Genomic DNA, 576716 nt, shown 5'->3' on the forward strand with positions numbered 1-576716 from the left:
TCTTCTAATATTAGCACCTCCCTTCTCAGACCTCAGAGTTCATAAGAATTTCCAGAAGTGTTTATTTCATCATCTCATCCTTCAGGCATCTCCCCAGAAATTCAAAGTCAGTATTTTTTGGATAACGTCCATGACCCTGCAGTATGAACAAGGGTCTCAGGTGATGCATGCCTGAAGGTGCTCTGTGGATGTCAATGGAGGGAGGTCCACACTAGAAGATACCTTGAGTCAGGGTAGGGATTAGTCCTCCAGCTTGCTAAAAACAATCTCCCTCCTTCACCCCAGTGGTGACCAGAATAGAAGGCTCTCAAGGGCTTCTTGATTCTCCTGTGAGACCTTCATTATTCTCCTCCCACACCCTTAGAGATGATTTTCACTGATGGCCCCCCTTTGTGTGTGTGTGTTTGTGGAAAATGTGGTCCCCCTAGCCCTGCCAACTTCCCTTTTCTCCCACCATATTTACAATTCCTTTTCAAAGTAAAGTTCTTCTTCATAGAAAAACTGTTTTCTTCCCAAAGAAACATTAAAAGGTTTTCTTGAGAGACCTAAGACTACAGCCAACCCTCTAAGACATCAGCGATTTCTTATTATTCAACTATGTTTCTGTGTGTGGCTTCCACATGAGTAAGAAACACAGCAAAATGTGGTGACTAAATAGAAAAGCAAAAACTCAGATGTATTCTTATCAATAAATCAGCGAGAAGGAATCAAAGCAAAAAAGTACAAGAGAAAGGTTATCAAGCTTTAAGTACAAGAGAAAGGTTATCAAACTTTGCAATGCCTACCCTACTCACTTGATTATTTTACTCAGATTTTGTTGTTGTTTCTGTTAGGTACCTTCGAGTTGGTTCTGACTCACAGCAACCCTCTGTTCAACGGAACAAAACACTGCCCAGTCCTGAGCCTCAAGATCATTGTTATGCTTGAGGCCATTGTTGCAGCCACTGTGCCAATCCATCTCATTAAGGGTCTTCCTCCCTCTCACTGGCCCTCTACTTTACCAACCATGATGTCCTTGCCAATAAGAGGTACAAAGTATGTGAGATGAAGTCTCACCACCCTCAATTCTAAGGAACATTCTGGCTGTGCTTCTTCCAAGACAGATTTGTTCCTTCTTTTGGCAGTCCATGGTATATTCAGCATTCCTCGCCAACACCATAACTCAAAGGCATTAATTCTTCAGTCTTCCTTATTCAGTGTTCAGCTTTTGCATGCATATGAGGTGATTGAAAACACTATGGCTTGGGTCAGGTGCACCTTAGTCCTTAAAGTGATATCTTTGCTTTTTAACACTTTAAAGAGGTCCTTTGCAGCACATTTGCCCGATGCAAAGTGTCTTTTCATTTCTTGACTGCTTCTTCCATGGGTGTTCATTGTGGATTCAAGTAAAATGAAATCCTTGACAACCTCAAACTTTTCTCCGTTTGTCATGATGTTGTTTATTGTTACCTTTGTGAGGATTTTTGTTTTCTTTTTGTTGAGATGTAACCCATGCTGAAGCCTGTAGCCTTTGATCTTTCTCAGTGCTTCAAGTCCTTTTCATTTTAAAAAAACAAGGTTGTGTCACCCCTGCATATCGCAGGCTCTTAAAGAGACTTCCTCCAATCCTGATGCCCAGTTCTTCATATAGTCCAACTTCTTGGACTATTTGCTCAGCATACAGATCGAATAAGTATGATGAAAACATATAACCCTCATGCCCACCTTTCCTGACTTTAGAGCTTGAAGTATCCCCTTGTTACGTTTGAATTACTGCCTCTTGATACATGTACGAGTTCCTCATCAGCACAATTAAGTGTCCTGAAACTCCAGTTCTTCACAATGTAATCAGTAATGTGTGATGATCCACACAAAAGAACGCCTTTACCTAGTCCATAAAACACAGGTAAACCTCCTTAGGATATTCTCTGCTTTCAGCCAGGATCCATTTGATATCAGCAATGACATCCCCAGTTCTATGTCCTCTTCTGCATCCAGCCTGAATTTCTGGCAGTTCCCTGTCAATATACTGGTGTAGCTGCTTTTGAATGATCTTCAGCAAAATTTTCCTTATGTGTGATATTAATGACATTGTTCGATAATTTCCACATTCTGTAGGATCACCTTTCTTGGGAACAGGCATAAATATGGATCTCTTCCAGGCGGTTGGCCAGGTAGCTGTCCTCCAAATTTCTTGGTGTAGACGAGTGAGCACTTTCACCACTGCATCCATGTGTTGAAACATCTCAGCTGGTATTCCGTCAATTCCTGGAGCCTTGATTTTCACCAGTACCTTCAGTGCTGCTTGAACTCTTCCTTCAGTATCATCGATTCTTATTAAGAAACTGTGGTTATTCAGATTAGAGGAATAAAAGCTGCTGAGAATTATTACAATGAGGGTAAACAAATACAACCACTGAGCAAGTGGCAAAAATATGAGAGCCAAATGATTAGAATACTTATGAATATAGACAAGACATGGACTACAATGACCATTTAAAGTTTTATTGAACATTTACCATTGTGCCAGGCATTTTTGGTAGGTACTCCTTTCGGCCATAGGGGTTAACACCCCAGCAGGAATTATACTTCAAATCATCAGCCTAAGGTTCTCACGGTAATTTTTTTTTTCCCCACACCAGGAATTAGATTAAAAAGGGGCCTGTGATTCTACTCTCAGTAATGAGATGGGAAGGAACGTCACTTGATGACTCTATGGAAAATTGTGTTAATATAAGATCCAGGGAAGCACAGTAAGGACTCTCTCTCTGGGTGTCATGTGTGGATATGACACCTGCATCTGTTGTAGTAATCAGGAGACCAGAAGGGGAACAAGTTCTAGGATGAAACCACTTATGGGAGACTAAAGAAAGTGTTTCTGTCCTGTTTTTGTGCGTTCTCTACCTCTGAAGTCTTTTCCTGGTAATTAGAAATAACTTTACAGTTTGAGCATATTAGAGTCAGAGTTTATATTTTCTTATTAGAACTGAAAGCTTCCACACTTAGGAAGCTAAAATATCTCAAAATTATCTCACGCCAATTGAGATAACTAATTAGCCATTTCTGTAGATGTAAGTATTGTGGATACTGATGCTGCTTCGAACAAATATGGCTTACCAGTGATATGTCTCAGTGATTACTAAATTGGGACATGAAAAAAGAGCTCTCTTGCCTCACAGGCAGCCTAAGTCTGAATTTCCAACTGTATTTCTCTATTCATAGCATCAGGCTGAATCTAGTGTCTAGCTATGACCACAACTCTGTTTACATAATTTCCCTACCCTATCCACTTTCTCCTGTTTTCATTCTTTCCTAGACCACTGCCCCAAAAATCGTGTAATAAGAACACCTGCCTCAGGCTCTGCTTTTATGGCACCTGACAAAAAAACTGAGCTTAGAGAGTTTACCAAACAGCACAGAGCTACGTAAAGAGAAAAACCAAGTTTCAACTCCAAGTTGAAATGTGTTGTTGTTACGTGCCATCAAGTCAGTTATGCACAATAAATAAAATACTGCCTGGTCCTGCACCATCATCACAATTATTGCTATGTTTGAGCCCACTCTTGTAGCCACAGTGTAAATCCATCTCATTGAAGGTGTTCCTCTTTTTCACAGACCCTATTGGAAACCCTGGTGGCGTAGAAGGTAAGTGCTATGGCTGCACTTTTTCCAAACAGATTTGTTCATTTCCTGGTAGTCCATGGCGTATTCAATATTCTTCACCATCACCACAATTCAAAGGCATCAATTTTTTTTCAGTCTTCCTTATTTATTGTCCAGCTTTGGCATGCATATGAGGTGACTGAAAATGCTCTAGCTTGGATCAGGTATACCTTAGTCCTCAAAGTGACATCTTTGCTTTTTAACACATTAAAGAAGTCTTTTATAGCAGATTTCCCCAGTGCAATATGTCATTTGATTTCATGACTGCTGCTTCCCATAGGCATTGACTGTGGATCCAAGTAAAATGAAATTATTGACAACTTCAGTATTTTCTCACTCATTATGAGTAAGTTCAAATGTACATAGCCATTATATTATCTAATCATTTTAGAAGAACTTGCTCATGAAACAGTAAGACATCCTTGACCAGCAGTATTCCTTCCACTTTGACCCATCCTAGAGTCCCAAGACCAAAACAGGTGACACAATCACTAATATGATAGTATTCTACTGATGAATGTCCTCAAGGGTCCCCTTGTGTCTCTGTTCCTCAGGCTGTAGATAAAAGGATTCATCATTTGAGGGACCACACTGTACATCACTGAAGCTACTGCTATCTTCCTGGGAGAATGTGTAAATGCAGAACTGATGTACACACCAAAGATTGTTCCATAGAATAAGGACACAACTGAAAGGTGAGACCCGCAGATGGAAAAAGCTTTATATTTTGCACCCACTGATGGCATTCTCAAAACAGAGGAGAAAATCTGAGTGTAAGAGAAAATGATTCCAGAGAGAGGAACACCACCCCATACAGTAGCCACAAAATACACTAGGATGTAATTGATGCAGGTATCAGAACAGGCGAGCTTGAGAATCTGAGCAAGTTCACAGAAGAAATGAGAGATTTCCAGGTCTATGCAGAAGGACAAATGCAGCACCAACAGACTGTGAAGGAGGGCGTTCACAATGCTAGTTAGTAAGGAGAGTAGGGAGAGCAAGCCACAGCAGCGGAGGTTCATGATGATGGTGTACCTCAGTGGGTGGCAGATGGCCACATAGCGGTCAGAGGCCACTGAGGCAAGGAGACAATTTTCCAAACTAGTACAAACCAGGACAAAGCAGACCTGAGTGAGGCAGCCTATGTAAGTGATGCTCTGATTCTGTGCTTGGATGCTCACCAGCATGTTCGGGATCGTGGTTGTGCTGAAACAGATATCAACGAAGGAGAGGTCGGAAAGAAAGAAGTACATGGGGTTGTGGAGGTGGGAGTCAGAGCTGACTGCCAGGACGATGAGTAGGTTTCCCAGGAGGGTGGCCAGGTACATAGATAGAAACGAACTGAATAAGACAGGCTGCAGTTCTGGATCCTCTGTAAGTCCCAGAAGAAGAAATTCTGAAACATCTGTTTGGTTTCTAGGTTCCATATTGTTGGTGAATCTGATGGAAAAGATGGGATGACAGATAATCAAATGTGTGGCTCATGGATGCCAACAAGAGCATCACCTAGGATCTTTTTAGAAATATAAGTTTTTCAAACTCACTCCGGACTTACTGATGATAAACTCTGAGATTAGAATCAGCCATTTGTGTTTCAACAAGACTTCCATGTATTTTGATGTAGGCTAAAGTTTGAAAACCACCCCTGGTACAGTGTTCAGCATACGGGGCCCTCACAATGACATGTCCTATTGTGATTGTGTGTGTGTGTGTGTGTATGTTGTGGATTAAATCATATCCCCCCAAAAATGTGTGTATCAATTTGGCTGGGCCATAATTTCCAGTATTGTGTGATTTTCCTGTATATTGTAAATCCTGCCTCTATGATGTTAATGAAGGCAGGTGGCTGGCACTTGTGTCAGTGAGGCAGGACTCAACCTAAAGACTGGATTGTGTCTTAAGGCAATCTCTTGAGATATAAAAAAGAGAAGCAAGCAGAGAGACAGGAGGACCTCACACCACCAAGAAAGCAGTGCTGGGAGCAGAATGCATCCTTTGGACCCAGGGTACCTGGGCAAAGAAGCTCCTAGTCTGGGGGAATATTGATGAGAAGGTTGACAGAGAGAGAAAGGCTTCCCCGGAGCAGACACCCTGAATTTGAACTTTTAGCCTACTTTAGTGTGAAGAAATAAATTTCTCTTCATTAAAGACAACCACTTGTGGTATTTCTGTTATAGCAGCACTAGATGATGAAGACAGTGTGTGTGCCATGAACAGTAGCACCTGGCATCTTTTACTTCTGGTACAGTGCTCAGCATATGGGGCCTCACAATGACATGTCCTGTTGTGATTGTATGAGTGTGTGTGTGTGTGTCATGAACAATAGTACCAGGTATCTTTTACTCCTAGGACAGAAGTGGTGAACAGTGCAGTTGAGGGAAGACAAAATGAGAGAACATTCCTAGCATAATAAATGCTAACTTCAGGGAAGAATTTATATGGTGAAACTCCCACTGGGAATCTTGCTCATGGAGAGAAGCAGAAGGAAGAAACACCCTAAATGAACATCAGTGATATCAATATTCATTTGGTATGGATGGGATGATGAAATATATAGCAGTGAAAAAGAATAAATTAGGTCTAGAAGAATCAACACACATAATGAAATCCTTGCAGAGGAAAAAAAAAACAATTGTATGACAAGAAGTCTACAACAAGAAATTTTTTTTAATTATTTTTTAAAATCTACTCAAGTGTCACGGATTGAATTGTGTTCCCAAAAAATATGTGTCAACCTCGTTAGGCCATGATTCCCAGTATTTTTTGATTATCTGCCATATTGTCATCTGATGTGATTTCCTTATGTGTTATACATTCTATCACTATGATGTTAATGAAATGAATTAGTGGCAGTTATATTAATGAGATCTAAAAGATTAGATAATGTTTTAAGCCAATCTCTTTTGAGATATAAAAGAGAGAAGGAAGCAGAGAGACAAGGGGACCTCATATCACCAAGAAAGCAGCACCAGGAGCAAAGCGCGTCCTCTGGACCCAGGGTCCCTGAGTCTGAGATGCTCCTCCACCAGGGGAAGATTGATGACAAGGACCTTCCTCCAGAGCTGACAGAGAGAAAGCCTTCCTGTGGAGCTGGTGCCCTGAATTTGGACTTGTAGCCTATTAGACTGTGAAGGAATAAATTTCTCTTTGTTTAAGCCATCCACTTGTTGTATTTGTCATAGCAGCACTAGATGACTGAGACACCTAGTGAGTTTTTTTATTTTTTAGTGGATAATTCAAGCACAATGAAAAATAGAGAGAATAAGAATGAAGGGTTGGGCACCCACCAGTCCACTGGTAATTCCTACACGTCACCAACCATGCTTTAGATATTTTTATTGCAACAAAATAATGCAGGAATATTTGAGGCTCCCCACATCATGTATTTTGCACAGTATTGATTCTTTTCCTTCTCCAGGGCTAAACAGTGCATTAATTTGATCGACCATATTCCTCTGCACTTTTTACAATATGTAGTATAATCTTCCATAGAATTGCACAGTTTGTATTTTTTTAAAGCTTTATATAAACAAAATTGTACTGTATATGTCATTTTACATTTGGCTTTCTTGGTATGTTTTTTTTTTTTATGAATGTTGATACCTTTATTTAAAAAAATTCCTTTAATTGCACTTCATTAATTTTAACTACAATAGAGTATTCCACTATATTATTACATCACAATATATTTCTTCATCCTCTAATTATTTTACTAATTGCTCTCTGTCTATCCATCTACTTACTGCCTTACGTATATATATATATATACACACGTGTCTGTGTGCATGTGTGTGTGTCTATGTGCATGTGTGTGTGTGTATGTACGTACATATACAGAGAGAGAGAAATATACATGTAGCATATAAATCTATGACTGGGGAATACCATTACATCCAAGATGCTGCTGATTCTGGGATGGAAAAGAGAGCAACAGAGAGGATTACAAAGTGGATGTTTTCTATATACCTATTATTTTGTCACTTAAAAAAAATACTTGAAGCTGCTACAGCAGAACATCAACAATGTGAATTCTGGAAGGTGTAACAGGTGTTTTTGTTTGTTTGGTTGGTTGTTTCATTATACTGCCTGTAGTATTCTAATTTCAAATATTTGGTAGTTTTATAAAGAGAAACATATAACCTAGCGAGGCAGCCTGCTAAGTCTGTCTGGGTCTCTGCTTCTTCCCCCAGGGCTCTCAGTGCCTGGCACCAGGGATAACACCAAAACTTTCCTAAAGATGGTACATCAAGTACCAGGGATAGGAAGATAAAGTGAAGCTCAAGAACTCTCCTCACCACTACCAGCACAAGAATACAAGTAAATGTCAGGGGATTTTGTAATACTTTTCAATGTTTGAGAAGGGGTAGGTTTCTGCATGGAAAGAATTTGATCCTTGCCATTGTAGAGACACAGTAAGAGACTAGCTGAGTAAGAGCTGCCTGGTTCGGGGACAAAGACACAAGGAAACATGTCAGGAAGATGGGAGACATTTAGGAGTCCATGATTGACTTGGCTCTAATCATTTCATGCATGTACTGTCTTCACACCTTCCCCTGGATGAAGCTACAGAGAAACGTTTCTCCTCATTTCCGAACATTAAGGGATTTAGGTTACCTGGCTGGCATCACTGAGGAATGATGCTTGACATCTGCCCTGGATGTTGGATGATGTAGCCAGAAGGTCGGTACTCAGGAAAGGCAGAGGTACCAAGGGAGGCACCAGGCTCCTGGGCATGAGAACCATCTCTGAATGGAGTCTCAGGGGCATTGCTTTTTGACTGGAGAAGGGCTTTTGAGTGAAGTGGTCACAGGTAGACTACTTGCAGCCTCTGTGTCTCTGGGGACTCAATATCCAAAGCTCCTCATTAACCAAACACTTTTATTATCATTCTATTCCTAGGGTAGTGAAAATCCTGAAAGACCAAGCCAATGCAAACCAACAGAATCTACTGCTGACAAGTCAATTCCAACTGATAGCAACCCTGTAGGACAGAGTAGAACTCCCCCACAGGGTTTCCAAGGCTATGATCTTTCAGGAAGCAGACCGCCACTTCTTTCTCCTGTGTAGCAGCTGGTTGATATGAATACCAACTTTTCTTTCAGCAGCTAAGCACTTAACCACTGAACCCTCAGGGCTCCCTGACCAAGAAAATGTTGTTGATCTTGTTAGGTGCTGTCGAGTCGGATCCAACTCAGAGTGACCCTATGCACAACAGAACGAAACACTGCCCAGTCCTGAGCCATCCTTACAATCGTTGTTATGCTTGAGCTCATTGTTGCAGCCACTGTGTCAATCCAACTCATTGAGGGTCTTCCTCTTTTCCGCTGACCCTGTACTCTGCCAAGCATGATGTTCTTCTCCAGCGACTGATACCTCCTGACGACATGTCCAAAGTGCGTAAGACGCAGTCTTGCCATCCTTGCTTCTAAGGAGCGTTCTGGCTGTACTTCTTCTGAGACATATTTGTTTGTTCTTTTGGCAGTCCATGGTATGTTCAATATTCCTCACCAACACCACAATTCAAAGGCGTCAATTCTTCTTTGGTCTTCCTTAATCATTGTCGAGCTTTCACATGCATATGATGCAATTGAAAATACCATGCCTTGGGTCAGGCACACCTTAGTCTTCAAGGTGACATCTTTGTTCTTCAACACTTTAAACAAGGTTGCTCATCTGCATATCGTACTTTGTTGATGAGTCTTCCTCCAATTTTGTTGCCCAGTTCTTCTTCATATAGTCCAGTTACTTGGATTATTTGTTCAGCATACAGATTGAATAAATATGGTGAAAGGCTGCAAACATGATGCACAACTTTCCTGACTTTAAAGCACACATTATCCCCTTGTTCTATTCGAATGACTGTCTCTTGATCCATGTACAGGAAAATTAACTCTTCTGAAATGAGAACATTAACCATTCCAGAATTTCCATTCTTCACAATCTTATCCATAACTTGTTATGATTCACACAGTCAAATGCCTTTCCATGGTACATAAAATACAGGTAAACATCTTCCTGGTGTTTTCTGCTTTCAGCCCGGATCCATGTGACTTCAACAATGATATCCCTGCTTCCATGTCCTCTTCTGAATCTGGCTTGAATTTCTGGCAGATCTCTGTTGATATATTGCTGCAACCACTTTAGAAGGATCTTTAGCAAAATATTACTGGAGTGTGATATTAACAATATTTTTGCATAAGTTTTGCATTTTTTTTTGGATCACCTTTCTTTGGAATAGGCATGAATATGGATCTCTTTCAGTCAGTTGGCCAGGTAGCTGTCTTCCAAATTCCTTGGTATAGACAAGTGAACACTTCTAAAACTGTAGCCATTTGACAGACCCCCACATGTCTGACAGTTTGTAGTACTATGGGGCTTGCCTGTTGCTGTGATACTGGAAGTTATGCCACTGGTATTCAAATACCAGCAGGCCACCCATGGTGGACAGGTTTCAGCTGAGCTCCTATCTAAGACAGGCTAGGAAGAAGGACTGAGCAGTCCCCTTCTGAAAATAATTACCTAAGGAAAACCTTTTGAATAGCAGCAGAACAATGTCTGACATAGTGCCAGAAGATGAGCCCCTCAAGCTGGAAGGGTCTCAAAATACAACTGGGGAAAAGCTGACCCTTCAACTAGAGATGACCTTAACAATCTGGATGGAGCCAAGCTTCTGGACCTTCATTTGCTGATGTGGCACAACTCAAAATGAGAACAGCTACAAACATTCATTTATAATAAGAACATGGAATGTACAAAGTATGAAACTAGGAAAATTGGAAATCATCAAAAATGAAATGGAACATATAAACGTAGATATCCTACTTATTAGTGAGCTGAAATGGGCTGGTATAGGCCATTTTGAATTGGATATTCATATGGTTTACTATGCCAGAAATGACATCTTGAAGAGGAAAGGCATTGCATTCCTTGTAAAAAAAAAAAGAACATTTCAAGATCCATCCTGAAATACAATGCTGTCGGTGATAGGATATAGGATAATATCCATATACCTACAAAGAAGATCAGTTACTACTACTATTATTCAAATTTACACACCAACCACTAAGGCCAAAGATGAAGAAATGGAAGATTTTTACCAACTTCTGCAGTCTGAAATTGATCAAACATGCAATCAGGATGCATTGATAATTACTGGCGATTGGAATGCAAAAGTCGAAAACAAAGAAGAAGAATCAGTAGTTGGAAAATATGGCCTTGATGATAGAAACAATGCCAGAGATTGCATGATATAATTTTGCAAGACCAACTTCTTCATCGAAAATAACATTTTCAGCAGCATAAATGGCAACTATACATGTGGACCTCGCCAGATGGAATACACAGGAATCAAACTGACTACATCTGTGGAAAGAGAAGATGTAAATGCTCTATATTATTAGTCAGAACAAGGCCAGGGGCCGACTGCAGAACAGACCACCAATTACTCATATGCAAGCTCAAGTTGAAACTGAAGAAAATTAGAACACGGCCATGAGAGCCAAAGTATGACTTGAGTATACCCCACCTGAATTTAGAGACCACCTCAAGAATACATTTGATGCATTGAACACTAATGACCAAAGACCAGATGAGTTGTAGAATGACATCAAGGACTTCATATACTAAGAAAGCAAAAAGTCATTAACAAGACAAGAAAGAAAGAAAAGACCAAAATGGATGTCAAAAGAGACTCTGAAACTTGATCTTGAATGTCGAGTATCTAGAGCAAAAGGATGAAATGGTGAAGCAGAAGAGCAGAACAGAAGACTTCAAAGGGCAGCTCGAGAAGACAAAGTAAAGTATTATAATGAATGACATGTGCAAAGACCTGGAGATAGAAAACCAAAAGGGAAGAATACACTTGGTGTTTCTCAAGCTGAAAAAACTGGAGAAAAAATTCAAGCCTCCAATTGCAATATTGGTGGTTTCTATGGGAAAAATATTAAATGATGCAGGAAGCATCAAAAGAAGATAGAAAGAATACACAGAGTCACTAATTGTCGGCTAATTGGTAGACTTTCAACCATTTTAGGCGGCAGCATACGATCAAGAACTGATGGTATTGAAGGAAGAAGCCTGAGCTGCACTGAAGGCACTGGTGAAAAACAAGCTAACAGGAATTGATGGAACACCTTTTTTTTTGTTTTTAGTTGAGGGATAACAAGTGGGAAGTTGGATATATAAGTCTGGCATTTGGGGACGTGCTTCTTTCTAAGTATAAATTTAGGATTCATTCGTCTTCAGATGAATTTTAAATCGATGAGTCTGAATGCTGTTGCGAAGGATTGAATGTAGCTGGAGAAGAAGAGGTCTGAGGACTGAAACAGGAGGCCCTCCAGTGTTTAGAGACTGGAAAGATGAGAAGACACATCAAGAGAAATAGTAACTAGTCAGGCAGGAATCAATCAAAATAATATATGGTGCTGAAAGCCAAGTGAAGAAAGTGTGTCAATATGTAATAAACTGAGACAATGTGGTTGAAAAGAGAAGGACAGAGAATTAACTGACCTGGACTGGGTTGGACTTGTTAAGATAGAGAACATTGGCAGCTCTTCAAAAGCACTCCGTAAAGTGTTGGGGCAAGGGCCTGATTGCATAGACCTCAAGACTAAATAGAGAGAAAAGAACTGGGGAGAGTGAGTGGAGATATCTTTTTTGAGGAGTTTTGCTATATGAAGAGGACAGAGAAATGAGTCTAATGGTAGAGCAAAATGAGGGGCTCAGGGAGGGTTATTTTTTTCTTTCTTTTTTGTAAGATTTGAGGAATTCAAATATCTTGCATGCTATTGAAAATGAACAAGTCAAAGGGAGAAACCTGATGATGCAAGAGGGAGATGGGGGAATTACCAGAGTTATGTCCTAACATAGACAGGAGAGATTGAATTCTATGCACAAGTGGAAGTGTTGGTCTTGGTTAAATCCACCTGACTGTAATTCTTTCAAGCAGAAACAGAAAGCAAGTAATCTTGGAAACATTAAAAAAATGAAGTACTCAATAATATAATTTGTGCCAAAACACAAACTGAGATACACAGTTTTACAAGCACATTCTTCAAAGCACTCAAGGGAGTTAATTTAAAGATTAAAGGAAGGTTTCAGAAAATGTTAGGGGCCGGATATTCTTTATCTCCCTTTATAAGGCCAGTACAACCTTAGTGCCCAAAGCAGACCAGGTTAGCACAAGAAAGAAAAATCCCAGGAGAACAAGAACAAGGAGAAACAACATCTACCTTGATGGCAAATAAGAACAATGGGGACTATCTGCCTTACCAGCTATCAAGATATATCATGGATCTATAATGACTAAAACAGGATGGTTCTAGTATAGGATAGAAAGATAGAACTAACAGAATCTTCATCTATGTGAACACTTATCGAAGACAGAAGCATCAGACATTTTATTTATGACAACATGGTATTGCAGAGAAAAGATGGTATCATTCAGGAAATAGTGCTGAGATCATTTTTTACCCATATGGAAAGCAAATGAAATTGGATTCTCCATCACATCATATTCAAAGATAACTCCAATGCCTTTTAAACACAAAAGTAAAAATGATTAAATGTTTATAAGAGAAATAGGCAGACATTTTTATGACATTGGAGGAGTTAATCACTTCTTAAATGAAAATACAACATGCACAGTCCAAAAGGGAAAACACTGATCAATCCAAACAACTTAAAAATAAGCCACTAAAACAAGTCACTTGAGAATGAAAATTTCAAGTTTTTCTTTCAGGATAAGAAAGAGAACACAGCAGGACAAATAAACATCCAATGAAGTATTTCCAAATACGGCATTGCCTACACCACAAGTATCAATTGCTAATATATATTCAAACTAGTAAACGAGGATAATGGCTGAAGTAAGTGCTTAAAATATAGGAAACAGAAGGAATTACAAAAGGAGAAAGAGAGTGCTACACTTGTAAATCAATTGTGCTGACTCACATTCATTAGGTAAATTCATTTAATTCTACGTGGCAGGCATTGGTCTCAACATTTGTAATCATTGTAGCACTTAACCACACTTCACACTTTTCTAATCAGAGCATTCATCTAGTCCTTCCAAGGTAATGAAATTTCTCTTGATAGTAATTATTTTTAGAAGGGGCATATGCCCCAATTCAGGCTGATGATATAGGATGTTCTCTGGATGATTCCTAGGAAAGATTATCTCTTGATTGTCACTCTTGCTGTTAGGGGTCATCAAGTCAATTCAGCAGAATGAAACACTGCCCAGTCCTGTCCAATTTTCACAATCATTGCTATGTGTTGGAGCCCATTGATGCAGCCACTGTCAGTCCATCTCTTTCAGTGGCTACCTATTCCTCCCTGACCCTCTATTTTACCAAGCACGATGTCCTCCAGGGACTGATCTCTCCTAATAACATGTCCGAAGTACATGAGATGCAGTCTCTCCATCCTTGCTTCTAATGAGCATTCTGGCTGTACTTCTTCCAAGACACATTTATTTGTTCTTCTGGCAGCCCATGGTATGTTCAAGGGTCTTTGTCAACACCATAATTCAAAGGCATCAATTCTTCTTCCATCTTCCTCATTTATTGCCCAGCTTTCACATGCATATGAGCCAACTGAAAAATACCTTGGCTTCAGTGAGATTCATCTTAGTCTTCAAAGTGACATCTTTGCTTTTTAACATTTTAAAGAATTTTTTGCAGCAGATTTGCCCAATGCAATATGTCATTTGATTTCCAGACTGCTGCTTCCATGGGTGTTGATTGTGGATCCAAGTAAAATGAAAGTCAAGTTTAATATTTTTCTCCATTTATCATGAATTAACTGAAATATACCTCGCCGTTATGTTACCCAGTTGTTTTAGAAGAATATACTGATTGAACAGTCAGACATCTTGGATCACCAGTTGCCTTAGTTATCTAGTGCTGCTATAACAGAAATACCAAAAGTGGGTGGCTTCAACAAACAAAAGTTTATTGTCTCACAGTATAGTAGGCTAGAAGTCCAAATTCAGGGCATCGGCTGCAGAATAAGCCTTTCTCTCTCCACAAGTTCTGGAGGAAGGTCCTTCTTGTCAATCTTCCCTTGGTCTAAGAGCTTCTCTGCTCAGGAACCCCAAATACAAAGGACATCCTCTGCTCCCAGCACTGCTTTCCTGCTGGTATGGGTACCCCTGCCTCTCTGCCAGCTTCCCTCTTTTAGATTTCAAAAGAGATTTGATCAAGACAAATCTAATCTTGTAAATTGAGTCCTGCTTCATAAGCACAACTGCCTCTAATCCCATCTCATCAACATCATAGACATAGATTTTACAACACATAGGAAAATCACATCAGATGACAAAATGGTGGGCAATTACACAATACTGGGAATCATGGCCTAAGCAAATTCATACACATATTTTTAGGAGATAAAATTCAATCCATGTCAGCAGTATTCCTTCCATGTTCACGCATCCTATCCCAAGCCCAAAACAGACGACACAGTCACTAAAATGATGGTATCCTACTGATGATTTTCCTCAAGGCTCCTGTCATGTCCCTGTTCCTCAGGCTATAGATAAAAGGGTTCATCATTTGAGGGACCACACTGTACATCACTGAGGCTACTGCTGTCTCGCTAGAAGAGTGTGTAAATGCAGAACTGATGTACACACCAAAGCCTGTCTGAAAGAATAAGGAAACAACTGAGAGGTGAGACCCACGAGTGGAAAAAGTTTTATACTTTGCACCCACTGATGGCATTCTCAAAGTAGAGGAGACAACCTGAGTGTAAGAGAAAATGATTCCAGAGGGAGGAACACCACCCCATACAGTAGCCACAAAATACACTAGGATGTAATTGATGATGGTATCAGAACAGGCGAGGTTGACAATCTGAGCAAGCTCACAGAAGAAATGAGAGATTTCCAGGTCTGTGCAGAAGGACGGATGCAACACCATCAGACTGTGAAGTAGGGCATTCACAATGCTGATTAATAAGGATAGTAGGGACAGCAAGCCACAGAGGCAGGTGTTCAGGATGATGGTGTATGTCTGTGGGGGGGCGCAGATGGTCACATAGCGGTCATAGGCCATTGCTGCAAGGAGAAAATTCTCCAAACCAGTAAAAACCAGGACAAAGCAGACCTAGGTGAGGCACCCTGAGTAAACGATGCTATGATTCTGTGCTTGGATGTTCACCAGCATGTTCGGGATCATAGTTGTGCTGAAACAGATGTCAGTGAAGGAGAGACTAGAGACAAAGAAGTACATGGGGGTGTGGAGGTGAGAGTCAGAGCTGACAGCCAGGATGATGAGTAGGTTTCCCAGGAGGGCAACCAGGTATATGGACAGAAATAGGCTAAAGAGGAGGGGCTGCAATTCTGGATCCTCTGTAAGTCCCAGAAGAAGGAATTCTGAAACACCTGTTTGATTTCTGGGTTCCATATTGTTGGTGAATCTGATGGAAAAGATGCGGTGACAGATAATCAAAAGTGTGGTTCCTCGACACCCAACAAGATCATTACCTGAAATCCTGTTAGAAATGTAAGTTCTTGGGACCCACTCTAGACTTACTGATGATAAACTCTGGGATGAGGACTAGCAGTTTATGTTTTAACAAGACTTCGACGTGATTCTGATGTATGCTGAAGTTTGAAAACCACTACTTCAGAAGGAAATGTTCTTGTCTACATTATGAACCTAAGGAAATATTCAAATCTTTCTTTCCACTCACTCCTCTTTCTTCTTCTCCCTTCAATCCTTCTGGAGGTTTAAATTTTATTTGAGCACCCACTCTATTTCAACACATTGTACCAAGTTATGAAGATGAAGTAAAGAATAAGGCATGGCCTTTTCCCTTCAGAATTATTCCATGCCTTCAAACGGATTAAAACAATGAAATCCATTTACAGAGCAATGGTTGTCAAACTTTGGAATCCTTCAGAATCCCCTGAAGAGCTTGTCAATGATGAATTAGTTCATACTGTCACCACCATCAACCTGGGCGTACACTTGGGAAAGGTGGTGTTATGTCATAGACAAAACGTGCAAAGTGAGTGAGTAGCAGTGATTGTGTCTGAGCTCAGATTACCTAACTGCCGAGTTGATTCTCTTGATGTCTCTCTGTTAAAGTCTCCGGATAGTACACAATTAATGCCCCTAGTCACTCAGATTTCATAATTACCCTTAAAAAAATTTTAGTATCTCCTTCGAATAAAGCCTTCAGGGTACTTCCACCTCTGCCTACAATGTTAGTATGTAGCAGATGGGATGGCATCCAACCAGGGCCACACTTTGGATCTGAGGTGAAGATTAGAAAATGTTATCTATAAACCTGAACCTCAAAAGACTTCCTCATGGAAACATACATCATCTGCATTAGTGACTGAATCCAAGAAAAGCTAGGCAACTAAGTAGACGAGATTCTCTGTTCTCCCAATTATATGAAGTGTTAAAAAATTCTTCCCTGGACATGATAGGTGGCATATCATTCTTTTTAAAGCCTGTTTCATCAAAGAGGACATTCAAATGGCAAACAACCTCATGAAAGGATGCTCAAAGTCATCCATTAGGGAGATGCAAATCAAAACCACATTGAGATATCCCTTCACCCCTATTATAATGACAATGATTTTAAAAAAAAAGGAAACAATAAACATTGGAGAGGATGTGGAGAAATTGGAAACCTCATCTCTTCCTGTAGAAATGCAAAATGGTATAGTTGCTGTGGAAGACAGGTTGGCCATTCTTCAAAAGTTTGAACATGGGACAACCACATGACCCAGAAACCCCAATGCTAGACCAATTGCTATCAAGTCAATCCAACTACATTCCCAGAAGAAGTGAAGTTAGAAATGCAAACAGATACCTGTACACTGATGCTCCTTGCAGGACTTTTCACAATAGCCAAAGGTGGAAATTACTGAAATGTTCAACTGATGAATAGATAAACAAAGTATGATATATACACGATTGAATACTTTGTTGGTGTCCAGCCTAATTCCAACTCATAACAACCCTACAAGAAGAAGTAGGACTGCCCCATAGAGTTTCCGAGGCTATAATATTTATAGAAGCAGATTGACACATCTTTCTCCCATAGAGTGGCTGTTGGATTCAAACCACCGATTTTTGAGTTAGCAGTCATTTGCTTAATCACTGTGCCAACAGGGTTCCTTTTGGATCAACCTAGAAAAGATTATGCTGGGGAAATAAGTCAGTCACAAAAGGACAGACACTGTATAAAGTCATTTATATAAAGTAAGCAAATATAGATAAACCAAAGCTTATTAGTGGTTCCCAGGAGTGGAAGGACTGGGACAAGAGAGTTTTTGATTAGAAGGCATTGAATGTATGCTCCTGCTGGTGGGATAATTTGGAAAAAGATACCTAGAATGGTTTGTGCAACTTGAAGGATGTAAACAGTGTCACTGAACTGAATTTCAGTGTCACTGAAATTGCTGATTTCCTGTATGTTTTGTTGTGTATATTTGTACCACGATAAAAAATTGAAAAACAAAAACTTATGGAGATGTTGCAATGATGAGAAATGAGCAGACAAAAGGCAATTGGTACAGGGCTCAGCATATGGGGCCGTCACAAAGGTATGTCCTATTATGATTGTGTGTGTGATGAATATTAGCACCTGGCATCTGTTACTCCTAGGACAGAAGTGATGAACAGGGCAGTTGAGGGAAGACAAAAAGAGAGAACATTCCTGGCATAATAACCACAAACTTCAGGGGAGAATTTATATGGGAAAATGCCTACTGGGAATCTTGCTCATGTAGAGAAGCAGAAGAAGGAAACACCCTAAATGAACATCAATGATATCAATATTCATTTGGCATGGACAGCTGAAGAAATATATAACAATGAAAACAAATACATTAGGTCTAGATGCATCAACACAAATAATGAAAACCTAGCGGAGAAAAAAAAATTGAGAAGAATTCTACTTACAACATGAAAAAACTTTGATTTTTTTTTTTAAACCTAAGAAGGTATTTTTGTATTATGGAAACTTCAAGAAAAATGAAAAGTACAGAGAATAACAATGAAGGGTTGGGTACCCATCAGTCAACACTATCAATTCACATACTTCACCACCCTTGCTTTAGATATTTTTATTGCAAGAAAGTAATGTATGTATATTTGAGATTCCCCACATTATGTATTTTACACAATATTGATTCTTTTCCTTCCTCAGCGTTAAGCACTACATTAACTTGCTTGGCATTGTTCCTCTGCACTTTTTACTACATTTAATACTATTCACCACAAAATTGTATTGTTTCCATTTTTAAAAGCTTCGTATAAACGGAATCATACTGAATATGTCCTTTTACAATTGGTTCTCTTAATGTTTTGTTTTAAATTAATGCTGATACATTTAATTCTGCTTAATTTTTTAAAGTACAATAGAGTAGGTATTTCACTATGCTATTACACCACAATTTGTTTCTTCATTTCCTAACTGATAGTTATTATAGCTATTGCCTCCTAGCTGCCTATCCACTGGGATGCTCCTTAAAAGCAAGGATGGCGAGACTTGGCTCACATCCATGTTATCAGGGGAGATCAGACTCGGAGAAGGACATCAGGCTTTGTAGAGTAGAGGGTCAGCAAAAGAGAGAAAGACCCTCAATGAGATGGACTGACACAGTGGCTCCAACAGTGGGTTCGAGCATAACAATGATCGTGAAGATGGTACAGGACTGGACAGTGTTTTGTTCTGTCATACACAGCCTTGCTATGAGTTGAAACTGACTCAATGGCACCTAACAAAAACATGTATATACATATACACAGATAGACAGATATGTACATTTAGAATATAAAACTATGAACGCTGCTTCTGGAACGGAAAGAGAACAACAGAAACGATTACAAAAGGTATGCTTCCTGTATGCATATTATTTTGCCACTTTAAAAAGAATACTTGAAGTTGCCACAGCAGAACGTCAACAACTGTCAATTCTGGAAATGTGTAAGAGGTGGTCTTTTTTTTTTTCTTACACTGTCTGTACTGTTCTAATTTTAAATATTTGGTAATCTTATAAAGAGAAACAGACAAACTAGTGAGGTACCTAAGTCTGTGTCTCCAATTGCTTCCCTGGAGCCTCAGAGCCTGGCACAAAGTATAATACCAAAACTTTCCCAAAGACGGTATATCAATAACCAGTTATAGGAAGATAAAGTGAAGCTCAAAAACTCTCCTCCCCACCATCAGCACAAGAATACAAGTAAACGTCAAGGAATTTTCTAGCAGTCACATTTGAGAAGGGCAAATTTCCGCTCCAGAAGAAAATGATCCTTGCCATTGTAGAGAGAGAGTAAGAGATTAGCTGAATAAATGCTGCTTGATATTGCTGCAAGGATACGAGGAAATATGTCAGAAAGATGGGAGACGGTTAGGCAGGAGTCCATGGGTGAGTTGGCTCTAATCATTTCATGCATGTACTCTTTTCACAGTTTCCCCTGGAGGAAGCTATAAGGAAACACCTGTCCTAATTTCCAAACATTAACTAAGGGATTTAGGTTACCTGGCTGGCATCACCAGGAATGATGCTTGACATCTGCCCTGGATGTTGGGTGCTGTAGCCAGAAGATCTGTACTTAGGGAAGGCAGAGGGACCAGGGGAGGCACCAGGCTCCTGGGCATGAAGACCATCCGTGGGCGGAATTTCAGGTGCACTGCTCCTTGACTAGAGAAGGACTTTTGAGTGAAGTTGTCACAGGAAGACTATTTGCAACCTCTGTATCCCTGGCGGCTCAATATCCAAAGCTCCGTTAAACACTTTTGTTGTCATTCTGATCCCAGGGCAGTGCAAATTCTGATAGACCAAGACAATCCAAGCCAACCAAATCCACTGCCATCGAGTCAATTCTGACTCCTAGTGACCCTTTAGTACAGAGTAGAACTGCCCTATAAGATTTCCAAAGCTCTAAAAGTTTACGGAAGCAGACTGCCACGTCTTTCTCCTGCAGAGTGGATGATGGGTTTGAACCTCCAGCTTTTTGGTTAGCAGCCGAGTGTTTAATCGCTTTACAACCAGGGCTCCCTGACCGAGACAATAACAAATGGGAATTCAGGAAGGCTGATTTCCTGACCCTTAGAGGCCAGGTGACTGCCATTTACTTTTCTTCACCTGTTCCTGCTCATCTCCAATTCACACACCTTGCACATTTATCTTCCCTTTTTCCATACAACTGAAAGCATGTCTATCTCATCGATGATATTAGGAAGTCTGATTCCAATTTAAGGTGTAAAAATATAGTTTATATAGGTGGAAATATTATATTTATAATAGCTAAAATATGTAAAAATGTAAATACCTAGGAATTTATCTAGTGTCATTGAATGTTTCCTGAACCTTAATCTTCATTCTGCATGTTTCATAAAGCAGATTCTAATCTATTCTTCGTGGTCAATTCTGGCTGCAAACAGTATAGACAAAACTGTTACTTCCTCTTTTGATTTTTGTAACCACCTTGTACAATTTTGTCAAATTGTTTCAATGTGTATCTCTCTTTTCACTCAGGGACTATGAATTGAAAGTGTGGTTCTTCATTTTTAATAGAGTTGTGAGAAATCACAGTGTCACTGGCTAGGACTAGTTTGCAGGTTTATCTGTACGCAGTGCATTTAGGTAAATGACAACCATTATTTTATAGGTGAAGATGGTGCTCCAAGTTAATATTCACTTAAAAACCTTTTGTCTTTTTTTTAAATCTCAAATTGTCTTCTATTTAAATATTGTACGGTTTTGCACTCTATAAATAATGTCCCAGTGCTGTCCCGACATACCTCTTTAGGTTGAGCCTTTACTACTATTTGCCATCAACATGTCAGTCACTTTGGTGTGAGCTACCTGCATTTAGTGGCACACTTTTTTTTTTCTAGTCCTTGCTCATGGGCTGTTGTGCCCCTTTAGTCTCATTCTGTTTTATGGGCCTAATCTTTGGCTGAAGGGTGAAACTCAGGAGTGACTTTATTACTGAGCTAAAAGGTGTCTGGGAGCCATACCCTCCAAGTTTCTCCAATCACTGTCAGGCCAGGAAGTCTGTGAACCTTTCATCTTTAAATGAATTCAATATTTTCATATATTGATCAGTTTATTTTACCACATGTTAACTGTTTCCATATGAACTTTGTTAATCTACGGTATTCTTGACACGCCTTTTTGAAAAAAAAAATGGCATTTTAAAGTCACCCTTTGCCATCCTAACACTATCACTTCAAACACATGAAATAATAGATAAAATACAACAAGGTGTAGTGGGAGCATCTTAGACAAGAGAGAGTGCACACACAGATGGAAAGAGACAGACAGAAAAACAACTACAAAACCCTTATCATCATTCTGCAAATTATGATTTAAACAGCCAGGAATGAAAATCATTATAAAACAAAAACAGGGAGCCAACAAAATCAATGATCAACATATGGAGACCAGCAGGACTATAATAGAATGAATGATGGGGAAAATAGAAACATGAAATCAAAAAGGTAGTGTGAGTATATTATATAAACAGCCTCCTGAAGATGGCAAAGGCAGATGCAAGGAGGCCACGGAAAGTACTTTTGTAAAAATCCTAAAATGATAGTGGCTTCGGTCATGGTGATAACAGTGAAGGTGGTGAGATTTGCCTGAATTCTGGATACATTTTATCGGTATAGATAACTGAGTTTTCTGAAAGGTTGGACACAGGGTATAAGAGGAATAGAAGAATCAAAGAGGGTGCTCAATGAGAGAAAACTACTTAACACCTGAAAGAATAGAGTTGTCATTCACTGTGATAGGTAAGGTCTCTGTGTGGTGCAAAAGGTTACATGCTCAGCTACTAACAAAAAGCTGGGTGGTTCAAATCCACCCAGAGGAATCTTAGATGCATGGCCTGGTGATGTACTTCCAAAAGGTCACTGGTATTGAAAACTCTATGGAAGACAGTTCTGCTTCACACGTGGGGTTGCCCTGAGTTGGAATGAACTTGACAGTAAATGATTCAGCTTTGTTTTTGGTTTTTTTTTTTTGTTTATGTTTTTTTGAGATAGGTAAGCCTGTATGATGAGCAAATAATTAGCAAAGCCAGATTATGTGAAGAAGAATGCAGCATCAGGTTTGGAGGAAGACTCATTAACAATCTGCGATATGCAGATGGTACAACCTTGTTTGCTGAAATCTAAGAGGATTTGAAGAACTTACTGATGAAAATGATAGACGAAGGCCTTCAGTATGGATTATGCCTCAACATAAAGAAAACAAAAATCCTCACAACTGATCAATAAGCAATATTTTCATAAATGGAGATAAGATTGAAGTTGTCAAAGATTTCATTTTATTTGGATCCACAATCAATGCCCATGGAAGCAATAGTCAAGAAATCAAACGAGTTATTGCATTACCACCTTTTCTACAAAACAGATCTTTAAATTGTTTAAAAAAAAAAAAAAAGCAAGATGCCATTTTTAGGACTAAGGTGCATGGGACCCAAGCCATGGTGCTTTCAATTGCCTTATATGCGTGTGAAAGTTGGACAACAAATGAGGAAGACCTAAGAAGATCTGAAACCTTTGAGTTTTGCTGTTGGCAAAGAATACTGAGTATACCGTAGACTGACAGAACAATTGCCAAAAAAACTGTCTTGGAAGAAGTACAGAGAGGATGCTCCTTAGAAGCCAGGATGGCAAGACTTCATCTCACACACTTTGAACATGCTATCAGGAGGGTCAGTTCCCAGAGAAAGACATCCTGCTTGGTAGAGTAGAGGGTCAGTGAAAAAGAAGACCCTCAACAAGACAGATTGACAGCATGGCTGTAAAAATGGGCTCAAACATAGCGATGATTGTGAGGATGGTACAGGACCAGGCAGTGTTTTGTTTTGTTGTACATAGTGTTGCTATGAGTCAGAACCAAAAATACGGCACCTAACAACAATAATAACAAGGCTGGGGGCAAGGTATACTGAGGAATAGCAAGTGGAAATTTGGATATACAAGTCTGGGATTCAAAGGAGAATTCCTCTCTAAATATTAATCTGGGGCTCATTTGTGTTCAGATGACTTTTAAATCAATGAGTCTAGATGCTGTCACAAAAGAGTGAAGTTAGCTAGAGAAGAAGAGGTCTGAGGACTGAAATGGGAGACCCTCCAGTGTTTCAAGATTAAAAAACACATTAAAGGAGACTGAGAAATAGTAGCTAGTGAGGTAGGAGTGAAACCAAAATAATGTGTGGTGTTGAAATCCAAGTGAAGAAAGTGTTTCTGTAGGTAATAAACTAAGTCAATGTGGTTGACAAGTCAAGTAAGAGAAAGACAAAAAATTAACTGACCTGGACTGGACTGGACTTAACAAGGTAGATAACGCTGGTGGATCTTCAAGAGCTCCCTTCACGAATTGTTGGGGAAAAGGCCTGACTGCATTGACCTCAGGAGTAAATGGAAGGAGACAAATTGAAAACAGCGAGTGGAGACATCTCTTTTGAAGAGTTTTATGGTAAAGGAAGCAGATAAATGAAGATACTGCTAGAGCAAGATAAGGGGGTCCATAGAGGTTTTTTGTTTGTTTTTTAAGATTTGAGGAACTCAAATATATTGGATGCTATTGAACATACACAAATCAAAGGGAGAACCTGATGATGCAAGAGACAGATGGCAGAATTACCAGAGTTATGTCCTAACGTCGGCAGGAAAGATTGAGTTCTATGCACAAGTGGAAGTGTTGGTCTTGGTTAAATCTGAGAGGCCACACTTCTCTCAAGAAGAAATAGAAAGCAAGTAACCATGGATGCTTTCAATAAATTAGAATCCTCAATAACATAATTTGTCATGAAACACAACCTGAGATTCACTGTTTTACAGGCAAGTTCTTCCAAGCACTCAATGGAGCTAATTTCAAGATTAAAGGAAGGATTTCAGAAAGTATAAGTGAAGAGATATTCTTTATCTTATTTTATAAGGCCAGCACAAACTTAGTGCCCAAACCAGACCAGGTTAGCAGAAGAAAGAAAAATTCCAGTGTTTAAAAATTATATGCAAGAACAGTGGAGAAACAATATTTACCCTGATGGCAAATGAGAGCAATGGAAAGTATTTGCCTTACTGACTGTCAAGATATATCATGGAGCTATAATATCTAAAATGGTGTGGTTCTAGTATAGAACAGGAAAATAGAACTAAGAGTATCTTCATGTACATGAAAGAATTATTAAGTCAGAGGAGGAATCAGTCACTTTATTTATAAAATGTAGCATTTCAGGGAATAAAAACAAAAAACTGAACCCATTGCCATCATCGATTGTGACTCATAGCAACACTACACAACAGAACAGAACCACCCCATAACGTTTTCAAGAAGCAGCTGGTGGATTTGAACTGCCAACCCTTTGGTTAGCAACTGAGCTCTTAACCACTGCACCACCATGGCTTCATGGATGGTATCATTCAGAAAATTGTGCTGAAATCGTTGTTTGTCCATATGGAAATAAAATGAAATTGGATTCTCCATCTCACCATATTCAAAAATCATTCCAACATCTTTTAAACACAAAAGAAAAAATAATTAAATGTTTATGAACCATATAAGAAAATATCTTTATTAGATTGGAGGAGGTGATCAGTTCTTGAATGAGATGTAGCACACACAGTCCAAAAGGGAAAAAGTAGATCAATCCAACCATTTAAAATTAAGTCACTGAAAAATGAAAATCCAAATTTGTTCTTTCAATGTAACAAAAAGAAGACAGCAGGACATTCAATGAAGTATTTCCAAATGTGGTTTTGCCTACAACATAAGTATTAACTGCTGATAAATATTTAAATTAATAAGCTAGGATAATGACTAACTCAAGTGCCCAAATGTGTAAAAGCAGAAGGAATCGAAAAAGGAGAGAGTGCTACCCTTGGAAATAAATTGTGCTGGCTCACATTCATCTAGTATATTCATTGAGTAACTTATTAGGTGGCAGGCATTGTACTAAACACTTGTAATTGTTGTAGCACTTGATCCCACCTCAGACTTTTCTAATCAGAACATTTGTCTAATCCTTTCAAGGTAATGAAATTCCTCTTACTTGTAATTAGTTTTAGAAGGAGCACATGCCCCAACTCAGGATGATGACATAGAATGTGTTCTGGATGACTCCTTGAAAAGGTTATTTCTCAAATACTGAGACTGAATAAGAAACAGTCAGTTTTCCATCCCTGGTTATTGTATCTTAAATGACCACTGTGCTGCTGCAGCCATTGATGACCACCACAGGAACAGCTTTAGGAAAAAACCAATATACGGAGCTGTGAAATGTAGCCCTGTGGTTCTGGAGGCTCTGGACCTACCCTACCTCTGAAACCTTTGTTTTTATATTTGGTGCTATGTGAGTTTAGACTTTTCCCTCAGTATACCTGAAAGTATCCTCACTCTTAGACTTGAACTATATCAAATCTAAATGGAAAAAAGTGAATGAATATAATTATGCCAAATGTATAGATGAGTAAACTGAGCTTATGGTTGCTGCTAGCTGCTCTCGAGTTGATTCTAACTCATGGCAACCCCATGTGTTGCAGAGTAGAGCCACTCCATAAGGTTTCCTTGGCTTTAAACTTTAAAGAAGCAGATTGCCAGAACTTTTCTTCTATGGTATCTCTGAGTAGATTTGAACCACCGCCTTTAGCACTTGTGTGCAAACCATTTGTGCCACCTAGGGACTTTTAAACTGAACTTAGAAAGCTGAAATAAATATACCAAGTTCACACAGCTATTACAGAGAAGAGGTAGAATTCAAACCCAAATGTTCTGACTCCAAATTTTCACCCTTAACCATTATAATTTCTGAACTCCTACTATTCAAAGAACTTAATCAGGTTCTCTGAATCAGTATTATTTATTTCACTCAAGCATATTCCAACAGCTTAAGCCCAAAGCAGGTGAAACATTAATGAAAAGAAGATATTCTAGAGATGAGTTTCCTCAAAGCGCCCATTATGTCCTTGTTCCTTAGACTGTAGATGAAGGGGTTCAGCATGGGTGTGACCACCGTGTACATCACTGATGCAATTGCACTCTTCCTAGAGGGTAGAGTAGCCGCAGAGCTAAGATACGCCCCAAAACCTGTCCCATAGAACAAGGAAACAACTGAGAGGTGAGATCCACAGGTAGAAAAAGCTTTGTACATTCCACCTGTTGATGGCATTTTCAGGAGGGAGGAGACAATTTGTATGTAGGAGAAAATAATCCCAAGGAAGAGTCCACCACCCAAGATACTAGTCATAACATATAGCAGGATGTTATTAAAGAGGGTATCAGAACAGTCAAGCTTGAGGACCTGAGGAAGTTCACAGAAAAACTGGGGGATTTCCAGGTCTATGAGGAAGGACAAATGCAGCACCATCAGACTGTGAAGCAGGGTGCTCATGATGCTAACGAGCAAGGAGAGTAGAATCAGCAGGCCACACAGGTGGGGGTTCATGATGATTGTATACCTTAGTGGGTGACAAATGGCCACATAACGGTCATAGGCCATTGCTGCAAGGAGACAATTTTCCAAACAAGGAAAAACAATGACAAAGCAGATCTGGGTGAGGCAGCTTGTGTAACTGATGGATTTGCTCTGAGTCTGAATGTTCACCAGTATCTTGGGGACCATAGTGGTGCTGAAACAGATGGCGCTGAAGGACAAGTTGGAGAGGAAGAAGTATATGGGGGTGTGGAGGTGGGAGTCTGAGCTGATGGCCAGGATGATGAGCAGATTACCAGCCACACTGATCAGGTATAAGGTCAGGAACATTCCAAAGAGAAAGGGCTGCAGTTCTGGATTCTCTGAGAGGCCCAGGAGAAGGAATTCTGCTAAGCCTGTTTGGTTTTCTGATTCCATGTTTGTTGATGATTCTGATGGAAAGAACAGAGTTGAGATATACAACAGATGTACAAAGGTCCCTTATTTTACAGAAACACTCTAATCTGTATTGTGAAATAAAATTATCAATTTTTCCTGTGGTTCTCTCTCTCTGTATCTCTCTCTCTCCTCTCCTCCTCTTTCTCCTCTATCCTTTTCTCTCTCCTTCCCTCTCTGTTCTCTTTCTTCCTACACGCTCATTTCTCTCTGTCCTCCTTTCACCTCCTCTATCACATCTTTCCAAATATGTTTAAGTACCTACTTTTTTCCCACATTTGTCAATTAACATGAATATAATATCAAATGGCACATATTTTTTCTTAAGAATTTTCTGAACTCTGCAAATTAGCAGGAAAACCAAAATCATATGGTATTAAATATATATTTTTAGAGCAGTGGTTCTCAAACTTCCTTGCATCAGAGTCAGCTGGATGAACTGCTAAAATGCAGATTGCTGGGCATCGCCCTCAGAGTATCAGATTCAGAAGACTGGGCATTAGGGCTCCAAAATTGTGCCTTTCCAACAAATTCCCAAATGCTGCTGCTGTTCAGCTGGGAACCACACATTCGGGACCAATATTCTGCAGACTAGTACAATTCCTGAAGAAGAAATCATCTGGCTCATCAGTGCGCTACAAAGTGGACTGGGATTTCAAGTCCATGACTCAGCCCATGTTCAGTGGGTCTCCACAATTTGTCTTTTTAACTCTCTACTTTCAACATTCCATTCTTTAGATCCTTACCACAAAACTCTTGCCTAATTGTTCTAACTAATAGCAGTGTTAGCAGAAGTCCTTGCTTGGCACAAGAGGTTAACCAGCTAAGGAAAATGTTGGAGGTTCAAGTCTACCCAGTGGCATCTCAGAAGAAAGGCCTGGTGATCTACTTCTGAAAAATCAGCCATTGACAACCCTATGGAGCACAGTTCTACTGTGACACACGTGGAGTCACACGTGGAGTCATTGGAGTTGACTCAATGGCAACTGATTTGTTTTTCGGTCCAATTAGCAGGTATCATAGTAACAAATACAATAACTATTATGAACTTCTACAACAATAACACTAACACAGAGCTCTGAGTATTGGCATACAGAATTCTCGGTATTTATCTGAATTAATTTTATTCTCCCTACAGATCCATGACTTGGGTGCTTCTATCATCCTTCATTTTACCCATGATCTCAAGTATATAACATGAGGTTAAGTTATGGATACATAATACATGATCTCATAAGAACTGGTGAAAGAATTTGAACTTAGATTGCCAGATCAGTGTGGACCTCTTACCACCGTGTGGCACGACCCCTGAGTAGGACAGGATCAGGCACTGGAAGGGTCAACAGATTCCATCACTTGCCTCTTGAAAAATTCCATGTAAGTCCAACACCAAGTGCTTTCCCTGGTCTTCAAAGTCACCTACTCTCTGACGTCATAGGTAGTATCTAGCAGGTGACATTATCAAAGCAGGACCCACCCTCAGGACTTGAGGTCGGTATTGGAATATGCTCCCTAAATCTCAAGCTGTTATGGCTATTATGGCAATAAGATTCTTTTTTCTCCCAATACCTGAGATTATACGTAGAACATTTTTTTTTTCCTAAAACAGAGGAATGAGAGGAAGAATGAAATGCATGGGGTCTTTAAATCACTGAAGAAAAGAGAAATAATTTGTTGGTGTGTCCTAAGTAAAATTTTAGGATAGGAAAGACACAATCTGACAACACAGGTATCCTGTCAGGCATGTACCTACAGTAGTAGGAAGAGGGGGAGTAGAAATTTGCCAAGTCAGCCTTAAATGGAAAAAGGAACTTAAGCAAAGTACACCTAAAAAAAAAAAAAAACCCACTGCTGTCAAGTAGATTTTGACTCAAAGCGATCCTATAGGACAGAGTAGCACTGCCCCCTAGAGTTTCCAAGGAGTGCCTGGCAGATTAGAACTGCCAACCTTTTGGTTAACAGCCATACCACTTAACCACTATGCCACCAGGGCTCCTGAAGTACACCTACACACCTCAAATGCCTTTATAGCTTTGAGACTTAAACATTTAATCAAAACAAATTGTCTAGTAAGGATCTTCACATCTGGTGAGTGTGTGAGGTACTTATCAGTTAAGGTATGAAGTACTTCTTATTTAAGATGATCATTTCAATTGAACAAGCTAATAAGGCCTTATTTTTAGAAATTCCTTATCTTATACATATCACACAGGGCAAAGTAGGAAGTTCTGTTTAACTACTACTTACGTTTGTGCATGAAAAGCAATAGAAAAAAACACCATACCATTTTAAATTTGAAGAGCCATAACTAATCTTCATTAATAGATTACTTTTCCTTTCCTTAGGTATCTTATTGAAATCTGTCCCTCCCTTCCTTCCTACCTTTTTGTGGCAGATTATGGAAATAATTTATTCTTCTCTACTCAGGAGCTTGATGAATTTCCTATTCCTTTCATAGTTTGACTCATTGTCTCCATTGTACAATTAGCAGATAATGATAGAAAAAGAACTGTTGAGAATCAATCATGAAAAGCCATATCCTCCTTTCTTTTGTTTCCGGTTAAGCCCATCAACGCCTGAGTCTGGCAGCCTTGGGAACTGGCTCCTGTGGGAATCCCAAGGTTGTGTACTGGGATCAACTCCAGAACACTCCCATTTCCTGTGTTAAGATGAGGTCCCCGAGAATATGATCACTGGATTCTCAAACACAGGCAAGAATTGATTGTATAAGTCCTGGGCACATTTACATATTTATCCTTTATTCTCATGAACCAATGATTTAGAAATGGTCTCTAAAGGAATCCCACGAGTGAACAGCTCATTAGGATGTTTATGTTCAGAGTAAATGCCCCTTGACAAATACTGCTTCACCAATAAGGAAACCTGGGGCCCTAAGGATGGGGTCATACGACAAGCAACCCTAACAAAATCAGTCATTTGCTGGAAGGTTTGGAATCAAACAACCCTGAGTTTATTCCCAACTCTAGCACTTGCTTTGTGAATGTAGAAACTTTTATAACTGTTCAGAAACATCAGATTTCTCTTTTGTATAATGGGACCTATCGTGGAACAGTATAGGGATATTGTAAAAATGAGAAATGAATAGAAAAACTCATCAAGCATAGTGTTCAACATATTACACCCTCTTGATATTTCCTGTTGTGATTTGTTCTGCATGGGCACAACTTGGCATTGTTCATTACAGAAGGGAAGTGACAGGCGGAGCCAGATGAAAGAGGATCAATGAAAGTTAAAAGAACCAAAACCAAACCCAGGGCCGTCGAGTCAATTCCGACTCATAGTTAGAACGTTCCTAATGTGAAAACGACAAATTTTAGGGAAGAAAAATGTGCCAAAAGTCTACAAGGAATCTTGCTCATCTAGAGAAGCAGGAGGAGAGAACAAGCCAAATGAACATCACTGATATCAGTGGAAAAGAAGCCCTGGTCTGGTGGCAGTGTTTAAGTGTTTGGCTGCTAATCAAAAGTCGGCTGTTCAAACCTACCAGCCACCCTGCAGGAGAAAGATGAGGAAGTCTGCTTCTGGAAAGATTTCGCCTTGCAAACCCCTTAGGGCAGTTCTGCTCTGTCCTCTAGGGTTGCTATGAGTTGGAATCAACTCGACGGCAACAGGTTAATGAGATATCAATGTTCATTTGGCGTGGACTTAGGATGAAATATCTAGCAATTTAAATGAATAAATTAGACCTAGATGTACCATGACAAAGAATGAAAACTTAAAAAACAGAAGTTAATTTCTCTAACAAGACATCTATAGTATGGGAAAATTGAAATAAGTTTTAAAACTACGCAGACATAAATTATTCTTCTTTAAATTGAAATATTTCAAGCACACTGAAAAGTACAGAGAAAACAACAAAGGCCTAATTATCCACCACTCAGCACCATCAAACTAAAATGTATCACCATACTTGCATTATGTACTTTTTAAAATTACGATTCTTTCCCTTTTTGTATGAACTTAAATCCTTTATTCTATGAGTTATTTTTAATTATTTTATGATGTATTCAGTATTTTTTAAGAAAAAAATACATATTTATTTCAATACCTCCCCCTTTATTTTTTCACACATCTGTCTTTTTCTCTCCACCTGAACCACAACAATGAACTTGGTATGTATTATTCTCCTGTCTTTTCATTACTTTGAGTCTAATTCAATCAATAAACAATGCTATTGTTTTACATTTTAATACTTTATGTACTGTGGGTGCCATTTTACAACTGGTCTCTTAAAATAATGCATTTAACCTTATCAGTCTTATTACACCTCAGTCTGGTTCATTAACTTTAACTACTTTAAGGTATTTCACTCTGTTATTACATCAGAACTTATTTATCCCCTCTCCAGGTGATGGGCATTTTCATTGCGCGCGCGCGCACACACACACGTAAAGGATGGGAATGGAGTGGAATAAAAAGGGCTTATCATCTTTGTGTTTACTATTTTGTTACTTTAAGAATAGAACTGTTATGGCAAAATGTCAACATTTATTAATTCTGAAAGCATTGATATATGACTATTTGTCCTGCTACCCTGAGCTAATCTGTCTTAAAATATTTCCTAGGTTAATAAAGAGACACTGATAGATACAGGTATGTAGCCTGTGGAGTCAGACTGGTTCTCCACTTCCTCACTGCTAGTGCTCATAGCCAGGTCAAAGATCTCCCTTAAAAAGGTGTATCAAGAACCAGGTAAGGAGAAGCTGAATGAACACAAAAGCCCCTTGCCAAAGAAATACAAAAATTGTTTTAAAGAATTCTAGAAAATTGAGCAAGGGCATATTTGTATTTAAGATGGAAAAATTCCCTGGAAATTTAGATTCAGAGTAGGAGATTAGCAGAATGAGAGAAGCTCAAGTATTCGTGCAAAAGTACAAGGAAACATGTCAAGAAGATTATGGACAATTGGCAGGCATCACACAAGTAACTCCATTCTGCTCATCTTCTGCATGTACTCACCTCACAGCTGCCCCAGATGGACTTGAAGACAAAGACATCTCCCTATTTGCAAAAGATAAACTAGGGGACTTCAGATTACCTGAGTGTCAGCATTAAGAAATGACATTCGATTCTCCCCTGAAGGCTGAATGATAAAAATGGAGGCTCTGGACTCATGGAGCACAGAAAACAAAGAAGGACCAGGATCCTATGGGAAGTGATGGAGACAAGGCTCAGGTGTGCTGCCTCCTGACCTGGGCAAGGTTATTGAGTGGGTGGTCACAGGCAGACTCTTTGATGTCTCCGTGCCCCTTGGGGTTTCAATACCCAAAGCTCCTCATTAGTCAAACTCTTTTGCTCTCATTCTGTTCCCGTAAGCAGCAAGCCTAAGAGAAGGAAAAATTTATATTGAATGATTCCATTATCCTAAGAGCCCAGGCATATGCCATCTTCTTTGCCTCATCTCATTCTGCTCATACTCATTTCAAGTGCCTTGTACACATGGACATACCACCCTTCTGTAATTGTATTAGTCTTCTCTCTTTATATTCAAAGGTGCCCATAATCTAAAAACAAGATTAGGAAAATTGACACCATGTTTAAGCTAAAAATATATACTTTATTGTGTGAGGATGTGTATTCTATACAAATAAGAGCAATAATATAACAGATGAACCCTAAAAAGGGAGATTCTGAGAGCTAATTCTTTGATGGCACATGGATCCTTTTCCTGCATCTAATATCCAGCAGTTTCTAATCTAGCCTCTGTAATCAAACATAATTGAGCATATAACAGGCATCTAACCTCGTGTTTAATATTTCAATATCAACGTTTCCAAATTTTATGGAAGTTAACTTCAATATCCACCCCTCATCTGTCAGTTTGTCACAGTGTGGTGGCTTGTATGTTATTGTGATGCTGGAAGCTATGCCACCAGTATTTCAAATACCAGCAGGGTCATCAATAGTGGACAGGTTTCAGCAGAGCTTCGAGACTAAGGCAGAATAAGAGGAACAACTTGGGGTCTACTTCTAAAAAAACTGACCACTAAAACGCATATGAATAGCAGTGGGAGATTGATATAGTGCTGGAAGATGAGCCTCTCAAATGGGAAGACTCTTGTGGTCATTAAGATTGTCTGTCAACTTGGCTGGGCTATAATTCTCATTGGTTTCGCAGTTATAATGTAGTCTGGCAGTTCTATAATGATGTGATCATCTCCATGATGAGATTTGATATAATGTGACCACCTCCAAGATAAGATCTGCTGTGAGTAGCCAATCAGTTGAAGGGGAAGTTTTCTTGGGAGTGTGGCCTGCATCCAATATATGTGGACTTTTTGGCAAGGCTCGTGGGCTTTTCCTTGTTTTGGATTCTGCAGCTGGTGCCTGTTCCTCCGACCTTCGGCCCTTAGAACTTGAGCTAGAGTCTTATGTGTTGTCTTGCCTGCTGATCTTGGGATTCATCAGCCTGGGAGCCAGAGCCCTACTGCCTGACTTGCTGATTGTGGATTCACCATCCCCTGAAGCTATGTGAATCAGAAGAAGCCTCCAACCTGACTCACCGCTTGGGACAATGTTCCAGCTTCTACAACCACGTGAGCCATTTCCTTAATATAAACATCTCTCTATGTATATATTTATACACTTACTGGTCTTGCTTCTCTAGAGAACCTAGCCTAAGACATTTGGTACCCAGAGTGGTTCTAGAGAAACAAAACTGTAAGGATGAGTTTTCCTAATTGGTTTTCAAGCCTGATTAGTATTAAAGACGTTAATGACTGCTTCCAGTAATGAAGTGGGCACTGCCAATCCATGGTTGTTTTAGGCTGGGTTCTCTAGAGAAGCAAAACCAGTAATGTGTATAAATATAGACCGAGAGATTTATATTAAGGGAACAGCTCATACAATTGCAGGGGTTAGAACTTCCCAAGTCCATGGATCAGGATAGAGTCCTTTCCCAATTCATGGAGCCGTGGAAGCTGGTGAGCCCAAGATGAGCAGGTTGGAGGGCATGGATCCTGCTCACAAGTTGTGACGGTCAAGGAATCCCCAAGGTCAGCAGACAAGACCATAAGTGTCTCCTGAGTCAGCAGCAGGGGCTGGAGAAACCAAGAGAAGCAGGTCAGGGAGCAGGACTCTTGCTCGCAGGCCATGATGATGGACAAATCCTAGGATGGGCAGGTAAGCTGCTAGCTCAAGTCCCAAGAACAAGAATTCAGACAAGAAACAGCTGTTGGGTCTAGAACAAGTCAACAACTTTTGCAAGGTGAGCAGGAAAAAGGAAGTAGCCAGCAGAAGGTAGAGAGATGAAGGCTGAGGAGGCGGTGAGCTACCACAGGCCCCACCTCCACTGCTACCACTCAACAGATTCTATCATGGGGGTAATCATATACCAAATTTCAACAGGAAAGTGATCACATTACACAGCTGCCAAAACACTGAGAATCATGGCCCACCCAAGTTGACACACTATCTTAACCATCACAGTGGTGTAAGGTGGCAAAGGAAATATTTTGATCACCTATTGGTAAAGGTGAGGCTCTGGGTGATCACTTTTGACACTTTTCTAAGTTTTGTAATAATGGGAAGTATAAGGAAGCAGGTTGCGTGGTCCTACATTCCCTAGACAAAGTGATGAAGGAAAGAGATGAGCTCAGGGCTTCAGAGTCACAACTCAAGTGCCACATAAACAACATAAATATTTCCACTTGTGCCTTGAAAGAAAGCCTGACTTCTTGTAGTAACAGACCTGATGTTGCAAAAAAACAAACCCAGAGTGGCTGAATTACAGTGCCAACTGAATTCCCAATCTTCAGTGGTGTCTGCAGTTCAAGTGAGGGCATTGATTGGGAAGAAATGGGATCATGAAACTTGGGATGGGGACATGTTTCTAGGTGCCATCAAGTCGATCCCAACTCATAGTGACCCTATGTACAACAGACCAAGACACTGCCTGGTCCTGCACCACTCTCACAATCGTTATGCTTGAGCCCATTGTTGCAGCCATTGTGCCAGTCCATCTCATTGAGGGTCCTCCTCTTTTTCATCGACCCTCTACTTTACCAAGCATGATGTCCTTCTCCAGGGATCGATCCCTCTTGATAACATGTCCACAGTATGTGAAACGTACTTTGCCCTCCTTGCTTCCAAGGAGCATTCTGGTTGCACTTCTTCCAAGACAAATTTGTTGTATACGGAAACATATAGGCAGCTAATCAGGAAGCTGGGGACACCAAAACCCTAAATTCCATTAAGCCACTCCTACCAACAGAACCATGCCCTCTCATTCCCATCTGAAGAGATTATTCCATTTTTATTTTTTTAAGCCACACTCCTCGGTAGAACCCACTTCCACTCCACCTGATGAGATTAAAGCAGCTGTGCCTGAAAAGCCTTTGTCTGAGTCACTGTGCCTGGTGCATTGCCTGAGGCAGATGTCTTACAAGGCAATGCTGAATGTTCTCAAACACACAACCCCACCACCTATTTTGGCTTCTAGGTCTGGCTGACATCCCAGTTAGCACCAAACAGTGAAGTACAAAGTGTGACATCAGCAGACAATTTTTAACAATCAAGTGGATAGGACGATGCAGTCTGTGGAAACCAGTCATCCTCTTTTCCAGCTACGCCTGCCATTGCTCAATGCGCTTATGAACAAAGTGGTCACGATAGCAAGAATGGAGATTATGCATGGGTTCAGAAACACTCATAAGGCCAACTTGGCTACAGCCAAAGCTGAGTGCCCAGTCTGCTAGCAGTAGGGACCAACCCTGAATTTCCAATATGGCACCACTCCTCAAGGTGATCAGCCAGCAACATGGTGGCAGGCTGATTACATTGGGCCTCTTCCATCATGGAAAGTGTGGCATTTTGTTCCTACAGGAATAGACACTCTGAATAGGAATATGTTTCCCTGAACACAATGCTTCTGCCAATACTACCATCCATGGACTTACAGAATGCCTGATTCACAGTTGTGGTATCCCATACAACCTTACCTCAGATTAAGGGACTCACTTCACAGCAATTGAAGTGCTGCAGTGGGCCCATGCTCATGGAATTCACTGGTTTTAGCATGTTCCCATCATCCTGAAGCAGCTGGTTTGATAGAATGATGGTATGGCCTTCTAAAGACACAATTATGGTTGCAGCTAGGTAGCAGTACCTCCCAGGACTGGGGCAATGTTCTCCAGGAGACTTTATAGGCTCTAAATTAGCATCCAATATATGGCACTGTTTCTCCCATAGCCAAGATACCTGGGCCCAGGAATCAAGGGGTGGAAATGGGAGCAGCATCATTCACTAGAGCTGGAGATAGAAAACCAAAGGGAAGAATGTGCTTGGTATTTCTAAAGCTGAAAGAACTGAAGAAAAAATTCAAGCCTTGAGTTGTAAGAGTGAAGGATTCTGTGTGGAAAATATTAAACGACCCAGGAAGCATCAAAAGAAGACAGAAGGAATACACAGAATCATTACACCAAAAAAAAAAAATGAGTCATCATTCAAACATTTCAAGAGATAGCATATGATCAGGAACCAATGGCACTGAAGGAAGAAGCCCAAGCTGCACTGAAGGCACTGGTGAAAAACAAGGCTCCAGGAATTGATGGAATATCAGCTGAGATGATGCAACGTACAGATGTAGCACTGGAAATGCTCACTCATCTATGCCAAGAAATTTGGAAGAGAGCTACTGGGCCAAACGACTGGAAGAAATTCATATTTATGCTTATTCCCAAGAAAGGTGATCCCAACTGAATGTGGAAATTATAGAATGATATTGTTGATATCATATGAAAGCAAAATTTTGCTGATGATCATTCAACAGTGGCTGCAGCAGTATGTCTCAGGGAACTGCCAGAAATCCATGCCAGATTCAGCAGAAGACATGGATCGAGGGATATCATTGCTGATGCCAGATGGATTCTGGCTGAAAGCAGAGAATACCAGAAGCATGCTTACCTATGTTTTATTGACTATGCAAATGTATTCGACTGTGTGGATCATAACAAATTATGGAGAACATTAGGAAGAATGGAAATTCCAGAACACTTAATTGTACTCATGAGGAACCTGTACATAGATCAAGAGGCAGTTGTTGGGACATAACAAGGGGATGCTGAGTGGTTTAAAGTCGGGAAAGGTGTGTCGGGGTTGTGTCATTTCAACATACCTATTCAATTTGTGTACTGAGCAAATAATACTAGAAGCTGGACTACTCGTAGAAGAATGGAGCATCAGGATTGGAGGAAGACTCATTAACAACCTGTGTTATGGAGATGACGCAACCTTGCTTGCTGAAGGTGAAGAGGACATGAAGCACTTACTAATGAACATCAAAGACGGCAGCCTTCGGTGTGGATTACACCTCAACATAAAGAAAACAAAAATCCTCACAACTGGGCCAATAAGCAACATCATGATAAACGAAGAAAAGATTGAAGTGGTCAAGAATTTCATTGTACTTGGATACACAATCAACACCCATGGAAGCAGCAGTCAAGAAATCAAAAGATGCATTGCATTGGGCAAATCTGCTGCAAAGGACCTCTTTAAAGTGTTGAAAAGCAAAGATGTCACCTTGGAGATTAAGGTGTGCCTGACCCAAGCCATGGTATTTTCAATTGCATCATATGCATGTGAAAGCTGGAAAATGAATAAAGAAGACCGAGGAAGAAATGATGCCTTTCAATTGTGGTGTTGAAAAAGAGTATTGAATATACCATGGACTGCCAAAAGAACAAACAGATTTGTCTTGGAAGAAGTACAACCAGAATGCTCCTTAGAAGCAAGGATGGTGAGACTGCGTCTTAAATACTTTGGACATGTTGTCAGGAAGGATCAGTCCCTGGAGAAGGACATTATGTTTGGTAAAGTATAAGGTCAGTGGAAAAGTGGAAGACCCTAGAAGAGATGAATTGACACAGTGGCTGCAACAATGGACTCAAGCATAACAACTATTACAAGCCTGGCTCAGGACCGGGCAGTGTTTTGTTCTGTGGTACGTAGGGTCGCTATGTGCCAGAGTCAACGTGACAGCACCTAATAACAACAACAACAACCATTCACTGTTACCCCTTGTGACCCACTCGCAAAATTTTTGCTTCCTGTCCCCTCAACCCTGTGCTCTTCAGGTCTAGAGCTCTCAGTTTCAAAGGGACTGGAGACGCATTACTGATTCAGTTGAGATAGAAGTTAAGAATGCCACCTGGACACTTTGGGCTCCTTATTCCTCTGGATCAACAGGCAAAGAAGGGAGTTATCGTACTGCCTGGTGTGGTTGATCCTGATTACCAAAAGGAAACTGAATTGATATTACATGATGGAGGTAAAGAAGAGAATGCCTGGAATGCAGGAGATTCTTTGGGGTATTTCTTAGTACTACCATGCCTTGTGATTAAACTCAATGGAAAACCACAGCAACCCAGTTCTGACATGGCCCACCAGGAATGAAGGTTTGAGTCATCACATCAGGCAAAGAACTACAATTAGCTGAGGTGCATGCTAAGGGCAAAAGTAATATGGAATGGATTGTGAAAGGAGGTATTCTAAACACCAGTTACAACCACATGACCAATTGTAGAAACATGGACTGTAATTGTTCTGAGTATTTATGTCTTGTATGTGTGCATCGAATATTTTTGTTTTCTTCACTTATAAAACATAAGACATAAAGAGGGCTAATGCATTTTTGGTTATATGTGTGCTACTTGTACACGTTGGACACAAATATGACTTTATAATTATTTTTATTCAGAGATTACATATGGTTGAAGGAGATATATATAGGCGTCAAGTTGATAAGGCACAGACTGTGATCATTAAGATTGCATGGTAACATGGATGGGCCAATATTCTCATTCGTTTGGCAGTTATGATGTAGTTTGACAGTTGCATAGTGATGTGATCATCTCCATGATGAGATTTGATATAATGTGATCACCACCATGATGGGATCTGCTGTGAGTAGACAATCAGTTGAAGGGGGAGTTTCCTTGATGGTGTTGCCTGCATCCAATATAGATGGACTTTATGGCAAAGCTTCTGTGCTTTTGCTCGAACTGGCTCCTGCAGCTGGCACCTGTTCATCTAATCCTTGCTTCTTGGGATATGAGCTAGCAGTATGCCAGCTCTCTTGCCTGCCAATCTTGGGATTCATCCGTCTTCATTGCCTGTGAGCCAGAGCCCAGCTGACTTGCCATTCTTGGATTCTCTAGCTCCTGCAGCTATGTAACTCAGGAGAAGCCTCCAGCCTGACCCACAGAGTTGAGATGTTCCAGCCCCTACAACCACGTGAGCCGTTTCTTTCATACAAATCTATCTCTACAGATATATTTATACACTTTACTGGTTTTGCTTCTCTAGAGAACTCAGCCTAAGATAACACTCAAAATATGACTCGGGAAACCTTTCTCTTCAAAGTAGAGTTGACCTTAATGAAATGGGTGGAGTAAAGCTTTTGGGACTGTCATTGGCTGGTGTGGCATGACTCAAAATGAAAACAAACAGCTGCAAATATTCATTAATAATTGGAATATGGTATGCAGGAAATATGAATCTAAGAAATTGGAAGTTGTCAAAAATGAATCGGAATACATGAAGATTGGTATCTGAGGCATTACTGAGCTGAAATGGACTGGCATGGACCATTTAAAATTGGACAATTATGGGCTCTACTATGCCAGGAATGAAAAATAGAAGAAGAATGGCAAAAAGAACATTTCAAGATTGATCCTGAAGTACAATGCTGTCAGTGATAGGAAAATATCCATTCACCAACAAGGAAGACCAGTTAATACAACTATTGAAATTTATGCACCAACCACTATTGTCAAGGAAAAAATTGAAGATTTTTTACCAATTGCAGCAGTCTGAAATTGATCAAACATCAAATCAAGATTCACAGATAATTACTGGTGATTGGAATATGAAAGACAGAAACAAAGAAGAAGAATTAGTAGTTGAAATATATGGCCTTTGTAATAGAAACCATGTTGAAAATCCCATGGAGAATTTTGCAAGTCTGGAACGACTTATTCATTGCAAACACATTTTTCAACAACATAAATGGCTACTATAAATGTGGATCTCACGGGGTAGAACACACAGAAATCAAATCGACTACATCTGTGGAAAGAGTTGATGGAGCTCAATATCCTCAGTCGGAACAAGGCCAAGGGCTGACAGCAGAAAAGACCATCTACTACTCATATGCAAGTTCAAGTCAAAGCTGGAGAAAATTTATAAAGTTTACGAGAGCCAAAGTATAACCTTGAGTATACACCAACTGATTTTACAGCAATCTCAAGAAGAGATTTGACACCTTTGAAAGTTAACAAATGAACACTAGACCAGTTGTGAGATGACATCAAGAGAATCATACATGAAGAAAGCAAAAGGTCATTTAAAAGACAGGAAAGAAAGAAAAGACCAAAATGGATGTCAGAAGGGACTCTGAAACTTGCCCTTGAATCTCAAGTAGCTAAAGCAAATGGAAGAAATGATGAAGTAAAAGAACTGAACAAGAGATTTTGAAGGTTGGCTTGAGAAGACAAAGTATGATAATGAAATGTGCGAAGACCTGGAGTTAGAAAATCAACAGGGCAAAACACGCTTGACATTTCTAAAGCTGAAACAACTGAAGAAAAAATTCAAGCCTCGAGTTGCAATATTTCAAGATCGTATGGGCAAAATATTGAATGACTCTGAGAGCATCAAATGAAAATAGAAGGAATATGCAGTCATTGTGCCAAAAAGAATTGATTGCTGTTCAATCATTTCAGAAGGTAGCATATGGTCAAGAAACAACGGTATTGAAGGAAGACATCCAAGCTGCACTGAAGGCACTGGAGAAAAACAAGGCTCCAGGAATTGACAAAACACCAATTGAGATGTTTCAACAAGTGGATGCAGCACTGGAAGCACTCACTCTTCTATGGCAAGAAATTTGGAAGACAGCTTCCTCACCACCGACTGGAAGAGAGATCTGTACTTGCGCCCATTCCAAAGAAAGGTGATCCAACAGAATGTGGAAATTATCAAACAATATCATTAATATCGCACACAAGTAAAATTTTGCTGACGGTAATTCCAAAATGGTTCCAGCAGTAAATGGACAGGGAGCTGCCAGAAATTTAGGAAGGATTCAGAAGAGGCCATGGCATGAGGATTACCACTGCTGATGTCAGATGGATCTTGGCTGAAAACAGAGAATACCAGAAAGATGTTTACCTGTGCTTTGTTGACTATGCAAATGCATTTGATTGTGTAGATGGCAACAAGTATTTATGGTAACATTTTGAAAAATGGGAATTCCAGAACACTAATTCATGCTCATAAGGAACCTGTATATAAACCAAGAGGTAGTCAAACAGAACGAGGGGATACTGTGTGGTTTAAAATAAGGAAATTTGTTCATCAGGGGTGTATCATTTCACCACACTTATTCAATCTGTATGCTGAGCACATAATCCAAGAAGCTTAGCTATCTGAAGAAAAGTGTGGTATCAGGATTGGAGGAAGACTCATAAACAAGCTGTGATATGCAGATGACACAACCTTGCTTGCTGAAAGCAAAAATGACTTAAGCACTTATTGATGAAGATCAAAGACCACAGCCTTCAGTATCGATTACATCTCAACATAAAGAAAATACAAAAATCGTCACAACTGGACCAATAAGATCTCATGATCAATGGAGAAAATATAGAAGTTGTCATGGATTTCATTTTACTTGGGTCCACAATCAATGCCCATGGAAACAGCAGTCAAGAAATCAAACAGCATATTGCATTGGGAAAACCTGCTGCAAAAGGCCCCTCTTAAGTGCTAAAAAGCAAAGATGTCACTTTGAGGACTAAGGTGGGCTTGGCCCCAGCCAGAGTATTTTCAATTGCCTCATATGCATGCAAAGGTTTGACAATGAATAAAGAATATTGAAGAAGATTTGATGCCTTTGAATTATGGTATTGGCAAAGAATATTGAATATACCATGGACTGCCAGAAGAACTAAAATCTATCTTGGTAGAAGTACAGCCAGAATGCTCCTTAGAATTGAAGATCGTAAGACCTCGTCTCACTTACTTTGACCATATTATCTGGAGGAACCTCTAGCTGGAGAATGGCATTACCCTTGGTAAAGTAGAGGGTCAGTGAAAAAGAGTAAGGCCCTCAATGAGATGGACTGACACAGTTGCCACAACAGTAGGCTTAGGACCGGGCAGTGTTTCATTCTGTTGTATACAGGGTTGCTATGAATACGAACTGACTTGGCCACACCTACCAAGAACAAGAACTTCAATATACACTTTTTCACATTATAATCCATGGGTTGAAATTACTGCTCTTAGTCATCAACATTGTTGAGAAAATTGCAAATGATCAAATCAACAGCCAACCTGTGATACAATATATCTTTTTGGTTATAATCAGCTATGGATTTGGGCTTGTTCATTAGAACAACAAACTTATTTTGAGCAGAAAAAGACCAACACATAAATGTGTAGTTTATTTAATGCAGAACTGGTACTACAATGAATGAATGGGTTTATTAACAAAAGTCACTGGGACATAAAATGAATTTGGATGCTTGCTCACATCGATGGCAAAAATAGACTCCAAGCAGATAAATGGCAAAAATGTAAAACACAAACTATAAATCCCTTAGATTGAGGTAGGTAGGGTTTGCATAAACAAGATCTTTTGAGGTGATCCAAAGGAATGCGGAAATTATTCAACAATATCATTAATACCACATGCAAGCAAATTTTTGCTGAAGATCATTCAAAAGTGACTTCAGCAGCCTATCAACAGGGAACTGCCAGAAATTCAGGCTGGAGTCAGAAGAGGACGTGAAACCAGGGATATCATTGCTCATGTCAGATGGATCCTGGCTGAAAGCAGTGAATACCAGAAGGATGTTTACCTGTGTTTTTACAGACTACGTTAAAGCATTCAACTGTGTGCGTCATAAAAAATTATGGTTAACATTGCAGGGAATGGGAATTCCAGAACACTTAATTGTGCTCATGAAGAATTCGTACTTGGATCAAGAGGCAGTTGTTCGAACAGAACAAGGGGACACTACATGCTTTAAAGTCAGGAAGGGTGTGCATCAGGCTTGTATCCTTTCACCATACCTATTCAATCTGTATGCTGAGCAAATAATCATAGAAGACAGGCATTATCAAGAAGAACTGGGCACTGGGATGGAAGGAAGACTCGTTAACAACTTCCGTTATGCAAATGACACAACCTTGCTTGCTGAAAGTGAAGGGGACTTGGAGCACTTACTAATGAACATCAAAGACAGCCTTCAGGATGGATTGCACCTCAAAATAAAGAAAGCAAAAACCCTCACAACTGGACCAATAAGTCACATCATAAACACAGAAAAGATCGAGGTTGTCAAGGGCTTCATTTTACTTGGATCCACAATCAACACGCATGGAAGCAGCAGTCAAGAAATCAAAAGACTCATTGCATTGGGCAAATGGGCTGTGAGAGATCTCCTTAAAGAGTTATAAAACAAAGATGTCATCTTGAGGACTAAGGTGTGCCTCACCCAAGCCAAGGTGTTTTCAATTGCCTCATATGAACAAAGAATAAGGAAGACGAAGAGAATTAACACCTTTAAATTGTGGTATTGGCAAAGAATATTGAATGTATACCATGGACTTCCTTAGGCCAGGATTCCCAGTATTCTGTGGTTGTCTTCCATTTTGTGATTGTAATTTTAAGTTAAAGAGGATTAGGGTGGGATTTTAACACCACCCTTACCCAGGTCACATGCCTGGTCTAAAATAAAGGAAGTTTCCCTTGGGTGTGACCTGCACCACCTTTTATCTCTCAAAAGATAAAAGGAAAGGGAGGTAAGTAAAGAGTTGGGGACCTCATACCACCAAGACAGCAGCACCAGAAGCAGAGCATGTCCTTTGGACATGGGGCCCCTGCACCTGAGAAGCTCCTCCACCAGGGGATGATTAAGGACAGGGCCCTTCCTCCAGAGCTGACAGAGAGAGAAGGCCTTCCCCTGGAGCCAACACCCTGAATTTGGACTCGTTACCTGCTAGACTGTGAGAAAACAAATTTCTCTTTGTCAAAGCCATCCACTTGTGGTATTTCTGTTATGGCAGCACTAGATGACCAAGACAGAATTTTGTACCGAGTGGGGTGCGGCTGAAACAGACACCTATGATGTGGGAACAGTTTTGAAACTGTGAATGGATAGAATTGCGACAGCAGCAGAGGACCAGCACAGCAGAGAACCTGCAGCAGCAAAGAAGCGGCAAGAGCAGAGAAGCAGCAGCAGAAGCAGAAGACCAGCACGAGGTGGCACTGTAGCCCACCCACCAGAGAGCTGAGTGCCAGCTCGAGACTAAGCCCTGCATAGATTCTTACCTTCTTCTTACCAAGAATGACCAGAAGAGGCTCAGAGATTCTACACAAAGGTTCAATTAGGGACAGAGCAAAAGGCTCATGAGGGAGAGAGGTAGAGGGTTTCCACCTACACTAGCCTCCAGTCTCTCACTGAACAAAGGATTTCACAGGGCTTATAAAAGTTCTTAGGTGGGAAAAAGGCATTGTTTTTATTCATTAGATGGGTGGAGATTTCTAGGCGAAGGGGAGGGATTATGAAAATCAAATGCTCACACAGTTAGAATTCAACATGGACTTCCTTGCAGAGGTTGCTGGAACCAAGATGGAGTCTGTCACAAAGGCTGCTGGGATGTCGATAAGGACTTATTCTGGGACGTTGTGTATGCATGATGCCTCTGGACCTTGGTTCAAGCCCAGCGAGGAGACTCTATTCATGTTAGTCTCACGTGGAATGTCATTCATAGTCCACGCTGATCTTGACTGTTCATGCCATGCACCTGGTGAGGCCTTAGAAAAACAACTCAGAAGGATTAGCAGTAATTTATAGCTGGTCAACCACACAGGGCCTTGAAATGTAGCCCCTTATCTTGTCTAAGCACCTAGTTTGTTAATCACAAGTACTTTTCCTGTGCCAGCAGCAAAAGTTCTGTGGTGATCTGCACTTAGTTTTACATCCAGAGGCTATTTAATTATAGCTAATTAAGCACAGAGGGCCTTGAAATGTAGCCCTTCTTTAATTCAGCCAGCCTGATCTCTTCCCTGTCTCAGTAATAGCAGAACACTAGTTATCAAAACGTCCATCAACATCAGAAAGGATGACATTTAAAAGTATATGGCATTGAAAATAAACAAAAGAATACATCCAACAACAAGACTGAATCTGAAAAGCACACTGGGGAGAAAAGCTATCAAGGCACAAATTCACACATTAATAGTAAAAGTTTAACAAGTTCAAAAAGGGACATTTAAGAAACTGTGTAAAAAAAAAAAAAACCCATTGCTGTCGAGTTCACTCCAGCTCATGGTGACCCTGTAGGACACAGCAGAACTGCCCCATACGGTTTTCAAGGAGTGCCTGGTGGATTCGAACCGCCAACCTTTTGGTTAGTAGCTGTAGCTCTTAACCACTACGCAACAATGGTTTCCGATAAACTGTGTAGGGATACATAAACTTGTGATAAAAAGATGTATTTAAATCTCATGAAAACACCAGTTTTGCAGAGCAAAAATTATCAAATAATGGCAACTTCATAGGATTCAACATAATAGAAGGATATCAAAGAAAATGATAAATACAGAATTCAGGATCAATACAGAATTCAACAAAATGAGAAACAACCCAATCAAAAAACCGGCAAAAAACTTGAATAGATACTTCACCAAAAAGGATATACAAATGGCTAACAAACTCATGAAAAGATGCTCACAACATTAACCATTGTTGTTGTTGTTGTTGTTAGGTGCCATCTAGTCTGTTCTTTTTTGTTTGTTTTTTAACCATAGCTATCCTAGTGGGGTTAAGGTGGTATCTCATTGTGGTTTTGATTTTCATCTCCCTAAATTGGTTAATGTGGCATCAAATCTCCCTATCAATAATGATCCAAGCAACCAACTGAGGTTTGCAGAACTTTGGAACTGAATCAAGGTGGGATTTACCTCAATGGTATAACTTTCATCTAGACAGATTCTGTCTCTGAGATCCTATAAACGGGATATTATTGCTGATGTCAGATGGGTCCTCCCTGAAAGCACAGAATACCAGAAAGACTTCTACCTGTGTTTCATAGACTGCACAAAGGCATTCAACTGTGTGGACCATAACAAATTATGGCTAATATTTGGAAGAATGGGAATTCCAGAACACTTAACTGCTTATGAAGAGCCTGAATTAGATCAAGAGGCAGTCATTCAAACAGGACAAGGGGATACTTCATGGTTTAAAGTCAGGAAAGGTGTGTGACAGGGTTGTATCCTTTCACCACACCTATTCAATCTGTATGCTGAGCAAATAATACCAGAAGCTGGACTATAGGAAGAAGAATAGAGCATTAGGATTGGAGGAAGTCTCATTAACAACCTGCATAATCCAGATGACACAACCTTGCTTGCTGAAAGTGAACAGGACTTGAAACCCTTACTGATGAAGATCAAAGACCACAGCCTTCAATATGGATTACACCTCAACGGAAAGAAAACAAAATCCTCACAGCTGGACCAATAAACAACCTCATGGTAAATGGAGAAAAGTTTGAGGTTGTCAAGGATTTCATTTTACTTGGATCCACAATCAACACCCACGGAAGCAGCAGTCAAGAAATCAAGACTCATTGCATTGGGAAAATGGGCTGCAAAAGACCTCTTTAAAGTGTTAAAAGCAAAGATACCACTTTAGGGACTTAGGCGTGCCTGAACCAAGCCATGGTGTTTTCAGTTTCCTCATATGCATGCAACAGGTGGACGATGAATAAGGACGGCTGAGGAAGAACTGATACCTCTGAATTGTGGCCTTGGCAAAGAATACTAAATATATATACCATGGACTGCCAAAAGAAGGAACAAATCTGTCTCAGAAGAACTACAGCCAGAATGCTCCTTAGAAGCAAGGATGGCGAGAGTACATCTCACATACTTTGGCCATATTATCATGAGGTACCAGTCCCTAGAGAAGGACAGCATGCTTGGTAAAGTAGAGGGGAAGCAAAAAAAAAAAAAGAGGAAGCCCAAGAAAGAAGTGGATTGACAGAGTGGCTGCAACAATGGGCCCAAGCATAGCAAGGACTTGGCAGTGTTTCATTCTGTTTTCCATATGGTCGTTTTGGGTGGCAACATACTCGATGGCACCTAAGAACAACAACATAAGTGGGAGGTGCATCAACGCATGGAAAAATGTAAGATGTTCCCTCCTAGGGACCCAAGTAAGCAGTGCACACTCATCTTTAGAAACCATTTTGGAAAGGTGTGTGTGTATCACAAAACATGATCTAGTTTTTATGGGAGCTGGAAGTCAAATACTAAGCACGTCCTTTTTTTTTTTTTCCCCTAAACCCTTGTTGTTGTTGTTGTTTTTGTTAGGTGCCCTCAAGTTGGTCCCGATTAATAGTGACTTTATGCACAACAGAACAAAAAACTGCCCAGTCCTGCAGCACCCTTACAAATGCTGTTATGCTTGAGCTCATTGTTGCAGCCACTGTGTCAATCCACCTTATTGAGGGTCTTCCTCTTTTCCGCTGACCCTGTACTTTACCAACCATGATGTCCTTCTCCAAGGACTGATACCTCCTGACAACATGTCCAAAGTATGTAAGATGCACTCTTGAAATCCTTGCTTCTAGGGAGCATTCTGGTTGTACTTCTTCCAAGACAGATTTGTTCATTCTTTTGGCAGTCCATGGTATATTTACTATTCTTTGCCAACACCACAATTCAAAGGTGTTAATCTTATTCAGTCTTCCTTATTCATTGTACAGCTTTCACAAGCATATGATGCGATTGAAAATACCATGGCTTGGGTCAGGCACACCCCAGTTTTTAAGGTGACATCTTTGTTCTTCAAAACTTTCAAGAGGTCCTTGACATCAGATTTACCCAATGCAATGCGTCTTTTGATTTCTTGACTGCTGCTTCCATGGCTGTTGATTGTGAAGCCAAGTAAAATGAAATCCTTGACAACTTCAAGCTTTTCTCCGTTTATCATGGTGTTGCTCATTGGTCCAGTTGTGAGGATTTTTGTTTTCTTTATGTTGAGGTGTAATCCATACTGAAGGCTGTGGTCTCTGATCTTCATTAGTAAGTGCTTCAAGTCCTTTTCACTTCTGGCAAGCAAGGTTGTGTCATCTGCATAACATAGGTTGTTAATGAGTCTTCCTCCAATCCTGATGTCCTGTTCTTCTTCATATAGTCTAGCTTCTCAGACTATGTGCTCAGCATACAGACTGAATAGGTATGGTGAAAGAATACAACCCTGACACACACCTTTCCTGCCTTTAAACCAATCAGTAACCCCTTGTTCTGTCTGAACAACTGCCTCTTGATCTATGTAAAGTTTCTTCATGAGCACATTCAAGTGTTCTGGGATTCCCATTCTTCTCAATGTTGTCCATAATTTGTTATGATCCACACAGTCTAATGCCTTTGCATAGTCAATAAAACAGGTAAACATCCTTCTGGTATTCTCTGCTTTCAGCCAGGATCCATCTGACATCAGCAGTGATATCCCTAGTTCCACGTCCTCTTCTGAAACCAGCCTGAATTTCTGGCAGTTCCCTGTCGATATACTGCTGCAGCCGTTTTTGAATGAGATTCAGCAAAATTTTACTCGCGTGTGATATTAATGATATTGTTGTATAATTTCCACATTCAGTTGGATCACCTTTTTTGGGAACAGGCATAAATATGGATCTCTTCCAGTCAGTTGGCCAGGAAGCTGTCTTCCATATTCCTTGGCATAGACGAGTGAGCGCCGCCAGCACTCCATCCATTTGTTGAAACATCTCAATTGATGTTGCACCAATTCCTGGAGCCTTGTTTTTCACCAATGCCTTCAGAGCAGCTTGGACTTCTCCCTTCAGTACCATCGGTTCCTAATCATAGGCTACCTCTCGGAATGGTTGAACATTGACTAATTCTTTTTGGTATAATGACTCTCTGTATTTCTTCCATCATCTTTTGATGCTTCCTGCATCATGTAGTATTTTCCCCATGGAATCCTTCACTATTGCAACTCGAGTCTTCAATTTTTTCTTGAGTTCTTTCGGCTTGAGAAATGCTGAGTGTGTTCCTCCCTTTTGGTTTGCCATCTCCAGCTCTTTGCACATGTCATTATAATACTTTACTTTGTCTTCTTGAGACGACCTTTGAAATCTTCTGTTCAGTTCTTTTACTTCATCAATTCTTCCTTTTGATTTAGCTCCTTGACATCTGAGAGCAAGTTTCAGAGCCTCCTCTGAGTTCCATCTTGGTCTTTTCTTTCTTTCCTGTCTTTCCAATGACCTCTTGCTTTTTTCATGGATGATGTCCTTGATATCATTCCACAACTTGTCTGGTCTTTGGTCACCAGTGCTCAAGGCATCAAATCTATCCTTCAGATGGTCTCTAAATTCAGGTGAGATATACTCAAGGGCATGTTTTGGCTCTCAGGGATTTGCTCAGATTTTCTTCAGTTTCAGCTTGAACTTGCAGATGAGCAGTTGATGGTCTGTTCCACAGTCGGCCCCTGGCCTTGTTCTGACTGATGATATTGAGCTCTTCCGACATCTCTTTCCATAGATGTAGTCAATTTGATTTCTGTGTGTTCTATCTGGTGAGGTCCACGTGTATAGTCGCTGTTTATATTGGTGAAAGAAGGTATTTGCAATGAAGAAGTCATTGGTCTTGAAAATTCTATCATTCGATCTCTGGCACTGTTTCTATCACCAAGGCCATATTATCCAACTACTGATCCTTCTTCTTTGTTTCCAACTTTTGCATTCCAATCACCAGTAATTATCAATGCATCTTGATTACATGTTCGATCAATTTCAGACTGCAGCAGCTGACAAAAATCTTCTATAAAGTGCTAAAAAGCAAAGATGCCAGTTTAAGGACTAAGGTGCACCTTACCGAGTCATGCTGTTTTTAGTCACCTCATATGCATGTGAGAGCTGGAAAACACATAAGACTGAAGAACTGATGCCTTTGAATTATGGGATTGGCAAATAATATTGAATGCACCATGATTTTCAGTGGAATGAACAATTCTGTCTTGGAAGAAGTGCAGCCAGAATGCTCATTAGAAGAGATAATGCCAAGACTTTGTATTGGTACTTTTGACATGTTATCAGGAGGGATCAGTCCCTGGTGAAGGAAGTCATGCTTGGAAAACTAGAAGGTTTTCAAAAAAGAGGAAGTTGCTCAATAAAAGGGATTGACACAGTGGATGCAACAATGGGATCCAGCATAGCAATGCCTGTGGGGATTATACAGCACTGGGCAGTGTTTTCTTCTGTTGTACATCAGATTGCCATGAGTCAGAGCTGACTCAATGACACCTAACAACAACAACAACAAAGATTAGGATTTCTGACATGTCAAACTTGATATATCTATTAACCTTTCATGTGGAGAATCTATGAATTTGGAGTGATCTTGTTTGGAGATATGCATTCTGGAAACTCCAGGCTAGACATATAATTTTAAATCCTTGAGACAATATGACATCACCTAAGATTTAAGCTAATTTAAATTTATTCATTCAACAAAAATTTCTTTCACTTTTCTTCTGTTTCAGAGATTTTTTTAGGCAGAGGAGATATTAAGATTTAAGAAGACAGGGCAGCAGCCTCCATGGTATTTTCTCTTTAGGTCTTTTGGAAAAGTACAATTTATTGTTTGATTTACCATCAAGAATTGATATCTTTGAACTGAGGTGTTGGTGAAGTACATTGAATATACCATGGATTGCTAAAACAATGAACAAAGCTGTCTTGGAAGAAGTACAACCAGAATGCTCCTTAGAAACAAGGATGGTGAGACAACGTGTCACATACTTTGGACATGTATCAGCTGGGATCAGTCCCAGGAGAAGGACATCATGCTCAGTAAAGTAGAAGGTCAGCAAAAAAGAGGAAGACCTCAGTGACATAGATTGACACAGTGGCTACAACAACGGGCTCAAGCATAACAATGATTGTGAGGATAGTGCAGGATCCGGCATCGATTTCTTCAGTTGTACATAGGGTCGCTGTGAGTCAGAACCAACCTGATGGCACCTAACAACAACAAAAACATACAGAAAAAAAAGTACAAACTCTAATCTCATATAGTAATTGTGAGAATGCAGTATTGTATGGAATTTCATGTTATTGTTGATGTTGTTAGGTGGCATCGAGACTATTCTGACTCACAGTGACTTTATGTACAACAGAACAAAACACTGCCCAGTTACTACTATAGAATTTCACCTTGCTAGTTTTGGAAACCCTGGTCGCATAGTGGTTAAGACCTATGGCTGGTAAGCAAAAGGTCGGCAGCTTGAATCCACCAAGTGTTCCTTGGAAATTCTATGGGGCAGTTCTACTCTGAATTGGAATCAACTAGACAGCAATGGGTAGTATAGAATTTCATGTTACTACTATAGAATTTTGGTGGTGTCCCGAGATGCCTGACAAAGTAAGTTTAGAATACAAGAGATGAGAATTCTTTAATTCAAAGATTTGGAAACATTTTCTAGTCAAGGCCCAGGTGGTAAATATGTCATGCTCTGCAGGACAGGTGTTCTCTGTGACAATGACACAGCTCTGCTTTTCCAGCAGGAAAGCAGCCATGGATAACACATACACCAATGTGCATGGCTGAGTTCCAATAAAACTTTATTTACCAAAACAGGTAAAGGGCCAGGTTAGGTGCTCCAACTATAATGTGCATTTTGAAGGTAGTACTGATGAAAGAGTGTCTTTAAAAAATGGTCAAAATCAACAAATGGTAATATGGGAGTTAGAGCTGATGGCCAGGATGATGAGCAGATTCCCAGTGAAGGTAACCGGGCATGAGGACAGAAACAGCCCAAAGAGAATGAGCTGAATCTCTAACTTGGCTAAAAATCTGAAAAGAATAAATTCTAAACACATGTTTGATTTACTGATTCCATGTGGATGAAACACCTACCAGGACAGAAGCAAGGAACCATTCAATTTTCAGCAAACCAACAACACAGAAATGTTGTCTTTCATTGGAAGTGGAGGAATTAATAAAGTACTACCTTTGTCTACTTCAATTCAGTTGGGGAGTGAGTTCTACACAGTAACATTGTATCATTTGCTGCCTCTTCTATCTGCAAACCTAAACACAGACTCAAAATGTACCCTCTCAAGGACAAGCAGGATCAGTATCACCTGGGAACTTGTCAAGAATGCTGTACCCCAGACCCACCCAGACTTGCAGAATCAGGAACTGCATTTTTTTTTCTTTTTTTTTATTAACTTTTTTTTTTTGAGCTTCAAGTGAACATTTACAAATCAAGTCAGTCTGTCACATGTAAGTTTATATACATCTTACTCCTCACTCCCACTTGCTCTCCCCCTAATGAGTCAGCCTTCCAGTCTCTCCTTTCATGACTATTTTGCCAGCTTCCAACTCTCTCTATCCTCACATCCCCCCTCCAGACAGGAGATGCCAACACAGTCTCAAGTGTCCACCTGATATAAATTAGCTCACTCTTCTTCAGCATCTCTCTCCTACCCACTGTCCAGTCCCTTTCATGTCTGATGAGTTGTCTTCGGGAATGGTTCCTGTCCTGCGCCAACAGAAGGTCTGGGGACCATGCCCGCTGGGATTCCTCCAGTCACAGTCAGACCATTAAGTATGGTATTTTTATGAGAATTTGGGGTCTGCATCCCACTGATCTCCTGCTCCCTCAGGGGTTCTCTGTTGTGCTCGCTGTCACGGCAGTCATCGATTGTGGCCGGGCACCAACTAGTTCTTCTGGTCTCAGGATAATATAGGTCTCTGGTTCATGTGGCCCTTTCTGTCTCTTGGGCTCTTAGTTGTCGTGTGACCTTGGTGTTCTTCATTCTCCTTTGATCCAGGTGGGTTGAGATCAATTGATGCATCTTAGATGGCCGCTTGTTAGCATTTAAGACCCCAGATGCCACATTTCAAAGTGGGATGCAGAATGTTTTCATAATAGAATTATTTTGCCAATTGACTTAGAAGTTCCCTTAGAGCATGGTTCCCAAACCCCCGCCCTTGCTCCGCTGACCTCTGAAGCATTCATTTTATCCCGGAAACTTCTTTGCTTTTGGTCCAGTCCAATTGAGCTGACCTTCCATGTATTGAGTGTTGTCCTTCCCTTCACCTAAAGCAGTTCTTATCAACTAATTAATCAGTAAAAAACCCTCTCTCTCCCTCCCTCGTAACCACAAAAGTATGTGTTCTTCTCAGTTTATACTATTTCTCAAGATCTTATAATAGTGGTCTTATACAATATTTGTCCTTTTGCCTCTGACTCATTTCGCTCAGCATAATGCCTTCCAGGTTCCTCCATGTTATGAAATGTTTCACAGATTCGTCACTGAATCTTTATCGATGCGTAGTATTCCATTGTGTGAATATACCACAGTTTATTTACCCATTCATCCGTTGATTGACACCTTGGTTGCTTCCAGGTTTTTGCTATTGTAAACAGTGCTGCAATAAACATGGGTGTGCATATATCTGTTACTGTGAAGGCTCTTGTTTCTCTACGGTATATTCCGAGGAGTGGGTTTTCTGGGTTCTATGGTAGTTGTATTTCTAACTGTTTAAGATAACGCCAGATAGATTTCCAAAGTGGTTGTACCATTTGACATTCCCACCAGCAGTGTATAAGAGTTCCAATCTCTCCGCAGCCTCTCCAACATTTATTATTTTGTGTTTTTTGGATTAACGCCAGCCTTGATGTGAGATGGAATCTCATCGTAGTTTTTATTTGCATTTCTCTAATGGCTAATGATCGAGAACATTTTCTCATGTGTCTGTTAGCTGCGTGAATATCTTCTTTAGTGAAGTGTGTGTTCATTTCCTTTGCCCACTTCTTGATTGGGTTGTTTGTCTTTTTGTGGTTGAGTTTTGACAGAATCATATAGATTTTAGAGATAAGACGCTGCTCGGAGATGTCATAGCTGAAAATTCTTTCCCAGTCTGTAGGTGGTCTTTCTACTCTTTTGGTGAAGTCTTTAGATGAGCATAGGTGTTTGATTTTTAGGAGCTCCCGGTTATCTGGTTTTTCTTCGTCATTTTTGGTAATGTTTTGTATTCTGTTTATGCCTTGTATTAGGGCTCCTAACGTTGTCCCTATTTTTTCTTCCATGATCTTTATCATTTTAGTCTTTATGTTTAGGCCTTTGATCCACTTGGAGTTAGTTTTTGTGCTTGGTGTGAGGTATGGGTCCTGTTTCATTTTTTTGCAAATGGATATCCAGTTATGCCAACACCATTTGTTACAAAGACTATCTTTTCCCCAATTAACTGACACTGGGCCTTTGTCAAATATCAGGTGCTCATATGTGGTTGGATTTATATCTGGGTTCTCAATTCTGTTCCACTGGTCTATGTGCCTGTTTTTGTACCAATACCAGGCTGTTTTGACTACTGTGGCTGTATAATAGGTTCTGAAATCAGGTAGAGTGAGGCCTCCCACTTTCTTCTTCTTTTTCAGTAATGCTTTGCTTATCCGAGGCTTGTTTCCCTTCCATATGAAGTTGGTGATTTGTTTCTCTATCACCTTAAAAAATGACATTGGAATTTGGATCGGAAGTGCATTGTATGTATAGATGGCTTTGGGTAGAATAGACATTTTTACTATGTTAAGTCTTCCTATCCATGAGCAAGGTATGTTTTTCCACTTGAGTACGTCCTTTTTAATTTCTTGTAGTTGAGCTTTGTAGTTTTCTTTGTATAGGTCTTTTACATCCTTGGTAAGATTTATTCCTAAGTATTTTATTTTCTTGGGGGCTACTGTGAATGGTATTGATTTGGTTATTTCCTCTTTGATGTTCTTTTTGTTGATGTAGAGGAATCCAAATGATTTTTGTATGTTTATCTTATAACCTGAGACTCTGCCAAACTCTTCTATTAGTTTCAGTAGTTTTCTGGAGGATTCCTTAGGGTTTTCTGTGTATAAGATCATGTCATCTGCAAATAGAGATAATTTTACTTCCTCCTTGCCAATCCAGATGCCCTTTATTTCTTTGTCTAGCCTAATTGCTCTGGCTAGGACTTCTAGCACAATGTTGAATAAGAGCGGTGATAAAGGGCATCCTTGTCTGGTTCCCGTTCTCAAGGGAAATGCTTTCAGGCTCTCTCCATTTAGAGTGATGTTGGCTGTTGGCTTTGCATAAAAATTGCATAGATGCCCTTTATTATGTTGAGGAATTTTCGTTCAATTCCTATTTTGCTGAGAGTTTTTATCATAAATGGGTGTTGGACTTTGTCAAATGCCTTTTCTGCATCAATTGATAAGATCATGTGGTTTTTGTCTTTTGTTTTATTTATGTGGTGGATTACATTAATGGTTTTTCTGATATTAAACCAGCCTTGCATACCTGGTATAAATCCCACTTGATCGTGGTGAATTATTTTTTGATATGTTGTTGAATTCTATTGGCTAGAATTTTGTTGAGGATTTTTGCATCTATATTCATGAGGGATATAGGTCTGCAATTTTCATTTTTTGTAATGTCTTTACCTGGTTTTGGTTTCAGGGAGATGGTGGCTTCATAGAATGAGTTGGGTAGTATTCCGTCATTTTCTATGGTTTGAAATACCCTTAGTAGTAGTGGTGTTAATTCTTCTCTGAAAGTTTGGTAGAACTCTGCAGTGAAGCCGTCCGGGCCAGGGCTTTTTTTTGTTGGGAGTTTTTTGATTACTGTTTCAATCTCTTTTTTTTTTTTATGGGTCTATTTAGTTGTTCTACTTCTGAATGTGTTAGTTTAGGTAGGTAGTGTTTTTCCAGGAATTCATCCATTTCTTCTAGGTTTGCAAATTTGTTAGAGTACAATTTTTCGTAATAATCTGATATGATTCTTTTAATTTCAGGTGGGTCTGTTGTGATGTGGCCCTTCTCGTTTCTTATTTGGGTTATTTGTTTCCTTTCCTGTATTTCTTTAGTCAGTCTAGCCAATGGTTTATCAATTTGGTTAATTTTTTCAAAGAACCAGGTTTTGGCTTTGTTAATTCTTTCAATTGTTTTTCTGTTCTCTAATTCATTTAGTTCAGCTCTCATTTTTATTATTTGTTTTCTTCTGGTGCCTGATGGATTCTTTTGTTGCTCACTTTCTATTTGTTCAACTTGTAGGGACAGTTCTCTGATTTTGGCTCTTTCTTCTTTTTGTATGTGTGCATTTATTGATATAAATTGGCCTCTGAGCACTGCTTTTGCTGTGTCCCAGAGGTTTTGATAGGAAGTAATTCATTCTCGTTGCATACTATGAATTTCCTTATTCCCTCCTTGATGTCTTCTATAACCCAGTCTTTTTTCAGGAGGGTATTGTTCAGTTTCCAAGTATTTGATTTCTTTTCCCTAGTTTATCTGTTATTGATCTCTAGTTTTATTGCCTTGTGGTCTGAGAAGATGCTTTGTAATATTTCAATGTTTTGGATTCTGCAAAGGTTTGTTTTATGACCTAGTATGTGGTCTATTCTAGAGAATGTTCCATGTGCGCTAGAAAAAAAAGTATACTTTGCAGCAGTTGGGTGGAGAGTTCTGTATAAGTCAATGAGGTCAAGTTGGTTGATTGTTGTAATTAGGTCTTCCGTGTCTCTATTGAGCTTCTTACTGGATGTCCTGTCCTTCTCCAAAAGTGGTGTGTTGAAGTCTCCTACTATAATTGTGGAGGTGTCTATCTCACTTTTCAATTCTGTTAAAATTTGATTTATGTATCTTGCAGCCCTGTCATTGGGTGCATAAGTATTTAATATGGTTATGTCTTCCTGATCAATTGTCCCTTTTATCATTATGTAGTGTCCTTCTTTATCCTTTTTGGTGGATTTAAGTCTAAAGTCTATTTTGTCAGAAATTAATATTGCTACTCCTCTTCTTTTTTGCTTGTTGTTTGCTTGATATATTTTTTTTCATCCTTTGAGTTTTAGTTTGTTTGTGTCTCTAAGTCTAAAGTGTGTCTCTTGTAGGTAGCACATAGACGGATCGTGTTTCTTTATCCAGTCCGAGACTCTCTGTCTCTTTATTGGTGCATTTAGTCCATTTACATTCAGCGTAATTATAGATAAATAAGTGTTCAGTGTTGTCATTTTGATGCCTTTTTATGTGTGTTGTTGACAATTTCATTTTTCCACATGCTTTTCTGTGCCGAGACGTTTTTCTTAGTAAATTGTGAGATCCTCATTTTCATAGTGTTTGACTTTGTTTATTGAGTTGTGACGTTTTTCTTGGCTTTTATCTTGAGTTATGGTGTTGTTATACCTCTTTGTGGTTACCTTAATATTTACCCCTATTTTTCTAAGTAAAAACCTAACTTGTAATGTTCTATATTGCCTTGTATCACTCTCCATATGGCAGTTCTATGCCACCTGTATTTAGTCTCTCTTTTTGATTATTGTGATCTCTTACATTTTGACTTCAGTGATTCCCTGTTATGAGCATTTTTTTTTAATTAATCTTAATTTGTTTTTGTGATTTCCCTATTTGAGTTGATATCAGGATGTTCTGTTTTGTGACCTCGTGTTGTGCTGGTATCTGATATTATTGGTTTTCTGACCCAACAATATCCTTTAGTATTTCTTTTAGCTTTGGTTTGGTTTTTGCAAATTCTCTAAACTTGTGTTTATCTGTAAATATCTTAATTTCTCCTTCATATTTCAGAGAGAGTTTTGCTGGATATATGATCCTTGGCTGGCAGTTTTTCTCCTTCAGTGCTCTGTATATGTCATCCCATTTCCTTCTTGCCTGCATGGTTTCTGCTGAGTAGTCTGTACTTATTCTTATTGATTCTCCCTTGAAGGTGACCTTTCTTTTCTCCCTGGCTGCTTTTAAAATTTTCTGTTTATCTTTGGTTTTGGCAAGTTTGATGATAATATGTCTTGGTGTTTTTCTTTTTGGATCAACCTTAAATGGGGTTCGATGAGCATCTTGGATAGATATCCTTTCGTCTTTCATGATGTCAGGGAAGTTTTGTGTCAGGAGATCTTCAACTATTTTCTCTGTGTTTTCTGTCCTCCCTCCCTGTTCTGGGACTCCAATCACATGCAAGTTATCCTTCTTGATAGAGTCCCACATGATTCTTAGGGTTTCCTCATTTTTTAAAATTCTTTTATCTGTTTTCTTTTCAGCTATGTTGGTGTTAATTCCCTGGTCCTCCAGATGTCCCAGTCTGCATTCTAATTGGTCGAGTCTGCTCCTCTGACTTCCTATTGCGTTGTCTAATTCTGTAATTTTATTGTTAATGTTTTGGATTTCTACATGCTCTCTATGGATTCTTGCAACTTATTAATTTTTCCACTATGTTCTTGAATAATCTTTTTGAGCTCTTCAACTGTTTTATCAGTGTGTTCCTTGGGTTTTTCTGCAGTTTGCCTTATTTCGTTTCTGATGTCTTGAAGCATTCTGTAAATTAGTTTTTTATATTCTGTATCTGATAATTCCAGGATTGTATCTTCATTTGGGAAAGATTTTGATTCTTTTGTTTGGGGGGTTGTAGAAGCTGTCATGGTCTGCTTCTTTATGTGGTTTGATATCGACTGCTGTCTCCGAGCCATCACTGGGAAACTTGTTTTTCCAGAAATTCCGCTAAAAAAAAAATGCAGTCAGATCCCTATCAGAACTGCCTTTGGATTATAACTGCCACCTTGTTCCCTGTAAGGATGAAAGTCTGAGATTTGTATCATATATGCTTGGCTGTAGCTGGTTCTGTGTTTTTAGTCCAATTAGGGATGGATTTTTGGTCCCTGGGTTTTCTGTGGTTCCTTCTCTCAGGCCGGAAGAGTGGGTTAGGAAAAGACCAAAAGAAAAAAAAAGGGGAGGGGGAGCAAAGCCGCCGCGGATCCGGAGCTGTTCTCCCTCTGGCTCAGGAAATTCCAATGTTAATGAAGCCGACTGGGGAGGGTGGGGGAGGGATCAGAGAGAGAGGAGAGTAGCACGTCGGAATATAGCCAGCATTGCTTGTCTTGCTTGGAATGACTATTTTATCTGAGACTCCTGAGGGGCGTGTCGCCTATGTGTGTTGGCTGTGTGGAGATTGCCCCCGGGGGTCTGGCCCGCTGAAGCCACAGTCAGATCCTCCACTGCCAGTCCAAATCCTAGCGTCAAGGTTCCCCTGCTGGGATGCTTTACTCCCGGCTCCGAAATCAGTCGCTGCCTCCCGGGGACTTCTCGTCCCTCCAGCCGCATCGCCGCGCCGCCCCCGCAGACCGGCTGGGCCCCCTCCCGGGGTCAGTTCAGGGGAGTAGGGCTAGCCCCGTGCTTGTGCCGTGACAAATAAACTAACAGCGCCCAGTCAAATACCCGGCGCGAGGGTTCCCCGGCTGGGACGCAGCACTCCTGGCTTCAAAACCAGTCACTGCCTCCCAGGGAGTTCTCCCACCAGCCGCATCGCCACGCTGCTCACGCAGACCGGCTGGGCCCCCTCCCGGGTTCAGTTCAGGGGGGTAGGGCTGCGCCCCTTGTTTGCGCCATCACAAGATTTATGAGTTCAGCTCCCCTGGGCCCAGATGCCCGGCGCCAAGGTTACCTGACTGGGACGCTGGCTCCAGGCTCCGAAAACAGTCGCTGCTGCCCCGTATTTGTTCGTTTTCCATCTCTAAATCTGTGCTTGTTGTTCAGGGTTCGTAGATTGTTATGTATGTGATCGATTCACTTGTTTTTCCGAGTCTTTGTTGCAAGAGGGATCCAGGGTAGCGTCTACCTAGTCCGCCATCTTGGCCCCCTATCGGAACTGCGTTTTTAACAAGCTTTTGGGATCTTCATTTGCTGATGCAGCAGGACTCAAAATGAGAAGAAACAGCTGAAAATACCCATTAATAATCTGAAAGTGGAATGTATGAAGTATGAATCTAGGAAAATTGGAAGTTGTCAAAAAGGAAATGGAACTCATAAATATCAATATCCTAGAATATAGTGAGCTGAAGTGGATTGGTATTGGCCATTTTGAATCAGATAATCATATGGTCTACGATGCCGAAAATGACAAATTGAAGAAGAATGGTGTAGCGTTCATCATCAAAAAGAATATCTCAGGAACTATCTTGAAGTACAATGCTGCCAGTGATAGGATATTTTCCATATGCCTACAAGAAAGGCTAGCTAATACACAACTATTATGCAGATTTACACACCAACCACAAAGGCCAAAGATGAAGAAATTGAAGATTTTTACCAACTTCTGAGTTTGAAACTGATTGAACATGCAATCAAAATGCATTGATAGAGAAGTTGGAAACAAAGAAGGATGGGTAGTTGGAAAATATGGCTTGGTGATAAAAATGATTCCAGAGTTCAAACGATAGGATTTTGAAAGACCAAGGAATTATTCATTGCAAGTACCTTTCCTCAACCACATAAATGGTGGCTACACACGTGGACCTCACTGGATGGAATACACAGGAATCAAATTGACTACATCTGTGGAAAGAACTCAAAACCCAGTGCAACAGAAAAACTCAGTATCCTCAGTCAGAACAAGGTCAGGGACCTACTCTGCAACAATCAATTGCTCAGATACAAGTTGAAGTTGAAGAAAATTTCAACAAGTCCATAAGAGCTAAAGTACAACCTTGATATCTCGCCTAAATTTAGAGATCAACTTAAGAATAGATTTGATGCATTGAACACTAATGACCAGAAAAAAAAAAATTTTTTTTTTTCTAGATGAATTCTGGAATGACTTCAAAAACATCATACATGAAGAAAGCAAGAGATCATTAAATAGACAGGAAAGAAAAGACCAAAGTGAATGCCAGAAGAGACTCTAAAAGTTGCTCTTGAATGTAGAGTAGCTAAAGCAAAAGACAGAAATGATTAAGTAAAAGAGTTGAAGAGAATATTTCAGACAGCAGCTTGAGAAGACACAGTAAAATATTATAACAAAATGTGCAAAAACCTGCATTTAGAAAATCAAAACAGAAGAACATGCTTGCCATTTCTCAAGCTGAAAGAACTGAAGAAAAAAGTCAAGCCTCAAGTTGCAATATTGAAGGATTTGAAGGAGAAAATATTGAGCAATGCACGAAGCATCAAAAGAAGACAGAGGGAATACACAGTCACTGTACCAAAAAGAATTGGTCGACCTTCAACCATTCAGGAGGTAGCATGTGATCAAGAACCCATGGTACTGAAAGAAGAGGTTCGAACCACACTGAAGGCATTGACCAAAAAGGCTTCAGAGATTTATGCAATACCAATTGAGATATTTCAACAAATGGAATGTACCACTGGAAGTGCTCGCTCATCTATGCAAAGGAATTTGGAAGGCAGCAACCTGACCAACCTATGGGAAGAGGTCCATATTTGCACCCATTCCAAAGAAAGGAGGCCGGATAAAATGCAGAAATTATCCAACAATATTATAAATATGACACACAGGTAAAATTTTCCTGTAGATTATTCAAAAGTGGTTACAACAGTACATTAACAATAGGCTCAAATATAGCAATGATTGTGAGGATGGCGAAGGATCAGTGTTTCCTTCGGTTGTACACAGGGTCGGTATGAGCTGAAATCGACTAAAGGCATCTAACAACAACAACAATCTTTCGGTAGGTATCACACTGCACTTCGCTGCTACACAAAATTTTGGCTGTTTGCTGTGCAGCAGAAAAATATAGCAGTCTAGTCCTCTAAAGGTTACAGCTTTGGAAACCCTATGGGGAAGTTCTACTCTGACCTATACTGTCAAGTATGAGTCAGAATCCACTCGATGACAATGGGTTTGGTTGTTTGTTTTATATCAATTTTTAGACAAACTTTAAGTAATTCTACTGAAGTTAATTATGAGAAAATATTTCAAGAAATTCAACTGAAAAATATACCTATTGCTGTCAAATTGAATTGGACTCATACTGACCCTGCTGTAGAGTGTAGAACCCTCCTATAGGGTTTTCAAGGTTGTAAATCTTTATAGAAGCAGATTTCTGCATCTTTCTCCCATGGAGTGGCTGGTTGGTCCAAATTGCCAACCTTTTGATTAACAGTCAAGCACTTTAACCACTGCACCACCAGGACTTCCTATCTTGTTTTAGGGTATTTTGTTTAAGATCTGAATTTTTGTACAGGCACATAAACACAAACTTTAAAACATAACTAAAAACTAGTTAGAAAAAGTACAATGAAATATATGAAAATAAACTTCCAAAATCAGGAAATAGTAAATAATAAAGATAAAAGGATAAAACAAGAAAGCTATAGATTTGATAACTCCAAGAGGCATTCTTTGGCAAAAGCAAACTTCGGACGAGTGTAATCTAAAAACTAATATGAGAAATCAGAATGCAGGGAATTAGTTTTGAGATAGTGGCTGTGATTATGCACGTGGAGAACATGTAATCATGTCTGTCTTGATGGGAAAAATTCTGAAAACCTCAAGATAGTTCTTTTCTTTTAGGGAAATATAACTAACCACAGTTGACTTAAAGAAAAGTAGAGCACATCCATAGTCTAGGAAATAACTGACTAATCAACAAAGACTTACCTCCAAACAAGGTCCTTGCTGGGAGTCTCTGTGGCACATGACATAGAAATTCCCACTAAAATTGTAAAGAATATAAGGATGCATGATATGGCCACTATCCAGTACAGTAGTCTGGAGTTTCATACTATGCAATAACACAAGAAAAATAAATTAGAGTCTTAATGTTGGAAAGGCAAAATGATCTCTTGCAGATGATGATTTATACCTGAAAGATGGTGGATATCAACTGAAAAGTTATTTAAAGTAATGACTAATTTTTTAGTTGTGTGTTTGGATAGCAATTAAATGAACTAAAATCATTAGATTTCATATGTGCTGCACTGATCAGGTAGGAAAGGACATTTGAATCAGAATACTAAAAAAATAGAAACAGGGTCTGGCATATTAGGGATACTCAGTATCTGACAACTCTATTCTACTCATTGAGAGCTATGTTCCTGGTATGAAAGACATTGCATCTTTTCATGCATTATGTCATTTCATCTTCCCCACAAACCTATGAAATAGGAAGTTTTATTATACTTCATGTACAGATAGTATTTGCTCACAGTGAATATTTGTTGAATTAAGAAATGGACTCATAAATGAAGTCATGAACACACGAGATCGCACTTATGAAAAATGAGGGAATAAAATAAAGAGGAGAAGCTAGCTCTTGCTAACAAAATTAAAAAAAAAAAAAAAACACTGTGGTTCCAGCTGATCAGGACACAAAGCCCTTCACTGAAATTGTGGATGAGAAAAACACAGAATAGGAGTTGAGAAAACATGAAATGCATGAATGGAACAACTCCACCCTAAAAGAATGGGCTTTCTTCTCTCTTTGCATTCTTCTTGTCTTCTGAGAGTTAAACCAAAGCCCTCTGCCATGAGCCGATTCTCACTCATGGCGACCCTAAGTGTTTCTTATAGAGTAGAATTCCTCCATAGAGTTTTCTATTATGAAAGCAGATCACCAGGCCTTTCTTCCATGGTGTGCTAGGAGGGTTCAAACCATCAAACTTTAGGTTAGTTGTTATCGTTGTTACGTGCCATCAAGTTGGATTCAACTCATAGTGACCCTATGCGTAAGAGAACGAAACAGTGCCCGACCCTGTGCTATCCTCAAAATAGTTACTACGCTTGAGCTCATTGTTGCAGCCACCGTGTCACTCCATCTCGTTGAGGGTCTTCCTCTTTTTTGTTGACCTTCTGCTCTACCAAGCATGATGTCCTTCTCCAGACACTGATCCCGCCTGATGACAAGTCCAAAGTATATGAGATGTGGTCTCGGCATCCTTGCTTCCAAAGAGCATTCTGGTTGTAATTCTTCCAAGACAGATTTGTTCATTCTTTCAGCAGTCCATGGTATATTCAATATTCTTCACCAAAACCACAATTCGAAGGCCTCAATTCTTCTGTCTTCCTTATTCCTTGTCCAGCTTTCCCATGCACATGAGGCAATTGAAAACAACATGGCTTGGGTCAGGCGCACGTTAGCCCTCAAGGTGACATCTTCATTTTTCAACACTTTAAAGACATGTTTTGCAGATTTTCCAGTGCAATGTGTCTCTTGATTTCTTCACTGCTGCTTCCATGGGTGTTGATTATTCACCCAAGTGAAATCCTTCAGAAACTCAGTCTTTTCTCCATTTGGTATGATGTTGCTCATTGCTTCAGTTTTGAGGATTTTTGTTTTTTTATGTTGACGTGTAATCCCACTGAAGGCTGTGGTCTTTGATCTTCATTAATAAGTGCTTCAAGTCCTCTTCACTTTTAGCAAGCAAGGTTGTGTCATCCGTATAATGCAGATTGTTAATGAGTCCTCCTCCAATCCTGATGCCCCATTCCTCTTCATCGAGTCCAGTTTTTCAGATTATATGCTCAGCACACATATTCTATAGGTATAGTGAAGGGATACAACCCTGACGCACACCTTTCCTGACTTTAAACCATTCAGTATCCCCTTATTCTGTTCAAACAACTGCCTCCCTTTCCATGTATAGATTCCTCATGAGCACAATTAAGTGTTCCGGAATTCCTATTCTCTGCAAAGTCATCCATAATTTATTATGATCCACACAGTCGAATGCCTTAGCATAGTCAATAAAACACAAGTAAACATCTCTCTGGTATTCTATGGTTTCAGCCAGGATCCATTGGATGTAGTCGAGTGCAAACCTTTTGTACCACCCAAGGACCTTTTTGGGAGTTACTGCTCAACAAATACCTCCCTCCATACTTTTGGTCCAGCATTTCACAAATTTTCTTTCAGTCTTGCCCCCTAATGAGCCTTTAGAGGCATTTTCCCTCTTAATCACCAACCTACAAACTCTTGCAATTTTAATTCCACAAATATAGTGTATGCCTGTTTAGGTACTGTGGCCCTTTAGAAGGCCACAAACCATTGTAATGTCTCATATGTTTTCACACTCCCAAGAACCTATTTCTATCAACTAGGTGGTGGTATCACCCCCCTTGAGAATACATGGTCTAGGCACAGCAGTTATTTGTCTCTTTAAGCTTTTCTGGATTGCATCCTACAAGGTTACTTTCCTCCCTGGCTGCTTTTGGTGAGAACAGATGGGTATGAGGTGGACCAGGCATGGTTACCTGGACTAGAGTGATGTCGATGGGAGGCACAAGTGAGTTCATTTCCAGCCTGGGAGTGGCGAGCTGCAGACAAAGGGAACAGGCTAGTATCTGCTGTTTCTAGGGCTTCAGCACTTGAAATACTATTCCTGCTCATCAAATAGTATTTTTCTAGTGTTCCTAACGTCTCAGACGGATTTAGCTTACAGGGAGCAAAAGAACCTAAACAGATAGGAATTTTGCTTGTCATTTAGTTCCCATGGTATAAATCTGGGCCAACATTTGAATCCACAACCACAGGGAGTCTTTACCTTAGAAAGAACATTTCTTTAAGTTTGGACCTCTACTCTGCAGAATGCCCCTGAGAAACGCTGCCTGAACCTCTTAGCTGGAGTTTCTCCACACTCAAAGGGAAGGAGGCATGCATTGGTTCAAGACTCATTGAAATCCTGTTGCCTTCACTCAGAGACATGGAGGTTCCACCCGAGCATATCCAGGCTCCCCTGGGACATCCCATGAGCATCCCTACGACGTCTCTTCTAGCCACTGAGGGTAGATCCAAGAAACAGGGGAATCACTGCAGGTGGAGAGACAAACAGAAAGCTAACTGATGGGTTTCACTGCAGATCTCTTGGGGCATCTCCCACTTCCACATGTGGCCACCCATCAATGATCTGTTGTCATTATAAAAGTGGGGGATAGAGATTACTTTTTTCTTATCCAATTCATATAAGACTAGTACATAAAATATTCAAAACTCCCCAGGAAATACAGAGTACTGGCCATTGCAGTCATTTGGTTTGGAGATCAAAGGATTCATAACAACTGGTTAATTAAAGCCATGAAACTCAGAGTAATAACAGAGTGACTGCAGGGCATCTCTCAGTCTGCACTCCTAGGGAGTCAGGATATTCTTGCCCGTCATCTGGATATTGCTGTTTAGCCCCGTCAAGGTTACTGCTTCAGAACACGTGAATACCTGGGCCAGGATATAATGTCCCTGTCTCCTCCCTTTTTCCCTAGAGTGACACTTGCTGTGTGTGATGCCTTTAGCCTCCACTAGGAATCATTTCAAGAATATTCAAATTTATGATTGGATTACTTGTAGGGAATTGGCTGAAGACATTTCTCATTATATTATATTATACAGTGTAATGTTTCTATGAGAATCAGGGACACATTTTTTTTTTTTTTAGGAGGCAGGGTCATGCTTCCATTACAGAATTAGTATGTTTTAATGTTATGGATACTGTGAATCTTATAACTGATGGTTGTAGCATAGATTGCCTACCCAACATACATATTCTCTTTTTTACTAACAGAAACCCAATTTTATAGGGAGTTGGTTAGATATGCCTTGGGTGGTACAAACAGTTGAGACCTAGGCTACTAAACAAAAAGTTGGCGGTTTGAATCCACTCGGATTCTCTTCAGAAGAAAGGCTGTCCATCTACATCTGAAAGGTCACAGCCATTGAAAACCGTACAGAGCAAAGATAATTGAACAGGTGACAACTAGTTACATATGCCCTGCTGAAGTCCCACACTTCCACTTGTAATTATGGGTAGTCAGTGGTATAGAAGGGAAGGTTTGGGATGGGAATATTGGAATGCTCTTTAGAAACATTTCCCCTTTTCCGTCTTCTTCTTACCCCCAGTTTGTACATGACAACTGGAATCTAGAAGCCATCATATCTACAAAAACCACACATTGTGAATGGCAGAGCAGAAATATAGACTAGCGCTTACTCTCATGTTAACCTGGAGCTATTATGTTGGACCCTTCTTTTATGGAAGAGAAAATAAACTCCTATTGTGTTTAAAGTACTTTTAATTGAGTTTTTCCATTTATATAGCCAAATCTTATGCTAACACTACAAACACAGTCTTTTGTCTTCACTGGAATATACACAGCCAAATCAGGCACCTAATGTTGGCACCTGTGTGAGATATTATGATATGAATTTTGTTTACTTTGTCATTTCTCCCTTCATTTTATGTTTCCTTTCTTTTCTTTTGACCCAATGTTTCTCTTCTTCTATACGTTTAAAACATTTTCCTTTGTCTTATGTAATTGTGTAGACTTTCTAAAAATTCTTGTTGGAACGTATCATGTGAATGATAAATAAATGGTGTTTTTCAAATGACACTAGACAATAGATTCTAGACATTGACACATTGTATCTGTCATACCACGAGCTTCCTCTGAGGTCCTTGTACTCACTGTTGTGCTGATGAAGAAGCAGGTTCCTAGTATGTAAAGAATATTTATACAGTCCATCAGCTACTATGTGGAAAGGGCTGAATTAGAACTCACCCTTGTCTGATTCCAAGTCAGGGCCTTCCTCACTCAGCAGCGCTGCCTCCTGTAGTCAGTGCTTGACAAATAAGAGGAGGTGCTAAGGTTGAACCAGAGCAGAATCCTGAGAGCTGAACAGCCTGAGGGGAGAGTAAATATTTCTGCTCAAAGAGCAGATTGTTCTCTGAGATGGACGCAAGAAGGAAAGGGAACCAGAGAGAATGGGCTGTGAGAAGCCCCTTCAGAGTAGGGACCTGGACGGTATAGAATTTGAATCAATACCATTTCACTATGTCATCACCCTGACTGTTCCCCAGAAGACATGGTTCATAAAAGCTTTCCTTCCCCTGAAATCCATTCCCACAGAACCCATGCCCACAGAACTCCCTGGAGTTCTCTGGCTTCTCCATGGCATCACCCCACAGACCGGGCTACACTGGCCCTTTCTCCTTTGAACAACGGGTACAGGCTAGGAAGGGAGGTGGTTTCCAGTGCTGGGTCTCAGGAGTGGATGGACCTTTCAGCGGAAGACTACAAATGAGGGGGATCTTAGCCTGTGGCCGGTGTGTTGCAGTTGAGCAGCAGAGGGAGAATTTAAAGCTTTGGGGGCTCAGAGGCAGATTTCTCAGAAGTTCTCAAAAAATACATTGTTTAATTGTTACGCCATTCTCCAGGACTCCACTCCTTGGAGGCCATGGGACCATAAAGAAAGAAAACTTTACTGCCAGTTCGGTCCCATGGGTTCAGCTTTGGCACCAGATGCAGATTCCCTCACTGCCAATGGACCCAGCTGTCCTGAAAGAGAATTTCCCTACCCAAGAATATGACATCTCATGTACGGCACATCATAAGGACCACTGATGAAAACCTAAAAACAGATTTTTCCTTAGAACCTCCAGAAAGGAAGGCAGACGTCTTGATTTCTAGCTCAGTGGGACTCATTTTGGACATCTGTCTTCCAGAACTTAAAGATAATAAATTTATGTTGGTTTAGGTCACTAGTTTATGGTAATTTTTTATAGCAGCAATAGGAAACTAATAGGCATGGCAACCCCTAGACTGAGGTTTTTAGCTGGGTATACTGCAATCCCAAACTAAACCAGTGTTCTACTATTAAAAAAAAAAAAAGTTGAGAATAGATATTGGAAAGGCAACTTAGCCATGTTTGCCACAAGAATAATTGGGCAAGATAATCCTATAGGGTCGCTATGAGTTGGAATCGACTCGAGGGCACTGGGTTTTTTTTTTTTTTTTTTTTTACAAACGAGAATGAAGAGAAAAGGTTTGGTCTCCTCTTTATTACATGCACCATGAAGCTTTGCTTAGGCAGTGTGAAACTGGCTCAATCTAAATAGATATATCCATGCAGCAGAATGATCACAAGCAAATCCAGTACAGTCAGATGCTATTATATTCATTCTGTCCTACAGAGGGTCAGTATGAGTCTGAATGGACTCGTGGGCACCTAACAACAACAATAATAATTATATTGTAAAAGCAGCATCAAAATCAGTGAGAAAAGAAAAGATTTGGATATAAATGAGACTTACTAAGTTAATTGCTGGAAGCAAAAAAAAAAAAATTTCTGTCTTAAAGTGATAAAGTTGGAAGAAATATTTCAAATAGCATAAGATTTCTAGAAGAAACTATAGATTAATGCCCAAAGTGGAAGAACATTCCATATGAAGAGCAGAACTTCTTAAAATATTTTTTCTTACCTTTAGCCTTCTCGAAATCCTCATGTACCAAAGCTGCTACCAGAAGCTTCCATCTTATCTTGACTTCCAACTCCAAATAGTCTCTTCCAAACCCAGATTCATTCTCTCTCTCTTCTCTGACTCTTTTATACTCTCTCTTAATTATTCTTCCCATTTTCCATATAATATAGGCTTCCCTGCTGATTGCTCAGCATCTCCACCATCTGTACAAAAAAGCACAGAAGTATAGGATTTGGCTGGGAAGAAATGCAGCCACTGTGAGAATGATTGCACGAGGGAAAGGGAGTGTGGATATAGATTCCTTTTTTACTTTTTCTGTTACATAACTTATTGAAACCCCAGCTTCATGGCAAAGTTTGATATCACTTCTATGGATTATTCATTTCTGAATTCTCATTTTTTTCAGTACGTTCCCTCCATTTCCACACACAATGCTACTACAATTAAAAATAAGTCTGTACTCTAGAGTTACTGTAGCAATAAAATACATGTGACAATGGAATTATACAAAACTTCAAACATCATTTTTTTTACCAGTACTTAGAACCCTTAATACTAAAAAGAAATACCATCAAAAAAATTTTAACATGCAAAAAAAATGATAAATAGACTTGCAGGGGGCTTACAAATGTAAATATTCTACTCAGAGGTTGACTTCTACTTTGTCTCACAGTCAACGTCAGATTAATTGACCTGAGAATTAATGAGACATAAGAAACAAAGAGAGGAAGATCCTCAATGAGATGGACTGATACAGTGCCTGCAAACGTGGGCTCAAGCATGCAAGGATTCTGAGGGTGATGCAGGACAGGGCAGTGTTTCATTATTGTGCGAATCTGCGTTGTAGCCTTTCATCATACTCAATCAATCTATATAACCCGAGAAGCTGAACTATATGAAGAAAAATATGGTATCAGCATCGGAGGAAGACTCCTGAACAACCTGCATTACACAGATGACACAGCCTTGCTTGCCGAAAGTGAAGAGGACTTGAAGCACTTACTGATAAAGATCAAAGACCACAGCCTTCGGTATGGATTGCACTTCAACATGAAAAAAACGCAACTCCTCACAACTGGACCAATATGCAATATCATCACAAATGGAGAAAATAACGAAGTTGTCAAGGATTTCATTTTATTTGGATCCTCAATAAACACCCATGGAAGCAGCAGTTAGGAAATCAAAGAACATATTGCATTGGGGAAATCTGCTGCAAAAGTATTCTTGAAACTGTTAAAAAGCAAAGATGTCACTTTGAAAACTGAAGTGCGTCTGACCGAAGCCATGGTATTTTCAATAGACGCACCTGCCTGTGAAAGCTGGACAAGGAATAAAGAAGATCAAAGAAGAATTGATGCCTTTGAATTACGGTGTTGGTGAAGAGCGCTGACTATATACCATGGCCTTCCAGAAGAATGAACAAGTCTGTCTTGGAAGAAATACAATCAGAAAGCTCCTAGGATGCCGGGACGGCAAAATTTCATCTCACATACTTTGGAGGGATCAGATTCTGGAAAAGGATATCATGCTTGGTAGAGTTCTTGTTGTTGTTGTTAGGTGCCACTGAGTCATAAGGACTCTATGTACAACAGCATGAGATACTGCCCTGTCCCTCGCCATTCTCATAATCATTGTTATGCTCAAGCCCGTTGTTGCAGCCAATGTGTCAATCCATCTTGTTGAGAGTCTTCCTCTTTTTCACTGACCCTCTACCTTAGTCTTCAAGGTGACATCTTTGCTTTTTAACACTTTAAAGAGGTCTCCTGCAGCAAGCTTGCCCAGGGCAATGCATCATTTGTTTTCCAGACTACTGTTTCCATTGGTGTTAATTGTGGATCCAAGTAAAATGAAACTTTTGATTACTTGAACCTGGTAAAATAGAGGGTCAGTGAAAAAGAGGAAGACACTCGATGAAGCGGATTGACACTGTGGCAGCAACAACGGTCTCAAACACAACATTTGTGAGGACAAGGCAGGACCAGGCAGTGTTTCATACAGTTGTACATAGCGTTGCTATAAGTAGGTCCTGACTGGATGGTGCCTAACAACATTTTCCTGAGGTTGCGAGATCTGTACGGGGAACTTTTTCTCAAATCTCTATTAAAGCACTTGCCACACTGAATTGGCTACCTGTCTCTACCACTAGCCACAAGCCTTCCGAGGGCATGACTGAATCTTGGGAATCTTTGTATCTCCATGCCTGGTACGTAATACATACTTCATCAAATTTGGTTGAAGGAAAGAATTAAGGAGTTTATTAGTAAATGAACAATGCTATCACCTAATAAGTACCATCCTACCCCTATTTTGTACCCTGCGGTTCACTTTCCTCACTAATTTATCTTTGTAAAACACTAGTTTTCAAACTTTTGGCCATTCCTTTGTAGATAGAAAAAAATAATGAGGATACACAAGCATGAAGTACAATCAAGTGAAGTAAAGCAGAAGCAGGTGGAGTGGAGTGGAGTAGAAAATAATGTTGCACACATGATAAGGCAAAGTCTTGTTTATCTTAAGTTTCAGTTGTGTGTGTATGTGTGCATCAGTACTGTATACTGGGTTTCGGCATAGGATGTATTCTTACTGTGGCTTCTGACCAAAATGATATGAAAGGCACCGTACTAAACCTTAGCTTTGTGCACTTCATGCCCTGTTAGGCAAGTCAGAATTAGATGTGATTCTGTTACTAGTTCTTGCAATTTTTTCTAACTCCCTTCAGTAATGTTCGATGTCTCTTCCTACAAGATTAATGCCTTAGCTTCACATTCAAGACCTTACATAATCTGCCCCCAACCTATTGCATATTGCTTTCTTCCCACAACCAGCGCCATTACAAAACATCAAGCCTGTACAAATGCTCTGCTCCTTGCCTTTCCCACCCTGCTAAATGTACAAGACATAGTCTTTGCTTCGTAACTTTTGCTTACCCTCTCTCACTTTCACTCCACCACCCCTGCCACTCCTAGTGGGCTCTGTCTTCGATGATTTAGCTACAGGTGTGTTCCTGACGGTCTTCAGCTAGAAGGTATTGACACTTGGCTCATGGTAAGTACATATAATGTTTGCTCTAAAAATAGCACTGAGATTCTTGTACTACCACATAATTCCTTTTTACCTTTTATCTGAATTTTGTGATGAGTGTTGTTTACAATGCACAAAGTGAGAAGTTGGTTCAAACACAGTCTTAAGTCACACGTGATTGATTCACAGGAAGGCTATGAGACCAACAGCAACATAAAAATTATTTTAATTGTCTGTGGTTTTGTCTCACATTCATATTAATGACATCTTTCTCAAAATGCTAGCCCCAGTGCTCAACAACCAATGCCAATAAGCCACAGAAAAGACAAACAATTAAATGTTTTTTTTCAAAAACCAGTTCACAGACTTTTGGAGAAAGAAGCGGTATATAAATACGTGTCAAAATAAATAATGCTATATATTTACGGCACATCATATTTGTCAAAGCCTCTGAAATCAATTATTTTCTGGTAATGACCACCCTAGCATTCATGACAAAGTGGGTTACTTAGTGTGATTATTAAGACTGTGTGTCAACTTGGCTGGGCCATGATTCTCAGTGGATTATCAGTTATGGTGTAATTTGGCAGTTGTATAATGATGAAATCATCTTCATGATGAGACCTGCTATAATGTGATCACCTCCATGATGGGATCTGGTATGAGTAGCCAATCAGCTGAAAGGAAATTTCCTTGGGGTTGTGCCTGCATCCAATATAGGTGGGCTTTCTAGTAAGGCTCACTAGTTCGCTTGCTCTGGATATTGCAGCTGGCTTCTGTTCATCTGACCTCCAGTTCTTTCTTGGGACTTGAGCTAGCAGCTTGCCTGCTGTCTTAGTTATTCAGTACTGCTCTAACAAAAATATCACAAGTGCATGGCTTTAAGGAAATTTATTCTCTCACAGTTTAGTAGGCTACAAGTCCAAATTTAGGGCGTCAGCTCCAGGCAAAGGCTTTCTCTGTCAGTCAGCTCTGGAGGGAGGTCCTTGTCATTAATCTTCCCTTGGTCTAGGAGTTTCTCTGTACAGGAACCTCAGGTCCAAAGGATAGGCTCTGCTCTCGGCACTGCTTTCTTGGTAGTGTGAGGTCCCCTTGTCTCTCTGCTGGCTTTTCTTTTTTATGTCTCAAAATAGATTGGCTTAAGACACAATCTCATCTTCTAGATTGAGTTTACATAAAGGCTGTTAATTCCATCTCCTCAGCATCAGAGAGATAGGATTGCCAACACATAGGGATATCACATCAGATGACCAAATGGTGGAAAATCGTACAATACTGGGAATCATGACCTAGCCAAGTTGACAGATATTTTGGAGGGATACAATTCAATCCATGACACTTGCTGACCTTGAGTGCATCAGTCTCTGTGGTCTGGATCTTGGATTTGCCAACTCTGTGAGTCAGAAGAAGCCTTCAGCCTTACTTGGGAGTTTCCAGCCTCTACAACGCGTGAGCCATTTCCTTCATATAAACCTCTCTCTCTCTCTAGCTATATATATTTAGACACTCCACTGGTTTTGCTTCTCTAGAGAACCCAGCCTAAGACACTTAGCATTTATGTTCATTGCTAAAAGAATACTTATAAAACCAGAAGACAAATGTTTTATACAGATTAAGTAAGTGTAGTGAAAGGATACAACCCTGACGCACACCTTAACTAATTTTAAACCACGCAATACCCCCTCTAATGTGAGTTTCTTGTAAAGAGCATCCAGCTGGATCAAGACGTTTTTAAAGATTCAGTAATATGTGTTTTTGTTATAGAGTTTATTCAAATTATATTTTAAATAATTTACTGATAAGAAAGGACTTATCAGTCATCTTATTATCTATTTTCTACGTCTTAAATCTTTTTTGTTCCTCAGTTCCTCCAGTACTGCTTTCAGTTCTGTTTCATCATTTTTTCCCCAGTGTACCAATTTGATTCCCATCTCATTTCTTATTCTGTATATATCTTAGTTTTCCCTTAGTCATTAACCTAGGAATTTCAATTAACATATTAACTTTATAGAAATCAAGTTTGAATTAATACTGACTTAATTTCAATAGCGTAAAAAAAACTCCACTCCTTTTCAGTGCCATACTGCCCCCCATTATGCTGTTATAGTCACAAACTAGGTCTTTTTACATTGTGTGCCTATGAACTTACCTTTACAATTATTGACTTATGCATTTGTTCTTTATATTATATATGGAAAAAAAATCTAAGAAAAAAGTACTTAAAAATCAAATATGCAATAATACCTTTAATATTTACCTATGTAGCTACTTTCACATTTTTCTTTATTTCTTCAAATGGCTTCTAGTTACTGTCTAATGTCTTTTCAGTTTATCTTGGGAGACCCCCTTTAGCATTTCTTGTAGGTTAGTTGTACTGGTGATTAACTCCCTCAGTTTCCATTAATCTGAAAATTTCTTAACTTCTTCATTTTTAAAGAAATAGTTTTTCTTATCTCACTTCTTTTTTTTTTACTTTCAATACTTTATGGACTCTATCCCACTCACTTTTGCCCTCCACAGTTTCGAATGAGAAAGTGACTGTTATCTGATTGAGAAGAGCATCTATGTGATGACACCCTCCTCTCTTGTTGTTTTCAAAATTCCGTTTCTTTTTCTTTCAACAGATTTGTCTGTAACATGTCTCTACGTGGATCTCTTTGAGTTTATCCTGCTTACAGTTCATTGAGCTTCTTGGATGTATATTTATGTCTTTCATTAAATCATTTTTCAGCTTTCACATGCAATTCTTCTTCAAAGAAGAACTGATGCCTTTGAATTGTGGTGTTGGCGAAGAATATTGAATATACCATGGACTGCCACAAGAACGAAAAAATCTGTCTTGGACAAAGTACAGCCAGAATGCTCCTTGGAAGCAAGGATGGTGAGACTGCGTCTTACATACTTTGGACATGTTGTCAAGAGGGATCAGTCTCTGGGGAAGGACGTCATGCTTGGCAAAGTACAGGGTCAGCGGAAAAGAGGAAGACCCTCAACGAGGTGGATTGACACACTGGCTGCAACAATGGGCTCAAGCACAACAACGATTGTAAGGCTGGCACAGGACCAGGCAGCGCATAGGGTCGCTATGAGTCGGAACAGACTTGACGGCACCTAACAACAACAACATCCAATCTGGAAACTTTTCAACCATTATTCCTTCAAATATTCTTCTGGCCCCTTTCTCTCCTTTCCCTCTGGTACTCCCATTATGTGTATATTGGTACACTTGATGTTATCCCACAGGTCTTTTAGGCTGTTTTTTTTTTTTTTGGTTTTGTTCTTTGATTTTTTCCCCCCATTCTTTTCATCTTCTGCTTCTCTGACTGGATAATCTCAATTGACCTTTCTTTAAGTTTGTTGATTCTTTCTTCTGCCCTCTCAAATATACTATCAAACCCCTGGAATGACTTTTGACTGCCTTCAAACTTGGGGGGCTCATCTTCCAGCACTGTATCAGACAAGGTTTCACTGCTATTCATAAGGTTTTCACTGGGGAGGTCTTTTCAGAAGTAGACCGCCTGGTCCTTCTTCCTAGTCTGTCTTAGCCTGGAAGATCAGCTGAAACCTATCCACTATGGGTGACACTGCTCACATCCAAATACCAGTGGCATAGCTTCCAGAATCACAGCAACACACAAGCCCCCACAATACAACAAACTGACAGACACATGGGGCTGCAAATATCCATTAATAACCAGAATGTGAAATGTACCACGTATGAATCCAGGAAAACTGGAAATGGTAAAAAATGAAAAGGAAAGGGCGAAGATGGCTAACTAGTCACAAGTTTCCACTGAACTCTCTTGCAACAAAGACCTGAAAAACCAGGTGAATCCATTACATATGTGACAATCTACAAACCCTGAGCATCAAACACGGAACTAAGGAATCGACCTGAGTCACAGTGGAGCTAGAGGCCATGCAGAAGCAGCGACAAGTTGCTGAGCCCGCTCAGCACCTCAGCTCCGATTCCTTGGTGCTGTTCTTTGGTGCGAAGGCAGTGGGGCTGATGGTAGCTTCCTGAGACGTGGCAAAATCACCAAACGAAGGCAAACAAAAGAGGCGCATTCCTGACCCTGTGGTGTGCCTTCAGCGGACCTACCTGTGGAGTTTAGGAAGTGGCTACTTCAGTGGAAAAAAAGGCAAAGGGCCAGCACCCCAAGCCCCTTGTGTGACGGCCACAGATCTGGTGGTGGGGTTTGGGACAAAGCTGCTTCACAGAAAGAAGGCAAACACAGGACGCAGCCCTAACCCCCAGGGTAATCTCGGCAGAGACCCAGCCAATGCACACAGGCTCCACACGCCTCTGGAATCTGAGATAAAACAGAGCTCTAACACTAGATATGTGATTTTGTTTAATTTACCACATGGATCTAATAGCTCCTTCTTCTGAAAGTTCTCTATCCTATCTATCTGTTCCCTCATCCCCCTGCCCCAGCCAGCTTCAATAACATTTGAATTCCCTGGGCCTGAGACAGAACTTGCAGCACACTCTCTCTGACCCATTCTTCTGGCCTGGGAGAAGGAGCAAATGAACAAACAGGGGAAAAATACTTACCTGACTCCCCTAAACTGGAAGCCCAGAGCAGAAGTGGCTCCAGTCCAGGCATAAGCGATCCATAGACTTTGGCTTTCACCCCTGCATGGAACCAGGTGGCTATTATAATGCAAAGGCCAATCTGTTGGAGGTCTCACTGTAATTGTTTCAGCAACACAGTGGAGAGGCAGGTTTTGGAGGTCTGACACCACTCTACCTATTAAACAGAGCCCTAACCTACCCATGGCAGGAACCTGAGGGCTAAGGTTCTACCCACGCCACCTAGCCACCCGTGAAAGGGCTCTGAGGATAGTGGTGCCTACGAGTCTTTACAGGTATAAGCACTGGGTGCCTAAGGTACACCTGCAGAGCCCATGCACCACAGCACTCTAGAGAACAGAGAGGCTCCTTGTTAAATGACACTTGGGGGAAGGCTGTCACCACCCTGCCCACCTCAGAGTGTGACCCCTGCCGCTACCAGAAGCCAGTGCATACAACCATCACCACTACTCCTCTAAGATAGTAGGTGAGAGCCTATACCACACAGTAGGTGACCGACTATCAGGACACCTGAACTGATTCTATCCAAGAATAGCGAATGGATTCATAGGCTCTTATACCTGGTAACAGCTCTAACCATCTGGTAACAGGACATTAGTGCTTTAAAGGCTCCAATAATCAAGTTGGCACACTCTAGTAGCCTACCTGGGTATATTAAAACAAAACAAAAAAAAGATAGGACACAGTGAGCAAACATAATATCAATTATTACAGTAACTTATAGATGGCTTGTGACAGCAGTTGATATCAGATCACATAAAGAAGCAGACCATGATTACTTCTACAGCTCCCAAAACACACAATAAAGGTCTCTCCTAGAAGAAGATGTATTTCTGGAATTGCAAGATATAGAATACAAAAGATTAATAAACTGAACACTTCAAGACATCAGGAATGACATCTGGAATGAAATCAGGCAATGTACAGAAAAAGCAAAGAAACACACAGATAAAGCAGTTGAAGAAATTAAAAAGATTCTTCAAGAACATAATGAAAAATCTAATAAGCTGCAAGAATCCACAGAGAGACACCATTCAGAAATCCAAAAGATTAACAATAAAATTACAGAATTAGACAACTCAATAGGAAGTCAGACCAGCAGAATTGAGGAACTGGAAGGCAGAATTGTGGAGATGGATGATAAGTCACTGGGCACCAAGATATTTGAAGAAAAATCAGATAAAAGAATTTAAAAAAATGAAGAAACCCTAAGAATCATGTGGGACTGTATCAAGAAGAATAACTTGCTAGTGATTGGAATACCAGAACAGGGATGGATAACTGAATATACACATAGAATAGCTGAAGATTTGTTGGTAGAAAATGTCACTGACATCATGAAAGGAGAAAGGATATCTATTCAAGATATTCATCAAACCCCATACAATGTAGACCTCAAAAGAAAGTCACCAAGACATATTATCCTCAAACTTGCCAAACCAAAGATAAAGAGAAAATTTTAAGAGCAGCCAGGGATATGCAAAAAGTCACCTACAAAGGAGAATCAGTAAGTTCAGATTACTTGGCAGAAACCATGAAGGCAAGAAGGCAATGGGATGACATATATTGAGCATTGAAGGAAATAAACTGCCAGTTAAGAATCACATATCCAGCAAAACTGACTCTGAAATAGGAAGGCAAAATTAAGTCATTTACAGATAAACACAAGCTTAGGGAATTTGCAAAAACCAAACCAAAACTACAAGAAATACTAAAGGGAATTCTCTGCTTAGAAAATCAATAATATCAGAAATCAACACAACACTAGGACACAGAACAGAGAATTGCAATATCAACTCAGATAGGGAAATCACAAAAATAAGATTAAAAAAAAGCTCAAAACAAGGAATCGCTGATGTCATTACATGAAAGATGACAATAATCAATAAAGAGAGACTAAAAATAGGCACAGATCTCCTAAATGGAAAGGAAATCAAGGCAATACATGGAGATATGAGTTAGGTTTATACTTAGAAAAACAGGGGTAAATATTAAGGTAACCACAAAGAAGACTAACAATCCCATATTTCAAAATAAAAACCAAGATAAAGATAAAGACTCAGCAAAAACAAAATCAACTACACTGAAAAACAGAATACACAATTTACAAAGAAAAACTTCTCAGCACAAAAAAGAAAGTGGATATATGAAACTGTTAACAACACACAAAAAAAGGCATCAAAATGACAACACTAAACTCACACCTATCTATAATTACACTGAATGTAAATGGACTAAATGCACCAATAAAGAGACAAAGAGTTGCAAATTTGATTCAAAAAAACATAATGCAGCTATGTGCTGCCTACAAGAGACACACCTTAGACTTAGAGACACAAGCTCAAGCTCAAAGGATGGAAAAAAATATATCAAGTGAAAAACAAGCAAAAATGAGAAGGAGTGGCAATACTAATTTCTGACAAAATAGACTTTAAAGTTAAATTCACCACAAAGGATAAAGAAAGACACTATATAATGATTAAAGGGACAATATACCAGGAAGATATAAACATATTAAATATTTATGCACCCAATGACAGGGCTGCAAGATACATAAAAAAAAGCCCTAACAGTATTGAAAAGTGAGATAGACAGCTCCACAATTGTAGTACGAGACTTCAACACACCATTTTCGGTGATGGACAGGACATCCAGTAAGAAGCTCAATAAAGACAATAAATGCCACAAACAACCAACTCAACCTCATAGACATATACAGAACACTCTACCCATGAGCAACCAAGTATACTTTTTTTCCTAGTGCACATGGAACATTTTCTAGAAGAGACCACATATTAGGTCATAAAGCAAGCCTTTGCAGAATCCAAAACATCAAAATATTACAAAACATCTTCTCTAACCATAAGACCAAAAAAGTAGAAATCAGTAACAGAAAAACCAGGATAAAAAAAATCAAATACTTGGAAACTGAACAATACCAGGCTCAAAAAAGACTGGGTTATAGGAGACATTAAGGAGGCAATAAAGAAATTCATAGAATCCAATCACAGTGAAAATACTTCCTATCAGAACTGTTGGGACACAGGGCAACCAGTACTCAGAGGTCAATTTATATCAAGAAATGCATGTATCCAAACAGAAGAAACAGCCAAAATCAAAGAATTATTCCTACAACTTGAACAAATAGAAAGAAGCAAACCCTCAGGCACCAGAAGAAAGCAAATAATAAAAATTAGAGCAAAATTAAATGAATTAGAGAACAGAAAAACAATTGAAAGAGCTAACAAGACCAAAAGCTGGTTCTCTGAAAAAAATTTAAAAAATTGATAAATCATTGGCCAGACTGACGAAAGGAAACAAATAACCCAAGTAAGAAATGAGATGGGCGATATCATAACAGACCCAAGTGAAATTAAAGGAATCATATCAGATTACTATGAAAAACTGTACTCTAACAAATTTGAAAACCTAGAGGAAATCTGGGAATTTCTAGAAACACACTACCTACCTAAACTACCACAAACAGAACTAGAACAACTAAATAGACTCATAACAAAAGAAGATACTGAAAAGGAAATCAAAATCCCAACAAAAAAAAAAAACCTGACCTTGACGGCTTCACTACAGAGTTCTACCAGATTTTCAGAGAAGGAGTAACACCACTACTACTGAAGGTATTTCAGAGCATAGAAAAAGAAAGAATACTCCCAAACTCAGTCTATGAAGCCAACATATCCCTGACACCAAAACCAGGTAAAGACACCACAAGAAAAGAAAATTACAGACTTATATCCCTCATGAACTTAGATGCAAAAATCCTCAACAAAATTCTCGCCAACAGAATTCAACAACACATACCAAAAAAATAATTCACCATGACCAAGTGGGATTCATAACACTTACGCAGGGATGGTTCAACATTAGAAAAACAATTAATATAATTCCTCATATAAATAAAACAAAATAAATGAACTACATGATTTTATCAATTGATGCAGAAAAGGCATTTGACAAAGTTCAACACTCATTCATAATAAAATCACTCAGCAAAATAGGAATAGAAGGAAAATTCCTCAAAACAATAAAGGGCACTTATACAAAGCCAATAGCCAACATCATCCTAAACAGAGAGATTCTGAAACCATTCCCCTTGAGAAAGGGAACCAGACAAGGATGCCCCTTATCACCACTCCTATTCAACATTGTGCTGGAGGTCCTAGCCAGAGCAGTTAGGCTAGATAAAAAAATAAAGTGCATCCAGGTTGGTAAAGAAGTAAAAGTACCTCTATTTGCAGATGAAATGACCTTATATACAGAAAAAGCTAAAGAATCCTCAAAAAAACTACTGAAACTAATAGAAGAGTTCAGCAGAGTATCAAGACACAAGATAAAGATACAAAAATCAGTTGGAATCCTCTACACCAAAAAAAAAAAGAACACTGAAGATGAAATCACCAAATCAATACCATTTACATCAGCCCCCATGAAGATAAAATAACTTAGGAATAAATCTTACCAGAATGCAAAAACCTATATAAAGAAAACTACAAGACACTACTGCAAGAAACCAAAAGACACCTACATAAGTGGAAAAACATACCTTGCTCACAGATAGGAAGACTTAACATTGTGAAAATGTCTACTCTACCAAAAGTCATCTATAGATACAATGCAATTCCGATCCAAATTCCAATGATATTTTTTAATGAGATGGAGAAACAAATCACCAACTTCTTAAGGAAGGGAAAGAGACCCCAGATAAGTAAGGCATTACTGAAAAACAAGAACAAAGTGGGAGACCTCACTCTACCTGATTTTAGAACCTATTATACCGCCACAGTAGTCAAAACAGCCTGGTACTGGTACAAAAACACATACATAGACAAGCAGAACAGAATTGAGAATCTAGACATAAATCCATCCACATATGAGCACCTGATATTTGACGAAGGCCCAAAGTCAGTTCAATGGGAAAAGACAATCTTTTTAACACACGGTGCTGGCATAACTGGATAGCCATCTGCAAAGCAATGAAACAAGGCCCATGCCTCACACCATGCATAAAAACAAGCTCAAAATGGACCAAAGAACTAAATATAAAATCTAAAATGATAAAGATCATGGAAGAAAAAACAGGGACAACATTAGGAGCCCTAATACATAGCATAAACAGTATACTAAACATTACTAACAATGCAGGAGAAAAACTAGATTGGTGGAAGCTCTTAAAAAACAAAAACCTATGCTCATCCAAAGACTTCACGAAAGAGTAAAAAGATTACCTACAGACTGGGAAAAAGTTTTTACCTATGGCATTTCCAGTCAGCGCCTCATCTGTAAAATCTACATGATACTACAAAAACTCAACTACAAAAAGACAAATAATCCAATTAAAAATGGGCAAAGGATATGAACAGACACTTCACTAAAGAAGGCATTCAGGTAGCTAACAGACACATGAGGAAATACTCATGATCATTAGCCATTAGAGAAATGCAAATCAAAACTACAACGCGATTCCATCTCACTCCAGCAAGGCAAGCTTTAATCCAAAAAACACATAGGAATAAATATTGGAGAGGTTGTGGAATGAATGGAACACCTATACACTGCTGGTGGGAATGTAAAATGGTACAACCACTTTGGAAATTGATTTCGTGCTTCCTTAAAAAACTAGAAATCGAACTACCATACGATCCAGCAATCCCACTCCTTGGAATACATCCTTGAGAAATAAGAGCCTTTACACGACATATATATGCACACCCATGTTCACTGCAGCTCTCTTTACAACAGCAAAAAGTTGGACGCAACCAAGGTGGCCATCAAAGGGTAAATGGATAAATAAATTATGGTATATTTGCGCAATGGAACACAACACATCAATAAAGAACAATGATGAATCCATGAAACTTTTTATAACATGGAAAAATCTGAAAGACATTATGCTGAGTGAAATTAGATGCAAAAGTACAAATATTGTGTAAGACCACTAGTATAAGAGCTGGAGAAATAGTTTAAACAGAGGAGAAAATATTCTTTGATGGTTATAAGAGGGTGGATGGAGGGCGGGAGGGAAAGGGGTTTTCACTAATTAGATAGTAGATAAGTTTTTTTTTTTTTTTGGTGAAGGGAAAGACAACACACAATACAGGAAAGGTCAACACAACTGGACTAATCCAAAAGCAAATTAGTTTCCTGATTAAACTGAATGCTTCAAAGGCCAGTGTAGCACGGGCAGGGGTTTGGACACAATGGTTTCAGGAGACATCGAAGTCAATTGCCATAATAAACCTATTAAGAAAGCATTCTGCATCCCACTTTGGAGAGTGGCCTCTGGGGTCTTAAACGCTGGCAAGTAGCCATCTAAGATGCATCAACTGGTCTCAATCCACCTGGAGCAAGGAAGAATGAAGAACACCAAAGACACAAGGTAACTATGAGCCTAAGAGACAGAAAAGACCACACAAACCAGAGACTACACCAGCCTGAGACCAGAAGAACTAGATGGTGCCTGCCCACAACCGATGACTCCTCTGACAGGGAACACAACAAAGAAGCCCTGAGAGATCAGGAGAGCAGTGGGATGCAGACCCCTAATTCTCATAAAAAGACCAGACTTAATTGTCAGAATGGGACTAGAAGGGCCCCAGAGGCTACAGTCCCCAGACCTTCTATTAGCCCAAAACAGGAACCATTCTCAAAGCCAACTCTTCAGACAGGGATTAGACTGGAATATGGGATGGAAAATGATACTGGTGAAGAAGCTTCTCGGATCAAGAGGACACATGAGACTATGTTGGCATCTCCTGTATGCAGGGGAGATGGGAGGGCAGAGGGGGTCAGAAGCTGGCTGAATGGACACGAAAAGAGAGAATGGAGGGAAGGAGTGTGTTGTTTTATTAGTAGGAGAGCAATTAGGAGTATATAGCAAAGTATGTATAAATTTTTGTATGAGACACTGACTTGATTTCTAAACTTTCACTTAAAGCACAAAAAAAAATTAAAAAAAAATCAGATGACGTATTGCATCGGGCAAACCTACTGCAAAAGACCTCTTTAAAGTGCTAAAAGGCAAAGCTATCACTTTAACAACTAAGGTGCACCTTACCAAGCCATGCTGTTTTCAAGTACCTCACATGCATGAGAGAGCTGGACAATGCCTACGGAAGACCAAAGAATTGATAACTTTGAATTACAGTATCAGCAAAGAATATTGAATATGCCATGATTACTGGTGGAACAAACAAATCTGTCTTGGAACAAGTACAGCCAGAATGCTCATTCCAAGAAATAATGTCCAGGTTTGGTCTCACTTTCTTTTGACATGTTATCATGAGGGATCAGTCCCTGGAGAAAGATATCAACCTTGGTCAACAAGAGGGTCATCGAAAAAGTGGAAGACCCCCAACGAGATGGATTGACGCAGTGGCTGCAACAATGGGCTCCGGCATAACAATGATTGTGAGGATGGTGCAGGACCAGGCAGTGTTTCACTCTGTTGTACACAGGATCGCTATGAGTCACAATTGACTCAATGAGATCTAACAATAAAAACAAGGATTAGGATTTTGAACATGCCAAACTTGATGTATCTATTAAACTTCCATGTGGAGAATCTAACAATCTGGAGTGATCCTGTCTAGAGATATGCATTTGGAGTCCTCAGGGAGGGTGGAGGCTACAACTGTCGAGAGACCATGTGACAAGATAAGAATGGCCATGTGAGAACTTGGGTGGGCAGGTAGCTAGGAGGGATTAATGAATGCTGAGGCAACAAGCTGTGTAGATCACAAACGGGCCTATGACAATGCATCTGTAGACACGTTAGCCCTATACACCACTGAAAACCTCTATATTGTTGCACAAATAATTGACATGTGAGAAGGAGTATAAAGAGAATCCCAGATGCCGTGAGGAAGAACAGTAATGGCCCCGAAGTATACTTTCTGAAGAAGTTACATTTGATCAGAGACCTGAAAGATTGGTAAAATCTAGTTAGCAGTCGGGGCTGGAGAGGGAGAATTTAGGATGAATGGAACAGTAGAGATGACAGGGTATTTGCAGTTTCCTTATGATTGCAGTCCAGAGAGTGAAACAGGGAAAGTAATAACTGAAGTTTTAGGCGCCAGATAATGGAAGACTGAATAGGCTGCATTCAGAATTTGGAACTTCTCCTAAAACTAATGAGAATTCATGAAAGGATTGGAAACACGGGAGTCATTTGATTTATTTTTGCAAGGATATTCTGGTTAGAGTGTGAAGAAGTGAACACACAGAGAGGTCAAGATGGATGTGGCAAGATGCAGGCCAATGTCAGACTTCCTGCAGGAGGAGAAGAGAACGTGAATATTCATTCACTGTTTCTTTTTCTGTCTTATGACTCAAACCCCAGTTCATGACAGTGTTTGCGATCTCATGCTTTGGATTACCCATTTCTAAATTCTCTGTTCTCTTAATTCTTCCCCCAAATACTACACATAAAGCTAGTACGATAAAAAATATTTTGAGTCTCAGAATTGCTGTGGTAATAAAATATACATGCCAATGGAATTACAGCAAATTTCCAAGATTAACATTTTTATTTGTGTTTAAAAATTTAGCAAAAAAATTTAATAGCACCGCAACTTTTTAACAAGGATAGATGATAAATACAGCAACAGGAGACCTGTAGCTGTGTAAATATTCTACTCAAAGAAGGTTGGCTTTGAATTCTGCCATAGATATCTAGCACTGCTACAACAAAAATGCCACAAGAAAATGTCTTTAACAAAAAGAAATTTATTCTCTCACAGTTTAGGAGGCTAGAAGGCTAAATTCAGGCACAAGCTCCAAGGGAAGGCTCTCCAGGAAAGTTCTTGTCATCAGTCTTACCCTGGGTCCAGGAGCTTCTCAGTGCAGGGACCCTGTGTCCAAAGTAGGCACTCCTCTTCTGTCTCTTCTTGCTTGGTGGTAATGAGATCCCTTCAGGCTGAAATGACCTGAGGCTGGAGAGTTGATACACCACCGAGGCAGAAGAGTAAAGGTGTACTGCTGGCCTTGCCAGCTGAAGGCTTATGGCTTCTGGAGGTCCTTCGAAACAGGTATGGAGAAAAAGGCATTACACACATCAACAGGTCCATAGGAGGTACCAGGAGATATATTAATTTGCTAAGGCAATGAAACCACATCTGGAACAGCAGCTGCAATTGCAGTCTCCACCTGGTTAAGTTTTCAATAATCCACTGTCATTCTCTAAGATCCATTTGTTTTTTCACGAGACAAACAGGCCAGTTCAATACGGATGTGGTGGGAATCAATACCCATGCATTCTTCAAATCCTTGATGGTGGCAGTAATCTCTCCAATCCCTCCAGGAATGCAGCATTGCTTTTGGTTTCCTATTTTCCTAGGTAGGGGCAGTTCTAATGGCTTCTACTTAGACTTTCCTACCATAATATCCCTCGCTCCACATGTCAGGGAGCCAGCATGTGGCTTCTGCCAGTTGCTGAGCATGACTATTCCAATTACGCATTCTGGATCTGGGGAAATCACTACAGTATGGGTTCGGGGACCCACTACACCCACTGTGAGACAGGCATGAGCTAATACTCCATTAATAAATTGAACTCCACATGCCCTCACTCTAGTAGTTGTGCCTCCACGCCTGCAGAATCTAATTTCAGGTCAGACTCCAGATCCTCACCCAAATCCAAACTCGACACAGTCTTGGGTTCCTTTCCCACACATTGCTTTGGCAGGGGTGGCTTGGCTTTGGACTTCCATTTGGACTGGCCAAAATCTGAGCTTGCTTCATCTCTTACTCTCACCTTAATCTCACAGAGTAAAAGTCTTTACCCATAGCTATCAATTCCAACTCATAGTGACATTACAGACAGAAAACTGCCCCCACAGGGTTTCTGAGGCTTTCATCTTTATGGAAACACACTGCCACGTCTTTATTCCACGGAGGGGCTGGTGGGTTCAAACCACTGACTTTTTCCTTAGCAGCTGAGTGCTTAACTACTGCACCACCAGGGATCGTTAGAGTCTTTACAGACACCTAAATGATAGTGTTGGCAAAGAATATTGAATAATATACCATCGACTGCTGAAATAAACAAATAGATCTTACAAGAAGTATGGCCAGAATGCTCCTTAGACGGTGGATGGGAAAATTTCGCCTCACGTACTTTGGACGGGTTACCAAGAGGGACCAATCCTCCTGGATATTATGTTTGCTAAAGGACAAGGTCAGCAAAACAGAGGAAGAGCCTCAACAAGATGGATTGACACAGTGGCATCAACAATGGCCTCAAACATAGGCTACACTGAAGACATTGGTGAAAAACACGGCTCTAGGAATTAAGCACCAGTTGAGATGTTTCAACAAATGCATGCAGCAATGGAGGTACTCACGCATCTATGGCAAGAAATTTGGATGTTGGCTAACTGGCCAACAAACTGGAAGAGATATATGTGCCCATTCTAAAGAATGGTGATCCAACAGAATGTGGAATTTATCCAACAGTGTCACTAACATCACATGAAAGTAATATTTTGCTAAAGGATTGGGCCAGATTCACTGACCAAAGCTGAGGGGGCAGGGCTGCCATGCTCAAAGGGCAGAAGAATGGGGTCTGCTAAGGCCGAGTGGATAGAGTCGCCACTCAGATGGACTAGGAGAATGGGGCTGCCCAAAGCTGATGGAACAGAGTTGCCGTTCCCGTGGGCCTGGGAGGTAGAGCTGAAGTTCAAGTCCTAGGGGACTCCAGCCAGAATTCAGAGATTGTAGCCAACACTTCGTATCTGGAGGGCAGGGCCATTACCCAGATGGTCTCTGAGAACAGAGGGTTATTTTCGACCCTTGAGAGGTAATGTAAATTGTTGGTGATGACCCCATCTCCTCGTTCCCTCCAATTTCTACCATTTCTAATAGAAAGGTTTACCCTGTGCCTGTTCCATTATTCTACTTTGAAAGCAAAAAAACTTCTAGATTTCACAGATGAAGAGAAATTATGCGACAGGAAAGAATTTGGACTTGGAGTTAAGGCTTTTGGGATGATATAAGGGGGTGAAAGTGTTTTACATGTGGCAAGGACATGAATTTTGGGGGTCTACAGCTGGAACCCCCACGTGTCTGGCAGTTTGTCATACTGTAGGGGCTTTTGTGTTGTTGTGATGCTGGAAGCTATGCCACTGGTACTCAGATACCAGCAGGGTTGCCCATGGAGGACAGGTTTCAGCTGAGCTTCCAGACTAAGACAGACTAGGAACAAGGACCCGGCAGTCTGCTTCTGAAAAGCATTAGCCAGTGAAAACCTTAGGAATAGCACTGGAACACTGTCTGATATACTGCCTGAAAATGAGCCCCTCAGGTTGGAAGGCACTCAAAAGATCACTGGGGAAGAGCTGCCTCCTCAAAGTACAGTCGACCTTAATGACGTGGATGGAATAAAGCTTTTGGGACCTTCATCTGCTGATGTGGCACGACTCAAAATGAGAAGAAACACCTGCAAACATCCATTAATAATTGGAACCTGGAATGTATGAAGTATGAATCTAGGAAAATTGGAAATTGGCAAAAATGAAATGGAACGCATAAACATCGATATCCTAGGCATTAGTGAGCTGAAATGCACTGGTATTGGCCATTTTGAATCGGACAATCATATAGTCTACTATGTTGGGAATGACAACTCGAAGAGAAATGGTGTTGCATTCATCAACAAAAAGAATATTTCAAGATTTATCCTGAAGCACAATGCTGTCAGTGATAGGATAATATCCATACGCCTACAAGGAAGACCAGTTAATACGACTATTATTCAAATTTACGCACCAAACACTAGGGCCAAAGATGAAGAAAGAGAAGATTTTTATCAGCTGCTACAGTCTGAAATTGATCGAACATGCAATCAAGATGCATTGAAAATTACTGCTGGTTGGAATGCGAAAGCTGGAAACAAAGAAGAAGGATCAGTAGTTGGAAAATATGGCCTTGGTGATAGAAACAGTGCTGGAGATCAAATGACAGAATTTTGCAAGACCAATGACTTCTTCATTACAAATACCTTCTTTCACCAACATATACAGTGACTACACACATGGACCTCACCAGATGGAACACACAGAAATCAAACTGACTACATCTGTGGAAAGAGACGATGGAAAAGCTCAATATCATCAGCCAGAACAAGGCCAGGGGCCGACTGGGGAACAGACCATCCATTGCTCATATGCAAGTTCAAGCTGAAACTGAAGAAAATCAGAGCAAGTCCACAAGACCCAAAATATGACTTTGAATATACCCCACCTGAATTTAGAGACCATCTCAAGAATAGGTTTGATGCATTGAACACTACTGACCGCAGACCAGATGAGTTGTGGAATGACATCAAGGACATCATCCATGAAGAAAGCAAGACGTCATTGAAAAGACAGGAAACAAAGACCAAGATGGATGTCAGAGGAGACTCTGAACCTTGCTCTTGAGCGTCGAACAGCTAAAGCAAAAGGAAGAATTGATGAAGTAAAAGAACTGAACAGAAGATTTCAAAGGACAGCTGAGAAGACAAAGTATTATAATGACATGTACAAGGAGCTGCAGATGGAAAACCAAAAGGGAAGAACACGCTCGGCATTTCTCAAGCTGAAAGGATTGAAGAAAAAATTCAAACCTCGAGTTGCAATAGTGAAGGATTCCATGGGGAAAATATTAAACGATGCAGGAAGCATCAAAAGAAGATGGAAGGAATACACAGAGTCATTATACCAAAAAGAGTTAGTTGATATTCAACCATTTCAAGAGGTGGCATATGATCAGGAACCGATGGTACTGAAGGAAGAAGTCCAAGCCGCTCTGAAAGCACTGGCGAAAAACGAGGCTCCAGGAATTGATGGAATATCAATTGAGATGTTTCAACAAACAGATGTAGCGCTGGACGTGCTCACTCGTCTATGCCAAGAAATATGGAAGACAGCTTCCTGGCCAACTGACTGGAAGAGATCCATATTTATGCCTATTCCAAAGAAAGGTGATCCAACCGAATGTGGAAGTTATAGAATATCGTTAATATCACATACAAGGAAAATTTTCCTGAAGATCATTCAAAAACGGCTACAGCAGTATGTCGACAGGGAACTGCCAGAAATTCAGGCAGGTTTCAGAAGAGGATGTGGAATCAGGGATATCATTGCTGCTGTCAGAGGGATCCTGGCTGAAAGCAGAGAATACCTGAAGGATGTGTACCTGTGTTTTATTGACTATGCAAAGGCATTCGACTGTGTGGATCATAACAAACTATGGATAACACTGCAAAGAATGGGAATTCCAGAACGCTTAATTGTGCTCTTGAGGAACCTTTACATAGATCAACAGGCAGTTCTTTGGACAGAACAAGGGGATACTAATTGGTTTAAAGTAAAGAAAGGTGTGCATCAGGGTTGTATTCTTTCACCATACCTATTCAATCTGCATGCTGAGCAAATAATACGAGAAGCTGGACTATATGAAGAAGAATGGGGCATCAGGATTGGAGAAAGACTCATTAACAACTAGCGTTATGCAGATGACACAACCTTGCTTGCTGAAAGTGAAGAGGACTTGAAGCACTTACAGATGAAGATCAAAGACCACAGCCTTCAGTATGGATTACACCTCAACATAAAAAAAACAAAAATCCTCACAACTGGACTGATGAGCACCATCATGATAAACGAAGAAAAGAGTGAAGTTGTCAAGGATTTCATTTTACTTGGATCCACAATCAACACCCGTGGAAGCAGCAGTCAAGAAATCATAAGACGCGTTGCATTGGGCAAATCTGCTGCAAAGGACCTCTTCAAAGTGTTAAAGAGCAAAGATGTCACCCTGAAGACTAAGATGTCCCTGACCCAAGCCATGGTATTTTCAATCACATCATACGCGTGTGAAAGCTGGACAATGAATAAGGAAGACCAAAGTAGAACTGACACCTTTGAATTGCGGTGTTGGCGAAGAATACTGAATATACCATGGACCTCCAAAAGAACGAACAAATCTGTCTTGGAAGAAGTGCAGCAGAATGCTCCTTAGAGGCAAGGATGGTGAGACTGCATCTTACATACTTTGGACACATTGTCAGGAGCAATCAGTCCCTGCAGAAGGACATCATGCTTGGCAGAGTACAGGGTCACCGGAAAAGAGGAAGACCCTCAATGAGGTGGATTGACACAGTGGCTGCAACAATAAGCTCCAGTATAACTACGATTGTAAGGATAGCGCAGGACTGGGCAGTGTTTCGCTCTGTTGTGCATAGGGTCACTATGAGTCAGAACCGACTCGATGGCACCTAGCAACAACAACAACAAGGTGGAATGTCATGGATTGAATAGAAAGGGATGAAATGCGTTTACGAAAGTCACAGCCCAGATCCGATGGAAGGGGAGGTTCCCTGGGGTGTGACCTCTATCACCTTTTATCTTCCAAGAGATAAAAGGAGAGAAATGTAATCAGAGAGATATAAGTACCTCATGCCACCAAGAAAGATGTGCCAGGAGCAGAGCACATTCTTTGGACCTACGGTCATTGTGCTGAGAAGCTCCTAGGCCAGGAGAAAATGATTGATGACAAGGACCTTCTCCCAGAAACAACAAAGATAGAAAGAATTCCCTGGGAGTTGGCACCCTGAGTTTGGACTTGTAGCCTTGTAGACTGGGAGAGAATAAATTTCTCTTTGTTAAAGCCATCCACTTGTGGTATTGCTGTTATAGCAGCACTAGGTAACTAAGACACTTAGTGAAGTAGAGGGTTAGGGAGAAAGAGGAAGACCTTGACAAGACAGACTGACACAGTGGCTGCAACAATGGGCTCAAACACAGCAACAATTCTGATGATGGGGCAGGACCCAGAAGTGTTTTGTTGTGTTGTACCTAGGGTCGCTATGAGTCAGAATCAACTCGACAGCATCTAATAACAACAACAGCCACTATGCAAGGCAGGAACGCAAGCGGAAATCTATATACAACTGTTCACTGCAGCACTTTTCACAAGAAGCAAAAGATGAACACAGCCAAAATGTCCATCAGCAGGTGAATGGATACACAAACTTTGGTACGTACACACAATGGAGTAGAACTGCTCCACAAGGTTTTCAAGGCTGTGACCTTTCAGAAGCAGATCACCGGGCCTGTCTTCTGAGAAGTTTCTGGGTGGGTTTGAACCCCCAAACTAGTAGATGAGCCATTAACTGTTGGTGCAAGCCAGGGACTTCCAATGGAATATTACACACACTCCCAAAAATGAAGTCTTGATGCATACGACAACATGGATGAAGCCTGAAAACACCAAGCTGAGAAAAGTCAGTCAGTCAGAAAAGGAGAGATGCATTCTGATCTCACTTATAGGACATAAGCAAATATACACAAAGCAAAGCTTATTAGTGGTTACCAGGGGTGACAGGGAGGGGGAAGGAAGAGTTTTTGATTAGGATCATTGAGTTTATGTGAAAGGTAGTGGAATGATTTGGAACATAAACCGTAAAATGCTTGCACAGCTTGAATATAAGCAATGTAACAAATGCACATGTAGAAATTGTTGAAATGGCGTGTTTTATTATGTATATTTGGAACACAATAAAAAAATAACATGAAGATCAATAAAAAGGAAAGAAAAGCTCTGTGGAATTCTCGCTCTACACACACACACACACACACACATTTTTCTTCTAAAAAAAATGAGTAAAGAATCCCTGAGAGCAAAAAGCACAGTCAATTACCCCCCGTTTTTATTGGTCCATTTCTTGTGGTGACCTCATAAGGAGCCAATTCTTTGGAACTCCAAGCCCCTATATAAGTCCCTGGAAACCTAGGTTTGTGGTCTTTCTGGCTCAGGAAGCTCTTTCAGTGACCTGAGACATCGTGACCAAACTTGGCTTGTTTTCTCTTTAAATTGTGGTTTTTCTATTTCCTCGCCAGCTATTCTTATTTTCTCTTTGTTTTTCCTCATTTGCATTCATTCGTTTTTCATTTTATTCTTCCTTTACATCCTCAATTTTTCTTTTTTTCTATGTACTTGTTAATTTTTTTATCATCTTACTATTATTGTTTTATTTTGTATTTTTTCTTATCCTCATGTTATTTATTCCTTTTTTGAATCTTTCTCATTGATTTCTTGTTTTGTTTATGTATACAATTTATCTTATTTTTATCAGTTTTTAAAATTTTACTTCCTCTTTTCTCATTTTACCTTTTTGATTATATTTTAACTTTTTCTCATTTTTTCCATATTTCATTAAGTTTTTAGTCACCACTTTTTAGGGTTTTGGGTTTTTAAGTTTTTAATCCTACCACCAGGGCACCTCTTATCCCAAAGCCCGCTACGCCTTCGCACCATAGCCAACATGCTGCAGAGCCACTTAGCCTTCTCTGCTGTGGAGGAAACTCATGTGGGACACTACCACCTCCTCAGAACCATCGGCAAGGGGGCATCTGCCAAGGTCAAGCTGGCCCAGCACGTCATCACCGGTCAAGAGGTAGCCATTAAAATAATTGACAAGATCCAGCACACGTCCTCCGACCTCCACAGACTATACAGAGAGATAGAAATTATGAAGGATCTCCATCATCCAAATATTGTAAAGCTGTTTGAAGTCATAGAGAATGAGCACGCCCTCTATATAGTGATGGAGTATGCAAGTGGAAGGGACCTCTTTTACCACCTAGTGAATCATGGCTTCATGAGCGAAAAAGAGGCCCAAACGAAATTCCAACAAATAGTGTCAGCGGTGAAGTACTGCCACAACAAGGGCATTGTTCATAGGGATCTGAAAACAGAAAACTTACTATTGGACAAGCGAATGAACATCAAACTTGCAGACTTTGGTTTAGGAACTGAATTCACCACAGGGAGCAAGGTGGATACCTTCTGTGGCACTCCCCCTTATTCTGCCCCAGAACTCCTTCAGGGAGAAAAGTATGACGGACCCCCAGTGGATGTGTGGAGCCTGGGAGTCATCCTATACTTCATGGTAACTGGATCTCTGCCTTTTCGTGGGAAGACCTTGACGAAGCTGCGAGAGCAGGTGCTGCAGGGACAATATCACGTTCCCTTCCACATGTCTAGCCAGTGTCAACACCTGCTCAGTAAAATTTTCATTCGTGACCCAAGAAAGAGAGCCACATTAGAGGACATCCTAGCACATCTATGGATGAAGGTGAGCCATGAAGAAAAACAAAAGCTCTATGTGCAGCCACTCCCAGACTACGATAACCACTGGCACACTGAGGTGACGGTGAACACAGGTTACGTGCAGGAAGACATTCATGACTCACTGTTGAACCACAATTACAATGATGCGAACGCCACCTATCTGATCCTGCGTCACGACACATATGAGATTGACAGCCACACCAGCACCCTGGAACCCCAGGCTGAAGCCCATTGCACCGATAGCCACACTCCTTCCTCATCCCATGAAGTGCCTCCTACCGTCTGTCCTAAACCCAAACAGCGTAGTTACACCGAGCCCACCATTCCCACCTTTGGTTACTACATCCGCGATGCTTTGAACACTCTCTCTGAGGGAGGGATGGGGACCTCCATGGTGTCTACTTCTCCATCATTCTCCCTGGCCCTGGCCCACCTGCGGCAGCAATCTACCACAGCCTGGGCACAGCCCAACCAGGACTCTGACCTGTATGCCAAGGTGAGAAACAGTGAGGTGCCACAGCCCATCACACCACCCCAGTGTGTTTCTGTGCCTTCCTCCTCAGCCTACACCATCAACGAGAGTGCCGGGGCCCCGGAGAAAACCAGTTTTACCCAGGGAATGTCAAATCAAAGCTCCGTAAATGAGGAGCAGGTGCATGAGTTACCTGACCAGCCGAGTTTGGCCCAGACTGTGAGTCTAGCCTCTTCCTCTGAGGAGCAGGTGCATGAGTTACCTGACCAGCCGAGTTTGCCCCAGACTGTGAGTCCAGCCTCTTCCTCTGTCAGCAGCCAGGGCTGGAAGCAGGCCACTGGGAGGTTCTTTAAGCTCATGAGAAGATGCCTTTGTTTTACATATGACAAAAAGGACCACAAAGCATCGGACAGCAAAGCTGCACAAATGATCAAACCTCAACAGGCCAAACCACGCTCTCTCAAATTTACCTGGAGGATGAAGATCACCAGTTCCTTGGAGCCCGACGAGATGCTGCAGGAGATCTGTCAAGTGTTGGATGCCAATGGCTGTGACTGGGATCTCACCCACAAATACACACTGCTGTGTATGAATGGCACACCAGGACAACAGGACTTCATTCAGTGGAGGATGGAGGTGTGCACCCTGCCTCGGAGGACTCTCAATGGGGTAAAAGTGAAGAGAATTTCAGGGACCTCTGAGGCCTTCAATAACATTGTCTCAAAAATCACCAGGGACCTTGCACTTTAAAATGGGGGCAGCAGAGCTGCCTGAGAGAAAACAGGAGTTCCAAGGTTTAAGCTCCTTTGTAATTTTGAAGGCGATGTTCGGAAAACCCACCTAAAAAAGGTGCCCGAAGTTCACTTCACTTGAACCCTGTTGAGCAATCATCAAGGCAGTGTGCATACCTTCATCCTCCACTGCACAAAGTCCTCTTGGCCTGCACGTCACGTGTGCACAGCAACACATATGCCCGGGAGACAACCCACTAGCAGCTGTTGGCATCGCACACTTGGCAGATCTTCCACATCATCTCGTTGGGCTCCATGGAGCTGGTTCCTCCACGTAAACTTCAGCGACAACAGCTTGGCCTCTCCAGGTTTAAGCACTTCCACCTCGTCTTTGCTCTCAGATTCCTACAGATCCGCTGCAGCAAACATGAAGCAAAGAATTCATGAAAACAAAACAAACACTCCCAAATTCATCCGTTCAGACAGACAAAGGAAAGCTTGTAATAGGGAAAGCCACTTGATTCACTAACACGGCCATCGAGATCTCTCTGGAGTCCCTTGGGATGCACTGAACAGCAAAGCAGAAAGTTGTCGGTTTAACTCCACACACAGATGACTTGAAAGAAAGGCCTCCAGTCTATTTCTGAAACATCTTGAAGCTGAAGAAAATCAGACCAAGTCCACAAGAGCCAAAGTATGACCTTGAGCTTGTCCCACCTGAATTTAGAGACGATCTCAAGAATACATTCACTGACTGAACACTAATGACCGAAGACCAGGCGAGTTGTGGAATGACATCATATGTTCTTCCTTGTGAAAAAATCTGGAGTTTAGCCATCAAATTAGATCCTGGGCCATGCGAAACTCAACATGGAAGACTTTCAAGTGGGCCTAAGTATTTCAAGAATAGGCATCAATTCTACTATACACTGGATCCTTTTCTGAACCTGTTTATTGTTTTCAGAGGGAGACCACCTGCCCTATCGTCTCCACCCTAGGAGAAATTTTTCTAGCACACCCATTTATAGAACTTTAGTAGCCTTGGAGGTGGCATGCCAATAAATTTTGCCCAAATTGACCTTGCTTCTCAGCTTTTCATGCTTGGCTCTGTCTCCTGTACAGTGACATGTCTATATTTTTTAACACTGGGTATCAGTTTCCAACAAATATTTCCGTATTAATGGTTTTGGTAGGCCTAGCACACACTGGAAGCAGGTACTTGTCAATTTGGTTAGACTCTCCCACGTGAAGAGTGCTTAGATAGCTCCATGGGATTAAATCCATTTTCCATAAGAAATTGCTTTGCTATAACCCCCCAGCAGCCATGCCTGATTACTGGGGGCACAGCCACAATTACAATTCCTATAGGACATACAAAATACTGAATGTTATTTAAAAAAAAAAAAAAGAAACTTGTGTTTTGACAGTGTGAGAAGATTACATTAGGGAAGAACTTCCAAGCTAGTTATAGTTCCTGATTTTTTGAGACATGCTTTGGTCCACCTAATTTATACCATATACTTTATCTTCCTTGCATGTACTGATTAGTGACCACTGCCCTTGATCACTTAGTTAGTGGGATTCATTTCTGCCTCAGGAAAAGGGCTTGTACTGGTGGGGGAGAGAGAGCATTATAATTAGTAGGAAAATAGGTCAATACTTCTAAGGGCCTATGGTTGACAGGATTTACATTGTGAAAAATATGTAGTGCAGCTTAAGAAAGAGCAAGAGCTTGCCAAAGTGATGCGGGGGCGTTCCAAATACTGAGTTCCAATCACTTAAGCCTGTCCAGAGTCATTTCTCAATTTATTGTCCTGCTAAATGGATGGACCCCCATTACCAAATTCTTCATCATTCCCAATATCTCCTCCTTTTCCTTCTTACTACTTGTAGTGAGTTAGAAATATGTGGGGCTGAGCTGGCAAACCAAGACATGTAATCCTGCAAATAACACTGAATAAATCTCAGTGGCCCCCTGCCATCCCTGGCTGCTGACACAGGGAGAGGCTGGGCTCACAATCTGAGGCAAACTCGGCTGGTCAGGAATCTCTTGCAGCTTCTCAGCATGCAAAGAGCTTAGTTTTCACTCTCCCTGGAGGAAACCAGTTCCTTCTGAGCTCCACCACTGCTGCTCATGGTGTGGGATGAGGAGGAAGCCTCACTTTAGCTGGGTTATGATTCCCTGTATCTTGTGATTGTCCTCCATTCTGAGATTGTAATTTTATGTTAAAGAGGATTAGGATGGGATGGTAATGCCATCCTTACCCAGGTCACACCCCTCATCCAATGTAAAAGCAGTTACCCTGGGGTGTGGTCTGTACCACCCCTTATGTCTCAAGAGATAAAAAGGAAAGGGAAGCAAGCAGAGAGTTGGGGACCTCATACCCCTAATAAAGCAGCAACAGGAGCGAAGCTCATGCTTTGGACCTAGTGTCCCTGCACCTGAGATGCTCCTCTATCAGGGGAAAATTGATGAGAAGACCGACAGAGAAAGAAAGCCTTCCCCTGGAGCTGACACCCTGAATTTGGACTTTCAGCCTACTATATCATGAAGAAATTGATTTCTCTTTGTTAAAGCCATCCACTTGTGGTATTTCTATTACAGCAGCGCTAGAAGACTAAGAGAGCTGGAATGGCAGCCTCGCTCTACCTCCTCTGCTTGGGTTAGCACAAGAGGGTACACTGTACACCATGGGATGAAGATCCACTGCAGGCTGCTATGGCCCTCTGTCTCAGGTGTTTTACGACCAGGAGCAAATAGATGACTATCACAACACTGTACTTTGGCATCATCAATAAGCACTGAATCTCTCACCATGTGTAACACATCACCTCAATCCACTGACGGTCACTGTAATCTGGGTGTGGCTCCACATACAGCTTTTGTTCTTCATGACCCACCATCATTCACGGATGTGTCAGAATTGCCTCTGAAATACCTCTCTCACTAGGGTCATGAATGAAAATTTTGCTCAGCAGGTATTCATACTGCATAGTCATATGGAAGGGAAAGTCCCTTCACTACCTCCTGCCATAGTATCATGAAGGTATTTCCAACAAAAGGCAGGGATCCACCTACCAACAAATACAAAATGACTCCCAGGCTCAACACATCCACTAGGGGGGGGTCTGTCATACTTTTCTCCCTGAAGAGTTCTAGGGCAGAATAAAGGAAGGGAAACTGCCACAGGAGGTATACAGCTTGTTGCCCAGGCTGAATTCATTTCCAAGGTCAAGACCTGAAAGTTTGCTGCTCATTTTCTTATCTAATAGTAGGTTTTCTCTTTTCAGGCCCCTCTGAACCATACACTTGTTATGACAATCCTGCACTGCAGACACTATCTGGCAGAATTTGGTGGCTTGAGCCCCTTTGTCCCTCATCCTGCCATGAGCCCTTGCATGATGAAACACCTCCCCTCCACTTACTTATTCCATCACTATGTGGAGTGTGTTCTCATTCTTGATGACTTCAAACAATTTCACAGTAAACACTCCCACAGCTCCATGGAGGCATTTCCACCAAAAGGCAGGGATTCACTCACCAACAAATACAAGATGACTCCCAGGCTCCACACATCCACTGGGAAGTCCGTCGTACTCTTCTCCCTGGAAGAGTTCTAGGGCAGAATAAAGAAAAGGTATGAATGAAAGCCTTCATAATTTTAACCTCTCAGGATAGTCTGTGGATGCTGCAGGAGGTTGCTGGGTCTCCCTAATGATCTTACCTTATTCCCAGTGAGGAGAGCTTTAGCCAACTTCACGTTGGTGAAGGTACCTTTGCAGAGGTTTTCGAGCATTTGGTAGTCTTACACATGGGTCTCCTCCTCAGAAGAAATGGCCGAGAGGCCTCTGCATCATCTCAGACTTGGGTCAAGTCTTACTTAGCTTAGGGCCAATGGGTCCCAACACAGGATTCAAAGTGGTAAAAACTGATGACTAAATAAAAACTAGGCCCCTGGGTGGCACAAATTGTTAAGCCCTGGATGACAAGCCAAAAGGTTAGTAGTTCAAACCCACCCAGTGGCATCTCCAAAGTAAGGCCTCGTAACTGACTCTGAAAGGTCACAACCTTCAAAACCCTGTGAAACAGTTCTACTTTGCACGTTTGGTGTTGCTGCCAACTGTTATCTACTCAACAGCAACTAGTAACATGCAAATAAAAACATAATTAAAGGAGAAAAAGATGAGAAAAAGCATATAAAAACTAGAAAAAAAATACAAAATAAGAAAATGAAAAAGTGACAAAAATCAGTTTTATTTTGGGGGTTAGTCTGTGGAGGTTGGAAGAGCTCTGCTGGATCTTGTCAGTGATCCTGGCTCTGAAAGTGGCCACGTTTGGATTCTGGCCTACTGAGTTCCAGTCTCTCATTCAGAGCCCTACCAAAGGGCAATGTTAAAATCAATCAAGTGGGTAAGTTCAGCAAGACGCTGAGATAGGTTATATGAAGCTCTCACCCCACCAAAGGGGGAAAAGAAACCTAGAAGGTGTTGCTACCCTGTGAGTATCCTGAAAAGAGTCAACAGTTGACATCAACACAGCAAATGCTGAATCAAGGAAAAGATGGCTTCAAAAAGGTAAGGCAACTTTGTGGTGTCTTTTCTTGCCCTTGCCCCATCTCCTCCCCAACTCAGTGGTCATCTTATAGCAGCAGCACTTGCTTCTGATCCCAGGGTGGGACCCTGTTCCTGGCTCCAGTTAGAGTACAGAAAATCATTGTGTGTGTCTCTTCTAATCTTTCTGGGGGATGCCTGAAGGACTAATGCAAGGACCTTGTCTCTTTGACCTAACTTACAACCCAGGCTGCTAAGGTGGCAGGCATTTATAAGGAAAGATTGCAAGAGGAACTAATAGCCCATAGAGGGCTCAGGCTAAACAGTATGCTCAAAACATACGATAGATAGCCTAAGGCCTAAAAGCCAAAAATGGGAAGTACTTCTTTGGAAAATCAGGATATTCAAAAGCAACTGTGTGTTTGGGGAAATTTAGCAGGCTACAAATACCTAGAGCAAAATTTCTGTTCAGAAACTACCCGAGAAAGACCTACACTTTTTCTCACTCTATAAGTGTTTCAGGAGTGCCCCAGCACAGAGCCAATCTGCACAGACTAGGAGAAGTATTTGTGGGTTTTGTTTTGATTTTTTGTTTCTTTCTTTTTTCTATGTATTTTTAGCTCCTCTCATTTCAAAATCACTCTAAAAACACTAGATGGGAATTTCCATTTTCCATTCCACTATAAAAGGAACTTGGATGTCCCTTGCATGCTCACAATAAGAAAAACCTGAAAAGAAACAACTCTTCTTAGCTCTGTCACAGATCTGAACTCACAGAGCAATCTGCTATCCCAGAAGCTGGAGATACACATGCACTACTACAAAGAATCCCTGCTTACTGGGAACAGAGAATGCCACCACCGTTACTTCCACCTCCTGACCTAGAATCATATGTTATTAGGTGCCGATGAGTTGATTCCAACTCATAGCAGTGCAATGTGACAGAGTAGAACACCCCCATAGGATTCTCTAGGCTGGAAACGTTATGGAAGCAAACAGCCAAGTATTTTCTTCTATGGAGTTGCTGGCTGGTTTTAATCAACACCCTGTTGGTTAGCAGCCATGTGCTTAACTATTATGCCACTAGGGCTCCTTACTTCATTGCTAATTGACTAATCCCTGGAAACTGAGAGATAGAAATTTCACAGGGCCTAGCCTTATGGTACCTTCACACTTCGGTGAATTTCTCATAAAGGAGACTCACTAGGTTTTCACTGTCAAACTGTAAGAAAAAGTCTCTCATAATTCCAGTTGGAAAAAAAAAGTAACCAACTGCAAACACTACTGTGTTCTTGACAACCGTCTACCCTTGAAGGAAATGGTTCTACCACCCTTTCAACCAACCTAACCAACTTCCAATTTTTAGAGCCTAATAGACTTGAGGAAGGGGAAATACCAAACACCATCTAACATGCCACATAGGGGGAAAACTGCCTACCTTCAGTCCTCATCGAACATACACACACACAAAAAAAAAAGAAAACCCAGTGCCGTCGAGTTGATTCCGACACATAGTACCCTATAGGACAGAGCAGAACTGCCCAATAGAGATTTCAAGGAGCGCTTGGCGGATTCGAATAGCCAACCCATTAGTTAGCACCCGTAGCACTTAACCACTACGCCACCAGGAAGTCCTCATCAAGCATAGGCTTGACAAAAACGTGGAAACACACACAGACTGAACAGACTGGGTAAACAACAGGACAAGGCTCAGATATGGCACCTTTGTTAGAAATATTAGACCAGGAAATTAAAATAGCTATGATAATATGATAAGGGCTCTGGGTAAAAAGTGGACAACATGCAACAATAAAAGGGTAATGAAAATGAACAGACTGAAACTCAAAGAAATACTCAAAAAAATATCAGAAATGAAAAACACAGTAACACAAATGAAAAACGGCACCGATTGGCTTATCAGTAGGTTGCACATGTTTAAGCAAAGAATCAGTAAGGTTGAACATTTGTCAGTGGAAACTTGTCAAATTGAAAAGAAAAAAGAGTGAAAGAGAATAAGAAATGGGGGACAATCCCAAAAAGTCTAACAGATGCAGAGAGGGAATACCAGAAGCAGAAGAGAAAAAGGAACACAGGAAATATTTAAAGTTTTAATGGCACAGTATTATCTAAAACTGTTGCCAGACACCAAATCACAGATCGAGGAGCCCATAGAACACTAAGCAGGATAAATACCAAAACATCTAAATCTGGGAATAGGATATTGAAAGTGCAGATAATTACACAAAGAGGAAAAACTTACATAAACAAGAGGAAACAAAAACACTATACCTATAAAGGAACGAGGATTAGAATTCATCAGACCTCCCCAGAAACCACGCAAGCAAGAAGAGTGTGCAGTGATAAACGTAAAGTGTGAAAAGAAAACTCTAGCTGAACACAAGCTAAACAACACATGTTTCAGTGACCACCTATAAACAAGAATACATTCATTCCAAAAAGTCACTAAACAAATACAGTAAAATAACCTTCAAGAATTTAATTTAAAAACATTAAAAGGGAAAGGTGCATAATCTGATTTCCAGGTTACCACTTTATAATATTCAAATGTCCACTTAAAAAAAAAATATTACAAGGCATACAAGAAAAAGAAAATTTGTTCCATTGAAAGGAACAAAATAAACTGACAGAAAACATTCCAGTCCACACATCAGACTTACTAGACAAAGACTTCAAAACGACTGTCTTAAATATGCCTAAAGAGCCAAAACCAAACATGGAGAAATATCTAAAGGAAATCAGGAAAACTATGAAAGAAAATGAGGCTATTAATAAAGAAAGAAAGCCATTAATAAAGAGATAATATAAAAAGAAACCAACAAAAATTCAGCAGCTCAATAGTGCAACCACTGAAATAAAAATTTACTAGAGAATGCAAACATTTCAGAAAGAAGAAGAAACTATCAATAAATTTGAAAAAAGGGATATTGAAATTACTGAGTCTCAAGAGCAAAAAAATAAATAAAAACAAGTAAACAAAGCCTATGAGATCTGCTAGACACAATCCACATGACCAGCATTGCTACCCCCAAAGGAGAAGAGGGGGAAAAAGTGACAAAAATCATACCTGAAGAAAGGATAACTGAAAAGTTTCAAAACTTCATGATAGATGTGTATCTACAAAACTAAGAAACAAATTTCAAGGGAAATACACTCAAAAAAACAAAACAATCGTATTAAAACGGAAATCTAGAACATCACTCTTTTTCCAATAGCATCTAAAAAAGAAAATACTGAGGAATAAATTGAACTTAGCAGTCAAAAGCTTATACACTGAAAACTACAAAATACTGCTGAAAGAAATTCAAGAAGACCTAAATAAATGGAAAGGAATACCGGTTTCATGCAATGGAGGACTTAATATTGTCAAAATGGCAATTCTACCAAATCTATCTGCAGAGTCCGTGTAATCCCGATGAAAATTCTAAAACCCATTTTTACACCAATGGAAAAGCCAAACCTCAAGTTCACCTTGAATTGCTAGAGGCCCTGCATCCAAAATAATCTTCAAACACACGGATCAAAGTCACATGACTCACACTTCTCAACTTCAAAACAATTGCAAAGCTGCAGTAATCCAAACTGTGTGCTATCGGCATGTGAATAGACATACAGACCAACAGAATGGAATTCAAACTCTACGAATAAACCCAAGCATATCTGGTCAATTCATTTTCAACAAGGACGCCAAATCCATTCAATGAGAAAAGAGTCTCTTCAACAAATGGCACAAAGAAAACTGGATTTCCACATGCAAGAAAAGGAAGCTCAACTTCTACCTCACATCATACAAATAACTCAAAATGATCAGTCAACTAACTAAAGATAACAACTAAAGTCATAAGATTCTTAAATAGAAGAAATTAGAGGGATTTGGCAATGGGTATTTACATATGACAGAAAAAGCATAAACAACAAGATAAAAATTGGATTACGTGCAAGTTACAAATTTTGTCCATCACTGTTTAGGAAGCATTGAGTTTGTGTTTATAGGATAGAAAATTTTGCAAGGGATATTAGTGACAGTTGCACAACATGATTGATATAACTGGTGTTACTGAACTGTGTACGTGAAGATGCTGAATTGCAAATGGTTTGTATAATTTCACAACAATAAAACAGGTAAAAATAATCTTTAAGAAGTAAACACGTTCTAAGGCAAAAACAGACATTATCCAGAAATTAAAAAGAAACCTTAGGGGGTGGAGCTAAGAGGGCAGACTAGGAAGATGCTTCTATCCAGCCCTCTTTACAACAAAGACCTGAAAAACAAGTGAAACCAGTATATTTGCCACAAGCTCCGAGCCCTGAGCATAAAAGGCAACCTTAGACAGGAACTGAGGGGCAGGGGAAGGAAGAGACCGTTCAGAAGCGGACAGGAGTTACCGGACCTGAATCGCAGGGAGCCCTCAGGCACCATTCCTGGAGCAGAGCGGCTAGGCAGTGGCAGCTCCGCTTCCGGAGCAAGTCCTGGGGCACACTCACCTCCTCCTGAGAAGCTGCCTAAATGTGTCCCGGGGGGAGGGGCCATGGAGGCCGAAGGGGATGGGGTGGGGCGGGGCACAGTGGGCGGAGCCGAAGGGTGGGCCAGGAGAAGAGCAGTGACTCCTGGGGCCAGGGTCACAGCACCTTAGGTGCCTCTGGGAGGAGGCAAGGGAATTGAAATGGGAGGATCTGGGAACAAGAGCTCTCTGCCCATTTTTAAATTGGGTTGTTTGTCCTTTTTGTTGGAGACTGTCATGAGCTGTACAGATATTATACGTATTTTGGATATTGTACCCTTATTTCCCAGGTAGTTTCCAAAATTTTCTTCCATTCTGTAGGTTTTCACTTTCTTGATCATGCTCTTTGATGCACAAACGGTTTTCATTTTGTTGAATTCCAACTGACCTATATTTTCTTTTGTTGCTCACATTTTGGTGTCATATCTAAGAATCTCCCTAAGAATCAGCCATTGAAAACCCTCCGGAACACAGTTGTACTCTGACACACTTAGGGTTGCCATGGTCTGAATACCCTGGATGGCAACTGGTTTTTCTCTAGGCTCTTTCTAGTGCCTGTGTTTTCTATCTCCCTCTACAGGTGACTTTCTGTAGCTTACCACAATTCCAGGTGGTCTTAGCAAAAAAAAAAAAAAAAAAGAAAATTTTTTTTTTTTTTTGTAGGAGCACATTAATCTTATAGCCAAAAAAAGCTGGGAATTCTCTGCCGTGTTTTCAGTACCTGGGTCAACAGATAGGTCATGGGTTCAGCCCATCATTGTGCACATATTAATGTGAGACTAGCCTCTGGATATTGCTAATAGATGTCAGTGGTTAAGGAACTAGGGTCACATGTGTGGTTTCAGGAAAAGGTCAGCCAGAGAGGGCAGTTATGGACTCTGTACTAAAATTAGGTTAGCACAGCAAGCTAAACAGAGTTAGACTGATCATCTTGTGCAGTGCTCTGGCTAACGTCATAGGCAAATTTGGGCTGATTAAAAAAAAAAAAATATATATATATATATATATATATATATATTCTTCCTTGTGAAAAAATCTGTAGTTTAGCCATCAAATTAGATCCTGGACCATGTGAAACTCAACACGGAATACTTTCAAGCGGGCCTAAGTATTTCAAGAATAGGCATCAATTCTACTATACATTGGATCCTTTTCTGTACCTGTTTAATGTTTTCAGTGGGAGACCACCTGCCCTATCGTCTCCACCCTAGGAGAAATTTTTCTAGCACACTCATTTATATAACTTTAGTAGCCTTGGAGGTAGCATGCCAATAAATTTTGCCCAAGTTGACTCTGCTTCTCAGATTTTCATGGTTGACTCTGTCTCCTGTACGTTGGGGTATCTATATTTTTTAAGAATTCCCCAGGAGAGTAACATCCGGCATCAATTTCCAACAAATATTTCTGTATTAATGGATTTTGTAGGCTTAGCACACACTGGATGCAGGCAGTTGTCAATTTGGTTACAATCTCGCATATGAAGAGTGCTTAGATAGCTCCATGGGATTAAATCCATTTTCCATATGAAATTTCTTTGCTATAACCCCCCAGCAGCCATGACTGACTACTGTGGGCACGGCCAGATTTACAATTGCTATACAACATACAAATATTGACTATTATCAAAAATAAAAAAAACCTTGTGTTCTGACAGTATGAGAAGATTAGATTAGGGAAGAACTTCAAAGCTAGTTGCAGTTCCTGATTTTTTCAGACATGCTTTGGGCCACCTAATGTATACCATGTACATTGTCTTCCTTGTATACACTGATTAGTGAACACTGCCCTTGATCACTTAGTGGGATTCATTTTTGCCTCAGTAAAAGGGCTTGTACTGGTGGGGGAGAGAGAGCATTATAATTAGTAGGAAAATAGGCCAATACTTCTAAGGGCAGACATTGCTGACAGGATTTATATTGTGAAAAATATATAGTGCAGCTTAAGAAAGAGCAAGAGCTTGCCAAAGTGATGCGGGGGCGTTTCATATATTGAGTTCCAATCACTTAAGGCTGTCCAAAGTCATTTTCCCAATTTATTCTCCAGCTGAATCGATGGACCCCCATTATCAATTTCTACATCATTCCCAATACCTCTTCCTTTTCCTTCTAGCCACTTACAGTGAGTTAGAAAATGTGAGGCTGAGCTGGCAAAACAAGACATGTATTTCTGCAAATAAAACTGAATAAATCTCAGTGGAACCCTGCCATCCCTGGCTGCTGACACAGGGAGAGGCTGGGCTCACAATCTGAGGCAAACTCGGCTGGTCAACAATCTCTTGCAGCTTGTCCACATGCAAGGAGCTTAGTTTTGACACTCCCTGGAGGAAACCAGTTCCCTCTGGGCTCCACCGCTGCTGATGATGGTGTGGGATGAAGAGGAAGCCTCAAAGACACACTGGGAAGATGTTCTAAACCGCACCACGTCACTTTTGCTCACCCTGGAGCACACTCCAGAGTCCTGGTTGGGCTGCACCGAGTCTATCCTGGATTCGTGTTGCAGGTAGGACTGGGCTAGGGAGACTGAGGTACAAGCAGATGCCATGGAGGCCCCTGAAACTGAGTCAGATAGACTATCCAAAGCATTGTGGATGTTGCCCTGGCCAAGGCTGGTCTTCACTAAAGGTGTCGAATTCCCACTTTCCTGTTTGTTGGTGGAGACGTTGCTGTCCACACAGGGCACAGGACTGGACTTCTTTCTCTCCAGGAGGGGTAGAGAGCTGACAGGTGTGTTGTTGTGCTACTCCTCTTCTGCCCTGACTCCTGGTCCTCCTCAGGCCACTTATTTTTTGGCATAATTGCAGGAGGAATCTTAGGTAGGCCTCATGGAATAAATTATATCCTCCCCCCAAAATGTGTGTATCGCATTAGCTGGGTCATGATTCCCCGTATCCTGTGCTCCTCCTCTATTCTGGGATTGTAATTTTATGTTAAACAAGATTAGGATAGGATGGTAACGCCACCCTTACCCAGGTCACGTCCCAGATCCAATGTAAAAGAAGTTACCCTGGGGTGTGGTCTGCACCACCTCTTATGTCTCAAGAGATAAAAAGGAAAGGGAAGCAAGCAGAGAGTTGGGGACCTCACGCCACCAATAAAGCAGCAACAGGAGCGAAGCGCATCCTTTGGACCCAGTGTCCCTGCACCTGAGATGCTCCTCTATCAGGGGAAAATTGATGAGATGACTGACAGAGAAAGAAAGCCTTCTCCTGGAGCTGACACCCTGAATTTGGACTTTTAGTCTACTATACCATGAAAAAAAAAATTTCTCTTTGTTAAAGCCATCCACTTCTGGAAATTATATTATAGCAGCACTAGATGGCTAAGACAGTTGGAATGGTAGGCTCGCTGTACCTCCTCTGCTTGGGTTAACACAAGAGGGTACACTGTACACCATGGGATGAAGATCCACTGCAGGCTGCTATGGCCCTCTGTCTCAGGTGTCTTATGACCCAGGAGCAGATAGGTGACTATCACAACACTGTACTTTGGCAACATCCATAAGCACTGAATCTCTTGCCATGTGTAGCAAATAACCTCAATCCACTGGGCGTCACTGAAATCTGGGAGTGGTTCCACATACAGCTTTTGTTCTTCATGACCGACCATCACCCACGGATGTGTCAGAATTGCCTCTAAAGTACCTCTCTCACTGGGGTCATGAATGAAAATTTTGCTCAGCAGGTGTTCATACTACAGAGATATATGTGGGGGAAAGTCCCTTCACTACATCCTGCCATAGCATCATGAAGGTATTTCCAACAAGAGGCAAAGATCCACCTACCCACAAATACAAGATGACTCCCAGGCTCAACACATCCACTGGGGGGTCTGTCATACTTTTCTCCCTGAAGAGTTCTAGGGCAGAATAAAGGAAGGGAGACTGCCAGAGGATGTTTACAGCTTGTTGCCCAGGCTGAATTCATTTCCAAGATCAAGACCTCAAAGTTTGCTGTTCATTTTCTTATCCAATACCAGGTTTCCTGTTTTCAGGTCCCTCTGAACCATACACTTGTTATGACAGTCCTACACCACGGACACTATCTGGCAGAATTTGGTGGCTTGAGCCCCTTTTTCCCTCATCCTGCCATGAGCCCTTGCGTGATGAGAAACCTCCCTTCCACTTACTTATTCCATCAGTATATGGAGTGTGTTCTCATTCTTGATGACTTCAAACAATTTCACAGAAAACACTCCCACAGCTCCGTGAAGGTATTTCCAACAAAAGGCAGCGATCCACTCACCAACAAATACAACATGACTCCCAGGCTCCACATATCCACTTGGACGTCCGTCGTACTCTTCTCCCTGGAACAGTTCTAGGGCAGAATAAAGAAAAGGTATCATTGAAAGACTTCATAATTTTTACCTCTCAGGATAGTCTGTGGATGCTGCAGGAGGTTGCGGGGGCTCCCTAATGATCTTACCTTACTCCCAGTGAGGATAGGTTTGGCCAACTTCACCTTGGTGAAGGTACCTTTGCAGATGTTTTTGAGCATTTGGTAGTCTCACACATGGGCCTCCTCCTCAGAAGAAATGGCCGAGAGGCCTCTGCATCATCTTGGACGTGGGTCATGTCTTACTTAGCTTAGGGCCAATGGGTCCCAACACAGGATTCAAAGTGGTAAAAACTGATGACTAAATAAAAACTAGGCCCCTGGGTGGCACAAATTGTTAAGCCATGAAAGACTAGCCAAAAGGTTAGTAGTTCAAACGCACCTAGTGGCATCTCCAAAGTAAGTCCTCGTAACTGCTTCTGAAAGGTCACAACCTTGAAAACCCTGTGAAGCAGTTCTACTTTGCACTTTTGGGGTTCCTGTGAGTTGTTATCTACTCAACGGCAACTAGAAACACGCAAATAAAAACTTAATTAAAGGAGAAAAAGCATATATAAACTAGAAAAAATAAATAGGGAAAAAAGAAAACGATAAAGTAACAAAAATCATTTTTATTTTGGGGGCTACTGTGAGGACGTTGGATGAGCTCTGCTGGGTCTTCTCAGTGATCCTGGCTGTGAAGATGGGAATGTTTGGATTCTGCTCTGCTGAGTTCCAGTCTCCCATTCAGAGCCGTATCAAAGGGCAAGGTTAAAATGTATCAAGTGGGAAAGTTCAGCAAGAGGGTGAGATAGGCTATATGACGCTCTTATCCCACCAAAGGGGGGAAGAAAAACCTAGAAGCTGTTGTTACCCTGTGAATATCTTGAAAACAGTCAGCAGTTGACATCAACACAGCAAATGCTGAATCAGGGAAAAGGTAACTTCACAAAGGTAAGGCAACTTTGTGGTCTCTTTTCTTGCCCTTTGCCCCATCTCCTCCCCAACTCAGTGGTCATCTTACAGCAGCAGCACTTGCTTCTGATCCCAGGGTGGGACCCTGTTCCTGGCTCCAGTTAGAGTACACAAAATCATTGTGTGTGTCTCTTCTAATCTTTCTGGGGGATGCCTGAAGGACTAATGAAAGGAGATTGTCTCTTTTACCTAACTTATGACCCAGGCTGGTACGGTGGCAGGCATTTGTAAGAAAGATTGCAAGAGGAACTAACAGTCCATAGAGGGCTGAGGCTAAACATTATGCTCAAAACATACAAAAGATTGCCTAAGGGTTGGGAGCCAAAATAGGGAAGTACTTCTTTGGAAAATCAGGACATTCAAAAGCAACTGTGTGTTTGGGGACATTTAGCAAGCTATACATACCTAGAACAAAATTTATGTTCACAAACTACCTGAGAAAGACCTATACTTTTTTCTCACTCGTTCAGTGTTTCAGGAGTGCCCCAGCACACAGCCAATCTGCACAGGCTGGGAGAGGTATCTGTGGGTTTTGCTTTGATTTATGTTGTTTCTTTGTTTTTTCATTAGCTCCTCTCATTTCAAAATCACTGTGAAAACACTAGACGGGAATTTGCATTTTCCATTCCAGTATAGAAGGAAATCGGATGTCCCTTGCACGCTCACAATAAAAAAAAAACCTGAAGAGAAACAACTCTTCTTAGCTCTATCAGCGATCTGAACTCAAAGAGCAACGTGCTATCCCAGAAGCTGGAGATACACATGCACTACTACAAAGAATCACTGCTTACTGGGAACAGAGAATTCCACCACCATTCCTTCCACCTCCTGACCTAGAATCATATGTTATTAGGTGCCGATGAGTTGATTCCAGCTCATAGCAGTGCAATGTGACAAAGTACAACACCCCCATAGGATTCTCTAGGCTGGAAACATTAAGGAAGCAAACAGCCAAGTATTTTCTTCTACGGAGTCGCTGGCTGGGTTTTAATCCCCAACCTGTTGGTTAGCAGCCAAGCGCTTAACTATTATGCCACTAGGGTTCCTTGCTTCAATGCTAATTGACTAATCCCTGGAGACTGAGATAGAAATTTCACAGGGCCTAGCCTTAAGGTACCTTCACACTTCGGTGAATTTCTCATAAAGGAGACCTACCAGGTTTTCACTGTCAAACTGTAAGTAAAAGTCTCTGATAATTCCAGTTGGAAAAAAAAAAGTAACCTACTAGAAGCACTACTCTGTTCTTGACAACGGTCTACCCTCAAGGGAAACGGTTCTACTAACCTTTTTTTTTTTTGGTCTCAATTTTCTTTCTTTTTTTTTTTTTTAATTTTTAATTAATTTTTATTAAGCTTCAAGTGAACATTTACCATTCCAATCAGTCTGTCACATGTAGGTTTACATACATCTTACTCCCTTCTCCCACTTGCTCTCCCCCTATTGAGTCAGCCCTTTCAGTCTCTCCTTTCGTGCCAATTTTGCCATCTTCCCTCTCTCTCTATCTTCCCATCCCCCCTCCAGTCAAGAGTTGCCTACACACTCTCCAGTGTCCACCTGATTTAATTAGCTCACTCTTCATCAGCATCTCTCTCCCCCCCACTGACCAGTCCTTTTCATGCCTGATGAGTTGTCTTCGGGGATGGTTCCTGTCCTGTGCCATCAGAAGTTCTGGGGAGCATTGTCTCTGGGATTCCTCTAGTCGCAGTCATACCATTAAATTAGCTATGGTCTTTTTACGAGAATTTGGGGTCTGTATCCCATTGGTCTCCTGCTCCCTCAGGAGTTGTCTGTTGTGCTCCCTGACAGGGCAGACATCGATTGTGGCCGGGTACCAACTAGTTCTTCTGGTCTCAGGATAATGTAGGTCTCTGGTTCATGTGGCCCTTTCTGTCTCTTGAGTTCTTAGTTGTCGTGTGACCTTGGTGTTTTTCCTTTGCCTTTGCTCCAGGTGGGTTGAGACTTAGATGGCCGCTTGTTGGCATTTAGGACCCCAGGCGCCACAATTCAAAGTGGGATGCAGAATGTTTTCATAATAGAATTATTTTGCCCATTGACTTAGAAGTCCCCTCAAACCAAGTTCCCCAGACCCCAGCCCCTGCTCCGCTGACCTTTGAAGCTTTCATTTTATCCCAGAAACCTCTTTGCTTTTAGTCCAGTCCAATTAGGCTGACCTTCCTTGTATTGAGTGTTGTCTTTCCCTTCACCCAAAGCAGTTCTTATCTACTGATTGATCAATAAAAAGCCCTCTCCCTCCCTCCCTCCCTCCCCCCCTTTGTAACCACAAAAGTATGTGTTCTCTGTTTTTTCTATTTCTCAAGATCTTATAATAGTGGTCTTATATAATATTTGTCCTTTTGCCTCTGACTCATTTCGCTCAGCATAATGCCTTCCAGATTCCTCCATGTTATGTAGTGTTTCAGAGATTCGTCACTGTTCTTTATCGATGCGTAGTATTCCATTGCGTGAATATACCACAATTTATTTACCCATTCATCTGTTGACGGACATCTTGGTTGCTTCCAGCTTTTTGCTATTGTAAACAGAACTGCAATAAACATGGGTGTGCATGTATCTGTTTGTGTGAAGGCTCTTGTATCTCTAGGGTATATTCCGAGGAGTGGGATTTCTGGGTTGTATGGTAGTTCTATTTCTAACTGTTTAAGATAACGCCAGATGGATTTCCAAAGTGGTTGTACCATTTTACAATCCCACCAGCAGTGTATGAGAGTTCCAATCTCTCCGCAGCCTCTCCAACATTTATTATTATTTTGTGTTTTTTGGATTAATGCCAGTCTAGTTGGTGTGAGATGGAATCTCATCGCAGTTTTAATTTGCATTTCTCTAATGGCTGATGATCGGGAGCATTTTCTCATGTATCTGTTGGCTGCCTGAATATCTTCTTTAGTGAAATGTGTGTTCATATCCTTTGCCCACTTCTTGATTGGGTTGTTTGTCTTTTTGTGGTTGAGTTTTGACAGAATCATGTAGATTTTAGAGATCAGGCGCTGGTCGGAGATGTCATAGCTGAATATTCTTTCCCAATCTGTAGGTGGTCTTTTTACTCTTTTGGTGAAGTCTTTAGATGAGCATAGGTGTTTGATTTTTAGGAGCTCCCAGTTATCGGGTTTCTCTTCATCATTTTTGGTAATGTTTTGTATTCTGTTTATGCCCTGTATTAGGGCTCCTAGGGTTGTCCCTATTTTTTCTTCCATGATCTTTATCGTTTTAGTCTTTATGTTTAGGTCTTTGATCCACCTGGAGTTAGTTTTTGTGCATGGTGTGAAGTATGGGTCCTGTTTCATTCTTTTGCAAATGGATATCCAGTTATGCCAGCACCATTTGTTAAAAAGACTATCATTTCCCCAATTGACTGACACTGGTCCTTTGTCAAATATCAGCTGCTCATACGTGGATGGATTTATATCTGGGTTCTCAATTCTGTTCCATTGGTCTATGTGCCTGCTGTTGTACCAGTACCAGGCTGTTTTGACTACTGTAGCTGTATAATAGGTTCTGAAATCAGGTAGAGTGAGGCCTCCCACTTTCTTCTTCTTTTTCAGTAATGCTTTGCTTATCTGGGGGTTCTTTCCCTTCCATATGAAATTAGTGATTTGTTTCTCTATCCCCTTAAAATATGACATTGGTATTTGGATTGGAAGTGCGTTATATGTATAGATGGCTTTTGGTAGAATAGACATTTTTACTATGTTAAGTCTTCCTATCCATGAGCAGGGTATGTTCTTCCAATTAAGTATGTCATTTTGAATTTCTTGTAGCAGAGTTTTATAGTTTTCTTTGTATAGGTCTTTTACATCCTTGGTAAGATTTATTCCTAAGTATTTTATCTTCTTGGGGGCTAGTGTGAATGGTATTGATTTGGTTATTTCCTCTTCGGTGTTCTTTTTGTTGATGTAGAGGAATCCAAGTGATTTTTGTATGTTTATTTTATAACCTGAGACTCTGCCAAACTCTTCTATTAGTTTCAGTACTTTTCTGGAGGATTCCTTAGGGTTTTCCATGTATACGATCATGTCATCTGCAAATAGTGATAGCTTTACTTCCTCCTTGCCAATCTGGATACCCTTTATTTCTTTGTCTAGCCTAATTGCCCTGGCTAGGACTTCAAGTACGATGGTGAATAAGAGTGGTGATAAAGGGCATCCTTGTCTGGTTCCTGTTCTCAGGGGAAATGCTTTCAGGTTCTCTCCATTTAGAGTGATATTGGCTGTTGGCTTTGCATAGATGCCCTTTATTATGTTGAGGAATTTTCCTTCAATTCCTATTTTGGTAAGAGTTTTTATCATAAATGGGTGTTCAACTTTGTCAAATGCCTTTTCTGCATCTATTGATAAGATCATGTGGTTTTTACCTTTTGTTTTATTTATGTGATGGATTACATTAATGGTTTTTCTGATATTAAACCAGCCTTGCATACCTGGTATAAATCCCACTTGATCAGGGTGAATTATTTTTTTGATGTGTTGTTGGATTCTATTGGCTAGAATTTTGTTGAGGATTTTTGCATCAATGTTCATGAGGGATATAGGTCTAAAATTTTCTTTTTTTGTAATGTCTTTACCTGGTTTTGGTATCAGGGAGATGGTAGCTTCATAGAATGAGTTGGGTAGTATTTCATCTTTTTCTATGCTTTGAAATACCTTCAGTAGTAATGGTGTTAAGTCTTCTCTGAAGGTTTGGTAGAACTCTGCAGTGAAGCCGTCTGGGCCAGGACTTTTTTTTGTTGGAAGTTTTTTGATTACCGTTTCAATCTCTTTTTTTGTTATGGGTCTATTTAGTTGTTCTACTTCTGAATGTGTTAGTTTAGGTAGGTAGTATTTTTCCAAGAATTTATCCATTTCTTCTAGGTTTTCAAATTTGTTAGAATACAATTTTACGTAGTAATCTGAAATGATTCTTTTAATTTCATTTGCCTCTGTTGTGATGTGGTCCTTCTCGTTTCTTATTTGGGTTATTTGTTTCCTTTCCTGTTTTTCTTTAGTCAGTCTAGCCAACGGTTTATCAATTTTGTTAATTTTTTCAAAGAACCAGCTTTTGGCTTTGTTAATTCTTTCAATTGTTTTTCTGTTCCTAATTCATTTAGTTCAGCTCTAATTTTTATTATTTGTTTTCTTCTGGTGCCTGATGGATTCTTTTGTTGCTTACTTTCTATTTGTTCAAGTTGTAGGGACAGTTCTCTGATTTTGGCTCTTTCTTCTTTTTGCATGTGTGCATTTATCAATATAAATTGGCCTCTGACCACTGCTTTTGCTGTGTCCCAGAGGTTTTGATAGGAAGTATTTTCATTCTCGTTGCTTCCTAAGAATTTCCTTATTCCCTCCTTGATGTCCTCTATAACCCAGTCTTTTCTCAGGAGGGTATTGTTCATTTTCCAAGTATTTGATTTCTTTTCCCTAGTTTTTCTGTTATTGATTTCTAGCTTCATTGCCTTGTGGTCTGAGAAGATGCTTTGTAATATTTCGATGTTTTGGAATTTGCAGAGTTTTGTTTTATGACCTAATATGTGGTCTATTCTAGAGAATGTTCCATGTGCGCTAGAAAAAAAAGTATACTTTGCTGCAGTTGGGTGGAGAGTTCTGTATAAGTCAATGAGGTCAAGTTGGTTGATTGTTGTAGGTAGGTCTTCCGTGTCTCTATTGAGCTTCTTACTGGATGTCCTGTCCTTCTCCAAAAGTGGTGTGTTGAAGTCTCCTACTATAATTGTGGAGGTGTCTATCTCACATTTCAATTCTGTTAAAATTTCATTAATGTATCTTGCAGCCCTGTCACTGGGTGCATAAATATTTAATATGGTTATGTCTTCCTGATCAATTGTCCCTTTTATCATTATATAGTGCCCTTCTTTATGCTTTGTGGTGGATTTAAGTCTAAAGTCTATTTTGTCAGAAATTAATATTGCTACCCCTTTTTTGCTTATTGTTTGCTTGATATATTTTTTTCCACCCTTTGAGTTTTAGTTTGTTTGTGTCTCTAAGTCTAAGGTGTGTCTCTTGTAGGCAGCATATAGATGGATCGTGTTTCTTTATCCAGTCCGTGACTCTCTGTATCTTTATTGGTGCATTTAGTCCATTTACATTCAGCGTAATTATAGATAAATAAGTTTTTAGTGCTGTCATTTTGATGCCTTTTCATGTGTGTTGTTGGCCATTTCATTTTTCCACCTGCTTTTTTGTGCTGAGACGTTTTTCTTAGTAGCTTGTGAGGTCCTCATTTTCATAATGTTTAACTTTATGTTTGTTGAGTCGTTACGTTTTTCTTGGCTTTTTTCTTGAGTTATGAAATTGAGATTCCTTTTTGTGGTTACCTTATTATTTACCCGTTTCTCTAAGTAAAAACCTAACTTGTATCGTTCTATATCGCCTTTTATCACTCTCCATATGGCAGTTCAATGCCTCCTATATTTAGTCCCTCTTTTTGATTATTGTGATCGTTTATCTATTGATTTCCATGATTTCCTGTTATGTGAATTATTTTGTTTATTTATTTATTTTTTAGAATTAATCTTTGTTTGTTTTTGTGCTTTCCCTATTTGAGTTGCGTTCATATCAGGACGGTCTGTTTTGTGACCTTGTATTGTGCTGGTACCTGATATTATTGGTCATCAGGCCAAACAATCTCCTTTAGCATTTCTTGCAGTCTTGGTTTAGTTTTTGCAAATTCTCTAAACTTGTGTTTATCTGTAAATATCTTAATTTCTCCTTCATATTTCAGAGAGAGTTTTGCTGGATATATGATCCTTGGTTGGCAGTTTTTCTCCTTCAGTGCTCTGTATACATCGTCCCATTCCCTTCTTGCCTGCATGGTTTCTGCTGAGTAGTCTGAACTTATTCTTATTGATTCTCCCTTGAAGGAAACCTTTCTTTTCTCCCTGGCTGCTTTTAAAATTTTCTGTTTGTCTTTGGTTTTGGCAAGTTTGATGATAATATGTCTTGGTGTTTTTCTTTTTGGATCAGTCTTAAATGGGGTTCGATGAGCATCTTGGATAGATATCCTTTCGTCTTTCATGATGTCAGGGAAGTTTTGTGTCAGGAGTTCTTCAACTATTTTCTCTGTGTTTTCTGTCCCCCCTCCCTGTTCTGGGACTCCAATCACTCACAAGTTATCCTTCTTGATAGAGTCCCACATGATTCTTAGGGTTTCTTCATTTTTTTAATTCTTTTCTCTGATTTTTTTTCAGCTATGTTGGTGTTGATTCCCTGGTCCTCCAGAAGTCCCAGTCTACATTCTAATTGCTCGAGTCTGCTCCTCTGACTTTCTATTGCGTTGTCTAATTCTGTAATTTTATTGTTAATCTTTTGGATTTCTACATGCTGTCTCTCTATGGATTCTTGCAACTTATTAATTTTTCCACTATGTTCTTGAATAATCTTTTTGAGTTCTTCAGCAGTTTTATCAGTGTGTTCCTTGGGTTTTTCTGCAGTTATCCTAATTTCATTTGTGATATCTTTAAGCATTCTGTAAATTAGTTTTTTATATTCTGTATCTGATAATTCCAGGATTGTATCTTCATTTGGGAAAGATTTTGATTCTTTTGTTTGGGGGGTTGGAGAAGCTGTCATGGTCTGTTTCTTTATGTGGTTTGATATGGACTGCTGTCTCCGAGCCATCTCTGGGGAACTAGATTTTCCAGGTAATCAGCTAAAAAAAAAATGCAGTCAGATCCCTATCTGAATTTGCCCTCTGGCTCAGGGTATTCGGATGTTAATGGATCCACCTGGGGAGGGTGGGGGAGGGATCAGAGAGCTAGGAGTGTAGCACCACAGAACATAGAGCTGATCCCCGCGTTCACGCTCCGCCCCCGTCCGCCAAAATCCCGGCGGGACGGCTCCCCGGCTGGGATGCTACTCTCCCCGCTCCGAGACCAGTCACTTCCTCCCGGGGACTTCTCCCTCCAGTGCGCCGCACCGCTCGCGCGAACTGGGTGGGCGTCTCCCGCACGAACGGGTGGGCCCGCCCCCGGGGTCTATTCAGGGGAATATAATTGGACCCCGCGCTCACACCCCGCCCGTGCATGCCCAAATCCCAGCGGGACGGCTCCCCGGCTGGGACGCTGCTCTCCCTGCTCCAAGATCCGTCACTGCCTCCGGGGTGCTTCTCCCAACGACTGCGCCGCTACGCCACCCGGGCCAACCAGCTAGACTTCCTCCCGGGATGGGTTCGGGGGGGTAGGGCTGTGCCCCTTGTTTGTGCCGTCTGCCCCCCTGGGCTCTGCCCCAGATCGGGCTCCGAAGGTCACCTGCCTGGTATGCTGGCTCCTATTTCTGAAAACGGTCGCTGTCTGCCCGTATTTGTTCGTTTTCCGTCTCTAAGTCTGTGTTTGTTGTTCAGAGTTCGTAGATTGTTATGTATGTGATCGATTCACTTGTTTTTCCGAGTCTTTGTTGCAAGAGGGATCCGCGGTAGCGTCCACCTAGTCGGCCAACTTGGCCCCGCCTCTCTACTACCCTTTTAACCAACCTAATCAACTTCCAGTTTTCACAGACTAATAGACTTGAGGAAGGGGAAATACCAAACACCATCTAACCTGCCACATAGAGGGAAAATTGCCTCACTTCAGTCCTCATCAAACATACCAAAAAAAAAAAAAAAAAAACCCAGTGCTGTCAAGTCGATTCCGACACACAGTACCCTATAGGACAGAGCAGAACTGCCCCATAGAGTTTCCAAGGCGTGCCTGGCAGATTCGAACTGCCGACCCATTAGTTAGCACCCGTAACACTTAACCACTACGACACCACGGTTTCCTCATCAACCACAGGCTTGACAAAAACGTAGAAACACACACAGACTGAAAAGACTGGGTAAACAACAGGAGAAGGCTCAGATATGGCACTCATGTTCGAATTATTAGACCAGGAAATTAAAATAGCTATGATAATATGATAAGGGCTCTGGGTAAAAAGTGGACAACATGCAACAGTAAAACGGTAATGATAGTCAACAGACTGAAACTCTAGGAAATATTCTAAAAAATATGAGAAATGAAAAACAGTAACAGAAAGGAAAAATGGCACTGACTCGCTTATTAGTAGGTTGCACATGTTCAAGGAAAGAATCAGTAAGGTTGAAGATTTGTCAGTGGAAACTTGTCAAATTGAAAAGAAAAAAGAGTGAAAGAGAATAGGAACCTGGGACAATTACAAAAGGTCTAATATATGCATAGAGGGAATACCAGAAGGAGAAGAGAGAAAGGAACAGAGGAAATATGTGAAGTTTTCATGGCAGAGTATTATCCAAAACTGTTGCCAGACACCAAATCGCAGACCGAGGAACACAAACAACACCAAGCAGGATAAATACCAAAACATCTAAACGTAGGAATATCACATTGAAAGTGCAGATAATTACACAAAGAGGAAAAACTTACATCAACAAGAGGAAACAAAAACACTATACTTGTAAAGGAACAAGGATTAGAATTCATCAGACCTTCCCAGAAACCATGCAAGCAAGAAGAGTGTGCAGTGATAAACGTAAAGTGTGAAAAGAAAACTCTAGCTGAACACAAGCTAAACAACAGATATTTCAGTGACCACATGTAAACAAGAATACGTTCTTTCCAAAAAGTCACTAAACAAATAATATAACCTTCAAGAATTTAATATAAAAAAAAAATTAAAAGGAAGGGTGCATAATCTGATTTCCAGGTTACCACTTTATAATATTAAAATGTCCACTTTAAAAAAAAATAATCACAACACATACAAGAAAAAGAAAATTTGTTCCATTCAAAGGAACAAAATAAACTGACAGAAAATGTTCCAGTCCACACGTCAGACTTACTAGAAGAAGACTTCAAAATGACTGTCTTAAACATGCCTAAAGAGACAAAGGAAAACATGGAGAAATAACTAAAGGAAATCAGGAAATTTATGAAAGAAAATGAGACTACAAATAAATAGATAGAAAGCATAAAAAGAAACCAACAAAAATTCAGCAGCTCAGTAGTGCAACTACTGAAATAAAAATTTACAAGAGAATGCAAACATTTCAGTGGGAAGAAGAAACTATCAACAAATTTGGAAAAAGGGAAACCGAAATTACTGATTCTCAAGAGCACCAAAAAAAATGACAGAAAGTAAACAAAGCCTATGAGATCAGCTAGACACAATCAAGATGACCAGCTCTGGTACTCCTGAAGGAGAAGAGGGGGAGAAAGTGACAAAAATCATACTTGAAAAAATGATAACTGAAAAGTTTAAAAGTTTGATGAAAGATGTGAATCTACAAAACCAAAAAAAAATTTTTTTCAAGGAAAATACACTTAAAAAAAGCAGAACACTCCTATTAAAAGGAAATCTAGAACATCACTCTTTTTCCAAAAAAAGAAAATATTTAGGAATAAATTGAACTTAGGAGGCAAAAGCTTATACACTGAAAACTACAAAATACTGCTGAAAGAAATTCAAGAAGACCTAAATAAATGGAAAGGAATACCGTTTTCATGCAATGGAGGACTTAATATTGTCAAAATGGCAATTTTACCAAATCAATCTACAGATTCTGTGTAATTCCAATGAAAATTCTAAAAGCCATTTTTAACAGAAATGAAAAAACCAAACCTCAAGTTCATCTTGAATTCCTAGGTGCCCTGAATGGCTAAAATAATCTTCAAACACACGGATCAAAGTCACATGACTCACACTTCTCAACTTCAAAACAATTGCAAAGCTGCAGTAATCCAAACTGTGTGCTATTGCCCTGTGAATAGACATACAGACCAACAGAATGGAATTCAAACTCTACAAATAAACCCAATCATATCTGGTCAATTCATTTTCAACACAGATGCCAAATCCATTCAATGGGAAAAGAAGAGTCCTTTCAACAAATGGCACAAAGAAAACTGGAATTCCACATGTAAGAGAATGAAGCTCAACTTCTACCTCACACCATACAAATAACTGAAAATGATCAGTCAACTAACTAAAGATAACAACTAAAGTCATAACATTCTTAAATATGGGAAATTATAGAGATTTGACAAACGATATTTACATATGACACAAAAAGCATAAACAACAAGATAAAAAACTGGATTACATGGAAATTACAAATTTTGTCCATCACTGTTTAGGAAGCATTGAGTTTCTGTTTAAAGGACAGAAAATTCAGCAATGGATATTGGTGACAGTTGCTCAACATTATTGATTTAATTGGTGTCACTGAACTGTGTTCTTGAAGATGCTGAATTGGCAAATGGTTTCTTTGTACAGTTTTTCAACAATAAAAAAGGTAAAAATAGTCTTTAAGAACTAAACACGTTCTAAGGGAAAAACAGACATTATCAAGAAATTAAAAACAAACACTAGGGGGTGGAGCCAAGATGGCAGAATATAGAGCTGCTTCTGTCCAGCCCTCTTTACAACAAAGACCTGAAAAAACAAGCGAAACCAGTATATTTGTGAGAAGCTCGGAGCCCTGAGCATCAAAGGCAACCTTAGACAATGAACTGTGGTGCAGGGGAAGGAAGAGACAGTTAAGAAGCGTAGAGGAATTAGCGGACGTGAATCGCGGGGAGCCCTCAGGCACCATTCCCAGAGCGACTGCGGTGGTGGCAGTGGCGGTGGACAGCTGGACCTAGCTTTCACCTGCAGTTTCCGCAGAGAGAAGCAGCGGGCCACACAGCCTGCTCACACCTCCGGAACCTGAGGAGAAGGGCGCTCTCGGCAAAAGCTAAGTACTTGAGTATATTTTACCACCTCCCCCACCCCCAACCCAGCTTCAGCGGCCAAATCCCTGGGCCTGAGATAGACCCTAGCGAGCACCTGGACTCGTCCTCCTGGCCTTATGGAAGGAAAAAATTTGTAACTGCGGGGAATAGATAATTTGCTACCTCCATTAACTGGGGGAGGTCAGGACAGAAGTTGCTCCTGTCCAGGCATAAACCGTCCGTGGACCCTGAGCACCTTTCCCTTCTGCATGGACCTGTATGGGCCTATTTCGGAAGAATGGGCCCTTGTTGGCAAACTACAACAATTTTAGCGGTGTGGTGGACAGGTGGGTATTTGACGTTTGACATTGCTTTGTCTATTAAACAAGGTCCTCACCTACCTAAAACAGGCTCCTAAGGACTGGTGGCTCCATTTGGGTTGCCCAGCCATGTGCGAAAGTGGTCCAGGGAAAACTGCTACCTACTAGTCCTTACAACAAAAATTTTGGGTGCCCATGGACCCTTTGCAGAGCTCACCCACCACCAAGATCTAGGGAACAGAGAAGCATTATCCTCAGAGATACTGGGGGATCAGTTCTCAGCCCCCTGCCTTGTTCAGAGCTTGACCCCTTGCTGCGATCAGATACCGGTATATACGGCAATCACCCCTGCCCCTCTAAGACTGTAGGACAGAGCCTGTACCACACACTTCGTATCAGTTAACTGGAAAACTGAGCTCAATTTATACAAGAAAACTGAATGGACTCCTAGACTGATATACCTGATAACACCTCTACTCAGCTAAGGACAGGACACCAGAGTTGCAAAGGCAAAAATAATCAAGCTAGCTCATTCAAGCAATCCATAGGGGTATACCAAAACAAAAAAAGGCAAGCACCTATAACACAGTAAGCAAGCATAAACTAATACAATAACTGATAGATGGCTTGGACACAACAGTCAATATCAAATCACATAAAGAAACAGGCCATGATCACCTCAACATGCTCTCAAAACAAAGAATCCAGGGATCTTTTAGATGAAAGTGCATTCCTGGAATTACCAGATGCAGAATACAAAAGGTTAATATACAGAACGCTTCAAGACATCAGGAAGGAAATGATGCAATATGCAGAACAAGCCAAGGAACACATAGAAAAAGGAACTGAAGAAATCAGAAAGATTATTCAGGAACATAAAGAAAAGTTTAATAAGCTGGAAAAATCCATAGACAGACAGCAATCAGAAATTCAGAAGATTAACAATAAAATTACAGAATTAGATAACTCAATCGAAAGACACAGGAGCACAAGTGAGCAAGTAGAAGCTAGAATTTCTGAACTCGAAGATAAATCACTTGGCACTAATATATTTGAAGAAAAATCAGATAAAAGAATTTTTAAAAATGAAGAAACCTTAAGAATCATGGGGGACTCTATCAAGAGAAATGGCCTACGACTGGTTGGAGTGCCAGAACAAGGAGGGATAACAGAAAATACAGAGAAAATTGTTGAGGATTTCTTGCCAGAAAACTTCCCTGATACTGTGAAAGATGAGAAGATATCTATCCAAGATGCTCATTGAACTCCACATAAAAAAAAAAGGTAGATCTTAAAAGAAAGTCACCAAGACATATTATAATCCAGCTTGCCAAAACCAAAGATAAAGAGACAAGAATAAGAGCAGCGAGGGATAAAAGAAAAGTCACCTACAAGGGAGAGCCAATAAGAATAAGCTCGGACCTCACGGCACAAACCATGCAGACAAGAAGGCAATGGGATTACATATTTAAAGAATTCCAGGAAAAAAAATTACCTACAAAGAATCATATATCCATCAAAACTGTCTCTTAAATATGAAAGTGAAATTAAGACATTTCCAGATAAACACAACTTGAGGGAATTCATAAAAACCAAAAGTACACTGAACAGCAAACCAGAAAGTTGCTGGTTTAACTCCACAGAGATGACTTGAAAGAAAGGTCTGCCGTCTAGTTCTGAAACATCTTGAAGCTGAAAAAATCAGAATAAGTCCACAAGAGCCAAAGCATGATCTTGAGATTGTCCCACCTGAATTTACCGACCATATCAAGAATAGATTCACTGATTGAACACTAATGACTGAAGACCAGATGCATTGTGGAATGACATCAAGGACATCGTACATGAAGAAAGGAAGAACGCATTAAAAAGACAGGAAAAAAAGGCAAAAATGGATGACTCTGAAGCTTGCTCTTGAAAGCTGAGTAGCTAAGGTGAAAGGAAGAAATGATGAAGTAAAAGAACTGAACAGAAGATTTGAAGAGTGTCCTGAGAAGACAAAGTAAAGTATTACAATAAAATGTCCAAAGACCTGGAGATGGAAAACCAAACAGTAGAATGCGCTCGGCATTTCTCAAGCTCAAAGAACTGACGAAAAATTCAAGCATCGAGTGGCAATATTGAAGGATTTTATGGGAATATGCTAAATGATGCCGGAAGCATCAAAAGAAGATGGAAGGAATACAGAGTCACTGTACCAAAAAGAACAGAACGACGTTCAACCATTTCAGGTGGAAGCATATCCTCAGGAAACAATGGCCCTGAAGGAAGAGGTCTAAGCTGCACTGAAAGCACTGGCAAAACACGAGGCACCAAGAACTGACGGACTACCAATTGAGATGTTTCAATAAATGGATGCAGTGCTGGAAGCCCTCACTCGCCTATACCAAGAAATCTGGAAAACAGCTAGCTGGCCAGCCAACTCGAAGAGACCCTTACTTGTAGCCATTCCAAAGAAAGGTGATCCAACAAAATGCAGAGATTATCAAAAAAAGATCATTAATACCACACACGAGTAAAATTCTGCTGAAGATCACTGCAGTGCAATTAATTTTATGTGAGGTCTTGCTAGCCATGGTCTTGTAGCTCCACCCAGGTAACTGAGCAGGACTGTGTGATAGGGTAGTTGTGGCCTATTGAGGGGACTGGTCAGTTTTTCCTTAAAAGAGAGCCATTTCCAGACCAGAGAGGATCCTACCACCACCAAGGAAGAACAGCCATGAGCAGACAGCATTTACTTTGTATCCAGGATTCCCATGCTGAGAAACTCCGGGAGACAGGAGACAGAGAGAGAGCAAGCTCTAACCCTGAAGATGGTGAGAAGTGATGGCAGGAGAGAGCTGGAAGCAGGAGACAGCACAGTGGCCTCCCCGGCCCATAAAGAGAGAAAGCTGATTATCTTTGGGCAGAGACTGAGGGTCAGGGAGAGGCATGCCTGTGAGCACAGCTGCGAAAAGGCTACCCAGATGGAAGAACTGTATCCAGAGTGTTCTTGAGCCGGAACTATAACTGTTACTTCCCTGCTAACCTCAAAATTGGGAGCATGGTCTCTGAGTTCTGTGTGCCCATTACATGAACTATCGAACCCAGCGGACAGTGCTATGGGACGTACGGTTGGTGTCAGAATTAGTAAAGAGGGCAGACAGAGGAGGCATGTCTGACTCCTGCCTCATAGGAATCAGCTGATCTTGATTCTCCTTCCCCTTGTTAAGTTGTGGAGGTCAGAAACAGCTCCCACGCCACTTTCACAATCGTTCAAAAAAGTGGCTGCAGCAGTACATCGATGGGGAACTGCCAGAAATTCAAGTCAGATTCAGAAGAGGATGTGGAACAAAGGATACCATTGCGGATGTTACATGGATCCTGGCTGAAAGCAGAGAATGACAGAAACATGTTTACCTGTGTTTTATTGACAATGCAAAGGCATTCAACTGTGTGGATCATAACAAATCATGGATAACACCATGAAGAATGGGAATTCCAGAATACTTAATTGTGCTCCTGAGGAACCTGTAAATAGACCTAGAGGCAGTCATTCAAACACAACAAGGAGATACTGCTGGTTTAAAGCCAAGAAAGGTGTGTGTCAGGATTGTATCATTTCACTATACTTATTTAATCTGTATGCTGAGAAAATAATCCAAGAAGCTGGACAATATGATGAAGAACACAGCATCAGGATTAGAGGAAGGCTCATTGTCATGGATTAAATTATGTCCCCCCAAAAATGTGTATATCAACTTGGTTAGGTCATGATTCCCAGTATGCTATGATTGTCCTCCATTTTGTGATTGTAATTTTATGTCGAGAGGATTAGGGTGGGATTGTAACACCACCCTCACTCAGGTCACCTCCCTGATCCAAGGTAAAGGGAGTCTCCCTGGGATGTAGCCTGCACCACATTTTCTCTCTTAAGAGATGAAAGGAAAGGGAAGTTAGCAGAAAGTTCGGGACCTCATACCACCAAGAAAGCAGCACCAGGAGCAGAGTGCGTCCTTTGGACATGGGGTCCCTGCACCTGAGAAGCTCCCCCGACCAGGGAACATTGAGGACAAAGACCTTCCTCCAGAGCCCACAAGAGAAAAAGCCTTCCGCTGGAGCTGAAGCCCTGAATTTGGACTTGTAACCTACTAGACTGGGAGAAAATAAATTTCTCTTTGTTAAAGCCATCCACTTGTGATATTTCTGTTAAAGCAGCACTAGATGACTAAGACACTCGTTAACAACGTGTGATATGCAAATGATACACCCTTGCTTGCTGAGAGTGAAGAAGACTTGAAGCACTTACAGATGAAGATCAAAGATTACAGCCTTCAGTATGGATCACACCTCAACATAAAGACAACAAAATCCCTTCCAACTGGACTAATTAGAAAATTATGATAAATGGAGAAAATATTGAAGTTATGAAGAATTTCATTTTACTTGGATCCACAATCAACGCCCACAGAAGCAGCAGTCAAGAAACCAAAGGACGCACTGCCTTGAGTAAATCTGCGGCAAAAGACCTCTTTAAAGTGTTAAAAGCACAGATGTCACCTTAAGTACTAAGGTGTGCCTGACCCAAGACATGGTGTTTCCAGTCACCAGATATTCATGTGAAAACTGGACAATAAATAGGGAAGACCGAAGGAGAACTGATGACTTTGAATTTTGGGCTTGGCCACGATTATTGAATTTTGAATATTCTTGGACTAGCAGAAGAATGAAAAAATCTGTCTTGGTAGCAGTACAGCCAGAATGCTCATTACAAGAAAGGTGGCAAGACTTCATCTCACCACATACTTTGGTAATGTAATCAGACGAGACTACTCTCTGAAGTAGGACATCATCCTTGGTATGGTAGAGGGTCACGGAAAAAGAGGAACCACCTCAGTGAGATGGATTGACACAGTGGCTGCAAATATGGGCTCTGGTATAAAATTTTTGTATAACAATTATGGGAATGGCAAAGGACTGGGTGCAGGACTGTTCCGCTGTTCATACCGTCACTATGATTCAGAACCCACTCAATGGCACCTAACAAAAACAACAAATTTTGATGTCGAGCATGGCTCTTTAAAAGTGACTTTTAAGGAAGACCTATCTGGTCATGTGTGCAGGGAGCTCAAATATGTCTTCAAAAATACCTTCCACTGTACTGTCTTTCCTGCTCAAAAAGACCATTTGGGAGTGTCCATGCAGAGTGGCCGCTTGTTCTCATATTGCAATGGGCGTATTGAGTTACATGTTTTCATTTCCCGGTTTACACTAGGGAAAGTATTCAGTCTTTCATCATTAAGTAGAAAGGCAGACATAGGGTATGTGGATATGCAAATTCAAATCCAACCAAACCTGTTGCTGTCGATTCCGACGCATAGGGACTCGATAGGACAGAGTAGACCTGAACCGTAGGGTTTCCAAAGATCAGTTGTTGGATTCGAACTGCCAAAAGCAGTGGAGCTCTTAACCGCTTCTGCACCAGGGGCCTATATGCAAACCAACCTTGAGAAAAATAAAATTCTTTCAAAATTTGGTATACTGCTGCAGTAATGAAGGAAGTGTTGTATTGATTTAAGGACAATCAAGTAGATCAAGGAATGAAACCGAGTCCAGAATTTGGCCCACATTAACTTTGCTGTTCTTACGTGCCTTAGAGTCGATTCTGCTCAAAATGACCTTCCACATACAACACAAGGAAGCACTGCCAAGTCCCCTGTGACAACCTCACAATTTTTGCTATGTTTGAGCCCAGTGTTAAAGCCCCTGTGTCAATAATTCTCGTGGAGGGTCCTTACTTTTCTCAGAGACTCTCTACCTCACCAAGCATGATGTACTTCTCCAAGGACTGGTCCCTCTTGATACCATGTCCTAACTACATGAGACAAGTTGACACCACTCCGCCCAACAGAACCACACCCAGGCCAGCCTCTGCGGTCCTGACTTGGCTGCCAGGGAAAAAAACTGTGGGAGGAGAAAGGGACTTGAGAGGTTGTAGTCACCTGCTTCCCAAGCCTAAGGATTCCCGCTGACCGCTCAGCAAAGCCCAGGGTCTGGGGCTTTGAGGAGCCCGCCTGTCCCGAAGGCCTCCAGCTCCTGTGAACTAGGGGTAGGGCGGCCAAAACCTCTAAGGTCACTGGGAGGGTCAGGAGTGAAAGGCAGGGTCCTGAGCTGGGGAGGTGGAGATGAAACGCGACAGGGAGTCCAGGCGGCACATGCCTGCCAGGCATGGACGGTCCGACTCAGGGCCGGTGGGAAGGGCTAGAGCCACGACTGGAACCATGGCCGCTGACCACCCGCTGCCAGTACTTCATGCACTTCCGCTTCTGGAGCAAGTCTCGGGGCACACTCACCTCCTCCTGAGAAGCCGCCTAAGTGTGTCCTGGGAAGAGGGGCCACGGAGGCTGAAGGGGATGGGGTGGGGCGGGGCACAGTGGACGGGGCCGAAGGGTGGGCGAGAAGAAGAACAGTGACTCCTGGGGCCAGGGTCACAGCACCTTAGGTGCCTCTGGGAGGAGGCAAGGGAATTGAAATGGGAGGATCTGGGAACAAGAGCTCTCTGCCCATTTTTAAATTGGGTTGTTTGTCCTTTTTGTTGGTGACTGTCATGAGCTGTTTAGATATTATACATATTTTGGATATTGAACCCTTATTTCCCAGATAGTTTCCAAAATTTTCTTCCATTCTGTAGGTTTTCACTTTCTTGATCATGCTCTTTGATGCACAAACGGTTTTCATTTTGTTGAATTCCAATTGACCTCTATTTTGTTGCTCACATTTTGGTGTCCTATCTAAGAATCTCCCTAAGAATCAGCCATTGAAAACCCTCCGGAATACACTTGTACTCTGACATACTTAGGGTCGGCAGGGTCTGAATGCCCTGGATGCCAACTGGTTTTTCTCTAGGCTCTTTCTACTGCCTGTGTTTTCTGTCTCCCTCTACAGGTGACTTTCTATAGCTTACCACAATTCCAGGTGGTGGTAGTAGGAGCACATAGTCTTATAGCCAAAAAAGCTGGGAATTCTCTGCCCTGTTTTCAGTACCTGGGTCAACAGATAGGTCATGGGTTCAGCCCATCATTGTGCACATATTAATGTGAGACTAGCCTCTGGATATTGCTAATAGATGTCAGTGGTTAAGGAACTAGGGTCACATGTGAGGTTTCAGGAAAAGGCCAGCCAGGAGAGGGCAGTTATGGACTTTCTACTAAAATTAGGTTACCACAGCAAGCTAAACAGAGTTAGACTGCTTATCTTGTGCAGTGCTCTAGCTAACGTCATAGACAAATGCTGGCTAACGTCATAGACAAATGCTGGCTAACGTCATAGACAAATTTGGGCTGATTAGCAACCATATATTCTTCCTTGTGAAAAAATCTGTAGTTCAGCCAACAAATTAGATCCTGGACCATGTGAAACTCAACATGGAATACTTTCAAGTGGGCCTAAGTATTTCAAGAATAGGCACCAATTCTATTATACATTTGATTCTTTTCTGTACCTGTTTATTGTTTTCCGTGGGAGAGCACCTGCCCTATCATCTCCACCCTAGAAGAAATTTTTCTAGCACACCCATTTATATAACGTTAGTAGCCTTGGAGGTAGCATGCCAATAAATTTTGCCCAAGTTGACTCTGCTTCTCAGATTTTCATGTTTGGCTCTGTCTCCTGTACAGTGGGATATCCATATTTTTTAAGAATTCCCCAGGAGAGTAACATCAGGCATCAATTTCCAACAAATATTTCTATATTAATGGATTTCATAGGCCTAGCACACACTGGATGCAGGCAGTTGTCAATTTGGTTACAATCTCCCATATGAAGAGTGCTTAGATAGCTCCATGGGATTAAATCCATTGTCCATAAGAAATTTCTTTGCTATAACCCCCCAGCAGCCATGACTGATTACTGTGGGTGCGGCCAGAATTACAGTTGCTATAGAACATACAAATATTGACTGTTATAAAAAAAAAAAACTTCTGTTTTGACAGTATGACAAGATTAAACTAGGGAAGAACTTCCAAGCTAGTTGCAGTTCTTGATTTTTTGAGAGATGCTTTGCTCTACCTAATTTATACCACATACACTGTCTTCCTTGCATACACTGATTAGTGAACACTGCCCTTGATCACTTGGTTAGTGGGATTCATTTCTGCCTCAGGAAAAGGGCTTGTAGTGGTGGGGGAGAGAGAGCATTATAATTAGTAGGAAAATAGGCCAATACTTCTAAGGGCAGACATTGTTGACAGGATTTACATTGTGAAAAATATATAGTGCAGCTTAAGAAAGAGCAAGAGCTTGCCAAAGTGATGCGGGGGCGTTTCAAATATTGAGTTCCAATCACTTAAGGCTGTCCAGAGTCATTCTCCGAATTTATTCTCCAGCTGAATCAATGGACCCCCATTATCAATTTCTACATCATTCCCAATACCTCCTCCTTTTCCTACTAGCCACTTGTACTGATATACAAAATGTGACGCTGAGCTGGCAAAACAAGACATGTATTTCTGCAAATAAAACTGAATAAATCTCAGTGGCCCCCTGCCATTCCTGGCTGCTGACAGAGGGAGAGGCTGGGGTCCCAATCTGAGGCAAACTCGGCTGGTCAGCAATCTCTTGCAGCTTCTCCACATTCAAGAAGCTTAGTTTTGACACTCCCTGGAGGAAACCAGTTCCCTCTGGGCTCCACCACTGCTGCTGATGGTGTGGGATGAGGAAGAAGCCTCACAGACACACTGGAGAAATGTTCTAAACTGCAGCACGTCACTGTTGCTCACCCTGGAGCACAGTTCAGAGTCCTGGTTGGGCTGCACCGAGTCTATCCTGGATTCGTGTTGCAGGTAGGACTGGGCTAGGGAGACTGAGGTACAAGCAGATGCCATGGAGGCCCCTGATCCTGAATCAGAGAGACTATCCAAAGCATTGTGGATGTTGCCCTGGCCAAGTCTAGTCTTCACTAAAGGTGTGGAATTGCCACTTCCCTGTTTGCTGGTGAAGACGTTGCTATTCACACAGGGGACAGGAGTAGTCTTCTTTCTCTCCAGGATGGGTAGAGAGCTGACAGGTGTGCTGTTGTGCTGCTCCTCTTCTGCCCTGATTCCTGGTCCTCCTCAGGCCACTTATTTTTTGGCATAATTGCAGGAGGAATCTTAGGTAGGCCTCATGGGCTAAATTATGTCCCCCACAAAATGCATCTTATCACCTTAGCTGGGTCATGATTCCCTCTATTCTGTGATTGTCCTCCATTCCGGGATTGTAATTTTATGTTAAAGAGGATTAGGATGGGATGGTACCACCACTCTTACCCAGGTCACATCCCTGATCCAATGTAAAAGCAGTTACCCTGGGGTGTGGTCTGTACCACCTCTACTGTCTCAAGAGATAAAAAGGGAAGGGAAGGGAAGCAAGCAGAGAGTTGGGGACCTGATACCACCAATAAGGCAGCACCAGGAGCGAAATGCATCCTTTGGACCCGGTGTCCCTGCACCTGAGATGCTCCTCTATCAGGGGAAAATTGATGAGAAGACCGACAGAGAAAGAAAGTCTTCCCCTGGAGCTGACACCCTGAATTTGGACGTTTCTCCTACTGTACTGTGAAAAAATAAATTTCTCTTTGTTAAAGCCATCCACTTGTGGTATTTCTATTACAGCAGTGCTAGATGACTAAGACAGTCGGAATGGCAGGCTCGCTCTACCTCCTCTGCTTGGGTTAGCACAAGAGGGTACACTGTACACCATGGGATGAAGATCCACTGCAGGCTGGTATGGCCCTCTGTCTCAGGTGTTTTATGACCCAGGAACAGATAGGTGACTATCACAACACTGTACTTTGGCATCATCAATAAGCACTGAATCTCTTGCCATGTGTAACACATCACCTCAACCCACTGGGGGTACTATAATCTGGGAGTGCTCCACATACAGCTTTTGTTCTTCATGACCCACCATCATCCACGGATGTGTCAGAATTGCCTCTGAAGTACCTCTCTCACTAGGGTCATGAATGAAAATTTTGCTCAGCAGGTGTTCATACTGCAGAGACATATGCAAGGGAAAGACCCTTCACTACCTCCTGCCATAGCATCATGAAGGCATTTCCAACAAGAGGCAGGGATCCACCTACCAACAAATACAAGATGACTCCCAGGCTCAACACGTCCACTGGGGGGTCTGTCATACTTTTCTCCCTGAAGAGTTCTAGGGCAGAATAAAGGAAGGGAGACTGCCACAGGAGGTATACAGCTTGTTGCCCAGGTTGAATTCATTTCCAAGGTCAAGACCTGAAAGTTTGCTGTTCCTTTTCTTATCCAATAGTAGGTTGTCTGTTTTCAGGCCCCTCTGAACCATACCCTTTTTATGACAATCCTGCACCGCTGACACTATCTGGCAGAATTTGGTGGCTTGAGCCCCTTTTTCCCTCATCCTGCCATGAGCCCTTGCATGATGAAACACCTCCCCTACGCTCACTTAATCCATCACTATGTGGAGTGTGTTCTCATTCTTGATGACTTCAAACAATTTCACAGTAAACACTCCCACAGCTCCATGAAGGCATTTCCACCAAAAGGCAGGGATCCACTCACCAACAAATACAAGATGACTCCCAGGCTCCACATATCCACTGGGAAGTCCATCGTACTCTTCTCCCTTGAAGAGTTCTACGGCAGAATAAAGAAAAGGTATAATTGAAAGCCTTCATAATATTTACCTCTCAGCATAGTCTGTGGATGCTGCAAGAGCTTGCTGGGTCTCCCTTAATGATCATACCTTATTCCCAGTGAGGATAGGTTTGGCCAACTTCACCTTGGTGAAGGTACCTTTGCAGAGGTTTTTGAGCATCTGGTAGTCTCACACATGGATGTCCACCTCATAAGAAATGGCTGAGAGGGCCCTGCATCATCTTGGACTTGGGGCAAGTCTTACTTAAAATTTTTTTTTTTTTTTTAAATCTTACTTAGCTTAGGGCAATCAGGTCCCAACATAGGATTCAAAGTGGTAAAAAAGGATGACTAAATAAAAACTGGGCCCCTGGGTGGCACAAATTGTTAAGCCCTGTATTAGTAGATAAAAGGTTGGTAGTTCAAACCCACCCAGTGGCATCTCCAAAGTAAGGCCCTGTAACCACGTCTGAAAGGTCACAACCTTGAAAACCCGTTTGGGGTTGCTGCAAGTTGTTATCTACTCAACAGGAAGTAGTAAAATGCAAATAAAAACATACTTAAAGAAGAAAAAGTTGAGAAAAAACATATATAAACAAGAAAAAATTAATACAAAAAAAAGAAAATGAAAAAGTGATAAAAATCACTTTTATTTTGGCGGTTAGTCTGTGGCCGTTGGATGAGCTCTGCTGGGCCTTGTCAGTGATCCTGCCTGTGAAGGTGGCCATGTTTGGATTCTGGTCTACTGAGTTGCAGTCTCTCATTCAGAGCCCTATCAAAGGGCAAAGATAAAATGAATCAAGTGGGAAAGTTCAGCAAGATGGTAAGATAGTTATATGAAGCTCTTATCCCAGCAAAGGGGGGAAAAAACCTAGAAGGTGTTGCTACCCTGTGAGTATCCTGAAAAGAGTCAACAGTTGACATCAACACAGCAAATGCTGAATCAAGGAAAAGATGGCTTCAAAAAGGTAAGGAATCTTTGTGGTCTCCTTTCTTGCCTTTGCCCCATCTCCTCCCCAACTCAGTGGTCATCTTACAGCAGCAGCACTTGCTTCTGATCCCAGGGTGGGACCCTGTTCCTGGCTCCAGTTAGAGTACAGAAAATCATTGTGTGTGTCGGTTCTAATCTTTGTGGGGGATGCCTGAAGGACAAATGCAAGGAGCTCGTCTCTTTTACCTAACTTATGACAAAGGCTGGTAGGATGGCAGGCATTTATAAGGAAAGATTGCAAGAGGAACTAACAGCCCATAGAGAGCTGAGGCTAAAAATTATGCTCAAAACATACGATAGATTGCCTACGGCCTGGCAGCCAAAACTGGGAAGTATTTCTTTGGAAAATCAGGACATTCAAAAGCAACTGTGTGTTTGGGGAAATTTAGCAGGCTACACATACCTAGAGCAAAATTTATATTCAGAAACTACCTGAGAAAGATCTACACTTCTTTCCCACTCTTTCAGTATTTCAGGAGTGCCCCAGCACACAGCCAATCTGCACAGACTGGGAGAGGTATCTGTGGGGTTTGTTTTGATTTATTTTCTTTGTTTGCTTTTTCTATGTATTTTCAGCTGCTCTCATTTAAAATTCGCTGTAAAAACACTAGATGGGAATTTGCATTTTCCATTCCACTATAAAACGAGCTCAGATGTCCCCTGCACGCTCACAATAAGAAAAACCTGAAAAGCAACAACTCTTATTAGCTCTCTCAGAGATCTGAACTTACACAACAAACTGCTATCCCAGAAGCTGGAGATACAGATGGACTACTACAAAGAATCACTGCTTACTGGGAACGGAGAATGTCACCACAATTCCTTCCACCTCCTGACCTAGAATCATATGTTATTACCTGAAGATGTGTTGATTCCAACTGATAGCAGTGCAATGTGATAGAGAAGAACATCCCCATAGGATTTTCTAGCCTGTATATTTTACGGAGGCAAATAGGCAACTGTTTTCTTCTACGGAGTCGCCGGCTGGATTTAAATCACCAACCTGTGGGTTAGCAGCCAAGCGCTTAACTATTATGCCACTAGGGCTCCTTACTTCAATGCTAATTGACTAATCCCTGGAGACCGAGAGAGAGAAATTTCACAGGGCCTAGACTTATGGTACCTTCACACTTCGGTGAATTTCTCATAAAGGAGACCCACTAGGTTTTCACTGTCAAGCTGTAAGTAAAAGTCTCTCTTAATTCCAGGTGTTAAAAAAAAAAAAAGTAAACAACTGGAAACAGTACTGTGTTCTTGACAATGGTCTACCCTCAAGGGAAACGGTTCTACTACCCTTTTAACCAACTTAATCAACTTCCAGGTTTTAGAGCCTAATAGACTTGAGGAAGGGGAAATAACAAACACCATCTAACCTGCCACATAGGGGGAAAACTGCCTAACCTCACTCCTCATCGAACATACCAAAAAAAAAAAAAAAAAAAAAAACCCAGTGCTGTCCAGTCGATTCTGACACATTGTACCCTATAAGACATAGTAGAACTGCCCCGTAGAGTTTCCAAGGAGCGCCTGGCAGATTCGAACTGCTGACCCATTAGTTAGCACCCGTAGCACTTAACCACTACACCACCAGGGATTCCTCATCAAGCATAGGCTTGACAAAAATGTGGAAACACACACAGATGGAAGAGACTGGGTAAACAACAGGAGAAGGGTCAGATATGGCACCCATGTTAGAATTATTAGACCAGGAAATTAAAATCACAACATCATAAGGGCTGTGTATAAAAAGTGGACAACATGCAAGAATAGAATGGTAAACAAAGTGAACAGACTGAAACTCTAAGAAATATTCAAAAAATATGAGAAATGAAAAACAGTAACAGAAATGAAAAAATGGCACTGATTGACTTATTAGTAGGTTGCACATGTTCAAGGAAAGAATCAGTAAGCTTGAAGATTTATCAGTGGAAACTTGTCAAATTGAAAAGAAAAAAGAGTGAAAGAGAATAAGAAACCTGGGACAATTGCAAAAGGTCTAATATATGCACAGAGGGAATACCAGAAGGAGAAGAGAGAAAGGAACAGAGGAAATATTTGAAGTTTTCATGGCAGAGTATTATCCAAAATTGTTGCCAGACACCAAATCACAGATCGAGGTACCCAGAGAACGCCAAGCAGGATAAGTACCAAAACACCTCAACCTAGGAATAGCATATTTAAAGTGCACATAATTACACAAAGAGGAAAAACTTACATCAACAAGAGGAAACAAAAACACTACACCTGTAAAGGAACAAGGATTAGAATTCATCAGACCTTCCCAGAAACCATGGAAGCAAGAAGAGTGTGCAGTGATAAACGTAAAGTGTGAAAAGAAAACTCTAGCTGAATACAAGCTAAACAACAGATATTTCAGTGACTACATATAAACAAGAATACATTCTTTCCAAAAAGTCACTAAACAAATACAATAATATAACCTTCAAGAATTTAATTAAAAAAAAAATTAAAAGGGAAAGGTGCATAATCTGATTTCCAGGTTACCACTTTATAATTTTAAAATGTCCACTTTCAAAAAAAAAAATCACAACACATACAACAAAAAGAAAATTTGTTCCATTCAAAGAAACAAAAAAAACTGGCAGAAAAGGTTCCAGTCCACACATCACACTTACTAGACAAAGACTTCAAAATGACTGTCTTAAACATGCCTAAAGAGACAAAGGAAAACATGGAGAAATAACTAAAGGAAATCAGGAAAACTATGAAAGAAAATGAGACTATTAATAAAGAGATAGAAAGTATAAAAAGAAACAAAAAAAAATTCGGCAGCTCAATAGTGCAACCACTGAAATAAAAATTTACAAAAGAATGCAAACATTTCAGCGGGAAGAAGAAACTCTCAACAAATTTGAAAAAAGGCAAATCGAAATTACTGAGTTTCAAGAGGAAAAAAAAATGAAAACAAGTAAACAAAGCCTATGAGATCAGCTAGACACAATCAAGATGACCAGCACTGCTACCCCCAAAGGAGAGGAGGGGGAGAAAGTGACAAAAATCATACTTGAAGAAATGATAACTAAAAAGTTCCAATATTTGATGATAGATGTGAATCTACAAAACCAAAAAAAAAAAATTTTTTAAAGAAAATGCACTCAAAAAAAAACAAAACACTCATATTAAAAGCGAAATCTAGAACATCACTCTTTTTCAAATAGCATCTGGAAAAGAAAATACTTAGGAATAAATTGAACTTAGGAGGCAAAAGCTTATACACTGAAAACTACAAAATACTGCTGAAAGAAATTCAAGAAGACCTAAATAAATGGAAAGGAATACCGTTTTCATGCAGTGCAAGACTTAATATTGTCAAAATGGCAATTCTACCAAATTCATCTACAGATTCAGTGTAATCCTGACGAAAATTCTAAAAGCCATTTTTGTACATTAACGGAAAAGCCAAACCTCAAGTTCACCTTGAATTGCTAGGGGCCCTGAATAGCTAAAATAATCTTCAAACACACGGATCAAAGTCAGATGACTCACACTTCTCAACTTCAAAACAATTGCAAAGCTTCAGTAATCCAAACTGTGTGCTTTGGCACATGAATGGACATACAGACCAACAGAATGGAACTGAAACTCTACAAATAAACCCAATCATATCTGGTCAATTCATTTTCAACAAGGATGCCAAATCCATTCAATGGGAAAAGAAGAGTCTCTTCAACAAATGGTACAAAGAAAACTGGATTTCCACATGCAAGAGAATGAAGCTCAACTTTTACCTCACACCAGACAAATAACTCAAAATGATCAGCGAACTAACTAAAGATAATAAATAGAAGAAATTATGGGGATTTGGCAATGGGTATTTACATATGACACAAAAAGCATAAACGACAAGATAACAAATTGGATTACGTAGAAATTACAAATCTTGTCCATCACTGTTTAGGAAGCATTGAGTTTCTGTTTATAGGACAGAAAATTTGGCAATGGATATTGGTGACAGTTGCACAACATGATTGATGTAATTGGTGTCACTGAACTGTGTACGTGAAGATGCTGAACTGGCAAATGCTTTCTTTATATAGTTTTACAACAATAAAAAAGGTAAAAATAATCTTTAAGAAGTAAACACGTTCTAAGGGAAAAAAAGACATTATCAAGAAATTAAAAAGAAACACTGGGGGTGGAGTGAAGATGGCAGAATAGACAGACACTTCTGTTGAGCCCTCTTTACAACAAAGACCCGAAAAAACAAGTGAAACGAATATATGTGTGACAAGCTGGGAGCCCTGAGCGTCAAAGGCAAGCTTAGACAATGAACAGGGGTAGGGGAAGGAAGAGACCATTCAGAAGCACAGAGGAGTTACCGGACGTGAATCACAGGGAGCCCTCAGGCAACATTCCCAGAGTGGCTACGGCGGTGGCAGCGGCGGTGGACGGCTGGACCCAGCATTCAGATGCAGTTTCTTCAGAGAGAAGCAGCGGGCCACACAGCCTGCTCACACCTCCGGAACCTGCGGAGAAGGGCACTCTCGGCAAAAGGTAACTACTTGAGTATATTTTACCACCCCACCCCCACCCCCAACCCAGCTTCAGCAGCCAAATTCCGGGGCCTGAGATAGACCCTGGTGAGCACCTGGAGTCGTCCTCCTGGCCTTATGGAAGGAAAAAATTTGTATCTGGGGGGAAAAGATAATTTGCTACCTCCATTAACTGGGGAAGTTCAGGACAGAAGCGGCTCCTGTCCAGGTATAAACCATCCGTGGACCCTGAGCACCTTTCCCTTCTGCATGGACCTGTTTGGGCTTATTTCAGGAGAAAAGGCCCTTGTAGGCAAACTCCAACCATTTCAGCGGTGCGGTGGACAGCTGGGTATTTGACGTTTGATATTGCTTTGCCTATGAAACAAAGTCCTCACCTACCCAGAACAGGGTCCTGATGACTGCTGGCTCCACTTGGGTTGCCCAGCCACGCGGGACACTCGTCCAGGGAAAACTGCTACCTACCAGTCCTTACTCCAAAAACTTCGGGTGCCCGTGGTCCCTCTGCAGAGCCCATCCACCACCGCGCTCTAGGGAACACAGACGCATTTTCCTCAGGGACACTTGGGGGTCAGTTTTCAGCCCCCTGCCTTGTTCAGAGCATGACCCTCTGCTACAATCAGATACCGGTATATACGCCAATCACCCCTGCCCCTCTCAGACTGTAGGACAGAGCCTGTACCACACACTTGATATCAGCTACCTGGAAACCTGAGCTGAATTCATACAAGAAAACTGAATGGACTACTAGACTGATATACCTGATAACACCTCTACCCAGCTAAGGACAGGAAACCAGAGCTGCAAAGGAGAAAATAATCCAGCTACTCACTCAGGCAACCCATAGGGGTATACCAAAACAAAACAAAACAAAGCAAGCAGCTACGACACAGTAAGCAACCATAAACTAATACAATAACTTATACATAGCTCGAAGACAACAGTCAATATCAAGTCACATAAAGAAACAGGCCATGATCACCTCAACAGGCTCTCAAAACAAAGAATCCAGGGATCTTTTAGATGAAAGCGCATCCCTGGAATTACCAGATGCAGAACACAGAAGAACCTTTCAAGGCATCAGGAAGGAAACGAGGCAATATGCAGAACAAGCCAAGGAACACACAAAAAAAGCAACAGAAGAAATCAGAAAGATTATTCAGGAATATAATGAAAAGTTTAATAAGCTGGAAAAATCCGTAGACAGACAGCAATCAGAAATTCAGAAGATTAACAATAAAATTACAGAATTAGATAACTCAATCGAAAGTCACAGGAGCACAAGTGAGCAAGTAGAAGCTAGAATTTCTGAACTTGAAGATAAATCACTTGGCACTAATATATTTGAAGAAAAATCAGATAAAAGAATTTTTAAAAATGAAGAAACCTTAAGAATCATGGGGGACTCTATCAAGAGAAATGACCTACGACTGATTGGAGTGCCAGAACAGGGAGGGAGAACAGAAAATGCAGAGAAAATTGTTGAGAATTTGTTGCCAGAAAACTTCCCCGATAGTGTGAAAGATGAGAAGATATCTATCCGAGATTCTCATGAAACTCCACATAAGGTAGATCTTAAAAGAAAGTCGCCTAGCTTGCCAAAAACAAAGATAAAGAGACAATTATAAGAGCAGCAAGGGATAAAAGAAAAGTCACCTACAAGGGAGAGCCAATAGGAAAATTCTCAGACTACTCGGCAGAAACCATGCAGGCAAGAAGGCAATGGAATGACATATTTAAAAAACTGAAGGAAAAAAATTGCCTGCCGAAAATCATATACCCATCAAAACTGCCTCTTAAATGAAGGTGAAATTAAGACATTTCCAGATAAACACAACTTGAGGGAATTCATAAAAACCAAACCAAAACTATAATAAATACTAAAGGGAGTTCTTTGGTTAGAAAATCAATAACATCAGGTATCGACCCAAGACTAGAACACGGGGCAGAGCGACCAGAAGTCAACCCAGACAGGGAAATCCAAAAAAAAAAAAAAGCAAGATTCAAAAAAAAAAAAGCCCAACACAGGGTAACGGCGATGTTATTATATAAAAGAAGACAACATTAAAATAATAAAGAGGGAGTTAAGAAATGTAACCATACACCTTCCATATGGAGAAGAAGATACGGCGATACAAAGAAATAAAAGTTAGGTTTAAATTGAGAAAAACAGGGGTAAATAATGAGGTAACAATAAAGGAGACAAACTATCCCACTCATCAAAATAAAATACAAGGGAAAAATACAGGCTCAGCAGAAACAAAATCAGCAACAACAAATATGAGGAAAGGACAATATACAAAGAAAATCTACTCAGCACATGAAATCAAGTGGGAAAAAAAAGCTGTCAAAACACAAAAAAAGACATCAAAATGATAGCACTGAAGTCATACCTATCCATAATTACCCTGAAACTAAATGGACTAAATGCACCAATAAAGAGACAGAGAGTGGCAGAATGGATTAAAAAACAAGATCCGTCTATCTGCTGCCTACAAGAGACACACCTTAGACTTAGAGACACAAACAAACCAAAACTCAAAGGATGGAAGAAAATAGATCAAGCAAACAACAATCAAAAAAGAGCAGGAGTGGCAAAATTAATTTCTGACAAAATAGACTTTAAAGTTAAATCCATCAGAAAGAAGGAAGGACGCTATATAACGATTAAAGGGACAATACACCAAGAAGATATAACCATAATAAATATTTATGCACCCAATGACAGGGCTTCAAGATACATAAAACAAACTCTATCAGCATTGAAAAGTGAGATAGCTCCACAATAATACTAGAAGACTTCAAGACACCACTTTCGGTGAAGGACAGGACATCCAGAAAGCAGCTCAGTAAAGACATGGAAGATCTAAATGCCACAACCAACCAACTTGACCTGGTAGACATATGCAGAACACTCCACACCACGCCAACCAACTATACTTTCTTTTCTAGTGCACATGGAATATTCTGTACAATAGACCACATATTAGGTCATAAAGCAAGCCTTAGCAAAATCCAAATCACTGAAATATTACAAAGCATCTTCTCTGACCATAAGGCCATAAAAGTAGAAATCAAGACCAGGAAAAGCAGGGAAAAGAAATCAAACACTTGCAAACTGAACAATACCCTGCTCAGAAAAGACTGGATTTTAGAAGACATTCAGGGTGGAATAAAGAAATTCTGACAATCCAATGAGAATGAAAACACTTCCTATCAGAACCTTTGGGACACAGCAAAAGTGGTGCTCGGAGGCCAATTTATATCAATAAACGCACACATCCAAAAAGAAGAAAGAGCCAAAATCAAAGAACTATCCCTACAACTTGAACAAAGAGAAAGACAGCAACAAAAGAAACCCACAGGCAACAGAAGAAAACAAAAAATAAAAATTAGAGCTGAACTAAATGAAATAGAAAACAGAAAACCAATTGAAAGAATTAACAAGACCAAAGGCTGGTTCCTTGAAAAAAATCAACAAAAGTGATAAACCATTGGCCAAACTGACAAAAGAAAAACAGGAGAGGAAGCAAAATAACCCGATTAAGAAATGAGATGGGCAATATTACAACAGACACAACAGAAATTAAAAAAAATCATATCAGATTACTATGAAAAACTAAAACAAATTTGAAAACCTAGAAGAAATGGATGAATTCCCAGAAACATACTACCTACCTAAACCAACACAGAGGTAGAACAACTAAATAGACCCATAACGAAAGAAGAGATTGAAAAGGTAATCAAAAAAACCCCAACAAAAAAAAAAGCCCTGGTCCGAACAGCTTCACTACAGAGTTCTACCAAACTTTCAGAGAAGAGTTAACACCACAACTACTAAAGGTATTTCAGAGCATAGAAAAGGATGGAATACTACCAAACTCATTCTGTGAAGCCACCATATCCCTGATACCAAAGCCAGGTAAAGACACCACAAGAAAAGAAAATTATAGACCTATATCCCTCATGAATGTAGATGCAAAAATCCTCAACAAAATTCTAGCCAATAGAATTCAACAACATATCAAAAAAATAATTCACCATGACCAAGTGGGATTCATACCACGGACGGTTCAACATTAGAAAAACAATTAATGTAATCCACCACATAAACAAAAGACAACAATCACATGATTTTACCAACTGATGCAGAAAAGGCACTTGAAAAAGTTCAACACTCATTCATGATAAAAACTCTCAGCAAAATAGGAATAGAAGGAAAATTTCTCAACATAATAAAGGGCATTTATACAAAGCCAACATCCAACATCACCCTAAATGGAAAGAGCCTGAAAACATTCCCATTGAGATCGGGAACAAGACAAGGATGCCCTTTATCACCACTCTTATTCAACATTGTGTTGGAAGTCCTAGGCAGAGCAATTAGGTTAGAAAAAGAAATAAAGGGCATCCAGATTGGCAAGGAAGAAATTAAAGTATCTCTATTTGCAGATGACATGATCTCATACACAGAAAACCCTAAGGAATCCTCCAGAAAACTACTGAAACGAATACAAGAGTTCAGCAGAGTATCGGGACACACGATAAACATACAAAACTCAGTTGGACTCCTCTACACCAACAAAAAGAATATCAAAGAGGAAATCACCAAATCAATGCCATTTACGGTAGCCCCCAAAAGATAAAATAATAAATCTTACCGGAAATGTAAAAGGCTTACACAAAGAAAACTACAGTACGCTTCTGCAAGAAACCAAAAGAGACTTACATAAGTGGAAGAACATACCTTGCTCATGGATAGGAAGGCTTAACATATAAAAATGTCTATTCTACCAAAAGGGATCTATACATTTAATGCAATTCTGATCCAAATCCCACGGACATTCTTTAATGGCATGGAGAAACAAATAAGGCATTACTGAAAAAGAAGAACAAAGTGGGAGGCCTTACTTGACCTGATTTTAGAACCTACTATACCACCACAGTAGTCAAAACAGCCTGGTATTGTTACAACAACAGATACATGGACCAAAGAAACAGAATTGAGAATCCAGACATAAATCCATCCACATATAAGCAGTTGATATTTGACAAAGGCCCCAAAACGGTTAAATGGGGAAAAGACAATCTTTTTAACAAATGGTGCTGGCAGAACTGGATATCCATCTGCAAAAAAATGAAACCACACCCATACCTCACTCCATGCACAAAAACTAACTCAAAATGGATCAAAGAACTAAACATAAAATATAAAACGGTAAAGATCATGGAAGAAAAAATAGGGACAACATTAGGAGCCCTAATACATGGCATAAACAGTATACAAAACATTACTAACACTGCACGAGAAAAACTAGATAACTGGGAGCTCCTAAAAACCAAACACCTACACTCATCCAAAGACTTCACCAAAAGAGTAAAAAGATTACCTACGGAATGGGAAAAAGTTTTTAGCTATGACATTTCCGATCAGCGCCTGATCTGTAAAATCTATGTGATATTCCAAAAACTCAACAACAAAAAGACAAATAACCCAATTAAAAAATGGGCAAAGGATATGAAGAAGCACATCACTAAAGAAGACATTCAGGTAGCTAACAGATACATGAGAAAATGCTCATCATCTTTAGCCACTAGAGAAACGCAAATCAAACCAACAATGGGATTCCATCTCACTCCAACAAGGCTGGCTTTAATCCAAAAACACATAATAATAAATGTTGGAGAGCTTGTGGAATGACTGGAACACTTACACACTGCTGGTGAGAATGTAAAATGGTACAACCACTTTGGAAATCGATTTGGCGATTCCTAAAAAAACTAGAAATCGAACTACCATACGATCCAGCAATCCCACTCCTTGCAATATATCCTCGAGAAATAAGAGACTTTACACGAACAGATATATGCACACCCATGTTCACCGCAGCTCTCTTTACAATAGCAAAAACTTGGATGCAACCAATGTGGCCATCAACGGATAAATGGATAAATCAATTATGATATACTCACACAATGGAATACTACACATCAATAAAGAACAATGATGAATCCATGAAACTTCTTATAACACGGAGAAATCTGGAAGACATTATGCTGACTGAAATTAGTCAGATGCAAAAGTACAAATATTGTGTAAGGCCACTATTATAAGACCTGGAGAAATAGTTTAAACAGAGAAGAAAATGTTCTTTGATAGTTCTAAGACGGTGGAGGGAGGGAGGGAGGGAGAGGGGTTTTCACTAATTAGATAGTAGATAAGTTTTTCTTTTAGGTGAAGGGAAAGACAACACACAATACAGGAGAGGTCAACACAACTGCACTAAACCAAGAGCAAAGAAGTTTCCTGATTAAACTGAATGACTAGAAGGCCAGCGTAGCACGGGCGGGAGTTTGGACACCATGGTTTCAGGAGACATCTAAGTCAACTGGCATAATAAATCTATTAAGAAAACATTCTGCATCCCGCTTTGGAGAGTGGCCTCTGGGGTCTTAAACGCTAGCAAATAGCCATCTAAGATGCATCAACTGGTCTCAATTCACCTGGAGCAAGGAAGAACGAAGAACACCAAAGACACAAGGTAATTATGAGCCTAAGAGACAGAAAGGACCACACAAACCAGAGACTACACCAACCTGAGACCAGAAGAGCTAGACAGTGCCTGGCCACAACTGATGTCTCCCTTGACAGGGAACACAACAGAGAAGCTCTGAGAGATCAGGAGAGCAGTGGGATGCAGACCCCTAATTCTCATAATAAGACCAGACTTAATTGTCAGAATGGGACTAGAAAGACCCCAGAGGCTACAGTCCCCAGACCTTCTGTTAGCCCAAAATAGGAACCATTCCCAAAGCCAACTCTTCAGACAGGGATTAGACTGGAATATGGGATGGAAAATGATACTGGTGAAGAAGGAACTTCTTGGATCGAGGGGACACATGAGACTATGTTGGCATCTCCTGTATGAAGGGGAGATGAGAGGGCAGAGGGGGTCAGAAGCTGGCCGAATGGACACGAAAAGAGAGAATGGAGGGAAGGAGTGTGTTTTTTCATTAGGAGGAGAGCAATTAGGAGTTTTTAGCAATGTATGTATAAATTTTTGTATAAGACACTGACTTGCTTTCTAAACTTTCACTTGAAACACAAAAAATATTAAAAAAAAAAAAAAAAAAGAAATCAAATGATGTATTGCACCGGGCAAACCTGCTGCAAAAGACCTCTTTAAAGTGCTAAAAGGCAAAGCTATCACTTTAACGACTAAGGTGCACCTTACCAAGCCATGCTGTTTTCAGGCACCTCATACGCATGAGAGAGCTGGACAACGCACACGGAAGACTGACGAACTGATAACTTTGAATTATGGTATTGGAAAAGAATATTGAATATACTGATTGCTGGTGGAACAAACAAATCTGTCTTGGAAGAAGTACAGCCAGAATGCTCATTCCAAGAAATAATGTCCAGGTTTGGTCTCATGTTCTTTTGACATGTTATCATGAGGGATCAGTCCCTGGAGAAGGATATCAAGCTTGGTCAACAAGAGGGTCATCGAAAAAGTGGAAGACCCCCAACGAGATGGATTGACGCAGTGGCTGCAACAATGGGCTCCGGCATAACAATGATTGTGAGGATGGTGCAGGACCAGGCAGTGTTTCACACTGTTGTACACAGGATCGCTATGAGTCACAATTGACTCAATGAGATCTAACAATAAAGAAAAGGATTAGGATTTTGAACATGCCAAACTTGATGTATCTATTAAACTTCCATGTGGAGAATCTAACAATCTGGAGTGATCCTGTCTAGAGATATGCATTTTGGAGTCCTCAGGGAGGGTGGACACTACAACTGTCGACAGACCAAGTGACAAGATAGGAATGGCCATGTGAGGAGCTGGGCGGGAGGGTAGCTAGAAGGGATTAATGAATGCTGAGGCAACAAGCTGCGTAGATCACAAACGGGCCTATGACAATGCATCTGTAGGCGCGGTAGCGCTATACACCACAGGAAACCTCTACATCGTTGCACAAATAATTATATGACATGAGATACGGAGTATAAAGAGAATCCCAGATGCCGTGAGGAAGAACAGTAATGGCCCCGAAGTATACTTTCTGAAGAAGTTACATTTGATTAGAGACCTGAAAGATTGGTAAAATCTAGTTAGCAGTCGGGGCTGGAGAGGGAGAATTTAGGATGAATGGAACAGTAGAGATGACAGGGTATTTGCAGTTTCCTTATGATTGCAGCCCAGAGAGTGAAACAGGGAAAGTAATAACTGAAGTTTTAGGCGCCAGATAATGGAAGACTGAATAGGCTGCATTCAGAATTTGGAACTTCTCCTAAAACTAATGAGAATTCATGAAAGGATTGGAAACACGGGAGTCATTTGATTTATTTTTGCAAGGATATTCTGGTTAGAGTGTGAAGAACTGAACACACAGAGAGGTCAAGATGGATGTGGCAAGATGCAGGCCAATGTCAGACTTCCTGCAGGAGGAGAAGAGAACGTGAATATTCATTCACTGTTTCTTTTTCTGTCTTATGACTCAAACCCCAGTTCATGACAGTGTTTGCGATCTCATGCTTTGGATTACCCATTTCGAAGTTCTCAGTTCTCTTAATTCTTCCCCCAAATACTACACATAAAGCTAGTACGATAAAAAATATTTTGAGTCTCAGAATTGCTGTGGTAATAAAATATACATGCCAATGGAATTACAGCAAATTTCCAAGATTAACATTTTTATTTGTGTTTAAAAATTTAGCAAAAAAATTTAATAGCACCGCAACTTTTTAACAAGGATAGATGATAAATACAGCAACAGGAGACCTGTAGCTGTGTAAATATTCTACTCAAAGAAGGTTGGCTTTTGAATTCTGCCATAGATCTAGCACTGCTACTACAAAAATACCACAAGAAGATGTCTCTAACAAAAAGAAATTTATTCTCTCACAGTTGAAAAGGCTAGAAGGCTAAATTCAGGGACTAGCTCCAAGGGAAGGGTCTACGGGAAAGTCCTTGTCATCAATCTTACCCTGGGTCCAGGAGCTTCTCAGTGGAGGGACCCTGGGTCCAAAGTAGGCGCTCCTCTTCTGTTTCTTCTTCCTTGGTGGTAAAGAGATCCCTTCAGACTAAATTATGACATAAGGCTGGACAGTTGATACACCCCCGAGGTAGAAGAGTAAAGATGTACTGCTGACCTTGCCAGCTTAAGGCAAATGGCTTCTGGAGGTCCTTTGAAACAGGTATGGAGAAAAAGGCATTACACACATCAACAGGTCCATACGAGGTACCAGGAGATATATTTAATTTGCTAAAGCAATGAAACCACATCTGGAACAGCAGCTGCAATAGCAGTCACCACCTGGTTAAGTTTTCAATAATCCACTGTCATTCTCCAAGATCCACCCGTTTTTTCATGGGCCACGTACGCAAGTTGAATACAGATGTGGTGGGAATCAACACCCCTGGATCCTTCAAGTCCATGATGGTGGCAATAATCTCTCCAATCCCTCCAGGAATGCAGCATTGCTTTTGGTTTCCTATTTTCCTAGGTAGGGGCAGTTCTAATGCCTTCTGCTTAGCCTTTCCTACCATAATATCCTTTGCTCCACATGTCAGGGAGCCAACGTGTGGGTTCTGCCACTTGCTGAGTATGACTACTCCAATTACACATTCTGGATCTGGGGAAATCACTACAGTACGGGTTTGGGGACCCACTAGACCCACTGTGAGACGGGCATGAGCTAACACTCCATTAATAAATTGACCTCTATATGCCCTCACTCTAACTAGTCCTTGTGCCTCCACACCTGCAGAATCTAATTGCAGGTCAGACTCCACATCCTCGCCCAAATCCAAACCCGACACAGTCTTGGGTTCCTTTCCCACACGCTGCTTTGGCAGGGGTGGCTTGGCTTTGGACTCCAGTTTGGACTGGCTGAAATCTGAGCTTGGCTCATCTCTTACTCTCACCTTAATCTCACAGAGTAAAAGTCTTTACCCATAGCTATCAATTCCAACTCATAGTGACATTACAGGACAGAAAACTGCCCCACAGGGTTTCTGAGGCTTTCATCTTTATGAAAGCAAACTGCCACGTCTTTATTCCATGGAGGGGCTGGTGGGTTCAAACCACCGACCTTTTCCGTAGCAGCTCAGTGCTTCACTACTGCATCACCAGGGATCCTTAGAGTCTTTCCAAACACCTAAATGATAGTGTTGGCAAAGAATATTGAATAATATACCACAGACTGCCGAAATAAACCAATAGGTCTTACAAGAAGTATGGCCAGAATGCTCCTTGGAGGGCGGATGGGAAAACTTCACCTCACTTACTTTAGACATGTTACCAAGAGAGACCAATCCTCCTGGACATTACGTTTGGTAAAGGACAAGGTCAGCAAAACAGAGGAAGAGCCTCAACAAGATGGACTGACACAGTGGCATCAACAATGGCCTCAAACATAGGCTACACTGAAGACATTGGTGAAAAACAAGGCTCTAGGAATTAAACACTAGTTGAGATGTTTCAACAAATGCATGCAGCAATGGAGGTACTCATGCATCTATGGCAAGAAATTTGGATGTAAGCTAACTGCCCAACCAACTGGAAGAGATATATGCGCCCATCCCAAAGAATGGTGATCCAACAGAATGTGGAAATTATCAAACAGTGTCATTAACATCACATGACAGTAATATTTTGCTAAAGGATTGGGCCACATACACTGACCAAAGCTGAGGGGGCAGGGCTGCCACACTCAACAGGCAGAAGAATGGGCCCTGCTAAGGCCGAATGGATAGAGTCTCCACTCAGATGGACTAGGAGAATGGGGCTGCCCGAAGCTGATGGAACAGAGTTGCTGTTCCAGTGGGCCTGGGAGGAAGAACTGAAGTTCCAGTCCTAAGGGCCTTCAGCCAGAATCCAGAGATTGTAGCCAGCACTTAGCATCTGGAGGGCAGGGCCATTGCCCCGATGGTCTCTCAGAACAGAGGGCTATTTTCAACCCTTGAGAGGTAATGTAAATTGCTGGTGATGACCCCTATCCCCTCATTCCCTCCAATTTCTACCATTTCTAATGGAAAGGTCTACCTTGTGCCTGTTCGATTCTTGTACTTTGGAAGCAAAAAACTTCTAGATTTCACAGATGAAGAGAAATTCTGCCCCAGGAAAGAATCTGGACGTGGAGTTAAGACTTTTGGGATGATATAATGGGGTGAAAGTGTTTTACATGTGGCAAAGACATGAATTTTGGGGGTCTACAAGTTTTTTTTTTTTTTTTTACAAGTGGAACCCCCCGTGTCTCTCAGTTTGTCGTACTGTGGGTGCTTGTGTGTTGCTGTGATGCTGGAAGCTATGCCACCGGGATTCAGATACCAGCAGGGTTGCCCATGGAGGACAGGTTTCAGCTGAGCTACCAGACTAAGACAGACTAGGAACAAGGACCCCGGAGTCTACTTCTGAAAAGCATGAGCCAGTGAAAACCTTAGGAATAGCACTGGAACACTGTCTGATATACTGCCTGAAAATGAGCCCCTCAGGTTGGAAGGCACTCAAAAGATGACTGGGGAAGAGCTGCCTCCTCAAAGTACAGTCGACCTTAACGATGTGGATGGAGTAAAGCTTTCGGGACCTTCATTTGCTGATGTGGCACAACTCAAAATGAGAAGAAACACCTGCAAACATCCATGAATAATCGGAACCTGGAATGTATGACCTATGAATCTAGGACAATTGGAAATCATCAAAAAAGAAATGGAACGCATAAACATCAACATCCTAGGCATTAGTGAGCTGAAATAGACTAGCAGTGGCCATTTTGAATCGGACAATCATATACTCTACTATGCTGGGAATGACAACTCGAAGAGGAATGGTGTTGCATTCATTATCAAAAAGAACGTTTCAACACCTATCCTGAAGTACAACACTGTCACTGATAGGATAATGTTCATACGTCCACAAGCAAGATCAGTTAATATGACTATTATTCAAATGTACGCACCAACCACTAGGGCCAAAGATGAAGAAAGAGAAGTTTTTATCAGCTGCTACAGTATGAAATTGATCGAAAATGCAGTCAAGATGCATTGAGAATTACTGGCAATTGGAATGCGAAAGTTGGAAACAAAGAAGAAGGATCAGCAGTTGGAAAATATGGCCTTGGTGATAGAAACAATGCCAGAGATCGAATGATAGAATTTTGCAAGACCAATGACTTCTTCATTGCAAATACCTTCTTTCACCAACATAAACGGCAACTATACACACGGACCTCACCAGATGGAAAACACAGAAATCAAATTCACTACATCTGTGAAAAGACACGATGGAAAAGCTCTATCTCATCAGTCGGAACAAGGCCAGGGGCCAAGTGTGGAATAGACCATCAATTGCTCATATGCAAGTTTATGCTAAAACTGAAGAAACTCAGAGCAAGTCCACGAGAGCCAAAATATGACCTTGACTATATCCTACCTGAATTTAGAGACCATCTCAAAAATAGATTTGACGCATTGAACACTGCTAACTGCAGACCAGACGAATTGTGGAATGACATCAAGGACATCATCCATGAAGAAAGCAAGAGGTCATTGAAAAGACAGGAAAGAAAGAAAAGACCAAGATGGATGTCAGAGACTCTGAAACTTGCTCTTGAACTTCGAGCAGCTAAAGCAAAAGGAAGAATTGATGAAGTAAAAGAACTGAACAGAAGATTTCAAAGCGCCTCTCCAGAAGACAAAGTATTATAATGACACGTGCAAAGAGCTGCAGATGGAAAACCAAAAGGGAAGAACATACTCGGCGTTTCTCAAGGTGAAAGAACTGAAGAAAAATTTCAAACCTCGAGTTGCAATAGTGAAGGATTCCATGGGGAAAATATTAAACGATGCAGGAAGCATCGAAAGAAGATGGAAGGAATACACAGAGTCATTATACCAAAAAGAATTAGTTGATATTCAACCATTTCAAGAGGTCGCATATGATCAGGAACCGACGGTGCTGAAGGAAGAAGTCCAAGCTGCTCTGAAGGCATTGGCGAAAAACGAGGCTCCAGGAATTGATGGAATATCAATTGAGATGTTTCAACAAACAGATGCAGCGCTGGACGTGCTCACTCGTTTATGCCAGGAAATAGGGAAGACAGCTTCCTGGCCAACTGACTGGAAAAACAAAAAAAAGAGAGATCCATATTTATGCCTATTCCCAAAAAAGGTGATCCAACTGAATGTGGAAATTATAGAACAGTATCGATATCACAAGGAAGCTAAATTTTGCCAAAGATCATTCAAAAACGGCTGCAGCAGTATATCGACAGGGAACTGCCAGAAATTCAGGCCGGTTTCAGAAGAGGACATGGAACCAGGAATATCATTGCTGATGTCAGATGGATCCTGGCTGAAAGCAGAGAACACCAGAAGGATGTTTACCTGTGTTTTATAGACTATGCAAAGGCATTCGACTGTGTGGATCATAACAAACTATGGATAACACTGCAAAGAATGGGAATTCCAGAACGCTTAATTGTGCTCTTGAGGAACCTTTACATAGATCAAGAAGCAGTTGTTAAGATGGAACAAGGGGATACTGATTGGTTTAAAGTCAAGAAAGGTGTGCGTCAGGGTTCTATTCTTTCACCATACCTATTCAATCTCTATGTTGAGCAAATAATACAAGAAGCTGGACTATATGAACAAAAACAGGGCACCAGGATTGGAGGAAGGCTCATTAACAACCTGCGTGATGCAGATGACACAACCTTGCTTGCTGAAAGTGAAGAGGACTTGAAGCACTTACTGATGAAGATCAAAGACCACAGCCTTCAGTATGGATTACACCTCAATATAAAGAAAACAAAAATCCTCACAACTGGACCAATGAGCAACATCGTGATAAACGGAGAAAAGATTGAAGTTGTCAAGGATTTCATTTTACTTGGATCCGCAATTAACAGCCATTCAAGCAGCAGTCAAGAAATCAAAAGACACATTGCATTGGGCAAATCTGCTGCTAAGGACCCCTTCGAAGTGCTGAAGATGAAGATGTCACCCTGAAGACTAAGGTGCACCTGGCTCAAACCGTGGTATTTTCAATGACATTATACGGGTGTGAAAGCTGGACAATGAATAAGGAAGACCAAAGAAGAATTGACGCCTTTGAATTCTGGTGTTGGCGAAGAATATTGAATATACCAGGGACTGCCAAAAGAATGAACAAATCTGTCCTGGAAGAAGTGTGGACAGAATGCTCCTTTGAGGCAAGGATGGCGAGAATGCGTCTTACATAATTTGGACACATTGTCAGGGAGGATCAGTCCCTGGAGAGGGATATCATGCTTGGCAGAGTACAGGGTCACCGGAAAAGAGGAAGACCCTCAAGGAGCTGGACTGACACAGTGGCTGCAACAATGAGCTCCAGCATAACAACGATTCTAAGGATGGCGCAGGGCCGGGAAGTGTTTCGTTCTGTTGTGCGTAGGGTCGCTATGCGTCACAACCGACTCGACAGCACCTAACAACAACAACAACAAGGTGGAATGTCATGGATTGAATAGAAAGGGATGAAACGCGATTACGAAAGTCACAGCCCAGATCCGATGGAAGGGGAGGTTCCCTGGGGTGTGACCTCTATCACCTTTTATCTTCCAAGAGATAAAAGGAGAGAAATGAAATTAGAGAGATATAGGGACCTCATGACACCACGAAAGAACTGCCAGGAGCAGAGCACGTTCTTTGGACCCAGGGTCACTGTGCTGAGAAGCTCCTAGGCCAGGAGAAAATAATTGATGACAAGGACCTTCTCCCAGAAACAACAAAGATAGAAAGCATTGCCTGGGAGTTGGCACCCTGAATTCAGACTTCTAGCCTCGTAGACTGGGAGAGAATAAATTTCTTTGTTAAAGCCATCCACTTGTGGTATTGCACTTATAGCAACACTAGATAACTAAGACACTTAGTGAAGTAGAGGGTTAGGGAGAAAGAGGAAGACCTTGACAAGACAGACTGACACAGTGGCTGCAACAATGGGCTCAAACACAGCAACAATTCTGATGATGGGGCAGAACCAGGAAGTGTTTTGTTGTGTTGTACCTAGGGTCACTATGAGTCAGAATCAACTCGACAGCATCTAATAACAACAACAGCCACTATGCAAGGCAGGAACGCAAGCGGAAATCTATATACAACTTTTCACTGCAGCACTTTTCACAAGAAGCAAAAGATGAACACAGCCAATATGTCCATCAGCAGGTGAATGGATACACAAACTTTGGTACGCACACACAACTCCACAGGGTTTTCAAGGCTCTGACCTTTCAGAAGGAGATCACCGGAATGTCTTCTGAGAAGTCTCTGGGTGGGTTTGAACCCCCAAACTAGTAGATGAGCAATTAACTGTTGGTGCAAGCCAGGGACTTCCAATGGAATATTACACACACTCCCAAAAATGAAGTCTTGATGCATACGACAACATGGATGAAGCCTGAAAACACCAAGCTGAGAAAAGTCAGTCAGTTAGAAAAGGAGAGATGCATTCTGATCTCACTTATAGGGCAGAAGAAAATATACACAAAGCAAAGCTTATTAGTGGTTACCAGGGGTGACAGGGAGGGGGAAGGAAGAGTTTTTAATTAGGATCATTGAGTTTATGTGAAAGGTAGTGGAATGATTTGGAACATAAACCGTGAAATGCTTGCACAGCTTGAATATAAGCAATGTAACAAATGCACATGTAGAAATTGTTGAAATGGCGTGTTTTATTATGTATATTTGGAACACAATAAAAAAAATAACATGAAGATCAATAAAAAGGAAAGAAAAGCTCTGTGGAATTCTCGCTCTACACACACACACACACACACACACACACACATTTTTCTTCTAAAAAAAATGAGTAAAGAATCCCTGAGAACAAAAAGCACAGTCAATTACCCCCCGTTTTTATTGGTCCATTTCTTGTGGTGACCTCATAAGGAGCCAATTCTTTGGAACTCCAAGCCCCTATATAAGTCCCTGGAAGCCTAGGTTTGTGGTCTTTCTGGCTCAGGAAGCTCTTTCAGTGACCTGAGACATCGTGACCAAACTTGGCTTGTTTTCTCTTTAAATTGTGGTTTTTCTATTTCCTCGCCAGCTATTCTTATTTTCTCTTTGTTTTTCCTCATTTGCATTCATTCGTTTTTCATTTTATTCTTCCTTTACATCCTCAATTTTTCTTTTTTTCTATGTACTTGTTAATTTTTTTATCATCTTACTATTATTGTTTTATTTTGTATTTTTTCTTATCCTCATGTTATTTATTCCTTTTTTGAATCTTTCTCATTGATTTCTTGTTTTGTTTATATATACAATTTATCTTATTTTTATCAGTTTTTAAAATTTTACTTCCTCTTTTCTCATTTTACCTTTTTGATTATATTTTAACTTTTTCTCATTTTTTCCATATTTCATTAAGTTTTTAGTCACCACTTTTTAGGGTTTTGGGTTTTTAAGTTTTTAATCCTACCACAAGGGCACCTCTTATCCCAAAGCCTGCTACGCCTTCACACCATAGCCAACATGCTGCAGGGCCACTTAGCCTTCTCTGCTCTGGAGGAAACTCATGTGGGACACTACCACCTCCTCAGAACCATCGGCAAGGGGGCATCTGCCAGGGTCAAGCTGGCCCAGCACATCATCACCGGCCAAGAGGTGGCCATTAAAATAATTGACAAGATCCAGCACACGTCCTCCGACCTCCACAGACTATACAGAGAGATAGAAATTATGAAGGATCTCCATCATCCAAATATTGTAAAGCTGTTTGAAGTCATAGAGAATGAGCACGCCCTCTATATAGTGATGGAGTATGCAAGTGGAAGGGACCTCTTTTACCACCTAGTGAATCATGGCTTCATGAGCGAAAAAGAGGCCCAAACGAAATTCCAACAAATAGTGTCAGCGGTGAAGTACTGCCACAACAAGGGTATTGTTCATAGGGATCTGAAAACAGAAAACCTACTACTGGACAAGCGAATGAACATCAAACTTGCAGACTTTGGTTTAGGAACTCAATTCACCACAGGGAGCAAGCTGGATACCTTCTGTGGCACTCCCCCTTATTCTGCCCCAGAACTCCTTCAGGGAGAAAAGTATGACGGACCCCCAGTGGATGTGTGGAGCCTGGGAGTCATCCTATACTTCATGGTAACTGGATCTCTGCCTTTTCGTGGGAAGACCTTGACGAAGCTGCGAGAGCAGGTGCTGCAGGGACAATATCACGTTCCCTTCCACATGTCTAGCCAGTGTCAACACCTGCTCAGTAAAATTTTCATTCGTGACCCAAGAAAGAGAGCCACATTAGAGGACATCCTAGCACATCTATGGATGAAGGTGAGCCATGAAGAAAAACAAAAGCTCTATGTGCAGCCACTCCCAGACTACGATAACCACTGGCACACTGAGGTGACGGTGAACACGGGTTATGTGCAGGAAGACACTCATGACTCACTGTTGAACCACAATTACAATGATGCGAACGCCACCTATCTGATCCTGCGTCACGACACATATGAGATTGACAGCCACACCAGCACCCTGGAACCCCAGGCTGAAGCCCATTGCACCGATAGCCACACTCCTTCCTCATCCCATGAAGTGCCTCCTACCGTCTGTCCTAAACCCAAACAGCGTAGTTACACCGAGCCCACCATTCCCACCTTTGGTTACTACATCCGCGATGCTTTGAACACTCTCTCTGAGGGAGGGATGGGGACCTCCATGGTGTCTACTTCTCCATCATTCTCCCTGGCCCTGGCCCACCTGCGGCAGCAATCTACCACAGCCTGGGCACAGCCCAACCAGGACTCTGACCTGTATGCCAAGGTGAGAAACAGTGAGGTGCCACAGCCCATCACACCACCCCAGTGTGTTTCTGTGCCTTCCTCCTCAGCCTACACCATCAACGAGAGTGCCGGGGCCCCGGAGAAAACCAGTTTTACCCAGGGAATGTCAAAACTAAGCTCCGTAAATGAGGAGCAGGTGCATGAGTTACCTGACCAGCCGAGTTTGCCCCAGACTGTGAGTCTAGCCTCTTCCTCTGAGGAGCAAGTGCATGAGTTACCTGACCAGCCGAGTTTGCCCCAGACTGTGAGTCCAGCCTCTTCCTCTGTCAGCAGCCAGGGCTGGAAGCAGGCCACTGGGAGGTTCTTTAAGCTCATGAGAAGATGCCTTTGTTTTACATATGACAAAAAGGACCACAAAGCATCGGACAGCAAAGCTGCACAAATGATCAAACCTCAACAGGCCAAACCACGCTCTCTCAAATTTACCTGGAGGATGAAGATCACCAGTTCCTTGGAGCCCGACGAGATGCTGCAGGAGATCTGTCAAGTGTTGGATGCCAATGGCTGTGACTGGGATCTCACCCACAAATACACACTGCTGTGTATGAATGGCACACCAGGACAACAGGACTTCACTCAGTGGAGGATGGAGGTGTGCACCCTGCCTCGGAGGACTCTCAATGGGGTAAAAGTGAAGAGAATTTCAGGGACCTCTGAGGCCTTCAACAGCATTGTCTCAAAAATCACCAGGGACCTTGCACTTTAAAATGGGGGCAGCAGAGCTGCCTGAGAGAAAACAGGAGTTCCAAGGTTTAAGCTCCTTTGTAATTTTGAAGGCGATGTTCGGAAAACCCACCTAAAAAAGGTGCCCGAAATTCACTTCACTTGAACCCTGTTGAGCAATCATCAAGGCAGTGTGCATACCTTCATCCTCCACTGCACAAAGTCCTCTTGGCCTGCACGTCACGTGTGCACAGCAACACATATGCCCGGGAGACATCCCACTCGCAGCTGTTGGCATCGCACACTTGGCAGATCTTCCACATCATCTCGTTGGGCTCCATGGAGCTGGTTCCTCCACGTAAACTTCAGCGGCAACAGCTTGGCCTCTCCAGGTTTAAGCACTTCCACCTCGTCTTTGCTCTCAGATTCCTACAGATCCGCTGCAGCAAACATGAAGCAAAGAATTCATGAAAACAAAACAAACACTCCCAAATTCATCCGTTCAGACAGACAAAGGAAAGCTTGTAATAGGGAAAGCCACTTGATTCACTAACACGGCCATCGAGATCTCTCTGGAGTCCCTTGGGATGCACTGAACAGCAAACCAGAAAGTTGTCGGTTTAACTCCACACACAGATGACTTGAAAGAAAGGCCTCCAGTCTATTTCTGAAACATCTTGAAGCTGAAGAAAATCAGACCAAGTCCACAAGAGCCAAAGTATGACCTTGAGCTTGTCCCACCTGAATTTAGAGACCATCTCAAGAATACATTCACTGACTGAACACTAATGACCGAAGACCAGGCGAGTTGTGGAATGACATCATATGTTCTTCCTTGTGAAAAATCTGGAGTTTAGCCATCAAATTAGATCCTGGGCCATGCGAAACTCAACATGGAAGACTTTCAAGTGGGCCTAAGTATTTCAAGAATAGGCATCAATTCTATTATACATTGGATCCTTTTCTGAACCTGTTTATTGTTTTCAGAGGGAGACCACCGGCCCTATCGTCTCCACCCTAGGAGAAATTTTTCTAGCACACCCATTTATAGAACTTTAGTAGCCTTGGAGGTGGCATGCCAATAAATTTTGCCCAAATTGACCTTGCTTCTCAGCTTTTCATGCTTGGCTCTGTCTCCTGTACAGTGACATGTCTATATTTTTTAACACTGGGTATCAGTTTCCAACAAATATTTCCGTATTAATGGTTTTGGTAGGCCTAGCACACACTGGAAGCAGGTACTTGTCAATTTGGTTAGACTCTCCCACGTGAAGAGTGCTTAGATAGCTCCATGGGATTAAATCCATTTTCCATAAGAAATTGCTTTGCTATAACCCCCCAGCAGCCATGCCTGATTACTGGGGGCACAGCCACAATTACAATTCCTACAGGACATACAAAATACTGAGTGTTATTTAAAAAAAAAAAAAAGAAACTTGTGTTTTGACAGTGTGAGAAGGTTACATTAGGGAAGAACTTCCAAGCTAGTTGTAGTTCCTGATTTTTTGAGACATGCTTTGGTCCACCTAATTTATACCATATACTTTACCTTCCTTGCATGTACTGATTAGTGACCACTGCCCTTGATCACTTAGTTAGTGGGATTCATTTCTGCCTCAGGAAAAGGGCTCGTACTGGTGGGGGAGAGAGAGCATTCTAATTAGTAGGAAAATAGGTCAATACTTCTAAGGGCCTATGGTTGACAGGATTTACATTGTGAAAAATATGTAGTGCAGCTTAAGAAAGAGCAAGAGCTTGCCAAAGTGATGCGGGGGCGCTCCAAATACTGAGTTCCAATCACTTAAGCCTGTCCAGAGTCATTTCTCAATTTATTGTCCTGCTAAATGGATGGACCCCCATTACCAAATTCTACATCATTCCCAATATCTCCTCCTTTTCCTTCTTACTATTTGTACTGAGTTAGAAATATGTGGGGCTGAGCTGGCAAACCAAGACATGTAATCCTGCAAATAACACTGAACAAATCTCAGTGGCCCCCTGCCATCCCCCGCTGCTGACAGAGGGAGAGGCTGGGCTCACAATCTGAGGCAAACTCGGCTGGTCAGGAATCTCTTGCAGCTTCTCAGCATGCAAAGAGCTTAGTTTTCACACTCCCTGGAGGAAACCAGTTCCTTCTGAGCTCCACCACTGCTGCTCATGGTGTGGGATGAGGAGGAAGCCTCACAGACACACTGGGAAGATGTTCTAAACTGCAGCACGTCACTGTTGCTCACCCTGGAGCACACTCCAGAGTCCTGATTGGGCTGCACCGAGTCTGTCCTGGATTCGTGGTATATGTAGAACTGGGGTGGAGAGACTGAGGTACAGGTAGATGCCATGGAGACCCCTCATCCTGAATCAGATAGACTGTCCAAAGCATTGTGGATGTTGCCCTGGCCAAGGTGGTCTTCCCTTAATTTCTGGAATGGTCAATTCCATGTTTGTTTGTGAAAACATTGCTGTTCACAGAGGGCACAGGACTGGCCTTCTTTCTCTCCAGGATGGGTTGTTCTTATGCTTCTGCTCTTCTGCCCTGACCCCTGGTCCTCCTCAGGCCGCACATTTTTTGGCATAATTGCAAGAGGAATTTTAGGTACGCCTCATGGACTAAATTATGTCCCCCCCAAAAAGTGTGCATCACTTTAGCTGGGTTATGATTCCCTGTATCTTGTGATTGTCCTCCATTCTGAGATTGTAATTTTATGTTAAAGAGGATTAGGATGGGATGGTAATGCCATCCTTACCCAGGTCACACCCCTCATCCAATGTAAAAGCAGTTACCCTGGGGTGTGGTCTGTACCACCTCTTATGTCTCAAGAGATAAAAAGGAAAGGGAAGCAAGCAGAGAGTTGGGGACCTCATACCCCTAATAAAGCAGCAACAGGAGCGAAGCTCATGCTTTGGACCTAGTGTCCCTGCACCTGAGATGCTCCTCTATCAGGGGAAAATTGATGAGAAGACCGACAGAGAAAGAAAGCCTTCCCCTGGAGCTGACACCCTGAATTTGGACTTTCAGCCTACTATATTGTGAAGAAATTAATTTCTCTTTGTTAAAGCCATCCACTTGTGGTATTTCTATTACAGCAGCGCTAGAAGACTAAGAGAGCTGGAATGGCAGCCTCGCTCTACCTCCTCTGCTTGGGTTAGCACAAGAGGGTACACTGTACACCAGGGGATGAAGATCCACTGCAGGCTGCTATGGCCCTCTGTCTCAGGTGTTTTACGACCAGGAGCAAATAGATGACTATCACAACACTGTACTTTGGCATCATCAATAAGCACTGAATCTCTCACCATGTGTAACACATCACCTCAATCCACTGACGGTCACTGTAATCTGGGTGTGGCTCCACATACAGCTTTTGTTCTTCATGACCCACCATCATTCACGGATGTGTCAGAATTGCCTCTGAAATACCTCTCTCACTAGGGTCATGAATGAAAATTTTGCTCAGCAGGTATTCATACTGCATAGTCATATGGAAGGGAAAGTCCCTTCACTACCTCCTGCCATAGTATCACGAAGGTATTTCCAACAAAAGGCAGGGATCCACCTACCAACAAATACAAAATGACTCCCAGGCTCAACACATCCACTAGGGGGAGTCTGTCATACTTTACTCCCTGAAGAGTTCTAGGGCAGAATAAAGGAAGGGAGACTGCCACAGGAGGTATACAGCTTGTTGCCCAGGCTGAATTCATTTCCAAGGTCAAGACCTGAAAGTTTGCTGCTCCTTTTCTTATCTAATAGTAGGTTTTCTCTTTTCAGGCCCCTCTGAACCATACAATTGTTATGACAATCCTGCACTGCAGACACTATCTGGCAGAATTTGGTGGCTTGAGCCCCTTTTTCCCTCATCCTGCCATTAGCCCTTGCATGATGAAACACCTCCCCTCCACTTACTTATTCCATCACTATGTGGAGTGTGTTCTCATTCTTGATGACTTCAAACAATTTCACAGTAAACACTCCCACAGCTCCATGAAGGCATTTCCACCAAAAGGCAGGGATTCACTCACCAACAAATACAAGATGACTCCCAGGCTCCACACATCCACTGGGAAGTCTGTCGTACTCTTCTACCTGGAAGAGTTCTAGGGCAGAATAAAGAAAAGGTATGAATGAAAGCCTTCATAATTTTAACCTCTCAGGATAGTCTGTGGATGCTGCAGGAGGTTGCTGGGTCTCCCTAACGATCTCACCTTATTCCCAGTGAGGAGAGCTTTAGCCAACTTCACCTTGGTGAAGGTACCTTTGCAGAGGTTTTCGAGCATTTGGTAGTCTTACACATGGGTCTCCTCCTCAGAAGAAATGGCCGAGAGGCCTCTGCATCATCTCGGACTTGGGTCAAGTCTTACTTAGCTTAGGGCCAATGGGTCCCAACACAGGATTCAAAGTGGTAAAAACTGATGACTAAATAAAAACTAGGCCCCTGGGTGGCACAAATTGTTAAGCCCTGGATGACAAGCCAAAAGGTTAGTAGTTCAAACCCACCCAGTGGCATCTCCAAAGTAAGGCCTCGTAACTGACTCTGAAAGGTCACAACCTTCAAAACCCTGTGAAACAGTTCTACTTTGCACGTTTGGTGTTGCTGTGAACTGTTATCTACTCAACAGCAACTAGTAACATGCAAATAAAAACTTAATAAAAGGAGAAAAAGATGAGAAAAAGCATATAAAAACTAGAAAAAAAATACAAAATAAGAAAATGAAAAAGTGACAAAAATCAGTTTTATTTTGGGGGTTAGTCTGTGGAGGTTGGAAGAGCTCTGCTGGATCTTGTCAGTGATCCTGGCTCTGAAAGTGGCCACGTTTGGATTCTGGCCTACTGAGTTCCAGTCTCTCATTCAGAGCCCTACCAAAGGGCAATGTTAAAATCAATCAAGTGGGTAAGTTCAGCAAGACACTGAGATATGTTATATAAAGCTCTCACCCCACCAAAGGGGGAAAAGAAACCTAGAAGGTGTTGCTACCCTGCGAGTATCCTGAAAAGAGTCAACAGTTGACAAAAACACAGCAAATACTGAATCAAGGAAAAGATGGCTTTAAAAAGGTAAGGCAACTTTGTGGTCTCTTTTCTTGCCCTTGCCCCATCTCCTCCCCAACTCAGTGGTCATCTTATAGTAGCAGCACTTGCTTCTGATCCCAGGGTGGGACCCTGTTCCTGGCTCCAGTTAGAGTACAGAAAATCATTCTGTGTGTCTCTTCTAATCTTTCTGGGGGATGCCTGAAGGACTAATGCAAGGACCTTGTCTCTTTGACCTAACTTACGACCCAGGCTGCTAAGGTGGCAGGCATTTATAAGGAAAGATTGCAAGGGGAACTAACAGCCCATAGAGGGCTGAGGCTAAACAGTATGCTCAAAACATACGATAGATAGCCTAAGGCCTAAAAGCAAAAACTGGGAAGTACTTCTTTGGAAAATCAGGATATTCAAAAGCAACTGTGTGTTTAGGGAAATTTAGCAGGCTACAAATACCTAGAGCAAAATTTCTGTTCAGAAACTACCTGAGAAAGACCTACACTTTTTCTCACTCTATAAGTGTTTCAGGAGCGCCCCAGCACACAGCCAATCTGCACAGACTAGGAGAAGTATTTGTGGGTTTTGTTTTGATTTTTTGTTTCTTTCTTTTTTCTATGTATTTTTAGCTCCTCTCATTTCAAAATCACTCTAAAAACACTAGATGGGAATTTCCATTTTCCATTCCACTATAAAAGGAACTTGGATGTCCCTTGCATGCTCACAATAAGAAAAACCTGAAAAGAAACAACTCTTCTTAGCTCTGTCACAGATCTGAACTCACAGAGCAATCTGCTATCCCAGAAGCTGGAGATACACATGCACTACTACAAAGAATCACTGCTTACTGGGAACAGAGAATGCCACCACCGTTACTTCCACCTCCTGACCTAGAATCATATGTTATTAGGTGCCGATGAGTTGATTCCAACTCATAGCAGCACAATGTGACGGAGTAGAACACCGCCATAGGATTCTCTAGGCTGGAAACGTTATGGAAGCAAACAGCCAAGTATTTTCTTCTATGGAGTTGCTGGCTGGTTTTAATCAACACCCTGTTGGTTAGCAGCCATGTGCTTAACTATTATGCCACTAGGGCTCCTTACTTCAATGCTAATTGACTAATCCCTGGAAACTGAGAGAGAGAAATTTCACAGGGCCTACCCTTATGGTTCCTTCACACTTCGGTGAATTTCTCATAAAGGAGACTCACTAGGTTTTCACTGTCAAACTGTAAGAAAAAGTCTCTCATAATTCCAGTTGGAAAAAAAAAGTAACCAACTGCAAACACTACTTTGTTCTTGACAACGGTCTACCCTTAAGGGAAGCGGTTCTACCACCCTTTCAACCAACCTAACCAACTTCCAATTTTTAGAGCCTAATAGACTTGAGGAAGGGGAAATACCAAACACCATCTAACATGCCACGTAGGGGGAAAACTGCCTAACTTCAGTCCTCATCAAACATACCAAAAAAAAAAAAACAAAACCCAGTGCCGTCGAGTCGATTCCGACACATAGTACCCTATGGGACAGAGTAGATCTGCCCAATAGCGATTTCAAGGAGCGCTTAGCGGATTCGAATAGCCAACCAATTAGTTAGCACCCGTAGCACTTAACCACTACACCACCAGGAAGTCCTCATCAAGCATAGCCTTGACAAAAACGTGGAAACACACACAGACTGAACAGACTGGGTAAACAACAGGACAAGGCTCAGATATGGCACCTTTGTTAGAAATATTAGACCAGGAAATTAAAATAGCTATGATAATATGATAAGGGCTCTGGGTAAAAAGTGGACAACATGCAACAATAAAAGGGTAATGAAAATGAACAGACTGAAACTCAAAGAAATACTCAAAAAAATATCAGAAATGAAAAACACAGTAACACAAATGAAAAACGGCACCGATTGGCTTATCAGTAGGTTGCACGTGTTTAAGCAAAGAATCAGTAAGGTTGAACATTTGTCAGTGGAAACTTGTCAAATTGAAAAGAAAAAAGAGTGAAAGAGAATAAGAAATGTGGGACAATCCCAAAAAGTCTAACATATGCATAGAGAGAATACCAGAAGCAGAAGAGAAAAAGGAACACAGGAAATATTTGAAGTTTTAATGGCACAGTATTATCTAAAATTGTTGCCAGACACCAAATCACAGATCGAGGAGCCCATAGAACACCAAGCAGGATAAATACTAAAACATCTAAATCTGGGAATAGGATATTGAAAGTGCAGATAATTACACAAAGAGGAAAAACTTACATAAACAAGAGGAAACAAAAACAGTATACCTATAAAGGAACAAGGATTAGAATTCATCAGACCTCCCCAGAAACCACGCAAGCAAGAAGAGTGTGCAGTGATTAACGTAAAGTGTGAAAAGAAAACTCTAGCTGAACACAAGCTAAACAACAGATGTTTCAGTGACCACCTATAAACAAGAACACATTCATTCCAAAAAGTCACTAAACAAATACAGTAAAATAACCTTCAAGAATTTAATTTAAAAACATTAAAAGGGAAAGGTGCATAATCTGATTTCCAGGTTACCACTTTATAATATTAAAATGTCCACTTTAAAAAAAATATCACAACGCATACAAGAAAAAGAAAATTTGTTCCATTCAAAGGAACAAAATAAACTGACAGAAAACATTCCAGTCCACACATCAGACTTACTAGACAAAGACTTCAAAACGACTGTCTTAAATATGCCTAAAGAGCCAAAACCAAACATGGAGAAATATCTAAAGGAAATCAGGAAAACTATAAAAGAAAACGAGGCTATTAATAAAGAGATAGAAAGTATACAAAGAAACCAACAAAAATTCAGCAGCTCAATAGTGCAACCACTGAAATAAAAATTTACTAGAGAATGCAAACATTTCAGAAAGAAGAAGAAACTATCAACAAATTTGAAAAAAAGGGGTATTGAAATTACTGAGTCTCAAGAGCAAAAAAAACTAAAAACAAGTAAACAAAGCCTATGGGATCTGCTAGACACAATCCACATGACCAGCACTGCTACCCGCAAAGGAGAAGAGGGGGAGAAAGTGACAAAAATCATACCTGAAGAAATGATAACTGAAAAGTTTCAACATTTGATGATAGATGTGAATCTACAAAACTAAGGAACAAATTTCAAGGAAAATACACTCAAAAAAACAAAACAATCATATTAAAACGGAAATCTAGAACATCACTCTTTTTCCAATAGCATCTAAAAAAGAAAATACTTAGGAATAAATTGAACTTAGCAGGCAAAAGCTTATACACTGAAAACTACAAACTACTGCTGAAAGAAATTCAAGAAGACCTAAATAAACGGAAAGGAATACCGTTTTCATGCAATGGAGGACTTAATATTGTCAAAATGGCAATTCTACCAAATCCATCTACACATTCAGTGTAAGCCCGATGAAAATTCTAAAAGCATTTTTTTACATTAACGGAAAAGCCAAACCTCAAGTTCACCTTGAATTGCTAGAGGCCCTGAATAGCCAAAATAATCTTCAAACACACGGATCAAAGTCACATGACTCACACTTCTCAACTTCAAAACAATTGTAAAGCTGCAGTAATCCAATCTGTGTGCTATCGGCATGTGAATAGACATACAGACCAACAGAATGGAATTCAAACTCTACAAATAAACCCAATCATATCTGGTCAATTCATTTTCAACAAGGACGCCAAATACATTCAACGGGAAAAGAAGACACTCTTCAACAAATGGCACAAAGAAAACTGGAATTCCACATGCAAGAGAAGGAAGCTCAACTTCTACCTCACGTCATACAAATAACTCAAAATGATCACTGAACTAACTAAAGATAACAACTAAAGTCATAACATTCTTAAATAGAAGAGATTACAGGGATTTGGCAATGGGTATTGACATATGACAGAAAAAGCATAAACAACAAGATAAAAATTGGATTATGTGCAAGTTACAAATTTTGTCCATCACTGTTTAGGAAGCATTGAGTTTGTGTTTATAGGACAGAAAATTTGGCAATGGATATTGGTGACAGTTGCACAACATGATTGATGTAATTGGTGTCACTGAACTGTGTACGTGAAGATGCTGAATTGCAAATGGTTTGTATAATTTCACAACAATAAAAAAGGTAAAAATAATCTTTAAGAAGTAAACACGTTCTAAGGGAAAAACAGACATTATCAAGAAATTAAAAAGAAACCTTAGGGGGTGGAGCCAAGATGGCAGAATAGGAAGATGCTTCTATCCAGCCCTCTTTACAACAAAGACCTGAAAAACAATGAAACCAGTATATTTGTGACAAGCTCCGAGCCCTGAGCATAAAAGGCAACCTTAGACAGGAACTGAAGGGCAGGGGAAGGAAGAGACCGTTCAGAAGCGGACTGGAGTTACCGGACCTGAATCACGGGGAGCCCTCAGGCACCATTCCTGGAGCAGAGCGGCTAGGCAGTGGCAGCTCCGCTTCCAGAGCAAGTCCTGGGGCACACTCACCTCCTCCTGAGAAGCTGCCTAAGTGTTTCCCGGAGGGAGGGGCCACGGAGGCCGAAGGGGATGGGGTGGGGCGGGGCACAGTGGGCGGGGCCGAAGGGTGGGCAAGGAGAAGAGCAGTGACTCCTGGGGCTAGGGTCACAGCACCTTAGGTGCCTCTGGGAGGAGGCAAGGAAATTGAAATGGGAGGATCTGGGAACAAGAGCTCTGCCCATTTTTAAATTGGGTTGTTTGTCCTTTTTGTTGGTGACTGTCATGAGCTGTATAGATATTATACATATTTTGGATATTGTACCCTTATTTCCCAGATAGTTTCCAAAATTTTCTTCCATTCTGTAGGTTTTCACTTTCTTGATAATACTCTTTGATGCACAAACGGTTTTCATTTTGTTGAATTCCAACGGACCTATATTTTCTTTTGTTGCTCACATTTTGGTGTCACATCTAAGAATCTCCCTGAGAATCAGCCATTGAAAACCCTCCGGAACACATTTGTACTCCGACACACGTAGGGTTGCCATGGTCTGAATACCCTGGATGGCAACTGGTTTTTCTCTAGGCTCTTTCTACTGCCTGTGTTTTCTATCTCCCTCTACAGGTGACTTTCTGTAACTTACCACAATTCCAGGGGTCCTAGTTTTTTTTTTTTTTTTTTTAGTAGGAGCACAGGAGCCCATTAGGCTTATCGCCAAAAAAGCTGGGAATTCTCTGCCTTGTTTTCAGTACCTGGGTCAACAGATAGGTCATGGGTTCAGCCCATCATTGTGCACATATTAATGTGAGACTAGCTTCTGGATATTGCTAATAGATGTCAGTGGTTAAGGAACTAGAGTCACATGTGAAGTTTCAGGAAAAGGCCAGCCAGGAGAGGGCAGTTATGGACTCTGTACTAAAATTAGGTTACCACAGCAAGCTAAACAGAGTTAGACTGATCATCTTATGCAGTGCTCTGGCTAACGTCATAGGCAAACTTGGGCTGATTAAAAAAAAAAAAAATTTTTTTTTTTTTTGTAGCAACCATATATTCTTCCTTGTGAAAAAATCTGTAGTTTAGCCATGAAATTAGATCCCGGACCATGTGAAACTCAACATGGAATACTTTCAACCGGGCCTAACTATTTCAAGAATAGGCATCAATTCTATTATACATTGGATCCTTTTCTGTACCTGTTTATTGTTTTCAGTGGAAGACCACCTGCCCTGTCATCTCCACCCTAGGAGAGATTTTTCTAGCACACCCATTTATATAACTTTAGTAGCCTTGGAGGTAGCATGCCAATAAATTTTGCCCAAGTTGACTCTGCTTCTCAGATTCTTATGGTTAGCTCTGTCTCCTCTACAGTGGGATATCTATATTTTTTAAGAATTCCCCAGGAGAGTAACATCAGGCATCACATTTCCAACAAATATTTCTGTATTAATGGATTTCGTAGGCCTAGCACACACTGGATGCAGGCAGTTGTCAATTTGGTTACAATCTCCCATATGAAGAGTGCTTAGATAGCTCCATGGGATTAAATCCATTTTCCATAAGAAATTTCTTTGCTATAACCCCCCAGCAGCCATGACTGACTACTGTGGGCACGGCCAGAATTACATACAAATATTGACTGCTATCAAAAAAAAAAAAAAAACCTTGCGTTTTGACAGTATGAGAAGATTAGATTAGGGAAGAGCTTTCAAGCTAGTTGTAGTTCCTGATTTTTTGAGAGATGCTTTGGTCTACCTAATTTATACCACATACATTGTCTTCCTTGCATACACTGATTAGTGAACACTGCCCTTGATCACTCAGTTAGTGGGATTCATTTTTGCCTCAGTAAAAGGGCTTGTACTGGTGGGGGAGAGAGAGCATTATAATTAGTAGGAAAACAGGCCAGTACTTCTAAGGGCAGACATTGTTGACAAGATTTACATTGTGAAAAATATATAGTGCAGCTTAAGAAAGAGCAAGAGCTTGACAAAGTGATGGGGGGGCGTTTCAAATATTGAGTTCCAATCACTTAAGGCTGTCCAGAGTCATTTTCCCAATTTATTCTCCAGCTGAATCAATGGACTCCCATTATCAATTTCTACATCATTCCCAATACCTCCTCCTTTTCCTTCTAGCCACTTATACTCATGTAGAAAATGTGAGGCTGAGCTGGCAAACCAGGACATATATTTCTGCAAATAAAACTGAATAAATCTCAGTGGCCCCCTGCCATCCCTGGCTGCTGACAGAGGGAGAGGCTGGGTTCACAATCTGAGGCAAACTCGGCTGGTCAGCAATCTCTTGCAGCTTCTCCACATGCAAGGAGCTTAGTTTTGACACTCCCTGGAAGAAACCAGTTCCCTCTGGGCTCCACTGCTGCTGCTGATGGTGTGGGATGAGGAGGAAGCCTCACAGACACACTGGGAAGATGTTCTAAACTGCAGCACATCACTGTTGCTCACCCTGGAGCACACTCCACAGTCCTGGTTGGGCTGCACCGAGTCTGTCCTGGATTCCTGTTGCAGGTAGGACTGGGCTAGGGAGACTGAGGTACAAGCAGATGCCATGGAGGCCCCTGATCCTGAATCAGAGAGACTATCCAATGCATTGTGGATGTTGCCCTGGCCAAGGCTGGTCTTCACTGAAGGTGTGGAATTGCCACTTTCCTGCTTGCTGGTGAAGACGTTCCTGTTCACACAGGGCACAGGAGTGGTCTTCTTTCTCTCCAGGATGGATACAGAGCTGACAGGTGTGTTGTTGTGCCACTCCTCTTCTGCCCTGACTCCTGGTCCTACTCAGGCCACTTATTTTTTGGCATAATAGCATGAGGAATCTTAGGTAGGCCTCATGGACTAAATTATATAAAAAAAAAATCCCCCCCAAAATGTGTGTATCACTTTAGCTGGGTTATGATTTCCTGTATCCTGTGATCGTCCTCCATTCTGGGATCGTAATATTCTGGTAAAGAGGATTAGGATGGGATGGTAACGCCACCCATACCCAGGTCACATCCCTGATCCAGTGTAAAAGCAGTTACCCTGGGGTGTGGTCTGTACCACCTCTTATGTGTCAAGAGATAAAAAGGACAGGGAAGCAAGCAGAGAGTTGGGGACCTCACACCATCAATAAAGCAGCAACAGGAGCAAAGTGCATCCTTTGGACCCGGTGATCCTGCACCTGAGATGCTCCTCTATCAGGGGAAAATTGATGAGAAGACCGACAGAGAAAGAAAGCCTTCCCCTGGAGCTGACACCCTGAATTTGGACTTTCAGCCTACTATATTGTGAAGAAATTAATTTCTCTTTGTTAAAGCCATCCACTTGTGGTATTTCTATAACAGCAGCGCTAGATGACTAAGAGAGTTGGAATGGCAGGCTCGCTCTACCTCCTCTGCTTGGGTTAGCACAAGAGGGTACACTGTACACCATGGGATGAAGATCCACTGCAGGCTGCTATGGCCCTCTGTCTCAGGTGTTTTATGACCCAGGAGCAGAGAGGTGACTATCACAACACTATACTTTGGCATCATCAATAAGCACTGAATCTCTCGCCATGTGTCACACATCACCTCAACCCACTGGGGGTCACTGAAATCTGGGGGTGGCTCCACATAAAGCTTTTGTTCTTCATGACCCACCATCACCCACGGATGTGTCAGAATTGCCTCTGAAGTACCTCTCTCATTGGGGTCATGAATGAAAATTTTGCTCAACAGGTGTTCATACTGCATAGACATATGGAAGGGAAAGTCCCTTCACTACCTCCTGCCATTGCATCATGAAGGTATTTCCAACAAAAGGCAAAGATCCACCTACCAACAAATACAAGATGACTCCCAGGCTCAACACATCCAGTGCGGGGTCTGTCATGCTTTTCTCCCTGAAAAGTTCAAGGGCAGAATAAAGGAAGGGAGACTGCCACAGAAGGTATACAGCTTTTTGCCCAGGCTGAATTCATTTCCAAGATCAAGACCTGAAAGTTTGCTGCTCATTTTCTTATCCAATACCAGGTTTCCTGTTTTCAGGTCCCTCTGAACCATACGCTTGTTATGACAGTCCTACACCACTGACACTATCTGGCAGAATTTGGTGGCTTCAGCCCCTTTTTCCCTCATCCTGCCATGAGCCCTTGCATGATGAAACACCTCCCCTCCACTGACTTATTCCATCACTATGTTGAGTGTGTTCTCATTCTTGATGACTTCAAGCAATTTCACAGAAAACACTCCCACAGCTCCATGAAAGTATTTCCACCAAAAGGCAGGGATCCACTCACCAACAAATACAAGATGACTCCTAGGCTCCACACATCCACTGGGAAGTCCATCATACTCTTCTCCCTGGAAGAGTTCTAGGGCAGAATAAAGAAAAGGTATAATTCAAAGCCTTCATAATTTTTACCTCTCAGGATAGTCCATGAATGCTGGAGGAGGTTGCAGGATCTCCCTAATGATCTTACCTTATTCCCAGTGAGGATAGGTTTGGCCAACTTCACCTTGGTGAAGGTACCTTTGCAGAGGTATTCAGGCATTTCGTAGTCTCACACATGGGTCCGGTCCTCAGAAGAAATGGCCAAGAGGTCCCTGCACCATCTTGGACTTGGGTCAAGTCTTACGTAGCTTAGGGCCAATGGGTCCAAACACAGGATTCAAAGTGGTAAAAACTGATGATTAAAAAAAAAACTAGGCCCCTGGGTGACACAAATTGTTAAGCCATGAAAGATTAGCCAAAATGTTAGTAGTTCAAACGTACCTAGTGGCATCTCCAAAGTAAGTCCTCGTAACTGCTTCTGAAAGGTCACAACATTGAAAACCCGTTTGGGGTTGCTGCAAGTTGTTATCTACTCAACAGCAACTAGTAACATGCAAATAAAAACGGAATTAAAGGAGAAAAAGATGAGAAAAAACATATACTAACTAGAAAAAAATAAATACAAAAAAAGAAAATGAAAAAGTGACAAAAGTCACTTTTATCTTGGGGGTTAGTCTGTGGAGGTTGGATGAGCTCTGCTGGGTCTTCTCAGTGATCCTGGCTGTGAAGGTGGGAATGTTTGGATTCTGATCTGCTGAGTTCCAGTCTCTCATTCAGAGCCCTATCAAAGGGCAAAGTTAAAATGAATCAAGTGGGAAAGTTCAGAAAGACGGTGAGATAGGTATATGACGCTCTTATCCCTCCAAAGGGGGGAAGAAAAACCTAGAAAGTATTGCTACCCTGTGAATATCTTGAAAACAGTCAGCAGTTGACATCAACACAGCAAATGCTGAATCAAGGAAAAGATGACTTCAAAAAGGTAAAGAATCTTTGCAGTCTCTTTGCTTGCCCTTGCCCCATCTCCTCCCCGACTCAGTGGTCATCTTATAGCAGCAGCACTTGCTTCTAATCCCAGGGTGGGACCCTGTTCCTGGCTCCAGTTAGAGTACAGGAAATCATTGTGTGTGTCTGTTCTAATCTCTTTGGGGGATGCCTGAAGGACTAATGCAAGGAGCTTGTCTCTTTTACCTAACTTATGACCCAGGCCAGTAGGGTGCCAGGCACTTATAAGGAAAGATTGCAAGAGCAACTAACAGCTCATAGAGGGTTGAGGCTAAACATTATTCTCAAAAACATACAATAGATTGCCTACGGCCTGGGAGCCAAAACTGGGAAGTACTTCCTTGGAAAACAAGGACATTAAAAACCAACAGCCTGTTTGGGGAAAGTTACCAGACTACACATACCTAGAGCAAAATTTATCTTCAGAACCTACCTGAGAAAGACCTGCACTGTTTTCCCACTCTTTCAGTGTTTCAGGAGTGACCCAGCACACAGCCAATCTACACAGGCTGGGAGAAGTATTTGTGGGTTTTGTTTTGATTTATTTTGTTTGTTTCTTTTTTCTATGTATTTTTAGCTCCTCTCATTTCAAAATCACTGTAAAAACACCAGATGGGAATTTCCAGTTTCCATTCTAGTATAAATGGAGCTTGGATGTCCCTTCTATGCTCAGAACAAGAAAAACCTGAAAAGCAGCAACTCTTCTTAGCTCTATCAGAGATCTGAAGTCACAGAGCAAACTGCTGACCCAGAAGCTGGAGATACAGATGGACTACTACAAAGAATCACTGCTTACTGGGAACAGAGAATGCCACCACCATTCCTTCCACCTCCTGACCTAGAATCATGTTATTGGGCGCTGATGAGTTGATTCTAACTCATAGCAGGGCAATATGACAGAGTAGAACAACCCCATAGGATTTTTCAGGCTCTAAACTTCATGGAAGCAAATAGCCACGTATTTCTTCTACGGAGTAACTGGGTGGTTTTTAATCCCGAACCTGTGGGTTCGCAGCCAAGCGCTTAACTATTATGCCCCTAGGGCTCCTTACTTCAATGCTAATGGACTAATCCCTGGAGACTGAGAGATATATATTTCACAGGGCCTAGCCTTATGGTACCTTCACACTTCGGGGAATTTCTCATAAAGGAGACCCACTGGGTTTTCACTGTCAAACTATAAGTAAAAGTCTCTCATAATTCCAGTTGGAAAAAAAAAAAAGTAACCAACTGGAAACACTACTGTGTTCTTGACAACGGTCTACCCTCAAGGGAAATGGTTCTACTACCCTTTTAACCAACCTAATCAACTTCCAGTTTTTAGAGCCTAATAGACTTGAGGAAGGGGAACTACCAAACACCATCTAACCCGCCACATAGGGGGAAAACTGCCTACCTTCAGTCTTCATCAAACATACCACAAAAAAAAACAAAACCCAGTGCTATCGAGTCGATTCCGACACATAGTGCCCTATAGGACAGAGTAGAACTGCCCCATAGAGTTTCCAAGAAGCACCTGGCGGATTTGAACTGCCGACCCATTAGTTAGCACCCGTAGCACTTAACCACTACACCACCAGGGTTTCCTCATCAAGCATAGGCTTGACAAAAACGTGGAAACACACACAGACTGAAGAGACTGGGTAAACAACAGGAGAAGGCTCAGATATGGCACCCATGTTCGAATTATTGGACCAGGAAATTAAAATAGCTATTGTATGATAATATGATAAGGGCTCTGGGTAAAAAGTGGACAACACGCAACAATAAAATGGTAATGAAAGTGAACAGACTGAAAATCTAAGAAATATTCAAAAAAATATGAGAAATGAAAAACACAGTAACAGAAATGAAAAATGGCACTGACTGGCTTATTAGGAGGTTACACATGTTCAAGGAAAGAATCAGTAAGGTTGAACATTTGTCAGTGGAAACTTGTCAAATTGAAACGAAAAAAGAGTGAAAGAGAATAAGAAAGGTGGGACAATTGCAAAAGGTCTAACATATGCGTAGAGGGAATACCCTTCTTCTCTCCTGAGGATACGTATGACCTATATGCTGGGGCATCATCAAGCAATCAAGGGAATGAGTCAAGAACAGAAAGCTCAAAATCAATATTCTGGGCCTTATCCAGATCGTTTCTCCTACACCATTTTGTAAATCTCCCTTCTTGCTTGAGTATGATTTTTTTTTTCCTTTTTGTCCTTGTCACTCTCACCTGTACAAGTCCTGATATTTCTACTTGTGACACAAGGTCCCCTGTCTTTATCTAAGTCCTAAATCAGGCCATTCTTCTGTGCTATTTTACCAGCCATTTGGTGAACCCATTCACCACTTTGTTTTCATAGCTCCTTTAGAGCCTAAATATTAAATGGTGAAATTATCAGTTGCCCTATCCTTAGTGATTCACACCCATACCCCAGATGTTTTCATTCAACCCAAGTGCTCATGGTCAAGAATAATTCAGAAAACTTAACTCAAGACAAATTTCTGAGTTACAGCTTTCTTAACCCACACCATAGATACCTGTTCCTCAAGATCAAAGTTAAAGCAGCCTGTGATATCCTTGGCTTAATTTCTTCCTTCTTCTCCCAATTTCTATCCATACTGGATACCATGGTCCATGAACTCAATCAATTCCTTGGAATAGCCCCAAATTCCTTATCTTTTGTCATATCTGCCTTATAAAACCTCAAACCTGGAAGATTCCAGTTATCTGCCATGCCATGGTTACTGCTGGTCTTACGATAACTACTGAAGAAAAAGCACACAACATAATATTTTGGTACTACCATAAACAAAAGGGGAGGGTCATCAAAAAAGAGGAAGACCCTCAACGAGACAGATTGACACAGTGCCTGCAACAACGAGTCCAAGAATAATGATTGTGAGGATGGAGCAGGACTGGGCAGTGTTCCCTTCTGTTGTACATAGTGTCACTAGGAGTTGGAACCGATTCAAGGGCACTTAACAACAACAACATAAGCACAAAATCATCCGCATCAACTGGGAACCATTTATGATGCTCGGAAATTTTACTTTCACTTTATTTGTTGGCGTATTTATTTGCGAGACTAAATGAACAAATGGACAATGGCCAGACCATATAAAAACAGAACTCTGACCTACTATCTGCTCAACCAGCCTAGGATGTCAAGCCACTATCTGCAGCTATCAGTCCAGGAAGCCAAACAACAATCCCTGTAACAATGGGGCCAAAATGGCCAGAGCTTGATGAGTAATTTTCAGCTACCTTAATTTTGGACCCTGCTTCCAACTTGGAACCAATCAGAGAAAGCCAAATGTACCCTCCTAAACAATCAATATAAAATGCACTGGGGGGGGCGGAGCCAAGATTGCGGACTAGGCAGACGCTACCTCGGATCCCTCTTACAACAAAGACATGGAAAAACAAGTGAATCGATCACATACATAACAATCTACGAACCCTGAACAACAAACACAGATTTAGAGATGGAGAACGAACTAATACGGGGAAGCAGCGATTGTTTCCAGAGCCTGGAGCCAGCGTACCAGTCAGGTACGGCACAAGCACAGAGAGCTGCTCCACCCCCCTGAACTAACCCCGGGAGGGGGACCAGCCGGTTCCACGGGCGGTGTGGGACGCAGCCGGTAGGAGAAGTCCCCGGGAGGCAGTGACTGGTCTTGGAGCAGAAAGAGCAGCGTCCGAGCCGGGGAACCGTCCCGCAGGGATTTGGACTGGACGCAGGTACGGCATAAACACGGAGAGTTGTTCCACCCCCCTGAACTAACCCCGGGAAGGGGCCCAGCCGGGTCGCGCGGGCGGCATGGGACGCAGCCGGTAGGAGAAGTGCCTGAGAGGCAGCGACTGGTATTGGAGCGGGGAGAACAGCGTCCCAGCCAGGACACTCGGTCACGGCACAAGCACGGGGACCTGCTCCACCCATCTTAACTAACCCCGGGAGGAGGCCCAACTGGTTCTCGGAGGCGGCACGGCCACGCGGCTGGAGGGACGAGAAGTCCCCGGGAGGTAGCGACTGATTTTGGAGTCGAGAGTGCACCGTCCCAGTAGGGGAGACTTGACGCTGGGCGTGGGGCTGGAAGCGGAGGATCTGACCATGACTCCAGCGGGCCAGACCCCCCGGGGGCAATCTCCACACAGCCAGCACACATAGGCAACGCGCCCGCGGGAATCTCAGATATAATGGTCATTCCAAACAAGACAAGCAACTCTGGCTATATTCTGAGGTGCTACTCTCCTATCTCTCTGTTCCCTCCCCCACCCTCCCCAGGCGGCTTCATTAACATCTGAATAGCCTGAGCCAGAGGGAGAACTCTGATAGGGATCTGACTGCATTTTTTTTTTAGCAGATTTTCTGGAAAAACTAGTTTCCCAGTGATGGCTCGGAGACAACAATCCATATCAAACCACTTAAAGAAGCAGACCATGACAGCTTCTCCAACCCCCCAAACAAAAGAATCAAAATCTTTCCCAAATGAAGATACAATCTTGGAATTATCAGATACAGAATATAAAAAACTAATTTACAGAATGCTTAATGATATCACAAATGAAATTAGGATAACTGCAGAAAAAGCCAAGGAACACACTGATAAAACTGTTGAAGAACTCAAAAAGATTATTCAAGAACATAGTGGAAAAATTAATAAGTTGCAGGAATCCATAGAGAGACAACATGTAGAAATCCAAAAGATTAACAATAAAATAACAGAATTAGACAACACACTAGGAAGTCAGAGGAGCAGACTCGAGCAATTAGAATGCAGACTGGGACATCTAGAAGACCAGGGAATCGACACCAACATAGCTGAAAAAAAATCAGATAAAAGAATTAAAAAAAATGAAGAAACCCTAAGAATTATGTGGGACTCTATCAAGAAGGATAACCTGCGGGTGATTGGAGTCCCAGAACAGGGAGGGGGGACAGAAAACACAGAGAAAATAGTTGAAGAACTCCTGACACAAAACTTCCCTGACATCATGAAAGACGAAAGCATATCTATCCAAGACGCTCATCGAACCCCATTTAAGATTGATCCAAAAAGAAAAACACCAAGACATATTATCATCAAACTCACCAAAACCAAAGATAAACAGAAAATTTTAAAAGCAGCCAGGGAGAAAAGAAAGGTTTCCTTCAAGGGAGACTCAATAAGAATATGTTCTGACTACTCAGCAGAAACCATGCAGGCAAGAAGGGAATGGGACGACATATACAGAACACTGAAGGAGAAAAACTGCCAGCCAAGGATCATATATCCAGCAAAACTCTCTCTGAAATATGAAGGCGAAATTAAGATATTTACAGACAAACACAAGTTTAGAGAATTTGCAAAAACCAAACCAAAGCTACAAGAAATACTAAAGGATATTGTTTGGTCAGAGAACCAATAATATCAGATATCAGCACAACACAAGGTCACAAAACAGAACGTCCTGATATCAACTCAAATACGGAAATCACAAAAACAAACAAATTAAGATTAATTAAAAAAAAAATACACATAACAGGGAATCATGGAAGTCAATAGGTAAAAGATCACAATAATCAAAAAGAGGGACTAAATACAGGAGGCATTGAACTGCCATATGGAGAGTGATACAAGGCGATATAGAACAATACAAGTTAGGTTTTTACTTAGAAAAATAGGGGTAAATAATAAGATAACCACAAAAAGGTATAACAACTCTATAACTCAAGATAAAAACCAAGAAAAACGTAACGACTCAACTAACATAAAGTCAAGCACTATGAAAATGAGGATCTCACAATTTACTAAGAAAAACGCCTCAGCACAAAAAAGTATGTGGAAAAATGAAATTGTCAACAACACACATAAAAAGGCATCAAAATGACAGCACTAAAAACTTATTTATCTATAATTACCCTGAATGTAAGTGGACTAAATGCACCAATAAAGAGACAGAGAGTCACAGACTGGATAAAGAAACACGATCCATCTATATGCTGCCTACAAGAGACACACCTTAGACTTAGAGACACAAACAAACTAAAACTCAAAGGATGGAAAAAAGTATATCAAGCAAACAATAAGCAAAAAAGAAGAGGAGTAGCAATATTAATTTCTGACAAAATAGACTTTAGACTTAAATCCACCACAAAGGATAAAGAAGGACACTATATAATGATAAAAGGGACAATTGATCAGGAAGACATAACCATATTAAATATTTATGCACCCAGTGACAGGGCTGCAAGATACATAAATCAAATTTTAACAGAATTGAAAAGCGAGATAGATACCTCCACAATTATAGTAGGAGACTTCAACACACCACTTTCGGAGAAGGACAGGACATCCAGTAAGAAGCTCAATAGAGACACGGAAGAGCTAATTACAACAATCAACCAACTGGACCTCATTGACTTATACAGAACTCTCCACCCAACTGCTGCAAAATATACTTTTTTTTCTAGCGCACATGGAACATTCTCTAGAATAGACCGCATATTAGGTCATAAAACAAACCTTTGCAGAGTCCAAAACATCAAAATATTACAAAGCATCTTCTCAGACCACAAGGCAATAAAACTAGAGATCAATAACAGAAAAACTAGGGAAAAGAAATCAAATACTTGGAAAATGAACAACACCCTTCTGAAAAAAGACTGGGTTATAGAAGACATCAAGGAGGGAATAAGGAAATTCATAGAAAGCAACGAGAATGAAAATACTTCCTATCAAAAGCTCTGGGACACAGCAAAAGCAGTGCTCAGAGGCCAATTTATATCAATAAATGCACACATACAAAAAGAAGAAAGAGCCAAAAGCAGAGAACTGTCCCGACAACCTGAACAAATAGAAAGTGAGCAACAAAAGAACCCATCAGCCACCAGAAGAAAACAAATAATAAAAATTAGAGCTGAACTAAATGAATTAGAGAACAGAAAAACAATTGAAAGAATTAACAAAGCCAAAAGCTGGTTCTTTGAAAAAATTCACAAAATTGATAAACCATTGGCTAGACTGACTAAAGAAATACAGGAAAGGAAACAAATAACCCGAAAAAGAAATGAGAAGGACCACATCACAACAGAACCAAATGAAATTAAAAGAATCATTTCAGATTATTATGAAAAATTGTACTCTAACAAATTTGCAAACCTAGAAGAAATGGATGAATTCCTGGAAAAACACTACCTACCTAAACTAACACATTCAGAAGTAGAACAACTAAATAGACCCATAACAAAAAAAGAGATTGAAACGGTAATCAAAAAACTCCCAACAAAAAAATGCCCTGGCCCGGACGGCTTCACTGCAGAGTTCTACCAAACTTTCAGAGAAGAGTTAACACCACTACTACTAAAGGTATTCCAAAGCATAGAAAATGACGGAATATTACCCAACTCATTCTATGAAGCCACCATCTCCCTGATACCAAAACCAGGTAAAGACATTACCAAAAAAGAAAATTATAGACCTATATCCCTCATGAACATTGATGCAAAAATCCTCAACAAAATTCTAGCCAATAGAATCCAACAACACATCAAAAAAATAATTCACCCTGATCAAGTGGGATTTATACCAGGTATGCAAGGCTGGTTTAATATCAGAAAAACCATTAATGTAATCCATCACATAAATAAAACAAAAGATAAAAACCACATGATCTTATCAATTGATGCAGAAAAGGCATTTGACAAAGTCCAACACCCATTCATGATAAAAACTCTTACCAAAATAGGAATTGAAGGAAAATTCCTCAACATAATAAAGGGCATCTATGCAAAGCCAACAGCCAATATCACTCTAAATAGAGAGAACCTGAAAGCATTTCCCTTGAGAACGGGAACCGGACAAGGATGCCCTTTATCACCACTCTTATTCAACATCGTGTTGGAAGTCTTAGCCAGGGCAATTAGGCTAGACAAAGAAATAAAAGGTATCCAGATTGGCAAGGAAGAAGTAAAGTTATCACTATTTGCAGATGACATGATTATATACACAGAAAACCCTAAGGAATCCTCCAGAAAACTACTGAAACTAATAGAAGAGTTTGGCAGAGTCTCAGGTTATAAAATAAACATACAAAAATCACTTGGATTCCTCTGCATCAACAAAAAGAACACCGAAGAGGAAATAACCAAATCAATACCATTCACAGTAGCCCCCAAGAAGATAAGATACTTAGGAAGAAATCTTACCAAGGATGTAAAAGACCTATACAAAGAAAACTACAAAGCTCTACTACAAGAAATTCAAAAGGACATACTTAAGTGGAAAAACATACCCTGCTCATGGATAGGAAGACTTAACATAGTAAAAATGTCTATTCTACCAAAAGCCATCTATACATTTAACGCACTTCCGATCCAAATTCCAGTGTCATATTTTAAGGGGATAGAGAAACAAATCACCAATTTCATATGGAAGGGAAAGAAGACCCAGATAAGCAAAGCACTACTGAAAAAGAAGAAGAAAGTGGGAGGCCTCACCTTACCTGACTTCAGAACCTATTATACAGCCACAGTAGTCAAAACAGCCTGGTATTGGTACAACAACAGACACATAGACCAATGGAACAGAATTTAGAACCCAGACATAGATCCATCCACGTATGAGCAGCTGATATTTGACAAAGGACCAGTGTCAATTAACTGGGGAAAAGATAGCCTTTTTAACAAATGGTGCTCGCATAACTGGATATCCATTTGCAAAAAAATGAGACAGGACCCATACCTCACACCATGCACAAAAACTAACTCCAAGTGGATCAAAGACCTAAACATAAAGACTAAAACGATAAAGATCATGGAAGAAAAAATTGGGACAACCCTAGGAGCCCTAATACAAGGTATAAACAGAATACAAAACATTACCAAAAATGATGAAGAGAAACGCGATAACTGGGAGCTCCTAAAAATCAAACACCTATGCTCATGTAAAGACTTCACCAAAAGAGTAAAACGACCACCTACAGACTGGGAAAGAATTTTCAGCTATGACATCTCCGACCAGCGCCTGATCTGAATTGGCTACCTATTTCTACCACTGGCCATGACCACTTCAAGGCCACGACTGGGTTTCAGATATCTTTGAATCTCCATGCCTGGTACATAGTAGATATTTCATAAAAGTGAGTGAATGAATGAATGAATTTCTTTGTAAATGAACTACTGCTATCACCTATTAACTCCCATCCCATTTCCCTCTGTGATTCCATGCTCCATCTCCTAAACACAGTATATTTTGAACTTCAGGCCACTCCTTTGTAGGTAGAAAAATTAATTTAGTGAATAAAGCTAGCATGAAATAGAATCAAGTGAAATAGGTTAGAGGGATGTGGAGTGAAGTGTAATGGAAACTAAAGTGCTGCACATAGTAAGGCTAAGTCCTGTTCATCTCAAGTTTCAGTTGTGTGTGTGTATGGGTGTGTGCATCTATATGTGTGTATTGGATTTCAGCATAGAATGCATTTTTACTGTGGGTTCTGGTCAAAACAGTATATGAAAGCCACGTGTCTGTCAGTTTGTCATATTGTGGGGGCTTGCGTGTTGCTCTGATGCTGGAAACTATGCCACTGGTATTCAGATACCAGCAGGGTCACCCATGGAGGACAGGTTTCAGCTGAGCTTCCAGACTAAAATAGACTAGGAAGAAAGACCTGGCAGTCTACTTCTGAAAAGCATTAGCCAGTGAAAACCTTATGAATAGCAGTGGAACACTGTCTGATATAGTGCTGGAAGATGAGCCCCCCAAGTTGGAAGGCACTCAAAAGATGACTGGGGAAGAGCTGCCTCCTCAAAGTAGAGTCGATCTTAACGACATGGATGGAGTAAAGCTTTCAGGACCTTCATTTACTGATGTGGCACGACTCAAAATGAGAAGAAACAGCTGCAAACATCCATTAATAATCGGAACCTGGAATGTACGAAGTACGAATCTAGGAAAATTAGAAATCATCAAAAATGAAATGGAATACATAAACATCAATATCCTAGGCATTAGTGAGCTGAAATGGACTGGTATTGGCCATTTTGAAGCAGACAACCATATAGTCTACTATGCTGGAAATGACAACTCGAAGAGGAATGGTGTTGCATTCATCATCAAAGAGAACATTTCAAGATCTATCCTGAAGTACAATGCTGTCAGTGATAGGATAATATCCATACGACTACAAGGAAGACCAGTTAATATGACTATTATTCAATTTTATACACCAACCACTAGGGCCAAAGATGAAGAAATAGAAGATTTTTATCAGCTGCTACAGTCTGAAATTGATTGAACATGCAATCAAGATGCATTGATAATTACTGGCGATTGGAAGATGAAAGTTGGAAACAAAGAAGAAGGATCAGTAGTTGGAAGTATGACCTTGGTGACAGAAAAAATGCCAGAGACTGAATGATAGAATTTTGCAAGACCAACGACTTCCTTATTGCAAGTACGTTCTTTCACCAACATAAACGGCTACTATACACATGGACCTCGCCAGATGGAACACACAGAAATCAAATTGACTACATCGGTGGAAAAAGACGACGGAAAAGCTCAGTATCACCAGTCAGAACAAGGCCAAGGGCTGACTATGGAACAGACCATCAATTGCTCATATGCTAACTAAAGCTGAAACTGAAGATAATCAGAGCAAGTCCACAAAAGCCAAAATATGACCTTAAGTATATCCCACCTGAATTTAGAGACCATGTCAAGAATAGATTTGATGCACTGAACACTAGTGACCGAAGACCAGACAAGTTGTGGAATGACATCAAGGACATCATCCATGAAGAAAGCAAGAGGTCATTGAAAAGACAGGAAAGAAAGAAAAGACCAAGATGGATGTCAAAGGAGACTCTGAAACTTGCTCTTGAACTTCAAGCAGCTAAAGCAAAAGGAAGAATTGATGAAGTAAAAGAACTGAACAGAAGATTTCAAAGCGCCTCTCCAGAAGACAAAGTATTATAATGACATGTGCAAAGAGCTGCAGATGGAAAACCAAAAGGGAAGAACACACTCGGCGTTTCTCAAGCTGAAAGAACTGAAGAAAAAACTCAAGCCTCGAGTTGCAATAGTGAAGGATCCCACGGGGAAAACATTAAATGACGCAGGAAGCATCAAAAGAAGATGGAAGGAATACACAGAGTCATTATACCAAAAAGAACTGGCCGATGTTCAACCATTTCAGGAGGTGGCATATGATCAGGAACCGATGGTACTGAAGGAAGAAGTCCAAGCCGCTCTGAAGGCACTGGCAAAAAAACAAGGCTCCAGGAATTGATGGAATATCAGTTGAGATGTTTCAACAAACAGATGCAGCACTGGAGGTGCTCACTTGCCTATGGCCAGCTTCCTGGCCAACTGACTTGAAGAGATTCATATTTATGCCTACTCCCAAGAAAGGTGATCCAACCGAATGTGGAAATTATACAACAATATCACTAATATCACACGCAAGCAAAATTTTGCTGAAGATCATTCAAAAACAGCTGCAGCAGTATATTAAAAGGGAACTGCCAGAAATTCAGGCCAGTTTCAGAAGAGGATGTGGAACCAGGGATATCATTGCTGATGTCAGATGGATCCTGGCTGAAAACAGAGAATACCAGAAGGATGTTTACCTGTTTTTTATTGACTATGGAAAGGCATTCAACTGTGTGGATCGTAACAAACTATGGATAACATTGCGAAGAATGGGAATTCCAGAACACTTAACTATGCTCATGAGGAACATGTACACAGATCAAAAAGCGGTTGTTCAGACAGAACAAGGGGATACTGCGTAGTTTAAAGTCAGAAAAGGTGTGTGTCAGGGTTGTATTCTTTCACCATACCTATTCAATCTGTATAATGAGCAAATAATCCGAGAAGCTGGACTATATGAAGAAGAACGGGGCATGGGGACTGGAGGAAGATTCATTAACAACCTGCATTATGTAGATGACACAACCCTGCTTTCTGAATGTGAAGAGGACTTGAAGCACTTACTAATGAAGATCAAAGACCACAGCCTTCAGTATGGATTACACCTCAACATAAAGAAAACAAAATCCTCAGAACTGGACCAATGAGCAACATCATCATAAACGGAGAAAAGATTGAAGTTTCAAGGATTTCATTTTACTTGGATCCACAATCAACAGCCATGGAAGCAGCAGTCAAGAAATCAAAAGATGCATTGCATTGGGCAAATCTGCTGCAAAGGACCTCTTCAAACTGTTGAAGAGCAAAGATGTCACCCTGAAGACTAAGGTGCGCCTGACCCAAGCCATGGTATTTTAAAATCGCATCACATGCATATGAAAGCTGGACAATGAATAAGGAAGACCAAAGAAGAGTTGACCATATATAGATGGTTCTTTAAAGAACACAATGCAAACATTTTTTACTAGTTAAGCTCAACTATTCTTTTGTTTTAAAGATGACTTCAGGAGATCATTTCAGGTTAAAGTTTAAAGATGACCTCAGGGCAATGGTTTTAGGGAGGTCATCCAGGCTCAACAGTTTGGATTCCATAAGAGTTTCATATTCTGTTGCATATTTCCTCACTTTTGATCAGGATTCTTCTATACAGTCTTTGATCAAAATGTTCAATAATGGTAGCCAGGTACCATCCAGTTCTGGTCTAGTGGCAAAGGAGGCAGTTGTTCACAGTCTTTAGCCTTAAGCCCCTGTTTTCATTCCACCTAGAGCTATTGTTGCTTGTGAAAGCTGAACAGTGAATAAAGAAGACCAAAGAAGAATTGATGCATTTCAGTTATGGTGTTGGCAAAGAATACTGAATATACCATGGACTGCCAGAAGAACAAATACATCTGTCTTGGAAAAAGTACAGCCAGAATGTTCCTTAGAAGCAAGGATGGAAAGACTTCATCTCACATAGTTTGGACATGTTATCAGGAGGGACCAGTCCCTGGAGAAAGACATCATGCTTGGCAAAGTAGAGGGTCAGCGAAAAGAAGGAAGACCCTCAGTGCGACGGATTGACACGGTGGTTGCAACAATGGGCTCAAGCATAACAACAGTTGTGAGCATGGCACAGGACTGGGCATTGTTTCCTTCTGTTGTACATAGGGTGGCTATGAGTTGGAAGTGACTTGACAGCACCTGACAACAATAGAGCTGTTGTGCAGAGAATTTGTTCATACCATCAATCCAGCTTCTATCCCATAGCGTTTGAAAGTAGTGACTTGTGTGGACTTAGGCAGTCTTATTGGTTCCCATTTGGCATGTCCAATCAATATGGGCAGAAAGACGGAATTACATACTTTCTCTTTTCCAATACTAGATAGGGGAAGTGTTCCCCAGTCAGACACAATATCCATCCCCATAATATGTTCAGGTAAAGGAGACAACCACTTTCCATAAAGGCTGTTCAAGCATTCCAATTTATCATCCAAACGTTCTTTATCCCATTACCCGTTCCATTTCTATATCCTTCCAATCTGCCTGTACTCACTCTTAGGATACAGCCAACAGGCTTTTGGTTTTTCTTGTTGTTGAGAATATACACAGCAAAACATATACCAGCCATTTCTACATGTATAAGCCAGTGACACTGATTACATTTTGAGTTGTGCAACCATTCTCATGTTCCTTTTTTGATTTGTTCCTCCCTAATTAATATAAACTGCTTCTTAAGGTTCCTATCAAATCTTTGGAGTTGCTGTTTTCCCTGTGTGGTTCCATAGAGATAATTCCTTAAAAGAGCATAATGCTCAAAAAGAAAAAAAAACAAAAAACCCAGCGCCTGGGCAGATATTTATTAGTTAAGCTAAACTGTTGCTTGGTTTTAGGAAGACTTCAGGGGTTATTTTTGCTTTAGGTATTAAAGATATCTCCGGACAGTAGTTTCAGGGGTTCGTCCAGCACTCTTGGCTCCAGAAAGTCTGGAGTCCATGAAAATCTCAAATTCTGTTCTGCATTTTTCCCTTTTTGATCAGGATTCTTCTACAGGATCCTTGATCAAAATGTTCAGGAGGTAGCTAGACACCATCCAGTTCTTCTGGTCTCATGGCAAAGAAAGCAGTTTTTCATGGAGGCAATTAACCACACATTGCATATCCCCCTCCTCTTCCTAACTCTCTTCTTTTATTGTTCCAGCCCAATAGAGACCAATTTTGGTTCCATGGCTAGGTGCTTGCAAGTTTTTAAGACCCCAGGCATTGCACTACTAACTAGGAGGTAGCACAGAAACGTTAAACACATTAGTAGACCAGTTAACTGGGATGTCCCATGAAATCGTGACCCTTAACCTTCAAACCAAGGAACCAAATCCCATAAGGTTTTTGGTTGTGCTTAAGCAGGGTCAGCAATTACCCTTTATTTCTTGTTGTTGTAAATATATTTGTTACACATTGAATTATGTCCCCCCAGTATATGTGTTGTACATCCTAACCTCTATGCCTGTGGTTATAATCCCATTTGTGAAGGGACTGTCTTTGTTATGTTAATGAGGCAGGATTAGTGTAGGGTGTGTTTTGAGCCAATCTCTTTGAGATGTAAAAGAGATTAAACAACCAAACAAGGAAGCAGAGATGGGGGAAGAGATCTCCCAGAGCAGAAGCTCAAAGACACAAGGACCTTCCACCAGAGCCTACATAAGAAGAAAGCCTTCCCCTAGAGCCAGCATCCAGAATTCAGCCTCCTAATCTGTAAGAAAATAAGTTTGTTTGTTAAAGCTATGCGTTTGCGATATTTCTGTTACAGCAGCAAGAGATACTAAGACATTATCACACAACTTTTGCCAGTTCAACTTTTTATAGGTGTATAACTTACTGACAGCAGTTACAATAATACGCTGTGTAACTCTAGCCTTAATTCAATTTTCCATCACCGTTAACCACCCTTTCTTCCTCCTCCCTACTGCCCCTCCCAGTGCCGTCGAGTCGATTCCGACTCATAGCGACCCTATAGGACGGAATAGAACTGCCCCATAGAGTTTCTGCCCCTAGTAACCACTAAAAGACTTTGGTTTCTACACATTTGCCTTTTCTTGTTTTTTTTCAAGTGAGCTTATACAATATCTGTCCTTCTGTGATTAACTAATTTCACTCAGCATAATGTCTTCAAACTCCATCAAGTTTTGATTTTGCAATGGTAGGGAGAGAGGAAATTTTCCCCAGTCAGACATACATTCCCCAATAGACATCATTTCCAATCCCATAATACATTCAAGTAAAAGGAATTTAATCACGTCCAATAAACCCTGTTCATCCAAACTTCCACCTTAATGGTCTCAAATATTGTATCCTCCCTATCTAACTGTAGCTCCCATTAAGATTCACCAACGAATTTTGGAAGCAGTGCCTAGAGCTCCTGTCTCAAGGAGTTCAGAAGGTCTACTGGTCATTTTGCCCACTCATGTTCATATGACCTTGAGTCTCCAGCCAAGGCTTGGACCAAGAACATCAGACCTTCTCAAAGATCCTTATCCTGATTAGATTCTGCACCACTGACCCTGGCAGTTGTAGGTCAGGCTTCTCATTCTCACCTTTGTCTTGCAGGGTTCTCAATTCCTCTAAATGAGGGTCAACAAAATAGATTTATCTAGGGATCTTCAGTATTGGATTACTAGCAGGTCTCCTGTCAGTCCACCCAGCTTCAGAGTGTGCCTTCATATTTTTTTTTTAACCCCATCAGTGTTTGTTTTAGTCCTCAATTTCTTAATAACCTATTGAAGTTCTCCACCCTGCTGAATAGAATCCCTTGACTCCTCCCTTTCCCTTTCCCCTCTGTTGTTCCAGTTCTAAACTTCTTTGCTATCTTCAGCATAAATCTTTCTTTTGGAAATGGCTCTGATGCTAGTGGCTATAGCTTGGTCTTCCATAATGCAAGCTTGACCCAGTGTCAGGATCCTTTCTGAAACTTGCTTTTTCTCTCATTTTAAACTCTCCTTTGATAGGATTATTAGGATAGCGGCTGTAGCTCAGACCGGACAGAATCCAAGCTTGGTCCAATGTCAGGATCTGCCCCAACACTTTCTTTTCCTTTTTTTTTTTTGTAAATTAAAAATGTATTCTTTTTTAATATTATACGATATATCTAATTTTCCATTTTAATCAGTTTTAAGTGAACTATTCAGTGGCATTAAATAGATTCAATGTTGTAGAAGCATTACCACTTATTGTTGGCAAAATTTTTTTATCACCCAAATTAGAAACTCTGTACTCATTCAGAATAACTTCCCCTTATTCTTTTCCCCAGTACTGGTATCCTGTAATCCATTTTCTGTCTCTATGAATTGGCCTATTCTAGTTTGTGGGTTTAGATACTTCACATACGCTTACTTTACTTGCTATGTTTTCAGAATCTATCAATATTATGGATCAGAATTTCATACCTTTTTTGGCTGAATAACACGCCATTGTATGTATATCCCACATTTTGTGTACCCATTCATCTGTTAATGGACACTTGAGTTTATACCTTTTGGCTATTGTGAATAATGAATATTGGTTTACAAGTTACTCTTGAGTTGCTGTTTTCAATTCCTTTGGTATATACACATAGGAGTAGAAGCGGTGGGTCTCGTGATAATTGTTTACCTTTCTGATTAAGCACCAGTGTGTTTTCCATAGCAGCTGCACCGTTTTACATTTCCCCCAGCAATGTACGAGTGTTCAAACTTAGCTACATTCTCCACATTATTTTTCATTTTTGAAAATGATTGTTATATCCAGCCTATTAGGTATGAAGTAGTATCTCATTTTGGTTTTGATTTGTATTTTGCTAAGGACTAATCATGTTTATCACCATGTCTTACGATTCTTGGTTATTTGTATACCTTCTTTAGAGAAATATCTATTCAAGTCCTTTGCTCATTTTTAAATTGGTGGTTGGTCTTCTTGTTCTTGAGTTTTTAGAATTCTTTACATATTCAGGATCTTATATCCGTATGAGTTATATGACTTGCAAATATTTTCTCCTATTTTATAAAAAAATTTTATAGGTTGTGTTTTTATGATTTCTTGATGTCTTTTTTTTTCTTTCTTTCTTTTAAAACAACTTTTTTTAACCTTTTTGTTTGTAAAAATATACAGAACAAATCATTTGTCAAGTCAGCATCTTCACACATACAATTCATTGATACCAATTACATCAATCATATTGTGCAACTGTCACCAGTATCTACTGCCAAATTTTCTATCACCATAAACAGAAACTTAGTGCTTCCTAAACAATGATGGACAAAATTTGTAATTTCAATGTGATCCAATTTTTCAATTTTTTATTTTGTTGTTTATATTTTTTGTGTCACATGTAAATACATATTGCCAAATCCTTATAGTTTCTTCTAAGAATGTTATGACATTAGCTGTCATATTTCGTTCATGAATCACTTTGAGTTATTTTTGGATAGTGGGAAGAACAAGTCAAACTTCATTCTCTTCCATGTGGAATTCCAGTTATCTTTGTACCATTCGTTAAAGAGACTCTTCTTCCCACCACTGAATGGATTTGGCATCCTTACTGAAAATGAATTGACCTGACCATATATGAATGGGTTTATTTGTAGAGTTTCCATTCCATTCAGTTGTTCTATATGTCTATTCATATGCCAATATCGCACACTTTGATTACTGCAGCTTTGCAGTTGTTTTGAAATTGGGTAGTATGACTTTGATCCCTGTGTTTGAAGATTATTTTGGCTATTCAGGATCCCTAGCAATTCAAGATGAGCGCAAGTTGTGGCTTTTCAATTTCTATAAAAATGGCTTTTGGAATTTTCATTGGGATTACACTGAATTTGTAGATTAATTTAGTAGGATTGTCGTTTTGAGAATATTAAGTCTTCCATTCCATAAACATGGTCTTTCCATTTATTTAGGTCTTCTTGAATTTGTTTCAGCAATATTTTGTAGTTTTGCCTCCTAAGTTAAATTTAGTCTTAAGGATTCCCTTTTTTAGATGTTATGGGAAAAAGAATGTTTCTTTTTTGATTGTTGTGTGTGCTTGAGTTTATTTTCTTTGAAATTTGTTTAGCTTCTTACATTTGTAGATTTACATCTATAATCAAATTTTGGAACTTTTCAGTCCTTATTTCTTCAAGTATGATTTTTGTCACTTTCTCTCCCTTTTCTCCTTCTGGGGTACCAGTACTGGTCATCTTGAGTGTGTCTAGCAGGTCTCATAGGCTTTGTTTACTTTTCTTCTTTTTTCATTTTGCTCTTGAGACTCAGCAGTTTCAACTGCCCTTTTTTCAACTTTGCTGATTGTTTCTTCTGAAAGAGGATGAAATCTTTGCATCCTCTAGTGAGTTTTTATTTCAGTGTCTGTATTTTTGAGCTCCTGAATTTTTGTTTGGTTTCTTTTTATACTTTCTCTTGATTAATATTCTCATTTTCTTTCATACATTACTTTCCATATGTCCTTTGTTTATTTCGCCATGTTTTCCTTTGGCTCTATAGGCATATTTAAGACAGTTTTTTCGAAGTCTTTCTCTAGTAAGTCTGATGTGTGGACTTGAACATTTTGTCAATTTATTTTGTTCCTTAGAATAGAACAAATTTTGTTTTTCTCGTATGTGTTATGATTTTTTTTTTAAACTGGACATTTTAATATATAAAGTGGCATTTTCTGTTCCCGGTAAGCGATAATTCTTTGTAGTAGTCCATCTGTATCTCCAACATCTGGGGCAGCAGTTTGCTCTGTAAGCTCAGTTCTCTGGTAGATTTAAGAACTGTTGTTGCTTTTCAGCTTTTCTCTTGTTTTGAAGCTGCAAGAGACACCCAAGCTGATCTTATAGTAGAATGGAAGCTGGAAATCTCCAACTAGTGTTTTTACAGTGATTTTATTAAATGCCAGGAGCTAAAAAATACACAGAAAATACAAACAAATCAAAATAAAACCCACATCCACCTCTCCCAATCTGTGCAGATTGACTCTATGCTGGGGCACTCCTTAAACACTTAAAGAGTGAGGTGAAAGCATAGGTCTGTCTCAGGTCGTTTCTGAATATAACTTTTGCTCTAGATGTGTGTAGCCTGCTAAATTTTCCCAAACACATAGTTGCTTTTGAATTCCTGATTTTCCAAAGAAATACTTCCCAGTTTTGGATTCCAGGCCTTAGGCAATCTACTGTATGTTTTGACCGTAACATTTAGCTGCAGCCATCTATGGGTTGTTAGTTTCTCTTGCCATCCTTCTTTACAAATGCCTGCCACCCTACCAGCCTGAGTTGTGAGTTAGGTAAAACAGAGACAAAGTCCTTGCACCAGTACTTCAGGTATCCTCCAGAAAGATTAGAACAGACATACACAATAATCTTCTCTACTCCAACTGGAGCCAGGAACCAGGGTCCCACGCTGGAATCACAAGCAACTGCTGCTGCTGCTATAAGACGACCGCTTAGCTGGGGAGGGAATGGGGCAAGGGCAAGTAAAGATGCCACAAAGATTTCTTACCTTTCTGAAGTCATCTTTTCCTTGATTCAGCATTTGCTGGGTTGATGCAAACTGGTGCTGTTTTCCAAGGTTCTCACAAGGCAGTAACAGTTTCTAGGTTTTTTTTTTCTATGATGGGACAAGAGCTTGAAACAGTCTATCTCACCACCTTACTGAACTTTCCCACTTGATGCATTTTAACTTTGTCCTTTGATAGGGCTCTGAATGAGAGATGGGAACTCAGCAGACCAGAATCCAAACATGCCCACCTTCACAGCTAGGATCACTGACAAGACCCAGCAGAGCATATCCAACCTCCACAGACTATCCCCCAAACTAAAAATCATTTATGTTTTTGTCACTTTGTCATTTCTTTTTCTTTTTTTTGGTACTTATTTTTTCTAGTTTATATATTCTTATTCTCATTTAATTTTTTATTTGCTTGTTGCTAGTTGCTGTTGAGTAGATCACAACTCACAGCAATCCCAATGTGCAAAGTAGAACTGCTCCATAGGGTTTTCAAGGTTGTGACCTTTTAGAAGCAGCAACCAGGCCTTACTTTCGAGATGTCACTGGGTGAGTCTGAACTGCTAACCTTTCAGCTAGTAGTCCAGGGCTTAACAATTTGTGCCACCCAGGGACCTAGTTTTTATTTAGTCATAGTTTTTACCACTTGGAATCCTGTCCTGGGACTAGTTGACCCTAAGCTTAGCAAGACTTAACCCAAGTCCAAGATGATGCAAGGCCGTCTCAGCCTTCTCTTCTGAGGAGGAGACCCATGTGGGAGGCTACCAGATCCTCAAAACCCTCTGTAAGGTTACCCTCACCATGGTGAAATTGGCTAGGCCCATCCTCACTGAGGATAAGGTAGTGGTAAGGTCATTAGGAAGATCCAGGAACCTCCTCCAGCATTCACAGACGATCCCAAGAGGTAAAAATTATGAAGGCTTTCAATCATGCCTTCTCTTCCTTTATTCTGCCCTAGAACTCTTCCAGTGAAAAACTACGACGAATCCCCAATTGGATGGGTGGAGCCTGGAAGTCATCTTGTATTTGTTGGTAAGTGGATCCCAGCCTTTCGGTGGAAACAACCTTCATGGAGCTGTGAGAGTGTGTACTGTAAAATTGTTTGAAATCATCAGGAATGAGAGAACACTCTATATAGTGATGGAGTATGCGTGTGCAGGGGAGGTGTTTCATTACACGACAGCTCCTGGCAGGATGAGGGAAAAAGAGGCTCAAGCCATCAAATTCCACCAGATAGTATCAGCAGTGTAGTAGTGTCACAACAGCGGTATGGTTTAGAGAGACCTGAAAAGAGAAAACCTGCTATTGGATATGGAAATGAACAGCAAACTTGCAGACTTTCATTTTGGAAATGAATTCATCCTGGCCAACGAGCTGTAGACCTTCTGTGGCAATCTACCTTCCTTTATTCTGCCCTAGAACTCTTCCAGGGAGAAAAGTATGACGGACCTCCAGTGGATGTGTGGAGCCTGGGAGTCATCTTGTATTTGGTGGTGAGTGGATCCCTGCCTTTTGGTAGAAACGCCTTCAGGTATGTTTGTGCAATGTGAGCATCTGGTGAACAAAATTTTCATTCATGACCCCAGCAAGAAAGGCACATTAGAGGAGATTCTGAGACATCCATGGGTGATGGTGGGCCATGAAGATTAAAAATAAATGCTGTACATGGAGCCACTCCCAGATTACAGTGACCCCCAGCGGATTAAGGTGATGGTCCACATGTATTACACATGGGAAGAAATTCAATACTCATTGCTGATCCCAAAGTACACTGATGTGATGGCCACCTATCTGCTCCTGGATCACAAAACATCTGAGACAGAGGGCATACCAGCACTCTGGGACATCAGCCTTCAGTTGATCTTCAACCCATGAGGTACAGTGTACCCTCAGTGCTAACCCAAGCAGAGGAGTTACAACAAGCCTGCCATTCCCACCTGTGATTCCTCCTGCAATTATGCCAAAAATAAGTGGTCTGAGGAGGACCAGGAGTCAGGGCAGAAGAGAAGCAGCACAACAACACATCTGTCAGCTCTCTACCCATGCTGGAGAGGAAGACCACCACCCCTCTTGCCCTCTGTGAACAGCAACGTCTTCACCAGCAAACAGGAAAGTGGCAATTCCACAGCTTTAGTGAAGACTACCCTTACCCAGGGCAATATCCACAATGCTTTGGATGGTCTATCTGATTCAGGATCAGGGGTCTCCATGGCATCTGCTTCTACCTCAGTCTCCCCACCCCAGTCCCATATGCACCACGAATCCAGGACAGACTCGGTGCAGCCCAACCAGGACTCTGGAATGTGCTCCAAGGTAAGCAACAGTGACGTGCTGCAGTTCCCAGGACGTCTCTCAGACTTCCTCCTCATCCCACACCATCAGCAGCAGTGATGGAGCCCACAGGAAACCAGCTTCCTCCAGGGAATGTCAAAACTATGCTCCTTGCATGCAGAGAAGCTGCAAGAGATGCCTGACCAGCCGAGTTTGCCTCAGATTGGGACCCCAGCCTCTCCCTCTGTCAGCAGCCAGGGATGGCAGGGGGCCACTGAGATGTTCTTCAACTTTACTTACAGAAATACACGTTTTGGTTTGCCACTTCAGCCCCAAATGTTTCTAACTCACTACAAGTGGCAAGAAGGAAAAGGGGGAGATTTGGGGAGCGATCAGGAACTCGATATGGGGGCCCACGCATTCAGTAGGACAGTCGATTGGGAAAATGACTCTGGACAGCCTTAAGTGACTAGAACTCAATATTTAGAATGCCTCTGCATCACTCTCGAAAGTCCTTGCTCTTTGTTGATCTGCAGCCTATATTTTTCACAATGTAAATCCTGCCAACAATGTATGCCTTACAACTACTGGCCTATTTTTCTACTAATTATAATGATCTCTCTCCCCCTCCAGTACAAGCCCCTTTTATTGAGGCGCAGATAAATCTCACTAACCAAGTGGCCAAGGGTAATGTTCACTAATCAACACAGTCAAGGAAGGCAATGAATACAGCATAATATTAGGTGGGCCAAAAGCATGTCTAAAAAACAGGAACTACAACTAGCTTGGAAGTTCTTCCCTAACCTAACTTCACACTGTCAAAACACAAGATTTTTTTTTTTTTAATAACACTCAATATTTGCAGCTTCTATAAATTGTTATTCTGGCTATGCCCACAGTAATTAATTATGGCTCCTGGGGGTTACAGCAAAGAAGCTTCTCATGAAAAATATACTTAATCTCTGGAGTTACTCAAGCACTGTTGTACAGAAGAGTCTAACCAAAATTGACAAATGCTTGCTTACAATATTTGTTGGGCCCACCAAAACCACTAATAAGGAAATGGAGATATTTGTTGGAAATTGATACCCAATGTTACTCTTCTGGGGAATCCTTAAAAAATATAGATACCACACCATACAGGAGCTAGAGCCAACCATGAAAAGCTGAGAACCAAAGTCAACTTGGGCATGCCACCTCCAAGGCTGTTAAAGTTAAATCAATGGCTGTGCTAGAAAAATTTCTCCAAGGATGGAGATGATAGAGCAGGTGGTCCCCACTGAAAACAATAAGCAGGGACAGAAAAGGATCAAACGTATAATGCAATTGCTGTCTATTCTCAAAATACCCAGGTCCATCTGAAATGATCCCATGCTGAGTTCCCCCTAGTCCAGGATCTAATTTGAGGACTAAACTAGCACAGGTTTTCACAAACCACACAGAACACCTGAAAATCCTATGGAAACACATCAATTCCATTTAATATTGACAACTGGCAAGAAACTCAGCCACCAGTGCACACCAATCAGAACAGGGAGGAACATACAATCACTAACCAGCCCAAATTTGCCTATGACATTAGCCACAGCGCTGCATGAGATGATCAATCTCTGTTTAGCTTGCTCTGGCAATGTAATTTTAGTACAGACTATAACTTCCCTCTCCTGGCCAGCCTCCTCCATAAATCTCACATATGACCGTAGTTCCTTAACCATTTACATCTTTCAAGAGGCTAGTCTCACATTAATAAATGCACAATGATGGGCTGAACCCATGACCAATTCGTTGACCCAGATACCGAAAACAAGGCTGAGAATTCACAGCTTTTTTGGCTATAACATTATATACTCCTACTACCACCACCTGGAATTGTAGTAAGCCACACAAACTTACCTTTATAGGGAGACAGAAAACACAGGCAGTAGAGTCAGCCTAGAAAATACCAGTTGCCATCCAGGGTATTCTGACCATGGCGATCCTACGTGTGTTGGAGTACAACTGTGCTCCGGGGAGGTTTCAACGGCTGATTCTTAAGCAGAGTCTTTGATGACACCAAAGGATGAGCAACAAAAGAAAGGTAAAGGTAAGTTGGACTTTGACAAAATGAAAAACGCTTGTGCATCAAAGAACATTATCAAGAAAGTGAAAAGACAACAGACAGAACGGGAGAAAGTATTTGGCAACTATTTGGGGGATAAGGGTTCAATATCCAAAATACATAAAATATCTAAAGAGCTCCTCAAAGTGACCAACAAAAAGGACAATTTCAAAATGGGCAGAGAGCTCTGGTTCCCAGATCCTCCCACTTCAGACCCCTCTCCTCCTCCCACACCCACCTGACTTGCTGTGATCCTGGCCCCAGGAGTCACTGCTCCTCTCCCCGCCCGCCCACAGGCCCCGCCCCCTCCCCCAACGGCCCCCGCAGACCCTCCCCCGCCACGAAACCCTGAGGTGGGCGCGGGCGCGGGCGCGGGGGCGGGCGCGGGGAGGGGGGCGGTGGGTCTGCGTTGCAATTGGTCCGGGAAGCGAGCGGAGGGCGGGGAACAGGCGCTGTGCGTCGGGCCTCTCTGGCCCTGGCTCTAGCCTTTCCCGGCTGCCCTGAGCAGGGAGGAGAGGCCCGCGTCCGGAGGGCGGGCGTGGCCTGGACTCCAGGACCTCCTCTCAGCCTCCGGGCTCGCGACCCGGCCTTTTGACTCAGGACCCTCCAGCTGACCTTGGAGGTTTTGGCGGCCCCACCCATAGTTCACTGGAGCTGGAGGCCTGCGGGGCTGGCGGGCTCCTCAAAGCACCAGACTCCAGGCTTTGCTGAGTGGTCAGCGGGAATCCCTTAGGCCTGGGAAGAGGGTGACTACAGACGCTCGCGCCCCTTTCTCCTCCCTCTGCTTTTGCCCTGGCACCCAAGTCAGGACCTCAAAGCTGGCCCGGGTGAGGTTCTGCTGGATTAAGTGATGTCAGACTTGGAAAGCAGGATGGCGAGAGTTCCTCACATGTACTTTGGACATGTTACCAGAAGGGACCAGTCATTGGAGAAGGACGTCATGCTTGGGTAGGTAGAGAGTCAGCGAAAAAGGGAAAGACACACCATGAGATGGATTGACAGGGGCTGCAACAGTGGGCTCAAACATAACAAGGATTGTGAGGATGGCGCAGGACTGGGAAGTGTGCTTCATTCTGTTACATATAGAGTCACTATGAGCCAGAATGGATTCTAAGGCACCCAACAACAACGTTAGTGTCCATCAATTTCTGGACTCTTGTTCATTCCTTGATCTACTTGATTATCCTTACATCGATACAACACTTTCTTCATTACTGCAGCATTACAGAAAATTTTCAAAAATTTTTGTTTTTCCCAAGGTTGGTTTGCATATAGTGCCCTGGTGCCAAAGTGGTTAAGAGCTCTGCAGGTAATCACCCGCTGATCTTTGGAAACCCTACAGGGCAGTTCTACTTTGTCCTATAGGGTCCCGGTGAGTAGAAATTGAGTCAATGGCAACAGGTTTAGTTGGGTTTGGGTTTGCATATCCACAAAGCCTACATCTACCTTCATACTTAATGATGAAAGACTAAATACTTTGCCCAGTGTAAAGGGGGAAATGAAAACATGCAACTCAGTAAGCCAGGTGCAATGTGAGAACAGTAGCCACTATGCCTGGACACTCCTGAGTGGTCTGTTGGAGCAAGAAAGACCAATGCAGTGGAAAGTATTTTAGAAGACAATGTTCAGCCCCCTGAATACACAACCGGGTAGGGAGACCTTCCTTAAAAGTCACTTGCATAAAAGTCACGTTCAGCATCGAAATTTGTTATTGCTGTTGTTAGGTGCCATCAGGTCAGTTTCCAGTAATACGGACCCTGTGTTCAACAGAATGAAACACTGTTTGGTCCTGTGCCAACCTCGTAATGGTTGTTATGCTTGAGCCCATTTTTGTAGCCACTGTGTCAGTGTATCTCACTGAGGGCCTTCCTCTTTTTCGCTGACCCTCTACCAAGCATAATGCCCTTTTTCAAGGATGGTCCCTTCTGATAACATGTCCAAAGTATGTGAGAGAAGTCTCGCCATCTTTGCTTCTAAGGAGCATTTTGGTTGTACTTCTTCCAAGAATGATTTGTTTGTTCTTCTGGCAGTCCATGGTATATTCAATATTCTTGGCCAACGTCGTAATTCTAAGGCATGAATTACTCTTCGGTCTTCCTTATTCATTGTCCAGCTCTCACATGCATATGAGGCGATTGAAAACACAGCGGCTTGGGTAAGGCACACCTTAGTCCTCAAAGTGACATCTTTGCTTTTTTTTTTTAACACTTTAAAGAGGTCTTTTGCCGTAGATTTGCCCAATGCAATGCACATTTGTTTCCTTGACTGCTGCTTCCATGGGCATTGATTGTGGATTCAGTAAAATGAAATCCTTGACAACTTCATTATTTTCTCCATTTATCATAATGTCGCTTATTGATCCATTTGTGAAGATTTTTGTTTTCTTTATGTTGAGGTATAATCCATACTGAAGGCTGTAGTGTTTGATCTTCGTCAGCAAGTGCTTCAAGTCCTCTTCACTTTCAGCAAGTAGGGTTGTGTCATCCGCATATCACAGGTTGTTAATGAGCCTTTCACCAGTCCTGATGCACTGTTCTTCATATAGTCCAGCTTCTTGGATTATTTCCTTAGCATACAGATTGAATAAGTATGGTGAAAGAATACAACTCTGACACACACCTTTCGTGACTTTAAACCATGCAGTATCCCCTTGTCCTGTTCCAATGACTGCCTCTTGATCTATGTATAGATTCCTTATGAGCACAATCAAGTATTCTGGAATTCCCAGTCTTTGAAATGTTATCCATAATTTGTTGTGATGCACAGAGTCGAATGCCTTTGCATAGTAAATAAAACACAGGTAAACATCTTTATTATATTCTCTGCTTTCAGCCAAGATCCGTACAACATCAGCAGTGATATCCCTTGTTCCATGTCCTTTTCTGAATCTGGCTTGAATTTCTGGCAGCTCTTTGTCAATGTACTGCTGCAACCGCTTCTGAATGACCTTCAGCAGAATTTTACTTGTGTGTGATATTAATGATTATTGTTCAATAATTTCTGCATTCTGTTGGATCACCTTTTTTTGGAATGGGCATAAATAAGGATCTCTTCCAGTCAGTTGGCCAGGTAGCTGTCTTCCAGATTTTTTGGTATAGATGAGAGAGTGCTTCCAGTGCTGCATCCATTTGTTGAAACATCTCAACGGGTATTCCATCAGTTCCTGGAGCCTTGTTTTTTGCCAGTGCCTTTACTGTACCTTGGACCTCTTGGGAACCATCAGTTCTTGATCATATGCTACCTCCTGAAATGGTTGAACGTCAAGGAATTCTTTTTGGTACAGTGACTCTGTTTTCCTTCCATCTTCTTTTGATGCTTCCTGCATTGTTTTAATATTTTCCCCCTATAATCCTTCAATATTGCAACTTGAGGCTCGAATTTTTTTCTTCAGTTCTTTCAACTTGAGAAATGCTGAGCATGTTCTTCCCTTTTGGTTTTCTATCTCCAGTTCTTCTCACATTTCATGATAATACTTTGTCTTCTGGAGGTGCCCTATGAAATCTTCTGTTCAGCTCTTTGACTTCATCATTTCTTCCTTTTGCTTTAGCTACTCAACATTCAAGAACAAGTTTAATGGTTTCTTCTGACATCCATTTTGGTCTTTTCGTTCTTTCCTGTCTTTTTAATGACCTTTTGCTTTCTTCCTGTATAATGTCCTTGATGTCATCCCACAGCTCGTCTGGTCTTCGGTCATTAGTGTTCAATGCATCAAATCTATTCCTGAAATGGTCTCTAAATTCAGGTGGGATATACTCAAGGTCGTACTTTGGCTCTTGTGGACTTGTTCTAATTTTCTTCAGCTTCGAGATGTTTCAGAAATAGACTACAAGCCTTTCTTTTAAGGCATCTGTGGGTGGAGTTGAACCAGCAACTTTTTGGTTTGCTGTTGAGCTCATTGACCATTTGCATGCCAAGGGACACCAGAAGGAGCTTGATGGCCCTGTTAGTGAATCAAATTGCTTCCCCTATCACAAGCTTCCCCTCCTCTGACCCTGAACAGATAAAGTTGGGAGTGTCTGTTTTGTTTTGAAGAAATGTTTGCTTCACATGTGCTAGAGGGGACCTGAGTGAACCTGAGAGCAGAGATGTGGTAGAGATGCTAAAACCCTGAGAGGCCAAGCCCTGCTCAGTGACATTTCAGTGGGGGAACGAGCTTCATGGAGCCTGACGAGGATGTTGTAGAAGATCTGCTAAGTAGGATCTCACCCAGATATACATGTTGCGGTGCACACATGGCATGCAGGCCAAGAGGACTGTCTGGGTTGATAACTGGTAGAACTATTCTGTGTTCTAGTCTTGGACTCTCTTTAATATTTCTTACAATTTTGATTTGGTTTTTACAAATTCCCTTAAGTTCTGTTTATCTGGAAATGACCTAATTTGCCATCGTATTTGAAAGACAGATTTGCTCTATATGTAATTCTTGGCTGGCAGTGTTCTTCCTTCAAGGCTTTATATATGTCACCCCATTGCCTTGTTGCCTGCATGGTTTCTGCTGAGTAGTCAGAGTTTATTCTTACTGGTTCTCATTTGTAGGTGACTTTTGGTTTATCCGTACCCACTCTCCACATTCTTTGTCTTTGGTTTTGGCAAGTTTGATTATGATATGTGTTGGTGACTTTCTTTTGGGGTCTACTCTATATGGGGTTCATTGAGCTTCTTGGATAGATATTTTCTCATCTTTTATGATATCAGGGAAGTTGTCTGCCAGCAAATCTTGAACAATTCTGTATTTTCTGTTATCCCCCATTCTGGTACTATGATCACTTGTAAGTTTTTCCTCTTGATAGTGCCCCACATAATTCTTAGGCTGTCTTCATTTTTTTTTAATTCTTTTTTTCTGATTTTTCCTTAAATAAATTGATATCAAGATAAATTTATCTTCAGTCTCACTAATTCTGACTTTCATTGTCTCAATTCTGTTCCTATGATGTTCTGTTGAGTTGTCTAATTCTGAAATTTTATTGTTAATCTTTTGGATTTCTAGTTGCTGTCTCTGTGATTTCTATCATCCTATTAATTTTGTTCTCCTATTCTTGTATCGTTTTCCTGAATGCCTCTGTTGCTTTGTCTGTGTGCTCCTTGGCTTGATCTGAGTTTTGGTTGATCTCATTCTCTTGGAGAGCTCTGTATATTAGCCTTTTTAATTCTTTCTCAGGTGATTTCATTTCCTTATGTTCCTCCAGAAGGTTTCCTGGTTCTTTATTTTGGACGCTTGCTGGAGCCATCTTGACCTACTTCTTTTTGTGATTGTTATTAAGTTATTATATTTATTTATTGTGTGTTTGTTTACCATGTCCTTTTTGTTTTGTTTTGATTTTCCCAAGTAGGCTGGGTGTGTGAGCTGCTTTAATTGTTGGCATCTTTGAAGCTCTCACATCGTCTGCAGGTGGTCAGAGCAGCTACTAGGTATGTAAGCCCAGGAGTCTGTTTACTTTTCTTGTGGGAGTGGGCATAGGTGTCCAGGCTGTTGTTCATCAAGTCTGTGGTGCAGACTTTCACCTACAGTCCTAGATGGTCAGGACTGCATAGGGGTGTTGGGAGCAGGCACAGGTTTCTGACTGCAGGAGGGGGCTATGTGCAGAGCAAGACAGGGTGCTGATGGCTCCTCTTGGGTGCCTAGGTGGAGGGCATGTCCCTGTCCCCTAGAGTGCATAGTGTGGAGGGGAGGGTATTGCAGCTCGTCCTTGGGTACCCGGGGCTGTTGGCTGGAGGGACTGGGAGGCACCTCTTATTCTCAGACCCCTGTTGTGGGAAGTTAGATAGAGTGGTGGTACCACCAGCCCTGGTGTGGGTGGCTGAGGCACCTGCTTAGGGGGTAGGGTGGTATGAAATGTCACAAATTTGCAGCTCCACCTTGGCTGCCATTGTTGAAAATGTGCTTCAGGTGTATGCCCTGCTGTTTTATGGTAATGAGGGCATGTGGTGTTGAACCGGCCAACATAGTTATGGGCAAGTGTGAAGGGTGCTGTAAATCCGTGGACCCCCTATGCCAGTGGCTGGGCGAAGTGGCTGTGAGACTGGTGTGGGAGCAGAGAGCCCTAAGTTCCCAGCATAGGGGGTGTGGCATTTTTTAGTATTGTGGGATTGGTGTCAGGGAGGAGTGGGGTTGGGGGTGAATGAGGGGAAGGAATCACTTCTTCTCTGTGAAACTCTGGGAGGGGGAGGGGTTATTTTCCCCCAGTGCACTAGGTTAGAAGCTTGCACTTAACTGTTATAGGTCTGGTGTCATTCCTACTTGGCTCTAGAGGCATTTGCAGATTAGCTGCTGCTTGGCTACACCTGATGTGATGACGCTTGTCTTTAAATGTTCTTCCTTGTCTCAGCCTGTGTGAGCTACACTGACTTAGCTAACAGGGCACTGGCAATCTTGCTATTGGTACTTCTCTGCTGCTTTTGGATTGTCTAACCTTCCCCCTGCTGCTCAGTTCGATTCTTCAGCTTTGTCTTTGATGATTAGGGTTCCTAGATTGTCGTATATAATTGATTCACTTGTTTTTTCGGGTCTTTGTTCTAAGAGGAACAACAGGCAGTGTCTGACTGTTCCATCATCTTGGCTGCACTCCCCTGGGAGTGTCTGTTGTGGTTTGAAGGAATGTTTTCTTCACGTGTGGTAGAAGGGACCTGCATGAACCTGAGAGAAAAGATGTGGTGGAGATGCTCAAACCTGGAAAGGCCAAGCCATTCTCAGTGAAGTTTACAGGGAAGAACTAGCTCCATGAACCCGGATGAGATGATGTGGATGATCTGCCAAGTGCGGGATGCCAGTAGCTGCGAGTGGAATCTCACCCAGACATACGTGCTGCTGTGTACACATGGCACACAGGCCAAGAGGACTTTGTGCAGTGGAGGTTGAAGGTGTGCACAAGAGTGGTGGAGCCACTGGTTGGTGATTTTTCAACAAGATTCGAGTGAAGAGAATTTCAGGCACCTCTGTGGCCTTTAAGAACTTTGCCTCCCAAAATTACCAAGGAGCTTAACCTATGAACTTCTCTGTTCTCCTAGGCAGCTGCTGGCACCATGTTAAAGTACAAGTTTCCTGAAAAATTTTGAGGCAATGCTTTCGAAGGCTTCAGACATGCCTGAAATTCTCCTCAGTTTCACCCCATTGAGAGTCTGCCGAGGCAGTGTGCACACCTCCATCCTCCACTGAATGAAGTCTTCCTGTCCTGGTGTGCCATTCAAACATAGCAGCGTGTATTTGTGGGTGAGATCCCACTCACAGCCATTGGCATCCAGCACTCGGCAGATCTCCTGCCTCATCTCCTTGGGCTCCATGGAGCTGATGATCTTCATCTTCCAGGTAAACTTGAGAGAGTGAGGTTTGGCCTCTCAGGGTTTGAGCATCATCTCTACAGCTTTGCTCTCAGATACCTTTGGGTCCTTTTTGACACACATAAAACAAAGATACCTTCTCCTGATCTTAAAGAACCTCCCAGTGGCCCCCTGCTGGCCCTGGCTGCTTACGAAGGGAGAGGCTGGGGTCACAGCCTGGGGCATATTTGGCTGGTCAGGTACTTCCTGCACCCGCTCATCATTTAATGAGCTTAATTTTAACACTCCCTGGGAGAAACTGGTTCCCTCTGGGGCTCCACTACTCTTGTCGATGGTGTGGGCTGAGGAGGAGCCACAGAAAGACATTGGGGGGCTGTACTGGGCTGTGGCACCTCACTGTTTCTCACCTTGGCACACAGTCCAGAGGTCTGGTTGGGTTGTGCTTAGGCTGTCCTGGATTCCTGGTACAGGTGGGACATGGCCATTAGATAGACTGTTCAAAGAATTGTGGATGTAGTAATCATAGGTGGGAATGGCAGGCTTGGTGGAACTACACTGTCTGGGTTTAGCACAGGTGGTAGGATGCACCTCATGGGGTGAGGAAGAAGTGTGGCTATTGGTGCAATGGGCTGCAGCTTGGGGTTCCAGGGTGCTGCTGTGGCTCTCCATCTCAGATGTGTTGTGACCCAGAAGCAGATAGGTGGCCATCACGTCAGTGTACTTTTGGTTCAACAGGGAGTCATGAATCTCTTCCTGTGCGTAACCCATGTTCACCATCACCTCAATGCACCAGGGGTCATCGTAGTCTGGGAGTGGCTGGACATATAGCCTGTTTTTCTTTATGGCCCACCTTCATCCATAGATATCCTGGGATCTCCTCTAATGTGGCTCTCTTTCTTGGGTCACGAATGAAAATTTTGCTCAGCAGTTATTAACACTGTGTAGACAGGTGGAAAGGAATATCATATTGTCCCTCCAGTACCTGCTCTCACAGCTTCAATAAGGTCTTTCCACCAAAAGGCAGAGATGCACTTACCATGAAGTACAGGATGACTCCCAGGCTCCACACATCCACTGGGGGTCTGTCATACTTTTCTCCCTGAAAGAGTATAAGGGGAACTTATACTCTTATAAGGGAATAAGGGGGACTGCCACAGAAGATATCCAGCTTGTTTCCCATGGTGAATTCAGTTCCAAAGCCAAAGTCTGCAAGTTTGATGTTCATTTCCTCATCCAATAGCAGGCTTGCTGTTCTCAGATCCCTATGAACAATACCATTGTTGTGACAATACTACATCACCAACACTATTTAGTGAAATTTTCTTTGGGCCTCTTTTTCACTCATCAAACCATGAATCACTAGGTGATAAAACATGTCCCCTCCACTTGCATATTCCATCACTATATTGAGAGTGTTTTCATTCTCTATCACTTGAAACAGCTTTACAATATTTGGATGATGGAGAGCCTTCATAATTTTTATTTTTTGGTATAGTCTCTGGAGGTTGGAGGACGTCTGTTGGATCTTGTCAGCTGTTTTAATCAGTACCTCTTTGCCAGTGTTGATGTTCTGGGCCAACTTGGCCCTGGCAAATGTCCCATTGCCAATGGTTCTGAGGAGGTGGTAATGTCCCACATGGGTTTCCTTCTCAGCAGAGAAGGCTAAGTGGCTCCATAGCATGTCGGATGTGCAGTCAAGGCCTAGTGGGCTTTGGGATAAGAGATGCCCTTGTGGTAGTATTAAAACTGGAATTAAAAATGGAAAAGTGATGACTAAAAACCTAATGAAATATGGAAAAAATGAGAAAAATAAGTTAAAATGTAATAAAAAAGATAAAAGGAGAAAAAATTAAAACTTTAAAAGAAAAAACTTGTGAAAGCTAAAAACATAACTAGAAAAAATCAAATAGATCGAATGAAAGTGACCAAAATAAAAGAATAAAAATAAAATGAAAACTCAGTAATCAGAAAAATAATAATCTACAAGTTTGAAGTGATGTAAAACAAAAGAGGTAAGGAAAATTAATAAAATGGGTAATTTAAAAATATATTGAAAAGATAAAATTAGAAAAACAAAAGAACTGAATGAAAAAGGATATACAAGAGAAACATATAGAAGTGAAAAGAATAAATTAAAAAGGAATAATATGACAAAATTAAAAAATAAAGACAAAGATTAAATGTGAATATCAAAGAATACAGAAATGAGAAAAAATGGTAAATGGAAAATAAAGCAATAAAGAAAAGGATAAAGAAAAAAGATGAAAACATAAGATATATATGAATTAGGTAAATGAGAACAGCAAAAGGAGGAAATGGAAAATTAAGATTAAAATGGCAAAAGGTAAAAAATTAGAAGCAAGATAAATGCTATATATAAACACAAAACAATAAATAAAGGGTCAAGAAAAAGGCAATAAACAATTAAAAAAGGATAAGAGCAGATATAAAATGACAATAGTAAAATGATAAAGAAAAAATAAGTACATAGAAAAAGCAAAATGAAAAATTGAGGAAATAAAGGGAAAGGAAAATAAATGAAAAAATAACAAAGGAATGAAGGAAAACGAGGAAAAGTGAAAAGAGTAAGGACAAAATAAGAAAAGCTAATAATGAAATAGACACAAACCCCACAATTTGAAGAGAAAGAAGCTAAGTTCGATCACAGTCTCTCAGGTCGCTGAAACAGCTTCCTGAGCTAGAAGGACCACAAATTTAGGTTTCCAGGGACTTATCCATGGGCTTGGAGCTCCAAACAATTGACTCTTTATGAGGTTGCCGCAAGAAATGGACCAGTCAAGACTGGGGATAATTCACTGTGCCTTCACTTTTTGGTCTCAAAAATACCCATTTTTTCAAAAAGAAAAATGTGTGTGTGTATTGCATATAGGGAGAGAATTCCACAGAGCTTTTCGTTCTCTTTTTTATTGATTTTCATATTTTTTTATTGTGTTGAAAATATACATAACAAAACATGCCATTTCAACAATTTCTACATGTACATTTCAGTTACATTGATTATATTCTTCAAGTTGTGCAAGCATTCTCGCTGTTATTTTCCAAATCATTCCACTACCTTTAACAGAAACTCAGTGCCCCTAATCAAAAACTCTTCCTTTTCCCCTCCTTGTCGCCCCTGGTAACCACTAATAACCTTTGTCTTGTGTATATTTGCTCATGTCCTGAATTATTTTGCTCAGGTTGGTATTTTCAGGCTTCATGTTTTTGTATGCATCAGGACTTCATTTTTTGCGGGGCGAGGGGAGTGGTCTGTGATATTCTATTGGGAGTCCCTGGCTTGCAGCAACAGTTAAGTGCTCATCTACTAGGTTTCAGGTTCAAACCCACCCAGAGGCTTCTCACAAGACAGGCCCAGCGATCTGCTTCTGAAACGTCACAGCCTCGAAAACCCTATGGAGCAGTTCTACTCCATTGTGTGTATGTAGAAGATTTTGTGTGTTCATTTCTTGGTGGACATTTTGGTTTCCATCTTTTGCCTATTGTGAACAGTGCTACAGTGAAGATTGTTGTACAGATTTCTGTTTGCCTCCCTACCCTGACTTCTTCTGGAATTGGGATTGCTGGGTTGTATGGTAGTTCTAAGTTCAGTCTTTTGAGGAAATGCCAAACTGTTATCCATAGTTGCTGTTGTGTTGTTAGGTGCTGTCGAGTTGATTCTAACTCATAGTGACCCTAGGTACAACAGAACGAAACACTGGCCAGTCCTGTGCCATCCTTATAATCGTCGCCATGTTTGAGCCTGTTGTCGTAGCCACTGTGTCCATCTATCTTGTTGAGGGTCTTCTTCTTTTTCACTGACCCTCTACTTTACCAAGTGTCTTAGTTATCTAGTGCTTCTATAACAAATATTACAAGTAGATGGCTTTACCAAACAAATTTATTCTCTCACAGTCTAGAAGACTAGAAATCCAAATTCAGGGCACCAGCTCCCTAGAAATGCCTTCGTTCTCTGTTGCTTCTGGGGAAGGCCCTTGTCATCAATCTTCTCCTGGTCTAGGAGCTTCTCAGCACAGTGTCCCTGGGTCCAAAGGTTGTGCTCTGCTCCTGGCACCTCTTTCCTGATGGTATGAGGTCCCTGTATCTCTCTGATTGCTTCTCTCTCCGTTTATGTCTTGGGATATAAAAGGTGATGCAGGCCACATCCCAGGGAAACCCCCTTACATAGGATCAGAGTTGTGACCTGAGTAAAGGTGTTGCATCCTTTACAATTCAATCCATGACATTCCAGCCTCTGGCCCTCAAAAATCATGTCCTCACAACATGTAAAACACTTTCACCCCACCATATCATCCCAAAAGTCTTAAATCAAGTCCAAATTCTATCCTGGGGAAAAATTTTTCTTCATCTGTGAAATCTAGAATACAAGTTATCTGCTTCCAAGTAGAATGGTGGAAGAGGTGCAAGGTAGATATTTCCATTACAAATGGTAGGAACTGGAGAGAATGAGGGGATAACGGGCATCAAGAACAATTCACGTTAGCTCTCAAGGCTTGAAAATAACCCTCTGTTTTCTCAGACCACCTGGACAATGGCCCTGTCCGCCAGACTCCGAGTGGTGGCCACACTTTCTGGATTCTGGACAGAGGCTCCTCAGCCCTAGATTTCAGCTCTACCTTCCAGGCCTACTGGGACGGCAATTCTGCTCCATCAGCTTTGGGCTGCCCCATTCTCCTAGTCCATCTGAGTGGCAGCTTCACCTGCTGTCCTTGACAGGCCCCATTCTTCTGCCCTTTGGGCGCAGCAGCCCTGCCCCCTCACCTTTGGGCTGTGGATCCATCCCCACCCTTCAGCAAAATTTTACTTGCATGTGATATGAATGACGTAGTTTGATAATTTCCACATTCTGTTGGATCACCATTCTTTGGAATGGGCACAAATATGGATCTCTTCCAGTCAGTGGGCCAGGTAGCTGTCTTTCAAATTTCTTGGCAGAGGAGTGAGTACCTCCAGTGCTGCATCCATTTTGTTGAAACATCTCGGTTGGTATTCTGTCAATTTGTAGAGCCTTGTTTTTCACCAAGGTCTTCAGTACAACCTGTGTTTCAGCCCATTCTTGATACCACTGTGTCAATCCCTCTTGCTGAGGGTCTTCCTCTTTTTCGCTGACCTTCTACTTTACCAAACATGATGTCCTTCTCCAAGGATTGGTCCTTCCTGGTAACCTGTCCAAAGTAAGTGAGGCAAAGTCTTTCTATCCTCCCCTTTAAGGAGCATTCGGGCTGTACGACATATTTGTCCATTCTGGCAGTCCATGGTATATTCAATATTCTTCACCATAATTGAGGCCTCTGTAAAGACTTTAAGGATCCCTGGTGGTGCAGTAGTTAAGCATTCAGCTGCTAACCAAAATGTTCACAGTTTGAATCCATCAGCCCCTCCATTGTGATAAGATGTGGTAGTTTGCTTTCACAAAGATTAAAGCCTTGGATACTGTGTGGGGCAGTTCTCCTCTGTTTTGTGGCATCCTTATAAGTTGGAATCGACTAGACAGCAATGGGTAAAGGCTTTTAATCTGTGAGATTAAAATAAGAGTAAGAGAAACTAAGCACAGATTCTGGCCCGTCCAAATTGGAAACTGAAGCCAAGCCACCCCTACTGAAGCAATGTGTGGGAGAGGAAACCAAGGCCTGGTTGAGTTTGAATTCGGGTGTGGATCTGGAGGCTAACCTGAAATTAGATTCAGTGGGTGTGGAGGCACAGCCACCAGCCAGAGTGGGGGCATATGGAAGTCAGTTTATTAATGGAATGTTAGCATATGTCCATCTCACAGTGGGTCCAGTGGGCCCCCAAACTCATTCTGTAGTGATTTCCCCAGTTCCAGAATGTGTAATTGGAATAGACATAGTCAACATCTGGCAGAACCCACACACTAGATCCCTGACATGTGGAGTAAGGACTATTATGGTGGGAAAGGCTAAGTGGGAGCCATTAGAACTGCCCCTACCTAGGAAAACAGTAAACCAAAAGCAATACTGCATTCCTGGAAGGATTGTGATTACTGCCACCATCAAGGACTTGAAGGATGCAGGAGTGTTGATTCCCACCACATCCCCATTCGACTTGCCTATTTGGCCTGTGCAAAAAACAGATGGATCTTGGAGAATGCTAGTGGATTATCAAAAACTTAAGTAGGAAGTGACTCCAGTTGCAGCTGCTGTTCAAGATGTGGTTTCATAGCTGGAGCAAATTAATGTCTCCTGGTACCTGGAATGCAGCTATTGATCTGGCTAATGCCTTTTTCTCCATATTTGTTTCAAAGGACCCTTGGAAGAAGTTTGCCTTCAGCTGGCAAGGCCAGCAATATACACTCACTCTCCTACCTCTTTTTTTTTATTTCTCCTACCTCAGAGGTATATGAACTCTCCAGTTTATGTCATAATTTAGTCCACAGGAATGTCATTACCACCAAGCAATAAGAGATAGGAGCAGAGTGCCCCCTTTCCACCAGAGTCACTGTGCTGAGAGGCTCCTGGTCCCAGGGGAAGATTGATGATAAGGACCTTCCCTAGAGCCAACAGAGAGAGAAAGCCTTCCCTTGGAGCTGGCACCCTGAATTCAGACTTCTGGCCTCCTAAACTGTGAGAGAACACATTTCTGTCAGTTAAAACCATCTACTTGTGGCATTTCTGTTATAGCAGCACTAGATGACTAAGACAGAATTCAAAAGCCAACCTTCTCTGAATAGAATATTTACACAATTACAGGTCTCCTGTTGCTATATCTATCATTTTTGCATGTTAAAAAAAACTGCAGTGGTATTAAATTTTATTGCTAAATTTCTAAACACAAGTAAATATGGTAATGTTGGAAATTTATTATAATTCCATTGGCTTATATATTTTATTACCACAGAAATTCTAAGACTCAAAAATAATTTTTTATTTTACTAGTTTTATGTGTAGTATTTGGGGGAGGAATTAAGAGAAATGAGAGTTCAGAAATGAAGAATCTAAAGCATGAGATCTCAAACTGTGTCATGAACCTGGGGCTTGAGTCATAAGACAGAAAAACAAACAGTGAATGAATATTCACATTCTCTTCCCTTCCTCCAGGAATCCTGACATTGGCCTGCATCTTGCCACTCCATCTTGACCTTTCTCTCCATTCAATTCATCACACTCTAACCAGAATATCCTTGCAAAAATGAATCAAATCACTCCCTTGTTTCCAATCCTTTCATGAATTCTCACTAGTTTTAGGAGAAATTCAAAATTCTGAATGCAGCTTATTGAGTCTTATGTTATCTGGCCCCTAAAACTTCAGTGCACTTGTTACTACTTTCCCCCCTCACTCTCTCAACTGCAATCAAGTGAAGCTGCAAATATCCTGTCGTCTCTACTGTTCCACTCATCCTAAATCCTCTCGCCCCAATCCCCACTGCTAACTACATTTTACCAATCTTTCAGGTCTCTGATCAAATGTAACTTCCTCAGAAATTATACTCAGGGGCCATTACTATACTTCCTCATGACATCTGGGATTCTCTCTGTACCCCTTATCACATGTCAAATAATTATTTGTGCAACCATGTAGAGGTTTCCAATGGCGTATAGGGCTAATGTGCCTACAGATGCATTGTCATAGGCCCGTTTGTGATCTACGCAGCTTGTTGCCTCAGCATCCATTAATCCCTCCTAGCTGCCCTCCCACCCACTCTCTGACATGGTCATTCCTATCTTGTCATGCCCTGTGTGGCTCTGCATGCAGATGTGCTGTTGTCTCCTCTCTGACCTGTGAGCACTAAATTCTATATTTGTTCTCTGGCCTTCCTGCGTGAGGTTCACTTCCTTGTGCGTATCTGACAGACCGTCTATGACACCCACAGACCTCTTCTGGATAAAAATTATAAGACAATTAGTGACGAGGATGGGATGGCCCACAGGACTGCTACTGGACTACTCCTGGCTCACTAACTGGCTCCCCCAGGCTGACAACACTAGCTGGGTAGCTCTCCGTCTTCCTGGCATTTGTCTGAGCTCCTGGCAGCTGCTTTTTGTGCTCTCTTCTGGGTGCTGCCGAGGCTTCCCTCCCCAAAGTGTGGATCCCACAAATCTGAGTCCTCCCTGGACTGCACTGACCAGCCCTAACCTGGCACAGGGAGGAAAGAAAGAAAAAAATTCCCCCAGTGCTCCCCAGGAGGAACATACTGGCTCTGAGTGCGATTGGCTGGATCAATAACAAAGGGTCCCTGCAAACTAGTTTAAATTAATTCCTATGAATGGGGTCAGGTGGTCGACAAGCCCTACCAGCGGACAGCTGCTCGGTCTAGGTGTGCTGTGACCCCAGTGATGGAGTAGAGTGGGAGTCTCTTCCCTGACATTGTCCCTTGAGTCCAGGGGTGGTGTCGGGACTGGGAGCCAGTGCGTAAGACTCCTTTCCCCTTAATTTATCCTCTGGCATCCTAATCAGTGAGAGGACATCCCCACCCCTGGGAAGTAAGTGTGCCTCCTAAGAGTCAATACTGCAGGGGTGTACAACCCCTCTGTTGCTGCATACCTTGCTTCTGTCGCTTTTTGTCTCCTGACCCCATTGTGGGTCTAACGGTTGGCATTTGGTGGAAAGGGACCTCGTGAGTCAATTTAAGGGCCAAGAACACTTTGTGCAGGCTCCTCTGGAAACTCCTGAGGAAATCAGTAAACTGCGAAAGAAATGCGGAGCTCCTATATGATGAACTGAGGCCAATCAACATGCCAAAGAGCTGGTTTTCTGCTCTTGCAGACTAGAGGCCCTTGCCCCAAAGATAACCTTGCCGCCATATTGTTAGTGGAGTCCGAACTCAGCCCCAATGACGCAAATTGGAGGGAAAAAACAAACAGCTGCCTATGATCAGAGCCATGAGGGACCACCAGAAATTTACTCGGAAAACACCTACAGGGAAGAAGGTTGGGGACAAGCAAGAGATTGAAAAGCTTGAGAGTTAAATATTAAGATTTTACTGGGCTAAAAATACAACCTATTAAAAGATTTTGTTCAAAAAGATTAATGAAAAGGGAGCCTCCTGTTCCAGCAGGCTATCCTGGAAAAGAAAATCCCACTCTAGAGAAGGGGCAGAGCCTAAATGAAAACCTGAAAAGAGAAAAAAAGGTTAAAAGGTAAGAGGCAGCAGCTACTAATGACAGGTAGTTTGAATTTAGAGTAGAATATTTACACAGTTACAGGCCTCCTGTTGCTATATTTATCATTTTTTGTGTGTTTAAAAAATTTCAGTAGTATTACATTTTATTGCTAAAATTTCTAAGCACAAGTAAAAATACTAATGTTCAAAGTTTGTTATAATTCCATTGGCGTATATATCTTATTGCTATAAGTGTTGTAAGACACAAAAATATTTTTAATTGTGTTAGTATCATGTGTAGAAATACAGGAAGTAATTTAAGAGAAGTAAGAGTCCAGAAACGAATCATCCATAGCAAGAGAACCTGTCATGAACTTGGGGTTTGAGTTATACGACAGAAAAACAATCACTGCATTCTCTTCCCCTCTTCCAACTATTTCAGTTTTGGCCTGCGTTTTAGCCACATCAATCTTGACCTCGCTCTCCATTTAATTCCCCACGCTCTCACCAGGATATCCTTGCAAAAATACATAAAAGATCAAATCACTCCCTTGTTTACAATCCTTTCGCGAATTTAGTTTTAGGAGAAGCTCAAGATTCTCAACGTGGAGCCTTATCAAAACCCAAACCAGAGAGGAAAGAAAGTTAAAAGCCAAGCAGCAGCAGGGACTGATGAAAGACAGTTTGGATTTGGAGTGACCACTCTTCCACCCCTGCCACTCTGCTAGTTGTGGCTCTGCTACAAGAAAAGCCTACTCCTCAGGGTTCTAGGGAAAACACCCATGCCACCCTGTGGCCCAGCAGAGGAAGGAATTCAACTCAACCCAAGCCCAGGGTTCTTAAACCATGAACCATTGCCATGGGGGAGATCCATAAGCCCGACTATACTGATGAGAAGCTCTCTAGAAGAAAAAAGAATATTATAAATATGGCAGGAGAAAGAGAAAGAGCCCCTCCCATAGCATATCTAGTGACAGACAATAAAAGAGAAAAAAATCTGAATACAAGGGGAGGAAATCTGACATATGTATATATATACATGATGTAAATTAAAACAAAAGTTCATGATTTGATCCACTCAGATAGCCAAAATTGATGAAAATATTTTTATTATTATATTATTATTGTTAAAATAATTTATACAGCAAAAGAAAAAAAGGTACTGATTGGCTCTTGTGCCTCTACGATGTAACTTCTAAATTAACTTCAGTATCTGCCAAAAAAAACACCATTTGAAAACCATCTTGAATTAATACTGGGACAGAAATTACAGTTATTCCTGGGAATCCTGCTAAGTTTAAACATGGTATCCTCTATAATCTAGAGGAGTTACTGAATATAAAATGAAGAAGAAACAAATATGCCTCATCTTAATCATCAAAATTGTTGCCTTGCCTAAACTTCCTGGAGTCATAGCACTTGTTGCCCTAAAATATCCCATAGTTGGCATGGACACTCAGATGCAATAAGTAATAAATGACATGAAATTAAGTCTCTTGACATGTACAAATTGTCTTGACAAAATGGGACCCCACAGACCCTCGGTTGTAATAATATGGCCAATATGTGTTAAAACATGGCCTTCAAGGATTAAAACTTATCATATGATCTAATTAGTAAAGGGGTGATTATCCTCACTGCCTAGCAACCCAATTTTGCCCGTTCATAAACCTAGAAAGAAGTAACTGGCCCCTCACAGTGGGTTACTGAAATCTTAATGCTGTGGTCCCTATTCCTAATACCTGATATTATTAACATTTTTTCTCCATCCAATCAGCAACCAGTAAATATTTCTCTTTTATGATTTTAACTAATATATTCTATCCAGTGCCTATTTCAACAGCTTCTCGGCCTTCACCTCTGAAAGGACACAAGACACCTTTGCCACACCATACACAGGGCACCTTAGCAGCCTTGCCATGGCACAGTCTTTGCAGACAAGATTTTAACTGCACCCGCTTTCTCTAGGAGCGCAGGTGTGACATTGTATTAACGATAGCCTCCCCTGAGGAGATGCGTTTAACACACTAATTAAGAACATGTAAATCCAATATCTTTTTGTCCTTTTTTGAGTTCTGAAGGCAACATATTGCTCGTTTACAATGTTGACTTGAACTCACAGATGCTGCTATTTACAAAGCAGCCCACCTTGAATGGGGCTCCTCCAACAGAAGGCTCTAAACCCTGTCCAAATTAAAACCCACAGATACTCGAGCTAGTGCCCACAGATAATCCATCTCTGTAGAGCTTTAACAACTTCCTTTCATGCCTCTTGGAGTCTCTGGACCACCTATCATGGCCATAAGTCGCCCATGAGTTCCTGATTCAAGAAACTGTCCTGGATCCCATGCCACGTACCATTAGAGCAACAACTGCTGACTGCATTCTGGGCTTTCTTGGAAACAGAGGTTCTCACACAACCTGAGGCTGTGGCTCTGCATGCTCATCTGACCATTATGCCTGAGATCATGGTAACAGCACCCCACAAGCTTGGCATGGCGGCCAAGACTTCCTTGAAACAGGATGGAGCCAAACCTGGGCTCTCTGGCACATTCAACCTGCAGGATATGGAGGCCTCCCCTGACCTCAGTCCCTTGCCAGATGCCATGTTACTGGAGGAGGCCTCCCCTCCCCCAGATGCCTTGACTACCTGGGGGGCCCCTTGGGATTAACTGACTGAACAGCAATGGGAGTTCACAGACGGTATAGATGGTACAATTCCCACACACGTGATATACAGCTTGATGGAATGGTGCTGTTTTCCATTCCTTAATCAGGATGTTCCTGATCAAGAACGAGACCCAGGGGTCAGCACAATTGGCCAAACTTTAGGAAATCATCTTAGCACTGGATGCCCTGGCCAACAGATGGCCCCATGTACATATTTTCTAGAAATCCTTTAGGTCACAGCCTGGGAGTTGTTGTCTTCAGGTTAAAAATCTCTGGGGATGTCTTGCCTCACAGATACCTGAAATATAAATCAAGGTCACACATATCTATATAAACGAAGACCACAATACAAAGACTGATCAGGACACTCTTGCCCTTCAGAGTGCCAGACTGATAGTAACCAAGGCACACATATCACTTCTCAAAATATACAGGGCTGAGCTCTTGAAAGGGGCATGCCGTGGGTCTTTGATCTCCCTGATCAGTCCCAGACAGGCAGTGTATTACGAGACAAAATGGTGTCCTCTTACAACTCCTGTGTAATTTACAAAATGACAAATGGATCTCTAAAAGGGTCTCCTTTCTGCCCTAGGTTTTAATTTCTTAATTCAAGGCCCTTTGGCTGACTCACACCTCACAAAAACTTTAAAAAACCTTTCTATAGCCTCTTCTTGTATTTCAGTGGGGGCGTATCTCACCTCTAAAGGTACAAACTCACCATACGTGAGGCCAGGTTATTGATTTCAGATCTTTGTTTTTTTTTTGTTTTTTTTAACATAGGTATTTTATTGCTATAAATTCCCCTCAATTACTGCCTTGGCTGTATCCCATAGATTTTGGTATGTTGCTTTTCATTCTCCTCTGACTCCAAGTATTTTTCTGTTTCTCTCTTGGCTTCATCTTTGATCCATTGATCATTTGTTGTTGTTAGGTGCCCGTCAAGTTGGTTCTGACTCATAGTGGTCCTATGTACAACAGAACGAAACACTGCCTGGTCCTGCACCATCCACACAACAGTTGCTATATTTGAGCCAAATCGATGCAGCCACTGTGTCAATCCATCTCATCAAGGGTCTTCATTTTTTTCACTGACCTTACCAAGCATGACATCCCTCTCCAGAGACTGATCCCTCCTGATAAAATGTCCAAAGTACAAGAGACAGTCTCACCATCCTTGCTTCCAAGGAGCACTCTGGCTGCACTTCTTCCAGGGCAGACTTATTCATTCTCCTGGCAGTTCATGGTATATTTAGTATTCTTTGCCAACATCATAATTCAAAGGCATCAATTCTTCTTTGGTCTTCTTTATTCATAATACGGCTTTCACACTGTGTATGAGACAACTGAAAATATGGTGCTTGGGTAAGGCACACCTTCGTCCTCAAAGTGACATCTTTGCTTTTTAACACTTTGAAGAGGTCTTTTGCAGCAGATTTGCCCAATGCAATGCATCCTTTGATTTTTTGACTGCTGCTTCCACGGTTGTTGATTGTGGATCCAAGTAAAATGAAGTCCTTGACAACTTCGATCTTTTCTCCATTTCTCATTATCTTGTTTATCGGTCCACTTGTGAGGATTTTTGTTTTCCTTATGTTGAAGTGCAATCCATACTGAAGGCTGTGGTCTTTGATCTTCATCAGTAAGTGTTTCAAGTCCTCTTCACTTTCAGCAAGCAAGGTTGTGTCACCTGCATAATGCAGGTTGTTAATGAGTCTTCCTCCAATCCTGATGCCACATTCTTCTTCATATAGTCCAGCATCTCGGATTATTTGCTCAGCAAACACACTGAATAAATATGGTGAAAGGATACAACCTTGGCACATACCTTTCCAGATTTAAAACCATTCAGTATCCCCTGCAACCGTTTTTGAATGATTTCAGGAAAATTTTACTTGCATGTGATATGAATGACGTAGTTTGATAATTTCCACATTCTGTTGGATCACTTTTCTCTGAGATCGGCACAAATATGGATCTCTTCCAGTCAGTTGGCCAGGTAACTGTCTTCCAGATTTCCTGGCATAGACAAGTGAACATCTGCAGTGCTGCATCCATTTGTTGAAACATCTCAGTTGGTAGTCCGTCAATTCCTGGAGCCTTGTTCTTCACCAAAGCTTTTAGTGCACCTTGGACTTCTTCCTTCAGTACCATTCGTTCTTTATCATATGCTACCTCCTGAAATGGTTGAATATCAACTAATTCTTTTGGGTACAGTGACTCTCTATATTCCTTCCATCTTCTTTTGATGCTTCCTGTATCCTTCAATATTTTGCCCATGGAGTCCTTCAAAATTGCACCTTGAGGCTTGACTTTTTTCCTCAGTTCTTTGAGTTTGAGAAATGCTGAGCGTGTTCTTCTCTTTTAGTTTTCTAACTCCAGGTGTTTGCACATTTCATTGTAATACTTTACTTTGTCTTCTCAAAAGACAAAGTTCAGCTTCTATTCACGCTAGCTGCTCTACATTTAAGAGCAAGTTTCAGAGTCTCTTCTGACATCCATTTTGGTCCTTTCTTTCTTTCCTGTCTTTTTAATGACTTTTTGCTTTCTTCATGTATGATGTCATTCCACAGCTCGTCTGGCCTTTGGTCATTAGTGTTCAGTTCATCAAATCTATTTTAGATGGTCTCTAAATTCAGGTGGGCTATTCTCAAGGTTGTAATTTGGCTGCCATAGACTTGTTCTAATTTTCTTTAGCTTCAGCTTAAACTTGCATATGAGCAATTGACAGTCTGTTCTTCAGTCAGCCTCTGGCCTTGTTCTTACTGATGACATTGAGCTTTTCCATCAACTCTTTTTCTATAGATGTAGTCGATTTGATTCCTGTGTATTATATTCAGTGAAGTTCATGAGCATAGTTGCTTTTGTGTTGCTGGAAAAAAGGTATTTGCAATGAATAAGTCATTGGTCTTGCAAAATTCTATCATGCAAATCTGGCAATATTTCTGCCACCAAGGCCATATTTTCCAACTACAGATCTTTTTTCTTTGTTTCCAACTTTTGCATTCCAGTCACCTATAATTATCAATGCATCTTGATTGCATGTTAGATCAATTTCAGACTGCAGAAGTTGGTAAAAATCTTCAATTTTCTCATCTTTGGCATTAGTGGTTGGTGCGTAAATTTGAATAACAGTGGTATTAACTGGACTTCCTTGTAGGGGTATGAATATTATCCTATCACCGACAGCATTGTACTACAGGATAGATCTTGAAATATTCTTTTTGATGACGAACATGACATCATTCCTCTTCAATTTGTCATTCCTGACATAGTAGATCATATGATTGATTCAAAATGGCCAATACAGTCCATTTCAGCTCACTAATACCTAGGATATTGATATTTATGCATTCCATTTCATTTTGATGATTTCCAGTTTTCCTAGATTCATACTTCATACATTCCACATTCCGATTATGAATGGATGACTACAACTGTTTCTTCTCATTTTGAGTCATGCCACATCAGCAAATGAAGGTCCTGAAAGCTATACTCCATCCATGTCATTAAGGTCAACTCTACTTTGAGGAGGCAGCTCTTCCCAAGTGTTATTTTGAGCACCTTCTAACCTGAGGAGCTCATCTTCCCGCACAATATCAGACAACGTTCAGCTGCTATTCACAAGGCTTTTCTTGGCAAATTTTTTTTCAGAAGTAGACTACCAGGTCCTTCTTCCTAGCCTGTCTTAGTCTGAAAGCCCCACTGAAACCTGTTCACCATGGGTGACCTTGCTGGTCACCCATGGCATAACTTCCACGGTGGCATATCTTCCAGTATTATAGGGATATGCAAGCCTCTACAGTACAACAGACATGCAGTGATAATTTTGAATAGCAGTGGTGAAAACAGGTGTCATTTTCTTGTTCTTGATTATATGGAGAAAGCTTTCATTCTTTCACCGTTGAATATGATGTGAGCTGTGGGATTTTCACGAATGCTTATTAAGTTAACAAGTTTCCCTTTGATTCTAGTACGCTGAGTGTTCTAATTATAAAACTGTGTTGGATTTTGTGAAATACTTTTGCTTTATCTGTTGAGATGATCATGTTTTTTTTGTTTGTTTTTTCTTCGTGTTATTGGTTTGGTGTATTACATTGATTTTCTAATATTTATCCACTCTTGCATTCTGGGATAAACCCCCCTTGATTATGGTGTGTAATTCTTTTAATATGCTGTTGGATTGGGTTTTCTAATATGTCTTCTGTTGAGTATTTTTGTGTCTGTATTCATTAATATCACACGCAAGTAAAATTTTGCTGAAGATCATTCAAAAGTAGCTGCGACAGTATTTCTACAGGGAACTGCCAGAACTTCAAGCCAGATTCAGAAGAGGACGTAGTACCAGGGATATCATTGCTCATGTCAGATGGATCCTGGCTGAAATCAGAGAATACCAGAAAGACGTTTATCTGTGTTTTATTGACTATGCAAGGGCATTCGACTGTGTGGATCATAGCAATTTATGGATAACATTTTGAAGGGGAATTCCAGAACACTTAATTTTGCTCATGAGGAACCTATACATAGATCAAAAGGCAGTTCTTCAGACTGAACAAGGGGATAATATGTGGTTTAAAGTCAGGAAAGGTATGTGCCAGGGTTGTATCCTTTCACCACACTTACTCAATCTGTATGCTGAGCAAATAATCCGAGAAGCTGGACTATATGAAGAAGAACAGGGGATCAGTGTTGGAGGAAGACTCATTAACAATCTGCATTTTGCAGATGACACAACCTTGCTGGCTGAAAGTGAAGAGGACTTGAAGCACTCACTAATGAAGATCAAAGACCACAGCCTTCAGTATGGATTACACCTCAAGAGAAAGACAACAAAAATCCTCACAACTGGACCACTAAGCAACATCGTGATAAATGGAGAAAATATTGAATTTGTCAAGAATTTTTTTTTTTCCCAACACCCACGGAAGCAGCAGTCAAGAAATCAAAAGACACATTGCATGGGCAAATCAGCTACAAAAGACCTCTTTAAAGTGTTGAAAAGCAAAGATGTCACCTTGGAGACTAAGGCGTGCCTGACTGAAGCCATGGTGTTTTCAGTTGCCTCATACACATGAGAAAGCTGGACGATGAATAGGGGAGATCGAAGAAGAAGTGATGCCTTAAAATTGTGGTGTTGGCGAAGAATATTGAATATACCATGGACTGCCAAAAGAACAAACAAATCTGTCTTGAAATGCTCCTTAGAAACAAGGATGGCAAGACCACGTCTCACGTACTTCAGACACTTTATCAGGAGGGACCAATTCCTGGAGGAGGACATCATGCTTGGTAAAGTAGAGGGTCAACAAAAAAGAGGAAGACTCTCAACAAGATGAATTGATGCAGTGGCTGCAACAATGGGCTCAAGTATAACAACGATTGTGAGGATGCTGCACGGCCCAGCAGTGTTTCCTTCTGTTGTAGATAGGGTCGCTGTGAGTCCAAACTGACTCAACAGCACCTAACAACAACATTTTGTGGGACGTTAGTTTATATTTACCATCTTTGCATTCAGGGATAAACTCCACTTGGTTACGGTGTATAATTCTTTTACTATGCTATTGAATTTTGTTGGGTATTTTTGTGTCGCTTTTCATGGGGGACACATTGGTCTGTTTTTTCTTTTTTTCCTGTCATATCTGTACTGGCTTTGGTATCAGAGTAATAACTTGTTTCATAGGATGAGTTAGGAAGTGTTCCCGCCTTTTTTATTTTTAAAGGAGTTTGAGAGGGATTGATGTGAATTCTTCTTTAAATGCTTGGTAGAATTCGGCAGTGAAGCCATCAGGTCCTGGTGTTTTCATGGTTGGGATGATGTTGATTCAATCTCTTCGTTATTGTTCTGTAGAAATTTTCTGTTTCTTTCTATTTAATTTAGGTAATTTGTATATTTTTGAGAATATGCCATTTTATCTAGATTATTTAGTTGGCATACAATTCTTCATCCTGTTCTCTTATAGTTTTTATTTCTATATGATCGATCGTAGTGTCTCCATAATCATTTCTGATTTCAGTTATTTGCCTCTTCTTTGGTCAGTCTAGCTAAAGGTTTACCAATTTTACTGATCTTTAAAAAAAAACAATTCTTGCATGTTTGCTTCTCTCAATTATTTCTCTATTCCATTTTTCTCCACTCTAGTCTTTATTTCTGTCCTATTGATGCCATTGATCTTAGTTTATGATTTTTCTATTTCTTTAAGTGTAATGTTAGTTTATTGATTTGAAATCTCTCTCTCGTAATTTAGGCATTTACTACTATAAATTTCCCTCTGAGGCCTGCCTTCACTCCATCCCCTAAATTTTGGAAAGTTTTGTGATGGTATAGTGGTTAAGTGCTACAGCTGCTAACCTATAGGTTGGCAGTTCAAATCCACCAGATGCTCCTTGGAAACTGTGTGGGGCAGTTCTACCCTGTCCTATAGGGTCGCTACGAGTCAGAGTTGACTTGATGGCAACGGTTTTTTTTTTTTTTTTTTTTGGTTTAAGTATTTATAATTTCCCTTGTGTTTCTTTTTATCGCCTATCAGTTATTTAATAATGTGTCATTTCGTTTCTATGTATTTAAGGAATTCCTCATTTTCTTTCTGTTACGGATTTTTTAGTTTCATTGTATTATGGTCAAAGAAGATGTAGTTTATAATTTCAGTCTTTTAGAATATATTGTGGCTTTTTTGTGAATTATTATATGGTCTATCTTGTCAAATGATCCATATGCACAAGAGAAGAATGTTTATGATGCTTTTGCGTGAACTGTTCGATACATGTCTGTGGGGTTCGTTGTTTTATACTGTTGTTCAGATCTTCACTTTTTCTTACTGAACTTTTATCGAGATACTCTGTCCATTATTTAAAATGGAATATTAAAATTTCCGCTGTGATTGTAGAACTATTTCTCCCTTCAATTCTGTCATTGTGTACTTTCCCTTCTCATTTCTTTTTGCGTATATTTTTTAGATGTTTTCTTTTTGGTTACCATGGGGATCATATTTAACATCCTGGATTTATAACAATTGAAATTAAGTTATTCCCTACTTCAGTATTATACAAAAACTTTGGTTCTATGTAGCTCTTTCTCTCTGCCTTAAATTTTGTTCTCACAAATTACGTCTTTATCCATTGTGTCTCCAGTAACAAAAATTACAAATATTTGTATGACATAAAAAGTAGAGGTACAAACCTAAATTACAACAATGTTAGCTTTTGTATTTGCACCTTTAGTTGCCTATACTGAAGATCTTTATTTCTTTATACAGCTTCACATTACTATCAAGTGTTCTTTCATGTTAGCCTGAAGGACTGCCTTCAGCAATTCTTATAAGGGAAGTCTGGTCTAGTGGTAACCAACTCACTATGCTTTTGTTTACCTGGGTATATTAATTTCACCCTCGCTTGTGAAGGACAGTTTTGGAAGTTATAGAATTCTTGGTTGACATTTTTTTTTTCTTTCTGCACCTTACATATGTCATCCCACTGCTTTTAGGTCTCCATGATTTCAATTAATTTTCTTGAGGATCCATTGTGTGTGATGAGTCATTTCCCTTGCTGTTTTCAAGGTTCTCTCTTTCCTTTGGTTTTCAACAGTTTGATTATAATATCTCTCAGTGTGGATCATCAGCAAATGAAGGTCCTGAAAACTTGACTCCATCCATGTCATTAAAGCTGACTCTGCTTTGAGGAGGCAGCTCTCCCCTAGTTGTATTTTTAGTGCCTTCCAACCTGATTTGCTCATCTCCTGGCACTATATCAAATAATGTTCTGCTGCTATTCATAAGGTTTTCAGTGGCTAAATCTTTTCAGACATAGACTTCCAGGTCCTCCTTCCTAGTCTGATTAGTCTGGAAGCTCAGCTGAAACCTGTCTGCCGTGGGTAATCCTGCTGGTATGTGAATATCTGTGGGATAGCTTCCAGAACCACGGAATAACTTCAGCCCCCAAGTACAACAAACTGACAGAGAGGTGGGGACACTAGCAGTTAGAGAAATTCAAATCAAAACCACAATGAGATACCACCTCACCCCGAAATTACTGGCATGAATCAAAAAACAGAAAATAAATGTTGGAGAGGTTGCAGGGAGATTGGAACTCTTATGCACTGCTGGTGGAAATGCAAAATTGTACAACCATTTTGGTAAAGGATATGGCACTTCCTTAGAAACCTAGAAATAAAAATACCATATGATCCAGCAATGCTATTCCTAGGAATATATGCTAGCGAAATAGGAGTAGTCACACAAATAGACATATGAATAGCCATGTTCATTGCAACACTGTTCACAATAGCAAAAAGATGGAAACAACCTCAATGCCCATCAAGAGATGAATGGATAAACAAACTATGTTATATAATATGCAATGATAAAGAACAATGATGAATCTGCAAATCATCTCACAACATGGATGAATCTGGAAGGCATCATGCCGAGTAAAATAAGTCAATCACAAATGGTCAAATATTTGTGTGAAGCCACTACTATAAAAATTCATGAAAAGGTGTACACACACACACAAAGACAATCTTTGATAATTATGAGGGAAAGGATGGGTGGGGATGGAAAAACACTAAATGGACAATAGATAAGTGATAACTTTGGTGAAGGGTAAGACAGTACACAATACTGGGGTAGCCAGCACAGCTTGTACAAGGCAAGGTCATGGAAACAAGCTTCAGAGACACATCCAAACTCCCTGAGGGACCAAATTGCTGAGCTGAGGGCTGTGGGGACCATGGTTTCAGGAAACGTCTAGCTCAATTGACATAACAGTTTATAAAGACAATGTTCTACATTCTACTTTAGTGAGTAGTGTCTGGAATCTTAGAAGCCTGTGAGTTGCCATCTAAGATACTCCACTGGTCTCACCCCTATGGGAAAAAGGGAGAATGAAGAAAACTAAAGAAACGAGGGAAAGATTAGTCCAAAAGACTGATGGATCACAACTACCACAGCTTTCACCAGACTGAATCCAGTACAACTAGGTGATGCCTGGCTACCACCACTGACTGCTCTGACAGGAATCACAATAGAGGGTCCTGGACAGAGCTAGAGAAAAATGGAGAGCAAAATTCCAACTCACACACACACACACAAAAGACCAAGCTTACTGGCCTGACAGAGACTGGAGAAACCTCGAGAGTATGGCCTCGGGACACCCTTTTAGCTTAGTTATGAAGTCACTCCTGAAGTTCACCCTTCATCCAAAGATTAGACAGGCCCATAAAACAAAATGAGACTGAAGGGGCACAGCAGCCCAGGGGTAAGGACTAGAAGGCAGGAGGGGACAGGACAGCTGGTAATACGGAACCCAAGGTCAAGAAAAGAGAATGTTGACTTGTCATGGTTTTGTTAACCAACATCAAAAACAATAAGTGTACTAACTAATGAGAAGCTAGTTTGTTCTGTTAGCCTTCATTTAAGGAAGAAACAAAAAAAGAAAAATTAAAGTCAGGCTTCTCAGACTTCACCATGCCTCAAAACCTCACAAAGTGTTTTTTAGAATGCATTTCTTTTGAGGAAACCCTGGTGGAGTAGTGGTTAAGTGCTATGGCTGCTAACCAAAAGGTCAGCAGTTTGAACCCACCAGGCAGTCCTGGAAAACTCTATGGGGCAGTTCTACCCCATCCTGTAGGGTCCCTATGAGTCAGAATCGACTCAATGACAATGGCTTTGGGTTTTTGTTGTTGTTGTTGTTGTTATCTTTTGGATATCTCCCCAGAGATCGAAGTCACTAGTTCTGAGGTGAGTTATGGAAACAAACCACCAGTATGAATAAAGGCCTTAGGTGAGTTATCTTTACAGGTGCTCTGGGGACATAAATGGAGGCTGTTCTGCACGAGAAGACAGCTGGTGTGCTATGTTAGAGGCCACCTTCCCAGTGTGATGCTGAACACAATCGGTAGCACCACCATTAGTGATGACCAGGACAGAAGGCTTTCCAGAAACTCTACTGATGGTCCTACAAGACCTACACGGTTGTCACCCCCACACCACGGAGATGATTTTGACTGCATGTCCTGCTTTTGTTTTTACTTGTGGAAAGATGACCTCCCTAGTCCTGCCAACTTTGCTTTTCTCCCATCGTGTTTTATACTGAACACATCTTCCTCAAAATAAAGTCCATTTCCACAGATAAATTTTTACCCTAATGGATCACATTAAAAATTATATATGAGAATTGTTACAGTGCAGCCTTCCCCTTAAAACCTCACTGACTCAATTCACTTTACTTAATTGTATTTCTCTGTGTGAATACGACCAGAAATTACAAAGAAAAAAATGTAAGATAAATTGAATAAGGGGAAAAGTAAACAAACAAACAAAAAACCCATATACCCTCTGTTATGAATTGAATCATGTCCCCCACAAATATGTCTTGAAAATCCTAACCTCCATGCCTGTGGTTGGAGCCCTGGTGGCACAGTGGTTAGGAGCTCTGCTGCTAACCGAAGGATCAGCATTTCATATCCACCAGCTGTTCTTCGCAAACCCTATGGAGCAGTTCTACCCTGTCCTATGGCATCTCTATTAGTCAGAATTGACTCAAAGGCATTGGGTTATGATTGTGGTTATAGTCCCTTTTGGGAATGGATTGCCTTTGTTATGCTAATGAGGCAGGATTAGCGTAGGGAATATTTTGAGTCAATCTCTTGAAATATGAAGGAGATTAAACAAGTAAGTAGAGCAGAGATTGGGAAAGATTGATGCCAATCCACATGGAGATCTCTAAGGAACCAGGAAACAAGTGGAAAAGACAAGGATGTTGATACAGAGCTGACAGAGAGAAAGCTTTCCCTTACAGCCAGCACCTGAATTCAGACTTCTAGCCTCCTAAATTTTGAGAAAATAATTTGTTTGTGAAAACCATCCACTTGTGGTATTTCTGTTATAGCAGCACTAGATAACTAAGACAAACTTTTTTTTTTTTCCAATCAATTTAGTGTACACAGCAAATAGTTTTCCTTCCAACAATTTACACACAAATTGTTCTGTGACCCTGGTTGCTAACCCCACAGTGTGACAGCATTCCTCTTATTTCTACCATGCTTTCCCGTTTCCATTGCTCCAGTTTCCCTGCCCTCCTTGCCTTTTTATCTTTGCTTTTGGGCAAATGTTGCCCATTTGGCCTCTTATACTTGATTGTTCCAAGAAGCACTTTCCTCATGAATGTTATTGTTCATTTTATAGGCCAATCTATTGTTTGACTTAAAGGTGACCTCTGGGAGTGACTTCAGTTGCAGATTAAAAGGATGACTTAGGGCAATTATCACAAGGGTTCCTCCAGTCTCTATCAGTCCAGTAAGTCTGATCTTTTTTTGACAAATTTGAGTTTTGTTCTATATTTTTCTCCCATTCTATCTGGGAAGTTCTATTGTGTCCAGACAGACACCTTCTTATCAGTAAATCAGTGAAAAGGAATCAGACAAATAAGGTGACTGAAAGATTACCAGCCTTGCCTATTGATTATTTCACTAAGACTAGTAAAAGCTGGTGATACATATTATGACAAATGTAAACCAATAAAACTGCTGAAACAAGTGGTAGAAATACAGGAAAGCAAAGAATTACAAGTTTTACAAATGATGACAAGATATAGAACACAATGACCCTAGTTAAATTTTATTGTATATTACGCACCAAACATTGTATTCAGCAGTTGTAGTGGTTAGCAGGATTGACTTCTCCACAGAAAATATACTCTAAGTAGTCAGTCTAAGGCTCTCATAGTAATTATTTTTCACAATACCAGAAATTTCACTAGGAAGGAATATATGAACCTATTATTTGTGATGGGATGGGATGAGTATTTTTGGTATGACTCCATAGAAAGAATATATTAATTAAAAAATTCTGTTGCCATCAAATCAATTCTGACTCATAAAAAAAATAGTGACCCTCTATTAGCAAAAGACACCACTCATCTGTCAGTTTGTCATACTGTGGTTGGTTTCTGTGTTCCTTTGATGCTGGAAGCTATGCCATTCCTATTTCAAATAGCAGTGGGGTCACTCATGGTGAACAAGTTTAGGGGAGCTTCCAGTCAAAAACAGACTAGGAAAAAGGACCTGGTTATCTACTTCTGAAAAAATTGGCAAGTGAAAACCTTATGAATAGCAATGGAACATTGTCTGATATAGTGCCGGAAGCTGAACCCCTCAGGTTCGGAGACACTTGAAATATGACTAGGGAAGAGTTGCTTCCTCAAATTAGAGTCAATCTTAATGGACTCAAATTTTCAGGACCTTCATTTGCTCATGTGGCACAACGCAAAATGAAAAGAAACATCTGCAAACATCCATTAATAATCAGAACTTGGAATACGTGATGTATGAACATAGGAAAATGGGAAGTCATCAAAAAAGAAATGCATAAAGATCTATATCCTAGGTATTATTGTTGTTATTAGGTGCCCTCGAGTTGGTTCTGGCTCATAGTAACCCCATGTACAACAGTAAGAAACACTGACTGGTCCTGCACCATCCCCACAATCATTGTTATGCTGGAGCCCGTTGCTTAGCCACTGTGTCAATCCATCAGGTTGCTGACCCTATACTTCACCAAGCATGATGTACTTATCCACGGATTGATCACTCCTGATAACACATCCAAAGTATGTGAGACTTTGTCTTTGCATCCCTGCTTCTAAGGGGCATTCTGGCTGTACTTCTTCCAAAACAGACTTGTTTGTTCTTTTGGCAGTCCATTGTATATTCAATATTCTTCACCAACACCATAGTTCAATGTCATCAGTTCTTGTCTCCTTCATTCATTGTCCAGCTTTCAAACGAATATGAGGTGAATGAAAATACCATGGCTTGGGTCAGGTACTCCTTAGTCTTCAAGGTGACATCTTTGCTTTTCAATACTTCAAAGAGGTATTTAGCAGCCAATTTGCCTAATGCGATGCATCTTTTGATTTCTGGACTGCTGCTTCCATGGGTGTTGACTTTGGATCCAAGTAAAATGAAATCCTTGACAACTTCAATCTTTTCTCCCTTTATCATAATGTTCCTTATTGATCCAGTAGTGAGGATTTTTGTTTTCTTTATATTGAGGTGTAATCCATACTGAAAGCTGTGGTCACTAGCTCACTAGGTATTAGTGAGCTAAAATGGACTGATATTGGCCATTTTGAATAGGACTTTCATATGATACACCATACTGGGAATGACAAAATGACGAAGAATAGTGTCGCATTCTTCAGAAAAAAGAAAAATTTCAAGAACTATTCTGAAGTACGATGCTGTCAGTGACAGGATAATATCCATAAATGTACAAGGAAGATCAGTTAATACAACTCTTATTCATGTTTACACACCAACCATTAATCCCAAAGATGAAGAAATTGAAGATCTTTACCAACTTCTGCATCTAAAATTGATCAAACATGCAATGAAGATGCATTGATCATTAGTGGTGATTGGAATGCAAAAGTTGGAAACAAAGAGGAAAGATTGGTAGTTGGAAAATATGGCTTGGTGATAGAAACAATGCCAGAGATCATATGATAGAATTTTGCAAGACCAATGACTTATTCACTGCAAATGCCTTTTTTCAACAACATAAATGGCTACCATACACGTGGACGTCACCAGATGAAATACACAGGAATCAAATCGACTACATCTGTGGAAAGAGAAGATGGAAAAGCTCAACATCATCAGTCAGAACAAGGCCAGGGGATGACTGTGGAATAGACCATCAGTTGTTCATAACAAGATCAAGTTGAAGGTGTAGAAAATTAGAGCAAGTCCATGAGAGGCAAAAAACAGTCCTCAGTATATCCCACCTGAATTTAGAAACCATCTCAAGAATAGATTTGACACATTGAACACTTATGACCAAAGACCAGGCAAATTGTGGAATGTCATCAAGGATATCACACATGAAGAAAACAAAAGGACATTAAAAAGACAAGAAAAAAAAGAAAAGACCAAAATGGATGTCAGAAGAGACTCTGAAACTTGTTTCTGAAGTTAGAGCAGCTAAACGAAATGGAAGAAATGATGAAGTAAAAGAGCTGAACAGAAGATTTCAAAGGTGGGGGGGTTGAGAAGATAAAGCAAACTACTATAATGAAATGTGTAAAGATGTGGAGTTAGAAAACCGAAAACAATTTCTCAGCATATCTCGGGATTTCTCAAGCTGAAAAAACTGAAGAAAAAATTCAATTTTAAGGATTCTATAGTCAAAATATTGAAGGTCCCAGGAAGCATTAAAAGAAGATAGAAAGGATACACGCAGTCAGTGTACCAAAAAGAATTGCTTGACATTCATACATTTCAGGAGGTACCATATCCTAAAGAACAATTGGCCTTGAAGGGAAAAGTCCAAGGTACACCGAAGGCATTGGAGACAAACAAGGCTCCAGGAGTTGACAGAATACCAGTTGAGATGTTTCAACAAAGGGACGCAGTGGTGAAGGTGTTCACTTGTCTATGCCAAGAAATTTGGAAGACAGCTACCTGACCAACTGACTGGAAGAGCTCCATATTTGTGCCCATTCCAAAGAAAGATGATCCAACAGAATGTGGAAATTACCAAACAATATCATTAATATCACCCCCTAGTAAAATTTTGCTGAAGATAATTCAAAAGCAGTTGCAGTAGTACCTCCACAGGGAACTCTCAGTAATTCAAGCCCCATTCAGAAGAGGTCATGCAACAAGGGATCTTGTTGCTGATGTCAGATGGATCTTGGCTGAAAGTATAGAATGCCAGGAAGATGTTTACCTTTGTTTTATTGACTATGCAAAGGAATTCAATTGTGTGGATCATAACAAATTATGGATAACATTGAGAAGAATGGGATTTCCAGAACACTTAATGGTGCTCATGTGGACAGAATCTGTACATAAACCAAAAGGCAGTCATTCAAACAGAACAATGGCATGTTGTTTGGCTGAAAGTCAGGAAAGATGTGGATCAAGGCTGTACTCTTTCACCATACTTATTCAATCTGTATGCTGAGCAAATAATCCAAGAAGCTGGACTATATTAAGAAGAATGTGACATCAGGAGTGGAGGAAAACTCATGAGCAACCTGTAGCATATAGATGATACAACCTTGCTTGCTGAAAGCAAAAAGAACTTGAAGCACTTACTGATGAAGATCAAAGACCACAGCCTTCAGTATGGATTGCAAGTCAACATAAAGAAAAACTCCTCACAACTGGACCAATAAGAAACATCATGATAAACAGAGGAAGGATGGAATTTGCCGAGGATTTCATTTTAGTTGGATCCACAATCAATGCCTATGGAAGCAGCGATCAGGAAATCTCCTGCAAAAGACCTCTTTAAAGTGTTAAAAAACCAAGGATGTCACTTTGTGGGTTTAAGTGCACCAGACCTAAGGCACGGCATTTTCAATCTCCTCATATGCATGCAAAAGCTGGAAAATGAATAAGGAAGACCAAGGAAGAGTTGATGCCTTTGATTTATGGTGCTGAGGAAGAATAGTGGATATACCATGGACTGCCAGGAGAAGAAACAAATCTGTGTTGGAAGAAGCACACTCAGAATGCTCCCTATAAGGAAGTATGGAGAGACTTTGTCTGACGTACTTTGGACATGTTATCAGGAGTAACCAGTCACTGGAGAAGGACATCATGCTTGGTCAAGTAGGCAGTGAGTAAAAGAGAGGAAGACCCTCAATAAGTTGGATTGACACAGTAGGTTTAAAGATGGCTGAACAATAGCAAAGATTGTGAGAAAGGTGCAAGACTGGACAGTGTTTCATTCTGTTGTATATAGGATTGGTTTGAGTTAGAACCTACTCGAAAGCACCTAAAAATGACAATTAACAACAGGTTCAGGAAGAAATAGTGACCTTGTGTGATTGATCATTATAACTGGATATGATGCCTAAGTCTGTGGCAGCCATTCCTGGCCACGAGGTAACCATTCCTAGGATGAAGGTACATTGTTGAAGTCACCTTATGGAAGAATAAAAAAATTCTTTTTTTTTTTGCATTCTTTATCTCTGAAGTTCTTGTAATGAAAGTTAACTCTATTGTTTATGTATCTTAGAGTCAAGATTTATATTTTCTTATTAGAAGCAAAGCCTTCTAATAAGATTCAATTATCGAGGCGGGGCCAAGATGGCTGACTGGGTAGAAGCTACCTTGGATCCCTCTTGCAGCAAAGACTCGGAAAAACAAGTGAATCGGTCACATACGACAATGTACGAATGCTGACCATCAAACACAGATCTAAAGAGTTGACCTGAGTGACAGAGACTGAGAATGAACAACCACGGAGAAGCAACGACTGCTTTTGGAGCCTGGAGCCAGCGTCCCACTCAGAAAACCTTGGCGCCATGCTTTGGACTGGACACAGGGAAGCTGAGCACAGCATCCTGAGACGGCACAAACATCAGACGCAGGCCTAGCCCCCAGAATTGACCTCTGGGGAAGCCCAGCCAGTGCACGCAGGCAGCACAGCGATGCGGCTGACAGGAGGAGAAGTCACCGGGAGGCAGCGACTGGTTTTGGAGCCTGGAGTGAGGCGTCCCAGCCGGGGAACCTTGGTGCTGGGCTTTGGACTGGGAGCAGAGGAACTGACCATGGCTTCTGAGACAGCACAAGCACAGTACGTGGGCCTGGCCCTCACAGGCAATCTCGACCCAGCCAACGCATACAGGCTACACATCCTTCAGGAATCTCAGATAAAAGAGTCATCACCAAACAAGATAAGAAACTTTGTCTATATTCTGGGGTGCTACTCTCTCCTATTTGTCTGATCCCTCCCCTCCCCTTCCCAGGAGCTTCATTAACATTGGAATTTCCTGAGCCAGAGAGTGAAGTACTCTGCAGTTTTTTTTTTTTTTTTTTTTTTTGGTCTTTTCCTAACCCATTCTCCTGGCCTGAGAGAAGCAACTACAAAAAACCCAGGGACCAAAAATCCTTCCCTGACTTCCCAAAATTGGACTAAAAATACAGAAATAGCTCCAGCCAAGCAGATGAGATCCACAGTCTTGGGCTTTCATCCCTACAGGGAACAAGGTGGGTAATATAATGCAAAAGCAATTCTGATAGGGATCTGACTGTAATTGTTTTAGCGGATTACTGGAAAGACAAGTTTCCCAGGTCTGATATCTGCGTATTCAACAGAGCCCTCACTGACCCACAACAGGGAACTGAGGGCTGAAGCTCCCCCCTGACACCTAACCTCCTGCCTTAGGGGTCTAAGGAGGGTGACACCTACCAATCTCTAGAGGTACTTGCATTGGGGCCCTAAGGTACAGCTGCAGAGCCCACCCACCAAAGTGCTTTAGGAATAGAGACACACCTACCTCACTGACACTTGGGGGAAGCCTGTCAGCATCCTGACCCCCCCTGGAGTGTGAACCTCAGCTGCTACTAGAATCTGGTGCACACAACTATCACCACTACTCTTCTAGGTGGATAGGTGACAGTCTGCACCACACACTTGATGACCCAAAATCAGATTCTACTCAAGAATAGTGAATGGACTCAGGCTTATATATCTGGTAACAGCCCAAACCAGCTGGTAATAGGACATAAGTGATTCAAGGGCTACAACACTCAAGACAGCACAATCTAGTAGCCCATCTACGTATATTGAAAGAAAACAAAACAAGATAAGACTCAGTGAGCAAATATAGAATAAATCACTACAATATCTTAGTGATGGCTTGGAGACAGCAGTTGATATCAAACCACATGAAGAAGCAGACCATGACTGCTTCTACAACTCCCCAAACTAAAGAATCAAAATCTTTCCCTGAGACCAGAAGAACTAGATGGTGCCCAGCTACAACCAATGACTGCCCTGACAGGGAACTCAACAGAGAACCCCTGATGGAGCAGGAGAGCAGTGGAATGCAGATCTCAAATTCTCATAAGACCAGACTTAATGGTCTGACTGAGACTAGAAGGACCCCGGTGGTCATGGACCCCAGACCTTCTTTTGGCTCAGGACAGGAACCATTCCCAAAGTCAACTCTTCAGACAGAGATTAGACTGGACAATGTGTTGGAGAGGGATGCTAGTGAGGAGTGAGCTTCTTGGATCAGGTGGACACTACGTTGGCATCTCCTGCCTGGAGGGGAGATGAGGGGGTAGAAGGAGTTAGAAGTTGGGAAAATGGACACGAAAAAAGAGAGTGGAGGGAGGGAGCAGACTGTCTCATTTGCAGGAGAGCAATTGGGAGTATGTAGCAAGGCGTATACAAGTTTTTGTGTGAGACTGACTTGATTTGTAAACTTTCACTTAAAGCACAATAAAAATTAAAAAAAAAAAAAAGAAAAAAAATCAATGAATAAGGATCAAAGCAAATATGGCTCCAAAAAAGATTGCCAGCTCTACCCTGCCTACTCGGTAATTATTCCTTTGATTTTCAAACCTATTAATAGATATTACAATACTGGTAAACTAATAAAACTGCTGAAGAAAGTAGTGAAAATATGTGAGAGCAAGGAATATATAAGCCTTGTAAATTTGAAGTCTTGGTGGCACAGTTGTTAAGATCTTGGCTACGAACCAAAAGGCCGACAGTTCATATCCACCAGCTGCTCCTTGGAAACCCTTTGGGGCAATTCTACTCTGTTCTGTAGGGTCACTATGAGTCAGAATTGGCTCTGTAGCAACTGGTTTGTTTTTTTATTTTTTATTAATTGTGGCAACATATAGAAGACAATGGTCCCAGTTAATTTTTTTTTGAGTATTATGTGCCAGGCATTGTATTAAGTGCTTGTAGTACGTATAGGAATTAACTTCCCAACAGAAAATATACTCTACATGGTCAGTCTAAGGCTCTCAGAGCAATTATTTTCCCCCAAACAGAACTTTAATATCACATCACTAGTGTTCAACACATCAAATCTATTCTTGAGATGGTGTCTAAAATCAGGTGGGATATACTCAAGGTTATATTTTGGCTCTTGTAGACTTGCTCTGATTTTCTTCAGTTTCAGCTTGAACTTACATATGAGCAATTGACAGTCTGTTCCACAGTCGGCCCCCTGGCTTTGTTTTGACCGATGATACTGAGTTTTTCCATTGTCTCTTTCCACAGATGTAGTCGATTTGATTCCTGTGTGTTCCATCTGGCGAGGTCCATGTGTATAGCAGCCGTTTATGTTGGTGAAAGAAGGTATTTGCAATGCAGAAGTCATTGGTCTCGTAAAATTCTATCCTTCGATCTCCGGCATTTTTCTATCAGCAAGTCCATATTTTCCAGCTACCAATCCTTTTTCTTTGTTTCCAACTTTCGTGTTCGAATCACCAGTAATTATCATCCTGATTGCATGTTTGATCAATTTCAGACAGCAGCAGCTGACAAAAATCTTCAATTTCTTCCTGTTTGGCCTTAGTGGTTGGACTGTAGATTTGAATAATAGTCACATTAACTGGTCTTCCTTGTAGGTGCATGGATATTTTCCTAACACTGACAGCGTTGTACTTCAGGGTAGATCTTGTAATTTTCTTTTTCATGATGAATGCAACACCATCCCTCTTTAAGTTGTCATTCCCAGCATAGTGGACTATATGATTGTCCAATTCAAAACGGCCGATACCAGTCCATTTCAGCTCACTAACGCCTAGGATATCAATGTTTATGCATTCCATTTCATTTTTGAAGATTTCAAATTTTCCTAGATTCATACTTCATACATTCCAGGCCCCAATTTTTAATGGGTGTTTGCAGCTGTTTCTTCTCATTTTGAGTTGTGCCACATCAGCAAATGAAGGTCCCGAAAACTTAACTCCATCCACATCATTAAGGTCGACTCTACTTTCAGGAGGCAGCTCTTCCCTAGTCTCCCTTTGAGTGTCTTCAGCCTGGGGGGCTCATCTTCCAGCAACATATCAGACAATGTTCCGCTGCTATTCTTAAGGTTTTCACTGGCTAATTCTTTTCAGAAGTAGACTGCTGGACCCTTCTTCCTAGTCTGTCTTAGTCTGGAAGCTCAGCTCAAACCTGTCTTCTATGGGTGATTCTGCTGGAACCTGAATACTAGCGGCGTAGCTTCCAGCATCACAGCAGCATGCAAGGCCCTACAGTGTGACAAACTGACAGATCTTCAGCATATCCCACCTGAATTTAGAGAACACCTCAAGAATAGATTTGACACGTTGAACACTAGTAACCGGAGACCAGATGAGTTGTAGCATGACATCAAGGACATCATACATGAAGAAAGTTAGAGGTCATTGAAAAGACAGGAAAGAAAGAAAAGACCAAGATGGATGTCAGAGGAGGCTCTGAAACTTGCTCATGAACGTCGAGCAGCTAAAGCAAAAGGAAGAAGTGATGAAGTAAAAGAACTGAACAGAAGATTTCAAAGGGCAGCTCGAGAAGACAAAGTATTATAATGATGTGTGCAAAGAGTTGGAGATAGAAAACCAAACGGGAAGAACATCCCCGGCATTTCTCAAGCTGAAAGAACTGAAGAAAAAAATTCAAGCCTTGTATTGCAATAGTGAAGGATTCTATGCGGAAAATATTAAATGACAGGGGAAGCATCAAAAGAAGATGGAAAGAATACACAGAGTCATTATACCAAAAAGAATAAGTCAACTTGCAACCATTTCAAGAGGTAGCATATGATCAGGAACCGATGGTACTGAAAGAAGAAGTCCAAGCTGCTTTGAAGGCATTGGTGAAAAACAAGGCTCCAGGAATTGATGGAATATCAATTGATTTGTTTCAACAAACAGATGCAGCACTGGAGGTGCTCACTTATCTATGCCAAGAAATATGGAAGACAGCTTCCTGGCCAACTGACTGGAAGAGATCCATATTTATGCCTATAAAGGTGATCCAACTGAATGTGGAAATTATAGAGCCATATCATTAATATCACATCCAAGCAAAATTTTGCTGAAGATCATTCAAAAATAGCTGCAGCAGTATATCGACAAGGAACTGCCAGAAATTCAGGCCAGTTTCAGAAGAGGATGTGGAAACAGGGATGTCATTGCTGATGTCAGATGGATCTGGCTGAAAGCAGAGAATACCAGAAAGGATGTTTACCTGTGTTTTATTGACTATGCAAAGACATTGGACTGTGTGGATCATAACAAATTATGCATAACATCACGAAGAATGGGAATTCCAGAAGACTTAATTGTGCTCATGAGGGACTTTTACATAGATCAAGAGGCAGTTGTTTGGACAGAACAAGGGGTATTGATTTGTTTAAAGTCAAGAAATTTGTGAGTCAGGCTTCTATTCCTTCACCATACCTATTCAATCTGTATGCTGAGCAAATAATCCGAGAAGCTGGACTATATGAAGAAGAACAGGGCATCAGGATTGGAGGAAGACTCATTAACAACCTGCATTATGCAGATGACACAACCTTCCTTGCTGAAAGTGAAAAGGACTTGAAGCACTTACTAATGAAGATCAAAGACCACAGCCTTCAGTATGGATTCCACCTAAACGTAAAGAAAACAAAAATCCTCACACCTGGACCAGCGAGCAACATTATGATAAACAGAGAAAAGATTGAAGTTGTCAAGGATTTCATTTTACTTGGATCCACAATCAACAGCCATGGAAGCAGCAGCCAAGAAATCAAAAGACACATTGCATTGGGCAAATCTGCTGCAAAGGGCCTTTTCAAAATGTTGAAAAGTAAAGATATCACCTTGAAGACTAAGGAGTGCCTGACCCAAGCCGTGGTATTTTCAATCGCATCATATGCATGTGAAAGCTGGACAATGAATAAGGAAGACCGAAGAAGAATTTACACCTTTGAATTATGGCGTTGGTGAAGAATATTGAATATATTATGGACCGCCAAAAGAATGAAGAAATCTGTCTTGGAAGAATTAGAGCCAGGATGCTCCTTAGATGCAAGGATAGTGAGACTGCATCTTAAATACTTCGGAAATGTTGTCAGGAGGGATCAGTCCCTGGAGACGGATGTCATACTTGGCAAAATACAGGGTCAGCAGAAAAGAGGAAGACCTTCAATGAGGTGGATTGACCCAATGGCTGCAACAATGAGCTTAAGCGTTACAAAGATTGTAAGGATGGCTCAAGACCAGGCAGTGTTTCATTCTGTAGTGTGTAGGATAGCTATGGGTCAGAACCGACGGAACGGCACCTAAGAACAACAACAGCAAATGGAAGTTTGATTAGAAAGGGATATATGATGCTATTCTCAGCAGTCAGATGGGAGGAGATGTCTTTTGTATGATTCTATGGAAAGGTGTATTAACAATAGGTTCTTTATTCACAATAGGTCCATGAAGAGTCAGCTTTGTATCTCAGCATGATGTCTGGCTATGACACGTGACTCTGTCGCAGCCATCTGTGACCATGAGGGGGACCATTCCTAGGATGAAGGCACCTCGTGGGGAAATGAATGAAGTCCTACTGTCCTGTTTCTATGCATTTCCAATCCCTGATGTCCTTGTAATGAAAGATAACTCTCTTTATTGTTTGAGTATTTACAGTTAGGGTTGTTGTTTTCTTCATAAAACCAAAGCCTTCCTCGGTGATAAGTTTCAATTATCTCACAATCACCTGAAGCCACAGCAATAATCTAATCAGCCAATTTTATACAGGATCAAGCTGAATGTGGTGAATGTTGATGACACCAGGGGCACATGCAGCTTACCAGTGACAGTCGTAATAATTTCTAAATTGGGGCATGAAAGGTCAGATGCCTTGTCACTCAGTGAGACTAACCCTGGGGTGCCATTCACATGAATCTATCAATGGATAAAGCTGAAGTTATGGCTTGCTTACATCCTTCACCAGCCCAATCCACTTTCTCATTCGTTCTTCTGAGAATGTTTCCCCAAAATCACTATAACAAAACCTACCTCAGGCTCTGCTTCTGTGGAACCTGACTAATGAAATTGATTTTAGAGAGTTGAAATAATTTGTCAAACAGCACAGAGCTACACAAAGAGTGAAGTCAGATTTCAGCCCCAAGTTTAATTACACTTAGCCATTATGTTATCTCTTCATTTTAGAAGAATATGGTAATGGAAAAGTCAGGCATTCTGGCTCAAGAGTACTTTGTCACTTTGACGCAATCTAGAAATCCAAAACCAAAGCAGATAATATAATCACTGAAAAGCAATTGTGGACCTGATAAGGTTCCTCGTGGCTCCTTTCACGTCCCTGTTTCTCAGGCTGTAGATGAAGGGGTTCATCATGGGAGTTACCATGGTATATATCACTGAAGCTACTGCAGTCTTCCAAGAAGAGTGTGTGAATGTCGTACTTATACATGCACCAAAAGCTGTCCCGTAGAATAAGGAAACAACTGAGAGGTGAGACCCACAGGTAGAAAAAGCTTTATACTTTCCCCCTGCTGATGGCATTCTCAAAATGGAGGAGACAATTTGAGTATATGAGAAAATGATTCCAGAGAAAGGAAGAACACCCAGTATGCTAGCTGCAAAATATAAGATGATGTTATTGATGAGGATTTCCGAACGGGCAACTTTGATGACCTGAAAAACTTCACAAAATACGTAAAGCGTTTCCAGGTCTGTGCAGAAGGACAGTCTCAACAACATCAGACTGTGGAGCAGGGCATCCACGATGCTAACGAGCAAGGAGACTAGAATCAGCAGGCCACAGAAGCGGGTGTTCATGATGACCATGTATCTCAGTGGGTGACAAATGGCCACATAGCAGTCATAAGCCATTACTGAAAGGAGAAAACTTTCCAAACTAGCAAAAATCAGGACAAAGCAGACCTGGATGAGGCATCCTGCATAAGTGATGCTCTGACTCTGTGCTTGAAGGTTCACCAGCATCATTGGGATTGTGGTGGTGCTGAAACAGATGTCAGTAAAGGAGAGATTGGAAAGAAAGAAGTACATGGGGGTGTGGAGGTGGGGGTCCGAGCTGACGGCCAGGATGATGAGCAGGTTTCCCAGGACAGTGACCAGATATATGGACAGGAACAGGCTGAAGAGGAAAGGCTGCACTTTGGGATCCTCTGTCAGTGCCAGGAGAAGGAATTCTGAAACACCTGTTTGGTTTCTAGGTTCCATATTGTCGATGAATCTAATGGAAAAGATGAGGTGACTTACAATCAAATGTCAGCAAACACCATCTTGGGATGAGAATGAGAAGAATGGAGGGGAATACAAAGGTAGAGCCATATGTGTGCATGTTATTTAGTTTAAAAAAAAAGAAGCTGATATAGCAGAGTGTCAATATTTATTTATTTTGGAAAAGGATGAAGGGGTGGTCTTTTTTTATTACACTATTTTTGTTCATTTTAAATATTTGGTAATTTGGAAAAAACAGACTGGGAGGCAGGTGATGAGTCTGTCTTGGACACGACCTCTTTTCCAAGAGGTCAGAACTGGGCAACAGAAATAAATGTATCCCCAGCTTTTCGAAAGTTCACTTTATCCCACTTCACTTTTATGAAAGATCCACATTAGTACTTGTTTTCTCCATTAACTAAAAGGTATCCGAAGAGACTTTTCACGTTTATAAAAAAAGGGGAAGAAGGCAACTAGCGTTTAGTGTTCGTTCTACAGAAAGCCATCTAAGAAGCAGCTAACACCCTGAGAAGCCAGAGTCTTTTGGACAAGTCCCTTCCCTGGGACCTACACTCAGCATCTCAACATAAAATGACATAATTTTGAACTGTCTGTTAACGCTGTACATTAGTGTCATTTTAGGTTTATAGATGTTACTTAGTATGATTTGGTGAGTTATTTTTTGGGTCTGGGAATGCTCACAAAATTTTCGCATATAAATTAATGATAATTTTCTTCGCTTTACACCATTTCGGCTTATGAAATGTTTCATAGGAATGCTCTACTTTCGAGTAGTGGGAGAAACTTGTAATGTAAATGTATGTTGAAAGCCAGGAATGGGAAGATAAGGTGATATTAATGAGCCCTGTTTCATCAGCACAAGAATGTTGAAATTACAGAGAATTTGAAAGCAGTCATCATGCTAGAGAAGGGGCTGTTCAGGAGGAAAATGGTCCTTGCCATTGTGGAGAGGGAGGAGGACACTAGTAGAATGACAGCTCCTTGACATCAGTGCAAAGATAGAAGGAAACATGTCGGAAAGATGGGAGATAGTTAGGCAGGAGTTCAGGGGTGACTTGATTCCAGTCATTTCATGCACATACTATTTTCACATGCGTCATTCCCTTGGATGAAACTATTAAAACACCTGTCTCCATTTCCAAACTTTAACTAAGGGATTTAGGTTACCTGGCTGGCATCAGTGAGGAATGATGCTTGACATCTGCCCTGGATGTTGGATGATGCAGATGGGAGAGCTTTGCTCAGGAAATGCAGAAGGACCAAGTGAGGCATCAGGCCCCTGAGCAAGAGGCTCATCTGTGGGAGGATTCCCAGGTGTGCTGTTTCCTGGCTGGGGGAGGAATATTGAGGGAGGTGGTCACAGGTAGACTATTTGTACTGTAGGTCCCTGGGGGCTCAATATCCAAAGCTTCTCATTAACCAAACACTTTTCTTGTCATTCTGATGACAGGACAGTGAATATCTTTAAGGGCCAGGACAATAGAAGGTAGAATTCAGGAAAGCTGATTCCCAGCCCCTGGGGGACCAGCTGTATGCCATTTACTTCCCTCTACCTGTTTCTCTTACCTTCACGTCACATACCTTGCACACGTGGGTACACCATCCTTCTCTAATTGCATTGCTGCCTTTTTAAGTACAACCAAAAGCATATCCATCTCACCAAAGGTATTAAAAAGTCTGATTCCAATTTTAGGTGTGAAAATATAACTTATATATGATGGTAGAAATAATATTTTGAGAAATATAGCTAAGCTATGGTAAAATGTAAATCTGTAGCATTGTTACTTTCTAAGAGTCATTTGAATATCCCCTGATTCTCACTCTTCATTCTGTATATTTATACAGAGCATATTTTAAGCTATTCTCTGTGAGCAATTCTGGCTGTGATCACTATAGATAGACCTGTTACTCCCTTTTTACGGTTTCATATTCAGCTTTTTTTTGTTGTGTCCCAGTAATTTTGATACACATTTCTCTTCACAGTTGAATATGGGTTGATATTTTGGCTTTTGATTTTTAATGGAGCTGTGAGAAATCACAAGGTCACTGGCTAGGCATTAGTATGTAGGTTTATCCATACTCAGTAGATTTAGTTAGATGACAAAAATTATTTAATAGATGAAGATGGTGTCCCATGTGAATATTCACTTAAAAACCTTCATCTTTAATGAATACAATGTTTTCATATGTTTATCCATTGATTTTACTACATGTAGTTTCCATATGAATTTTATTTGCTAATCTACAGTATTCTCAATATATGTTTTATGAAAACCAATTGGAGACAAGATGGCATTATAATGTCATTCTTCACCATCCTAACCTCATTCACTTCAAACTTATGACATAATTAAAAATAAGAAGGCACAGTGGGTTCAAAAAGAAGAATGTAAACTTCTACTGAAACCTTCTATTCAAATAGAATTGGCCAGTCATATTTTTTTTTATTGTGCTTTAAGTTAAAGTTTACAGTTTAAGCTAGTTTCTCATACAAATATCTACACACACATTGTTATGTGACCCTAGTTCTCTCCCTATAATGTGAAAGCACACTCCTCCTTTCCACCCTGGAGTTCCCGTGTCCATTCAACCACCTCCTGTTCCTTCTGTGATGTTTGTTTGATAGATTTTTTTCCATCTTTTCAGTTTTAGTTTGTTTGTGTCTTTAAGGTGTGTCTCTTGTAGGCAGCATATAGATGGATCGTGTTTTTTATCCATTCTGCCACTCTGTCTCTTCATTGGTGCATTTAGTCCATTTACATCCAGAGTAAGTATTGATAGGTGTGAGTTTAGTGCTGTCATTTGATGTCTTTTTTGGTGCGTTGTTTGTTGGTAGTTTCTTTGTTTCACTTAATTTTCTGTGCTGAGTTGTTTTTATGCATTTTCTTTTCACCTTTTTCATTGTTGTTGATTTTTTATTTGCTGAGTCTATGTTTTTCTCGTTTTTTAATAGGATCGTTAGTTTCTTTTGTGGTTACCTTAATATTTACCCCTATTTTTCTAAGTTTAAACCAATCTTTGATTTCTTTATATTGCCTTCCCTTCCTCTTCAAATGAAAGATCAATGACCACATTTTTAAGTCCCTCGTTTCTGTTTTAGTGTTGTTGTCTTTTACATATTGACGCCTCTGTTTCCCTATTTTCTGTGTTTTAGCTTTGATTTATTTTGTGACTTCCGTATCTGGGTTGATATCCGGTTGCTCCATCCTGTGTTCTAGTCTTGAGTTGTTATATGATATTATTGATTTTCTAACTGGAGGACTCCCTTTAGTATTTCTTGTAATTTGGTTTGGTTTTTGCAAATTCCCTAAACTTCTATTTATCTGAGAATGTCCTAATTTTGCCATCATATTTGAGAGACAGTTTTGCTGGATATATAAATCTTGGCTGGCAATTTTTTTTTTTCCTTCAAGGCTTTGTATGTATCATTCCGTTGCCTTCTTGCCTGCATGGTTTCTGCTGAGTAGTCTGAGCTTAGTCTTATGGATTCTTCTGTGTAACTTCTTGTTTATCTTTAGCCACTTTTAAAATTCTTTCTTTATCTTTGGTTTTGGCAAGTTTGATTGTAATATGTCTTGGTGACTTTTTTTGGTTTGGTGAGTTTCTTTTAGAATCTATCTTTTATGGGGTTTGGTGAGCTCCTTGGATAGATATCTTCTCATCTTTCATGATTTCAGTGACGTTTTCTACCAACAAATCTTCAAAAATTCTCTCTGTATTCTTTGTTATTCATCCCTGTTCTGGTACTCCAACCACTCGTAGGTTTTCCTCTTGATAGAGTCTCACATAATCCTTAGGGTATCTTCATTAAAAAAAAAAATTCTTTAATCAGATTTTTCCTCAAATAAGTTGGTGTCAAGTGCTTTGTCTTCAATCTCACTAATTCTGACTTCCATTGCCTCAATTCTGCTCCTATGGCTTTCTATTGAGTTGTCTAATTCTGAAATTTTATTGTTAATCTTTTGGATTTCTGTTTGACGTCTCTCTATGGATTCTTGCAGCCTGTTATATTTGTCATTATGCTCTTGTATAAGCTTCTTAAGTTCCTCTATGGCTTTGTCTCTGTGTTTCTTGGCTTGTTCTGCATTTTGCTTGATCTCCTTCCTGATCTCTTGAAGATTTCAGCATATTAGTCTTTTGAATTCTACTTCTGGTAATTCCAAGAAATTTTTTTTGTCTGGAAGGTTTCTTGATTCCTTGTTTTGGTGGCTTGCTGAAGTCATCGTGGTCTGCCTCTTTATGTGATTTTTATATTGACTGTTATCTCTGAGCCATCAATAAGTTACTATATTTATTTCTTTTATGTTTGTTTACTGCATCCTAGCTTCTTGTTTTGTTTTCATATACCCACATAGGCTGTTCATGTGAGCTAGTTTGATTATTGGCACCCTTGAAACTCTCATATCCTGTCTCCAGGTGGCTGGTGCTATTACTGGATATGTAAGCCCAGGAGTCCATTTACTTTTCTTGTGTGGATTCAGCTAGGTTTCTTGTCGTTGGTCATCAAGTGTGTAGTGCAGATTCTCACCTACAGTCCTAGACGGGCAGGAGAGATTGGATCAGGCATAGGTATCTGGCTGTAGTAAAGGGTCATATGCTCATCAAGGCAGGGGGCTGATTGCTGCCCCGATTGCGTGGAAGGTGTGTTCCTGTTCCCTAGAGTATGTAGGTAGGTGGGTTTTGCAGCCAGACTATGGGCACTCAAGACTACTGGCTGTAAGAGCTAGGAGTCACCACTTATTCTTGCATCCCTGTCATGAGTGGTTCAGTGGAGTAGGTGGAGCCACCAGTACTCAGGCCTCTGATGTGGGGAGGTGAGGACTGTGCTTAAAGGGCAGGGTGGTGTCAAATGTCAGGAACCTAGCACTCCCCCTTATGGCAGATACAGATGAAAGTAGACTTCAGGAATATACCCTGTTATACTGTGCTTATGAGGGCCTATGCTGTTGAAATGGGCCCACACAGCTCTATGCAGTGGTGAAAGGCATTCAAAGTCTTTGGACCCCTTATGCCTGTGCCTAGGTAAGGGGCTGTGTCTGCCCCAAGTTCCCAGCTTAGGGGAGCTGGTAGATTAATTTTTCCTGTTTGTTAGTTTGTTCCCTCTCCAAAGCCAGGAGAATGGCTGGGGTGAGTAACGAGTCCTGCTTCTGGCCCAAGGAGTGCAGCGATAGCTGAAGCTGGCTGGGGATCCACAGCAGAGTGGAGAAGTGGCAGATAAATGGGAAAGAGGTACTTCCCAAAAAGGTTTTTTTTAAATCGTCCAGTAGGTTAGACCCTTGTACTTATCTTTTGCCAACTGATCACATTTTCTTGCTGATTCTGGAGGTTTGAGCACTCTCTTCTGATGTGGAAAACACGTCCCAAGTGTCACTGCTTGCCTCTCCACTTGCGCCTGTTGACCCAGCCTGCAGCGTGCCATTTCCAGCCAGGTCAGGTCTGGCAACTCATAGCTACTTCTGAACTGTCTGTCCCCCTCCTGCTCATTCCAGTTTCTCAACTTTGTCTTTGATGTTCAGGACTCTTAGATTTTCATATATATTCAGTTTACTTTGTGTATGTGTGTGTGTGATTTGTTGAAGAGGGACCACACGAAGCATCTGACTACTCCATCATCTTGGCTTCACCTCCTCCAGTCATGCTTTTCTTAGTGTATCAGGTTAGGTTTCCTGGGAAGAAGATTAGGATGCCAAAGATTTCTTAGGGAGTACTCCTTGGATCAGCATGTGTGAAAGAGAAAGGAAGGGAGAAGGATTGGGCAGAGGAAGAAATTGAGTTGGGATGCAGTCTGAAGATTAGCCTCTGCTGACCCTGCAGGGAGCTCTGGAACTGAAATGGCCCTTTTGAGTTATCCTAGTTGGAGGAAGAGGGTCAGGCCTTTAAAAGGTGTGTTGATGAGTCATTGGTTGCAACCTAGGAGGAGGCTTGGCATTGGGTACAGAAGTGCTCTTCTTCTGAGGCACTTCCAAATGGGGTTAACAGTTAAAGGTGCTCTGCTAGGCTAAGTGCTGAGGCAAGTGCTTCTAATATGTGAAAGTAGCAGGAGAGAAAAGAAAGGAGCAGAATGAGAAAGCCAGACCTGGAATAAAGTTGTGTTGGCTCACATTCATTGAGCACATTGAATACTTCTTAGGTGGCAGGCATTGTATTTGTTGCGGTTAGTTGCTACTGAGTCAGTACCAACTAATTGGACACCATGTATAACCAAATGAAATCCTCCTTGATCTTGTGCCACCTTCACAATTTTTGGTATGTTTGTGTTCATTGTAGTGGCTGTTGTCAATCCATCTCCTTGAAGGTTTCCCTGGCCTTTGCTGTTCCTCAGCTTTATAAAACATGACGTCTTTCTAATGATTGGTCCCTTCTGATGATGCATTCAAAGTAAGTCTTTTGAAGGTCCAGAACCATATTCTGTTCTCCATCATGTTTTCATCGGCTGATTTTTAGAAGTAGCTTGCTAGGCCTTTCTTCCCAGTCTGCCTTAGTCTGGAAGTTCTACTGAAACCTGTCCACAATAGGTGACCCTGCTGATGTTTGAAATACTGGTGGTATAGCTTCCAGCATTACAACAACATACAAGCCACCACAGTAATACGAATTGACATTAAAGTATGCATTTGTAGTCACTATGGTGCTTGACTCCACATCAGACTTTCCTAATAAAAGAATTAGTCTAAGCCTCTCAAGGTAATGAAATTTCTCTTAAAAGTAATTAGATTTGGGCAGGGCATATGTACCATACCAGGCTGATAATATGCGCCGTCTTCTAAATGATTCATTGGGAAGACTATCTCTCCATCACAAAGAGACCAAATAGAGGCAGTCAGGTTTCTGTTCCTATTGTTGTTTCTGAAATGATCTTTGTACTGCTGCAGCCTTTGGTGACCATAAGGAAAACAACCTTAGGGAGGAACCAACATATGAAGAGTGAAAATGCAACATTATAGCTGCGTACCTGGACTTCCCTATCTCTGAAACCTTTGTTAGGAGTGATAATTGTTTTTAATATTTGACCCTGTTTGTATCATTTATAAAGTTGAGGCATCTCCAACGTTACCCAACACATGAACTAATAATATACTTATGCCAACTTTATAGATGTTGAAACTGAGCTTGAAGCAAATTGTCAAAGGTCAGACAGCTACTACAGAGCAGAGGTAGGATTCAACTTGAAGCCCAGGATGAAGATCAGGTTCCTGAGATCATTGACTAGGTACATGGATGGGAACAGCCTAAAGAGGAGGGGCTACGGTGCTGGATTCTCTGAGAGTATGAGAGGGAGGAATCCTGCTTATTTTTCACGTTTTGTTTTCTGATTCCATGTTGTTGATGAGTCTGATGGAAAAAATAGATGTGATGAGACACATAATAGATATACAAGGATCCGTCATTTTAGAGGAAGCCTCACATCTATAATGTGAAACAAAATAGATATTACAAATCCTTCTCTTTGCTCACTCTATTTCCTTTTTCCTCCTCTTCCTTTTTTCCTTCCTCTTTCACTCTTTTTCTCTCAGTCCTCCTCTCTCCTCCACTACCTCCTTCTTCAAATTTTAGTGATTGAATACCCTAATGCCTAGAGGCTTACCAAATTCAAGACTATAGTTGCCTCTGAGAAACAAAGGAAGGAAATGGACAGGAATAAAAAGAGTATGTCATCTTTATGCATATTATTGTGTTATTTTAAGAAGATAGTTGTTATGGCAAAATATCACAATTTATTAATTCTAGTACCATAAATACATGGGTATTTCTCCTGTTCTTCTGTGCTGTTGTGCCTGTTAGAATACTTCATTGATCAATGAAAGGAAACAGGTAAATGGCTGATTTAGCCTTTGGGTTCTGTCTAATTTTCCACCTCCTCCCTCAGAATTCTTATAAACAGATAACAGAATGAAGACCAATGATCTTCCCTGCAAAGCAGTATTAAGAATCATATATAGAAATGTAAGAACAGATCACCATACACCCCTCCTCTCTCAAAACAATATTAAATTTTTTTTGGAAAAATCTAGAACATTCGTCAAAATTGAGCAAGGACAAGTTTGTCTTGAGATGGGAAAAGTCCCTGGAATTTTAGAGTCAGAGTAGGATATTAGCAGAATGACAGTTGTTCAAGTATTGGTGTAAAGGTACAAGGAAATATGTCAAAAGAATCGACAATTAGGCAGGAATCTCACGCATGACTCCATTCTGCTCACCTTCTGCAAGTACCTACTTCACAGCTGCCCCTAGATGGACTGTTAGAAAAAGATCTCTCCCTATTTGCAAAACATAATTTGGGGAACTTTAAATTACCTAGGTGCTATCACTAAGAAGTGACATTCAGTTCTTGGACACTGAATTATAAAAATGAAAGTGCTGTACTCAGGGAGTTGTGCTGCTTACTGACCTGGGCAAGGCTGTTGAGTGTGTGGTTGTAGACAGACTATTTGTAGTCTCCATGGCCCTTGAGGTTTCGATATCCAAAGCTCCTTATTAGTCAAACTCTTTTGTTGTCATTCTGATCTCAGGGCAGAGAAAATTGTTAAGAAGCAAGGCTCAAAGAAAGAGTTTAGCACTGGCTGATTCCTACCCCAAGGATATGTCATCCACTTTCCTCCAAGTCTTTCTGCTCACATCCATTGTAAGTACCATGCACACGTGGACACAGAACACTTATGTAATTTAATTGTATATTCAAAGACATCCCTCTTCTCACAAAAGTACCAGGTTGTTTGTGAGTCTTCCACCAATCCTGATGCCCAGTTCTTCTTCATACAGTCCAGCTTCTAGGATTATTTGCTCGGCATACAGATTGAATAGGTACGGTGAAAGGATGCAACCCTGATGCGCACCTTTCTTGTCTATAAAGCACAAAGCATCCCCTTGTTCTGTTCGAATGATTGCCTCTTGATCTAAGTACAGGTTTCTCATGAGCATAATTAAGTGGTCCAAAATTCTCAGTCTTCCCAATGTTCTCCATAATTTGTTATGATCTACTCAGTCAAATGCCTTTGCATAGTCAACAGAAGAATGGATAAACAAAATTTTGTATATTCATACAATGGAATATTATGTAGTCATAAAGAGAAATGAAGTCTTGATACATACTGAAACATAGATGAAGCTTGAAATTTTTATGCTGAATGAAATAAGTCAGGCACAAAGGGATAAATATTTTATGATCCACCACAAAAAGAAAATCAAACCCCTTACGGTCAAGTGAATTCCAACTCATAGTGATCCTTCCTATAGGGCAGAGTATAACCACCCCATAGAGTTTCAAGGATCACCTGGTGGGATTCAAACTGCTGAACTATTCCTTAGCAGCTGTAGCTCTTAATCACTAAGCCACCAGGGTTTCTTATGATCTGCTAGGGCTCCTTATATCCCACTTATGTAAAACACCTAGTCATACAAATGCCTAGGAAGCAAAGTCTATTAGTGGTTACCAGTAGATGGGAGAAAATGGAGCTGAGAGTTATTGCTGAAGGTGTACTGAGTTTCTCTTTTGGGTAATGCAAATCTTTTGGAAATGATTAATGATGTTAGCACAATATAATGCATGTAATTAATGTCATGAATTTTACAACTTAAGATTAAATGGAATACTTCTGTTATATATATTTTACCACAATAAAAAAAAATTAAAAACAACAAACAGATACCACTTCATTCCCACTAGGATAGTACACAATACATACATACATATGTACATACATACATGTATGTATGTACATATATATGTATGCGTATAAATACTTCAGGTCCTCTTCAGTTTCAGCAAGCAAGGTTGTGTCATCTGCATAGCACAGGCTGTTAATGAGTCTTCCTCCAGTGCTGAGGTCATCTTTTTCTTCCTATAGTCCAGCTTCTTGGATTATTTGCTCAGCATACAGATTGAATAAGTATGGTGAAAGACACAACCCTGACACACAACTTTCCTGACTTTATATCACTCAGTATCCCCTTGTTCTGTTCAAACATACTCCAGTGTGACCTAATCTTAACAAATAACATCTTCAAAGGTATTATTTCCAAATGAAGTCACACTTAAAGGAGTTAGGACTTCAACCTATCTTTTTAGGAGGCTTTTTTTTTTAAATTAAATCCATAACAATAAGATTCAACAAAACAGAACTTAAGAGAAAAAGATAAATATAGAATTCAGGATAGTTTTTGCCACTGGAAGGGTACAGGGAGAGTATTCATTGGATTATATGGTGATGCCATTACTTTATTTATAACCTGGGACATAGGTATATGAGTTCTCATTGTATTACTATTCTTTAAGAACGACTGACACATTTCATACAGTACTTTGCATGTGATATTTTAATAAGTAAAATTGAAAAGATTTCACTTTCCAGATTCTTTCATATTCTAGATTCTAAATCCATTCTTTCATCTTCTAATATTAAAGTCATTCTTCTCAAACTTCAGCATGCATCAAAATCTCAAAGAAGTAATTATTTAGAATGTTCATCCTTCAGATGTCTCCCCAGATATCAAAGTCAGTAGGTCTTGGGTGAGGTATGGAAAACAGCACTACAAACAAGGTCTCAGGTGACTCATCTCTGCACGTGCTTTATGAACGTACATGTAGACAGCTTTGCACTACAATACGCCTGGTGAGGAGCTGACCTTCTGGTTTAGTGCTGAACACAATCCCACAGCCACCATTAATGATGACCAGAACTGAAGGATCTCCAGACACTGCATTAATTCTTCTACAAGATCTGTCCTGTTGTCACCCTGACACCACAGAGATGATTCTGACTGATGGCCCTGCTTCTTTGTGATTGTGGGGAAACTAATCTTCTTAAGTTTGCCAACTAGCCTTTGGTCCCATTTCATTTTACACTCTACATTTCTTCCTTGAAATAAAGTCCATGTCTGTAGAAAAATTGTTTTCTTCATAAGAAAACATTACAAAGTTTTGCATGAGATCCCTAAGAGTGCAGACAACCCACTAAGACTTTAATGATTAAGTTAATTTTAACCAGCCTCTGTGTGGACTCACCAGAGTTGAGAAAGAAAAACTGCAACATAAGGTGACGAATGAGAAAAGGAAAATCTCATGTACACTCTCATCAGTATTTTTTGTTTTTGGTTTTTTAAGGATCAAACCAAATTGGTTCCAAAAAAGACTGCCAAATCTACCCTGCCTACTCAACAATTATTCATTCATTTGATGTAATTACTAAGATGAATAAAACGTGGAAATAGATATTAGAATAATGGTAAACCAATAAAACTGCTGAAGAAAGTGTAAAATACATGAGAACAAGGAAAAATACGCCGTATAAATTACAGCAACATACGGAACACAATGATCCTACCTAAATTTGATTGAGTATCCTGTGCCAGGCATTGGATTAAGTGCTTTTAGTGGTTATAGGAATTAACTTCCCAACAGAAAATATTCTTTACATTGTCAGTCTAAAACTCTCATAGCAATTCTTTTCCCCAAACAAAACTTTCATTAGAAAGGGATATGTGATGTTATTCTCAGTGATAAAATGGGAGGAGATGTCTTCTGTATGATTCTATGGAGAGATCTATTAACAACATGTCCTCGGACAAACAGTCAGTTTTGTGTCTCCAAGCACGATGTCCAGATATGATAGCTGAGTGTGTTGTAGCCATCTGTGACTCTATCACTTTGAGTCAATCTAGAAATCCAACCCAAAGCAGACAATACAATCACTGAAAAGCAGGTGTGCACCTCATAATGTTCCCCAAGGCTCCCTTCATGTCCCTGTTTCTCAGGCTGTAGATGAAGGGGTTCATCATGGGAGTAACTACAGTGTACAGCATTGAAGCTACTGCAGTCTTTCTAGAAGAGTGTGTAAATGTTGCGCCAAAAGCTGACACGTAGAATAAGGAAACAACTGAAACGTGAGACCCACAGGTAGAAAAAGCTTTATACTTTCCACCTGCTGAAGGTATTCTCAAAATGGAGGAGACAATTTGAGTATAAGAGAAAATGATTCCAGAGAAAGGAAGAGCACCCAGTATGCTAGCTGCAAAATATAAGATGATGTTATTGATGAGGGCTTCAAAACAGGCAACTTTGATGACCTGAACAAATTCACAGAAGAAGTAAGGAATTTCCAGGTCTGTGCAGAAGGACAGTCGCAACAACATCAGACTGAGGAACAGGACATCCGAAATGCTAATGAGCAAGGAGACTAGAGTCAGCAGGCCACAGAGGCGGGGATTCATGATAGCTGTGTATCTCAGTGGGTGACAAATGGCCACATAGTGGTCATAGGCCATTTCTGAAAGGAGAAAACTTTCCAAACTAGCAAAAACCAGCACAAAGCAGACCTGGGTGAGGCATCCTGGGTAAGTGATGCTCTGATTCTGTCCTTGGAGGTTCACCAGCATCTTTGGGATCGTGGTGGTGCTGAAACAGATGTCAGCAAAGGAGAGATTGGAAAGAAAAAAGTACATGGGGGTGTGAAGGTGAGAGTCAGAGCTGACAGCCAGGATGATGAGCAGGTTTCCCAGGACTGTGAGCAGATATGTGGACAGAAACAGGATAAAGAGGAGGGACGGCAGTTCCGGATCCTCTGTCAGTGCCAGGAGAACAAACTCTGAAACACCTGTTTGGTTTCTAGGTCCCATATTGCTGATGAATCTGAAGGAAAAGATGAGGTAATTGCATTCAAAGGTCAGGAAGCAGCATCTTGGGATGAGAATGAGCGGAATGGGAGGGGATAACACAAAGGTGGTACCGTCTGCATGCATTTTATTTGGTTATTTTTAAAAAATGCAGAAGCTAATAGAGCAGAGCATCAACATTTATTTATTTTGGAAAGGGTGAGAGGGTGGTCTTTTTTTTTTTTTTTTTTTGATTACATTCCTTGTGCTCTTTTTGTCATTTTACATACTTGGTAATTTTGTTGAGAAAAATAGACTCTGGAGGCAGCCTGGTGAGACTGTCTCGGATTCCAGTGCTTTCCTCAGAAATTAGAACGGGGCAACAGAAATGCAGGCATCCCCTGCTTTTGAAAAGTTCACTTTTTTGCACTTTGCTTTTACAAAATACTCACATCAGTAATGGTTTTCTTCGCTAGCCGAAAGACATTTAAGTTGGATTTCACTTTTGCAGAAAAACGTGAAAATCGAAACTAGCGTTCCGCGTTTTGCAGTGAGCCTTTAAGGAGGCATTGCACAGCTCCTAGTGACGAGAGTCTGTCCCAAAGCTCCTTCTTTGAAAAGCACACTTGGCATTAAACTACAATAGCTTTGAACTGTGCATATCAACACTATATGTTAGCATTATTTCAGGTTATACGTGTTATTTGGTATGACTTAGTGGGTTATGTTTTGAGTCTTGGAACCTTCCAAAATTTTTTCCGTATAAATTAATGGTAATTGCTTCTTCACTTTGCGCCATTTCGGCTTATGAAAGGATTCATAGGAATACTCTACTTCCGGACAGCAGGGAAAACCTGTAATACAAATGTGTGTTAAAAAGCAGGAATGGGAAGATAAGGTGATGTTGATAAACCCTCTTCACCACCACAAGAATGTTATAAATGTCAGAATTTTAGAACAGTCATCCTGCTTGAGAAGGGGCAGGCTTCTATTCAGGAAGAAAACGATCCTTGCCATTGTGGAGAGAGAGGACACTAGCAGAATGACAACTCCTTGCTATCGGTTCAAAGATAAAAGGAAACATGTCAGGGAAATGGGAGACAGGCAGAAGTTCAAGGGTGACTTGATTCCAATCATTTCATGCTCATACTATCTTCACATGCATCATTCCCCTGGATGAACCTGTATTAAAACACCTGTCCTCATTTCCAAGCATTAACTAAGGGATTTAGGTAACCTGGCTGGCATCACTAAGGAATGATGCTTGACATCTGTCCTGGATGTTGGATGATGTAGATGGAAGAGCTTTCCTTAGGAAAGGCAGAGGGACCAAATGAGACACCAGGCTCCCCGGCAAGAGGATCATCTGTGGGTGGAGTACTGCTTTTTGATGGGAGAGGAATACAAAATGGTCATGTCTGCATGCATATTATTTGGCTATCGAAGTGAGTGAGGTGGTTACAGGTAGACTATTTGTAACCTCTGTGTCCCTGGGGGCTCAATATCCAAAGTTCCTCATTAACCAAATACTTCTATTGTCATTCTGATCCCAGGACATTGCAAATCTTTAAAGACCAAAAAATAGAAGGTAGAATTCAGGATAGCTGATTCCCAGCCCCTAGGAGACCAGCTGCAAGGCATTTACCTCTCTCTACCTGTTTCTCTCACCTCCAAGTCACACACCTTGCAGACATGGATATACCATACTTCTCTAATTGCATTGCAGTCTTTTTTGAGTACACCCGAAAGCATCTCTATCTTACCAATGACGTTAGAAAGTCTGATTCAATTTGCATTATAGTAAAATGCAAAAATGTAACCTTGTTACTTCCTGACTGGCATTGAATATCCCCTGATCCTTAATCTTTATTCTATATATTTTCATGGAGCATATTTTAAGCTATTCTCTGTGATAACCTCTGACCGTGATCACTGTAGACAGAGTAGTTACTCCCTTTTTAGGATTTCATAATCAGCTTTTTTCTTGTTGTGTCCCTATAATTTTGATACACATTTTTCTTCACATTTGCGGAATGTGGGTTGATATTTTGGCTCTTGATTTTTAATGGAGTTGTGAGAAATCACAATATCACTGGCTAGGCAATAGTATGCAGGTTTATCTATACTCTCAGTAGATTTAGCTAGATGACAACCATTATTTAATAGACGAAGATGGTGTTCCATGTGAATATTCACTTAAAAGGCTTTAATGAATTCAATATTTTCATGTGTTTGTGAATTTATGTTACCACATGTTGTTTCCATATGAATTCTGGTTGCTAATCTACTGTGTTCTCAATATATTATATGAAAAACAATTTGAGATAAGATGGTGTTATGTCACTCTTCACCATCTTAAACTCATTTACTTCAAACATATGACATAATAAAAAAAAATAAGAAGTCATAGTGGCTTCAAAAAGAAGAATGTAAACTTCTACTGAAAGCTTCCATTCAAATAGAATCTGCCAGTCATAGTCCCCCTCCCTTTTTTTTTTTTTATTGTGCTTCAAGTAAAAGTTTACAGTTCAAGTTAGTTTCTCATACAAATATTTATACACACATTGTCATGTAACGCTAGCTGCTCTCCCTGTAATGTGACAGCACACTCCTCCTTTCCACCCTGGATTTCCCGTATCCATTCAACCAGCTCTTGTCCCTTTTTGTCTTGTCATCTCCTTCTCTCGACAGGAGCTGCCCATTTAGTATCATGTATCTACTTGAGCTAAGAAGTACTCTCTTCACGAGTAGTATTTTATGTCTTATAGTCCAATGTAATCTTTATCTGCAGAGTTGGCTTTGGAATCGTTTCAGTTCTGGGTTAACAGAGTTGGGGGCCATGTCTTCTGGGGTCTCTCCAGTCTCAATCAGACTATTAAGTCTGGTTTTGTTTGTTTGTTTGTTTGTTTACTAGAATTTCAGCTCTGCATTCCATTTTTCTCCTGCTCCTTCAGGGACTCTCTGTTGTATTCCTTGTCAGACCAGTCATTGGAGGTAGCCAGGCACCATCTAGTTCTTCTGGTCTCAGGCTGATGGAGTTTCTGGTTTATGTGGCCCTTTCTGTCTGTTGGGCTCATATTTCTCTGTGTCTTTGATGTTCTTCATTCTCCTTTGCTCCAGGTAGGCTGGGAACAATTGATGCATTTTAGGTGGCTGCCCACTAGCTTTTAAAACCCCAGAGGCCACTCACCAAAGTAGTATGCAGAATGTTTTCTTAGTACACTTTGTTATGCCAATGGACCTAGATGTCCCCTGAAACCATGGTCCCCAGACCCCTGTCCCTATTATTCTGTCCTTCAAAGTGTTTGGCTGTATTCAAAAAACTTCTCAGCTTTGGGTTTAGTCCAGTTGTGCTGACTTCCCCTGTATTGTGTATTGTCCTTCCCTTCACTGAAAATAATTCTTGTGCACTATCTAGTTTTTTTTTTTTTGATCTAGTTTGTGAATATCCCTCTCCCTCCCTCCCCACCCTCATAACCATCAAAGAATGTTTTCTTTTGTGTTTAAACCTTTATTCGAGTTCTTATAATAGTGGTCTTCTGCAATATTTGTCTTTATGTGACTGACTAACTTCACTCAGCATAATGCCTTCCAGATTCATCCATGAGATATTTCACAGATTTATTATTGTTCTTTGTCTTGCATAGTACCCCATTGTATGAATATACCATAATTTGTTTATCCATTCATCCATTTTTGGGCAGCTTAGTTGTTTTCATCTTTTTGATATTGTGAACAGTGCTGCAATGAACATGGGAGTGCATATATCTATTTGTGTGAGGACTTTTATTTCTCCAGGATACATTCCAAGGAATGGGATTGCTGGATCGTATGGTACTTCTATTTGTATCTTTTTAAGGAAGTGCCAAATTGATTTCCAAAGTAGTTGCACCATTTTACATTCCCACCAGCAGTGCATAAGTGTTCCAATCTCTCTATAACCTCTCCAATATTCATTATGTTGTGTTTTTTGGACTAATGCTAGCCTCGCTAGAGTGAGATGGTTTCTCATTGTAGTTTTGATTTGTATTTCTCTAATGGCTAATGATTGTGAGCATTTCTTCATGTATCTGTTAGCTACTTGAATGTCTCCCTTGGTGAAGTGCCTGTTCATATCCTTTGCCCATGTTTTTTTTAATTAATTTTTATTGTGCTTTAAGTGAAAGTTTACAAATCAGGTCAGTCTCTCATACAAAAATTTACACACACCTTGCTAAAACCAAAAACCAAACCCGTTGCTATCGAGTCGATTCTGACTCATAGCGACCCCAAAGGACAGAGTAGAACTGCCCCATAAGGTTTCCAAGGAGCACCTGGTGGATTTGAACTGCCGATCTTTTGATTAGCAGCTGTAGCTCTTAACCGCTATGGTACCAGGGTTTCCTACACCTTGCTATACACTCCTAATTGCTCTCCCTCTGATGAGATAGCAGAGTGCTTCCCTCCCCTCTCTCTCCTTGTGAACAGTCTGGTAACTTCTGGCTACCTCTGCCTCTCATCTCCCCTCCAGACAGGAGACGCCAACATAGTCTCATGTTTCTACTTGATCCAAGAAGCTTGTTCTTCACCATTCTCATTTTCTATCCCCTATTCCAGTCCAATCCCTGTCTGAAGAGTTGGCTTTGGGAATGGTTCCTGCCCTGGGGTAACAGAAGACCTGGGGTCCCTAGCCTCCGGAGTTCCACCAGTGCCAGTCTGACTATTAAGTCTGGTCTTTTTACAAAATTTGGGGTCTGCATCCCACTGCTCTCCTGCTTCCTCAGGATTCCTCTGTTGAGTTCCCTGTTAGGGCAGTCATCGGTTGTGGCTAGGTAACATCTAGCTGTTCAAGTGTAGGGCTGATGTAGTCTCTGGTTTATGTGGTCCTTTTTGTCTCTTAGGCTCATAATTATTTTGTGCCTTTGGTGTTTTTCATTCTTCCGTGTTCCAGGTGGGTTGAGACCCATTCATGCATCTTAGATGACCGCTTGTTAGTGTTTAGGACTGCAGACACCACTCTCCAAAGTGGGATGCAGAATGTTTTCTTAATAGATTTTATTATGTCAATTGACTTAGATGTCCCCTGAAACCCTGGTCCTCAAACTCCCTCCCCTGCTATGCTGGCCATTGAAGTGTTCAGTTTTTTAAGGAAACTTCTTTGTTTTTGGTTTAGTCCATTTGTGTTGACCTCTACTTTATTGTGTATCATCTTTCCCTTCACCTAAAATGAAACTTACCTACTATCTAATTAGTGAATGCCCCTCTGTCTCCTTCCCACCCTCCCCCGTCTCGTAAACATCAAAGGGTATTTTTTTCTTTGCTTAAACTCTTTCTCCATTTCTTATAATAGTGGTCTTATATAATATTTGTCCTTTTGCAGTTGACTGATTTCACGCAGCATAATGCCTTCCAGATTTCTCCATGTTATGAAATGTTTCATGGATTCAACATTTTTCGTTATCAATCCTTTGCCCATTTTTTAATTGGGTTATTTGTCTTTTTGTTGCTGAGGTTTTGCAGTATCTTGTAAATTTTGGAGATTAGATGCTGATCAGATTGCCAGTGTGTAGGTTGTCTTTTTACTCTTTTGGTGAAGTCTTTGGATGAGCAGAAGTATTTGATTTTTAGGAGCTCCCAGTTATCTAGTTTGTACATTGTTAGTAATGTTTTGTATACTGTTTAGGCCATGTATTAGGGCTTTTAGTGTTGACCCTATCTTTTCTTCCATGATTTTTATCGTTTTAAACTTTATATTTAGGTCTTTGATCCATTTTGACTTAGGTTGGCGCATCGTGTGAGGTATGGGTCTTGTTTCATTTTTTTTTTGCAGATGGATATGAAGTTACGCCAACACCATTTGTTAAAGAGACTGTCTTTTCCCCATTTAACTTACTCTGGGCCTTTGTCAAATACCAGCTGCTCATGTGTGGATTTAAGTATGGATTCTCAATTCTGTTCCATTGGTCTATGTATGTGTTGTTATACCAGTACCAGGCTGTTTTCACTATTGTGTCAGTATGTTAGGTCCTAAAATCAGATAGAGTGAGGCATTCCACTTTGTTCTTCTTTTTCAGCAATGCCTTACTTCCCCAGGGCCTCTTTCCCTTCCATATGAAGTTGGTGATTTGTTTCTCCATTGCTTTAAAAAATGTTTTTGGAATTTGAATTGAGATTGCATGGTATCTGTAGATCACTTTGGGTAAAATTGACATTTTCACAATGTTAAGCCTTCCTATCCACAAGCAAGGTATATTTTTTCACTGATATAAGTCTCGTTTGGTTTCTTGCAGTAGTGTCTTGTAGTTTTTGTTGTGCCGGCATTTGATGCCTCTGGTTAGATTTATTCCTAAATATTTTATGTACTTGTAGGCTATTGTAAATGGTATTGATTTGTTAATTTCTTCTTTGAAGTTGTCTTTATTGGTGTAGAGGAATCCAACTGATTTTTCTATGTTCATCTTTTGTCCTGATACTTTACTGAAATCTATTAGTTCTAGTAGTTTTCTTGTGGATTCTTTGGGTTTTCTGTGTGTAAGGGCATATCATCCACAAATAAAGATACTTTTAGTTCTTCCTTACCATTTTGGATGCCTTTATTTCTTTTCCTTGCCTTATTGCTCTGGCTAGGACTTCCAACACAACGTTGAATAAATGTGGTGATAAAGAGCATCCTTGTCTGATTCCCATTCTCAAGAGGAAAGCTTTCAGACTCTCTCCACTTAGGATGATGTTGGCCGTTGGCTTTGTATAAATGCCCTTTATTATGAGGAATTTTGCTTCTATTCCTATTTTGTTGAGAATTTTTATCATGAATTGATGTTGGGTTTTTCAAATGCCTTTTCTGCATCAAATAATAAGATCGTATGGTTCTTGTCTTTTGTCTTATTTATGTGATGGATTACCTGATTGTTTTTCCAATGTTGAAACAACCCTACATACATGGTATGACTCCTACTTGGTCATGGTGAATTAGTTTTTTGATATGTTGTTGAATTCTATTGGCTAGAATTTTGTTGAGGATTTTTACATCTATGTAAATGAGGGATATTGATCTGTAATTTTCTTTGTGGTGTCTTTACCTGGTTTTGGTATCAGGGATATGCTGGCTACATAGAATGAGTTTGGGAGTATTCCATCCTTTTCTATGCTCCAAAATGTCTTTAACAGGAATGGTGCTAACTCTTCTTTGAAAGTTCAATAGAATTCTCCAGTGAAACAATCAGGGCCAGGGCTTTTTTTGGTTGGGAGGTTTTTTTAATAACCATTTCAATCTCTTCTTTTGTTATGAGTATGTTCAGATTTTCACATTATTTTGTGTTAATTTGGGTAGGTAGTATGTTTCTAGAAATTTGTTCATTTCCTGTAGGTTTTTGTATTTATTGGAGTACAATTTTTCATAGTATTCTAATTCTTTTAATTTCAGTTGGCTATGTTGCATTTTTTATGTTCTTATTCGGGTTATTTCCTTCCTTTCCTGTTTTTCTCTTTTCACTTTGGCTAATGGTTTATCAATTTTTTTAATCTTTTCAACGAACTAACTTTTGTCATGTTAACTCTTTCAATTGTTTTTCTATTCTCTATTTCATTTAATTCTGCTCTAATTTTTATTATTTGCATTCTTCTGGTACCCTGGGGCTTCTTTTGCTGCTCCCTTTCTACTTGTTAGAGTTGAAGGGTTAACGTTTTGATTTTTGGCCCTTTCTTCTTTGTGGATGTGCATTTACTGTTATAAATTGACCTCTGAACATTCCTTTTGCTGTGTCCCAAAGTTCGGGTACGATGTGTTTTCATTCTCATTTAATTCTGTGAATTTCTTTATTTCATCCTTAATTTCTTCTATAACCCAGTAGTTTCTGAGCAAGGTGTTGTTCAGTTTTAATATGTTTGATTTTTTTTTTCTTTTATTGATTTCCACATTTTTGACTTTATGGTCAGAAAAGATGCTTTGAATTATTTCAATGTTTTGAATTCTCTTAAGGCTTGCTTTGTGTCCAAATATGTAGTCTATTCTGGAGAATGTTCCATGTGTGTTTGAAAAGAAAGTATACTTGGCTGCTGTTGGATGGAGTGTTCTGTATATGTCCATGGGATCAAGTTGGTTGGTTGTGGTATTTGGATGTTCTGTGTCTTTTTTGAGGGTCTTTCTGGATGTTCTGTCCTTTACTGAAAAAGGTATGTTGAAGACAGCTCTCACTATTACTGTGGAGCTATTTCTATTTTCAATGCTGTTAGAGTTTATGTATTTTGGAGCCCTTTCATTGGGTGCATACATATTTATTATGGTTATGTCCTCCTGGTATACTGACCCTTTAATTATTATACAGTATTCTTACTTATCCTTTGTGGTGGATTTTGCCTTAAAGTGTACTTTGTCAGAGATTAATATTGCCACTCCTCCTCTTTTTTTTATTGTTGTTTGCTTGTTATATTTTTTCCCATCCTTTGAGTTTTAGGTTGTTTGTGTCTTTAAGTCTAAGGTGTGTCTTGTAGGCAGCATATAGATGGGTTGTGTTTTTTTATCCATTCTGCCACTCTCTGTCTCTTTATTGGTGTATTTAGTCCATTTATAGTCAGCGTAAGCTTTGATAGGTATGAATTCCGTGCTGTCATTTTGATGATTTGTGTGTGTGTGTGTGTGTGTGTGTGTGTTTGGGTGGTGTTGCTGACAGTTTATTTGTTCCACTTAATTTTCCGTGTTGAGTCATTTTTCTTTATGTATTTTCTTTTCATTTTCATTTTTGTTCATTTTATATTTGCGGAGTCTTTATGTTTTTCTTGTTCTTTTTCATTTCTTTTATTTTGTTGTGTAGGGTTGTTAGTCTCCTTGGTGTTTACCTTAATGTTTACCCCTATTTTTCTAAGTTTAAACCAATCTTTTATTTCTTTATATCACCTTGACTTTCTCTCTGTATGAAAGATCTATGACTACATTGTTTAGTCCCTCTTTTTTGTTTGAATGTTGTCATCTTTTACATACTGAGATCTCTGTTTCCCTATTTTTAGTGTTTTGCTTTGATTTATTTTTATGACTTCCCTATCTGAGTTGATAACTGGTTGTTCTTTCCTATGTTCTAATATTGAGTTGTTATCTGATGTTATTGATTTTCTAATTGGAGGACTCCCTTCAGTATTTCTTGTAATTTGGTTTGGCTTTTGCAAATTTCCTAAACTTTTCTTTATCTGGAAATGCCCTAATTTCACCATCATATTTGAGACACAGTTTTACTGGGTATGTAAGTCTTTGGTAGCAATTTTTTTTTTCCTTCAAGGCTTTATCTATGTCATCTCATTGCCTTCTTGCCTGCATGGTTTCTGCCACATAGTCAGAGGCTAGTTTTATGGAATTTCCTTTGTAGGTTACTTTTCGCTTTTTCCTAGCCACTTTTAAAATTTTCTTTTTATCTTTGGTTTTGGCAAATTTGATTATAATATGTGTTTATGACTTTCTTTTAGAATCTACCTATTGTGGGGTTCAGTGAGGTTTTTGTATAGGTATTTTCTCATCTTTCATGATATCAGAGAAGCTCTCTGCCAACAAACCTTAAAACAATTTTGTCTGTATTCTGTGTTATCTTTCTCTGTTCTGCTACTCCAATCACTTGGAGTTTATTTCTCTTGATATGTTGTTGTTAGGTGCCATCGAGTTGGTTCCGACTCATAGCGACCCTATGCACAACAGAACAAAACACTGCCCGGTCCTGAGCCATCCTTACAATCATTGTTATGCTTGAGCTCAGTGTTGCAGCCACCGTGTGAATCCACCTCGTTGAGGGTCTTCCTCTTTTCCACTGACCCTGTACTCTGCCAAGCACGATATCATTCTCCAGAAACTAATTCCTCCTGACAACACGTCGAAAGTATGTAAGACGCGGTCTCACCATCCTTGCTTCTAACAAGCATTCTGGCTGTACTTCTTCCAAGACAGATTTGTTTGTTCTTTTGGCAGTCCATGGTATATTCAGTATTCCTTGCCAACACCACAATTCAAAGGCCGCAGTTCCTCAGTCTTCCTTATTCATTGTCCAGCTTTCACATGCATATGGATAGGAACATTTAACATTGTAAAAATATCTAGTCTACAAACGCAAACTGTACATACAATGCAATTCCAACCCAAATACCAATGACATTTTTTAATGAGGTGGAGAAACAAATCACCAACTTCATATGGAAGGGAAAGAGGCCCCAGAGAAATAAAACATTGGTGAAAAAGAAGAAGAAAGTAGGAGACCTCACTCTGTCTGATTTTAGAACCTATTATACTGCCACAATAGTGAAAACAGTTTGGTACTAGTATAAAAACAGATACATAGACCAATGGAACAGAACTGAGAATCTAGGCTTAAATCCATCCACACATGAGCAGCTCATATTTGACAAAGAGTCAGTTAAATCGGGGAAAAGACAGTCTCTTTAAGAAATGGTGCTGGCATAACTGGATATCCATCTGCAAAAAAAATGACACAAGACCCATACCTCATACCATACACAAAAATGAGCTCAAAATGCATCAAAGACTTAAATGTAAAATCTAAAATGATAAAGACCATGGAAGAAAAAATAGGGACAATGTTAGGAGCTGTAATACATGGCACAAATAGTATACAAAACATTACTAACAATGCAGAAGGAAACTAGATAACTGGAAGCTCCTAAAAATCAAACACCTATGCTCATCCAAAGACTTCACCAAACGAGTAAAAAGATTACCCACAGATTGGGAAAAAGTTTTTAGCTATGACATTTCTGACCAGCAAGTGATCTTTCAAATCTACATGATACTGCAAAAACTCACCTGCAAAAAGACAAATAACCCAATTAAAATATGGGCAAAAGATATGAACAGACACTTCACTAAAGAAGACATTCAATGGCTAACAGATACATGAGGAAATGCTCACGATCATTAGCCGTTAGAGAAATGCCAATCAAAACTACAATGAGATTCCATCTCACTCCAACAAGGCTGGCAATAATCCAAAAAACACAAAATAATAAATGTTGGAGAGGCTGTGGAGAGATCGGAACACTTATACACTGCTGGTGGGAATGTAAAATGATACAGCCACCTTGGAAATTGATTTGGCACTTCCTTAAAAAAGTATAAATAGAAGTACCATAGGATCCAGCAATCCCACTCTTTGGAATACATTCTAGAGAAAAAAGAGCCTTTACAGGAACAGATATATGCACACCCATGTTCATTGCAGCACTGTTTACAATAGTAGAAAGATGGAAACAACCAGTGTGCCCATGAACTGATGAGTGGATAAATAAATTATGGTATATTCACACAATGGAATACTACGCATCAATAAAGAACAATGATAAATCCGTCAAACATTTCATAACATGGAGGAATCTGGAACGCCTTATGCTGAGTGAAATTAGTCAGTTGCAAAAGGACAAATTTGTATAAGACCACCATTATAACATCTTGAGAAATAGTTTAAACAGAGAATAAAATATTCTTTGATGGTTATGAGAGGGTGGAGGGAGGGAAAGAGGGAGAGGGGTTTCTACTAATTATTTTAGGTGAAGGGAAAGACAACATACAATACAGTTGAGGTCAGCACACCTGGGCTAAACCAAATGCAAAGAAATTTCCTGAATAAACTCAGTGCTTCAAAGCCGAGTATAGTCGGGGCGGGGTTTAGGGGCCATGGCTTCAGGGGACATCTAAGTCAATCAGCATAATGAGATCTATTAAGGAAACATTCTGCATTCCACTTTGTAGAGTGGCTTCTGGGGTCTTAAATGCTAGCAAGTGGCCATCTAAGATGCATCAATGGGCCTCAGCCTACCTGGAGCAAAGGAGAGTGAAGAACACTAAGCAATAAGATAATTATGAGCCCAAGAGACAGAAAGGACCACATAAACCAGAGACTACATCAGCCTGAGACCAGGAGAACTAGATGGTGCCCAGCTACAACCGATGATTGCCCTGACAGCGAATACAACAGAGAACCCCTGAGGGAACAGGAGAGCAGTGGGATGCAGACCCCAAATTCTCATAAAAAGACTGGACTTAATTGTCTGACTGAGACTAGAATGACTCCGGAGGTCATGGTCCTGATACCTTCTGTTAACCCAAGACAGGATCCATTACCAAAGCCAAGTCTTCAGACAAGGTTGGACTGGACTACGGGATAGAAAATGATTCTGGTGAAGAATGAACTTCTCGGATCAGGTTGACACATGAGACTATGTTGGCATCTCCTGTCTGGAGGGGAGATGAGAGAGCAGAAGTCAGAAGGTGTCCTAATGGACAAAAAAGAGAGAGTGGAGGGAAGGAGTGTGCTGTCTCATTAGGGGGAGAACAATTAGGAGTATATAGCAAGATGTGTATATATTTTTGTATGAGAGACTGACTGATTTGTAAACTTTCACTTAAAGCAAAATAAAATTTTAAAAAAGCCTTTTGCAGCAGATTTGATCAATGCAGTGCATCGTTTGATATCTTGAGTGCTGCTTCTGTGGGTGTTTATCTAAGTCCAAGTAAAATGAAATCCTTGACAACTTCAGTCTTTTCTCCATTTCTCATGATGTTCCTTATTGGTCCATTTGTGAGGATTTTTATTTTCGTTATGTTGAGGTGTAGTTCATAGTGAAGGCTGTAGTCATTGATCTTCATCAGTATGTACTTCAAGTCCTCTTCACTTTCAGCAAGGAAGGTTGTGTTATCTGCATAGCACAGGCTGTTAATGAGTCTTTCTCCAATTCTGATGTCATCTTCTTTATATAGTCCAGCTTCTTGGATTATTTCCTCAGCATACAGATTGAATAAGTATGGTGAAAGATACCACCCTAACACACACCTTTCCTGACTTTAAGTCACACAGTATCCCCTTGTTCTGTTTGAAAGACTGGCTCTTGATATCAGTACAAGTTCCTGATAAGCTTAATGAAGTATTCTGGAATTCCATTTTTCACAAGGTTATCCATAACTTGTTATGATCCACACAGCAGAATGCTTTTGCATAGTCAATAAAACACAGGTAAACATCCTTCCAGTAGACTCTGCTTTCAACCATGATCCATCTGACCTCAGCAATGATATTCCTTGTTCAACGTCCTCTTCTGAATCTAGTTTGAATTTCTGGCAGTTCCCTGTTGATGTACTGCTGCAAGCACTTTTGAGTCATCTTCAGCAAAATTTTACTTGAGTATATTAATGATATTGTTTGATAATTTGCACAATACAAAATATGAATCTCTTCCAGTAGGTTGGCCAGATAGCTGTCTTTCAAATTTATCTGCATAGATGAGTGAGCACTTCCAGTGCTGCATCCATTTGTTGACACATCTCAGTTTGTATTCTGTCAATTCTTGGAGCCTGGCTTTTTGCCAGTACTCTTGGTACAGCTTGGACCTCTTCCTTCAGACCATTGGTTCTCAATCATATGCTACCTCTTAAAATGGTTGAACATAGACCAATTCTTTTTTTGGTACAGTGACTCTGTGTATACCTTCCATCTTCTTTTGATGCTTCCTGCATCATTTACTATAGAATCCTTCTATGTATATACAGATAATAACAAGTGTTGGAAAGATACAGAGAAATTGGAACCCTCATAGACAGATGGTGGGAATGTAAAGTCATTCAGCCACTTTGTAAAACAGTTTGGCAATTCCTCAAAGTATAAAATACAGTGTTACTTTATAGCTCAGGAATTCCCACACCCAGGTACATACTCAATGTAATTGCAAATCTATGCCTACACAAGAACTTGTACTCAAATGTTTATATCAGCCTTAGTCACCATAGGAATATATATAAAAAAAAGACTCAAATGTCTATCGGCCCATGAATTAATAACCAAAATGTGGTATAGCTTTAAAATGGAATATTATTCAGCCAAAAAAGGAATGAAGTTATGATACTTTCTCCAACATGGATGAACCTTGAAAACGTTACACTAAATGAAAGAAACCAGGCCAAATAAAGCCATATATTTTATGATTTTATTTATATGGAATACCCAGAATTGTGAAAGCCATAGAGAGAAATAGGATTAGTGGTTTCTAGGGGATGAGTGACCAGACCAATGTGCAGGTACTGCTAACGGGTATGGGGTTTCATTTTGGGGGGTGATGAGAATGTCTGGAATTACATAATGATGACTGATGAAAAACTTTGTGAATCACTGTAAAAATCACTGAATTGTACATTTGAAAAGGATGGGCTTTGTGTTTTAATAAAAGTGGTATTAAAAGTAAAAATAAATTTAAAGCTTTTGTAATTCAAAGCACCTTATCAAGGAAAGGAAGGGACAACCTACAAAATGGGAGAAAATATTTGGGAATCATGTATCTGATAAGGGATTCATGTCCAGAAAACTGAAAAAATTCCTACAACTCAATGAGAAAAAGACAAAAAACCAAATTTGAAAATGAGCTGAAACTTGAATAGACATTTCTCCAAAGAACATATACAAATGGCCAGCAGGCACATAGAAAGATGCTGAACATCAAGAGTCTGAAGGGAGATATAAATCAAAACTACAATCAGATTCCCCCTCACATCTACCAGGATGGGTATCATCAGAAATTTCGAAATTAACAAGTATTGATGAGAATGTGGAGAAATTGGAATGCTCATTAATTGCTGGTGGCAATGTAAAATGGTGCAGCATTTTGGAAAACACTTTAGTGTTTCTTCAAAAAGTTAAACCTAGAATTACCAATTCTACTCCCACATATATATCCAAAAGTCCTGCAGGCAGAGACTCATGTTGCTTTACAACAGCATTGATTGCAGTATTTTTCACAACAGCCAAAATGTGTAAACAACCCAAGCGCCAATCAACAAACGAATGCGTAAACAATAAGTGGTTTCTATTTGTGGTGATGAAAACCACTAAGAAATGGATACTGGTGATAGTTGTACAACTAGACACATGCACTTATTGTAACTGAACAAGGGGATACTGTGTGATTTAAAGTCAGGAGAGGTGTGTGCCAGGATTGTATCCTTTCACCATACTTATTCAATCTGTATGCTGAGCAAATAACCCAAGAAGCTGGACTATAAGAAGAAAATGGGGCATCAGAATTGGAGGAAGACTCATTAACAAAGTGCATTATGAAGATGGCACAACCTTGGTTGCTGAAAGTGAAGAGGACTTGAAGCACTTACTGATGAAGATCAAAGACCACAGCCTTCAGTGTGGATCACATCTCAACATACAGAAAACAAAAATCCTCACAACTGGACTGATAAGCAACATCGTGATAAACAGAGAAAAGATTGAAGTTGTCAAGGATTTCATTTTACTTAGATTCACAATCAACGCCCATGGAAACAGCAGTCAAGAAATGAAAGGCTCATAACATTAGGCAAATCTGCTGCAAAAGACCTCTTTGAAGTGTCAAAAAGCAAAGATGTCATCTTGAAGAGCACGGTGAGCTTGACCCAAGGTATGGTGTTTTCAGTTGCCTCATATGCATGGGAAAGCTGGACAATGAATAAGGAAAGCCAAAGAAAAATAGACACCTTTGAATTGTGGTGTTGGTGATGAATACTGAATATACCATGGACTGGGAACAAATCTGTCTTGGAAGAAGCACAACCAGAATGCTCCTTAGAAGTAGATATGGCGAGATTACGTCTCATAGACTTTGGACATGTTATAAGGAGGGATCAGTACCTGGAGAAGGACATCATGCTTGGTGAAGTAGAGGGTCACCAAAAAAGAGGAAGACCCTCAACCAGATGGATTGACAGAGTTGCTGAAATAATGGGCTCAAACATAGCAACAATTGTGAGTATGGCTCAGCACTGGGCAGTGTTTCATTCTGTTGTGGAAAGTGTCAGTATGAGTTGGAACAAATTTGACAGCACCTAACAACAACAACGACATTCTTAAAAATGGTTTAAATGGCAAATATTTTATTATATATATTTTACCATGGTAAAATTAAAAAAAAAAACTTCATTATGGGGTTTTACAAGGATGAGATATGTGCAGAAGGAATGGTCCCTGGGCTCAGGTGTACAGTCCATGGACCTAGAAAGGGCTGTTGAATGTGTTGTCAAAGGTGTACTCTTTGCAGTCTTTATGGCCCTTGAGCATTCCAAAGCCATGGGTCCTCATTGGTAAATGTTTTTTGCTATCATTCTGATCTTCCAAAACCAAAGCAAACCCATTGCCACCTAGTCCATTCCGACTCATAGCAACCCTATAGGACAAAGTAGAATGGCCCTATAGGGTTCCCAAGGAGTGACTGGTGGATTCAAACTGCGGACTTTTTGGTTAGCAGACATAGCTCTTACCCACTGTGCAACCAGGGCTCCATTCTGATCTTAGAGCATTGCATATCCTTGAGGAACAAGGCTCAAAGAAGGAAACATTTTACATTGGATAATTCCCATACCCACACCAGGAATATGCCATCCTCTCCCCCCAATTCTTCCTGCTCACACCCTTTTCGGGCCTTTGCACACATGGACACCCCTCCCTTCTGTAAATGAATTCTAGTCTTCTTTCTTTAGGTGCATTTGAAGGCATCCCTAACCTAATAATATCAAGAAAACTGACACCATCTAACTGGATGATGCTGGAAATTGTTATGACGACAAATGTATTCTTAGCTGAATGTTATGTTAAAATAACTAAGACCCGCAATTGGAGTATATGGATAGATAAAAGGACTTATTGATCAAGAGACAGTCCATACAAAGACCAGGATATAAAGGGACACTATTTATTGCAGCAGTGCCATTACAGTGAATGGATGGATTATTTAATAAAGGATTCAGCAACATAAAAATGAACTTGAATTCCTGTATCATATGAAAGGGAAAAGTAAATTACAGGTGGGTCCAGGCTTCAAATGTAAAAGAAAAACTATAAATTCTTTAGTTTGAGGTAATTAGTGGTTTCAAAAACAAGATCTGTTGAGCACAATCCATTACGGAAAGTTGTGAGAAATAAAACTGTATTAAAACTAAGCACCTGTGTTCATCTGAGAACACTATAAAATATATGCAAAAAAGAGTCATGCATCTAAAGAAGAAATAGCTGTGCATATAACTGACAAAGGATTACATCCTGGTTGTATAAAGAATTGGTATGAATTAGTAAGAAAAGGATAAACAGCTCAATAGAAACACAAGAGAGGAAATTCCCACAAGAGGAAAAATAAATGGCTCATAAATATGTGAGAAGGTGCTTGGCTTCATCGATAATAAAAGAAATGTCATGAAATAATCTAGATGAAATAATTTCCACACCCACGAAATAGAATAAGTGAAAATGTATCAGCAATGACATGGATCATCAGGAACTTCTTACGGATGTTTAAATTGGTTCATCCACTGAAGAAAACCCTTTGGAAGTTCTCAAAGCAGAGTAGGGGCTTCCCTACACCCCAAAATTCCACCCCAGTATGAAATTCATTCTCATTTCCACCAAGAAACATACATGGGTATATTTAAACAGATTTATTCATAATAGAAAATTAGCTACCAAAATTTCCATCAATATCAGCAGGGATACATATTTTGTAATGTCACCACACATAACGTAAAAATATACAGCATTGAGAATAAATGAATTATGATTACACAAAGTAACATGATTGAATTTCAAAAGCGGAATCAGCATGCAGAATTCATTCATGAAAATTTCACTATTAGTAAGTTTAAAAATAGTCAAATTTATAAATTGTGTAGGAATACACCCAGGAGTGATAAAAGGACTATCTTGAATCATATTACCAGTTTTGTAGAGCAAGTACAATCAAATGCTGGCAATTTCACAGGTGTAGCAAAGGAGCCCTGGTGGCTCAATGATTAAACCCTTGGCTGCTAGCCAAAAGGGTGATGGTTCGAAACCGCCCAAAAGCCCCGTGAGAGAAAGACCTGGTGATTTGCTTCCATAAAGATTACAGCTTGTAAAACCCTATGGGGCAGCTGTACTCTGTCACATAGGGTCACTACGATTTGGAATCACTCAGAACAACAATATTAATTATACAGGGCTGCAATATCAAACCACCACAAAGTGAGTGCCTTAAAATGAGAAAAAAAATTCTGTCAAAATTCTGGAGGTTAAAATCCAAATTCAGGTTGTCAACAGGACTATGTACTTTCTGAACCTCTGAGGGAAGATCCTTTCTTGTCTCTCTCAATTTCTGATATCCCTTTTTTTTTTTTAATTCTTTAGCTTGTAGCTGCAGCGTAAATCCATCTCTTCCTTTGTCTCCCCATGGCATCCTCCTTCTTTGACTGTCTGTCTCAATATCTTCTCTTTTATAATGACACCACTCACATTGGTTTAGGACACTCCCTAATTCAGCATGACGTTATGTTAACAGGTAACATCTTCAAATATTTTATTTCCAAAGTCACATTTATAGGAGTTAAGACTTCAACCTACCTTTTTAGGAGGCATAATTAAATCCATAACAATAAGATTCAACAAAACAGAAGAACTTCAGAAAAAATGATAAATATAGATTTCAAGGTAGTGTTTGCCAACGGGAGGGTGCAGAGCAAAAGACTGAGAGAGTATTCATTGAATTATATGGTGATGTCATTATTTTCTAACCCAGGTCATGGGTATGTGAGTTTTCATTATATTACTATTCTTTAAGAACTATTGATACATTTCATACGGTACTTTGCACATGATATTTTAATAATAAGTAAAATTGAAAAGATTCCACTTTCCAGATTCTTTCATATTCTAGATTCTAAATCCATTCTCTTATCGTCTAATATTAAAGTCGTGCTTCTGAAACTTCAGCCTGCATCAAAATCTCAAAGAAGTAATTATTTAGAATGTTCATCCTTCAGATGACTCCGCAAATATCAAAGTCAGTAGGTCTTGGGTGAGGTGTGGAAAACAGCAGTATGAACAAGGCCTCAGGTGACTCATCTCTGCAAGTGTTTAATGAATGCAAAGGGAGAAAACTTTGTACTACAGTACACCTGTGTGTCTGGGGAGGAGCTGACCTCCTGATTTAGTGCTGAACACAATCCCACTGCCACTATCAATGGTGATCAGAAGTCTCTCCAGCCACGTCATTAATTCTCCTATGAGATCTGTTTTGTTGTCACCCCAGCACCCAGAGACGGTTCTGACTGATGGCTCTGCTTCTTTGTGGTTGCGGAAAAGTGATCTCCCTAAGTCTGCCAACTTCCCCTTTGTCCCATTCTATTTTACACTGTATACATCTTCCTCAAAATAAAGTTCATGTCCACAGAAAAATTATTTTCCTCATAAAAATACATTACAAACTTTTGTATGAGATCCCTAAGAGTACAACCAATCCCCTAAAACTTCAATGATTCAGTTAATTTTACTCAGCCTCTGTGTGGACTCACCAGAGATGAGAAAGAAAAACAGTAAAATAAGGTGACTAAAGAGAAAAGTGACATCTCTTATACATTCTGATGAATATTTTTGTTTTTTTTTAATAAAGGTCCAAGCAAATGTGGTTCCAAAACAGACTCCCAACCCTTCTCTGCCTGCTCAACAATTACTCATCTGATCTAATTACTAAGATGAGTAAAATGTGCTAATGTCGTTGTTGTTCGGTGCCGTCGGGTCAGTTCCGACTCACAGCGACCCTGGAAACAACAGAACGGAACACCGCCCGGTCCTGCGCCATCCTTACAATCGTTGTTTGCTTGGACTCATTGTTCCAGCCACTGTGTCAATCCACCTCGTTGAGGGTCTTCGTCTTTTCCGCTGACCCTGTACTCTGCCAAGCATGGTGTCCTTCTCCAGGGACCGAGCCCTCCTGACAACATGTCCAAAGTGTATGAGATGCAGTCTCACCATCCTTGCCTCTAAGGAGCATTCTGGCCACACTTCTTCCAACACAGATTTGTTCCTTCTTTTCGCGGTCCATGGTATACCCGATATTTTTCACCAACACCGTAATTCAAAGGCGTCAACTCCTCTTCCGTCTTCCTTATTCATTGTCCAGCTTTCACATGCATACGATGTGACTGAAAATACCATGGCTTGGGTCAGGCACACCTTAGTCTTCAGGGTGACATCTTTGCTCTTCAACACTTTGAAGAGGTCCTTTGCAGCAGATTTGCCCAATGCAATGTGTCTTTGATTTCTTGACTGCTGCTTCCATGGCTGTTGATTGTGAAGCCAAGTAAAATGAAATCCTTGACAACTTCAATCTTTTCTCCGTTTATCATAATGTTGCTCATTGGTCCAGTTGTGAGGATTTTTGTTTTCTTTATGTTGAGGTGCAATCCATACTGAAGGCTGTGGTCTTTGATCTTCATCAGTAAGTGCTTCAAGTTCTCTTCACTTTCAGCAAGCAAGGTTGTGTCATCTGCATAACCCAGGTTGTTAATGAGTCTTCGTCCAATTCTGATGCCCCGTTCTTCTTCATATAGTCCAGCTTCTCGGATTATTTGTTCAGCATACAGATTAAATAGATACGGTGAAAGAATACAATCCTGACACACACCTTTCCTGACTTTAAACCGATCAGTATCCGCTTGTTCTGTCCAAACAACTGCCTCTTGTCTATGTAAAGGTTCCTCATGAGCACAATTCAGTGTTCTCGAATTCCCATTCTTCACAGTGTTTCCCATAGTTTGTTATGATCCACACAGGAGAATGCCTTTGCATAGTCGATAAAACACGGGTACACATCTTTCTAGTATTCTCTGCTTTCAGCCAGGATCTATCTGACATCAGCAGTGATATCCCTGGTTCCATGTCCTGTTCTGAAACTGGTCTGAATTTCTGGCAGTTCCCTGTCAATATACTGCTCCAGCCATTTTTGAAGGATCTTAAGCTTACTTGTGATATTAATGACATTGTTTTGTAGTTTCCACAATCGGTTTGATCACCTTTCTTGGGAATAGGCATAAATACGGATCTCTTCCAGTCAGTTGGCCAGGAAGCTGTCTTCCATATTTCTTGGCATAGACAAATGAGCATCTCCAGACCTGCATCTGTTTGTTGAAACATCTCAATTGATATTCCATCAATTCCTGGAGCCTTGTTTTTCGCCAATGCCTTCAGAGCAGCTTGGACTTCTTCCTTCGGTACCATCGGTTCCTGATCATATGCTGCCTCTTGAAATGCCTAAATATCGACTAATTCTTTTTGGTATAATGACTCTGTGTATTCTTTCCATCTTCTTTTGATGCTTCCTGCATCATGTAATATTTTTCCCATGGAATCCTTCACTATTGCAAATCGAGACTTGAATTTTTTCTTCAGTTCTTTCAGCTTGAGAAATGCCGAGTGTGTTCTTCCCTTTTGGTTTTCCATCTCCAGCTCTTTGCACATGTCATTACAATACTTTACTTTGTGTTCTCGAGAGGCCCTTTGAAATCTTCTGTTCAGTGCTTTTACTTCATCAATTCTTCCTCTTGCTTTAGCTGCTCGACACTCAAGAGCAAGTTTCAGAGTCTCCATTGACATCCACCTTGGTCTTTTCTTTCTTTCCTGTCTTTTCAGTGACCTCTTGCTTTCTTCATGGATGATGTCCTTGATGTCATTCCACAACTCATCTGGTCTTTGGTCACTAGTGTTCAATATGTCAAATTTATTCTTGAGATGGTCTCTAAATTCAGGCGGGATATACTCAAGGTCATATTTTGGCTTTCGTGGACTTGCTCTGATTTTCTTCAGCTTCAGCTTGAATTTGCATATGAGTAATTGATGGTCTGTTCCACAGTTGGCCCCTGGCCTTGTTCTGACTGATGATATTGAGCTTTTCCATCGTCTCTTTCCACAGATGTAGTCGATTTGGTTTCTGTGTTCCATCTGGTGAGGTCCATGTGTATAAAAATATATATATATATATATATATATAGTCGCCATTTATGTTGGTAAAAGAAGGTATTTGCAATGAAGAAGTCATTGATCTTGCAAAATTCCATCATTCTATCTACAGCATTGTTTCTATCACCAAGGGCATATTTTCCAAACTACTGATCCTTCTTTGTTTCCAGCTTTTGTATTCCAATCGCCAGTAATTATCAATGCATCTTGATTGCATGTTTGATTAATTTCAGACTGCAGCAGCTGATAAAAATCTTCTATTTCTTCATCTTTGACCTTAGTGGTTGGTGCATAAATTTGAATAATAGTCATATTAACTGGTCTTCCTTGTAGGTGTATGGATATTATTGTATCACGGACAGCGTTATACTTCAGGATAGATCTTGAAACGTTCTTTTCGAAAATGAATGCAACACCATTCCTCTTCGAGTTGTCATTCCCAGCATAGTAGACTATATGATTGTCCAATTCAAAATGGCCAATACCAGTCCATTTCAGCTCACTAAGGCCTGGGATATTGATGTTTATGTGTTCCATTTCACTTTTGACAATTTCCAATTTTTCTAGATTCATACTTCTTACATTCCAGGTTCCGATTATTAATGGATGTTTGCAGCTGTTTCTTCTCATTTTGACTCGTACCACCTGTCTGTCAGTTTGTCATACTGTGGGGGCTTGTGTGTTGCTGTGATGCTGGAAGTTTTGCCACTGGTATTCAGATACCAGCAGGGTCACTCATGGAGGACAGGTTTCAGCTGAGCTTCCAGACTAAGACAGACTAGGAAGAGGGACCTGGCAGTCTACTTCTGAAAAGCGTTAGCCAATGAAAACCTTATGAATAGCAGCTGAACATTGTCTGATATAGTGCTGGAAGATGAGCGCCCCAGGTTGGAAGGCACTCAAAAGATGACTGGGGAAGAGCTATCTCCTCAAAGTAGAGATGACCTTAAAATGTACAATAATGGTAAACCAATAAAAATCCTGAGGCAAGTGGAAAATACGTGAGAACAAGAAATAATAAGCCTTATATATTATGGCAACATATAGAACACAGTGGTCCTAGTTAAATTTTATTGAGTATTAGGTGCCAGGCATTGTATTAAGTGCTTGTGGTGGTTATACGAATTAACTTCTCAAGAGAAAACATACTCTACATTGTTAGTATAAAGCTCTCATAGCAATTATTTTCTCCCAGACAGAACTGTGATTAGAAAGGGATATATGATGCTATTCTCGGTGATCATATGGGAGGAGATATCCTCTGTATGATTCTATGGGAAGGTCTATTAATACTAAGTCCTCCATTAACAATAGGTCCAAGGACAGTCTATTTTGTGTCTCTGAGCTTGATGTCTGGATATGACAGCTGAGTCTGTTGCAGCCATCTGTGACTCTGTCACTTTGATGCAATCTAGAAATCCAAACCCAAAGGAGATAATATAATCACTGAAAAGCAGGTGTGCATCTGATAATGCTCCTAAAGGCTCCCTTCATGTCCCTGTTTCTCAGGCTGTAGATAAAGGGATTCATCATGGGAGTAACTACAGTGTACAGCATTGAAGCTACTGCAGTCTTCCTGGAAGAGTGTGTAAATGTTGTACTCATATACGCACCTAAAGTTGTCCCATAGAATAAGGAAACAACTGAAAGGTGAGAACCACAGGTAGAAAAAGCTTTATACTTTCCATCTGCTGAAGGTATTCTCAAAGTGGAAGAGACAATTTGAGTACAAGAGAAAATGATTCCAGAGAAAGGAAGAGCACCCAGTATGCTAGCCGTAAAACATAAGATGATGTTATTGATGAGGGTTTCAGAACAGGCAACTCTGATCACCTGAACAACTTCACAGAAGAAGTAAGGAATTTCCAGGTCTGTGCAGAAGGACAGTTGCAACAACATCAGACTGTGGAGCAGGGCATCCACAATACTAACGAGCAAGGAGACTAGACTCAGCAGGCCACAGAGGCGGGGATTTATGATAGCTGTGTATCTCAGTGGGTGACAAATGGCCACATAGTGGTCATAGGCCATTACTGAAAGGAGAAAACTTTCCAAACTAGCAAAAACCAGGACAAAGCAGGCCTGGGTGAGGCATCCTGCGTAAGTGATGCTCTGATTCTGTGCTTGGAGGTTCACCAGCATCTTTGGAATCGTGGTGGTGCTGAAACAGATGTCAGTAAATGAGAGATTGGAAAGAAAGAAGTACATGGGGGTGTGGAGGTGGGGGTCAGAGCTGACGGCCAGGATGATGCGCAGGTTTCCCAGGACAGTGACCAGATACATGGACAAAAACAGGCTAAAAAGGAGAGGCTGCACTTTGGGATCCTCTGTCAGTGCCAGGAGAAGGAATTCTGAAACTCCTGTTTGGTTTGTAGGTTCCATATTGTTGATGGATCTGATAGAGATGATGAGGTGACTTACAATCAAATGTCAGCAAACACCATCTTGGGATGGGAATGGGAGGAATGGAGGGGAATGCAGGAATACAATGGTGATACTGTCAGTGTGCACATTATTTGGCAAAACAAAAACCAAAAAAGACCAGGAGCTGATATAGCAGAGTGTAAATATTTATTTAGTTTGGAAAGGGGTGAAAGGGTAGTCATTTTTTTTTTTTTTTATGGGAACAAGAGGAGTGGAGGTGAATACAGAAGCGCTACCATCTGCATGCATATTATTTGGTTATTTAAAAAAGATGCAGAAGCTGATATAGCAGAGTGTGAACATTTATTTATTTTGGAAAGGGTGAGAGGGTGGTCTTTTTTTTATTACTCCCTTTGTGCTATTATCATTTTAAATATTCGGTAATTTTGTAGAGAAAATTAGATACACTCTGGAGGCAGCCTCATGAGTCTGTGTCAGATTCCACTGCTTTCCTCAGAAATCAGAATTGGGCAACAGAAATACAGGTATCCCCTGTTTTTGAAAGTTCACTTTATGCCACTTTGCTTTTTCAAAAGACCCACATCGGTGCTTGTTTGCTTTGCTAACTAAAAGAAATTTGACTTGGATTTTCACTTTTACAAAAAAAGGAGAAACTCGAAACCAGCGTTCAGTGTTTTGCAGTGGGCCTTTGAATAGGCATTAAGAGACTCTCCCAGAGCTCCTTCTCTTAAAACTACGCTCAGCATTAAACTGCCATAGCTTTGAAATGTGTGTATCAACACTATATGTTAGCATTATTTTAGGTTATATATGTTATTTGGTATGAAATAGTGGGTTATGTTTTGAGTCTGGCAACTCTCAAAAATTTTTTTCAAATAAATTTATGGTAATTGCTTCTTCATTTTACACCATTTCGACTTATGAAAGGATTCATAGGAATACTCTACTTTCAGATAGCGGGGGAAACCTGTAATACAAATGTGTGTTAAAAACCAGGAAAGGGAAGATAAGGTGATGTTGATAAACCCTCTTCACCACTACAAGAGTGTTAGTAAATGTCAGAATCTTAAAACAGTCATCCGGCTTGAGATGGGGCAGGCTTCTGGTCGGGAGGAAAACGGTCCTTGCCGTTGTGGAGAGAGAGGAGGACACTAGCAGAATCACAACTCCTTGCCATCAGTGCAAAGATTCAAGGAAACATGTCAGGAAGTTGGGAGACAGGCAGGAGGTTAGGGGTGACTTGATTCCAATCATTTCATGCTCATACTATCTTCACATGCATCATTCTGCTGGATGAACCTGTGTTAAAACACCTGTCCTCATTTCAAAACATTAACTATGGGATTCAGGTTACCTGACTGGCATCAGTGAGGAATAACGTTTGGCATCTGCCCTGGATGTTGGATGGTGTAGATGGAAGAGCTTTCCTTAGGAAAGGCAGAGGGACCAAGTTGAGGCACCAGGCTCCCCGGCAAGAGGGTCATCTGTGGGTGGGGTATCAGGTGTGCTGCTTCTTGATGGGAGAGGAATACAAAAGTGGTACCGTCTGCATGCATCTTCGGGTATTAAAGTGAGTGAGTGAGGTGGTTACACGTAGATTATTTGCAGTCTCTATGTCCCTGGGGGCTCAATATCCAAAGCTCCTCATTAACCAAACACTTTTACTGACATTCTGATCCCACTGCAAATCTTAAAAGACCAAAACAATATAAGGTAGAGTTCAGGATGGCTGATTCCCAGCCCCTAGGAGACCAGCTCCAAGCCATTTACCTCTTTCTACCTGTTTTTCTCACCTCCAAGTCACATACCTTGTACAGGTGGATATACCATGCTTCTCTAATTGGATTGCAGTCGTTTTTGAGTACAACTGAAAGCATCTCTATCTTACCAATGATGTTAGAAAGCCTGATTCCAATTTTAGCTGTGAGGTTTTAATATATGTATGAGGGTACAAATATTATATTTAGAAATATAGCTAAGTTATAGTAAAATGCAAATATGGAGCATTGTTTCTTTCTAAGTGTCATTGAATATCCCTGATCCTTAATCTTTATACATTTGCGTAGAGCATATTTCAAGCCATTCTCTGTGATCACTTCTGACTGTGATCACTACACATAGACCTGTTACTCCCTTCTTAGGGTTTCATAATCAGCTTTTTTTTGCTGTATCCCAATAATTTTGATACACATTTTTCTTCACATTAGTGGAATGTGGTTTGATATTTTGGCTCTTGATTTTTAATGGAGTTATGAGAATTCACAATATCACTGGCTGGCACTAGTATGGAGGTTTATCCTTACTCTCAGTGGATTTAGTTTGATGACAAAAAGTATTTAATATACGAAGATGGTGTTCCATGTGAATATTCACTTAAAAATCTTCATCTTTAATGGATTCAATATTTTCATGTGTTTATCAATTTATTTTACTACATGTTAACTGTTTCTGTATGAATTTTGCTTTCTAATCTGTAGTATTCTTGGTATATTATTTGAAAAACAATTTGAGATAAGATGGCTTTATGTCTCTCTTCATCATCTTAACCTCATTCACTTCAAACATACGACATAATAAAAAATAAGCTTCAAAAAGAATGTAAACTACTGAACTCTTCCATTCAGATAGAATCTGCCCATCATAGTTTTTTTCCACTGTTTTTTTTTCTTGTGCTTTAAGTGAAATTTTACAGTTCAAGTTAGTTTCTCATACAAATATTTATACACATTGTCATGTGATGCTAGTTGCTCTCCCTGTAATGTGACAGCACACTCCTCCTTTTCACCCTGGATTTCCTGTGTCCATTCAACCAGCTCTTGTCCCTTTTTGCTTTCTCATCTCTTCCTCTGGACAAGAGCTGCCCATTTAGTATCACGTACCTACTTGTTATTATTACCTACTTGAGCTAAGAAGCACTGTCTTCATGAGTATTATTTTATGTCTTATAGTCAAGTCTCATCATTGTCCACACAGTTGGTTTCAAGAATGGTTTCAGTTCTGGGTTAACAGAGAGTTGGGGGGCCATGTCTTCTGGGGTCCCTCCAGTCTCAATCAGACCATTAAGTCTGGCCTTTTTACTAGAATTTGAGTTCTGCATCCCATTTTTCTCCTGCTTCATCAGGGACTGTCTGTTTTGTTCCCTAGGGGTCAGGGCAGTCATTGGTGGTAGCTGGACACTAACTAGTTCTTCTGGTCTCAGGCTGATGGAGTCTCTGGTTTCTGTGGCCCTTTCTGTCTCTTGGGCTCATATTTCCCTTGTGTCTTTGGTGTTCTTCATTCTCCTTTGCTCCAGGTGGGTTGGGAACAATTGATGCATTGTAGATGGCTGCTTGCTAGCTTTTAAAACCCTAGACATGACTCATCAAATTGAGATGCAGAACATTTTCTTGATAAATGTTGTTATGCCAATTGACCTAGATGTCCCCTTAAATCATGGTCCCTAGACCCCCGTCTCTGCTACTCTGTCCTTTGAAGTGTTTGGTTGTATTCAGGAAACTTCTTACCTTTTGGTTTAGTCCAGTTGTGCTGACTTCCCCTGTATTGTATGTTGTTTTTCCCTTCACCTAAAATAATTCTTGTCTACTGTCTAGTTAGTGAATGTTTAAACATTTTCTTCAGTTCTTATAATAGTGGTCTCATACAATATTTGTCCTTTTGTGACTGACTAATTTCACTCAGCATAATGCCTTCCAGATTCATCCATGTTATGAGATGTCTTGCAGATTCATCATTGTTCTTTATCATTGCATAGTATTCCATTGTGAGAATATACCATAATTTGTTCATCCATTTCTCTGTTCATGGTACCTACATTTTTTAAATTTTTTGCTATTGTGAACAGTGCTGCAATGAACATGGGTGTGCATGTATCTATTCATGTGACAGCTCTTCTTTCTCTACGATATAATCCAAGGAGTAGGGTTGCTGGATTGTACAGTACTTCTCTTTTTTTTTAATTGTGTTTTAAGAGGACATTTACAATTCAACTCATTTTCTCATACAAAAACGAACGTACATATTGTTATGTGACCCTAATTTCTCTCCCTATAATGTGACAGCACACTCCTCCTCTCCACCCTGTATTTCCCATGCCCATTCAACCAGCTCCTGTCCCCCTCTGCCTTTTCATCTTGCCTCCTGACAGAAGCTGCCCACATAGTCTCATGTGTCTACTTGAGCTAAGAAGCACACTACTCACCAGTATCATTTTATGGCTTATAGTCCAGTGTAATCTTTGTCTGAAGAGTTGGCTTCAGGAATGGTTTTAGTTTTGGGCTAACAAAGAGTCTGGGGGCCATGTCCTCTGGGGTCCCTCCAGTCTCAGTGAGACCATTAATTCTGGTCTTCATACTAGAATTTGAGATCTCCAATCACACTTTTCTCCTGCTCCATCAGGGATTCTCTGTTGTGTTTCCTGTCAGGGCCCTTACTGGTGGTAGCCGGATACCATCTAGTTCTTCCAGTCTCAGGCCGATGGAGTCTCTGGTTTTTGTGGCCCTTCCCGTCTCTTGGGGTCATATTTTCCTGTTGTCTTTGGTGGTCTTCATTATCCTTTGCTCCAGGTGGTTTGAGACCAATTAATGAATCTTAGATGCCTGCTTGCTAGAATTTAAACCCTAGACACCACTCGCCGCAGTGGGATGAAGAACATTTTCTTAATACATTTTGTTATGCCAATTGACCTAGATGTCCCCTGAAACCATAGTCCCCAGACCCTGCTACTCTGACCCTCGAAGTGTTTGGTTGTATTCAGGAAACTTCTTAGCTTTGGATGCAGTCCAGTTGTGCTGACTTCCCTTGTATTGTGTGTTGTCCTTCCCTTCACCAAAAAGAATTCTTGTCTACTATCTAGTTAGTGAATATCCCTCTCCTTCCCTCTCACCCTCATAACCATCAAAGAATGTTTTCTCCTGTGTTTAAACATTTTCTTGAGTTCTTATAATAGTGGTCTCCTATAATATTTGTCCTTTTGTGACTGACTAATTTCACTTAGCATAATTCTTCCAGCTTCATCCATGTTATGAGATGTTTCACAGATTTATCCTTGTTCTTTATCTATTCCTTTGTGTGAATATAGCATAATTTGTTTATCCATTCATCTATTGATGGGCACCTTGGTTGTTGCCATCTTTTTGCTATTGTAAACAGTGCTGCAATGTACATGGGTGTCCATATGTCCATTTGTGTGAGGGCTCTTATTTCTCTAGGATACATTCCAAGGAGTGGGATTGCTGGATTGTATGGTACTTCTATTCGTAGCTTTTTAAGGAAGCGCCAAAACGATTTCCAAAGTAGTTGTACCATTTGACGTTCCCACCAGCAGTGTATAAGTGTTCCAGTCTCTCCACGACCTCTCCAACATTCATTATTTTGTGTTTTTTGGATTAATGCTAGCCTTGCTGGAGTGAGATGGTATATCATTGTAGTTTTGATTTGCATTTCTCTAATGGCTAATGATCCTGAGCATTTCCTCTTGTACCTGTTAGCCACCTGAATGTCTTCCTTGGTGAAGTGCTGTTCATATCCTTTGCCCATGTTTTAATTGGGTTGTCTTTTTGTTGCTGAGGTTTTGCAGTATCTTGTAAATTTTAGAGACTAGACTCTGATTGCATTGCCAAAAATCTTTTCCCAGTGCATAGGTTGTCTTTTTACTCTTTGGGTGACTTTTTTGGATGAGCATAAGTGTTTGATTTTTAAGAGCTCCCAGTAAACTAGTTTCTCTTCTGGTGTTTGTGCATTGTTAGAAATGTTTGTATTCTCTATGCCATGTATTAGGGTTCCTAGCATTGTCCCTATTTTTTTTTTCCATGATCCTTTTCATTTTAGAGTTTATATTTAGGTCTTTGCTCCATTTTGAATTAGTTTTTGTGCTTGGTTTGAGGTATGGGTCTTGTTTCATTTTTTTTTTTTTTGCAGATGGATATCCAGTTATGCCAGCACCATTTGTTAAAAAGAGACTCTCTTTTTCCCACTTAACGGACTTTGGGCCTTTGTCAAATACCAGCTGCTCATAAGTGGATGAATTTACGTCTGGACTCCCAATTCTGTTCCATTGACCTATATATCTGTTGTTGTACCAGTACCATGCTGTTTTGACTATTGTGGCAGTATAATATGTTCTAAAATTAGGTAGTGTGAGGCCACCCACTTTGTTCTTCTTCTTCACTAATGCTTTACTTATCTAGGGCCTCTACCCTTTCCATATGAAGTTGGTGATTTGTTTCTCCATCTCATTTAAAAATGTTGGAATTTGGATTAGGATCACGTTGTATCTGTAGATCACAATGGGTAAAATTGACATTTTCTCAGTGTTGAGTCTTCCTATCCATAAGCAGTGTACGTTTTTTCCCTTAGGTAAGTCTCATTTGGTTTCTTGTGGTACTGTCTTGTAGTTTTCTTTGCATAGTTGTTTTACATCTCTGGTTAGACTTATTCCTAAGTATTTTACACTTTTGGGTGCTATTGTAAATGGTATTGACTTGGTGATTTCCTCTATGTGATGTCCTATGTTCATGAGGGATATTGGTCTGTAATTTTGTGATTTTTTACCTGGTTTTGGTATCAGGGTTATGCTAGCTACTTAGAATGAGTTTGAGAGTATTCCGTCCTTTTCTATTGTCTGAAATATCTTTAGTAGTAGTGGTGTTAACTCTTCTCTGAAAGTTTGGTAAAATTCTCCAGTGAAGTCGTCAAGGCCAGGGTTTTTTTTTTTTTTTTTTTTTGAGAGTTTTTTAATAACTTCTCCAATCTCTTCTCTTGTTATGGTTCTGTACAGATTTTCAACATTACTTTGTGTAAGTTTGAGTAGGTAGTGTGTTACTAGAAATTTGTGCATTTCCTCTAGATTTTTGAGTTTGTTGGAACATAATTTTTCATAGTATTCTGCTATAATTATTTTATTTTCAGTTGGGTCTGTCGTGATATTACCCATCTCATTGCTTATTTGGGTTATTTGCTTTCTCTCCTGTTTTTCTTTTGTCAGTTTGGCTAATGGTTTGTTGTAATTTTTTTTTTTTATCTTTCCCAAGAATCAACTTTGTTAAATCTTTCAATTGTTTTTCTATTCTCTATTTCATTTAATTCTGCTCTAGTTTTTTGTTATTTGCTTTCTTCTGGTGCCCAAGGACTTCTTTTGCTGTTCCCTTTCTACTTGTTCAAGTTCTGGGTTACTGTTTTGATTTTGGCCCTCTCTTCTTTTTGCATGTGTGCCTTTTTTGTTGTAAACTGACCTCAGAGCACTGCTTTTGCTGTATCCCAAAGGTTCTGGTACAATGTGTTTTCATTCTCATTTGATTCTGTGAATTTTTTTTATTCCAACCTCAATTTATTCTATAACCCAGTAGTTTTTGAGAAAGCCGTTGTTCCCTTTTCATGTGTTTGTTTGTTTTTCCTTTTATTGATTTCCACTTTTTTGGCTTTATGGCCAGAAAAGATGCTGTGTAATATTTTGATGTTTTGGATTCTGTTAAGGCTTGCTTTGTGGCCTAATATGTAGTCTATTCTGGAGAATGTTCCATGCGTGTTTGAAAAGAAAGTATACTTGGCTGCTGTTGGGTGGAGTGTCCTGTATAAGTGTATGAGATCCAGTTGGTTGATTGTGGCATTTAGATCTTCTTTTTTTCTTTACTGAGGTTCTTTCTGGATGTTCTGTTCTTCACTCGAAGTGGAATCTTGAAGTCTTCTACTATTATTGTGGAGCTGTCTGTTTCTCTTTTCAATGCTGTTAGAGTTTATGTATTTTGGAGCCCTTTCATTGGGTGTATAAATACTTATTATGGTTATGTCCTTCTGGTATATTGACCCTTTAATCATTATATAGTGTCCTTCCTTAACCTTTGTGGTGGATCTTGCTTTAAAGTCTGTTTTGTCAGACATTAATATTGCCACTCCTACTCTTTTTTATTGTTGTTTGCTTGATATATATTCTTTTCCCCATCCTTTGAATTTTAGTTTGTATCTTTAAGTCTAAGGTGTGTCTTCTGTAGGCAGCATATAGAAAGATCATGTTTTTTAATCCATTCTGCTACTCTCTGTCTCTTTATTGGTGCATTCAGTCCACTTACATTCAGCATAAGTATTGATAGGTATGAGTTTAGTGCTGTCATTTTGATGTTTTTTGTGTGTGTGTGTGGGTTTATTTGTTCCACTTAATTTTCTGTGCTCATTCTTTTTTTGTATGTATTTTTTTTCATCTTTTTCATTTTTGTTCATTTTGTATTTGCTTGGTCTTTATATTTTCCTTTTTTAATTTTGATGTGTAGGATTGTTAGTTTCCTTTGTGGTTACCTTAATATTTACCTCTATTTTTCTAAGTTTAAACTAATCTTCTATTTCTTTATATCACCTAGACTTTTTCTCCATATGAAAGACCTATGACTACATTGTTTAGTCCCTCTTTTTTGTTTTAATATTGTCATCTTTTAGGTATTGACTTCTCTCTTTCCCTATTTTTAGTGTTTTAGCTTGGATTTATTTTTATGACTACCGTATCTTAATTGATAATCGACTGTTTTGTCCTGTGTTCTAGTCTTGAGTTGTTATCTGATGTTATTGATTTCGTAATTAGAGGGCTCCCTTTACTGTTTCTTGTAATCTTCATTTGGTTTTTGCAAATTCCCTAAACTTCTGCTCATCTGGGAATGCCCTAATTTCACTACCATATTTGAGAGATGGTTTTGGTGGATACATAATACTTGGCTGGCATTTTTTTTTTTCTTTTTCCCTTCAAGGCTTTATATATGTCATCCAATTGCCTTCTTGCCTGCATAGTTTCTGCTGAGAAGTCAGAGGGTACTCTTATGGACTCTCCTTTGTCATTTACTTTTCACTTTTCCCTAGACACTTTTAAAATTTTTCCTTTACCTTTGGTTTTGGCAAGTTTGTTTATATTATGTCTTTATGCTTTTCTTTTGGAATCTACTTCACGTGGGTTCAGTGATCTTTTTGTATAGATATTTTCTCATCTTTCGGGATGTCAGAGTTTTCAGCCAATAAATCTTCAAAAATTCTCTCTGTATTCTGTGTTATCTTCCCCTGCTCTTGTACTCCAATCACTTGTAGTTTATTCCTCTTTAATTCACAGCATTTCTACATTTTCTAAAATTCTTTACCTGATTTTTCCACAGATAAGTTGGTGTTAAGTGCTTTACTTCAATATCACTAATTTTGACTTCCATTGCCTCAATTCTGCTCCTATGACTATCTATTAAGTTGTCTAATTCTGAAATTTTACCGTTAATCATTTGGATTTCTGTTTGATATCTCTGTATAGATTCTTGCAGCCTGTAAAATTTGTCATTAGGCTGCTGTATAACCTTCTTAGGTTCCTCTATTGCTTTGTCTGTGTGTTCCTTGGCTTCTCCTGCCTTTTGCCTGGTCTTCCTGATCTCTTGAAGAGTTCTGTGTATGAGGCTTTTGAATTCTACCTCTGATAATTCCAAGAAGTTCTCTTCCTTCTAAAGATTTCTTGATTCATTGTTTTGGTGGCTTGCTGAAGTCATCATGGTCTGCCTCTTTATGTGATTTGATATTGACTGTTGTCCCTGAGCCATCAATAAGTTATTGTATTTATTTATTTTATGTTTGTTTAGACTGTCTTAGTTTCTTCTTTTGTTTTGTTTTGATATGCCCAAATATGCTGCTCATGTGAGCTAGTTTAATTATTGGCATCTTTGAAGCACTCACGTCCTGTCTCCAGGTGGCTAAAGCTGTTATTAGGTATGGAAGCCTAGGAGTCTATTTACTTTACTTGTGTGAATTTAGCTCAGGTGTCCAGGTCATTGGTCACTGAGTGTGTGGTGCAGGGTCTCACCTACAGCCCTAGATGGGCAGAGGTGATTGGCATAAGCACAGGTATATGGCTGCAGTAGGAGGTCATGCACTTGTCAAGGAAGGGGGCTTATTGCTGCCTCTGAGTGTCTGGGTGGAAGGTGTGTTTGTGTTCCCTAGAGTGTGTACATAGGTGGGTTTTGCATCTGGACTATGGGCATCCAGTGCTGTTAGCTGTAAGGACTGGGAGTCACTGCTTATTCTTGGATCCCTGTCACAGGTGACTCAGTGGAGTGGGTGGAGCCACCAGTTCTCAGGCCCCTGTTGTGGGTAGGTGAGGACTCTGCTTAACAGGGTGAGTGGTAGCAAATTTCACAAATCTGTCACTCCACCTAATTGCAGATATAGATGAATATAGGCTTCAGTTATATACACTGTAATACTATGCTTATGACGGCCTACACTGTTGAAATGGGCCCACACAGGTCTATGCAGTGGTGAAAGGTATTCAAAATCCGTATTCCCCTTAAGCCTGTGCCTAGGCAAAGGGGCTATGGATGACCTGAGTTCCCAGTTTAGGGGAGCTGGTAGATTAATTTTTCCTGTTTGTTAATTTGTTCCCTCTCCAAAGCCAGGAGGATGGCTGGGGGTGCAAAACAAGTCCAACTTCAGGCCTAGGGAGTGCAACAATAGCTGAAGCTGACAAGGAACCTACAACAGAGTGTGGAGTGGGCAGGTAAATGGGAGAGAGGTATTTCCTAAAAGGTTTTTTCTTCTTTTTTCAATCCATGTGGTTTGTTAGACGCTTATACTTATCTTTTGTCAATTGAGTGCTGTTTGTCTCTGGTTCTGGAGATTTGAGAAGACTCTCCACCACTCAGTGGAGAGTCTACTGATGTGGAAAACTTGTCCTGAGTGCCACCGCTTGCCTCACCATTCGTACCTGCCAACCCATCCTGCAAGGTTCTGGTTCCCACCAGGTCAGGTCTGGCAACTCATCTCTGCTTCTCAACCACCTCTCCCTTGCCCTGCCACCCAGTCTGATCCCTCAACTTTGTCTTTGATGTTCAGAGCTCCTAGATTTTCACATATAATTGGTTGACCTGGTTTTTTTTTTTTTTTTTTTTTTTTGGTATGAGGGTCTACCAGAAGCATCTGACTACTCCTTCATCTTGGCTCTGCCTCCTCCAGCCATGCTTATTGGATCAAGTTAAGTTTCCTGGAAGGCAGAGATTAGGATGCCAAAGGTTTGTTAGGGAGTATTCCTTGGATCATCACCTGTGAAAGAGAAGGGAAAGAAGAAGGATTGGGCAGAGGAAGAAGTTGAGTTGCAATGCAGTTTCAAGATCAGCCTCTGTGAGCTCTGGAGAGAGAATGACCTTTATTTTTTTTTAATTATTTAAATAATTTTTATTGTGCTTTAAGTGAAAGTTTACAAATCAAGTCAGTCTCTCACATAAAAACTTATATACACCTTGCTACGTGCTCCCAATTACTCTCTCCCCAATGAGACAGCCTGCTCCCTCCTTCCACTCTCTCTTTTCTTGTCCATTTTGCTAGCTTCTAAGCCCCTCTACCCTCCCACCTCCCCTCCAGGCAGGAGATGTCAACATAGTCTCAAGCGTCCACCTGAGCGAAGAACCTCACTCCTCACCAGCATCCCTCTCCAACCCATTGTCCAGTCCAATCCATGTCTGAAGAGTTGGCTTCGTGAATGGTTCCTGTCCTGGGCTAACAGAAGGTCTGGGGCCCATAACAACCAGGGATCTTCTAGTCTCAGAGAGACCATTAAGTCTGGCCTCTTTATGAGAATTTGGGGTCCGCATCCCACTGTTCTCCTGCTCCCTCAGGGGTTCTCTGTTGTGTTCCCTGTCAGGGCAGCCATATTTGTCCTTTTGCAACTGACTAATTTCACTCAGCATAATGCCTTCCAGGTTCCTCCATGTTATGAAGTGTTTCACAGATTCATCACTGTTTTTTATTGATGCATAGTGTTCCCTTGTGTGAATATACCATAATTTATTTACCCATTCATCTATTGATGGGCACCTTGGTTACTTCCATCTTTTTGCCCTTGTAAACAGTGCTGCAATAAGCATGGGTGTGCATATATCTGTTCGTGTAAAGGCTCTTATTTCTCTAGGATATATTCCAAGGAGTGGGATTGCTGAGTCGTATGGTAGTTCTATTTCTAGCTTTTTAAGGAAGCGCCAAATCGATTTCCAAAGTGGTTGTACCATTTTACATAAAATGGCCTTTCTGAGTTATTCTAGTTGGAGGAAGAGGGCCAGGCCTTTAAAAGGTGTGTTGATCATTCATTAGGTGCAACCCGGGAGGCAGTTTGACCTTGGGTGCAGAAGCTCTTTCGTACTGAGGCACTTCCAAATAGGGCTAACAGTTAAAGGCACTGTGCTAAGCTAAGTGCTGAAGCAAGTGCTTAAAATATGTGAAAGTAGCAGGAAAGAAAGGAACAGAATGAGAATGCCAGACCTGGAATAAATTTGTGCTGGTTCACATTCATTGAGTACACTGAGTACCCGTTAGGTAGAAGGTGTTATATTTGTTGCTGTTTCTTGCTATTGAGTTAGCACCAACTAATTGGATGCCATGTATAACCAAATGAAACCCTTCCCAGTCTTTTGCCATCTTCGTAATTTTTGGTATGTTTGAATTCATTGTAGTGGCCATTGTAAATCCATCTCCTTGAAGGTTTCCCAGGCCTTTGCTGTCCTTTAACTTTATCAAGCATTATATCTTTCTAGTGATTGATCCCTTTTGATGATGCATCCAAAGTAAGTGAGTTAAAGACTCAGATCAATATTCTGTTCTCCATTGAGTTTTCACTGGCTGATTTCTAGAAGTAGATTGCTAGGCCTTTCTTCCTAGTTTGTCTTAGTCTGGAAGTTCCACTGAAACTTGTCTACAGTGGGTGACCCTGCTGGTATTTGAAATACTAGTGGCATAGCTTCCAGCATTATAGCAATGTGCAAGCCACCACAGTAATACAAACTGACATCAAACACTCGTAGTCATTTTGGTGATTGACTCCACATCAGACTTTCCTAATAAGAGAATTAGCCTAAGCCTCCCATGGTAATGAAATTTCTCTTGCTAGTAATTATTTCTGGAAGGGGCATATGTCCCATACCAGGCTAATAATATGGGCTGTCTTCTAAATGATTTCTTGGGAAGGTTATCTTTCTATTACAAAGAGTCCAAATAGAGACAGTCAGTTTTCCGTTCCTATTATTGTTTCTGAACTGACCCATGTATTGTTGCAACCTTTGGTGACCATAAGAACAACAGCCTTAGAAAGAAATCAACACATGAAGACTGAAAATGCAACACCATAGTTCTGTGCCTGGACCTACCCTGTCTCTGAAACCATTGTTAGGAGTGAAGATTGTTTTTAACGTTTGACCCTGCTTGTGTCACTGATAAAGTTGAGGTATCTCAAACCTTCCCCAACACGGGAACTAATATATTTATGCCAACTTTACAGATGGTGAAACTTAGCTTGGAAACAAACTGTCAAAGGTCAGACAGCTACTATGGAGCAGAGGTAGGATTCAACTTGAAGTGCAGGATGAAGATCATGTTCCCGAGTTCTTTGACCAGATACTGGGATAGGACCAGCCTAAAGAGGAGGGGCGGCAGTGCTGGATTCTCTGAGAAGACGAAAGGGAGGCGCCCTGGTTGGTTTTCACATATTTGGTTTTCTGATTCCATGCTGTTGATGAGTACAATGGGAAAAATAGACGTGATGAGACACATGATAGACATACAAGAACCCCTGATTTTACAGCCATTCTCACATCAAAACTATGAACAAAATGAATATTACAAATCTTCCTCTATATTCACTTTATTTCTCTTTTTCCTCTCCTTCATTCTTCCCTTCCTCTTTCACTCTTTTTCTCTCAATTCTCCTCTCTCTTCCACTACCACATTCTTCAAATTTTAATTATTGAATACCCTAATGCCTAAAAAAAAAAAAAAAAAATGCCTAGGGACTCACAAAATTCAAGACTGTAATTGCCTCTGGGAAGCAAAGGGGAAGAATGGACAGGAACAAAAAGAATGTGTCTTCTTTATGCATGTTGTTGTTGTTGCTCGGTGCCATCAAATCGGTTCCGACTCATAGCAACCCTATGCACAACAGAACGAAACACTACCTGGTCCTGAGCCATGCTTACAATCGTTGTTATGCTTGAGCTCGTTGTTGCAGCCACCGTGTCAATCCACCTCGTTGAGGGTCTTCCTCTTTTCCACTGACCCTGTACTCTGCCAGGCATGATATCCTTCTCCAGAGACTGATCCCTCCTGACAACATGCCCAAAGTATGTAAGCCGCAGTCTCGCCATCCTTGCTTCTAAGGAGCATTCTGGCTGTACTTCCTCTAAGATTTGTTCTTTTTTTGGCAGTCCATGGTATATTCAATATTCTTTACCAACACCACAATTCAAAGTTGTCAATTCTTCTTCAGTCTTCCCTTATTCATTGTCCAGCTTTCACATGCATATGAGATGATTGAAAACACCATGGCTTGGGTCAGGCACACTTTAGTCTTCAAAGTGACATCTTTGCTCTTCAACACTTTGAAGAGGTCCTTTGCAGCAGATTTACCCAATGCAATGTATCTTTTTATTTCTTGACTGCTGCTTCCATGGCTGTTGATTGTGGATCCAAGTAAAACGAAATCCTTGACGGCTTCAATCTTTTCTCCATTTATCATGATGTTGTTCATTGGTCCAGTTGTGAGGACTTCTGTTTTCTTTATGTTGAGGTGCAACCCATACTGAAGGCTGTGGTCTTTGATCTTCTTTAGTAAGTGCTTGAAGTCCTCTTCACTTTCAGCAAGCAAGAACGTGTCTGCCAGTTTGTCATACTGTGGGGGCTTGCATGTTTCTGTGATGCTTGAAGCTATCCCACCGGTATTCAGATACGAGCAGGGTCACCCATGGAGGACAGGTTTCAGCTCAGCTTCCAGACTAAGACAGACTAGGAAGAAGGACCTGGCAGTCTACTTCTGAAAACATTAGCTAGTGAAAACCTTATGAATAGCAGCAGAACATTGTCTGATATAGATGAGCCCCCCAGATTGGAAGGCACTCAAAAGATGACTGGGGAAGAGCTGCCTCTTCAAAGTAGAGTCAACCTTAATGATGTGGATGGAGTAAAGGTTTCAGGACCTTCGTTTGCTGATGTGGCATGAACTAAAATGAGAAGAAACAGCTGCAAACATCCATTAATAACCTTTATGCATACTATTGTGTTAATTTAAGAAGGTAGTTGTTATGGCAAAATATCAAAATTTATTAATTCTGGAAACATAAATGCATGGGTATTTCTCCTGTTCTTCTGTGCTTTTATGCCTGTTAAAATACTTCATTGATTAATAAATGGAAAGAGGTAAATGGCTGATTTAGCCTGTGGGTTCTGCCTGGTTTTCCACCTCTTCCCACAGAGTTCTTATGAACAAGTAGCAGAGTAAAGGCCAATGATCTTCCCTACAAAGTAGTATTAAGAATCATGTATAAAAATGTAAGGAGAAGGTCACCATACACCCCTGCTTCTCAAAACAATATTAAGGGAAATTTTGGAAAAATCTAGAACATTCATCAAAATCAAGCAAGGGTAAGTTTGTGTTTAGATGGGAAAAGCCCCTGGAATTTTAGGGTCAGAGTAGGATACTAGCAGAATGAGAGCTATTGAAGTATTGGTGCAAAGGTTCAGGGAAACATGGCAAAAAGATCAATAATTCGGCAGGAATCTCACAGCTGACTCTGCTTTTCTCATCTTCTGCAAGTACTTTCCTCACATTTGCCCCCAGATGGACAGTTAGACAAAGATCTCTCCCTATTTGCAAAACAGAAACTAGGGAACTTCTGATTACTTTGGTGCTAGCACTAAGGGGTGGCATTAAGTTCTCCTTGGAGACTGAATTATAAAAAAGGAAATGCTGTACTCAGGGAGCACAGAAAGACAGAAAGACCAGGTTTTTGTGTACAAATGATGATCTTTTCTTCTTAGTTGTGCTGCCTACTGACCTGAGCAAAGCTGTTGAGTGTGTGATCATAACAGACTATTTGCAGTCTCTGTGACCCTTGAGGCTTCAATACCCAAAGCTCCTTATTAGTCAAACTCTTCTGTTGTCATTCCAATCTCAGGGCAATGAAAATCCCTAAGGGACAAGGCTCAGAGAAAGAAGTCTTTCTGCTCACATCCATTGCAAGTACCATGTACACATGGACACAGAACACTCATGCAATTAGATTCTAGTCTTCTTTTTTTAAGGTATATTCAAAGGCATTCCCCTTCCAACAAAAATATCAGGGAGACTGACATCATGTTTAGGCTCAAAAATGTAGTTTATTTATATGGTTGTATTATTCATATATATATATATAACTTTTAAAAAGACAAGTGATAGTATATATCAGTTCAACTTTATCAACTTCAACTCTAAAAAATTCCAGCTGTAAGAGCCAGTTCTACATATGGCTCACTGAAGGTTGATCCTGTTTCTGCATATTATACTCAGGTTTCTAATATATTCTCTGCAATTAATTTGGACTTAGCGTGTAACAGACATTTTACTCAGTTTTTAGAATTTTGCTACTAACTTTTCTCAAATTCAATGCTGTTTTTGTGGTTAAGTGCCATCAAGTCAGTTCCAACTCATAGCGACCCTATGTACAACAGAATGAAACACTGCCTGGTCCTGTGCCATCCTCTCAATCCTTGTTATGCTTGAGCCCATGCTTGCAGCCACTGTGTCAGTCCATCTCATTGAGGGCCTTTCTCTTTTTACTGACCTTCTACTTTACCAAGCATTATTTCCTTCTCCAGAGACTGATCCCTCTTGATAACACGGCCAAAGTATATAAGACAGAGACTAGCCACCCTTGCTTCTAAGGAGCATCCTGGTTGTACTTCTTCCACGAAAGATTTGTTTGTTCTTTTGGCAGTCCACGATATATTCAATATTCCTCACCAAAACCACAATTCAAAGGCTTCAATTCTTCTTCTGTCTTCTTTACTCATAGTCCAGCTTTCAAATGCATATGTGATGAAAATACCGTGGCTTGGATCAGATGTACCTTAGTCTTCAAGGTGACGTCTTTGCTCTTTAACACTTTAAAGAAGTCTTTTGCAGTAGATTTGACCAACGCAATGCGTCCTTTGTTTTCTTGACTGCAGCTTCTATGGGTGTTTATCTAAACCCAAGTGAAATGAAATTCTTGACTTCAACCTTTTCTTCATTTATCATGATGTTGCTTATTGGTCCAATTCCGAGGATTTTTATTTTCTTAATGTTGAGGTGTAATTCATACTGAAGGCTGTGGTCATTGATCTTTGTCAGTATGTAGGTACTTCAAGTCCTCTTCACGTTCAGCAAGGAAGGTTGTGTTATCTGCATAGCACAGGTTGTTATTGAGTCTTTCTCGAATTCTGATGTCATGTTCTTCTTCATATAGTCTAGCTTCTTGGATTATTTCCTCAGCATACAGATTGAATAAGTATGGTGAAAGATACAACCCTGACACACACCTTTTCTGATTTTAAATCACACAGTGTCCCCTTGCTCTGTTCAAAAGACTGCCTATTGATATAAGTACAGGTTCCTGATAAGCACAATTAAGTGTTCTGGAATTCCCATTTCTCACAATGTTATCCATAATTTATTATGATCCACACAGTCAAATGCCTTTGCATAGTCAAGAAAACACAAGTAAACATCTTTTTGGTATGCTCTGCTTTCAACCACGATCCGTCTGACATGAGCAATGATATCCCTTGTTCAATGCCCTTTTCTGAATCTGGCTTGAATTTCTGGTGGTTCCCTGTTGGTGCACTGCTGCAACCACTTTGGAATGATCTTCAGCAAAATTTTACATGAGTATATTAATGATATTGTTTGATAATTTGCACAATACAAAATATGGATCTCTTCCAGTAGGTTGGCCAGATAGCTGACTTTCAAATTTATGGGCATGGATGAGTGAGCACTTCCAGTGCTGCATCCGTTTGTTGAAACATCTCAGTTGGTATCCCGTCAATTCCTGGAGCCTTGCTTTTTGCCAGCCAATACTCTCAGAGCAGCTTGGACCTCTTCCTTCAAACCATCGGTACTTGATCATACGCTACCTCCTGAAATGGTTGAACATTGACCAATTCTTTCTTGGTACAGTGACTCTGTATTCCTTCTATCTTCTTTTGATGCTTCCTGCATCATTTAGTATTTTCCTCATAGAATCCTGCTATATATACAGATAATATTAAGTGTTGGAAAGGTACAGAGAAATTGAAACCCTCATACACTGTGGGTGGGAACGTAAAGTCATTCAGCCACTTTGTAAAACAGTCGGCAATTCCTCAAAATATTAAATACAGTGTTACTTTATAGCTCAGCAATTCCCCTCCTAGGTATATACTCAAAATAATTGACCATCTATGTCTACACAAAAACTTGTACTCAAATGTTTATAGCAGCATTAGTCACAAAAGCAATATACAGAGAAAACTGAAATGTCTATCAACCCATAAATTAATAACCAAAATGTGGTATAGTTATATAATGGAATATTATTCAGCCAAAAAAGGAATGAAGTTATGATACATTCTCCAACATGGATGAACCTTGAAAACATTACACTAAATGAAGGAAACCAGACTAAAAAAAGGCATAAATCCTATGATTTCATGTATAAGAAATATCCAGAATAGTCAAAGCCATAGAGAGAAATAGGATTGGTGGTTTCCAGGTGATGGGTGGTCAGAGGAATGTGCAGTGACTGCCTATGGGTATGGGGTTTCATTTCTTTGGGTGATGAGAATGTTTTGGAATTAGATAATGATGATCAATGAACAACTTTGTGAGCATACTAAAAATCACTAAATTGTACATTTTAAAAGGACAAACTTTGTGGTACATGAATTATATTTTAATAAAAATGTTATTAAAATTAAAAATAAATTTAAAGCTTTTGTGATTCAAAGCACCTTATCAAGGAAAGGAAGGGACAACCTACAAAATGGAAGGAAGTGTTTGGGTACCATGTATCTGATAAGAGACTCATGTCCAGAATACTGAAAGAATTCCTACAACTCAAGGAGAAAAACACAACCAAATTTGAAAATGAGCTAAGGACTTGAATAGATATTTCTCCAAAGAAGATACACATATGGCCAGCAAGCACATAGAAAGATGCTGAACATCAATAGTTCTAAGGGAAATACAAATCAAAACCGCAATCAGATACCCACTCACATCCACCAGGATGGCTATTATCAGAAATTTGGAAATTAACAAGTATTGATGAAGATGTGGAGAAATTGGAATGCTCATTTGTTGCTGGTGGGAATGTAAAATGGTGCAGCATTTTGGAAAACACTTTAGTGTTTCTTCAAAAAGTTAAACCTAGAATTACCATACGACCCAGCAATTCTACTCCCACATATATATCCAAAAGACTTATAGGCAGGGACTCTTGTTGCTTTACAACAACTTTGATTGCAGTGTTTCTCACAATAGCCAAAATGTGTAAACAACCCAAGTGTCAATCCACAAATGAATGAATAAACAATATGTGGTTTCTATTTGTGGTGATGAAAACCATTATGAAATGGATAGTGCTGACGGTTTTACAACTAGATGCATACAACTATTGCTACTGAACAAGCGGATACTGTGTGACTTAAAGTCAGGAAAGGTGTGTGCCAGGATTGTGTTCTTTCACCACACCAATTCAATCTGTATGCTGAGCAAGTAACTCAAGAAGCTGGACTATAAGAAGAGAAATGGGGCATCAGGATTGGAAGAAGACTCATTAACAAAGTGCATTATGCAGATGACACAACCCTGCTTGCTGAAAGTGAAGAGGGCTTGAAGTACTTACTGAGGGAGATCAAAGACCACATCCTTCAATATGGATTACACATCAACATACAGAAAACAAAAATCCTTACAACCGGACCAATAAGCAACATGATGATAAACAGAGAAAAGATTGAAGTTGTCAAGGATTTCATTGCACCTAGATTCACAATCAATGCCCATGGAAGCAGAAGTCGAGGAATCAAAAGATGCATTGTATTAGGCAAATCTGCTGCAAAAGACCTCTTCGAAGTGTGGAAAAGCAAAGATGTCATTGTCAAAGATGAAATTATGTCCCCCCCAAAATGTGTGCATCAGTTGGACTGGGTTATGGTTCCCAGTATCTTGTGATCTTCCTATATGTTGTAAATTCTACCTCTATGATATTAATGAGTGAGGATGGGCATCAGTTGTGTTAGTGAGGCAGGATTCAACCTACAAGATTAGATTGTGTCCTGAGGCAATCTCTTGAGATATAAAAGATAAAAGCAAGCAGAGAGACAGGGGGACCTCATACCACCAAGAAAGCAGCACCAGGAGCAGAGTGTGTCTTTTGGACATGGGGCCCCTGCCTATGCCTGAGAAACTCCTTGACCAGAGGAAGATTGAGGAAAAGGACCTTCCTCCAGAACTGACAGAGAAAGCTTTCCCCTGGACCTCATGCTCTGAATTTGGACTTCCAGCCTGCTAGACTGTGAGAAAGTAAATTTCTCTTTGTTAAAGTCATCCACTTGTCGTATTTCTATTATTGCAGCACTAGATGACTAACACAGGCATCTTGAAGACCAAGGTGAGTTTGACCCAAGCTATGGAGTTTGCAGTTGCCCATATGCATGGGAAAGCTGGACAATGAAGAAGGAAAACCTAAGAAGAATTAACACTTTTGAATTGTCGTGTTGGTGGTGAATATTGAATATACCATGGGCTACGAACAAATCTGTCTTGAAAGAAGTACAACCAGAATGCTCCTTAGAAGCAAAGATGACAAGATTACATCTCACATACGTCGGACATGTTATAAGGAGGAATCAGTCCCTGGAGAAAGACATCATACTTAATGTAGGCAAAAAAAGGAAAAAGACCCTCAAGAGATGGACTGATACAGTTGCTGAAATAATGGACTCAAACATAGCAACAGTTGTGAGGGTGGCTCAGCAGTGATTTGTTCTGTTGTACAAAGGGTCAGCATGAGTTGGAACTGATTTGACAGCACCTTTTTAACAATAACAACAGCATACTTAAGAATGGTTTAAATGGCAAATATTTTGTTATATATATTTTACTGTGGTAAAATTTAAAAAAATAATTATGGGTTTTACAAGGATGAGAAATGTGCACAGGTGCTTGCCTTTCCTATGATGCAAGAATTCAAGTTCATTTTTATGTTGCAGAATCTTTTATTAAATCATCCATTTACTGTAATGGCGCTTCCGCAATAAATAAAGCATCCCTTTATGTGCTGGTCTTTATGTGGACTGTCTCAGGGCTCAGGTGCACAGTCCATGGACCTTGAAAGGGCTGTTGAATGTGTTGTCAAAGGTGTACTCTTTGCAGTCTTTATGGCCCTTGAGCATTCCATAGCCAAAGTTCCTCATTAGTAAGTGTTTTTTGCTATCATTCTGATCTTCCAAAACCAAACTAAACCCATTGCCGCCTAGTCCATTCCGACTCATAGCAACCCTATAGGACAAAGTAGAATGGCCCTATAGGGTTCCCAAGGAGCGACTGGTGGATTCAAACTGTGGACCTTTTGGTTAGCAGACATAGCTCTTACTCACTGTGCAACCAGGGCTCCATTCTGATCTTAGAGTATTCCAAATCCTTAAGGAACAAGGCTCAAAGAAGGAAGCACTTTACATTGGATAGTTCCCATACACACACCAGGAATATGTCATCCTCGCCCCCCAATTCTTCCTGCTCACACCCTTTTCAGGCCCTTGGCACATGTGGACAAACCTCCCTTCTGTTAATGAATTCTAGTCTTCTTTCTTTAAGCACATTTGAAGGCACCCCTATTCTAATAACAATATCAAGATGGCTCATACCATGTTTAGGCTTAAAAGATCGTTTATTTTGTTGATATATATCTTGAATGAATACAAGTGATAGTATAGCAAATGTACCCTAAAAATACAGATTCTAAAAGCTAATTCTAAATGTGGTTCATTGAATGTTGATGTCCTTTCTGAAAATGTATTCAGCACTTTCTAATACAGTGTTTGTAATCAAAATGGACTGAGTATGTAACAGACATTTGCTTTCCAACTTTTCCTAATTCCAGACTACTAGCTTCAGTATATTTATTTTTTCCATATTACACACCATAAGTTGAAATTATGGCTCTTTGCTGTCAAGATTTTTGTGGTAAATTGCAAATTATCAGGAAAGCATTCAACCTGTGATACCTCTGTGGTTCTAACTGAATGAGGTTGGAAATTGTTATGACAACAAATGTATTCTTAGCTGACTGTTAGGTTAAAATAATTAAGAACTGCAATTGGAGTACATGGATAGATACAAAGAACTTATTGATAAAGAGACAGTCCATAAAAAGACCAGCACATAAAGGGACACTTTATTTATTGCAGAAGTGCCATTACAGTGAATGGATGGATTATTTAATAAAAGATTCTGCAACATAAAAATGAATTTGAATTCCTGCATCATAGGAAAGGCAAAAATAAATTACAGGTGGGTCCAGGCTTCAAAAGTAAAAGAAAAATTATAAATTCTTTAGACTAAGGTAATTAGTAGTTTCAAAAATGAGATCTGTTGAGCACAATCCATTAAGAAAAATTGGGAGGAATAAAACTAAGCACCTATGTTCATACGCAAAAAAAAAAAAAAATCCATTCATCCAAAGAAGAAATAGCTGTGCATATAACTGACAAAGGTTTACTTACTGGTTGTATAAAGAATTGGTATGAATTAGTAAGAAAAGGATAAACAGCTCAATAGAAATGCCAGAAAGGAAATTTCCTCAAGAGGAAAAATAAATGGCTCTTAAATATGTGAGAAGATGCTTGGCTTCATCAATAAAAGAAATGTCATGAAATAATCTAAATGAAATAATTTTCACAACCACTAAATAGAACAAGGGAAAATGTATCAGCAGTGATACGGCTCATCAGGAACTTCTTACGGACGTTTATATTGGTTCATTCACTGAAGAAAACTCTTTGGAAGTTCTCAAAGCAGAGTAGGTACTTCCCCACACCCCAAAATTCCATCCCAGGTGTGAAATTCACTCCAGTTTCCACCAAGAGACATATAAGAATATATTCAAACAGATTTATTCCTAATAGCAAATTAGCTACCAAAATTTCCATCAACATCAGAAGGAATACATATTTTGTAATGTCACCATACACAATGGAAAAATATACAGCATTGAAAACAAATAAATTACAATTACACACAGCAACATGATTGAATTTCAAAAGCACAATCAGGACACATAATTCATTCATTGAAATTTCACTATTAATAAGTTTAAAAATAGTGAAATTTATAAATTAGATGGGAATACACCCAGGAGTGATAAAACAACTATCTTGAATCATATGGCCAGTTTTGTAGAGCAAGTACAATTAATTAGTGGCAATTCCATAGGTGTGCCAAAGGAGTCCTGGTGGCTCAATGATTAAACACTTGGCTTCTAGCCAAAAGGATGATGGTTTGAAACCACCCAAAAGCCTCGTGACAGGAAGACATGGCGATTTGTTTCTCTAAGGATTACAGCCAATAAAGCCCTATGGGGGTGGGACCAAGATGGCTGACTAGGCAGAAGCTTCTGCTGATCCCTCTGGTAACAAAGGCTTGAAAAAACAAGTGAATCGATTACATACATGACAATCTATGAATTGTGACCATCAAATACAGAACTAAGGAATTGACCTGAGTGACAAGGGAGCGAGAATCTCATTCTGAAGCAGCGACCAGTTCCAGAGCCTCGCTAGCCACGCCCCAGACCTGAGCCCTTGTGGAGCTTTGGGGCCAGAGTGGTGAGGCTGACTGTGGCTTCCTGAGTCAAGGCAAGCACGGGAGGCAGCCCTAACCGCCTGGGGCAATCTCGGCAGGACCCAGCCAGCACACACAGTCTACACACCCCTCTGGAATGTCAGATAAAACAGTCCTCACCAAATAACAAAAGTGACTTTGTCTACTTTACCAGGCTACTCTCTCCAATCTATCTGATCCCTCCCCTCCCTGCCCCAGCTGGCTTCATTAACATTGGAATTCCCTGAGCCAGAGAGTGAAGTGCTCTGCGGGATTTTTTTTTTTCTTTCTAACCCATTCTCCTGGCCTGGGAAAAGCAGCAATTAACAATCAGGGGAAAAATCCTTTCCTGAGTTCTCTAAACTGGAGTAACAGTACAGAACCAGCTCCATCCAGGCATAAGAGACACAGTTTTTGGCTATCACTCCTATATGGAACCAGGTGGCCATTTTAATACAAAAGCAATTCTTTTAGAGATCTGACTGTAATTATTGTAGCTTAGAAGTGGAAAGACAAGTTTTGGAGGTCTAATATGGCTCTACCTATTAAACAGAGCCCTCACTGATCCACAGCAGGGAACTGAAGGCTGAGACTCCATCCACACCACATAGCCACCTGCTAAAGGGGTCTGAGGATAGTGACACCTACCAGTCTTTAGAGGTACAAGCATTGGGTGCCTAAGGTACAGCTGTAGAGCCCACCCACCAGAGTCCTCTAGAGAACATAGAGGCTCCTTCCTCACTGGCACTTGGGGGAAGGCTGTCAGCACCCTGCCCTCCTTGGAGTGTGTGACCCCTTGCCGCTACTAGAAACTGGTGCATACAACCATCACCACTACTCCTCTAAGATCGTAGGTGAGAGCCTACACCACACACTAGGTGACCCACTATCAGGACACCTGAGCTGATTCTATTCAAGAATAGTGAATGGACTCATACGCTCATATACCGGGTAATAGCTCAGACCATGAGGCCATAAAAGCAGAAATCAATAACAGAAAAACCAGGGAAAAGAAATCAAATACTTGAAAACTCAACAATACCCTGCTCAAAAAAGACTGGGTTATAGAAGACATTAAGGAGGGAATAAAGAAATTCATAGAATCCAATGAGAATGAAAACACTTCCTATCGGAACCTTTGGGACACAGATAAAGCAGTGCTCAGAGGTCAATTTATATCAATAAATGCACACATACAAAAAGAAGAAAGAGCCAAAATCAAATAACTGTCCCTACAACTTGAACAAATAGAAAGAAAGCAACAAAAGAAACAGCCAGGCACCAAAAGAAAACAAATAATAAAAATTAGAGCAGAATTAAATGAATTAGAAAACAGAAAAACAATTAAAAGAGTTAACAAGACAAAAAAAAGCTGGTTCTTTAAAAAAATTAACAAAATTGATAAACCATTGGCGAGACCGACTAAAGAAATACAGGAAAGGAAACAAATAACCAGATTAAAAAATGAGATGGGCCATATCGTAACAGACCCAACTGGAATCAAAAGAATCATGTCAGATTACTATGAAAAATTGTATCATAACAAATGTGAAAACCTAGAAGAAATGGATGAATTCCTAGAAACACACTACCTACCTAAACTGACACAAACAGAGGTAGAACAACTAAATAGACCCATAAAAAAAGAAGAGATTGAAAAGGTGATCAAAAAACTCCCAACAAGAACAACAAAAAAAAGCCCTGGCCATGACAGCTTCACTGCAGAGTTCTACTAAACTTTCAGAGAAGAGTTAGCACCACTACTACAAAAGGTATTTAAAAGCATAGAAAAGGATGGAATACTCCCTAACTTATTCTATGAAGCCAGCATATCCCTGATACCAAAACCAGCTAAAGACACCACAAAAAAAGAAAATTACAGACCTATATCCCTCATGAACATAGATGCAAAAATCCTCCACAAAATTCTAGCCAATAGAATTCAACAACATATCAAAAAAAAATTCACTATGACCAAGTGGGATTTATACCATTTATGCAAGGATGGTTCAATATTACAAAAACAATTACTGTAATCCACCATATAAATAAAACAGAAGACAAGAACCACCCAATTTTCTCAATTGATGCAGAAAAGGCATTTGACAAAGTCCAACACCCATTCATGACAAAAACTCTCAGCAAAATAAGAATAGAAGGAAAATTCCTCAACATAATAAAGGGCATTTATACAAAGTCATTATGCCTCAGCATAAAGAAAACAAAAATCCTCAGAACTGGACCAATGAGCAACCTCATGATAAACAGAGAAAAGATTGAAGTTGTCAAGGATTTCATTTTCCTTGGATCCACAATCAACAGCCATGGAAGCAGCAGTCAAGAAATCAAAAGACGCATTGCACTGGGCAAATCTGCTGCAAAGGACTTCAAAGTGTTGAAGAGCAAAGATGTCACCCTGAAGACTAAGGTGTGCCTGACCCAAGCCATGGTATTTTCAATCACATCTTATGCATGTGAAAGCTGGACAATGAATAAGGAAGACTAAAGAAGAGTTGATGGCTTTGAATTGTGGTGTTGGCGAAGAATATTGAATATACCATGGACTGCCAAAAGAACAAACAAATCTGTCTTGGAAGAAGTGCAGCCAGAATGCTCCTTAGAGGCAAGGATGGTGAGACTGTGTCTTACATACTCTAGACACGTTGTCAGAATGGATCAATCCCTGGAGAAGGACATCATGCTTGGCAGGGTACAGGGTCAGTGGAAAAGAGGAAGACCCTCAATGAGGTGGATTGACACAGTGGCTGCAACAATGAGCTCAAGCATAACAACAATTGTAAGGATTGCGCAGGACTGGGCAGTGTTTCGTTCTGTTGTGCATAGGGTCGCTATGAGTTGGAACCAACTTGCTGGCACCTAACAACAACAACAACACACAAAGCCAACAGCCAACATCATTCTTAATGGAGAGCTTCTGAAAGTGTTCCTCTTGAGAACAGGAACCAGACAAGTATGCCACTTATCACTACTCTTATTCAGCATTGTGCTGGAGGTCCTAGCCAGAGCAATTAGGGTAGATAAAGAAATAAAGGGCGTCCAGATTGGTAAGGACGAAGTAAAAATATCTCTATTTGCAGATTACATGATCTTATACACAGAAAACCCTAAAGAATCCGCAAAAAAAAAAAAAACTACTGAAACTAATAGAAGAGTTCAGCAGAGTATCAGGTTACAAGATAAACATACAAAAATCAGTTGGATTCCTCTACACCGACTAAAAGAATATCAAAAAGGAAATCACCAAATCAATACTATTTACAGTAGCCCCCAAGAAGATAAAATACTTAGGAATAAACCTAACCAGAGATGTAAAAGACCTATACAAAGAAAACTACAAGGTATTACTGCAAAAAACCAAAAGAGACCTACATAAGTAGAAAAAGATACCTTGCTCATGGATAGGAAGAGTTAACATTGTAAAAACGTCTATTCTACCAAAAGCCGTCTATAGATACAATGCAATTCCAATCCAAATTCCGATGACATTTTTTAATGAGATGGAGAAACAAATCACCAACTTCACATGGAAGGGAAAGAAGCCTTGGATAAGTAAAGCATTACTGAAAAAGAAGAACAAAGTGGGAGGCCTTACTCTACCTGATTTTAGAACCTATTATACAGCCACAGTAGTCAAAATAGTCTGGTACTGGTAAAACTACAGACACATAGGCCAATGGAACAGAATTGAGAATCCAGACATAAATCCATCCACATATGAGCAGTTGATATTTGACAAAGGCCCCAAAAGAGTTAAATGGGGAAAAGTCAGTCTTTTCAACAAATGGTGCTGGCATAACTGGATATCTATGTGCAAAAAAATGAAACAAGACCCACACCTCACACCATGCACAAAAACTAACTCAAAATGAATCAAAGACCTAAACATAAAGTCTAAAATGATAAAGATCACGGAAGAAAAAATAGGGACAATGGTAGGAGCCTAATACATGGCATAAACAGAACACAAAACATTACTAAAAATGCCAAAGAGAAACCAGATAACCGGGAGCTCCTAAAAATTCAAACACCTATGCTCATCCAAAGACTTTGCCAAAAGAGCAAAGAGACTACCTACAGATGGGGAAAAACTTTTTGGCTACGACATCTCTGACCAGCGGCTGATCTCTAAAATCTACATGATTCTGCTAAATATCAACCACAAAAAGGCAAATAACCCAATTAAAAAATGGGCAAAGAATATGAACAGGCACTTCATCAAAGAAGACATTCAGGCAGCTAACAGATACAGGAGGAAATGCTCTCAATCATTAACCGTTAGAGAAATGCAAATCAAAAGTACAGTGAGATTCCATCTCACTCCAACAAGGCTGACATTAATCCAAAAAACACAAAATAGTAAATGTTGGAGAGGTTGTGGAGAGATTGGAACACTTACACACTGCTGGTGGGGATGTAAAATGTTACAACCACTTTGGAAATTGATTTGGCGCTTCCTTAAAAAGCTAGAAATAGAACTACCATAAAAAAACGATCCAGCAATCCCACTCCTTGGAATAATTCCTAGAGACATAAGAGCCTTTACACGAAGCAATATATGCACACCCATATTCATGGCAGCAGTGTTTACAATAGCAAAAAGTTGGAAGCAACCAAGGTGCCCATCAATGGATGAATGGATAAACTATGGCATATTCACACAATGGAATACTATGCATCAGTTAAGAACAATGTTGAATCCATGAAACATTTCATAACATGGAGAAGTCTGGAAGGCATTATGCTGAGTGAAATCAGTCAATTGCAAAAGGACAAATATTGTATAAGACCGCTATTATAAGAACTGGAGAAATAGTTTAAGCAGAGAATACTCTTTGACAGTTACGAGAGGGAGGAGGGCGGGAGGGAGGAGGGGGCATTCACTAATTAGATAGTGGATAAGTTTCATTTTAGGTGAAGGGAAAGACAATACACAATAAAGGAGAGGTCAACACAAATGGACTAAACCAAAAACAAAGAAGTTTCCTTAAAAAACTGAACACTTCAAAGGCCAGCATAGCAGGGGCAGGGGTTTGAGGGCTATGGTTTCAGGGGACATCTAAGTCAATCGGCATAATAAAATCTATTAAGAAAATATTCTGCATCACACCTTGGAGAGTGGCTTCTGTGGTCTTAAACACTAACAAGCGGCCATCTAAGATGCATCAATGTGTCTCAACCCACCTGGAACACGGAAGAATGAAGAACACCAAAGGCACAAAATAATTATGAGCCTGAGACAAAAAGAACCACATAAACCAGAGATTACATCAGCCTGAGACCAGAACAGCTAGATGGTACCTGGCCACAACTGATGACTGCCCTGACAGGGAACTCAACAGAGAAACCCTGAGGGAGTAGGATAGCAGTGGGATGCAGACCCTAAATTCTCATAAAAAGACCAGATTTAATGGTCATACTGGGACTGGAGGAACCCCGGAGGCCATGGGCCCCAGACCTTCTGTTACCCCAGGGCAGGCACCATTCCCAAAGCCAACTCTTCAGACAGGGATTGGACTGGAATAGGGGATGGAAAATGACACTGGTGAAGAACAAGCTTCTTGGATCAAGTCGACACATGAGACTATGTTGGCAACTCCTGTCTGGAGGGGAGATGAGAGGGCAGAGGTAGTCAGAAGCTACCTGAATGTACACGAGGAGAGAGAGGGGAGGGAAGTACTGTGCTATCTCATCAGAGGGAGAGCAATTAGAAGTCTATAGCAAGGTGTATATAATTTTTTTATGAGGAACTGACCTGATTTGTAAACTTTCACTTAAAGCACAATAAAAACTAATTAAAAAAAAACCCAAAAACCCTATGGGACAATTGTACTCTGTCACTTAGGGTCGCTATGAGTTAGAATCACTTAAAACAATAAGAATTATACAAGGCTGCAGTATCAAACTACCACAAAATGGGAGGCTTAAAATTAGAAAAGAAAATATTGTCTCAAAGTTGTGGAGGCTAAAAGTCCAAATTCAGGCTGTCAACAGGACTATGTACCCTCCGAATCTCTGAGGGAAGATCCTTTCTTGTCTCTCCCAATTTCTGGTATCCTTATGAGCTCTGTGGCTTGCAGGTCCAGCATAACTCCATCTATTCCTTTGTCTTCACATGACCTCCTCTTTCTTTGACTCTCTGTCTCAATATCTTCTCTTTTATAACGACACCACTCATATTGGTTTAAGACACTCCCTACTACTGTATGACCTTGTGTTAACACATAATATCTTCAAAGATCTTATTTCCATACAAAGTCACATTTACAGGAGTTAAGACTTCAACCTATCTTTTTAGGAGGCACAATTAAATCGATAACACTAAGATTCAACAAAATACAAGAACTTCAGAGAAAGCAATAAATATAGATTTCAAGATAGTGTTTGCCACCAGGAGGGTACAGGACAAAAGAGTGGGAGAGTATTCATTGAATTATATGGTGATGCCATTATTTTATAACCCAGGTCATGGGTATATGAGCTTTCATTATACTACTATTCTTTAAGAACTACTGATACATTTCATACAGTACTTTGCATATGATATTTTAATAATAAGTAAAATTCAAAAAATTCCACTTTCCAGATTCTTTCATATTCTAGATTCTAAACCCATTCTCTATCATCTAATATTAAAGCTGTACTTCCGAAACTTCGGCATGCATCAGAATCTCAAAGAAGTAATTACTTAGAATGTTCATCCTTCAGATGACTCCCCAGATATCAAAATAGGCCTTGGGTGAGGTATGGAAACCCATAGTATGAACAAGGCCTCAGGAGACTCATCTCTGCAAGTGTTTTATGAACATAAAGGGAGACAACTTTGCACTACAATATACCTGGTGTGTCTGGTGAGGAGCTGACCTCCTGATTTAGTGCTAGACACAATCCCCCTGCCAACTATCAGTGGTGATCAGAAGTCTCTCCAGCCACATCATTAATTCTCCTACAAGATTTGTTTTGTTGTCCCCCCAACACCCAGAGATGATTCTGACAGATGGCTCTGCTTCTTTGTAGTTGTGGAAAAGTGATCTCCCTAAGCCTGCCAACTTCCCCTATGTCCCATTCTATTTCACGTTCTATACATCGTCCTTAAAATAAAGTTCATGTCCATAGAAAAATTCTTTTCCTCATAAATATACATTACAAACATTTGTATGAGATTCCTAAGAGTACAGCCAATCCCCTAAAACTTCAATGATTCTAATAATTTTACTTAGCCTCTGTGGACTCACCAGAGATGAGAAAGAAAAACTGCAAAATAAGGTGACTAAGGAGAAAAGTAACATCTCATATACGTGCTGATCAATATTTTTTTGTTTTTGGTTTTTTAAGGATCAAAGCAAATGTGGTTCCAAAACAGACTACCCGCTCCACCCTGCCTACTCAACAATTACTCATTTGACTTAATTACTAAGATGAGAAAAACGTGCTAATAGATACTACAATAATGGTAAACCAAAAAAACTTTGGAGAAAGTAGAAAATATGTGAGAACAAGCAAAAATAAGCCTTATATATTAAGGCAACATATAGAACACTGTGGTCCTAGTTAAATTTTATCGAGTATTAGGTGCCAGGCAACATATTAAGTGCTTGTAGTGGATATAGGAATTAACTTCCCAACAGAAAACATACTCTACATTGTCAATCTAAAGCTCTCACAGTAATTATTTTCTCCCAAACAGAACTTTCGTTAGAAATGGATATGATACTATTCTCAGTGATCAGATGGAAGTAGATGTCTTCTGTATTGATTTTATGGAAAGGTCTATTAATAATAAGTCCTCTATTAACAATAGGTCTGGGGACAGTCTATTTGGTATCTCTGAGCATGATGTCTGGATATGACAGCTGAGTCTGTTGCAGCCATCTGTGGTTTGATGAAAAAATCTAGAGATCTAGAAATCCAAACCCAAAGTAGGTAATATAATCACTGAAAAGCAGGTGTGCACCTGATGATTCTCCTCAAGGCTCCCTTCATGTCTCTGTTTCTCAGGCTGTAGGTGAAGGGATTCATCATGGGAGTTACCATAGTGTACATCATTGAAGCTACTGCAGTCTTCCTGGAAGAGTGTGTAAATGTTGTACTCATATACGCACCTAAAGCTGTCCCATAGAATAAGGAAACAACTGAAAGGTGAGAACCACAGGTAGAAAAAGCTTTATGCTTTCCACCTGCTGAAGGTATTCTCAGAATGGAAGATACAATTTGAATATAAGAGAAAATGATTCCAGAGAAAGGAAGAACACCCAGTATGCTAGCTGCAAAATATAAGATGATGTTATTGATGAGGGTTTCAGAACAGGCAACTTTGATGACCTGAAAAACTTCACAGAAGAAGTAAGGAATTTCCAGGTCTGTGCAGAAGGACAGTCGCAACAACATCAGACTGTGAAGCAGGGCATCCACAATGCTAACGAGCAAGGAGACTAGGCTCAGCAGGCCGCAGAAGTGGGGATTTATGATAGCTGTGTATCTCAGTGGGTGACAAATGGCCACATAGCGGTCATAGGCCATTACCGAAAGGAGAAAACTTTCCAAACTACCAAAAATCAGGACAAAGCAGACCTGGGTGAGGCATCCTGCGTAAGTGATGCTCTGATTCTGTGCTTGGAGGTCCACCAGCATCTTTGGGATCATGGTGGTGCTGAAACAGATGTCAGTAAATGAGAGATTGGAAAGAAAGAAGTACATGGGGGTGTGGAGGTGGGGGTCAGAGCTGACGGCCAGGATGATGAGCAGGTTTCCCAGGACAGTGACCAGATATATGGACAAAAATAGGCTAAAAAGGAGAGGCTGCACTTTGGGATCCTCTGTCAGTGCCAGGAGAAGGAATTCTGAAACTCCTGTTTGGTTTCTAGGTTCCATATTGTTGATGAATCTGATGGAAAAGAAGAGGTGACTTACAATCAAATGTCAGCAAGCAGCATCTCGGGATGGGAAGGAGAGGGATGGAGCGGAATTCAGGAATACAAAGGTGGTGCTGTCTGTGTGCATATTTTTTGGTTAAAAAAAAAAAAAAAAAGACCAGAAGCTGATATAGCAGAGTGTCAATATTTATTTGTTTTGAAAGAGATGAAAGGGTGGTCTTTTTTTTTTAAATTACACTATGTTCATTTAAAATATTTGGTAATTTTATAGAGAAAAATACACAGAGGAGGCAGCCTGATGAGTCTGTCTTGGACACCACGTGTTTCCCCAGAGGTCAGAACTGGGTAACAGAAATAAGAGTATCCCCCGCTTTTTGAAAGGTCACTATATCCAGCTTCACTTTTATGAAAAATCCACATTAGTATCTGTTTTCTTCACATTCAGTGTTTGTTCTAGAGTAAGCCATTAAAGAGGCAGTGCATACCCTGAGCAGCCGAAGTCACAGGGCCAAGCTCCTTCCCTGGGAACTACACTCAGCATCTCAATATAAAATGCCACAGCTTTGAACTGTGTCCATGAACATTGTATGTTAGTGTTATTTTAGGTTATATGTATTATTTGGTGGGTTAGTTTTTGGGTCTGGGGATGCTGAAAATTTTTTCTCATATAAATTAATGATAATCTTCCTCACTTCATGCCATTTCAGCTTATAAGTTTCATAGGAACGCTCTACTTTTGGATAGTGAGGGAAACCTGTAATGTAGATGTGTGTTAAGAGCCAGGAATGAGAAAACAAGGTGATGTTGATAAAACCTCCTTAGCCACCACAAGAATGCTAGTAAATGTCAGAAAATTGTAAAATGGTCATCATGCTTGAGAAGGGGCAGATTTCTGTTCAGAAGGAAAATTGTTGTTGCCATTGTGGAGAGAGAGGAGGATGCCAGCAGAATGTCTACTCCTTGATATCGGTGCAAAGATATAAGAAAACATGTCAGGAAGATGGGAGACAGGTTGGAGATGAGGGGTGACTTGTTTCCAATCTTTTCATGCACATACTATTGTCACATGCAACATTCCCGGGTGAACCTGTATTAAAACAGCTGTCCTCATTTCCAAACATTAACTAAGGGATTCGGGTTACCTGGCTGGCATCACCGAGGAATGACGCTTGGCATCTGCCCTGGATGTTGGAGGGTGTAGATGGAAGAGCTTTCCTTAGGAAAGGCAGAGGGACCAAGTGAGGCACCAGGCTCCCCGGCAAGAGGATCATCTGTGGGTGGAGTCTCAGGTGTGCTGTTTCCTGACTGGAGGGGGACTGTTGAGTGAGATGGTCACAGGCAGACTATTCGAGGTCTCTATGTCCCTTGGGGGCTCAATATCCAAAGCTCTTCATTAAGCAAACACTTTTCTTGTCATTCTGATCCCAGGACATTGCAAATCTTTAACGACCAAGACAATATAAGGTAGAATTCAGGATGGCTGATTCTCAGCCCCTGGGGGACCATCTGCATGCCATTTACCCCTCTCTACCTATTTCTCTCACCTCCAGATTACATACCTTGCACACACGGATATACTATACTTCTCTAATTGCATTGCAGTCTTTTTAAGTACAACTGGAATCATCTCTATCTTACCAATGGCATTAGAAAGCCTGATTTCAATTTTAGCTGTGAGATTTTAATGTATGTATGAAAAAAAAATAATTTTTATTTTTTTTTATGAGGGTACAAACGATATATATTTAGGAATATAGTTAAGCTATAGTAAAATGCAAAAAATATAGCATTGTTACTTTCTAAGGGTCATTGAATGCATCCTGATCCTTAATCTTTATTCTGTATATTTATAGAGCATGTTTTAAGCTATTCTCTGTGATCAATTCTGACTGTGTTCACTGAAGATAGACCTATTACTTCCTTTTTAGAATTTCATAATCAACTTTTCCTGTGTGTCCCAATAATTTTGGTGTACATTTTTCTTCACATTAGTGGAATGTGGGTTCATGTCTTGGCTGTTGATTTTTAATGGTGTTGTGAGAAATCGCAATGTCACTGGCTAGGCACTGTTATGCAGGTTTATCCATACTCTCAGTAGATTTAGTTAGATGACAACCATTATTTAATAGATGCAGATGGTATTCCATTTGAATATTCACTTAAAAGACTTTATCTTTAATGATTTCAATATTTTATGTGTTTATCAATTTATTTTACTACACTTTGATTGTTTCCATATGAATTTTGTTTGTTAATCTACAGTGTTCCCAACATATTATATGAAAACAATTTGAGACAAGATGACATCATACTGTCACTCTTCATATTAACCTCATTCATTTCAAAAATATGACATAATAAAAACATAAGAAAGGACAGTGAGTTCAAAAAGAAAAAATGTAAATTTTTACTGGAATCTCCCCATTCAAACAGAATCTGTCAGTCATAATTTTAATAGCCAGGAAGAAAAACAATGCAAAAGTGATAACCAACAAAAACAAGACAAATTTTCCAGTTACCATAATCAGAATTCAAACACAAAATTATAAGTAGACTGCACCAAGGGGCTTTGTAAATTTATGGCCTTAGCAAGAAATTTTAGCTGGATGGTTGCTCTTTCCAGGTAATAAGGGCTAAATGTTCTGGAAAATGAGTAGGTATTTGAAGCCAAGGTCAGAGGTGGTGCTACTTGATTTGAGAAGTGTGAGTGAACACAGGAATTGTGGACATTGCTTGGCTCGTGACTGCGGACTTTGATCAACTGAAAGTTTCTTAAAAGCCTTCAGGGAGAAACTGAACCAAGCTCCCTCCTGTCTTGGTGGCTGGATTTGTGATTTCCTCACTATTACCAACAGGAAAAGGCAGGAAATAGAATTCAGGACTTGAGTGTTGGTGATTGGTGAGAGCTACTGTGAACGTGCTAGACAGAAAGAATGAACCCATCAGTGAGAAAAGAGAGAGAGAGAAAAATCATTCCATTCAAAGAGAATATGCAAGTCGTAATTTATATAGCCAGGAAGAATAATAACGCAAAAACAATAACCAATAAAAGTATACTCAGAAAAAAAAAATCATGATTCAGAACATACAAGCAAGCAAGGCTGTAATGGAATGTGTGATGGAGAGCATAGAAAGATGAGATCAAAGAAGTAGTGTTAGGTAAATTATACAAAAAGCATACTCATGGAAAGAGCAGATGCAGGATGGCCTAATAATCCTAAATGATGGTGGCTTGCACCATGGTTGTAATGGTGGAGGTGGTGATATTTGGTGGGATTATGGATATATTTGGTGGTATAGACAACAGGGTTTTCTGAAAAATTGGGCACTGGAGGTAAGAAAGGGAGAGGAATAGAAGATGATGCTAGGCTTGTAGTTTTGGGTCTGGTGAGTTTGAGGTGCCTGTTAGGCAACTACATGGAGATGCCAAGTGAGCAGTTGTGTATAAGCCTGGAATTCAGGTGAATGTTCCTCTGCAGACATAAATCTGCAAGTTGCTAGAGTGTACAGTGTAGACTGTAGTTGTTAGAGTGGAGTGTAGAAGGCCGAAGAAGAATTGACCTTTGAATTGTGGTGTTGGGGAAGAGTATTGCATATACCATGGACAAATGAGAAAATCTGTCTTGGAAGTACAACCAGAATGCTCCTTAGAAGCAAGGACAACAAGGTTACGTCTCACATACTTTGGACATGTTATTAGGAGGGACCAGTCCCTGGAGAAGGACATCATGCTTGGTAAAGTAGTGCGTCCGCTAAAAAGAGGAAGACCCTCATTGAGGTGGATTGACTTGGTGGCTGCGACAATGTGCTCAAGCAAAACAACCATTGCAAGGATGGAGCAGGACTGGGCAGTGTTTCTTTCTCTTGTACATAGGGTCGCTCGAGGGAACCTAACAACAACAACAGAATGTGGACAACTTTTAAAGCCTTGAGTATGGATGCTGTTGCAAAGGAGTCAGGGTAGCTAGAGAAAAGAGGGTTAGGACTGCGCCTTAAGGCACTCCAGTGTGTGAGGTTGTGAACATGAGAGAGACATATCAAAGGAAATTGAGAACTAGTATCCAGTGAGGTAGGAGTAAAACCAAGACAATGTAGAGTGCTGGAAAACAAATGTATTATTTTCCATGACTTCTGTAACAGATAAGCACAAACTTGGCAGCATAATACAACAGAAATGGAGGACAGAAGTCTGAAATCAGTTTCACTGTTCCGAAATCAAGATTTGTGCAGAGTACTGCTCCCTCCAGAGACTCTACAGACAAATCTGTTTGTTGTCTCTTTGAGCTTCTGATGGTTTTAGGTTTTCCTTGGTTTGTGACCCCACCATGTCATCCAAGCCTCCATGGGCATATTATCTTTCCTTCCATCTGAGTCAAATCTCTCTCTGCATCTCTGTCATAAGGATATTTTTTATTATATTTAGGGTCTACTCAGATAATCTAGGACATGATCTATAACTTAATCCCATCTGCCAAGAACCTTTTTTTCCAATAAGGTAAAATTTACAAGGTCTACACATTAGGACCTGATATCTTTTGGGCTGTTATCCAATGTATTACACCAAGTGAAGAAAGTGTTTCCAGTAAGTACTAAACTAAGTCAATGTAGGTGACAAATGAAATGGAGAACTGAAGCCTGGATTTAACAAGGTAGAGAACCTTGGTGACTCTCAGAAGCACTTTCTGTTGCATGCAGGTGCAAGAGTCTGATTGGACTGACCTCAGAAAGAAATGGGAAGTCAGAATACACGATCAGGAATATAGACAAAATTAAAGTTATTTCAGAGAATTTAAGGAAAAGGATTTTATTTATTTCATAGTAGACAACTTTTATAGCAAAAACAGTCATAGATGAGAATGAAAATACCAAGTTGCTCTCACTCCTGTAAAATGCTAACAGAATTTCAAAAAATCAAATCCAGAAATGAATGAGAAAAGGTAATACTTCTGTCAAATTTGGTTTAATTCCACGAGTGCAAGGTTGGTTCTTTCTCCATACTACCAGTGTTCACTCTCATTCTTCCTTTACTTGGAAGTCAACTTCTCAGTGAGGCTTCTTCCATCCCTCCTACCTAAATTACAACACCTTCATATTTTCTTACCCTATCTCCTGATGTATATTCTCCATAACACTTACCACCACCCAAGTCATGCATTTCTAATTGCATCAGGTTGGGTGTCCTGGGGAGCAGAGATTAGGATGCCAAAGGTTTGTTAGGGAGTACTTCTTGGACCAGCACCTGTGAAGGAGAAGGGAACAAAGAAGGATTGGGCAGGGGGAGAAACTGAGTTGGGATGCACTCTTGAGATTAGGAGGGAGCTCTGTAGCTGGAATGGCCCTTCAGAGTTATTCCAGTTTGGGGAACAGGGTCAGGCCTTTAAAGGGTGTATTGATCATACATTGGGTACAACCCTGGGAGGAGGCGTGACCTTGAGTACCCAGGCTCTCTTCTACTGAGGCCCTCCCAAATGAGGCTAACAGTTAAAGGTGCTCTGCTGGCCTAAGTGCTGAAGCAAGTGCTTAAGATATGTGAAAGTAGCAGGAAAGAAAGGACCAGAATGAGAATGCCAGACCTGGAATAAAGTTGTGCTGGCTCACATTCATTGGGTACACTATTTCAGTACTCATTAGGTGGCAGGCATTGCATTTGTTGTTGTTCGTTGCTACTGAGTCAGCACCGACTAATTGGGATCCCATGTAAAACCAAATGAAATGCTCCCCAGGCTTGTGTCATCTTCATGGTGGCTTGTATGTTTTAGTCCATTGTAGTGGCCATTGTTAATCCCATCTTCTTGAAGGTTTTCCTGGCCTTTGCTGTCCCTCAACTTTATCCAACACAAAGTCTTTTAGTGACTGGCCCATTCTGATGATGCATCCAAAGTAAGTGAGTTGAACCCTCAGATCAATGTTCTGTTCTCAATTGGGTTTTCATTGGCTGATTTTTAGAAGTAGATTACTAGACCTTTCTTTCTAGTTTGTCTTAGTCTGCAAGTTCAGCTTAAACCTGTTCATGATGGGTGACCCTGCTGATGTTTGAAATACTGGTGGCATAACTTTCAGCATTGTTGCAACATGCAAGCCATCACAGCACAACAAAGTGACAGACAGGTAGTGACATTACAGTAAGCACTTGTAGTCACTATGATGCTTGACTCCACATCAGACTTTCCCAATAAGAGGTTTAGTCTAAGCCTCCCATAGTGATGAAATTTCTCTTGCTGGTAATTAGTTTTGGAAGGTTCATATGTCCCATACCAGGCTGATAGTATAGGCTGTCTTCTAAATGATTCCTTGGGAAGATTATTTCTCTGTTACAAAGAGACCAAATAGAGGCAGTCAGTTTTCTGTCCTTTTATTGTTTCTGAGATGACCTATGTGCTGCTGCAGCCTTTGGTGATCATGAGGAGAACAACCTCAGCAAGAAGCCAACGTGTGAAGAGAGAAAATGCAACCCTGTAGTTCTGTGCCTGAACCTATTCTACCTCTGAGACTCTTGTTAGGAGTGATCATTGTTGTTAATGCTTGACCCTGTTTGTGTCACTGATAAAGCTGAGGTGTCTCAAACCTTCTCTAACACATGAACTAATATGTTTATGCCAACTTTATAGATGATGATACTGAGCTTGGAAGCAAATTGTTGAATGTCAAACAGCTACTACTGAGCAGAGGTAAGATTCAACTTGATGTCCAGGATGAAGACCAGGTTCTCAAGATCAACGACAAGGTACATGGATGGGAACAGCCTAAAGAGGAGGGGCTGCCATACTGGATTCTCTGAGAGGACCAGGTGGGAGGAATCTTGCTTGGTTTTCCCATGTTCAGTGTTCTGATTCCATGTTGCTGATGAGTCTGATGGAGAAAAATAGAGGTGATGATACACGTAATAGATATGCAAGGAGTGCTCATTTAGAGGAAGTCTCACATCTATCTTGTGAAACAAAATGAATATCACAAACCTTTCTCTATGCTCTCTCTGTTTTTCTCTCTCCTCCACTTCCTTCTTCCTTTCCTGTTTCACTCTTTTTCTCTCAGGCCTCCTCTCTCCTCCACTACCTCATTCCTCAAATTTTAATTATTGAATATCCTACTGCCTAGAAAATCACCAAATTCAAGACTATAGCTGCCTCTGGGAAGCAAAGGAGAAGAATGGGCAGGAATAAAAAAAAAGTCCTCTTTATGCATACTATTGTATTAATTTAAGAAGATAGTTGTTATGACAAAATATCAGCATTTTTTAAATTCTGGAAACATATATGTGGGTATTTATCCTAGTGTTCTGTGCTTTTGTGCCTGTTAAAATAGTTCATTGATCAATAAAGGGAAACAGGTAAATGGCTGATTTAGCCTGTGATATCTGCATATAAAAAAAATGTTTTTTTTTTTTAATCTGCGTAGTTTTCCACTTTGTCATGGATAGAATTATGTCCCCCTACCAAAAAAAATGTGTGTATTAACTTGGTTAGGCCATGAATCCCAGTATTCTCCATTTTGTGATTGCAATTTTATGTCAAAAAGGATTAGAGTGGGATTGTAACACATTTACGAGGTCACATCCCTGATCCAATGTAAATGGAGTTTCCCTGGGGTGTGATCTGCACCACTTTTTATCTCTCAAAAGGTAAATGGAAAGGGAAGCAAGCAGAGAACCAGGGACCTCATACCACCAAGAAAGCAGCACCAAGAGCAGAGTGTGTCCTTTGGACCTGAAGTTCCTGTGCTGAGATTCTCCCAGACCAAGGGAAGACTGATGACAAGGACCTTCCTCCAGATGCATCACAGACAGAAAGCCTTCCCCTGGAGTTAGCACCCTGAATTCAGACTTCTAGTTAATCAGACTGTGAGACAACAAGTTTCTCTTTGTTAAAGCCATCTACTTGTGGTATTTCTGTTATAGCAGCACTAGATGTCTAAGACACACTTCTTCTCACATAGTTCTCATAACCAGGTAACAGAGTGAAAACCAAAAGGAATATTAAGAATCATATATAAAAAAGTAAGAAGAAGATCAGCGTACAACTCTGCTCTCAAAAAACATTAAAGGAAATTTTCGAAAAATCTAGAACGTTCAAAATTGAACAAGGGCAAGTTCCAGGAATTTTAGGGTCAGGGTAGGATATTAGCATAATGAGAGCTGTTCAAGTACTGGTGCAAAGGTACAAAGAAGTATGTCAAGAGGATGGACAATTAGGCATGTGTCTCACAAGTGACTCCATTCTGCTCATCTCCTGCAAATACCTACCTTACAGCTGCCCCCAAACAGACTGTTAGACAAAGATCTCTCCCAATTTGGAAAACATAAACTAGGGATCTTCAGATTCCCTGGGTGCTAGCACTAAGGAGTGAGATTAAGTTCTCCAGAGATTAAAGGATAAAAATGGAAGTGCTGTACTCAAGGAGCGCAGAAAGACCAGGCTTTTGTGAAGAAATGATGATCTCTTCTTTTTAGGTGTGCTACCTACTGACCTGGGCAAGGCTATTGAGTGTGTGGTCATAGACAGACTATTCGTAGTCTCTGTGACCCTTGAAGTTTCAGTATCCAAAGCTCATCATTGGTCAAACTCTTTTGTTGTCATTCTGATCCCAGGCTAGTGAAAATCTTTAAGGAGCAAGGCTCAGAGAAAGAAGAACTTAGCATTGACTGATTCCTTCACCAGGGATATGCCATCGTCTTTCTTCCAAGTCTTTCTGCTCACATCCATTGCAAGTACCATGCACAAATGTACACAGAGCACTTCCATAATTAGATTCTAGTCCTTTTTTCAGATATATTCGAATGCATCCCTTTTCCAACAAAAATACCAGGGAGACTGACATCATGCTTAGGGTCACAAATACAGTTTATTATACTGGTATACATATTACCTGTATAGAGACAGGTGATAATTTTTATCAGTTCAACTTTATGGACTTCAACTCCAAAAAATTCCAGCTATAAGAGCCAGTTCTACGTATGGTTCACTGAAGGTTGCATATTGTATTCAGCTGTTTCTAATATGTTTTCTGTAATCAACATGGACTTAGCATGTAACAGAGATATTACTCATTTTTTAGAATTTTGCTACTAAGTTTTTTCAAATTCATACTAGTAACTTCAATATACACCTTTTTTGTTTCCCACATTACTGACCATAGATTGAAATTGTGACTTTTTGTTATCAATATTGTTGAAATAAATTACAAATTACCCAGAGAGGAATTAACTGTGATACAATAGTTGTAACATACTATGATTTTGGGATTTCTTGCTACCACAACAAACTTATTTTTGGTTGATTGGTATGCTACAATAATTAAAATTCATGACAATGGTGTAGGGATAGAAACAAGAGACTTGTTGATTGGAAGAGAGAACCCAGAAGAGGACCAGCACGTAATAGTAACTATTTATGAAGACGTGGCATTACAACAAATGGATGGGCAATTTAATAAAAGTTTCAGGGACATAAAAATGAATTTGAATTCCTGCCTCACATCAAAGGCAAAAATTATTCCAGTGGGTTCACCCTTCAAATGTAGAAGGTAATACTATAAATATTTCAGATAAAGATAGATACGTAGAGGTTTCATAAACAAGACCTATTGAGGACAAACCATTAAGAAAAATATTGACAAATTCAACCATGTTAAAACTAAGCCCTTCTGTTCAGCCAAAAACACTAAAGGATATCCAAAACAAACCATACACCTTAAGAAGAAATTTTCCATGCATATAACCAACAAAGTATTAATATCCCAATTAAACAAAGCTTATAAATTAATAAGAAAAAAGATAAACCACTCAAAAGAAACACCATGAACAGATATTTCACAAAAGGGGAAAAATAAACAGCCCATAATATGTGAAAAACCTGTCAATCACATAATAAGAGAAATAGAAATCAATTAAATAATGTTTTACACCCAGCGGATTGATAAATGAAAATGTGTTGGTGATTAGGTGAACCTAAGGAACACTGAATATTAGTGTAAATTAGTTCAACCACTCAGGAAACTCCTTGTAACTACTCAAAGGATAATAGGTGCTCCTCCATACCCAATAACTACCCTCCTCCAAGTATAAAACTCTTGCTCATTTCTGCCAGAAGATATGTATGGAACTATTGAAACAGCCCTATTCATAATAGCAGAAAACTAGTAAGCAAAATTCCCATGAACATCAAAAAGGAGAAATTTTGTGATATTACTATATATAATGTGAAAACACACAGCATTGACAATAAATTAGGTAGTGCTACACTCAACAAGAGGTTTGAATCTCAAAAGCACAATGATGAGAAAAACAAGGGAGACAGAGAATTCTTATATGAAGATTAAAGAATTAGTGCCAGTACCATTCAATAGGAAAATAAAAATCTCTTCAACAAATGGTACTGAGACAACTGGATAGCCACATGCAAAAGAGTAAAAGTGAATTCTTACCTCATAGCTTATATAAAAATTAACTCAGAATGGATCAAGACCTGAATATATGCACTAAAATATAGACTTCTTAGAAGGAAACATAGAGGCAAATCTTCAAGAACTTGAATTGGAAATGGTTTCTTAAATATGACACCAAAAGTACAGGCAACACTATTCACTTTTTTACTATAACGGGTAATATTCATAGGTTCCAGGGCTTAATATATGTTTTGGGGGAACCAGTATTTAACTCATACAGGGGAGATGTCTTCTGAAGACTCCATGGACAGGTCTATCAACAATATATCCAGTGAAGAACAGTAAATTTTCTCTCTGGACATCATGTATGGATATGACACTATCATCTGCTAAAGCAATGAATATGACCATGAGGGAGACCAGTTCTATGATGAAGCCTACTCTCCTGTCTCTGTACATTCTCTACCTCTGGAAGGCCTTTCCCTGTAGTGAGATATAACTCTATTGTTTGAGGATATTAGAGTCAGTTCTTTTTCTTCTTAAAATCAAAGAATTCCTCACTGATGAAGTTCAGATACCTTATACTCATCTCAAGTCACAAAGACAATGTATTTATGCCATTTCGTAGATGATGAAATTGAGTATAGTGGATGCTAATGTTGCCCTGAAGAGACAGAAATGGATATCACTAATTAACAAATTTGAGTATAACCACGGCCAGCTCCCTTATATGACAGTGTGGCTAAATTGTTGTTAGATTGTTAGGTATCGTCAAGTGAGTTCCGACTCATAATAACCCTATGTACAACAGAATGAAACACTGTCTGGTCCTGCACCATCTTCATAAGGTTGCTGTGTTTGAGCCCATTGTTGCAGCCACTGTGTCAGTCCATCTCATTGAGTCTCCCTCCTTACACTGACCTTCTATCTTACCAAGCATGGTGTCCCTTACTAGGGACTGGTCCCTGCTGATAGTATGTCCAAAGTACTTGAGAAGAAAGTTCACCATCCTTGCTCCCAAGGAGCACTCTGGTTGTACTTCTTCCAAGACAGGCTTATTTATTCTGGCAGTCAATGGTTGTGATCATTAAGGTTGTGTGTCAATTTCGCTGGGCCATGATTCTCAGAGGTTTGGCAGATATGATCTAGTTTGGCAGTCTTAAGATGATGTGATCACCTCCATGATAAAAATTCATATAGTGTGATCACCTCCGTGATGGGAACTGCTCTGAGTAGCCAATCAGTTGAAATGGAGTTTCCTTGGGGGTGTGGTCTGCATTCAACATAAGTAGACTTTCTAGCAAGGCTTGGGGGGTTTGCTCACACTGAATCCTTCAGTTGGCTCCTGATCATCTGACGTCTGGTTCTTGGGACTTGTGCTAGCAGCTTGCCTGCCGTTTGCCTGCCGATATTCGAATTGGTACATCTTCCTAGACTGTGAGCCAGAGCCCTGCTGCCTGGCTTGCTGATCTTGGGTTCCGCAGACCCTGCTGCTACATGAATCAGGAGAAGCCTCCAGCCTGACCCACATTCCAGCCTCTAAAACTCCATGAGCCATTTCCTTAATATAAAACTCTCTCTCTATATTTATACGCTTCCCTTTCATCTGGTACCCGAGGGCTTCTTTTGCTGCTCTATTTGTTCAAGTTGTAGGGTTAATGTCTTGATTTTGGCCCTTTCTTCTTTTTGCATGTGTGCATTTATTACAAGAAATTGACCCTTGAGCATTGCTTTTGCTGTTTCCCGAAGATTCTGGTAGGATGTGTTTTCATTCTCATTTGATTCTATGAATCTCTGTATTCCGTCCATGCTTTCTTCTATAACCCAGTAGTTTTTGAGCAAGATATTTTTCATTTTTCATGTATGTGATTTTGTTTTTTTCTTGCTTTTTCTGTTGCTGATTTCTACTTTTTTTGGTTTTATAGTCAGAAAAGATGCTTTGTAATATTTCGATGTTTTGGATTCTGTTAAGGCTTGTTTTGTGGTCTAATATGAGGTTTATTCTGGACAATGTTTCATGTGCATTGGAAAAGAAAGTATACTTGACTGCTGTTGGGTGGAGTGTTCTGTATATGTGTATGAGATCAAGTTGGTTGACTGCGACATTTAGATCTTCTGTGTCTTTACTGAGCTTCTTTCTAGATGTTCTGCCCTTTGCCAAAAGTGGCGTATTAGAGTCCTACTACTATTGTGGAGCTGTCTATTCTTTTTTCACTGCTGTTAGAGTTTGTTTTATATATTTCAGAGCCCTGTTGTTGGGTGGATATAAACTTATTACAGTTATGTTCTCCTGGTGTGTTGGGCCTTTAATCATTATGTAGTACCCTCCCTTATGCTTTGTGGTGGATTTTGCTTTAAAGCCTATTTTGGCAGAGATTAATATTGCCACCCGTACTCTTTTTTGGTTGTTGTTTGCTTAATATATGTATTTTTTTCCATCCTTTGAATTTTAGTTTGTGTCTCTGAGTCTAAGGCATGTCTCTCTTAGACAGCATATAGATGGATCATATTTTTTATCCATTCTGCCACTCTCTGTCTCTTTATTGGTGCATTTAGTTCATTTACATTCAAGGTAATTATTGATAGGTATTTGCTTTGTGCTTAGTGCTGCCATTTTGATTTTTTTTTAATGGTATTGTCCATTTCTTTGATCCACTTTGTGCTGAGTCATTTTTCTTTATGTATTTCCTTTTCATCTTTTTCATTGTTGTTGATTTTGTATTTGCTGAGTCTTTATTTTTTTTTCTTTTGGTGTGTAGATTTGTTAGTTTCTTTTGTGGTTACCCTAAAAATAACCTGTATTTTTGTAAGTTTAAATCAACCTTTTATTCCTTAACTTCCTCTCCATATGAAACTTCTGTCACTACACTATTAGTCCCTCTTTTCTATTTTAATGTTGTCATCTTTCACATATTGACATCTCTGTTTCCTGATTTCCAGTGTTTTAGCTTTGACTTATTTTTGTGACTTCCCTATCTGTTTATTCTGTCCTGTGTTCTAGTCTTGGGTTTTTATCTGGTATCATTGATTCTCTAGCCAGATGGCTCCCTTTAGTATTTCTTGTAATTTTGGCCTGGTTTGTACAAATTCTATTAGCTTCTCTTTATCTGGAAATGCCCTAATTTTGTCTTCATATTTGAGAGATAGTTTTGCTGGATATATAATTCTTGGCTGGCAATTTTATTTTCCTTCCAGGTTTTATATATGTTATCCTATTGCCTTCTTGCCCGCATGGTTTCAGCTGAGTATTCTGAGCTTATTCTTATTGACTTGTCTTTGTAGGTAACTTTTTGTTTATCTGTAGCTGCTCTTAAAGTTCTATCTTTATCTTTGGTTTTGGCAAGTTTGATTTTATGTCTTAGTGAATTTCTTTTGAGATTTATCCTGTGCGGAGTTTGATCAGTTTCTTGGGTAGGTATCTTCTCATCTTTCATGATATCAGGGAAGTTTTCTGCAGCAAATCTTCAAGAATTCTCTCTGTGTTTTCTGTTATCCCCAACTGTTTTGGTACTTCAATCACTCATAGGTTATTCCCCTTGATAGAGTCTCACATAATTCCTAAGGTTTCTTTCTTTCTTTTTTCTGATTTTTCCTCGAGTAAACAGCTATCAAGTGCTTTATGTTCAGTCTCACTAATTCTGACTTCCATTTCCTCAATTCTGCTCATATGACTTTCTACTGAGTTGTTTAATTCTGAAATTTTATTGTCAGTTTTTTGAATTTCTATTTTCTGTCTCTCTATGGATTCTAGCAGCCTGTTAAATTTGTCATTCTGCTCTTGTATAACTTTCCTGAATTCCTCTATTGCTCTGTCTGTGTGCTCTTTGGCTTGGTCTGAGTTTTGCCTGATCTCCTTTCTGGTCTCTTGAAGAGCTCCATATATTAGTCTTTTGAATTCTACCTCTGGTAATTCCAAGACCTTCTCTTCCTGCATGAAGTTTCCTGCTTCTTTGTTTTGGTTGCTAGCTGGAGCCATCATGGTCTGCCTTTTTATGTGATTTGATATTGACTGTTGTCTCTGAGCCATTAATAATTTATTATATTTATTTATTGTATATTTGTTTATTGTGTCCTAGCTTCTTATTTTGTTTTGTCTTGATATGCCCAAATAGGCTGTGCATATGGGCTACCCTGATTATAGGCATCTTTGAAGCTCTCACATCCTGTCACCAGGGGGTTAGGGCTGCTACTAGGTGTGTAAGCCCAGAAATCAGTTTACTTTTTTGGGTAGACTCAGCTCAACTGTTCAGGTCATCGGTCACTGAGTAGGTGGTTCAGGCTCTCACCTACAGTCCTAGACGGGCAGGGCTACATATGGGTGATCGGAGTACAGGCACAGGTAGCTGGCTGCAGTAGGTGGTTATGTGCTGGGCAAGGTAGGGGGCTGATAGCTGCCCCTGAGTGCCTAGGTGGGATGTGTGTCCCTGTCCTCAAGAGTGCATAGGTGGGTGGGTTTTGCAGGAAAATTTTGGGCATGCAATGCTGTTTGTTTGCTGTAAGGACGGAGAAGCACCACTTATTCTCAGATCCCTCTAGGGGATGGCTAGGTGGATTGGGTGAAGCCACCAGTCCTCAGGCCCCTGATGTTGTTGGTTGAAGATCCTGCTCAATGGGTAGGGTGGTGTCAAAACTTACAAATCCACCACTCCCTCTTAGTTGTTGCAGTTGAAAATAGGCTTCTGGTACATACCCTGTTGTACTATACTAATGAGGGCCAACACTGTTGAAATGGCCCATGCAGTTCTAGGCAGGAGTGAAAGGCATTCAAAGACCATGGACCCCTTATAGGCAAAGGGACAGTGCCTGTCCTGAGTCCCTGGCTTAAGGGGCATAGTGATTTTTTTAATCTGCAAGAATGGTGTGGGTGCAGTTAGCCTTGAGCTCCCAGCTTAGTGGAGCTGGTGGCCACCTTTGTTTGTTTGTTCATTTGTTTATTTGTTCCCTCCCCAAAGCTGAGGGACTGGGTTGGGTGCAACAGGTTCCACTTCTAGCCTAGGGGGCATGAAACTGCTGAACACTGCTGGACCAGCACCAGAACAAAGCAGGGAGGGTGCAGATGAGGGGAAGAGAGGCATTTTTCCCTTACATAAGTCCTATAGGAAAAAGGGTTATTTTGATCCCATGTGGTAGGTTAGACACTTGCACTTAACTTTCACCAATCAAGTGCCACTTCCTCCTGGCTCCAGATGCTCCAAATGTTCCAGCCTACAGTGTGCTGGCTAGATCAAGTCTGGCACCTCTTCACTGCTTTTAAACTGTCTCTTCCTCCCCCTGCCACTCGGTCTGTCTCCTCAACTTTGTCTTTGATGTTAAGCGCTCCTAGATTGTCATATATAATTGATTCACTTGTTTTTTTCTTTTGGGTGTGTGTTGTAAGAGGGACCTCAGGAACATCTGACTATTCCAGCCACTTGGTCCTACCTGTGAATTATATTTTAAATAAATGCTATTAGAAGTAAAAATAAATTAAACTTTTGCGCATTAAAGCACCTTATCAAGGAAAGAGATAACCTATAAAATGTAAGAAAGTATTTGAGAACAATGTATCTGATAAGGCTTTCATGCCCAGTATACAGAAAGATCTCCTACAGCTCCATGACAAAAAGACAACCCAATTTGAAAATGAGCTAAGAACTTGAATAGATATTTCTCCAAAGATGTACAAATGACCAATAAGGACATAGAAAGATGCTCAACATCAATAGTCATAATGGAAATACAAATCAAAACCACAATGAGATATCCCTCTCACACCACGAGGATAGCTGTTATCAGAAAAATAGAAATTAATAAGTATTGATGAGGGTATGGGGAAATTGAAATGCCCATCCTTTGCTGGTGGGAATGTAAAATTCCACACTGTTTTGGAAAACACTTCTGTGTTTCTTCAAAAGTTAAACATAGAATTATCATATGACCCAGCAAATCTACTCCCACATGTATATCCAAAAGACTTGTAAGCAGGGACTCAAGTTGCTTTACATCAACGATGATTGTGGCATTTTTTACAGTAGCCCAGATGTGTAAGCATCTCAAGTGTCAATCAACAAATGAATGTATAAACAAAATGTGGTTTCTATTTTGGGTGATAAAAACCATTATGAAGTAGATAATGGTAATGGTTGTGCAACTAGATGCAAGTACTTATTGTTACTGAATTGTATACTTAAATATGGTTTAAATAGCAAAGTTTTCTTACATATATATATATCTTACCATGATAAAATTTCAAAAAACAAATTATATTATGTCCCTATTTGTGGATGATGTGATACTATACATCAAAAACCCAAAAGACTCCATTAGAAAACTACTGCAACTAATAAATTCAGCAGAGTTGCAAGATACAAGACAAACATAACAAAAATCATTTGGATTCCTACACACCAATAAAGAGAACAATGAAAAGGAAATCAAGAAAAAAAAATACCATTTATGATAGCTCCTAAAAAAAAAATGCTTTGGAATAAATCTAACCAGGGATATAAAAGACGTATGCAAAGAAAACTACAAAACACTACTGTAAGAAACCAAAAAAGGTCTACATAAATGGAAAAACATACCATGCTCATGGATAGGTAGACTCAACATTGTGAAAAGACAATTCTACCCAAAGTGGTTTACAAATACAATGCAATACCGATTGAAATACCAACAACATTCTTCAAAGAGATGGAAAAACATATCATTAACTTCATATAGAAGAGAAGAAGCCCTGGATAAGTAAAGCACTACTGAAGACAAAGAGTAAAGTAGGAGGACATGCACCACCTGATCTCAGAACCTACTATACAGCTACGGTAGTCAAAACAGCCTGGTACTGGTACAACAACAGATATATGCACCAATGGAACAGAATTGAGAACACAGATGTGAATCCATCCACCTGTGTTCACCTGATCTTCAACAAGGGCCCAGAGTCCATCGAATGGGGAAAAAACAGCCTTTTTAACAAATGGTGAGGCAAAAGTGGATGTCCATTTGCAAAAAAAAAAAAAAGAAGAAGAAACAGGACCCATATCTCACACCACATACAAAAACTAACTCAAAATGGATCCAAGACCTAAATATAAAGCCAAAAACTATGAAGTTCATAGAAGAAAAAAAGATCAGTGCTAGAGGCCCTAATAGACAGCATTAACAGGATACAAACCACAACAACAACACACAAGCTCCAGAGGATAAGCTAGTTAACTGGAATCTTCTAAAAGTTAAAGACTTCTGCTTATCAAAAGTTTTCACCAAAAGAGTAAAAAGAGAACCTACAGACCGGAAAAAAATTTTGGCTATTATAAATCAGACAAAGGTTCAATCTCTAAAATCTACAAGGATATCTAACACTTCTACAACAAAAAGACAAATAATCCAATTAAAAAATGGGCAAAGGAAATGAATAGACACTTCTCCAAATAAGACATTCAAGCAGCTAACAGACACATGAGGAAATGTTTGTGGTCGCTAGCCATTAGAGAAATGTAAATCAAAACCACAATGATATACCATCTCATTCTGACATTATTGGTGCAAATCAATACAACAGGAAATAACAAATGTTGGAGAGGCTGCAGGTAGATTGAAACACTTATTCACTGCTGGTGGGAATGCAAAATGATGCAACCAATTTGGAAAATGATATGGTACTTCCTTAGAAAGCTAGAAAGAGAAATACCATATGATCCTGCAATCCCACTCCTAGAAATACATCCTAGAGAAATAAGAACCGTCACGGGAATAGACATATGCACACCCATGTTTATTGCAGCATTGTTCACAATAGCAAAAAGATGGAAACAACCTAGATTCCCATCAACAGATGAATGGATAAACGAACTGTGGTACATTCACACAATGGAGCATTACGCAATGTTAAAGAACAATGATGAATCTGTGAAGCATCTCATAACATGAAGGAATCTGGAGGGCATTATTCTGAGTGAAATAAGTCAATCACAAAAGGACAAGTATTGTATGAGAACACTAGTGTAAAAAGTCATGAAAAGGTTTGCATACAAAAAGAAACAATATTTGATGGTTATGAGGGAGGGGATATGTGGGGATGGAAAAACACTTAATGGACAATAGATAAGTGGTAACTTTGGTGAAGGGTAAGACAGTACACAAAACTGGGGAAGCCAGCACAACCTGGGCAAGTCAAGCTCATGGTAGCTCCACAGACACATCCAATCTACCTGAGGGGTGGAATTGCTGGACTGAGGGCTGTGGGGACCATGGTCTTGGGGAACATCTAGCTCAATTGACATAACATAGTTTATAAAGAAAACCTTCTGCATTCTACTTTGGTGAGTAGCGTCTGGGGTTTTAAAAGCCTGTGAGTGGGCGTCTAGATACTCCACTGGTCTCAGCCCTTCGGGAGCAAGAAGGAATGAAGAAAGATAAAGATATAAGGAAAAGGTTAGTCCAAAAGACTAATAGACCATATCTACCATGATCTCCTTGAGACTAAGAGCAGTACAACTAGTTGGTGCTTGGCTACCACCACTATACTGCTCTGTTAGGAATTAAAATAGAGGGTCCTGGCCAGAGCTGGACAAAAATGTAGAAAAAAATTCTAACTCAGAAAGAAGGGCCAGAGTTGCTTGGCCTGACAGGAACTGGAGAAACCCTGAGAGTATGAGCCCCGGACACCCATTCAGCTCAGTAATGAGGTCACTCCTGAGGTTTACCCTTCAGCCAAAGGTTGAATAGGCCCATGGAACAAAACAAGACTAAAGGGGCACACCAGCTCTAAGGCAGGGACTGGCAGGCAGGAGGGAACAGGAAAGCTGGTATTAGGGAACCCAGGGTTAAAAAGGGAGAGTGTTGACATGTTGTGGGGTTATTAACCAATGTCATACAACAATGTGTATACTGTTTTATGAGAAACTAGTTTGTTCTGTAAACTTTCATCTAAAGTACAATAAAAAAAATTTCATCAACATCAGAAGGGATACATATTTTGTGATGTCACATACGTAATGTAAAAATATACAGAATTGAAAATAAATGAATTAAGATTACATGCAGCAACATGATTAAATTTCAAAAGCACAATCAGGACACAGAATTCATTCATTAAAATTTCACTACTAATAAATTTAGAAATAGGCAAATTTATAAATCAGACAGGAATGCACCTAGGAATGACTAAAAACTTCCCTTCAGTCACATTGCCAGTATTGTAGCAAAAATACAAAAACTGGCAATTTCACAGGTCTACCAAATGACATTTCTTGGCTCAGTGGTTGAATGCTTGGCTGCTAGCCAAAAAGCTCGTGGCTCAAAACCACACTGCTGCCCTCTGAGAGGAAGAACAGGTAATTTGCTTTCATAAAGATTACAGGTTGTTATGAGTTGGAATTGACTGGACGACATCCAACAACAACAACATTAATTATATATGGCTGCAATATCAAACTATCACAGAAGTGGGTGGTTTAAAATGAGAAAAACATTATTGTCTCCAAGTTCTGTAGGCTAGAAGTCCAAATTCAGGTTGTCAACAGGACTATGTCCCCTCTGAATCTCCGGGGGAAGATCCTTTCTTGTCTGTCCCAACTTCTGGTATCCCTATGAATTCTTTGGCTTGCAGCTGCAGCTTCACTCCATATCTTCCTTTGTCTTCACAAGACATCCTCCCTCTTTGACTCTCTGTCTCAATATCTTCTCTTTTATAAAGATAACGCTCATATTGGTTTAGGACTCTCCCTACTCCAGCATGACCTCATATTAACAGGTAACATCTTCAAAGATCTTATTTCCAAACAAAGTCACGTTTGCAGGTACCAGGAGTTAGGACCACAACCTATCTTTTTAGGAGGCATAATTAAATCCATAACAATAAAATTCAACAAAATAGAAGAACATAGGAGAAAGTGATAAATACCAAATTCAGGATAGTGTTTGCCACTGGGAGGGTAGAAGGCAATAAGACTAGGAGACTATTCATTGGATTATGTGGTGATGTCATTATTTCATAACCTAGGTCATGGGTATATGATTCCTCATTATATTACAATTCTTTAAAAACTACTGATACATTTTATACAGTATTTGCATATGATATATTAATAATAAGTAAAATGGAAAAGATTCCACTTTCTGGATTCTTTCATATTCTAGATTCTAAATCCATTCTCTCATCTTCTTCTAATATTCAAGTCATGCTCGTCAAACTTCAGCATACATCAAAATGTCAAAAAAGTAATTATTTAGAATGTTCATCCTACAAACATCTCCCCAGAGATCAAAGCCAGTAGGTAGTGGGTGAGGTATGGAAACACGCAGTATGAACAAGGTCTCAGGTGACTCATCTCTGCAAGTGTTTTATGGACATAAATGGAGACAACTTTGCAATACAATACACCTGGTGTGCCTGGTGATGAGCTGACTTCCCGGTTTAGTGCCAAACACAATCCCACCACCACCATCAAGGATGACCAGAAGGCACTCCAGACACTCCATTAATTCACCTCCAAGGTCTATTATATTCTCAGCTCAACACCACAGAGATGATTCTGAGTGATAATCCTGATTCTTCGTGGTTGTGGGAAAACTGATCACCCTAAGCCTGCCAACTTCCCTTTTGTCTCATTCCATTTTACACTCCACATGTCTTCCTCAAAATAAAGTCCATGTCCATAGAAAAACTGTTTTCCTCATAATTACACATTACAGAATTTTCCATGAGATCCCTAAGACAGCAGCCAACCCTCTAAGGCTTCAATGGTTCAATTAATTTTACTCAATCTCTGTGTTGACTCACCAGAGATAAGAAAGAAAAACTGCTAAATAAGGTAGCTAAGGAGAAAAGTAAAATCTCATAGATACTCTGGTCAATAAATCAATGAGTAAGGATCAAGGCAAATATGTTTCCAAAAAAGATGACCAATTCTACTCTGCCTAACTCAATAATTATTCATTTGACTTTATTGCTAAAACAGGTAAAACCTACTAATAGCTATTGCAATAATGGTAAACTAATAAAAGTACTGAAGGAAGTGGTAAAAATATGTCAGAGCAAAGTATAATAAGCCTTATAAATTATGGCCAAATACAAAACATAATGGTCCTAGTTAAATTTTATTGAGTATTATGTGCCAGGCATTATATTAAGTGCTTGTAGTGGTTATAAGAATTAACTTCCCAACAGCAAAAAATACACTACATGGTCAATCTACGGCTCTCATAATAACTAGTATCTCCCAAACAGATACATGATTAGAAACAGATATATGCTATTCTCAGTGATCAGATGGGAGCAGATGTCTCCTATACGATTCTGTGGGAAAGTCTATTAACAGTATGTACTCTATTAAAAAATTTCTGTTGTACATAGGGTCACTATGAGTTGCAATCGACTCAATGGCACCTAACAACATTAACAATAGGTCCAGAGATGTCAGTTTTGTGTCTGTATGCATGATGTCTGGATATGACGCCTGAGTCTGTTGCAGTCACCTGTGACAACAAGTAGAACGATTTCTAGGATGAGGGCATTTCATGAGGAAATGAATGAAGTCTTAATGTTCTATTCCTGTGCATTTCGAATCTCTGACATCCTTGTAATGAAAGATAACTCTCTGTTGTTTGGACACTCAGAGTCAGGGTTATGCTTTCTTAATAGAAACAAAGCCTTGGAGTTGAAATCATTTATCTGACACCACAAAGCTACAAAAAGAGCAAAGTCAGGTTTCAATCCCAAGTTGAATTACACCTAGCCATTATGTTATCTCTTCATTTTAGAAGAACGTGGTGGGGCAAAATCAAGCATTCTGGCTCAAGAGTATCCTGTCACTTTGATGAAATTTAGGAATCCCAAACCAAAGCTCATAATATAATCACTGAAAAGCAGTTGTGCCCCTGATAACACTCCTCAAGGCTGCCTTCATGTCCCTGTTTCTCAGGCTGTAGATGAAGGGGTTCATCATGGGAGTTACCATAGCATACAGCATTGAAGCTACTGCAGTTTTCTTGGAAGAGTGTGTAAATGTCGTACTTATATACGAACCAAAAGCTGTCCCATAGAATAAGAAAATAACCGAGAGGTGAGACCCACAGGTAGAAAAAGCTTTATACTTTCCACCTGCTGATGGCATTCTCAAAATGGAAGAGACAATTTGAGTATAAGAGAAAATGATTCCAGAGAAAGGAAGAACACCCAGTATGCTAGCTGTAAAATATAAGATGATGTTATTGGTGAGAGTTTCAGAACAGGCAACTTTGATGACCTGAAAAACTTCACAAAGTAAGTAAAGCGTTTCCAGATCTGTGCAGAAGGACAGTCTCAACAACATCAGACTGTGGAGCAGGGCATCCACGATGCTAACGAGCAAGGAGACTAGAGTCAGCAGGCCACAGAAGTGGGCGTCCATGATGACCATGTACCTCAGTGGGTGACAAATGGCCACATAGCGGTCATAGGCCATTACTCCAAGGAGGAAATTTTCCAAAGTACTAAAAATCATGACAAAGCAGACCTGGGTGAGGCATCCTGCATAAGTGATGCTCTGATTTTTTGCTTGGAGGTTTACCAGCATCTTTGGGAGCGTGGTGGTGCTGAGACAGATGTCAGTAAATGAGAGATTGGAAAGAAAGAAGTACATGGGGGTGTGGAGGTGGGGGTCAGAGCTGACGGCCAGGATGATGAGCAAGTTTCCCAGGACAGTGACCAAACATATGGACAGAAACAGGCTAAAAAGGAGAGGCTGCAGTTCCTGATCCTCTGTCAGTGCCAGGAGAAGGAATTCTGAAACATCTGTTTGGTTTCTCGGTTCCATATTGTTGATGAATCTGGTGGAAAAGATTGAGGCGACTGACAATCAAATGTCAGGAAGCAGCATCTTAGGATGGAAACAAGAGGAATGGGCGGGAATATAAAGGTGTTGCCTTCTGCATGTATATTGTTCGGTTATTTAAAAAAAGTGGAGAAGCTGATATAGCAGGGTATCAACATTTATTTATTATTTTGGAAAGGAGTGAGGAGGTGGTCATTTTTTTATTACATTCTTTGTGCTCTTATTAGCATTTTAAATATTTGGTAATTGTGGAAAGAGAAACATTCTGGAGGCAGCCTGATAAGACTGTCTCAGACACAATTGCTGTCTTTCAAAATTAGAACTGGGCAACAGAAATACAAGTATTCCCTCCTTTTTGAAAGTTCATGTTATGCTACTTTACTTTTCGAAAGATTCACATCAGTACCTGTTTTCTTCACTAACTGAAAGAAGTTCAAAGAGTATTTTTGCTTAAAAAAATAAAGATCAAAAACAAAACTCACCTTCAGTGTTTTTTTTTCAACAATTCTGTAAAGAGGTATTGCACACCTGCTAGCGAAGAGAGTCCATCCCCAAGCCCCTTTCCTGAAAACTACACTCAGCAGTTGTCATACCTTTGAACTGCATCTGTGAACACTGTATGTTAGTTTTATTTTAGGTTATATGTGTTATTTTGTATGATTTGGTGTGTTATTTTGGGGTCTGAGAATGCTCAAAATTTTTTCCCATATAAATTAGTGGTAATGGCTTCTTCACTTAAGGCCATTTCAACTGATGAAAGCTTTTGTAGGAACACTCTATTTTCAGATAGTGGGGGAAACCTGTAAGAAAAATGTGTGCTAACAACTAGGAATGGGAAGATAAGGTTAAGCTGATAAATCTACTTTTGCCACCACAAGAATGCTAGTAAATATCAGAGAATTTTAAAATAGTCATCATGATTGAGAAGGGGCAGATTTCTTTTCAGGAGGAAAATGGTCAGGAGGACAGTAGCAGAATGACAGCTCCTTGCTATTGGTGCAAAGATACAAGGAAACATGTTGTCAGGAAGATGGAAGACAGTTAGACAGGAGTTGAGATGTCTTGATTCCAATCATTTCATGCACACACTATTTTCACAGGCATCATTCCTCTATATGTTCCTATATTAAAATATTTGTCCTCACTTCTAAATATTAACTAAGGGATTTATGTTACCTGGCTGGCATCATTGAGGAATGATGATTGACATCAGCCCTGGATGTTGGATGATGTAGATGAGAGATCTATCCTTCGGAAAGGCAGAGGGACCAAGTGAGGCACCAGGCTCCTGGGCAAGAGAATCATCTGTGGCTAGAGTCTCGGGTGTGCTGCTTCCTTACTGGAAGGGGACTGTTGAATGAGGTGGCCACAGGTAGACTATTTGAGGTCTCTATGTCCCTGTGGGCTCAATATCCAAAGCTCCTCATTAACTAAACACTTTTCTTGTCATTCTGATCCCAGGACACAGCAAATCTTTAAAGACCAAGAAAATAGAAGGTAGAATTAAATGTGGCTGAATCCCAGCCTCTGGGAGACCAGCTGTATGCCATTTCTCTCTCTCTACCTGTTTCTTTTAGTTCCACATCACATACTTTTTACATATGGATACACCATCCTTCTCTAATTGCATCACAACATTTTTTAGGTACAATTGAAAGCATATCCACCTTAGTAGTGATGTTAAAAAGCCTGATTCCAATTTTAGGTGTTACAATATAATTTATGTATGAGGGTACAAATAATATATTTAGAAATATAGGTAAGTTATTTTAAAATGCAAATACATAGTCTTGTTTCTTTCTAAGTGTCATTGAATATTCCCTGATCCTTACTCTTTTTTCTGTATATGTTCATAGAGCATATTGTAAGTCATTCTGTCCGGTGAATTCTGACTGTGATTAGTATAGATAGTCCTATTACTCCTTTTCTAGTGTTTCATAATCAACTTTTCCAGTTGTCTCCCAAAAATATTTATGCACATTTTTCTTAATATTCGTGGAATGTGGGTTGATATTTTGGCTCTTGATTTTTAATGGAGTTGTGAGAAATCACATTTTCACTGGTTAGGCACTAGTATGCAGGTTTATCCATATTCTCAGTAGATTTAGTTAGATGAAAACCATTATTTAATAGATGAAGATGGTATTCCACGTGAATATTCACTTAAAAACCTTCGTCTTTAATGAATTCAGTATACTCATGAATTTATCAATTTATTTTACTACATGTTAATTGTTTCCATATAAATTTTGCTTGCTAATCTACAGCATTCTCAATATGTTATTTGAGAAACAATTTGAGACAAGATGGCATTATCGTGTCACTCTTCACCGTCTTAACCTCATTTATTTCAAGCGTATGGCATAATACAAATGTAAATTTCTACTGGAATCTTCCCACTCAAATAGAATCTGCCAGTCATTATTTTAATAGGCAGGAAGAAAAATAATACAAAAATGATAACCAAAAAAACAAGATTAACTTTTAGGTACCATAATCAGAACTCAAACACAAAATGATAAGTAGGCTGCACCTCCAAATTTATGGCCTTAGCAAGGAATTTTAGGTGGAAGATTGCTCTTTCCAGGTGATAAGGGCTAAATGCTCTAGAAAGGATTAGATATTTGAAGCCAAGGTCAGAGGTGGTGTTACTTGATTTGAGAAGTGTGAGTGAACACAAAAATTGTGGACGTTGCTTGGCCCATGACTGCGGATTTTGATCAACTAAAAGTTTCTTAAAAGCCTTCAGGAAGAAAGCTCCCTACTGTCTTTGTGGCTGGATTTGTGATTTTCTCACTATTACCAACAGGAAGAGGTAGGAAATGGAGCTCATGGGTTGAGTGTTGGTGATTAGTGAGAGCTACCCTGAACCTGTTAGACAGAAAGAGTGACCACATCGGTGAAAAGGGAGAAAAAAAAAACTTTAAAATTGAAGAGAATATGAAATTTGTGATTTACGTAGCCGGAAAGAATAGCAATGCAAAAATAAGAACCAACAACAAGTATAATCAGAGAAAAAAAGTCAAGATTCAGAACATTCAGGCAAGTTCTGAATCTTGATTTTTTTTCTCTGATTGTACTTGGTGTGTGATGAGGAGAAGAAAAAGATAAAATCAAAGGGGTAGTGTTAGGCAAATTATACAAAGAGCATCCTGATGGAAAGGGCAAATGCAGGATGGCCATTTGTAGTGCTTTTGTAGTAACCCTAAATGATGGTGGCTTACACCATGGTGGTAATTGTAGAGGTGTTAAGATTTGGTGGTATTATGGATGTCTTTTGGTGGTATAGGCAACAGGGTTTTCTGAAAAATTGGGCACAGAGAGCAAGAAAGAGAGAGGAATAAAAGATGAAGCTCAGTTGGAGAGAACTGCTCAGCACCTGAAAAAAATGTGTTATTATTCACTGTGATAGGAAAGACTGTGGGAAATGCATATCTAGGAGTTTAATATCAGGGTTGTAGTTTTGGGTAAGTTGAGTTTAAGATGTCTGTTGGAGAGGCCAAGCGGGCAGGTGTGTATAAGTCTAGAATGTTATATACGGGAACGTTATATATAAGTCTGGAATTTAGGGAACTGATCCTCTCTGGAGACATAAATTTGGGAGTTATTAGAGTTAGATAACTTTTAAAGCCTTGAGTCTGGATGTTACTGCCAAGGAGTCAACGTAGTTAAAGAAAAGAGAGTTAGGACTGAACTTTCAGACACTCCAGTGTGTGAGGTTGGGAACATGAGAAAGACACATCCAAGGAAACTGAGGACTAGTAGCCAGGGAAGCAGGAGCAAAACCAAGATAATGTAACTTGCTGAAAGCCAGGTGTATTAGTTTCTTGTGACTTCTGTAAAGATGAGCACAAACGTGATGGCATAATACAACAGAAATAAATTCTCTCACACTTCTGGAGGACAGAAGTCTGCGATCAGTTTCACTGTTCCGAAATGAAGGTGTATGCAGAGTAGTGCTCCTCTAGAGACTCACTAGGCAAATCTGTTGCCTCTTTGAGCTTCTGGTGGCTTCAGCTTTTCTTTGGCTTCTGGCCTCATCACACCATTCTTGCCTCAATGGGCATATTACCTTTCCTTCTGTCTGAGTCAAATCTCTCTCTAATCTCTCTTATAAAGATATTTCTGATTGCATTTAGGGCCTACTCAGATAACCCTTTATCCCATCTGCAAAGAACCTTTTCCCCAATACAGTAAAATTTGCAAGTTCCACAGATTAGGACCTGATATCTTTGGGGCTGTTATGTAATGTATTACACCAAGTTAAGAAAGTATTCCAGTAAGTACTAAGCTAAATCAAGGTTGGTGACAAGCAAAGTAAGTGAGAGATGCAGAACTGAAGCCAGGATTTAACAAGATAGAGAATCTTGATGACTGTCAGGAGCCCTTTCTATTGCATGCAGCGTCAAGGGTCTGATTGAACTGAACTCAGATAGAAATGGGAGGACAGAATTGGTGATCGGCAAAATGCTAATGGAATTTCAAAAAATCAAATCTAGCAAAAAGTGGAAAAAAATAATAAAAAAATACTTCTGCTGAATTTAGTTTAATTCCTGGAATGCAAGGTTGGTTCTTTCTCCATACAACCACAGTGTTCACTCTCACTCTTCCTTTTCTTGAAAGTCAATTTCTCAGTGAGGCATCCTCTGGCCCTCTATCTAAATCACAGCACCTTCACGTTTTCTTACGCTCTCTCCTCATGTGTGATCTCCATAGCACTTATCAGCACCTAAGTCATGCTGTTCTTATTGCATCAGGTTGGGTTTCATGGCTTCCTGTCTACTCCACTTAAGCAGAGATTAGGATGTCAAAGGTTTGTTAGGGAGTGCTCCTTGGACCAGCACCTGTGAAAGGAAAGGGAAGGAGGAAGGATTGGGCAGAGGAAGAAACTGAGTTGTGATGAAGTCTTGAGATCAGCAGGGAGCTCTGGAGCTGGAATGGCCCTTCAGGGTTATGCCAGTTGGGGTAAGAGAATCAGGCCTTTAAAAGGTGTGTAGATCATGCATTGGATGCAACACTGTGAGGAGGTGGGCCCTTGGGTGCAGAGGTTCTCTTCTAGTGAGTCATTCTCAAATGGCGCTAACAGTTAAAGGCACTCTAAAAAAAAAAAAAAAAAGTGCTGAAGCAAGTGCTTAAAAATACGTGAAAGCAGCAGGAAAGAAAGGACCAGAATGAGGATGCCAGACCTGGAAGAAAGTTGTGCTGGCTCACATTCACTGAGTACTTTATTTGAGTACTTATTAGGTGCCAAGCATTATATTTATTGTTGTTAATTTCTATTGAGTCAGCACTCACTATTTGGGATCTCATGTATAACCAGATGAAACGCATTCCAATCTTGTGGCATCTTCATGGTGGTTATATTTGAGACCATTGTAGTGGCCATTGTTAATCCATCACCTTGAAGGTTTCCCAGGCCTTTGCTGTCCCTCAACTTTCTCAGACATGAAGTCCTTCTAGTGATTAATCCCTTCTGATGATGCATCCAAAGTAAGTGAGTTGAAAACTCAGACAATATTTGGTTCTCCATTGGGTTTTCACTGGCTGATTTTTAGAAGTAGATTACCAGGCCTTTCTTCCTTGTCTGTCTTACTCTGGAAGTTTCACTGAAGCCTGCCCACTATGGGTGACCTGCTGATGTTTGAAATACTTGTGGCATAGCTTCCAGCATTGTAACAACATGCAAGCCACCACCGTACAACACGCTGACAGACAGGTAGTGGCATTATAGTGAGCACGTGCAGTTACTATGGTGCTTGACTCTACATCAGACTTTGCCAATCTGATGCTTAGTGTAAGCCTCCCATGTTAATGAAATTTCTCTTGCTGGTAATTAGAGTTGGAAGGGACATATATCCCATACCAGGCTGATAGTATAGGCTATCTTCTAAATGATTCCTTGGGAAGATTATCTCTCCATTACAAAGAGACCAAATAGAAGCAGTCAGTTTTCTGTTTCTATTATTGTTTCTGAAATGACCTATGTGCCTTTGGTGACCATAAAGAGAATAATCTTAGGAAGAAAGGAACATATGAAGAGTGAAAATGCAACACTGTAGTTCTGTGCCTGAACCTACTCTATCTCTGAAACCTTTGTTAGGAGTGATAATTGTTTTTAATGTTTGACCCTGTTTGTGTCATTGGTAAAAGTTGAGGTATCTAATATATTTATGCCAACTTTATAGATGAGGATACTGAGCTTGGAAGCAAGTTGTCAAAGGTCAGACAGCTACTACAGAGCAGAGGGGGGATTCAACTTGACGTCCAGGACGAAGACCAGATTCCTGAGACCAGGTACATGAATGGGTACATGGATGGAAACAGCCTAAAGAAGAGGGGCTGTAGTTCTGGATTCTCTGAGAGGAGAGGGGGAGGAATCCTTCTTGGTTTTCACATGTTTGGTTTTCTAATTCCATGTTGCTGATGAGTCTGATGAAAAAAATAAACATGATGAGACACATAATAGATGTACGAAGTACCTCATTTTAGAGCAAGTCTCATATCTATATTGTGAAACAAAATGAAAATTACAAATCTTTCTCTATGCTCTCTGTTTCTGTTTTTCCTCCACTTCTTTCTTCCCTTCCTCTTTTACTTTTTTTCTCTCAGTCCTCCTCTCGACTCCACTAACCAGTTCCTCAAGTTTAAATTATTGAATATCCTACTGCCTAGGAAGTCATCAAATTTAAGACTATAGTTGCCTCTGGGAAGCAAAGGAAGGGGTTGAACAGAAATAAAAAGACTATGTCCTCTTTTTTCTTACTATTTTGTTAATTTAAGAAGATACTCATTATGGCAAAATTTCAGCATTTTTAAATTCTGGAAACATAAATACGTGGGTATTTCTCCTGTTCTTCTGTGCTGTTGTCCTGGTTAAAATACTTCATTGATTAATAAACGGAAACAGATATATGGCTGATTTAGCCTGTGGATTCTGCCTGGTTTCCACCTCTTCCCACAGAGTTCTCATAACCAGGTAACAGGGTGAAGCCAAATGATCTTCCGTACAAAGGAATGTTAAAAATCATATATAAAAAAGTAAGGAGAAGATTACCATACACCCCTGTTCTCTCAAAACAATACTAAATAAAATTTTGGAAAAATCTAGAACATTCAACAAAATTGAGCAAGGTCAAGTATGTGTTGAGATGGGAAAACTTCCTGGAATTTTAGGGTCAGAGTAGGACATTAGCAGAATAAGATCTGTTCAAGTATTGGTGCAAAGGTAAAAGGAAACATGTGAAGAGGATGGACAATTAGGCAAACGCCTCACAAATGACTCCATTCTGCTCATCTTCTGCAAGTACCTACCTCACAGCTGCCCCCAGATGGACTGGTAGACAAAGATCTCTCCCTATTTGCAAAGCATAAACTAGGAAACTTCAGATTACTTCGGTGCCAACACTAAAGAGTGATATTAAGTTCCCCTCTGGAGACTGAAGGATAAAAATGAAAGTGCTGTGCTCAGGGAGCACAGAAAGATAGAAAGACCCGGCTTTTGTGCAAAAATAATGATCTGTTTTTCTCAGGTGTGCTGCTTACTGACCTGGGCAAGGCTGTTGTGTGTCATAGACAGTTTGTAATCTCTGTAGCCATTGAGGGAGCAATGTCCAAAGCTCCTCATTAGTCAGATTCTTTTGTTGTCATTCTGATCCCAGGCTAGTGAAAATCCTTAAGGAGCAAGGCTCAGAGAAAGAAAAACCTAGCATTGGCTGATTCCTGCACCAGGGATATGGCATCCTTTTTCCTCCAAGTCTTTCTGTTCACATCCATTGCAAGTACCATGCACACAGGGACACAGAACATTTCTGTAATTAGACTCTAGCCTTCTTTTTTTTAAGGTATATTCAAAGGCATCCCTCTTCCAACAAAAATATCAGGGAGACTGACATCATGTTTAGGCTCAAAAATACAGTTTATTATATTGGTATACATATCTGTACAAATACAAGTGATAATATTTATCAGTTCAACTTTATGAACTTCAATCCTAAAAAATGCCAGCTGTAAGAGCCGGTTCTAAATATGGTTCACTAAGGGTTGATCCTGTTTCTGCATATTGTATTCAGCTGTTTGTAAAGTATTCTCTGTAATCAATATGGGCTTAGCATGTAACAAAAGTTTTATTCTTTTTTTAGAATTTGCTACTAACCTTTCTCAAATTCATAGTAGTAGCTTCAATGCACATTTTTTTTCACATCACTGCCCATGTTGTTGTTGTTGTTGTTAAGTGTCATCGAGTCCATACTGACTCATAGTGGCCCTATGTCCGACAGAACAAAACCCCGCCCAGGCCTACACCATACTCACAATCATTGCTATGCTTCAGCCCATTGTTGCAGCCACTGTGTCAATTCATCTCACTGAGGGCCTTCCTCTTTTTTGCTGAACTTCTATTTTACCAAGCATTATGTCCTTCTCCAGGGACTGATCCCTCCCGACAACATGTCCAAAGTATGGGAGATGTAGTCTCACCACCCTTGCTTTTAAGGAGCGCTCTGTTTGTACTTCTTCCAAGACAGATTTGTTTATTCTTTTAGCAGTTCACCATATATTCAATGTTCTTCTCCAAGGCCACAATTCAAAGGCGTCAATTCTTCTTTGGTCTTCCTCATTCATCGTCCAGCTTTCACATGCATAGGAGGTAACTGAAAACACCATGGCTTGGGTCAGGCGCACCTTAGTCTTCAAGGTAACATCTTTGCTTTTCAACACGTTAAAGAGGTCTTTTGCAGCAGATTTGCCCAATGCAATGCGTCTTTTGATTTCTTGACTGCTGTCTCTGTGGGTTTTGATTGTAAATCCAAGCAAAATGAAATCTTTGACAACATCAACCTTTTCCCTGTTTATCATGATGTTGCTTATTGGTCCAGTTGTGAGGATTTTTGCTTTCTTTATGTTGAAGTGTAATCCATACTGAAAGCTGTGGTCTTTGATCTTCTTGAGTAAATGCTTCAAGTCCTCTTCACTTTTAGTAAGCAAGGTTGTGTCATCTGCATAACACAGGTTGTACATGAGTCTTCCTCTGATCCTGTGCCCCATTCTTCTTCATATAGTCCAGCTTTTAGGATTATTTTTTCAGCATACAGATTGAATAGCTATGGTGAAAGGAAACAACCCTGACACATTTTCCTGACTTTACACTATGCAGTATTCCCTTGTTCTGTTTGACTGACTGCCTCTTGATCTATGTACAGGTCCCCGGTGAGCACAATTAAGTGTTCTCGAATTCCCATTCTTTGCAAAGTTATCCATAATTTGTTATGTTTCACACAATCGAATGCCTTTGCATAGTCAATAAAACACAGGTAAACACCCTTCTGGTATTCTCTGCTTTCATTCAGGATGCATATGACATCAGCAATGATATCATTGGCTCCACATCCTCTCTGGAATCAGGTTTGAATTTCTGTCAGTTCCCTGTCGATACACTGCTGCAGCTACTTTTGAATGATCTCCAGCAAAATTTTGATTGCATGTGATATTAACGATATTGTTCAATAATTTCTACATTTGGTTGGATCACCTTTCTTGGGAATAGGCATAAATATAGATCTCTTCCAGTCAGTTGGCCAGGTAGTTGTCTTCAAATTTCTTGACATAGATGACTGAGTACTTCCAGGCTGCATCTGTTTGTTGAAACATCTAAATTGGCATTCCATCAGTTCTTGAAGCCTTGTTTTTCACCAATGCCTTCAGTACATCTTGGACTTCTTTCTTCGGTACCATTGATTCCTGCTCATATGGTACCTCCTGAAATGGTTGAAAGTAGACCAATTCTTTTTTGGTATACTGACTGTATTCCTTCCATCTTCTTTTGATGCTTCCTGAGTCATTTGACATTTTACTCATACAAATCAAAAAACAAACCCATTCCCGTTGAATTGACTCTGACTCATAACGACCCTATAGGACAGAGCAGAACTGCCCCATAGAGTTTCCAAGGAATGCCTGGTGGATTCTAACTGCCAACATTTTAGTTAGCAGCTGTAGCACTTAACCATTATGCCACCAGGGTTTCCCACGTTTCCCCATACAATTCTTCAGTATTGCAACACGAGGCTTGGGTTTTCCTTCAGCTCTTTCAGCTTGAGAAATGCAGAACATGCTCGTTCCTTTTGTTGTTCCATCTTCAGGTCTTTGTACTTGTGGTTATAATACTTCACTTTGTCTTCTCAAACTGCCCTTTGAAATCTCCTGTTCAGCTCTTTTACTTCATTATTTTTTCTTTTGCTTTAGCTACTTGACATTCAAGAGCAGGTTTCAGAGTCTCTTCTGACAATGATTTTGGTCTTTGTTTCCTGTCTTTTTAATGACCTCTTGCTTTCTTCATGTATGATGTCTTTGATGTCATTCCACAATGACATTAGAGGCTAGAAGTCTGAAATTACTTTTACTGTGCCAAAATCAAGGTGTTTGCAGAGCATTGCTCCCTCCAGAGACTCCACAGTCAGATCTATTTGTTGTCTCCTTGAGCTTCTGTTGGTTTCAGGCTTCCCTATATTTGTGGTCCCATCATACCAATCCCTGCCTCTGTCATCACATTACCTTCTCTTCTGAATATGTCAAATCTCTCTCTGCATGTCTCTTATGAAGACATACATGATTGCATTTAGAGCTCATCAAGATAACCCAGGATAAGACCATAATTTAGTCACATCTGCAAAGAACCTTTTCCCTAATAAGGCAATATTTACAGGTCCCACAGATTAGGGCCATTTGTCTTTGGGGCAATTATCCAGCCTATTATACCAGGAGAAGAAGCTATTCCAATGAGGACTAAACTTAGTCAATGTTGCTGACAGGCGAGGTGACTACAGATGGAGAATTGAAGTCTGTACATAACATGGTAGAGGACTTTGGCAACACCTCAGGAGCAGTTTCTGTTGCATGCAGAGCAAGAGCCTGATTGGACTAACCTCAGATGGAAATGAGAAGAGAGAGTTGGTGAGCATGAGTACAGACAAATTTAAAGGAAGGAACAATTTCAGGAAATTTAAGGGAAGGAATATTATCTATTTCTTTTCATAATGCCAAAGTAACTTTGATATCAATAGCAGTACTCTTACTCCATTTTGAATAGGACAGGCATATGGTCTACAATGACAGAACTGAAAAATTAAAGAGAATGGTGTCCTATTCATTGGGAAAAAAACATTTCGACATCTACCCTGAAGTACAACAGTGTCAGTGATGGCATAATATCCATATACCTCCAAGGAGTGCCAGTTAATACAACTATTATTCAAATTTATGCACCAACCACTAATGACAAAGATTTAAAAAAAAATGATTTCTACCAACTTTTGCAGTCTTAATCTACCAAACATGCAATCACAATGCATTCGTAATTACTGGTGATCGGAATGTGAAACTTGGAAACAAAGAAGAAGGATTGGTAGTTGGAAAATATGAACTTGATGGAAACAGCATCAGCGACCACATGATAGAATTTTTCAAGGCCAACGACTTCTTCATTGCAAGTACCTTTTTCAACAGCATGAACGGGGACTATAAAAAGATGTCACCTTAAAGACTAATGCGCTCCTGACCCTAGCCATGATTTTTTCAATGGCATCATATGCATGCAAAAGCTGGACAATGAATAAGGATGATAGAAGAAGAATTGATGCCTTTGAATTGTGGTGTTGGTGGAGAATATTGAATATACCGTGGACTGTCAAAAGAATGAACAAATCTGACTTGGAAGAAGTACAATCAGAGTGCTCCTTAGAAGCGAGAATGGCGAGACTGCGTCTCACATGCGTTGGACGTGTTGTCAGGAAGGATCAGTCCCTGGAGAAAGACATCATGCTTGGTAAAGTAGAGGGTCAGCGAAAAAGAGGAAGACTCTCAACAGATGGATTGACACAGTGGCTGCAACAATGTTTTCAAGCCTAACAACGACTGTGAGGATGGTGCAGGACCAGGCAGTGTTTCATTCTACTGTGCATAGGGTCACTATGAGTTGGAATTGACTGGACAGCACTTAACAACAACAACATAAACATATTGACCACACCAGATGGAATGCATAGAAATCAAATTGACTACATCTGTGGAAAGAGATGATGGAGAAGCTCAATATCATCAGTCAGAAAAAGGCCAGGGGCAGAGTGCAGGATAGACCATCAACTGCTCATATGCAAGTTAAAAATGAAGTTGAAGAAAATTAAAATAAGTCTATGAGAGCCAAAGTACGTCATTGTTTATGTCCCACCTGAATTTAGAGACCATCTTGAGATAGGTTTCATGCATTGAACTCTAATGACTGAAGACCAGACAATTTGTGCAAGGACATCATGCAGGAAGAAAGCAAAAGGTCATTAAAAAGGTAGGAAACAAAGAAAAGAAAAAAATTCATCTCAGAACAGACTCTGAAACTTGCTCTTGAATGTCAAGTAGCTAAAGCAAAAGCTGAAGTAAAAGAGCTGAACAGAAGCTTTCAAAGGGCAGCTTAAGAGGACAAAGTTAAGCGTTATAATGACATGGGCAAAGACCTGGAGTTTGAAAACCAGAAGGAAAAAACATGGTTAACATTTCTCAAGCTGAAAGAACTGAAGGAAAAATTCAAGACTCGAGTTCCTATATTGAAGGATTCTGTGGACAAAATATTGAATGATGCAGGAACCGTCAAAAGAAGATAGAAGGAATACACAGAGTCACTACACCAAAAAGAATTGGTTCATGTTCAGCCATTTCAGGAGGTAGCATATGAACAGCAACCAATGGTACTGAAGAAAGAAATCCAAGCTATGCTGGAGGCATTGTTGAAAAAAAAAGGCCGCAGGTATTGATGGAATACCAATTGAGATGTTTCAACAAACGGATTCAATGCTGGAAGCACTCACTCATCTAAGCCAAGAAATTTGGAAGACAGCTACTTGGCCAATTAACTGGAAGAGGTCCATATTTGTATCCATTCCAAAGAAGGGTGATACAACAGAATGCAGACATTCTCAAACAATATCGTTAATAATGCACACAAGTAAAATTTTGTTGAAGATCATTCAAAAGCAGGTGTAGCGGTACATTATGTGGGAACTGCCAAAAATTCAAGCCTGATTCAGAAGAGGACTAGGCACAGAGGTTATCATTGGTGATGTCGGATGGATCTTGGCTGAAAGCAGAGAATACCAGAAAAAATGTTTACCTGTGTTTTATTGACTATGCAAAGGCATTTGACTGTGTGGATCATAACAAATTATGGATAGCATTGTGAAGAATGATGTGATGGTTAAAGTGGTGTGTCAACTTGGCTGGTCCTTAATTCTCAGTGGGTTCACAGCTATGACGTAGTTTGACAGTTATGTAATGACGTAATCAGCTCCATCATGAGATCTGCTATAAGCAGCCAACATGTGGAAAGGGAGTTTCATTGGGGGTGTGGCTTGCCTCCAGTATGTAAATGGATGTTCCAGCAAGGCTCTCACTCTGGATCTTGCATCTGGCTCCTCATCATCTGACCTCAGGTTTTTAGGACTTGAAGTAGAAGCATACCTGCCAATCTTGGGTTTGCTAGCCCCTGCAGCAATGTGAATCAGGATAAGCCTCTAGCCTAAATCCTGACCCACAGACTTGGGACTTGCCAGCCTCTCCAATCGTGTGAGACATTTCCTTGAGTTAAGCCTCTCTCTCTCTAAATGTATATATATATATATACACATATATACACACATATACATGTACATATATGTATGTACATATATGCATGTATATATGTACATATATACATACATATATATATATATATATATATGCTTCACTGGTTTTCCTTATATAGAACCCAACCTAAAACAAATGGGAATTCTAGAACACTTACTTATGTTCATGAGAAGCCTGTAAATAGATCAAGAGGCAGTCATTTGAACAGAACAAGGGGATACTGCATGGTTTAAAATCAGGAAAGATGTGTGTCATGGTTGAATTCTTTCACCATACTTATTCAATCTGTAAACTGAACAAATAATCCAAGAAGCTGCACTATATGAAGAATTTAACATTAGGATTGGTGGAAGGCTCATTAACAACCTACGATATCCCAAGGACATAACCTTCCTTGCTGAAAGTGAAGCCGGCGTGAAGCACTTACTAATGAAGATCAAAGAGTATCATCACCTTAGTATGGATTACACCTCAATATAAAGAAAGCAAAAATCCTCACAACTGGACCAATAAACAACATCATGATAAACTGAGAAAATACTGAGAAAACAAAGTTAAGTATTATAATGACATACGCAAAGACCAGGAGTTACAAAACCAAAAGGGAAGAACATGGTTAACATTTCTCAAGCTGAAAGAACTGAAGAAAAAATTCAAGCCTCAAGTTGCTATATTGAAGGATTCTTTGGACAAAATATTGAACGACACAGGAAGCATCAAAAGAAGATGAAAGGAATACACAGAGTCAGTGTACTGAAAAGAATTGGTTGTTAAGAATTTCATTTTACTTGGATCTACAATCAGTGCCCATAGAAGCAACAGTCAAGAAATCAAAGGACATATTTCATTGGACAGATCTGCTGCAAAAGACCTCTTTGAATTGTTAAAAACCAAAGAAATCTCTTTGAGGACTTAGGTGGGCCTGACACAGCCGTGGTATTTTCAATCACCTCATATACATGCAAAAGCTGGGCAATGAATAAGGAAGACAGAAGAAGAATTGATGCCTTTGAATTATGGATGTGGTGAAGAATGTTGAATATGCCATGGACTTTGTCTTGGAAGAAGTACAAACAGAATACCCCTTACAAGCAAGGACGGCGCGACTACATCTCACATACTTAGCACATGTTGTCAGGAGGGATCAGCCCCTGGAGAAGGACATCATGCTTGGCTAAGTAGAGGGTCAGTGAAAAAGAAGAAGACCCTCAATGAGATGGATTGACACAGTGGCTGCAACAATGGGTTCAAGCATAGCAGCAACTGTGAGGACGGCACAGGACCGGGCAGTGTTTCCTTCTGTTGTGCGTAGGGTTCCTTCTGTTGTGCGTTAGGAACCGACTCGACGGCACCTAACGGAACAACAACATGGTCTTGCAGAAGAACAATCAAATCTGTCTGGGAGGGAGTGCAGCCAGAATGCTCCTTAGAAGCAAGAATGGCAAGACTTCTCACCTACTTTGGAAATGTTATCAGTAGGGACCAGTCCCTGGAGAAGGACATCATACTTGGTAATGTAGAGGGTCAGAGAGAAAGAGGAAGACCCTCAACGAGATGAATTGACACAGTGGCTGCAACAGTGGGCTCAAACACAGCAATGATTGTGAGGATGGTGTAGGATTAGGCAGTGTTTTGTTCTGTTAAACATGGGATCACCGTGAGTTGGAACTGAGTCTATGGCACCTAATGACAACAACAACTATTATTACTGCAAAATTACTAACAAAATTTCAAAAAATCAAATCCAGCAAAGTTGAAAAAAGATAATGCTTTCTGTCAAATTTGGTTTAATTCCAGGAATGCATAGTTGGTCCTTTGTCCATATAACAGCGTTTACTTCCACTCTTCTTTAGGTCTTTACTCACAAGTCAGCTTCTCTGTGAAGTTTCTACTGGCCCACTTATCTAAATTGCAATGCCACCTTATTTTCTTCCTCTCTTTCCTGATTTATATTTTCCACGGCACTTATCACCATCTAACTTTCCATGTTTTTCTATTGCATCAAGTTGTGTTCTCTTGGGAAGCACAATTAGCATGCCAATGCTTTGTTAGTGCTGCTGAGATTAGCATCTTGAAAGAGAACTGAAGAAGGTAGGACTGGGCAGAGGGAGAAAGTGAGTTGTGATACAATCCAAAAGAGAGTCTCCACTGACCCTCCAGGACATTCTTGAGCAGAACAAGAGAAAAGGCTGGAGAGAAATAGAGTGAAAACACTTGTGTTCATCACCAAAGCACTAAAGGGTATGCAAAACAAGCCACACACCTAAAGAAGTTTGCAAGGCATATAACTGATAAAGCATTAACATCCCAATTAAATAAAGAAATCTTATAAATTAATAAGAAAAAAGCTATTCAATAGAAATATCATAAACAGATATTCCAAAAGGGGAAAGGTAATGTCCCATAGCATGTGAGATGACTCTCACCTTCATAATAAGAGAAATGTTTGTCAGTTGAATAATAGTCTACATCCATCAGATTGTTAGACTACAAGAATATGTGTTGATTATGTGGATGCAAGGCACATCCGGTCAGAGTGTAAATTAGCTCTGCCGCTTGAGAAAACTCTTTAAAGTACCCAAATAAAAATGGTGTTCCCCTATGTCCAATAACCTACTTCTCCTCAAGTATAATATTCTTGCTTATTTCCACCAGGAGACATGTACGAGAATATTGAAATAGCTTTATTCATAAAAGAAAAAAACTAACTAGCAAAATTTCTGTCAACATCAAAAAAGGAGAACTTTTGTGATGTTACTTTACGTAATGTGAAAGTATGAAGCATTGAAAATAAAAGAGGTAGTGTTACTCCCAATCACAGGTTTGAATTTCAAAAACACAGTGATGGGAAAAACAACTAACATGGAGAATTCATACATGCAGATTAAGCATTTAGGACCAGATCCATTCAATGGGGAAACAAAAATCTCTTCAATAAATGGTATTAAGACAACTGGATAGCCACATACAAAATAAATAAATCAAAATAAAGGTGTATCCTTGCCTCATACCATACAGAAAAGTTAAGTCAAAGTGGATCAAAAAATATAAGGCCTAAAACTGAAAACCTCTTTGAAGAAAACATAGAGGCAAATTTTCATGAGCCTGGATTAAGAAATAGTTTCTTAAAAAAGCACAGGTCACAAACAAAAAGGTAGTTATATTGGAATTCATCAACATTAAATATGTTTGTCCATCCACTCACATTATCAAGCGAGTGAAGAGGCAACCATAAAATGGGAAAAATATTTACAAATCATATATCTGATAAGAGTTTAATATCAAGAGTATGTCATGAATTTTTAAAATTCAACAACAAAAAGATAAACCCTATAAAAATATGAGAAAAGAATTTGAAAAAATATTTTTCCAAAGAAGTTATACATATTGCCAACAAGCACCTAAAATGATGCTCAACATCATTAGTCATCAGGAAAATGAAAATAAAATTCACAATGAGATACCACATCACACCCACTTGTATGGTAATAATAATAGTAATAAGAATAATAATTTCTCAATTTGCACTCATGATGACCTTATGTGTTACAGAGTAGAATGGCATTATAGGGTTTTTTTTGGCTCTAATCTTTATGGAAGCAGGTTGACAGGCCTTTCTTCTGTGGTGCCAATGAGTGGATTTGAACTGCCAACCTTTAGGTTAGCAGCTATGAACAAATTGGGCCACATAGAGGGCTTATAAAAATAATAACAATAAATAATGATAAGTGAAAATAAGAAGTGTTGGTAAGGTTGCAAAGAAATGGGAAACCTCATAAAATGCTCGTGGGATTTTAAAATGGTGCAGCTATTTTGAAAAATAATCTGGCAGTTTCCCAAATGGAAAAATATAAAGTTACAATTTGACACAGCAATTCCATTCCTAGGTATACACCCAAGAGATATGAAAACATATGTCCACACAAAAACTTATACAGAAATATTTATAGCTTTATTATTCATAAAATACAAAAAGTAAAAACAACTCAAATGCCCATCAACAGATGAATGGATAAACAAAACGTGAGGAAACCATACAATGGTATATTACTCAACTACAAAAAGGAATGAAGTACTGATGCATGCTATAACATAAAAGAGCCTTGAAATTATGCTACCAGACACAAAAGTCCACATATTATAAAATTTTATTTGTATGGAATAACAGATTAGGGAAAGCTATAGAGACAGAAAGAAGATAAGTGGTTGCCAGAGTTGGGGAGAGAAAGGATTGGAGAGTGGCTGATTAATAGATAACGGGGTTTCCTTTTAGGGGATGGAAAAGTTCTGGAGCTGGGTAGTGGTGATTGTTGCACAAAATTGGAATTTACTTAGTGCTGTTGAATTGTAGTTTTTTAAATGTTTTCAATGGTAATTTATGTGATGAGTATTTTATTACAGCTAAAAAAAAAAAGAAAGAAAAAATGGCTAGATTTCTAACAAGTTCAAAAAGAGTCAGATTTGTTTAATAGATATATACGGGGGTGATAAAAAGGTGCAGTTATATCCTATGAAAATGTCAGTATGTGTAGGACAAATACTCTCAAATCCTGGCAATTTCATAGGATTCACCGAATAAAAGAACATCAAAGAAATGATACAGAGTTCAGGAGGTGAGGAGTGTGATATGATTGGGAGACTGCTCAAGTGCATGCTGTGGTGACGATAATGCTTTATTTATTCATCTGGTGATAAGTATTGTCTTAGTCATCTAGTGCTGCTATAACAGAAATACCGCAAGTGGATGGCTTTAACAAAGAGAAATTTATTTCTTCACAGTAAAGTAGGCTCAAAGTCCAATTTCGGGGTGTCAGCACCAGGGGAAGGTTTTCTCTCTGGGTTGGCCTTCTCGTCAATCATCCCTTGGGCTAGGAGTTTCTCTGCACAGGAAACCTGTGTCCAAAGGACATGCTCTGCTCCTGGCACTGCTTTCTTGGTGGTATGAGGTTCCCCTGTCTCTCTGTTTGCATCTCTCTTTTATATCCCAAGAGATTACCTCAAAACACAATCTAATCTTATAGGTTGAGTCCTGTCTAACACAACTGCTGCCCATCCTCTCTCATTAACATCATAGAGACAGGATTTACAACGTGTAGGAAAATCACACAATACCAGAAATCATGGCCCAGTCCAACTGATACACACATTTTTGGGGGGATTTTTTTCTTTATACTTCAATCCCTGACAGATATATATTTTGTCATTATCTTGCTACTTTTTAAGAACTACAGACACATTTCACACACTAATTTGTATATGATATTTTAACAAGTAAAACTGAGGAAAGGTCTTTCATACTCCAGATTCTAAACACATTCTCCTATGGTCTTCTAATATGAAAGTCATGCTTCTCAGACTTGGGCACATCAGGATCCCAAAAAGAACTTATTAAAAACAATCATCCTTCATCTGTCTCCCCAGAGATTATAAGGTAGTAGTTCTTGGGTGAGGTCCAGAAATCTGCCATATGAACAGGGTCTCAGGTGGCTCATCACTGCAGGAGTTCTGCGGACATCAATGGAGGAAGCTCAGCACTAGAAGATACGTTACGTGTCTGTCCTCCAGGAATGTTACTAAACATAACCCCTCCCCTGAACCTTCTACCCTCTTTGATGAACAGAAGACTTTCCTGCACTCCCTTGGCTCTCCTCTGAGGCCCCCGTTGTTCTTGCCTCCACACCCATAGAGAGGATTATGACTTCTAGTCCAGCTTTTTTGTAGTTGTGGGAAAAGTCGTCTCCTTAATCATGCCAATTTACCTTTTCTCCTGTCCTATTTTACACTCAACATGTCTTCCTCAAAGTAAAGATCTTGTTCATAGAAAAACTATTTCCCTCATAAAGAGACATCACCCTTTTGCTGCCCTATGGACATACGATATCCCAACTACTTTTTATGCCTCTGGAGTTCTTTGGGAGTATGGTTTTCTCACTGCAAGTATTTGCTGCCCTTCAGTGAGGTCTTGCCTAATAGCAAAAGGTGAAAGAAACCTAGTTGAAGCAAAATACCTGGAGTACGAGGCTTGCAAGTAAGGAAGTGCAATCAGGAAGTGTGATTGGATTAAAATTTTATGTCTTTTGGCCTTTGTACCTCCTAGATAAGCCTTGTAAGAATATTTCTGGTTTCCTGAAATTTTTTTTTTTGGTTGGGGAGAGGGTGGGAATTGTATTACTTTTTTTGAGTGTCGTCTTTGGAAAACCAGAAGTTCCCCCATGTAATGGAAGGTGCCCCACCGTATTTTCAGCAACCAAAACTCACTGGGACAGACAGTCACCCATCAATCGGTAGGCTTGAGAATGCAACAGGTTTATTATTATAACCATGTAGTGCCAGATAATATTTGTCAAAATCCATATTATCAACCAAAAATTTAAACACACTCCATGACTCACATGATATCAAGAGAAAATAAAATTCAGAGCAGAAAATAATAGGATCACCAAAAGGTTAAAACGTTTTGGACAAGAGGTCCAAGATAGTAGCCAATACTCTAAAACTCTAGTGATTTGATTAATTTTACTCAAATGGAGTCTGTAGACTGCGCCAGAGAAGAGTAAGAAGCACAGCAAGACAAGGTGACTAAGGAAAAATGTAGAACTCACATCAGTTCTTTTCAATAAATTAGTTAGGAGAAGTCAAACCAAATAAGGTGCCAGAAAAATATTACCAGCTTTTATCATGCCTACCCAAGAATTATTCATTTGACTGTATAATTAAGACTAGAAAAAGCCTGTGATAGATGTTAAAATAAAGGCAAGCAAATATAATTACTGATGCAAGTGCAAAAATATGTGAGAGCAAAAGGATTGCATAACTTGTGAATATTGGCAAGAAATGGAACACAATGATACTAGTTCAGTTTTACTGAGTACTTACTATGTGGGAGGCGCTGTATTAAGTGCTTGTAGTGGTTTGGGTTGACTTCCCAATGGAATTGCACTCCAAACGGTCAGCTTAAGTCTCGTATAATGACCATTTTCCCCAGTATCGGGAATTAAATTAAGAAGGGGCATATGCTCCTATTCTCATTGGTGATGGGAGAGTATATTAGTTTCCTTTGGCTGCCATAAAAAATTACCAAAAAGTTGATTGCTTAAAAAGAGAAATTTATTATCTCACGGTTCTGAAGGCTGGAAGTCAGAAACAAAGGTGTCAGCAGAGGTATACTACTTAGAAGAGTCTAGTGGAGAATCCATTCATTGCCTCTTCCAGTTCCAGAAAGAGCTTGGTGGCTCCAGGTGTTCCTTGGCCTGTGACCATATCACTCCAACCTCTACTTCTATGGTCGCATTGCCTCCTGCTTTTCTCTGTGTCTTCTGCACTATGTTATAAGATTATGTGTGATTGCAATTAGGCCCATGCGGATAATCCAGGCTTAATCTCCCTCTCTGCCAAGACCCTTGGTCCAATTAAGGTAACAGTAACCCTCTTATCATGTCAGTAATATTCACAGGATCCAAGAATGAGGATGTGGAAATACCATTTTGGGGGCAACCACCTAACCTACTACAGGAGGCATGTCTTCTGATGACTGCATCAAAAAGTCTATTAACAATAGGCCTAGGAAGGACAGTAAGTTCTCTCTCTGAGTATTGTGTGTGGTATTATATCTGCATCTGCTACAAAAATCCAGAGACCATGAGGGAAATTAGTCCTGGGATGAAGCCACCACATGTAGGACTAATGAAGCCCTACTGTCCTATTCCTGTAGATTCCCTATCTCTGAAGTCTTTCTAATGAAAGATAGCCCTTTTCATTTTTTGAGCATATTAGTGCCTGAGATTCTTTTAATTATTAGCACCAAAGTCTTTTTCACTGGTGATGTTCAAATATTTTACAATCATCTAAAACCCCTGAGAAAATATAATTACCATTTTGTAGATGATGAAACTATGTGCTGTTGATGCTGATGCTGACCAGCAGGGAGAGTTTATCAGTGATAGGTCTTAGTATAATTAGTGAATTGGCACAGATGACACATCACTAAATAGAAGGCATCCTACCAATGAGTTTTCTCAAGCTTCCTTTTATGTCCCTGTTCCTTAGGCTGTAGATAAAAGGATTCATCATTTGAGGGATCACAATGTACATCACTGAGGCTACTGCAGTCCGCTTGGGAGAGAGTGCAAATGCAGAACTGAGGTACACACCAACAGATGTCCCATAAAATAAAGAAACAACAGAGAGGTGAGACCCACAGGTGGAAAAAGCTTTATGCTTTCCATCAGCTGATGGCATTCTTAAAACAGAGGAGATAATTCGAGTGTAAGAGAATATGATCCCAGAGAGAGGAACACCACCCAATATGCAAGCCACAAAATATATCAGGATGTTATTGATGAGGGTACTGGAGCAGGCGAGCTTGAGGACCTGAGGAAGTTCACAGAAGAACTGAGGGATTTCAAGATCTGTGCAAAAGGACAGCTGCAAAACCATCAGACTGTGGAGCAGTGCATCCACCATACTGATGAACAAAGAAAGTAGAACTAGCAGGCTGCAGAAGCAGGGGTTCATGACGACTGTGTACTTCAGTGGGTGACAAATGGCCACATGGCGATCATAGGCCATAGCTTCAGGAAGAAAATTTTCAAAACCACAAAAAGCCTGGACAAAGAAAATCTGATTGAGGCAGCCTGTATAAGTGATGCTCTGATTCTGCGTCTTGATATTCACCAGCATCTTTGGGATGGTAGTTGTACTTAAACAGATGTCAGTAATGGACAGATTGGAGACAAAGAAGTACATGGGAGTGTGCAGGTAGGAGTCAGAGCTAACAGTAAGGACAATGAGCAGATTTCCAAGGACAGTGACCATGTACACGGCCAGGAATAGGCTAAAGAGGAGAAGCTGCAGTTCTGGATCTTCTGTCAGTCCCAGGAGAAGAAATTTTGAAACACTTGTTTGGTTCCTGGGTTCCATATTGTTGATGAATCTGATGGGATGACTGGGTGACAAGACAATCAAATGTGTGGTCACTGGACCAACAGCAGCAGTAGCAGCATCACCAGAGGCAAACATTATCTTGGGGAAGGAAGAAGAGGAATGGAGGGGGATACAAAAGTGGTAAATTCTGTATGCATATTATTTGGTTATTCAAAAAAATTAAAAAAATAAAAAGACCTGAAGCTAATCTAGCAGAATGTCAACATTAATTTCTTCTGGAAAGGGGTGGGAGTGGTTATTTTCTTATTACACTATCCGTGCTTTTATGATCATTTTAAATATTTAGTAATTTTATAAATAGAAATAGACTTAGAAGGCAGCCTGATAAGTCAATCTGGGTCTCCATCTCCTTCCCCAAAGATCAGAAAGGGCAATGGAGATAATACAAACATGTACTAAGAACCAGGAAGATAAGATGGAGCTGACAAACCCTCCTCTGCCATTACCACCACAAGATCGCAAGTAAATGTCAGAAAATTTTGTAACGGTCATCTTGTTTGACAAAGGTTAGGGTTCCGCTCAACAGGAAAATCATCCTTGCAGTTGCAGAGACAGAGCAAGAGACTAGCAGAATGAGAATTCTTTGATATTGGTGCAAAGTTCTAAGAAAACCTGGCAAGTAAAAGACAGACAAGCAAGATTCCCATGGAAGACTTGGTTTCAGTCATTTCCTGCATGTACTCTCTTCACATGCATCATTCTCCTGGATGCCCTTTTCAAACACTAACTTTCCAAATATTAACTAGGGGACTTTAAGTTACCTGCCTGGCTGAGGAATGATACCTGACATCTGCTCTGGATGCAGAAGACAGAAGATATGTCCTCAGGAAGGACAGAGAGTCTGAGTGAAGCACTAGACTCCTGGGCAAAAAGGGTCATCTCTGAGAAGAGGGTCATGTGTCCTTACAGGGGAAGAACTCTAAAGTGAGATGTTCCAGGCAGCCTGTTTGGAGTTTCTCTATCCCTGGAGGCTCAATATCCAAAGCTCCTCATTAGCCCAACACATTTATTGTCATTCTGATTGCAAGGCAGTAAAAATCCTAGAAGACCAAGACTTTAGAAGGTGGAGTTCAGGATTGTTGATTTCCTATGAGACCAGCTTCATGCCATTCACTTCGCTGCACCTGTTGTGCTCACCTCCATGTCACATACATTGTATAGGCGGACCCATCATCATTTTCCAATTGGATTCCGATCTTTTCTTCTTAGGTACAACAAAGGACATCTCTATCTAATCAACGGTATCAGGAAAACCAAATTCAATATTAGGTGTGTATGAGTCGGAATCGACTCGATGGCAGTGGGTTTGGTTTGGTTTTGGTTAAGTACAGTTTTTTTTATATGCGTGAATATGAAAATATATAAATATAGCTAATATAATGTAGAAATGCAAACTCAGGAGTGTTTCTTCTAAGAATAATGACTGTTTCCTGAAACTTAGCCTATCTTTTGTGTATTTTAAAAGGATATTCTAACCTATCCCCTGATCAGTTTTGCCCCTGATCAATATAAGCAGATCTAGATCTGTTACTCCCTATTTAGAATTCTATAACCACCTTTTCCAACTTCCTTACATTAGTTTAACATACATTTTTCTTTATATTGGGAGGACGTGGGTTGAAATCAGGGCTTTTGATTTTTAATAGAGTTGTGAGAAATTATAATGTGACAGGAACAACATTAAAAATGTGGTTTATCCATATTCAGTAAATTTTGTTAGATTTTAACCAAAATTTAACAGATGAAGATTGTGTTTTAAGTGAATATTCACTTAGAAACTTGTCGTTTTTTTAATTCAATATTTTCATGTGTTTATGAACTTATTTTACCACTATTTCTATAGGTAAAGAAATTTAATCTATGGTTATTTGATATATTAAAATCAACTTGAGACAAATTGGCATTGTAGTGTTACCCGTTACCATCTTAACTCCATTCACTTCAAATATGTGCAATAATAGATAAAACATAATAAGATATACCTGGGCTCAGAGAGTAGGCATGGCCAAGTTGGCAGAGGAGCCCGATGCCTCCAGTGGCCCCTCTTACAACAAAGACCCCCCAAAACAAGTGATTCAATTATATATATGACAAGCTAGGAGCCCTGAATATCAAAGGCAAAGTTAAGAAATCAGACTGAGTGACAAGGGGAGGGAGAGACAGTGCAGAAGCAGCAAGAAGTTGTCGGACATGACTCTGTGGGGTGCAGCCCCAATTCCCTAGCAAGACCCCTGGGGGTCCAAGTCAGCATGTAGAACCCATGTACGCCTTCGGAATCTGAGATATAAGAGCACTCTCGGAACAAGATAAGTGATTTTGTCTAATTTACAGTGCAGATCTAATAGCTCCTCCTGTGAAAGAACTCTCCCCCATCTATCTGATCCCTCCTCCCTTTGCCCCAGCCAGCTTCAGCGACAGTTGATTTCCCTGGGCCTGAGTTACAGCCTGCTGCACTCCCTGAGCCATTCACCTGGTCTGGGAGAAGGAACAAATTGACAAAAGGGGGAAAAATAATCTGCCGGCTTCCCTAATCTGAAAACTTAGAGCAGAAGCAGCTCCTGTCCAGGCACAAGCAGTCCACAGATTTTGAATGTCTTTCATCCCTGCATGGACCCAGGTGGCCCCAGTACAGCAGAAAGGATCTCGTAAATATATTTCAAGGGTGAATGTCCTTGAGGTTTGACTATAACTGTTTCAGCTGTGCAGTGGAGAGGCCGGTTTTTGATGTTTGACACTGCTCTGCATATTAAACAGGGACCTCACCTACTCATAGCAGGGACCTAAGGACTGGTGGCTCCACCCACACCACCAAGTCACTCTTGACAGGGGGTCCATGGATAAGTGGTGCCTCCCAGTTCTTACAGTTAAAATAATTGGGTGCCTATGGTATGGCTGCTGAGCCCACCAACCAGTGCACTCTATAGAACAGAGACTAGACTTTCTCAAAGAAACTTGGAGGAAGGTTGTCAGGCCCTGCCTTCCACAGAGTGTGACCTCCTGCTGCAACCAGAAACCTGTGCATACACCAATCACCACTGCTCCACTAAGATCGTAGGTCAGGAGGTGGGCCAAGATGGCAGTATAGACAGATCCTTCCAGTGAGCTCTCTTACAACAAAGACAAAAAAAAAAAAAAAAACAAGTGAAATGAATATATTTATGACAAGCTAGGAGCCCTGAACATCAAAGGCAAGGTTAGAAAATGAACTAAGGGGAAGGGGGAGAAAAAGACAGTTCAGAAGTGGAGAGGAGTTACTGGACCTGAAATGCCGAGAGCTCTCAGGCACCATCCCCAGAAGTGGCTGAGGCAGTTTCCTCAGGGAGAGGTAGCCAGCCACACAGCCTACTCACACCTCTGGAACCTGAGAAGAACTGAGCTTTTGGCAAAAGCTAAGTACTAAGTATTTGGGTATATTTTATTGTGCCCCTGCCACCAAGCCAGCTTCAGTGGCTGTTGATTTACCTGGGCCTGAGATAGGCCATGTTGAGCACCTATAGCCATCCTCCAGGCCCTGGAGAAGGAATAAATTCACATTTGGGGGAGAAGATAAGTTGCCAGCTCCGCTATCCTGGGGAGCTCAGGCAGAAGCGGCTCCTGTCCAGGCATAAACAGTGCATGGACTTTGAGTACCTTTCCTCTCTGCATGTGCCTGTGTGGCCTATTTCAGGAGAATAAGCTCTTGTTGGCAGACTACAGCTGTTTCAGCTATGCAGTGGAGAGGTGGGTGTTTGGTGATGGACATTGCTTTGCTTATCAAACAGGGTCCTCACATACCCACATCAGGGGCCTAAGGAATGGTGGCTCCATTCAGGTCACCCAGCCACCCACAGCAAGGATCCAAGGATAACTGGTACCTCCCAGTCCTTACGACCAAATACACTGGGTTCCCATGGTCCATCTGCAGAACAAACCCACCTATACACTCTAGGGAACAGGGACACTCTTTGCTCAGAGACACTTGGGGGATGATGCTCAGCCCCCTGCCTTGTTCAGAGCATGAGCCCCTGCTGCAACCAGATACTGGTACCTACACCAATCACCCCTGCCCTCTGACACTATAGGACAGAGCCTGTACCACGCACTTGATGAGCAGCTACCTGGACACCTGAACTGAATTCATACAAGAAAAGTGAATGGACTCCTAGACTGATATACCTGATAACACCTCTAGCCATCTGAGAACAGGAGGTCAGAGCCCCAAATGCAAAAATAATCAAGCTAGCTCACTCAAGCAACCCATTGGGCATATCAAAACAAAACAAAGCAAGAAGCTATGATACAGTAAGCAAACAGAAAATAAACTAATGCAATAACTTATAGATGGCTCAGAGACAACAGTTAGTATCAAGTCACATAAAGAAACAGACCATGATCCCCTCAACAAGCTCTCAAAACAAAGAATCAAGGGATCTTCTAGATGAAAGTGCATTCCTGCAATTACCAGAGGCAGAATACAAAAGATTAATATACAGAACCCTTCAAGACATCAGGAAGGAAATGAGGCAATATGCAGAACAAGCCAAGGAACACACAGATAAAGCAGCTGAAGAAATTAAAAAGGCTATTCAGGAACCTAATGAAACATGTAATAAGCTGGAAAAATCCATAGTCAACAATCAGGAATTCAGTAGATTAATAACAAAATTACAGAAGTAGACAACTCGATAGAAAGTCAGAGAAGCAGATTTGAGCAAGTGGAAAGCAGAATTTGTGAACTTGAAGATAAAGCACTTGGCACCAATATATTTGAAGAAAAACAGTTAAAAGAATTAAAAAAAAAAATGAAAAAACCTTTAGAATCATGTGTGACTCTATCAAGAGAAACAACCTACAAGTGATTGGAGTACCAGAACAGGGAGGGATAACAGAAAATACAAAGAGAGTTGTTGAAGATTTGTTGGCAGAAGACTTCCCTGATATCATGAAAGATGAGAAGATATCTATCCGAGATGCTCTTTGAACTCCACTTAAGGTAGATCTTAAAAGAAAGTCATCAAGACATATTGTAATCAAATTTGCCAAGACCAAAGATAAAGAGAGAATTTTAAGAACAGCTAGGGATCAATAAAAAAGTCGCCTACAAAGGAGAGCCAAAAGGAAAAATCTCAGACTACTTGGCAGAAACCATGCAGGCAAGAAGGGAATGGGCTTACTTACATAAAAAAATAGAAGGAAAAAAATGCCTGCCAAGAATTATATATCCAGCAAAATGCTCTCTCAAATATGAAGCTGAAATTAGGACATTTCCAGATAAACAGAAGGTTAGGGAATTGGTAAAATCCAAACCAAAACTAGAAGAAATACTAAAGGGATTTCTTTGGTTAGAAAATCAATAACATCAGGTATCAACCCAAGACTAGGACACTGGGCAGAGCAATCAGAAGTCAACCCAGACAGGGAAATCACAAAAATAAATCAAGATTAAAAAAAAAATGCTCAAAACAGTGTAACAGCAATGTTATTACATAAAAGAAGACAACATTAAAACAATAAAGAGGGACTAAGAAATGTTGTCATAGATCTTCCATATGAAGAGGAAGATAAGGCAATACAAAGAAATAAAATTTAGGTTTAAATTTAGAAAAATAGGGGTAGATAATTAGGTAACTACAAAGGAGACAAACTATCCTACACATCAAAATAAAATACAAGGAAAAAACAAAGACTCAGAAGAAACAAAATCAACAACAATGAATATAAGCAAAGGACCATATATAAAGACAATCTACTCAGCACATAAAATTATGTGGGAAGAAGAAACTGTCAGCAACACACACAAAAAAAGACATCAAAATGATAGCATTAAATTCATACCTATCCATAATTATGCTGAATGTAAATGGACTAAATGCACCAATAAAGAGACAGAGTGGCAGAATGGATCAAAAAACAGGATCTGTCTCTATGCTGCCTACAAGAGACACACCTTAGGCTTAGAGACACAAACAAACTAAAACTCAAAGGATGGGAAAAAATATATCAAGCAAACAACAATCAAAACAGACCAGTAGTGGCAATACTAATTTCTGACAAAATAGACTTTAAAGTAAATTCCATCATAAAGGATAATGATTAAAGGGACAATATAAAATTATTTTTTTAATTTTATACCAAGAAGATAAAACCATATTAAATATTTATGCAATGACAGGACTGCAGGATACATAAGACAAACTCTATCAACATTGAAAAGTGAGATACACAGCTCCACAATAATAGAAGACTTCAACACACCATTATCAGTGAAGGACAGGACATCCAGAAAGAAGCTCAAAAAGACACCCAAACCAAAACCAAACCCACTGCCATCGAGTCGATTCCGACTCATAGTGACCTTAAAGGACAGAGTAGAACTACCCCATAGAAATTCCAAGGAGTGCCTGGCGGATTTGAACTGCCAACCTCTTGGTTGGCAGCCGTAGCACATAACCACTATGCCACCAGGGTTTCCAATAAAGACATGGAAGATCTACATGCCACGGTAAACCAACTTGACCTCATAGACATATACAGAACACTCCACCCAACAGCAACCAAGTATACTTTCTTTTCTAGTGTGCATGGAACATTCTCTAGAATAGACCACATATTAGGTCATAAAGCAAGCCATAGCAGAATGCAAAACGCTGAAATATTACAAAGCATCTTCTCTTACCATAAGGTCACAAGTGCAAATCAGTAACAGAAAGAACAGGGAAAAGAAATCAAAACCTTGGAAACTGAAAAATACCCTGCTCAAAAAAGACTGGATTATAGAAGATATTAAGGATGGAATAAAGTAATGCATAGAATCCAATAAGATGAAAATACCTCCTATCAGAGCCTTTGGGACACAGGGAAAGCAGTGCTTAGAGGTTAATTCATATCAATAAATGCACACATAGAAAAAAGAAGAAAGGGCCAAAATCAAAGAATTATCCCTACAGCTTGAACAAATAGAAAGAGAGCAACAAAAGAAACCGTCAGGCACCACAAGAAAACAAATAAAAAAATTTAGAGTAGGGCTAAATGAAACAGAAAACAGAAAAACAATTGAAAGAATTAATAAGATCAAAAGCTGGTTCTTTGAAAAAATCAACAAAATTGAAAAACCATTGGCCAAACTGACAAAAGAAAAACAGGAGAGGAAGCAAATAACCCGAATAAGAAATGAGATGGGCTATATTACAACAGACCCAACTGGAATTAAAAGAATCATACCAGATTAGTATGAAAAATTGCACTCTAACAAATTTGAAAACCTAGAGGAAATGGATGAATTCCTAGAAACACATTACCTACCTAAACTGACACGAACAGAGGTAGAACAACTAAATAGACCCGTAACAAAAGAAGAGATTGAAAAGGTAATCAAAAAACTCCCAGCAAAAAAAAAGCCTTGGCCCAGACGGCTTCACTGCAGAGTTCAACCAAGCTTTCAGAGAACAGTTAACACCCCTACTAGTAAAGGTATTTCAGAGCATAGAAAAGGACGAAATACTCCCTAACTCATTCTATGAAGCCAGCAAAGCCCTGATACCAAAACGAGGTAAAGATATCACAGGAAAAGAAAATTATAGACCTATATCCCTCATGAACTTATATGCAAAAATCCTCAACAAAATTCTAGCCAATAGAATTCAGCAACATATCAAAAAAATAATTCACCATGACCAAGAGGGATTCAAACCAGGTATGCAGGGATGGTTCAACATTAGAAAAACAATTAATGTAATCCATCATATAAATAAAAGAGAAGAATCACATGATTTTCTCAGTTGATGCAGAAAAGGCATTTGACAAAGTTCAACACCCATTCATGATTAAAAAAAAAAAAAAACTCTCAGCAAAATAGGAATAGAAGGAAAATTCCTCAACATAATAAAGGGCACTTATACAGAGCCAATAGCCAACATCATCCTAAATAGAGGGGGCCTGAAAGCATTCCCCTTGAGATCGGGAACCAGACAAGGATGCCCTTTATCACCACTCTTATTCAACATTGTGCTGGAAGTCCTAGCCGGAGCAATTAGGCAAGATAAAGAAATAAAGGGCATCCAGAGTGGCAAGGAAGAAGTAAAAGTATCTCTATTTGCAGATGACATGATTTTATACACGAAAAACCCTAAGGAATCCTCAAGAAAACTACTGAAACTAAAAGAAGAGTTCAGCAGAGTATTGGGATACAAGATAAACATACAAAAATCAGTTGGATTCCCCTACACCAACAAAAAGAACATTGAAGAGGAAATCACCAAATCAACACCATTTACAATAGCCCCCAAGGAGATAAAATACTTAGGAATAAATCTTTCCAGGGATGTAAAAGACCTATACAAAGAAAACTACAATACAGTTCTGCAAAAAACCGAAAGAGACCTACATAAGTGGGAAAACACACCTTGCTCATGGACAGGAAAACTTAACATTATAAAAATGTCTATTCTACCAAAAGTGATCTATACATTTAATGCAATTCTGATCCAAATTCCAATGACATTTTTTAATGAGATGGAGAAACAAATCACCAACTTCATATGGAAGGAAAAGAGGCCTCAGATAAATAAAGCATTACTGAAAAAGAAGAACAAAGTGGGAAGCCTTACTCTACCTGATTTTAGAACCTATTATACTGCCACAGTACTCAAAACGGCTGGTGCTGGTACTGGTACAACAACAGATACAGAGACCAATTGAACAGAACTGAGAATCCAGACATAAGTCCATCCACACATATAAGCTGTTGATATTTGACAGAGGCCCCAAAACAGGTAAATGGGGAAAAGACAGTCTTTTTAACAAATGGTGCTGGTATAACTGGATATCCATCTGCAAAAAAATGAAACAAGACTCATACCTCACATCATGCACAAAAACTAACTCAAAATGGACTTTGTCAAATCTAAAACATTAAAGATCATGGAAGAAAAAAATAGAGACAAGACTAGGAGCCCTAATACATGGCATAAACAGTATACAAAACACTGGTAACAACGCACAAACACCAGAAGAGAAACTTGATAACTGAGAGTGCCTAAAAATCAAACACTTATGCGCATCCAAAGACTTCACCAAAAGAGTAAAAAAACAACCTACAGACTGGGAAAAAAAATTTGGCTATGACACGTCAGATCGGCATCTAATCACAAAATCTATAAGATACTACAAAACCTCAAAAACGAAAAGACAAATAATCCAACTAAAAAATCGCAAAGGATATGAACCAGCACTTCCAAAGAAGGCATTCAGGCAGCTAACAGATACATGAGGAAATTCTCATAATCATTATCTATTTGAGAAATGCAAATCAAAACTACAATGAAATGGCATCTCATCCCATCAAGGTTAGCATTAATGCATAAATAAATAAATAAATGTTGGAGAGATTGTAGAGAGATTGGAACATTTAAACACTGCTGGTGGGAATGTAAAGTGGTACAACCACTTTGGAAATCGATTTGGTGCTTCCTTAAAAAGTTGAAATAGAACTACTGTACAATCCAACAATCTTACTCTTTGGCATATATCCTGGAGAAATGAGTCCTCACATGAATAGATACATGTACAGCCATGTTTATTGCAGCACTGTTTACAATAGCAAAAAGATGGAAACAACCAAGGTGCCCATCAATGGATGAATGGGTAAACAAGGCAGGGGACTGACAACCGCCCCTCAGTGTCTGTGAGGAAAGCCTGTCCCTATTCCCTAGGGCATGTAGGTAGGTGAGCTTTGCAGCTGGAATATGGGCACCCAGTGCTGTTGGCTGTAAGAGCTAAGAGGCACCACTTACTCTTGGATCCCTGTAATGGGTGGCTAAGTGGTGTGGTTGGAGCCACCAGTCATCAATCCCCTGATGTAGGTAGGTGAGGACCCTGCTTAATAGGCACAGCAATGTCAAATATGAACGTGTCTGTCCACCATATAGCTGAAACAGTTGAAGTTAGACTTCAGGTATATACCCTGTTGCACTGTGCTAATGAGGGCCTATGTTGTTGCAAGGGGCCCACGCAGCTCTCTGCAGGGGTGAAAGGCATTCCAAGTCCATGGACCCCATATGTCTGTGCCTAAGCAAAGGAGCTGTTTCTGCCCTGAGTTCTCGGCTTTAGGGGAGCAGGCAGATTATTACTTCCCTCTTTGTTAATTTGTTCCCTTTCCAAGGCCAGGAGAATGGCTCTGGCTGTATGACAGTTTCTACTTCCAGCCCAGAGGATGCAGACAGCTTGGACCCAGAGCAGAGTGGGGACCGAGCAGTTAAGTGGGAGAGAGGTTTCTCCCAAAAGGGTATTGTTTGATCTGCAACGTAGGTTAGACACATGAACTTATTTTTTGCCAATTAAGCACCACTTTTAACTGATTCTGGACGCATGAAGAGATGTGAAAAATGCATCCTGAATGCCTCTCCTTGTGTCACCATACTCATGCCAGTAGATTCAGCCTGCAGGATGCCGGTTCTCGCTTGGTCAGGTCTGACAACTCCTTGCTGCTTCTGAACCATCTCTCCCTCCCCCTGCTGCTCAGCCGGATTCCTCAACTTTGAGTTTGATGTTCAAAGCTCCTAGACTGTCATATATAATTGATACACTTTTTTTTTTTTTTAATCTTTGTTGTAAGAGGGACCACAAGAAGTGTCTGACTACCCCGCCATCTTGGCCACACCTGCAAGGGAAGTTTTGCTGAAAATCATTCAAAAGAGGCTGCAACAGTATATTGACAGAGAATTGTCAGAAATTCAAGCCGGTTTCAGAGGAGGGCATGACATCATTGCTGATGTCAGATGGATGCTGGCTGAAAGCAGAGAATACCAGAAAGAAGTTTACCTGTGTTTTATTGACTATGTTAAGGAATTTGACTGCATGGATCATAACACACTATGGATAAAATTGTGGAGAATGGAAATTCCAGAATACTTATTTGTGCTCAGGAGGACTCTGTACATGGATCAAGAGACAGTCATTTGAACAGAACAAGGGGACACTGCATGGTTTAAAGTCAGGAAGGGAGTGCGTCAGGGTTGGATCCTTTCACCATAACTATTCAATCCGTATGCTGAGCAAATCTTCTGAAAACCTGGCCTATATGAAGAAGAATGGAGCATTAAGATTGAGGAAGACTCATAACCTTCGTTATGCAGATGACACAACCTTGCTGAAAGTGAAGAGGACTTGAAGCACTTACTGATGAAGATCAAAGACCCCAGCCTTCAGGATGGATTACACCTTAACATAAAACAAAACCCCTCACAACTGGACAAATAAACAACATGATGATAAATGGAGAAAAGATTGAGGTTGTCAAGGATTTCATTTTGCTTGGATCCATAATCAACACCCACAGAAGCAGCAGTCAAGAAATCAAAAGACACATTGCATTGTGCAAATTGGCTTCACAAGACCTCTTTAAAGTGTTGAAAAGCAAAGATATCACCTTGAGGACTAAGGTGTATCTGACCCAAGCCATGGTATTTTCAATCGCCTCATACACCTGTGAAAACTGGACAGTGAAAAAAGAAGACAGAAGAACTGATGCCTTTGAATTGTGGTGTTGGCAAAGAATATTGAATATACCATGGACTGCCAAAAGAATGAACAAGTCTGTCTTGGGGAAAGTACAGCCAGAATGCTCCTTAGAAGCAAGGATGGCGAGACTGCGTCTCACATACTTTGGACATGTTACCAGCAGGATTCAGTCCCTGGAGAAGGACATCATGCTTCATAAAACAGAGGGTCAGTGAAAAAGCGGAAGACCGGTAACTGGTGCAGTGACTCTGTGGTACAATGACTCTGTGTATTCCTTCCCTCTGCTTTTGATGCTTCCTGTGTCATTCAATATTACAGTCATAGAACCCTTCAATATTACAATCTGAGGCTTGAATTTTTATTTAGCTCTTTCATCTTGAGATGTAGAGCATGTTCTTTGCTTTTCGTTTTCTAATTTCAGGTCTCTGAACATCTCGTTATAATACTTTGTCTTCCCGAGCTGCCCTTTTAAATCTTCTGTTCAGCTCTGTTACTTCCTCATTTACTCCATTCACTTTAGCTACTCCATGTTCAAATGCAAGTTTCAGATTCATTTCTGACAGCCATTTTGGTCCTTTCTTTCTTTTCTGTCTTTTAAAAGGCCTTTTACTGTATTCATGTATGATGTCCTTGATGTCATTCCACTACTTGTCTTCTCTTCAGTCATTAATGTTCGGTAGGTCAAATCTCTTCTTGAGGTGGTCTCTAAAGTCAGGTGGAATATACTCAAGGTCATACTTTGGCTTTTGTGGACTTGTTTGAATTTTCTTCAGCTTCAACTTAAACTTGTTTATGAGCGATTGATGGTCTTTTCTGCAGTTGGCTGATGGCCTTGTTCTGGCTGATGGTATTGAGCTTCTTCATCTTCTATTTCCACAAATGTTCCTGACATCTGACAGCTTCCACATGTGTAGTAGCCATTTATGTTGTTGCAAAAAGATGTTGTTAGGTATTGTTGAGTCAGTTTTGACTCCTAGCGACCCTATGTACAACAGAACAAAACCTCACAATTGTTATGCTTGAGCTGATTGTTGCAGCCACTGTGTCAATCCAACTTGTTAAAGATCTTCCTCTTTTTCACTGACTTTTTTACTTTACCAAACATGATGTCCTTCTCCAGGGACTGGTCCCTTCTGATACCATGTCTAAAGTATGTGAGATGAAGTTTTGCCGTCCTTTCTTCCAATGAACATTCTGCCTGAATAAGTTGCTGGTCTTGCAAAATTCTGTCATGTGATCTCTGGCAACTTTACTATCACCCAGGCCATATTTTCCAACTCCTGATCCTTCTTGGTTTCCAACTTTTGCATTTCAATTGCCAGTAATTACCAATGCATCTTCACTGCATATTTGATCAATTTCATACTGTGGAAGTTGGTAAAAATCTTCAATTTCTTCATCTTTGGTCTTAGTGGTTGGTGTGTAAATTTGAATAATAGTTGTATTAACTGGTCTTCCTTGTAGGCATAGGGATATTATCCTTTCACTAACAGTGATGTACTTCAGGATAGATCTTGAAATGTTCTTTTTGACAATGAATGCAACACTGTTCCTCTTCAATTTGCTATTTCCGGCATAGTAGAGTATATGATTGTCCCATTCAAAATGGCCAATACTGGTCCGTTTTAGGGCATTAATGCCTAGGATATCAATCTAGTGTTTTCCATTTCATTTTGGATGACTTCCAATTTTCCTAGACTCATGCTTCATACATTTCACATTCGGATTATTAATGGATGTTTGCAGCTATTTCTTCTCATTTTGAGTCATGCCTCATTAGTAAATAAAGGTGTCATGGATTGAAATATGTCTCCCTAAAAAAGTGTGTGTCAGTTTAGCTGGGCCATGATTCCCAGTATTGTGTGATTTTCCAGTATGTTATAAATCCTGCCTCCATGATGCTAATAAGGCAGAACGGGCAGCAGTTGTGTTAGTGAAGCAGGACTCAGTCTACAACACTGGTTTGTGTCTTTAGGCAATCTCTTGAGATATAAAAGAGAGAAGTGGGCAGAGAGATGGAGGACCTTATACTACCAAGAAAGAAGTGCCAGGAGTGGAGCTCATCCTTTGGACCTGGGGTCCCTGTGTGGAGAAGCTCCCAGTCTGGGTGAAGTTTGATGAGAGGGCCGATAGAGAGAGAAAGCCTTTCCCTGGAGCTGATACCCTGAATTGGACTTTTAGCCTACTCTACTGTGAAGAAATAAATTTCTCTTTGTTAAAGCCACCCAGTATTTCTGTTAGAGCAGCACTAGATGACTAAGACAGAAGGTCTTGAAAACCTTATTCTATCCTCATCATTAAGGTAAACTCTACTTTGAGGAGGCAGATCTTCCCCAGTCATATTTTGTGTGTCTTCCAACCTGGGGGACTCGTCTTCCAGTACTGTATTAGACGGTGTTCTGTTGATAATCATAAGGTTTTCTCTGTCTTCACCTGGAAGCTCTGCTGTAACCTGTCTACTGCCACCACAGGACAAAAACTGACAGATGAGTGATGGAATATATGTAAAATAATGTGAACTAATATAATTTTGCTAAATTTATGGATGAAGAACCTGAACTTAGAGAAATGCAATAGAATATCAAACGCTATACAGCTATCACAGAGCAGAGGTAGAATTCAAACACTAGTGGTCTGATTTCAAAATTTTCACTCTTAATCACTATGATTTCTGGTCTTCTGTATTCAAAGAACTCTGCCAGTGTTTCTGGGTTACTCATTATTTATATCTCTTTGTCAAATTCCCACAGCTTAAGCCCAAAGCAGGTGCAATGTTACAAATAACTTCCGACCCCAGCTATTCTGGAGTTAGGGAAACCTTCTCAGGTTAAGGGCTGTGGACAGAATTTTTTAATACTTGCAGCATCCAGACTTTCTGGAGTTACTGAGATTGAAAATGACACATCTGACAAACTATTGCCCTGAGATAATCTTTCAACCTTAATCAGTAATTATTTCGATTGTTCTTCAAGAAAATGCTGATGAAATTCTGCATGTCTACAGGTTATTCTGTAAACACTGTTCTGGTTCTGCTTCTGAGGTAATGCATAATTTCTAGTGACAAACTATGGTATATAACCTGTGAAAGATTTTTCTTCTTGGGAACATTTTTCACTCTCTAGTCAGAAGTGTTGTCCTGATATATAAATCATATATTTTAAAAAATCTTTGATAAATTTCTATTATCAGCTTAACATTCTTTTTATTTTAACAGACCGTAAGGCTGCCCTCACTTCTGACACTAGCTTGAAGTTCAGGTTCCTCAGGCCACCCTCATTTCTGACCCATTAGCTAAAAATTCAGTGGTTCCCCTGGCCCCCTCAGGTTCTGTAGGTCACTAGAACAACTCACAGAACTCAGGAAAGCAATAGGCTTATGATTACAATTTTATTATAGTAGAAGGATACAAAACAGAACCAGCCAAAGGCAGAGATGCATAGTATGAGGTCTGGGATGGTCACAAACATGAAACTTCTGTGTCTCCAGGGACACTTAACCTCCTGGAACATCAATGTGTGACAGTTCACAAAACATGGACAGCCAGAGAAGCCAAGCTCACCTAAGCTTCAGTGTCCTGAGTTTTTATTGCAGTTTTATTATATAGGTAGGTCCCTAAGTTGTGCAAACAGTTTGCACTTGACTACTAACTGAAAGGTTGGCTGTTCAAACCTATCAGCAGTGCCGTGAATGAAAGGCCTAGAGATCTGTTTCTGTAAAAATCACAGCCTAGAAAATCTTATGGAGCAGTTCTATTCTGTAACACATGTGGTCACCATGTGTTGGAAGCAACTTGCTGGCAATGAGTATGGGATTACATAGACATGATTGATTGAATCAATAGTCATGTGTTTGAACTCAATCTTCACCTGTCACCCTCTTTGGAGGTCAGGCTGATATCAAGCGGCTCAAAATTTCAACCACCTAATCATGAAGACAGCCTTTCTGGCATGATAACCCTATGCTGAGTCATCCCTTTAACATTACTTGTGAAGGGGTCAACCATAAGTCACTTTGTTATCACAAACTATCACGTGTGGCCCCAGGCCCACTATGAATAAAAAGGCAGTCCAAAAACTCATACCGCCCAAAGACTAGCAACAATAGCCAGGTCTATCTTTGTGTAAAATTAATTCTTCATCACACTCACATCAGTGGAAAGAAGATATTCTTAAGAGTTTCCTCAAAGCCCCCATCATGTCCTTGTTCCTCAGACTGTAGATAAAGGGGTTGAGCATAGGCATGACTATAATGTACATCACTGATGCTATTGCACTCTTCCTGCCAGAAAGAGTAGCTGCAGAGCTAAGGTAGACCCCAAAAACTGCCCCATAGAACAAGGAAACAATAGAGAGGTGAGACCCACATGTAGAAAAAGCTTTATACTTTCCTCCAGCTGATGGAGGAGTAATGGAGGAGGAAATTTGAATGTAAGAAAATGATCCCAAGGAGAGTAACACCACCCCAAACACTAGTCACAAAAAATTCTAGGATATTATTGATGAGGGTATCCAAACAGGCCAGCTTGAGGACTTGACCAGGTTCACAGAAGAAGTGAGGGATTTCCAGGTCTATGCAGAAGGACAGATGCAACACCATCAGACTATGGAGCAGGGCATTCATGATGCTAATGAACAAGGACGGTAGAATCAGCAGGCCACGGAAGCAGGGATTCATGATGACCGTGTACCTCAGTGGCTGACATATGGCCACATAGAGGTCATAGGCCATTGCTGCAAGGAGACAATTTTCCAAACCAGCAAAAACCAAACCAAAGCAGATCTGAGTGAGGCAGCCTGTGTAACTGCTGGATTTGCTCTGTGTCTGAATGTTCACCAGCATCTCGGGGACCGTGGTGGTGCTGAAACAGATGTTATTGAAGGACAGGTTGGAGAGGAAGAAGTACATGGGGGTGTGGAGGTGGGAGTCTGAGCTGATGGCCAGGATGATGAACAGATTTCCAAGCACAGTGGCCAGGTATACGGTCAGGAACAGCCCAAAGAGGAGGGGCTGCAGTTCTGGATTCTCCGAGAGGCCCAGGAGGAGGAATTCTGCTATATCTGTTTTGTTTTCTAATTTCATGTTGTTGTTAAGTCTGAAAAAAAAAAAAAGTAGAGGAAATGAGACAGATAACAGATCCCTTCTTTTAGAGAAACTGTAGGATCTATATTGTGAAACAAAGTGAATATTAGAAATCTCTCTCTCTCCCTGTTCCTCTCTACCTCTCTCGGTTGCTCTTCTTTTTCCCTCTTCTCATTTCTTTTTTCACTACCCATCTACCACATTTTATTCAAGTGTCTACACATTTCCACATTTGCCAACTAACAGAAATAAAGTAGGGAATGATATATAATTTCTCCCTGAGAATTTTTTACCCTCCTTCAAACTATCAGCAAAAATAAAATAAAAATTTTAAAATGTTACATCAGTTAAATGTTAGAGCAGTGGTTTTAAAAGTTGGTATTGCATCACAATCAGCTGGAGGGCTTGTTAAAACCCTTGTTAAAACCAGATGTTTGGCCCCATCCTCAGAGTATTGGATTCAGAAGGTTGGGTATGGGGTCAAGGGTTTGCCTTTCTAACAAATTCACATATGTTCTACTGATGGTCTGGAGTCCATACTTTAAAGAACACTGTTCTAGAGCATGGACAACCAACTCATTTGTGATTGGAGCAGACCTGGAATGATTAATGAGGAAAATGAAGGTCCAGCTCATTAGTGCACTGTACAGTGGGCTGTCTGAGCGTTCAAGTCCGTGACTCCACTTAGCATCTTAATTGTCAGTGAGTCCTCAAAATCTGCCCTTTTCACTTCCCATTTCTATTTCACTATCTCCTTATTTCACATTGTCCTTTTCAGAATTAATTGTAATATTATCACCACAGTAAATGTAGTAATTGTTATACACTGCTATTATCACCACCACGAACACGGATTGCCAGGCTCTTCACCTCTATTAAATGATTTTATTATTTCAACAGACCTGTGAGTTAGGTACTTCTATCATTCTACATCTTCCCCATGATCTCATGTAGCTGAGATAAGGTTAAATTACAGTACAAAGTACCTGGCTCTCTGGTAACAGATGATGTGAGATTTGAACTCAGGATGTCAGACTTCAGAGCCGACCCCATAACATCATGTGATATGACCCCTAAGTATGATAGAACTAGGTATCCTGAAAGGTCAATCAGATTTCATCACTTGCCTCTTGAAGAATTCCACCTGAATAAAGACCCAAGTGTTTTACCTGGTCATGAAGATCTTCTACTCTCTGACCACATAAGTAGTATCTAGCAGGTAACGGCATTAAACAGGACCACTCACACTCAGGACTTGAGGTCAAGAGAGAATATGCTACCTGAAACCTTAAGTTGTTAAGGCTATTATGTCTGGAAGACTTTCTTTTCTCTCAAATGATAGAAGATTAAAACATTTTTCTCCTGAGGTGACATGTAGCATTTTTTTTTTTCTTTTTCCAAATCAGAAGACTGGAAGGAATATTGAAACACATGGGGTCTTGACAAAAAGGCAATAAAAAAGCAACGATTTGTTGACTTACTGAATTCTAGGATGAGAAAGATAAATACTGCCCACACAAATGCCCAAGTGCCTTGAATTTAATATTGGGAGTAGGAGATCGGCAAGTCAATCTTAGGAGGTGACCAGACATTGAGCAAAGTACACCTGAACACCTGAAAAGCCTTTATACTTGTGGGGCTTAAAAAATAGAATCAATATAAATTGTTTAGCAAGAAGCCTCACCCCTGGAGTGAAGTACTTGTTTTTAAGGTTATCAGGAAAAATGGCTAAGAAAATGAGAAATTTCTTACCTCCTCCAGACCCCACCAATGTAAAAAATACACACATGCACATTCTTCTGTTTAACTGACACTCCTATTTTTTTATGAAAAACAATAGCAGAAAGACACCATACGATTTCAATTTTATTGTAGTTATAATTTATCGCCATTAATAGGCTACTGTTTCTAGACTTGTTTTCCCTTTTCTTTATTTCTTTCCCAAGGAGCCCACTGGAATCTGCTCCTCCCTTCATATCCGCCTTTTAATAACATGGAAATAATTGTTTTCTCACTATGAGGTAGCTTGATCCATTCCCTATTCCTTTTATGTTTTCCTATATCTATCTTCCTTGTGTAATTAGCAGATAGTTTTAGAGGAGGATATATTGAAAATCAATCATGAAAGTTGATGTCCTCCTCCTTGTGTTTCTGGCTGGTCCCCATCAAAGCCTGGATCAGGCAGTTTTGGGCACTGGTTCCTATAGGGATCCTGAGATTGTGTACGAGGATCAAGTCCAGGACACTCACACTTCCAGTGTTAAAATGCCACCCCTGGGTATATGATCATTGGATCCCCCAAACAGGCGAGTGTTGATTGATAAGTCCTGGGCAAGTCAATGTACTTGCTCATTATTCTTGTAAATCACTGTATCACACACACACACACACACACACACACACAGTTAAAGTAAATAGTAGAACCAGACAAACTTGGTTTGTGAACAAGGACATTTTTATAGCTCTTTGAGAAGCTTCTATCTTCCCATTTGTATAATGGGAGAGATCATGAATCTTTATAGGGATATTGCAAAGATAAGAATAGACAAAATCTTGACATAAGAGACCCTCTCAGTATTTCATACTGTGATTTGTTTTTGCCATGAACACAATCTGATCACACGGCCTGATTCATTACAGGGAGGGAAGTGACAGGTGGGGCAAGATGAATGAGGAGGAGAAAAAGAGTAATTTCAAGGAAGGATGGATGTGCTGAAACTCCACTGGGAATCTTGCTTATATAGAGAAGCAAGCAGAAGGAAGACCTCAAATCACTGATCACTAATATCAAAGTTTGTTTGACATAAATATATAGCAGTTAAGATGAATAAATTAGACATAGATTCATCTACATGGATAATAAAAACTCAAAATAGAAAAGTAATCTGTCTAACAAAACATCTATAGTATGAGAAAATTTTAATAGATTCTAAAATTATGCAGACTTTATAAATACCAAAAAAGTACAGGGAAAAAACAATAAAGACCTCTTCATCCACCACTCAGCAACATCAAATTAAAATATACTGCCATACTCGCACTAGCTATTCTTAAAGAAACAATGAGTATTTATTTGAAATCCTCTCTTTTATTTTTCCACATTATCAATTTTTTTTTGTTTCCTATGGGGGAACCATTGCACTGAACTTAAGTGGAAATTTTCCTGCAATATCAACACATTTATTATAATTCTATCTATGCACAATGTTTTTGTTCTGTATCTTAAAAATGTATAACTATACATGTCATTTGACTATTTCTTTAAATAATACTTTAAATGACTTAGAGATCTTGGTACATTTTGCTGTGGTCCATTAGCTTTAAATACCTTAAGGCATTCCACTGTCTTATTCTATCACTGTTTAACCCTCTCCCAACTGATGGACATTTTCACTGTGGTATGCACACATACACACACACACACACACACAAACACACACACACACAGAGAAACAGTTTAAAATAATGCTTGCTGACCAACCATATTCAAGACTGTGGTTGCCTCTGGGAAGGGAAGAAAAGGAATTGAGGAGTTATACTAGCTTTATGCATACTACTTTGTTCCTTTGAGAAAAGAACTCTAATAACAAGCTATCAACATTTACTAACTCTGAAGACATGGATAGATAGGTATTTGTTTTTTTTTTTGTTTGTTTTTTTCTTTCTTTCTTCTTTTCTTTGCACAGCACTGCCTTGTAATGTATTGTCCAGGTTAATAAAAACAGAACAATAGACTATGGATATAGTTTATGGGCTCTGCCTCGTTCTTCATCTCTTCCCCTTGAATCCTTATACCTGGTAACAGGGTTGAGACCAAGATCTTCCCTACAAAGAGCCATCAGGAACCAGGTACTGAAAGATAAGAAGCTGACTATACATCCCTGCCCTCTGCCAAAGAAATTAAAGAAAATTTTAGAGAATCACTAGGATTGGTGACATCTCTAGGACTGTGTGTCACTAGGATTGGTGGCATATATAGGGCTGGGGTCTCATGGTGTCAATAACTCATGGTGTACCCCCCATGGACCTCCTCCCATACCAGACCATAAAGAATCCTTAGCAATATTTTTTTGTACTGTTACTAATTTTTATCATAGAATAATGTGTGACAAATATAATTGTGAATCGATTAAATGTAATAGTTCTTAGGTTACATGAATACTAACAAAATTGTTTTGTAGTCTATTTCTACAATAAATGACATTATTAGTAACAGAGCGGAAGGCTTTTTTGTTTTTCTCTTTCTTTTCCTTTAATTACTATTTCATTCTAAAAAAAATATCAACATAGGTTCACAAATAGGAGTTACCTCAATGTTTTAGCTAAAACACCAGAAAATTTGACAAAATCAGCAAAATGAAAACACAGCAAAAACAAAAACAGCAGTGTGCACTTGTAGTGCGGGCAGATGAAACCACGTGATACGAAGCATCATTGTAATTGGGTAATAACGACAGCTCTGACTGGAACACATTAGAAGGTTCAAAAAATAAATTACCATAGAGTTTTAGCCTTGTAGGTATATTGATGCACGTAAGCTGGGCTCATGAAAAATGTTTTTGTTGTTATAGCTAACTACAGGGATATTTTTATTAAAAATTATAAATTTCTGCTGAAACACTGCACAAAAATTTTATAGACAGTCATTTCGGTGTCACCCCCTCTGAAAGTGTCACCTGCACCTCCTTAGTGATACCACTGTAAGAGATGGTTTCTGCTAAGATGGAAAAAGTCCCTGGAAATTATGATTAGAGTAAAAGCAGAATGAAAGCTGCTCAAGCATTAGTGCAAAGGTACAAGGAAACATGGCAAGTAGATGATGGAATATCAAGCAGACACCTCACGGGTGACTCCATTTTGCCCCTCTTCTTCATGTACTCACCTCACAGCTACTCCCAGATGGACTGATAGAAAAAGACCTCTCCTTATTTGTCAAGAATAAACTGGGGAACTTCAGATTACCTGGGTACCACCACTAAGGAATGACATTCAGTTCTGTCCTGGAGGTTGAATGGTAAAAATGGAAGCTCTGGGCTCAGGGAGGCACAGGAAGTCACAGAGGAGGACCAGGCTCCTGTGCAGAAATGATGATTCCTGGGATGAGGCTCAGGGGTGCTGCCTCCTGACCTGGGCAGGGCTATTGAGTAATTTGCACAGGCAGACAATTTTTAGTCTCTGTGATCCTTGGGGTTCAGTATCCAAAGCTCCTCATTAATCAAATCCTTTTGCTGTCATTTTGATTTCAGGACAGTACAAATCCTTAAGGAGCAAGGCTCAGAGAAGGAGGAACTTATTTTTAGCTGATTTCCACACTCAGAGAGGCCAGGGATATGCCAGCCCCTTTCCTCCATCTCTTTCTGCACAAATCCATTTCAAGTACAATATACACAGGGACACACGTCCCTTCTGTAATTGATTCTAGTCTTCTTTCTTTAGGTGCGTTGAAAGGAAACCCTAACACCAATGTCAGAAAAAATGACATCACATTTAGGTTAACAAGTGTAATATATATATATATGCATATATATATATAACCCGCATAAATACAAAAGGTAATATAGAAGATGTACCCCCAAAATGCAAATATTGTTGTTGTTAGGTGCTGTCGAGTAGGTTCCAACTCATAGTGACCCTATGCACAACAGAATGAAATGCTGCCCAATCCTGCGCCATCCTCACAATCTTTATTATGCTTGAGCCCATTGTTGCAGCCACTGTATCAATCTATCTTCTTGAGGGTCTTCCTCTTTTTCACTGACCCTCTACTTTACCAAGCATGATGTCCTTCACCAGGGACTGATGTCTCCTGATAACATCTCCAAAGTATGTGAGACATAGTCTTGTCACCCTTGTTTCTAAGGAGCATTCTGGCTGTACTTCTTCCAGGATAGATTTGTTCATTCTTTTGGCAGTCCATGGTATATTCAGTACTCTTCGCCAACACCATAATTCAAAGGCATCAATTCTTCTTTAGTTTTCCTTATTCGTTGTTCAGCTCTCGCATGCAAAAAATGCAAATACTAAGGACTAATTCTATGCTTGGTTCATTGAAGGTCGATCCTGTTTCTGCATATTATAGTCAGCATCTATAAACATATTTTCTCTCATCAACATGAAATAAACAGGTAACAGACGTTTTATTTCCTTGTTAGAACTGCACTGCCACCTTTTCCCAATGCAAGCAGTAGCTTAAATATACTTTTTTTTTTTCCACCAGGGGACCATGGATTGAAATTATGGCTCTCATTTATTATATTGCTGCAGTAAAATGCAAAGGATCGGAGAAGCAGTCAACCTGTGATATAATGCACATTTGTAGTTTGGGAATTATTTGTAACTAGTTATTTTTAGCTGAATGGTATGACGGAATAAGTAAGACATGATATTGATGCAGGGATACAACAGACCTATTGATCAGAAGATAAAAAAAAATCCAGTTGCCATTGAGTCAACCCCGACTTACGGTGACCTCACGTGTGTCAGAGTAGAACCGTGCTGCGTAGGGTTTTCAACAGGTGATTTTTCAGAACTAGACAATGAGTTCTTTCTTCTGAGTTGCCTCTGGGTGGACTTAAACCTCTAAACTTTGGGCAGTGGCTGAATGTATTAACCATTTGCACCACTTAGAGACTGATTAGAAGATAGAGCCCAGATAAAAACCAACACATAAATGGGCAGCTTAGCCATTGCAGCAGTGTACTTACAGTGAACGGATGAACTATTTAATAAAAAGTTAAAAGATATAAAAATGAATTTTTGTTCTTACCTCACATCGAAGGCAAAAGCAAACCTCAGGTGGGTTCAGGCCTCAAATATAAAGGTAACACTACAAATCCTGTGCATTGAGATAGGTAGGGATTTCATAAACAAGACTTTTTGAGCACAAACAAAAAAACTGACAAATTTAACTATATTTAAACTAAGCACTTGTGTTCATCCAGAAAACACGATAAGCGATATGCAAAACAAGCCACACAGCTAATGAAGAAATTTGCAGTGCATATAACTGACAAAGGATAATTATCCTAATTAAATAAATGACTCACGAATTAATAGAAAAAGAGAGCTCAATTGTTGTTAGGTGCCATGGAGTCGGTTCCAACTCCTAGTGATCCTACGCACGAGGGAATGAAACATGACCACACCCTGTGCCATCCTCCCAGTCCTTGTTATACTTGAGCCCATTGTTGTAGCCACTGCGTCAATACATCTCATCAAGGGCCTTCCTCTTTTTCCTGACCCTCTACTTTACCAAGAATGATGTCCTTCCAGGGACTGGTCCCTCCTGACAACATGTCCAAAGTGTGTGAGATGAAGTTTTGCCATTCCTGATTCTAATAAGAATTCTGGCTATACTTCTTCCAAGACAGATTTGTTAGTTTTTCTGGCACTCCATGGTATACTCAACATTCTCTACCAACACCATAATTCTAAGGCATCAATTTTTCTTCAGTCTTCCTTATTCAGTGTCCAGCTTTCACATGCATACAAGGCAAACGAAAACACCGTGGCTTGTGTCAGGTGCACCATAGTACTGAAAGTGACACCTTTGCTTTTTAACACTCTTTAACACTTCTGTCTGTAGGTTCCCCACACATCTGTCAGTTTGTCATACTCTGGTGGCCTGTATGTTGCTGTAAAGCTGGAAGCTATGCCACCAGTATTTCAAATACCAGCAGGGCCACCCATGGAGGACAGGTTTCAGCAGAGCCTCCAGACTTAGACTAGGAAGAAGGACCCAGTGGTCTACTTCTGAAAAAATTAGCCAGTGAAAACTGTATGAGTAGCAGTAAAGATTACAGCCTTGGAAACCTATGGGACAGTTCTCTACTCTGTCCCATAGGGTTGATAATTCAGAACCCTACAGCAACAGATTTTTTTTTTTCCTGTAAATCAGGCAACTATTGTTGACCAATGAGATTCTGACAGTGCTTCAATAGTGAATTGTATAAGCCAATCAGAAATAAACTTTTCTTTCAGTATTTTGTCAATATAAGCCAAGTCCCTTTCTACATGTGGTTTGGTGCCATCTGATTGATGAATCTTCTGCCCAAATAAACCTCATCTAATAGATTAATTTTATTATTGACTCAGTTTCTTTTGACAAAGCTAAACAAATATAACCACTGAAGCAAGTGGTAAAATATAATAATTTATATTTATATTCATAAAGCCTGTGAGCTAAAGAATTATAAGGTTTATGAATATAGGCAAGATATGGAACACAATGCATTAGTTAAACTTCACTGAGTACTTACTATGCACCAGGAATTGAACTAAGTGCTTGCGGTGGTTATGGGGTTGACTTCCCAACAGTCAAAGCAGGAATCAAATCAAGATGGGTCACAAAGGGGCATTTTAGACAAGGTGGTCAGGGAAGGATCTGAGGGAATAATAGGTCCAGATGATAAATATTTTAATAATACTGGGGGAAGAAAAAAACATTGCAGGGAACAGGAAATGAAAAGGAACTGAGGTGGGACTGTGCCTGGCGCAGTTTTCATACAGCAAGGAAGCCAGTCTGTGTCTGAAGACGAAAGAGTAAGAGGGAGGGAAACACAGAAACGGGGATAGAGGAGGAAGATTGCGGTCTTATAGAGGCAGTGTCTTATTGTTTATGTCCAGCATCTAGTGTTTTAGAATATGTTTGCTGAATGAATAAATACTTGAATAAGGAATGAATGAGTGAATGGACAAGTTACACAGCCTATCTGAGCCTCAGTGTCCTCACCTACCAATGATGATAAGAAAGGACCCACCTCATAATGGGCCATGTAAAGCACTTAGAACTGCTTGGCACATAGCAGACTCACTCTGCATGTGTGCTTAATAAATAAAAGCAGGAGTAAACTAAGAAGTCTTAATTCCTGCCTTTTCAGGAAGAAATCTTTTTTTAACAAAATGAATGAAACTGAATTCAAAGTTATGACGAGGGAGAATCACTCTTATTGAAGTGGTATGGCTTAGAGAACTTAAAAGCACATGCCCTTAAAGCTGTTCAAGGAGAGGTAAGGCCTCCTCCTCATCCTTTACTCTCTGATTCCAATTGGGGTTGGACCAGAAATCAGCATTTCTAAATATGTCAGAAAAGCACATAGATGTGTTAAAAAGTCTTTCATGAAAAGGAATGCGTGCCTCTCCTACCGCATCAGGGAGTAGTGGTGCTCATCAGAATTTCCTAATAACACAAAAGACAAAGGCAAATTCATACACTTGATCAGGTGTCAAAGGAAGGGGAAGTGAACTGTTAGGTCAACTCTTAGTCAGAGTTTCTGCTGGTTTTTTACTATACTGTGTTCCGTGACGTGAGTAAAGTGGACTTTTGTGAGAGAATAGTGTTCAGTGAGTAGGACCTCTTTTGGGAATTTCTTCCTAAGTGGAATACACAACAGATAGGGAATAGGGAAGGTAATACAGGGAAGCTACACTTTCCAGCTCAGAAGGAGTTGATGAAGCCCATATATGCATTCAAGAAGCCCATGGGATCCTCCAGCTGTGGGTAGCGGCAAATGTGGTCATCCAGAATTGACGCTGTGGACCTTGGCAGCATTTTCCTATAAAATAAATAAATAAAACCTATACAGCTCCAAAAACTCCAGGTAAGGATTTATGGGATCCAATGGCCCACAGATAAAATGAATGGGAATAGATACAGAGGCAAGGGCTCCCACCCAGCATCTTCTAAACTTCTTCCTCTGGTTAACATACTGTAGAAGACTATCAATGACTAAGTCTCTGTCATTTGTTACTATCTCTGCCCATATGTCCCACAGGTCACTCTCAGAGGCCAAGTGTAGGGCCCAAAGACCGGGATGAGACCTCAAGAGAATAACAAAGAAGTTCATCAAACGTGTGAGGATGGTTGACAGCATGCCTCCATCTTTAAGAAGCTTCTGGAGAAGGAGAGGATGATGAGTCTCGGAAAAGATACCTCCATCTGACAGGCAGAGACTTTATGGTAAGCTGCCCAGACGGATTCCACTTGTACCTATGGAGCAGCTCCTGAGCCACGATGTCTCCATAGTCATGAGACAGGTGGTTGATCCTACAGTTCTGGAGAACCAAAAGCCTCTCAAGCATGCCTCCGCATGCTGGCCTGTTCAAATATGGAGTAGTGGTGTGGTCTCCGTTTGTCACTGAAGCCAAAGCCTAAGAAATGAAGAGCAATTACTCATGAAACCTGAGGGTCAGACCTTCCGAAATCTTGTACCATCATAGCTGGATGTTGGAAAGCCATATAGGAGCACAACTATTTCTGGACTTCCAACCACACCCACGGAGTCTTGGTAAAAGATGCGCAGTCCCTGATAGGTGAAAAATTTGCCTGTGGACTTTCATGAGTGAAGAGCAGGGGAAAGCTGAGCGGGCGGGATGTGCAGGTAGGCCGCCAGCAGGAACACGGCCAGCAACCCCACCTGGACCCACCACTCCCTCACCGTGTGCAGGTTATCTCGGTGCACCCTGGCCGCCCTTAGCTTGTGCAGCCGGTCAGCGCCCAAGCTGCAAGAATGCTGGCACAAGGCCGGCCAGCTACAGCTACTGCCAGCAGCGCGAGAGGGCTGCAAAGAGGCCTGCTGCCCAGCGGCTCAGCCACCTAAATGGCAGTCCGCTGAGGCACTGCGTGAGGACTGGCCGCTGCCACAGCAGCTGTTAGTTCCTTTTTTAATGCGTTGAGGCTTTCATCAGACTAAGGGATTCATCTGATTCAGTGTGAATGAGTGAACTTTGTCTTCTCTGGGTCCATTGAGGAATAAAGCCACTTCACAGGAGGGCTTTCCCAGACAACAAACGAGGCAAATAGGAAGGCTGGTGTCTGTCCTTCCTCCAAAGGGAACTCAGGTTAAATCCCAATAAAGTCTGCAGTTTAGTTAATAGTATTGCTCCAATATATACTATGATTATGAAAGATTAAGAGCCCTGGTAGCCCACTGGTTAAGAGCTTAGCTGCTAACTAAAAGGTTGGCAGTTTGAATCCACCAGCCACTCCTCAGAGACCCTTTGGAGCAATTCTACTCTGTCCTAATTGGCCAGTCTGAGTCCAAATCGACTCAATGGCAAAGGGTTTATTGAGAAACATTGTGTCACCATTGGAGGACGCTGGGTAAAAGGTATCCAGACAATCTTGGTACTATTTTTGCAACTTCTATGTGTGAATAAATTATTTAAAAATAAAGAGTGAAAAAGGCAGTGGGGAAGCACTGTCTCTTATGGGGTAAATAATCAGATATAGTTTTTGTTTAATAAGAAATTCCCAGGCTCAATGGCTTAGTGTTACCCTACTATTCCATGAAGGGAAAACTGATTTCCTTTTTCTTGACTGAGGTCTTGACTTGCCTAAACTTAACTCATTCTGAATACCTATGCCTCTTTCTTTTCTTTGGATGAGAAAGAGATTCCATTAGACACAAACAATTATGAGTCAGATATAATGTGGGGAAGAGCTGTGTTTTCCCATGCAAATGGTTCATCTACTCTGTGCTGGGGCAAGACCTATAATGTGACTACAATGTTCACTACAGGCAAGTGGTATTAGAACTGCAGGTGCAGGCACACTAGAGCAATAAACTCTGGGACATGACTGGTTTGTGGGTGATTTTTATCCATTTACAGAGGGACCTACTGTCCTTGGAAACCTCCCTGCCAAAAAAAAAAAAAAAAAAATCTATTGTTTTAGTTACTAGTGCTGCTATAACAGAGGTAACTCTGGTGGCATAGTGGTTGGGTACTACGGCTGCTAACCAAGAGATCGGCAGTTCAAATCTGCCAGGTGCTCCTTGGAAACTCTATCGGGCAGTTCTACTCTGTCCTATAGGGTCACTATGAGTCGGAATCAACTTGACGGCAGTGGGTGGGTGTTATAACAGAAATATAAGTGGATGGCTTTAACAAAGAGAAATTTATTCTCTTACAGTCTAGTAGGTTACAAGCCCAAATTCAGGGTGTCACTTCCAGGGGAACACTTTCTTTCTCTGTCATTTCTGGAGGAAGGTCCTTGTCCTCAAACTTCCCCTGGCCGAGGAGCTTCTCAAGCACAGGGACCCTGCGTCCAAAGGATGTGCTTTGCTCCTGGTGCTGCTTTCTTGGTGATATGAGCTCCCCACTCTCTGCTTGCTTCCATTTCCTTTTATCTCTTGAGAGATTAAAGGTGGTGCAAGTCACACCCCAGGGAAACTCCCTTTACCTTGGATCAGGGAGGCGACCTGAGTAAGGTTGGTGCTACAATCCCACTCTAATTCTCTCAACATAAAATTACAATCACAAAATGGAGGGCAACCACACAATACTGGGAATTGTGGCCTAATCAAGTTGACAAACACATTTTTGGAGGAGCATAAATCAATCCATGACATTCCATCTTTTGCCCACCCCCAAAATCACATCCTCGCAACATGCAAAACATATTAATCCCATTATATCATAGCAAAAGTCTTAACTCCAAGTCCAAAACCCCAAAATTCCTCTTCATCTGTGAAATCTAGAATACGAGTTATCTGCTTCCACTGGCACAATGGCAGAACAGGCATAAGGTAGACATTTCCATTACAAATGGGAGAAACTGAAGGGAAAAAAGGCATAAGCAAGTCAGCAGAACACATTACATTAGCTCTCAAAGCTTTGAAAATAATCCTCTGTTCCCTGAGACAATTTACACAATAACCCTGGCCTCCAGCCTCTAGGTATTGGCCACACTCTCCGGATTCTGTGTGGAAGCCCCTTGGCCCTGGGCTTCAGCTCCGCCTTCCGCTCACTGGGACCGAACCTCTGCTCCCTCAGCTTTAGGCACACCATTCTCCTAGTCCATCTGAGTGGTGACTCCACCCTTAGAAACACCAGAGGCCATGGCTCCATCCTTTGAAACCCCTGAGGTCATGGCCATACATTTTGAGACTGAGGCAGCTCAGTTTCTTGTGTTTTTTGTCTCTTCAGCTTCTGTTTCTGGTTTCTTGGCCTCTTGGCTCCTCAGGCCTCACATCTGCATCTGCCCTGCTGGAGCAAGTGTTCCAAAGCTTGGTAGCTCCACCGATAAGTTCCTGGAGGCTCCCCACTCTGCCAGGAAGCCTCCTGCACACAGGCACTCAGCTTTCTTGCTCCATGGGTCGGCAAGCCTAGCTCCACCGATAAGTGCCCGGAGGCACCCCAATCCGCCACTGCAAGTTCTCTGCTGCTGTTGGTCCTGTGCCGTTGCTGCAACTCTATCCATTCACAGAGAGACTTATATCAGGGAAATGGCTCACACAGTTGTAGAGGCTGGAACATCCCAAGTCCGTGGGTCAGGATAGAGCGTTCTGATTCACGTAGCCACAGGGCCTGGCGAACCCAAGATTGGCAGGTCAGGGGGCAGGGTTATTGTTGACAGGCTGCAAATACCAATGAATTCCAAGATCAGCAGGCAAGGCTGCAGGTAAACTGCTAGCTCAAGTCCCAAGAACCAGGGGTCAGACGAACAGAAGAAGCTGAAGGATCCAGCAGGAGCAAAAATCTCATGAGCCTTGCCAGAATGTCCACTTATATTCAATGCAGGCCACACACCCAAGGAAACTCCCTTCCAACTGATTGGCTACTCACAGCAGATCCCACCACGGAGGTGATCATAACATCTTACGACTGCCAAACCCCTGAAAATCTTGGCCCACAAATACCTAGGAGTGAAATTACTGGTCATGTGGTAATTCTATGTTTAATGATTTGAGGAACTACCAGAATATTTTCCAGAATTGCTGCACCATTTCACTTTCCCATCCACAATGTACAAGAGTTCTGATTTCTCTACATCTTTGCCAATTCTTGTGCATATTTTCTTTTTTTTTAAATACAGACTATAAAAAAAGCCCATTGCCATCGAGTTGATTCCGACTCATAGCAACCCTATAGGACAGAGTAGAACTGCCCCATAGGGTTTCTAGGGAGCACCTGGTAGATTCGAACTGCCAGCCTTTTGGTTTGCAGTTGTAGCTCTTAACCACTATGCTACTAGGGTTTCCAAATAGACTATATCCTAGTGGATTTGAAGTGGCATCACATGGAAGTTTTGGTTTGCATTTCCCTGATGACTAATGATGCTGAGCATCTTTTCCTGTGCATTTCTTCTTTGTAGAAGTGTCTATTCAAGTGCAGTGTTCATTTTTTAATTAGTCATTTGTCTTTTTAGCTTGAATAAAAATATATGAACACATACAATTTGCAAATTTTTTCTCTATGTGTTGTCTTTTCACTTCTTTGATGGTATCCTTTGAAGTAAAGCATTTTAAATCCAATTTATCTTTTTTTTTTTCTTTTGATGCATGTACTTTTGGTGTCATATCTAAGAATTCTTTGCCAAATCCTAGGTCAAGATTTACCCCTATGTTTTCTAAGCATTTTACAGTTTTAGTTCTTACATTTAGGTCTTTGATCCACTTTGGGTTCTTTTTCTTTTTTAATGTCATTTGAGGTAAGAATCCTACTTTATGCTTTTGCATGTGGCTACACATTTGTCCTAGTACCATTTGTCAAAAAGATTATTATATCCCCGTTGGATGAATCTTGGCACATTTGTTGAAATGACCTGACCAGGTATATATGGGTTTTTTTCTAGGCTCCCAATTTTCATCCATTGATCTATATGTCTATCCTTGTGCCAGCACCACACTATCTTAATTACTGTTGCATTTGTGGTAAGTTTTGTGTTGAAAATGTGAGTTTTCCTACTTTGTTCTCTTTTTCAAGATTCTTTTGGCTGTTTTGGGTCCCCTGTAATTCCGCATAAATTTAGAATCAGTTTGTCAATTTGTATAAAGAAATAATCTGGTATTCTGATAGGGATTATGTTTCATCTGTAGGTCACTTTGGAGAATATTGCCATTTTAACAATGTTAAGTTTTCCAACTCAGGAACATAGATTTTTTTCTAATTATTTAGATCATCTTAAATTCATTTCAACAATGTTTTAACTTTTCAATATATGTCTCCCACTTCTTTTATTAATTTATTTCTAAGTATTTTATTCTTTTTGATGCTTTTATAAATTGAATTTTTCCCTTAATTTTGTTTCTCCGTTGTTCATTTCAAGGATATAGAAATACAACTGATTTTTACATAGTGATTGTGTATCCTGCAATCTTGCTGAGCATGTTTACTAGTCCAAATAGTTTTTTTGATGGATTCTTTAGAATTTTCTGTAGGTCATCTCTCATGTCATCTGCAAACATAGTTTTAGTTCTTCCTTTCCAGTTTGGGTAACTTGTATTTCTTTTCTTCTTATTATTTTTTCCATATTTGCACTAACTCAAACCTTCACCACAAATGGAATAGAAGTAGAAAGAGTGAACATCCTTTTTTGTTCCTGATCTTAGAGGAAAGCACCCAGTCCATTAAGTACAATGTTAGCTGTGAGTTTTTCACAGACGCCATTTATGAGGTTCAAGAAAGGGATACATATAGAGGCAGTAAAACTAATATGTTGAAACACATGAACATGACGGTTATGTAGATCAAAAACAGTGAAATGCTGGCAATTTCATAGAGTCCAGACCAATATAAGGAACAGCAAAGAAAATAATAAATGTGAAATTCAAGATACTGGTTACTTCTGGGACAGAGAGTGGGTGATTAGACTGGGAGGCCCTACAGGGGGATTCTAAGATGATTGTAAATGTCCATTTTCCAATTTAGGTGCTGAGTATATGTGTTTTTATTGTATGAATATTCTATAAGAACTTCAGATATATTACACACATTTTTACATATATTTCACAAATAAAATTGAACGAATATATTTCATACGCCGTATTTTAAATACCTTCTAGCATTAAAAGTATGGTTTCAAAATGTAGAGCTCATCATTATTTCACAAAGACCTTGTTAACAATACTTTTCCTAGGGACCTATCCCCACAGTTCAGAGACAGTAGTCCTTGAATGAGGTCCAGGAACCTGCAGCTTTAACAAAGGCCCAAAATGCTGCAGGTAATTTAAGGACATCATTGGGTGAACCACTCACTAGCAGAGGACTTGGATGCCAGTTTGGGAGCTGTCCCTAGAAGTGGTGCTGAACATAATGGAACTCAGTGATGAGCAGAGCAGGGGGCTCTCTGGGCATTCACTTAATTTTCCAGGAAGTCATCCATTCTCAACATGAATTCTCTCCTTAGTGTAATAATGATCCCCAATAAAAGCAAACTTTCTCCTAGCTTCTCTATAGTATCACAATTGACTCCTCCGATACATGGCAGACCCCTTCTAAGACTGCAGTGATTCTATTTGCTTTATTCAAACACATTTAATGTCTGTATTTCATCTGAAAAAGAATCAGAAACAGAAAGGGTGACTCAAGGAAAAAAGGAAGAAGTCAGTCATTGCTAGCAAGTAATCAGTGAGAAGGAATCATAGGAAATCAACTGTCAAGAAAAGATAATTCACCTTAGCTTGAATGTCTAATAATTATGTATTAGATTATATTGCTAGATTCACTTAGAATGCTGATACATACTTAAATTAAGGTAAGCAATGATAACTGCTAAAGCAAGTCTTATAAAACGTGTGAAAGCAAAAGGTTTTAATAGCAAAGAATACAGGGCAAGATAAGGAATACAATGATACTAGTCTAATTTTATTGAATACTTCCTGTACCAGTGGGCTCCCCTCACACTACTGAGCCCAAAGCTCTTAGAATAGGCTAAGGAATCTGTTATTTAACAAGTTCTCCAGTTCTTATACTCATTAAGGTTGGAGGACAGCTTTTCTAGATGATTGGTCAAATGCACTCATAATAATCCCATTCTCCTCACAAAAGAATAGTTTAATAAGGGGCTTGTACATCCTAATTCAGGTGTCTAAGCAATGAAATGATGTATTCTTAATGACTCATTAGAAACACCACCTCTTTATTAAAAAACAAAAAACATGAAGTCATAGTCAGCTTTCTGGGGTATGACGCCTGTAAGTGATGCAGCCATCTGGTGACCTTGAGGGAAACCAGTCATAGTATGCAACCAATCAAATATCACAAAGCTAGAGGAGAGGAAATTTAGATTCCATGTTGAAATACTGTTATTCACTGTGGTATACGATGGTTGTAGCAAAAGACTTGAAAGCAGAAACACAGATACTTGTATACCAATGTTCGTTGCTGCACTATTCATAATACCTATAAGGTGGAAACAGGCTAAATGTCCATCAACTGATGAATGGATACACAAAATATCATACATACTATGAAATACTACTCAGCCATAAAGAGAAATAAAGTCCTAATACATACTACAACATAGATGAACCTTGAAAACATTATGCTGAGTGAAATGTCAGCTCCACTTATATGAAATACCTAGAGTAAGCAAGTGTATAAACTCTGAAGTTTATTAGTGGTTACCAGGGCCATTAAGGACGAAAAAAGAAATGGAGACTCATTGCTTAGGGGACACTGAGTTAAGGGTGATGAAAAAACTGTGAAAATGGATAGTGGTGATGGTTGAATAACATGAAGAATGTAATAAATGTCACTGAAAGGTAAAACTAAAAAATGTATAAATGGCAAACGTTTTGTTAAATATATACCTGCCAAAAATAAAAACAATAAATCAACATTTTAACGTACTAAAGTATCAAGGTAAAAATTGTGATGACAGAAGTGTGCAAGTAAATATGCACACATATGTAAAAATTATTTAAAATTAATAATAAACAAAAATATTATCACAATGTAAAAAAAAACTTGTTACTGGAAGATTCTAACCTTCTGATTCACCAAGTATTCTTTCACTTTGACTCATTATAGAAGCACAAGCCTAAGGCAGATGATACAACTAAGAAAAAGAAGATGTTCTCCAGAAGAGTTTCTGCAAGGCCCCCTGCATGTCTCTGTTCCTCAGGCTGTAGATAAAGGGGTTCATCACTGGAGGGACCACAGTGTACATCACTGAAGCTACTGCTAAGTTTTTGGAAGAATGAGTAACTGCAGAACTAATGTAGACTCCAAAAGCTGTCCCATAGAATAAGAAAACCACTGACAGGTGAGACCCACAGGTGGAGAAAGCTTTATACATTCCCCCAGCTGATGGCATGCTCAGAATGGAAGAGACAATTTTAATGTAAGAGAAAATAATCCCAAGGAGAGGAACACTACCCAATACGCTAGTTATTAAATATACCAGGATGTCATTGATGAGGGTATTGGAGCAGGCAAGTTTGATGACCTGATCAAGTTCGCAGAAGAAGTGAGGGATTTCCAGGTCTGCACAGAAGGACAGACGCAGCACCATCAGACTGTGAAGCAGGGCATCCACCAAACTAATAAACAAGGAGAGGAGAATCAGCAGGCCACAGAGGTAAGAGTTCATGATGACTGTGTACCTCAGTGGATGGCAGATGGCCACATAGCTGTCATAGGCCATTGCTGCAAGGAGAAAATTTTCTACACCTGCAAACATCAGAACAAAGCAAGCCTGGGCGAGGCAGCCTGTGTAACTGATGGATTTGCTTTGAGTCTGGATGTTCACCAGCATCTTGGGGACTGTGGTGGTGCTGAAACAGATGTCAGCGAAGGACAAGTTGGAGAGGAAAAAGTACATGGGTGTGTGGAGGTGGGAGTCTGAGCTGATGGCCAGGATAATAAGTAGGTTCCCCAACACAGTGACTAGGTACATGGTCAGGAATAGCCCGAAGAGGAAGGGCTGCAGTTCTGAATCCTCTGAGAGCCCCAGGAGGAAGAATGCTGCTACACCAGTTTGGTTTTCTGATGCCATGCTGTTGATGAGTCTGATGATAGAAGTGATAGAACATATAACAGATTTACAAGAATTGTGTATTTCAGAGAAATTCTAGCATCTATATTGTGAAACTAAGTGAATACTACAGATTTTTCCTCTCTCTGTCCCTCTCTTCCCTTTTCTTTTCCTTTTCCCTTTCCCTCTTTGTCTTTCTCTCCCTTCACCTGTCTCTGTCCCATCCTCTCTCCCTTCCTCCCTCCTGTTTTCTCTCTATTCTTCTCTCTCTTCCATCACCACATCTTCCAAAAATCTTTCACCTGAATAAAGACACAAGTGCTCTCCCTGGTTTTAAAGATCCTTTACTCTCTGAGCAAATAGGTAGTATCTTTGTGTTTATTGTATATCTACTATTTTTTCACGTTGTGCCAACTAACAGCCATAAAGTAGAAAAAAATACATGGCTTTTTCCTTGGGAATTTTCCTAAGCCTTCAAACTAGCATAAACACAAACTCTACACCTATGTTTTTAGAGCAGTGGTTCTCAAACTCCTCCTTTCATCAGAATCAGCTGAAGAACTTGTTAAGCCCCACCCTCAGAGTATTGAATTCAGAATTTGGGGTCTAAGGCTCTAAAATTTTTCTTTCTAACCATTTCTCAAATGCTTCTGTTGCTGGTCTGGGGATCACACTTTGAGGTTCACTGTTCTAGAGCATCAACCATTGTGGCCCATGTATAATAGATTCATATTCATGGAAGAACAAATTTGATGTACCTCAAGAGGAGATGGGGACCTGGCTCACCATGCTCTGCTGAGGGAGCTGGCCAGGATTTCATTCTCATGACTCAACTAAGCTTTTTCATTTTCAGTTGTTCCTCAAAATCTGTCCTTTATATTCTTATTTCCATTTAAATGTTCCATCATTTAGGTTCTTATTCCTTGTCATGGATTCAATTGTGTCTCCCCAAAATATGTATCAATTTGGCTATGCCATGATTCCCAGTATTATGTGAATGTCCACCATTTTGTTATCTGATGTGATTTTCCCATGTATTGCAAATATCCTATCATTATGATGTTAATGAGATGGATCAGCAGCAGTTATGTTGATGAGATTAGATTGTCTTAAGCCGGTCTCTTTTGAGATATAAAAGAGAGAAATGAACAGAGAGATGAGGGGACCTCATACTACCAAGAAGCAAGAGCCAGGAGAATAGCACATCCTTTGTATCTGGGGTTTCTGCACTGAGAAGCTCCTAGTCCAGAAAAAGATTGATGACAAGGGCCTCCCTCCAGAGCCAACAGTAAGAGAAAACCTTACTCTGGAGCTGACACCCCGAATTTGGACTTCTAGCCTACTAGACTGTGAGAGAATAAACTTCTGTCTGCTGAAGCCATCCACGTGTGCTATTTCTGTTATAACAGCACTAGATGACTAGGACGTCCCTTGTTATTATTGTTTTAATTAATAGTATTATCAGAAAGCATAGTAATAAACATCATAATTATTATAAACCGCTCTCTTTACCAACACTAACACTTACTGATCTCTGATTATTGGCAGGCATAGTTTTCAGGATTTACTGTACTACCTGTTTTTATTCTCACAATGGACACATGAATAAGGTGCTCCTATTATCTCACATTTTATCCATGACCTCGTGTAAAGGTAAAAGAAAAGTGAAGTTGCAGATACAAAGTACATGGTACTCTGCAAAGAGGTAAAAACAGGATTTGAATTTTGGCTGCCAGAACTTGGAGCTGACCTTATATGACCACTGTTTTTGGGTGATATAATCTCTGAGTAGGGCAGGACAAGGCATCCTGAAGGGGCAACAAATTCTATTACTTGCCTCTTGAAACCTTTCACCTGAATTAAAACCAAGTGCTTTCCCTGGTAGTTGAGGTCACTTGCTCTCTGACCACATAGGTAGTATCCAACAGGTGACAGAATCAAAACAGGACCCAAACTCAGGACGTGATGTCAACCTGCAATGTACTAGCTGAAACCTTAAGCTTAACAGCTATTATGAAATGAGATTTCCTTTTCTTCCAGTTATTTGAAGATTGAAATATTACTCCCATAAGTTGATATATACCCATTGCAGGTGAGTTGATTTCCACTCATTGTGACCCTATATGACAGAACTGCCACATAGAATTTCCAAGGCTGAAAACTTAATAGAAGCTGACTGCCATGTCTTTCTCCTGTGGGGAAGCTGGTGTGTTCAAACTGTCAACTTTTGATTAGGAGCTGAGTGCTTAATCACTGCACTAACAGGGCACCCAGGTGATATGCAGCATATCTTTTTTTACCCAAAGCTCAAGAATGGGAGGAAGGAGGAAATGCATGAGCCTTGAAAAAACTGGAGAAAAAAAGCAACAATTTTTTTAGTGTGTTCAAAGCAGAATCTTGACATCTCTACTTATTAACAATTTTAAAAGATCTTTTGCAGCAGATTTCTCCAAAGAAATACATCATTTGATTTCTTGACTGCTGCTTCCATGGATGTTGATTGTGGTTCCAAGTAAAATGAAATCCTTGACAACTTCAATCTTTTCTCCACTTATCATGATGTTGCTTTTCGACCCAATGTGAAAATTTTTGTTTTCTTTATGTTGAGGTGTAATCCATACTGAGTGCTGTAGTCTTTGGTCTTCATCTGTAGATGTTTCAGCCCTCTTCACTTCCAGCAAGCAAGGTTGTGTCATCTGTACATTGCTGATTATTAATTCGTCTTCCTCCAAACCTGATGCTGCATTCGTCTTCATAAAGTCACCTTCTCAGATTAAATGGTCAGCATACAGATTGAACAGGTATGGTGAAAGGATACGATTCTGACATACACCTTTTCAGATTTTAAACCATCAAGTATTCCCTCGTTGTATCTGAACAAAAGTCTCTTGGTCTATGTACAGTTCCACAAAAGCACAATTAAGTGTTCTGGAATTCCCATTCTTCCCAGTGTTATCCGTGATTTCTTATGATCCACATGTTTATTTGAATGTGTTTGCATTGTCAATAATAATAATAATAATAAAAGATGGTAAACATCTTTCTCGTTTTCTTTGCTTTCAGTCAAGATCTATGCGACATCGACAATGATATCCTGGTTCCACATTCTCTTCTGTATCCAGCTTGAATTTCTGGCAATTCCTTGTCGATGTACTCCTGTAATGGTTTTTTTTTAATTATCTTCAGCAAAATTTTACTTGTGTGTGATGTTAATCATATTATTTGATAATTTCCACATTGTTATGTCACCTTTCTTTGGAATGGGCACAAATATGGATATCTTCCACTTGATTGGTCAGGTAGCTGTCTTCCAAATTTCTTGGCAAAGATGAGTACTTCCAGCATTGGATACATTTGTTGAAACATCTCAGTTGGTCTTCCCTCAATTCCTAGAGCCTTGTTTTTCACCAATGCCTCAGTGTACCTTGGACATCTTCCTTTAATACTATCAGTTCTTGATTATATGCTACCTCTTGAAATAGTTCAACATCAACCAATTCTTTTTGTACAGTGACTCTGTGTATATCTTCCATCTTCTTCTTATGGTTCCTGCATCGTTCAATATTATGCCCATAGAATTCTTCGATATTGCAACTTGAGGATTGAATTTTTTCTTTAGTTCTTTCAGCCTGAAAAATGTCAATCCTGTTCTTCCCTTTTGGTTTTCTAACTCCAGGTCTGGGCACATTTCATTATAATATTATACTTTGTTGTGTCAAGCTTCCCTTTGGAATGTTTTGTCCAGCTCTTTTACTTTATTGTTTCTTCCATTTGCTTAGCTACTCTAAGTTCAAGAGCAAGTTTAAGAGTTAAGAGCAAGTTTTGGTCTTTTCTTTCATTCCTGTCTTTTTTAATGACCTTTTGCTCTCTTCAATTATGATGTCCTTCCACAACTCATCTGGTCTTCAGTTATTAGTGTTTGAAATCTTAAAAAGGAAAGGTGCCACTTGGAGGACTAAAGTGTGCCTGACTCAAGCCATGTTATTTTCAATGGCCTCATGTGCATGAGAAAGCTGGACAATGAAAACAGAAGGCCAAAGAAGAATTGGTGTGTTTAAATTATAGTGTTAGGAAATAATATTGAATATACCATGGACTGCCAGAAGAAGAACAAATCTATCTTGAAAGACATACAGCCAGAATGCTCCTTAGAAGCAAGGATGGCAAGACTTTGTCTCAAGTACTTTGGACATATTATCAGGAGGGACCAGTCCCTGCAGAAGTACATAATGCTTGGTAAAGTAGAAGATCAGCAAAATAGTGGAAGACACTCAGTGAGATGGATTGACATGGTGACTGCAACAATGGGCTCAAACAATAGCAACAATCTTGAGAAATGTGTGGGAGTGGACAGTGTTTTGTTCTGTGTAGTACACAGGGTTGCTGAGCCAGAACTGAGCCCATGGCATCTGATAACAACAGCAAGCAGAATCCTAAAATGAGAAAGACACAATCTAACAACACAAACATCTAGGCTGCTTGACAGGAGGGTCCCAACAGTAGTAGAAAATTGAGGAACATTGTCAAGTCAGCCTTAAAGGAGAAAAAAACACAGAGCAAAGTACACCTGGACACTTCAGATACTTGTATAATTGTGGTACTTAAAAAATGTAATCAATACAAATTGCTTAGCAGGAAGCCTGGAACCTGGTGAGTGTGAAGTATTAAGATTATCATGATAATTGAATAAGATAATGTAACTTTATTGTTTTAGAAATTTCTTACCTTGTCACACACAACAATGTATGAAATAAACACATATATACTCTTTTCTGTTTAACTGCCGCTCACATTTTTACACATAAATCAGTGGAAAAGGGAACCATTCAATTTCAAAAGTAATGTCACAATTAATATCTATTAATAGGTTATTACTCCTAAATTTATTTTCTCATTTCTTTACTCCCTTCCCATATAGCCCACAGTGATCTGTTCCTCCCTTCCTCTCTCCCTTTTTATGGCAGATGGTGGAAAAAATCCCATGCTGCTCAGTAGCTTCATTGATTCCCTATTCCTTTTATGTTTTGACTCAGCATCTCCATTGTAAAATTAGTAGATGTTAGAAAAAGAAATATTGAAAATCAATCATGGAATTTTGGATCTTCTTTCCTTCTGTAGCTGGTTGGGTCCTATCAAAGCCTGAGTCAGGAAATATTGGCCACTGCCTTGTGTGGGAATCTCAAGGTTGTGTACTAAGATCAACTCTAGGACACTTCCATTTCCTATGTTAAGATGAGACTCTCAAGAATATCTGGATCCCTAAAACCAGGTAAGAGTTAACTGACTATGTCCTTGATGCATTTGCCAATTATTCTTATGAACCAATGCTTTAGAAAAATTCTGTGAAGGAAAACTACAAAACACTACTGCAAGAAACCAAAGGAGACCTACATAAATGGAAAGATATATCATGCTCATGGATAGGTAGACTCAACATTCTGAAAAGGACAATTCTACCCAAAGTTATTTACAAATACAATACAATACCAATCCAAATACCAACAACATTCTTTAAAGAGATGGAAAAAACTTATCATTAACTTCATATGGAAAGGGAAGAAACCCCATAAAGCACAACCAGCTAGGTACTGGTTGTCAAAACAGCCTGGTACTGGTACTGGTACTGGTATAATGACAGATGCACTGACCAATGGAACAGAATTGAGTACCCAGATGTAAATTCATCCACCTATGGTCACCTGATCTTTGACAAGGGCCTAAAGCCCATCAAATGGGGAAAAGACAGTCTTTTTAACCAATGGTGCGGGCAAAATTGGTGGATGTCCATCTGCAAAAAAGTGAAACAGGACTCACACCTCACACCATATATAAAAACTAACTCAAAATGGATCAAAGACCTAAATAAGAAGCCTAAAACTATGAAGTTCATAAAAGAAAAGAAAAAAAAAAGATCAACACTAGAGGCCCTAATACATGGCCTTAACAAGATACAAACCACAACCAACAACACACAAACTCCAGAAGATAAGCTATATAACTGGGATCTTCTAAAAATTAAATACTTATGCTCATCAAAATAATCCTCCAAAAGAGTAAAAACAGAATCTACAAACTGGGGGACAAAATGTGGCTATTACAAATCAGACAAAATTTTAATCTCTAAAATTTACAAGAAAATCCAACACCTCTAAAACAAAAAGACAAAATTGTCCATTAAAAAATGGGCAAAGGAAATGAACAGACACTTCACCAAAGAAGACATTCAAGCGGCCAACAGACACATGAGGAAATGCTCGTGATCACTAGCCATTAGAGAAATGCAAATCAAAACCACAATGAAATACCATCTCACCCTGGCAATACTGGCATGAATTAAAAAAAAAAAAAAACAGGAAACAACAAAAGTTGGAAAGGTGGTGGGGAGATCGGAACTCTTATGCAGTACTGGTGGGAATGCAAAGTGATGCAACCATTTTGAAAAACAATATGGCTCTTCCTTAGAAAGCTAGAAATAGAAATACCATATGATCCAGCAATCCTACTCCCAGGAATATATTCTAGAGAAATAAGAGTTGTCACATGAGTAGACATATGCACACCCATGTTCACTGCAGCATTGTTCATAACAGCAAAAAGATGGAAACAACCTAGATGCCCATCAACAGATGAATGGATAATCAAACTGTGGTACATACACACAATGGAATATTACACAACAATAAAGAACAATGATGACTCTATGAAGCATCTCATAAAATGGATGAATCTAAAGGACATTATGCTGAGTGAAATAAGTCAATCACAAAAGGACAAATACTGTATGAGACCACTAGTATAAAAACTCATGAAAAGGTTTACACACACAAAAAAACAATCTTTGATGGTTATGAGGGAGGGGAGGAATGGGGATGGAAAAACACTAAATAGGCAATAGATGAGCAGCAACTTTGGTGAAGGCTAAGTCAGTACAAAATACTGGGGAAGCCAGCACAACTTGTACAAGGCAAGATCATCAAGCTCCATAGACACATCCAAACTCCCTGAGGTGTCGAATTGCTGGGCTGAGGGCTGTGGGGACCATGGTCTTGGGGAACATGTAGCTCAATTGGCATAACATAGTTTATGAAGAAAATCTTCTACATCCTACTTGGTGAGTAGTGTCTGGAGTCTTAAAAGCCTGTGAGCAGCCATCTAGGATACTCCACTGGCCTCACCCCTTCGGGAGCAAGAAAGAATGAAGAAAACTAAAGATACAAGGGAAAGATTAGTCCAAAGGACTAATGGACCACATCTACCATGGCCTCCACCAGACTGTGCCCCGTAAAACTAGATGGTGCCCGGCTACCACCACTGACTGTTATGAAAAGGATCACAATAGACAGTCCCAGACAAAGCTGGAGGAAAATGTAGAACAAAATTCTAACTCAAAAAGAAAGACCAGACTTGCTGGCCTGACAGAGAATGGAGAAACCCTGAGAGTATGGCTCCCGGACACACTTTCAGCTCAGTAATAAAGTCATTCCTGAGGTTCTCCCTTCAGCCAAAGATTAGACAGTCCCTAAAACAAAATGAGACTAAAGGGGCACAGTAGCCCAGGGGCAAGGACTAGAAGGCAGGAGGGAACAGGAAAGCTGGTAATAGGAAATCCAATTTTGAGAAGGGAGAGTGTTGACATGTCGTGGGGTTGTTAATGTCATAAAACAATATGTGTACTAACTGTTTAATGAGAAACTACTTTGTTCTGTAAACCCTCAAGCAAGTGTTAAAAATATGTGAGACCCAAATTATTAGAAGACTTATGAATATAGGCCATACCTGGAACACAATAATACTATTTAAGTTTTATTGAATATTTACTATTGTGCCAGACATTTTTTGTAAGTACTCCTTATGGTTATGGGGATTAATGTCCCAACAGGAATTACACTTCAGATGGTCAGTCTAAGATTTTCATACTAACCATTTTTCCCCACACCGGGTATTAGACTGAGAAGGGGCATATGATCCTACTCTCAGTCATGAGATGGGAAGGAATATCTCTAGATGATTCCATGGGAAGGTCTATTACCAATACACCCAGTAAAGCCCAGTAAGTTTTCTCTCTGGGCAACATGTGTGGGTATAACACCTGCATCTGCTGCAGCGATCAGATGACGAGGGGAGCAAGTTCTAGGATGGAACCACTTCATGGGAGACTAAATACAGTGCTTGTGTCCTGTTCTTGTGCATTCTCTATCTGTGAAGTCTTTTCCTTTTCATGAAAATTAACTCTTTGTATAGTTCGAGCACATTAGAGTCAGGATTTATATATCCTTATTGGATCTGGTGGGGCAGTGGTCAAGAGCTTGGCTGCTAAAGAAAAGGTCAGCAGTTCAAATCCACCAGCCACTCCTTGGCATCCTTATGGGGCAGTTCTAGTCTGTACTAGAGGGTCGACATGAGTCAGAATTGACTTGACAGCAACAGGTTTGGTATAGTTTTTGTTTTACTAGAATTGAAGACTTCCACATACGGGAAGCTCAAATACCTCAAAATCATCTCAAGCCAATTGAGATCACCTAATTAGCCAATTCTATAGATGACGCCCACCACACATCAGTCAGTTTGTTGTGCTGTGGTGGCTTGTGTGTTGCTGTGATGCTTGAAGCTATGCAACTAATATTTCAAATATCAGGAGGGTCACCCATGATTGACAGGTTTGAGCAGAGCTTCCAGACTAATACAGATTAGGAAGAAGGACCTTGTCATCTACTTCTAAAAAACAAATAGCCAGTGAAACCTCATGAAAAGCAGTGGGACATTGTCTGATATAGTGCTGGGAGATGAGCCCCTCAGGTTAGAAGACACTCAAAATACAACTGGGGAAGAGCTGCCTCCTCAAAGTAGAATTGACCTTAATGACTTGAATGGAGTCAAGCTTTCGAGACCTTCATTTGCTGGTGTGCCACTATTCAAAATGAGAAGAAACAGTAGCAAACATCCATTAATAATCAGAAAATGGAATGTACAAAGTATTAATCAAGGAAAATTGGAGTCATCAAAATGAAAAGGAAAGCATGAGGGTTGATATCCTGTGCATTAATGAGCTGAAATGGACTAGTATTGGCCATTTTGAATTCAACAATCACATGGTCTTCTATGCTGGGAATGACAAATTGAAGAGGAATGGCATCACATTCATCATCAAATATAACATTCCAAGACCTATTCTGAAGTACAGCACTGTCAGTGAGAACATAATATCCATAGACCTATAAGGAAGATCAGTTCATATGACTATTATTCAAATTTATGCACCAACCACTAATGCAAAGATGAGGAAATTGAAGATTTTTTACCAACTTCTGCAGTCTAAAATTGATCAAACATGCAATCAAGATACATTGATAATTAGAGCTGAATGGAATGTGAAATTTAGAAACAAAGAAGATGGATCCATAATTGGAAATATGGCGTTGATGATAGAAACTATACTGGAACTTGCATGATAGATTTATGCAAGACCAATGATTTATTCGTTGAAAATATCTTTTTTTCAACAACATAAATGGTGATTATACACGTGAACATCACAATATGAAAAACACAAGAATAAAATTGAGTACATCTGGGGGAAGAGACAATAGAAAGCTCAATATCATCTGCCAGAACAAGACCAGAAGACTATTGCAGAACAGAGCATCCATTGCTCATATGGAGTTCAAGATGAACCTGAAGAAAATTGAAACAAGTCAGTGGGAGCCAAAGAACAACCCTAAGTATCTCACACCTGGATCTGGAAACTATTTCAAGAATATATTTGACACATTGAACACTAAAGACCCAAGATCAGACAAGTTGCAGGATGACATCAAAAACATCATTCATGAAGAAAACAAAAAAGTCATCAAAAATACAGAAAAGACCAAAATGGCTGTTAGAAGAGGCTCTGAAACTAGCTCTTGAACTTAGAGTAGCTAAAGCAAAGGGGAGAAATAATCACATAAAAGGATTGAACAAAAGATTTCCAAGGGCAGCCTGAGAAGACAAAGTATTATAAAGAAATAGGCAAAGACCTGGAGTTAGAAAACCAAAATAGAAGAACAGGATTGGCATTTATCAAGCTGAAAGGACTGGAGAAAAGATTCACGACTTGAGTTTCAGTTTTGAAGTATTCTATGGGCAAAATATTGAAAGACGTAGGAAGCATTGTAAGAAGATGGAAGAAATACACAGATTCATTGTACCAGAAAGAATTGTCCATGTTCAATGGCTTCACGAGGTAGCATACGATCAAGAACTGATGGTATTGAAGGAAGAAGTTCAACCTGCACTGAAGGTATTGATGAAGACAAGGCTCCAGGAATTGACAGAATACCAATTGTGATGCTTCAACAAATGGATGCAGTGCTGGAGGTGCTCACTTGTCTATGCTGAGAAATTTGGAAGACAGCTGCTAGGCCAACAGAGTGGAAGAGATTCTTATTTGTGCCCATTTCAAAGAAAGGTGACCCAACAGAACGTGGAAATTATTGAACAATATCTTTATTATCACACATAAGTAAAATTTTGTGAAGATATCAAAACTTTTTTCAAGCTGGATTCAGAAGAGAAATTGGAACAAGGTATCAGATGGATCTCGGATGAAAGCAGAATATTCCAGAAATACCTTTGTTTCATTGACAATGCAAAGGCATTCTACTGTGTGGATCATAAAATAATACAAATAACATTTTGAAGAATGGGAATTACAGAACAAATAATCGTCTCACGCGGAACCTATACTTAGACCAAGAAGCACTCATAAGAACAGAACAAGGGGATACTGCATGGTTGGAAATAAGGAAAAGTGTGTGTCAGGGTTATATCCTTTCACAATTATTATTCAATCTGTATGTTGAGCAAATAATCTGAGAACTGGACTATACAAAGAACACAGCATCAGGATGGAAGGAAGACTGATTTAACAACCTGCTACATGCAGATGACACAACCTTCTTTGTTTGAAAGTGAAGAGGACTTAAAGCACTTACTAATGAAGTTCATAGGCTACAGCCTTCAATATGGACTACACCTCAACATAAACAAAACAAACAAACAAAAAGATCCTCACAACCACACTAAAAGTAATATCCCAATAAACGAAAAAAATACTGAAGTTGTCAAGGATTTCATTTTACTTGAATCCACAATCAATACCCTTGGAAGCGGCAGTCAAGAAATCAAATGACATTGCATTGGGCAAATCTGCTGCAAAGACCTCTTTCAAGCATTGGAAAGCAAAGATGTTACTTTGAACATTAAAGTGCACATGAAACAACCCATCACATTTTCAGTTGTCTCGTATGAAAGCAAAGCCTGGACAATGAATAAGGAAGACCAAAAAAGAATTGACACATTTGAATTATGGTTTGGGCAAAGAATATTGCATATACCATGGACTACCATAAAAGGGGACAAGTGTGTCCTGGAAGTACAGAGTGTTCCTTCGAAGTCAGCATGCCAAGACTTCATCTCACATACTTTGGACATGTTATCAGGAGGGACCAGTCCCTGGAGAAGGATATCATGCTTGGTATGACAGAGGGTCAGCATAAAAGAGAAAGACCCTAGACGAGATGGATTGACACAGTGGCTACAACAATGGGTTCATACATAGAAAGGATTGTGAGAATGTCACAAAACTGGGCAGTGTTTCACTCTGTCGTGTATAAGCTTACTATGAGTTGGAATGGACTCGATGACATCTAACATCAAAGAACAGCTTATCGTTGAGCCCAAGTGCCCCCTCTCTGTGAATTCTTGTCTTCACAAAACTCACATTAAATTGATAATTTATTATGAACATAATGTTAAGAAATTCTTGATGTTATTAATACAATCCAATTATGTTGCAAACTAGGATTTTAAATCGGTTAGGTAGTATTAAAATTTAAGCTTATAATGTGGAGGCGGTAATACACTTAGATCTAGGCAAAAGGAGTCCCTATGCTGGGCCCCAGCTCTAGAGGCCCTCTAGATGTCATAAACGTTCAAAAAAAAATTATTAAAAAGTATGGGAGCCTCGAGCACTTCGAACACTTGTAATCTTGTATGACTCATAATCTTACAGTTCCACTCTTGAGATTTATAATAACACTCAGGCCCCTCACAAGAATTTTTCATCAGTTTTGGCCTGTCATTGAGACAAAGGTGACTGTGCCTAAATGCCGCACTGCTCTATGGGCTGTGATGCTGAGGACAGCAGTGAGAGATTATGTTCCAGAAACCAGGGAGAATTTGAATGGTGGATTCAGTTAAGTAAGAACAAACACGAATTAGTTTGTCAAATCCTTCCTCTCAAATGACATTAATGTTTAGTTTTTGTAAAGTTTCTTTTCCCAGTAGTGCTGAGTATCTTCTTCATGTTTCAATAGATGTTGCAAGGGTACTCACATCAAACTTAACATTTGCAACCATTGCACATTCTGCAATACTATTTTACTTCTAAATCTGTACCTACACAGGATGTAATATACATGAAACTTGGTACTATTTGTTTACTGTAATAATCTAGATAATGCTTTTAAAAAGGTATATGATAAACTTAAAAACATTTATAATTTTTTTCTGCAATAATAACTTACCATTTATAATCCATTACAATGTGCACATGTGATATATAAATTCATGCCTAATTTCTGGGTCACAATATGGTTTTAAAACTTCTCATTGATAGTTTCAATTACCGCCATCTAAGCGAAGTTCCTCCAAATTGATTTTAATTTTTTAACAACTTTATTGAGATATAAATCAAATGCTGTACAATTTACTAATTCAAAGTGCACAATTCAATGGTTTTTAGTCTATTCACAGATATATGCAACCATCACCACAGTCAATTTTAGAACATTTTCATCACTTGGAAAAGAATCTGTGTGCCCTTTAGTTGTTTTTTTTTTTTTTTTTTTATCCTCTCATTCCACACCCACCCCTAGCCCTAAGCTAACTCTAAGCTATTCTCTTTCTCTATAGATTTCCCTGTTCTGGGTAATTTATTTAAATAGGAGTATGTAATATGTGGTCTTTTGTGACTGGCTCCTTTCAATTAGTATAATGTTTCAGACTTCATCCATGTTGTAGCATGTAGCACTATTTCATACATTTTTATGGCCAAATAATATTCCAATTTGCATACAAATCACATTTTGTTTATCCATCCATTACTTGATGGTCATTTGAGATGCTGTGATAAACATTTGTGTACAATTTTTTGAGTTGACTTATGTTTTCTTTTTTTTATATATTCCTAGGATGAGATTACTGGGTCATATGGCAACTATGTTTAATTATTTGAGGAACTACCAGAATATTTTCCAAAATGGCTGTACCATTTCACATTCCCTTCAACAATGTGTAAAAGTTCCAATTTCTCCACATCTTTGCCAACGTTTGTTTTTTTTTTCTTTTATTAAAAAAAAATTTTTAACAGGTGCTATTTTTTTTTATCCTAGTGGATGTGAGGTGGTATCTCACTGAAGTTTTGCTTTGCATTTTCCTGAAGATTAATGATGTTGAGTATTTTTTCTTATGCATTTCTTCTTTGAAGAAACATCAATTCAAGTCCTTTTTTTTTTTTAGTTGGTTGTCTTTTCATGTTTGATTAAAAATGTAATATATGTGGTTTGCAAATATTTTCACTAATTCTATGGATTGTCTTTTTATTTCTTTCATGGTACCCTTTGAAGCATAATGTTTTCAAATTCAATTTATCTATTTTTTATTTTTTGCATCTTTTGGTACCATATCTAAGAATCCTTTGCCAAACCCAAGGTCAAGATTTGCCCCTATGTTTTCTAAATGTTTTACACTTTTGGTGCTTTCATTTAGGTCTTTGATTCACTTCGAGTTTTTTTTTTTTTTTAAATCTCATTTGAGGTAAGAGTTCTACTTTATACTTTTGCTTGTGGCTATCCATTTGTCCTAGTACCATTTGTCAGAAAGACTAGTCTTGCCCCACTGGGTGATCTTGGCACCTTTGTTGAGATGAGTTTTATATATGTATATATATATATTTCAAGGCTCTCAGTTCTAATCTATTTATATGTCTGTCTTTGCACCAGCACCACACTATCTTGATTACTGTTGCTTTGTAGTAAGTTCGAAATCAACAAGTGTGAGTTTTCCTACTTTGTTCTTCCTTTTCAAGATTGTTTTGGCTATTCTGTGTCCTTGCAATTCCATATGAACTTTAGAATCAGTTCATCAATTTATATAAAAAAAAATCTGGAATTCTGATAGGGACTGTGTTTAATCTGTAGATCAGCTTGGAAAATATTGCCATCTTAACAATTCAAAAAAAATTTTTTTTTAACAATTCATGTACATGGTGTATTTTTTCTAATTATTTAGATCTTCTTAAGTTTATTTAAACAATGTTTTGTACTTTTCAATATACGTCTTATACTTCTTTGTTTACATTTATTCCTAAGTATTGTATTCTTTTTGATGCTTTTGTAAATGGAATTCTTTTCTTAATTATATTTTTGGTTTATTAATTGCAAGTATGTAGAAATACAGTTGATTTATGCATATTGATCTTGTATTCTGCAACTCTGCTGAGTGTGTTTATTAGTCCAAATAGTGATTTAGTAGACTCTTTAGGATTTTCACTACATTGTCTCTCATAACATCTGCAAATACAGATAGCTTTACTTTTTCCTTTTCAATTTGGGTACCTATTAATTATTTATTTTTTTTTATTTTTTGCATAATTCCCCTAGCTAGAACCGCCACCACAGGTAGAAGTAGAAAGAATGGACATTCTTTTTTTTTTTTTTTCCTGATCCTGGAGGGAGGCACCCAGCCCATTAAGTGCAATGTTAGCTGTGAGTGTTTCATAGATGTCATTTATGAGATGGAGGAAAGGGATGTATGTAGAAGTGGTAAAACTATTTTGTTGAAATGCATGGAATTGGAAGTTCAGTAGATCAAAAATTGAAATGCTGGCAATTTCATAGGCTTCATCTCAAAATAAGGAACAGCAAAAAAAAAAAAAGATAAATACAAAATTCAGGATAGTACTTACTTCTGGGAGATAGGGAGGGCCTCACAGGGGGATTCTAAGATGACCATAATTATCTACTTTTCAATTTAGGTGATGGTTATGTGCTTTTATTATATGAAGATTCTACAAGAACTACAGGTACGTTACACACACTTTCTACGTATGACATTGGGTGAACCACTGCCCTAGCAAAGGCCTTTGGTGCTAGTCTGGGAACTGTCCCCAGAAGTGGTGCTGAAATCAATGGAACTCAGTTATGACCAGAACAGAAGGCTCTCTGGGCACTAAATTCTCCAAGGAGTCATCCATTCTCGCCAGGAATAATCTCCTTAGTTTAAAAGTGATCCCCAGTAAAAGGAAACTTTCTACTTGGTTGCCTATAGCACCACATACAACACCTCCCCTACATGGCAGAGTCCTTCTAAGACTGCAGTGATTCTATTAGCTTTATTAAAACACATTTGATGTGTGGATTTTATCTGAAATGAAAAAGAAGCAATCAAAATGGTAACACAAGAAATAAATGAAAAAATGAAAGTCGTTGCTAGCAAGTAATCAATGAGAAGGAATCAAAGCAAATCAACTGTCAGGAAAATATAATTCACCTTAGCCTGCAAACCCAATAATTATGTCTTTGTTTATATTACTAGGTTCACCTGAAATGCTGATATATATTTAAATTAAGGTAAGCAAAGCTAAGTGCTAAAAAAAATGTTAAAAAATGTGTGAAAGCAGAAGAATTGAAAGGACCAAGGATAGGGGACTAGATATGGAATACAATGATACTAGCTAAATTTCAATGAGTACTTACTGTGTGCCAGATATTGTGCCTATTGAGTTTCCAACAGTAATTACATTTTAGATCGGTGTCACACAAAGTGTAATACTTGGACTATGCACACAGGCATCACATATGAGCTTGTTAGAAGTGCACATTCATGGGCCCACCTCACACTAACCAAAACCCAAACCAAACCCATTGCTGTTGATGCAATTCCTACTCATAGCGACCCTATAGGACAGGATAGAACTGCCCCCATAGGGTTTACAAGGAGCAGCTGCCGGATTTGTCAAATGCTTATCCACTATGGCACCAGGGTGCCGAAATTGCAGAGGAAGGACACAAGAACCTGTGTATTAACAAGTTCTCCAGTTCTCATACACATTAAGGATGGAGAACAACTGTTTTAGACGATATGTAAAATCAACTCATAATAATTCCATTCCCCTCATCAGAGAATAAAGAAGAGGTCTGTATGTCCCAGTTCAGGCTTATAAGTTGTGAAAGGATGTCTTCTGAGTGACTCACTGGAAAAGTCACCTCATTATTTAAAAAAAAAAAGAAGAAGAAGAAGTCATAGTCAGCTTTCTGGGATATAATGCATGCAAGTGATACAGCCAACTGGAGACCGTCAGAAAAACCTGTCCTAGTATGCAATCAATCAAATATCACAAAGCTAGAGAAAAGCAAAATCAGTTTCCATACCTATTTTGCACTGCTGTTAGTCATTATGGTATATAATAATTGTAGCAAAAGAATTGAAAGCAGGAACACAGATACTTGTACACCAATGTTCCTTGCAGCATTATTCACAATAACCATAAGGTGGAAACAGGCTAAATGCCCACCAACAGATGAATGGATAAACAAAATATCATCCATACAATGGAATACTGCTGGACATAAAGATAAATAAAGCCCTGACACATGCTACAGCATAGATGAACCTTGAAAACCTTATGCCAAGTGAAATGTCAGTTAGAAAAGAATAAATACTTTATGATCCCAATTGTATGAAATACCTAGAATAGGCAAGTATATAGAGACCAAACTCTATTAGTGGTTGTCAGGGGTGGTGAGGAAGAAAAAAGAAAGGAAGACTCATTGTGTAGGGGATACTAAGCTAACAGTGATGCAAAAATTTGAAAATGGGTAGTAATGGCAGTTGAACAACATGAAGAATGTAATTAATGTCCCTGAATAGTACAAGCAAAAAATGTTGACATGGCAAATGTTTTGTTACATACATATTGACCAAATTAAACATAAAAAATAAATGCTTTAACATGTCTTGCTAACAAGGTAAAAATTGTCACAAGGCAGAAGCATGTGTAAGTAAATACATACATAGGTAAAAATGCATAATAAATATAAAGATAAAATTATTTTTATTATCAAAATGTAAAAAACAAAAACTTGTTACTAGAAGGTTCTAACATTCTGATTCACCCAGTATTCTTTCACTATGACTCATTCTAGAAGCCCAAACCTAAAGCAGATAACACAATCATGAAAAAGAAAATGTTCTCCACAGGAGTTTCTTCAAGGCTCCCTTCATGTCCCTGTTCCTCAGGCTGTAGATAAATGGGTTCATCATTGGAGGGACCACAGTGTACATCACTGAGGCTACTGCTGTCTTTTTGGAAAAATGAGTAACTGCAGAACTAATGTACACACCAAAAGCTGTCCCATAGAATAAGAAAACCACTGACAGGTGAGACCCACAGGTGGAGAAGGCTTTATACATTCCACCAGCTGATGGTATTCTCAGAATGGAAGAAATAATTTTAATATAAGAGCAAATAATCCCAAGGAGAGGAACACCACCCAGTATACTAGTTAGTAAATATACCAGGATGTTATTGACAAGAGTATTGGAGCAGGCAAGTTTGATGACCTGAGCAAGATCACAGGAGAAGTGAGGGATTTCCCTGTCTGTGCAGAAGGACAGCCTTAGTATCATCAGACTGTGGAGCAGGGCATCCACCAAACTAATGAACAAGGAGAGGAGAATCAGCAGGCCACAGAGGTGAGAGTTCATGATGACTGTGTACCTCAGTGGTTGGCAGATGGCCACATAGCGGTCATAGGCCATTGCCGCAAGGAGAAAATTTTCCATGCCTGCAAATATCATGAGGAAGCAAACCTGGGTCAGGCAGCCTGTGTAACTGATGGATTTGTTCTGTGTCTGGATGTTCACCAGCATCTTGGGGACCGTGGTGCTGCTGAAACAGATGTCAGTGAAGGACAGGTTGGAGAGGAAAAAGTACATGGGGGTGTGGAGGTGGGAGTCTGAGCTGATGGCCAGGATGATGAGCAGGTTCCCCAAAACAGTGACGAGGTACATGATCAGAAATAGTCCGAAGAGGAAGGGCTGCAGTTCTGAATCCTCTGAGAGCCCCAGGAGGGAGAATGCTGCTACACCAGTTTGGTTTTCTGATGTCACGTTGTTGATGAGTCTGATGATGGAAGTGATAGGAAAGAGATCTAAAAGGGTTGCTTATTTCAAAGAAATTCTCGCATCTGTATTGTGAAATGAAGTGAATACTACAAATCTTTCTACTCTCTGTCTCTCTCCTTCTCCCTCCCCCTCTTTCTATTCCTTCATCTGTCTTTCTCCCATCCTCCCTTCCCCCCTCCTTCTGCTTTTTCTCTTATCCATTACCATACCACTGCACCATATCTCCCCCAAAATATCCACCTGAATAAAGACCCAAATAGCCTCCTTGATTTTTTTTTCTTGTTGTTGTTCTGTGCCTTGAGTCAAATCAGACTCATAGCAATCCTGTAAGACAAAGTAGAACTGCCTCCTAGGGTTTCCAATGAGCAGCTGGTAGATTTGAACTGCTGATCTTTTGTTAAGCAGCCAAACTCTTAGACACTATGACACTAGTGCTCCTTGCTTCAAAAGTCTTCAACTCTCTGACCACATAGGTAGTATTTATGTGTTTATAGAATATCTATTCTTTATCCACATTGTGCCACGTAATAGGAATAAAAGAGAAAAAAATACATGGCTTTTTCCTTGGGAATTTTCCCAAGCCTTCGAACTAGCAGAAAAACAAACTCTACATCCGTGTTTTAGAACAATGGTTCTCAAACTGCTTTTTGTCAGAATCAGTTGAAGGACTTGTTGAGCCCCCACACTCAGACTATTGGCTTCAGAATTTGGGGTCTAAGGCTCTAAAATAGTTCTTTCTAACAAATTCTCAAGTGCTATTGCTGATGGCCTGGGACTATACTTTGAGGTCCACTCTTCTAGAACGTCATCCATTGTGGTTCATGTACAATCAACTCATCTGCAGGGAGGAAAAGATGTGGTGCACTTCATGAGGAGATGGGGACCTGGCTCACCAGGCTCTGCAGAGGGACTTGGGGAGGAGTTCAAGCCCTCGACTCAATCAAGCTTCTTCATTTTCATTTTTTCCTCAAAATTTGTCCTTTCAATTTTCTATTTCCATTGGAATGTCCCATCATTTAGGTTCTTATCCCTTGTTGTTATTGTTCTAATTAATAGTTGTATCATCAGAATTGATAATAATAAATGTCAAAATTGTCAAAAACTGCTGCCATTACCACTACTAACACTTACTGAGCTCTAGCAATTCCAAGCCATTTTTAGGATTTGCTACAGATTCCGTCACTTGCCATTTGAAAAGTTCCAGCTGAATTAAAACCCAGTTGCTTTCCGTGGTATTCAAAGTCACCTAAACTTTGACCACGTAGGTAGTGACAGCATCAAAACAAGACCCACAGTCAGGAGCTGAGGTCAAGATAGAGTGTGCTATATGAAAGTTCATGCTGTTATCCAATTATGGCAATGAGACTCTTTTCTTCCAATTATTTGAAGATGGAAACTTTATTCCCATAAATGATATATACCCATTGCCACTAGGTGATTCCAACTCATAGCATCCCTACAGAACAGAGTTACACTGCTGTGTAGAGTTTCCAAGGCTGAAATCTTTGCAAAAACAGACTGCCACATCATCCCCCGGTGGAGAAGCTGGCAGATTGGAACTGCCAACCTTTCAGTTAGCAACAGAGCTCTTAATCACTGCATCATAAGGGCACCAAGGTGATATGTAGTACATCTTTTTTTCCCCCAAAACAGAGGAATGGGGGGAAAAAGAAAATACGTGCTTTTCAAAAACTGGAGAAAAAAAAAGCAACAATTTGTTAGTGTGTCCTAAGCAGAATTCTGATCTCTTTGCTTTTTCACAATTTAAAGAGGTCTTTGGCAGCAGATTTGCCCAATGCAATACGCCATCTGATTTCCTGCCTGCTGCTTCCGTGGGCGTTCATTGTAGATCTCAGTAAAATGAAATCCTTGACAACTTCAATATTTTCTCCCTTTATCATGATGTTGCTTAATGTCTGAGTTGTGAGATTTCCATTTTCTTTATATTTAAGTGTAATCCATGGTGATGAAGGCTGTAATCTTTGATCTTCATCTGCAAATGCTTCAAGCTCTTTTAATTTTCAGGAAGCAAACCTGTGTCATCTGCACATTGCAGGTTGTTAATGAATCTTCCTCCAGTCCTGATACCCTGTTCTTCTTCATAAAGTCCAGCCTCTAAGATTATTGCCTCAGCATACATGCTGAATTAGCATGGTGAAAAGATACAACTCTGACACACACTATTCCTGATTTTAAACTATGCTGTGTCCCCTTGTTCTGTTTGAACTACTGCCTCTCAGCCTATGTACAGGCTCTGCATGAGCACACTTGACTGTTCTGGAATTTTAATCTTTCTCAATGTTATCCATAATTTGTTATGATACACACAATTGAATGTCTTTGCATAGTAAATCAAACACAGGTAAACATCTTTCTGGTATTCTCTGCTTTTAGCCAATACCCATCTAACATCTGCAATGATATCCCTCATATCACATCCTCTCCTTTGTTCTGCATCCTCTTCTGAATTATCTTCAGCAAAATTTTACTTACTTGTGATATTAATGAAATTGTTCAATGATTTCTGTATTCCATTGAATCACCTTTCTTCACAATGGGCACAAATATGGATCTCTTCCAGTCAGTTGTCCAGGTAGCTGTCTTCCAAATTTCTTGGCATAGACGAGTGACCACTTTCAGCATTAAATCTGTTAGTTGAAATATCTCAATTGGTATTCCATCAATATCTGAAGACTTGTTTTTCACCAATGACTTCCATGCAGCCTGGACTTCTTCCTTCAATACAACTGGTTGTCATCATATGATACCTCCTGAAATGGCTGAACACAGATCTTTTTTTTTTTTTTTTTTTGGTGTAGTAACTCTGTGTATTCCTTCCATCTTCTTTTGATGCTTCCTGTATTGTTCAATATTTTGCCCATAGAATTCTTCAGAACTGCAACTCAAGATTTGAATTCTTTCTTCAGTCCTTTCAGCTTGAAAAATGCCAAGCATGTTCTTCCCTTTTGGTTTTGTATTTCCAGGTCTTTGTACATTTCATTATAATACTTTAATTTTTATAATACTTTATAATTTCATTATAATACTTTAAGCTCACCTTTGAAATCTTCTGTTCAGCTCTTTTACTTCAACATTTCTTCCATTTGCTTTAGCTACTCTGTGTTCAAGGGCAAGATTCAGAGTCTCTTCTGACATCCATTTTGATCTTTTATTTCTTTCCTATCTTTTTAACGGCCCTGTGCTTTTGTAATGTATGACGTTTTGATGTCATCCACAACTCATCTGGTCTTCAGTCACTGGTGTTTAAAGTCAAAAATGAAAGATATCACTTTGAGGATTAAAATGCACCTGATTCATGCTAAGGTATTTTCAATGGTCTCATACACATGGGAAAGATGGACAAAAAATAAGGAAGATTAAAGAAGAATTGATGCATTTGAATTATGGTGTCAGCAAAGAATATTTACAATACCATGGACTTACAGAAGAACGAACAAATCTGTCTCAGAGGGAGTAGAGCCAGAATGGTCCTTAGAAGCAAGGTATGTGAGAATTTGTCTCAGATCCATTGAACATGTTATCTCCAGTCCCTGGAGAAGAACATGATGCTTGGTAATGTAGAGAGTCAGCAAAAACTAGGAAGACTGTCAACAAGATGGATTGACACAGTGGCTGCAACAATGGGTTTAAGCATAACAAGGATCATGAGGATGGTGCAGGACCAGGCAGTGTTTTGTTCTGTTATACATAGGGTCACTATGAGTCAGAACTGACTCGCTAGTACCTAACAAAAAGAACAACAAGCAGAATTGAGAATAAGAAAGACATGCTCTATCAATACAACCATCTAGGCTTCTTACAGAGGGTCTCAATGGTAGTAGAAAAAGAATGATTGCCAAGTCACCTTAAAGGAGAAAAAAGACACTGAGTAAAGTATAAGAGGACACATTAAATACTTATATAGTTGTAGGACTTAAAAAATTTAATCAGTAGAAGTTGCTTAGCAAGGAGCCTGGCATCTGGTGAGTGTGAAGTACTATTTAAGACCATCACAATAATTGAATACGATAACGGAACTTATTTTTTAGTAATTCCTTACCTTCTCAAATGCAGCAATGTATGAAATAAACACATATACACTCTTTTCTGTTTAACTGCCACTCACATTTTTACATGTAAATCAATGGAAAAAGAAACCACAGAATTTCAAATTTCATATGGAATAATTAATCTCTTATTAATAGGTTTTTACTTCTAAATTTATTGTCTTCTTCCTCTCTTTTCAGATAGCCCACTGTGATCTGTCCTTCTCGTCCTCTCTTCCATTTTATGCCAGAGGATTGGAATAATCCCTCACTGCTCCGTAGCTTCGTTCATCCCCTCTTGCTTTTATGTTTTGACTCATAGTCTCCATAGTATAAGCAGCAGGTGTTAGGAAAAGAAATATTGAAAATCAGTCGTGGAATTTTGGCACTTCTTTCCTTCTGTTTCTGGCTGGGCCACATCAAACCTTGGGTAGGAAACATGGGCACTGGCTCTTATGAGAATCCTGAGGTTGTGTACCTAGTTAAACTCTAGTACACTTCCATTTCTGATGTTAAAATGAGCCTTCTGAAAATACCTGGATCCCTGAAACCAGGTAAGAGTTGATTGACTACAATCTCGATGCATTTTCCCATTTTTCTAATGAACGGATGCTCTAGAAAAAGTCGTGAAAGTGCCTGTTTCTAGGGTGAACAACTCATTAGGAATCTTATTTTTGTATCTTAATGGTACTAGGCAAACAAACTCTGCCCTCTCAACACAAATATCCAGGCAGCTTGACAGGAGGGTCTGACCTTAAGCTTGGGGTCTGGACAACAAGCAACCTTAATAGCATCAATTAATTGGTGTAATATTTGGACTCAGACAGACCCGACTTTCATCCAGTCTCTAGCACTTGCTTTATCAACAAGAATATTTCTAGAACTCTTTGAGAATCTTCCATTACCTCATTGTATAGTGGGAACCATCACAAAACCTTACAGGAATTTTACAAGGATGAAAAATGAACAGGTAAAACCCTCAAACAAGATGTTCAGCATATGACACCCTCTCAGTATTTCCTGTTGTGTTTTGTTCTGCATGGGCACAACCTGATGGTTCATTACAGAAGTGAGTAATTGGTGCACCAAAATAAAAGAAGTATAAAGAGAGAAAAAACATCCCTAGCAAGATAACTACAAATTTTAGGGAGGAATAGATATGCTAAAACTCTCCTGGGACTCTTCCTCATGTAAAAAAGCATGGGAAAGAAAGAATCCAACTGCATATGAATGATATCAGTGTTCATTTCTAATGATATAAAACGTATAGAAATTAAAATGAATAAAGTACACCTTTTTAGATGTATCAACACAAATAATGAAAACCCAAAAGAGAAAAGTACCTTGTCTAAAATGACATCTATAGTAAGGAAAAATTTAAATAAGTTTTAAAATTACGTACATATAAATTTACACTTTTTATTCTGAAACATTTCAAGGATCTGAGCAGTATGGAGAAAACCAATAAATGCCTGTTTTTTCACCACGCTCCACCGTCAAATTAAAACCAACGTCACTGTATAATTTCTGTAGAAATTATTGAATGGGAACCTAAACCACCGTGTAAATCTTCAGCAAAAACACAATAACATATTATTTTAAAAAATATGTTGCCACACTTTTTTTTTTTTTTAATAAAATAATGTGTACTTACTTGAAATACTCCCTTATTTCTCACATTCTCAATGTTTTTCCCTCTTTCAGGAAAACTAACACAGAATTTGCATGTGTTAATCTCCTGTGTTTCCAATACCTCTATTATGATTCTATCCATAAATAATATTTTAGTTTTGCTTTGATACTTTTATATACAGTAATTGCTTCTTAAAATGATACATTTAATGATTTATCAGTCTTGGTATACTTTGTTTTGGTTCATTAACTCCAGCTACCTTAAGATATTCCATTCTTTGTTTACATCACAATTTATCCTTTCTCTAGCTGATGGGCATTTTTATTGTGGTACACACACACACACACAGTTTAAAATGCACCGGAGACCAATGAAATTCAAGACCATGGTTGTCTTTTAGGAAGGGAAGAAGAGAAATGAAAGGAAATATAAAGGATGTGTCTTACTCAAGCGCATTATTTTGTTACTTTACAAGAAGAACTTTAATGGCAAAATATCAGCATCTTTTAATTCTGGAAACATTGATACATGGGTGTTTGCCCTATTACTCTGTGCTGTGCTACATTTAAAATATTTAAGAGAACACTGGTTCACTTGGGATGTAGCTAGTGCAGTCTCCCTGGTTCTCCATCTACTTTCTGAGTCCTCATATCACTGTAATCAGGTCAAGACCAAAGATCCCCCCTACTAAAGTGTGTCAAGGCCAAGGAACTGAAAGATTTGGAGAAGCTGACCATATGCCCCAGCCCCCTGCCAAATAAATAAGAGAATATTTTAGAGAATTCTAAAACATTCATAAAATTTGAGCAAGGACAGTTTTGTTTTGAGGATGAAAAAAAAAAAATCTCTCCAACTTCAGGGTCAGAGTAGGTGATTGGGAGACTGAGAGCTGCTGAAGTACTTGTGCAAAAGTACAAGGAATTATGTCAAGAAGATGATGAACAGTTAGGCAGGGACCTCACAGATGATTCCATTCGGCTCCTCTTCTACCTGTACTTAACTCACTGCTGCCCCAAATAGGCTCATAGACAACCACCTCTCCCTATTTGCAAAAGATAAACTAGAGGATACCAGATTACCTGGGTGTCATCACTAAGGAATGACATTCAGTTCTCCCTTGAAGGTTGAAGGATAAAAATGGAAGTTCTGTATTGAGGGAGCACAGAAGACAGGGGAAGGACCAGGTAGGATCCTGTGGAAAGTGATGGCCCCTGGGAGGAGGTCCAGGTGTGCTGCCTACTGACCTGGGCCAGCTGCTGAGTGGGTGGTCAAAGGCAGACTATTTGTAGTCTCTGTGGCCCTTGAGGGTTCAATATCCAAAGCTCCTCATTAGTCAAACTTGCTTGCAAATCCTTATGGAGCAAGTCTAAAAGGAGCAAGAGCATCACTTTGGCTGACTCCTTCATTCTGAGAGGCCAGGACGATGCGCTGGTATGCATCACTTCCTCTTCCCTCCACCTCCTTCTTTTCACATCCATCTCAAGTACCTCACACACATGGACACACCTCCATTTGTAACTGATGCTAGCCTTGTTCCATTATGTACATTGAAAGTAATCGCTATGCTAACTACAACATCGGGAAGACTGACACCACATTTAAGCTAAAAAATATAGTGTATTTATGTAGTGATATGAATTCCTAATAGAAATACAAGTGATAATATATCAAATGTATCCTAAAAATGCAAATACTAACAACTGTTTCTGTATATATTGCTCATTGAAGTTTTATCTGGTTTCTACACATTATATTCAGCATTTTCTAAAATACTTTCAGGAATCAATATGGACTGAACATGTAACAGATATTTTATTCCCTTTTTTAAAGTTTTACTACCAACTTTTCCCAATGTCAAAGTAGTAGCTGCAATATACGTTTCTTTTCCACAGTGGGTTGAGTTTAGCACATTTCGTTATCAATAATGTTGAAGTAGATTACAGATGATCAGATAACCAGTCACTGTCATACAGTGTAACTTGGTGGTTGTAAACTAACAGTTTTTTGGGGTGTGTTCCTTAAGACAGCAAACTTATTTTTTTCTGACTGGTATGCTACCATAATTAAGACCAGCAATTCTGATACGGGGATAGATAAAACAGGTCTCTTGGTTTGAAAATAGAGCCCTCTCAAAAAGATCAACATATAAATGGAGAGTTAATGTATGAAGTGGTGTTACAGAAAATGGATCCATTATTTAATAAAAACAAAGAGCTCACTAGAAATACCATAAACATATACTTCCCAAAAGAGCTCTCAATCTCATAATAAATATTAGCATGTGAAAGAGCTCTCAATCTCGTAATATATATTAAAATTATGTAACAATAGTTTTTTGAATAGTTATGGTGAAAGAATACAACCCTGGTGCACACCTTTCCTGACTTTAAACCAACCAGTATCCCCTTGTTCTGTTCAAACAACTGCCTCTTGATCTATGGAAAGATTCCTCCACTATTAAGTGTTCCGGAATTCCCATTCTATGCAATGTTATCCATAATTTGTTATGATCCACACAGTCGAATGCCTTTGCATAGTCAATAAAACACAGGTAAACATCCTTCTGGTATTCTCTGCTTTTAGCCAGGGTCCATCCGACATCAGCAATGATATCCCTGGTTCCACGTCCTCTTCTGAAACTGGCCTGAATTTCTGGCAGTTCCCTGTGCATATACTACTGCAACCATTTTTGAATGATCTTCAGCAAAATTTTGCTTTTGTGTGATACTAATGATATTGTTCAATAATTTCCACATTTGTTGGATCATCTTTCTTGGGAATAGGTATAAACGTAGATCTCTTCCAGTCAGAATCGGGCATCAGGATTGGAGGAAGACTCATTAACAACCTGCGTTATGCAGATGACACAACCTTGCTTGCTGAAAGTGAAGAGGACTTGAAGCACTTACTAATGAAGATCAAAGACCACAGCCTTCAGTATGGATTGCACTTCAACAGAAAGAAAACAAAAATCCTCACAACTGGACCAATTAGTAACATCATGATAAACAGAGAAAAGATTGAAGTTGCCAAGGATCTCGTTTTGCTTGGATCCACAATCAACAGCCATGGAAGCAGCAGTCAAGAAATCAAAAGACGAATTGCACTGGGCAAATCTGCTGCAAAGGACCTCTTTAAAGTGTTGAAGAGCAAAGATGTCACCTTGAAGAGTAAGGTGTGCCTGACCCAAGCCATAGTATTTTCAATCACATGATACGCATGTGAAAGCTGGACAATGAATAAGGAAGACCGAAGAAGAATTGATGGCTTTGAATTGTGGCATCGACGAAGAATATTGAATATACCATGGACTGCCAGAAGAACGAATAAATCTGTCTTGGAAGAAGTACAACCAGAATGCTCCTTAGAGGCAAGGATGGCGAGACTGCATCTTACATACTTTGGACATGTTGTCAGAAGGGATCATGCTCTGGAGCAGGACATCATGCTTGGCAAAGTACAGGGACAGTGGAAAAGAGGAAGACCCTCAACGAGGTGTATTGACACAGTGGCTGCGACAATGGGCTCGAGCATAACAGCGATTTTGAGGATGGCGCAGGACTGGGCAGTGTTTCGTTCTGTTGTGAATAGGGTCACTATGAGTCGGAACCAACTCAATGGCACCTAACAACAACAACAGTAGTTTATACCCACTAAATAGTCACAAAAAATGAAAATATTTTGGTGAAGATGCAAAACAGCAGAGACTTCTAATGGGAATTTTAATTGATTCAATCACTTAGGAAAACTCTTTGAAACTACAGGGAGGTGAAGAGACCCTCCTCAATACCCAAAAACATCATCCCAAATATAAAACTCTTGCTAATTTGCACCAGGGATGTGTACAAAAATACTCAAACAATTTCATTCACAATAGCAAAAAACTATCTCAAAACAGTCTCAGTGACATCAGAGAAGAGGCTTTTTTTCTTTAATTTTCCATGCTTAATATAAAAGTATACAGCATTGAAAATAAATGAATTAGTGCTACACCCAACAATAGGATTGAACTTGAAAAGCACAATGGTGAGAAAAACAATCAAGACCCCAAATTTATCCGTTAAGATTAAACTTTTAATATGTTCCCTAAGAGGCACGTTTTTTCATAAGTCATCTAGGGATTCATACAGCAGTGATATATTCTATTGAATACTTTGAAAATGACAGATTGTAAAGCAAAAAAAAAAAAAAATCAAATGATAGAAATTTCATAGAATATAACCTAATAGAAAAACATCAATATATATATATATAAATACAGAATTCCTGGTAATAGTTGTCACTGGGAATGGGGAGGGTAATGTGATTAGATGCCTGTTCAAGTGGAATCTATGGTGATAGTAATGTTTTTGTCTTAATCTAGTGATGGGTAAAAAGTAAAGTCTTATAATGACATGTGCAAAGACCCGGAGATGGAAAACCAAAAGGGAAGAACACGCTTGGGGTTTCTCAAGCTGAAAGAACCAAAGAAAAAATTCAAGCCTCAAGCTCCAATAGTGAAGGATTCTATGGGGAAAATATTAAATGACACAGTAAGCATCAAAACAAGATGGAAGGGATACATACAGTGATTATACCAAAAAGAATTAGTCGATATTCAACCATTTCAAGAGGTGGCATATGATCAGGAACTGATGGTATTGAAGGAAGAAGTCCAAGCTGCTCTGAAAGCATTGGTGAAAAACAAGGCTCCAGGAATTGATGGAATATCAATTGAGATGTTTCAACAAACAGATGCAGCGCTGGAGGTGCTCGCTCGTCTATGCCAAGAAATATGGAAGACAGCTTCCTGGCCAACTGACTGGAAGAGATCCATATTTATGCCTATTCCCAAGAAAGGTGATTCAACCAAATGTGGAAATTATAGAACAATATCATTAATAATATGTGTGTATCATAACATATTATGGATAACATTGCAAAGAATGGGAATCCCAGAACGCTTAATTGTGCTCATGCGGAACCCTTACATAGATCAAGAGTCAGTTGTTCAAACAGAACAAGGGGATACTGATCGGCTTAAAGTCAGGAAAGGTGTGCAGCAGGGTTGTATTCTTTCACCATACCTACTCAATCTGTATGCTGAGCAAATAATCCGAGAAGCTGGACTATATGAAGAAGAATGGGACATCAGGATTGGAGGAAGAGTCTTTAACAACCTGCATTATGCAGATGACACAACCTTGCTTGCTGAAAGTGAAGAGGACTTGAAGCACTTACTAATGAAGATCAAAGACCACAGCCTTCAGTATGGATTACACCTCAACAGAAAGGAAACAAAAATCCTCACAACTGGACCAATGAGCAATATCATGATAAGCAGAGAAAAGATTGAAGTTGTCAAGGATTTCATTTTACTTGGATCCACAATCAACACCCATGTAAGCAGCAGTCAAGAAATCAAAAGACGCGTTGCATTGGACAAATCTGCTGCAAAGGACCTCTTTAAAGTGTTGAAGAGCAAAGATGTCACCTTGAAGACTAAGGTGTGCCTGACCCAAGCCATAGTATTTTCAATCGCATCATATGCATGTGAAAGCTGGGCAATGAAGAAGGAAGACCAAAAAAGAATTCATGCCTTTGAATTGCGTTGGCAAAGAATATTGAATACACCATGGACTGCCAAAAGAATGAATAAATCTGTCTTAGAAGAACAGCCAAAATGCTCCTTAGAGGCAAGGATGGCGAGACTGTGTCTTATATACTTTGGAAATGTTGTCAGAAGGGATCAGTCCCTGGAGAAGGACATCATGCTTGGCAGAGTACACAGTCAGAGGAAATGAAGAAGACCCTCAATGAGGTGGATTGACTCAGTGGCTGCAACAATGAGCTCAAGCATAACAACGATTATAAGGATGGCTCAGAACCGGGCAGTGCTTCGTTCTGTTGTGCATAGGGTCGCTATGAGTTGGAATCAACTCAGTGGCACCCAGCAACAACAACAATAAATTTAGATTTAAGCAAAAGGAATCCCTACCCTGTCCCCACTCTAGAAGCTCTGTATATTTCATAAAGATTCAAAAAATAGATTTATTAAAGAATACATGAGCCTTGAGCACTTCCAACACTTATAATCTTGTATGACTCATAACCTTGAACTTCCACTCTTGAGATTTACAATACCATGCAGGGCCCCAGCAAGAATATTTCATCATTTTTGGCCTAAATCATTGAGACAAAGGTGAGTACATCTAAATGCCATGAAGCTCTATGGGTTGTGATGCTGATGACATCAGTGAGAGATTAAGCTCCAGAAAGCAGGTTGAATTTGAATGGAGGAAGTACTTAATCAGAAAAACACAAATTAGCTAATTTATCAAATCCTTCTCCTCAGATAGCATTAATGTTTAGTTTTTATGAAGTTTCTTTTCTCAGTATTGTTGTGTATTCTCTTCATGTTCCAAAAGGCATTGCAGTGGTACTCACAGCAAACTCAATACTTGTGACTGTTGCACATTTTGCAATTCATTTTTAAATTTATATTTCAACATAAAATATATATATTAAATTATATTTATATTACAATTTATATTACTTTTAAATCTGTACCTATACAGGATGTAATATACATGAAACATGATACTATGTTTACATTAAGAATCTATACAGTGCTTTAAAAAAGGTGTATGATAAAAGTAAAAGTGTTTATATTTTTTTTTCTGCAATAAAACCATATATAACCTGTTGTAGGGTAAAAACATCACAAAGTTTAATAAAGCAAAATGAAAGTTTCATTCAGCATATATTCAAAAAGGCAAGAGCGGGAAGTGGACAAGCATGCTGCCAGAGCTCATGTCTACCCAGATCCAAGGAAATATTGCAGAATAGGAAAGAAGGGAAAACAAACAAGGATGTTGCTAGACTCATGTCTATCTGAGTCCAAGGAAATATTACAGAATAGGGAAGAATGGGAAAACGGGGAAGCATGCTGCTAGAGCTATGTCTGCCAGAGTCCAAGGAACATTACAGAGTCATCAGTATATATTAACATTACAAATGGTCAAAACCATTGGAAAAGCTTCTTCTTTTCAGGAATTAGCTAGAAAATGTGATCTACAATCATTGGTACAGGTTTCAGTAATGACAGTCAGAGGGTCTTCATTGGTCCAACCAATTTTCTATTCACTAAATGCTAATAGAAAAAAAAAGAGTGGAAAGTCTTTTGTGTTCTGTTTGATTGGTTTATGTGAAAGGATCCCTAAAAGATATTTTCCAACATTGTCTTAACTATTGTCTTTTTAACTCAGGGCCCAGTTGATGTGCCCTTGTGAGTTCTTGTGTGTCCAGGTCCAGCTGGGTCATATTCTGCGTGCTCAAGAAAAGGGAATAATGATTCCAATAGTATTTCCTAAATCGATCCCATTACAATGTTTGCACGTAATATACACAATTCATAGCTAATTTCTGGGTCACAATATGGATTTAAAACTTCTCATTGGTAATTTCAAATACCACTATCTGAGCAGAAAGTTTCCTCTGAATAGATTCTAATTTTTTAACAACTGTCATGGATTCAATTGTGTCCCCCCAAAAATGTGTGTATCAATTTAGATGGGCCATGATTCCCGGTATTATATGATTGTCCACAGTTTTGACATCTGATGTGATTTTCTTATGTGTTGTAAATCCTGCCTCTATGATGTTAACGAGGCAGGATGGGCGGCAGTTGCGTTGACGAGGCAGAACTCAAATCTACGGATTGGATTGTGTCTTGAGCATGTTTCTTTTGGGATATAAAACAGAGAAGCAAGCAGAGAGACAGGGGGACCTCATACCTTGGTTGCATGTACTTTTGGTCTACATTTAAGAATCTTTTGCCAAATCCAAGGTCAAGATTTGTCCGTGTGTTTTCTAAGCATTTCACAGTTTTAGTTCTTACATTCAGGCCCTTGATTCACTTTGAGTTTTTTTTTAAATCTCATTTGAGGTAATCATCCTATTTTATCATTTTGCATGTGGTTTTATCCATTTGTCCTAGCACCATTTATCAAAAAGACTATTCTTTCCCCATTGGATGATCTTGGCACCTTTGTTGAGATGAGTTCTACGTACATGTGTGTGTATATATATATATAGATTATATATATATGGGTTAATTTCTAAACTTTCAATTCTAATCTATTGATCTATATGTCTATTCTTGCACTAGTAGCACATTATCTTGATTACTGTTGCTTTGTAGTAAGTTTGAAATCAAGAAGTGTGAGTTCTCCTACTTTGTCCTTCTTTTTCAAGATTGCTTTGGTTATCCTATGTCCCTAGTAATTCCATACGAATTTTAGAATCGGTTTGTCAATTTGTGTAAATAAATAATCTGGAATTCTTATGTTGTTATTGTTGTTAGGTGCCGTCGACTCAGTCCTGACTCATATCGACCCTATGCACAACAGAACGAAACACTGCCCTGTCCTGCACCATCCTTACAATCATTGTTATGCTTGAGTGCATTGTTGCAGCCACTGTGTCAATCCACCTCTTTGAGGGTCTTCCTCTTTTCCACTGACCCTGTACTCTGCCAAGCATGATGCCCTCCAGAAACTAATCCCTCCTGACATCAAGTCCAAAGTATACAAAATGCAGTCTCGCCATCCTTGCCTCTAAGGAGCACACTGGCCGCACTTCTTTCAAGACAGACTTGTACCTTCTTTTGGCAGTGCATGGTATATTCAATATTCTTCATCAATGCCACAATTCAAAGGCGTCAACTCTTCTTTGGTCTTCCTTATTCATTATCCAGCTTTCCCATGCATATGATGTGATTGAAAATACCATGACTTGGTTCAGTCACACCTTAGTCTTCAAGGTGACATCTTTGGTCTTCAACATTTTGAAGAGGTCCGTTGCAGCAGATTTGTCCAATGCAATGCATCTTTTGATTTCTTGACTGCTGCTTCCATGGGTGCTGATTGTGGATCCAAGTAAAATGAAATCCTTGGCAACTTCAATCTTTTCTCCATTTATCATGATGTTGCTCATTGGTCCAGTTGTGAGGATTTTTGTTTCCTTTCTGTTGTGGTGTAATCCATACTGAAGGCTGTGGTCTTTGATCTTCTATTAGTAAGTGCTTCAAGTCCTCTTCACTTTCAGCAAGCAAGGTTGTGTCATTTGCATAACGCAGGTTGTTAATGAGTCTTCCTCCAATCCTGATGCCCTGTTCTTCTTTATATAGTCCAGCTTCTCAGATTATTTGCTCAACATACAGATTAAATAGGTATGGTGAAAGAATACAACCCTGAGGCACAACTTTCCTGACTTTAAACCAATCTGTATCCCCTTGTTCTGTCTGAACAACTGCCTCTTGATCTATGTAAAGGTTCCTTGTGAGCACAATTAAGTATTCTGGAATTCCCACTCTTCACAGCGTTATCCATAGTTTATGATCCACATAGTTGAATGCCTTTGCATAGTCAATAAAACAAAGGGAAACATCCTTCTGGTATTCTCTGCTTTCAGCCAGGATCCACCTGACATCAGCAATGATATCCCTGGTTCCACGTCCTCTTCTGAAACTGGTCTGAATTTCTAGCAGTTTCCTGTCGATATATTGCTGCAGCCGTTTTTGAATGATCTTCAGCAAAATTTTGCTTGCATGTGATATTAATGATATTGTTCTATAATTTCCACATTCAGTTCAATCACTTTTCTTGGGACTAGGCATAAATATGGATCTCTTCCAGTCAGTTGGCCAGGAAGCTGTCTTCCATATTTCCTGGCATAGATGAGTGAGCACCTCCAGCACTGCATCTGTTTGCTGAAACATTTCAATTGATATTCCGTCAATTCCTGAAGCTTTGTTTTTCGCCGATGCCTTCAGAGCAGCCTGGACTTCTTCCTTCAGTACCATCGGTTTCTAATCATATGCCACCTCTTCAAATGGTTGAATATCAACTAATTCTTTTTGGTATAATGACTCTGTGTATTCTTTCCATCTTCTTTTGATGCTTCCTGCGTCTTTTAATATTTTCCCCATGGAATCCTTCACTATTGCAACTTGAGGCTTGAATTTTTTTCTTCAGTTCTTTCAGCTTGAGAAACACCCAGCATGTTCTTCCCTTTTGGTTTTCTACTTCCAGCTCTTTGCACATGTCATTATAATACTTTACTTTGTCTTCTCGAGAAGCCTTTGAAATCTTCTGTTCAGGTCTTTTACTTCATCAATTCTTCCTTTTGCTTTTGCTGCTCGACGCTCAAGAGCAAGTTTCAGAGTCTCCTCTGACATCCACCTTGGTCTTTTCTTTCTTTCCTGTCTTTTCAGTGACCTCTTGCTTTCTTCATGGATGATGTCCTCGATGTCATTCCACAACTCATCTGGTCTTCAGTCACTAGTGTTCAACGTGTGAAACCTATTCTTGAGATGGTCTCTAAATTCAGGTCGGATACACTCAAGGTCATATTTTGGCTCTCATGGACTTGCTCTGATTTTCTTCAGTTTCAGCTTGAACTTGCATATGAGTTATTGATGGTCTGTTCCACAGTCGGCCCCTGGCCTTGTTCTGACTGATGATATTGCTGTTTTCCATCATCTCTTTCCACAGATGTTGTCAATTTGATTTCTGCGTGTTCCATTTGGCGAAGTCCATGTGTATAGTCGCCGTTTATGTTGGTGAAAGATGGTATTTGCAATGAAGAAGTCGTTGGTCTTGCAAAATTCTATCATTCGATCTCCGGCATTGTTTCTATCACCAAGGCCATATTTTCCAACTACTGATCCTTCTTCTTTGTTTCCAACTTTCTCATTCCAATTGCCAGTAATTATCAATGCATCTTGATTGCATGTTTGATCGATTTCAGACTGTAGCAGCTGATAAAAATCTTCTATTTCTTCATCTTTGGCCCTAGTGGTTGGTGTATAAATTTGAATAATAGTTGTATTAACTGGTATTCCTTGTAGGCATATGAATATTATCCTATCACTGACAGCGTTGTACTTCAGGATAGATCTTGAAACGTTCTTTTTGACGATGAATGCAACACTATGCTCTTCGAGTTGTCTTTCCCAGCATAGTAGACCATATGATTGTCCGATTGAAAATGGCCAATGCCAGTCTATTTCAGCTCACTAATGCCTAGAATATCGATGTTTGTGTGTTTCATTTCATTTTTGACAATTTCCAATTTTCCTATATTCATACTTTGTACATTCCAGGTTCCGATTATTAATGGAGGTTTACAGCTGTTTCTTCTCATTTTGCGTTGTACCACATCAGCAAATGAAGGTTCTGAAAGTTTTACTCCATCCACATCATTAAGATCGACTCTACTTTGAGGAGGCAGCTCTTCCCCAGTCATCTTTTGAGTGCTTTCCAACCTGGGAGGCTCATGTTCCAGCACTATATCAGACAATGTTCTGCTGCTATTCATAAGGTTTTCACTGGCTAATGCTTTTCAGGAGTAGACTGCCGGGTTCTTCTTCCTAGTCTTTCTTAGTCTGGAAGCTCAGCTGAAACCTGTCCTCTATGGGTGACCCTGCTGGTATCTGAATACCAGTGGCATAGCTTCCAGCATCACAGCAACACACAAGCCCCCACAGTACGACAAACTGACAGACACATGGGGGGAATTCTTATAGGGATTGTGTAATCAGTAGATCAGTTTGGAGAATATTGCCATCTTAAAAATGCTAATTTTTCCAAGTCATGAACATGATGTATTTTTTCTAATTATTTAGATCTTAAAGTTATGTCAACAATGGCTTTTACTTTTCAATACATGTCTTACACTTCTTTTCTAAAACTTATTCCTAAGTAGTTTATTCTTTAATTTTTGATGCTTTTCTAAATGGAATTTTTTGCTTAATTTCATTTTTAGATTATTCATTGCAAGTATATAGAAATAGAATTGATTTTGGTATATTGATCTTGTATCTTACAACCTTGCATTTATTAGTCCAAATAGTGTCTTAGAGGATTAAGATTTTCTCTACATCATCTCTCATGTCACCTGCAAATATAAATAGCTTTACGTTTTTCTTTCTAATTTGGGTACCTATTATTTCTTTGCCACGTAGAGTTTCCAAGGAGCACCTGGTGGATTCAAACTGCCGACCTTTTGGTTAGCAGCCATAGCACTTAACCACTATGCCACTAGGTTTTTTTTTAATTAAAAAAAAAACACTTTTTAAAGAATCTTTTAGGTAGCATTAAAATTTAATCTTATAATTTGGAGGCAGTAATACACTTAGATCTAGACAAAAGGAGTCCCTATCCTGGGTCCCCACTCTAGAGGCCATCTGTATTTCATGTTGTTGTTGTTAGGTGCCATCAAGTCAGTTCCGACTCATATTGACCATATGAATTACAGAACTAAACACTGCATGGTCCTGCACCATCCTCACAGTCTTTGTTATGCTTGAACTCATTGTTGCAGCCACTGTGTCAATTCATCTTGTTGAGGGTCATCCTCGTTTTTGCTGACCCTCCACTTTACCAAGCATGACATCCTTCTCCAGGGACTGACACCACCTGATAACATGTCCAAAATAGATGAGACATAATCTTGCTATCCTTGCTTCCAAGGAGCATTCTGGTTGTACTTTTTCCAAGACAGATTTGTTCATTTTTTTGCGGTCCACGGTATATTCTCCACTAACACCATAACTCAAAGGCGTCAATTCTTTGGTCTTCATCATTCATTATCCAGCTTTCCCATGCATATGAGGCAATTGAAAACACCATGGTCTGGGACAGGCATGCCTTAATCTTCAAAGTGACATCTTTGCTTTTCAGGGCTTTAAAGAGACCTTTTGCAGCATTCCAATTCATGAATATGGTGTATTTTTTCTAATTATTTAGATCTTCTCAAATTTATTTCTACAATATTTTGCACTTTTAAAAATGTGTCTTACACTTCTTTTATTATATTTATCCCTAAGCATTTCATTGTATTCTTCTTGATGCTTTTGCAAAGTGAATCGTTCCTCTTAGTTTCAATTTTTGGATTGTTTATTTCAAGTATATAAAATTCAGTTGGCTTTTGCACATTGATCTTGTATCCTGCAACCTTGCTGAGAGTGTATATTAGTCCAAATAGGATTTTAGCAGATTCTTTAGGATTTTCTCTATGTCATCTGCAAATAGAGGGAGTTTTATTTCTTCCTTTCCAAGTTGGTGCCTTTTACTTCTTCTTCTTCCTCTTCTTATTCTTCCTTTTTTGCATAATTGCCCTGTCTACAACCTCCCCCGCAAGTTGAATAGACACAGAATGAGTGGACACCCTTTTTTTGTTCCTGATCCAAAAGGAAAGTATGCAGTCCATTAAGTACAATGTTAGCTGCGGGTTTTCCATAGATTCCATTTATGAAGTGGAAGAAAGGGATATATGTAGAGGTAGTAAAACTATTATGTTGAAATACATGAAAACAGTACTTTTATATGTCAAAAAGAGTGAAACGCTGGGAATTTCATAGGATTCAACCCAATATAAGGAATTGCTAAGAAAATGTTAAATACAAAATTCAGGATAGTGGTTATTTCTTGGCAAGAGGGAGGATGATTAGACTGAGAGTCTTACAGGAGGATTCTAGATGACTGTAAATGTTATTTTTCCATTTAAGTGGTGGACATATATGTTCATATTATATGAATATTCTATAAGAAAAATAGTTAAATTACACAAATTTTATACGTGTGCTATATTTCACAAAAAAATCTTTCATGTATCATATTTTAAATACACTCTAGTATTAAAGATATGTTTCCAGAATATAGAACTCATCACTATTTCACAAGGGTCTTTTTAACCATGTTTTCTCTAAGGGCCTATCCACAGGGTCCAGAGTCAGTGGTCCTTGAATGAGGGGCAGATAGCTGCAGATTTAACAAAGACCCAAGATGCTGCAGGTGGCTAAGGCCATCACTGGGTGAAATTCTGCCCTAGCAAATGCCGTGGAGGCCAGTCCGAGAGCTGTCCCCAGAAGTGGTGGTGAAAATAATGGAAGTCAGTGAGGATGAGAACAAAAGACTCTCTGGCATTCAGTTTTCCAGGGAGTCATCCATTCTCACTGTGAATTATCTCCTTAGATCAAAAAAGATCCTCGATAAAACCAAACTTTCTCCTTGCTTCCCTATAGTGTCACATCCAACACCTCCCCTATACAGTTGAGTCCTTCAAAGACTACAGTGGCCTTATTAGCTTTATTCAAGCACATTTGATGTGTGGATTTCATCTGAAATGAATAAGAAACAACAGAAAGGGTGACACGAGGTAAAAAGAAGTCAAACTCATTGCTAGCAGGTAATCAATGAGAAGGAATCAAAGCAAATTAACTGTCAGGGAAACATAATTCATCTTAGTCTGCAAAACCCATAATTGTGTCTTTGATTATATTACTGGATTCACTCAAAACACTGATACATATTTAAATAAAGATGAGGAAAACTAACTGCTAAAGCAAATGCTAAAAAATGTGTGAAAGCAAAAAGATTGCAAGGTCCAAGAATAGATGGCTATATATGGAATACAGTATTAGCTAAATTTCATTGAGTACTTACGGTATGCCAGACATGGTGCCTACTGCGTTCCCAACGGTAATGGCATTCTTGATCAGTGTCACTCCAACTGTAATACTTGGACTATCCACAGTGAAATCAGCTATGAGCTTGTCAGACATGCACATTCACAGGCCCACTTCACAATAACCAAAGCCAAACCCATTGCTGTTGAGTCAATTCTCATAGCAGCTCCATAGGGTAGAGTAGAACTGCACCCACAGGGTTTACAAGGAGCATTTGTTGGATTCAAACTCACTACCTTTTGGTTAGCAGGCAAATGCTTAACTACTGCACCACCAGGGCTACCAAAATCGCTGAGGATGAGCCCAGGAATCTGGGAATTAACAAGTTCTTTTCACCAGTTCTCATACACATTAACGCTGGAGAACAACTGCTGTAGGTGATATGTCAAATCCACTCATAATAATTCCATTCCCTTAACCAGAGAATGGTTTATGAAGGGTTTTGTATGTCCCAATTCAGGCACATCAGCTGTGAAAGGATGTCTTCTAAAAGAGTCATTGGAAAAGTAACCTCTTTATTAAAGAAAAAGAAAAGAAAAAAAGGCATGGTCAGCTTTCCGGTATACGATGCCTGTAAGTGATGCAGCCATCTGGTAACCTGGAGGGAAACCTGTCCTAGCACACAGTCAATCAAATATCACAAAGCTAGAGAGGAGCAAAGTCAGCTTCCATACCTATTTTGCACTACTGTTAGTCACTATGGTATATAGCCATTGTAGCAAAAGAATTGAAGGCAAGAACACAGATACTCGTACACCAATGTTCATTGCAGCATATTCACAATAGCCATAAGGCAGAAACAGGCTAAATGCCCGTCAACAGATGAATGGATAAGCAAAATGTCATAATGCAATGGAGTACTACTTGCCATAAACAGAAATAGTCCTGATACATCCTACAACATAGATGAACCTTGAAAACATTATGCTGAATGAAATGTCAGTTACAAAAGGACAAATACTATATGATCCCACATAAATGAAATACCTAGAATAAACGAGTGTATAGAGACCAAAGTTTATTACTGCTTATCAGGGTCAGTGAGTAAGAAAAAAGAAAGGGAGACTCATTGCTTAGGGACATTGGCTAAGAGTGATGGAAAAATTTAAACATGAATAGTGGTGATGATTGCACAACATGAAGAAGGTAATTAATGTCACTAAATGGCACATGTAAAAAATGTTGAAATGACAAATGTTTCATTACGTATATAGTTACCAAAATAAACATAAATAAATAAATGCTTTAACACTCCTTGCTAATAAGGTAAAAATTGTCACAAGACAGAAGCATGTATAAATAAATAAATATACTCATAAGTAAAAATGCATTTGAATTGATAAACATATAAAGCTTTTTATCATCAAAATGAAAAAAAAAAAAAAGACTCTCGTTACCACAAAAATGTAACATTCTGATTCCCCCAGTACAATTTCACTATGACTCATCTAGAAGCCCAAGGCTAAGGCAGATAATACAATCATGAAAAAGATGTTCTCCACAGGAGTTTCTTCAAGGCTCCCTTCATGTCCCTGTTCCTCAGGCTGTAGATAAATGGGTTTATCATTGGAGGGACCACAGTGTACATCACTGAGGCTACTGCTGTCTTCTTGGAAAAATGAGTAACTGCAGAACTAATGTACACCCCAAAGGCTGTCCCATAGAATAAGAGAACCATTGACAGGTGAGACCCACAGGTGGAGAAAGCTTTATACATTCCACCAGCTGATGGTATTCTCAGAATGGAAGAAACAATTTCAATGTAAGAGAAAATAATCCCAAGGAAAGTAACACCACCCAGTATACTTAGTAAATATGTCAGGATGTTATTGACAAGAGTATTGGAGCAGGCAAGTTTGATGACCAGAGCAAGTTCACAGAAGAAGTGAGGGATTTCCCTGTCTGTGCAGAAGGACAGCCTTAGTATCATCAGACTGTGGAGCAGAGCATCCATCAAACTAATAAGCAAGGAGAGCAGAATCAGCAGGCCACAGAGGTGAGAGTTCATGATGACTGTGTACCTCAGCGGTTGGCAGATGGCCACATAGCGGTCATAGGTCATTGCTGCAAGGAGAAAATTTTCCATGCCTGCGAATATCATGAGGAAGCAAACCTGGGTGAGGCAGCCTGTGTAACTGATGGATTTGCTCTGTGTCTGGATGTTCATCAGCATCTTGGGGACCGTGGTGGTGCTGAAACACATGTCAGTGAAGGACAGGTTGGAGAGGAAAAAGTACATGGGGGTGTGGAGGTGGGAGTCTGAGCTGATGGCCAGGATGATGAGTAGGTTCCCCAACACTGTGACGAGGTACATGGTCAGGAATAGTCCGAAGAGGAAGGGCTGCAGTTCTGAATCCTCTGAGAGCCCCAGGAGGAAGAATGCTGCTACACCAGTTTGGTTTTCTGATGTCATGTTGTTGATTAGTCTGATGATGGAAGTGATAGGAAAGAGATCTACAAAGATTGCTTATTTTAGAGAAATCCTCACATTTGTATTGTGAAATGAAGTGAACACTACAAATATTTTCTCTGTCTCCTTCCCTCTCCCACTCTTTCCTTTCATCTGCCTCTGTCCCATCCTCTCTACCTTCCTCCCTTCTTCTGTTTTCTATCACTTCTGTTATCATATCAACAAAAAAATTTCCATCTGAATAAATACCCAAGTGGTCTCCTTGATTTTGTTCTTGTTGTGTGCCTTGAGTGATATCAGTCTAATAACAGCCCTATAGGACAGAGTAGAACTGGCCCCTAGGGTTTTTCAAGAAGGAGCTGGTGGATTTCAACTGCTGACCTTTTAGTTAGCAGCCAAGCTCTTAAACGCTATGCTACCAGGGCTCTTTGCTTTAAAAGTCTTGAAGTCTCTGACCACGTAGGTAATATCTATGTGTTTATTGAATACTGTTTATCAACATTGTGCCCAGTAATAGGAATGAAATAGAAAAAAGTACATGGTTTTTACCTTTGGAATTTTCCAAAGCCTTCAAACTAGCAGAAAAACAAATTCTACATCTGTGTTTTAGAGCAATGGTTCTCAAACTGCTTTTCATCAGAATTAGCTGAAGGGCTTTTTGAGCCCCCACAGAGTATTGGCTTCTGAATTTGGAATCTAAGGCTCTAAATTTGTTCTTTCTAACAAATTCTCAAATGCTATTGCTAATGGCCTGGGGCCACACTTTGAGGGCCACTCTTCTAGAACATCAACCATTATGGCCCATGTACAATCAGCTCATCTGCAGGGAGGAACAGATGTGGTGCACTTCATGAGGAGATGGGGACCTGGCTCACCAGGCTCTGCAGAGGGACTTGGGGAGGAGTTCAAGCCCTTGACTCAATCATTTTCAGTTCTTCCTCAAAATCATACCTTTCAATTTTTTGTTTCCATTTAAAGTCCCATCATTTAAGTTCTTATTCCTTGTTATTATTGTTCTAATTAATAGCAGTATTATTAGAATGTATAATAATAAATATCATAATTGTCAAAAACTGCTGCCATTACTACTACTAACACTTACTGAGTCCCGACTATTTCAGGAAGTTTTCAGGATTTGCTGTAGTTATTCTCACAACAGAGATGTGAATTAGGAACTTCTATTTTCCTACATTATATCCACGACCTCAAGTGAAGGTAAAGGAGAAGTGTGGTGAATTTACAGATACAAAGTACATGGTACTCTGGAAAACAGCACTAACAGGATTTGAACTCAGGCTGTGAGACCTTAGAGCATACATCATACCACCACATGATACAACCTCTGTGTAGGGGATGACCAGGCATCCTGAAGGGTCAACAGATTCCATCACTTGCCTTTTGAAAAGTTCCAGCTGAATTAAAACCCAAGTGCTTTCCCCGGTATTCAGGGTTATCTAAACTCTGACCACATAGGTAGTGACAGCATCAAGACAGGACCCACACTCAGGAACTGAAGTCAAGACAGAATGTGCTACCTGAAATCTCAAGCTGTTATCCTATTATGTCAATGGGACTCTTTTCTTCCATTTATTTCAAGATGGAAACATTATCTTCATAAATGGTATATACCCATTGTTACAGAGTTGATTCCAAATTACAGCATCCCTATAGAACAGAGTGACACTGCTATATAGTTTCCAAGGCTGAAATCTTTGGGAAAATAGACTGCCACATCATTCCCCCATGGAGAAGCTGGTGGGTTGGACAGCGAACCTTTCAGTTAGCAACAGAGCTCTTAATCACTGCACCACCAGGGCAACAAGGTGATACGTAGCACATCCTTTTTTCCCAAAACAGAAGAATGGGAGGAAAGAGGAATGCATGAGTCTTCAAAAACTGGAAAATAAAAAAAGCAACAATTTGTTAGTGTGTCCGAAGCAAAATCCTGACATCTTTGCTTTTTAACACTTTAAAGAGGTTTTTGGCAGCAGATTTGCCCAATGCAATGTCATCTGATTTCCTGACTGCTGCTTCCATGGGCACTGATTGTGGATACAAGTAAAATGAAATCCCTGATAACTTCAACAGTTTCTCTATTCATCATGATGCTTATTGGTCCAGTTGTGAGGATTTTTGCCTTCTCTTTGTTGAGGTCTAATGCATACTGAAGGCTGTAGTCTTTGATCTCCATCTGTAAGTGCTTCAAGTCCTCTTCACTTCCAGCAAGCAAGGGTGTATCATCTGCATATTGCAGTTTGCTGATGAGTCTTCCTCCAATCCTGATGCCCCATTCTTCTTCATAAAGTTCTGCTTCCAAGATTATTTCCTCAGAATACAGATTGAATTAACATGGTGAAAAGATAAAACCCTGATGCACACCTTTCTTGATTTTAAACCATGCTGTATGTCCTTGTTCTGTTTGTACAACTACCTCTCAGTCTATGTACAAGTTCTGCAAGAGCACACTCAAGTGTGCTGGAATTCCCATTTTGCACAATGTTATCCGTAATTTGTTACGATCCACACAACTGAATGTCTTTGCATAGTAAATAAGACACAGGTAAACATCTTTCTGGTATTTTCTGCTTTTAGCCAATATCAGCCTGACATCTGCAATGATGTACCTCATTTCAAATTCTCTTCTTCGTTTCACATCCTCTTCTGAATCCTGTTTGAATTTCTGACAGTTCCCTATTGATGAACATGTTACAACCATTTTTTAATTACCTTCAGCAAAATTTTACTTGTGATATTGATGAAATTTTTCAATAATTTCTGTATTCCATTGAATGACCTCTCTTTGCAAAGGGCACAAATATGGATCTCTTCCAGTCAGTTGTCCAGAAATTTGTCTTCCAAATTTCTTGGCATAGACAAGCAACTGCTTTCAGCATTAAATCTGTTATTTGAAACATCTCAATTGGTATTCTATCAATTTCCAGAGACTTGTTTTTAACCTATGACTTCAGTGCAGCCTGGACTTCTTCCTTCAATACAACTGGTTCTGCATCATCTGCTACCTCCTGAGATGGTTGAACATTGATCAATGTTTTTTGGTGTTGTGACTCTGTATTCCTTCCATCTTCTTTTGAGACTTCCTGTGTTGTTCAATATTTTGCCCATAGAATTCTTCAGAATTGCAACTTTATGTCTGAATTCTTTCCTAGTTCTTTCAGCCTGAAAAATGCCAAGCATGTTCTTCCATTTTGGTTTTATATTTCCTGGTCTTTGCACATTTCATTATAATACTTTAATATTTCTTCTTTAGCTGACCTTTGAAATCTTCTGTTCAGCTCTTTTACTTCAACATTTCTTCCATTTGCTTTAGCTACTGAAGTTCAAGAGCAAGATTCAGAGTCTTTTCTTCATCCATTTTGGTCTTTACTTCATTTCCTGTCTTTTTAATGACCTTTTTCTTTCTTAATGCATGATGTCCTTGATGTCATCCACAACTCATCTGGTCTTCAGTCACTGGTGTTTAAAGCCTTAAAAATGAAAAGTGTCACTTTGAGGACAAAGATTCACCTGGTTCAAAGCATGGTATTTTCTATCATCTTATATGCATGGGAAAGATGGACAGTGAATAAGGAAGATTGAAGAAGAATCGATGCATTTGAATTATAGTGTTGGCAAAGAATATTTATAATACCATGGACTTCCAGAAGAATGAACAAATATGTCTTGGAGGGAATACAGCCAGAATTGTCCTTAGAAGTGAGGTAGGTGAAAATTTGTCTCACTTACATTGAACATGTTATCTCCAATCCCTGGAGAAGAACATGATGCTTGGTAATGTAGAGCGTCAGTAAAAACAAGGAAGAACCTCAACCAGATGGATTGACACAGCAGCTGAAACAATGGGCTCAAGCATAACAAGAATCATGAGGACGGCACAGTGACTTGTTCTATTGTACATAGGGTCACTAGGAGTCAGAACTGACTTGTTAGCACCAAACAACAACAACGAGCAGAGCCAAGAATAAGAAAGACACACTCTACCAACACAAATATCTAGGCTGCTTACCGGAGGATCTCAATGGTAGTAGAAAAAGAAGAAAGATTGTCAAGTCAGCCTTAAAGGAGAAAAAAGACACTGAGCAAAGTACAACTGGACACCTCAAATATTTATGTAGTTGTGGGACTTAAAAAATTCAATCAATACAAGTTGCTCAGCAAGGAGCCTGACATCTGGTCGTTGTGAAGTACTATTTAAGGCTATAGTGATGACTGAATAAGATAATGGAACTTATTTTTAGAAATTCCTGACCTTCCCAAATGCAACAATGTATGAAATAAACACATATAAACTCTTTTCTGTTTGACTGCCACTCACATTTTTACATGTAAATCAATGGAAAAAGAAACCATAGAATTTCAAATTTCAAATGGAATAGAACTCATAATTAATCTCTATTAATAGATTATTACTTTCAGATTAATTTTTTCATTCCTTTCCTCTCTTTCCAGATAGCACGTTGGATCTGTTCCTCCCTTCCTCTTTCCCTTTTTATGACAGAGTATTCGAATAACCCCTCCCTGCTCAATAGCTTCATCCATTCCCTCTCCTTTTTATGTTTTGACTCATAGTCTACACTGTATAATTAGCATATGTTAGAAAAGGTAATGTGAAAATCAATTGTGATACTTTGAATCTTCTTTCCTTCTGTTCCTGGCTTGGCCCCATCAAACCTGGGTCAGGAAGCATGGGCACTGGCTCTTTTGGGAATCCTGAGGCTGTGTACTGAGATCAACTCCAGGACACTCCCATTTTTCCGATATTAAGATGAGACCCCTGAAGATATCTCGATCTCTAAAACAGGTAACAGTTGATCGACTACATCTTCGATACATTTCCCCTTTATTCTTATAAACCAATGCTGTAGAAAAAGTCTGTGAAAGTGTCTATCTCAAAGATGAACAACTCATTAGGATCCTTGTTTTTTTAGCTTAATGGCACAAGGCAAACAAACTCTGCTCTCCCAACACAAACATCCAGGCTGCTTGAAAAGAGGCTCTGGCCATAAGCATGAAGTTCTGACAACAAGCAACCTTAATAACCAGAAACCATGAAACCCAGAGCTGTCAAGTCAATTCTGGCTCATAGTGACCCTATGGGACAGAGTGGAACTGCCCCATAGAGTTTCCAAGGAGCGCCTGGTGGATTTGAACTGTCGACCCTTTGGTTAGCAGCCATAGCACTTAACCACTATGCCACCAGGGTTTCCAGCAACCTTAATAGCATCAATCAATTGGTTTAACATTTGGTCACAGACACTCCTGACTTTAATCCAGCCTGTAGCACTTGCTTTATCAACAAAGATATTTTTAGAACTCCTTGAGAATCTTCCATCACCTCATTGTATGATAGGAACCATCATAAAACCTTATTGCAATTTTGTAAGGATGAAAATGAATAGACAAAACCATCAAGTATGGTGTTCAACAAATGACATCGTCTCAATATTTCCTGTTCTGATTTGTTCTGCATGGGCATAACCTGATGGCTTATTATAGAACTGAGTAATTGTTGCACAAGAATCAGGGAAGAGTAGAGAGAGAAAGGACATACCTAGCAAGATAATTACAAATTTTACGGAGGAATAGATATGGTAAAAGTCCACTGGGACTCTTCCTCATGTAAAAAAGCAAAGGGAAGAAAGAACCCCAATGAATATGAATGATATCAATGTTCATCTCTAATGATATATTATAAAATATGTAGCAATTAAATTGAATAAATTAGATCTAGATGTATCAACACAAATAATGAAAACTCAGAAGAAAAAAGTACCTTGTCTAAAATGACAGGTATAAAAAATAGGAAGGGAAAATTTAAATAAGTTTTAAAATAACATAGATATAAATTTACATTTTTTTTATCACAAAACATTTCAAGCATGCTGAGAAGTACAGAGAAAAATAATAAAATCCTGGTTTTTCACCACTCTGCACCATCAAATTAAAATCAATGTCACTGAACAATTTGTGTAGAAATTATTGAATGGAAACCTAACCTGCTATGTAAATCTTCATCAAAAACACAATATTATCTAAAAAATATGTTGCCATGTTTCCATTATTTTTTTTAATGAAATAATGCATGTTTATTTGAAATCCTCGTTTATTTTTCACATCTCAGTATTTTTCCCTCCTCCAGGTGAACAACACAGAACTTCTATACATTAGTCCCCTGTGTATTCAATATATTTATTATGATGCTATCCATAAGCAATGTTTTTGTTTTGCTTTAATACATTAATATACTCTAATTACTCCTTAAAAATAATACATTTAGGGGAGGCGGAGCCAAGATGGCGGACTAGGCAGACGCTACCTCGGATCCCTCTTACAACAAAGACACGGAAAAACAAGTGAATCGATCACATACATAACAATCTACGAACCCTGAACAACAAACACAGATTTAGAGACGGAGAACGAACTAATACGGGGAAGCAGAGATTGTTTCCAGAGCCTGGAGCCAGCATACCAGTCAGGTACGGCACAAGCACAGAGACCTGCTCCACCCCCCTGAACTAACCCCGGGAGGGGGACTAGCCGGTTCCACGGGCGGCGTGGGACGCAGCCGTTAGGAGAAGTCCCCGGGAGGCAGTGACTGATCTTGGAGCAGAAAGAGCAGCACCCGAGCCGGGGAACCGTCCCACAGGGATTTGGACTGCACGCAGCGGATTTTCTGGAAAAACTAGTTTCCCAGTGATGGCTCGGAGACAACAATCCATATCAAACCACTTAAAGAAGGAGACCGTGACAGCTTCTCCAACTCCCCAAACAAAAGAATCAAAATCTTTCCCAAATGAAGATACAATTTTGGAATTATCAGATACAGAATATAAAAAACTAATTTACAGAATGCTTAATGATATCACAAATGAAATTAGGATATCTGCAGAAAAAGCCAAGGAACACACTGATAAAACTGTTGAAGAACTCAAAAAGATTATTCAAGAACATACTGGAAAAATTAATAAGTTGCAAGAATCCATAGAGAGACAACATGTAGAAATCCAAAAGATTAACAATAAAATAACAGAATTAGACAACACACTAGGAAGTCAGAAGAGCAGACTCGAGCAGTTAGAATGCAGACTGGGACATCTGGAGGACCAGGGAATCAACACCAACATAGCTGAAAAAAAATCAAATAAAAGAATTAAAAAAAATGAAGAAACCCTAAGAATTATGTGGGACTCTATCAAGAAGGATAACCTGCGGGTGATTGGAGTCCCAGAACAGGGAGGGGGGACAGAAAACACAGAGAAAATAGTTGAAGAACTTCTGACAGAAAACTTCCCTGACATCATGAAAAACGAAAGGATATCTATCCAAGATGCTCATCGAACCCCATTTAAGATTGATCCAAAAAGAAAAACACCAAGACATATTATCATCAAACTCACCAAAACCAAAGATAAACAGAAAATTTTAAAAGCAGCCAGGGAGAAAAGAAAGGTTTCCTTCAAGGGAGAATCAATAAGAATATGTTCTGACTACTCAGCAGAAACCATGCAGGCAAGAAGGGAATGGGACGACATATACAGAACACTGAAGGAGAAGAACTGCCAACCAAGGATCATATATCCAGCAAAACTCTCTCTGAAATATGAAGGCGAAATTAAGATATTTACAGACAAACACAAGTTTAGAGAATTTCCAAAAACCAAACCAAAGCTACAAGAAATACTAAAGGATATTGTTTGGTCAGAGAACCAATAATATCAGATATCAGCACAACACAAGGTCACAAAACAGAACGTCCTGATATCAACTCAAATAGGGAAATCACAAAAACAAACAAATTAAGATTAATTAAAAAAAATACACATAACAGGGAATCATGGAAGTCAATAGGTAAAAGATCACAATAATCAAAAAGAGGGACTAAATACAGGAGGCACTGAACTGCCATATGGAGAGTGATACAAGGCGATATAGAACAATACAAGTTAGGTTTTTACTTAGAAAAATAGGGGTATATAATGAGGTAACCACAAAAAGGTATAACAACTCTATAACTCAAGACAAAAACCAAGAAAAACGTAACGACTCAACTAACATAAAGTCAAACACTATGAAAGTGAGGATCTCACAATTTACTAAGAAAAACGCCTCAGCACAAAAAAGTATGTGGAAAAATGAAATTGTCAACAACACACATAAAAAGGCATCAAAATGACAGCACTAAAAACTTATTTATCTATAATTACCCTGAATGTAAATGGACTAAATGCACCAATAAAGAGACAGAGAGTCACAGACTGGATAAAGAAACACGATCCATCTATATGCTGCCTACAAGAGACACACCTTAGACTTAGAGACACAAACAAACTAAAACTCAAAGGATGGAAAAAAGTATATCAAGCAAACAATAAGCAAAAAAGAAGAGGAGTAGCAATATTAATTTCTGACAAAATAGACTTTAGACTTAAATCCACCACAAAGGATAAAGAAGGACACTATATAATGATAAAAGGGACAATTGATCAGGAAGACATAACCATATTAAATATTTACGCACCCAATGACAGGGCTGCAAGATATATAAATCAAATTTTAACAGAACTGAAAAGCGAGATAGATACCTCCACAATTATAGTAGGAGACTTCAACACACCCCTTTCGGAGAAGGACAGGACATCCAGTAAGAAGCTCAACAGAGACACGGAAGATCTAATTACAACAATCAACCAACTTGACCTCATTGACTTATACAGAACTCTCCACCCAACTGCTGCAAAATATACTTTTTTTTCTAGCGCACATGGAACATTCTCTAGAATAGACCACATATTAGGTCATAAAACAAACCTTTGCAGAGTCCAAAACATCGAAATATTACAAAGCATCTTCTCAGACCACAAGGCAATAAAACTAGAGATCAATAACAGAAGAACGAGGGAAAAGAAATCAAATACTTGGAAAATGAACAATACCCTCCTGAAAAAAGACTGGGTTATAGAAGACATCAAGGAGGGAATAAGGAAATTCATAGACAGCAACGAGAATGAAAATACTTCCTATCAAAACCTCTGGGACACAGCAAAAGCAGTGCTCAGAGGTCAATTTATATCAATAAATGCACACATACAAAAAGAAGAAAGAGCCAAAATCAGAGAACTGTCCCTACAACTTGAACAAATAGAAAGTGAGCAACAAAAGAATCCATCAGGCACCAGAAGAAAACAAATAATAAAAATTAGAGCTGAACTAAATGAATTAGAGAACAGAAAAACAATTGAAAGAATTAACAAAGCCAAAAGCTGGTTCTTTGAAAAAATTAACAAAATTGATAAACCATTGGCTAGACTGACTAAAGAAATACAGGAAAGGAAACAAATAACCCGAATAAGAAATGAGAAGGACCACATCACAACAGAACCAAATGAAATTAAAAGAATCATTTCAGATTATTATGAAAAATTGTACTCTAACAAATTTGAAAACCTAGAAGAAATGGATGAATTCCTTGAAAAACACTACCTACCTAAACTAACACATTCAGAAGCAGAACAACTAAATAGACCCATAACAAAAAAAGAGATTGAAACGGTAATCAAAAAACTCCCAACAAAAAAAAGTCCTGGCCCGGACGGCTTCACTGCAGAGTTCTACCAAATTTTCAGAGAAGAGTTAACACCACTACTACTAAAGGTATTCCAAAGCATAGAAAATGACGGAATACTACCCAACTCATTCTATGAAGCCACCATCTCCCTGATACCAAAACCAGGTAAAGACATTACAAAAAAAGAAAATTATAGACCTATATCCCTCATGAACATTGATGCAAAAATCCTCAACAAAATTCTAGCCAATAGAATCCAACAACACATCAAAAAAATAATTCACCCTGATCAAGTGGGATTTATACCAGGTATGCAAGGCTGGTTTAATATCAGAAAAACCATTAATGTAATCCATCACATAAATAAAACAAAAGACAAAAACCACATGATCTTATCAATTGATGCAGAAAAGGCATTTGACAAAGTCCAACACCCATTTATGATAAAAACTCTTACCAAAATAGGAATTGAAGGAAAATTCCTCAACATAATAAAGGGCATCTATGCAAAGCCAACAGCCAATATCACTCTAAATGGAGAGAACCTGAAAGCATTTCCCTTGAGAACGGGAACCAGACAAGGATGCCCTTTATCACCGCTCTTATTCAACATCGTGTTGGAAGTCTTAGCCAGGGCAATCAGGCTAGACAAAGAAATAAAAGGTATCCGGATTGGCAAGGAAGAAGTAAAGTTATCACTATTTGCAGATGACATGATTATATACACAGAAAACCCTAAGGAATCCTCCAGAAAACTACTGAAACTAATAGAAGAGTTTGGCAGAGTCTCAGGTTATAAAATAAACATACAAAAATCACTTGGATTCCTCTACATCAACAAAAAGAACACCGAAGAGGAAATAACCAAATCTGTACCATTCACGGTAGCCCCCAAGAAGATAAGATACTTAGGAATAAATCTTACCAAGGATGTAAAAGACCTATACAAAGAAAACTACAAAGCTCTACTACAAGAAATTCAAAAGGACATACTTAAGTGGAAAAACATACCTTGCTCATGGATAGGAAGACTTAACATAGTAAAAATGTCTATTCTACCAAAAGCCATCTATACATTTAACGCACTTCCGATCCAAATTCCAATGTCATATTTTAAGGGGATAGAGAAACAAATCACCAATTTCATATGGAAGGGAAAAAAGCCCCGGATAAGCAAAGCACTACTGAAAAAGAAGAAGAAAGTGGGAGGCCTCACCTTACCTGACTTCAGAACCTATTATACAGCCACAGTAGTCAAAACAGCCTGGTATTGGTACAACAACAGACACATAGACCAATGGAACAGAACTGAGAACCCAGACATAGATCCATCCACGTATGAGCAGCTGATATTTGACAAAGGACCAGTGTCAATTAACTGGGGAAAAGACAGCCTTTTTAACAAATGGTGCTGGCATAACTGGATATCCATTTGCAAAAAAATGAAACAGGACCCATACCTCACACCATGCACAAAAACTAACTCCAAGTGGATCAAAGACCTAAACATAAAGACTAAAACGATAAAGATCATGGAAGAAAAAATTGGGACAACCCTAGGAGCCCTAATACAAGGTATAAACAGAATACAAAACATTACCAAAAATGATGAAGAGAAACCCGATAATTGGGAGCTCCTAAAAATCAAACACCTATGCTCATCTAAAGACTTCACCAAAAGAGTAAAAAGACCACCTACAGATTGGGAAAGAATTTTCAGCTATGACATCTCCGACCAGCGCCTGATCTCTAAAATCTACATGATTCTGTCAAAACTCAACCACAAAAAGACAAACAACCCAATCAAGAAGTGGGCAAAGGATATGAACACACATTTCTCTAAAGAAGATATTCAGGCAGCCAACAGATACATGAGAAAATGCTCTCGATCATTAGCCATTAGAGAAATGCAAATTAAAACTACGATGAGATTCCATCTCACACCAGCAAGGCTGGCATTAATCCAAAAAACACAAAATAATAAATGTTGGAGAGGCTGCGGAGAGATTGGAACTCTCATACACTGCTGGTGGGAATGTAAAATGGTACAACCACTTTGGAAATCTATCTGGCGTTATCTTAAACAGTTAGAAATAGAACTACCATACAACCCAGAAATCCCACTCCTCGGAATATACCCTAGAGATACAAGAGCCTTCATACAAACAGATATATGCACACCCATGTTTATTGCAGCTCTGTTTACAATAGCAAAAAGTTGGAAGCAACCAAGGTGTCCATCAACGGATGAATGGGTAAATAAATTGTGGTATATTCACACAATGGAATACTACGCATCGATAAAGAACAGTGACGAATCTCTGAAACATTTCATAACATGGAGGAACCTGGAAGGCATTATGCTGAGCGAAATGAGTCAGAGGCAAAAGGACAAATACTGTATAAGACCACTATTATAAGATCTTGAGAAATAGTAAACCTGAGAAGAACACATACTTTTGTGGTTACGAGGGGGGGAGGGAGGGAGGGTGGGAGAGGGTTTTTTTATTGATTAATCAGTAGATAAGAACTGCTTTAGGTGAAGGGAAAGACAACACTCAATACATGGAAGGTCAGCTCAATTGGACTGGACCAAAAGCAAAGAAGTTTCCGGGATAAAATGAATGCTTCAAAGCTCAGCGGAGCAAGTGCGGGGGTCTGGGGAACATGGTTTGCGGGGACTTCTAAGTCAATTGGCAAAATAATTCTATTATGAAATCATTCTGCATCCCACTTTGAAATGTGGCGTCTGGGGTCTTAAATGCTAACAAGCAGCCATCTAAGATGCAGCAATTGGTCTCAACCCACCTGGAGCAAAGGAAAATGAAGAACACCAAGCCCACATGACAACTAAGAGCCCAAGAGACAGAAAGGGCCACATGAACCAGAGACCTACATCATCCTGAGACCAGAAGAACTAGTTGGTGCCCGGCCACAATCGATGACTGCCCTGACAGGGAGCTCAGCAGAGGACCCCTGAGGGAGCAGGAGAGCAGTGGGATGCAGACCCCAAATTCTCATAAGAAGACCAAACTTAATGGTCTGACTGAGACTGGAGGAATCCCGGCGGTCATGCTCTCCAGACCTTCTGTTGACACAGGACAGGAACCATCCCTGAAGACAACTCATCAGACATGAAAGGGACTGGTCAGCGGGTGGGAGAGAGACGCTGATGAAGAGTGAGCTAATTATATCAGGTGTACACTTGAGATTGTGTTGGCAACTCTTGTCTGGAGGGGGGATGGGAGGATAGAGAGAGAGGGAAGCCGGCAAAATTGTCAAGAAAGGAGAGAATGAAAGGGCTGACTCAAGACGGGGAGAGTAAGTGGGAGTAGGGAGTGAGATGTATGTAAACTTATATGTGACAGACTGATTGGATTTGTAAACGTTCACTTGAAGCTTAATAAAAGTTATTATAAAAAAAAAAATACATTTAATAATTTATCAGTCTTGGTATTCTTTGTTTTGATTCATTAACTCTAACTACCTTAAGATATTCCACTCGATCACATCACAATTTATGCTTTTTCCAGGTGATGGGCATTTTTACTGGGGTATATATAAAAAATTATATATTTTTTATACACACACACACACACACACTTTAAACTGCACTGGAGACCAACCAAATTCGAGACTGTGGTTGCCTCTTAGGAAGCAAAGAAGGGAAATGGAGGGGACTATAAAGAGTATGTCTTCTTTATGTGTACCATTTTGTTACTTTAACAAAAAAAAATGGCAAAATGTCAGCATTCATTAATTCTGGAAGCGTTGGTACATAGGTGTTTATCCTATTACTCTGTGCTGTATTTTCTTTAAAATATTTAATAGAACACTGGTACACTTCAGATGTAGCTTGTGGAGTCAACCTGGTTCTCCAACTCCACTCTGAGTCCTCAGAGCCCAGTACTGGGGCCAAGGCCAAAGATCCCCCCGACGAAAGGGTGTCAAGACCCAAGTACTGAAAGATAAGGAGAAGCTGACCACATGCCCCAGCCCCCTGCCAAAGAAATAAAAGAAAATTTTAAAGAATCTAAAACATTTATAAAAATTGAGCAAGGACAGGTTTCTTTTGAGGTTGGAAAAAAATTCATGGAGCTTGAGGGTCAGAGTAGATGATTAGCAGAATGAGACCTGCTCAAGTATTGCTGCAAATGTACAAGGAAGTATGTCAATAAGGTGATGAATAATTAGGCAGGGACCTCACCTATGATTCCACTCTGCTCCTCTTCTACCAGAACACAACTCACTGCTGCCCCAAATAGGCTGATAGACAAAGACCTCTCCCTATTTTCAAAGGATAAACTAGGTGTCAAATTACCTTGGTGCCAGCACTAAGGAATGACATTCAGTTCTCCCAGGAAGTTGAAGGATAAAAATGGAAGCTCTGTATTGATGGAGCACAGAGGAGAGGGGATGGACCAGGAAGCCTCCTGTGGAAAGTGATGGTCCCTGGGACAAGGTTCAAATGTGCTACCTACTGGCCTGGTCAGGGTTGTTGAGTGCATGGCCACAGGCAGACTATTTATAGTCTCTGCAACCTTAGAGCGTTCAATATCCAAAGCTCCTCATTAGTCAAATTCTTTTGCAAATCCTTATGGAGTAAGTCTCAGAGAAGGAAGAGCTTCACTTTGGCTGACTCCCTCATTCTGAGAGGCCAGGAATACGCATTGATACCCATCACTTCCTCTTTTCTCTATCTCCTTCTGCTCACATCCATTTCAAGTACCTTACACACATGGACACACCTACCTTCTGTAATTGACTCTAGTCTTCTTTCATTAGGTATGTTGAAAAGAACTGCTGTCCTAACAACATCAGGAAGAATGCTACCACATGCAGGCTCAAAAGTACAGTGCGTTTATATGGGTGTATGAATTCCCAATACAAATACAAATATAGCAAATGTATCCTGAAAAATGTACACTAACGACTATTTCTATACATTACTCATTAGAGGTTTATCAGGTTTGTACATATTATATTTAGCCCTTTCTAATACATTTTCTGTAATCAATATGGACTGAACATGTAACAGACATTATACATGCTTTTTAAAATTTTTCTACCAAATTTTCTCAATTTCACATTAGTAGGTTCAATATACATTTCTTTTCCACTATAGTTTGAGATCATGGCTCTTTGTTACCAATATTGTTGAAGTAGATTACAAAGAATCAAATAATCAGTCTACCTCTCATATAATGTACCTTGGTGGTTATAACTGACTGTTGTTTGGGGTATGTTCCTTAAGACAGCAAACTTATTTTTAGGTGAGAGACATGCTATAATAATAAAGACCTGTGATCCTAATGCAGGAATAGATACAACAGACCATTTGATCTGAAAAGAGAGCCCCTCAAAAATATCAACATGAATGGACAGTGTATTTTCTTTTTAATTTTTTTGTGCTTTAAGTGAAAGTTTACAAATCAAGTCAGTCTCTCGTATAAAAATTTATGTACACCTCGCTTATATACTGCTAGTTGCTCTCCCCCTAATGAAACAGCATACTACTTCCCTCCACTTTCTATTTTCATGTCCACTTGGCTACCTTATGACCCCTCTGCCCTCTCTTCTCCCCTCCGGACAAGAGCTGCCCACATAGTCTCATGTGTCTACTTGATCCAAGAAGCTCACTCCTCACCAATATCATTTCCTATCCCATAAAAAAAAAAAAAAAAAAAAAATAGACCAGTACAATCCCTGTCTGAAGAGTTGGCTTTGGGTATGGTTCCTATCTTGGGCCAAGAAATGGTCTGGGGACCATGACCTCAATGGTCCTTCTAGTCTCAGTCAGACCATTAAGTCCAGTCTTTTTATGAGAATTTGAGGTCGCATCTCACTGCTTTTCCTGCTACCTCAGTGTTTTTTTGTTGTGTTCCCTGTAAGGGCGGTCATCAGTAGCAGCCGGGCAAGATCTAGTTCTTCTCGTCTCAGGCTGATGCAGCCTCTGGTTTATGTGGCCCTTTCTGTCTTTTGGGCTAGTAATTATCTTGTATCTTTGGTGTTCTTCATTCTCCTTTGGTCCAGGTGGGTTATGATCAATTGATGCATATTGGATGGCTGCTTGCTAGCATTTAAGACCCCAGATGCCACTCTCCAAAGTGGGATGCAAAATGTTTTCTTAATAGATTTTATTATGCCAGTGGACTTAGATGTCCCCTGAAACCATGGTCCCCAAACCCCCGCCCTTGACACACTGGACTTTGAAGCATTCAGTTCATTCAGGAAACTTCTTTCCTTTTGGTTTAGTCCAGTTGCGTTGACCTCACCTGCATTATGTGTTATCGTTCCCTTCCCCTAAAGTAGTTCTTATCTTCTAATTAGTGAAAACTCCTCTCCCTCCCTCCTTCCCCTTTCTCATAACCATCAAAGAATATTTTCTTCTCTATTTAAACTGTTTTTTCAGTTCTTATAATAGTGGTCTCTTACAATATTTGTCCTTTTGCAACTGACTAATTTCACTCAGCATAACGCCTTCCAGATTCCTCCATGTTATGAAAGGTTTCACAGATTCCTCATTTTTCTTTATTGATGCATAGTATTCCACTGTGCAAATATACCATAATTTATCCATTCATCCGCTGATGGGCACCTTGATTGCTTCCATCTTTTTGCTATTGTAAACAGTACTGCAATGAACATGGGTGTGCATATATCTGTCCGTGTAAAGGCTCTTTTTTCTCTAGGATATATTCCAAGGAGTGGGATTGCTGGATCATATGGTAGTTCTATTTCTAGCTTTTTAAGGAAGTGCCAAATCAATTTCCAAAGTGGTTGTACCATTTTACATTCCCACCAGCAGTGTAGAAGTGTTTCCATCTCTCCACAACCTCTCCAACATTTATTATTTTGTATTTTTTGGATTAATGCCAGCCTTGTTGGAGTGAGATGGAATCTCATTGTAGTTTTGATTCGCATTTCTGTAATGGCCAATGAAGACCATTTCCTTATGTACCTGTTAGCTACCTGAATGTCTTCTTCAGTGAAGTGTCTGTTCATATCTTTTGCGTATCTTTTAATCGGGTTTTTTCATAGTTGATTTTTTGCAGTATCCTGTAGATTTTAGACATAAGACACTGATCAGAAATGTCATAGCTAAAAACTTTTTCCCAGTCTGTAGATAATCTTTTTACTCTTTTGGTGAAGTCTTTGGATGACCATGTTGCTGTTGTTAGGTGCTGTCGATTTGGTTCCAACTCATAGAGGCCCTATGCAAAACAGAACGAAACACTCCCCAGTCCTGAGCCATCCTTACAATCCTCGTTATGCTTAAGCTCATTGTTGCAGCCACTGTGTCTCTCCACCTCCAAAGTATGTAAGATGCAGTCTCACCATCCTTGCTTCTAAGGAGCATTCTGGCTGTACTTCTAAGACAGATTTGTTCGTTCTTTTGGCAGTCCATGGTATATTCAATATTCTTCACCAACACCACAATTCGAAGGCATCAATTCTTCTTCGGTCCTCCTTATTCATTGTCCTGCTTTCACATGCAAATGATATGATTGAAAATACCATGGCTTGGGTCAGGCACACCTTGGTCTTCAAGGTGACATCTTTACTCTTCAACACTTTAAAGAGGTCGTTTGCAGCAGATTTACCGAATGCAATGCATCTTTTGATTTCTTGACTGCTGCTTGAATGGCTGTTAATTGTGGATCCAAGTAAAATGAAATCCTTGACAACTTCAATCTTTTCTCTGTTTTTCATGATGTTGCTTGTTGGTCCAGTTGTGAGGATTTTTGTTTTCTTTATGTTGAGGTGAGTAAAGAATGAGCATAGATGTTTGATTTTTAGGAGCTCCCTGTTATCTAGTTTTTCTTCTCCATTTTTAATAATGTTTTGTATACAGTTTATGACATGTATTAGGGCTCCTAGCATTGTTACTATTTTTTCTTCCATGATCTCTATTGTTTTAGATTTTATATTTAGGTCTTTGATCCATTTTGAGTTAGTTTTTTCAACGGTATAAGGTATGGATCTTGTTTCTTTTTTTTTTTTTTTTACAGATTGATACCCAGTTATGCCAGCAGCATTTGTTAAAAACAGTGTCTTTTCCCCGTTTAAGTGACTTTGAGCCTTTGTCAAATATCAGCTGCACATATGTGGTTGGATTTATGTCTGGATTCTCAATTCTATTCCATTGGTTTATGTATCTGTTGTTGTACCAGTACCAGGCTGTTTTTACTACTGTGATGGTATAATATGTTCTAAAATCAGGTAGAGTGAGGCCTCCCACCTTGTCCTTTTTCAGTAATGCTTTACTTACCCAGGGCCTCTTTCCCTTCCATATGCAGTTGGTGATTTATTTCTCCATCTCATCAAAAAATTGTCATTGGTATTTGGATCAGAATTGCATTGTATCTATAGGAAGGTTTTGGTAGAATAGACATTTTGACAATGTTATATCTTCCTATCCATGAGCAAGCTTTGTTTCTCCACTTACATAGTTCTCTTTTGGTTTCTTGCAGTACTCTTGCAGTTTTCTATGTATAGGTCTTTTACATCTCTGGTAGGATTTATTCCTAAGTATTTTATCTTCTTGGGGGCTACTGGAAATCGTATTGATTTGGTGATTTCCTCTTCAATGTTCTTTTTGTTAGTGTAGAGGAAGCCATCTGATTTTTGTATGTTTATCTTGTATCCTTATTCTCTGCTGAACTCTTCTATTAGTTTCAGTAGTTTTCTTGAGGATTCTTTAGGGTTTTCTGTGTATAAGATCATGTCATCTGCAAATAGAGATACTTTTATTTCTTCCTTACCAATCTGGATGCACTTTATTTCTTTATCGAGCCTAACTGCTCGGGCTAGGAACTCCAGCACGATGTTGAATAGAGTGGTAATAAAGGGCATCCTTGTCTGGTTCCTGATCTCAAGGGGAATACTTTCAGACTCTCTCCATTTAGGATGATGTTGGCCGTTGCCTGTTGGCTTTGTATAAATTCCCTCTATTATGTTGAGGAATTCTCCTTCTGTTCCTATTTTGCTGAGAGTTCTTATCATGAATGGGTGTTGAACTTTGTCAAATGCCTTTTCTGTATCAGTTGATAAGATCATGTGGTCCTTGCCTTTTTTTTATTTATATGATGGATTACATTAATTGTTTTTCTAATGTTGAACCATTCCTGCATACTTGGTATGAATCCCACTTGGTCATGGTGAGTTATTATTATTATTTTTGATGTGTTGAATTCTATTGACTAGAAGTTTTTTGAGGATTTTTGCATCTAAGTTCATGAGGGATATATTTCTGTAATTTTCTTTTTTTGTGGTGTCTTCACCTGGTTTTGGTATCAGGGATATGCTGACTGCATAGAATAAGTTTGGGAGTATTCCATCCTTTTCTATGCTCTGAAATACCTTTAGCAGAAATGGTGTGAACTCTTCTCTGAAAGTTTGGTAGAACTCTGCAGAGAAGCTGTCCAGCCTAGGGCTTTTTGTTGTTGTTGTTGGGAGTTTTTTGATTACCTTTTCAATCTCCTCTTTTGTTATGGGTTTATTTAGTTGTTCTACCTCTGTTTGTGTTAGCTTAGGTAGGTAGTGTGTTTCTAGAAATTCATTCATTTCTTCTAGGTTTTCAAATTTGTTAGAGTACAATTTTTTCTAGTAATCTGATATGATTCTTTTAATTTCAGTTGCGTCTGTTCTAATATCGCCATCTCATTTCTTATTTGTGTTATTTGCTTCCTCTCCTGTTTTTCTTTTGTCAGTTTGGCCAATGGTTTATCAATTTTGTTGGCTTTTTCACAAAAACAGCTTTTGGTCTTCTTAACTCTTTTGATTGTTTTTCTGTTTTCTATTTCATTTAATTCTGCTCTGATTTTTATTATTTCCTTTCTTCTAGTGCCTGAGGGTTTCTTTTTTTGTTCTTTTTCTATTTGTTCAAGTTGTAGGGATTATTCTTTGATTTTGACCCTCTCTTCTTTTTGTATATGTGCATTTATTGACATAAAGTGACCTCTGGGCACTGCTTTCACTGTGTCCCAAAGGATATCATAGGAAGTGTTTTCATTCTCATTGGATTCTATGAATTTCTTTATTCCATCCTTCATGTCTTCTATGACCCAGCCATTTTTGAGCAGGATATTATTCAGTTTCCAAGTATTTGATTTCTTTCCCCTGCTTTTTCTGTTATTGATTTCTACTTCTATGACTCCATGGTCAGAGAAGATACTTTGTAATATTTCAGTGTTTTGGATTCTGCTAAGGCTTGCTTTATGACTTAATACGTGGTCTATTCTAGAGAATGTTCTGTGCACACTAGAAAAGAAAGTATACTTGGCTGCTGTTGGGTGGAGTATTCTGTATATGTCTATGAGGTCAAGCTTTTTGTTGTGGCATTTATATCTTCCATGTCTCTAGTGAGCTTCTTTCTGGATGTCCTGTTCTTCACCAAAAGTGGTGTTTTGAAGTCTCCTTCTATAATTGTGGAGCTGTCTATCTCACTGTCCAATTCTGTTAGAGTCTGTTTTATGTATCTCGCAGTCCTGTCATTGGATGCATAAATATTTAATATGGTTATATCCTTCTGGCATATTGTCCCTTTAATCATTATTTAGTGTCCTTCCTTATCCTTTGTTGTGGATTTAACTTTGAATTCTATTTTGTCAGAAATTAATATTACCACCCCTGCTCTTTTTTGATTGTTGTTTGCTTGATACACTGATATATTCTTTTCCATCCTTTGAATTTTAGTTTGTCTGTGTCACTAAGTCTAAGGTGTGTCTCTTGTACTCAGCATATAGACAGATTTTTTTTTAATCCAGTCTGCCACTCTGTCTCTTTATTGGTGCATTTAGTCCATTTACATTCAGCATAATTATGGATAGGTATGAGTTTAGTGCTGTCATTTTGATGTCTTTTTTTGTGTGTTGTTGACAGTTTCTATTTTCCACTTATTTTTTTGTGCCGAGTAGTTTATCTTTATGTATTGTCTTTTCCTGTTATTCATTGTTCATTTTGTTTCTGCTGAATCTCTATTTTTTTCTTGCATTTTATTTTGATGAATGTGATAGTTAGTCACCTTTGTGGTTACCTTAATATTTACCCCTATTTTTTAAAGTTTAAACCTGACTTTTCTTTCCTTATATCGCCTTGTCTTCCTCTCCATGTGAAAGATCTATGACTACATTTCTTAGTCCCTCTTTATTGTTGTGTTGTTGTCCTCTTTTACACAATGACATCGCTGTTGCCTTGTTTTGAACATTGTCTTTAATCCTGATTTACTTCTGTCCCTTCCCTGTCGGGATGGACATCTGATTGCTCCGTCCAGTTTCCTAGTCTTGGGTTGATATCTGATATTATTTTCCAACCAAAGAAGTCCCTTTAGTATTTCTTGTAGTTTCGGTTTGGCTTTTACAAATTCCCTAAACTTCTGTTTATCTGGAAATGTCTTAATTTCACCTTCATACCTGAGAGACAGTTTTGCTGGGTATATGATTTTTGGCTGGCAGTTGTAAGTCATCCCATTGCTTTCTTGCCTGCGTGGTTTCTGCCGAGGAGTCCAATTTTATTCTTACGGACTCTCCTTTGTAGGTGACTTTTTGTTTATCTCTAGCTGCTCTTAAAGTTCTCTCTTTATCTTTGGTTTTGGCAAGTTTGGTTATAGTATGCCTTGGTGACCTTCTTTTGAGATCTGCCTTATGTGGTGTTCAATGAGCATCTTGGACAGAAATCTTTCATGATATTGGTGAAGCTTTCTGCCAAAAAATCTTCAACAATTCTCTCTGTTTTTTCTATTATCCCTTTCTGTTCTGGTACTGCAGTCACTCATAGGCTATGTCTCCTGATAGAGTCCCACATGATTCTTAGGGTTTCTTCGTTTTTTTTTTTTTTTTTTTTTAATTCTTTTATCTGATTTGCCCCCAAATATATTGGTGCCAAGTGCTTTATCTTCAGTCTCACCAATTCTGCCTTCCAGTTGCTCAGTTCTGCTCCTCCGTCTTTCTATTGAGTTGTCTCACTCTGTAATTTTATTGTTAACCTTCTGAATTTCTGATTGCTGTCTCTCTATGGACTCTTGCAGCTTATTAAATTTTTCATTATTTTCCTGAATAACCTTTTTAATTTCTTCAAGTGTTTTACCTGTGTGTTCCGTGGCTTGTTCTGCATATTACCTGATCTCCTTCCTGATCTCGTTCCCGATATCTTGAAGAGTTCTGTATATGAATCCTTTGTATTCTGCATCTGGTAATTCCAGGAAGGCACCCTTCATCCACAAAATCCCTTGATTTTTTGTTTTGAGAGCTTGTTGAAGCAATCATGGTCTGCCTCTTTATGTGATTTGGTATTGACTGTTGTCTCTGAGCCTTCTATAAGTTATTGTACTAGTTTCTTTTATGTTTGCTTAGTGTCTCCTAGCTTCTTGCTTTGTTTTGTTTTGTTGTGCCCAAATAAGTTGCTTGAGTGAGCTACCTTGATTGTTTTTGCCTTTGAAGCTCTAACGTCCTGTCACCAGATGGCTAGAGCTTTTATCAGGTGTATCAGTCTAGGAGTCCATGCACCCTTCTTGTATGGATTCAGCTCATGTGTCCAGGCAGCTGATCATCAAGTGTGTGGTACCGGCTCTGTCCTACAGTCTTACAGGGGAAGGGGTGGTTGGTGTATTTACCAGTATCTGGTTGAAGCAGGGGGACACTCTAAATAAGGCAGAGGGCTGACAACCATCCCCTGAGGGTCTGTGAGGAAAGTGCATCCCTGTTCCCTAAAGCACATATGTGGGTGGGTTCTGCAGAAGGACCACGGGCACCCAGTGCTTTTGGTTATAAGAACTGGGAGGTACCAATTATCTTTGGACCCCTGTCATGGGTGGCTGGATTTCCTGAGTGGAGCCACCTGTCCTTAAGCCCCTGATGTGGGTAGGTGAGGAGGCTGTTTAATAGGCAAAGTGGTGTCAAACATCAAACACCCACCTCTCCACGACAAAGCTGAAACAGTTGCAACCTGCCAACAAGGGTCTGTTCTCCTGAAATAGCCCCACACAAGTCTATGCAGGGTGGAAAGGTGTTCAAAGTCCATGGATCGTTTATGCTTGGACAGGAGCTGCTTCTGTCCTGAGTTCCCCAGGTTAGTGGAGCTGGCAGATTATCTTTTTTCCCAGTTGGGAATTTATTCCTTTTCCAAGGCTGAGAGAATGGCTCAGGTCACTCAGCAGAGCCTATCTCAGGCCCAGGGAAATCAACAGCCGCTGAAGGAGGCTTGGAGCCTGGGGGGATGGTAAAATATATGCAAGTACTTAGCTTTTGCTGAGAACACCATTATTCTCTGGTTGCGGACATGCAAGTAGGCTCTGAGGCTGGCTGTTTCTTCCTGAGGAAACTGCTGCTGGTACCCTACCACCAGCCTGGTGCTGTCACTCCTGGGAATGGTGTCTGTGGGTTCCCAGTAATTCAAGTCTTGCAACTCCTCCCGCTTCCGAACCATCTCTCCCTCCCCCTGCCACCCAGTCCACTTTCTAACTTTGCTTTTGATGTTCAGGGCTCCTAGCTTGTCAAAAATATAATTGTTTCACTTGCTTTTTCAGGTCTTTGTTGTCAGAGGATCACCAGAAGGTTCTGACTACTCCACCTTCTTGGCCCCCAACTCATGGACAGTTTTATTTATAAATAAGTTGTATTACAGAGAATGGGTCCATATTCAATAAAAATAAAGACCTCATTAGAAATACCATAAACATATACTTCCCAAAGAAGGGAAAATAAATGGAGTATAGGGTGTGAAAGAACTCTAAACCTCATAATAAATAGTATTATGTAATAATAATTTATTCCCTCTAAATTGCCATAAAAATGAACATGTGTTGGTGACGACATGAAGAAACATGGACTTCTAATGGGGGCTTAAACTAGCTCATTGACTTAGGAAAACTCTTTGAAATTACATGGAGAATAGGCTCAATGTTATAGCCAACAAGGCCATCCCAGTATAAAACTCTAGCTCATTTGCACCAGGAACGTGTACAAAAATACTCAACTTTATTCACAATAGCAAAATGTTAGTTACCAAAATTTTCATTTAGATCAGAGAGGGAACTATTTTTTTATATCATCCTACATAATGTCCCAATGCATCTGTTAATTTTGTCATACAGTGATGGCGGAAATCAACTGGTACTGGCCATTTTGAATCAGAAAATAATATGGTCTACCATGTCAGGAATGACAAATTGAAGAGGAATGGCATTGCATTCATCCTCAAAAAGAACATTTCAAGGTCTATGTTGAGGTGCAATTCTGGTAGTGATAGGATAATATCCATATGTCTACAAGGAATTCCAGTTAATATGACTATTATTAATTTTACCCATCAACCTCTAAGGCCAAACTTGGAGAAATTGAAGATTTTTACCAATTTCTGCCGTCTGAAATTGATCAAACATGCAATCAAGATGCATTGATAATTACTGCTAATGGACTGTGAAAATTGGAAACAAAAAAGAAAGATCCATAGTTGGAAAATATGATCTTTGTGGTAAAAGTGATGCCAGAGAAGGCGTGAAAGAATTTTGCAAGACCAATAACTTCTTCATTGCAAATACCTTTTTTCAACAACATAAATGGTGACTATTCACATGGACCTCATCTGATGGAATACACAGGAATCAAATCGTCTACGTCTGTAGAAAGGCACTATGGAAAAGCTCAATATCATCAGTCAGACCAACGTCAGGGGACTGAGAGCAGAATAGATCATCAATTACTCATATACAAGTTCAAGTTGAAGCTGAAGAAAATTAGAACAGGTCAGTGAGAGACAAATTATGATCTTGAGTATATGTCACCTGAAATTAGAGACCATCTCAAGAAAAGATTTGATCCCTTGAACACTAATGACTGAAGACCAGATGAGTTGTGGAATGACATCAAGAACATCATACATGAACAAAGCAAGAGGTCATTAAAAAGACAGGAAAAAAAGAAAAGACCAAAATAGATGACAGAAGACACTCTGAACTTACTCTCGAGCGTAGAATAGCTAAAATGAATGGAAGAAATGATGAAGTAAAAGAGCTGAACAGAAGATTTCAAAGGGTGACTCAAGAAGACAAAGTAAAGCATTATAAGGAAAAATGCAAAGACCTGGAGTTAGAAAACCGAAAGGGAAGAATACACTCTACTTTTCTCAAGCTGAAAGAAGTGAAGAAAAAATCCAACTCTTGACTTGCAATATTGAAGGATTCTATGGGTAAAATAGAAGCAACGATGGGAGACTATGTTTCACATACTTTGGACTTGTTATCAGGATAGATCAGTCCCTGCAGGAGGACATCATGCTTTGGAGAGGGTTAGTGAAAAAGACAAGATCCTCAACGAGATGGTTTTGAAATAGTGGCTGCAGCAATTCGCTCAAGCATAACAACAATTGTGAAGAAGGTGCAGAACTGGGCAGTGTTTTGTTCCATTGTACATAGGGTCGCTAAGAGTCAGAACTGACTTGACAGCACCTAACAACAACAATGATGGGGAAAATATTAAATAACGCAGGAAATGTCTAAAGAAGATGGAAGGAATACACAGAGTCGGTGTAACCAAAAAAAAAAAACAAATTGACATTCGAACATTTCAGGAGGAAGCGCATGATCAAGGACCAATGGTGCTGAAGGAAGAAGTCCAAGCTGCACTGAGGACGTTGGTGAAAAACCAGGTTCCAGAAATTGACGGAATACCAAGTAATGTTTCAACAAAGGGGTATAGTGCAAGAGGTGCTCACTCATCTAAGTCAAGAAATTTGGAAGACGGCTACCCTACCAATGGACTGGAAGTGATGCATGTTTGTGCCCTTTCCCAACAAGGATGATCCAACAGAATGTGGACATTATCAAACAATATCATTAATATAACACACAAGTAAAATTTTGCTGAAGTTCATTCAAATGCAGTTAGAGCAGTACATGGACAGGGTACTGCCAGAAATTCAAGCCAAATTCACAAGAGGATGTGGAACCAGGGATATCATTGCTGATGTCAGTTCAATCCTGGCCGAAAGCAGAGAATACCAGATAGATGTTTACCTGTGTTTTATTGACTATGTTAAGGCATTTGTCTATGTGGATCATAAATTATGGATAACATTGCGGAGAATGAGAATTCTGGAACACTTAATTGTGATCATGAGGAATCCGTACATGGATCAAGAGGCAGTCATTCAAACAGAACAAGGGAATACTGCATGGTTTAAAGTCAGGAAAGGTGTGTGTCAGGGTATCCTTTTATCATACCTATTCAATCTGTATGCTGAGCAAATAATCCCAGAAGCTGGGCTATATGAAGAAGAAGGGGGCATCAGGATCAGAGGAAGACTCATTAACAACCTGTGTTATGCAGATAGCACAACCTTGCTTGCTGAATGTGAAGAGGACTTGAAGCACTTACTGATGAAGGTTAAAGACTACAGCCTTCAATATGGATTACACCTCAACATAAAGAAAACAAAAATCCTCACAACTGGACCAATAAACAACATTATGATAAGTGCATAAAAGATTGAGGTTGTCAATGATTTCATTTTACTTGGATCCATAATTAACAGCCATGGAAGCAGCAGTCAAGAAATCAAAAGATGCATTGCATGGGGCAAATCGACTGCCAGAGACCTCTTTAAAGTGTTAAAAAGCAAAGATGTCACCTCGAGGACTAAGGTGCACCTGACTCAAGCCATGGTGTTCTCAACTGCCTCATATGCATACAAAAGCTGGACAATGAATATGGAAGACTGAAGAAATGACAGTTTTGAATTGTGGTGTTGGAGAAGAATATTGAATATACCATGGACTGCCAAAAGAACAACAACAAAAAATCTGTCTTGGAAGAAGCACAACCAGAGTGCTTCTTAGAAGCAACGATGGTGAGGCTTTCTCTCACATTCTTTGGACATTTTATCAGGAGGGACTGAACCCTGGAGAAGGGCATCATGCTTGATCAAGTAGAGGGCCACTGAAAAAGAGGAAGACCCTCAATGAGATGGATTAACACAGTGACCGTAACCGTGGGCTCAAGCCTAGCAACAATTGTGAGGATGGCGCAGGGCTGGGCAGTTTTTCATTCTGTTGTACATCGGGTTGCCATGAGTCAGAAACGACTTTACAGAACTTAAGAACAATGGGGTACAACAGTGATAAAAATATGCTATTGAATACTTTGAAAATGCCAGATTATAAGGTGGAAATGATCAATTTCGAAATTTCACAGAATCCAACCTAATAGAAAAACATCAAAGAAAATGATAAATACAGAATTTAGGATAGTAGTTATCACTAGATATAGGAAGGGTGATGTGATTAGCTGTTCTAATGGTATCTACGTGATGGTAATGCTTTCTTTCTTAACCTAGTGATGAGTATATGTGTTTTTACTAGATTGCTACACTGTAAGAACTACAGATACATTTTATATACTGCATTATATATAATGTTTTTTATTAAAATAAACAACAAATCTTACACCTTCTCAATAATTTCTGTATGTACAGTTCAGTGACATTGATTACATTTTTCAAGTTGTGCAACCATTCTCCGTATCCTTTTCCAGTTTATTCCACCACCTTTAACATAAACTTAACAGGCCGCAAGCAAAATTTTCCCCTTCCCCTTCATGCCTGGTATCAACTAATAATTCTTCCTTGTCTGTATATTTGCTTATTTCATATACATGAGATCATACAGTATTTGTCTTTTTACAACTGACTCATTCTGCTGAACATGATGTTTTCAAGATTCATCCATGTAATGGCATGCGTCAAAACTTCATTTCTCTTTATGGCTGAGTCAAAGTCCACTTTATGGGTATACCCCATTTGGTTTATCCATTCATCTGTTGATAGACATTTTGTTTTTTTCCACCTTTCGGCTATCGTGAAAAGTGCTGCAATGAACCTTGGTGTACAGTTTATATAGATATCATACCAAGTAAAGTTGAGGAAAGTCCTTTTATATTCTATATTATAAATACATTCTCCCATGTTCTTCTAATATTAGTGCCTCCCTTCTCAGACTTCAGAGTTCATAAGAATTTCCAGAAGTGTTTATTTAAGCATCTCATCCTTCAGGCATCTCCCCAGAGATTCAAAGTCAGTATTTTTTTGGATAATGTCCATGACCCTGCAGTATGAACAAGGGTCTCAGGTGATGCATGCCTGAAGGTGCTCTGTGGATGTCAATGGAGGAAGGTCTACACTAGAACATACCTTGAGTCAGGGTAGGGATTAGTCCTCCAGCTTGCTGAAAACAATCTCCCTCTTTCGCCCCAGTGATGACCAGAATAGAAGGCTCTCAAGAGCTTCTTGATTCTCCTGTGAGACCTTCATTATTCTCCTCCCACACCCTTAGAGATGATTCTCACTGATGGCCCCCCTTTTTGTGCGTGTGTGTTTGTGGAAAATGTGATCTCCCTAGCCCTGCCAACTTCCCTTTTCTCCCACCATATTCACAACTCCTTTTCAAAGTAAAGTTCTTCTTCAAAGAAAAACTGTTTTCTTCCCGAAGAAACATTAAAAGGTTTTCTTGAGAGACCTAAGACTACAGCCAACCCTCTAAGACATCAGCGATGTGTTATTATTCAACTATGTTTCTGTGTGTAGCTTCCACATGAGTAAGAACACAGCAAGATGTGATGACTAAGTAGAAAAGAAAAAATTCAGATGTATTCTTATCAATAAATCAGCGAGAAGGAATTGAAGCAAAAAAGTACAAGAGAAAGATTATCAAACTTTACAATGCCTACCCTACTCACTTGATTATGTTACTCAGATTTTGTTGTTGTTTCTGTTAGGTACCTTCGAGGTGGTTCTGACTCACAGCAACCCTCTGTTCAAGAGAACAAAACACTGCCCAGTCCTGAGCCATCCTCAAGATCATTGCTATGCTTGAGGCCATTGTTGCAGCCACTGTGTCAATCCATCTCATTAAGGGTCTTCCTCCCTTTCACTGGCCCTCTACTTTACCAACCATGATGTCCTTGCCAATAAGAGGTAGAAAGTATGTGAGATGAAGTCTCACCATCCTCAATTCTAAGGGACATTCTGGCTGTACTTCTTCCAAGACAGATTTGTTCCTTCTTTTGGCAGTCCATAGTATATTCAACATTCCTCGCCAACACCATAACTCAAAGGCATTAATTCTTCAGTCTTCCTTATTCAGAGTTCAGCTTTTGCATGTCTATGAGGTGATTGAAAACACTATGGCTTGGGTCAGGTCCACCTTAGTCCTTAAAGGGATATCTTTGCTTTTTAACAGTTTAAAGAGGTCCTTTGCAGCACATTTGCCCGATGCAAAATGTCTGTTGATTTCTTGACTGCTTGTGGATTCAAGTAAAATGAAATCCTTGACAACCTCAAACTTTTCTCCGTTTGTCATGATGTTGTTTATTGTTACATTTGTGAGGATTTTTGTTTTCTTTATGTTGAGGTGTAATCCATACTGAAGACCGTAGCCTTTGATCTCCCTCAGTAAGTGCTTCAAGTCCTTTTCACTTTAAAAAAACAAGGTTGTGTCACCCCTGCATATCGCAGGCTCTTAAAGAGACTTCCTCCAATCCTGATGCCCAGTTCTTCATATAGTCCAGCTTCCTGGATTATTTGCTGAGCATACAGATCGAATAATTATAATGAAAAGATATAACCCTCATGCCCACCTTTCCTGACTTTAAAGCTTGAAGTATCCCCTTGTAATGTTTGAATTACTGCCTCTTATACGTGTACAGGTTCCTCATCACCACAATTAAGTGTCCTGAAATTCCAATTCTTCACAATGTTATCAATAATGTGTGATGATCCACACAATAGAACGCCTTTGCCTAGTCCATAAAACACAGGTAAACCTCCTTAGGATATTCTCTGCTTTCAGCCAGGATCCATTTGACATCAGCAATGACATCCCCAGGTCTATGTCCTCTTCTGCATCCAGCCTGAATTTCCACAGGTTCCCTGTCAATATACTGGTGTAGCTGCTTTGGAATGATCTTCAGCAAAATTTTCCTTATGTGTGATATTAATGACATTGTTCGATAATTTCCGCATTCTGTGGGATCACCTTCCTTGGAAATAGGCATAAATATGGATCTCTTCCAGGCGGTTGGCCAGGTAGCTGTCCTCCAAATTTCTCGGTGTAGACGAGTGAGCACTTTCACCACTGCATCCATGTGTTGAAACATCTCAGCTGGTATTCCGTCAGTTCCTGGAGCCTTGATTTTCACCAGTACCTTCAGTGCTGCTTGAACTCTTCCTTCAGTATCATCGATTCTTGATTAAGAAATGGTGGTTATTCAGATTGGAGGAATAAAAGCTGCTGAGAATTATTACAATGAGGGTAAACAAATACAACCACTGGAGCAAGTGGTAAAAATATGTGAGAGCCAAATGATTAGAATACTTATGAATACAGACAAGACATGGACTACAATGACCATTTAAAGCTTTATTGAACTTTTACCATTGTGCCAGGCATTTTTGGTAGGTACTCCTTTTGGTCATAGGGGTTAACATCCCAGCAGGAATTATACTTCAAATCGTCAGTCTAAAGTTCTCATGGTAATCTTTTTTTTTTTTTCCCCACACCAGGAATTAGATTAAGTAGGGGCATGTGATTCTATTCTCGGTAATGAGATGGGAGGAAATGTCACTTGATGACTCCATGGAAAGGTGCGTTAATATAAGATCCAGGGAAGGACAGTAAGGATTCTCTCTCTAGGCGTCACGTGTGGATATGACACCTGCATTTGTTGTAGTAATCAGGAGACGACAAGGGGAAAAAGTTCTAGGATGAAGCCACTTATGGGAGACTAAATAAAGTGTTTCTGTCCTGTTCTTGTGCCTTCTCTACCTCTGAAGTCTGTTCCTTATAATGAAAAATAACTTTATGGTTTGAGCATATTAGAGTCAGAGTTTATATTTTCTTATTAGAACTGAAAGCTTCCACACTTAGGAAGCTCAAATATCTCAAAATTATCTCAAGCCAATTGAGATAACCTAATTAGGCATTTCTGTAGATGTAAGTATTGTGGATACTGATGCTGCTTTGAACAAATATGGCTTACCAGTGATATGTCTCAGTAATTACTAAATTGGGACATGAAAAAAGAGCTCTCTTGCCTCACAGGCAGGCTAAGTCTGGATTTCCAATCATATTTCTCTATTCATAGAATCAGGCTGAATCTAGTGTCTAGCTATGACCACAACTCTGTTTACATAATTTCCCTGCCCTATCCACTTTCTCCTGTTTTCCTTCTTTCCTAGACCACTGCCCCCAAAATCGTGTAATAAGAACACCTGCCTCAGGCTCTGCTTTTATGGCACCTGACCAAAAAAAAAAAAAAACTGAGCTTAGAGAGTTTCACAAACAGCACAGAGCTACATAAAGAGAAAAGCCAAGTTTCAACTTCAAGTTGAAACGTGTTGTTGTTGTTAGGTGCCATCGAGTCAGTTATGCACAACAAATAAAATACTGCCTGGTCCTGCACCACCATCACAATTATTGCTATGTTTGAGCCCACTGTTATAGCCACTGTGTAAATCCATCTCATTGAAGGTGTTCCTCTTTTTCACAGACCCTACTGGAAACCCTGGTGGCGTAGATGTTAAGTGCTATGGCTGCACTTCTTCCAAACAGATGTGTTCATTTCCTGGTAGTCCATGGCGTATTCAATATTCTTCACCATCACCACAATTCAAAGGCATCAATTCTTTTTCAGTCTTCCTTATTTATTGTCCAGCTTTGGCATGCATATGAGGTGATTGAAAATACTCTAGCTTGGATCAGGTATACCTTAGTCCTCAAAGTGACATCTTTGCTTTTTAACACTTTAAAGAAGTCTTTTACAGAAGAATTCCCCAATGCAATATGTCATTTGATTTCTTGACTGCTGCTTCCATAGGCGTTGATTGTGGGTCCAAGTAAAATGAAATTATTGACAACTTCAGTATTTTCTCACTCATCATGAATAAGTTGAAATGTACATAGCCATTATGTTATCTAATCATTTTAGAAGAACTTGCTCACGAAACAGTAAGACATCCTTGATCAGCAGTATTCTTTCCAATTTGACCCATCCTAGAGCCCAAAACAGGTGACACAATCACTAAAATGACAGTATTCTACTGATGAATGTCCTCAAGGGTCCCCTTATGTCTCTGTTCCTCAGGCTGTAGATAAAAGGATTCATCATTTGAGGGACCACACTGTACATCACTGAGGCTACTGCTATCTTCCTGGGAGAATGTGTAAACGCAGAACTGATGTACACGCCAAAGATTGTTCCATATAATAAGGACAACTGAAAGGTGAGACCCGCGGGTGGAAAAGGCTTTATATTTTGCGCCCACTGATGGCATTCTCAAAACAGAGGAGAAAATTCGAGTGTAAGAGAAAATGATTCCAGAGAGAGGAACACCACCCCATACAGTAGCCACAAAATACACTAGGATGTAATTGATGCGGGTATCAGAACAGGCGAGCTTGAGAATCTGAGCAAGTTCACAGAAGAAATGAGGGATTTCCAGGTCTATGCAGATGGACAAATGCAGCACCAACAGACTGTGAAGTAGGGCGTTCACAATGCTAGTTAGTAAGGAGAGTAGGGAGAGCAAGCCACAGCAGTGGAGGTTCATGATGATGGTGTACCTCAGTGGGTGGCAGATGGCCACATAGCGGTCAGAGGCCATTACTGCAAGGAGACAATTTTCCGAACCAGTAAATATCATTACAAAACAGGCCTGGGTCAGGCAGCATGCGTAAGTGATGATTTGATTCTGTGCTTGGATGTTCACCAGCATGTTCGGCATTGTGGTTGTGCTGAAACAGATATCAACGAAGGAGAGGTTGGAAAGAAAGAAGTACATGCGGTTGTGGAGGTGGGAGTCAGAGCTGACTGCCAGGACGATGAGTAGGTTTCCCAGGAGGGTGACCAGGTACATAGATAGAAACAAACTGAATAAGACAGGCTGCAGTTCTGGATCCTCTGTAAGTCCCAGAAGAAGAAATTCTGAAACATCTGTTTGGTTTCTAGGTTCCATATTGTTGGTGAATCTGATGGAAAAGATGGGATGACAGATAATCGAATGTGTGGCTCCTGGATGCCCAGCAAGAGCATCACCTGGGATCTTTTTAGAAATATAAGTTTTTCAAACTCACTCCGGACTGACTGATGATGAACTCTGGGATGACGATTAGCCATTTGTGTTTCAAAAAGTCTTCCATGTATTTTGATGTATGCTAAAGTTTGAAAACCACCCCTGGTACAGTGTTCAGCATATGGGGCCTCACAATGACATGTCCTATTGTGATTGTGTGTGTGTGTGTGTGTCATGGATTAAATCATATTCCCTAAAAAATGTGTGTATCAATTTGGCTGGGCCATAATTTCCAGCACTGTGTGATTTTCCTGTATATTGTAAATCCTGCCTCTATGATGGTAATGAAGGCGGATGGGTGGCAGTTGTGTCAGTGAGGTAGGACTCAATCTAAAGACTGGATTGTGTATTAAGGCAATTTCTTGAGATATAAAAGAGAGAAGCAAGCAGAGAGACAGGAGGACCTCATACCACCAAGAAAGCAGTGCTGGGAGCAGAGTGTGTCCTTTGGACTCAGGGTACCTGGGCAAAGAAGCTCCTAGTATGGGGGAATATTGATGAGAAGGCTGACAGAGAGAGAAAGGCTTCCCCTGGAGCGGACACCCTGAATTTGAACTTCTAGCCTACTTCACTGGGAAGAAATAAATTTCTCTTTGTCAAAGCCATCCACTTGTGGTATTTCTGTTATAGCAGCACTAGATGACGAAGACAGTGTGTGTGTCATGAACAATAGCACCTGACATCTTTTACTTCTGGTACAGTGCTCGGCGTATGGGGCCCTCACAATGGCATGTCCTGTTGTGATTGTATAAGTGTGTGTGTGTGTGTGTGTGTGTGTGTGTGTGTGTATGTCATGAACAATAGTACCAGGCATCTTTTACTCCTAGGACAGAAGTGGTGAACAGTGCAGTTGAGGAAAGACAAAATGAGAGAACATTCCTAGCATAATAAATGCTAACTTCAGGGAAGAATTTATATGGTGAAACTCCCACTGGGAATCTTGCACATGTAGAGAAGCAGAAGGAAGAAACACCCTAAATGAACATCAGTGATATCAATATTCATTTGGTGTGGATGAAATGATGAAATATATAGCAATGAAAAACAACAAATTAGGTCTAGATGAATCAACACACATAATCAAATCCTTGCAGAGAAAAAAAAATTGTATGACAAGAAGTCTACAGCATGAATTTTTTTTATTATTATTTTTTAAAATCTACTTGAATGTCACGGATTGAACTGTGTTGCCAAAAAATATACGTCAACTTGGTTAGGCCATGATTCCCAGTATTGCATGATTGTCTACCATATTGTCATCTGGTGTGATTTCCTTGTGTGTTATACATTCTATCACTATGATGTTAATGAAATGGATTAGTGGCAATTATATCAATGAGATCTACAGGATCAGATAACATTTTAAGCCAATCTCTTTTGAGCTATAAAAGAGAGAAGGAAGCAGAGAGACAATGGGACCTCATATCACCAAGAAAGCAGGACCAGGAGCAAAGCGCATCCTTTGGACCCAGGGTCCCTGAGTCTGAGATGCTCCTCCACCAGGGGAAGATTGATGACAAGGACCTTCCTCCAGAGCTGACAGAGAAAGAAAACCTTCCTGTGGAGCTGGTGCCCTGAATTTGGACTTGTATCCTACTAGACGGTGAAGGAATAAATTTCTCTTTGTTTAAGCCATTCACTTGTTGTATTTGTTATAGCAGCACTAGATGACTGAGACACCTAGTGAGTTTTTTTATTTTTTAGTGGATAATTCAAGCACAATGAAAAATAGAAAGAATAAGAATGAAGGGTTGGGAACCCACCAGTCCACTGGCAATTCCTACACGTCACCAACCATGCTTTAGATATTTTTATTGCCAACAAAATAATGCAGGAATATTTGAGGCTCCCCACATCATGTATTTTGCACAATATTGATTCTTTTCCTTCTCCAGGGCTAAACACTACATTAACTTGATTGAGCTTATTCCTCTGCACTTTTTACTACATGTAGTATAATTCTTCCATAGAATTGCACAGTTCGTATTTTTTAAAGCTTTATATAAACAGAATTGTACTGTATATGTCATTTTACATTTGGCTTTCTTGGTATGTTTTTTAATGAATGTTGATACCTTTAATTGCACTGCATTAATTTTGACTACAATAGAGTATTCCACTATATTATTACACCACAATATATTTCTTCATTCTCTCATTGACAGTTATTTTACTAATTGCCTTCTATCTGTCTACCCATCTACTGCCTTATGTATATACATATACATGTATAAATATATATGCTTGTCTGTGTGCATGTGTGTGTGTCTATGTTCGTGTGTGTGTGTGTATGTACATACATATACAGAGAGAGAGAAATATACATGTAGAATATAAAACCATGACTGGGGGATACCATCACATCCAAGATGCTGCTGATTCCGGGAGGAAAAAAGAGCAACAGAGAGGATTACAAAGCAGATGTTTTCTGTATATATATTTTGTTACTTAAAAAAAATACTTGAAGCTGCTACAGCAAAACATGAACAATATGAATTCTGGAAGGTGTAACAGGTGTTTTTGTTTGTTTGGTTGGTTGTTTCATTATACTGCCTGTAGTATTCTAATTTCAAATATTTGGTAGTTTTATAAAGAGAAAGAAATAACCTAGTGAGGCAGCCTGCTAAGTCTGCTTGGGTCTCTGCTTCTTTCCCCATGGCTCTCAGAGCCTGGCACCTGGGATAATACCAAAACTTTCCTAAAGATGGTATCTCAAGTACCAGGGATAGGAAGATAAAGTGAAGCTCAACAACTCTCCTCACCACCACCAGCACAAGAATACAATAAGGGAATTTTGTAATACTCAATGTTTGAGAAGGGGCAGGTTTCTGCACAGAAAGAATTTGATCCTTGCCATTGTAGAGACACAGTAAGAGACTAGCTGAGTAAGAGCTGCCTGATTTGGGTACAAAGACACAAGGAAACATTTCAGGAAGATGGGAGACATGTAGGAGTCCATGGGTGACTTGGCTCTAATCATTTCATGCATGTACTGTCTTCACACCTTCCCCTGGATGAAGCTACAGAGAAACACTTGTCCTCATTTCCAAACATTAACTAAGGGATTTAGGTCACCTGGCTGGCACCATGGAGGAATGATGCTTGACATCTGCCCTGGATGTTGGATGATGTAGCCAGAAGGTCAGTACTCAGGAAAGGCAGAGGTACCAAGGAAGGCACCAGGCTCCTGGGCATGAGAACCATCTCTGAACGGAGTCTCAGGTGCATTGCTTTTTGACTGGAGAAGGACTTTTGAGTAAAGTGGTCACAGGTAGACTACTTACAGCCTCTGTGTCTCTGGGGACTCAATATCCAAAGCTCCTCATTAACCAAACACTTTTATTATCATTCTATTCCCAAGGTAGTGTAAATCCTGAAAGACCAAGCCAATGCAAACCAAGTGAATGTACTGCTGACAAGTCAATTCCAACTCATAGCAACCCTGTAGGACAGAGTAGATTTGCCCCACAGGGTTTCCAAGGCTGTGATCTTTAAGGAAGCAGACTGCCACATCTTTCTCCTGTGTAGCAGCTGGTTGGTAGGAACACCAACTTTTCTGTTAACAGCTGAGCACTTAACCACTGAATCCTCAGGGCTCCCTGACCAAGAAAATGCTGTTCATGTTGTTAGGTGCCGTCAAGTCGGTTCCAACTCATACCGGCCCTATGCACAACAGAACAAAACACTGCCCGGTCCTGAGCCATCCTTACAATCGTTGCTTTGCTTGAGCTCACTGTTGCAGCCACTGTCTCAATCCAACTCATCGAGGGTCTTCCTCTTTTCCACTGACCCTGTACTCTGCCAAGCATGATGTCCTTCTCCAGGGACTGATCCCTCCTGACAACATGTCCAAAGTATGTAAGATGCAGTCTCCCCTTCCTTGCTTCTAAGGAGCATTCTGGTTGTACTTCTTCTAAGACAGATTTGTTTGTTCTTTTGGCAGTCCATGGTATGTTCAATATTCCTCGCCAACACCACAATTCAAAGGCATCAATTCTTTGGTCTCCTTAATCGTTGCCCAGCTTTCATATGCATAAGATGGAATTGAAAATACCATGGCTTGGATCAGGCGCACCTTAATCTTCAAGGTGACATCTTTGCTCTTCAACACTTTAAACAAGGTTGCCTGTCTGCATATCTCACTTTGTTGATGAGTCTTCCTCCAATTTTAACGCCCAGTTCTTCTTCTTATAGTCCACTTACTTGGATTATTTGCTCAGCATACAGATTGAATAAGTATGGTGAAAGGATGCAACCATGATACACAACTTTCCTGACTTTAAAGCACACATTATCCCCTTGTTCTGTTCGAATGACTGTCTCTTGATCCAATTAACCATTCCAGAATTTCCATTCTTCACAATCTTATCCATAATTTGTTATGATTCTCAGAGTCAAATGCCTTTGCATGGTGAATAAAATACAGGTAAACATCTTTCTGGTGTTTTCTGCTTTCAGCCAGGATTCATCTGACATCAGCCATGATATCCCTGCTTCCATGTCCTCTTTTGAATCTGGCTTGAATTTCTGGCAGTTCTATGTTGATACATTGCTACAACCACTTTGGAAGGATCTTTAGCAAAATATTACTGGAGTGTGATATTAACAATATTTTTCTATAATTTTTGCATTTTTTTGGATCGCCTTTCTTTGGAATAGGCATGAATATGGATCTCTTTCAGTCATTTGGCCAGGCAGCTGTCTTCCAAATTTCTTGACATAGACAAGGAAGTACTTCTAAAACTGTATCCATTTGACAGGCCCCCACATGTCTGTCAGTTTGTAGTACTGTGGGGCTTGCCTATTACTGTGATACTGGAAGCTAAGCCACTGGTATTCAAATACCAGCAGGCCACCCATGGTGGACAGGTTTCAGCTGAGCTCCTGGACTAAGACAGACTAGGAAGAAGGACTGAGCAGTTTCCTTCTGAAAAGAATTGCCTAGTGAAAACCTTTTGAATAGCAGCAGAACAATGTCTGATATAGTGCCAGCAGATGAGCCCCTCAAATTGGAAGGCTCTCAAAATACAACTGAGGAAAAGCTGTCTCTTCAAAGTAGAGATCACCTTAACAATCTGGATGGAGCCAAGCTTCTGGACCTTCATTTGCTGATGTGGCACAATTCAAAATGAGAACAACTACAAATATTCATTTATAATAAGAACATGGAATGTACGAACTATGAAACTAGGAAAACTGGAAATCATCAAAAATGAAATGGAACATATAAACTTAGATACTCTAGGCACTAGTGAGCTGAAATGGACTGGTATAGGCCATTTTGAATTGGATATTCATATGGTTTACTACGCCGGGAATGACGACTTGAAGAGGAATGGCATTGCATTCATTGTAAAAAAAAAAAAGAAAAAAAGAAAAAAGAAAAGAACATTTCAAGATCTATCCTGAAAGACAATGCTGTCAGTGATAGGATAATATCCACATATCTACAAGGAAGATCAGTTACTACGAAAATTATTCAAATTTACACACCAACCACTAAGGCCAAAGATGAAGAAACTGAAGATTTTACCAACTTCTGCAGTCTGAAATTGATCAAACATGCAATCAGGATGCATTGATAATTACTGGCGATTGGAATGCAAAAGTTGAAAACAAAGAAGAAGAATCAGTAGTTGGAAAATATGGCCTTGATGATAGAAACAATTTCAGAGATTGCATGATATAATTTTGCAAGACCAACGTCTTCACTGAAAATAACATTTTCAGCAGCATAAATGGTGAATATACATGTGGACCTCACCAGATGGAATACGCAGGAATCAAATTGACTGCACCTGTGGAAAGAGAAGATGTAAATACTCTATATCATTAGTCAGAATAAAGCCAGGGGCTGACTGCAGAATAGACCACCAATTACTCATATGCAAGCTGAAGGTGAAACTGAAGAAAATTAGAAAAAGACCATGAGAGCCAAAGTATGACTTGCATATACCCCACCTGAACTTGGAGACCACCTCAAGAATAGATTTGATGCATTGAACACTGGTGACCAAAGACCAGATGAGTTGTAGAATGGCATCAAGGACTTCATACACTAAGAAAGCAAAAAGTCATTGAAAAGACAGTAAAGAAAGAAAAGACCAAAATGGATATCAAAAGAGACTCTGAAACTTGATCTTGAATGTCGAGTATCTAAAGCAAAAGGATGAAATGGTGAAGTAGAAGAGCAGAACAGAAGACCTCAAAGGGCAGCTTGAGAAGACAAAGTAAAGTATTATAATGAATGACATGTGCAAGGACCTGGAGATAGAAAACCAAAAGAGAGGAATACACTTGGTGTTTCTCAAGCTGAAAGAACTGGAGAAAAAATTCAAGCCTCTAATTGCAATACTGGTGGTTTGTATGGGAAAAATATTAAATGATGCAGGAAGCATCAAAAGAAGATAGAAAGAATACACAGAGTCACTAACTGTCACCTAATTGGTAGGCTTTTAGCCATTTTAGGAGGTAGCATACAATCAAGAACTGATGGTATTGAAGGAAGAAGTCTGAGCTGCACTGAAGGCATTGGTGAAAAACAAGCTACCAGAAATTGATGGAACACCTTTTTTTTTTTTTTTTAATTGAGAGATAGCAAGTAGGAAGTTGGATATATAAGTCTGGCATTTGGGGAAGTGCTCCTTTCTAAGTACAAATTTAGGATTCATTTGTCTTGAGATGAATTTTAAATCGATGAGTCTGGATGCTGTTGCAAAGGATTGAATGTAGTTGGAGAGGAAGATGTCTGAGGACTGAAACAGGGGGCCCTCCAGTGTTTACAGATTGGAAAGATGAGAAGACACATCAAGGAGACTGAGAAATAGTAGCTAGTCAGGTAGGAATAAAGTCAAAATAATATACGGTGCTGAAAGCCAAGTGAAGAAAGTGTGCCAATATGTAATAATCAGAGACAATGTGGTTGAAAAGAGAAGGACAGAGAATTAACTGACCTGAACTGGGTTGGACTTGTTAAGGTAGAGAACATTGGCAGCTCTTCAAAAGGACTCTCTGTAAAGTGTTGGGGCAAAAGCCTGATTGCATAGACTTCAGGAGTAAACAGAGAGAGAAGAATTGGGGAGAGTGAGTGGAGACATCTGTTTTGAGGAGTTTTGCTATATGAAGAGGGCAGAGAAATGAGTCTACTGGTAGAGCACAATGAGGGGTTCAGGGAAGGTTATTTTTTCTTTCTTTTTTGTAAGATTTGAGGAATTCAAATATATTGCATGCTATTGAAAATGAACAAGTCAAAGGGAGAAACCTGATGATGCAAGACAGAGATGGGGGAATTACCAGAGTTACGTCCTAACACAGACAGGAGAGGTTGAATTCTATGCACAAGTGGAAGTGTTGGTCTTGGTTACATCCACCTGACTATAATTCTTTCAAGCAGAAACAGAAAGCAAGTAATCTTGGAAACATTAAACAAATAAAGTACTCAATGATATAATTTGTCACAAAACACAAACTGAGATACACAGTTTTACAGGCACATTCTTCAAAGCACTCGAGGGAGTTAATTTAAAGATTAAAGGAAGGTTTCAGAAAATGTTAGGGATCAGATATTATCTCCCTTTATAAGGCTAGCACGACCTTAGGGCCCAAACCAGACCAGGTTAGCACAAGAAAGAAAAATCCCAGGGTTTAAAAATTTTATACAAGAACAAGGAGAAACAACATGTACCTTGGTGGCAAATAAGAACAATGGGGACTATCTGCCTTACCAACTATCAAGATATATCATGGAACTATAATGACTAAAACAGGATGGTTCTAGTACTATATTGAAAGATAGAACTAATAGGATCTTCATCTATGTGAACACTTATCAAAGACAGAAGCATCAAACATTTTATTTATGACAACAGGGCATTGCAGAGAAAAGATGCAATCACTCAGGAAATAGTGCTGAGATCATTTTTTATCCATATGGAAAGCAAATGAAATTGGTTTCTCCATCACATCATATTCAAAGATAATTCCAATGCCTTTTAAACACAAAAGTAAAAGTGATTAAATGTTTACAAGACAATATAGGCAGACATTTTTATGAGATTGGAGGAGTTAATCACTTCTTAAATGAAAATACAACCTGCACAGTCCAAAAGGGAAAACACTGATCAATCCAAACAACTTAAAAATAAGCCACTAAAACAAGTCACTTGAGAATGAAAATTTCAAGTTTTTCTTTCAGGATAAGAAAGAGAACACAGCAGGACAAATAAACATCCAATGAAGTATTTCCAAATACGGCATTGCCTACAACACAAGTATCAATTGGTAATATATATTCAAACTAGTAAACTAGGATAATGGCTGAAGTAAGTGCTTCAAATATAGGAAACAGAAGGAATACAAAAGGAGAGAGTGCTACACTTGTAAATAAATTGTTCTGACTCACATTCATTAGGTAAATTCATTTAATTCTACATGGCAGGCATTGTTCTAAACATTTGTAATCATTGTAGCACTTAACCACACTTCACAATTTTCTAATCATTCATTTAGTCCTTCCAAGGTAATGAAATTTCTCTTGACAGTAACTATTTTTAGAAGGGGCATATGCCCCAATTCAGGCTGATGATATAGGATGTTCTCTTAATGATTCCTAGGAAAGATTATCTCTTGATTGTTACTCTTGCTGTTAGGGGTCATCAAGTCAATTCAGCAGAATGAAACACTGCCCAGTCCTGTCCAATTTTCACAATCATTGCTATGAGTTGGAGCCCATTGATGCAGCCACTGTCAGTCCGTCTCTTTCAGTGGTGACCTATTTCTCCCTGACCCTCTGTTTTACCAAGCATAATGTCCTCCAGGGACTGATCCCACCTAATAACATGTCCAAAGTACATGAGACGCAGTCTCTCCATCCTTGCTTCTAAGGAGCATTCTGGCTCTACTTCTTCCAAGACACATTTATTTGTTCTTCTGGCAGCCCATGGTATGTTCGAGGGTCTTTGTCAACACCATAATTCAAAGGCATCAATTCTTCCATCTTCCTCATTTATTGCCCAGCTTTCATATGCATATGAGCCAATTGAAAATACCTTGGCTTCGGTGAGGTTCATTTTAGTCTTCAAAGTGACATCTTTGCTTTTTAACATTTTAAAGAATTATTTGCAGCAGATTTGCCCAATGCAGTACAGCATTTGATTTCCAGACTGCTGCTTCCATGGGTGTTGATTGTGGATCCAAGTAAAATGAAAGTCTTGTAAGTTTAATATTTTTCTCCATTCATCATGAATTAACTAAAATGTACCTAGCTGTTGTTTTACCCAGTTGTTTTAGAAGAATATGCTGATTGAACAGTCAGACATCTTGGATCACCAGTTGCCTTAGTTATTAGTGCTGCTATAACAGAAATACCAAAAGTGGGTGGCTTCAACAAACAAAAGTTTATTTTCTCACAGTATAGTAGGCTAGAAGTCCAAATTCAGGGCATCGGCTGCAGAGTAAGCCTTTCTCTCTCCACAAGTTCTGGAGGAAGGTCCTTCTTGTCAATCTTCCCTTGGTCTAAGAGCTTCTCTGCTCAGGAACCCCAAATCCAAAGGACATCCTCTGCTCCCAGCACTGCTTTCCTGCTGGTATGAGGTAGCCCTGCCTCTCTGCCAGCTTCCCTCTTTTATATTTCAAAAGAGATTTGATCAAGACAAATCTAATATTGTAAATTGAGTCCTGCTTCATAAACACAACTTCCTCTAATCCCATCTCATCAACATCATAGACATAGATTTTACAACACATAGGAAAATCACATCAGATGACAAAATGGTGGGCAATCACACAATACTGGGAATCATGGCCTAACCAAATTCATACACATATTTTTAGGAGATAAAATTCAATCCATTTCAGCAGTATTCCTTCCACATTGACCCATCCTATCCCAAGCCCAAAACAGAAGACACAGTCACTAAAATGATGGTATCCTACTGATGATTTTCCTCAAGGCTCCTTTCATGTCCCTGTTCCTCAGGCTATAGATAAAAGGGTTCATCATTTGAGGGACCACACTGTACATCACTGAGGCTACTGCTGTCTTGCTGGAAGAGTGTGTAAATGCAGAACAGATGTACACACCAAAGCCTGCCTGAGAGATTAAGGAAACAACTGAGAGGTGAGACCCAGGAGTGGAAAATGCTTTATACTTTGCACCCACTGATGGCATTCTCAAAACAGAGGAGAAAATCCGAGTGTAAGAGCAAATGATTCCAGAGAGAGGAACAGTACCCCATACAGTAGCCACAAAATACACTAGGATGTAATTGATGATGGTATCAGAACAGGTGAGCTTGAGAATCTGAGCAAGTTCACAGGAGAAACGAGGGATTTCCAGGTCTGTGCAGAAGGACAGATGCAACACCATCAGACTGTGAAGTAGGGCATTCACAATGCTAGTTAGTAAGGGGAGTAGGGAGAGCAAGCCACAGAGGCAGGTGTTCAAGATAATGGTGTATCTCCGTGGGTGGCAGACGGTCACATAGAGGTCATAGCCCATTGCTGCAAGGAGAAAATTCTCCAAACCAGTAAAAACCAGGACAAAACAGACCTGGGTGAGGCACCCTATGTAAATGATGTTATGATTCTGTGCTTGGATGTTCACCAGCATGTTCGGGATCGTGGTTGTGCTGAAACAGATGTCAGTGAAGGAGAGACTGGAGAGAAAGAAGTACATGGGGGTGTGGAGGTGGGAGTCAGAGCTGACAGCCAGGATGATGAGTAAGTTCCCCAGGAGGGTGACCAGGTATATGGACAGAAATAGGCTAAAGAGGAGGGGCTGCGATCCTGGATCCTCTGTAATTCCCAGAAGAAGGAATTCTGAAACACCTGTTTGATTTCTGGGTTCCATATTATTGGTGAATCTGATGGAAAAGATGCGGTGACAGATAATCAAAAGTGTGGTTCCTTGACACCCAGCAAGATCATTACCTGAAATCCTGTTAGAAATGCAAGGTTTTGGGACCCACTCAAGACTTAGTGATGATAAACTCTGGGATGAGGACTAACGGTTTATGTTTTAACAAGACTTCCACGTGATTCTGATGTATGCTGAAGTTTGAAAACCACTACTTCAGAAAGAAATGTTCTTGTCTACATTATGAACCTAAGGAAATATTCAAATCTTTCTTTCCACTTATGCCTCTTTCTTTGTCTCCCTCCAATCCTTCTAAAGGTTCAAATTTTATTTGAGCACCCACTCTATTTCAACACACTGTACCAAGTTATGAAGATGAAGTAAAGAATAAGCATGGCCTTTTCCCTTCAGAATTATTCCATGCCTTCAAATGGATTAAAACAATGAAGTCCATTTGCAGAGCAATGGTTGTCAAACTTTGGAATCCTTCAGAATCCCCTGAAGAGCTTGTCAGTGATGAATTAGTTCATACTGTCACCACCATCAACCTGGGCGTACACTTGGGAAAGGTGGTGTTATGTCATAGACACAATGTGCAAAGTGAGTGAGTAGCAGTGATTGTGTCTGAGCTCAGATTACCTAACTGCCGAGTTGATTCTCTTGATGTCTCTCTGTTAATGTCTCCAAATAGTACACAATTAATACCCCTAGTCACTCAGATTTCATAATTTCCCTTAAAAAATTTTAGTATCTCCTTCAAATAAAGTCTTCAGGGTATTTCCACCTCTGCCTACGAAGTTAGTATGTAACAGATGGAATGGCATCCAACCATATCCACACTTTGGATCTGAGGTGAAGATTAGAAAATGTTATCTATAAACCTGAAGCTCAAAAGACTTCTTCATGGAAACATATGTCATCTGCATTAGTGACTGAATCCAGGAAAAGCTAGGCAACTAAGTAAATGAGATTCTCTGTTCTCCCAATTATATGAAGCATTAAAAAATTCTTCCCTGGACATGATAGGTGACATATCATTCTTTTAAAAGCCTATTTCATCAAAGAGGTCATTCAAATGGCAAACAACCACATGAAAGGATGCTCAAAGTCATCCATTAGGGAGATGTAAATCAAAACCACAACGAGATATCCCTTCGCCCCATTATAATGACGAGGATAAAAAAAAGAAAACAATAAACATTGCAGAGGATGTGGAGAAATTGGAAACCTCATCTATTCCTGTGGAAATGCAAAATGGTATAGTTGCTGTGGAAAACAGGTCGGCCATCCTTCAAAAGGTTGGACATGGGACAACCACATGACCCAGCAACCCCAATGCTAGACCAATTGCTATCAAGTCAATCCAACTATATTCCCAGAAGAAGTAAAGGTAGAAATGCAAACAGATACCTGTACACTAATGCTCCTTGCAGGACTTTTCACAATAGCCAAAGGTGGAAATAACGGAAATGCTCAACTGATGAATGGATAAACAAAATATGATGTATACACACAATTGAATACTTTTTTGGTGTCCAGTCTAATTCCAACTCATAACAACCCTATGAGAAGGAGTAGGACTGCCCCACAGAGTTTCCGAGGCTATAATCTTTATAGAAGCAGATTGACACATCTTTCTCCCATAGAGTGGCTGTTGGATTCAAACCACCAATCTTTGAGTTAGCAGTCATTTGCTTAATCACTGTGCCAACAGGGTTCCTTTTGGATAAATCTAGAAAACATTATGCTGGGGAAATAAGTCAGTCACAAAAGGACAGACACTGTATAAAGTCATTTATATAAAGTAAGCAAATACAAAGGAACCAAAGCTTATTAATGGTTCCCAGGGGTGGAAGGACTGGGACAAGAGAGTTTTTGATTAGAAGGCATTGAATGTATGCTCCTGGTGGTGGGATAATTTGGAAAAAGATACCTAGGATGGTTGCACAACTCGAAGGATGTAAACAGTGTCACTGAACTGAATTTCAGTGTCACTGAAATTGCTGAATTCCTGTGTGTTTTGTTGTGTATATTTGCACCACGATAAAAAATTAAAAAACAAATACTTATGGAGATGTTGGAATGATGAGAAATGAGCAGACAAAAGGCAATTGGTACAGGGCTCAGCATATGGGGCCATCACAAAGGTATGTCCTATTATGATTGTGTGTGTGATGAATATTAGCACCTGGCATCTGTTACTCCTAGGACAGAAGTGATGAACAGGGCAGCTGAGGGAAGACAAAAAGAGAGAACATTCCTGGCATAATAACTGCAAACTGCAGGGAAGAATTATATGGGAAAATGCCATCTGGGAATCTTTTTCACGTAGAGAAGCAGAAGAAGGAAACACCCTAAATGAACATCAATGATATCAATACTCATTTGGCATGGACAGCTGCAGAAATATATAGCAATGTAAACAAATAAATCAGGTCTAGATGCATCAACACAAATAATGAAAACCTAGCAGAGAAAAAAAATGTATGAGAAGAATTCTACTTACAACTTGAAAAAACTTTGATTTTTTTTTAAAGCTAAGAAGGTATTTTTGTATTATGGATACTTCAAGAATAATGAAAAGTACAGAGAATAACAATGAAGGGTTGGGTACCCACCAGTCAACACTATCAATTCACACACTTCACCACCCTTGCTTTAGATATTTTTATTGTAAGAAAATAATGTATGCATATTTGAGATTCCCCACATCATGTATTTTACACAATATTGATTCTTTTCCTTCCTCAGCGCTAAGCACTACATTAACTTACTTGGCATTGTTTCTCTACTCTTTTTACTATATTTAATATTATTCACCACAAAATTGCATTGTTTGCATTTTTAAATGCTTTGTATAAACGGAATCATACTGAATATGTCATTTTACAATTGGCTGTCTTAATGTTTTGTTTTAAATTAATGCTGATACATTTAATTCTGCTTAATCTTTTTAAGTACAATAGAGTAGGTATTTCACTATGTTATTACACCACAACTTTTTTCTTCATTTCCTCACTGATAGTTATTATAGTTATTGCTTCCTAGCAGTCTATCCACCAGGATGCTCCTTAGAAGCAAGGATGGCGAGGCTTGGCTCACATCCACGTTATCAGGGGAGATCAGGCTTGGAGAAGGACATCGGGCTTTGTAGAGCAGAGGGTCAGCAAAAGAGAGAAAGACCCTCAATGAGACGGACTGACACAGTGGCTCCAACGATGGGCTCAAGCATAACAATGATTGTGAAGATGGTGCAGGACTGGGCGGTGTTTCATTCTGTCATACATAGCATTGCTATGAGTTGAAACTGACTCAAAGGCACCTAACAACAACATGTATATACATATACACAGAGAGATATGTACATATAAAATATAAAACTATGAATGCTGCTTCTGGAACGGAAAGAGAACAACAGAAAGGATTACGAAAGGTATGCTTCCTGTATACATATTATTTTGCCACTTTAAAAAGAATACTTGAAGTTGCTACAGCAGAACATCAACAACTGTCAATTCTGAAAATGTGTAAGAGGTGGTCTTTTTTTTTTTATTACACTGTCTATACTGTTCTAATTTTAAATATTTGGTAATTTTATACAGAGAAACAGACAAATTAGTGAGGTACCCAAGTCTCTCTCTCCAATTGCTTCCCTGGAGCCTCAGAGCCTGGCACAAAGTATAATACCAAAACTTTCCCAAAGATGGTATATCAAAAACCAGTTATAGGAAGATAAAGTGAAGCTCACCAACTCTCCTCCTCACCAGCAGCACAAGAATACAAGTAAACAACAAGGAATTTTCTAGCAGTCATATTTGAGAAGGGCAAATTTCTGCTCCAGAAGAAAATGATCCTTGCCATTGTAGAGGCAGAGTGAGAGATTAGCTGAATGAATACTGCTTGATATTGCTGCAAAGATATGAGGAAATATGTCAGAAAGATGGGAGACAGTTAGGCAGGAGTCCATGGGCGAGTTGACTCTAATCATTTCATGCATGTACTCTCTTCACAGTTTCTCCTGGATGACGCTATAAGGAAACACCCGTCCTAATTTCCAAACATTAACTAAGGGATTTAGGTTACCTGGCTGGCATCACTAGGAATGATGCTTGACATCTGCCCTGGATGTTGGATGCTGTAGCCAGAAGATCTGTACTCAGGGAAGGCAGAGGGACCAAGGGAGGCACCAGGCTCCTGGGCATGAAGACCATCTGTGGGCGGAGTTTCAGGTGCACTGTTCCTTGGCTAGAGAAGGACTTTTGAGTGAAGTTGTCACTGGAAGACTATTTGCAACCTCTGTGTCCCTGGCAGCTCAATATCCAAAGCTCCGTTAATCACTTTTGTTGTCACTCTGATCCCAGGGCAGTGCAAATTCTGATAGACCAAGACAATCCAAGCCAACCAAATCCACTGCCATCGAGTCCATTCTGACTCCTAGTGACCCTTTAGTACAGAGTAGAACTGCCCTAAGCAGACTGCCATGTCTTTCTCCTGCAGAGTGGATGGTGGGCTTAAACCTCCAGCTTTTCGGTCAGCAGCCGAGTGTTTAATAGCTTTACAACCAGGGCTCCCTGACCAAGGCAATAATAAACGGGAATTCAGGAAGGCTGATTTCCTGACCCTTAGAGGCCAGGTGACTGCCATTTACTTTTCTTCATCTCTTCCTGCTCATCTCCAATTCACACACCTTGCACATCAATCTTCCCTTTTTCCGTACAACTGAAAGCATGTCTATCTCATCAATGATGTTAGGAAGTCTGATTCCAATTTAAGGTGTAAAAATATAGTTTATATAGGTGAACATATTATATTTATAATAGCTAAAATATGTAAAAATGTAAATACCTAGGAATTTATCTAGTGTCATTGAATGTTTCCTGAACCTTAATCTTCATTCTGCATGTTTCATAAAGCAGATTCTAATCTATTCTTTGTGGTCAATTCTGGCTGCAAACAGTATAGATGGAACTGTTACTTCCTCTTTTGATTTTCGTATTGTTTCAATGTATATCTCTCTTTTCACTCAGGGACTATGAATTGAAACTATGGTTCTTCATTTTTAATAGAGTTGTGAGAAATCACAGTGTCACTGGCTAGGACTAGTTTGGAGGTTTATCTGTACTCAGTAAATTTAAGTAAATGACAGCCATTATTTTATGGGCGAAAATGGTGCTCCAAGTTAATATTCACTTAAAAACCTTTTGTCTTTTTTTAAATCTCAAATTGTCTTTTATTTAAATATTGTAAGATCTTGCACTCTATAAGTAATGTCCCAGTGCTGTCCTGACGTACCTCCTTAGGTTGAGCCTTTACTACTGTTCCCCATCAACATGTCAGTCACTTTGGTGTGAGCTAACTGCATTTAATGGCACACTCTTTTTTTTTTTTTTTCCTAGTCCTTGCTTATGGGCTGTTGTGTGTGCCCTTTAGTCTCATTCTGTTTTATGGACCTGTCTAATCTTTGGCTGAAGGGTGAAGCTCAGGAGTGACTTCGTTACTGAGCTAAAAGGTGTCTGGGAGCCATAGTCTCCAAGTTTCTCCAATCACTGTCATTCCAGGAAGTCTGTAAACCTTTCATCTTTAAATGAATTCAATATTTTCATATATTGATCAGTTTATTTTACCACATGTTAACTGTTTCCATATGAACTTTGTTAATCTATGGTTTTCTCGACAGGCCTTTTGAAAAAAACAAATGGCATTTTAAAGTCACCCTTTGCCATGCTAACACTATCACTTAAAACACATGAAATAATAGATAAAATACAACAAGGTGTAGTGGGAGCATCTTAGAGAAGAGAGAGTGCACACACAGATGGAAAGAGACAGACAGAAGAAAAAAAAAAAAAACCCTCACCATCATTCTGCAAATTACGATTTAAACAGCCAGGAATGAAAATCATTGTAAAACAAAAACAGGGAGCCAACAAAATCAATGATCAACATATGGAGACCAGCAGGACTATAACAGAACGAATGATGGGGAAAATAGAAACATGAGATCAAAGACGTAGTGTGAGTATATTAGACAAACAGCCTCCTGATGATGGCAAGAGCAGATGCAGGGAGGTCACAGAAAGTGCTTTTGTAAAAATCCTAAAATGATAGTGGCTGGGATCAGGGTGATAACAGTGAAGGTGGTGAGATTTGCCTGAATTCTGGATATATTTAATCAGTATAGATAACTGAGTTTTCTGAAAGGTTGGACACAGGTTATAAGAGGAATAGAAGAATCAAAGATGGTGCTCAATGAGAGAAAACTACTTAACACCTGAAAGAATAGAGTTGTCATTCACTGTGATAGGTAAGGTCACTGTGTGGTGCAAAAGTTTACATGCTCAGCTACTAACAAAAGCCTTGGTGGTTCAAATCCACCCAGAGGAATCTTAGATGCATGGCCTGGTGATGTACTTCCAAAACATCAGCGCTACTGAAAACTCTATGGAAGACAGTTCTACTTCACACATGGGGTTGCCCTGAGTTGGAATCAACTTGACAGTAAATGATTTTGTTTTGGTTTTGGTTTTCTTGTTTGTTTTCGTTTTTTTTTTTTTGAGATAGGTAAGACTGTATGATGAGCAAGTAATTAGCAAAGCCAGATTATATGAAGAAGAATGCAGCATCAGGTTTGGAGGAAGACTCATTAACAACCCATGATATGCAGATGGTGCAACCTTGTTTGCTGAAAGCTAAGAGGATTTGAAGAACTTACTAAAGAAAATGATAGACGAAGGCCTTCAGTATGGATTACGTCTCAACATAAAGAAAACAAAAATCCTCACAACTGGATCAATAAGCAATATTGTCATAAATGGAGATAAGATTGAAGTTGTCAAAGATTTCGTTTTATTTGGATCCATAATCAATGCCCATGGAAGCAAAAGTCAAGAAATTAAACGAGTTATTGCATTACCACCTTTTCTACAAAACAGATCTTTCAATTGTTTTAAAAAAAAAAAAAAGCAAGATGCCATTTTTAGGACTAAGGTGCATGGGCCCCAAGCCATGGTGCTTTCAATTGCCTTATATGCATGTGAAAGTTGGACAACAAATGAGGAAGACCTAAGAAGATCTGAAAACTTTGAGTTTTGCTGTTGGCAAAGAATATTGAATATACCGTAGACTGACAGAACAATTGCCAAAAAAACTGTCTTGGAAGAAGTGCAGAGAGGATGCTCCTTAGAAGCCAGGCTGGCAAGACTTCATCTCACATACTTTGAACATGCTATCAGGAGGGTCAGTCCCCAGACAAAGACATCATGCTTAGTAAAGTAGAGGGTCAGTGAAAAAGAAGACCCTCAACAACATGGATTGACAGCATGGCTGTAAAAATGGGCTCAAACATAACAATGATTGTGAGGATGGTACAGGATTGGGCAGTGTTTTGTTTTGTTGTACATAGTGTTACTATGAGTCAGAACCAACAAGACGGCACCTAACAACAAAAATAACAACAAGAAGGCTGGGGGCAAGGTATAGTGAGGAATAGCAAGTGGAAAGTTGGATATACAAGTCTGGGATTCAGAGGAGAATTCCTCTCTAAATATTAATTTGGGGCTCATTTGTTTTCAGATGACTTTTAAATCAATGAGTCTGGATGCTATCACAAAGGAGTGAAGTTAGCTGGAGAAGAAGAGGTCTGAGGACTGAAACAGGAGACCCTGCAGTGTTTCAAGATTAGAAAACACATTAAAGGAGACTGAGAAATAGTAGCTAGTGAGGTAGGAGTGAAACCAAAATAATGTGTGGTGTTGAAATCCAAGTGAAGAAAGTGTTTCTGTAGGTAATAAACTAAGTCAATGTGGTTGACAAATCAAGTAAGAGAGAGACAGAAAATTAACTGACCTGGATTGGGCTGGACTGGACTTAATAAGGTAGATAATGCTGGTGGGTCTTCAAGAGCACCCTCCATGAATTGTTGGGGAAAAGGCCTGATTGTATTGACCTCAGGAGTAAATGGAAGGAGAAAAATTGAAAAGAGTGAGTGGAGACATGTCTTTTGAAGAGTTTTATGGTAAAGGAAGGAGATAAATGAAGATACTGCTAGGGCAAGATGAGGGGGTCCATAGAGGTTTTTTTGTTTGTTTGTTTTTTAAGATTTGAGGAACTCAAATATATTGGATGCTATTGAAAATGAACAAATCAAAGGGAGAACCTGGTGATGCAAGTGAGACATGGGAGAATTACCAGAGTTATGTCCTAAAGTAAGCAAGAAAGATTGAACTCTATGCACAAGTGGAAGTGTTGGTCTTGGTTAAATCCAAGAGGCCACGCTTCTCTCAAGAAGAAATAGAAAGCAAGTAGCCATGAATACTTTAAATAAATTAAAATCCTCAATAATATAATTTGTCATGAAACCCAACCTGAGATATACAGTTTTACAGGCAAGCTCTTCCAAGCACTCACTGGAGCTAAGTTCAAGATTAAAGGAAGGATTTCAGAAAATATAAGTGAAGAGATATTCTTTATCTTATTTTATAAGGGCAGCACAAACTTAGCGTCCAAACCAGACCAGGTTAGCACAAGAAAGAAAAATTCCAGTGTTTAAAAATTCTATGCAAGAACAATGGACAAACAATATTTACCCTGATGGCGAATGAGAGCAATGGAAAGTATTTGCCTTACTGTCTGGAGGTATAATATCTAAAATGGCATGGTTCTAGTATATGACAGGAAAATAGAACTAAGAATATCTTCATTTATATGAAGAATTATTAAGTACAGAGGAGGAATCAGTCATTTTATTTATAAAATGTAGCATTTCAGGGAATAAAAACAAAAAATCGAACCCATTGCCATCATCAATTTTGACTCATACCAACACTACACAACAGAATAGAACCACCCCATAGCGTTTTCAAGAAGCAGCTGGTGGATTTGAGCTGCCAACCCTTTGGTTAGCAACAGAGCTCTTAACCACTGCACCACCATGGCTTCATGGATGGTATCATTCAGAAAATTCTGCTGAAATCAATGTTTATCTATAGGGAAATAAAATGAAATTGGATTCTCCATCACACAATATTCAAAAATTGTTCCAACATCTTTTAAACACAAAAGAAAAAACAATTTAATGTTTATGAACCATATAAGAAAATATCTTTATTAGATTGGAGGAGTTGATCAGTTCTTGAATGAGATGTAACACACACAGTCCAAAAGGGAAAAAATAGATCAATCCAACCATTTAAAATTAAGTCACTGGAAAATGAAAATCCAACGTTGTTCTTTCAATGTAACAAAAAGAAGACAGCAGGACAAATAAATATTCAGTGAAGTATTTCCAAATGTGGCTTTGCCTACAACATAAGTATTAACTGCTGATAAATATTTAAATTAATAAGCTAGGATAATGACTAACACAAGTGCCCAAACGCGTGAAAGCAGAAGGAATTGAAAAAGGAGAGAGTGCTACCCTTGGAGATAAATTGTGCTGGCTCACATTCATCTAGTATATTCATTGAGTAACTTATTAGGTGGCAGGCATTGTACTAAACACTTGTAATTGTTGTAGCACTTGATCCCACCTCAGACTTTTCTAATCAGAACAGTCATTTAATCCTTTCAAGGTAATGAAATTCCTCTTACCTGCAATTAGTTTTAGAAGGGGCATATGCCCCAACTCAGGGTGATGACATAGAGTGTGTTCCGGATGACTCCTTGAAAAGGTTATTTCTCTAATACTGAGACTGAATAAGGAGCAGTCAGTTTTCCATCCCTGGTTATTGTATCTTAAATGACCACTGTGCTGCTGCAGCCATTGATGACCATCACAGGAACAGCTTTAGGAAAAAACCAGCATATGGAGCTGTGAAATGTAACCCTGTGGTTCTGGAGGCTCTGGACCTACCCTACCTCTGAAATCTTTGTTTTTATATTTGGTACTCTGTGAGTTTAGACTTTTCCCTCAGTATACCTGAAAGTATCCTCACTCTTAGAGTTGAAGTATCTCAAATCTAAATGGAAAAAAGTGAATGAATATAATTATGCCAAATGTATAGATGAGTAAACTGAGCTTATGGTTGCTGTTAGCTGCCCTCGAGTTGATTCTAACTCATGGCCACCCCATGTGTTGCAGAGTAGAGCCACTCCATAAGATATCCTTGGCTTTAAACTTTAAAGAAGCAGATTGCCAGAACTTTTCTTCTATGGTATCTCTGAGTAGATTTGAACCACCAGCATTTAGGAGTTGAGTGCAAACCATTTGTACCACCTAGGGACCTTTCAACTGAACTTAGAAAGCTGAAATAAATATAAAAGTTCACACAGCTATTACAGAGAAGAGGTAGAATTCAAATCAAAGTGTTCTGACTCCGAATTTTCACCCTTAACCATTATAATTTCTGAACTCCTACTATTCAAAGAACTTAATCAGGTTCTCTGAATCAGTATTATTTATTTCATTCAAGCATATTCCAACAGCTTAAGCCCAACGCATGTGATGCATTAATGAAAAGAAGATATTCTAGAGATGAGTTTCCTCAAAGCGCCCATTATGTCCTTGTTCCTTAGACTGTAGATGACGGCGTTCAGCATGGGTGTGACCACGGTGTACATCACTGATGCAATTGCACTCTTCCTAGAGGGTAGAGTAGCTGCAGAGCTAAGATACACCCCAAAACCTGTCCCGTAGAACAAGGTAACAACTGAGAGGTGAGATCCACAGGTAGAAAAAGATTTACACATTCCACCTGTTGATGGCATTTTCAGGAGGGAAGAGACAATTTGTATGTAGGAGAAAATAATCCCAAGGAAGAGTCCACCACCCAAGATACTAGTCATAAAATATTGCAGGATGTTATTAAAAAGGGTATCAGAACAGGCAAGCTTGAGGACCTGAGGAAGTTCACAGAAAAACTGGGGGATTTCCAGGTCTATGCAGAAGGACAAATGCAGCACCATCAGACTGTGGAGCAGGGCACTCATGATGCTAATGAGCAAGGAGAGTAGAATCAGCAGGCCACAGAGGTGGGGGTTCATGATGATTGCATACCTTAGTGGGTGACAAATGGCCACATAGTGGTCATAGGCCATTGCTGCAAGGAGACAATTTTCCAAACCAGCAAAAACAAGGTCAAAGCAGATCTGGGTGAGGCAGCCTGTGTAACTGATGGATTTGCTCTGAGTCTGAATGTTCACCAGCATCTTGGGGACCGTAGTGGTGCTGAAACAGATGTCACTGAAGGACAGGTTGGAGAGGAAGAAGTACATGCGGGTGTGGAGGTGAGACTCAAAGATGATGGCCAGGATGATGAGCAGGTTCCCAGCCACAGTGATCAGGTATAAGGTCAGGAACATTCCAAAGAGAAGGGGCTGCAGTTCTGGATTCTCTGGGAGGCCCAGGAGGAGGAATTCTGCTAAGCCTGTTTGGTTTTCTGATTCCATGTTTGTGGATGATTCTGACGGAAAGAATAGAGTTGAGGTATATAACAGATGTACAAAGGTCCCTTATTTTACAGAAACACTCTAATCTGTATTGTGAAATAAAATTAATATTATCAATTTTTCCTGTGGTTCTCTCTCTCTGTGTCTCTCTCTCTCTCTCCTCTCCTCCTCTTTCTCCTCTATCCTTTTCTCTCTCCTTCCCTCTCTGTTCTCTTTCTTCCTACACGCTCATTTCTCTCTGTTCTCCTTTCACCTCCTCTGCCACATCTTTCCAAATACATTTAAGTACCTACTCTTTTTCCACATTTGTCAATTGACATGAATATAATATCAAATGGCACATATTTTTTCTTAAGAATTTTCTGAACTCTGCAAATTAGCAGGAAAATCAAAATCATATGGTATTAAATATATATATTAGAGCAGTTGTTCTCAAACTTCCTTGCATCAGACTCAGCTGGATGAATTACTAAAATGTAGATTGCTGGGCATCGCCCTCAGAGTATCAGATTCAGAAGACTGGCATTAAAAAAAAAAAAATTTTTTTTTTTTTTTTGGCATTAGGGCTCCAAAATTGTGCCTTTCCAACAAATTCCCAAATGCTGTTGCTGCTCAGCTGGGAACCACACATTGGGGACCAATATTCTGCAGACCTGGTACACTTCCTGAGGAAGAAATCATCTGGCTCATCAGTGCGCTACAAAGTGGACTGGGATTTCAAGTCCATGACTCAGCCCATTTTCAGTGGGTCTCCACAATTTGTCTTTTTAATTCTCTACTTTCGTTTCAACATTCCATTCTTTGGATCCTTACCACAAAACTCTTGCCTAATTGTTCTAACTAATAGCAGTATTAGCAGGAGTCCTTGGTTGGCACAAACGGTTAAGCAGCTAAGGAAAATGTTGGAGGTTCAAGTCTACCCAGTGGCATCTCAGAAGAAAGGCCTGGTGATCTACTTTTGAAAAACCAGCCATTGACAACCCTATGGAGCACAGTTCTACTGTGACAGACGTGGAGTCACACGTGGAGTCATTGGAGTTGACTCAGTGGCAACTAATTTGTTTTTTGGTCCAATTAGCAGATATCATAGTAACAAATACAATAACTATTATGAACCTCTACAACAATAACACTAACACAGAGCTCTGAGTATTGGCATACAGAATTCTCGGTATTTTTATGAATTAATTTTATTTCTCCCTACAGATCCATGATTTGGGTGCTTCTATCATCCTTCATTTCACCCATGATCTCAAGCACATAACATGAGGTTAAGTTATGGATACATGATACATGATCCATCAGAACTGGTGAACGAATCTGAACTTAGTTTGCCAGATCAGAGTGGACCTCTTACTACCGTGTGATATGACCCCTGAGTAGAACAGGATCAGGCACTGGAAGGGTCAACAGATTCCATCACTTGCCTCTTGAAAAATTCCATGTGAGTCCAACACCACGTGCTTTCCCTGGTCTTCAAAGTCACCTACTCTCTGACCTCATAGGTAGCATCTAGCAGGTGACATTATCAAAGTAGGACCCACCCTCAGGACTTGAGGTCAGTATTGGAATATGCTCCCTAAAATCTCAAGCTCTTATGGCAATAAGATTCTTTTTTCTCCCAATACCTGAAATTGTATGTAGAACATGTTTTTTTTTTTTTTTTTTTTTTTTTTCCCTAAAACAGAGGAATGAGAGGAAGAATGAAATGCATGGGGTCTTTAAATCACCGAAGAGAAGAGAAATAATTTGTTGGTGTGTCCTAAGTGAAATTTTAGGATAGGAAAGACACAATCTGACAACACAGGTATCCTGTCAGGCATGTACCTACAGTAGTAGGAAGAGGGGAGTAGAAATTTGCCAAGTCAGCCTTAAGTGGGAAAAAGGAACTTGAACAAAGTACACCTAAAAAAAAAAAAACCAAACCCACCACTGTCAAGTCGATTCTGACTCATAGCGATCCTGGAGGACAGAGTAGAACTGCCCCCTAGAGTTTCCAAGGAGTGCCTGGCAGATTACAACTGCCGACCTTTTGGTTAACAGCCATAGCACTTAATCACTACGCCACCAGGGTTTCCAAAGTACACTTACACACCTCAAATGCCTTTAAAGTTTTGAGACTTAAACATTTAATCAAAACAAATTGTCTAGTAAGGAGCCTCCCATCTGGTGAGTGTGTGAGGTACTTATCAGTTAAGGTATGAAGTACTTGTTATTTAAGATGATCATTTCAATTGGACAAGCTAATAAGACCTTATTTTTAGAAATTCCTTATCTTATACATATCACACAGGGCAAAGTAGAAAGTAAACACACGTAATTTTTTCTGTTTAACTACTACTTACATTTGTGGATGAATAGCAATAGAAAAAAACAGCCAGCATACCGTTTTAAATTTGAGGAGCCATAACTAATCTTCATTAAAAGATTATTACTTCTCCTTTTCTTTACTCACTTCTTAGGTTTTTATTGAAATTTATCCCTCCCTTCCTTTCTCACTTTTTGTGGCAGATTATGGAAATAATTTATTCTTCTCTACTCAGGAGCTTCATGCATTCCCTATTCCTTTCATGTTTTGACTCATTGTCTCCATTGTGCAATTAGCAGAAAATGTTAGAAAAAGAAATCTTGAGAATCAATCATGAAAAGTCATATCCTCCTTTCTTTTGTTTCTGGTTAAGCCCATCGACTCCTGAGTCTGGCAGCCTTGGGAACTGGCTCCTGTGGGAATCCCAAGGTTGAGAACTACGATCAACTCCAGGACACTCCCATTTCCTGTGTTAAGATGAGGTTCCTGAGAATACGATCATTGGATTCTCAAAAACAGGCAAGAATTGATTGTATAAGTCCTGGGCACATTTACGTGTTTACCCTTTATTCTCATGAACCAATGATTTAGAAACGGTCTCTAAAGGAATCCCACAAGTGAACAGCTCATTAGGATGTTTATGTTCAGAGTAAATGCCCCTTGTCAAATACTGCTTCACCAACAAGGAAAGCTGGGGCCCTAAGAACAAGCAACCCTAACAAAATCAAACACCCCTGGGTTTATTCCCAACTCTAGCACTTGCTTTGTGAATGAGGAAACTTTTATAACTGTTCAGGAAGCCTCAGACTTCTCCTTTGTATAATGGGACCTATGATGGAACATTACAGGGATATTGTAAAAATGAGAAATGAATAGAAAAAATCATCAAGAACAGTGTTCAAAATATTACACCCTCTCAATATTTCCTATTGCGATTTGTTCTGCATGGGCACAACTTGGCGTTGCCCATTACAGAAGGGAAGTGACAGGTGGGGCCAGATGAAAGAGGATCGACGAAAGTTAAAAGAGCCAAAACCAAACCCAGTGCCGTCGAGTCGATTCCAACTCATAGTTAGAACATTCCTAATGTGAAAACTACAAACTTTAGGGAAGATAAATGTGCCAAAACTCTACAGGGAATCTTGCTCATCTAGAGAAGCAGGAGGAGAGAACAAGCCAAATGAACATCACTGATATCAATATAAAAGAAGCCCTGGTCTGGTGGCAGTGTTTAAGTGTTTGGCTGCTAATCAAAGTCGGCTGTTCAAACCCACCAGCCATCCTGCAGGAGAAAGATGAGGCAGTCTGCTTCCGGAAAGATTTCAGCCGTGGAAACCCCTTAGGGCAGTTCTACTCTGTCCTCTAGGGTTGCTATGAGTTGGAATCAACTCGACGGCAACAGGTTAATGAAATATCAATGTTCATTTGGCGTGGACGTAGGATGAAATATCTACCAATTAAAATGAATAAATTAGACCTAGATGTACCATGGCAAAGAATGAAAACTTAAAAAACAGAAGTCAATTTCTCTAACAAGACATCTATAGTATGGGAAAATTGAAATAAGTTTTAAAATGACACAGACAAATTATTCTTCTTTAATATGAAATATTTCAAGCACACTGAAAAGTACAGAGAAAACAACGGCCTAATTATCCACCACTCAGCACCATCAAGCTAAAATATATCACCATACTTGCATTATGTACTTTTTAAAATTATGATTCCCTTTTTGTATGAGCTTAAATCCTTTATTCTATGAGTTATTTTTAAATTTTTGTGATGTATTCAGTATTTTTTAAGAAAAAAATACATATTTACTTGAACACTTCCCTCTTTATTTTTTCACAAATCTGCCTTTTTCTCTCCACCTGAACCACAACAATGAACTTGGTGTGTATTATTCTGTCTTTTCATTACTTTCAGTCTAATTCAATCAATAAACAATGCTATTGTTTTACATTTTAATCCTTTATGTACTGTGGATGTCATTTTACAATTGGTCTCTTAAAATAATGCATTTAACCTTATCAGTCTTATTACAGTTCGGTCTGGTTCATTAACTTTAACTACTTTAAGGTATTTCACTCTGTTATTACATCAGAACTTATTGATCCCTTCTCCAGGTGATGGGCATTTTCATTGTGGGACACACACACACACACACACACACACACGTAAACGATGGGAACGGAGTGGAATAAAAAGGGCTTATCATCTTTGTGTTTACTATTTTGTTACTTTAAGACTAGAACTGTTATGGCAAAATGTCAACATTTATTAATTCTGAAAGCATTGATATATGACTATTTGTCCAACTACCCTGAGCTAATCTGTCTTAAAATATTTCATAGGTTAATAAAGGGACACCGGTAGATACAGGTATGTAACCTGTGGAGTCAGACTGGTTCTACACTTCCTCACTGCTAGTGCTCATAGCCAGGTCAAAGATCTCCCTTAGAAAGGCGTATCAAGAACCAGGTAAGGAGAAGCTGAATGAACACATCTGCCCCCTGCCAAAAAAATACAAAAATTGTTTAAAGAATTCTAGAAAATTGAGCAAGGGCATATTTCTATTTAGGATGGAAAAATTCCCTGGAAATTTAGGTTCAGAGTAGATGATTAGCAGAATGAGAGAAGCTCAAGTACTGGTACAAAAGTACAAGGAAACATGTCAAGAAGATTATGGACAATTGGCAGGCATCACACAAGTAACTCCATTCTGCTCATCTTCTGCATGTACTCACCTCACAGCTGCCCCAGATGGACTTGAAGACAAAGACATCTCCCTATTTGCAAAAGATAAAATAGGGGACTTCAGATTACCTGAGTGCCAGCATTAAGAAATGACATTCGATTCTCCCCTGAAGGCTGAATGATAAAAATGGAAGCTCTGGACTCACGGAGCACAGAAAACAAAGAAGGACCAGGATCCTATGGGAAGTGATGGAGACAAGGCTCAGGTGTGCTGCCTCCTGACTTGGGCAAGGTTATTGAGTGGGTGGTCACAGGCAGACTCTTTGATGTCTCTGTGGCCCTTGGGGTTTCAATACCCAAAGCTCCTCATTATTCAAAGTCTTTTGCTCTCATTCTGTTCCCAGGGCAGTACAAACCCTTAAGCAGCAAGCCTAAGTGAAGGAAAAATTTATATTGAATGATTCCATTATCCTAAGAGCCCAGGCATATGCCATCTTCTTTGCCTCATCTCATTCTGCTCATACTCATTTCAAGCGCCTTGTACACATGGATATACCACCCTTCTGTAATTGTGTTAGTCTTCTCTCTTTATATTCAAAGGTGCCCATAATCTAACAACAAGATTAGGAAAATTGACACCATGTTTAGGCTAAAAATATATACTTTATTGTGTGAAGATGTGTATTCTATACAAATAAGAGCAATAATATTATAGATGTACCCTAAAAAGGCAGATTCTAAGGGCTAATTCTTTGATGGCACATGGATCCTTTTCCTGCATCTAATATCCAGCAGTTTCTAATCTAGCCTCTGTAAAAAAAAAAAAAAGCCTCTGTAATCAAACATAATTGAGGGTGTAACAGGCATTTAACCTCCTTTTTAATATTTCAATATCAACATTTCCAAATTTTACAGGAGTAACTTCAATATCCACCCCTCATCTGTCAGTTTGTCACAGTGTGGTGGCTTGTATGTTATTGTGATGCTGGAAGCTATGCCACCAGTATTTCAAATACCAGCAGGGTCATCAATAGTGGACAGGTTTCAGCAGAGCTTCGAGACTAAGGCAGAATAAGAGGAACAACTTGGGGTCTACTTCTAAAAAAACTGACCACTAAAACGCATATGAATAGCAGTGGGAGATTGATATAGTGCTGGAAGATGAGCCTCTCAAATGGGAAGACTCTTGTGGTCATTAAGATTGTCTGTCAACTTGGCTGGGCTATAATTCTCATTGGTTTCACAGTTATAATGTAGTCTGGCAGTTCTATAATGATGTGATCATCTCCATGATGAGATTTGATATAATGTGACCACCTCCAAGATAAGATCTGCTGTGAATAGCCAATCAGTTGAAGAGGGAAGTTTCCTTGGGAGTGTGGCCTGCATCCAATATATGTGGACTTTTTGGCAAGGCTCGTGGGCTTTTCCTTGTTTTGGATTCTGCAGCTGGTGCCTGTTCCTCTGACCTTCGGCCCTTAGAACTTGAGCTAGAGTCTTATGTGTTGTCTTGCCTGCTGATCCTGGGATTCATCAGCCTGTGAGCCAGAGCCCTACCGCCTGACTTGCTCATCGTGGATTCACCATCCCCTGAAGCTATGTGAATCAGAAGAAGCCTCCAACCTGACCCACCGCTTGGAACAATGTTCCAGCTCCTACAACTGAGTGAGCCCTTTCCTTAATATAAACATCTCTCTACGTATATATTTATACACTTACTGGTCTTGCTTCTCTAGAGAACCTAGCCTAAGACATTTGGTACTGAGAGTGGTTCTAGAGAAACAAAACTGTAAGGATGACTTTTCCAAATTGGTTTTCAAGTCCAATTAGTATTAAAGATGTTAATGACTGCTTCCAGTAATGAAGTGGGCACTGCCAATCCATGGTTGTTTTAGGCTGGGTTCTCTAGAGAAGCAAAACCAGTAATGTATATAAATACAGACTGAGAGATTTATATTAAGGAAACAGCTCATACGATTGCAGGGGTTAGAACTTCCCAAGTCCTTGGATCAGGATAGAGCCCTTTCCCAATTCACGGAGCCGTGGAAGCTGGTGAGCCCAAGATGAGCAGGTTGGAGAGCATGGATCCTGCTCACAAGTTGTGACGGTCAAGGAATCCCCAAGGTCAGCAGGCAAGACCATAAGTATCTCCTGAGTCAGCTGCAGGGGCTGGAGAAACCAAGAGAGGCAGGTCAGGGAGCAGGACTCTTACTTGCAGGCCATGATGATCAACAAATCCCAGGATGGGTGGGTAAGCTGCTAGCTCAAGTCCCAAGAACAAGAATTCAGACAAGAAACAGCTGTTGGGTCTAGAACAAGCCAACAAGTTTTTCAAGGGGAGCAGGAAAAAGGAAGTAGCCAGCAGAAGGTAGAGAGATGAAGGCTGAGGGGGCGGTGAGCTACCACAGGCCCCACCTCTACTGCTACCACTCAACAGATTCTATCATGGGGGTAGTCACATATCAAATTTCAACAGGAAAGTGATCACAACATTTCACAACTGCAAAAATACTGAGAATCATGGCCCACCCAAGTTGACACACCATCTTAACCATCACAGTGGTGTAAGGTGGCAAAAGAAATATTTTGATCACCTATTGGTAAAGGTGAGGCTCTGGGTGATCACTTTTGATACTTTTCTAAGTTTTATAATAATGGGAAGTATAAAGAAGCTGGTTGCTTGGTCCTACTTTCCCTAGACAAAGTGATCAAGGAAAGAGATGACCTCAGGGCTTCAGAGTCACAACTCAAGTGCCACATAAACAACATAAAACTTTTCACTTGTGCCTTGAAAGCAAGCCTGATTTCCTGTAGTAACAGACCTGATATTGCAAAAAAACAAACCCAGAGTGGCTGAATTACAGTGCCAACTGAATTCCCAATCTTCAGTGGTGTCTGCAGTTAAAGTGAGGGCATTGATTGGGAAGAAATGGGATCATGAAACTTGGGATGGGGACATGTTTCTAGGTGCCATCAAGTCGATCCCAGCTCATAGTGACCCTATGTACAACAGACCAAGACACTGCCTGGTCCTGCACCACCCTCACAATCGTTATGCTTGAGCCCATTGTTGCAGCCATTGTGCCAGTCCATCTCATTGAGGGTCCTCCTCTTTTTCATCGACCCTCTACTTTACCAAGCATGATGTCCTTCTCCAGGGATCGATCCCTCTTGATAACATGTCCACAGTATGTGAAACGTACTTTGCCCTCCTTGCTTCCAAGGAGCATTCTGGTTGCCCTTCTTCCAAAACAAATTTGTTGTATACGGAAACATATAGGCAGCTAATCAGGAAGCTGGGGACACCAAACCCCTAAATTCCATTAAGCCACTCCTACCAACAGAACCATGCCCTCTCATTCCCATCTGAAGAGATTATTCCATTTTTATTTTTTTAAGCCACACTCCTCGGTAGAACCCACTTCCACTCCACCTGATGCGATTAAAGCAGCTGTGCCTGAAAAGCCTTTGTCTGAGTCACTGTGCCTGGTGCATTGCCTGAGGCAGATGTCTTACAAGGCAATGCTGAATGTTCTCAAACACACAACCCCACCACCTATTTTGGCTTCTAGGCCTAGCTGACATCCCAGTTAGCACCAAACAGTGAAGTACAAAGTGTGACATCAGCAGACAATTTTTAACAATCAAGTGGATAGGACGATGCAGTCTGTGGAAACCAGTCATCCTCTTTTCCAGCTACACCTGCCATTGCTCAATGCGCTTATGAACAAAGTGGTCACGACAGCAAGAATGGAGATTATGCATGGGTTCAGAAACACTCATAAGGCCAACTTGGCTACAGCCAAAGCTGAGTGCCCAGTCTGCTAGCAGTAGGGACCAACCCTGAATTTCCAATATGGCACCACTCCTCAAGGTGATCAGCCAGCAACATGGTGGCAGGCTGATTACCTTGGGCCTCTTCCATCATGGAAAGTGTGGCATTTTGTTCCTACAGGAATAGACACTCGGAAGATGAATATGTTTCCCTGAACACAATGCTTCTGCCAATACTACCATCCATGGACTTACAGAATGCCTTATTCACAGTTGTGGTATCCCATACAACCTCACCTCAGATTAAGGGACTCACTTCACAGCAATTGAAGTGCTGCAGTGGGCCCATGCCCATGGAATTCACTGGTTTTAGCATGTTCCCATCATCCTGAAGCAGCTGGTTTGATAGAATGATGGCATGGCCTTCTAAAGACACAATTATGGTTGCAGCTAGGTAGCAGTACCTCGCAGGACTGGGGCAATTTTCTCCAGGAGGCTTTATAGGCTCTAAACTAGCATCCAATATATGGCGCTGTTTCTCCCATAGCCAAGATACCTGGAACCAGGAATCAAGGGGTGGAAATGGGAGCAGCACCATTCACTAGAGCTGGAGATAGAAAACCAAAGGGAAGAATGTGCTTGGTATTTCTAAAGCTGAAAGAACTGAAGAAAAAATTCAAGCCTTGAGTTGTAATAGTGAAGGATTCTGTGCGGAAAATATTAAACTACCCAGGAAGCATCAAAAGAAGACGAAAGGAATACACAGAATCATTACACCAAAAAAAAAAAAAAAAAAATGAGTCATCATTCAAACATTTCAAGAGATAGCATATGATCAGGAACCAATGGCACTGAAGGAAGAAGCCCAAGCTGCACTGAAGGCACTGGTGAAAAACAAGGCTCCAGGAATTGATGGAATATCAGCTGAGATGATGCAACGTACAGATGTAGCACTGGAAATGCTCACTCATCTATGCCAAGAAATTTGGAAGAGAGCTACTGGGCCAAACGACTGGAAGAAATTCATATTTATGCTTATTCCCAAGAAAGGTGATCCAACTGAATGTGGAAATTATAGAATGATATTGTTGATATCATATGAAAGCAAAATTTTGCTGATGATCATTCAACAGTGGCTGCAGCAGTATGTCTCAGGGGACTGCCAGAAATCCATGCCAGATTCAGCAGAGGACATGGATCGAGGGATATCATTGCTGATGCCAGATGGATTCTGGCTGAAAGCAGAGAATACCAGAAGCATGCTTACCTATGTTTTATTGACTATGCAAATGTATTCGACTGTGTGGATCATAACAAATTATGGAGAACATTAGGAAGAATGGAAATTCCAGAACACTTAATTGTACTCATGAGGAACCTGTACATAGATCAAGAGGCAGTTGTTGGGACATAACAAGGGGATGCTGAGTGGTTTAAAGTCAGGAAAGGTGTGTCGGGGTTGTGTCATTTCAACATACCTATTCAATTTGTGTACTGAGCAAATAATACTAGAAGCTGGACTATTCGTAGAAGAATGGAGCATCAGGATTGGAGGAAGACTCATTAACAACCTGTGTTATGGAGATGACACAACCTTGCTTGCTGAAGGTGAAGAGGACATGAAGCACTTACTAATGAACATCAAAGACCGCAGCCTTCGGTGTGGATTACACCTCAACATAAAGAAAACAAAAATCCTCACAACTGGGCCAATAAGCAACATCATCATAAACGAAGAAAAGATTGAAGTGGTCAAGGATTTCATTGTACTTGGATCCACAATCAACACCCATGGAAGCAGCAGTCAAGAAATCAAAAGACACATTTCACTGGGCAAATCTTCTGCAAAGGACCTCTTTAAAGTGTTGAAAAGCAAAGATGTCACCTTGAAGATTAAGGTGGGCCTGACCCAAGCCATGGTATTTTCAATTGCATCATATGCACGTGAAAGCTGGAAAATGAATAAAGAAGACCGAGGAAAAAATGACGCCTTTCAATTGTGGTGTTGAAAAAGAGTATTGAATATACCACGGACTGCCAAAAGAACAGATTTGTCTTGGAAGAAGTACAACCAGAATGCTCCTTAGAAGCAAGGATGGTGAGACTGCCTCTTAAATACTTTGGACATGTTGTCAGGAAGGATCAGTCCCTGGAGAAGGACATTATGTTTGGTAAAGTATAAGGTCAGTGGAAAAGTGGAAGACCCTAGAAGAGATGAATTGACACAGTGGCTGCAACAATGGACTCAAGCATAACAACTATTACAAGCCTGGCTCAGGACCGGGCAGTGTTTTGTTCTGTGGTACGTAGGGTCGCTATGTGCCAGAGTCAACGTGACAGCACCTAATAACAACAACAACAACCATTCACTGTTACCCCTTGTGACCCACTCGCAAAATTTTTGCTTCCTGTCCCCTCAACCCTATGCTCTTCAGGTCTAGAGCTCTCAGTTTCAAAGGGACTGGAGACACATTACTGATTCAGTTGAGACAGAAGTTAAGAATGCCACCTGGACACTTTGGGCTCCTTATTCCTCTGGATCAACAGGCAAAGAAGGGAGTTATCGTACTGCCTGGTGTGGTTGATCCTGATTACCAAAAGGAAATTGAATTGATATTACATGATGGAGGTAAAGAACAGAATGCCTGGAAGGCAGGAGATTCTTTGGGGTATTTCTTAGTACTACCATGCCTTGTGATTAAACTCAATGGAAAACCACAGCAACCCAATTCTGACATGGCCCACCAGGAATGAAGGTTTGAGTCATCACACCAGGCAAAGAACTACAATTAGCTGAGGTGCATGCTAAGGGCAATGGTAATATGGAATGGATGGTGAAAGGAGGTATTCTAAACACCAGTTACAACCACATGACCAATTGTAGAAACATGGACTATAATTGTTCTGAGTATTTATGTCTTGTAGGTGTGCATCGAATATTTTTGTTTTCTTCACTTATAAAACATAAGACATAAAGAGGGCTAATGCATTTTTGGTTATATGTGTGCTACTTGTACACGTTGGACACAAATATGACTTTATAATTATTTTTATTCAGAGATTACATATGGTTTAAGGAGATATATATAGGCATCAAGTTGATAAGGCACAGACTGTGATCATTAAGATTGCATGGCAACATGGATGGGCCAATATTCTCATTCGTTTGGCAGTTATGATGTAGTTTGACAGTTGCATAGTGATGTGATCATCTCCTTGATGAGATTTGATATAATGTGATCACCACCATGATGGGATCTGCTGTGAGTAGACAATCAGTTGAAGGGGGAGTTTCCTTGACGATGTTGCCTGCATCCAATATAGATGGACTTTATGGCAAAGCTCGTGTGCTTTTGCTCGAACTGGATCCTGCAGCTGGCACCTGTTCATCTAATCTTTGCTTCTTGGGATATGAGCTAGCAGTATGCCAGCTCTCTTGCCTGCCAATCTTGGGATTCATCAGTCTTCACTGCCTGTGAGCCAGAGCCCAGCTGACTTGCCGTTCTTGGATTCTCTAGCTCCTGCAGCTATGTAACTAAGGAGGAGCCTCCAGCCTGACCCACAGAGTTGAGATGTTCCAGCCTCTACAACCACGTGAGCCGTTTCTTTCATACAAATCTATCTCTACAGATATATTTATACACTTTACTGGTTTTGCTTCTCTAGAGAACTCAGCCTAAGATAGCACTCAAAATATGACTCGGGAAACCTTTCTCTTCAAAGTAGAGTTGACCTTAATGAAATGGGTGGAGTAAAGCTTTTGGGACTGTCATTGGCTGGTGTGGCATGACTCAAAATGAAAACAAACAGCTGCAAATATTCATTAATAATTGGAATATGGTATGCAGGAAATATGAATCTAAGAAATTGGAAGTTGTCAAAAATGAATCGGAATACATGAAGATTGGTATCTGAGGCATTACTGAGCTGAAATGGACTGGCATTGACCATTTAAAATTGGACAATTATGTGCTCTACTATGCCAGGAACGAAAAATAGAAGAGGAATGGCAAAAAGAACATTTCAAGATCGATCCTGAAGTACAATGCTGTCAGTGATAGGAAAATATCCATTCACCAACAAGGAAGACCAGTTAATACAACTATTTAAATTTATGCACGACCCACTATTGTCAAAGAAAAAATTGAAGATTTTTTACCAATTGCAGCAGTCTGAAATTGATCAAACATCAAATTAAGATTCACAGATAATTACTGGTGATTGGAATATGAAAGACAGAAACAAAGAAGAAGAATCAGTAGTTGAAATATATGGCCTTTGTAATAGAAACCATGTTGAAAATCCCATGGAGAATTTTGCAAGTCCGAAACGACTTATTCATTGCAAACACATTTTTCAACAACATAAATGGCTACTATAAATGTGGATCTCACGGGGTAGAACACACAGAAATCAAATCGACTACATCTGTGGAAAGAGTTGATGGAGCTCAATATCCTCAGTCGGAACAAGGCCAAGGGCTGACAGCAGAAAAGACCATCTACTACTCATATGCAAATTCAAGTCAGAGCTGGACAAAATTTATAAAGTTCACGAGAGCCAAAGTATAACCTTGAGTATACACCAACTGATTTTACACCAATCTCAAGAAGAGATTTGACACCTTTGAAAGTTAACAAATGAACACTAGACCAGTTGTGAGATGACATCAAGAGAATCATACATGAAGAAAGCAAAAGGTCATTTCAAAGACAGGGAAGAAAGAAAAGACCAAAATGGATGTCAGAAGGGACTCTGAAACTTGCCCTTGAATCTCAAGTAGCTAAAGCAAATGGAAGAAATGATGAAGTAAAAGAACTGAACAAGAGATTTTGAAGGTTGGCTTGAGAAGACAAAGTATGATAATGAAATGTGCGAAGACCTGGAGTTAGAAAATCAACAGGGCAAAACACGCTTGACATTTCTAAAGCTGAAACAACTGAAGAAAAAATTCAAGCCTCGAGTTGCAATATTTAAAGATCGTATGGGCAAAATATTGAATGACTCTGAGAGCATCAAATGAAAATAGAAGGAATACGCAGTCATTGTGCCAAAAAGAATTGATTGCTGTTCAATCATTTCAGAAGGTAGCATATGGTCAAGAAACAACGGTATTGAAGGAAGACATCCAAGCTGCACTGAAGGCACTGGTGAAAAACAAGGCTCCAGGAATTGACAAAACACCAATTGAGATGTTTCAACAAGCGGATGCAGCACTGGAAGCACTCACTCTTCTATCGCAAGAAATTTGGAAGACAGCTTCCTCACCACCGACTGGAAGAGAGATCTGTATTTGTGCCCATTCCAAAGAAAGGTGATCCAAGAGAATGTGGAAATTATCAAACTATATCATTAATATCGCACACAAGTAAAATTTTGCTGAAGGTAATTCCAAAATGGTTCCAGCAGTAAATGGACAGGGAGCTGCCAGAAATTTAGGAAGGATTCAGAAGAGGCCATGGAATGAGGATTACCATTGCTGATGTCAGATGGATCTTGGCTGAAAACAGAGAATACCAGAAAGATGTTTACCTGTGCTTTGTTGACTATGCAAATGCATTTGATTGTGTAGATGGTAACAAGTATTTATGGTAACATTTTGAAAAATGGGAATTCCAGAACACTAATTCATGCTCATAAGGAACCTGTATATAAACCAAGAGGTAGTCATTCAAACAGAACGAGGGGATACTGTGTGGTTTAAAATAAGGAAATTTGTTCATCAGGGGTGTATCATTTCACCACACTTATTCAATCTGTATGCTGAGCACATAATACAAGAAGCTTAGCTATCTGAAGAAAAGTGTGGTATCAGGATTGGAGGAAGACTCATTAACAAGCTGTGATATGCAGATGACACAACCTTGCTTGCTGAAAGCAAAAATGACTTAAGCACTTATTGATGAAGATCAAAGACCACAGCCTTCAGTATGGATTACATCTCAACATAAAGAAAATACAAAAATCGTCACAACTGGACCAATAAGATCTCATGATCAATGGAGAAAATATAGAAGTTGTCATGGATTTCATTTTACTTGGGTCCACAATCAATGCCCATGGAAACAGCAGTCAAGAAATCAAACAACATATTGCATTGGGAAAACCTGCTGCAAAAGGCCTCTGTTAAGTGCTAAAAAGCAAAGATGTCACTTTGAGGACTAAGGTGGGCTTGACCCCAGCCAGAGTATTTTCAATTGCCTCAGATGCATGCAAAGGTTTGACAATGAATAAAGAATATTGAAGAAGATTTGGTGCCTTTGAATTATGGTATTGGCAAAGAATATTGAATATACCATGGACTGTCAGAAGAACTAAAATCTATCTTGGTAGAAGTACAGCCAGAATGCTCCTTAGAATTGAAGATCGTAAGACTTCGTCTCACTTACTTTGACCATATTATCTGGAGGAACCTCCAGCTGGAGAATGGCATCACTCTTGGTAAAGTAGAGGGTCAGTGAAAAAGAGTAAGGCCCTCAATGAGATGGACTGACACAGTGGCCGCAACAGTAGGCTTAGGACCGGGCAGTGTTTCATTCTGTTGTGTACAGGGCTGCTATGAGTACGAACTGACTTGGCCACACCTACCAAGAACAAGAACTTCAATATACACTTTTTCACATTATAATCCATGGGTTGAAATTACTGCTCTTAGTCATCAACATTGTTGAGAAAATTGCAAATGATCAAATAAACAGCCAACCTGTGATACAATATATCTTTTTGGTTATAACCAACTATGGACTTGGGCTTGTTCATTAGAACAACAAACTTATTTTGAGCAGAAAAAGACCAACACATAAATGTGTAGTTTATTTAATGTAGAACTGGTACTACAATGAATGAATGGGTTTATTAACAAAAGTCACTGGGACATAAAATGAATTTGGATGCTTGCTCACATCGATGGCAAAAATAGACTCCAAGCAGATAAATGGCAAAAATGTAAAACGCAAACTATAAATCCCTTAGATTGAGGTAGGTGGGGTTTGCATAAACAAGATCTTTTGAGGTGATCCAAAGGAATGCGGAAATTATTCAACAATATCATTAATACCACATGCAAGCAAATTTTTGCTGAAGATCATTCAAAAGTGACTTCAGCAGCCTATCAACAGGGAACTGCCAGAAATTCAGGCTGGAGTCAGAAGAGGACATGAAACCAGGGATATCATTGCTGATGTCAGATGGATCCTGGCTGAAAGCAGTGAATACCAGAAGGATGTTTACCTGTGTTTTTACAGACTACGCTAAAGCATTCAACTGTGTGGGTCATAAAAAATTATGGTTAACATTGCAGGGAATGGGAATTCCAGAACACTTAATTGTGCTCATGAAGAATCCGTACTTGGATCAAGAGGCAGTTGTTCGAACAGAATAAGGGGACACTACATGCTTTAAAGTCAGGAAGGGTGCGCATCAGGCTTGTATCCTTTCACCATACCTATTAAATCTGTATGCTGAGCAAATAATCATAGAAGACAGGCATTATCAAGAAGAACTGGGCACTGGGATGGAAGGAAGACTCGTTAACAACTTCCGTTATGCAAATGACACAACCTTGCTTGCTGAAAGTGAAGGGGACTTGGAGCACTTACTAATGAACATCAAAGACAGCCTTCAGGATGGATTGCACCTCAAAATAAAGAAAGCAAAAACCCTCACAACTGGACCAATAAGTCACATCATAAACACAGAAAAGATCGAGGTTGTCAAGGGCTTCATTTTACTTGGATCCACAATCAACACCCATGGAAGCAGCAGTCAAGAAATCAAAAGACTCATTGCATTGGGCAAATGGGCTGTGAGAGATCTCCTTAAAGAGTTATAAAACAAAGATGTCATCTTGAGGACTAAGGTGTGCCTCACCCAAGCCAAGGTGTTTTCAATTGCCTCATATGAACAAAGAATAAGGAAGACAAAGAGAATTAACACCTTTAAATTCTGGTACTGGCAAAGATTATTGAATGTATACCATGGACTTTGTTAGGCCAGGATTCCCAGTATTCTGCGGTTGTCTTCCATTTTGTGATTGTAATTTTAAGTTAAAGAGGATTAGGGTGGGATTTTAACACCACCCTTACCCAGGTCACATCCCTGGTCTAAAATAAAGGAAGTTTCCCTTGGGTGTGACCTGCACCACCTTTTATCTCTCAAAAGATAAAAGGAAAGGGAGGTAAGTAAAGAGTTGGGGACCTCATACCACCAAGACAGCAGCACCAGGAGCAGAGCATGTCCTTTGGACATGGGGCCCCTGCACCTGAGAAGCTCCTCCACCAGGGGATGATTAAGGACAGGGCCCTTCCTCCAGAGCTGACAGAGAGAGAAGGCCTTCCCCTGGAGCCAACACCCTGAATTTGGACTCGTTACCTGCTAGACTGTGAGAAAACAAATTTCTCTTTGTCAAAGCCATCGACTTGTGGTATTTCTGTTATGGCAGCACTAGATGACTAAGACAGAATTTTGTACTGAGTGGGGTGCGGCTGAAACAGACACTTATGATGTGGGAACAATTTTGAAACTGTGAATGGATAGAATTGCGACAGCAGCAGAGGACCAGCACAGCAGAGAACCTGCAGCAGCAGAGAAGCAGCAGCAGAAGCAGAAGACCAGCACGAGGTGGCACTGGAGCCCACCCACCAGAGAGCTGAGTGCCAGCTCGAGACTAAGCCCTACATAGATTCTTACCTTCTTCTTACCAAGAATGACCAGAAGAGGCTCAGAGATTCTACACAAAGGTTCATTAGGGACAGAGCAAAAGGCTCATGAGGGAGAGAGGTAGAGGGTTTCCACCTACACTAGCCTCCAGTCTCTCACTGAACAAAGGATTTCACAGGGCTTATAAAAGTTCTTAGGTGGGAAAAAGGCATTGTTTTTATTCATTAGATGGGTGGAGATTTCTAGGCGAAGGGGAGGGATTATGAAAATCAAATGCTCACACAGTTAGAATTCAACATGGTCTTCCTTGCAGAGGTTGCTGGAACCAAGATGGAGTCTGTCACAAAGGCTGCTGGGATGTCGATAAGGACTTATTCTGGGACGTTGTGTATGCATGATGCCTCTGGACCTTGGTTCAAGCCCAGCGAGGAGACTCTGTTCATGTTAGTCTCACGTGGAATGTCATTCATAGTCCACGCTGATCTTGACTGTTCATGCCGTGCACCTGGTGAAGCCTTAGAAAAACAACTCAGAAGGATTAGCAGTAATTTATAGCTGGTCAACCACACAGGGCCTTGAAATGTAGCCCCTTATCTTGTCTAAGCACCTAGTTTGTTAATCACAAGTACTTTTCCTGTGCCAGCAGCAAAAGTTCTGTGGTGCTCTGCACTTAGTTTTACATCCAGAGACTATTTAATTATAGCTAATTAAGCACAGAGGGCCTTGAAATGTAGCCCTTCTTTAATTCAGCCAGCCTGATCTCTTCCCTGTCTCAGTAACAGCAGAACACTAGTTATCAAAACTTCCATCAACATCAGAAAGGATGACATTTAAAAGTATATGGCATTGAAAATAAACAAAAGAATACATCCAACGACAAGACTGAATCTGAAAAGCACACTGGGGAGAAAAGTTATCAAGGCACAAATTCATACATTAATACTAAAAGTTTAACAAGTTCAAAAAGGGACATTTAAGAAACTGTGTAAAAAAAAACAAAAAAACCCATTGCTGTCGAGTTCACGCCAGCTCATGGTGACCCTGTAGGACACAGTAGAACTGCCCCATACGGTTTTCAAGGAGTGCCTGGTGGATTCGAACCGCCGACCTTTTGGTTAGTAGCTATAGCTCTTAACCACTACGCAACAATGGTTTCCGATAAACTGTGTAGGGATACATAAACTTGTGATAAAAAGATGTAGTTAAATCTCATGAAAACACCAGTTTTGTAGAGCAAAAATTATCAAATAATGGCAACTTCATAGGATTCAACATAATAGAAGGATATCAAAGAAAATGATAAATACAGAATTCAGGATCAATACAGAATTCAACAAAATGAGAAACAACCCAATCAAAAAAACCGGCAAAAAACTTGAATAGATACTTCACCAAAAAGGATATACAAATGGCTAACAAACTCATGAAAAGATGCTCACAACATTAACCATTGTTGTTGTTGTTGTTAGGTGCCATCTAGTCTGTTCTTTTTTGTTTGTTTTTTAACCATAGCTATCCTAGTGGGGTTAAGGTGGTATCTCATTGTGGTTTTGATTTTCATCTCCCTAAATTGGTTAATGTGGCATCAAATCTCCCTATCAATAATGATCCAAGCAACCAACTGAGGTTTGCAGAACTTTGGAACTGAATCAAGGTGGGATTTACCTCAATGGTATAACTTTCATCTAGACAGATTCTGTCTCTGAGATCCTATAAACGGGATATTATTGCTGATGTCAGATGGGTCCTCCCTGAAAGCACAGAATACCAGAAAGACTTCTACCTGTGTTTCATAGACTGCACAAAGGCATTCAACTGTGTGGACCATAACAAATTATGGCTAATATTTGGAAGAATGGGAATTCCAGAACACTTAACTGCTTATGAAGAGCCTGAATTAGATCAAGAGGCAGTCATTCAAACAGGACAAGGGGATACTTCATGGTTTAAAGTCAGGAAAGGTGTGTGACAGGGTTGTATCCTTTCACCACACCTATTCAATCTCTATGCTGAGCAAATAATACCAGAAGCTGGACTATAGGAAGAAGAATAGAGCATTAGGATTGGAGGAAGTCTCATTAACAACCTGCATAATCCAGATGACACAACCTTGCTTGCTGAAAGTGAACAGGACTTGAAACCCTTACTGATGAAGATCAAAGACCACAGCCTTCAATATGGATTACACCTCAATGGAAAGAAAACAAAATCCTCACAGCTGGACCAATAAACAACATCATGGTAAATGGAGAAAAGGTTGAGGTTGTCAAGGATTTCATTTTACTTGGATCCACAATCAACACCCACGGAAGCAGCAGTCAAGAAATCAAGACTCATTGCATTGGGAAAATGGGCTGCAAAAGACCTCTTTAAAGTGTTAAAAGCAAAGATACCACTTTAGGGACTTAGGCGTGCCTGACCCAAGCCATGGTGTTTTCAGTTTCCTCATATGCATGCAAACGGTGGACGATGAATAAGGACGACTGAGGAAGAACTGATACCTGTGAATTGTGGCCTTGGCAAAGAATACTAAATATATATACCATGGACTGCCAAAAGAAGGAACAAATCTGTCTCAGAAGAACTACAGCCAGAATGCTCCTTAAAAGCAAGGATGGCGAGAGTACATCTCACATACTTTGGCCATATTATCATGAGGTACCAGTCCCTAGAGAAGGACACCATGCTTGGTAAAGTAGAGGGTAAGCAAAAAAAAAAAAAAGAGGAAGCCCAAGAAAGAAGTGGATTGACAGAGTGGCTGCAACAATGGGCCCAAGCATAGCAAGGACTGGGCAGTGTTTCATTCTGTTTTGCATATGGTCGTTTTGGGTGGCAACATACTCGATGGCACCTAAGAACAACAACATAAGTGGGAGGTGCATCAATGCATGGAAAAATGTAAGGTGTTCTCTCCTAGGGACCCAAGTAAGCAGTGCACACTCATCTTTAGAAACCATTTTGGAAAGGTGTGTGTGTATCACAAAACATGATCTAGTTTTTATGGGAGCTGGAAGTCAAATAGTAAGCACGTCCTTTTTTTTTTTTCCTAAACCCTTGTTATTGTTGTTTTTGGTAGGTGCCCTCAAGTTGGTCCCGATTAATAGTGACTTTATGCACAACAGAACAAAAAACTGCCCAGTCCTGCAGCACCCTTACAAATGTTGTTATGCTTGAGCTCATTGTTGCAGCCACTGTGTCAATCCAACTCATTGAGGGTCTTCCTCTTTTCCGCTGACCCTGTACTTTACCACGCATGATGTCCTTCTCCAAGGACTGATACCTCCTGACAACATGTCCAAAGTATGTAAGATGCACTCTTGAAATCCTTGCTTCTAGGGAGCATTCTGGTTGTACTTCTTCCAAGACAGATTTGTTCATTCTTTTGGCAGTCCATGGTATATTCACTATTCTTTGCCAACACCACAATTCAAAGGTGTTAATTCTTATTCAGTCTTCCTTATTCATTGTACAGCTTTCACAAGCATATGATGCGATTGAAAATACCATGGCTTGGGTCAGGCACACCTCAGTTTTTAAGGTGACATCTTTGTTCTTCAAAACTTTCAAGAGGTCCTTGACATCAGATTTACCCAATGCAATGCGTCTTTTGATTTCTTGACTGCTGCTTCCATGGCTGTTGATTGTGAAGCCAAGTAAAATGAAATCCTTGACAACTTCAAGCTTTTCTCCGTTTATCATGGTGTTGCTCATTGGTCCAGTTGTGAGGATTTTTGTTTTCTTTATGTTGAGGTGTAATCCATACTGAAGGCTGTGGTCTCTGATCTTCATTAGTAAGTGCTTCAAGTCCTTTTCACTTCTGGCAAGCAAGGTTGTGTCATCTGCATAACATAGGTTGTTAATGAGTCTTCCTCCAATCCTGATGTCCTGTTCTTCTTCATATAGTCTACCTTCTCAGACTATGTGCTCAGCATACAGACTGAATAGGTATGGTGAAAGAATACAACCCTGACACACACCTTTCCTGCCTTTAAACCAATCAGTAACCCCTTGTTCTGTCTGAACAACTGCCTCTTGATCTATGTAAAGTTTCTTCATGAGCACATTCATGTGTTCTGGGATTCCCATTCTTCTCAATGTTGTCCATAATTTGTTATGATCCACACAGTCTAATGCCTTTGCATAGTCAATAAAACAGGTAAACATCCTTCTGGTATTCTCTGCTTTCAGCCAGGATCCATCTGACATCAGCAGTGATATCCCTAGTTCCACGTCCTCTTCTGAAACCAGCCTGAATTTCTGGCAGTTCCTTGTCGATATACTGCTGCAGCCGTTTTTGAATGAGCTTCAGCAAAATTTTACTCGCGTGTGATATTAATGATATTGTTGTATAATTTCCACATTCAGTTGGATCACCTTTCTTGGGAACAGGCATAAATATGGATCTCTTCCAGTCAGTTGGCCAGGAAGCTGTCTTCCATATTCCTTGGCATAGACGAGTGAGTGCTGCCAGCACTCCATCCATTTGTTGAAACATCTCAATTGATGTTGCACCAATTCCTGGAGCCTTGTTTTTCACCAATGCCTTCAGAGCAGCTTGGACTTCTTCCTTCAGTACCATCGGTTCCTGATCATAGGCTACCTCTCGGAATGGTTGAACATTGACTAATTCTTTTTGGTATAATGACTCTCTGTATTTCTTCCATCATCTTTTGATGCTTCCTGCATCATTTAGTATTTTCCCCATGGAATCCTTCACCATTGCAACTCGAGTCTTCAATTTTTTCTTGAGTTCTTTCGGCTTGAGAAATGCTGAGCGTGTTCCTCCCTTTTGGTTTGCCATCTCCAGCTCTTTGCACATGTCATTATAATACTTTACTTTGTCTTCTTGAGACGACCTTTGAAATCTTCTGTTCAGTTCTTTTACTTCATCAATTCTTCCTTTTGATTTAGCTCCTTGACATCTGAGAGCAAGTTTCAGAGCCGCCTCTGAGTTCCATCTTGGTCTTTTCTTTCTTTCCTGTCTTTCCAATGACCTCTTGCTTTTTTCATGGATGATGTCCTTGATATCATTCCACAACTTGTCTGGTCTTCGGTCACCAGTGTTCAGGGCATCAAATCTATCCTTCAGATGGTCTCTAAATTCAGGTGAGATATACTCAAGGGCATATTTTGGCTCTCAGGGACTTGCTCAGATTTTCTTCAGTTTCAGCTTGAACTTGCAGATGAGCAGTTGATGGTCTGTTCCACAGTCGGCCCCTGGCCTTGTTCTGACTGATGATATTGAGCTCTTCCGACATTTCTTTCCATAGATGTAGTCAATTTGATTTCTGTGTGTTCCATCTGGTGAGGTCCATGTGTATAGTTGCTGTTTATATTGGTGAAAGAAGGTATGTGCAATGAAGAAGTCATTGGTCTTGAAAATTCTATCATTCGATCTCTGGCACTGTTTCTATCACCAAGGCCATATTATCCAACTACTGATCCTTCTTCTTTGTTTCCAACTTTTGCATTCCAATCACCAGTAATTATCAATGCATCTTGATTACATGTTCGATCAATTTCAGACTGCAGCAGCTGATAAAAATCTTCTATAAAGTGCTAAAAAGCAAAGATGCCAGTTTAAGGACTAAGGTGCACCTTACCGAGTCATGCTGTTTTTAGTCACCTCATAGGCATGTGAGAGCTGGAAAACACATAAGACTGAAGAACTGATGCCTTTGAATTATGGGATTGGCAAATAATATTGAATGCACCATGATTTTCAGTGGAATGAACAATTCTGTCTTGGAAGAAGTGCAGCCAGAATGCTCATTAGAAGAGATAATGCCAAGACTTTGTATTGGTACTTTTGACATGTTATCAGGAGGGATCAATCCCTGGTGAAGAAAGTCATGCTTGGAAAACTAGAGGGTTTTCAAAAAAGAGGAAGTTGCTCAATAAAATGGATTAACACAGTGGATGCAACAATGGGATCCAGCATAGCAATGGCTGTGGGGATTATACAGCACTGGGCAGTGTTTTCTTCTGTTGTACATCAGATTGCCATGAGTCAGAGCCGACTCAATGACACCTAACAACAACAACAACAAAGATTAGGATTTCTGACATGTCAAACTTGATATATCTATTAACCTTTCATGTGGAGAATCTATGAATTTGGAGTGATCTTGTTTGGAGATATGCATTCTGGAAACTCCAGGCTAGACATATAATTTTAAATCCTTGAGACAATATGACATCGCCTAAGATTTAAGCTAATTTAAATTTATTCATTCAACAAAAATTTCTTTCACTTTTCTTCTGTTTCAGAGATTTTTTTAGGCAGAGGAGATATTAAGATTTAAGAAGACAGGGCAGCAGCCTCCATGGTATTTTCTCTTTAGGTCTTTTGGAAAAGTACAATTTATTGCTTGATTTACCATCAAGAATTGATATCTTTGAACTGAGGTGTTGGTGAAGTACATTGAATATACCATGGATTGCTAAAACAACGAACAAAGCTGTCTTGGAAGAAGTACAACCAGAATGCTCCTTAGAAACAAGGATGGTGAGACAACGTGTCACATACTTTGGACATGTTATCAGCTGGGATCAGTCCCAGGAGAAGGACATCATGCTCAGTAAAGTAGAAGGTCAGCAAAAAAGAGGAAGACCTCAGTGACATAGATTGACACAGTGGCTACAACAACGGGCTCAAGCATAACAATGATTGTGAGGATAGTGCAGGATCTGGCATTAATTTCTTCAGTTGTACATAAGGTCGCTGTGAGTTAGAACCAACCTGATGGCACCTAACAACAACAAAAACATACAGAAAAAAAAGTACAAACTCTAATCTCATATAGTAATTGTGAGAATGCAGTATTGTATGGAATTTCATGTTATTGTTGTTGTTGTTAGGTGGCATCGAGACTATTCTGACTCACAGTGACTTTATGTACGACAGAACAAAACACTGCCCGGTTACTACTATAGAATTTCATCTTGCTAGTTTTGGAAACCCTGGTTGCACAGTGGTTCAGACCTATGGCTGGTAAGCAAAAGGTCGGCAGGTTGAATCCACCGAGTATTCCTTGGAAATTCTATGGGGCAGTTCTACTCTGAATTGGAATCAACCAGACAGCAATGGGTAGTATAGAATTTCATGTTACTACTATAGAATTTTGGTGGTGTCCCGAGATGCCTGACAAAGTAAGTTTAGAATAGAAGAGATGAGAATTCTTTAATTCAAAGATTTGGAAACATTTTCTAGTCAAGGCCCAGGTGGTAAATATGTCATGCTCTGCAGGACAGGTGTTCTCTGTGACAATGACACAGCTCTGCTTTTCCAGCAGGAAAGCAGCCATGGATAACACATACACCAATGTGCATGGCTGAGTTCCAATAAAACTTTATTTACCAAAACAGGTAAAGGGCCAGGTTAGGTACTCCAACTATAATGTGCATTTTGAAGGTAGTACTGATGAAAGAGTGTCTTTAAAAAATGGTCAAAATCAACAAATGGTAATATGGGAGTTAGAGCTGATGGCCAGGATGATGAGCAGGTTCCCAGTGAAGGTAACCGGGCATGAGGACAGAAACAGCCCAAAGAGAATGAGCTGAATCTCTAACTTGGCTAAAAATCTGAAAAGAATAAATTCTAAACACATGTTTGATTTACTGATTCCACGTGGATGAAACACCTACCAGGACAGAAGCAAGGAACCATTCAATTTTCAGCAAACCAACAACACAGAAATGTTGTCTTTCATTGGAAGTGAATTGTCTACTTCAATTCAGTTGGGGAGTGAGTTCTACACAGTAACATTGTATCATTTGCTGCCTCTTCTATCTGCAAACCTAAACACAGACTCAAAATGTACCCTCTCAAGGACAAGCAGGATCAGTATCACCTGGGAACTTCTCAAGAATGCTGTACCCCAGACCCACCCAGACTTACAGAATCAGGAACTGCATTTTTTTTTCTTTCTTTTAATTAACTTTTTTTTTTTTGAGCTTCAAGTGAACGTTTACAAATCAAGTCAGTCTGTCACATGTAAGTTTATACACATCTTACTCCTCACTCCCACTTGCTCTCCCCCTAATGAGTCAGCCCTTCCAGTCTCTCCTTTCATGACTATTTTGCCAGCTTCTAACTCTCTCTATCCTCCCATCGCCCCTCCAGACAGGAGATGCCAACACAGTCTCAAGTGTCCGCCTGATATAATTAGCTCACTCTTCTTCAGCATCTCTCTCCTACCCACTGTCCAGTCCCTTTCATGTCTGATGAGTTGTCTTCGGGAATGGTTCCTGTCCTGCGCCAACAGAAGGTTTGGGGACCATGCCCACTGGGATTCCTCTAGTCACAGTCAGACCATTAAGTATGGTCTTTTTATGAGAATTTGGGGTCTGCATCCCACTGATCTCCTGCTCCCTCAGGGGTTCTCTGTTGTGCTCCCTGACAGGGCAGTCATCGATTGTGGCCGGGCACCAACTAGTTCTTCTGGTCTCAGGATAATATAGGTCTCTGGTTCATGTGGCCCTTTCTGTCTCTTGGGCTCTTAGTTGTCGTGTGACCTTGGTGTTCTTCATTCTCCTTTGATCCAGGTGGGCTGAGACAAATTGATGCATCTTAGATGGCTGCTTGTTAGCATTTAAGACCCCAGATGCCACATTTAAAAGTGGGATGCAGAATGCTTTCATAACAAAATTATTTTGCCAATTGACTTAGAAGTTCCCTTAGAGCATGGTTCCCAAACCCCCGCCCTTGCTCCGCTGACCTCTGAAAAATTCATTTTATCCCGGAAACTGCTTTTGGTCCAGTCCAATTGAGCTGACCTTCCATGTATTGAGTGTTGTCCTTCCCTTCACCTAAAGCAGTTCTTATCAACTAATTAATCAGTAAAAAACCCTCTCTCTCCCTCCCTCGTAACCACAAAAGTATGTGTTCTTCTCAGTTTATACTATTTCTCAAGATCTTATAACAGTGCTCTTATACAATATTTGTCCTTTTGCGTCTGACTGATTTTGCTCAGCATAATGGCTTCCAGGTTCCTCCATGTTATGAAATGTTTCACAGATTCGTCACTGTTCTTTATCGATGCGTAATATTCCATTGTGTGAATATACCACAGTTTATTTACCCATTCATCCGTTGATGGACACCTTGGTTGCTTCCAACTTTTTGCTATTGTAAACAGTGGTGCAATAAACATGGGTGTGCATATATCTGTTAGCGTGAAGGCTCTTGTTTCTCTAGGGTATATTCCGAGGAGTGGGATTTCTGGGTTGTATTTTTTTTATGGTAGTTCTATTTCTAACTGTTTAAGATAATGCCAGATAGATTTCCAAAGTGGTTGTACCATTTTACATTCTCACCAGCAGTGTATAAGAGTTCCAACCTCTCCGCAGCCTCTCCAACATTTATTATTTTGTGTCTTTTGGATTAATGCCAGCCTTGTTGGACTGAGATGGAATCTCATCGTAGTTTTTATTTGCATTTCTCTAATGGCTAATGATCGGGAGCATCTTCTCATATATCTGTTGGCTGCCTGAATATCTTCTTTAGTGAAGTGTGTGTTCATTTCCTTTGCCCACTTTTTGATTGGGTTGTTTGTCTTTTTGTGGTTGAGTTTTGACAGAATCATGTAGATTTTAGAGATCAGGCGCTGCTCGGAGATGTCATAGCTGAAAATTCTTTCCCAGTCTGTAGGTGGTCTTTTTACTCTTTTGGTGAAGTCTTTAGATGAGCATAGGTGTTTGATTTTTAGGAGCTCCCGGTTATCTGGTTTTTCTTCGTCATTTTTGGTAATGTTTTGTATTTTGTTTATGCCTTGTTAGGGCTCCTAGGGTTGTCCCTATTTTTTCCTCCATGATCTTTATCGTTTTAGTCTTTATGTTTAGGTCTTTGATCCACTTGGAGTTAGTTTTTGTGCATGGTGTGAGGTATGGGTCCTGTTTCATTTTTTTGCAAATGGATATCCAGTTATGCCAGCACCATTTGTTACAAAGACTATCTTTTCCCCAATTAACTGACACTGGGCCTTTGTCAAATATCAGGTGCTCATATGTGGTTGGATTTATACCTGTGTTCTCAATTCCGTTCCACTGGTCTATGTGCCTGTTGTTGTACCAATACCAGGCTGTTTTGACTACTGTGGCTGTATAATAGGTTCTGAAATCAGGTAGAGTGAGGCCTCTCACTTTCTTCTTCTTTTTCAGTAATGCTTTGCTTATCCGAGGCTTCTTTCCCTTCCATATGAAGTTGGTGATTTGTTTCTCTATCACCTTAAAAAATGACATTGGAATTTGGATGGGAAGTGCATTGTATGTATAGATGGCTTTTGGTAGAATAGACATTTTTACTATGTTAAGTCTTCCTATCCATGAGCAAGGTATGTTTTTCCACTTGAGTACGTGCTTTTTAATTTCTTGTAGTTGAGCTTTGTAGTTTTCTTTGTATAGGTCTTTTACATCCTTGGTAAGATTTCTTCCTAAGTATTTTATTTTCTTGGGGGCTACTGTGAATGGTATTGATTTGGTTATTTCCTCTTTGATGTTCTTTTTGTTGATGGAGAGGAATCCAAATGATTTTTGTATGTTTATCTTATAACCTGAGACTCTGCCAAACTCTTCTATTAGTTTCAGTAATTTTCTGGAGGATTCCTTAGGGTTTTCTGTGTATAAGATCATGTCATCTGCAAATAGAGATAATTTTACTTCCTCCTTGCCAATCCGGATGCCCTTTATTTCTTTGTCTAGCCTAATTGCTCTGGCTAGGACTTCTAGCACAATGTTGAATAAGAGCGGTGATAAAGGGCATCCTTGTCTGGTTCCCGTTCTCAAGGGAAATGCTTTCAGGTTCTCTCCATTTAGAGTGATGTTGGCTGTTGGCTTTGCATAGATGCCCTTTATTATGTTGAGGAATTTTCCTTCAATTCCTATTTTGGTGAGAGTTTTTATCATAAATGGGTGTTGGACTTTGTCAAATGCCTTTTCTGCATCAATTGATAAGATCATGTGGTTTTTGTCTTTTGTTTTATTTATGTGGTGGATTGCATTAATGGTTTTTCTGATATTAAACCAGCCTTGCATACCTGGTATAAATCCCACTTGATCAGGGTGAATTATTTTTTTGATATGTTGTTGAATTCTATTGGCTAGAATTTTGTTGAGGATCTTTGCATCTATGTTCGTGAGGGATATAGGTCTATAATTTTCATTTTTTGTAATGTCTTTACCCGGTTTTGGCTTCAGGGAGATGGTGGCTTCATAGAATGAGTTGGGTAGTATTCCGTCATTTTCTATGCTTTGAAATACCTTTAGTAGTAGTGGTGTTAACTCTTCTCTGAAAGTTTGGTAGAACTCTGCAGTGAAGCCGTCTGGGCCAGGGCTTTTTTTTGTTGGGAGTTTTTTGATTACTGTTTCAATCTCTTTTTTTTGTTATGGGTCTATTTAGTTGTTCTACTTCTGAATGTGTTAGTTTAGGTAGGTAGTGTTTTTCCAGGAATTCATCCATTTCTTCTAGGTTTGCAAATTTGTTAGAGTACAATTTTTCGTAATAATCTGATATGATTCCTTTAATTTCAGGTGGGTCTGTTGTGATGTGGCCCTTCTCGTTTCTTATTCGGGTTATTTGTTTCCTTTCCTGTATTTCTTTAGTCAGTCTAGCCAATGGTTTATCAATTTCGTTAATTTTTTCAAAGAACCAGCTTTTGGCTTTGTTAATTCTTCCAATTGTTTTTCTGTTCTCTAATTCATTTAGTTCAGCTCTAATTTTTATTATTTGTTTTCTTCTGGTGCCTGATGGATTCTTTTGTTGCTCACTTTCTATTTGTTCAACTTGTAGGGACAGTTCTCTGATTTTGGCTCTTTCTTCTTTTTGTATGTGTGCATTTATCGATATAAATTGGCCTCTGAGCACTGCTTTTGCTGTGTCCCAGAGGTTTTGATAGGAAGTTATTTTCATTCTCGTTGCATTCTATGAATTTCCTTATTCCCTCCTTGATGTCTTCTATAACCCAGTCTCTTTTCCAGCAGGGTATTGTTCAGTTTCCACGTATTTGATTTCTTTTCCCTAGTTTATCTGTTATTGATTTCTAGTTTTATTGCCTTGTGGTCTGAGAAGATGCTTTCTAATATTTCGATGTTTTGGATTCTGCAAAGATTTGTTTTATGACCTAGTATGTGGTCTATTATAGAGAATGTTCCATGTGCGCTAGAAAAAAAGTATACTTTGCAGCAGTTGGGTGGAGAGTTCTGTATAAGTCAATGAGGTCAAGTTGGTTGATTGTTGTAATTAGGTCTTCCGTGTCTCTGTTGAGCTTCTTACTGGATGTCCTGTCCTTCTCCAAAAGTGGTGTGTTGAAGTCTCCTACTATAATTGTGGAGGTGTCTATCTCACTTTTCAATTCTGTTAAAATTTGATTTATGTATCTTGCAGCCCTGTCATTAGGTGCATAAATATTTAATATGGTTATGTCTTCCTGATCAATTGTCCCTTTTATCATTATGTAGTGTCCTTCTTTATCCTTTGTGGTGGATTGAAGTCTAAAGTCTATTTTGTCAGAAATTAATATTGCTACTCCTCTTCTTTTTTGCTTGGTGTTTGCTTGATATATTTTTTTCCATCCTTTGAGTGTTAGTTTGTTTGTGTCTCTAAGTCTAAGGTGTGTCTCTTGTAGGCAGCATATAGATGGATCGTGTTTCTTTATCCAGTCCGAGACTCTCTGTCTCTTTATTGGTGCATTTAGTCCATTTACGTTCAGCGTAATTATAGATAAATAAGTGTTTAGTGTTGTCATTTTGATGCCTTTGTATGTGTGTTGTTGACAATTTCATTTTTCCACATACTTTTCTGTGCTGAGATGTTTTTCTTAGTAAATTGTGAGATCCTCATTTTCATAGTGTTTGACTTTGTTTATTGAGTTGTTACGTTTTTCTTGGCTTTTATCTTGAGTTATGGTGTTGTTATACCTCTTTGTGGTTACCTTAATATTTACCCCTATTTTTCTAAGTAAAAAGCTAACTTGTAATGTTCTATATCGCCTTGTATCACTCTCCATATGGCAGTTCTATGCCACATGTATTTAGTCCCTCTTTTTGATTATTGTGATCTTTTACATTTTGACTTTAGTGATTCCCTGTTATGAGCATTTTTTTAAATTAATCTTAATTTGTTTTTGTAATTTCCCTATTTGAGTTGATATCAGGATGTTCTGTTTTGTGACCTCGTGTTGTGCTGGTATCTGATATTATTGGTTTTCTGACCCAACAATATCCTTTAGTATTTCTTTTAGCTTTGATTTGGTTTTTGGAAATTCTCTAAACTTGTGTTTATCTGTAAATATCTTAATTTCGCCTTCATATTTCAGAGAGAGTTTTCCTGGATATATGATCCTTGGCTGGCAGTTTTTCTCCTTCAGTGTTCTGTATATGTCATCCCATTCCCTTCTTGCCTGCATGGTTTCTGCTGAGTAGTCTGAACTTATTCTTATTGATTCTCCCTTGAAGGTGACCTTTCTTTTCTCCCTGGCTGCTTTTAAAATTTTCTCTTTATCTTTGGTTTTGGCAAGTTTGATGATAATATGTCTTGGTGTTTTTCTTTTTGGATCAATCTTAAATGGGGTTCGATGAGCATCTTGGATAGATATCCTTTCGTCTTTCATGATGTCAGGGAAGTTTTGTGTCAGGAGATCTTCAACTATTTTTCTCTGTGTTTTCTGTCCTCCCTCCCTGTTCTGGGACTCCAATCACACGCAAGTTATCCTTCTTGATAGAGTCCCACATAATTCTTAGGGTTTCTTCATTTTTTTAAATTCTTTTATATGTTTTCTTTTCAGCTATGTTGGTGTTAATTGCCTGGTCCTCCAGATTTCCCAGTCTGCATTCTAATTGGTTGAGTCTGCTCCTCTGACTTCCTATTGCGTTGTCTAATTCTGTAATTTTATTGTTAATCTTTTGGATTTCTACATGCGCTGTATGGATTCTTGCAACTTATTAATTTTTCCACTATGTTCTTGAATAATCTTTTTGAGCTCTTCAACTGTTTTATCAGTGTGTTCCTTGGCTTTTTCTGCAGTTTGCCTTATTTCGTTTCTGATGTCTTGAAGCATTCTGTAAATTAGTTTTTTATATTCTGTATCTGATAATTCCAGGATTGTATCTTCATTTGGGAAAGATTTTGATTCTTTTTTTGGGGGGGTTGTAGAAGCTGTCATGGTCTGCTTCTTTATGTGGTTTGATATCGACTGCTGTCTCCGAGCCATCACTGGGAAACTTGTTTTTCCAGAAATTCCGCTAAAAAAAAAATGCAGTCAGATCCCTATCAGAACTGCCTTTGGAGTATAAGTGCCACCTTGTTCCCTGTAAGGATGAAAGTCCGAGATTTGGATCATATATGCTTAGCTGTAGCTGGTTCTGTGTTTTTAGTCCAATTAGGGATGGATTTTTGGTCCCTGGGTTTTCTGTGGTTCCTTCTCTCAGGCTGGAAGAGTGGGTTAGGAAAAGACCAAAAGAAAAAAAAAGGGGGGGGGAAGCAAAGCCGCCGCAGAGCCGGAGCTGTTCTCCCTCTGGCTCAGGAAATTCCAATGTTAATGAAGCCGACTGGGGAGGGTGGGGGAGGGATCAGAGAGATAGGAGAGTAGCACGTCGGAATATAGCCAGAGTTGCTTGTCTTGCTTGGAATGACTATTTTATCTGAGACTCCCGAGGGGCGTGTCGCCTATGTGTGTTGGCTGTGTGGAGATTGCCCCCGGGGGTCTGGCCCGCTGAAGCCGCGGTCAGATCCTCCGCTGCCAGTCCAAATCCTAGTGTCAAGGTTCCCCTGCTGGGATGCTTTACTCCCGGCTCCGAAATCAGTCGCTGCCTCCCGGGGACTTCTCGTCCCGCCAGCCGTGTCACCGCGCCGCCCCCGCAGACCGGCTGGGCCCCCTCCCAGGTTCAGTTCAGGGGGGTAGGGCTGCGCCCCTTGTTTGCGCCGTCACAAGATTTATGAGTTCAGCTCCCCTGGGCCCAGATGCCCGGCACCAAGGTTATCTGACTGGGACGCTGGCTCCAGGCTCCGAAAACAGTCGCTGCTGCCCCATATTTGTTCGTTTTCCGTCTCTAAATCTGTGTTTGTTGTTCAGGGTTCGTAGATTGTTATGTATGTGATCGATTCCCTTGTTTTTCCGAGTCTTTGTTGCAAGAGGGATCCAGGGTAGTGTCTACCTAGTCTGCCATCTTGGCCCCCTATCGGAACTGCATTTTTAACAAGCTTTTGGGATCTTCATTTGCTGATGCAGCAGGACTCAAAATGAGAAGAAACAGCTGAAAATACCCATTAATAATCTGAAAGTGGAATGCATGAAGTATGAATCTAGGAAAATTGGAAGTTGTCAAAAAGGAAATGGAACTCATAAATATCAATATCCTAGAATATAGTGAGCTGAAATGGATTGGTATTGGCCATTTTGAATCAGATAATCATATGGTCTACGATGCCGAAAATGACAAATTGAAGAAGAATGGTGTAGCGTTCATCATCAAAAAGAATATCTCAGGAACTATCTTGAAGTACAATGCTGCCAGTGATAGGATATTTTCCATATGCCTACAAGAAAGGCTAGCTAATACACAACTATTATGCAGATTTACACACCAACCACAAAGGCCAAAGATGAAGAAATTGAAGATTTTTACCAACTTCTGAGTTTGAAATTGATTGAACATGCAATCAAAATTCTTTGATAGTTACTGGTAATTGGAATGGAAAACTTGGAAACAAAGAAGGATGGGTAGTTGGAAAATATGGCTTGGTGATAAAAATGATTCCAGAGTTCAAACGATAGGATTTTGCAAGACCAAGGAATTATTCATTGCAAATACCTTTCCTCAACCACATAAATGGTGGCTACACACGTGGACCTCACTGGATGGAATACACAGGAATCAAATTGACTACATCTGTGGGAAGAACTCAAAACCCAGTGCAACAGAAAAACTCAGTATCCTCAGTCAGAACAAGGTCAGGGACCTACTCTGCAACAATCAATTGCTCAGATACAAGCTCAAGTTGAAGTTGAAGAAAATCTGAACAAGTCCATAAGAGCTAAAGTACAACCTCGATATCTCGCCTAAATTTAGAGATCAACTTAAGAATAGATTTGATGCATTGAACACTAATGACCAGAGACTAGATGAATTCTGGAATGACTTCAAAAACATCATACATGAAGAAAGCAAGAGATCATTAAATAGACAGGAAAGAAAAGACCAAAGTGGATGTCAGAAGAGACTCTAAAAGTTGCTCTTGAATGTAGAGTAGCTAAAGCGAAAGACAGAAATGATTAAGTAAAAGAGTTGAATATTTCAGACAGCAGCTTGAGAAGACACAGTAAAATATTATAATGAAATGTGCAAAGACCTGCATTTAGAAAATCAAAACAGAAGAACATGCTTGCCATTTCTCAAGCTGAAAGAACTGAAGAAAAAAGTCAAGCCTCAAGTTGCAATATTGAAGGTTTTGAAGGAGAAAATATTGAGCAATGCACGAAGCATCAAAAGAAGACAGAAGGAATACACAGTCACTGTACCAAAAAGAATTGATCGACCTTCAACCATTCAGGAGGTAGCATGTGATCAAGAACCCATGGTACTGAAAGAAGAGGTTCGAACCACACTGAAGGCATTGGCCAAAAAGAAGACTTCAGAGATTTATGCAATATCAATTGAGATATTTCAGCAAATGGAATGTACCACTGGAAGTGCTCGCTCATCTATGCAAAGAAATTTGGAAGGCAGCAACCTGACCAACCTATGGGAAGAGGTCCACATTTGCACCCATTCCAAAGAAAGGAGGCCGGATAAAATGCAGAAATTATCCAACAATATCATAAATATGACACACAGGTAAAATCTTCCTGTAGATTATTCAAAAGTGGTTACAACAGTACATTAACAATAGGCTCAAATATAGCAATGATTGTGAGGATGGCGAAGGATCAGACAGTGTTTCCTTCGGTTGTACACAGGGTCGGTATGAGCTGAAATCGACTAAAGGCATCTAACAACAACAATCTTTCGGTAGGTATCACACTGCACTTCGCTGCTACACAAAATTTTGGCTGTTTGCTGTGCAGCAGAAAAATATAGCAGTCTAGTCCTCTAAAGGTTACAGCTTTGGAAACCCTATGGGGAAGTTCTACTCTGACCTATACTGTCGGTATGAGTCAGAATCCACTCGATGACAATGGGTTTGGTTGTTTGTTTTATATCAATTTTTAGACAAACTTTAAGTAATTCTACTGAAGTTAATTATGAGAAAATATTTCAAGAAATTCAACTGAAAAATATACCTATTGCTGTCAAATTGAATTGGACTCATAGAGACGCTGCTGTAGAGTGTAGAACCCTCCTATAGGGTTTTCAAGGTTGTAAATCTTTATAGAAGCAGATTTCTGCATCTTTCTCCCATGGAGTGGCTGGTTGGTTCAAATTGCCAACCTTTTGATTAACAGTCAAGCACTTTAACCACTGCACCACCAGGACTTCCTATCTTGTTTTAGGGTATTTTGTTTAAGATCTGAATTTTTGTACAGGCACATAAACACAAACTTTAAAACGTAACTAAAAACTAGTTAGAAAAAGTACAATGAAATATATCAAAATAAACTTCCAAAATCAGGAAATAGTAAATAATAAAGATAAAAGGATAACTAATGAAATTAAAACAAGAAAGCTATAGATTTGATAACTCCAAGAGGCATTCTTTGGCAAAAGCAAACTTCGGATGAGTGTAATCTAAAAACTAATATGAGAAATCAGAATGCAGGGAATTAGTTTTGAGATAGTGGCTGTGATTATGCATGTGGAGAACATGTAATCATGTCTGTCTCGATGGGAAAAATTCTGAAAACCTCAAGATAGTTCTTTTCTTTTAGGGAAATATAACTAACCACAGTTGACTTAAAGAAAAGTAGAGCACATCCATAGTCTAGGAAATAACTGACTAATCAACAAAGACTCACCTCCAAACAAGGTCCTTGCTGGGAGTCTCTGTGGCACACGACATAGAAATTCCCACTAAAATTGTAAAGAATATAAGGATGCATGATATGGCCACTATCCAGTACAGTAGTCTGGAGTTTCATACTATGCAATAACACAAGAAAAATAAATTAGAGTCTTAATGTTGGAAAGGCAAAATGATCTCTTGCAGATGATGATTTATAACTGAAAGATGGTGGATATCAACCTGAAAGTTATTTAAAGTAATGACTTATTTTTTAGTTGTGTGTTTGGATAGCAATTAAATGAACTAAAATCATTAGATTTCATATGTGTTGCACTGATCAGGTAGGAAAGGACATTTGAATCAGAATACTAAAAAAATAGAAACAGGGTCTGGCATATTAGGGATACTCAGTATCTGACAACTCTATTCTACTCATTGAGAGCTATGTTCCTGGTATGAAAGACATTGCATCTTTTCATGCATTATGTCATTTCATCTTCCCCACAAACCTATGAAATAGGAAGTTTTATTATACTTCATGTACAGATAGTATTTGCTTACAGTGAATATTTGTTGAATGAAGAAATGGACTCATAAATGAAGTCATGAACACACGAGATCGCACTTATGAAAAATGAGGGAATAAAATAAAGAGGAGAAGCTAGCTCTTGCTAACAAAATTAAAAAAAAAAAAACACTGTGGTTCCAGCTGATCAGGACACAAAGCCCTTCACTGAAATTGTGGATGAGAAAAACACAGAATAGGAGTTAAGAAAACATGAAATGCATGAATGGAACAACCCCACCCTAAAAGAATGGGCTTTCCTCTCTCTTTGCATTCTTCTTGTCTTCTGAGAGTTAAACCAAAGCCCTCTGCCATGAGCCAATTCTCACTCATGGCGACCCTATGTGTTTCTTATAGAGTAGAATTCCTCCATAGAGTTTTCTATTATGAAAGCAGATCATCAGGCCTTTCTTCCATGGTGTGCTAGGAGGGTTCAAACCATCAAACTTTAGGTTAGTTGTTATCGTTGTTACGTGCCATCAAGTTGGATTCAACTCATAGTGACCCTATACGTAAGAGAACGAAACAGTGCCCGACCCTGTGCTATCCTCAAAATACTTACTACGCTTGAGCTCATTGTTGCAGCCACCGTGTCACACCATCTCGTTGAGGGTCTTCCTCTTTTTTGATGACCTTCTGCTCTACCAAGCATGATGTCCTTCTCCAGACACTGATCCCGCCTGATGACAAGTCCAAAGTATATGAGATGTAGTCTTGGCATCCTTGCTTCTAAAGAGCATTCTGGTTGTAATTCTTCCAAGACAGATTTGTTCATTCTTTCAGCAGTCCATGGTATATTCAATATTCTTCACCAAAACCACAATTCGAAGGCCTCAATTCTTCTGTCTTCCTTATTCCTTGTCCAGCTTTCCCATGCACATGAGGCAATTGAAAACAACATGGCTTGGGTCAGGCGCACGTTAGCCCTCAAGGTGACATCTTCATTTTTCAACACTTTAAAGACGTGTTTTGCAGCAGATTTTCCAATGCAATGTGTCTCTTGATTTCTTCACTGCTGCTTCCATGGGTGTTGATTATGCACCCAAGTAAAGTGAAATCCTTGACAAACTCAGTCTTTTCTCCATTTGCTATGATGTTGCTCATTGCTTCAGTTTTGAGGATTTTTGTTTTTTTTATGTTGACGTGTAATCCTACTGAAGGCTGTGGTCTTTGATCTTCATTAATAAGTGCTTCAAGTCCTCTTCACTTTTAGCAAGCAAGGTTGTGTCATCCGTATAATGCAGGTTGTTAATGAGTCCTCCTCCAATCCTGATGCCCCATTCCTCTTCATCGAGTCCAGTTTTTCAGATTATATGCTCAGCACACATATTGTATAGGTATAGTGAAGGGATACAACCCTGACGCACACCTTTCCTGACTTTAAACCATTCAGTATCCCCTTATTCTGTTCAAACAACTGCCTCCCTTTCCATGTATAGATTCCTCACGAGCACAATTAAGTGTTCCGGAATTTCTATTCTCTGCAAAGTCATCCATAATTTATTATGATCCACACAGTCGAATGCCTTAGCATAGTCAATAAAACCCAAGTAAACATCTCTCTGGTATTCTATGGTTTCAGCCAGGATCCATTGGATGTAGTCGAGTGCAAACCTTTTGTACCGCCCAAAGACCTTTTTGGGAGTTACTGCTCAACAAATACCTCCCTCCATACTTTTGGTCCAGCATTTCACAAATTTTCTTTCAGTCTTGCCCCCTAATGAGCCTTTAGAGGCATTTTCCCTCTTAATCACCAACCTACAAACTCTTGCAATTTTAATTCCACAAATATAGTGTATGCCTGTTTAGGTACTGTGGCCCTTTAGAAGGCCACAAACCATTGTAATGGCTCATATATTTTCACACTCCCAAGAACCTATTTCTATCACCTAGGTGGTGGTATCACCCCTCTTGAGAATACATGGTCTAGGCACAGCAGTTATTTGTCTCTTTAAGCTTTTCTGGATTGCATCCTACAAGGTTACTTTCCTCCCTGGCTGCTTTTGGTGAGAACAGAAGCGTATGAGGTGGACCAGGCATGGTTATCTGGACCAGAGTGATGTCTATGGGAGGCACAAGTGAGTTCATTTCCAACCTGGGAGTGGCGAGCTGCAGACAAAGGGAACAGGCTAGTATCCGCTGTTTCTAGGGCTTCAGCACTCGAAATACTATTCCTGCTCATCAAATAGTATTTTTCTAGTGTTCCTAACGTCTCAGACGGATTTAGCTTACAGGGAGCAAAAGAACCTAAACAGATAGGAATTTTGCTTGCTCATTTACTTCCCATGGTATAAATCTGGGCCAACATTTGAATCCACAACCACAGGGAGTCTTTACCTTAGAAAGAACATTTCTTTTAGTTTGGACCTCTACTCTGCAGAATGCCCCAGAGAAACGCTGCCTGAACCTCTTAGCTGGAGTTTCTCCACACTCAAAGGGAAGGAGGCATGCATTGGTTCAAGACTCATTGAAATCCTGTTGCCTTCACTCAGAGACATGGAGGTTCCACCCGAGCATATCCAGGCTCCCCTGGGACATCCCATGAGCATCCCTACGACGTCTCTTCTAGCCACTGAGGGTAGATCCGAGGAACAGGGGAATCACTGCAGGTGGAGAGACAAACAGAAAGCTAACTGATGGGTTTCACTGCAGATCTCTTGGGGCATCTCCCACTTCCACATGTGGCCACCCGTCAATGATCTGTTGTCATTATAAAAGTGGGGGATAGAGATTATTTTTTTCTTATCCAATTCATATAAGACTAGTACATAAAATATTCAAAACTCCCCAGGAAATACAGAGTACTGGCCATTGCAATCATTTGGTTTGGAGATCAAAGGACTCATAACAACTGGTTAATTAAAGCCATGAAACTCAGAGTAATAATAGAGTGACTGCAGTGCATTTCTCAGTCTGTACCACTAGGGAGTTAGGATATTCTTGCCCGTCATTTGGATATTGCTGTTTAGCCCCATCAAGGTTCCTGCTTCAGAACACGTGACTACCTGGGCCAGGATATAATGTCCCTGTCTCCTCCCTTTTTCCCTAGAGTGACAGTTACTGTGTGTGATGCCTTTAGCCTCCACTAGGAATCATTTCAAGAATATTCAAATTTATGATTGGATTACCTGTAGGGAATTGGCTGAAGACATTGCTCATTATATTATATTATACAGTGTAATGTTTCTATGAGAATCAGGGACACATTTTTTTTTTTTTTAGGAGGCAGGGTCATGCTTTCATTACAGAATTAGTATGTTTTAATGTTATGGATACTGTGAATCTTATAACTGATGGTTGTAGCATAGATTCCCTACCCAACATACATATTCTCTTTTTTACTAACAGAAACCCAATTTTATAGGGAGTTGGTTAGATATGCCTTGGGTGGTACAAACAGTTGAGACCTAGGCTACTAAACAAAAAGTTGGCGGTTTGAATCCACTCGGATTCTCTTCAAAAGAAAGGCTGTCCATCTACATCTGAAAGGTCACAGCCATTGAAAACCCTACAGAGCAAAGATAATTGAACAGGTGACAACTGGTTACATATGCCTTGCTGAAGTACCACACTTCCACTTGTAATTATGGGTAGTCAGTGGTATAGAAGGGAAGGTTTGGGATGGGAATTTTGGGATGGGTATATTGGAATGCTCTTTAGAAACATTTCCCCTTTTCCGTCTTCTTCTTACCCCCAGTTTGTACATGACAACTGGAATCTAGAAGCCATCATATCTACAAAAACCACACATTGTGAATGGCAGAGCAGAAATATAGACTAGCGCTTGCACTCATGTTAACCTGGAGCTATTATGTTGGACCCTTCTTTTATGGAAGAGAAAATAAACTCCTTTTGTGTTTAAAGTACTTTTAATTGAGTTTTTCCATTTATATAGCCAAATCTTACGCTAACACTACAAACACAGTCTTTTGTCTTCACTGGAATATACACAGCCAAATCAGGCACCTAATGTTGGCACCTGTGTGAGATATTATGATATGAATTTTGTTTACTTTGTCATTTCTCCCTTCATTTTATGTTTCCTTTCTTTTCTTTTGACCCAATGTTTCTCTTCTTCTATACGTTTAAAACATTTTCCTTTGTCTTATGTAATTGTGTAGACTTTCTAAAAATTCTTGTTGGAACGTATCATGTGAATGATCAATAAATGGTGTTTTTCAAATGACACTAGACAATAGATTCTAGACATTGACACATTGTATCTGTCATACCACGAGCTTCCTCTGAGGTCCTTGTACTCACTGTTGTGCTGATGAAGAAGCAGGTTCCTAGTATGTAAAGAATATTTATACAGTCCATCAGCTACTATGTGGAAAGGGCTGAATTAGAACTCACCCTTGTCTGATTCCAAGTCAGGGCCTTCCTCACTCAGCAGCGCTGCCTCCTGTAGTCAGTGCTTGACAAATAAGAGGAGGTGCTAAGGTTGAACCAGAGCAGAATCCTGAGAGCTGAACAGCCTGAGGGGAGAGTAAATATTTCTGCTCAAAGAGCAGATTGTTCTCTGAGATGGAAGCAAGAAGGAAAGGGAACCAGAGAGAATGGGCTGTGAGAAGCCCCTTCAGAGTAGGGACCTGGACGGTACAGAATTTGAATCAATACCATTTCACTATGTCATCACCCTGACTGTTCCCCAGAAGACATGGTTCATAAAAGCTTTCCTTCCCCTGAAATCCATTCCCACAGAACCCATGCCCACAGAACTCCCTGGAGTTCTCTGGCTTCTCCATGGCATCACCCCACAGACTGGGCTACACTGGCCCTTTCTCCTTTGAACAACGGGTACAGGCTAGGCAGGGAGGTGGTTTCCAGTGCTGGGTCTCAGGAGTGGATGGACCTTTCAGCGGAGGACTACAAATGAGGGGGATCTTAGCCTGTGGCCGGTGTGTTGCAGTTGAGCAGCAGAGGGAGAATTTAAAGCTTTGGGGGCTCAGAGGCAGATTTCTCAGAAGTTCTCAAAAAATACATTGTTTAATTGTTACTCCATTCTCCAGGACTCCACTCCTTGGAGGCCATGGGACCATAAAGAAAGAAAACTTTACTGCCAGTTCGGTCCCATGGGTTCAGCTTTGGCACCAGATGCAGATTCCCTCACTGCCAATGGACCCAGCTGTCCTGAAAGAGAATTTCCCTACCCAAGAATATGACATCTCATGTACGGCACATCATAAGGACCACTGATGAAAACCTAAAAACAGATTTTTCCTTAGAACCTCCAGAAAGGAAGGCAGACGTCTTGATTTTTAGCTCAGTGGGACTCACTTTGGACATCTGTCTTCCAGAACTTAAAGATAATAAATTTATGTTGGTTTAGGTCACTACTTTATGGTAATTTTTTATAGCAGCAATAGGAAACTAATAGGCATGGCAACCCCTAGACTGAGGTTTTTAGCTGGGTATATTGCAATCCCAAACTAAACCAGTGTTCTACTATTAAAAAATAAAAAGTTGAGAATAGATATTGGAAAGGCAACTGAGCCATGTTTGCCACAAGAATAATTGGGCAAGATAATCCTATAGGGTCGCTATGAGTTGGAATCGACTCGAGGGCACTGGTTTTTTTTTTTTTTTTTTTTTTTACAAACAAGAATGAAGAGAAAAGGTTTGGTCTCCTCTTTATTACATGCACCATGAAGCTTTGCTTAGCCAGTGTGAAACTGGCTCAATCTAAATAGATATATCCATGCAGCAGAATGATCACAAGCAAATCCAGTACAGTCAGATGCTATTATATTCATTCTGTCCTACAGAGGGTCAGTATGAGTCTGAATGGACTCGTGGGCACCTAACAACAACAATAATAATTATATTGTAAAAGCAGCATCAAAATCAGTGAGAAAAGAAAAGATTTGGATATAAATGAGACTTACTAAGTTAATTGCTGGAAGCAAAAAAAAAAAAATTTCTGTCTTAAAGTGATAAAGTTGGAAGAAATATTTCAAATAGCATAAGATTTCTAGAAGAAACTATAGATTAATGCCCAAAGTGGAAGAACATTCCATATGAAGAGCAGAACTTCTTAAAATATTTTTTCTTACCTTTAGCCTTCTCGAAATCCTCATGTACCAAAGCTGCTACCAGAAGCTTCCATCTTATCTTGACTTCCAACTCCAAATAGTCTCTTCCAAACCCAGATTCATTCTCTCTCTCTTCTCTGACTCTTTTATACTCTCTCTTAATTATTCTTCCCATTTTCCATATAATATAGGCTTCCCTGCTGATTGCTCAGCATCTCCACCATCTGTACAAAAAAGCACAGAAGTATAGGATTTGGCTGGGAAGAAATGCAGCCACTGTGAGAATGATTGCACGAGGGAAAGGGAGTGTGGATATAGATTCCTTTTTTACTTTTTCTGTTACATAACTTATTGAAACCCCAGCTTCATGGCAAAGTTTGATATCACTTCTATGGATTATTCATTTCTGAATTCTCATTTCGTTCAGCACGTTCCCTCCATTTCTACACACAATGCTACTACAATAAAAAATAAGTCTGCACTCTAGAGTTACTGTAGCAATAAAATACATGTGACAATGGAATTATACAAAACTTCAAACATCATTTTTTTACCAGTACTTAGAACCCTTAATACTAAAAAGCAATACCATCAAAAAAATTTTAACATGCAAAAAAAATGATAAATAGACTTGCAGGGGGCTTACAAATGTAAATATTCTACTCAGAGGTTGACTTCTACTTTGTCTCACAGTCAACGTCAGATTAATTGACCTGAGAATTAATGAGACATAAGAAACAAAGAGAGGAAGATCCTCAATGAGATGGACTGATACAGTGCCTGCAAACGTGGGCTCAAGCATGCAAGGATTCTGAGGGTGATGCAGGACAGGGCAGTGTTTCATTATTGTGCGAATCTGCGTTGTAGCCTTTCATCATACTCAATCAATCTATATAACCCGAGAAGCTGAACTATATGAAGAAAAATATGGTATCAGCATCGGAGGAAGACTCCTGAACAACCTGCATTACACAGATGACACAGCCTTGCTTGCCGAAAGTGAAGAGGACTTGAAGCACTTACTGATAAAGATCAAAGACCACAGCCTTCGGTATGGATTGCACTTCAACATGAAAAAAATGGAACTCCTCACAACTGGACCAATATGCAATATCATCACAAATGGAGAAAATATTGAAGTTGTCAAGGATTTCATTTTATTTGGATCCTCAATAAACAACCATGGAAGCAGCAGTTAGGAAATCAAAGAACATATTGCATTGGGGAAATCTGCTGCAAAAGTATTCTTGAAACTGTTCAAAAGCAAAGATGTCACTTTGAAAACTGAAGTGCGTCTGACCTAAGCCATGGTATTTTCAATAGACGCACCTGCCTGTGAAAGCTGGACAAGGAATAAAGAAGATCAAAGAAGAATTGATGCCTTTGAATTACGGTGTTGGTGAAGAGCGCTGACTATATACCATGGCCTTCCAGAAGAATGAACAAGTCTGTCTTGGAAGAAATACAATCAGAAAGCTCCTAGGATGCCGGGATGGCAAAATTTCATCTCACATACTTTGGAGGGATCAGATTCTGGAAAAGGATATCATGCTTGGTAGAGTTCTTGTTGTTGTTGTTAGGTGCCACTGAGTCATACGGACTCTATGTACAACAGCATGAGATACTGCCCTGTCCCTCGCCATTCTCATAATCATTGTTATGCTCAAGCCCGTTGTTGCAGCCAATGTGTCAATCCATGTTGTTGAGAGCCTTCCTCTTTTTCACTGACCCTCTACCTTAGTCTTCAAGGTGACATCTTTGCTTTTTAACACTTTAAAGAGGTCTCCTGCAGCAAGCTTGCCCAGGGCAATGCATCATTTGTTTTCCAGACTACTGTTTCCATTGGTGTTAATTGTGGATCCAAGTAAAATGAAACTTTTGATTACTTGAACCTGGTAAAATAGAGGGTCAGTGAAAAAGAGGAAGACACTCGATGAAGCGGATTGACACTGTGGCAGCAACAACGGTCTCAAACACAACATTTGTGAGGACAAGGCAGGACCAGGCAGTGTTTCATACAGTTGTACATAGCGTTGCTATAAGTAGGACCTGACTGGATGGCGCCTAACAACATTTTCCTGAGGTTGCGAGATCTGTACGGGGAACTTTTTCTCAAATCTCTATTAAAGCACTTGCCACACTGAACTGGCTACCTGTCTCTACCACTAGCCACAAGCCTTCCGAGGGCATGACTGAATCTTGGGAATCTTTGTATCTCCATGCCTGGTACGTAATACATACTTCATCAAATTTGGTTGAAGGAAAGAATTAAGGAGTTTATTAGTAAATGAACAATGCTATCACCTAATAAGTACCATCCTACCCCTATTTTGTACCCTGCGGTTCACTTTCCTCACTAATTTATCTTTGTAAAACACTATTTTTCAAACTTTTGGCCATTCCTTTGTAGATAGAAAAAAATAATGAGGATACACAAGCATGAAGTACAATCAAGTGAAGTAAAGCAGAAGCAGGTGGAGTGGAGTAGAAAATAATGTTGCACACATGATAAGGCAAAGTCTTGTTTATCTTAAGTTTCAGTTGTGTGTGTATGTGTGCATCAGTACTGTATACTGGGTTTCGGCATAGGATGTATTCTTACTGTGGCTTCTGACCAAAATGATATGAAAGGCACCGTACTAAACCTTAGCTTTGTGCACTTCATGCCCTGTTAGGCAAGTCAGAATTAGATGCGATTCTGTTACTAGTTCTTGCAATTTTTTCTAACTCCCTTCAGTAATGTTCGATGTCTCTTCCTACAAGATTAATGCCTTAGCTTCACATTCAAGACCTTACATAATCTGCCCCCAACCTATTGCATATTGCTTTCTTCCCACAACCAGCGCCATTACAAAACATCAAGCCTATACAAATGCTCTGCTCCTTGCCTTTCCCACCCTGCTAAATGTACAAGACATAGTCTTTGCTTTGTAACTTTTGCTTACCCTCTCTCACTTTCACTCCACCACCCCTGCCACTCCTAATGGGCTCTGTCTTCGATGATTTAGCTACAGGTGTGTTCCTGACGGTCTTCAGCTCGAAGGTATTGACACTTGGCTCATGGTAAGTACATATAATGTTTGCTGTAAAAATAGCACTGAGATTCTTGTACTACCACACAATTCCTTTTTACCTTTTATCTGAATTTTGTGATGAGTGTTGTTTACAATGCACAAAGTGAGAAGTTGGTTCAAACACAGTCTTAAGTCACATGTGATTGATTCACAGGAAGGCTATGAGACCAACGGCAACATAAAAATTATTTTAATTGTCTGTGGTTTTGTCTCACATTCATATTAATGACATCTTTCTCAAAATGCTAGCCCCAGTGCTCAACGACCAATGCCAATAAGCCACAGAAAAGACAAACAATTGCTTTTTTTCAAAAACCAGTTCACAGACTTTTGGAGAAAGAAGCAGTATATAAATACGTGTCAAAATAAATAATGCTATATATTTACGGCACATCATATTTGTCAAAGCCTCTGAAATCAATTATTTTCTGGTAATGACCACCCTAGCATTCATGACAAAGTGGGTTACTTAGTGTGATTATTAAGACTGTGTGTCAACTTGGCTGGGCCATGATTCTCAGTGGATTATCAGTTATGATGTAATTTGGCAGTTGTATAATGATGAAATCATCTTCATGATGAGACCTGCTATAATGTGATCACCTCCATGATGGGATCTGCTATGAGTAGCCAATCAGCTGAAAGGAAATTTCCTTGGGGTTGTGCCTGCATCCAATATAGGTGGGCTTTCTAGTAAGGCTCACTAGTTCGCTTGCTCTGGATATTGCAGCTGGCTTCTGTTCATCTGACCTCCAGTTCTTTCTTGGGACTTGAGCTAGCAGCTTGCCTGCTGTCTTAGTTATTCAGTACTGCTCTAACAAAAATATCACAAGTGCATGGCTTTAAGGAAATTTATTCTCTCACAGTTTAGTAGGCTACAAGTCCAAATTTAGGGCGTCAGTTCCAGGCAAAGGCTTTCTCTGTCAGTCAGCTCTGGAGGGAGGTCCTTGTCATTAATCTTCCCTTGGTCTAGGAGTTTCTCTGTACAGGAACCTCAGGTCCAAAGGATAGGCTCTGCTCTCGGCACTGCTTTCTTGGTAGTGTGAGGTCCCCTTGTCTCTCTGCTGGCTTTTCTTTTTTATGTCTCAAAATAGATTGGCTTAAGACACAATCCCATCTTCTAGATTGAGTTTACATAAAGGCTGTTAATTCCATCTCATCAGCATCAGAGAGATAGGATTGCCAACACATAGGGATATCACATCAGATGACCAAATGGTGGAAAATCCTACAATACTGGGAATCATGACCTAGCCAAGTTGACAGATATTTTGGAGGGATACAATTCAATCCATGACACTTGCTGACCTTGAGTTCATCAGTCTCTGTGGTCTGGATCTTGGATTTGCCAACTCTGTGAGTCAGAAAAAGCCTTCAGCCTTACTTGGGAGTTTCCAGCCTCTACAACGCGTGAGCCATTTCCTTCATATAAACCTCTCTCTCTCTCTAGCTATATATATTTAGACACTCCACTGGTTTTGCTTCTCTAGAGAACCCAGCCTAAGACACTTAGCATTTATGTTCATTGCTAAAAGAATACTTATAAAACCAGAAGACAAATGTTTTATACAGATTAAGTAAGTGTAGTGAAAGGATACAACCCTGACGCACACCTTAACTAATTTTAAACCATGCAATACCCCCTCTAATGTGAGTTTCTTGTAAAGAGCATCCAGCTGGATCAAGATGTTTTTAAAGATTCAGTAATATGTGTTTTTGTTATAGAGTTTATTCAAATTATATTTAAAATAATTTACTGATAAGAAAGGACTTATCAGTCATCTTACTATCTATTTTCTACGTCTTAAATCTTTTTTGTTCCTCAGTTCCTCCAGTACTGCTTTCAGCTCTGTTTCATCATTTTTTCCCCAGTGTACCAATTTGATTCCCATCTCATTTCTTATTCTGTATATATCTTAGTTTTCCCTTAGTCATTAACCTAGGAATTTCAATTAACATATTAACTTTATAGAAATCAAGTTTGAATTAATACTGACTTAATTTCAATAGCGTAAAAAAAACTCTACTCCTTTTCAGTGCCATACTGCCCCCCATTATGTTGTTATAGTCACAAACTAGGTCTTTTTACATTGTGTGCCTATGAACTTACCTTTACAATTATTGACTTATGCATTTGTCCTTTATATTATATATGGAAAAAAAATCTAAGAAAAAAGAGTACTTAAAAATCAAATATGCAATAATACCTTTAATATTTACCTATGTAGCTACTTTAACATTTTTCTTTATTTCTTCAAATGGCTTCTAGTTACTGTCTAATGTCTTTTCAGTTTATCTTGGGAGACCCCCTTTAGCATTTCTTGTAGGTTAGTTGTACTGGTGATTAACTCCCTCAGTTTCCATTAATCTGAAAATTTCTTAACTTCTTCATTTTTAAAGAAATAGTTTTTCTTATCTCACTTCTTTTTTTTTTACTTTCAATACTTTATGGACTCTATCCCACTGACTTTTGGCCTCCACAGTTTCTAATGAGAAAGTGACTGTTATCTGATTGAGAAGCCCATCTATGTGATGACACCCTCCTCTCTTGTTGTTTTCAAAATTCCGTTTGTCTTTTTCTTTCAACAGATTTGTCTGTAACATGTCTCTACGTGGATCTCTTTGAGTTTATCCTGCTTACAGTTCATTGAGCTTCTTGGATGTAAATTTATGTCTTTCATTAAATCATTTTTCAGCTTTCACATGCAATTCTTCTTCAAAGAAGAACTGATGCCTTTGAATTGTGGTGTTGGCGAAGAATATTGAATATACCATGGACTGCCACAAGAATGAAAAAATCTGTCTTGGACAAAGTACAGCCAGAATGCTCCTTGGAAGCAAGGATGGTGAGACTGCATCTTACATACTTTGGACATGTTGTCAAGAGGGATCAGTCTCTGGGGAAGGACGTCATGCTTGGCAAAGTACAGGGTCAGCGGAAAAGAGGAAGACCCTCAACGAGGTGGATTGACACACTGGCTGCAACAATGGGCTCAAGCACAACAACGATTGTAAGGTTGGCACAGGACCAGGCAGCGCATAGGGTCGCTATGAGTCGGAACAGACTTGACGGCACCTAACAACAACAACATCCAATCTGGAAACTTTTCAACCATTATTCCTTCAAATATTCTTCTGGCCCCTTTCTCTCCTTTCCCTCTGGTACTCCCATTATGTGTATATTGGTACACTTGATGTTATCCCACAGGTCTTTTAGGCTGTTTTTTTTTTTTTTTTTTTTTTGGTTTTGTTCTTTGGTTTTTTCCCCCCATTCTTTTCATCTTCTGCTTCTCTGACTGGATAATCTCAATTGACCTTTCTTTAAGTTTGTTGATTCTTTCTTCTGCCCTCTCAAATATACTACCGAACCCCTGGAATGACTTTTGACTGCCTTCAAACTTGGGGGGCTCATCTTCCAGCACTGTATCAGACAAGGTTTCACTGCTATTCATAAGGTTTTCACTGGGGAGTTCTTTTCAGAAGTAGACCGCCTGGTCCTTCTTCCTAGTCTGTCTTAGCCTGGAAGATCAGCTGAAACCTATCCACTATGGGTGACACTGCTCACATCCAAATACCAGTGGCATAGCTTCCAGAATCACAGCAACACACAAGCCCCCACAATATAACAAACTGACAGACACATGGGGCTGCAAATATCCATTAATAACCAGAATGTGAAATGTACCACGTATGAATCCAGGAAAACTGGAAATGGTAAAAAATGAAAAGGAAAGGGCGAAGATGGCTAACTAGTCAGAAGTTTCCACTGAACCCTCTTGCAACAAAGACCTGAAAAACCAGGTGAATCCATTACATATGTGACAATCTACAAACCCTGAGCATCAAACACGGAACTAAGGAATCGACCTGAGTGACAGTGGAGCTAGAGGCCATGCAGAAGCAGCGACAAGTTGCTGAGCCCGCTCAGCACCTCAGCTCCGATTCCTTGGTGCTATTCTTTGGTGCGAAGGCAGTGGGGCTGATGGTAGCTTCCTGAGACGTGGCAAAATCACCAAACGAAGGCAAACAAAAGAGGCGCATTCCTGACCCTGTGGTGTGCCTTCAGCGGACCTACCTGTGGAGTTTAGGAAGTGGCTACTTCAGTGGAAAAAAAGGCAAAGGGCCAGCACCCCAAGCCCGTTGTGTGACGGCCACAGATCTGGTGGTGGGGTTTGGGACAAAGCTGCTTCACGGAAAGAAGGCAAACACAGGACGCAGCCCTAACCCCCAGGGTAATCTCGGCAGAGACCCAGCCAATGCACACAGGCTCCACACGCCTCTGGAATCTGAGATAAAACAGAGCTCTAACACTAGATATGTGATTTTGTTTAATTTACCACATGGATCTAAAAGCTCCTTCTTCTGAAAGTTCTCTATCCTATCTATCTGTTCCCTCATCCCCCTGCCCCAGCCAGCTTCAATAACATTTGAATTCCCTGGGCCTGAGACAGAACTTGCAGCACACTCTCTCTGACCCATTCTTCTGGCCTGGGAGAAGGAGCAAATGAACAAACAGGGGAAAAATACTTACCTGACTCCCCTAAACTGGAAGCCCAGAGCAGAAGTGGCTCCAGTCCAGGCATAAGCGATCCATAGACTTTGGCTTTCACCCCTGCATGGAACCAGGTGGCTATTATAATGCAAAGGCCAATCTGTTGGAGGTCTCACTGTAATTGTTTCAGCAACACAGTGGAGAGGCAGGTTTTGGAGGTCTGACACCACTCTACCTATTAAACAGAGCCCTAACCTACCCACGGCAGGAACCTGAGGGCTAAGGTTCTACCCACGCCACCTAGCCACCCGTGAAAGGGCTCTGAGGATAGTGGTGCCTATGAGTCTTTACAGGTATAAGCACTGGGTGCCTAAGGTACACCTGCAGAGCCCATGCACCACAGCACTCTAGAGAACAGAGAGGCTCCTTGTTAAATGACACTTGGGGGAAGGCTGTCACCACCCTGCCCACCTCAGAGTGTGACCCCCTGCCACTACCAGAAGCCAGTGCATACAACCATCACCACTACTCCTCTAAGACAGTAGGTGAGAGCCTATACCACACAGTAGGTGACCGACTATCAGGACACCTGAACTGATTCTATCCAAGAATAGCGAATGGATTCATAGGCTCTTATACCTGGTAACAGCTCTAACCATCTGGTAACAGGACATTAGTGCTTTAAAGGCTCCAATAATCAAGTTGGCACACTCTAGTAGCCTACCTGGGTATATTAAAACAAAACAAAAAAAAGATAGGACACAGTGAGCAAACATAATATCAATTATTACAGTAACTTATACATGGCTTGTGACAGCAGTTGATATCAGATCACATAAAGAAGCAGACCATGATTACTTCTACAGCTCCCAAAACACACAATAAAGGTCTCTCCTAGAAGAAGATGTATTTCTGGAATTGCAAGATATAAAATACAAAAGATTAATAAACTGAACACTTCAAGACATCAGGAATGACATCTGGAATGAAATCAGGCAATGTACAGAAAAAGCAAAGAAACACACAGATAAGGCAGTTGAAGAAATTAAAAAGATTCTTCAAGAACATAATGAAAAATCTAATAAGCTGCAAGAATCCACAGAGAGACACCATTCAGAAATCCAAAAGATTAACAATAAAATTACAGAATTAGACAACTCAATAGGAAGTCAGACCAGCAGAATTGAGGAACTGGAAGGCAGAATTGTGGAGATGGATGATAAGTCACTGGGCACCAAGATATTTGAAGAAAAATCAGATAAAAGAATTAAAAAAAATGAAGAAACCGTAAGAATCATGTGGGACTCTATCAAGAAGAATAACTTGCTAGTGATTGGAATACCAGAACAGGGATGGATAACTGAATATACAGATAGAATAGCTGAAGATTTGTTGGTAGAAAATGTCGCTGACATCATGAAAGGAGAAAGGATATCTATTCAAGATATTCATCAAACCCCATACAATGTAGACCTCAAAAGAAAGTCACCAAGACATATTATCCTCAAACTTGCCAAACCAAAGATAAAGAGAAAATTTTAAGAGCAGCCAGGGATATGCAAAAAGTCACCTACAAAGAGAATCAATAAGTTCAGATTACTTGGCAGAAACCATGAAGGCAAGAAGGCAATGGGATGACATATATTGAGCATTGAAGGAGATAAACTGCCAGTTAAGAATCACATATCCAGGAAAACTGACTATGAAATAGGAAGGCAAAATTAAGTCATTTACAGATAAACACAAGCTTAGGGAATTTGCAAAAACCAAACCAAAACTACAAGAAATATTAAAGGGAATTCTCTGCTTAGAAAATCAATAATATCAGAAATCAACACAACACTAGGACACAGAACAGAGAATCCCAATATCAACTCAGATAGGGAAATCACAAAAATAAGATTAAAAAAAAGCTCAAAACAAGGAATCGCTGATGTCATTACATGAAAGATGACAATAATCAATAAAGAGAGACTAAATAAAGTAGGCACAGATCTCCTAAATGGAAAGGAAATCAAGGCAATACATGGAGATATGAGTTAGGTTTATACTTAGAAAAACAGGGGTAAATATTAAGGTAACCACAAAGAAGACTAACAATCCCATATTTCAAAATAAAAACCAAGATAAACATAAAGACTCAGCAAAAACAAAATCAACTACACTGAAAAACAGAACACACAATTTACAAAGAAAAACTTCTCAGCACAAAAAAGAAAGTGGATATATGAAACTGTTAACAACACACAAAAAAAGGCATCAAAATGACAACACTAAACTCACACCTATCTATAATTACACTGAATGTAAATGGACTAAATGCACCAATAAAGAGACAAAGAGTTGCAAATTTGATTCAAAAAACCATAATGCAGCTATGTGCTGCCTACAAGAGACACACCTTAGACTTAGAGACACAAGCTCAAGCTCAAAGGATGGAAAAAAATATATCAAGTGAAAAACAAGCAAAAATGAGAAGGAGTGGCAATACTAATTTCTGACAAAATAGACTTTAAAGTTAAATTCACCACAAAGGATAAAGAAAGACACTATATAATGATTAAAGGGACAATATACCAGGAAGATATAAACATATTAAATATTTATGCACCCAATGACAGGGCTGCAAGATACATAAACAAAAGCCCTAACAGTATTGAAAAGTGAGATAGACAGCTCCACAATCGTAGTACGAGACTTCAACACACCATTTTCGGTGATGGACAGGACATCCAGTAAGAAGCTCAATAAAGACAATAAATGCCACAAACAACCAACTCAACCTCATAGACATATACAGAACACTCTACCCATGAGCAACCAAGTATACTTTTTTTCCTAGTGCACATGGAACATTTTCTAGAAGAGACCACATATTAGGTCATAAAGCAAGCCTTTGCAGAATCCAAAACATCAAAATATTACAAAACATCTTCTCTAACCATAAGACCAAAAAAGTAGAAATCAGTAACAGAAAAACCAGGATAAAAAAAATCAAATACTTGGAAACTGAACAATACCAGGCTCAAAAAAGACTGGGTTATAGGAGACATTAAGGAGGCAATAAAGAAATTCATAGAATCCAATCACAGTGAAAATACTTCCTATCAGAACTGTTGGGACACAGGGCAACCAGTACTCAGAGGTCAATTTATATCAAGAAATGCATGTATCCAAACAGAAGAAACGGCCAAAATCAAAGAATTATTCCTACAACTTGAACAAATAGAAAGAAGCAAACCCTCAGGCACCAGAAGAAAGCAAATAATAAAAATTAGAGCAAAATTAAATGAATTAGAGAACAGAAAAACAATTGAAAGAGCTAACAAGACCAAAAGCTGGTTCTCTGAAAAAAATTTAAAAAATTGATAAATCATTGGCCAGACTGACGAAAGGAAACAAATAACCCAAGTAAGAAATGAGATGGGCGATATCATAACAGACCCAAGTGAAATTAAAGGAATCATATCAGATTACTATGAAAAACTGTACTCTAACAAATTTGAAAACCTAGAGGAAATCTGGGAATTTCTAGAAACACACTACCTACCTAAACTACCACAAACAGAACTAGAACAACTAAATAGACTCATAACAAAAGAAGATACTGAAAAGGAAATCAAAATCCCAACAAAAAAAAAAAACCTGACCTTGACGGCTTCACTACAGAGTTCTACCAGATTTTCAGAGAAGGAGTAACACCACTACTACTGAAGGTATTTCAGAGCATAGAAAAAGAAAGAATACTCCCAAACTCAGTCTATGAAGCCAACATATCCCTGACACCAAAACCAGGTAAAGACACCACAAGAAAAGAAAATTACAGACTTATATCCCTCATGAACTTAGATGCAAAAATCCTCAACAAAATTCTCGCCAACAGAATTCAACAACACATACCAAAAAAATAATTCACCATGACCAAGTGGGATTCATAACACTTACGCAGGGATGGTTCAACATTAGAAAAACAATTAATATAATTCCTCATATAAATAAAACAAAATAAATGAACTACATGATTTTATCAATTGATGCAGAAAAGGCATTTGACAAAGTTCAACACTCATTCATAATAAAATCACTCAGCAAAATAGGAATAGAAGGAAAATTCCTCAAAACAATAAAGGGCACTTATACAAAGCCAATAGCCAACATCATCCTAAACAGAGAGATTCTGAAACCATTCCCCTTGAGAAAGGGAACCAGACAAGGATGCCCCTTATCACCACTCCTATTCAACATTGTGCTGGAGGTCCTAGCCAGAGCAGTTAGGCTAGATAAAAAAATAAAGTGCATCCAGGTTGGTAAAGAAGTAAAAGTACCTCTATTTGCAGATGAAATGACCTTATATACAGAAAAAGCTAAAGAATCCTCAAAAAAACTACTGAAACTAATAGAAGAGTTCAGCAGAGTATCAAGACACAAGATAAAGATACAAAAATCAGTTGGAATCCTCTACACCAAAAAAAAAAAGAACACTGAAGATGAAATCACCAAATCAATACCATTTACATCAGCCCCCATGAAGATAAAATAACTTAGGAATAAATCTTACCAGAATGCAAAAACCTATACAAAGAAAACTACAAGACACTACTGCAAGAAACCAAAAGACACCTACATAAGTGGAAAAACATACCTTGCTCACAGATAGGAAGACTTAACATTGTGAAAATGTCTACTCTACCAAAAGTCATCTATAGATACAATGCAATTCCGATCCAAATTCCAATGATATTTTTTAATGAGATGGAGAAACAAATCACCAACTTCTTAAGGAAGGGAAAGAGACCCCAGATAAGTAAGGCATTACTGAAAAACAAGAACAAAGTGGGAGACCTCACTCTACCTGATTTTAGAACCTATTATACCGCCACAGTAGTCAAAACAGCCTGGTACTGGTACAAAAACACATACATAGACAAGCAGAACAGAATTGAGAATCTAGACATAAATCCATCCACATATGAGCACCTGATATTTGACGAAGGCCCAAAGTCAGTTCAATGGGAAAAGACAATCTTTTTAACACACGGTGCTGGCATAACTGGATAGCCATCTGCAAAGCAATGAAACAAGGCCCATGCCTCACACCATGCATAAAAACAAGCTCAAAATGGACCAAAGAACTAAATATAAAATCTAAAATGATAAAGATCATGGAAGAAAAAACAGGGACAACATTAGGAGCCCTAATACATAGCATAAACAGTATACTAAACATTACTAACAATGCAGGAGAAAAACTAGATTGGTGGAAGCTCTTAAAAAACAAAAACCTATGCTCATCCAAAGACTTCACGAAAGAGTAAAAAGATTACCTACAGACTGGGAAAAAGTTTTTACCTATGGCATTTCCAGTCAGCGCCTCATCTGTAAAATCTACATGATACTACAAAAACTCAACTACAAAAAGACAAATAATCCAATTAAAAATGGGCAAAGGATATGAACAGACACTTCACTAAAGAAGGCATTCAGGTAGCTAACAGACACATGAGGAAATACTCATGATCATTAGCCATTAGAGAAATGCAAATCAAAACTACAACGCGATTCCATCTCACTCCAGCAAGGCAAGCTTTAATCCAAAAAACACATAGGAATAAATATTGGAGAGGTTGTGGAATGAATGGAACACCTATACACTGCTGGTGGGAATGTAAAATGGTACAACCACTTTGGAAATTGATTTCGTGCTTCCTTAAAAAACTAGAAATCGAACTACCATACGATCTAGCAATCCCACTCCTTGGAATACATCCTTGAGAAATAAGAGCCTTTACACGACATATATATGCACACCCATGTTCACTGCAGCTCTCTTTACAACAGCAAAAAGTTGGACGCAACCAAGGTGGCCATCAAAGGGTAAATGGATAAATAAATTATGGTATATTTGCGCAATGGAACACAACACATCAATAAAGAACAATGATGAATCCATGAAACTTTTTATAACATGGAAAAATCTGAAAGACATTATGCTGAGTGAAATTAGATGCAAAAGTACAAATATTGTGTAAGACCACTAGTATAAGAGCTGGAGAAATAGTTTAAACAGAGGAGAAAATATTCTTTGATGGTTATAAGAGGGTGGATGGAGGGCGGGAGGGAAAGGGGTTTTCACTAATTAGATAGTAGATAAGTTTTTTTTTTTTTTTGGTGAAGGGAAAGACAACACACAATACAGGAAAGGTCAACACAACTGGACTAATCCAAAAGCAAATTAGTTTCCTGATTAAACTGAATGCTTCAAAGGCCAGTGTAGCACGGGCAGGGGTTTGGACACAATGGTTTCAGGAGACATCGAAGTCAATTGCCATAATAAACCTATTAAGAAAGCATTCTGCATCCCACTTTGGAGAGTGGCCTCTGGGGTCTTAAACGCTGGCAAGTAGCCATCTAAGATGCATCAACTGGTCTCAATCCACCTGGAGCAAGGAAGAATGAAGAACACCAAAGACACAAGGTAACTATGAGCCTAAGAGACAGAAAAGACCACACAAACCAGAGACTACACCAGCCTGAGACCAGAAGAACTAGATGGTGCCTGCCCACAACCGATGACTCCTCTGACAGGGAACACAACAAAGAAGCCCTGAGAGATCAGGAGAGCAGTGGGATGCAGACCCCTAATTCTCATAAAAAGACCAGACTTAATTGTCAGAATGGGACTAGAAGGGCCCCAGAGGCTACAGTCCCCAGACCTTCTATTAGCCCAAAACAGGAACCATTCTCAAAGCCAACTCTTCAGACAGGGATTAGACTGGAATATGGGATGGAAAATGATACTGGTGAAGAAGCTTCTCGGATCAAGAGGACACATGAGACTATGTTGGCATCTCCTGTATGCAGGGGAGATGGGAGGGCAGAGGGGGTCAGAAGCTGGCTGAATGGACACGAAAAGAGAGAATGGAGGGAAGGAGTGTGTTGTTTTATTAGTAGGAGAGCAATTAGGAGTATATAGCAAAGTATGTATAAATTTTTGTATGAGACACTGACTTGATTTCTAAACTTTCACTTAAAGCACAAAAAAAATTTTTTAAAAATCAGATGACGTATTGCATCGGGCAAACCTACTGCAAAAGACCTCTTTAAAGTGCTAAAAGGCAAAGCTATCACTTTAACAACTAAGGTGCATCTTACCAAGCCATGCTGTTTTCAAGTATCTCACATGCATGAGAGAGCTGGACAATGCCTACGGAAGACCAAAGAATTGATAACTTTGAATTACAGTATCAGCAAAGAATATTGAATATGCCATGATTACTGGTGGAACAAACAAATCTGTCTTGGAACAAGTACAGCCAGAATGCTCATTCCAAGAAATAATGTCCAGGTTTGGTCTCACTTTCTTTTGACATGTTATCATGAGGGATCAGTCCCTGGAGAAAGATATCAACCTTGGTCAACAAGAGGGTCATCGAAAAAGTGGAAGACCCCCAACGAGATGGATTGACGCAGTGGCTGCAACAGTGGGCTCCAGCATAACAATGATTGTGAGGATGGTGCAGGACCAGGCAGTGTTTCACTCTGTTGTACACAGGATCGCTATGAGTCACAATTGACTCAATGAGATCTAACAATAAAAACAAGGATTAGGATTTTGAACATGTCAAACTTGATGTATCTATTAAACTTCCATGTGGAGAATCTAACAATCTGGAGTGATCCTGTCTAGAGATATGCATTTGGAGTCCTCAGGGAGGGTGGAGGCTACAACTGTCGAGAGACCATGTGACAAGATAAGAATGGCCATGTGAGAACTTGGGTGGGCAGGTAGCTAGGAGGGATTAATGAATGCTGAGGCAACAAGCTGTGTAGATCACAAACGGGCCTATGACAATGCATCTGCAGACACGTTAGCCCTATATACCACTGAAAACCTCTATATTGTTGCACAAATAATTGACACGTGAGAAGGAGTATAAAGAGAATCCCAGATGCTGTGAGGAAGAACAGTAATGGCCCCGAAGTATACTTTCTGAAGAAGTTACATTTGATCAGAGACCTGAAAGATTGGTAAAATCTAGTTAGCAGTCGGGGCTGGAGAGGGAGAATTTAGGATGAATGGAACAGTAGAGATGACAGGGTATTTGCAGTTTCCTTATGATTGCAGTCCAGAGAGTGAAACAGGGAAAGTAATAACTGAAGTTTTAGGCGCCAGATAATGGAAGACTGAATAGGCTGCATTCAGAATTTGGAACTTCTCCTAAAACTAATGAGAATTCATGAAAGGATTGGAAACACGGGAGTCATTTGATTTATTTTTGCAAGGATATTCTGGTTAGAATGTGAAGAACTGAACACACAGAGAGGTCAAGATGGATGTGGCAAGATGCAGGCCAATGTCAGACTTCCTGCAGGAGGAGAAGAGAACGTGAATATTCATTCACTGTTTCTTTTTCTGTCTTATGACTCAAACCCCAGTTCATGACAGTGTTTGCGATCTCATGCTTTGGATTACCCATTTCGAAATTCTCTGTTCTCTTAATTCTTCCCCCAAATACTACACATAAAGCTAGTACGATAAAAAATATTTTGAGTCTCAGAATTGCTGTGGTAATAAAATATACATGCCAATGGAATTACAGCAAATTTCCAAGATTAACATTTTTATTTGTGTTTAAAAATTTAGCAAAAAAATTTAATAGCACCGCAACTTTTTAACAAGGATAGATGATAAATACAGCAACAGGAGACCTGTAGCTGTGTAAATATTCTACTCAAAGAAGGTTGGCTTTGAATTCTGCCATAGATATCTAGCACTGCTACAACAAAAATGCCACAAGAAAATGTCTTTAACAAAAAGAAATTTATTCTCTCACAGTTTAGGAGGCTAGAAGGCTAAATTCAGGCACAAGCTCCAAGGGAAGGCTCTCCAGGAAAGTCCTTGTCATCAATCTTACCCTGGGTCCAGGAGCTTCTCAGTGCAGGGACCCTGTGTCCAAAGTAGGCAGTCCTCTTCTCTCTCTTCTTGCTTGGTGGTAATGAGATCCCTTCAGGCTGAAATGACATGAGACTGGAGAGTTGATACACCACCGAGGCAGAAGAGTAAAGGTGTACTGCTGGCCTTGCCAGCTGAAGGCTTATGGCTTCTGGAGGTCCTTCGAAACAGGTATGGAGAAAAAGGCATTACACACATCAACAGGTCCATAGGAGGTACCAGGAGATATATTAATTTGCTAAGGCAATGAAACCACATCTGGAACAGCAGCTGCAATTGCAGTCTCCACCTGGTTAAGTTTTCAATAATCCACTGTCATTCTCTAAGATCCATTTGTTTTTTCACGAGACAAACAGGCCAGTTCAATACGGATGTGGTGGGAATCAATACCCCTGCATTCTTCAAATCCTTGATGGTGGCAGTAATCTCTCCAATCCCTCCAGGAATGCAGCATTGCTTTTGGTTTCCTATATTCCTAGGTAGGGGCAGTTCTAATGGCTTCTACTTAGACTTTCCTACCATAGTATCCCTCGCTCCATGTGTCAGGGAGCCAGCATGTGGCTTCTGCCAGTTGCTGAGCATGACTATTCCAATTACGCATTCTGGATCTGGGGAAATCACTACAGTATGGGTTCGGGGACCCACTACACCCACTGTGAGACAGGCATGAGCTAATACTCCATTAATAAATTGAACTCCACATGCCCTCACTCTAGTAGTTGTGCCTCCATGCCTGCAGAATCTAATTTCAGGTCAGACTCCAGATCCTCACCCAAATCCAAACTCGACACAGTCTTGGGTTCCTTTCCCACACATTGCTTTGGCAGGGGTGGCTTGGCTTTGGACTTCCATTTGGACTGGCCAAAATCTGAGCTTGCTTCATCTCTTACTCTCACCTTAATCTCACAGAGTAAAAGTCTTTACCCATAGCTATCAATTCCAACTCATAGTGACATTACAGACAGAAAACTGCCCCCACAGGGTTTCTGAGGCTTTCATCTTTATGGAAACACACTGCCACGTCTTTATTCCACGGAGGGGCTGGTGGGTTCAAACCACTGACTTTTTCCTTAGCAGCTGAGTGCTTAACTACTGCACCACCAGGGATCGTTAGAGTCTTTACAGACACCTAAATGATAGTGTTGGCAAAGAATATTGAATAATATACCATCGACTGCTGAAATAAACAAATAGATCTTACCAGAAGTATGGCCAGAATGCTCCTTAGACGGTGGATGGGAAAATTTAGCCTCACTTACTTTGGACGGGTTACCAAGAGGGACCAATCCTCCTGGATATTATGTTTGCTAAAGGACAAGGTCAGCAAAACAGAGGAAGAGCCTCAACAAGATGGATTGACACAGTGGCATCAACAATGGCCTCAAACATAGGCTACACTGAAGACATTGGTGAAAAACACGGCTCTAGGAATTAAGCACCAGTTGAGATGTTTCAACAAATGCATGCAGCAATGGAGGTACTCACGCATCTATGGCAAGAAATTTGGATGTTGGCTAACTGGCCAACAAACTGGAAGAGATATATGTGCCCATTCTAAAGAATGGTGATCCAACAGAATGTGGAATTTATCCAACAGTGTCACTAACATCACATGAAAGTAATATTTTGCTAAAGGATTGGGCCAGATTCACTGACCAAAGCTGAGGGGGCAGGGCTGCCATGCTCAAAGGGCAGAAGAATGGGGTCTGCTAAGGCCGAGTGGATAGAGTCGCCACTCAGATGGACTAGGAGAATGGGGCTGCCCAAAGCTGATGGAACAGAGTTGCCGTTCCCGTGGGCCTGGGAGGTAGAGTTGAAGTTCAAGCCCTAGGGGACTCCAGCCAGAATTCAGAGATTGTAGCCAACACTTCGTATCTGGAGGGCAGAGCCATTACCCAGATGGTCTCTGAGAACAGAGGGTTATTTTCGACCCTTGAGAGGTAATGTAAATTGTTGGTGATGACCCCATCTCCTCGTTCCCTCCAATTTCTACCATTTCTAATAGAAAGGTTTACCCTGTGCCTGTTCCATTATTCTACTTTGAAAGCAAAAAAACTTCTAGATTTCACAGATGAAGAGAAATTATGCGACAGGAAAGAATTTGGACTTGGAGTTAAGGCTTTTGGGATGATATAAGGGGGTGAAAGTGTTTTACATGTGGCAAGGACATGAATTTTGGGGGTCTACAGCTGGAACCCCCACGTGTCTGGCAGTTTGTCATACTGTAGGGGCTTTTGTGTTGTTGTGATGCTGGAAGCTATGCCACTGGTATTCAGATACCAGCAGGGTTGCCCATGGAGGACAGGTTTCAGCTGAGCTTCCAGACTAAGACAGACTAGGAACAAGGACCCGGCAGTCTACTTCTGAAAAGCATTAGCCAGTGAAAACCTTAGGAATAGCACTGGAACACTGTCTGATATACTGCCTGAAAATGAGCCCCTCAGGTTGGAAGGCACTCAAAAGATCACTGGGGAAGAGCTGCCTCCTCAAAGTAGAGTCGACCTTAATGACGTGGATGGAATAAAGCTTTTGGGACCTTCATCTGCTGATGTGGCACGACTCAAAATGAGAAGAAACACCTGCAAACATCCATTAATAATTGGAACCTGGAATGTATGAAGTATGAATCTAGGAAAATTGGAAATTGGCAAAAATGAAAAGGAATGCATAAACATCGATATCCTAGGCATTAGTGAGCTGAAATGCACTGGTATTGGCCATTTTGAATCGGACAATCATATAGTCTACTATGTTGGGAATGACAACTCGAAGAGAAATGGTGTTGCATTCATCAACAAAAAGAATATTTCAAGATTTATCCTGAAGCACAACGCTGTCAGTGATAGGATAATATCCATACACCTACAAGGAAGACCAGTTAATACGACTATTATTCAAATTTACGCACCAAACACTAGGGCCAAAGATGAAGAAAGAGAAGATTTTTATCAGCTGCTACAGTCTGAAATTGATCTAACATGCAATCAAGATGCATTGAAAATTACTGCCGGTTGGAATGCGAAAGCTGGAAACAAAGAAGAAGGATCAGTAGTTGGAAAATATGGCCTTGGTGATAGAAACAGTGCTGGAGATCAAATGACAGAATTTTGCAAGACCAATGACTTCTTCATTACAAATACCTTCTTTCACCAACATATACAGTGACTACACACATGGACCTCACCAGATGGAACACACAGAAATCAAACTGACTACATCTGTGGAAAGAAATGATGGAAAAGCTCAATATCATCAGCCAGAACAAGGCCAGGGGCCGACTGGGGAACAGACCATCCATTGCTCATATGCAAGTTCAAGCTGAAACTGAAGAAAATCAGAGCAAGTCCACAAGACCCAAAATATGACTTTGAATATACCCCACCTGAATTTAGAGACCATCTCAAGAATAGGTTTGATGCATTGAACACTAGTGATCGCAGACCAGAGGAGTTGTGGAATGACATCAAGGACATCATCCATGAAGAAAGCAAGACGTCATTGAAAAGACAGGAAAGAAAGAAAAGACCAAGATGGATGTCAGAGGAGACTCTGAACCTTGCTCTTGAGCGTCGAACAGCTAAAGCAAAAGGAAGAATTGATGAAGTAAAAGAACTGAACAGAAGATTTCAAAGGGCAGCTGAGAAGACAAAGTATTATAATGACATGTACAAGGAGCTGCAGATGGAAAACCAAAAGGGAAGAACACGCTCGGCATTTCTCAAGCTGAAAGGATTGAAGAAAAAATTCAAACCTCGAGTTGCAATAGTGAAGGATTCCATGGGGAAAATATTAAACGATGCAGGAAGCATCAAAAGAAGATGGAAGGAATACACAGAGTCATTATACCAAAAAGAGTTAGTTGATATTCAACCATTTCAAGAGGTGGCATATGATCAGGAACCGATGGTACTGAAGGAAGAAGTCCAAGCCGCTCTGAAAGCACTGGCGAAAAACGAGGCTCCAGGAATTGATGGAATATCAATTGAGATGTTTCAACAAACAGATGTAGCGCTGGACGTGCTCACTCGTCTATGCCAAGAAATATGGAAGACAGCTTCCTGGCCAACTGACTGGAAGAGATCCATATTTATGCCTATTCCCAAGAAAGGTGATCCAACCGAATGTGGAAGTTATAGAATATCGTTAATATCACATACAAGGAAAATTTTGCTGAAGATCATTCAAAAACGGCTACAGCAGTATGTCGACAGGGAACTGCCAGAAATTCAGGCAGGTTTCAGAAGAGGATGTGGAATCAGGGATATCATTGCTGCTGTCAGAGGGATCCTGGCTGAAAGCAGAGAATACCTGAAGGATGTGTACCTGTGTTTTATTGACTATGCAAAGGCATTCGACTGTGTGGATCATAACACACTATGGATAACACTGCAAAGAATGGGAATTCCAGAACGCTTAATTGTGCTCTTGAGGAACCTTTACATAGATCAACAGCCAGTTCTTTGGACAGAACAAGGGGATACTAATTGGTTTAAAGTAAAGAAAGGTGTGCATCAGGGTTGTATTCTTTCACCATACCTATTCAATCTGCATGCTGAGCAAATAATACGAGAAGCTGGACTATATGAAGAAGAATGGGGCATCAGGATTGGAGAAAGACTCATTAACAACTAGCGTTATGCAGATGACACAACCTTGCTTGCTGAAAGTGAAGAGGACTTGAAGCACTTACAGATGAAGATCAAAGACCACAGCCTTCAGTATGGATTACACCTCAACATAAAGAAAACAAAAATTCTCACAACTGGACTGATGAGCACCATCATGATAAACGAAGAAAAGAGTGAAGTTGTCAAGGATTTCATTTTACTTGGATCCACAATCAACACCCATGGAAGCAGCAGTCAAGAAATCATAACATGCATTGCATTGGGCAAATCTGCTGCAAAGGACCTCTTCAAAGTGTTGAAGAGCAAAGATGTCACCCTGAAGACTAAGATGTGCCTGACCGAAGCCATGGTATTTTCAATCACATCATACGCGTGTGAAAGCTGGACAATGAATAAGGAAGACCAAAGTAGAACTGACACCTTTGAATTGTGGTGTTGGCGAAGAATACTGAATATACCATGGACCTCCAAAAGAACAAACAAATCTGTCTTGGAAGAAGTGCAGCAGAATGCTCCTTAGAGGCAAGGATGGTGAGACTGCATCTTACATACTTTGGACACGTTGTCAGGAGCAATCAGTCCCTGCAGAAGGACATGATGCTTGGCAGAGTACAGGGTCACCGGAAAAGAGGAAGACCCTCAATGAGGTGGATTGACACAGTGGCTGCAACAATAAGCTCCAGTATAACTACGATTGTAAGGATAGCGCAGGACCGGGCAGTGTTTCGCTCTGTTGTGCATAGGGTCACTATGAGTCAGAACCGACTCGATGGCACCTAACAACAACAAGGTGGAATGTCATGGATTGAATAGAAAGGGATGAAACGCGTTTATGAAAGTCACAGCCCAGATCCGATGGAAGGGGAGATTCCCTGGGGTGTGACCTCTATCACCTTTTATCTTCCAAGAGATAAAAGGAGAGAAATGTAATCGGAGAGATATAAGTACCTCATGCCACCAAGAAAGATGTGCCAGGAGCAGAGCACATTCTCTGGACCTACGGTCACTGTGCTGAGAAGCTCCTAGGCCAGGAGAAAATGATTGATGACAAGGACCTTCTCCCAGAAACAACAAAGATAGAAAGAATTCCCTGGGAGTTGGCACCCTGAGTTTGGACTTGTAGCCTTGTAGACTGGGAGAGAATAAATTTCTGTTTGTTAAAGCCATCCACTTGTGGTATTGCTGTTATAGCAGCACTAGGTAACTAAGACACTTAGTGAAGTAGAGGGTTAGGGAGAAAGAGGAAGACCTTGACAAGACAGACTGACACAGTGGCTGCAACAATGGGCTCAAACACAGCAACAATTCTGATGATGGGGCAGGACCCAGAAGTGTTTTGTTGTGTTGTACCTAGGGTCGCTATGAGTCAGAATCAACTCGACAGCATCTAATAACAACAACAGCCACTATGCAAGGCAGGAACGCAAGCGGAAATCTATATACAACTGTTCACTGCAGCACTTTTCACAAGAAGCAAAAGATGAACACAGCCAAAATGTCCATCAGCAGGTGAATGGATACACAAACTTTGGTACGTACACACAATGGAGTAGAACTGCTCCACAAGGTTTTCAAGGCTCTGACCTTTCAGAAGCAGATCACCGGGCCTGTCTTCTGAGAAGTTTCTGGGTGGGTTTGAACCCCCAAACTAGTAGATGAGCAATTAACTGTTGGTGCAAGCCAGGGACTTCCAATGGAATATTACACACACTCCCAAAAATGAAGTCTTGATGCATACGACAACATGGATGAAGCCTGAAAACACCAAGCTGAGAAAAGTCAGTCAGTCAGAAAAGGAGAGATGCATTCTGATCTCACTTATAGGACATAAGCAAATATACACAAAACAAAGGTTATTAGTGGTTACCAGGGGTGACAGGGAGGGGGAAGGAAGAGTTTTTGATTAGGATCATTGAGTTTATGTGAAAGGTAGTGGAATGATTTGGAACATAAACCGTGAAATGCTTGCACAGCTTGAATATAAGCAATGTAACAAATGCACATGTAGAAATTGTTGAAATGGCGTGTTTTATTATGTATATTTGGAACACAATAAAAAAATAACATGAAGATCAATAAAAAGGAAAGAAAAGCTCTGTGGAATTCTCGCTCTACACACACACACACACACACACACACATTTTTCTTCTAAAAAAAATGAGTAAAGAATCCCTGAGAGCAAAAAGCACAGTCAATTACCCCCCGTTTTTATTGGTCCATTTCTTGTGGTGACCTCATAAGGAGCCAATTCTTTGGAACTCCAAGCCCCTATATAAGTCCCTGGAAACCTAGGTTTGTGGTCTTTCTGGCTCAGGAAGCTCTTTCAGTGACCTGAGACATCGTGACCAAACTTGGCTTGTTTTCTCTTTAAATTGTGGTTTTTCTATTTCCTCGCCAGCTATTCTTATTTTCTCTTTGTTTTTCCTCATTTGCATTCATTCGTTTTTCATTTTATTCTTCCTTTACATCCTCAATTTTTCTTTTTTTCTATGTACTTGTTAATTTTTTTATCATCTTACTATTATTGTTTTATTTTGTATTTTTTCTTATCCTCATGTTATTTATTCCTTTTTTGAATCTTTCTCATTGATTTCTTGTTTTGTTTATATATACAATTTATCTTATTTTTATCAGTTTTTAAAATTTTACTTCCTCTTTTCTCATTTTACCTTTTTGATTATATTTTAACTTTTTCTCATTTTTTCCATATTTAATTAAGTTTTTAGTCACCACTTTTTAGGGTTTTGGGTTTTTAAGTTTTTAATCCTACCACCAGGGCACCTCTTATCCCAAAGCCCGCTACGCCTTCGCACCATAGCCAACATGCTGCAGAGCCACTTAGCCTTCTCTGCTGTGGAGGAAACTCATGTGGGACACTACCACCTCCTCAGAACCATCGGCAAGGGGGCATCTGCCAAGGTCAAGCTGGCCCAGCACGTCATCACCGGCCAAGAGGTAGCCATTAAAATAATTGACAAGATCCAGCACACGTCCTCCGACCTCCACAGACTATACAGAGAGATAGAAATTATGAAGGATCTCCATCATCCAAATATTGTAAAGCTGTTTGAAGTCATAGAGAATGAGCACGCCCTCTATATAGTGATGGAGTATGCAAGTGGAAGGGACCTCTTTTACCACCTAGTGAATCATGGCTTCATGAGCGAAAAAGAGGCCCAAACGAAATTCCAACAAATAGTGTCAGCGGTGAAGTACTGCCACGACAAGGGAATTGTTCATAGGGATCTGAAAACAGAAAACCTACTATTGGACAAGCGAATGAACATCAAACTTGCAGACTTTGGTTTAGGAACTGAATTCACCACAGGGAGCAAGTTGGATACCTTCTGTGGCACTCCCCCTTATTCTGCCCCAGAACTCCTTCAGGGAGAAAAGTATGATGGACCCCCAGTGGATGTGTGGAGCCTGGGAGTCATCCTATACTTCATGGTAACTGGATCTCTGCCTTTTCGTGGGAAGACCTTGACGAAGCTGCGAGAGCAGGTGCTGCAGGGACAATATCACGTTCCCTTCCACATGTTTAGCCAGTGTCAACACCTGCTCAGTAAAATTTTCATTCGTGACCCAAGAAAGAGAGCCACATTAGAGGACATCCTAGCACATCTATGGATGAAGGTGAGCCATGAAGAAAAACAAAAGCTCTATGTGCAGCCACTCCCAGACTACGATAACCACTGGCACACTGAGGTGACGGTGAACACGGGTTACGTGCAGGAAGACATTCATGACTCACTGTTGAACCACAATTACAATGATGCGAACGCCACCTATCTGATCCTGCGTCACGACACATATGAGATTGACAGCCACACCAGCACCCTGGAACCCCAGGCTGAAGCCCATTGCACCGATAGCCACACTCCTTCCTCATCCCATGAAGTGCCTCCTACCGTCTGTCCTAAACCCAAACAGCGTAGTTACACCGAGCCCACCATTCCCACCTTTGGTTACTACATCCGCGATGCTTTGAACACTCTCTCTGAGGGAGGGATGGGGACCTCCATGGTGTCTACTTCTCCATCATTCTCCCTGGCCCTGGCCCACCTGCGGCAGCAATCTACCACAGCCTGGGCACAGCCCAACCAGGACTCTGACCTGTATGCCAAGGTGAGAAACAGTGAGGTGCCACAGCCCATCACACCACCCCAGTGTGTTTCTGTGCCTTCCTCCTCAGCCTACACCATCAACGAGAGTGCCAGGGCCCCGGAGAAAACCAGTTTTACCCAGGGAATGTCAAATCTAAGCTCCGTAAATGAGGAGCAGGTGCATGAGTTACCTGACCAGCCGAGTTTGCCCCAGACTGTGAGTCTAGCCTCTTCCTCTGAGGAGCAACTGCATGAGTTACCTGACCAGCCGAGTTTGCCCCAGACTGTGAGTCCAGCCTCTTCCTCTGTCAGCAGCCAGGGCTGGAAGCAGGCCACTGGGAGGTTCTTTAAGCTCATGAGAAGATGCCTTTGTTTTACATATGACAAAAAGGACCACAAAGCATCGGACAGCAAAGCTGCACAAATGATCAAACCTCAACAGGCCAAACCACGCTCTCTCAAATTTACCTGGAGGATGAAGATCACCAGTTCCTTGGAGCCCGACGAGATGCTGCAGGAGATCTGTCAAGTGTTGGATGCCAATGGCTGTGACTGGGATCTCACCCACAAATACACACTGCTGTGTATGAATGGCACACCAGGACAACAGGACTTCATTCAGTGGAGGATGGAGGTGTGCACCCTGCCTCGGAGGACTCTCAATGGGGTAAAAGTGAAGAGAATTTCAGGGGCCTCTGAGGCCTTCAATAGCATTGTCTCAAAAATCACCAGGGACCTTGCACTTTAAAATGGGGGCAGCAGAGCTGCCTGAGAGAAAACAGGACTTCCAAGGTTTAAGCTCCTTTGTAATTTTGAAGGCAATGTTCGGAAAACCCACCTAAAAAAGGTGCCCGAAATTCACTTCACTTGAACCCTGTTGAGCAATCATCAAGGCAGTGTGCATACCTTCATCCTCCACTGCACAAAGTCCTCTTGGCCTGCACGTCAAGTGTGCACAGCAACACATATGCCTGGGAGACATCCCACTCGCAGCTGTTGGCATTGTACACTTGGCAGATCTTCCACATCATCTCGTTGGGCTCCATGGAGCTGGTTCCTCCACGTAAACTTCAGCGACAACAGCTTGGCCTCTCCAGGTTTAAGCACTTCCACCTCGTCTTTGCTCTCAGATTCCTACAGATCCGCTGCAGCAAACATGAAGCAAAGAATTCATGAAAACAAAACAAACACTCCCAAATTCATCCGTTCAGACAGACAAAGGAAAGCTTGTAATAGGGAAAGCCACTTGATTCACTAACACGGCCATCGAGATCTCTCTGGAGTCCCTTGGGATGCACTGAACAGCAAAGCAGAAAGTTGTCGGTTTAACTCCACACACAGATGACTTGAAAGAAAGGCCTCCAGTCTATTTCTGAAACATCTTGAAGCTGAAGAACATCAGACCAAGTCCACAAGAGCCAAAGTATGACCTTGAGCTTGTCCCACCTGAATTTAGAGACCATCTCAAGAATACATTCACTGACTGAACACTAATGACCGAAGACCAGGCGAGTTGTGGAATGACATCATATGTTCTTCCTCGTGAAAAAATCTGGAGTTTAGCCATCAAATTAGATCCTGGGCCATGCGAAACTCAACATGGAAGACTTTCAAGTGGGCCTAAGTATTTCAAGAATAGGCATCAATTCTATTATACACTGGATCCTTTTCTGAACCTGTTTATTGTTTTCAGAGGGAGACCACCTGCCCTATCGTCTCCACCCTAGGAGAAATTTTTCTAGCACACCCATTTATAGAACTTTAGTAGCCTTGGAGGTGGCATGCCAATAAATTTTGCCCAAATTGACCTTGCTTCTCAGCTTTCATGGTTGGCTCTGTCTCCTGTACAGTGACATGTCTGTATTTTTTAACACTGGGTATCAGTTTCCAACAAATCTTTCCGTATTAATGGTTTTGGTAGGCCTAGCACACACTGGAAGCAGGTAGTTGTCAATTTGGTTAGACTCTCCCACGTGAAGAGTGCTTAGATAGCTCCATGGGATTAAATCCATCTTCCATAAGAAATTGCTTTGCTATAACCCCCCAGCAGCCATGCCTGATTACTGGGGGCACAGCCACAATTACAATTCCTATAGGACATACAAAATACTGAGTGTTATTTAAAAAAAAAAAAAAAGAAACTTGTGTTTTGACAGCGTGAGAAGATTACATTAGGGAAGAACTTCCAAGCTAGTTGTAGTTCCTGATTTTTTTAGACATGCTTTGGTCCACCTAATTTATACCATATACTTTATCTTCCTTGCATGTACTGATTAGTGACCACTGCCCTTGATCACTTAGTTAGTGGGATTCATTTCTGCCTCAGGAAAAGGGCTTGTACTGGTGGGGGAGAGAGAGCATTATAATTAGTAGGAAAATAGGTCAATACTTCTAAGGGCCTATGGTTGACAGGATTTACATTGTGAAAAATATGTAGTGCAGCTTAAGAAAGAGCAAGAGCTTGCCAAAGTGATGCGGGGGCGTTCCAAATACTGAGTTCCAATCACTTAAGCCTGTCCAGAGTCATTTCTCAATTTATTGTCCTGCTAAATGGATGGACCCCCATTACCAAATCCTTCATCATTCCCAATATCTCCTCCTTTTCCTTCTTACTACTTGTAGTGAGTTAGAAATATGTGGGGCTGAGCTGGCAAACCAAGACATGTAATCCTGCAAATAACACTGAATAAATCTCAGTGGCCCCCTGCCATCCCTGGCTGCTGACACAGGGGGAGGCTGGGCTCACAATCTGAGGCAAACTCGGCTGGTCAGGAATCTCTTGCAGCTTCTCAGCATGCAAAGAGCTTAGTTTTCACTCTCCCTGGAGGAAACCAGTTCCTTCTGAGCTCCACCACTGCTGCTCATGGTGTGGGATGAGGAAGAAGCCTCACAGACACACTGGGAAGATGTTCTAAACTGCAGCACGTCACTGTTGCTCACCCTGGAGCACACTCCAGAGTCCTGATTGGGCTGCACCGAGTCTGTCCTGGATTCGTGGTATATGTAGGACTGGGGTGGAGAGACTGAGGTACAGGTAGATGCCATGGAGGCCCCTGATCCTGAATCAGATAGACTATCCAAAGCATTGTGGATGTTGCCCTGGCCAAGGTGGTCTTCACTTAATTTGTGGAATGGTCAATTCCGTGTTTGTTTGTGAAAACGTTGCTGTTCACAGAGGGCACAGGACTGGCCTTCTTTCTCTCCAGGGTGGGTTGTTCTTATGCTTCTGCTCTTCTGCCCTGACCCCTGGTCCTCCTCAGGCCGCATATTTTTTGGCATAATTACAAGAGGAATTTTAGGTACGCCTCATGGACTAAATTATGTCCCCCCCAAAAAGTGTGCATCACTTTAGCTGGGTTATGATTCCCTGTATCTTGTGACTGTCCTCCATTCTGAGATTGTAATTTTATGTTAAAGAGAATTAGGATGGGATGGTAACGCCATCCTTACCCAGGTCACACCCCTCATCCAATGTAAAAGCAGTTACCCTGGGGTGTGGTCTGTACCACCCCTTATGTCTCAAGAGATAAAAAGGAAAGGGAAGCAAGCAGAGAGTTGGGGACCTCATACCCCTAATAAAGCAGCAACAGGAGCGAAGCTCATGCTTTGGACCTAGTGTCCCTGCACCTGAGATGCTCCTCTATCAGGGGAAAATTGATGAGAAGACCGACAGAGAAAGAAAGCCTTCCCCTGGAGCTGACACCCTGAATTTGGACTTTCAGCCTACTATATTGTGAAGAAATTAATTTCTCTTTGTTAAAGCCATCCACTTGTGGTATTTCTATTACAGCAGCGCTAGAAGACTAAGAGAGCTGGAATGGCAGGCTCGCTCTACCTCCTCTGCTTGGGTTAGCACAAGAGGGTACACTGTACACCATGGGATGAAGATCCACTGCAGGCTGCTATGGCCCTCTGTCTCAGGTGTTTTACGACCAGGAGCAAATAGATGACTATCACAACACTGTACTTTGGCATCATCAATAAGCACTGAATCTCTCACCATGTGTAACACATCACCTCAATCCACCGACGGTCACTGTAATCTGGGTGTGGCTCCACATACAGCTTTTGTTCTTCATGACCCACCATCATTCACAGATGTGTCAGAATTGCCTCTGAAATACCTCTCTCACCAGGGTCATGAATGAAAATTTTGCTCAGCAGGTATTCATACTGCATAGTCATATGGAAGGGAAAGTCCCTTCACTACCTCCTGCCATAGTATCATGAAGGTATTTCCAACAAAAGGCAGGGATCCACCTACCAAGAAATACAAAATGACGCCCAGGCTCAACACATCCACTAGGGGGGGTCTGTCATACTTTTCTCCCTGAAGAGTTCTATGGCAGAATAAAGGAAGGGAAACTGCCACAGGAGGTATACAGCTTGTTGCCCAGGCTGAATTCATTTCCAAGGTCAAGACCTGAAAGTTTGCTGCTCCTTTTCTTATCTAATAGTAGGTTTTCTCTTTTCAGGCCCCTCTGAACCATACACTTGTTATGACAATCCTGCACCGCAAACACTATCTGGCAGAATTTGGTGGCTTGAGCCCCTTTGTCCCTCATCCTGCCATGAGCCCTTGCATGATGAAACACCTCCCCTCCACTTACTTATTCCATCACTATGTGGAGTGTGTTCTCATTCTTGATGACTTCAAACAATTTCACAGTAAACACTCCCACAGCTCCATGAAGGCATTTCCACCAAAAGGCAGGGATTCACTCACCAACAAATACAAGATGACTCCCAGGCTCCACACATCCACTGGGAAGTCTGTCGTACTCTTCTCCCTGGAAGAGTTCTAGGGCAGAATAAAGAAAAGGTATGAATGAAAGCCTTCATAATTTTAACCTCTCAGGATAGTCTGTGGATGCTGCAGGAGGTTGCTGGGTCTCCCTAATGATCTTACCTTATTCCCAGTGAGAAGAGCTTTAGCCAACTTCACGTTGGTGAAGGTACCTTTGCAGAGGTTTTCGAGCATTTGGTAGTCTTACACATGGGTCTCCTCCTCAGAAGAAATGGCCAAGAGGCCTCTGCATCATCTCGGACTTGGGTCAAGTCTTACTTAGCTTAGGGCCAATGGGTCCCAACACAGGATTCAAAGTGGTAAAAACTGATGACTAAATAAAAACTAGGCCCCTGGGTGGCACAAATTGTTAGGCCCTGGATGACAAGCCAAAAGGTTAGTAGTTCAAACCCACCCAGTGGCATCTCCAAAGTAAGGCCTCGTAACTGACTCTGAAAGGTCACAACCTTCAAAACCCTGTGAAACAGTTCTACTTTGCACGTTTGGTGTCGCTGCGAACTGTTATCTACTCAACAGCAACTAGTAACATGCAAATAAAAACTTAATGAAAGGAGAAAAAGATGAGAAAAAGCATATAAAAACTAGAAAAAACATACAAAATAAGAAAATGAAAAAGTGACAAAAATCAGTTTTATTTTGGGGTTAGTCTGTGGAGGTTGGAAGAGCTCTGCTGGATCTTGTCAGTGATCCTGGCTCTGAAAGTGGCCACGTTTGGATTCTGGCCTACTGAGTTCCAGTCTCTCATTCAGAGCCCTACCAAAGGGCAATGTTAAAATGAATCAAGTGGGTAAGTTCAGCAAGACGCTGAGATAGGTTATATGAAGCTCTCACCCCACCAAAGGGGGAAAAGAAACCTAGAAGGTGTTGCTACCCTGTGAGTATCCTGAAAAGAGTCAACAGTTGACATCAACACAGCAAATGCTGAATCAAGGAAAAGATGGCTTCAAAAAGGTAAGGCAACTTTGTGGTCTCTTTTCTTGCCCTTGCCCCATCTCTTCCCCAACTCAGTGGTCATCTTATAGTAGCAGCACTTGCTTCTGATCCCAGGGTGGGACCCTGTTCCTGGCTCCAGTTAGAGTACAGAAAATCATTCTGTGTGTCTCTTCTAATCTTTCTGGGGGATGCCTGAAGGACTAATGCAAGGACCTTGTCTCTTTGACCTAACTTACGACCCAGGCTGCTAAGGTGGCAGGCATTTATAAGGAAAGATTGCAAGAGGAACTAACAGCCCATAGAGGGCTGAGGCTAAACAGTATGCTCAAAACATACGATACATAGCCTAAGGCCTAAAAGCCAAAAATGGGAAGTACTTCTTTGGAAAATCAGGATATTCAAAAGCAACTGTGTGTTTGGGGAAATTTAGCAGGCTACAAATACCTAGAGCAAAATTTCTGTTCAGAAACTACCTGAGAAAGACCTACACTTTTTCTCACTCTATAAGTGTTTCAGGAGCGCCCCAGCACACAGCCAATCTGCACAGACTGGGAGAAGTATTTGTGGGTTTTCTTTTGATTTTTTGTTTCTTTCTTTTTTCTATGTATTTTTAGCTCCTCTCATTTCAAAATCACTCTAAAAACACTAGATGGGAATTTCCATTTTCCATTCCACTATAAAAGGAACTTGGATGCCCCTTGCATGCTCACAATAAGAAAAACCTGAAAAGAAACAACTCTTCTTAGCTCTGTCACAGATCTGAACTCACAGAGCAATCTGCTATCCCAGAAGCTGGAGATACACATGCACTACTACAAAGAATCCCTGCTTACTGGGAACAGAGAATGCCACCACCGTTACTTCCACCTCCTGACCTAGAATCATATGTTATTAGGTGCCGATGAGTTGATTCGAACTCATAGCAGCACAATGTGACGGAGTAGAACACCGCCATAGGATTCTCTAGGCTGGAAACGTTATGGAAGCAAACAGCCAAGTATTTTCTTCTATGGAGTTGCTGGCTGGTTTTAATCAACACCCTGTTGGTTAGCAGCCATGTGCTTAACTATTATGCCACTAGGGCTCCTTACTTCAATGCTAATTGACTAATCCCTGGAAACTGAGAGATAGAAATTTCACAGGGCCTACCCTTATGGTACCTTCACACTTCGGGGAATTTCTCATAAAGGAGACTCACTAGGTTTTCACTGTCAAACTGTAAGAAAAAGTCTCTCATAATTCCAGTTGGAAAAAAAAAGTAACCAACTGCAAACACTACTGTGTTCTTGACAACGGTCTACCCTTAAAGGAAATGGTTCTACCACCCTTTCAACCAACCTAACCAACTTCCAATTTTTAGAGCCTAATAGACTTGAGGAAGGGGAAATACGAAACACCATCTAACATGCCACATGGGGGAAAACTGCCTACATTCAGTCCTCATCGAACATACACAAAAAAAAAAAAAAAAGAAAACCCAGTGCCGTCGAGTTGATTCCCACACATAGTACCCTATAGGACAGAGCAGAACTGCCCAATAGAGATTTCAAGGAGCGCTTGGCAGATTCGAATAGCCAACCCATTAGTTAGCACCCGTAGCACTTAACCACTATGCCACCAGGAAGTCCTCATCAAGCATAGGCTTGACAAAAACGTGGAAACACACACAGACTGAACAGACTGGGTAAACAACAGGACAAGGCTCAGATATGGCACCTTTGTTAGAAATATTAGACCAGGAAACTAAAATAGCTATGATAATAGGATAAGGGCTCTGGGTAAAAAGTGGACAACATGCAGCAATAAAAGGGTAATGAAAATGAACAGACTGAAACTCAAAGAAATACTCAAAAAAATATCAGAAATGAAAAACACAGTAACACAAATGAAAAACGGCACCGATTGGCTTATCAGTAGGTTGCACATGTTTAAGCAAAGAATCAGTAAGGTTGAACATTTGTCAGTGGAAACTTGTCAAATTGAAAAGAAAAAAGAGTGAAAGAGAATAAGAAATGGGGGACAATCCCAAAAAGTCTAACAGATGCATAGAGGGAACACCAGAAGCAGAAGAGAAAAAGGAACACAGGAAATATTTAAAGTTTTAATGGCACAGTATTATCTAAAACTGTTGCCAGACACCAAATCACAGATCGAGGAGCCCATAGAACACTAAGCAGGACAAATACCAAAACATCTAAATCTGGGAGTAGGATATTGAAAGTGCAGATAATTACACAAAGAGGAAAAACTTACATAAACAAGAGGAAACAAAAACACTATACCTATAAAGGAACGAGGATTAGAATTCATCAGACCTCCCCAGAAACCACGCAAGCAAGAAGAGTGTGCAGTGATAAACGTAAAGTGTGAAAAGAAAACTCTAGCTGAACACAAGCTAAACAACAGATGGTTCAGTGACCACCTATAAACAAGAATACATTCATTCCAAAAAGTCACTAAACAAATACAGTAAAATAACCTTCAAGAATTTAATTTAAAAACATTAAAAGGGAAAGGTGCAGAATCTGATTTCCAGGTTACCACTTTATAATATTAAAATGTCCGCTTAAAAAAAAATACTACAACGCATACAAGAAAAAGAAAATTTGTTCCATTGAAAGGAACAAAATAAACTGACAGAAAACGTTCCAGTCCACACATCAGACTTACTAGACAAAGACTTCAAAACGACTGTCTTAAATATGCCTAAAGAGCCAAAACCAAACATGGAGAAATATCTAAAGGAAATCAGGAAAACTATGAAAGAAAATGAGGCTATTAATAAAGAAAGAAAGCCATTAATAAAGAGATAATATAAAAAGAAACCAACAAAAATTCAGCAGCTCAATAGTGCAACCACTGAAATAAAAATTTACTAGAGAATGCAAACATTTCAGAAAGAAGAAGAAACTATCAATAAATTTGAAAAAAGGGATATTGAAATTACTGAGTCTCAAGAGCAAAAAAAAAAATAAAAACAAGTAAACAAAGCCTATGAGATCTGCTAGACACAATCCACACAACCAGCATTGCTACCCCCAAAGGAGAAGAGGGGGAGAAAGTGACAAAAATCATACCTGAAGAAAGGATAACTGAAAAGTTTCAAAACTTCATGATAGATGTGTATCTACAAAACTAAGAAACAAATTTCAAGGGAAATACACTCAAAAAAACAAAACAATCGTATTAAAACGGAAATCTAGAACATCACTCTTTTTCCAATAGCATCTAAAAAAGAAAATACTGACGAATAAATTGAACTTAGCAGTCAAAAGCTTATACACTGAAAACTACAAAATACTGCTGAAAGAAATTCAAGAAGACCTAAATAAACGGAAAGGAATACCGGTTTCATGCAATGGAGGACTTAATATTGTCAAAACGGCAATTCTACCAAATCTATCTGCAGAGTCCGTGTAATCCCGATGAAAATTCTAAAACCCATTTTTACACCAATGGAAAAGCCAAACCTCAAGTTCACCTTGATTTGCTAGAGGCCCTGAATCCAAAATAATCTTCAAACACACGGATCAAAGTCACATGACTCACACTTCTCAACTTCAAAACAATTGCAAAGCTGCAGTAATCCAAACTGTGTGCTATCGGCATGTGAATAGACATACAGACCAACAGAATGGAATTCAAACTCTACGAATAAACCCAAGCATATCTGGTCAATTCATTTTCAACAAGGATGCCAAATCCATTCAATGAGAAAAGAGTCTCTTCAACAAATGGCACAAAGAAAACTGGATTTCCACATGCAAGAAAAGGAAGCTCAACTTCTACCTCACATCATACAAATAACTCAAAATGATCAGTCAACTAACTAAAGATAACAACTAAAGTCATAACATTCTTAAATAGAAGAAATTAGAGGGATTTGGCAATGGGTATTTACATATGACAGAAAAAGCATAAACAAGATAAAAATTGGATTACGTGCAAGTTACAAATTTTGTCCATTACTGTTTAGGAAGCATTGAGTTTGTGTTTATAGGATAGAAAATTTGGCAAGGGATATTAGTGACAGTTGCACAACATGATTGATATAACTGGTGTTACTGAACTGTGTACGTGAAGATGCTGAATTGCAAATGGTTTGTATAATTTCACAACAATAAAAAAGGTAAAAATAATCTTTAAGAAGTAAACACGTTCTAAGGCAAAAACAGACATTATCAAGAAATTAAAAAGAAACCTTAGGGGGTGGAGCTAAGAGGGCAGACTAGGAAGATGCTTCTATCCAGCCCTCTTTACAACAAAGACCTGAAAAACAAGTGAAACCAGTATATTTGCCATAAGCTCCGAGCCCTGAGCATAAAAGGCAACCTTAGACAGGAACTGAGGGGCAGGGGAAGGAAGAGACCGTTCAGAAGCGGACAGGAGTTACCAGACCTGAATCGCAGGGAGCCCTCAGGCACCATTCCTGGAGCAGAGCGGCTAGGCAGTGGCAGCTCTGCTTCCGGAGCAAGTCCTGGGGCACACTCACCTCCTCCTGAGAAGCTGCCTAAGTGTGTCCCGGAGGGAGGGGCCACGGAGGCCGAAGGGGATGGGGTGGGGCGGGGCACAGTGGGCGGGGCCGAAGGGTGGGCAAGGAGAAGAGCAGTGACTCCTGGGGCCAGGGTCACAGCACCTTAGGTGCCTCTGGGAGGAGGCAAGGGAATTGAAATGGGAGGATCTGGGAACAAGAGCTCTCTGCCCATTTTTAAATTGGGTTGTTTGTCCTTTTTGTTGGAGACTGTCATGAGCTGTACAGATATTATACGTATTTTGGATATTGTACCCTTATTTCCCAGATAGTTTCCAAAATTTTCTTCCATTCTGTAGGTTTTCACTTTCTTGATCATGCTCTTTGATGCACAAACGGTTTTCATTTTGTTGAATTCCAACTGACCTATATTTTCTTTTGTTGCTCACATTTTGGTGTCATATCTAAGAATCTCCCTAAGAATCGGCCATTGAAAACCCTCCGGAACACAGTTGTACTCTGATACACTTAGGGTTGCCATGGTCTGAATACCCTGGATGGCAACTGGTTTTTCTCTAGGCTCTTTCTAGTGCCTGTGTTTTCTATCTCCCTCTACAGGTGACTTTCTGCAGCTTACCACAATTCCAGGTGGTCTTAGCAAAAAAAAAAAAAAAAAAAAAAAATTTTTTTTTTTTTGTAGGAGCACATTAATCTTATAGCCAAAAAAAGCTGGGAATTCTCTGCCATGTTTTCAGTACCTGGGTCAACAGATAGGTCATGGGTTCAGCCCATCATTGTGCACATATTAATGTGAGACTAGCCTCTGGATATTGCTAATAGATGTCAGTGGTTAAGGAACTAGGGTCACATGTGTGGTTTCAGGAAAAGGTCAGCCAGGAGAGGGCAGTTATGGACTCTGTACTAAAATTAGGTTAGCACAGCAAGCTAAACAGAGTTAGACTGATCATCTTGTGCAGTGCTCTGGCTAACGTCATAGGCAAATTTGGGCTGATTAAAAAATATATATATATATATATATATATATATATATATATATATATATATTCTTCCTTGTGAAAAAATCTGTAGTTTAGCCATCAAATTAGATCCTGGACCATGTGAAACTCAACACGGAATACTTTCAAGCGGGCCTAAGTATTTCAAGAATAGGCATCAATTCTATTATACATTGGATCCTTTTCTGTACCTGTTTAATGTTTTCAGTGGGAGACCACCTGCCCTATCGTCTCCACCCTAGGAGAAATTTTTCTAGCACACTCATTTATATAACTTTAGTAGCCTTGGAGGTAGCATGCCAATAAATTTTGCCCAAGCTGACTCTGCTTCTCAGATTTTCATGGTTGACTCTGTCTCCTGTACGTTGGGATATCTATATTTTTTAAGAATTCCCCAGGAGAGTAACATCCGGCATCAATTTCCAACAAATATTTCTGTATTAATGGATTTCGTAGGCTTAGCACACACTGGATGCAGGCAGTTGTCAATTTGGTTACAATCTCGCATATGAAGAGTGCTTAGATAGCTCCATGGGATTAAATCCATTTTCCATATGAAATTTCTTTGCTATAACCCCCCAGCAGCCATGACTGACTACTGTGGGCACGGCCAGATTTACAATTGCTATACAACATACAAATATTGACTATTATCAAAAATAAAAAAAAACCTTGTGTTTTGACAGTATGAGAAGATTAGATTAGAGAAGAACTTCAAAGCTAGTTGCAGTTCCTGATTTTTTCAGACATACTTTGGGCCACCTAATTTATACCATGTACATTGTCTTCCTTGCATACACTGATTAGTGAACACTGCCCTTGATCACTTAGTGGGATTCATTTTTGCCTCAGTAAAAGGGCTTGTACTGGTGGGGGAGAGAGAGCATTATAATTAGTAGGAAAATAGGCCAATACTTTTAAGGGCAGACATTGCTGACAGGATTTATATTGTGAAAAATATATAGTGCAGCTTAAGAAAGAGCAAGAGCTTGCCAAAGTGATGCGGGGGCGTTTCATATATTGAGTTCCAATCACTTAAGGCTGTCCAAAGTCATTTTCCCAATTTATTCTCCAGCTGAATCAATGGACCCCCATTATCAATTTCTACATCATTCCCAATACCTCTTCCTTTTCCTTCTAGCCACTTACAGTGAGTTAGAAAATGTGAGGCTGAGCTGGCAAAACAAGACATGTATTTCTGCAAATAAAACTGAATAAATCTCAGTGGCCCCCTGCCATCCCTGGCTGCTGACACAGGGAGAGGCTGGGCTCACAATCTGAGGCAAACTCGGCTGGTCAACAATCTCTTGCAGCTTGTCCACATGCAAGGAGCTTAGTTTTGACACTCCCTGGAGGAAACCAGTTCCCTCTGGGCTCCACCAGTGCTGCTGATGGTGTGGGATGAAGAGGAAGCCTCACAGACACACTGCGAAGATGTTCTAAACTGCACCACGTCACTTTTGCTCACCCTGGAGCACACTCCAGAGTCCTGGTTGGGCTGCACCGAGTCTGTCCTGGATTCGTGCTGCAGGTAGGACTGGGCTAGGGAGACTGAGGTACAAGCAGATGCCATGGAGGCCCCTGAAACTGAGTCAGATAGACTATCCAAAGCATAGTGGATGTTGCCCTGGCCAAGGCTGGTCTTCACTAAAGGTGTCGAATTCCCACTTTCCTGTTTGTTGGTGGAGACCTTGCTGTCCACACAGGGCACAGGACTGGCCTTCTTTCTCTCCAGAATGGGTAGAGAGCTGACAGGTGTGTTGTTGTGCTACTCCTCTTCTGCCCTGACTCCTGGTCCTCCTCAGGCCACTTATTTTTTGGCATAATTGCAGGAGGAATCTTAGGTAGGCCTCATGGAATAAATTATATCCTCCCCCCAAAATCTGTGTATCGCATTAGCTGGGTCATGATTCCCCGTATCCTGTGCTCCTCCTCTATTCTGGGATTGTAATTTTATGTTAAACAAGATTAGGATAGGATGGTAACGCCACCCTTACCCAGGTCACGTCCCAGATCCAATGTAAAAGAAGTTACCCTGGGGTGTGGTCTGTACCACCTCTTATGTCTCAAGAGATAAAAAGGAAAGGGAAGCAAGCAGAGAGTTGGGGACCTCACACCACCAATAAAGCAGCAACAGGAGCGAAGCGCATCCTTTGGACCCAGTGTCCCTGCACCTGAGATGCTCCTCTATCAGGGGAAAATTGATGAGATGACTGACAGAGAAAGAAAGCCTTCTCCTGGAGCTGACACCCTGAATTTGGACTTTTAGTCTACTATACCATGAAAAAAAAAATTTCTCTTTGTTAAAGCCATCCACTTCTGGAAATTATATTATAGCAGCACTAGATGGCTAAGACAGTTGGAATGGTAGGCTCGCTGTACCTCCTCTGCTTGGGTTAACACAAGAGGGTACACTGTACACCATGGGATGAAGATCCACTGCAGGCTGCTATGGCCCTCTGTCTCAGGTGTCTTATGACCCAGGAGCAGATAGGTGACTATCACAACACTGTACTTTGGCAACATCCATAAGCACTGAATCTCTTGCCATGTGTAGCAAATAACCTCAATCCACTGGGCGTCACTGAAATCTGGGAGTGGTTCCACATACAGCTTTTGTTCTTCATGACCCACCATCATCCACGGATGTGTCAGAATTGCCTCTAAAGTACCTCTCTCACTGGGGTCATGAATGAAAATTTTGCTCAGCAGGTGTTCATACTACAGAGATATATGTGGGGGAAAGTCCCTTCACTACATCCTGCCACAGCATCATGAAGGTATTTCCAACAAGAGGCAAAGATCCACCTACCCACAAATACAAGATGACTCCCAGGCTCAACACAGCCACTGGGGGGTCTGTCATACTTTTCTCCCTGAAGAGTTCTAGGGCAGAATAAAGGAAGGGAGACTGCCAGAGGATGTTTACAGCTTGTTGCCCAGGCTGAATTCATTTCCAAGATCAAGACCTGAAAGTTTGCTGTTCATTTTCTTATCCAATACCAGGTTTCCTGTTTTCAGGTCCCTCTGAACCATACACTTGTTATGACAGTCCTACACCATGGACACTATCTGGCAGAATTTGGTGGCTTGAGCCCCTTTTTCCCTCATCCTGCCATGAGCCCTTGCGTGATGAGAAACCTCCCTTCCACTTACTTATTCCATCAGTATATGGAGTGTGTTCTCATTCTTGATGACTTCAAACAATTTCACAGAAAACACTCCCACAGCTCCGTGAAGGCATTTCCAACAAAAGGCAGCGATCCACTCACCAACAAATACAACATGACTCCCAGGCTCCACATATCCACTTGGACGTCCGTCGTACTCTTCTCCCTGGAACAGTTCTAGGGCAGAATAAAGAAAAGGTATCATTGAAAGACTTCATAATTTTTACCTCTCAGGATAGTCTGTGGATGCTGCAGGAGGTTGCGGGGGCTCCCTAATGATCTTACCTTATTCCCAGTGAGGATAGGTTTGGCCAACTTCACCTTGGTGAAGGTACCTTTGCAGAGGTTTTCGAGCATTTGGTAGTCTCACACATGGGCGTCCTCCTCCTAAGAAATGGCCGAGAGGCCTCTGCATCATCTTGGACGTGGGTCATGTCTTACTTAGCTTAGGGCCAATGGGTCCCAACACAGGATTCAAAGTGGTAAAAACTGATGACTAAATAAAAACTAGGCCCCTGGGTGGCACAAATTGTTAAGCCATGAAAGACTAGCCAAAAGGTTAGTAGTTCAAACGCACCTAGTGGCATCTCCAAAGTAAGTCCTCGTAACTGCTTCTGAAAGGTCACAACCTTGAAAACCCTGTGAAGCAGTTCTACTTTGCACTTTTGGGGTTGCTGTGAGTTGTTATCTACTCAACAGCAACTAGAAACACGCAAATAAAAACTTAATTAAAGGAGAAAAAGCATATATAAACTAGAAAAAATAAATAGGGAAAAAAGAAAACGATAAAGTGACAAAAATCATTTTTATTTTGGGGGCTACTGTGAGGAGGTTGGATGAGCTCTGCTGGGTCTTCTCAGTGATCCTGGCTGTGAAGATGGGAATGTTTGGATTCTGCTCTGCTGAGTTCCAGTCTCCCATTCAGAGCCGTATCAAAGGGCAAGGTTAAAATGTATCAAGTGGGAAAGTTCAGCAAGAGGATGAGACAGGCTATATGACGCTCTTATCCCACCAAAGGGGGGAAGAAAAACCTAGAAGCTGTTGTTACCCTGTGAATATCTTGAAAACAGTCAGCAGTTGACATCAACACAGCAAATACTGAATCAGGGAAAAGGTAACTTCACAAAGGTAAGGCAACTTTGTGGTCTCTTTTCTTGCCCTTTGCCCCATCTCCTCCCCAACTCAGTGGTCATCTTACAGCAGCAGCACTTGCTTCTGATCCCAGGGTGGGACCCTGTTCCTGGCTCCAGTTAGAGTACAGAAAATCATTGTGTGTGTCTCTTCTAATCTTTCTGGGGGATGCCTGAAGGACTAATGAAAGGAGATTGTCTCTTTTACCGAACTTATGACCCAGGCTGGTACGGTGGCAGGCATTTGTAAGAAAGATTGCAAGAGAAACTAACAGTCCATAGAGGGCTGAGGCTAAACATTATGCTCAAAACATACAAAAGATTGCCTAAGGGTTGGGAGCCAAAATAGGGAAGTACTTCTTTGGAAAATCAGGACATTCAAAAGTAACTGTGTGTTTGGGGACATTTAGCAAGCTATACATACCTAGAACAAAATTTATGTTCAGAAACTACCTGAGAAAGACCTATACTTTTTTCTCACTCGTTCAGTGTTTCAGGAGTGCCCCAGCACACAGCCAATCTGCACAGGCTGGGAGAGGTATCTGTGGGTTTTGCTTTGATTTATGTTGTTTCTTTGTTTTTTCATTAGCTCCTCTCATTTCAAAATCACTGTGAAAACACGAGACGGGAATTTGCATTTTCATTCCAGTATAGAAGGAAATCGGATGTCCCTTGCACGCTCACAATAAAAAAAAAAACCTGAAGAGAAACAACTCTTCTTAGCTCTATCAGAGATCTGAACTCAAAGAGCAACGTGCTATCCCAGAAGCTGGAGATACACAGGCACTACTACAAAGAATCACTGCTTACTGGGAACAGAGAATTCCACCACCATTCCTTCCACCTCCTGACCTAGAATCATATGTTATTAGGTGCCGATGAGTTGATTCCAGCTCATAGCAGTGCAATGTGACAGAGTACAACACCCCGATAGGATTCTCTAGGCTGGAAACATTAAGGAAGCAAACTCTTCTACGGAGTCGCTGGCTGGGTTTTAATCCCCAACCTGTTGGTTAGCAGCCAAGCGCTTAACTATTATGCCACTAGGGTTCCTTGCTTCAATGCTAATTGACTAATCCCTGGAGACTGAGATAGAAATTTCACAGGGCCTAGCCTTAAGGTACCTTCACACTTGGGTGAATTTCTCATAAAGGAGACCTACCAGGTTTTCACTGTCAAACTGTAAGTAAAAGTCTCTGATAATTCCAGTTGGAAAAAAAAAAGTAACCTACTGGAAGCACTACTCTGTTCTTGACAACGGTCTACCCTCAAGGGAAACGGTTCTACTAACCTTTTTTTTTTTTTTGGTCTCAATTTTCTTTCTTTTTTTTTTAATTTTTAATTAATTTTTATTAAGCTTCAAGTGAACATTTACCATTCCAATCAGTCTGTCACATGTAGGTTTACATACATCTTACTCCCTTCTCCCACTTGCTCTCCCCCTATTGAGTCAGCCCTTTCAGTCTCTCCTTTCGTGCCAATTTTGCCATCTTCCCTCTCTCTCTATCTTCCCATCCCCCCTCCAGTCAAGAGTTGCCTACACACTCTCCAGTGTCCACCTGATTTAATTAGCTCACTCTTCATCAGCATCTCTCTCCCCCCCACTGACCAGTCCTTTTCATGCCTGATGAGTTGTCTTCGGGGATGGTTCCTGTCCTGTGCCATCAGAAGTTCTGGGGAGCATTGTCTCTGGGATTCCTCTAGTCGCAGTCATACCATTAAATTAGCTATGGTCTTTTTACGAGAATTTGGGGTCTGTATCCCATTGGTCTCCTGCTCCCTCAGGAGTTGTCTGTTGTGCTCCCTGACAGGGCAGACATCGATTGTGGCCGGGTACCAACTAGTTCTTCTGGTCTCAGGATAATGTAGGTCTCTGGTTCATGTGGCCCTTTCTGTCTCTTGAGTTCTTAGTTGTCGTGTGACCTTGGTGTTTTTCCTTTGCCTTTGCTCCAGGTGGGTTGAGACCAATCGATGTATCTTAGATGGCCGCTTGTTGGCATTTAGGACCCCAGGCGCCACAATTCAAAGTGGGATGCAGAATGTTTTCATAATAGAATTATTTTGCCCATTGACTTAGAAGTCCCCTCAAACCAAGTTCCCCAGACCCCAGCCCCTGCTCCGCTGACCTTTGAAGCTTTCATTTTATCCCAGAAACCTCTTTGCTTTTAGTCCAGTCCAATTAGGCTGACCTTCCTTGTATTGAGTGTTGTCTTTCCCTTCACCCAAAGCAGTTCTTATCTACTGATTGATCAATAAAAAGCCCTCTCCCTCCCTTCCTTCCTCCCCCCCTTTGTAACCACAAAAGTATGTGTTCTCCGTTTTTTCTATTTCTCAAGATCTTATAATAGTGGTCTTATATAATATTTGTCCTTTTGCCTCTGACTCATTTCGCTCAGCATAATGCCTTCCAGATTCCTCCATGTTATGTAATGTTTCAGAGATTCGTCACTGTTCTTTATCGATGCGTAGTATTCCATTGCGTGAATATACCACAATTTATTTACCCATTCATCTGTTGACGGACATCTTGGTTGCTTCCAGCTTTTTGCTATTGTAAACAGAGCTGCAATAAACATGGGTGTGCATGTATCTGTTTGTGTGAAGGCTCTTGTATCTCTAGGGTATATTCCTAGGAGTGGGATTTCTGGGTTGTATGGTAGTTCTATTTCTAACTGTTTAAGATAACGCCAGATGGATTTCCAAAGTGGTTGTACCACTTTACAATCCCACCAGCAGTGTATGAGAGTTCCAATCTCTCCGCAGCCTCTCCAACATTTATTATTTTGTGTTTTTTGGATTAATGCCAGTCTAGTTGGTGTGAGATGGAATCTCATCGCAGTTTTAATTTGCATTTCTCTAATGGCTAATGATCGGGAGCATTTTCTCATGTATCTGTTGGCTGCCTGAATATCTTCTTTAGTGAAATGTGTGTTCATATCCTTTGCCCACTTCTTGATTGGGTTGTTTGTCTTTTTGTGGTTGAGTTTTGACAGAATCATGTAGATTTTAGAGATCAGGCGCTGCTCGGAGATGTCATAGCTGAATATTCTTTCCCAATCTGTAGGTGGTCTTTTTACTCTTTTGGTGAAGTCTTTAGATGAGCATAGGTGTTTGATTTTTAGGAGCTCCCAGTTATCGGGTTTCTCTTCATCATTTTTGGTAATGTTTTGTATTCTGTTTATGCCCTGTATTAGGGCTCCTAGGGTTGTCCCTATTTTTTCTTCCGTGATCTTTATCGTTTTAGTCTTTATGTTTAGGTCTTTGATCCACCTGGAGTTAGTTTTTGTGCATGGTGTGAGGTATGGGTCCTGTTTCATTCTTTTGCAAATGGATATCCAGTTATGCCAGCACCATTTGTTAAAAAGACTATCATTTCCCCAATTGACTGACACTGGTCCTTTGTCAAACATCAGCTGCTCATACGTGGATGGATTTATATCTGGGTTCTCAATTCTGTTCCATTGGTCTATGTGCCTGTTGTTGTACCAGTACCAGGCTGTTTTGACTACTGTAGCTGTATAATAGGTTCTGAAATCAGGTAGAGTGAGGCCTCCCACTTTCTTCTTCTTTTTCAGTAATGCTTTGCTTATCTGGGGGTTCTTTCCCTTCCATATGAAATTAGTGATTTGTTTCTCTATCCCCTTAAAATATGACATTGGTATTTGGATTGGAAGTGCATTATATGTATAGATGGCTTTGGGTAGAATAGACATTTTTACTATGTTAAGTCTTCCTATCCATGAGCAGGGTATGTTCTTCCAATTAAGTATGTCGTTTTGAATTTCTTGTAGCAGAGTTTTATAGTTTTCTTTGTATAGGTCTTTTACATCCTTGGTAAGATTTATTCCTAAGTATTTTATCTTCTTGGGGGCTACTGTGAATGGCATTGATTTGGTTATTTCCTCTTCGGTGTTCTTTTTGTTGATGTAGAGGAATCCAAGTGATTTTTGTATGTTTATTTTATAACCTGAGACTCTTCCAAACTCTTCTATTAGTTTCAGTACTTTTCTGGAGGATTCCTTAGGGTTTTCCATGTATATGATCATGTCATCTGCAAATAGTGATAGCTTTACTTCCTCCTTGCCAATCTGGATACCCTTTATTTCTTTGTCTAGCCTAATTGCCCTGGCTAGGACTTCAAGTACGATGGTGAATAAGAGTGGTGATAAAGGGCATCCTTGTCTGGTTCCTGTTCTCAGGGGAAATGCTTTCAGGTTCTCTCCATTTAGAGTGATATTGGCTGTTGGCTTTGCATAGATGCCCTTTATTATGTTGAGGAATTTTCCTTCAATTCCTATTTTGGTAAGAGTTTTTATCATAAATGGGTGTTGAACTTTGTCAAATGCCTTTTCTGCATCTATTGATAAGATCATGTGGTTTTTATCTTTTGTTTTATTTATGTGATGGATTACATTAATGGTTTTGCTGATATTAAACCAGCCTTGCATACCTGGTATAAATCCCACTTGATCAGGGTGAATTATTTTTTTGATGTGTTGTTGGATTCTATTGGCTAGAATTTTGTTGAGGATTTTTCCATCTATGTTCATGAGGGATATAGGTCTAAAATTTTCTTTTTTTGTAATGTCTTTACCTGGTTTTGGTATCAGGGAGATGGTAGCTTCATAGAATGAGTTGGGTAGTATTCCGTCTTTTTCTATGCTTTGAAATACCTTCAGTAGTAATGGTGTTAAGTCTTCTCTGAAGGTTTGGTAGAACTCTGCAGTGAAGCCATCTGGGCCAGGACTTTTTTTTGTTGGAAGTTTTTTGATTACCGTTTCAATCTCTTTTTTTGTTATGGGTCTATTTAGTTGTTCTACTTCTGAATGTGTTAGTTTAGGTAGGTAGTATTTTTCCAAGAATTTACCCATTTCTTCTAGGTTTTCAAATTTGTTAGAGTACAATTTTACGTAGTAATCTGAAAAGATTCTTTTAATTTCATTTGGCTCTGTTGTGATGTGGTCCTTCTCGTTTCTTATTCGGGTTATTTGTTTCCTTTCCTGTTTTTCTTTAGTCAGTCTAGCCAATGGTTTATCAATTTTGTTAATTTTTTCAAAGAACCAGCTTTTGGCTTTGTTAATTCTTTCAATTGTTTTTCTGTTCCTAATTCATTTAGTTCAGCTCTAATTTTTATTATTTGTTTTCTTCTGGTGCCTGATGGATTCTTTTGTTGCTCACTTTCTATTTGTTCAAGTTGTAGGGACAGTTCTCTGATTTTGGCTCTTTCTTCTTTTTGTATGTGTGCATTTATCGATATAAATTGGCCTCTGAGCACTGCTTTTGCTGTGTCCCAGAGGTTTTGATAGGAAGTATTTTCATTCTCGTTACTTTCTAAGAATTTCCTTATTCCCTCCTTGATGTCTTCTATAACCCAGTCTTTTTTCAGGAGGGTATTGTTCATTTTCCAATTATTTGATTTCTTTTCCCTAGTTTTTCTGTTATTGATTTCTAGCTTCATTGCCTTGTGGTCTGAGAAGATGCTTTGTAATATTTCGATGTTTTGGAATTTGCAGAGGTTTGTTTTATGACCTAATATGTGGTCTATTCTAGAGAATGTTCCATGTGCGCTAGAAAAAAAAGTATACTTTGCTGCAGTTGGGTGGAGAGTTCTGTATAAGTCAATGAGGTCAAGTTGGTTCATTGTTGTAGGTAGGTCTTCCGTGTCTCTATTGAGCTTCTTACTGGATGTCCTGTCCTTCTCCAAAAGTGGTGTGTTGAAGTCTCCTACTATAATTGTGGAGGTGTCTATCTCACTTTTCAATTCTGTTAAAATTTGATTAATGTATCTTGCAGCCCTGTCACTGGGTGCATAAATATTTAATATGGTTATGTCTTCCTGATCAATTGTCCCTTTTATCATTATATAGTGCCCTTCTTTATGCTTTGTGGTGGATTTCAGTCTAAAGTCTATTTTGTCAGAAATTAATATTGCTACTCCTTTTTTGCTTATTGTTTGCTTGATATATTTTTTTCCACCCTTTGAGTTTTACTTTGTTTGTGTCTCTAAGTCTAAGGTGTGTCTCTTGTAGGCAGCATATAGATCGATCGTGTTTCTTTATCCAGTCCGTGACTCTCTGTCTCTTTATTGGTGCATTTAGTCCATTTACATTCAGCGTAATTATAGATAAATAAGTTTTTAGTGCTGTCATTTTGATGCCTTTTCATGTGTGTTGTTGGCCATTTCATTTTTCCACATGCTTTTTTGTGCTGAGACGTTTTTCTTAGTAGCTTGTGAGGTCCTCATTTTCATAATGTTTAACTTTATGTTTGTTGAGTCGTTACATTTTTCTTGGCTTTTTTCTTGAGTTATGAAATTGATATTCCTTTTTGTGGTTACCTTATTATTTACCCCTGTTTCTCTAAGTAAAAACCTAACTTGTATCGTTCTATATCGCCTTGTATCACTCTCCATCTGGCAGTTCAATGCCTCCTATATTTAGTCCCTCTTTTTGATTATTGTGATCGTTTATCTATTGATTTCCATGATTTCCTGTTATGTGAATTATTTTGTTTATTTATTTATTTTTTAGAATTAATCTTTGTTTGTTTTTGTGCTTTCCCTATTTGAGTTGCGTTCATATCAGGACGGTCTGTTTTGTGACCTTGTATCGTGCTGGTACCTGATATTATTGGTCATCAGGCCAAACAATCTCCTTTAGCATTTCTTGCAGTCTTGGTTTAGTTTTTGCAAATTCTCTAAACTTGTGTTTATCTGTAAATATCTTAATTTCTCCTTCATATTTCAGAGAGAGTTTTGCTGGATATATGATCCTTGGCTGGCAGTTTTTCTCCTTCAGTGCTCTGTATACATCGTCCCATTCCCTTCTTGCCTACATGGTTTCTGCTGAGTAGTCTGAACTTATTCTTATTGATTCTCCCTTGAAGGAAACCTTTCTTTTCTTCCTGGCTGCTTTTAAAATTTTCTGTTTGTCTTTGGTTTTGGCAAGTTTGATGATAATATGTCTTGGTGTTTTTCTTTTTGGATCAATTTTAAATGGGGTTCGATGAGCATCTTGGATAGATATCCTTTCGTCTTTCATGATGTCAGGGAAGTTTTGTGTCAGGAGTTCTTCAACTATTTTCTCTGTGTTTTCTGTCCCCCCTCCCTGTTCTGGGACTCCAATCACTCACAAGTTATCCTTCTTGATAGAGTCCCACATGATTCTTAGGGTTTCTTCATTTTTTTTAATTCTTTTCTCTCATTTTTTTTCAGCTATGTTGGTGTTGATTCCCTGGTCCTCCAGAAGTCCCAGTCTACATTCTAATTGCCCGAGTCTGCTCCTCTGACTTTCTATTGCGTTGTCTAATTCTGTTATTTTATTGTTAATCTTTTGGATTTCTACATGCTGTCTCTCTATGGATTCTTGCAACTTATTAATTTTTCCACTATGTTCTTGAATAATCTTTTTGAGTTCTTCAGCAGTTTTATCAGTGTGTTCCTTGGCTTTTTCTGCAGTTATCCTAATTTCACTTGTGATATCATTAAGCATTCAGGAAATTAGTTTTTTATATTCTGTATCTGATAATTCCAGGATTGTATCTTCATTTGGGAAAGATTTTGATTGTTTTGTTTGGGGGGTTGGAGAAGCTGTCATGGTCTGTTTCTTTATGTGGTTTGATATGGACTGCTGTGTCCGAGCCATCTCTGGGGAACTAGATTTTCCAGGTAATCAGCTAAAAAAAAAATGCAGTCAGATCCCTATCTGAATTTGCCCTCTGGCTCAGGGTATTCGGATGTTAATGGATCCACCTGGGGAGGGTGGGGGAGGGATCAGAGAGCTAGGAGTGTAGCACCACAGAATATAGAGCTGATCCCCGCGTTCACGCTCCACCCCCGTCCGCCAATATCCCGGCGGGACAGCTCCCCGGCTGGGATGCTACTCTCCCCGCTCCAAGATCTGTCACTTCCTCCCGGGGACTTCTCCCTCCGGTGCGCCGCACCGCTCGCGCGAACTGGGTGGGCGTCTCCCGCACGAACGGGTGGGCCCGCCCCCGGGGTCTATTCAGGGGAATATAATTGGACCCCGCGCTCACGCCCCGCCCGCGCACGCCCAAATCCCAGCGGGACGGCTCCCCAGCTGGGACGCTGCTCTCCCCACTCCAAGACATGTCACTTCCTCGTGGGGACTTCTTCCGCCGGTGCGCCGCACCACACGCGCGAACTGGGTGGGCGTCCCCTGTACGAACGTGTGGGCCCCGCCCCGGGGTCGCTTTAGGGAAATATAGCTGATCCCGTTGCTCGCGCCACGCCCGCTTCCCGCCAAACTCCCGGCGGGACGGCTCCCCGGCTGGGACGCTGCTCTCCCCGCTCCAAGATCCGTCACTGCCTCCGGGGTGCTTCTCCCAACGACTGCGCCGCTACGCCACCCGGGCCAACCAGCTAGACTTCCTCCCGGGATGGGTTCGGGGGGGTAGGGCTGTGCCCCTTGTTTGTGCCGTCTGCCCCCCGGGCTCTGCCCCAGATCGGGCTCTGAAGGTTACCTGCCTGGTATGCTGGCTCCTATTTCTGAAAACGGTCGCTGTCTGCCCGTATTTGTTCGTTTTCCGTCTCTAAGTCTGTGTTTGTTGTTCAGAGTTCGTAGATTGTTATGTATGTGATCGATTCACTTGTTTTTCCGAGTCTTTGTTGCAAGAGGGATCCGCGGTAGCATCCACCTAGTCCGCCATCTTGGCCCCGCCTCTCTACTACCCTTTTAACCAACCTAATCAACTTCCAGTTTTCACAGACTAATAGACTTGAGGAAGGGGAAATACCAAACACCATCTAACCTGCCACATAGAGGGAAAATTGCCTCACTTCAGTCCTCATCAAACATACCAAAAAAAAAAAAAACCCAGTGCTGTCAAGTCGATTCCGACACACAGTACCCTATAGGACAGAGCAGAACTGCCCCATAGACTTTCCAAGGCGTGCCTGGCAGATTCGAACTGCCGACCCATTAGTTAGCACCCGTAACACTTAACCACTACGACACCACGGTTTCCTCATCAACCACAGGCTTGACAAAAACATAGAAATACACACAGACTGAAAAGACTGGGTAAACAACAGGAGAAGGCTCAGATATGGCACTCATGTTCGAATTATTAGACCAGGAAATTAAAATAGCTATGATAATATGAGAAGGGCTCTGGGTAAAAAGTGGACAACATGCAACAGTAAAACGGTAATGATAGTCAACAGACTGAAAATCTAGGAAATATTCTAAAAAATATGAGAAATGAAAAACAGTAACAGAAAGGAAAAATGCCACTGACTCGCTTATTAGTAGGTTGCACATGTTCAAGGAAAGAATCAGTAAGGTTGAAGATTTGTCAGTGGAAACTTGTCAAATTGAAAAGAAAAAAGAGTGAAAGAGAATAGGAACCTGGGACAATTGCAAAAGGTCTAACATATGCATAGAGGGAATACCAGAAGGAGAAGAGAGAAAGGAACAGAGGAAATATGTGAAGTTTTCATGGCAGAGTATTATCCAAAACTGTTGCTAGACACCAAATCGCAGACCGAGGAACACAAACAACACCAAGCAGGATAAATACCAAAACATCTAAACGTAGGAATATCACATTGAAAGTGCAGATAATTACACAAAGAGGAAAAACTTACATCAACAAGAGGAAACAAAAACACTATACTTGTAAAGGAACAAGGATTAGAATTCATCAGACCTTCCCAGAAACCATGGAAGCAAGAAGAGTGTGCAGTGATAAACGTAAAGTGTGAAAAGAAAACTCTAGCTGAACAC

General features: G+C 40.0%; 13 protein-coding genes, 1 long non-coding RNA gene and 2 pseudogenes across 14 annotated transcripts; 3 read left to right on the forward strand and 13 right to left on the reverse strand.

Annotated features, from left to right (window-relative positions):
- Window positions 1-4133: 4133 nt before the first annotated feature.
- Window positions 4134-461964, reverse strand: LOC126070942 (olfactory receptor 7G2-like). Its single transcript, XM_049875267.1, has 2 exons — window positions 461942-461964; window positions 4134-5148 (listed from the first exon to the last, which is right to left on the reverse strand). Exon 2 carries the CDS (start codon window positions 5067-5069, stop codon window positions 4134-4136), a length of 936 nt encoding a protein of 311 aa, XP_049731224.1. The 5' UTR covers window positions 5070-5148; window positions 461942-461964.
- LOC126070943 (olfactory receptor 7G3-like) lies at window positions 26538-27125 on the reverse strand. The gene has a single exon (XM_049875268.1). It carries the CDS (start codon window positions 27123-27125, stop codon window positions 26538-26540), a length of 588 nt encoding a protein of 195 aa, XP_049731225.1.
- LOC126070944 (serine/threonine-protein kinase MARK2-like) lies at window positions 93517-95547 on the forward strand. The gene has a single exon (XM_049875269.1). The coding sequence runs from the start codon at window positions 93517-93519 to the stop codon at window positions 95545-95547; it is 2031 nt and encodes a 676-aa protein (XP_049731226.1).
- LOC126070945 (serine/threonine-protein kinase MARK2-like) lies at window positions 154543-157001 on the forward strand. Its single transcript, XM_049875270.1, has 2 exons — window positions 154543-156492; window positions 156843-157001. Exons 1-2 carry the CDS (start codon window positions 154543-154545, stop codon window positions 156999-157001), a joined length of 2109 nt encoding a protein of 702 aa, XP_049731227.1.
- LOC126070946 (olfactory receptor 7G2-like) lies at window positions 249805-250491 on the reverse strand. Its single transcript, XM_049875271.1, has one exon. The coding sequence runs from the start codon at window positions 250489-250491 to the stop codon at window positions 249805-249807; it is 687 nt and encodes a 228-aa protein (XP_049731228.1).
- Window positions 273906-274649, reverse strand: LOC126070947 (olfactory receptor 7G2-like; the record flags this gene model as incomplete). The annotated part of the gene is made up of 1 exon (XM_049875272.1): window positions 273906-274649. A coding segment is annotated over one exon (744 nt), but the record flags the coding sequence as incomplete, so codon positions are not given.
- LOC126070949 (olfactory receptor 7G2-like) lies at window positions 306445-307383 on the reverse strand. The gene has a single exon (XM_049875273.1). The coding sequence runs from the start codon at window positions 307381-307383 to the stop codon at window positions 306445-306447; it is 939 nt and encodes a 312-aa protein (XP_049731230.1).
- On the reverse strand, window positions 352208-353155 carry LOC126074090 (olfactory receptor 7G2-like). The gene has a single exon (XM_049881423.1). The coding sequence runs from the start codon at window positions 353141-353143 to the stop codon at window positions 352208-352210; it is 936 nt and encodes a 311-aa protein (XP_049737380.1). The 5' UTR covers window positions 353144-353155.
- LOC126070950 (mesoderm-specific transcript homolog protein-like) lies at window positions 379179-385776 on the reverse strand (annotated as a pseudogene).
- On the reverse strand, window positions 387525-388463 carry LOC126070951 (olfactory receptor 7G3-like). The gene has a single exon (XM_049875274.1). The coding sequence runs from the start codon at window positions 388461-388463 to the stop codon at window positions 387525-387527; it is 939 nt and encodes a 312-aa protein (XP_049731231.1).
- On the reverse strand, window positions 405747-426957 carry LOC126070952 (olfactory receptor 7G3-like; the record flags this gene model as incomplete). The annotated part of the gene is made up of 2 exons (XM_049875276.1): window positions 426839-426957; window positions 405747-406668 (listed from the first exon to the last, which is right to left on the reverse strand). Coding segments are annotated over exons 1-2 (1041 nt in total), but the record flags the coding sequence as incomplete, so codon positions are not given.
- Window positions 428342-429364, reverse strand: LOC126070953 (olfactory receptor 7G2-like). The gene has a single exon (XM_049875277.1). The coding sequence runs from the start codon at window positions 429272-429274 to the stop codon at window positions 428342-428344; it is 933 nt and encodes a 310-aa protein (XP_049731234.1). The 5' UTR covers window positions 429275-429364.
- On the reverse strand, window positions 460928-472476 carry LOC126070954 (olfactory receptor 7G2-like; annotated as a pseudogene).
- Window positions 472477-483279: 10803 nt separating this feature from the next.
- Window positions 483280-483978, reverse strand: LOC126070955 (olfactory receptor 7G3-like). Its single transcript, XM_049875278.1, has one exon. It carries the CDS (start codon window positions 483976-483978, stop codon window positions 483280-483282), a length of 699 nt encoding a protein of 232 aa, XP_049731235.1.
- Window positions 483979-519606: 35628 nt separating this feature from the next.
- On the reverse strand, window positions 519607-526524 carry LOC126074100 (uncharacterized). The gene is made up of 3 exons (XR_007516908.1): window positions 526212-526524; window positions 524512-524633; window positions 519607-519658 (listed from the first exon to the last, which is right to left on the reverse strand). It is a non-coding gene; the product is annotated as an uncharacterized LOC126074100 (long non-coding RNA).
- A 23636-nt stretch (window positions 526525-550160) lies between these two features.
- LOC126070956 (serine/threonine-protein kinase MARK2-like) lies at window positions 550161-552619 on the forward strand. The gene is made up of 2 exons (XM_049875279.1): window positions 550161-552110; window positions 552461-552619. The coding sequence occupies exons 1-2, from the start codon at window positions 550161-550163 to the stop codon at window positions 552617-552619; spliced, it is 2109 nt and encodes a 702-aa protein (XP_049731236.1).
- The last annotated feature ends 24097 nt before the right edge of the window (window positions 552620-576716 follow it).

This window comes from Elephas maximus, chromosome 3 (assembly GCF_024166365.1).
Source record: "Elephas maximus indicus isolate mEleMax1 chromosome 3, mEleMax1 primary haplotype, whole genome shotgun sequence".
NCBI lineage: Eukaryota > Metazoa > Chordata > Mammalia > Proboscidea > Elephantidae > Elephas > Elephas maximus.

Excerpts from the sequence above, each read along its gene's own strand:
- LOC126070956 (XM_049875279.1), top strand. The coding sequence starts at position 550,161 with ATGCTGCAGAGCCACTTAGCCTTCTCTGCTGTGGAGGAAACTCATGTG. Across the intron at positions 552,111-552,460 it reads CTCGGAGGACTCTCAATGGG|ATCTTCCACATCATCTCGTT; the intron begins GTAAAAGTGAAG and ends TACACTTGGCAG.
- LOC126074090 (XM_049881423.1), bottom strand. The coding sequence starts at position 353,143 with ATGGAACCCAGGAACCAAACAAGTGTTTCAAAATTTCTTCTCCTGGGA.
- LOC126070942 (XM_049875267.1), bottom strand. The coding sequence starts at position 5,069 with ATGGAACCTAGAAACCAAACAGATGTTTCAGAATTTCTTCTTCTGGGA.
- LOC126070945 (XM_049875270.1), top strand. The coding sequence starts at position 154,543 with ATGCTGCAGGGCCACTTAGCCTTCTCTGCTCTGGAGGAAACTCATGTG. Across the intron at positions 156,493-156,842 it reads CTCGGAGGACTCTCAATGGG|ATCTTCCACATCATCTCGTT; the intron begins GTAAAAGTGAAG and ends CACACTTGGCAG.
- LOC126070943 (XM_049875268.1), bottom strand. The coding sequence starts at position 27,125 with ATGGCCTATGACCGTTATGTGGCCATTTGTCACCCACTAAGGTATACA.
- LOC126070951 (XM_049875274.1), bottom strand. The coding sequence starts at position 388,463 with ATGGCATCAGAAAACCAAACTGGTGTAGCAGCATTCTTCCTCCTGGGG.
- LOC126070944 (XM_049875269.1), top strand. The coding sequence starts at position 93,517 with ATGCTGCAGAGCCACTTAGCCTTCTCTGCTGTGGAGGAAACTCATGTG.
- LOC126070946 (XM_049875271.1), bottom strand. The coding sequence starts at position 250,491 with ATGCTGGTGAACCTCCAAGGACAGAATCAGAGCATCACTTACCCAGGA.
- LOC126070955 (XM_049875278.1), bottom strand. The coding sequence starts at position 483,978 with ATGCTGGTGAACATTCAGACTCAGAGCAAATCCATCAGTTACACAGGC.
- LOC126070949 (XM_049875273.1), bottom strand. The coding sequence starts at position 307,383 with ATGGAACCTAGAAACCAAACAGGAGTTTCAGAATTCCTTCTCCTGGCA.
- LOC126070953 (XM_049875277.1), bottom strand. The coding sequence starts at position 429,274 with ATGACATCAGAAAACCAAACTGGTGTAGCAGCATTCTTCCTCCTGGGG.